The sequence below is a fragment of the Aulonocara stuartgranti genome, assembly GCF_965226115.1.
Source record: "Aulonocara stuartgranti genome assembly, chromosome: 7".
NCBI classification, from domain to species: Eukaryota; Metazoa; Chordata; class Actinopteri; order Cichliformes; family Cichlidae; genus Aulonocara; species Aulonocara stuartgranti.
The window spans coordinates 24,147,438-24,646,320 of record NC_138945.1 but is presented as its reverse complement, the minus strand read 5'-3'; the positions used below and the strand labels follow the sequence as shown (position 1 = coordinate 24,646,320).

The 498,883-nt window shown below is 40.5% G+C and overlaps 17 protein-coding genes and 2 long non-coding RNA genes across 34 annotated transcripts; 12 read left to right on the top strand and 7 right to left on the bottom strand.

Annotated features, from left to right (window-relative positions):
- The first annotated feature begins 14,019 nt into the window (after positions 1–14,019).
- LOC309711634 (ATP-dependent RNA helicase DDX54-like) lies at positions 14,020–17,484 on the top strand. Of its 2 annotated transcripts, none has more exons than XM_082542049.1 (6): positions 14,020–14,856; positions 15,892–16,040; positions 16,131–16,244; positions 16,334–16,444; positions 16,560–16,651; positions 16,815–17,484. In XM_082542049.1, the coding sequence occupies exons 1-5, from the start codon at positions 14,773–14,775 to the stop codon at positions 16,570–16,572; spliced, it is 471 nt and encodes a 156-aa protein (XP_082398175.1). In that variant the 5' UTR covers positions 14,020–14,772; the 3' UTR covers positions 16,573–16,651; positions 16,815–17,484. The 2 variants fall into 2 exon arrangements, with proteins under 2 accessions (XP_082398175.1, XP_082398176.1); XM_082542050.1 differs by having other exon boundaries at positions 14,024–14,885.
- Positions 17,485–21,127: 3,643 nt separating this feature from the next.
- Positions 21,128–24,077, top strand: LOC309711635 (ATP-dependent RNA helicase DDX54-like). Of its 3 annotated transcripts, none has more exons than XM_082542051.1 (6): positions 21,128–21,426; positions 22,461–22,609; positions 22,690–22,803; positions 22,893–23,003; positions 23,560–23,651; positions 23,815–24,077. In XM_082542051.1, exons 1-5 carry the CDS (start codon positions 21,343–21,345, stop codon positions 23,570–23,572), a joined length of 471 nt encoding a protein of 156 aa, XP_082398177.1. In that variant the 5' UTR covers positions 21,128–21,342; the 3' UTR covers positions 23,573–23,651; positions 23,815–24,077. The 3 variants fall into 3 exon arrangements, 2 of the variants coding, with proteins under 2 accessions (XP_082398177.1, XP_082398178.1); XM_082542052.1 differs by having other exon boundaries at positions 21,131–21,455; XR_014278047.1 differs by having other exon boundaries at positions 21,133–21,615.
- Positions 24,078–29,246: 5,169 nt separating this feature from the next.
- LOC309711633 (ATP-dependent RNA helicase DDX54-like) lies at positions 29,247–36,850 on the top strand. Its single transcript, XM_082542048.1, has 6 exons — positions 29,247–30,236; positions 35,266–35,414; positions 35,505–35,618; positions 35,708–35,818; positions 35,934–36,025; positions 36,181–36,850. Exons 3-6 carry the CDS (start codon positions 35,569–35,571, stop codon positions 36,420–36,422), a joined length of 495 nt encoding a protein of 164 aa, XP_082398174.1. The 5' UTR covers positions 29,247–30,236; positions 35,266–35,414; positions 35,505–35,568; the 3' UTR covers positions 36,423–36,850.
- A 3,119-nt stretch (positions 36,851–39,969) lies between these two features.
- Positions 39,970–42,650, top strand: LOC309712015 (ATP-dependent RNA helicase DDX54-like; the record flags this gene model as incomplete). The annotated part of the gene is made up of 4 exons (XM_082542603.1): positions 39,970–40,946; positions 41,976–42,124; positions 42,216–42,329; positions 42,419–42,650. The coding sequence occupies exons 1-4, from the start codon at positions 40,863–40,865 to the stop codon at positions 42,648–42,650; spliced, it is 579 nt and encodes a 192-aa protein (XP_082398729.1). The 5' UTR covers positions 39,970–40,862.
- A 7,077-nt stretch (positions 42,651–49,727) lies between these two features.
- opn4xa (opsin 4xa) lies at positions 49,728–61,019 on the top strand. 3 transcript variants are annotated; one of them, XM_082539692.1, is made up of 10 exons: positions 49,728–49,892; positions 52,419–52,554; positions 54,529–54,662; positions 56,323–56,451; positions 56,528–56,699; positions 57,452–57,613; positions 57,776–57,883; positions 57,972–58,140; positions 58,351–58,499; positions 58,622–61,019. In XM_082539692.1, the coding sequence occupies exons 2-10, from the start codon at positions 52,421–52,423 to the stop codon at positions 58,644–58,646; spliced, it is 1,182 nt and encodes a 393-aa protein (XP_082395818.1). In that variant the 5' UTR covers positions 49,728–49,892; positions 52,419–52,420; the 3' UTR covers positions 58,647–61,019. The 3 variants fall into 3 exon arrangements, with proteins under 3 accessions (XP_082395818.1, XP_082395816.1, XP_082395817.1); XM_082539690.1 differs by having other exon boundaries at positions 56,248–56,451; XM_082539691.1 differs by having other exon boundaries at positions 52,413–52,554; positions 56,248–56,451.
- A 3,004-nt stretch (positions 61,020–64,023) lies between these two features.
- On the top strand, positions 64,024–98,655 carry pdlim5b (PDZ and LIM domain 5b). The gene is made up of 13 exons (XM_082539688.1): positions 64,024–64,274; positions 68,229–68,334; positions 78,157–78,308; positions 88,678–88,714; positions 89,036–89,553; positions 91,644–91,798; positions 92,603–92,630; positions 94,935–95,098; positions 96,312–96,492; positions 96,675–96,855; positions 97,223–97,343; positions 97,417–97,532; positions 97,646–98,655. The coding sequence occupies exons 2-13, from the start codon at positions 68,236–68,238 to the stop codon at positions 97,733–97,735; spliced, it is 1,842 nt and encodes a 613-aa protein (XP_082395814.1). The 5' UTR covers positions 64,024–64,274; positions 68,229–68,235; the 3' UTR covers positions 97,736–98,655.
- A 399-nt stretch (positions 98,656–99,054) lies between these two features.
- On the top strand, positions 99,055–155,459 carry bmpr1bb (bone morphogenetic protein receptor, type IBb). The gene is made up of 16 exons (XM_082539689.1): positions 99,055–99,221; positions 101,469–101,550; positions 101,788–101,849; positions 102,412–102,481; positions 105,746–105,899; positions 137,345–137,673; positions 146,511–146,670; positions 147,493–147,595; positions 147,852–147,954; positions 149,198–149,288; positions 149,369–149,513; positions 149,822–150,014; positions 152,435–152,732; positions 152,829–153,004; positions 153,092–153,222; positions 154,181–155,459. The coding sequence occupies exons 6-16, from the start codon at positions 137,586–137,588 to the stop codon at positions 154,304–154,306; spliced, it is 1,614 nt and encodes a 537-aa protein (XP_082395815.1). The 5' UTR covers positions 99,055–99,221; positions 101,469–101,550; positions 101,788–101,849; positions 102,412–102,481; positions 105,746–105,899; positions 137,345–137,585; the 3' UTR covers positions 154,307–155,459.
- An 84-nt stretch (positions 155,460–155,543) lies between these two features.
- Positions 155,544–288,508, bottom strand: unc5cb (unc-5 netrin receptor Cb). Of its 2 annotated transcripts, XM_082539682.1 has the most exons (17): positions 287,753–288,508; positions 223,483–223,713; positions 214,713–214,856; positions 208,367–208,470; positions 185,803–185,983; positions 182,969–183,136; positions 182,579–182,743; positions 178,629–178,685; positions 175,340–175,531; positions 171,597–171,959; positions 167,682–167,769; positions 167,386–167,557; positions 163,068–163,301; positions 162,257–162,406; positions 161,988–162,152; positions 160,612–160,790; positions 155,544–157,342 (listed from the first exon to the last, which is right to left on the bottom strand). In XM_082539682.1, exons 1-17 carry the CDS (start codon positions 287,868–287,870, stop codon positions 157,183–157,185), a joined length of 2,871 nt encoding a protein of 956 aa, XP_082395808.1. In that variant the 5' UTR covers positions 287,871–288,508; the 3' UTR covers positions 155,544–157,182. The 2 variants fall into 2 exon arrangements, with proteins under 2 accessions (XP_082395808.1, XP_082395809.1); XM_082539683.1 differs by lacking the exon at positions 178,629–178,685.
- Positions 200,468–206,218, top strand: LOC309710334 (uncharacterized protein). Its single transcript, XM_082539694.1, has 2 exons — positions 200,468–200,513; positions 205,794–206,218. The coding sequence occupies exons 1-2, from the start codon at positions 200,502–200,504 to the stop codon at positions 206,148–206,150; spliced, it is 369 nt and encodes a 122-aa protein (XP_082395820.1). The 5' UTR covers positions 200,468–200,501; the 3' UTR covers positions 206,151–206,218.
- Positions 288,509–322,416: 33,908 nt separating the features above from the next.
- On the top strand, positions 322,417–357,933 carry LOC309710335. Its single transcript, XR_014277702.1, has 4 exons — positions 322,417–322,693; positions 350,755–350,853; positions 355,662–355,780; positions 357,648–357,933. It is a non-coding gene; the product is annotated as an uncharacterized lncRNA (long non-coding RNA).
- Positions 357,934–364,564: 6,631 nt separating this feature from the next.
- Positions 364,565–366,494, bottom strand: LOC309710336. The gene is made up of 3 exons (XR_014277703.1): positions 366,469–366,494; positions 365,855–365,902; positions 364,565–365,611 (listed from the first exon to the last, which is right to left on the bottom strand). It is a non-coding gene; the product is annotated as an uncharacterized lncRNA (long non-coding RNA).
- A 3,484-nt stretch (positions 366,495–369,978) lies between these two features.
- On the top strand, positions 369,979–386,211 carry glis3 (GLIS family zinc finger 3). 3 transcript variants are annotated; one of them, XM_082539685.1, is made up of 10 exons: positions 369,979–370,069; positions 371,485–371,949; positions 372,577–372,754; positions 372,835–373,981; positions 380,880–381,041; positions 381,143–381,253; positions 382,597–382,738; positions 382,928–383,006; positions 384,711–384,868; positions 385,495–386,211. In XM_082539685.1, exons 2-10 carry the CDS (start codon positions 371,583–371,585, stop codon positions 385,614–385,616), a joined length of 2,466 nt encoding a protein of 821 aa, XP_082395811.1. In that variant the 5' UTR covers positions 369,979–370,069; positions 371,485–371,582; the 3' UTR covers positions 385,617–386,211. The 3 variants fall into 3 exon arrangements, with proteins under 3 accessions (XP_082395811.1, XP_082395812.1, XP_082395810.1); XM_082539686.1 differs by lacking the exon at positions 369,979–370,069 and adding an exon at positions 370,479–371,060 and having other exon boundaries at positions 372,580–372,754; XM_082539684.1 differs by lacking the exon at positions 369,979–370,069 and adding an exon at positions 370,479–371,060.
- Positions 386,212–388,934: 2,723 nt separating this feature from the next.
- Positions 388,935–410,366, top strand: rfx3 (regulatory factor X, 3 (influences HLA class II expression)). Of its 5 annotated transcripts, XM_082538762.1 has the most exons (18): positions 390,160–390,181; positions 390,269–390,349; positions 394,615–394,727; positions 394,847–394,935; positions 397,389–397,647; positions 399,891–399,965; positions 400,279–400,460; positions 400,595–400,714; positions 400,837–400,961; positions 401,054–401,169; positions 402,368–402,483; positions 402,645–402,799; positions 402,914–403,011; positions 403,435–403,584; positions 403,696–403,904; positions 404,010–404,163; positions 404,327–404,369; positions 404,502–410,366. In XM_082538762.1, exons 3-18 carry the CDS (start codon positions 394,620–394,622, stop codon positions 404,780–404,782), a joined length of 2,280 nt encoding a protein of 759 aa, XP_082394888.1. In that variant the 5' UTR covers positions 390,160–390,181; positions 390,269–390,349; positions 394,615–394,619; the 3' UTR covers positions 404,783–410,366. The 5 variants fall into 5 exon arrangements, with proteins under 5 accessions (XP_082394886.1, XP_082394889.1, XP_082394885.1 ...); XM_082538760.1 differs by lacking the exons at positions 390,160–390,181; positions 390,269–390,349 and adding an exon at positions 388,935–389,091; XM_082538759.1 differs by lacking the exons at positions 390,160–390,181; positions 390,269–390,349 and adding an exon at positions 389,118–389,551.
- smad4a (SMAD family member 4a) lies at positions 409,522–416,796 on the bottom strand. 2 transcript variants are annotated; one of them, XM_082538765.1, is made up of 11 exons: positions 416,640–416,796; positions 414,643–414,935; positions 414,363–414,537; positions 414,098–414,127; positions 413,815–414,018; positions 413,476–413,583; positions 412,980–413,030; positions 412,685–412,868; positions 412,416–412,584; positions 412,116–412,254; positions 409,522–411,370 (listed from the first exon to the last, which is right to left on the bottom strand). In XM_082538765.1, exons 2-11 carry the CDS (start codon positions 414,880–414,882, stop codon positions 411,159–411,161), a joined length of 1,512 nt encoding a protein of 503 aa, XP_082394891.1. In that variant the 5' UTR covers positions 414,883–414,935; positions 416,640–416,796; the 3' UTR covers positions 409,522–411,158. The 2 variants fall into 2 exon arrangements, with proteins under 2 accessions (XP_082394891.1, XP_082394890.1); XM_082538764.1 differs by having other exon boundaries at positions 416,287–416,795.
- Positions 416,797–427,744: 10,948 nt separating this feature from the next.
- LOC309711773 (bone morphogenetic protein 10-like) lies at positions 427,745–429,367 on the bottom strand (the record flags this gene model as incomplete). Its single annotated transcript, XM_082542230.1, has 2 exons — positions 427,745–428,793; positions 429,040–429,367. The coding sequence occupies 2 exons, from the start codon at positions 429,365–429,367 to the stop codon at positions 427,745–427,747; spliced, it is 1,377 nt and encodes a 458-aa protein (XP_082398356.1).
- A 1,655-nt stretch (positions 429,368–431,022) lies between these two features.
- On the bottom strand, positions 431,023–460,777 carry arvcfa (ARVCF delta catenin family member a). Of its 3 annotated transcripts, none has more exons than XM_082538757.1 (16): positions 460,338–460,777; positions 444,534–444,710; positions 443,300–443,916; positions 441,486–441,964; positions 441,230–441,413; positions 441,013–441,130; positions 439,260–439,425; positions 438,450–438,467; positions 438,252–438,323; positions 437,313–437,440; positions 435,841–435,991; positions 435,563–435,755; positions 435,182–435,293; positions 434,764–434,851; positions 433,626–433,705; positions 431,023–431,945 (listed from the first exon to the last, which is right to left on the bottom strand). In XM_082538757.1, the coding sequence occupies exons 1-16, from the start codon at positions 460,347–460,349 to the stop codon at positions 431,853–431,855; spliced, it is 2,688 nt and encodes an 895-aa protein (XP_082394883.1). In that variant the 5' UTR covers positions 460,350–460,777; the 3' UTR covers positions 431,023–431,852. The 3 variants fall into 3 exon arrangements, with proteins under 3 accessions (XP_082394883.1, XP_082394882.1, XP_082394884.1); XM_082538756.1 differs by lacking the exon at positions 460,338–460,777 and adding an exon at positions 452,787–453,036; XM_082538758.1 differs by lacking the exons at positions 438,252–438,323; positions 460,338–460,777 and adding an exon at positions 452,787–453,036.
- A 6,638-nt stretch (positions 460,778–467,415) lies between these two features.
- Positions 467,416–480,215, bottom strand: zdhhc8a (zDHHC palmitoyltransferase 8a). Its single transcript, XM_082539677.1, has 10 exons — positions 479,531–480,215; positions 473,091–473,212; positions 472,828–472,985; positions 471,992–472,164; positions 471,775–471,877; positions 470,394–470,485; positions 470,180–470,303; positions 469,966–470,080; positions 469,271–469,383; positions 467,416–469,177 (listed from the first exon to the last, which is right to left on the bottom strand). Exons 1-10 carry the CDS (start codon positions 479,632–479,634, stop codon positions 467,873–467,875), a joined length of 2,409 nt encoding a protein of 802 aa, XP_082395803.1. The 5' UTR covers positions 479,635–480,215; the 3' UTR covers positions 467,416–467,872.
- A 1,113-nt stretch (positions 480,216–481,328) lies between these two features.
- On the top strand, positions 481,329–482,763 carry ora5 (olfactory receptor class A related 5; the record flags this gene model as incomplete). Its single annotated transcript, XM_082542601.1, has 1 exon — positions 481,329–482,763. One exon carries the CDS (start codon positions 481,329–481,331, stop codon positions 482,451–482,453), a length of 1,125 nt encoding a protein of 374 aa, XP_082398727.1. The 3' UTR covers positions 482,454–482,763.
- A 433-nt stretch (positions 482,764–483,196) lies between these two features.
- Positions 483,197–497,472, bottom strand: nup155 (nucleoporin 155). The gene is made up of 34 exons (XM_082538239.1): positions 497,303–497,472; positions 496,876–497,047; positions 495,079–495,216; positions 494,854–494,950; positions 494,619–494,689; positions 494,449–494,541; positions 493,839–494,102; positions 493,677–493,750; positions 493,476–493,567; positions 493,261–493,358; positions 493,005–493,172; positions 492,790–492,890; positions 492,501–492,671; positions 492,280–492,390; positions 492,026–492,120; positions 491,849–491,934; positions 491,562–491,703; positions 491,337–491,403; positions 490,620–490,735; positions 490,052–490,149; positions 489,794–489,927; positions 489,481–489,672; positions 489,116–489,254; positions 488,857–488,992; positions 488,623–488,776; positions 488,439–488,543; positions 487,257–487,411; positions 486,962–487,091; positions 486,753–486,866; positions 486,493–486,613; positions 486,236–486,346; positions 485,757–485,893; positions 485,530–485,636; positions 483,197–484,373 (listed from the first exon to the last, which is right to left on the bottom strand). The coding sequence occupies exons 2-34, from the start codon at positions 497,015–497,017 to the stop codon at positions 484,235–484,237; spliced, it is 4,098 nt and encodes a 1,365-aa protein (XP_082394365.1). The 5' UTR covers positions 497,018–497,047; positions 497,303–497,472; the 3' UTR covers positions 483,197–484,234.
- Between the last annotated feature and the right edge of the window lie 1,411 nt (positions 497,473–498,883).

The following is a 498,883-nucleotide window of genomic DNA, read 5'->3' as shown; positions in this document are numbered from 1 at the left end:
GCTAATCAAATGCAATTGATTAACTGATCATCAGCAAGTGTGAGCACCTCTATAAAAATAAAAGTTTAGGAACTTTATAAAAATTGTGTGAATTCTGGAACAAGACTGATAAGCCCACAGTGGAGATGTTTGGACATAATGTACAGTGTCACATTTGGCAAAAACCAAACACAGCATATCAGCACAAACACCTCAAATTAACTGTCAAGCACAATAGTGGACGGGTGATGATGTGGGCTTGTTTTGCAGCCACAGGACCGGGGACCCTTGGAGTCCTCAAAACAGCAATGAACTCCTTGGTATATGGCTGAAACTGGGTCATAAAACAGGACAATGATCCAAAGCACAGCAACAATACTATAATAGTCTAAAATAGAAAAGAGTCAAGGTGACACAATGGCCCAGATAAAGTTCAGACCTCAAGCCGACTGAAATGCTGCAGGACCTTTGTGGCAGAGAGCTTTGCATAAACAAATACCTGCAAACCTCAATGATCTGAAGCAATCCCGTGAAGTAGAATAGGCCAAAATTGCTCCACACTGATGTGAGTGACTGATAAAGTCATACAGAAAACAATTAGTGACCCTGATTGGGGTGTTTTTGACACACTTTCTGCATTTTTGAGAACTTTTTGTGAAATGCCATGTGTTGTTGTTCAAGTCGGGTTCAGTTGACCTAAATTTAAGATTTCCTGATATGTAAGATCCTAAAACTGACAGAGGCCACACCTTCTCTTTACCACGACTGTATTAATGCAAAGATACTCTTCAACATGAGCGCCCTGATGTGTCCGGCACTGTGACGTATGTTGTGCTTCCTGCCACACACTTGGTGTATGCAGATCTCTTAGGAGATACTTTTACACGTCACTGCGTGTGACATCGCAGGCTAGTGTAGGACACGGCCTACTCAGAGATATGACAGACAGAGACTGTATTGTTTATTGATATTGTCACTCATGTCACCAAAGGAGTCCTCTGTGACCCTCCTCTGCCTCACACAGACAGAGCTGTGAAGATAATGGTCACTGAAAATAGACCCATCTTAGAGAGTTCCTTTATGTGAGAGTGCTGCACTGTCTGTTGGGTGTCAAAAATCCCCCGAGCTGAATGCCTCAGTGACTATAATAAATATTAATTTGTTAGGAGACGAAACGTGAGTAAGCTCAACGAATCACCACCACATGGGGTGTGAGGAAGAGCGTCGTCACTCACACAGAAAAGCCTCTTTCATTATTTGTGACACCCACAGAATGGGCGCATTAATGTTTGATGTCACGTCTCCGCACCGCACTCGACGGGACCTCAGATGGAAAATACCCACGAGTCCCCACAGAGTTTATAAGAGCATCTAACAAAGCTCACATAAACAAAACCACATCACGGCGTCTGCTTCAGTTTAGCGACAAACTGTAAAATAATAATAATAATACTAATATGAAACAAATGTCACATGTGGCTAATCGGCTTTTATTTCTGTCTTTCGGGATCCTGTCTTCTCGTCATCTATATCCACCGATGACTTATTAGATTTAAATGGCTGAAATTATTGAAAGAAAAAAAAAGGAAGTGTCAAACAACTCGCAACCTGTTCATAGTGCTGTTCATGTTTTCTGCCTCTTGACTTTATGAGCCATCGTTGCGTGCCTCATGCAGCCAAAATGGGATACCTGTGGCTCTGTTTCCAACTAAACTTCTAAATAATTAAAACGCATAGTGCACTGGGACAAAACATTTAAACACATTTTACTCAGTTAACAGTCTTATTTAAGGATTTGCTTTAGGCAGAAAGTTAGTGTTTTGTTTGATCCACCCTAATATATTCACGATGAGGTCAGTATTTGACCTTTGTCAATGTAAGGCTTCGTTTGAGAAATGAATGGGATCTTTTCCTTAGACTATTTAGTACCAAGAGAGCATAATTAGATTTGCCATGGTTCATAACTTCAAAATAAGAGTTATGGGAATAAAATATGACAATATCAGTGCTCTGGTGTTTTCCAGAAAAAGCAGCAGGAACTCTTTTTTGGGGGTTGGAGCAAAAACAGATCAAAATCATTGAATGCTCAACTCTTTTTCAGAGGAATGTAACAGGTACACAAGGTGCACTGTAATGAACAGGTATTGTCATGATCCTGGAGTTTTGTGCATGTAGCAGATTCCTGAGGTTCTCTTCAGGTTTCCTTTGTTTCGTTTGGTGTTTTGCTTGGTTTTCTTATTTTCAGGTGCTCTGTTTGATTTAGTCAGTTTGAGGTCTTTTAGTTCTAGTTACTGTTTATAGTTTTAGAATTCAGTAATTATTCATGTCATGCTTTACTTTGATATTTATGTGTCTCTGGTGTTTAGTTTTTCTTCCTACCCTGTTTGATTGTTCTTATTGTCTACACTAGTGTCTTGTTACCCTCTGGTGCCTGATTCCCTGATTGCCCTGATGTGTATAAAAAGTTCTGTCTTCATTGTAGCCTCTGTCAGATTGTCTGCTGGTCTGCAGTCCTCTTACCTGTCTGCTGGTTTTTGGAAAACTAATATTTGGATTCCCCTTTGCTTGTTGCTGTTTTTGGACTGGAGCTATCATCTTTAAAATAAAGCGCTCCTGTTTTCACTTTGAGCCCTGAGTCTGCATTTAGGTTTTTTAACCTCACAATCTATGGCAGGTATACTGTACGTACAGTGTTGTGAAAAACGGTTTGCTCCCTTCCTGATTTCTTAGTCGTTTGCATATTTGTCACCCTTAGTTAAGGTCAGAGTTCATGATTCAACAACAAGTGGTAAGTGGACTGCGCTTTTCTACCTTGCTTAAGCACTCAAAGCACTCTATACTACAAGCCTCATTCACACAGGCACTTTTTTCTATGCCTAAGTGCTTAATATCTAACACACCGATGAACGGATCAAGTCGGAGTTCAGTATATTGACCATGAATACTTTAGCATGCAGACCGGAGCAGCCAGGGATCACATCACCAGCCTTCCGATTAGTAGAAATTAGTTTCACAGCACTGTAAATGGTTAGGTGGTGGAAAAATATAAATTACAACAAAGTGTTTGGATGCATGCGTAGTTGCTTTTATTGAGACTGTGGATAAAGTAAATCATGGAGGATTATTAAGCACAACTTAGCAAGAAGACAGATACAATATCTTCTCTACAGACCTGTGACAAGTCCTCAGTGCATACCTCCATTACCTAATGCCCATTAAACACCAGGGCAGCTCTTCCTCTGTGCAAAAATCTGCTCTTTAGCACATCTTAATATTTTTCTTTAAGGGCTATTTTTGCAGCTCTGCCTAGAAGAACAGCATTCACGAGTCACTTCTTTTCACTTCTGCAGATTAAAAGAAGGATTAAGTGTCCAAACTGCATACTAGCCTAGAAAACTCTTCATGGGTGTCCCGTAGTTTGAAATATTATGTCAAACTGTTGATAAACTCTAATGATAAAGATCTCCCTTAAATTAATGTGAATAATAAAAAAATGAGAAGAAGGGTGTTTAACACTGATCATCACAAGCATGAAGTTAAAACAAATAATGTTAAAATAACGCCTGACTCACTGTGTTTTAGACAAATTTATGTTTTCAGTGCATGTTTGACAGATGAAATTTATTATTGGGTTCATGAGAACACTTTGCCAGGATGAACATCAGTATTTGGCAGCTACCCCAGAGACTGAATTACAGCTTTTTCCCCCCTTTTTTTATTGATGCACAGCAAACAGGGAAATATACCCTGAAACAAACAGCGTGTTTAAGAAAGACAGGCTGCAGAGTAGGTGACCAAAATGACCAACTTTAGCTTGCGTTTGAATTCCGTGTTTGTGCAGAAAAATCTGATTTGTAACAGAACTTTCTGCAATTCATTACTGCAAGAGTACAAATGTCTTATGTTCCCTTTTACTGTCGCCGCCCTTTGCACATTAGCTCAGACTGGATATCGTTGTACTTCGGGCTCTTGTGTTGATCTGTATTCCGAATGTAGTGTGCAGAAGTGCCAGTTATCTGCCAGAGTAAGCTTATCTGTCAGCGGGCACAGAGGCCCGGTCACCCTTGGCACAGAGACAGAGAGACAGGGAGCAGGTAGTCAGGGCAGATATGGAGGGATTCGCATGGCTTTTAGCTTATCCATTAGGACATGCTACAATTCCGATATGGCCCCCCGCCAAATACCCAGCCATTGTGGCACTCAGCGCAGTATTTCCATCTGTTTCACTCATTGCTCAAACATTGTACGAGTATTTGTTGGCATCGTTCACAGATAGATTGTATGCATGCAAAAATATGTGCTAGCATGAGTGTGTGTGTGTATGTGAGTGCGTGTGTGTAAATGAGATCACTTGGTACTATCAAAGTGCAAGCAGGCCTATGACACGGTTATAAATAGAAGGGAGGAAGTAAGGAAGGTTAAATCTCTCAGACACAGTTACTAAACGAGGAGCCATTTAAAAACCCGCATGTCCTGTTAGACCTTTTTTTATTTATTTTTATAGCTAAATATTCAGCTAAATAGTCTGGCCACGGCCACACAAGAATCCAGTAAGAGGGAATTTATTGAGCCATGACATAAACAATTAAGTCTAGGTCCTTAGAGTGCAGCAGAGAGCAGTGAAAGTTGTTGATGTGTAAGCATTTACAACACTGCATCCCACAAATCTTTAAGCACCTACTCTATTTTTTTCTGCGAGTCAAGGCTGGACAGATGGGGTACATAGATGCACTTCTTGGCTAGGACCCAAACCAATGAAACTCGCCAGGAGCATCTGCATTCAGCTGTCTTTGCTACAAATGCAGAAAGGAGAAAGAACTGTGTGTATTATGTATTGTACAATCTGCCATATGTGCAAACATATGGGGCAGCAAGGATGTCTCAGTTAGGCTGATAGAGTTTCTCAGCTCTTTCATTTCTGCCCTCGATCATCCTCCTTTCTTGCTGTAATCCTGACTGCTGATATTTACCTGGCATGACTTTGACCCCTGACTTTCGGCAGCTGTCGGTGGCGCCCCTCTTCGAAGAGGGGGCATGTGGAATACTAGCAGTCCTCCCCAAGGTGGCACGGTGTCAGACTCTATGCTGGCTTTACGGTTTTTAGTATTCAAAGAGCGTCCGCCGGAGCCTCCTCAGACTACATTACTAAATAAACAGGGCAGGCTAAGTGTTGATCATAACCACTGAGCAAACATAAAGCTCCCCGGGGAAGGGACACTATTACATTGCTTGTTGTCCATTTGTTTAATGTGTCTGTATCAGTTTACAGATTCGAACTGAGCTATTTTGTTTATAACCTCAGGCCTCTGTGTCCGCTCCTTTGGCCGCTGTGCTAAAAGTGTGCTGCATGCAACTTGTTCTTGACTTACACGAGACCCACAGACGTATCTCAATGAAACAAGGTCACACTAATTGGAGGAGGAAGTGTTGAAGATGTCTTTGGGAAGTGGCAGCAGGGTTAGAGAATGATACCAGAGAGAGTCAGATCCTGTATCTGCTCTGGTTCCCTGTTCTAATCCAGCCTGGTATGTGTTGAGATCAGAACAGGTCCCTTTCACCGCAGCCATCCGGCGGCTGTGCAGTGGGAGTTGCTACGTCTGCAGTTCCCTTACTGCTGTGCACTAAGTAACAGACAACAGTCTGGTAGACACTTGAACTAACAATCAAGTTTGCTAAAAGAAACTGAGGACTAAGAGACCCAACAGAAACATTCCCACAGTCCATTTCAAGGTACTAAACCCCAGGAAACATGGCACTAGACAGCTGTGTGTTCCCCTTGATGTATTTATATGTCAGCCGCTTACATAAATACTCTGTGTCACACATTCACACTCATACATACAGGCCTGTGTAACTGCACACATTCACAGTGAACACACACCGACACACAGGCATACAGTGAGGCACAGACACTAACACACACACGTATCATGCTCCCTGTCAGTAAAACCTCAAGGATATTATGTCTCTCTAGGCAGACGAGACAGTTGATCACAGCAGCACAACCACATGATCACTTTGATGTAAATCACGCAGCACCGTCAGCTTGAAAACTGCTCAAAACTAAAGCACAAGAGAGAAATCTTGTCCACCATCAGCAGCCATAACATTAAAATCAGGGATGATGGTTAGGACACAGATGACGTGAATAACTGCAAAACCTTACATCCTGAAATTCATTCTGTGGCTGCTACATTGGCACTTTCAAACAAATTTTTTCCTGATGTTACTGCACTTCCCCAGCAGGATAATGCACCACACCACACAGCAAAAACTACTAAGTAACACCTCAGTAACACCTCAGGGAACACATTGGAGAGCCCATTGCACTGACCTAGCATCCAAACTCCCCAGATCCCAAACCAATCAAGAACCTGCAGGATGTGCCCGAACAAGCTAGCCACATAGGTCCCACACCACAACTCAGAAACCATCACAAAGACCCATATCTATGCCTCAGCAGGCCACAGCTGTCAGTAAGGCACAAAGGAGAACTATACAATATTATTATGCATGTAGTTCTATTGATTGTTATTGTCATTTTTAACATGTATGCTTCATGTATGCTACTTAGCACAGTTAAAATGCATGGAAGGATTTCTCTGAGTGAAAATGCCTTGTTGATGCCAGAGTTTGAAGGGAAATGGTTAGATTGCTTAGATATGATACGAAGGCAACGGTAACTTGAAGCAGGTGAGTTACAACCGCAGAAGACCACACCAGGTGCCACTCCTGTCAGCTAAGAACAGAAATCTGAAGCTGTAGTTCACCCAGGCTCACCATTATTGGACAACAGAAGACTGGAAACATGTTACCTGTTTCTGCTGAAAAATTCAGATAGCAGGTTTCGGAACTTGGTGTACGCAACATGAAAGAGTGTGGGGGATATTTTCTTGAGACACTTTGGGTCACTTAGTAGCAACTAAATGCCACAGCCTACCTGAGTATTGTGGCTGACCATGTCCATACCTTTATGACCGTGCACGTACCCATCTTCTGAAAGCTGCTTCCAGCACCATGTTGAATCTATGCCATGAAGAATTGAGCCAGCTCTGAAGGAGACTCATCTTTTATCACTCTTTTTTTAAACACACTGCTCACGATGCTTTAAAATGAGCCAACACTCTGCTTTATGACAAGGCAAGTAATGAAAAGAGTTTGAAGTTTTCTCTCATCCTTAGATGACTCACTGCCGTGTATGATCCACCCCATTCTTGGCCTTGAAGTTAAACACTTTAGTGATTACCAAATAAGCCTGACCTTCATATTCTCATTCCAATTTTTATAATTATGCATGATCATCCCAATATGGTAATGGCAAGGTTTAACTAATGGAGCGAAGTAGCCAGTGAGTGTATTTAAAATCAACTTACTAAAAGGGGAAAAAAGCAGAAAAAATATTTTAACATATAAAAACATATGCACAGTAACAAGGCCATAACACAATCAAGCAGATCAGTCAGTGGGCCACCCTGCTGATGTTCTAACTGCTTCTGATTCTGAAAAGAATCATCCATAGTTAAATGTTGCCTTTTTTTGTACATTTAACTGCATATTCTGCAAATACATGCAGACTCCTTCTGCATTTACAGGTTTACCACTTCTCAACTATGTAATACACTTTGTCAGCAAATGATTCTGAGTGACTTCCCATTATATGCATCAATTTGTAAATAACTTTTTTTTTTAAATCACAAATTGTCCCATAACACAATCGGGTCATTTCAATACTGAAAGTCGAAAACTACACCCACACACTGCAAACCTTCACTTAACGAGGCTCTCACACTGCAAATGTTAGAAGTTCAGATTTTAACTGGACCACCCATGTGAACACGTATAAACTCCTGGTGCTGCCAGGCAGTCGAAATCCATTAAGGACACATGCTGGCAAAAAGGAGGTGAACCTTTCCAGACCTAAAAAATATGACTCAGGATCATGCTAAACAGGATGTGGCATTTCCCGGTCCTTTGTATTCTGCTACTATTACATTACATTACCACTTTAACACCTAACAGACGCAACGATAAGGAGAATTAGCAAACGCTGTTACTCACTGTTGTTATTCTTGTGATGATATGAAAGATGAGCGAAATGTGGCAGCAACCTTGAACTTTGCTTCATAACAAGTGGCTTCCAGTAACAAACTAAATGGAGCATACGGAGAGACAAGTGAATATAATGCCATGATAATCTAATCAGATCACTTGGGTGTAGAGATTATGGGAAAGAAGACTTGCAGTGTCAATGTCCTTCCAAGGTTAAATAAATTAGTAATAGCTATGGGCTGCCTGTATGGATCTTTGGATCCTGGACTGAATCAGATGTAAAGTACTACTAAATATCAGAATCAGAATACGTTATTGATCCCTAGGAGAAATTATGTTAGTTGCAGTGCTCGAGTTCAAACAGTAACAAAACAGACAATACAAGAAGTAACAAGTAGCACAATATATACAATATATACATACATGTAAGTCACTTACTAATAAATATCTGAAAAAGAAAGAAGAGCATGTGCAAAAAGGGTGTAGCTATTGCAGTATACAGTGTGTTAGGTGGATGAGTTGTACAGGGAGATGGCCACAGGCAGGAATGATTTCATGTGTTGTTCAGTGGTGCTTTTTGGTAACTCACTCACTGAACGTGCTCCTGTGGCTAGCCAGCATGTCATGAAGTGGGTGGGAGGAATTATCCAACATTGTCTTTATCTTGGACAACATTCGCCTCTCCGTCACCACCCTAAGAGAGTTCAACTCCATCCCCACAACATTGCTGGCCTTGCGGATTAGTTTATTGAGTCTGTTAGCATCAGCAACCCTATGAATTAAAGAGTATGTTGTAACCAACTGGAAAACACTGATCGACAGAGTTTGGCTCAAAGATCTGGAGTGATAATGCATAGTAACAAGAATAGGAATCAGAATATGACAGTCGGGTTTATTTGGTATTATTTACGAAGGTTTCGAGCTTCAAGGCCAAGAATGGGTTGGATCATACAAGACAGTGAGTAATCTAAGGATGAGAGAAAAGTTCAAACTCTTTTCATTAGTAGCTTCGAGTCTACCCGATAGCTGGAGTAGCGGCAGGCTTATCCTTGAGTTCACAGGTCATGCTTCAGGTGTCACATGCTGAATGGCTCTGCGCACAGGTTTGCCTATCATCCAGCTTTCAAAAAGTCAAGTTCGTAAAACACAGCATGGACTCATTTCGAATCATCGTGAACAGTCTGTTGGTAAGTGTGATAAAAAGATCGAAGGTTTGTGGGACACATGACAACTTGTGAACTTTATCATGACTGAAACAAGATAATCTGGCATCGTATCGCACATCGCTCCCATTCCAAGACACTTTATCAGCTTAAGCCCAAATCTGAAAGCGCTACAGCTGTCTCTTTGACCTGTGACAGGTGATCTCACTGCAGGTTAGGATGCTGCGCCGGCTCGTGTTACTAACAATTGGCATGCGCGGGTTTGTGCGTGGAATCACGAGCAACGCCGCTGACACGCTGAAACAGCTGAGAACACTATCGATGAACGACAGCCTCTTTAATGGATGATAGACAGATAAACGTATACAGAGAGAGCCAGGAGGGTGATAGATAGACACACACTACATGCATCTCAAGGCACAAGTAAGATGTTTGAGTAAAAGAAAAAGCTTGCTAGTTGGATCTTTTGTGGTGGATTGTCGTTGAAGCAAAGGATCACTTATCCAGTTCTTGCTGGGGATCAACACACTCATGAATTCCTTTAGAAATGTTTTTCTGTTGTTTAAAAAAAAATTTCACCAAAGGCATAAGAGTGCAAAGGGCAAAGCTTTGAAAAGAGATGACTATCATCTTTCCAATACATTTCTACCGAGAACAGAAGAACTTCGGTACCTGTCGCATGTGCATAACAGAGAGGTGTCAAAACTGAAACGTGATCGGAACGTCTGACAAAGGGGAGGCTGCTATGAGGGATCAGTTCAGAGAGAGACAAGCCAGGGTCTCCACAGCAGATGGGCGCTTTATCGTGACCGCCGCAGGGGGGAAAGAGCCCGAGAAGGGAGAAACGAGACCACAAAAAAGGCTGGAGACATGGCTGGACCGTGACACATGTCCCACTGTGGAGGGGGGATTTTATTCACCTGGCCTTTGGTGTGTCATCGTGTTACCAGTCCTGTCATGAGCCTCCACCCTGTCCGCCTGCGCTGCATTGTTCTGTGCTGCACGTGGACAAGTGAATAAAAGAGGAAAGATAATGAAAAAGAGAGGAGGGTAGGCAGTGGGAGTGAGACACATTTTGGCCCATTGTTAGTGCTGTATTTTTTTTTAACACGACTAAAGTGAGGGATAATTCTGATCAAAGGCGTGTATATGATTGCTCTGGTAGGTTTTGAGGAGAGTGAATACAGTGGAGCGGGGGTGGGGGTGTGCGGCTGAGGTACCGTGGAGGAGTTAAAAAAAAATCATAGTGTAGAAACATTAATGTCATACTTCATCATGTAGCTCTTGAAAAGGCATGCCTGAGGAGAGCTCACTGTGTACCGCACCTGGGGTATGTTTTTAATATCATCCAATGTCTGTCACCATCTGTTTCGCTCAAACTAGGTACGCAGTGTCTCCTGCTTGTATCTGGGACATCAAGACATCTTGTAGCCTTTGTTATAAGTTTTGATGTGCTTTCACACAATCATAAAAAAAGAGAGAGAGAATAAGTCAGTGATGATCTTAGGAGAAGAGAGTGCCTTATTCGTAACACACCCCAGATGTGCTTAATCCCAGAATAAGCAATAGGTAAAGCCAGTTTTGCTGTGCTGAATCCTTTTTGACACTGACGTAAAGACGAACCTTCGCTTGCACTGTTGAGAATCGTCATCCTTGGAATTAAAAAGATCAGACGGCAAAGGTGAAACACGAGTCAGCCGAGCAGATCCGCGCTGCAAACATAAAACAGAGGAAAACCATAATACGCAGAATTTACACAGCACTGCATGTGCTTCAACTTTGAGTCTGACCTTGTTTTGACTGAGATATTTATAATATAAACAAACTCTGTTACAAACATATTACAAGTAATGAGTAAGAACACAGTCCCAGAGAGCTCCATGTCAAATAGCTTTGTAATAGAGCTGTTTTTCTAGGAAGGACCCAAAACACGGACACACACGCACACAGACGCACGCACGCACACACTCACAAACACACACATACACAGGTACTGTACTTGACTGTTTGTGCACAATAAATACACCTAGAGGTTCTTTACGGGGAAACAGAGAGTGAGCTCTGTGCCAGCCTCCTGGAGGTGCTGTGAGATCAAGAACAGCCTACCTCCAGGTGGTAAAGCTAAGCTTTCAGGGGTGAGAGGTCACCAACACTGGAGTGGTCACACACGTGTTGGAACACTATTTACAGCTGCAGAGGCCCACCTCAGACCACCTACAAGTGCTCTTTCACTATAATACTGTAGGTACCGAGGAGGCTATGTACCTCATGGTCCACCAGGTGGTAGTAAAGGTCCGCGCGGAGCATCTTTTTTTATCTGACATCCTAAAACGAATGACTTCCATCAGCCATCAGCCACATGACAGTGTAGCTGTGGTATCTCTGAACTCTGATCCTTGACTATATAAGCAAAAAGCCAGTCAGGACTGCACAGACACTGATTTCCCTGCAAAATGAAACCACAGCGTAGCTGGATGTAACTATAAATGCGTAAATGGGAATGCACGTGTATGCATAACTACGACTTTAATTTTAAACAGGGTCCGTAACCTTTGGGCTCTTGTTCAAGGTCGCTGAGAAGTCCAGGTCAGAGTCAGAGTGTGGCTAACAGTATTGGAATGCCTGCTGGTTGTCTTGAGCAATGAGGCACACTTACTAAATTTATTATTCAAATAGTTAAAATAGAACTAAACTACGCAACATGAGAGCATCATCTCCTGTTCCAGTGCCGTGAATAACCTTCGATCCTTGATCTGTAACCACTGATCATACTCAATTACACTCCTTCAGGTCCTCAAATTCCAGGTTTGATGAAAAGATATGCAATGAATTACATATTAGCTACAGCTAAATGTAGCGCAGATGACACAGAAATTATTTATATGACAAAAAAAAGTACAGTGTGTATTTTAACTGATCCTTTTATCACTTTTTATTTTTTGTTCAATAAAACATATAGCATATAGTAAAGAATGAATCTGTAAACGACAGCTGTTGACATTTTTTAAAAATGAATGAAAAAGCATATTTAAATAATCAACATACATGATTTAAATATAAACACACACGTGACAAGAGACAGAACGTGTAGAAGATATATGCAGAAAGAGCTTTCAGTGGTCAGCTGATAACATGATATCTAAAAAATACATAGCTCATTTTCCTGTCTGTTAGTTGGACATGCTAACCTGTTAACAAGCTCCTATATTCACCCATACAGTTTGTAGATCATTTTGCTAAAATAGGTAAAATCTCCACTCTTTCAGGGCACTAATAGGCTAAAGGCATATTACAAAAGGTCATTCATGTATTCACAGATTCTCTGTAGTTATTCTGCTGCTCATTCACCTGTAAAAACCACACCGATCATTATTTCAAAGGCCTTTTTATTTTGGAACAAAAGCATTTGACGATATGACTTACAGGACGTTACCAAATTCATGAAGCTATATTTGTGAGTTTATTTATCAATATCAGTTTAATGTAAACAGACTGATGTAGTAATAGACAGTAAAATGTTGGTGCGTGTGTAATATATGAGCGTTTATGTTTCTCTACATGGGTAAAAGTACTCCATGTCGCCCTCTGGTGGTAGCAACCAACTATGAAAAGAATGGATGTTGGATCTTAACTAAATGATAAAAAGTTTTATTACTTTGTATTACTTTCTTTAGTTTGGTAAAATTTACAGTTTTAATCCCGTAAGAAAATAAATCACTATCATAGAGAGGGATATTAGTAATTCGTTTGTTAATAACACTTTGTTTGTGTTTGCTAATGTTTCGACAGGAAAATGGTTTTCTACAAAGTTGTTTCATGTACAGAGTAACACACACACACACACACACACACACACACACACGTATGACTTTGCCGGTTTCAGCTGAAACAATTTCAGTGTTTCAAACCATGTTCCAGGATTTTTCCTTCACCATTTATGAGGTTTCAAGAAGAAGATAAACGACAGATATGAATGTTTGAAAAAGTTATAGATGAAAAGATGAAAAATACTCAAAGGATAAATTCAATTGGTTTATTGTTTTATGAATAAGTTGAAAAAGAAAAAGTTAAACAAGTAAATAATGAAACAAGGTAAAATGAAGTAAGAACAAAACGTTAACAAGTAAATAATGAAACAAGGTAAAATGAAGTAAGAACAAAACGTTAACAAGTAAATAATGAAACAAGGTAAAATGAAGTAAGAACAAAACGTTAACAAGTAAATAATGAAACAAGGTAAAATGAAGTAAGAACAAAACGTTAACAAGTAAATAATGAAACAAGGTAAAATGAAGTAAGCACAAAAAGTTAAGTAAATAATGAAACAAGGTAAAATGAAGTAAGCACAAAAAGTTAAGTAAATAATGAAACAAGGTAGAGGAGAGAAAACCCCAACAATCCCCTCTGAGCACGCACTAGGCGACAGTGGGGAGGAAAAACTGCCTTTAAACGGGCAGAAACCTCCGGCAGAACCAGGCTCAGGAGGGGACAGTCAACTGCCGGGACTGGTTGGGGAGGTGAACAGAGGTGGAGCAAGACGAGGCTACACCTGCTGAGGAAGCAGTAGAGTTCCTCCTCCAGGGCCAGCGGAAGCGTTTGTTCTTCTTTTTCATGCAGTTTTCTACAAGAGCTTTTTTTTCCAGGATGAGGGTTCTCAACTCATCGATGGTTTCTACGTTTTGTTTCTCAAGCTTCTTGCACGTTTTCTCCACCTCTTCCAACGTTGCTTGTTTTTCTTCAAGCTTTTCCCTGAGCTCTTTGGATGTTTCCTCCTGCATTATCTTGTCCTTGTGCATGTCTGAGTTTCTCTGTTGTACTTCTTTGTACATGTCTTGTAGCTCCTCATTTCTTTTGTGGATATCTTGGAGCGTACGCTGCAGGTCGTCATGTATGTTGTCTTGTTCTTGCTTTTGCGCCTGCATTTCAGTGTGTTTGCGCTTCAAGTTGTTGTATTCCAACAATATCCCCTTAGTGAGCTCGGAGTTGTTTCTCGCCATTTGCTCCATCCTTTTCTGCATGTGCGAGCATTGTTTGTCCAGTTTTTCTTTTTCCCCTTCTAGTTGCTTTTTCTCGTGAAGAAGGTCTTTATTTTGGCGCAGAGTATCATCCACCTTCTCTTTCAGCATTCTGTATTTTTCCTCCGTGACTTTGAGTTTGTGCTCCATGTCTCTTTGCTTTTTCTCCTGTTCTTCCTTCTGTTGGAGGATTTCTTTATTTTTTTTCACAGCTTCATCGAAGTTTGTTTGGAGCAGCCGATTCATTTGGTCCATATATTGGAGATCCCATTCTGTCTTCTCAACAGTAGCTTTGCTGTCTTTAAGCTGGTTGGACATCTCCTTTAGTTCCACGCTCTTTTGCTTGTTTTCCTTAATTAGGAAGACAATCTGCTCTCGGGCTTGTCCAAACTTGATTCCCCAACCCTCATTAATAATATTTATGTCGGGCTGGCGTTTTTGTCTTTCTTCCAGGTTCTTATTTTGCGCTTCCATCTGTCTACACTTCTCCTCCAGTTGAAGTTTCTCTTCTTCAATCTGTTGAATTTTATTCTGGAGATGGTAGTTTTCCTTCTTACTGTCATGTAATGCCCTTTGGACGGCTAAGAGGTCATTTGGGGAAATTGGCCGGCCACGACAGGAAGGAGAAGCGGCGTAATCTTTTTGCCTTGGTTGGTGTCTTGTTGGATACATGTTGAAGGTTGTACACAACAACTCTGAAAAGGTTTCCAAAAGTTTCTGTGGTGAACGTGTGAAGGCTGCAAACACAAATGCTGCGAAGACACGAACTAAAAAACTGCTGTGTGTCACCCCTGTTTAAGGACAAACTTCAAAGGATCGTGTAGTGACATCATAACTCCGTGAGCCAATGAGATTGTCATGTGACATTTTGGAATGGGGATATTTTTTTTTAAACCGTTTTCAAATTTAACTTAATATTTGACTGTTTCTTAACTGACCTGTTTAGCTGATTAAGAAATGAATTGAAACGAGCATCACTAACGTTATATAACAGACAACAGAAAAAAAACAGTTTTTTTTTCTAAGTAATAGAGGTATAATACATTTTTTAAAAAATTTTTTTTAATTATCCTACTTTTTATAAGAGGGAACATTATTTAAAGAATATGTATTTAATTGGAAAACTCTCTATTCGTCTAAAGGCTATAACAAGAAAGGTGAGCTTCCTGCTCAAAAATGAAATGACCAAAATAAATGGAGCATTTCTCTGCAATTACAAAGTCTGTGTAAACAATCTTGGTTTCAAAATAAGGCTAATGCTGGTGAGATGTCATCACAGGTGTAAATATTACTGCAGATGTTACTATGTCAAAGTTTCACAACTGTCTTATGTTTATTTATGTAGGCAAGACCTACTTTTCACTTTTTTGCTTTGCTATATGTTCTTGAGTGTATTAGTTTGCCAGCAGCACGAACATGTACTAGTGTCAATAATAATAGTACGGTGGATTAGAAAACCTGCTCACAAGTTGAATAAACACCCAGGATTGTTTCATCATTTTCATTCAAAACCAATATTTGAGTCAAAATGAGAAAGTTGTTTGTGCTGTCTGATGAAGAAGAAGCAAAATAAAGTGCAGTTTTGATGTAGATGATGTTGTATACAAACTAGAAGAGGAAGATAGTAGGATCTCTGTATCATGCTTTGTCACTTTGTACCATGTAATTCTTTCTATTTCCACCAGGGGGTGTTTTCAGAAGTGGTAGGTGGTAAAAGAAGAGGTCAGCAGGAAGATGGCGAAGAGCGACCAAAGACCAAGAAAAAGAGGCAGTCAGGCAAAGATGAAGAGTATTATATCCCTTACAGACCTAAAGACTTTGACTCTGAGAGAGGGTGAGGCATTAAACTGTTGCATCTGTTTCTTTAAAAAATGTGAATGGCTTTGTGTTTTATGCTGTTTTGTCCTGTGTTATGCATCGACAGGTTGAGTCTCGGTGGAGAGGGCAGTGCTTTTGAACAGCAGGCCTCTTCAGCTGTCCTTGATCTCATGGGAGATGAAGGCGATCGCCTTAACCAGCAGAAGAAAATGATGAAATGGTACAAATTTCCCTATGTTTGACTCAGTATCCACCAAATGGTCATTTCAAACTATAATTTAAAGTCTTTTTTCCCCCTTCTTTTTTTAGGGACCGTAAGAGGAAGCGTTTTGTGAGAGAAACGGGAAAAGAAGACCAGAAGAAGAAGATCAAAACAGACAGCGGTCAGGTTATCAGTAACAAGAAGAACAGGAAGAACTTGTATCCTTCCAACAAAAAGCTTCTCTGTGTGCTGCTCTCAATGACTCTCTTCTCTACTCCTATGACAATATTAAGCTGTACTGTGAAGATGTTGTATCACTTGACAACATGTCAGTTATGAGGAGTGAAGGAAAAAATACAAGATTGATGATACAGGATCTGGATCAGATGGAGAAACAGGCGGAGGAGGCAGGAAGCCAGCAAGAGGTAGGAAGGCATCAAAATGAATAGCACAAACATGTCTGCCTGTTAAATATAGAACATCAGCCACCATGTTTTAACTCAACTCTAAAGGTAAATACTTCAAGTCCCTCTTCCAGCCTTGCGAGCTATAACCTCCAACCTCTTTGTTGTGTCGTGCCTCTCCCAGGTCGTGGCCGTGGCCGACGAGGTCCAAACGTACAGAGCTCCGGTGACCACAAAGCACGCTCGGAGCTGAAAACAAAGGATCAGATCATGAAGCAGCGCAAGAAAAAGCAGAAGCACCAGTTCCTGCAGGGCGGGGGGATGAGGAAGCTCCGCTCCAAGAACAAAAAGTGGCTCGGAGAAGTTAAAAAGTCAGGTTTTGGAAGGGGTGGCCATAAGAAAGGCAAGCTGAGGAAGAAACTGTGAGGAGGACAGAGGGTTGATGGTGTGGAGGACATCACGAGGAACTGGGTGATAAGCGTCAGAATCATCTGAGAACATCACCAAAGATTTTCCTGGCGCTTTGTGTGACTGTAGATTAAGGAGAAAATCATTTGTGCATCTTTGCACTGCAGAAATGCACGTCACTTCTTCCTTGATGGCCTGCTGAACTCTGCGTTTGCCACAGAGTGATGTTTAATTATGATCCACTAACCTGGATTTACTACTTGTAAGCATGTTGGCAGTCTAATAAAAGTGTTTTGGAGTACTGAAATATGTCTTATCAAAATGGTAAAATACAGATATTAAATATTGTGTGCTTAATTTGCAGTTAGTTTCAAAAATCGTCTCGCCCATCTTTTCTTAAAATAAGAGGTGCTCTATAAAAATGACATTAAATTCTGTAAACGTGCTCTATTTGCAATTATTTATCATTACTGTTGTCCAAGTGGTCTCATTTCAAAGTTGAAAGCGAGCATCGGAACGGGCAAGAAAGGCGACTTTTAATTGACTTTGAATGTGTTGTGGTTACTGATATCAGATGGGCTGGGTTGAGAAACTGGCTTAGAATTCCTCTTGCCTTCAGCATGGCCACGCCCCTCTGACTTCTGCAATCAACAAGGCATTTTTACCCAGGGAAATGTTTATTTCGCTTTTCAGTTTGGACTGTTCTCTGTAAATTCCTGAGAAAATTTGAGAAGATCAGGAGTGTCTGAAAAACGTAAAACAGCCCATCTGTCACCAACAGCAATGCTGCCTTCAAAGTCACTTAAATCACCCTTTTTTTTTTCTGGCATGTGATTGGCTGATTAGATATTTGCATTCACAAGCAGCTGAATAGGTTAGTGCAGGGGTCAGCAACCTGCGGCTCTTTAGTCCTTTTAGTGCGGCTCTGCGTGGTTTGGGAAAATACATTATTTTTTTAAGTAATTAGCTGAAGTGTATTTTATTTGTGTTAGTTCTTTTTTAACTTGTAGTTCTAAATTGGAAGATTACTGTGATATTGAAATGAAATATAAATATAAAATTATATTCTATTAGTTTTTGAACGCTCAAAATAAGCGTCACACTTGCGGAAGCCGATATACCCGCCGAAACGCCGTGCATTTATCGAGACTTTCAACCCCAGGTAGGCTAATTATCAATCTTCGGATCCACATTATGTCAGCAGCTCCACCGTGAACTATGTTAAAAACAAACACCGCTCACGCCTCACAGATGACAGCTTACAGTCCTGCGTAAAGATGAAAGTGACTTCATACAGCTCCGATTCGCAGACGCTGTGCGCAGAGATTCAGGAGCAGAAGTCCCATTGTAAACATATCACGGCAGACCCAACGATGTTTCCATGAACACGCTTTACAGCTTCTCTTTATTGACCACTTTTCACACACGGTTGCTGTATGCATACAGCCGGTGTTAAAGCTCACAGCCCGACACATACCAACACAACAGCATAGAGAGCACAGACGTTAAGGCGCCGAGGCGTGATCGCGGGTGCCGCTCAGGTGCATCCGCCTCCCCTGCAGCGGCGCTGCAGACCACGCCCCGCCACACACATTAACCAGGTAAAATACATATTGTCAGGGTTCCTGGGTCGGTGACCCAGTGTTTTCAGTTTTGTTCATGTTCATATATATATATAGCATATAGTAAACAATGAATCTGTAAACGACAGCTGTTGACATTTTTTAAAAATGAATGAAAAAGCATATTTAAATAATCAACATACATGATTTAAATATAAACACACACGTGACAAGAGACAGAACGTGTAGAAGATATATGCAGAAAGAGCTTTCAGTGGTCAGCTGATAACATGATATCTAAAAAATACATAGCTCATTTTCCTGTCTGTTAGTTGGACATGCTAACCTGTTAACAAGCTCCTATATTCACCCATACAGTTTGTAGATCATTTTGCTAAAATAGGTAAAATCTCCACTCTTTCAGGGCACTAATAGGCTAAAGGCATATTACAAAAGGTCATTCATGTATTCACAGATTCTCTGTAGTTATTCTGCTGCTCATTCACCTGTAAAAACCACACCAATCATTATTTCAACAGCCTTTTTATTTTGGAACAAAAGCATTTGACGATATGACTTACAGGACGTTACCAAATTCATGAAGCTATATTTGTGAGTTTATTTATCAATATCAGTTTAATGTAAACAGACTGATGTAGTAATAGACAGTAAAATGTTGGTGCGTGTGTAATATATGAGCGTTTATGTTTCTCTACATGGGTAAAAGTACTCCATGTCGCCCTCTGGTGGTAGCAACCAACTATGAAAAGAATGGATGTTGGATCTTAACTAAATGATAAAAAGTTTTATTACTTTGTATTACTTTCTTTAGTTTGGTAAAATTTACAGTTTTAATCCCGTAAGAAAATAAATCACTATCATAGAGAGGGATATTAGTAATTCGTTTGTTAATAACACTTTGTTTGTGTTTGCTAATGTTTCGACAGGAAAATGGTTTTCTACAAAGTTGTTTCATGTAAAGAGTAACACACACACACACACACACACACACACACACACACACACACATGACTTTGCCGGTTTCAGCTGAAACAATTTCAGTGTTTCAAACCATGTTCCAGGATTTTTCCTTCACCATTTATGAGGTTTCAAGAAGAAGATAAACGACAGATATGAATGTTTGAAAAAGTTATAGATGAAAAGATGAAAAATACTCAAAGGATAAATTCAATTGGTTTATTGTTTTATGAATAAGTTGAAAAAGAAAAAGTTAAACAAGTAAATAATGAAACAAGGTAAAATGAAGTAAGAACAAAACGTTAACAAGTAAATAATGAAACAAGGTAAAATGAAGTAAGAACAAAACGTTAACAAGTAAATAATGAAACAAGGTAAAATGAAGTAAGAACAAAACGTTAACAAGTAAATAATGAAACAAGGTAAAATGAAGTAAGAACAAAACGTTAAGTAAATAATGAAACAAGGTAAAATGAAGTAAGCACAAAAAGTTAAGTAAATAATGAAACAAGGTAAAATGAAGTAAGCACAAAAAGTTAAGTAAATAATGAAACAAGGTAGAGGAGAGAAAACCCCAACAATCCCCTCTGAGCACGCACTAGGCGACAGTGGGGAGGAAAAACTGCCTTTAAACGGGCAGAAACCTCCGGCAGAACCAGGCTCAGGAGGGGACAGTCAACTGCCGGGACTGGTTGGGGAGGTGAACAGAGGTGGAGCAAGACGAGGCTACACCTGCTGAGGAAGCAGTAGAGTTCCTCCTCCAGGGCCAGCGGAAGCGTTTGTTCTTCTTTTTCATGCAGTTTTCTACAAGAGCTTTTTTTTCCAGGATGAGGGTTCTCAACTCATCGATGGTTTCTTTGTTTTGTTTCTCAAGCTTCTTGCACGTTTTCTCCACCTCTTCCAACGTTGCTTGTTTTTCTTCAAGCTTTTCCCTGAGCTCTTTGGATGTTTCCTCCTGCATTATCTTGTCCTTGTGCATGTCTGCGTTTCTTTGTTGTACTTCTTTGTACATGTCTTGTAGCTCCTCATTTCTTTTGTGGATATCTTGGAGCGTACGCTGCAGGTCGTCATGTATGTTGTCTTGTTCTTGCTTTTGCGCCTGCATTTCAGTGTGTTTGCGCTTCAAGTTGTTGTATTCCAACAATATCCCCTTAGTGAGCTCGGAGTTGTTTCTCGCCATTTGCTCCATCCTTTTCTGCATGTGCGAGCATTGTTTGTCCAGTTTTTCTTTTTCCCCTTCTAGTTGCTTTTTCTCGTGAAGAAGGTCTTTATTTTGGCGCAGAGTATCATCCACCTTCTCTTTCAGCATTCTGTATTTTTCCTCCGTGACTTTGAGTTTGTGCTCCATGTCTCTTTGCTTTTTCTCCTGTTCTTCCTTCTGTTGGAGGATTTCTTTATTTTTTTTCACAGCTTCATCGAAGTTTGTTTGGAGCAGCCGATTCATTTGGTCCATATATTGGAGATCCCATTCTGTCTTCTCAACAGTAGCTTTGCTATCTTTAAGCTGGTTGGACATCTCCTTTAGTTCCACACTCTTTTGCTTGTTTTCCTTAATTAGGAAGACAATCTGCTCTCGGGCTTGTCCAAACTTGATTCCCCAACCCTCATTAATAATATTTATGTCGGGCTGGCGTTTTTGTCTTTCTTCCAGGTTCTTATTTTGCGCTTCCATCTGTCTACACTTCTCCTCCAGTTGAAGTTTCTCTTCTTCAATCTGTTGAATTTTATTCTGGAGGTGGTAGTTTTCCTTCTTACTGTCATGTAATGCCCTTTGGACGGCTAAGAGGTCATTTGGGGAAATTGGCCGGCCACGACAGGAAGGAGAAGCGGCGTAATCTTTTTGCCTTGGTTGGTGTCTTGTTGGATACATGTTGAAGGTTGTACACGACAACTCTGAAAAGGTTTCCAAAAGTTTCTGTGGTGAACGCGTGAAGGCTGCAAACACAAATGCTGCGAAGACACGAACTAAAAAACTGCTGTGTGTCACCCCTGTTTAAGGAAAAACTTCAAAGGATCGTGTAGTGACATCATAACTCCGTGAGCCAATGAGATTGTCATGTGACATTTTGGAATGGGGATATTTTTTTTTAAACCGTTTTCAAATGTAACTTAATATTTGACTGTTTCTTAACTGACCTGTTTAGCTGATTAAGAAATGAATTGAAACGAGCATCACTAACGTTATATAACAGACAACAGAAAAAAAACAGTTTTTTTTCTAAGTAATAGAGGTATAATACATTTTTTAAATTTTTTTTTTAAATTATCCTACTTTTTATAAGAGGGAACATTATTTAAAGAATATGTATTTAATTGGAAAACTCTCTATTCATCTAAAGGCTATAACAAGAAAGGTGAGCTTCCTGCTCAAAAATGAAATGACCAAAATAAATGGAGCATTTCTCTGCAATTACAAAGTCTGTGTAAACAATCTTGGTTTCAAAATAAGGCTAATGCTGGTGAGATGTCATCACAGGTGTAAATATTACTGCAGATGTTACTATGTCAAAGTTTCACAACTGTCTTATGTTTATTTATGTAGGCAAGACCTACTTTTCACTTCTTTCCTTTGCTATATGTTCTTGAGTGTATTAGTTTGCCAGCAGCACGAACATGTACTAGTGTCAATAATAATCGTACGGTGGATTAGAAAACCTGCTCACAAGTTGAATAAACACCCAGGATTGTTTCATCATTTTCATTCAAAACCAATATTTGAGTCAAAATGAGAAAGTTGTTTGTGCTGTCTGATGAAGAAGAAGCAAAATAAAGTGCAGTTTTGATGTAGATGATGTTGTATACAAACTAGAAGAGGAAGATAGTAGGATCTCTGTATCATGCTTTGTCACTTTGTACCATGTAATTCTTTCTATTTCCACCAGGGGGTGTTTTCAGAAGTGGTAGGTGGTAAAAGAAGAGGTCAGCAGGAAGATGGCGAAGAGCGACCAAAGACCAAGAAAAAGAGGCAGTCAGGCAAAGATGAAGAGTATTATATCCCTTACAGACCTAAAGACTTTGACTCTGAGAGAGGGTGAGGCATTAAACTGTTGCATCTGTTTCTTTAAAAAATGTGAATGGCTTTGTGTTTTATCCTGTGTTATGCGTCGACAGGTTGAGTCTCGGTGGAGAGGGCAGTGCTTTTGAACAGCAGGCCTCTTCAGCTGTCCTTGATCTCATGGGAGATGAAGGCGATCGCCTTAACCAGCAGAAGAAAATGATGAAATGGTACAAATTTCCCTATGTTTGACTCAGTATCCACCAAATGGTCATTTCAAACTATAATTTAAAGTCTTTTTTCCCCCTTCTTTTTTTAGGGACCGTAAGAGGAAGCGTTTTGTGAGAGAAACGGGAAAAGAAGACCAGAAGAAGAAGATCAAAACAGACAGCGGTCAGGTTATCAGTAACAAGAAGAACAGGAAGAACTTGTATCCTTCCAACAAAAAGCTTCTCTGTGTGCTGCTCTCAATGACCCTCTTCTCTACTCCTATGACAATATTAAGCTGTACTGTGAAGATGTTGTATCACTTGACAACATGTCCAACCCGTTCTCACTCCCAAAGCGTAACATTTTACGCTAGGTGATAAATCGTCACCATATTACGTTTTCGGCTACCCACCATGTTCCTAAATGACGACCTCGGAAAAAAGAGGAAATATGAGAACCGTCTGGACTGAATCTACACATGTTCGCTCTTTTTATTCAAATCGCTTAGAAACACGCTATTTAACTTCATTAAAGTCCTGGATAAGGTCAGGAATAAGGTTATGGTCAGGGCTAGGGATAAGGTTAGGTTTAGGGCTGGAATACAGGGCTGGAACATCTATTACCGCGGAAGCGTCATTGCACTGGATCCCAGCCATAACCCGCCGCGTACCATAAGAACGCCGAAGGTCTCCTTTCGCGTTCCTCAGGAACGCCGCGGGACGTGACAAAACGTCGACATGTTACGCCTCGGGAGTGAGAACGCTCTGACATGTCAGTTATGAGGAGTGAAGGAAAAAATACAAGATTGATGATACAGGATCTGGATCAGATGGAGAAACAGGCGGAGGAGGCAGGAAGCCAGCAAGAGGTAGGAAGGCATCAAAATGAATAGCACAAACATGTCTGCCTGTTAAATATAGAACATCAGCCACCATGTTTTAACTCAACTCTAAAGGTAAATACTTCAAGTCCCTCTTCCAGCCTTGCGAGCTATAACCTCCAACCTCTTTGTTGTGTCGTGCTTCTCCCAGGTCGTGGCCGTGGCCGACGAGGTCCAAACGTACAGAGCTCCGGTGACCACAAAGCACGCTCGGAGCTGAAAACAAAGGATCAGATCATGAAGCAGCGCAAGAAAAAGCAGAAGCACCAGTTCCTGCAGGGCGGGGGGATGAGGAAGCTCCGCTCCAAGAACAAAAAGTGGCTCGGATAAGTTAAAAAGTCAGGTTTTGGAAGGGGTGGCCATAAGAAAGGCAAGCTGAGGAAGAAACTGGGAGGAGGACAGAGGGTTGATGGTGTGGAGTGTTGTATTGCTGATAATGTTTGCACTCCATGCTTACTGTCCCTTGTGGTCCACCGTAGTGGCAATGGGGAGTGTTTGCTGTCACGAAAGTGGGTGTGTTTTATGTTGAAATGGACGAGCGGCAATAAAGATAATGGTGGCTCACGAAGCAGATTATGAACACGTTATTCATAAGTTTGAGACAGAATATTACATGGTGTCAGAGTAAATCGAACTAAACGCCCACCGACAGAGCGAAATGGATTCGTCGGGAGTTCCTGCACCACGGATGGACTGGGATTCAGCCAATCTTCCCGATGCCTGGCGGAGGTTCGTGCAACATGTGAAGCTAATGTTTAGCGGCCCGCTAAGCGGCAAGCCCGAGGAGACCCAGTGCAGCTATCTTCTTCTGTGGGTAGGAGAAAGAGGCAGGGACATTTATAACACATGGCAGCTGTCTGATGAAGAAGCTAAAAAGCTGACCACATATCTCGACAGGTTTGAACAGTACCTCATGCCGAAAACGAACACCATTTTCGCCAGATACAAGTTTAATGAAAGACTCCAAGGTGAAGGGGAGTCATTTGAACACTTTGTGACCGAGTTAAAGTTACTCGTCAAGCAGTGTGGCTACGTTAACAGTGATGAAATGGTCCGAGACAGGATTGTCTTTGCAACCAGTTTACCACAAGTCAGAGAAAAGCTGCTGAGCCAAGGGTCAGATTTGACTCTAGAAAAAGCCATAGACATTGCACGCTCCTATGAGATCGCACGAGAGCAATTGAAAGCCATGGTTGACCCACACACGAGCCTGCAGGGAGCAGCGCCCGCGCATGCAGTATCCGCTAAGCGCCAGAGTACGCAGCAGAAAGATAGGAGGGCACCTCATTATAATAAGATGGGAAAAGTGTGTGGAAGATGTGCACGAGCACACAGCCAGAAGGAGGAGTGTCCTGCAAAAGGGAAGAGGTGCAAAAAGTGCAATAAAATGAACCACTTTGCCAAAGCATGCCGTTCACAAGCACCACACCAACCCAACCCAGTGTACTCTATTAACCCTGACACTCCAAGCGATGAAGCGGAGCTATTCATAGATTCCATAACAAAGTGCAACGAAGGGGAGGCCGATGAACAGGCTTACGCCGACGTAGAAGTAGGCTCACTGCATCACACCGTGAGTTTTAAGCTTGACACAGGAGCCACTGCTAACGTCATCCCTGCCCGATTGTTTAATCAGAATCAGAATCAGAATCAGAATCAGAATGGGTTTATTGCCAGATGTTGAGGTTTACAACATTAGGAAATTGCTGCGGTGCTTCAGTGCAGACAATAAGAATTAAAGTGCTATGTAGAAAGAAAGATATGTGCATGAGATATACATGAGATATATACATGAGAATAAGAATTATGAGTGCTACGTAGAAAGATATATACATGAGTGCAGGTGGTGATCAGTGCCAAACATATATACATGAGAATAAGAATTATGAGTGCTACGTAGAAAGATATATACATGAGTGCAGGTGGTGATCAGTGCCAGACATGAAATGATGCAGTGACACAGCGTAGGGTCATGTGTTAGTGGCGGGGACAGTCATGTGGTTATTGTTCATGTGTCCAACAGCAGAGGGGAAGAAACTGTTCTTGTGGCGAGAGGTTCTGGTGCGAATGGACCGGAGCCTTAAGAAGTGTTTTAAGCAGGTTAGCTTGGCACCGCCCACACGCACACTATCTGGCTATGGAGGAGAAAAACTCAACATCAAGGGCACATGCCAGTTGAAGTGCAGGTGGAAAGGCATTCACAAGATGCTGACATTTGACATAGTAGACACTGCAGCACCCCCCATCCTAGGGTTGAGAGCATGCCTGGATCTAAACCTAGTCAAGCTGGTCATGTCAGTACAGATCACAAATGTCATGGAGGAGTTTGCCGATGTGTTCGAGGGCATAGGGAAATTCCCAGGAGAATGCGACTTACACATTGACCCAGACGCCATGCCCGTTGTGTGCCCCCCCCGGAGGATCCCTTTCACACTGCGGGAACGACTGAAACGGGAGTTGGATGACATGGAGAAAAACGGCATAATCATCAAAGTAAAAGAACCCACAGAATGGGTAAACGGACTGGTGGTCGCAGAGAAGCGTACTGGGAAGCTCAGAGTATGCCTCGATCCTCGCGAATTAAACAAAGCCATCAAAAGACCTCATTACCCGCTTCCAACATTGGATGACATCACACCAAAGCTGGCAGGAGCACAGTACTTCAGTGTCATGGATGCTTGCTCAGGCTATTGGGCCATCCAACTAACCACCAAGTCATCGCTCCTCACCACCTTCAACACGACCTTTGGCAGGTACCGTTTTCTGCGCCTTCCTTTTGGGATAATATCAGCACAGGACATTTTCCAAAGGAAAATCGATGAGACGTATGAAGGGCTCAATGGAGTGGCAGCCATCGTGGATGACATCCTCGTGTTTGGCAGGACAAAGGAGGAACACGACGAGAACCTCCGTGCCATGCTTGAGCGCACACGGGAGCGAGGAGTACGTCTCAATCCAGAGAAATGTGTCATAGGCGCCACAGAAGTGAGCTACTTTGGACACAAACTCACCCGGGAGGGCATCCAGCCAGACCCAAAGAAACTGCAGGCCATAAAGGACATGCCACCTCCTGAGAATAAGAATGAGCTTGAGACAATCCTTGGAATGGCGAACTACCTGTCCAGATTCGCACCACGACTATCAGAGGTGAACGCACCGCTGCGTCAGCTGCTCAAACAAGACTCAGAGTTCATCTGGGATCAGACCCACGACAGAGTCTTCCAGCAAATGAAAGATCTCATAACCAGAGAACCAGGCCCCATACTGGCATACTACGACACGACCAAGGAGCTACGGCTACAGGTAGATGCATCAAAGTATGGTTTGGGAGCTGTGTTAATGCAGGACGGACATCCAATAGCATATGCTTCAAAGACACTGACCCTAACAGAAGTCAACTATGCACAGATCGAAAAAGAGCTCTTTGCAGTGCTGTTTGGATGCAAGCGTTTCCACACGTACATATACGGCAGGAGAGTCATCGTAGAGTCGGACCACAAGCCGTTGGAGCACATACTGAAGAAACCAATCTCTGTAGCCCCTGCTCGTCTGCAGCGCATGCTGTTACAGCTGCAGAGATACGACATAGAGATCGTGCACCGGCCCGGAAAAGACATACCTGTGGCCGACACACTGTCCAGGAAACCATTGCCCGACCAAGACAGCACGCTGAGTGAAGGCATGGAGGACCAGATCCACTCGGTGATAAACAGCCTCCCAGTAAGTGACAAAAAACTCTCAGAGATACAGGCTGCAACAGGATGCGACCCGCAGCTCACCCTGCTGAAGCAAACTGTGCAGGATGGCTGGCCTGAGGACAGAAAAAAATGCCCCAAAACCCTTTTGGACTTCTGGACTTTCAGAGATGAAATTTCACACTCCCATGGCATCATCTTCAAAGGTGACAAAATTATAGTGCCAACAACCCTAAGAAACAACATGCTGGAGAGAATCCACACTGGGCACATGGGGATTGAGAGGAGTAAGCAGAGAGCAAGGGACGCCCTCTTCTGGCCAGGCATGGGCAAGGACATAGCTGCCACGGTGGAAAACTGTTCCATATGTCAGGAGAGGCGCGCGGCGAATCCCAAAGAACCTCTCATCCCACACCAGATCCCTGAGAGGCCATGGCAGGCAGTGGCCTCAGATCTCTTCACATGGCGTGGACGGGACTACTTGGTAGTTGTGGACTACTACAGCCGCTACTTTGAGGTCGAAAGGCTATTCTCTACCACTGCAGGGTCCGTCATCAAAAAGCTCAAGGCCATATTCGCCAGACATGGTATACCAGAGACGCTTATCTCAGATAACGGCCCACAATACAGCTCTCGAGAGTTCAAGGATTTTGCAGTCACATGGGACTTTGTCCACACGACCTCAAGTCCTTTGTACCCGCAAAGCAACGGCCTTGCCGAAAGAACAGTCAAGACGGCCAAATCAGTTCTGGATAAAGCTCATGCTCAGGGAGTAGATCCCTACCTGTCCCTATTGGAGCAAAGGAACACGCCAGTCGACAGCTTCAGGTCACCCGCGCAGCTCCTCATGAGTCGACGTCTACGCTCAGTGCTTCCTGTTACCGGATTCCACCTGGTACCTCGCATCATAAGCCCAACGGTTGTGCAAAAAACACGGATGGAAAGACAAGAGCATCAGAGGCGTTACTACAATCGCAGCGCCACACCACTACCGAGGCTGCAGCAGGGGGACCACATTCGCTTTCAGCACGAGTCCGGAGCCTGGAAACCGGCTGTCATCATCCGACCTGCAGAGACTGCCCGCTCTTTCGTGATCAGCACTGGCGAGGGACAGACTATACGGCGTAACCGACGGCACCTGAGAGGCGCCAAGGCGTCACCGGCACCTTCAGCACCAACATCCGATCTGGTAACCCAGCCAGATAGTGCGGCTCAACAACAAGCAGAGCCCCTGTCACTATCTAGAGACACTACAACACCAACCATGGACACTAGCCCTGCACTGACCACCAGATCAGGACGAGTGGTCAAACCGAGGGTTATTCTTGACCTGTGATGTAAAGGATGTAGGCGGATCGCTGCCCTAACAAAAAACAAAAAGGAAACATGTCAAATGTCCATGTACTAATGAGTGCATATCCCACATCGCATTGTTGTTGTTAGTTTAGGCCGCAGTAATTTTACACATGGCAATGTTGAAAAACTGTTCCTTATCCTCAGGTTCGGGATGTTCTATTTTGAAATGTATACCAGCTGTGTCACTGGTGGGCATCTAAAAAAAAAGGGAGATGTTGTATTGCTGATAATGTTTGCACTCCGTGCTTACTGTCCCTTGTGGTCCACCGTAGTGGCAATGGGGAGTGTTTGCTGTCACGAAAGTGGGTGTGTTTTATGTTGAAATGGACGAGCGGCAATAAAGATAATGGTGGCTCACGAAGCAGATTATGAACACGTTATTCATAAGTTTGAGACAGAATATTACAGAGGACATCACGAGGAACTGGGTGATAAGCGTCAGAATCATCTGAGAACATCACCAAAGATTTTCCTGGCGCTTTGTGTGACTGTAGATTAAGGAGAAAATCATTTGTGAATCTTTACACTGCAGAAATGCACATCACTTCTTCCTTGATGGCCTGCTGAACTCTGCGTTTGCCACAGAGTGATGTTTAATTATGATCCACTAACCTGGATTTACTACTTGTAAGCATGTTGGCAGTCTAATAAAAGTGTTTTGGAGTACTGAAATATGTCTTATCAAAATGGTAAAATACAGATATTAAATATTGTGTGCTTAATTTGCAGTTAGTTTCAAAAATCGTCTCGCCCATCTTTTCTTAAAATAAGAGGTGCTCTATAAAAATGACATTAAATTCTGTAAACGTGCTCTATTTGCAATTATTTATCATTACTGTTGTCCAAGTGGTCTCATTTCAAAGTTGAAAGCGAGCATCGGAACGGGCAAGAAAGGCGACTTTTAATTGACTTTGAATGTGTTGTGGTTACTGATATCAGATGGGCTGGGTTGAGAAACTGGCTTAGAATTCCTCTTGCCTTCAGCATGGCCACGCCCCTCTGACTTCTGCAATCAACAAGGCATTTTTACCCAGGGAAATGTTTATTTCGCTTTTCAGTTTGGACTGTTCTCTGTAAATTCCTGAGAAAATTTGAGAAGATCAGGAGTGTCTGAAAAACGTAAAACAGCCCATCTGTCACCAACAGCAATGCTGCCTTCAAAGTCACTTAAATCACCCTTTTTTTTTTCTGGCATGTGATTGGCTGATTAGATATTTGCATTCACAAGCAGCTGAATAGGTTAGTGCAGGGGTCAGCAACCTGCGGCTCTTTAGTCCTTTTAGTGCGGCTCTGCGTGGTTTGGGAAAATAAATTATTTTTTTAAGTAATTAGCTGAAGTGTATTTTATTTATGTTAGTTCTTTTTTAACTTGTAGTTCTAAATTGGAAGATTACTGTGATATTGAAATATAAATATAAAATTATATTCTATTAGTTTTTGAACGCTCAAAATAAGCGTCACACTTGCGGAAGCCGATATACCCGCCGAAACGCCGTGCATTTATCGAGACTTTCAACCCCAGGTAGGCTAATTATCAATCTTCGGATCCACATTATGTCAGCAGCTCCACCGTGAACTATGTTAAAAACAAACACCGCTCACGCCTCACAGATGACAGCTTACAGTCCTGCGTAAAGATGAAAGTGACTTCATACAGCTCCGATTTGCAGACGCTGTGCGCAGAGATTCAGGAGCAGAAGTCCCATTGTAAACATATCACGGCAGACCCAACGATGTTTCCATGAACACGCTTTACAGCTTCTCTTTATTGACCACTTTTCACACACGGTTGCTGTATGCATACAGCCGGTGTTAAAGCTCACAGCCCGACACATACCAACACAACAGCATAGAGAGCACAGACGTTAAGGCGCCGAGGCGTGATCGCGGGTGCCGCTCAGGTGCATCCGCCTCCCCTGCAGCGGCGCTGCAGACCACGCCCCGCCACACACATTAACCAGGTAAAATACATATTGTCAGGGTTCCTGGGTCGGTGACCCAGTGTTTTCAGTTTTGTTCATGTTCATATATATATATAGCATATAGTAAACAATGAATCTGTAAACGACAGCTGTTGACATTTTTTAAAAATGAATGAAAAAGCATATTTAAATAATCAACATACATGATTTAAATATAAACACACACGTGACAAGAGACAGAACGTGTAGAAGATATATGCAGAAAGAGCTTTCAGTGGTCAGCTGATAACATGATATCTAAAAAATACATAGCTCATTTTCCTGTCTGTTAGTTGGACATGCTAACCTGTTAACAAGCTCCTATATTCACCCATACAGTTTGTAGATCATTTTGCTAAAATAGGTAAAATCTCCACTCTTTCAGGGCACTAATAGGCTAAAGGCATATTACAAAAGGTCATTCATGTATTCACAGATTCTCTGTAGTTATTCTGCTGCTCATTCACCTGTAAAAACCACACCAATCATTATTTCAACAGCCTTTTTATTTTGGAACAAAAGCATTTGACGATATGACTTACAGGACGTTACCAAATTCATGAAGCTATATTTGTGAGTTTATTTATCAATATCAGTTTAATGTAAACAGACTGATGTAGTAATAGACAGTAAAATGTTGGTGCGTGTGTAATATATGAGCGTTTATGTTTCTCTACATGGGTAAAAGTACTCCATGTCGCCCTCTGGTGGTAGCAACCAACTATGAAAAGAATGGATGTTGGATCTTAACTAAATGATAAAAAGTTTTATTACTTTGTATTACTTTCTTTAGTTTGGTAAAATTTACAGTTTTAATCCCGTAAGAAAATAAATCACTATCATAGAGAGGGATATTAGTAATTCGTTTGTTAATAACACTTTGTTTGTGTTTGCTAATGTTTCGACAGGAAAATGGTTTTCTACAAAGTTGTTTCATGTAAAGAGTAACACACACACACACACACACACACACACACACACACACACACACACACACACACACACGTATGACTTTGCCGGTTTCAGCTGAAACAATTTCAGTGTTTCAAACCATGTTCCAGGATTTTTCCTTCACCATTTATGAGGTTTCAAGAAGAAGATAAACGACAGATATGAATGTTTGAAAAAGTTATAGATGAAAAGATGAAAAATACTCAAAGGATAAATTCAATTGGTTTATTGTTTTATGAATAAGTTGAAAAAGAAAAAGTTAAACAAGTAAATAATGAAACAAGGTAAAATGAAGTAAGAACAAAACGTCAACAAGTAAATAATGAAACAAGGTAAAATGAAGTAAGAACAAAACGTCAACAAGTAAATAATGAAACAAGGTAAAATGAAGTAAGAACAAAACGTCAACAAGTAAATAATGAAACAAGGTAAAATGAAGTAAGAACAAAACGTCAACAAGTAAATAATGAAACAAGGTAAAATGAAGTAAGAACAAAACGTTAACAAGTAAATAATGAAACAAGGTAAAATGAAGTAAGAACAAAACGTCAACAAGTAAATAATGAAACAAGGTAAAATGAAGTAAGAACAAAACGTCAACAAGTAAATAATGAAACAAGGTAAAATGAAGTAAGAACAAAAAGTTAAGTAAATAATGAAACAAGGTAAAATGAAGTAAGAACAAAACGTTAACAAGTAAATAATGAAACAAGGTAAAATGAAGTAAGCACAAAAAGTTAAGTAAATAATGAAACAAGGTAAAATGAAGTAAGAACAAAACGTTAACAAGTAAATAATGAAACAAGGTAAAATGAAGTAAGAACAAAACGTTAACAAGTAAATAATGAAACAAGGTAAAATGAAGTAAGAACAAAACGTTAACAAGTAAATAATGAAACAAGGTAAAATGAAGTAAGAACAAAACGTTAACAAGTAAATAATGAAACAAGGTAAAATGAAGTAAGAACAAAACGTTAACAAGTAAATAATGAAACAAGGTAAAATGAAGTAAGAACAAAACGTTAACAAGTAAATAATGAAACAAGGTAAAATGAAGTAAGAACAAAACGTTAACAAGTAAATAATGAAACAAGGTAAAATGAAGTAAGAACAAAACGTTAACAAGTAAATAATGAAACAAGGTAAAATGAAGTAAGCACAAAAAGTTAAGTAAATAATGAAACAAGGTAAAATGAAGTAAGCACAAAAAGTTAAGTAAATAATGAAACAAGGTAAAATGAAGTAAGAACAAAACGTTAACAAGTAAATAAAGAAACAAGGTAAAATGAAGTAAGCACAAAAAGTTAAGTAAATAATGAAACAAGGTAGAGGAGAGAAAACCCCAACAATCCCCTCTGAGCACGCACTAGGCGACAGTGGGGAGGAAAAACTGCCTTTAAATGGGCAGAAACCTCCGGCAGAACCAGGCTCAGGAGGGGACAGTCAACTGCCGGGACTGGTTGGGGAGGTGAACAGAGGTGGAGCAAGACGAGGCTACACCTGCTGAGGAAGCAGTAGAGTTCCTCCTCCAGGGCCAGCGGAAGCGTTTGTTCTTCTTTTTCATGCAGTTTTCTACAAGAGCTTTTTTTTCCAGGATGAGGGTTCTCAACTCATCGATGGTTTCTTTGTTTTGTTTCTCAAGCTTCTTGCATGTTTTCTCCACCTCTTCCAACGTTGCTTGTTTTTCTTCAAGCTTTTCCCTGAGCTCTTTGGATGTTTCCTCCTGCATTATCTTGTCCTTGTGCATGTCTGCGTTTCTCTGTTGTACTTCTTTGTACATGTCTTGTAGCTCCTCATTTCTTTTGTGGATATCTTGGAGCGTACGCTGCAGGTCGTCATGTATGTTGTCTTGTTCTTGCTTTTGCGCCTGCATTTCAGTGTGTTTGCGCTTCAAGTTGTTGTATTCCAACAATATCCCCTTAGTGAGCTCGGAGTTGTTTCTCGCCATTTGCTCCATCCTTTTCTGCATGTGCGAGCATTGTTTGTCCAGTTTTTCTTTTTCCCCTTCTAGTTGCTTTTTCTCGTGAAGAAGGTCTTTATTTTGGCGCAGAGTATCATCCACCTTCTCTTTCAGCATTCTGTATTTTTCCTCCGTGACTTTGAGTTTGTGCTCCATGTCTCTTTGCCTTTTCTCCTGTTCTTCCTTCTGTTGGAGGATTTCTTTATTTTTTTTCACAGCTTCATCGAAGTTTGTTTGGAGCAGCCGATTCATTTGGTCCATATATTGGAGATCCCATTCTGTCTTCTCAACAGTAGCTTTGCTGTCTTTAAGCTGGTTGGACATCTCCTTTAGTTCCACGCTCTTTTGCTTGTTTTCCTTAATTAGGAAGACAATCTGCTCTCGGGCTTGTCCAAACTTGATTCCCCAACCCTCATTAATAATATTTATGTCGGGCTGGCGTTTTTGTCTTTCTTCCAGGTTCTTATTTTGCGCTTCCATCTGTCTACACTTCTCCTCCAGTTGAAGTTTCTCTTCTTCAATCTGTTGAATTTTATTCTGGAGATGGCAGTTTTCCTTCTTACTGTCATGTAATGCCCTTTGGACGGCTAAGAGGTCACTTGGCTGGCCACGACAGGAAGGAGAAGCGGCGTAATCTTTTTGCCTTGGTTGGTGTCTTGTTGGATACATGTTGAAGGTTGTACACGACAACTCTGAAAAGGTTTCCAAAAGTTTCTGTGGTGAACGCGTGAATGCTGCAAACACAAATGCTGCGAGGACACGAACTAAAAAACTGCTGTTTCTCACCCCTGTTTAAGGACAAACTTCAAAGGATCAAAGTGTAGTGACATCATAACTCCGTGAGCCAATGAGATTGTCATGTGACATTTTGGAATGGGGATATTTTTTTTTAAACCGTTTTCAAATTTAACTTAATATTTGACTGTTTCTTAACTGACCTGTTTAGCTGATTAAGAAATGAATTGAAACGAGCATCACTAACGTTATATAACAGACAACAGAAAAAAAACAGTTTTTTTTCTAAGTAATAGAGGTATAATACATTTTTTAAAATTTTTTTTTAAATTATCCTACTTTTTATAAGAGGGAACATTATTTAAAGAATATGTATTTAATTGGAAAACTCTCTATTCGTCTAAAGGCTATAACAAAAAAGGTGAACTTCCTGCTCAAAAATGAAATGACCAAAATAAATGGAGCATTTCTCTGCAATTACAAACTCTGTGTAAACAATCTTGGTTTCAAAATAAGATTAATGCTTGTGAGATGTCATCACAGGTGTAAATATTACTGCAGATGTTACTATGTCAAAGTTTCACAACTGTCTTATGTTTATTTATGTAGGCAAGACCTACTTTTCACTTCTTTCCTTTGCTATATGTTCTTGAGTGTATTAGTTTGCCAGCAGCACGAACATGTACTAGTGTCAATAATAATAGTACGGTGGATTAGAAAACCTGCTCACAAGTTGAATAAACACCCAGGATTGTTGCAGAATTTTCATTCAAAACCAATATTTGAGTCAAAATGAGAAAGTTGTTTGTGCTGTCTGATGAAGAAGAAGCAAAATAAAGTGCAGTTTTGATGTAGATGATGTTGTATACAAACTAGAAGAGGAAGAGGATCTCTGTATCATGCTTTGTCACTTTGTGCCATGTAATTCTTTCTATTTCCACCAGGGGGTGTTTTCAGAGGTGGTAGGTGGTAAAAGAAGAGGTCAGCAGGAAGATGGCGAAGAGCGACCAAAGACCAAGAAAAAGAGGCAGTCAGGCAAAGATGAAGAGTATTATATCCCTTACAGACCTAAAGACTTTGACTCTGAGAGAGGGTGAGGCATTAAACTGTTGCATCTGTTTCTTTAAAAAATGTGAATGGCTTTGTGTTTTATGCTGTTTTGTCCTGTGTTATGCGTCGACAGGTTGAGTCTCGGTGGAGAGGGCAGTGCTTTTGAACAGCAGGCCTCTTCAGCTGTCCTTGATCTCATGGGAGATGAAGGCGATCGCCTTAACCAGCAGAAGAAAATGATGAAATGGTACAAATTTCCCTATGTTTGACTCAGTATCCACCAAATGGTCATTTCAAACTATAATTTAAAGTCTTTTTTCCCCCTTCTTTTTTTAGGGACCGTAAGAGGAAGCGTTTTGTGAGAGAAACGGGAAAAGAAGACCAGAAGAAGAAGATCAAAACAGACAGCGGTCAGGTTATCAGTAACAAGAAGAACAGGAAGAACTTGTATCCTTCCAACAAAAAGCTTCTCTGTGTGCTGCTCTCAATGACCCTCTTCTCTACTCCTATGACAATATTAAGCTGTACTGTGAAGATGTTGTATCACTTGACAACATGTCAGTTATGAGGAGTGGAAGAAAAAATACAAGATTGATGATACAGGATCTGGATCAGATGGAGAAACAGGCGGAGGAGGCAGGAAGCCAGCAAGAGGTAGGAAGGCATCAAAATGAATAGCACAAACATGTTAAATATAGACCATCAGCCACCATGTTTTAACTCAACTCTAAAGGTAAATACTTCAAGTCCCTCTTCCAGCCTTGTGAGCTATAACCTCCAACCTCTTTGTTGTGTCGTGCTTCTCCCAGGTCGTGGCCGTGGCCGACGAGGTCCAAACGTACAGAGCTCCGGTGACCACAAAGCACGCTCGGAGCTGAAAACAAAGGATCAGATCATGAAGCAGCGCAAGAAAAAGCAGAAGCACCAGTTCCTGCAGGGCGGGGGGATGAGGAAGCTCCGCTCCAAGAACAAAAAGTGGCTCAGAGAAGTTAAAAAGTCAGGTTTTGGAAGGGGTGGCCATAAGAAAGGCAAGCTGAGGAAGAAACTGTGAGGAGGACAGAGGGTTGATGGTGTGGAGGACATCACGAGGAACTGGGTGATAAGCGTCAGAATCATCTGAGAACATCACCAAAGATTTTCCTGGTGCTTTGTGTGACTGTAGATTAAGGAGAAAATCATTTGTGAATCTTTACACTGCAGAAATGCACGTCACTTCTTCCTTGATGGCCTGCTGAACTCTGCGTTTGCCACAGAGTGATGTTTAATTATGATCCACTAACCTGGATTTACTACTTGTAAGCATGTTGGCAGTCTAATAAAAGTGTTTTGGAGTACTGAAATATGTCTTATCAAAATGGTAAAATACAGATATTAAATATTGTGTGCTTAATTTGCAGTTAGTTTCAAAAATCGTCTCGCCCATCTTTTCTTAAAATAAGAGGTGCTCTATAAAAATGACATTAAATTCTGTAAACGTGCTCTATTTGCAATTATTTATCATTACTGTTGTCCAAGTGGTCTCATTTCAAAGTTGAAAGCGAGCATCGGAACGGGCAAGAAAGGCGACTTTTAATTGACTTTGAATGTGTTGTGGTTACTGATATCAGATGGGCTGGGTTGAGAAACTGGCTTAGAATTCCTCTTGCCTTCAGCATGGCCACGCCCCTCTGACTTCTGCAATCAACAAGGCATTTTTACCCAGGGAAATGTTTATTTCGCTTTTCAGTTTGGACTGTTCTCTGTAAATTCCTGAGGAAATTTGAGAAGATCAGGAGTGTCTGAAAAACGTAAAACAGCCCATCTGTCACCAACAGCAATGCTGCCTTCAAAGTCACTTAAATCACCCTTTTTTTTTCTGGCATGTGATTGGCTGATTAGATATTTGCATTCACAAGCAGCTGAATAGGTTAGTGCAGGGGTCAGCAACCTGCGGCTCTTTAGTCCTTTTAGTGCGGCTCTGCGTGGTTTGGGAAAATAAATTATTTTTTTAAGTAATTAGCTGAAGTGTATTTTATTTATGTTAGTTCTTTTTTAACTTGTAGTTCTAAATTGGAAGATTACTGTGATATTGAAATATAAATATAAAATTATATTCTATTAGTTTTTGAACGCTCAAAATAAGCGTCACACTTGCGGAAGCCGATATACCCGCCGAAACGCCGTGCATTTATCGAGACTTTCAACCCCAGGTAGGCTAATTATCAATCTTCGGATCCACATTATGTCAGCAGCTCCACCGTGAACTATGTTAAAAACAAACACCGCTCACGCCTCACAGATGACAGCTTACAGTCCTGCGTAAAGATGAAAGTGACTTCATACAGCTCCGATTTGCAGACGCTGTGCGCAGAGATTCAGGAGCAGAAGTCCCATTGTAAACATATCACGGCAGACCCAACGATGTTTCCATGAACACGCTTTACAGCTTCTCTTTATTGACCACTTTTCACACACGGTTGCTGTATGCATACAGCCGGTGTTAAAGCTCACAGCCCGACACATACCAACACAACAGCATAGAGAGCACAGACGTTAAGGCGCCGAGGCGTGATCGCGGGTGCCGCTCAGGTGCGTCCGCCTCCCCTGCAGCGGCGCTGCAGACCACGCCCCGCCACACACATTAACCAGGTAAAATACATATTGTCAGGGTTCCTGGGTCGGTGACCCAGTGTTTTCAGTTTTGTCCATGTTCATATATATATATAGCATATAGTAAACAATGAATCTGTAAACGACAGCTGTTGACATTTTTTAAAAATGAATGAAAAAGCATATTTAAATAATCAACATACATGATTTAAATATAAACACACACGTGACAAGAGACAGAACGTGTAGAAGATATATGCAGAAAGAGCTTTCAGTGGTCAGCTGATAACATGATATCTAAAAAATACATAGCTCATTTTCCTGTCTGTTAGTTGGACATGCTAACCTGTTAACAAGCTCCTATATTCACCCATACAGTTTGTAGATCATTTTGCTAAAATAGGTAAAATCTCCACTCTTTCAGGGCACTAATAGGCTAAAGGCATATTACAAAAGGTCATTCATGTATTCACAGATTCTCTGTAGTTATTCTGCTGCTCATTCACCTGTAAAAACCACACCAATCATTATTTCAACAGCCTTTTTATTTTGGAACAAAAGCATTTGACGATATGACTTACAGGACGTTACCAAATTCATGAAGCTATATTTGTGAGTTTATTTATCAATATCAGTTTAATGTAAACAGACTGATGTAGTAATAGACAGTAAAATGTTGGTGCGTGTGTAATATATGAGCGTTTATGTTTCTCTACATGGGTAAAAGTACTCCATGTCGCCCTCTGGTGGTAGCAACCAACTATGAAAAGAATGGATGTTGGATCTTAACTAAATGATAAAAAGTTTTATTACTTTGTATTACTTTCTTTAGTTTGGTAAAATTTACAGTTTTAATCCCGTAAGAAAATAAATCACTATCATAGAGAGGGATATTAGTAATTCGTTTGTTAATAACACTTTGTTTGTGTTTGCTAATGTTTCGACAGGAAAATGGTTTTCTACAAAGTTGTTTCATGTACAGAGTAACACACACACACACACACACACACACACACACACACACACACACACACACGTATGACTTTGCCGGTTTCAGCTGAAACAATTTCAGTGTTTCAAACCATGTTCCAGGATTTTTCCTTCACCATTTATGAGGTTTCAAGAAGAAGATAAACGACAGATATGAATGTTTGAAAAAGTTATAGATGAAAAGATGAAAAATACTCAAAGGATAAATTCAATTGGTTTATTGTTTTATGAATAAGTTGAAAAAGAAAAAGTTAAACAAGTAAATAATGAAACAAGGTAAAATGAAGTAAGAACAAAACGTTAACAAGTAAATAATGAAACAAGGTAAAATGAAGTAAGAACAAAACGTTAACAAGTAAATAATGAAACAAGGTAAAATGAAGTAAGAACAAAACGTCAACAAGTAAATAATGAAACAAGGTAAAATGAAGTAAGAACAAAACGTCAACAAGTAAATAATGAAACAAGGTAAAATGAAGTAAGAACAAAACGTTAAGAAGTAAATAAAGAAACAAGGTAAAATGAAGTAAGAACAAAACGTTAACAAGTAAATAATGAAACAAGGTAAAATGAAGTAAGAACAAAACGTTAACAAGTAAATAAAGAAACAAGGTAAAATGAAGTAAGAACAAAACGTTAACAAGTAAATAATGAAACAAGGTAAAATGAAGTAAGCACAAAAAGTTAAGTAAATAATGAAACAAGGTAGAGGAGAGAAAACCCCAACAATCCCCTCTGAGCACGCACTAGGCGACAGTGGGGAGGAAAAACTGCCTTTAAACGGGCAGAAACCTCCGGCAGAACCAGGCTCAGGAGGGGACAGTCAACTGCCGGGACTGGTTGGGGAGGTGAACAGAGGTGGAGCAAGACGAGGCTACACCTGCTGAGGAAGCAGTAGAGTTCCTCCTCCAGGGCCAGCGGAAGCGTTTGTTCTTCTTTTTCATGCAGTTTTCTACAAGAGCTTTTTTTTCCAGGATGAGGGTTCTCAACTCATCGATGGTTTCTACGTTTTGTTTCTCAAGCTTCTTGCATGTTTTCTCCACCTCTTCCAACGTTGCTTGTTTTTCTTCAAGCTTTTCCCTGAGCTCTTTGGATGTTTCCTCCTGCATTATCTTGTCCTTGTGCATGTCTGCGTTTCTCTGTTGTACTTCTTTGTACATGTCTTGTAGCTCCTCATTTCTTTTGTGGATATCTTGGAGCGTACGCTGCAGGTCGTCATGTATGTTGTCTTGTTCTTGCTTTTGCGCCTGCATTTCAGTGTGTTTGCGCTTCAAGTTGTTGTATTCCAACAATATCCCCTTAGTGAGCTCGGAGTTGTTTCTCGCCATTTGCTCCATCCTTTTCTGCATGTGCGAGCATTGTTTGTCCAGTTTTTCTTTTTCCCCTTCTAGTTGCTTTTTCTCTTGAAGAATGTCTTTGTTTTGGCGCAGAGTATCATCCACCTTCTCTTTCAGCATTCTGTATTTTTCCTCCGTGACTTTGAGTTTGTGCTCCATGTCTCTTTGCCTTTTCTCCTGTTCTTCCTTCTGTTGGAGGATTTCTTTATTTTTTTTCACAGCTTCATCGAAGTTTGTTTGGAGCAGCCGATTCATTTGGTCCATATATTGGAGATCCCATTCTGTCTTCTCAACAGTAGCTTTGCTGTCTTTAAGCTGGTTGGACATCTCCTTTAGTTCCACGCTCTTTTGCTTGTTTTCCTTAATTAGGAAGACAATCTGCTCTCGGGCTTGTCCAAACTTGATTCCCCAACCCTCATTAATAATATTTATGTCGGGCTGGCGTTTTTGTCTTTCTTCCAGGTTCTTATTTTGCGCTTCCATCTGTCTACACTTCTCCTCCAGTTGAAGTTTCTCTTCTTCAATCTGTTGAATTTTATTCTGGAGATGGTAGTTTTCCTTCTTACTGTCATGTAATGCCCTTTGGACGGCTAAGAGGTCATTTGGGGAAATTGGCCGGCCACGACAGGAAGGAGAAGCGGCGTAATCTTTTTGCCTTGGTTGGTGTCTTGTTGGATACATGTTGAAGGTTGTACACGACAACTCTGAAAAGGTTTCCAAAAGTTTCTGTGGTGAACGCGTGAAGGCTGCAAACACAAATGCTGCAAGGACACGAACTAAAAAACTGCTGTGTGTCACCCCTGTTTAAGGACAAACTTCAAAGGATCGTGTAGTGACATCATAACTCCGTGAGCCAATGAGATTGTCATGTGACATTTTGGAATGGGGATATTTTTTTTTAAACCGTTTTCAAATTTAACTTAATATTTGACTGTTTCTTAACTGACCTGTTTAGCTGATTAAGAAATGAATTGAAACGAGCATCACTAACGTTATACGAACAGACAACAGAAAAAAAACAGTTTTTTTTCTAAGTAATAGAGGTATAATACATTTTTTAAATTTTTTTTTAAAAATTATCCTACTTTTTATAAGAGGGAACATTATTTAAAGAATATGTATTTAATTGGAAAACTCTATTCATCTAAAGGCTATAACAAGAAAGGTGAGCTTCCTGCTCAAAAATGAAATGACCAAAATAAATGGAGCATTTCTCTGCAATTACAAACTCTGTGTAAACAATCTTGGTTTCAAAATAAGGCTAATGCTGGTGAGATGTCATCACAGGTGTAAATATTACTGCAGATGTTACTATGTCAAAGTTTCACAACTGTCTTATGTTTATTTATGTAGGCAAGACCTACTTTTCACTTCTTTGCTTTGCTATATGTTCTTGAGTGTATTAGTTTGCCAGCAGCACGAACATGTACTAGTGTCAATAATAATAGTACGGTGGATTAGAAAACCTGCTCACAAGTTGAATAAACACCCAGGATTGTTGCAGAATTTTCATTCAAAACCAATATTTGAGTCAAAATGAGAAAGTTGTTTGTGCTGTCTGATGAAGAAGAAGCAAAATAAAGTGCAGTTTTGATGTAGATGATGTTGTATACAAACTAGAAGAGGAAGAGGATCTCTGTATCATGCTTTGTCACTTTGTGCCATGTAATTCTTTCTATTTCCACCAGGGGGTGTTTTCAGAAGTGGTAGGTGGTAAAAGAAGAGGTCAGCAGGAAGATGGCGAAGAGCGACCAAAGACCAAGAAAAAGAGGCAGTCAGGCAAAGATGAAGAGTATTATATCCCTTACAGACCTAAAGACTTTGACTCTGAGAGAGGGTGAGGCATTAAACTGTTGCATCTGTTTCTTTAAAAAAATGTGAATGGCTTTGTGTTTTATGCTGTTTTGTCCTGTGTTATGCGTCGACAGGTTGAGTCTCGGTGGAGAGGGCAGTGCTTTTGAACAGCAGGCCTCTTCAGCTGTCCTTGATCTCATGGGAGATGAAGGCGATCGCCTTAACCAGCAGAAGAAAATGATGAAATGGTACAAATTTCCCTATGTTTGACTCAGTATCCACCAAATGGTCATTTCAAACTATAATTTAAAGTCTTTTTTCCCCCTTCTTTTTTTAGGGACCGTAAGAGGAAGCGTTTTGTGAGAGAAACGGGAAAAGAAGACCAGAAGAAGAAGATCAAAACAGACAGCGGTCAGGTTATCAGTAACAAGAAGAACAGGAAGAACTTGTATCTTTCCAACAAAAAGCTTCTCTGTGTGCTGCTCTCAATGACTCTCTTCTCTACTCCTATGACAATATTAAGCTGTACTGTGAAGATGTTGTATCACTTGACAACATGTCAGTTATGAGTGAAGGAAAAAATACAAGATTGATGATACAGGATCTGGATCAGATGGAGAAACAGGCGGAGGAGGCAGGAAGCCAGCAAGAGGTAGGAAGGCATCGAAATGAATAGCACAAACATGTCTGCCTGTTAAATATAGACCATCAGCCACCATGTTTTAACTCAACTCTAAAGGTAAATACTTCAAGTCCCTCTTCCAGCCTTGCGAGCTATAACCTCCAACCTCTTTGTGTCGTGCTTCTCCCAGGTCGTGGCCGTGGCCGACGAGGTCCAAACGTACAGAGCTCCGGTGACCACAAAGCACGCTCGGAGCTGAAAACAAAGGATCAGATCATGAAGCAGCGCAAGAAAAAGCAGAAGCACCAGTTCCTGCAGGGCGGGGGGATGAGGAAGCTCCGCTCCAAGAACAAAAAGTGGCTCAGAGAAGTTAAAAAGTCAGGTTTTGGAAGGGGTGGCCATAAGAAAGGCAAGCTGAGGAAGAAACTGTGAGGAGGACAGAGGGTTGATGGTGTGGAGGACATCACGAGGAACTGGGTGATAAGCGTCAGAATCATCTGAGAACATCACCAAAGATTTTCCTGGTGCTTTGTGTGACTGTAGATTAAGGAGAAAATCATTTGTGAATCTTTACACTGCAGAAATGCACGTCACTTCCTCCTTGATGGCCTGCTGAACTCTGCGTTTGCCACAGAGTTATGTTTAATTATGATCCACTAACCTGTCTAATAAAAGTGTTTTGGAGTACTGAAATATGTCTTATCAAAATGGTAAAATACAGATATTAAATATTGTGTGCTTAATTTGCAGTTAGTTTCAAAAATCGTTCTCTCTCTCTCTCATCTGGTAAAAAGTGTTCTAGTAAGCAAAGAAACATAATTCTCTCCTGAAATAGACCATCTTCGAAATCAGTTCCAGTAATTGTTGCAAAAAGTTCTAATACCAATGGATGAAGCAGGCATCAGGAGCGACATGGGAGGCTTCGTATTATCTAGACTGTGACCATCAGCTAACAGGAAGAGAAAGAGGATATGGAGCAAATGCATCACAGCAAGGAAGCAGAAAGTTAAAGCCCCGTTCACACAGGCCTAGAGACTGTTGACCTCCCAGAGAACCTCTGTGCATTCCCAAACGCTGACCAATGAAAACTTTAATTTTAGCACCTTACATATCTTCTGTGTTTCTAGTAGTTTCAGATAAAATGTCTACAACATATTACATTAAACTATTAATGCGATCTTGATAATACCTCATCAAGACATGGCATTCCCCACATAGTGTCTGGCGTCCTCTATGATAATGTTTACCCCATTAATAGAATTAATTGCTTACTGTATGTTGTTGGCAACCTGCTATGTAAAGAAGTCCAATGCAAACAGCCCCTTCTGAACAAAACATATTATTCTAACTACAGCAGAACTGATTTTAAAATTATTAGTACCATATGTGTCCATGCTTTTTTATCCACATGCTCTCTTGTATAGACAATCTAAAAGCGTGCTATAAAATATCTATAAATACATCATTGTGTTCTCATGAGCTGCATGGTCTTCACTGCAAATGACATTAGGTAAAACAATCAATACCTACAATTTATTGATTTCTCATTGCAGCTCATTAAAGAGTCCTTTGTGCCACTGGGTTTATTAATAACATCTCATTCCTATGAGTTCTTAACAACAGGACTACTGTCACGGTCCGGGGCAGCGGCCGTGTGAAGAGTGGAAAGGAGGACTCAGATGCAGCACTTACTCAGATGTGAAGGTGATTTATTGACAATACTGAACATAAAGTGGAGATGGCAAACAGAACTAAGGATGAACTAAACTGGGAGAAACTACACAAAGGGAGTGGCAAACCTGAACATGAAGGGAGAACAGCAGGGAGAGCACGCAGGGGATTCACGGAGAAATGCAGAGTACGCAGGGTAACACAGATGATGAACACAGACGACGCGACCAGGAGCAGAGGAAATCACACACTATAAGTACACAAAGAGACACTGGGAAATCACACACAGGTGGGGGAAACAGCTGGACCTGATTAACCTGACGAGACAGGGGAACACTAACACCAGGGACCAACAGAGGGAGCACAAACCCAGAACCCAGTGTCTAAAATCCCAAACACAAACCATCCCAAAACAGCCATGAATAATAATGAAAGTAATAACAATAAAGAACATAAACATAAAGTCACTGAGTCATGGTCGCAGGACCATGACAGTACCCCCCCCCCTCAAGGGCTGGCCCCCGACAGCCACAGAAACACACCACCAGATCCGGGCGGGCGGCAGGGGGCCCAGGACGGAGGGACCGGGCCAAGACCAAAGACGGAGGCCCCAGAGTCCCAAACAAATGTTCACAAAAAAAAAAAAAACTCACAGGGGAGCAGAGTCCAAAACACAGTTCAGGTGGCCGGCCAGGGGCCCGATAACACAGGAGGCCAGGATGGGACAGTTCAGGAGGCCGGCCACGAAGAAGGCCGTGGAGGCGCACAAAAGGTTCAGGAGGCCGGCCGTGCGGAAGGCAACGGCGGCCGCTCAGGTGACGGCGCCTGGCCAGTAGCCTAGCCAGCGGTCCAGAAAACGGCCGTTTAGCTGCAGACCCAAACGAGGCTGGGCCAGGCGAGGCTGAGGGCACGGAAGCCGGGACCGCAGCAGGCGGAGATGATGATGCAGACACGGAGGCTGGACCAGACGAGGATGCAGACACGGAGGCTGGACCAGGCGATGCTGAAGCAGAAGCCGAAGCCGGACCAGGCGTGGATGAAGCTGGAGATGAAACCGGGCCAGGCGTGGATGAAGCCGGGCCAGGCGTGGATGAAGCCGGGCCAGGCGATGAAGAAGCTGTAGCTGAAGCCGGGCCGGGCGAGGACGAAGCTGTAGCTGAAGCTGGGCTAGGCGAAGCTGACGCTGTAGCTGAAGCTGGGAAAGGTGAGGATGAAGCTGGACCAGAATCAGGCGAGGATGGAACCGGGCCAGGCGTGGATGAAGCCGGACCAGGCGTGGATGAAACCGGGCCAGGCGAGGATGAAGCCGGACCAGGCGATGAAGAAGCTGTAGCCGAAGCTGGGCCAGGCGAAGCTGACGCTGTAGCTGAAGCTGGGCCAGGCGAGGATGAAGCTGTAGCCGAAGCTGGACCAGACGAGGCTGAAGCTGGACCAGAACCAGGCGAGGCTGAAGCTTCAGACTGAGGCGTGGCAGTAGCAGGTGGTAGCGCTGCAGGTGATGATACTGCAGGAGGCGGCGCTGCAGCCACAGGTGGAGAAGCAGCCACAGGTGGCCGGACGGGATCCTCGGGCCCCCCAGCCGACGTGGCAGTCAGTGTGGCATGAGGCTGGACGGGCTCCTCGGGCCCCCCAGCGAAAACAGCCGCAGAACCAGTGGGCACCGGGGCCCCCGGCACACATGAAACAAAACCAGTAGGCACGTGGGCCTCTGGCACATATGAAACAAAACCAGTAGGCACGTGGGCCTCTGGCACATATGAAACAAAACCAGTAGGCACGTGGGCCTCCGGCACACATAAGGAGGGCTGCAGCTGCGCAGAGCACTGACCCTGCTCAGGCAGTGACAGCCCGGTGCAGTTCACAGCTGGCATCTTGGCCTCCAGGGGTCCAGAGTAAGCTGAGGGCAGAAACCCAGCCTCTGGGGAAGCCCCGGAGTGAGCAATAGTCTCTAATGTAGCCAGCTTTTGAGGAACAGATCCGTAGTGAAACAGTTTGTCTCCCTGCTCAGAAACAGCGGTGGAAAAACAGTGTGAAAATTGTGGCTTAAGGGAGGCTAATGGTTGAGCTACAGACTGGGAAGCTTGTGGCTGGACACAGAACTGAGCCGGAGAATGGCAATGAAGTCCTGGCTCAGAAGGAGTGGCAGAGACACAGTCTGCCAGTTTTGCAGCGGGTTTGTACACGCCCACTTGGGAAGGATCCGTTACCACGAAGGTAGGTAAGCGATCCATACAGTCTCCCATCCCGCTCTGAATAGCCCCAGAAAACAAAGTCCCGGAAACTGGGGAAAGCAATGCATCCCGCTGACTCACCGCATCGGGCTGCTCGAAAGTGAATGCAGACGGGGGGTGTAGTCCAAGGTCCAAAAGGAGAAACTCCCGCTCCCACGGACATAGCGAGCCTAGAAGCCATGGGAGACCGGTCACCAGACGCTGTAGCCGCCTCTCTATAGGCCCGGGTTTTCCAGCCACAGGTCAATAAGCTCCTGTGTGGCATCGATTAGATTCTCCCGTAGCTCCTTGGACGGGTTAAGCGCTGCTGGGTCCATGTTGTGGTCGCGTCGTACTGTCACGGTCCGGGGCAGCGGCCGTGTGAAGAGTGGAAAGGAGGACTCAGATGCAGCACTTACTCAGATGTGAAGGTGATTTATTGACAATACTGAACATAAAGTGGAGATGGCAAACAGAACTAAGGATGAACTAAACTGGGAGAAACTACACAAAGGGAGTGGCAAACCTGAACATGAAGGGAGAACAGCAGGGAGAGCACGCAGGGGATTCACGGAGAAATGCAGAGTACGCAGGGTAACACAGAGGATGAACACAGACGACGCGACCAGGAGCAGAGGAAATCACACACTATAAGTACACAAAGAGACACTGGGAAATCACACACAGGTGGGGGAAACAGCTGGACCTGATTAACCTGACGAGACAGGGGAACACTAACACCAGGGACCAACAGAGGGAGCACAAACCCAGAACCCAGTGTCTAAAATCCCAAACACAAACCATCCCAAAACAGCCATGAATAATAATGAAAGTAATAACAATAAAGAACATAAACATAAAGTCACTGAGTCATGGTCGCAGGACCATGACAACTACAGAGCTTATCCAAATCTGGAGTAACTCTGACAAGTGTTACGTTATGGGTTCCCAGTGGGAGAACACATTACATCTAGATAACAACTCCCTAATTCAGATTCATACATGTCAAAGTACATGTCAATACTTGTTAGTGTTACTGAATACTAAAGAAAGATACTTGTTCAAAGCAACAGTTAATGGGCAAAGCTGACTACACAGAGTGAAAAAAATAAAATAAAATTCAGCTAAAATTCAGCCTGGTAGAAAATCTAATGCAGTAACAATAGTTCAAGCAATCCTGCAACAACTGCCAGCCATAAAGGCAACATTGAAAAAGTACTGTGAACAGACACCACAGAGTGCACCTTTTAAAAGCATTTATAAGCAGGAGAACTTAAGACTTTTATAGCAATAAATTTAAGGCAATATTCTCAAGACTGAGAAGCTAGTTTGATTAAACATTTTGACATTATTAGCTTAACTTCATCTTATTATTTAAAAATTTTGATTTTCATGTTAACTTTAACCTATTTGTTACAATCACATTGTAGCTCATTCTAGTTTTAACATTCCATTTGGATCCTGCATGGTCTATTTTCATAGGTTTACTTTGATTTTTGTGATTCTGATTTTTATAAGTGCCATACAACTAAACGGTTCATTGTTATTAAGTGAGTACTTCATTTAATATCTTTTTTAGACCTATTTAAGGAGACCTCTTACACGCACATCTTGAATTTCATTCTACCGCTTATCTCGGGCACATTAAATCTCAAGTACAAGCTACCTCATTGAAGTGTACAGTGCCGGACGTGCTTGTCTTTTTCGCACGTTAGACGGGGTGACGTAGGTGACAGACTGCTTTGACAGTAATTAGATGTTTGATAGTTGTGGCAGGGTGACCAGAGGCAAAAGTGGCAAACAACAGCTATTTCATCAGCTCTTCTAGAATGACTTTGACAAGTGCTTTGTTATTTTTTGGGTTTTTATTTATTTATTTATTATTATTTAATATCAACAATGCAGTTTAACTACTACTACTTCCAATACGGACAGTTTACAGCTATTGCTAATTTCCAACCCTTGACCTCAGTTGGACTCTTACATCCACAGTTCACAGGCAGAATTTTACAGTGTAAGTATGTGTTGGTGGTCTAAACAGTGTTAGTGATCAACACATCTGCTACTCACAAAGTGCAGCGTCTTCCTTGTGCCATAGAGAAGTCGGACAATATGCCAGCACATTAGAGTCTCCCAGCTTAAAATAGTTGTGCTCATGCTCTGGACAAAAATAACCTTAAAACTTTCCAGTTAACAATGAGGTTGTGTTTGCTTCGACGGACTGAATGTTTACACTAAGTTGCCCTCCTGGAAAACCATCTCTTGGAAACATTAATGTTTTCCTTTCTGATTAACAGAACAGAATTGCTGAAAGCTTTCTTTGTCTCATCTACATGCTGAGAACAGTGAAGCCTTGTACCCAAGACGCTAAAAGCATTTCCAGTGAATCAGCTGGTCATCACAACTGTATCGTTTGACCTAGAAAATCATGGAAAAAACGCCAAAGAATGCCCCCAAAACAAATAAATAAATAACAAAAAACCCCAACAAAAGTGCATGAAACAACTAACATCTGCCTCCCTGAGGTATTATGTCAGGGGTTATTATTAGTGAGGCTAAGTGGTTGGAAATTGGCACATATTGCTAGGTTTCGCTAGGAAGTGCAGTGACCCAGAAGTGTGAAAGGCTTAGCCTCCTCTGGCTAGAATGTAACCATACTGAGTCTCAACAGAGAAGAAAAGGGGGTATAGACGAGGATGGGCTACAATTGGCAGCATGAGGTAAACACTGAGAGGCTTTTACCTGAGCATTTTCTCTTTACACAAGGATGAGCAGGAAACATGTATGACACTTTGTAAATGGTCTGCTGCTTTTCAAAAACCCCAATCTGTCTCTCCCTAATTCTCAAAGCACCCAATGGGATGCAGCAGAGAGCTGGGGTGTGTCATTTCCTCACTTCCTCTGAAAGCAGCTTTAGATGTTGTGCTCCAGCAATGGGTATCAGACATGCAGTTATTAATGTGCATAAGAGGAAAACAAAATTTGGAAAAGACACAAAAATCTGTCACGTGTAATGTCTTGACTTGACCGCGCCGGCCACATGAACAGCTGCACATGGACACCCTCATGCACACATCACACACCAGCTTGATCGATGTGTTTTGCCATAAGAGAGCTGTGTGTGATGGGAAGCTTGCTGGGGAGGTTGGGTCAGTGCGTTGCTTGCTTGCTTTCTGCCCTTCTGAGTATTCTCATCTTCTATCCAGCACTGGCAACAGCAGAAGCCTGCATTTGGATTTGGGGGGGTTCACTATTATACGCTGTGCAGCTTCACTGCCGCAGAACAAAGGGGCTTTCTGGAGAAAACGGTAAAGTAATGTTCTGTTAATTTAGCAAGTTTTGCATGAGTAGTATGGAGCAAACTCCTCTGAAGTTTATTTAAAGAAATTATTACTGTTATTACAGGGAGACTCTTATTTAGGATTTAAATAAATACTTATGAGCAGTAATTGAATTAGGACAGATGCATACCATGTCAGCAAGGAGCACTACGTGAAGCAGACAATGCAAGTTCAGCAGTGACATTGATTAGATGTGCATGCAATTTATGTGACTTGAGCCTTTCATATGAAACAATGCTTTGATGCCTAATGTGGGGAAGTAAGTGGTCATTTTAAGTTCCTTTGACGCACAAAGGCTTTGCTGAGAGGATAGCAAGAGATCAACATGTTGGTTTCGTACCGTGAATGTCTATGTGTACTCCACCCACTCTGTGGCATGTCTATGTGTACTCCACCCACTCTGTGGCATGTCTATGTGTATGATCATGGTTAATAGCACAAAAGAAAATTCAGCTCCATCATTTCAAAAACATAAACACATTTAGTGGATTTTAAAAGGTGTGCAAAAAAAAAAACATTGCAAAGACAATTTATGCAATATCAATAAGACTCAGCACAGCTGTGACTGATTAAATATCGTGCTATCACTTAGCTTAATTTTCAATGAGTCAGACTCATTGTTCTTGTTCTTAAACAATCAAATTATTAATGCAGTAAAGTGTCAGATTTACTGGTAGCTAACTTCTTCTTATTCTGAAGATGTAGTTAATATTACATGGTATTAACTCCAACATATTAACAAAACATAACCCTGTTTAATCAGAAATTCCTGGACTTCATCTATGCCATCTGTGTAATAAACATTTCTTATTTACAGAAAAAACTATAATTTGACATTTAAACAAAATGCTGTTATGCTTCCATAAACCTCAGCTCCCAAAGAGACATCAATTTTGAAATATGTGTCTTGAGAATGACCGGATTTATGAAAGCCCTGAACTGTATAGAAGATTTTTGTGGTGCATATATATTAACAGACATGAGTTCTTATTCCACTGCATAGGGAAGCGTGTGCGTCCCAACACTGAGGAGACCCTGAGCTAATGGTCAATTTCTCCTGTCATTAAATCTTAAATCAAAGAAATTAAGAAATTTAAAGAGGATTAAAAAGTTTCAGAATGTACAAAGAAAACAAAATCAGAGCAACCTGAACAAAATAAAGCGAGATGCCAGATGTAAATTTTTAGTGTCTGATTTCTTACCCCATCCAATGATGTCAACCTCAGATCCTTCTATAAACTTGTATACATCTGCTCAGTAACCCTGAGAAAGAAAAGCTCCCCTCACTATTTTTTTTGTTTGTTTTTTGAGCAGCATTGTTGGTAATACACATGGCCCCATGATATACCCATAAGATTAAAAGTGTACAGACATGCTCTCTAAAGTAGTTTTCAAATGTGCTTTCAGCTCTGAGCTTTTCTATAGATTAACTAACAAAGATGCAAGCGGGAAAGGAAATCTCCAAAGCAGCTAGATTATAGAGTTTTTAATCTAGATACTTCCTAGTGCACTGGTTTTACCCAGTGTCACAACACAACGGTGTCCTCTCCTAAACAGTTTTCAGTGGGAATGCAGCTGGTGCTAACTACTCCCTACTGCGTGCTAAATGTAAGAAACGACAGCTATGAACAGGAATTGTGAAAACATTTAAAGCTACCCCCAAATCAGTGTAGCTTTAAGCTATATGCTAACACCTGCTGTTTACAAAATCAACTTGCACATACACTGATGTTCAGCAATTATTGCAGTGATCTTTACCTTACAATATAAAGTGTCTAGAGGCCACTGTTGTTGTGATTTGGTGCTTTATAAATAAAACTGAACTAGACTGAAAAACTGAATTTACCATCACAGTTTACTGCAGTGTTTTTAAAATGAGGGATCTAATTTTAAAAGAAATTAAAAAGGGATTCAAGTTGACTATTATTTTTTAATTGACATAAAACAGTCACTCGAAATCATTCAGGACCATTATAGTCAGAAGAATTATAGTATGTGGAAAACCAAGAGCAGCAGCATATAACAAAGCAGGCAGATGACAGATCGTGTTGTCGTGTTGACTAAATAAGACTCGGCATGAAAGGAAGAGCAGGGTCTGAGGTGAGTCACGAAGCTGGCTGGAGATGCGCAATAGTTTTGAGCAGCCTAAACAGCATGTGAGATGGACGTGGGCTGCCATTGGGATCAGCTGACATGAAGAACTGAGGCTGAGGATGATTTCATGGCCTGATCAAACTCTAAGCTCAATTTGTAAAAGTATGTGGACAATTTAATCCACAAAAATCAAATGCAGTGAACAGAAACAGTAACTAAGTAAAGTGTTGCAGTCTTGCAGTCTGTTTTCAGCCTCTCATGCAGTATTATAGTTGTTGATCATAATATTTTTTGTTGGGGAGTTAAGCAGCTCAAAGCTGAATATTGTGTGTATGTCTGAAAAAAAACGTTGTGTACAAAGATCCACTGATGCTGACGTCTGTGTGGTTGAAGTCACAGAAATGGACGTGGAGCGTGGCTTCTATCAGCTGGTGGAGGTCCAGGACCACGTTCACTACATCTTTGCTTTCGTTGTTTCTGTGATTGGAACAGTGGGAGTTACCGGGAACGCCTTGGTCATGTATGCCTTTTACTGGTAAGCCACCCTACACATGGAAATGATCATGGGAACAAATATGCTTATCTTTTAGAGCTGCATCTTTGCGGACCTGAAAATAAGTTTGGAATATTTTAATATTTGATACATTTTTTTGTGTTCTATAAAATATGTGTCTTATTTACTTTTCACACGGCACCCTGAGTGTTTTTAAATTGTGGTTACACAAAAAAATGTGATGGACGGATGAATTTTCTGCTATTCATTCGGATTTGATGATGCTCATAACATTTCAAATAATTTCAGTGAGCCATTTGAGGTGGCTCTATTCTGAGCCCTGGCTGACTGACCAAGCTCCTCATCCTGTCTGTAAGGGAGAGGCCAGGCAGAGGAAGGTCATTTCTGTCAATTACGTATATCAGGGTGGGATTGTAGATCAACTGGTATATTTAAGTCTTTGCTTTCAGATTTCTCTTGACCACAGCTGCCCAGTACAGCATTCGCATTACTGCAGATGTAGACTGTACCAATCTGTTAGAATTCAGTTCTATTCAATTCACTTTTATTTATGTAGCCTCAATTTCCAACAACAGTCACATCAAGGTGCTTAATATTGTAAAGCAAAGACCCTAAAATAATATAGACAAACCCCAACAATGATGGGAATCCCCCAGCAGCCTAAATCTATTGCAGCATAACTAAGGGAGGATTCAGTGTCACCTGATCCAGCCCTAACTATAAACTTTGTCAAAAAGGAAAGTTTGAAGCCTAATCTTAAAAGTAATGTGGGAGCTGGTTCAACAGAAGATGGGCCAGAAAACTGAAGGCGCTTCCTGCCATTCTACTTTTAAATATGCTCATTGCACCAGAACCCTACAGACCCTCCTGGAGGCGGTGGATCCACAGGAGGACAAGGCCACAGTGTGCAAATTTTCTCAAGCATCTTCAATCTCCAGTTCTAGCATCCCTGTTTTGAAGTTCACTCAGGCCAGATACTGAGCCTGAAGTACCCTCTGATACGTCCATCTTTATGTGTGTGGGTGTGTGAGCATTAAAAAATATATCTGTGGATGCAGGTTGCAGTGAAAAAAAGACATCGAGATTAAAGTGTTGTTAGATGAGTTATGAGTTAGCCAGTATAACAAATATCTGGGCAGCACAGTGGCGCTTTAGTAACCTTAAAGCAAGTTCTAGATTTGAACCCGTCCAAAGACATGCTTGTCAGGTTTTGATTTTGTGATTACTGTGCAGCTACAGCTATCATTTAAGCACTAGATAACATGTAGCATATAGTCCATTACAATTGTTGTATTTTACTTGAAATAAAGAAGCTGTGGAGAAGTTTTTTAATGTATAAATTTTACTTACTTATAGTCAAAAATCACAAAAATCATGTGGAAAACCTCTGAAATATATACAAGTGGTTGAAATTCTAATGACAAAAGCGAAAATAATATTTTCCATTGAAGAAAAGTTTGTTTTTGTTTGCATATTCTTAGTTTTATAAAGTCAAACTTCTGAATCAGGCAAAATTGTAACTGGTGCATCTCTAGTTATGACAGATAAAATAAAATATAATTACATCCTATTAACATGTAATGTAGTTAACAATAAAATGTATTAATAATAATAATGCAAGTGACTTTTAACGAATACTTACATGTGGTAACTGATTGATTTAGTCCTTAGGCTGTAACAAGGTAGTCATTAAAAAAATCAATTGTTATTGAAGTTGTGCTAGCATTTCATCTAAAATGTATTTGACACTGTTATTTGGTGTTATTAGTACTTTGTAATTCCTTTGTTGAGTGGGACTATAACATACAAACTATTGGATGAACACTGAATTGACCATGTCTACAAACAACTCCAGGGCAAACAAAAGCTCTCATGATGAACACACAATGAGCACTGTGGTGGAGTAATAATGTCCCTGCTGGTCATGTTACAATGAAGAGTAGTGTGACAGTAAAACTGGTCTGTGGGATACTAATCGCTTTTAATGTGTTTCAGCAACAAGAAGCTGCGGACGCCCCCCAACTTCTTCATCATTAACCTGGCAGTCAGTGACTTCCTCATGGCAATTACACAATCACCCATCTTCTTTGTCAATTCCCTTTACAAGGGTTGGATTTTTGGAGAAACAGGTATTTTCCTACATCCAAGGTTTTGCATATCAGAGGATAATACAAATAATTATATCAGGTCTTAGAATGAGATAAATAGAACCTGACAACAAAATGTGAGCCGACATGAAGAAGCAGTGTGTGAAAGGCTATGATATCCCCGTGACTCAGTAGCTCATGCAACCAACAATAACTTAAAGTAGTAGTTTTCAGTATCAGTGTTTTTCTGTATATCTTTCTGGAGGAATTTTGGCCCACTCTTCTTTACAATGTTGCTTTAGTTCACTGAGGTTTCTGGGCATTTGTTTATGTGCAGCTCTCTTAAGGTCCCACCACAGCATTTCAGGCAGACTGAGGTCTGGGCTTTGACTGGGTCATGGGAACTCCTTGATTCTTTTTTAGGCATGCTGCTGTACATTTAATCATTCGCTGATGTGCTCGGGATCATTGTCGGCATGACACAATTTCTGCCAAGCTTTAGCTTCATACTTGACTCTAGAACACTTTGGTTAACAGAGGAGTTCGTGGTTGGCTCAGTGAGTGCAAGGTTCCCAGGTCCTGTGGCTGCAAAACGAGCCCAAATCATCACTTCTCCACCACCACAGCTGGTATGAGGATTATGCTAATTTGCTGTGTTTAGCTTTTACTGATCATTGTGACCAAACACTTTGGTCGTGTCTCTCCAAAGGACATTGTTCCACAAGTTTTGCGGTTTGTTCAGATTCAACAGGGGAAGACACACAGACTTGAAACCAGGAGGCTTGTACTGGCAATCCTTCCGAATAAGTCTCGCTTGTTCAGTCTTTTTCTAATTGTATTGTCATGAACTTTAACATTTAATGTTCTAACTGAGGCCTACATAGTTAGAAATGTAGTTCATGAGATATTTGCGAATTCTGCAAGCATTGCATGGCCTAACCTTGGGGCAATGTCGGGTTCTGGGAAGATTGTGGGAAACCTGAATGCTGCAGACCAGCAAATTATCACAAACTTGTGGTTTTATAGAGGTGCTCACATTAGCTGATGAGCAGCTAATCAAGTTCATGTGATTAACAGTGCCTGGCTGATACTTTCCCTTTTAGTTCATATCGAAGCAACAAGGATGTGCTTAGTATTTCACACACTGCATTTTCTGTTTCAGTTCTGCATTTTGGCTCAGTTTCTTATTAAATAAATGATGTCCTTGCAGCTTATATGAGGTTGTATCTACCTAATGATAAGGACCAGATTGTATTTATTATGTCCTGATATGTAAAACCTTAGAGTTGTGCTTGTCATTTTACTATGACTGTATAAATAATTTACATTTAATATTAAATATCTTTATCCTTTACACATATTTCTACGTAAACGTTGTTCATATTGTAATCATATTGAAATCTCTTATTGAGCTACATACTATAACTTAATTTTAACTGCTGTAACGAAGACATTTCCCAACCAATGGATAAATAAAGTATGCGCTTTCTTACTTTATATAGCACCTTTTTTTAGTTAGAATCTGTTGATGGTGGAACAGTGTTTAGTGGAGATGTGTTCACCAGTCTAACAGAGAACAAAAATAAATAAATAAATAAATGCGTACTTTTTTCCTTTCCCCCTGCAGGATGTAAAATATATGCCTTCTGTGGTGCTTTATTTGGAATCGCCTCAATGATAAACCTTCTGGCCATCTCTATAGACCGCTATGTTGTTATCACCAAACCTCTGCAGGCATTACAATGGACCTCCGCGAGACGCACTTACCTCATTATTGCCCTCGTGTGGCTATATTCATTAGCCTGGAGCCTCGCACCACTCTTAGGATGGAGTAAGTGACTTAATTTTTCCCTCCTTACCAATTTTTAAGTAAGCGTCTACCTTATCATACTTTTTTTTCTCTTAAGGTTCATATATACCAGAAGGTCTGATGACCTCGTGCACATGGGACTATGTGACCTCCACTCCAGCCAATAAAAGTTACACTTTGATGTTGTGCTGCTTCATATTCTTCATCCCTCTTGGCATTATATCCTACTGTTACCTCCGCATGTTCCTAGCAATTCGCCAAGCAAGCAGGTACATCTAGATAAATAGATTTATAATATTCAATATTATAAATATTACTTTTTTTCTGAATATGCATAATTTAATATTGTTTTTAGGAAGTCATTTTAATACATGTTTGCTGGAAGTCCCATTCTGGCCGCTTGCATGTAAGCCAGTAAAAAAAAGGGGAAAAAAATACCTTTTCCAATAAACAGTACTCACCTTTATGGCGGGTACTGCAAGAAGTGATGAAAGTCGGGTTTTTGGATACAACCCAGGGACCAAGCATCAGTTTTTAGTGGACTAAACTCAAGTTTTTAAGTCTGAGGTCATCAGGGCAGGATCATGCATCTCAATGTTTCTGTACATAGTCAATTTGTTCTATAGGACAATTAGTGCAGTTCTACTGCAAGCTCGTGAGACATCTAACTAATAACCTTTCCCTTTGCCTGCCTGGGCTGTAAAGCATTCCAGCACATGCCTGCTTCAGCATAATTTAAAAGGAGATTTGCGGCCATCAACATAATTCAGATCATAGGGTCGGTGCACACTGTAAATGCTCACATGCACCTGGTCAGTTTGGGACTTCAAATTAAACTAAGTGTATGCATGTGCAATGATGTTTAAAAAGGTGGTAAATGTCAAAGTGAGATCCCAGTTTCCCAGTAGATCGCTGTATGTGCTGCTTTTAAAGATCCCCTTACCCACACCTCTGGCCTTCATTTCACCCTCTAAAGTCTTATAATTTGTTACTGACCACAAAATTCTTTGTCTTCTTATAGAGATGTGGAGCAGTTGGGCAATCAAGTGAGAAAGTCAACACTGATCCAACAGCACTCCATCAAAACTGAATGGAAGCTAGCCAAGATTGCTTTTGTGGTCATCATAGTGTTTGTGCTTTCTTGGTCCCCCTATGCATGTGTCACCCTCATAGCATGGGCTGGGTAAATATGATACGTTAGCACTTAATGCTATGATATGTAAAAATAGCTTGGTAGACCCTGGTTTGCAGGGAGTTGCAGGTAGTAGAACACCCTTACTTAAAGCATTTCAAGCTACAGTATAAGTATGATCATCTCTTATCATGTTTCATCTCTGTCCATCAGATATGGAGGCATTCTCAGCCCTTATTCCAAAGCCGTCCCAGCTGTTATAGCCAAGTCATCAGCCATATACAATCCTGTAATCTATGCCATAATTCACTCAAAATACAGGTAACTGTGATCATCTAATTAACTGACAAACTAATCCTGAAATGTAATGGCACAATTTGTTAAAAGATCATGTTTTTTTTTTCAACAGGATCACCCTTGCAGAAAAAGTACCTTGCTTGCACTTCCTAGCCCATGCTCGCAGGAAAGACTGCATATCAGTATCGCTCAGCGAATCCTCCTTAAGGGACTCCGTGCTGAGTAGACAGTCATCAGACTCCAAGCTGCACATAGTTTCCTCCATTACAACAACTGACACGGTGAGTACTGGATGCTGCACTAGTCTTTGAAAGTGAGAAAAATCCTGAGCATGTTAACTGTTTACAGCAGTATACAATTACCGTCCCATTCATATAACGTGGGTTTAGTTAGATATGTCAGTAGTTGTAGTAGTTTTACCATAAGAGCAGTTGCATGTTGTAAATATGCAGATGTAAATTCTTATCTTGATATACATACGTGTCTTGTAGCATGTTTGGAATGATGTGGAGCTGAATCCTATTGATCAGAGTCATACTTTGGGATCCAGCTATTCCCTTGGAACTCTGAGGGATAGAGAGTGTCAGTCATTGACTAAACACACAAAAAGAAAGAAAAGCCGAAGCCAGGAACAGCTAAGGTAGGCCCTAATCATTTGAACTGTTGATTTCCAATTCATATTACTGGCAAGTCAAACGCTTTGAAGATAAAACATGTCTTTCCCACAAAACACTTACATTTATATTTCATTTTAATTCTCAGAGCAAGGTTCAGTGAACAGTTGTGATCACAATCTATTGACTGAGTCAGTTAAAAGACTTCTATTGCATATTGGAAGGAAGAGGAATACGGACAATCTGGAATCAGCCAAAGAAATGTAAAGATGGGTATGATATGAGTTTAGACAAGAAGAAAAAAAAGCACAAAAAATATGAAGTCCTCATCCAGCCACACTTTGGATAAATGTCGAGCAAGAAAAATCCAGTGTAATCTTCACATTCAATTTCAAAGACTGATGTTTGGAGGAAGGCTGTTTTGAGAAAAATAAATGGAGTTACACAAAGCAGACGGAGAGAACTGTGAATTGACTTATGGTTCAGCAACACTAGCGTAAAAATAGGATGTCAACCTTCTTGCAACTAACTTGCAAAACTCAACAGTTACCCAGTAACTGCAAAGCAAAGAAACAATTGCAAGTAGTTACAGTCACTAACTAGTCAACCAGAGGTTGAGTGCTTAACAGTCTTAACCTCTGGGCAACCAGTTTTGACCACAAGGCGATTACACAGGTCACATTGTAGGAGGAACCTGTCTCCAAACAACTGTGGTCTGACTTGAATTGACTGCAATCGTCAAGGTTTGCAAATAACTGCCGTGTCATTTATAAATGCAAACAGATCGCCAACGTGCTGCAATCAAGTCTGTGCTGATGAGCACAACTTGTATGTGATGCGTTTTTTTGCAACAGTAGACACCAACTAAAATGGGTGCCAAATGGTTGTATTCTGGCTATTTTCCAATAACAAAGTTGCAGAGCACCAAAGACATTTTACAGTTAAATTACAGTCACAATTTTGCAACCATGTTCAGTTAATTAATGTGCGAAGATTTCTTTCAAAAACACTAGCTTGTTAAATGTTAAAGAGATGCACCAATCCAGTGCTTGGATCAGATATTTGTCCGATCACGATTCAAAAAGCTGGAGCAGAAATAAGTGGCACGATTCAATTGATTTGATTTGATTTGATTCAGTGTTGTACTGCCATAACCATGCCACTACTCAATAGCAGGCCAGAGGTTGCTAGCGGTTGCAGCAACATGTTTTCTTTGTATGTTTGCACTATTTCTTGACAAAATGTGGTCAAGTGAAATACCACAATTGTAGGTCTTTGACATCGTTGCTTTCCCTGTTGGCGTCTCTCTGTCTCTTGCTTTCACATTATATTCAATGTAACACTCGTTGGGTAGCTTTCATTGCAGGCTCAGTCACTTAATATTATCTCAGCCTCTTGCCAGCTCCACTCCACAACTGACACACAAGTGCACAGTTAGAGCAAGAAAATGAGAACCTTGTGCAACTCTGAATAACAGCAGCATATAACAATGCCTCTCACACTAAGCTAAAATAAGACAAGACCATATATGTAAAAACAAACAAACAAACAAAACAAAAAAACTTACTTTGTTTCCCATTGCCATTTAATAAGCTGTTAATATATGCATTACATTACATTTAGAGCCAGGATATATCATTTTAATAAAAAATGTAATAATATTTCTCAATCTCTTTCTCAGAGTGAGTAATACAGCTTGTCAATTTAACATCAGCATCAGATATTTGGTATATTTGGCATCAGTAGATATCCAAAGCCACTGTGCTGGTATTGTATTCAAACTGGGAAAACGCTGGATAGGTGCATAGTTAAGGATCTTCTTTGTCTGCGTGTGTGTGTTTGTGTGTGCGCGTGTATGTGTGTGTGTGTCCGAGGACTTGTTTATTATCGTCTTGTTGTAAGGACGCTGAGAATTCTCTTTTTAAAACAGCACTGAATGAGGAAGCTAATTGTATCCATTTGTTTACATTATAACTAAGGCTACATGTATTTATATGCCTCAGTAAAATATGATCACTGCTGTATTTCATGTAAAAGTCTGTTCTATATTGTATTATTTAGAAGGTTAAATATATTTGTTTATAACGAGTGTTGCTCATCGATGAACTGATTTGATTGCATTAAAGACACTGAATAACAAGAATACATTTTGTATTTGTTGACACGTGCTCTAAGTTTTTGTGATCCCGCAGATTAGGATTTTTACAGCCTAAGACTGGGAAGACAGTGACATGGTTAGTCTGCAACTCAACATTTATCTGAAACAGAAAGCATTCTGATCCAACTTGGATCACAGTCAGATCAAAATGTTTTTGTACCGCTTTTATTCACTGGAAGTATTTTGGGAACTATTTTTATTATGAAGCATTGTGCAAGTCAAAGTATGTGAATTTATGTGCAAAAGACACAACAAACGCACCGTTTTGTCAATACGTGTTCTCGGGCATAGAACTGTCACAATCACTAACATGCATTGAGTCTTTGTTCACATACTTATGTGTGTATTTGCTGCCATAAATAAAGGTTTCCATATGCTCTTTTGCAAATGATTTTCAGTATCTTTATTTTAATCTAAAGCAAAAATACATCCAAAATAAATCAGTTCTACTATTTTACTTTAAAGCGATTTATTACTGAAGAATTTTTCTTTTTCTTTTTGCATATAACAGTCGACACTTTTGCGTATAATGCATGAGAGCGAGAGGAAGCAGACATTCAGAGCAGGTAGAAAGGTAATTACTTTTAACAGTTTTCTGCTTCCTCCAGCTGAAAAAAGTAACAACTCCCTGATTCATTCAATTACAGTTAAAGATATAGCGGCGCAGTACACTAGACCTTTTAATCCTCCCAGATATGGCTGACGTGAAGAAATGTAACAGTTAGCGCCCCGGTGGTCAAAAAATTCACACTGCCACAAAAATGACTGATTACAAAATACACTGGATAAAGGTATCACCTGCCCTTTCACCAGGATGCTGGGAAATAAAGGCTACATCCTACATTTATTACATTACTGGACTACTGTCTCAAACTTATCTCCCTAACAGGTTTGTGTCAGTAAATAAATGAGTGGTTTTGTAATTATTGTGTTTTGTGTGATTTTTTTTCCTGTGATGTCATCAGCTGTGTGTTATCCTTAAACTCCTACCCTAAAATCCAAGCATGAGATGACATGCAGTTTCACAGGATGTGAAGATCAAAGCTTTGCCTCTAGAAATGGTAACATAGATGTGTATCTAACCAAATATTACAGTATAAAAATAAAATACTGCAATCTAAATCATATTGTAATCTGTTTCATGCTTATCAAAAGTAAGATTAAGACAATAGGTAATTTTTATTTGTGCTAAAAACGTGAGACACATACAATGATAGACATGCATACTGTAGGCTTGTGAAACAGTAATCGGATCATTGTGGATAACAAAATAAAATACTGGCACACTTCTGTCCTGTCTGAAACTTTAGCTCTGGGTATACTGATACTAACTGCTTAAGGGCCTTTAAGTAACAAACAAGTATAGGTCTAGGCAAATCCCTTCTGCTTTCATTTTCAAATGACATTGCACCCTCTGAAATAGATTTCTACCCTGAGGGCATAAATCACGTGGTATCTTCAGTCAAAGTCCACAGTGCCTGTGGATGTGAAGCATTTTTCTGACCACTAGAGGGCACACTAACACTAAAACCTAAATCACTGCCATATTACAGCAGCCACATGATAACAAAAATCTAATTTATAAATGAGAAAAGGCTTTATTGGTTATACAATCCAAATCAATGCAAAAAGAGGCCTTAAACTCACACAAAGGAATTTGTGTGGGCTTCCTCTGTGAATATTTTACATGTATTTTACATGTATTTTGAATTTTAAACATTAATGCAGTTTTTTTTTTTAATTCCCACCACAAATGCAAAGCAGGGAACAGTGATGTCTCCACTGATAATTCAAAATGTATTACAGCATGTCTGACCTGCACACTGGTACGCCACACGTTAGTGGAAAACATGATGACATCGCTCAGTGATGCAACAGGGGAAGTCAGTGCCCTGTCAGATGCTTAAATATTTCTTTCATAAGATCATGCAAAAGTATCAGCCTCATACCTTCCAGTAACCACTGACAATCAGCTACTGCTGAATGACTAACTTTCCTTGGCTCAAAAATGCCAGTGAGACTATTTTAACTTCTTCATTTTTGCTGCAGGCCTAAATCTACTGCTGTGCGATACTGCAAAGTTTGGCATTAATCTAATACCAAGTAAATACAGGGGCAGTATTGCTGATACCAATACTGATACAGATACAAAGGCAGTTTATAGGGGAGCTTGTCATGACTTGTGACATGACTCACTGTTCATTTGCAATTCCTGACCACATTTTAATGATCATTTTTTAATATTACACAATAATTAGTTAACACAACAAAACACACCTTTTAGCTTTTCATGTATTTTTTTCTCTGTAATGTAAATGTATCTGTCTCCAAAACACTTTGGATCAACTTCTTTTGTTTAAGTGTGTTACAGGCTATACATAAAATAGACATAACGGTAAACACAAAAAGACATTTCACGATGTGAAAGTTTGAGGTTCTTCTTTTTCATTCCTAAAAAGAAAATTAATTTAACACAATTCAACGGGCTACACACATTACTGAATTTAAATGACAGAAACAAAGTATTGATTCTGTCAATATCAATCTGGTATCGATACTATTGATATTTTGATAGCATTCACTTGTGACTAAATCCACCACAGAGGTAAAATTATTGTTAATTAGACCGTTACATCAGGCAAAATGTTAACAGGTTGTAAATGAACCAATTTAAGAAGCTATGGACACAAATTTAAGTGATACTATTATTTTGGGTCCTTTAAAAAAAAAAAGAATTCATTTTTTAAGCTTTCATACAACACAAGCTAGATACTGTCTATTTGTCAAAAGTGACTAAAAACAAAACAAACAAACAAAAAAACTGTGAAGATGGAACAGTTTGGGGTTTTTGTGGTTGTAGTAGGCTCTTTCACGAGTTTGAACTCTGTTGTAACTGCAGAGGTGGAGGATTTGATCTAAATATCGTGTCAATACCAGCGTTGGTACTGGTATAGGACAGGATCAATACTTACTTAGGATCGATACTTAGCTTCTAGGAAGTTTCTAGGAAGTTCAGTATGTAGCTCACTGAAAAGTCCAAAACTTTTTGTGTTGACTGTTCTATCTAATTTATTTATAGCCACTTAAACAACAGAAGTTGAGCCAAAGTGCTTTAGAGACAGACACGTTTACATTCCAGGGAGAAAAAAAAGAAACATTTCAAAATACATAAAAAGAAAAACCCCTGAAAAGCCTCTTATCTTAAGTCGTGGTCATTAAAATGTGTTCAGAACTTGTGACGAATCATGTCATAAATCATGACGCACTACATAAGCTGCTTTTTTACGGTATTGGTAATAGTATTGGTGACACCGGCCCTGTATTTACTTGGTATCAGCACCGAGTTTTGCAGTATCGCATACCACCAGTTATCAAGTGTGCACTTGCAGTCTCATCCACTGTGCTTTTTATTCACCACCACTCACCTGCACTGCCCCAGCACTAAACAAGCCCACGCCTGCAGGCAGCCGCGTCGCCCCCAGTGAACCGCCTGGCGCGCTAAAGCCCTCCTACCCGGTAGCCACATAGGTTTGGCTTTAACGCGGAAGTTTCAGTTCCGCTCAGTCCAGTTGTTCAAAACTGAGAAGGGACTAAACACACTGCTGCTTCTCTCTCACCACCAAACCCGGCTCCACACAGCAAGGTGAGTTCTGCGCGGCACATCTCGCCAGTTTTCCTAGTAACAATTCAGAGAAAGTTACGCTCGCTATTTTACAGCTTCATGTTTCCGTTACAAAGCATTTCCAAGAAGAATAACCGTATTTAAATTTTCAGTCCTGCAAACGGAGTAACGCATTTGTTTTACCCAGTTTGCGTGAGAACGGTTTCAAGCAGGCTAAAAGTCCATGTGGAAATATTCACCATTATATTAAACATGTGCTTTATTGTGTCTGAGAGCTGCTAAGAGACTTTTGGTTCGGCTTCATTTCGCTTCTCTTACCTCCTTCAGAGGGGACACATGGGTGCAAACAACCGTAGCTGTTACTACTAGTGCACTCATCGCGCACTGTGAGGCAGCACGCTAAATTAAAAGGGTGCATGTTGAAAAGCAGGCTAGAATGTTGCATGTTTGATAAGAAGTAGCTTTTAATTTTGACATTGTCATTTATTTATGCAAAATGCAATCATTTGAGTATGAACAATTTCATGTGATCACCATTGCCTGGGTGTGACAATGCAAACATACTCAAATTAAGTGAGTCAACATATCTTGCAGTAACTGCACAGGACAAGCGTTTGACGTGCAGACCGTTTAAAGTTTCCTTCTTCTGACCGCGTTACCTGGAGATCACATGTAGGAAACCAGACTTGACACAGCTGTAGTTTGACATGCTGGGAAAGCAGTTTGTGAATGCTATTTACATTCAATGTGTGTGATTCGTAACTGAGACTGCTTTCCTACCATGAATGGAATTTTCATTTTGAGCTTTTTATTTTGAAGCCTCTGCCATGTTTTTTTTTTCTTTTTTAAATCTTGCTACAAGCAGGAACTGACGTTTGGAGTTACATATAGATCTAAATGTAAGTCAAAGTGTGAAATGGCTCACAGGTTTTGTGAGGCCACATGTGCAGTAACATACAAGTTTTACTGTTTAATGTAAATCCAGGAACTTTTGAGTTCAGACTGTGTGGTTAAGATCCAGGAAGTTAAATGACATCTAAGTACATTCAATTGCCTGAGCCATAACTTGATAGCGTGATTGTGCTAAAATGTTTATCAGACCGAAAGCAGCATTGTGATAGGAACTTGAACGATTTAAAAAAAAAAAAAAGGCTCAAATTTGTCCCCTAACCAGTTTAGAGAAGGTTTGACGTTAGTCTTGTTAATACTTTCTCATGCCTAACTCAATTGCTTTTCTATGAAGACATTAAAAGGTGTGTCTGCTCATGTCTATGCATGATATCACTGCAGACTGCAAAACAAGCAGCAACATGAGATGAGCGTAATGTTTGTTCTCTCCATATTAGGTAATGTGACTTCAGTCAGCGTGAACCAGTTTTGCAGTATTTTTGCTTTCTTGAGACTCCTGAAAACTCACACTGAATGAATAAGTTAAACAACTGAGAAACTTCAGGCCTGCGTGTGTGTTGCCAAGACATCATTTTCTGGGTCAAAGATCTTCCCGTAGCACAGACGGTATTTGTTTGTTGTGTCCTGTCACTATCCATAAAATGATTTCTTTGTCAGCGTTGGAGGTTTAGCGAAGTGAACTCAAGTGGGATAGTAAACAAAGCTTCTGGCAGTGTCAAAGGTGTGGTTGAGTTCCTTATTTTGAGGTTAGGAAGCTAGACGCTTTCATGTTCTTGTTTTTGGAGCTCTGTTGGTTTGTGTAGCTCTGCTGCGTTACAATAAATTGTTAAAGAATAAGACAAACATTTGTATTTGTGCTGAAAGAATGATTTATTAGAATATTTATCAAATATGTTTCTCATGTGATGCTGTACTTTGACAAACTGAATTGGGTGAATGCAGTTTATGGAGTTTATATTTAGGAAGGGATTTTTCATTTTAGCCAAAAATACACTTCCTGGCTCACAACTCAGCCTTAGGTCACCCTGAGCAGGCAGACAGCTGTTTTCAATCAGTTTGAGTCTTAATATAGACTTGCATATTTTTCCTGTTGATTAGTTTGGCGTGATAATATTATGTTCTACAAATAACAGAGCTATGGCCACATACCCAAAAAGTAAGTATATATATATAGATAGATAGATAGATATAGTAAAACTCAATTCACGTACCTTTAATTTCTCACAGTTGCCACTACAGCAATGACTACGAGTGTGTTTTAATAAGTTCACCAAGTTGACAGTCAATGTTTTTCATTGTCATGTAAAAATGTAGCCTAATGTTTTGTAAAAACACAACCCAGTCATATATTTTAGAAGAAAAATTACATTTAGAATGGCGTTAAAAGAGGTTAAAATGCCGTTTTTTCTTTCAAGTCACCCTGTTTACCTCATGGAGGTTTTGTGACAGCTTGCCTTACCTGTCCTAAATACTGCACACTACTGCTGTGTGTGTGCTTTGTGCTATTCAGGTGTTCACCTTCTCCATATCACTTTCACACATGATTTTAAGGCTCCCACCCCTCCCAAAGGTCTTTTGTGTCCTCTTCTTTTAAGGGCTCGTTCCCCTCTGGGCGTGATGATGAGATGATGTGCGCAGGCCAACACTCTGATCTGATTTATGTCTAGTACAACTAACCAGGTGACGGGTTCTAACAGGTGCTGCTTTGGCCCTTAGGGAACTTGTAATGGTAGCATGAATTATGACACCAAAAAGGCATAGCTCTGGGATGACAAGGCATTATTATTCATGAAATACCCATTGGGGAAAAAATGCAAAAAATGTGAGAATATATATTTTTTTATGCCTCTTTTTCACACCAGGCAATGAAATTGTACACAGTACGAGTTACATTCTCTGATGTGTTTCAGCTGCCAGGTTATGTCCTTAAAGGGAAATCTTCTCCATGAAAACCAGTAATAAAAGAGAAAGTTATTCAAGTACAAAGAATGGTTACGGATCTCATGTCAGACCCTTAGTTGGTTAGAAAACCGTAGCTTTTTGGGTTTAGATGTTTTTGAAGTTATTTGCTAAAAAATGTGCTTCCATATTTCATTTTCTTGTAATTAAAACATACAGTGTGTGACATATAATGGTTGTGGGCTAGGCTTTAATGCCATATTTTTGTGTCAGCCTGTTGGCTCGGGTAGAGATTAAATGTTTCTTACATGATTTGTGGTTTTTCAGACTTGCCCGATCTGACAGGCACAGTGACAGATTCACTGCTGTTGACAGAGTTGCAGTGATTTTGTCTCACACACACACACACACACACACACACACACACACACACACACGCTAGAAAAGCATATTTTGCAAACATTCCAGTTTCCTCAAAAATCAGTCTAATGAATTTTATGAAGCGCTAAATCGTAACATGTCACTGGATTTAACCTCAGTCTCACTTCCAATAAATGTTTGCCGCTTCAGTCTTTTAGGGGAAAAGGAATGCATGACAGGCAGGGCTTAAACCAGTGAAACTTAATAGTGCGTGAACTACATTACTTGCACCAAGTAAGTTTTGCTCAATTAAGTCCTACTTTCTTACTAATTTCCATGTACAAAATTCACATAAAATAGCACATTTGGCCCAAACGGTGATGTAGGTGGTGTCTCATTTAGCCAAAAAGGATGGCGGTGCAAAAAAGAAAATCAAACTGTTGCCAGTGAATTGAAGCTGATGTCTAACAAGTCTCTGGCAGTGCAGGGTATGCCTTTTATTAACTCCCTTCGCAGGCTTAGTACACTCATTCTGTTACACACCACACTTGGGATTAAAACAAGTTTTTAGCAAGATGTGAATGCAGATGGGGTATTTCATCCCTCATCTGTCGATCCTTACAGCCCTAAACCCCAGGAATGAAAAATTTGACCAGTCTTTCTATTAGAAAAAGAGTGGTGCATTTATAAAAATGCTTCTTTGTTGGATCATGTGTAGACGAAAGTGTGATTATAAATAACATAATAGCCCCAAAGTGAAGCTTCAGAATATTGATTTGAGATTGGTATGTGTTGTTCTGTTTCTAGGTACATCATGAACACCAACTACAATGTCACCCTGGATGGCCCCGCCCCTTGGGGCTTCAGACTGCAGGGAGGGAAGGACTTCTGTCTGCCCCTCACCATCTCACGGGTGAGTGGGACGGACACACACACACACACACACACACACACAAGTTATGCATGCTTCACTTCATGACAGTCACTTCAGAGGAATGCTGGTCATTCCTATTATGCCATTTGCCTTGTCACTGACAAAAGTGTGTGTGTCATTTGTCTCATATGTGGCACTCAGTGCTGCATTTAGACACTTTTGTTAACACTTCATGCCCCTGTCACTCTATCTCCAATGACCTTTACATGCGTCACAGCAAGGTCATGGCTATTGTGAAAATAATGTGACGGGACATTATTTTCACAACATTTGTCAATTGGAAAAAGTCCCTTGAACCTCACGTGGTTGCTCTGGAAAGATTTGGGGGACGCGGCGTATAGGTGTTAACGGCTGATGAGCGATAGTGCTAAGTGTGCTGACCTTTGCTGACCGTCTGCTGTGGACGCATAAGAACCTGTCTTCAAATGTCTTAACTGAGTGAAACTCTAGAAAGCCACAATGGATCTGTAATAACTATTTAGGACTCGAAGTCACATAAATTCAGAAGTTGAGTGGCCGTATCCTTTCAAGTCCTGAGCTGGCTGATGGATGGCCCGCTGTTTAAAAAGTATGATTGTTTATGAGGTCTGGGCCTCAGCCTACACACAGACATACTGTTTAGGTACACAGTGTGAGAGGATTGTGTGCAAATTGCTGTGGTTGCTGCAAAAATTAAAGGAAGCCTTCAGTGCAGCTCACTGTTTGCAAAGTCAGAATCTATTTCTTCCCAAGGACATCTGAGTTGTCTTTATTATAGTAGCCTTTGCTGTTGTAAAGTAGGATGATAAGGAAGCAACTTGTCCTCTGTGTTTTGAGTGCAGCTGTGCTTCTGTGGGCAGTATCATTTAGTTCCCACTATATCCTGTTTTGAAACTGTAATCTCAACTCTATGACAAAGGTCAGTCACTTTGTTTATTTGTTAGTGGCAGGATCAGTTACAGAACTTTGAATATCATGTGAGGAGAGAAATGACTTTTCTTCTGTGTTTGACAATGTAACTCTGAGAGCATTTAAAAGGCCAGCATAGCTTCCCCGTCTATTTTTAGGTTTTGCAGCTATGATAATAACGGCATGCAGGACATAACGGCGTTGTTGTCAGCAAACCTTCTTGTCATCACATCTTATAGTACAAAACGCATCCACACAATAGCATTTTTCTGTCTATCCGCCGGAGAAGCGCCCGATAAGACATCGTGAACGCTTCCTGACCATCCAGCGTAGATGTCAGTGAAACTGTTGGGAAGACAACGTTGGAGAAACGTGAACATTCACACTAGAGAACGTTTGCTGTCGCATTTTATTTATAGTGTGAACAAGCAGACAAAAAAACGGATTTGATCCAAAAATCGGAATTGAGCATTAAGACCTGCAGTGTGAATGTACCCTTAGTGTCATTCCTGTGACACATTTTTGTCCCACCACATGACCAGTGAATGGCTTAGATTCTTTTTTTGTTATTTTTAAGGCACCAGGAATAAGCTTAATCCTCTTCTTTGATTATCTTAGTCAGAATCTTGTGGTCACAAATGGCACTGCCTATAAATGATTGTGTGTACGGTAGTAGAGCGGTATGCCATCCGTAAAATTGTCAGAGCTATCAGCTCAGTTTCCAGGTTAGTAAAGGTCACTGTTAAGTTGGTAGGCAGTACATATGTTGAAACATCTGCCAACAGTTTAATCATTACTTCAGTTCCTTCATTAGATGAGTGATGAGAAAATTGCGTTGACCTTGAGCTCATTTTAAGGTTCATTACAGATCCACAATGTTAAACAGACTTAATTTGGAGTGAGACTTACTTTGTTGACATCACATTATAGCGTGCATGTATTTTTGCTTGAATGGATGAGATTGCTGTGGAATAATGATGTAATCACTTTACATATGTTTACCATATGCACATAATTCAAAGATTATACAAAGAAAATGAGGGTGGTCACAAGAACACAGCAGCCTGTTGTTCTGATGCCTTTTTGAAATTTTGCTCTTTGAATGAGTGTTGAAAAGATATATGCTCTACATGAACATTTTCTGTTTTTTAAAAAAGGCAGGATTGATGTGCACCTCAGGTGTTAGAAAAATTTGAGTGAGTGGATGTGTAATTGTTTACGTAACCTTCCAACAAGGCTGCGCACTGTGAAGAGTGGATCACTTAATACTGTATGGCTGATTTATGGAGCAGGGATCCAGTTGTGCATATTACTTGTGTGCGTGTCTCTGTTTCTCCATCCATGGCAGTCTGTGTTTGTTCACTTTTTAGGCATATCTTCACAGGCTTTTGAATCTTTAAAAGACAGAAGAAAAGTGCAATTATATCATTACAGTCTAAATGTGTTGAGTCACCACTCATTGCTTTATTCTTTGCTTCCAAGGACCCAGACTTTTTTGTATTTTTTTTTTCAAAGTAGTCTTGATCAATAGTTCTTCAGGCTTTCTGAAGGTTTTTCAAAGGTTTCCTTTGGACATTGGCTGCTTTTTCACCCATTTTCAACTCAGTCCTTGTATCTAAACATTTTTACAGGAATATTTGGGTTTTTTTCCCAATTTGTTGAACCACTTAACACTGACCTATGGAGTGAGGAGTGAATTAATCTTGTGTCTACATATAACAGGCAACTTGGCAGTGCATTTTAAATTGTATCTTTGGGTACTTTATTGCTAGCATCCAGATCATCGGTGTATATACGAAGAGATCTGGAGAGAGGTACAACAGTTAGTGTCTACAGCCATCTGTAAAACACAGTGGAAGTACACATTTTGATCCACAGTGTAATACCATCTGGAAAACATTTGATTGGCAATGGCTTCATTCTTCAGCACGACAAGGATCCCAAACACACTACCAGTGCAGTGAAAGCACACCTGGATAGACAAACACACAGTGGAACACTATCAGTCATTGACTGGCTTCCTCAGTGTGGGATCATCCTGACAGAGAACGGAACGTAAGGCAGCCAATATCCAAAGAAGAGCTTTGAATGTCCTTCAAGAAGCCTGGAGAGCTATTCCTGAAGACTACTTAAAGACATGACAAGGAAGCTTGACTAAGTGAGTTCAGGCTGTGTTGAAGAATATATGACTTTCAAGCTTATTAGAACAATCTCAAATTTTTGCCTCTTATTGTATATTCATGTATGTTTATGTGTGTTTCAATACATTGCTGCACTTATTTCTCATTTTCCTAACAGAATATAAAAAAACAGGAAGGTTGACTCAAGACTTTTGCACAGTACTGTAATTCTGTTATGCATGTCTGCATCTATCATGCCTGCTTGCTGGGTCATTTGAGGGTCACCACAATGATTTTTTTCCCCCCTTTCTTTTTCCTTTCTTTCCCCCCTGACCCCTCACTTCCTCCTCTTGTTTTGCATGTTTTTTGTTATTGTTGTTTTAGTGGGTTGTGATGCTTTAAGGGAAAATAATAGAAACTCATTTTGGCCCTGTGTTTACTTTGAGCATTTCCACCCCAGCCAAGAGTACGTGTATTGTCAAGCACCACTGGCATATCACATTTATGTTTTTGTTATGGTAATGCTACTTTGACACTGAAAGGAGCAGAATCTGATGGCGTAGTATATCTGGGCAAAAACTTCAACAACACAGTAGGTACATTTTACAGTTTGTGCATTCACGTTAGGGAGGGGAAGTTTTCTTATGGTACGATAATACTGTTCATGTATTAATAGAAAACTCCCCATCGAGTAATATATGAACGTTCGTGTTTTGAGTCTTCAGTAAGAAACTGTGAAACTATTGCTCTTTTTGCAAGTATTGTGAATATTTTTGGTTTCCAGCACCCTTCACTGCGCTCTTTAATTTAACTTTAAACATGTTCTTCACTCGCCAAACATTCCTCTTCACAAACATTTTTCTTAGCCACTTTAAAAATCCAGTGTTTCAAAGGCTAACCAAAACTGCAGTTTAACTGCATCATACTTGTCACACCTCTATAAAACATTGTGAAATGGTGAGCATAAGCTCCAGTGACAAAGAGCTGCTTAAAATGTTTTCTCTGGAGTCAAAAGAAGAAACATTTCTCAACTAAAATGCAGGTGGTTCAGAAAAGACACTTATTTGAGGGTGTTGTATTATTTTTGGCCACATAAGGATCAACTTTAGATATTGTTCTCAAAATGTTCATGTGAACTTGTCATGGCATATTTACGGCAACTGTTGAAGTCCAAGTAACAGGAAAAAAAACAATTCTCCTGGTTGCATAGTATGCAACCAGGAGAATTGTTTTTTTTTTGTTATTGCTACACAGTATTTGAATCTTGTTAAGCTCTTTGGATAAAGGATATTCTTGCTGTCTGACTATAAGCCATAATTTATGGCTCAGCCCAGGCCCAGAAAACATAAAAGCAAGCATTTCAGGAAACCATTGAGACCGATAGCTTGTGGCCTTTGTTGCAAAGCACTAAACATTGTTTTGCATTTTTTCTTTGTATAAAATCTCTTGAGCTTTATTACATAGAAACTAAAATGTAGAAAGCAATTAAATCTACCCAATATCGCTCAGTTTCATGATAAATACATGAACCTAAATGCTACAAAGTTCTTTTAACATTATGTGCTATATGCTGTTGTGTTTTCTGTCAGTCCTATTCCAGTGAATGTGAAATCTCTATAATGCCTTGGGGGAATTTCTTCATATTTGGAACTAGTTTCTACTTGAACTTGAAGTTAAATCAGAATTTCGCAGTCAAACCATTTTTCTTGGCCGTCCTTGAAACTTTTATACACTAAAATGCTGAACAGTAAACTGGTAACGTTTTAAAAAGTCCAAGCTTAACTTGCACTGTGGTATTATAGCTCATGCAAAACCACATTTCCTGCCATTACTCAATGTTATGATTCAGCAACAGAGAAGCAGATTGTGACCATATTTCACATTTATTTGGATACTTAATGGGTGACACGAGTCTTTGGTCCCCACATATATACATATAACTGCAAGGTCTTAATTCTGGTTTAAACAGTCTTTCAATATGTGCCTGTTCAGGTTACATATGGGTTTGTTGGAAACCGTTATTTGTAGTATGTGTTTGATCTCTCCGGTGTCTGTCTTGAGTTGTATTGCGAGCATCTGCTTCCAGTCTCCCTAACGTTACATGGCAAAGCTATAAAGGATAACTAAGCTGTCACTTGATTTTGATTTAGATCACTCACACTTTTTTGGATAAAGTATATTTAAAAGTAAATCTACTTCTTTGATTTGACTTGCCAGTTTCCATGAACTAGAATAAGCACATATGCAATAAATGTATTGAAATGTTAGGTGACTACACATTTTTAATTTTAATTTTATTTTTTTGCCAATTCTGCCATTAATGCGTTAATGTAGCAGAGCAGTAGGTAAAAACTGAAAATGACCGTGCCACTTAGTTCAATAAAAGTCCAAAAAAATCCCCTTTTTATTAATTCATGTAAGAGTTGCACAAATCATAGATAAAGGTAGAAACGGGCACTTGGCTTAATCCTCACCATGTCTAAAAGCCTTTTCATATCATCTGGCTCAGCAGTGTTAGTCAGCCGGGTTTGTTTTTGACCTGACTGGAGAGCATTCAGTATTCAGTGCAGGGTTGGTACTGCTTTGTGTGTTTTGTTTGCGTTGCCATGGCGATTTGACTAAGACCTCCTTGTAGGTCTGCTTGGCATCTCGTGCTTTCTAGCAGCCAGACTGATGCAGAGCGAGACCGGGGTCAAACCATGACAACCGCTTTCTACCTCTGTTCAAGTGCCCTTAATTGGGATGTTTGGCTTAAAGGAGAAAGAGTAGCTACAATGTGGTCCCCTCCCAATGTATGCTTCCTCTCCAATGATGCATACTCTTCCGCTTTACTGTTTGAACAGTTTGTGCAAGGTGTTGCAGGTGTGCCATCTTATTAAAGATGACGTCTTGACAATGAGCTGTACTGTACGTGTTAGTTCAGCAGGTTGCTGCACACTGTGCTGTCAAATAGAAGAGACTGTGCTGTAAATATTTACCTTTTGGGGAGCTTTAAAAGTAAAAAATTTTTATGTGGAATTGTTTTCTATCACTCCTATGGACTGTTAACCTTAGGGCTGTATTGTATTTTTGGCATCTTTTCAAATAAAATCTCAAACATGTATTTAGGCTCTTTAAGGTTTTCTATTTGGTGTTCCCAAATCTACAGAAGGAGGTCGACACACTGTATTATTTGCAGGAAAGAATAACACAGGAGTTTGAAAGCATGCTCGTCTAAGGCCACTTTAATAGTAAGTACCAGTAAGAGGAGGTCAGTTTGCTTCATCATGTGCGTTTGTGATGGTATAATTTTAGGTCTGGTCTTTTCCATATAAGGTACTCTATCTTACACTATCCTATAGAGACGTGACATTCATCTCGCAAGCCTGCCAGCTCTTACCACAAGACACTTCCTCCAACATGACTTCCCAGATGAAAAATGACCGCAACCTTCTTCCTTACTCCATAATTTCCTTAAAGCCAGGAAACTAGACACTGACCAGCCAGGGGGATGATTGCTAACCCCATAAAATTGGAGTGTGATCTTAAATGCGTTGTATTATCATAAACACACCCAGTTTATTCAATTTATTATTGACAGAAGAAGTGCCTTCCTCTTCTTCTAGGAAGAGTTTTGCCTGAACTTAAGAAAAAAAAAAAGGTGGTGTAACAATGAAATCATAAATCAGTGGTATAAAAATACAGCATTGAGTTTAGTAAAGAATCCAAGAGTATTAAGACATTTGGCACCAACAGACTCCAGAGAGGGAACGCATGTGTCATAAATTTAGCTGTAAAAACAGAATCTTTTTTTTTTTTTTTTTTTTCCCCCACCAAAATAAATCTTATAAATGTGTTTTCTTTGTCTTTGTTTGCATATCACTATATTAAGGATACATTAATAATTGTGAACAATTAAATGTGCACTCAATCTTTTAAAAGAAACTTTTTCCCTTTTTTCTTTGTGTCTCTATTTGATTATGACTTTACAATAGATGAAGACACATGGAAGCAATGGACATTTTGGAAACAGTGTTACTTTTTCTTGACTTCTATTCCACTTGTGAGGTTTCGTAGGTGTCCTTTTTTGGTTTTGGTTTGTTTGAATATAGAGTTCTTAAAATGCTTTTTGTACCAGGAATGAATTTGGCGATCCCTGCACAAATCTGCCATGTATTGGTGAATTTAACTGCAGGCAGGATGTAGTAGTGCTGGAGTTAATACATGTTTAGTTGTAGTGTGGAACAACCAGTTATTATCAGTAACTCCACAGCAGTAAAATCACCAGTGTGGGAGGACCGCTGTAGCGCCACAGTCACACCATTATGCGGCTGGAATCCCATTCATGTAAACAAAGTTGGAAAAAGATGTCATTAACTTGGAAAGCACCAAATTTTTCAGATTTTTTTTACTCCAAGTTATGCTGTGTGAAACCCTTTTGGATGATTTTATAGCAACATTTGAAAAGAGGTTTTTGATTCCACACATTATGTAATATGGCCTGGATAATTGGATTTGGCATAACACTTTGCTAAAACATGTTGATCTTTTGAGAGAACTGGAGAAGCACAGCCAAAGTTCCTGTTCATTACTTATCTCCGTTCCATCACGAGTGTCTCAGGCCTCTCCATTTATATTTATAGACCACACATGCCAGGGATTCTTACTGTGACGCCTATTTGTTTCGTGGCCACATGGGAAAGACGGTGTTTGAGTGAAGGTTATCTCTCTGCTCTCTACAGACTAAAGCCCATCCGACAACGCATTTCTTTTTCTCAGAATATTACAAGAGCCTGTTTCTTCTTGTCTTGAGGTGCTGCATTTCTGAGAGCTTTCCATGTAAAGAGCAGTAGCAATCGCATCCTTACAAGGAGAGAACTTCCGATCTTGTTTTCCACCCTTTCTCTCTGCCTGACACTCACAGGCACAGGAAAAAAGAGACTCTGTTTAGTGGAGAGCAATGTCTCACGGTTGTGTGCATTCACAACCCCTCAGCAGCTCTTTGCTGTTGGCCTCCGGAGCTGTGCAGCAGATTTAGACATAGCTGGCAGATGTCAGTAATCTCTGAACAGTGCTTACATCACTTTTATTGCCCCGAAGAGCTACAAGTTACTTTGCTGAAAGTAAATGTGTCACGGGAGACTCAGAGGCACACCTGCCATCATTTACGTAGTCTGGTCTGTGTCATACATTGAGTCAGTTGAAGCTATGATTGTGTTGTGGCTAGTGTAGTGAGCGCTCTGCCTTTTGTTAGTTGTACTTCGCATGTGACAGCGCTATAGTTTTTCCTGGACGCTGGTATGGGTAGATCCATCTAAGCTGGGCATTTGACACTTCCTGCTATTGAACTAGTGGGAAACATGAGGAATGCACAGCTCCAGAGAAATGTGTCGGTCAATTCAAACCACTGTTGTCATTTCCTCATTCTTTCTGCCCCCCTCTTTCCCACTGTTTCCCCCTCCTTTTGTTACTATGAGAGCTCACACAATGGCACTTTCATTACGTTCAACTGGCTGCTTTTAGTGTTACTGATAACCTAAAGGTATTATCTAGCAGTGGTGAAAGTAAACACCTTGTTTGTCTTTTTCCCTTTTAAATCAGCTTTAAAATGATTAACTTAAAAGATAAGTTGATGTTGAGAGATGAAAAACACGTGCATTTGGATACATGTAAATTTTATAGGTTAATACGGAGTTTTATGTACAAAGCTGGTACATTTCATTCAATAATCCACTGAATCGATCGACAAAATCCCTTCCTCAGGCTTCACACCCTCTTCGCTTGCATGTGCTGACACTTTCTGAGTTTTGCTCTTTCACAACATTAAGAGACCTTAGCAAGGCCAGCACAGGATGAGTACACAGAATCCCTTTTCTGCCTAAACATGGCTGTACAGGTTTTGAGTGTGTTAAGAGTGTGCTGAGTGATTGATGAAGTGTACTCGCCCTTCTAATCACTGATCAGTCACCGCACCAGTCATGTCGTCATCATCATGGTTTTTTTGTTTTGTTTTTTTCAATGTTGATTCCAAAAAAGTCCAGCATGATAGCAAGGGATAGAAAACCTAATAAAACTCAATTTAAATAAAAATAAGTGGATACTACATAAACAGCAGTAGCTGTGTTACACAGCAGGTAAACACGCGGATTGTGTGATGCACCCACAATTTTAATGAATGGAAGGTTGAATCAAGCCAAGAAGTGGAACCAAATAAAATTAACTTCTACAAGAGAGAACACAATCTGTGCATCAGCACCTTTTACCATCACAATAACAAATTACGCAAAAGGGAGAAAAAAAAGCCTGGAGGGGCTCCAGGAATGCTTCTGGAAGTCCCTGCCTGACCAGGCGGGGACTCTTATTTTTATTTTTATTTTTAAATTTTTTTTTTTTATTATTTTTGTTTTTTTTAATGATTAAAATGAAAACTTTCAAACCATATGGTTTTGATTTGTGGTCATTTGTCATTTGGTCATGTGAGTCATCTTTGTGGGAAAGTTTTGGCTTTTTTATGGGCAGATGGTTTTGGGTAGATTTAGAGTCCTCTCGCTGATGTTGTGATGTTGATGCTGTGAGGAGAATAAGATGACTATCTTATCTGACAACGGTTACATAAGACAGGAAGTGGAAAGGAATTCACAATAGTTAGTGATTACAAGGGGAAAAAACGAGCACAGTATACATGCGTCATAATTACTGGTTAACATTCTTTCGCAGAGTTGTTTAAACTTAAATGCTATGTGAATAGCATTAATTTGAGTGCATAATGATCATACTTTTCTTACTGGTATTTTTTTTTTCTGCGTCTTTGCAGCTGACTGATGGAGGCAAGGCCACCAAAGCCAAGATGAGTGTTGGAGACATCATTCTGTCAATTAATGGGATTTCCACAGACAGCATGAATCACCTCGAGGCCCAGAACAAGATTAAGGCCTGCACAGGCAATCTCAGCCTCACTCTACAGAGGTAACTGCATGAAAATCACATCACTCACACATCTTGGGACTTCTTCAGGACAACCTATGAATTTCACTTACTTATGTGACTAGACAGACTTCCCTGGGACTCCTGTCAACATTTAGATTTTTATTAATATGCTGTTATAGCTGGTTTAACACAGCTTCAAAAGCACTATGAAGTGATTTTTCCTACTTGTGTGTATTGAAGCAAATTAAAAGTATTTTGACAAAAGTTATAGTAAATATTTTAAGGTACTTTTTGTAGGACAGAAAGGCTGACAACTGCAAGAAGCAGCTTGATTTTTAGAACTTTACTTTATTTGTGCTTTATTTAATTAGACATTTTTATTATTTAAAGCAGATGAAGTCTTGCTGTGCTAATTAAAACAGTTCAGTGTTTTTGCATTGAGCTGCAGTAAAATCAGTGGAAACTGGTTTTATTGGCATAATATTTTATTATATTTTTTATTTTAATCATGTAAAAGCCTTATTTATAGTCAACTATAGCATATAATAAATCATTTTATAGACTAACTTGACCTTGAATGCATTGGTATAAACATAAAATAATATACCTAAATAAATAATAATCAGTAATAAAAAAAAGTATTGTTTTATGGCTGGTTCATTACAGAAAAGTTTGTAAACAATAGTCTACAGATGTTTTTTTTTTTTTTTTTTTTTTTTTTTTTCTGGCTGGTGTAACGTGTGGCACCAAATCTGCAGGAGGCATCCAGCTTTGTATCTGATCATGCTGAGTTCATCAACTGTTTTTCCACTAATTTCATTAGGAAAGTATAAAATTCTGAGACCCACGAGGATATAAAAGTGTGGTGTTAGTGTTTGTTTTGTTTGCTTTTTTTACCAATATTTTTATTGATTTGTCTCATAAGCTAACAAAAGAAACAGATGAAAACAATATGATCCACAAACTGATAGTTTCCATTCCACACATGGCAAAACACATGACGGTGAAAAAGAAATGCTTAAAAATCACTTAAAAAGCAGCTTTCACGTAGTTCAAAAAGAGTCCATTAATCTTTGAAAACTTCAATTTTTTTGACATTGAGCAACTATTTTCTTTCTTTTTTCCCTCCATATACTTCTTCATTTCTAATGGGTTATCAGTCAGGATGCATGCTGAGGCAGGACGGACACACTATAGACACATTTCCCTGCACAACACATGTTAATCATCCTCTGTTCTCATAGCTGAGAGCAAACAAGCCTAACTCTATGGGAAAACACCCATAAACACACATTTGGAGTAGAAATGTACTGATGTTTAGAGGAATAAACTTATAAATAGAGAAAAATGTGGCTTTTCTGCCAAATGCTTGGCAACCATATCGCCACATCAGTGAGAAAAAGTGGCCTCTATCAGTTTCCTGACTGAACAGTCAAATTTGCTGTTTATCTTAATGGGAGCCATTCAGTTAATCTTCTGGAAGAGGAATGGAGTTGACCAGGGAAAGAATAGAATCCCAGGTTTTATGAAACTACTATGCTAATATAGAAGTGTAGGAACAGCATTAAAATCAATTTGAATTGTTGTAAATATCTCAATGTACTTATTGAACACAGAATTGCATTTAAAATATACAATACAATTTAATGTAGATAAGTACATTTATTGTAATGATCAAGATATTGGTAAATATATTAGATATCAGCAGATATTTTTGCATCCAGTTTGTGATACAGTAGGGAAAAAGAGGAGGGATTAAAATTAGCAATAGTGAAACTCTGTACTATTTTTATTGGCGAGTCTTTTGTCTGAATGAGATGAAGTGGTGAATCTAACAGTGCATACGAATCCAGCGAAGAGCGACTTTACTGTCACATAAACAAAGAGAGCCAAAGCAAGCACGCACACTTTCCAAACTATAAAATTTGTTGACAGAAAACTTAAGCCTGGTTTGCTTGTACTGTCATTCCATCACCACATCAAAGGAGAAAGGAGCCTCTGTGCTTTAATCGTGGGAAAACTGTCTGAAAATAACCCCGTCCTGCAGCTGTATGTAATCTAGTGCGGGTAATGGATGCGCAATGAAACATCAAACATTGCCATTTCAGAGTATACGTAAATGCACTCAATAAACAACAAAAGCCTTCCCTTTGCAAATATTACATTACATTACATATGCTGCTTATTACTTATCTTGTTGAGTGACAGAGTATTTGAAATACTCTGTGCTTAAATACATTATTTATAGTGTACAGGGTGCATTATATTGGTTTGTATAAAAACTCTTAAGAATACTACAGTACATAAACCGATTAGTACTTTTATGTTGCTATTTTCTGAAATGCTTCAAACCCAGTGTGCATAACTGACACTTGGTGTGAAGCTTTACAATCTCCAATTATGTGCTACGATTTGATTGACAGTTTTGATCCTTGCTGATAAGACTGTTTGTGCCATAGCAACATTACAAGACTACCAAGAGATGATTAATATGGCAGTTAAAAGATTCCTATATTATGTCACTCTGAAGAATGTGAGCTATGAAAAACAGTTCACATAGAAGATATGTGACCATCCAAATAGCATTATTCATCTGACAACATTTAACAGTGCATTTTCTAGACGGCATATGTGTATTGATTTTCTATCAGGAGTTTGATATGAAAGAATATTATGGTCATTAATATCAAAGTCTAAAAAAATGACACTTTAAGTACGTTTAATCTTGCATGAAAATGGCGGTAAAGTTACTCTGACACGGTGACGCTGCATAGAAAATAGTTTAGTTTCTATTCTGGTAGGAGTGGTCTCTTCTAGGATGACAATGCCTCCCTTCATAAGACACCAGGTGTTACTGAAAGGTTCAGTGACTATGAAAATGATGTCGGTCATATGTTCTGACTGCTTAGAAGCACTCTCAGTCATTTAAAATGCCAAATTCCAGTCATCCAGTAGAATAACACAGACTTCTAAAACCATTGTCAGTGTCTTTTCTGGAAATGTGTAATGGCCCAACATTGTCTTAAGACACTTGTCAGGTATGGCATGCAAACTAATGATGGTGTTTAAAGACGCCAAATCCAAAAAAAGTTGGGATGTAAATGAATATCAGAATGCAGTGATGAATCTTATGAATCTGTATTTTGCTCAAAGTAGAACACAGAAAATGAATGACATATTTAAACTGAGAATATGTAACATTTTTAAGTTTCAAGTTTGAATTTAATGCCATCACAAATGTTGTGACACAACCAAATTTACCACTGTGTAGCATCTCGTCGTCTTTTAAAGGTCTGGAGACCAGTTGCTGGAGTTTTGAGAAAGGAACGTTGTCTCATTCTTGTCTGATAGTCCCGGGTTGTCTTTGTCATATTTTTTTGTTTCATGATGTTTCAATTGGTTTCAGTTGGTGAAAGGTCTGGTTTGCAGGCAGACACCCAGCACCCAAGTTCTTGTCCTACGAAGCCGAGCCATAAAGCCAATAGATGGAATACGTGGTTTAGCACTGTCTTTCTGAAATACTCAAGACCTTCCCTGAACAAGATGTCTGGGAACATGTGATGCTCTAAAACCTGTATATACCTTTCAGTACTGATGGCGCCTTCCCAGATTTACAAACTGCCAACTCCACATGTACTATACGTGCAATAAATAATGAGATTTTTAATCAACAATTTGTATACAGTTTTTTTGCTTTTTCATAAAGTTCTGCCGATATATGGCCATCAAATTCAAACCTAACTAGTATATGACCTTTACTGTTACATTTTCTCAGTGGTACATTTTATATCTTTTCTGTTTTGTGAAGAAAATACTGGTTTATGAAATGTAAAAAATCATTTATTGTCCATTCTTCTTTTATTTACACTTAACGGTGTCCCAACCTTTTTGTATAGCTACCAATGTGGAAAAAATAGGTGATCACTGAAGTGAATTTACATAAGGGCCCGGAGGAATTTGAAGTCAAATTGCACGACTTGCTTCTACCACACATACACAGATTTCAATGCATTAATATTATTTTATTGTTGCTAGGTGAGGATAAACATGTTATCATCAGAAAGGAAATGAACCTTGGAAGTGCCCTTCCTATCCTGTTGTTGCGTTATATAGTAAGTCATAACAAATGACTAGGTGAGGGTGAGCTGTCATGGAGTTTCTGGCAAATGGATAAAACCGGTTTTATTTTCCAAGACTGTAGTATGAGAAAAGAAATTTAAGCATCTCTGTTTGCTCATTGTCAGAATGTCATTAATCCGAGTGGAATATATATTATTTAGTTTTGCGGTTTCGTGTTTTGAATTGGAATCACAACCAGGAAGACTCAGTATAATTATATTTAGTTTGGCTGTTTTTGTGGTGAATCCAGTCGCTTCTATGGTTTAGTTTTACTGGCATGCACATTTACACACAAGACAGCATTTGCTGAAAATGGTCATTTTTAATGACCTCAAAACACTGGCTGTCTAAATGTTTCAGACTGAGATCTTCCACATCATCTTTGTTGATGTGCACAGAGTAAACATGAAGAGTGGGCTTGAGTGAATTTTATCCTTTTTTTTTTTTTTTTTTTTTTTTTTTTTTGTTCCAGTTTCATGGAAATCTTGTTGCTGACCAGCTAACATTGGCAGCTGTGGAAAGAAGTCTTAGGAAAGTATGATAATTGATGTTTATTTATTGTCACTGAAATATGCAGCACGGTGTAATAAAACACCATTTCCGAAAGCTTGTGGCAGGGTGCACCTGGTTCCAAAACCTCAAAGATAATACAGATCAGCACAGCCAGCCCCCGTGAACCACTCTTTTTGGATTTTCTTTTCCACATTTAACACTAACAGCGTGAGAATCCTTTTGAAAGGTGTTAATTGTGCAACTGCTATATTAATGATCCGATACAGAAAGTTTGCTGCCCAGAAGAACCGATCATTGTGCTTTTGATTGTTTTCAAAAAGTCAAAAGAAACCAATAAATGGGAGGGAGAAAGTAGAAAATTGCAAAAATATCCTCTTCTAACCAGAATCCTATGAATTTGGCATCACTTTTGCTATCATTAGATTTGTATCTGCAGCCTGTGCTTTAGCTGCGGTCTGTGTTTTTAGCTAAACAGTAGTCACCTGCTAGGCTGCTCTGGAGTCTGTCTGCAGACACATCTATATATAGCCAATGTACACCCAACCTGTCTTACGCTGTTTATATCACAGGGAGATACAGAACAATCCAATGCAGTCCAAAGCCCTCACTTACTGCTGGCTTAGTCAGATGTGGTGTGGTGGTTGGAAGAAACGTAAGAAAGGATGAGGGTTTATTAAATTGCTTGGACACTGCTTTCAAAAAATACATTAACTAGAATCTGTTTATTCTGTTGTGGGTTCAGTGATTCATCCTTAAGGAAAATTCATTTTCCAGCATAAATCAACCTGGTCTGGATGTGACTTGGGTTTGCTGAATATAATCAAACTGAAATCTGAATATCTTGTTATGATGCTGTAGTTCACTTTTTTTGCATATTGCAATTTTCTTGCCAAGACAAGCGCACGCGATCAGTGAGTATCACTTTCACGTGTGGAGGAGCTGTAATATTCAGAGTGATGCACGTGCGAATGGTATGAATGTCCTCTATCAATCTAACACACGTGACAGCTGATACGGACAAGAGCGCAGGGTTCTGGCTCGGCAAATATACACACACCGGACGTGCAGAGACAGGAGATTACTATGTTAGTTAGTATCCACGCAACTGACTAGTTACATGCTGATAAGCTTTACCTCAGTGAGCAGCATGTGTGTGTCACCTATTTAAACCTCCGTCCCCACTCTTGTCTGTTGTAACATTCACTATTTCCTCTTCAGAGATGCGCATTCATATTGAAATATGAAGGGGGAGGGCGCATGGACAGACAGGAAAAGCATTGTGCCAAACACATGCCGAGTTTTGCCATTGACCGGATAAGCTGGCTGCATAAAAACACAAATACAAAAAAAATGTTTTTTCCACCACATCCCCTAATGTCTCATATCTGTTGAACTTAGTTGTTTTCTTTCACTTTTTGTTTTTGTTCATCTTCTTTCTTCCATGTCTGACAAAACACATTGTGATTTCCACATCAGCTACAAAGTTCCAACAGTTTTGCACAAGTTAAACATAACAGGGCAGACTTCGTTCAGCAGAGGTTTTGGAATAATGTAACCTTTTGTATGCATGAATTATCCTCAGCCCTATCTTCCCATGTGTCATATCTGAGCTTTAATCAGACAGATGTTGCTATAGATTCTTTCCAACATCAGAAAATGCATGTGAAACGCGTATGGGGAAAATTAACGGCCACTCCTATGTGAGCAGTTTTTCCTCTCCATCAAAAAGTGGGTATGCGGGTCTGCAGGCTGGTAAGGCACATGTCTGTGTTGAGAAAGCTGTGTCTCTCCATCATTCAGTCAAATGCCATATGCCAGACTGTTTCTCTTGGCCCTCAAAGAGACGCAGGCAGAGTGGAAATACGTCACATTGCTTTGCCCTCAGGCTGATTCCTCCTGTTGCCTCCTCATTCTCGTGTTCTGGATCTGTGGGTGTGTTGGTGTGTGACAGAGTGGGCACACTGAGAACTCTATGTTGATGAAAACCATGCTCTGCTTTTTTTCCTCTGAAGAAATCTTTTTGGTGTCTAATTTAGAAGTCAACCAGATGTAATATTTATTATTCATCATTTCATTTGGTGCATAATCTAGAATTTTGTGCACATAACACGTAAATCTTTGCCTGTGACACACGATTAGACAAATACTAAAGGTGGAACTATGTCTTCATGAGTATATACAGTAATAAAAGTAGTGGTGCTTTGATACAGAAGGAAAACAGTCCAGTAATCTTATATAATATATAAAATAATAGTTAGTTTCCATAAATTATAATGAGAGAATACTTCTCAACAGAAACCAGCTTCATAATGAAAAGTAGAACACAGATAGTTGTCACGATACCCTTGACACTCTTAGGTCTGAATATCTAGTTAAACTGAGCTTAACCAACACATACAGCTGGACTTTGAACCTTAAATACACACTTGTGGGCCCGTTGTGTTACGCAGTGTCTGTCTCTTTGTCGTAGGAGAACAAAAGCAGGTCCAGCTAGGATAGCAGAGGGGCTGAGCGGACCAGATGTTCACGGGACCACCCTGTCAAGTGTTTGTTCAGTTTGCTCTGGGAAAAGGCTGACAGAGTGAATCCGCCCAGCTGCCCCAGTCTGCGACACTGATATCGGATACATGCTGCCTCATTTTAGGCTGGTTTCTGTTTTTCATGGACTGTGCTGTTTGATCTTTAGACCTTTTGCTGTTTTCCTTGGCACAGTGTGGTGTTTCCTTCATAAGCAACTATAGCCTAATGGTGCAATGGAATAGTACACTGGAAAATAAGCATACTGTATATTAACTGTTAAGTGGAAAACCGTCAATGCAAGTAAGGGCACAGATGACATCAACATCTGGTTGAAGGGTGGGGCTCTTTAATAACCTGGTTTTGGCTCAGTTATTGCACTTCAGCACAGTCAGAAAGGAAATGCGTGAATTTGTTGACTATTTTCCTTATAAGGGATGGCAGCGAAAGGAAGCGAGCCAGAGGACATACCATAGCTCCTGGTCCGGAACCAGCCTTGCTGACTCACTGTCTGTCTTTTTTGTTTTATCTTAATGAGGCATAAGAGGCACATTGTCTTCATGTTCAGACCAAATATAGGACACATTGTTAACGAATGCCTCTGTCTGTATTTGAATCTTAAGAGATCACTAAGCGTGTTTTGTGCTTGTCATTATTTATATATGCTGTTACAGTGGTGGTGGCTCAAGATAGCCAAGCATCAAATTATGAAATTAAGAAGGATATGTACAAGTAATCACTTTAGACTGCTCTAAGAGTCTTTGTATGATGTCAGTGAGAGCATATATCCCTCATATGATGATCGCAGCCGTACATCTCTGGTTTATGAGGGACAGCCAAAGTAATAGAAAGATGCATAAAACAGTTTCTTTCAGACAGAGAATGAGCTGAAGGGCTGCAGCAAGGCTCAGCATAAGATCAGTAAAGACTATTGTAAAACATGCAAGGTTATTGATGTAGACTCTAAAAATGTATATGCGTAAAGAAAAGAGCTTAGTAGGGTCCACTTTTAAAAGCCTTAAATTTACCTAACAAGGGCTTACAATTGGTTAGTTTTGTTTGACGCTAAGAACTGTGCTGGTTATGATATTTGTACATACATGATGCAGATTTCAATGTTTTCCTAAACATCTTGAGAAAAAGAGATTACTCTCTTCTCCCACAGCAGCTAAAATTATGGTAGCTGCTTTGGTCATAAGTACAAATCAAATCTATCCCACACTTCAACAGCAGGCTGCAGAAGAAAACATGCTTTAAATTACAGTGAGTTCACACATACTGCAGGTTTTGCTTGTTGCTTCACTTACACATGATATATATTTGTTGTTAATCACTGTGTTGAATATTTCCTCCTCCAGGCTGCTATTTCTTTGTATCTATTTGAATACATAAAAAGCATGTTTAGGTGCCAAAGACATTATGTTATCACACATTGTGATTATTATCATTAATACCTTTACTCTGAATTGGTGCAAAGTGATCTTTGTTTTTAAAGAATATCGTTTGGGTTTTGAAGAGTTTACAGCTTGGGCAGTAAATTACAAAACTTTTTTTAAATTAAATTTTCCATGCAGCCATTAAGTTTCTACATTTAGGCCTGTATAAAATTCTGTGTAAGCCTTTGTTTAATTAAATTCCCCATGTTATGGTTTATTTGTTTCTCTGCATTAACTCTATTCAGCAGGTACACTGTAACCGCAAACTGTTCTCAAACCGTGTGCTGAAACATGACGTAATCTGATGTGCACTTCCTTAGAAATGTAACAACACACCACATCAACACAGTCTGTTAGAGGGATAAATGTTTGCACTGGCGTCAGCCACGTGCGTAGGCTGCATAATAGGCTCTACATAGAGAAACTCTAAATTAGGGTTTAGCAGTAATCAAATTCAAATTTTATTTGTCACGTACACAGTCATACACAGTACGATATGTAGTGAAATGCTTGGACAACTGCTCGTTGGCTATGAATAAGATAGGAAATAAATATGAAAAATTAAAAAGGGTAAATTTAACTAGGAAGGAATAAAATATAAATTAAGGTTAAAAATGAAATAACTGTACAACACAAATTAGAATGAAGGGTAAATTTAACTGGGAAAGAATAAGATAAAATATATAAATTAAAGTTGAAAATAAAATAACTGTACAACAAAATACACAATATACTGTAGAACTATATAAGAATGTATGAAGAAATATAAATAAATATATACACAATAACAGCAGCTGTACAAGTATTAACCGGAAATGAAGAATATAATGTCCAGTGTTGTGCAATCCACATTATGTCTTGTGCAGTGCAAATATGCTTAAAGTGATTTAAGTGATGAAGTGAAAACAATGTCCAGTGTGTGTGTGTGTGTGTGTGTGTGTGTGTAAGAACTGTATGTGTGGGTCAGTACTGTGTGGTGGTGTGATTGAGAGACCGTATCGCCTGCGGGAAGAAGCTCCTCCTCGGTCTCTCTGTGTTGGTCTTCAGGGAGCGGAATCGCTTTCCTGACCTCAGCAGAGAGAACAGTCTGTTGTTGGGATGGCTGAGGTCCTTCACGATCTTCCTGGCCTTGGTCCAGCACCGCCTGCTGTAGATTGAGTGCAGGTCAGGGAGCTCGGAGCGGATGGTGCGCTCAGCTGACCGCACAACCCTCTGTAGAGCTCGTCTGTCCTGCATGGTGCTGTTCCCGAACCAGGTTAAGATGTTTCCCGCCAGGATGCTCTCTATGGTGCACGAGTAAAAGTTCCTGAGCACCTTGGAGGGTCATATTCAGCTTGTAAATATTCAGTAGCGGTCATATTCATGCTTGTAAATCGCGCTATTTTTAGTGAACTTTATGGTTGAGAGTTGTACATGAGATGTCTATACCGGATGTGCATTTTGCATTAAATTGAAGCATGTGGATAAAGTGCATATGTCTGTCCTTTGAAGTGATTCTCTTTTCCCACCGTGGCCTTTGTTGAAATTGATATTGATTATGCTTTTACACCTTCTCCAGAAATTCTTAGGAAATCCTCTCTAATCCTAAGAACAGGTCTGAGAATAGGGCCTTTGGAAAAAGACAGAGACGTGAAACATAAGACCGGTGTTCGGCAGCTCATAATGAAACCTATTAATTGTCCACAAACAAATTAAGCCCCGACTTGAACCATGTTTTTCTATTACACATTTAGTAGGTCTAGTGAAACCAAGTCAATTGCAAAATGATGCTGAAAAGATGTTTAATGAGCACTGATTAAATAATCTTCTTTCTGTCTTTTCAGGCCCTCTGCTGCCCCTTCTAAAGATGGAGTACCCAAGGTATGAAGGAAAATATTTGCTATATAAAATAGATTAGCTTAAGCTATTTTCATCTCTATTTATTTATGAAATAGTATAGGTTTACATGCAAGTAAGCATCCTCGCTGTGCCCTTCTGAGATTATGTTGATCCACAGTTTTGGTTTGGCATGTCCAATGGCCCAGAGCACCATTTTTAACCTATATGACACAAACAAAGTGTGTGAAAACAGTTTATTTACATGTTGTGCTGTGCTGTTGGGAATGCTGTTTCAGAGTACATGCATGGGATGTTTTGTTGTGAACTTGTTTGTGCATGTTGTTTGTCTTCACTTTCATGCAGGATGAACCTCAAGAAATCATTAAGCCCGTTCCAATCACTCACCCTTCCCCAAGCACCACATACACCAAGCCAATAAGTCAGGCCACTCCTGCATACAACAAGACCGCTCGTCCATTTGGCGGCAGCAGCAGTGGGGCTTCCTCCTCACCGGCTGCTCCTAAAGTCGCTTCTATACCCTCTGAGTCATCTGCTTTTACACCAGCTGCCCCTTCCCAACTGCCGCAACCTCCGTTTCCGCTCAGGTCGAGCCAAGCTGCCACAGACTCTGCTCCAGCCAGTTCAGTTCCCAAACCCAGCCCTGGTCGCTCCACCTTCACGTCCTCATCCACCTCTTCCTCCTCATCCAACTCCTCCTCTCCTGCCAGAATGACAACCACCTCCTCCCATCCTAACGTCCCACAGCCCTCTGTCTATAACACACCTATTAACCTTTACTCCAATGCCAATGCTTGTGAGGTGGCTGTCGGACAGAGGCGAGGTCTTTTGGAGAGCCAGGGAGTGTCAGAGCATGTTAATGGGTATGTACCATTTATCAATCTAAAAGGAACTAAAGGTGGAAACTATTATTTACAAATATAAACACAATATGTGCTTCAGTAAACCACAGACATCGTAGTGTCTCAAATTTCCTAAAATATTGCCTTGAATGAATATGAAATATCTTAATCTGATTTTCCGCTCTTACCTCACTGGCAGCGGGAGCTCGTTTACACTTTACAGCTGTCGAACAGATACTCTATCTAAACTGCAGTACTTGCATCAACATTTGTTTTTAATTAGCTTAAATCCTTGCAGCTATGTACTTCTAAAGACCACAGAGGAAGCAGTTTGGCTGGATTGGTCTTCATCAGCAGGTTTTTGGATCAGTAGCCGGGCTACAGTAGCCTGATCTACGTTTACCACTCATTATTTTTTTCTGTCAAGTGAAAAAATATGTCATAGCGATGTGATTTATGTTACCAGAGTGCATACATTGGTGAATTTATTTTTTAGTATATAAACTATGGAAAATAACACACATTGAGGGCCATGATACTGAAGTACAAAATCCTTTACATGTAAAACTGCTTTCTTTACCATCTCGTCAGTCTTTTCTTTGCCTGCAATCTTGGACTGTTGGCCTCTAGAAGGTGTGTGTGTGTGTGTGTGTGTGTTAACCTGCATGTCTTCTTGTTGTGGTTTCTGTGGTTTCCTCAATGCACATTCTCTCAGAAGGGTGTTTTGAACTATACTTGTTCTTTCCGACTGGTCTATTTATGTTCCTTATGGGCTTCAATTATTTTCCATATACCCTTTCTTTACCCACAGGAGGAAGAAGAGACAGATACCAAGTTAGTGCAGTGAATGATAAAGTAGCTTTCTAACCATGTGGAATGTGATTATAGCCTTTACATCTCTCTACTTTATGATTACCGAAGGCATGCTGCTTGCACCTCTTTGACCTAATCCTCACAAACCTTATGTTTCTATTCATTAAATTACCATACTTGCTTATTTCAAGGTCCAAGGAACTGTGAAACCCTGTAAATAACCAATCTCTGATTCTAACCCCCACACGACACCCAGCCAGGAGGTCACTTCATACTGTTAATTATTATTTTTTTAGTAGCATCAGGCTCTGTGCTGGTTAATACCGTGTTTACACCCAGTGAAGTCTGGCCTGTCATCACACTGGGCCTCTTAAGTCACTCAGCTCTGCATCTGTCTGGCTCCATCTGCTACTGTGTTTATTCAAGGCCAATCAAATCACAGCCAGTGTATTGTGTTTTGGTTGAGAATAGCCTGTTTTGTGCGCTTTTTGATCGCACCGTGTCTCCTCTCTCTTGAAACAAACACATAGTGGAGCAGCTTACATAAACTTGGGCTTTTGACATTCAATCGACCCAAAGCTTAGACCAGTACTCGAACACTACACTTATTGTATTCCAGAGTGCGGTAAAATTAGTTTGGGTGGAAAAGACGAGCCCTTAATTCGAGAGCACATCACTCCCATCTTGTGGTGAATTGTGGTCATTGTCGTTTCTCAGTCACTCCCTGCTGTTAACATGCAGCCCGTGTGTTGAATTAAACTGTTTTTGGCTTCTCTTAACTCGTGTCATCAAGCATTAGACATTAAGCAGAGTTTTTAAGGACGTTTCATAGATTTTATTCACTGGCTGACTTTTACTCCAATAGTGAAATGTAGAAAAATCTGGGCAGTGCTTTAACTTTCAGATCATTTCTGTCCTTGTTCCTTTTCTCCTCTGTACATTCTCATTGCTCGCCTGCAGAACTTCACCTCCAGCTAGACCTCGGAGGTAAAAATCGAATAGCTTTTAGGTCACAGTGTGAAACCTGCATCTACAAGCTGCACCTTCTATTGATACTGACTCAGTACTGAGCTTTTTGCACATGTGTGCACAGCGTGTGTGTTGGTTGCTGTGATGGCAAGAGTGTTACACCTCAAGTGTGCATTTAAAATGGTTTGACTGTGTTAAATATTCGAACTTGTACTAAATTCATTATTTGTGTTATGTCGGGCAGAGATTATCCTCCTTGATGCATGTTTAAAGCACAAAAGTTTACCACGTCCTTAATATGATTTCTTCTTATTTGTTTAATTATAAAGGAAAGCCGCTGTGCAGCCTGAGAATCATTCATCCCCACTAAGTGATGCCAGCAAGAAGCGTCTGATTGAGGACACAGAGGACTGGCACCCACGAACAGGCACCTCCCAGTCACGCTCCTTCCGTATCCTGGCCCAGATGACTGGCACTGAGAACGGTGTGTACCAAAATAAAATGCTGAAACTAGCCGGACATTATTTTAGGAACCAGGAAATACTGTAAGGATCAGTTCAGTGTTAAATTCCAGTTTCTAAACCACTGCTTGTAATTGCAATTTAATTAATTGTATTATATTTATATTATATAGTATATTTATACTTTCTTTCAAGCTAACTTCTAGTATAATATTTCAAATAACAGCATTTTTATACTCGGACTTCTATTGCTGGTGTAGATTATAGTGATTTTGCAGCTTCCTCAAATAATAGAAAAAAGCTTTCATCACCATATGATTGATTTATTATTTCATATTACAGTTTTGACTGTAAGTGACATTTGATGTTACATGAGCAGGCTGTGGTTTGGGCTTTTCCTCCAGCTCTAAGGGTAGTGCGTGCAAGTGTTTGTGGATCACTTCAGATGCATGATGACATTTACAGTGGCTCACTTCAGTGAAGTAAGATCAGATGTCTTTTCCCTCTAATTTTGTCAGGCACACTTACCAGACTGGTGTGAAACACATGTGATTTGTTGTGTGTGGTGTGTCTGCAGCTGAGCAACTGGAGAATAGTTCAGGAAGTCTTATCACAAAATGAGCCTAAAATAGGTTCGAGTAGAGGTAAAGCTACAACCTTTAGAAAGCTGAGCGTAAAACCTGGCCTTGCCTTCCTTCAGAAGCTGATAAACTTTATGTCCACAGCCCCTAAATTATAAAAGCATGTGTCTTCATATATGTTCACTGACTATTTAATCCACATTCAGCTTCATTTTCATTGGTGTTTTTGGTTATTTTCTGTTGCAGAACAAACCCCAGACAACAGTGGAAAGAAGTAAGTACTGTAATCTTATTTGGTGTATGTTTGAGGCTCCCCCCCCCCCCCCCCCCCCTGTCTGGTTTCATTTTTCTCACTGTCTGGGTGTCTGCGTTTTGAGTACTTTTGCAGGAAGAAATGCATCTGCTTTGGCAGTTGTACTGTTATAAGAAGTTCTTGATCACAGAGGTTTTGGATTCAGAATTGGCCCTCAGAATAATTGTATAAGCATACGGACGAGCCTGTGATTTAAAGTAAAGCACTGATTTCCTGATCTTAACGCTCGAATTATTCTTAATTTGGAGAAGCCAGTTTCAAAGCTCTTGGGGGGGAAGATGGGTGAGTGGAGACAGCCACTGGCTTAGCGTAGGCCGTGATTTCTACGGCTTTTCTCATGTTGAAGTTGAGTTAATCCGCAGTAAACACAGTCTGCCCGCTGTACCAGAACCCCAACCAACCAGTGTGTCATTCACTCTGCGCGTTGTGGGTTGTTAAATGGTACGTGGGTAAAAGCACCTCTGCCAAGAAGAGATTCTTGCTCTCCTTCTGTTAGTGACATTTAATTCAGAGAACTTTTCTTAAGGGAGAAGTGACTATTACACATCGGCTTTGTTTAATTAATAAAAGTTTATAAAGAGTAGGTTTTCTATACTTCCTTAATTCATGCCTTTGCTTCCTTGCTTGCATGTGTTATCTTTACTTAACTTAACCTTTCAACCTTTCCCTGTTCTCTTCTTTTCTTTAATCCTTTCTCGCGGGGCAAATCAGATTGAACAAGTTGGACCCAGAAGTTATAGGACACAAGTACAACAAGCTGAGAGACTGGCATCATGGCGTTTCAGCACGAGTGCTAAATGTGTAGTAGAAAAGGGTTTGTTTTGCTTAATGCTTTATTTAATTTTGATTTTTGATTAAATTTACATTGTCGGCCTTTGCGCAGCAGCATAGTTGCACCTTTCATTTGGCAAACTCTTTTAAAATGTCCAATTCTAAAGTAACACGAAAACACACTATGTTGCAAAAATAGTTTTAAAGTATATTTTTTCTGGTGACATGTAATTTAAATATGTAAATGATTCATGCATGGAAGTACATGTGTTTGACTGAACATGAAGCACAGCACGATTCTGTAGTGTATAGTATGCGTTTCTGTAGTGAGTTGTTCATATCTGAGCCTCCACTCTTAATCTTATTCCGTATCATTCTGAGCATTTTCTGTGTCTTTTTCTTGTATTTTCTATACTAACCTAAGTGATATTTGTCCACCTTGTATGATTTTACCTCAATAAACTTCTTTCTGTATTGCTCTTGATCTTTTTCCACTCTTTTATTCTTTTATTCTTCTGTGATGGAAAAAGGCACTTTGCCAGTAAGAAATTTCCAGTTTTTGAATGTGTGTGATGTGAAAGAATTTTCTGTACATGAAGAATTTAAATTAAAATTTCCAGTCATGTAATAAAAACTCCACAATTCTGCACCTTGTAGGGCATTAGTTTAAGCACAACACAAATGCTAAATGCTCCAAACCAGTAAAATGACAAAACTTATGCTGCTCACACTCAATCATTTGGAAGTAGCTACGCAGCCTCTTAATTCCTATGGAAGCAGTAAGGATGTTTTGTTTTCTGCAGAACTGTATTGCATTACATTATTCAAAATGGCATCCAGTTTGAAACAGTTAACTATTCTTCATGGTGCTTGTCACTAGAAGAACTTCTCGGTGTAGTTTTACTTGGATTGTTTTTTATGAGTTACTGGTCATTCAAACGGTAACACATTACAGACAGCATAAGACAGAGAAAACACATTGGATTATGATCAAAACTACAGATAAACATAAAACCTCAAGTCTGTTGTAACACATAGACCTAGTTGTTTGATAAGATTCAATGTGATCTGGCTGAAAAATAATCCAGATGTACAAATTGTTAACCTGTTGGAGCAAAGCTGGTCTGCCGAGTGATCGCTAACTGGGATCCCTTGCCGTCTGTCACTGTCTCTCCAACGGTTGCAAGTTTTCTTACATCAAGGTAGACGTGGTTAAAATGGTTCCGTACACACATTCATTTTCAGGTCAAAGAAGACGGTTGATTATGCAAATGTGAGCCAGTGACTCATCATACTGCTAGTCATTAAAGCTTAAGGTGAAAACATGGTTCAGGTCTAACTATAGGTTAGGGCCAAACAAGTAGTAGTTATGGGTTTATACTGCATCAAAAAGTCAATGTAATGTCCTCTGAAGTCATGGAGAAATTACCGTGCACACATGCGTGCGTGTGTTTGTGTGTTGCTGAATTATGACATATGTATATCTGTTTTTAGTGAGTCTGTTGAGAAAACCAATCCCACTGTGCACACCTCACCTGCAGCGAAAACATACTCCAAACCTGCAGTGGCACCCACAAATGGCAAGGTTGTCCCTGCTTCCTCATTTAAAAGTCCTGCAGCCCAGAACAAAGCCCCCTATCAGCCTGGAGCTCCATCAGGTAGAGTAACATCCTGTACAGAAATCCTCCCCTTTCTCTTCCTACTTCTGTTGTTTACAGCCACTTACACGGTTCTGCTTCTGCCTTGAACATAGATCACGTGATGTAGTTGTTGCTTCTAGCCTACAGATGGCAGCACCCATTCATCTTATCTGACACCAAGCTATTTAAGATTATGAGATCCATAACAGCCAGAGTTATTCAGTTAATGTGCTTAGATTATTGGCTTTTCCTAAGATCCCCTTAGCCAAATAGATTGTGAAAGTGATGTTTTATAGGTTTTAGAGGTTTTATTCTGCTCTTTAAATACAGAAAACCCTGGCATGAAAACTTTAGGAAGTAATGCAAATTTTCTTTTTGTTGAAAGGAATCAGCCTGTGATCATTATTATCAATCCAGCTGTATGATAAAAGCATGCTGTCGCACATGAACAGATGCACTGTGCATCCAAAAGTATTTCCCTGGAAGCCTTTAAAAACATCTGCTGAAAGGTTCCTCAGAGGGAGAGAGAGCAGGAGGCGACACAGTGAGGTCTTTGTTGACTGTTATTTATCAGATTAACAAGTGCCTGAGTTCAAGTAAACAAGCACATATCTGTGAAAGGGGGCCAAGTATGTGGAATGTGCCATGCATCATTCAGATTTACAGTGTTTATAAGTTAAATTTATCATTTTCACAATTTAAATTTCTGCACATCATCATCATCACATCAGAATCATTTTTCATTGTGTTTGGATTAAAAGCTTTTCTATGCCTGTTTTCTAAAGCTGTGAGGAGGGCAGAGATAAAATCACAGCCACAAAAACAGACTGAGGTGAAAGAGCTGCTGCCTAAAAGGAAAATATTTTCCCCAGCTTTAAAAGTCTCACTGTCCTTTGTGTTTAAAGACCTAAAAATCTCTTCCAGTAAGAATCAGTTTCTGTTAAAAACCGTTCTGTTTTTCCAGGTGTCTTGGAATTTGTTTGCCTCAGTAGGAAAATCACAGTTGGGTGGCTCTGTCCAAGCCTGATCTGTCATGGTTCAGGCACTGAAGTCATTAAAAAATTCCCATTCCTCATCCGACCACACACACCCCTAACCTCTTCTTTTCTGTTAACTGCATCTAGTAACTACTAGTTGTTTGTTCACTTTCATTTTGAAACATAAACCAGGACTTTATCTTTTTTCTTTTCGTTTTCTTCAGTCATCTGACCCATAGCTTTTTCTCATTTAGGTTTTCCTAAGGGTGGAGCACTTCCTTCATTTGGCAAAATCACCAATCCTGCTCCAAAAGGACCAGACCGCCCCACCCCGCGGCCACATCCTGAGGACCTCAACTCTCTGGTACAGCGTGCTGAGCACATCCCAGCTGGTATGCGGACCCCAATGTGCTGCAAGTGCAACAATATCATCAGGTACGTCAGAAAAACTGCATTCGGCAAAGGAGCTTTGGAACAGTAAAACATTCATCAGCTACATTTACATTTAAATAAGTCTAAAGGTCTGTACAGCCTACAGCTTATTATGCAGAATGTTTATGTAAAACTCCTCAAGTGGTGCTTTGCTTATGTTTATGATCTGTGCTCAATCCCACCAGGGGACCATTCCTTGTGGCCATGGGTATGGCATGGCACCCTGAGGAGTTCAACTGCGCTCACTGCCGCTCCTCCCTGGCAGACCATGGATTTGTAGAGGAGGGGAACAAGGTGTACTGTGTGCAGTGCTATGAGCAGTTCTTTGCTCCCACCTGCGCCCGCTGCCAGCAGAAGATTCTGGGGGTGGGTTAAAGTGTCTTTGTCCGCTTTAACTAGAAACTCATATTACCCTCCACTCTATTCCAGGAAATGAAGCAAACACTGATCAAATCCACTGAAGTGTGTGTGATTGCACATTTAAAAATATACAGCACATACTGTGTGTTGACATATATTCAAAAAAAGAGCTGTAATATGATTGTAGCACATATACATATGTAAGCTGTAGCTAACTTTCCTTAATATTGTTAACTGTGTACAATCATGTGTTTATAGCAGGAGCTGCTATCCATCTGCTAACACTGAAATAGTCACTTTATTTTAATTCAATTTGTCGTGATAAATACAAAAATGATTCAAAAGTGTTTAATTTGATATCTTTTCTCCACAGGAGATCATGAATGCCCTGAAACAGACCTGGCACGTGTCCTGTTTCGTCTGCTCGGCCTGCCACCTCCCAATCAGAGGCAACACGTTTCACATGGAGGACGGACAGCCATACTGTGAAAAAGGTTAAGCGATGTTTTGTAAAGAAAATAAAGACAATGTCTCGTTCAAACAGACTAACATTTGCTGTTCACTCAGACTACTACAACCTGTTTGGGACCAACTGTCATGGCTGCGACTTCCCCATTGAGGCAGGGGACAAGTTCTTGGAGGCTCTAGGATTCACCTGGCACGACACCTGTTTTGTGTGCACGGTATGTTCAGGAGATTAATTCTCTGTGCAACAAGAGCTGGAAATCCACATAAGTAAATACTGCCAATGTCGCATTAAGTAAACCAACTATATTATGTTTGTTTCTCTCTACAGGTGTGCTCTACTAACCTGGAGGGTCAGGCATTCTTCTCCAAGAAAGACAAACCTTTGTGCAAGAAACACGCCCACACCGTCAACATCTGAGCTGACCTTCTGTGAATATACATAAGAGAGAGAGGGGGCATCAGTTTGCAGCAAGTTATATTTCAAGCAAATGTTAAATATGTTCTTGATTTAAACAAAAATAAATAAATAAACTGGATTACTGGCATTCTTTAATAATAATAATATTTGGTCAGAGATTCCACTGTAAGCTTCATTCTGTGCTCTAGTATTGGTATTAGCTATTATCATTAGTTATGTCACATAACTTTTAATAGAATATGCAAGAGTAAATTCAGTGCACTGTTGACTTCTTTGTCAGTTCCGTATCTACACCGATGCATTTTTAATACCCGTGTGGTGGTGGTGGTGTGCTGAAGATGAGAAAAAATTAGTTTACAGGGTTTAAAAATTAAGCTTATTTAACTTTAAATAATAATAAAAACAAAGTATATTTTAGACAGGGATCACTCAGTCTGGCAAAACAATGGGAAATATTATTAATAGTAATTTTTTAGTAAAATCTTTAAATGATGTGCTGTTTAGTTATCACAGTGAAATGAAAAAACCAGGCAGTAACCTATTAAAATGTGCAATTTATATATTGTGCGTTCATTTTATTATTGATGCATCCAGGAGTATTTTGAAAAAACTTGCTAATGTCAAGTGAATAAAGTAGGGACATCCAGCTGTTTCTGTTCATGTTGTAAAGTCTATACTTCAGTAGTTAAATGTTTGAATGAGCATGCTTCCAGTGGTATTGAACCAGCTCCTGGCATTAAAACGCATTTTATTTTTCCTATTTTGTGCTAAACCATTCAATCACAGTTTTGTGGGATTTTCAGGTTACCAAAAAACAATTTTAAAATATATTTTCAAAAGTGGAGTTCTGCTGTCAGGTTTTGGTTTGTTTGTTTTGCACACCTTCTATGCATTCATTGAAATAAAACAGTCCAACATTGGCTGCCATGCATCATTTCAAAACCATGTTATTCAATTCTTTTGCACCGGACGCTAGATCAAAACTGTTGTTGTTTATGCTCTGTTTATGAGACGTTAGATGGACAGAAAGCATTGAGACGAGTGTGTGATGTATCACTGCTTGATATGTGTCTGCTATAACTATTATTATGAGGGGAAGCTTAAGAGGCAGGCAGACGGGCACCATGCACTTAAACTTCAGTAAGAAATTTAAGTAGCTTACAAATGTCTGTATAAGAATTAAAGAAACTATACTTGGTCTTCTGTCTTGTAACTGCTATAGGCTAAAAAGTGTGAGAGATTCAGGAATAACTGAAAACATATCCAGTGATATTCAAATAACTGCAGGAGCTCAGGTTATTGCCATTCTCCAAGACGTCAGAGGTGGGAGCTGTGGGACACGAGATTTAAGCAGCCTCCAAAAACTATCGGTAGCCTACACTTGGAAAACTCCAGACGTAGAGGCGCATGGGCACAAATAAGAGCCCAGAGTAGATCTGAAATCAGGACCGGCTGGGATTTTATTGTGCAGCTTTAAGAAGAGACGGTAAGTATACTTTTGTTGTCTCTGTGGGAGCGCAGTTTCAGCTGCACTGGAAAGTACTCGTGCAGTGGATGTCCAGACTTTCGTCAGTGAAACCCGGAGGGGTCCGTGATTTGTTTTCCGTGCTGCTGTTCAAATGAATTCAGCCGAAATGCTTATTTGGCTCCCTACGAGGGGGGTTATTTAGTGGCAGCAGCTGCGGGCGATCTGCGCGACGCCGGACAGCGTTATTGGTGGAGTCTGTGACGGTGCTGATGATGCTTAAATTGATCGCGGCGGTACATCTTTGATGCCTGATCAGATGGACAATGGCCTCGGAGTTGCGTTATGATAAGAGACAGCTGTTTTAATCCACTGAGTAAAGTTGTTATCAAGGTCTCCCCTGTTAAATTCGACAATTTGGCCAATTTTGCGAAAGATATTCAAAGTTGTTTTCATTGCATTGATTATGACGGTCATCTTCATCACCAGATAAGGTTAGCCCAGTAGTTCACTTATAATATATTATTGGTGCTTAATCTGACTTATTAAACTGATTACATATCAAAATCAAATTGGGTCAACTCCATCAGCTGATAAAGATCATATGATATAATCAAAGTCTATGTAATAATGTAATCACTGTGACTGATTTGATTTGCCACTGTTGTACTTATTGATCAGCTGGGATGTAGATAATGCAAGGGGAATAAAATACGTAGATTTACACTGCCTCTATGACTAGAGGTAGATTGAAGGTATTAACAGTTCAATGCAATTTTACTTATATGCCACGAAATCACAACGACAGTTGCCTCAAGGTGCTTGATATTGTAATGTAAAGACCCTTCAATCAGATAACCAGCTATGAGCAAGCACTTGGCGACAGTGGGAAGAAAAAACTCCCTTTCAACAGGAAGAAACCTCAGGCAGAACTAGGCTCAGGGAGGGGCGTCCATCTGTAGCTGAGGGGAGGAAGACAGGACAAATGACGAGCTGTGGAAGAGAGTCAGAGATAAATAATCACTAATGATTAAATGCAGAGTGGTGTATAAAGACCTAATGAGTAAAGAAGAAATACTCATGGGAATCCCCCAGAAGCCTATACCTATTGCAGCATAACTAAAGGATGATTCAGGGGCACTTGATCCAGCCCTAACTATAAGCTTTATTAAAAAGGAAAGTTTTAAGCCTAGCCTTGAGAGTAGAGTAATGAGAGTGGCTGTCTCCTGAATCCAAACTAAGAGCTGGTTCCAGAGAAAAGGGCCCTGAAACCTGAAGGCTGTGCCTCCCATTCTAATTTTAAATATACCATGAACCACAATTAAGCCAGCAAATCTGAGAGTGAAGTGCTGTGTTGGGATGATATGGTACCATGAGGTCTTTAAGACATGATGGGGCCTGATTATTCAGGAGCTTGTATGTGGGGGGCTGTTCTCTCTGTGAGAGTTCAGTGGCATAGGGTTGATGGAAATACTTGACCACTGAACGGATGACACAAAGTAAACTGTCTATGACATCGTCTCATGTTTACACGACTATCTCTGAGCCCGGTGGGAGCAATACACCTCATTCAGGCCTGTGGTGTAGTCTTGGAACACAGCAGCCCCTCTAACTCTCTACAAGACAGAGAGGCTCTTTGAGGCACAACAGAGTGAGTGTTTATTGGTAATATTAAACTCACAGAGAGTGATCAAACCACCGCCCACCACCCGGTTCTTGCCCTGGCTCTGCCCCTGGCAGGAGTCACGCCTGTCCTTAGGCATGATGGCATGTCAAGTGAGGGTGGCTGGCAAGGCAGCCCTTTGTGGTCTACCGCAGACTCCTGCTACAAGTGTTTCAGTGTGGTGGACTCTCTGGCACTGATGACTAACACAGTGTGTGTATATTCTACTTGTTAGGCCTGTTATGCAGCAGCATGAGGGCTGCCCTGTCTGTGAAAAATGTCAGATGGAGTTCCCACAGAGCTCTGTATGGACTGCAGTGTTGACTAAGAGTAATTAACTAATAGATTTCTTCATCTGGTTGATTGAAACCTTCACGGGTGGAAATGTGTAGCAATGATGAGGAATCACAAGTGATGGATATGTGGCTTTAGACAAATCAGAATTTTAAATCAAATAGCATCATATTTACGTGTGTGGTGCACATAAATGCACAAACACTCCTAATCACTGTGGTTAGATACTGGCCTATGTCTGGATTTGTCCACAGGGCTAAACTTAGCAAGCTGCGACCTTTCACCTCAAGTTTCCTCCCTTATAATTACAGGAAGCAAGGACAGCCAATCCAGGCAGAGATCACTGCCGCATATTAACAAGCTTAATAGGAGCAGTATTTGAGGACCGCACAGGTAATGACCGAATATGTGGGAGGAGGGAGAAGTTTTTACCTATAAAGTTTTGTCAGGACTGCAGAAGAAAAGCAATAATGAAGACTTTAGCTCATCACCTCACACTCATGTAACATGAGCACAGAGACAAATGGAGTATATCGAGATACAAACTTTCAGAGATCCAGTTACAGACAGGCTTTGCTCAATGCCTTTTCCAGCTGCCAGGACTTTATATGTTTTCATCATTTCTTTTAGCTTCTTCTCCTCTGTGTGCACTCCCTGAAGGAAGAGCATCTCACATCAAGAATTTTCCACAGGTATGGCTTTTCCATCTGCCATTCATTCACTCATATTTTGTCCGCTATTGTCTGTCTTCCCATCCTAAAATCTCCGTACTAAGCTTCTCTTTGAAACAGGAACAGTATTTAACATAGGTGGCACCTGGGAAGCTTTTCTCTCAGAAATCTTATCCTGCCTTAGTTAAATTCTTTATTTTAAATGATAAGTTTCTGTCGTCATTACCATTTGTAGATTTTTCCTATTACTCCTCTCTGGATATAATTAACCTGGAAGCACAGGTTACATGTTCCAATCTGAAATAGTCGATCTTGTTTCAGTTAGCTTAGATTCCCCTGGGACTTTGACAATTAATGCTAATTCACAAACACATAAGTACAAATGACCCACTCATCGTTTTATGTAGGGTTGCTGATGAAAGACTAATGAAGATGATGGGAGGTTGCCTGTAAGTTCATATTACTGGAGAAAAATAGGATTGTATTAAAAAAAAAAAGAGCTGACCTGAGTTTGAAATTTAGTCTGCAGTTTTATGACAGACATATGAGCTTCTTCCAGTATTTCCACTTTTATTTCTTCCAGAGAAGGACAAGTGCTGAAGCTCTGGCTGGGCACGGTGACAGGATGCTTTCTGATGCCCTGGGTTTGGATGGTGAGTCACACTCTCATGCACTCTCTATCCATGTGCCTGAGAACATTTCTTATAAATGGAATGACATAGTATCTGTTTATATGCACATGACTGACTGTAAAACCGAGCTCTTTTGTTAAATGGGAACTCACAAATGTAAAGTTGAGTGGTCTAGCTTGAAGCTCCACACCGATAATATTGTGAAGAAAATGTAATCCAAAACTAAAAGCTGTATTGATCACGATAGGCTGTTTTCCTGGAGTTAGAGGTAGTATTTGACAAAGCTCATCGTGTGTGTGTGTGTGTGTGTGTGTGTGTGTGTGTGTGTGTGTGTGCAGTTAGCCTCCAAAGTGGCAGGCTAATTGACTTTCTGCTCGGCCTGTTGATAGGCTATGTAAAATAAACCGCTCTGACTATAATAGAATCCTGTTTTCTCCACTCAAGTTTTGGGTCAGGCTCAGACTCCCTCTACTGACCTGTCTAACTGAAATGAAGATCAACATCTGATATAGTGTAGTAAATTTTAGACACTCTCAGAAACACACCTGAGTAAATTACTAGAGCACTGTATTTATGAATGTACCTTCTCATAAAAATAAGACAAACAAAAAAAAAAGAAAGAAATTTAATTATGGTAACGTTAAGACGATGCTGAAACAAGGAAATAGACACAGAAATCCAAAAATGCCAAATGTAAGTATAAATGAATACCAGAAGAATTCATCAAATCCAATTCAAACAAGTGTATGTCATGTTATTTTCACCCTTTGATTCTGTCTTTGTGTAACCTGCTGTAGCCACAGCTGTAGTCTGAGTTCTTTGGCAGTTGTTTGTCTGTATCACAACTGTGAAAGACACAGTCACAAAACCTTACAGGTGGTTAGTAAAAATGAAGGTGTGAAGATAGCCATGGTCTCACTGATGAGACAAGAGGACCCCTTTTCCACATTCCTTTTTAACTGTGAAGTACAATTTTTACCTCCCAGTATGATTTATCTTTATCCGGTTTACATTCAGCAGCCGCTTTGTTAGGTACACCTGTTCAACTGTTCGTTAATAGATAACAGTTTGTTCTCTACGCACTTTGTTCAGTGCATTTAGGCACTGTGTGTGTGCTTAAATGCACTGAGCTGCAGGTCAAGGCAACCTGCAAGCTGAGCATCAGAATGGGGAAGAAAGGTGATTTAAGCGAGTTTGACCATGCATGGCTGTTAGTGCCAGACTGGCTGGTCTAAGTGTTTCAGAAACTGCAGATCTAGTGGGATTTTCCCATCACTAGGGTTTACAGAGAATGTTCCACAAAAAAGAAAATAGTGAGTGTCAGTTCTCTGTGCAAAAGTACCTTGTTCATGCCACAGGTAAGAGGAGAATGTTCAAACTGGAGCAAGCTGATAGGATAGCAAGAGTTGAAATAACCACTCGTTACAACCAAGGTTTGCAGAAGATCATCTCTGAATGCACAAAACATCAAACCTTTAAGCAGTTGGGCTACAGCAGCAGAAACCACTCTGGGTGTCACTCACTGAGGTGGTGCCCTCAGTACCAACTGAGAACAATATAAAACCCACAATTTACTTGAGCAGATGCTGACCATGCCCATCCTTTTATTACCACAGTGTACTCATCTTCTGATGGATGCTTCCAGCAGGATAATGTGCCATGTCATCAAGCTCAAATCATCTCAAACTGGTTTCTTGAACACGACAATGACTTCACTGTACTCAAATCTCTCCATCGTCACCAGATCTCAATCTAATAGAGTGCCTTTTGGATGGAACAGGAGATTCACGTCTTGCACGTGCAACTAACAAATCTGCAGCAACTGTGTGATTCTGTCATGTCAATATGGACCAAAATCTCTGATGAATGTTTCCAGCAACATCTTGAATCTATGATGCAAAGAATTTTAGCAGTTCTCAAGACAAAAGGGAGGTGTACCTAATAAAGTGTCCGGTGAGTGTATAAAAACATGTAATACTCTTTCAGGATGGATGCGGTCTGAGAGCTCAGTGGCATTATGGAAGGTCATCTTGTGATTGATACTTCTACATATTTTCCTGCATAAAAAATATTTCAGCCTACTTGCATAGTGCATTTCAGCAATATAAACATATAGTAGCTCATGAATACATTTTTATATCTTTGCATCTTGGTTTCAGCCCTGAGTTGGCTTGTTGCATCGTTTAATTAGCATTCCTTTTACATTAAGCAACATTGAGCGTGCCACTGCAAGACCCGTCATACACAGCAAAATATGCTGATGCAGCTCCAAACCTGGAGTCCTTGTTTCAAGTGGTGTTCAGTCAGGGAGCTGAACCTGTGCAAGACTGTGAAAAATGGACTTCCTGCATGTAGAGAGGTCAATAATAGCCTGTATATGTGGGAAAGGATTGCTTGAACTCCTTCTGCGACAGTGACCTGCTGTCCGGAAAGAAAAGCGTCCTGAAGCCAAACGCCAGTTTGAGTTGGAGAGTAACTCACACCCATAAAGAATGTCAAGAATCTGTGTCTTAAAGTTCACAATGTATCACCATTTGCTGCTGGATCCTGGCAAATAAAAGACAGCTGTGTGAGTCTGCGTGGGTGGAAAAAAAGATGATACTAAAACAAAAAAATTACAGTTATGCAAATATTTTCTCCATTTTTGTGTGTATATGGTTCACATGTAAGTTCACACAGCTGATATGACACTGTCAGCACTTTCACCCACACATACAAGTCTGACACGCTGGCAGCTCGACAGCCTATAATTACACCCTAACTTACTGGTTTATTAAGAAAATACAGGTCAGCCGAGACCACCCAGAAACACAGTACGAGTCACCTGTTTCCATCGTGAGGGAACTTCGCTGTTTCACTTCAGCACCCAGCTGTGGCTCACTGTAATTTTGCTCATACAATATTGTCTCAAGGTCTCTGAAATATGTTTCATGGCGCTTGCCTTCTTTTCCTGAGAAGTTCATATTTCCTTATATGTGTATAAAGAGCGGGCTCTGCCTTTCACCTCGTTCAAAACATGTCACCCTGATCTCATTTGACAGTTTGATCTTTCAACATACTAATCTGAAAAGCTTTGTTCTACGGTCCTCAGCATGTCTGCTCTGCTGTCGACCTTTTTCTGCACCACGTCTGATTAATAGGAAGCGACAGTGAGTGCCAGTCAGACTGCGAGAGGAGATGGAGAAACACATGAAATCAATTTCTGTCTCATGCGTATTTTTCCTGCTTCCCAGCCCTTGATGACAGATTGCAAAATGGGTTTTGTGTGTGTCTTTTGTTTTCCAGCAGGTTTGGGAGAGGGCAGAGGGTATTCAGAGTCATACCTGTGAGGCAGTCTGCGAGGAAATGTGCTGACATCAGAGATTTGCATTTTAAAGCCAGGGGATAGAAGAGGAGGATACTTCAGCAGAAGAAGCTGAGTTTGCATAGATCAGATCAGGTGAGTCTGTATTCAGAATGACTTCTCATATCAATGCTAATCTGTTAATTAAAGACCCAGTCTCATCCTGGAACATACGGTGAAGAATGAAGCGCTCTGTGTGCCGATGATTAAAAATAGCATTACCTTGAACCGCACGAGAAGATCCTGCCAAGATAAAGTGTTCCGCATTTGTCAGTCGCGTTCACAGCGTTTGGAGATTAATTGTTCACTTCACCATGTCGTCAGCTTCTGTTGTGATGTTTGGATCCCAGCTGCTCGCTCTGCTTTATTTGGAAACAAGCACACACATACATTGTCAGACACGACACACGGTGGATTCCCTGACAGGGTTTGGGATTAGTCGTGAGATTAGGGAATGAGCCAAAAGAGGTAACAGGTGACAAACTCGTGTCAACACTTCATGAAAAGCACTATAACCTCAGATTAAATAAACTACTGCAGCAAACAAAAGGTGAGTCAAGTTACTGTATGTTGCATGAGAGCAGGTACAAGCTGCCAAGCCTCGTTTGCTGAATATGTCTCTGGTGGACAGTTACACTTCAATGACACCTGTTGTCCTTTGTTAAAACTGTTTGCATTTGTGTTGAGCTGATATGGTTTTCAAGGCTTTCCCAACTTTTTTTCTTTTTTTTTTGTGATCTGTTTTCCAGAAGAGATTATTTGTTCTGTGTGGAAGTTTATCGTGTATCACGTTACTCTGCAAATCTTGAAATTTTAACCGTTAAACCTTTTACAGCTACTCGCTGGCATTCAGCCTAATTTGACTCACCCAGGTAGTGGTGTTTGCAATTGCGATTAAGTTACTTGTTTTCTGTATTTGCGGCAAAGATGACTGATGACATCAGTGAAAGAAAAGCTCCAGGCTCCTCTAAATAAATTAGTTCAAGTTGCGTTGGGTCTGCCCTCAAGTGACGATATGGGAAACAACTAAAGCGACGCCTTTGGAAGACTCGTTGTTTTAAATGTGACTGCTTAGTAATATCAGCATATTTATTTTAGCCACCCAGCCTCACTGGCAACTCTGTGTGTATTTCAGTTCCAACTGTGGTCTAAAAAAAGACTTGATACAGACTCAGTGGAGAGTATGTCCTGCTTTCTAAATTAACGTCCAAGGGAAACACATTTTGGCCACATCAATCTTTCATTATTCTTTCATCTTTACTTACGGTTGTATCCAGACTCAGAAGAGACCGGCCTCTCTGCTTTGCTTTCCAAACCTCTTCTGTAGCTCTGAGAATTTTACGTAGGGCAGAGGCTGGATCAAATGACAATGCAAAGAAAGAGAGGGAGAGCAGAGAAGCTAGCTAACCTGCTACACGCTGGATTGTTATTGCAGGTGTTTAAGAGAAGTTACAGCTGTTAATTTATTCTGTGTGGTGACACATGTGGAGCTGCACGCACCAATGTTGCTGTGCCACAATGCACAGATCACATTTTAAGGATCAGGAGACGGTTACTTGGTTTCTGTACTCTACTGCTTCAACCTTTTTACTGACCTTGTTACTGTATGCATGTAGACGTATAAGGAATTCATGGTTAGTTTCTTTCTTGCTGTCAAATTCACTCATAGGCAAGATACTTTGCATCTGTTTGTAAAGCATTGAAAATGTGCAATCTGGGACATTTTGTGCGGTCTGAAAGCATGTTGGATCCACACACTCGTATGTGGGTCTGATTTTGTTAACTCGATTAACTTTTTTTCTGTTTAAAGAACCTAACATTTATACCTGATCTTTGTCTGATTTCAGCATCAGCTGCTTCAGTTTAGGGTTATGCAAAAGATGAAATAACTAGTTAAGTTTGAGTGACTAACCTGCAAGACTGTATCATGAAACAAGTGCAACAGTTATGTGTTTTAAACAACCACCTACATGATTGGTCATTTTTTCATAGGATCAAACCGAAAGCTCATGTTTTGAGAATAAAACATGAAGAAATTGGAAAGTCAGTAACTTTTTTCTCTCTGATGCCAACGTAAAAGGTAAGCTGAAAATGCCCGATTTTAAAAACGCTAATAATGTAGGCACACACACAGGCCTTTTTACTTCATTACATAAAGTGGTCAAGATGCTGGGTGGTGCCCACTGTTTTTTTTTTTAAAACCTATGTTTGTTTTACTTTTTGGAAGTGCTACAAATTAAGCAGTTAGAAGCTTTGGGTGGACAATTCTATGGGAGTACAAGTGGGTGAGAGGGAAGGCGGGGGTGGGGGAGCTTAAAGAAAAACCTCAAATGTGAAAACGACTGGAACTCCCAGGGTTTTCAAAACAGAACTCAAGATTTCGTTACACATACCTGGACAACTGAGGGCATGGAAAAAAAAACCCCTTCCATATGCACTCGACAGCTGGGCTGGTCAGAGAAATAAGACGAATAATGTAAACAAAATAGAACAGAGAGGACTCCCGGCCAACAGAGGCAGCACGTGTCAGCTTCAGAAATATGCAGAGCCACGGTCATCAATCACGGACAGGAGTGCCACAGTCACATTGACAGCTTTGGACAGAGAGGAGACAGAGTTTTTTTGGCCACTGTCTGTGTGTGGACTGAACTGTGGTCGCTGTTTCCCAGATCTGCCTCCAGCTTCATGATTCAGGTCTGACTGGGATTCATCCAAAGCACTCAAGACTGACTGATGATGGGGCATCGCGGCAAAACAGTGTCAACAAGCGAATAAAGTTAATGGTCTTAACTTGTCAATAAGGCCTGTTGGCAAAGCTCATAGAGGTCCTCCTCAGTGTTGTTTTACTAGGTTTCAGTGTTGGTGTAAGCTGCACATCAGGACTGTACTGTGGGAATATTCTCTCGCTCTTGTGGGAATATGGTGGCTTGACAGTGGTAATAGTATAACTGCAAGCAGTAAATTGGCCTAAACCAAGCAAAACAGAGCAAAGGGAGAGAGACAGTCTTTAGGGGCAAAGCTGGAGTTTAGTCCCTAAAATTGAACCTTCCCCAGGGTTTCATCAGAAGGATGAAGGATGTTGGGATAGAAGATGGGGGTTGAGAGATGCTCTGGCAAGGACAAAGCCCTTAGGGTTTTCACTCAGAACAAACTTTGTCTGTTCCAACATGTTTGGAATGGTACATTCTGTTGTTTGCGTGCATGTTTGTCAAGTTTAGTACAAGGGGTTAGTACAAGTGAAGTCCACTACATGAATAAATTTGAAAAAAAGAAGGAGGATCATCATTGCAACTTAGTGCTGAACATATGTTGCGTTTGCTGCTGCTTTTTTGTAGCATACTAAATGTTTTGTAGCTTCTGTTTGTCCCTTCTATAATAGGTACAGTTTTAATTACCAGGTTGATGATTGAAAGGATCGCTTGCATGTGCATCTGTAGAGATAGCTGTCTAATGGCAGTAGTCATCAATACATTCCAACTACTCTGGTTATGTGATTTAGTGGCAAACTGTAATTCAAACTCAAGATATGAAGCATCATACCTGTCTTTTATCATCTGACAAGGGTTCCCCTTCACCAAAGAAGCGAAAACGCGAAGGAAAAAGAAAACGTGATGCACATCTGGAGAAAATATCATCCTTTTCCTACTCAAGTTAACCCTCATGTCCTGAACTGAAATCATGGCACCGACACACGACGCACTATTTATGTTCCTATTTTCCTATTTTAGTTAGAAGACCCAAATGCCATGTTGCAATACTATACTGCTATGGTAGCCAACGTTTCAAATGCAGGTTTGACGGGTTTGTGAGTTTACACTATATCCAAAACCTAGTGAGGGTTTACTCATCTTTGCCAGTGGGTGGCCGTAGCTCAGGCGTAGAGCAGGTCACCTATTGATTGGAAGGTTAGTGGTTTGATCCCTGGCTTATCCAGTCTGCATGTCAAGAGTGTGAGTGTGAATGTAGTTAGAAAGCACTCAGTTAAGAGAAAGTGTGTGATTGGGTGACTGTGGCATGTTGTATAGAGCACTTTGAGTAATCTGGTAGAGTTGAAAAACACTATATAAGAATCAGTCCATTCACTGTCTAAACAGAGTTTTGTCATGTGTGTCTGCAACTGGCCCGTGGCTGCACACAACTTACACGTGGCCCACATACTGCAAAGAATGACGGCCCTTTGGTGGCCCAGACCAGGTTTGCCAGAGATAATCCACACATGGGCCAGCAAAGGACCACCAGTGTGTCTGCAACTGGCCTTGTGCTGGCCCATGTGTGGCCCACCATTGGCAAACCAGATCTGGGCCACCAAAGGGCTGTCATTCTTTGCGGTATGCGGGCCATGTGTAAGCACATTGTGTGGGCCAGATCTGGGCCATACCAATTTTGCTGACTAACAGCAGCTAACAGAGGCTAAGGGCAGGAAAAACAGCAGCGCTTACCATAAGAAAAGTTCAGGATATCCTCAGCAAGCGGACAAGAATTTGTCAGAGCCTTATTAACTCTTCGACTTGTTTTGGACTCTTTTAACTAAGTTTGACAGTCTCCTCCAGAGTAAATAAACACTGACACATACTGATAGCTGAGGTAAACAGAAGATTGATATCCTACACTAACAGAAACCACCATAGCTACGATTATGCACTTGAAATGGGAGGGGTAAGAAAACAGATCTCAGATGACCGCACATCTAGTGGTGATATTTTACACAATGTAAATCGAAGCAATTTTTCCAGTCACACCATGATTTAATTCATTCATGTGATGGTAAATTCATACATAATACTTAAAATCAGACTTTGAAGATTAAGTTCTTGCTATAGATCTCTTGTTTCACTTTATATGTTGCTGCAGAAACCTAATCAGGCTGTAATTGTCTTACGCAGATGCGCAAGTTTATATTGGGGACCCAGTACAAATAGAGTTCATGGCCATCTCAGTCCCCTGTGAATTCAAAGGATGGATCACTGCGTCCAATCGTTTCTTTACCCACTGTCTGTCTTCATTAGATACGGAGTGACAGGACAGCTGTTTCTATGTCTGGCATGTATAACTCAGTGTGCCGTCTCCTTGCTTTGACATTGAACCATAAAGAAGAATCATCACCAGTGAATCCGACAGACTTTGATCACAAGCCAATCCAATGAAGGTGCAGGATTGATGCCTCATGTGAAGGAGAAAGTATGCCATGCTGAAAACTGTGCAGTGTGTGACACAATTGTACAAAACTTATCTGCACAGTGGACTATGAATTGGCTGATGTAAAATAGCTTACAGTATTACAGTAAATTGCCAATCAAAACCAAGGACACTGCTTTTCTGCAGTGACACACACACACACACACACACAAATACAGCAGCAATTATGACTTCATCCTGAAGGCCAACAACCACAGATTAGTGTCATAAACAAACAGAAGCCATAATGAGACTGAAGTTGGTCACCATGATTGTTTACATTCCTTTACACAGAGCCTTCAAATGCAAACTGCAGAGATCATAAGAAAGCCATAACTGCTGATTAGCATCCAATAAACAATGATAACATACAGCAGAGGATCATCGTGACATTTCAGTGACTTTTTACCCACTTCACTCTCAAACAGGATGTAGTTAGTCCTTAAAACAGGCCACCCCAATCTCCATGATGAATACGTTGTTGTCTCCATAGGATTAAGTACATGAGAGCTAGTTATGGGTTGCAGCGCTGAAAAGATTAAATTAGTTGATGGTTGAAAACACTGCAGCAAGCTAATGATATTGATGGAGTAAAGCCCATCAGTTAAGAGTGATATAGTCTGCAGTGGCCTGAGGTTTCATTTTCTGTGTTAGACGGACACTTCAGATGAAAACCCTTGTGGTTGTCACCCTTGGATACCATTAAGCTGAACAGCAGTAGGAGTCCTTTACATAAACTTCTGGAGAAGGCGGAAACTGCCATCCATCATGTGTAGCATGTGATGACATGTTTGACCGTTTGTCCTCTCCCACTCTACACACACACACACACACACGCACACACACACACACACACACTAAAATACTGCCTGTTTGGGTCTCCACTGACATTGCCATGCCTTTCCCCATTTGAAGACATTTATCACTACATCTCAGTGTAAAAAAAAAAAAAGAGAAAAAAAAGTATGTGTTTTTATCTGTATTTTCCACTAACCTTTTCATTTTCAGACAAGTGCAGCTCAGAGGCTACTTTCTGGAAGAGGGATTAAATGGAGGGGAATTCTGAAATGAATTTGGACTGATACAAATCAGTGTGACTGTCTGATTTGCTTTACAAAGCATGCATTTGTGTAATATGGAAATTGTTTTTTAAAGTTATTTTCTTTGTATTGGCTCAAACCCAGGCTGGATATAATTATAAAAGAATACCAGGCCACTCGCTTAACAATACATTTCTTCATGTTGAGTCATCTGTAGACTCACAGAAACTTTAATCCCCCCTTTTTAAACAAACACGATTTAAATAAGTTAATTCATGCAACCAGTAATTTATTGCAGCAGTAATAAGATACACAGCATGATAGTTATCTGAGTTTCATTCAAGTTATTTCTTTAGGTTCTCTGCTTTAAAATGTATTAAATCTGAAAAATAAGCATAAAGGTTGAAAGTTTCCTTTTAATATGAGTTGGCGTTGTCTTTTTGTAAGGGGTGAGAATAGGTGGGTATGACAGTGAAAAGGTCATGAAGCTAAAAAAGGAGCAATCAGAGATATATCAGCTAGAAAATGGAAACCAAGACCACGTTAAGGACAAGATATGTGGGTGATAAGAAAGATGTTCATATTGCAAAGGAAACCCTCTATTTGACTGCACAGGAAGTGCAGTGCATGTTTCCATTTACTGTAGGTGTACATGTTTCTATGTTAGCAATCAAGACGAGGTTTTGTGAATGCAACCTCATAAGATGTGAACCATCATCAAGCAGAACAAGCAGAAAGAAAGGACTGCAGTTTCTGAACAAAAATCAAAAAGAAACCAGCAGATTTCTTGATCAAAGATTTATCGACTGATTAAAAAGATTTTAATCATATATATTTAGCATAAAATGACTAATGACTATTAATGACCCAAATCTCTTCACCTCATCTTTTGAAAGTGGTGTTTCAGTTATGGCTTGCAGAAGCAACAAATGAGGCATGAAAGAGAATTTTTTTATGCCTGTTTTCAGTCAAAGCTCAAAGACTTCATCTCTCTTAAGGATAGTAAATATATACCCAAAACTTATCTGGCATTTGACCTTTGCCATTGCTAAACGTGAACCCAATTAGAAGAGAGGTTAAGTTATCAGCTACCACTGTTTAACTAGAATAGCATCCATACACTGTATAGGTACTGTGATAGACTGTATATAAAGGATGGACAGAGGTTCAAATTTAAAATGTGACATGACTTAAACCTGCATTCTCTGTGGTTCTGACAATTCAAATGCACCAGCAAATAGAAAAAATGCTTCAAAAGCTAAAAAAAAATCACTAAACAAAATGAAATCTTGTCTGGTTTCAGAATACCAAGATGGCAAAAAGCTCAAACTGAGTGTCTAATGCCATCTTTTATATACAGTGTATAATTGTGTTACTAAGACCCAAAACCTGATAATTATGGCAACAACTAATGGATTCAATAATAATAGTATTACTGAATGCCCCCACCAACAATAAATAAATAAAGACAAACAAACTGGTACACAGATTTCTTGGACAGTCTGTGGGTACAGTTAGCTACAGAGAAAACCATTTTATTTTTCAGAAAACTGTATTCAGAAAGACAACAATGCCAGCATAGTATGCTCAAGAAGTCCAGTTCAGGGACTCGTTAGCAAAGGTGAAACCTAGCAGACATCTAGTGGTTCTAGCATGTCCACAGTTTCAGGACCCACTTGTAAGTCAACACCTGACCACGCCAATAAGCAAAAAAGGGGCTTGGCTCATTTTTGGAGCCAGCTTCAAGTGGCTATTTGAAGGTAGTGCATTTTATGTTGTTGCAACAAAGGTTGCCACTAGAGCCAGTGTAGAATTTATAAGTCAGCCAGATTTCGAGAGATTTTGCATGTTGTCACACAGGTACAATACTTTACTGGTGAACCTCTTAATTTCTTACAGCTGCTCCTCTTTAAATACAATTAAACCGAGCAATTGTGTGATGTTGACTTTGGGTTTGGTACACTTTCTCTCTGGTCCTGGTAGCTCGTGCTTTCTGAGGATGACATCATGGGTTTCAGGTTGCCCGTTGTGGCTTTAGTTCCCAGGGGGTTGGGCAGACTGAGTGTAGGCCTGGTGAGCATGCAGTGAATAGACACTCATTCTCTCCTCTCCTTCTGCTCAGTCCACTGACCTCTCTGCTACCTCACTCGGAGCTCAGGGTTTGTTATTGGCTCTGCTGGGATGTGTTGACAGATGAGGCAGATGTGTGTTCCCCTCTTGTTGATAGTTTGGCAGTGTTGCTTTCAAAGTTTAAAAGCTTTCGGAATTAGCTAAGTAAATACAGTAATTTGGCTCAGTGCCATTGTGGTTTGATATGTTTAAAATATCCGTGTTATAATTAAGAAATACTGTTTGGTCTATCATTTGTTTGAAGGGTGGAGAGTGGTTATGTTTTATTTGGGCATACGCAGCATGTGTGGGTCTGCTTTGATTTTTACTTACATGATTTGCATTAAAGCCAGTAGTTCCCTTTAAAAAATGTGATTGTTGTAAGTGGGTAACATTTGCATTTTGTGGATAATCAACAACTTTTTTACAATAGATTTCATTTTAAAACTGCTGGAGTGATGATGTATTTGTTAGTCTTTAAAATGACCAAGCAAGTATAAGTTTTTTTTTGTCAGCTGCCACCAGTAACCGGGTTATCAGCGTGATTAATATAAAATATTTTGTAAGTCTGGCTGTTGTATCTCTTATTTCTTTTCATTGATTGGTCTGCTCTCTTTTGGTAAAGAGCTATGTTGATCACATGATTTAGCATCATTAGCCGTGGTACCATTTCTCTCTGCTTCATTTTCATAGTTGCTCTGGTAAGTTGAACACATTTGAACGACGGCTGCAGGTTCAAGTGTTAAATTATCCGCTAACAGTTGATAGCTTGGTTAGTGTGGTGCATCACACAGACACGGATAGCTTCTAAATATTGCTATAAATATAAAAACAAAATATTAGCCATAAATGCAGTTCATGTAAAATACATTAAACCATAATATTGTTGGTTATTTTCATTAAAAATGCTCCAAAACACAACCTCACGGGATACTAGTACATGTTGGGTAGGTCAGCGACTTAGATAAGATGATCACGCTGCTAATAGTCTGTAAATTTAAATCTTTTTAGAGTTTAAAAAACAGCTTACATAGTTTTAGGGTCAAATTTGACACATTTTGACAATTGAAAGCAATAAAAAATACTATAATTGTCATCTTTTTAGTGCAAAATTGAGATACGTTTTATTTGTATTTTTGGGTTCTAAGTGTTAATTAAATATTTAATTAAAATTTGACAATTATAAATTAATTTATTACAATATAGCAGTGAGCATGGTGTTTAATAGTCGTAATGTTTATACATGATTTATACATCCCAGTTCTAACTTGCAGTAGATATATAAGTAAATAATATATTTAAATCTAAGGAACTTGGAAAGAAAAGCGTCTGGACTTCTTTAAGTTGCTTGAAGACGTTTCACCTCTCATCCGAGAAGCTTCTTCATCATCATGACTGCTTTGATTTCATGTCTTGATACAGTACACAAAAAGTGTCAGATCATTATAGCATTATGATGTGTGATAACATGTGTTTTTCTCCAAATACAACACACTCTTCCTGCTCTATGAAACATTAATTAAGGATTAATCATTCATTCGTTTATTAACCCTTTAAAGCCGGTCTTTTTTTTGCATAACTAATTTTTAAATCCCCGTAGAACCGGAACCATGTAAGCTAGCGCAATAATTCTTTTTGCATATGAAACCGGAGGAGTTGTACTTACATCTTATGCCATGAACTTGGGTCACAGTTTCCTTTCACATATAGCTTTGCAAAAATTGCATTAAAAGCGCTTGCAGGAAGAAAAACATAATATTCCAGAAACAGGCTTTGCCGATCCGATCAGCTGTTCATAACACTTCCTACATTGAAATAGATGTCAGCGGGAACCATCGCACGTTCGCCATTACCTGCCCAAAACCAGAAGTGACATAATTTTCACGGAAAATTTAGTTTTTTACTTGTAGACCTTATAAGCCTATACTGGTGTTTTTAAAATAGTTTCTGGGATGCTTAGAACTCAAACTGCACTGCTTTAAATAGTTTGATGCACATGCTGTTTTCTTTGCAAATTTGTATTATAGGATTGTTTTTCGTTTCTTCTGCAGTATATAAAAAATGGTGTATCTCAAAAATAAAACTATGAAGACGCTCAAAATAAATTTCCTGTTGTTGTAAACTATGTTTTGCAACTTTTTTGTATTTAAAGTTTTGAGGGATAAACCTCTTAAATTTCTCCAAGTAGAAATATACGTAAAAAAAAACAAAAACGATTTAATGCATACCTATTATTAAAATTTGGGCTATAACGGTTGTATTGATGTATAGCAACTTGAAATGCTCCCAAAAATGGCACTACAGCATGTAAAAATATAAAGTAAGCTCTGGCGGACTGGGTTCTATGGTAGGTTTTAAAGGGTTAATGTCAGTAGATGTGTGTAGTTCAACATTTTGGAAAGACACTTGCTGTGTGTGTGACGGCCTAAAATATGCACAGTGTGTAAGGGATGAACTCATCCCTCTGTGCAGTAGTCACAGATGGGAATGGGGTAATTGAGTGTGTAGACTGACAGTCACTTTAGCGTTTTATTCTTACTTTAAAGGTTAGACATTTTTATAGGAGGAAGCTATGGGTATTGACTTTTGTTTTTGGAGCCAGCCTAAAGTGGACATTTTCAAAACTGCAGTTTTTGGCACTTGTGCAATGGCTTCATTTTACAACCTCAGAGGGTGATGTTTGCTCAGGATCTGACATTTTTTGTGTACTGTATTAAGTGCTGCCTGACCAGTTGTTATTGGTTGATTTTATGGATATTTTACAGGCAACATAGAACCCAACGTCCTAGTTGATTTCCACGAGTGTCAGTCACTCTGTCAATCATCTGTTTTAGTTATTCATAGAACCCTGCAAAGTGAGCCTCGTCCACTGTGGGGTCAAACAGTGTGAGCCAGCTTTCCTCTGTTTCCTTTTTTCCTCTCCCTGCATGGACACACATGGTGATGGCAATCACACACACACACACACACACACACACACACACACACACACACACACACACACACAGTTATCTTGAGATTTTGTGAAAACGAATATTTTGAAGAAGTTTTCTTGTTTTGTGTAAAATAGAGAAGCAGAAGGCTGATGTTGTTGCCTGTCTGGACAATTCAAGAAGCTTTGCAAGGGAAAACTTAACACTTCACGATTGTGCATAATTGAAATCAAGGTCTGAAGGGAGGGATTTGTCTGTAATCTTGTATTGATCCTTCCTAGACAGCTTGTCTGGTGGACTGACAATCTGCTGTACCTATGGGCACTTAGCCACACAGGCTGCATGCCTTGCCACATCTAACTATAGCAGCAAGTACAAGCTGAGCCCAATTTGTGGTAGATTTAATGGCTCATAGTGGAGTCATTATGTTAGGGCGAAAAAAGGCAAACTTGCGTAGTTTGTTTTCCAGTTTAAATGTCTGTCCCAGAAGTCTTTTCATTATTAGTTGTCGTATGTGCTTTTAATTCTTCATTCCTCCTGACTAACACACTGTGTTCATCTATCCTAATTAAGCTAAAGTGCACTAGAGGGAGTCCGCTCCACTCAAAAAAGTTGCCAGCCAAAGTTCAGGCTTGGAGGAGTCTTAAACCCTGTGCATGTTAGTGAACGAGCAAACAGATAGAATTTGTTGTGTATGATTATTTCTCATTACACAGGAATAATAAAGAGCATTTTTTTTAACTCAAAGCCAAAATCATAAAAATAAAAAAGCTCCAGTTTTATTATGTCAAAATACTTTGTTTAATAATAAAATGTTTTTGTCTCGCAAACAAGCCTGCAGGGCTCAACTATACTCATGTAATTACCAAATATGAGATTATTATCATGCTATTTTTGTTAATATTGTAGTATTTTGATGTAGTAATGTGAAATTAAACCAGTGCCCTGGTTTAACTCCTGCAGCGACCGTGTCTCCTCTCATATTTTTTTCATATTTGAGCTGTTAATTATCAAATGAACTATGTGCATTTGGAGGAAAAACAAGGGACTGACTGCAGAAATGTATATCCTGTTTATACACCACAATAGCTTGTCAGTGTAGGGACCCTTAACCCTGCTCTGTTTAAACATCATCTGTTAAAAACCCCCAAAACAAAACACAAAAACAAAACTTTTTTGCCTGTGGGTATGTGAAATTTTTTTTACCTTTCTAAGACACAAATACTCTGACAGAGCATCGAATAGTCTGACAAATCCCTTCCGCTCTTGTGTAGTAAAGAGATGCAGCTACGAAGGGAGCAGTGTTCAGGTGTGCTTTCAAGAGCTGCTGTCAACACTTCATTGAGAAAATGTCAAAGAGCTTGGAAATATCTATGAATAAGAATTTTAATGAGTCGGATAGAAATCTTTGTTTGAAATTTCTCAGACATTAATGCTGTACGTACACTTCTGGGGAATGAAAGGAATTAAAGTGTCATTGGCAGTAGATCAACTTCAAATGCGCAGAAATGCTGCTAATGATCCACATCTTGCTCTTAGGTCATGATTCTGTCCAAGAAGAACTGATAACAACCATCATTAATAGGAAACAATGATAACTGGTTCACTGAAAGGTCCAGGAGTTTTGTGTAACAGTGTTATAAACTAGCGTCTTGCTGTCGCTCTGATTGGATAAAAATATTCTTTAGTTATTAATCCAATCTTACTCATATTATTTTACAACATATTTTGCATAATTTGTTTTTAAACATTTCTGTGAGACACCTAACTTCATAATTGTACATTATTTAATGCACCCCTCTGTTAATAGGAGCAGCCAGACCACTGTAGATGATAATAGCAGGCATGGCTAAATTGGTAGCTACAGTCTGTCTGATGCATCTGTCTTTGGGACACTAGTTACTCAAACCCCCCTGATCGGTCAGTTGGAAGAACCCAAGCAGTGGCCTTGGTGACCAACTGGGTGCACCACTGCTTTACAGGATAAGTGTGTGAAGTGGGGGTGAAAGATGTTATATACAGTGAAGTGTGCGAGCATAAAAATACCAGGCGGAGAAATTGCTGATGATAGATTGAAAATGTTAGAAAAATATCCATGCCATCAGTTGACATAAGAAGAGAAGGTAGACAGAAAGAGAGAGAGTGACAGGGACAATGGCTGGAGTGTGACTGAACAGCCAGTCGAACCGTGTGGTTGCATTCTCGCTTTGTTCCATGAAATCACAGTTGTGGCAGATGCAGGATAGACTGGGAGCAGCTGTTTTGCTCTCTGTTCTCCAGTTACAGACGCTGGCACTGCCTGCACTCTGGGGATGGGCAGAGGGGCACATTGTCGAGTCTTAATAGTGTTTGTTCTCTGAGGGTGGGCACAAAGAGTCCTCAGACCAGTACTCCATCAGTATTCTTGGCATCGGAAGAGAGAGATGTGGCCGAAGGTGTCAAACAGATTGGGACTGGTGACAAGACATAACATGCAGCTGGTCCCACTCTCATAGGACCCATGGCGCCATTAATTACTATGACTGGGGAGGCTACAGTGAACTCAAAATATTATTGGAATATGCACTTTTATTGTTGCTGTCAGTGGAAGTTAGATCAGATAAGAAGTGGGTATAAATTACATGACAAACACGGGGAAAGTGTAGAAATTTGTCACAGTTAACTAATTCAGACATACTGAGACAGTAACCTTTATTCCAGTAAAGAGTGACAAATGCACTATAACAAGGGCTTGTTTCCTTGGACAGGGAAATAAAAAATAAAAGCACTAATGAGGTATGAAAAGTGTACCCAGCTGCCTGACTCAGTTTTGAGAACCAAGCCAACAGCAGTGTCAGTGTTTACATTGTAAGGAGATTTTCTTGTTCTGTAGGATTCGCTTGTTTGTGTGCTGTCATTTTAATAGGATTTGGCATCTAGAAGCTCAGTTAACTGTATGTATGTATTACTTTGAACAGATGCCTCCCACATTTGTCATCTTGTTCTCAGTAGCAGGGGCATGTGGTGGTTTTGTTGCCCCTGTAGTCTCCTCTGGTGCCCCCATCAAAGCCACTGCATGAGAGTACTGTTAACAACAACAATCTAGCAACAGTAGATTCATTGGCACTTGAGTATTTTACTGTACCAAAGTACAGGCTCAGTGTATTTCTACTTTAAATATATACTTTAAATATATATACGACTACTTTCAATGATATAGGGAAAAGCAGACAATTAAATGACCCCTTTATGAAAATATTTGGTGAAAGTGGGAAGGAAAAACTCCCTTTTAAAAGGGAGAAACATCCAGCAGAACCAGACAAAGGGAGGAAAACAGCACTATTATATTTAAATTCTTGAGCAGCCACTTTTCATGTAATAAACCTGTCCAATGACATAAGGCAGCCCTCAAGTGCATAAATCACACCCAATGTGTTGTAGGACACTGATTTTCTCTCTAATTAAATATTCCAATGACCTGTGGAACAAAAAAACACCCCAAAGCTCCCAAATCCCAGGAAACACCCCTGCAAAGAGAACTAATAGCTATATTTTTAAGTGTATTCAAATACATTAGATGTAGCTGTATAATTTTTTTGCTCGAAACCTAATAAAAACACCATGTACTGAATTCACAACAGTAATAATACGGTCTGTGGGCAACTCAAGCATTGGGTGATTTGGCCTTGAAATTTTCTTCACACTCTCCACATCTTAATGGTGCCATTTGACATTGCATATACCTTTATGTGTGTAATAGTTTCCCAAGCTTGATGTATCACAATAACCAAAACCAGGTGTATGAATACCTTGTGAAAAATATGGAAAGCAGAAGGTTTTAAAGTGGAACAGTCTAATAAGAAGCTTCTGCCAACAACTTTCCAGTCTTCACAGCCAACACCAAGAGTCAAGAGAGTAGAAAACAACCAGATACAATCATTTGAAGAAATCAACACTTTTCCATGAAGTCAGAGTGGATTTTACTAGTGTGTTCTGACTGCAGACACTTTCTGCTTCTGCAAGAGAAAACGTAGGCCTCATCTTATGGTCCTGTTCACAAGTAAAAAATAGATATTTGGCAGAAACTGCTGCTATATGCCCCCTAAATGCTTTTTAACAATACAAATCAATGTAACCCCATTTGTTAATTTAACCCCCCCCCCCAAAAATGCAACTATTTAACCCATGTTAAACGGACAATACATCATACGAACAATTTCATCGGCCCATTGAAACCCAGACACAAAAGGGAAAATACTATTGAATGGTCCAGAGACAAGCACAGTTACTTTCATTTCATTTAAATGATAATGAAGAATCCACAATTACAAATATAGTCTAACATGCAAAGATAAAAAAATATACGCGAATATATGAAATTGTGGCCTACTGACTAATCCATCACCATCCTTGGATCTCTGTGCACTGACAGTAGGAGGATCTAGTTTTTCATTTGTATCTAATGCCTTTGCATTTCTCTGACGTTTATTAAGAAACATGTAAACATTATTACTGGATTTTTTACAGCATCCTATCCTCTCTGGAAATGCCGTTATACATCAGCCAGACTGACTTACTAGTTGGTCTTTGCAATCATTATATATCATATCACAAAAAGTTATGTTTGTACCTAATATCAGGAGTTGTTTAGACTCTTTTTTTAGTTGTTTTTTTTTCCTTCATTATTTTATATGGCTCAGTTGCCAGTGTGCAGCAATTATGGATTTTGTTGCCCAGAACTCATAAAAGTCAACATTAAAGCCAAGAAGTATCAAAGGACATAAGAACAGAGCTGCACATTATCATACTCCATTCCCAGCGACGTCTTTTTTAAAGTATCTCTTACTCCTGGAATGATGTGAAATACAGGCTCATATCTTAAAATAAGAGCCCAATTTAGACACGTAGTCTATACACTGCAATTTTAGTAGTAAAAACTATGTCTGTGGTTGCATATGATGATGCTCTGTCATGGCTGGGGCCGCCTGGTGTAGTCTTCCTCCTTGTCAGCACTGTGGGGATGGTGCCCTCTGTGATGTGCACTTACAGTAAGTGAAGGAGTGATGTTTCAAAGATGGGTAGCATTTCCAGTATATATCGACTGATGCGAGACGCGCTGGATGACACTGCATTCAGATACATTAGTGGTTGAGGGAAGCTTGACGGGCTATCGCAGGGAAAGAGAGGTTTGAGAAGTGAGGAAGACAGCTGTTAAGACATCACCTAGCTTATAGTTGGACACAGAGACATCGATCGCAGGCCCCGCGCTCTCGAGGCTACTTCCTGTGTTTTCATTGTGCTATCATTGGAAGAGAGCAAACAACACTGTCAGGGGGAAAGGGTACTGATAGCTCCGGATCTAATGCACTCAGACCTCAAGGGAGAAAGATTTACATGGAATACAATGCCCAGTAATTTACTGCACGTCTGGATGCCACAAAATAAGCTATTGCTGATGGAGATATATATATATATATATATAAAGCGTTTCTCATAATTTCTTTAACTAGTTTTCAGAAAAGTTCTCCATGCTTCTTGAAAAATCAAGCCACCGCTAGTCAGGTTCTTTCCATGACTGATCAAAACCTGGCACTTTTTTTGTTTATAATTCTGTAAATTTTGATAAAGTCTCCAACACCTCTGGTTGAAATGCAGCCGAACACCCAGCTGCCACCGTGTTTTACAGATGGCTGTAGATAGTCACTGTTGTACTTCTCTCCTGACTCCCTCCATAAATTAGATGACACACTGGTGAAATATGCAAAGTATCTTTTTAGGAATCACCTTGATGCTGTAAAATATTATTTTATGCCTGTCAAACTGTCATTTATGACATTTTTCATAGCTTCAACAAAAAAATGAAGCAAAAATAAAAATAACCAACAACAAAAGCTTCTACCCTTGTCCCTCCTTTAATATTTTGGAGATGCAACTACAATGAAAATGCTTAAGTACAATTTTATGACAACTTCTTTTGGGCTTACCAATCTGTTTTCAGTTTCTTCTGAAAGCTGATTTTGCATTTGCACTCCATTTTGTTTGCATTTTGAAGTTGTTGGAATTTTTATAGCTGCGATTCCCCGGCATTCTTAGAAAGTAATATTAAAGTGTGCATTATCAAGTATGGCTTTATTGTTAGGGTTTTTAGTGAAAAATAAAATAATAAATCCCATTGATTGTTAAATAATTGCAGAAGGAGAGGGTTCTTTATGATAATATATCAAATTGTTTGAGACGTACAACTCAGTTATGGCTTCATAATGTCACACAGATGTTAGATATTCAAAGAAACTAGTGAGTCTCTGATGTGGCTCTCTCTCACAGACGGTCCATCATGAACATCTCACATGTCTTTTATTACTCCCACACTGAGGATATGAATATTTCTCTGTGTATTAGACTTGTAGTGTACTGCATATTTGTCTAAAAACAAATGGGATGCCTAAAATTATAAATATGCTACATTTTTTTGTGAAATTACGCTATGTGTGTGTGTATGTATATATATATATATATATATATATATATATATATATATATATATATATATATATATATATATATATACGTGTGTGTGTGTGTGTGTGTGTGTAAAATAAAATGATTCAGTGTGTTTTGTTTTTTTTCATTTTCATCTAAAGCTGCTGAAATCTGTTTTTCATAAGACAAAAAACAGGTGTCCATATTTTCCACCATGTGTAGGGACTGACAGATTTGAGGGAACGCAGACTATGAAGAAGAGTATTATAAAGCAAATTACCTTTCCCACTGAAATAAGTCTTTCAGTGGCGCCTCAATCTAAGCTGATGGACTGTTTCTTCTAATTAAGGCCAAAGTTGTCTGATTGATAAATGAACTGTGGGTCAACCAGGCAACCAGAGACAGGATTTTGCTGCCAAGACTGCAAAGCCCCTGGGTTTCCCATCAGCCACAGGAGCAGATGGTTTAACACTCACTCAAAACTTCCTGGAGGAAAACAGGAATGTCTCATCTGCTTTTGTTAGAGCACGGGGATTATTATGGGCAGCCCCTTGAGTGCAAGGAGGCGAAGCCAGTGACATTAGAATAAATAAATGGAAAAGTGTGTTTTGTGGTTGTTGTATTGGACACTATAATTTGTTGTTGTTCGCCAAGTGGATAAGGATTTGATTTTGGAGTCAAATTAAACTTCATACTTGACCTTCAGTGACTTCAAATTTAACCCCTGAATGCTGACATATTTACATGTGTTTGTAATTGGATTGCATGGCTGCAGAATTTGCATATTGGATTGTTTTGGGGGTTTTTTGTGCTCCCTAACTATGTCACAAACAGCAGGGATTACCTATGGCTTTACTATTTTATGATAACAGAGTAAAATTGAGACTTTGTTGATGGAGTTTGGTAATTAAGGAAATTTAATATGTTGATGTGTAAATAAATGGGAAAAATTGGCATGGCATATTTTACCAGCAGTTTAGTCTGACAGACAAGAATAAATGATGTAACTCAGTACTATCTTCTAAATTCTGACTTATCAAAAAAAATGTTGTAGGTTTGTAAGTTTAGTAAGAGCCATATCAAAAATACCTTTGATCTTGAAGTGTGTTTTAGCACGCTAAAACTCCAGTGCACCACCCGTAACTTTACTGCTCTTTTAGGCATTACCAAACTGCCTCTGATGGAAAAAAAATCTACTTTAGCAAAAGGTCAGTGTCCTTGATTTGCTCCAGCATGGAAGTGAGAATTTTACTGAGTAAGTCCAGCTGTGAGATTCACACATTTCAGCTACTGTGTGTCCTTGTCTGGTCAGAAAACGTACACCTTATTCCATTTACTCATTTAGTTAATTTAATTAGGCAGCCATGTGCTCAGGGAGGAATCACGGTAACGGAATCTTTTCATCTCTTCTTCCATTCAGTGTCTTTGCTATGTTAGTGAACGGATAGCCTCTCAGTCTTATATTTGCTGATTTCGTGCTTATTTGATGTTAGAGAATCGAAATGTTTTAAAGAGTTAAGAGTTTGTTTGTTTGTCTTTTAAATAAAAGGACTTTTTTTTTTTTAAAAAGGACTTTTAAAGCCTCACCTTAATTTGCAATGACAAAGAAGCTACTAAGTTAAGCACAAATTTAATATTAAAAGTTGCTAGTGACCGTGCACGTTAAACTTCTGTGGTGAATACTTTATCACTGTAGCCTTCACACCACTCACAAACACACAAAAGAGCTTTCAGCACCGCAGTCGAGGGAGGGGTGTGGCCGCACATGGAAAATATGTGCTGAAGACTCCCTCCCTCTCTCTCCCTCCTGCTCTCACCCCGCAGCCCGTCTCAATCACACTCCAACAACACAGAGCAGGTAGTTTGAGCAGAGGCAGCGGGCCGGCTCCTTCTGTTAATTCCCTCTGATTTATATAAAGCTGTAAAACGAAAATTTGTTCAGACACCATTAATCACAAAGGCTCAGAGCGTCTAGGCGTAGTGAAGAGATTCTTTCTGGGGGCATCTACGGGCAGTTAATTTGCCATTTAAACCCCACCTGTCTGTGTCAACTAGTCCGTAGAGAGGTGCATGAATGAAGCCCAATAACTGTTCCAAGGGTTGGGCTGTATCCTTTCCTTCTTGCGTTACCGCAGCCAGGGGCAGGGACCACGTAAAAGGGGATTCAGTGGGCAAATAAATAACACAGGCTTGTTGTTTGTCTAAATAGGCTGTCAGCACAGGGGCCAATTGTTCTGAAAATTTCTTGTGCAGTCTTTGTATTAAGACTGTTGCTTAAAAAAAAAAAGAAAAGAAAGAAAAAAATATTTAAGGTTCAAAAAATAGAGAGGAAAAACATCAATATTATAATAATTTAATAATTTAGACAATTCTTCCAACTGTGTTATGTTTTCTTAAATAAATCTGTGTTATCCTGACAGCTTTGTTTGCTCTGAATTACAGCAGACCGTATCCTCTGGCAGCTGAAAATGGAACAAGATTAAAGACATTTGTTTGTTTACCAACTAAAATGTTAATTGGCTTTTGTTTTATTTCACAGTGTGGTAGTTTGGGCTCACACTTTCCACTTCTTATTATTCTTGACAGATTTGACACATTATATGTTGCCCGAGCTGGTCTCTCTATTAAATGTCCCCCTGCTGCTTAGGAATGACATTCAGTGGGCACACACTCTATTAGAGCTCGTTAAAGAGCACGCGATATGGGAAACATTACATATTCACAGCATCACAGTCTTGGGTGAACCTTAAAGGAAGCAGGTGCTTTGGTTGACTCGTTTCACCTTGCCCTTTGCTGCTTTTTAAAGTAAAACTGAAAGACAACTACTGTGTCTTTTCATCCTTTGTTTTCCCTACACAAATGGACATGTAGTTATGTTTCACGCTGGCTACATTTTCTTTTGGTTTTTTTTTTGGGGGGGGGGGGGGGCTTTTCAGTTTCTTCGGCCCTATTTTGCAATATGTCTCTGCAGTGGCTGGAACAACTAATTGGAGTGAGAGACAGGTGGAGCCACTGTGTAACAATCAGTCCTATTAGTGGCAGAGCCTTAGCTCACACTAGGCAGTCTTTTTGTTTTTCCAGGGTGTACACTGAAAAGAGGGCATGAACTTTTGACGCTCTCGCCTACGGGGGCCCTAGAAGCTTGTAAGACTTCACTTACTGCGGTTAATATTAAAGTATCTATATTATAGGGCTAGTTGGTCAAAGCACCTCTTTGCACACATATAGGAAGGGAAACAGATTACACAGATGCCTCTGATACTCTGAAAAGATGATCTTCATTATAACTCCTTTGATGTTTCAGATTTGTGTGTGTGCAAATACAGACCTCAGGATTATACTTCTCTGCACTGATCAACACTTCCATGGCTGGATTTTTTTTCCTAAATTCATCATCACACATATAAGTGTAATTACTTACCTATAGGTCTGGTTAGCTCTTGCCTCATTCTAAAATTTTGTCTCAGCTTGTGTGTGTGTGTGTGTGTGTGTGTGTGTGTGTGTGTGTGTGTGGGTGGGTGGTTTGTATGAGTACCAGTTCCATAGTGATGTGTCGGTAGGAGCCTGTCCAATGTGTGCAGGCATGTTGCAGTGTAATGGAAGCAGGCAGGTGTGAGGGTCACGGCCAGTTTGTGAGCCAGCGTCTTAACCCCTGCTGTCTGCTTTGTCTGACCGTCAGAGGAACCCCTTAATTAGACCCTTTAGTTAGTAACGTCCGCCCGATGCAGCCCAGCAGACATGCTGCAACAATCCTTTCATTAAATGCTCCTGGATGACTTGACAAGGAGAGATTTGGTTTCCCAGTTTCTGCTGCACAAAGGCCATGTTAAGGAAATTTCCTCTCATTTCTCAGTTTGAGAAATGAGAGCACTTTTTGTTCCCTTTACTGAAAAACGAGCATGTGTAAGCCTTAGTTTGTAGACTATTTATATTCATCTAGTTGCTAGGTAAAAAGACCCCCCCCCCCCCCCCGTCCTTTTTGCAAAGGAAAATAGTTACAAAGCAATAAGATTCACAACATACCTTGGGTGATAGTGACATTATGTGCCTAACTGTTTATTAGTCTATTTCAAAGCTGTAAAATCTTGCTTTTTTGTCATGAGCCATTAATTATAGGTTTACACACTGCTGCATAGTGTTATTTCAGCAAACTGCTGCTTTTGGTCAGTGTATGTTTGCAATATGAGTTATGTAACTTGCCAAACTAAAGAGATCCAAGTGGCCAGAAAATGATTGGAAACAGAGCTGTGAGGGAATTAGCTAAAGTGTGGCTCAGTGGCAGCCAAGTTCGCTGACAAAGACAACAGGTCTCACTCTGTAGAGATCCAGGACCACAACCTGGTCCAGTGACCTTCAGAGGCAGACACAGAGAACGAGAGTGAGGCAAAGGATTTTATTCTGCTGTTCTTGGCCAGTCTGCGTTGTTGCCTTGGCCATGAAAAATCACCTTCCTAATGGCACCTTCAGAGCCAGATGGACATCTCGGAGTGTTGTGCAGCTGTTTGTGCCAGTGCTTGAAATCTGAGCCACAGGTGTGTTTCAGGTGCAGCTACCAGTTTGTCAACAGAAAGGACCTTGTGCTTTGTTGTAACTGTAGGCTGAGCTGGACTCCAGTGCTGGTGGTTATTTCTAAAGAGATTACGACATTGCTGAAGCTTTAATAAGGTTCTCACGAAGAAGCTACATACACAAAGAAAAGTATATATTTTAGTAGGAAATCTGATCATGTTGACATGCGCTGCAGCTGTAGATTTTGAGTAGCAGATTGAGAATAAAAAAAAAAAATCCCCTCACAGGTATATCAGTTAACATCTCAGAACAGGAGGATGTAGAGTTTGCATGTTAGTTGTGAAATGAACGGTATTAGATAAACTGGATTACAGAAATATATATATATATATATATATACAGTGGGGCAAAAAAGTATTTAGTCAGCCACCGATTGTGCAAGTTCCCCCACTTAAAATGATGACAGAGGTCAGTAATTTGCACCAGAGGTACACTTCAACTGTGAGAGACAGAATGTGAAAAAAAAATCCATGAATCCACATGGTAGGATTTGTAAAGAATTTATTCATAAATTAGGGTGGAAAATAAGTATTTGGTCACCTCAAACAAGGAAAATCTCTGGCTCTCACAGACCTGTAATGTCTTCTGTAAGAAGCTTTTCTGTCCCCCACTCGTTACCTGTATGAATGGCACCTGTTTGAACTCATCATCTGTATAAAAGACACCTGTCCACAGCCTCAAACAGTCAGACTCCAAACTCCGCCATGGCCAAGACCAAAGAGCTTTCGAAGGACACCAGGAAAAGTATTGTAGACCTGCACCAGACTGGGAAGAGTGAATCTACAATAGGCAAGCAGCTTGGTGTGAAAAAATCAACTGTGGGAGCAATCATCAGAAAATGGAAGACATACAAGACCACTGATAATCTCCCTCGATCTGGGGCTCCACGCAAGATCTCATCCCGTGGGGTCAAAATGATCATGAGAACGGTGAGCAAAGATCCCAGAACCACACGGGGGGACCTGGTGAATGACCTGCAGAGAGCTGGGACCAAAGTAACAAAGGTCACCATCAGTAACACACTACAACGGCAGGGAATCAAATCCCGCAGTGCCAGACGTGTTCCGCTGCTGAAGCCAGTGCATGTCCAGGCCCGTCTGAAGTTTGCCAGAGAGCACATGGACGATACAGCAGAGGATTGGGAGAATGTCATGTGGTCAGATGAAACCAAAGTAGAACCTTTTGGTATAAACTCAACTCGTCGTGTTTGGAGGAAGAAGAATACTGAGTTGCATCCCAAGAACACCATACCTACTGTGAAGCATGGGGGTGGAAACATCATGCTATGGGGCTGTTTTTCTGCCAAGGGGACAGGACGACTGATCCGTGTTAAGGACAGAATGAATGGGGCCATGTATCGTGAGATTTTGAGCCAAAACCTCCTTCCATCAGTGAGAACTTTGAAGATGAAACGAGGCTGGGTCTTCCAACATGACAATGATCCAAAACACACCGCCCGGGCAACAAAGGAGTGGCTCCGTAAGAAGCATTTGAAAGTCCTGGAGTGGCCTAGCCAGTCTCCAGACCTCAACCCCATAGAAAATCTGTGGCGGGAGTTGAAAGTCCGTGTTGCTCGGCGACAGCCCCAAAACATCACTGCTCTCGAGAAGATCTGCATGGAGGAATGGGCCAAAATACCAGCTACTGTGTGTGCAAACCTGGTAAAGACCTATAGTAAACGTTTGACCTCTGTTATTGCCAACAAAGGTTATGTTACAAAGTATTGAGTTGTATTTTTGTTATTGACCAAATACTTATTTTCCACCCTGATTTACGAATAAATTCTTTACAAATCCTACCATGTGGATTCATGGATTATTTTTTTTCACATTCTGTCTCTCACAGTTGAAGTGTACCTCTGGTGCAAATTACTGACCTCTGTCATCATTTTAGGTGGGGGAACTTGCACAATCGGTGGCTGACTAAATACTTTTTTGCCCCACTGTGTATATGTGTATATATATATATATATATATATATATATATATATATATATATATATATATATATATATATGAATGTTGCAATTATTAAATTAAAATTAATATATTTGCCATCTTGGGTGGCACAGTGGTTAGCACACTCACCTCACAGCAAGAAGATACTGGGCTCGAATCCAGATTCTTCCAGCTGACGCCTTCCTGTGTGGAGTTTGGAACTTGTGCCTACATGTGCTCTTTGACTTCCTGCTACAGCCCAGACTTTAAAACCAGACCTTAGTAAGCCAATGACGGACTGATGTGCTTCTTTGCCAGAAAGTTTAACAATCGCCAGTCTAAAAGCTTCCAAAATTAAACAACAATGTAGTGTAGTTATAGTTAGCTTTATCCTGAAGCTACTGCTTCATCCCATCATTTGACTCTTAATAAACAAATCATATTAATTATTGAATATTTCTGTTTTTATAGAAGATAATGTAGTCTAGTGGAGCGGGGTCAAAGACAGGCAGGCTGCCTTAGCAGCATTCTAAAAATACAAAGTCCATGAGGCCAAAGCAAAATACTTTCCAACAAAACTTTAACCAGACAGGAACAACTAAGGGGAGATTAACAGAAACACTGAGAAAGAACACAGGAGAGACACACTGAGGGTTAATCAGGGGAATAAGACAAGGTACAGGTAAAACCAATCAATTAGATGGAGGACAGAAAAGCAGCGCAAAGGTAAAACAGACAAAAGACTACTAAAAAAAAAACAAGTAGTAACAGGAAAGCAGACACCAACTTAACAAAAAAAAAAATGCAAGCAGACACAATGTGGGCCAAACTAAAGAAATACAAAAATAAAATGCCCAAGCCTGAATGAAATCAAAACAGAATAATCCCTCTAACCAAATTCAGAAAACTAGAATAATCATAAAAACCAAAAGACAGCAAAATGTATTCCTAAACAAAACTAGGGCTCAAAAGTAACAAAATATGCAGATTAGCTAGGAAATCCAAAATAACCCCAAAAAAACCATGACCCTCAGTGGCTAAACATGTAATTGAATTAAAACCACAGCCAAAGAACAAAAACTGAATGTTGTCACAAAATAAGCTGCATGGCCATGATGAAAAGGGACAAGCATACAAATTAAAAAGAAAAAAAAGTTTAACTCTGCCTTGTATCAACAGTTCAAGCTGGGCTGGTGATGTAATGGTGAGGGCGGTATGTTGTCGGCACACCATCATTAAAATACAACAGTCCCTGAGTGTTGTTGCTGACCATGTCTATTATGACCACATTGTCTCTCATTATCTCTCATTATTATTAAATGTTTATTTACTTTAAATGAAAGAAACAAGGAAAGAACTTCAGATAGCCCTGATGTGTAGCATAATCAGAGGTGTAAATTAGAGCATGCTTGAAGAAATTTAGTGTGTAATGTTGTTTAGTGCAAAATAAAAGGGCAACAAGAAAAGAACATTGTGTAAAAAAAAAAAAAGAAGAAGAAGAAAACAGGTGTCTGAGGGAAGAGAGCCACACAGGAGCTGAGCTCTGAGGGCTTTTATTGAGCTGGCACACTGGTCCCAAGTGCTGCTGGTGTCACTGGAAACGAGCCACACCAGCCCAATAAGGGCCGCAGATGAGACACAAACAGGGCTAAAGAAGCTAGAGTGGAGTGGGTATTCACCTTATTTATGTCATAAAAACAGGCAGAACTGGATTACATTTTAAGATTTTAATTTGATTACACAGGCAATTAAGCAAGTACTGGGTTTCGTAAGATCTCAGATTGTGGGAATTTGCATTTTACAATTGAAATATATGTAGGGGTATGACATTAAAAAATGTTTCCGTCATGATAAAATAACTTATTCACAATGCACTATAAAATGCAAATACAGCTTTACATGTCCTCTCTGCATTCATTTTACTTGACTAGCTGGAGGCAGTGTACAGTGAAAAGTTTATGAGGTTCACAAACGTTTGACATTTATAGTCTGATGAAGAAAGTGCACGGTTGCGACAGACTTAATTATTACTTGCGAACCGTGCATTTAATGGTCGTCTTGATGCCGTAAATGCTAGTACGTGGATACGTGTTCCCAGAGAATTTCAGAGGAGTTTACAAGCATTGTTATTTTCCATCAGACAGGTCAGATCCCGAATCAAACATAATTGCATTACATATTCTATCACAAGCTTTTTAGTTTCAGTTTGAAACTTCAGATGAGCATTTAACAGCCAGCACGAACCCTCCAGCGTTTTGTCATTAACAACAATAATATTGGCTGAGAAAAGTGATTCAACAGAAGTGTGATCATGTTTCAGTGCTCTCCGTTGTCACGTCGTAGTGTCATGAAGAAAGAGACGGTGAGACGGCCTGAGTGAGAGAATGAGACAGCATGACAGACAGAGGGAGGGGAAGGAGGGAGAATCTGGCTGTGACAGCCTTTTCACTCTTTATGAATGGAGTTTTTCTTCCCACTCAGCATTCTAAAAAGTATTCGTCAATCTCAGCGCAGTGATTTGGCCCTACTATTGTGGGAATCTTTAATATTCATGAAGATCTTTCTTTTACTTGAAGGTTGAGGCTTTGCTGGGGATATTCACATTCTCCCAATATAGTTACTGTATATATTTATATTCTGAATTATCCTTAGAGATTCAGTAGAGAAGGTGTCCTGTCTACACATGGGCATTGTTAAGTCTTAGCATTGTAGGCCTATTTGGAAATAAAAAAAAATCCAAAACAAATACATATAAAACAATAGAATGGAACATGGTCTTCGCATTATTTTAATGCCTCACGCAGGAGTAAAGTGACGGAGAGTTAAGGTGCAGATGAGACACCAAAAGAGTGACCAAGGTTCTGTTCTATTCAGTTTAGATTTAGTTATGCAGCACTAATCAAAAGCTGCCCCAAGGTGCTTTAGACCTCCTACAATATAGTATTCTGGAGAAAACCCCAACAATCAAATGAACCCCTATGAGCGAGCACTACGCAATGGTGGCAAGGAAAAAACATTTCTATGCTGATGACATTCAGTTGTATGTCTTTTAATCCTCACCAGCTGGATAGGCTGTTTAACCTTGATTTGTGCTTGGCCCTTCAGTTACCTTGACCTGAGCTTGAACAAAACTGAGGCCAAGATCATAGCGCCTCCCGATTTACATTCTGAAATCAGTCAGACTCTTACTGCTTTTTGTTCAGCTGCTAAATCCAGTGTTCAGAATCTTAATGCAATATTTGATTCCTTCCTCTTGCATGTAAAGTCTCTTTTTATCTCAGCTTCTTACCAAATGCACTGCTGCGCGCAGTGTTCAATCACATGCTCAGAATCTGCTGTTCCACCTACAAAACTGAAGACCAGGCGATAGAGCTTGTCAGTCTGGGCACCAAGGCTTTGAAAGAGTCTGCCACTAAAATTACATTTAGCTGACTCTGTGGAGTCTTTTGAAAACCAGTTAAAAACCTTTTTGTTTAACCAGGTACCTTCATTAATTTTTAATTAATTACATATCTTAACTTGTTTTTGTAATTTTTATGGCATTAAATTTTCTTATTTATTTTACACTTTTTTGCGTACATTACTTATCTATATTAAAATACACACAGGCAGGCACGCACACGCACACACACACCTACACACACACACACACACACACACTCAACATATTGAATGCTTGTTTGATGAAGACTGTCAGATTGATAGAGTTTGTGAGTATTGTTAAGTTGCTAATTCTCATCTTCACGTTTATATAAGACCACTAATTTCACTGTTGATTAGACAAAAGCTGTGATCTCAGCGATGTCACCTGGATCTCTGAAAACTAAAAGACAGAGCAGTAGTTCAGCTCCATTGTATCAAATGTGGTTAATAATCTTTTCTTATAACTCAATGAAGAAAGGAAGCTAATCTTTGTCCTGCTGGATGATGAAGATAGTGTCACGCTTTCCTGACTCTCGCACCCCGATTGGACCATTTGGTCTAGACAGCTGTGTTGTCACGGTAATAAAGTGCTTTCCAGGATTCGGTGACAGCCGTTTTAACGCTGAGCTGCTGAAAATCCTCCTAATTTCACAGAGCTGAGGGTCAGTTTGGCCCCAGCTGAAAAATCGTTCAAGACACGCATTCCATCTTCTGAGAGTAATTTCATCATCTGTGTTCTGCCATGGCTTTTTGTTTCACAGGTTAGCGGTGATTTTTCACAGTCGTCTATCCCGTTCCTCTTGCTGTGTGATGAAATGCGTGCCCGCTTCTTTAAAGTCACTTTCTGAAACAAAAAACATGGCTCATTTTCATGGTGCATTGCAATGCTAGTGCGGGTATTAAAGTAGGGTCTCTGTTTCAAAAGAAAATGTTTACTTTATGAAATGGAGACAGATTATTACAAACAATGCAATAATTGATCTCTGACTGCTAGAGGGCAGAATGTGAAGCACATAAAATCTGCAAAACGAAGTGACAATAATCTCTGAGCTAATCTACTCTCCACACAAGCCCTCCAAGTAGCACAGCACCCAGTTTACTAAGCCAGAGCTATGGTAGAGCAGCACCAAAGAAGTTACTGTACCTAAAATGGCAAGTGAAAGGGGCTCATACAAGTATGTGGTTTATAGAAGAAACAAAAAACAAGAATTTTTTTATTTTATTCAGGTAAAAGCAGTAATTTGTTCTTTTCAAATAGCTTAGTGTAGTGCAATTTCCCTCATGTCATTTTGCTATTTTACCCATGCTATTGTACTGCTATTTTACTGCTCCTTTTCATGCTTACTGGAATCATTTGGGATTTATTGGAACTGTCCTGAATTTTTTAAGTTACAGCATACAGCAATAAAGCAACAATATTGTCAGAAAAGAGCAGTGAGAAGAGGGTTTTTGCAATGCATCGATGAGCTCTAATCAGAACCAACAGGGAGAAGGAAAAATCTTTAGTCTGATGAAGAAATTTTGAGCAGACATAAAAATAAAATGAGGTTATAAAAAGATATGTCCCAGGATGGTCACCCAACCATTCTAATAAAAGTGTCTCACTGGGGACATGTGCATGCACGCTTTTTTGGCTATGTATTTTTTGGCCCATGAAAGCCCTTCTTCGGCTTTGTGACCTTTTGATAACTCTGCATAATATTGTGCACAGGAAAGTACATCTGAATCAGTGGGTGTCTTTTGACCTAAACCCACCCTGTGGTCAGAGCATATTTCATCGCAAACAAACTAGACAGTAATAGTTGTTGCACATTATATTTCACACTGTAAGCAATAGTCATTAAATGAGTTCTTCATTTATTTAGGTCTGCAGCTTCTTAAAGGTGCAAGGCTGCAAGGCCTGCAAGAGAACAATTTATTAAGGAAAGATCAAGCCAGTACAAGCTGAAATATTCAATCCGTGATATTGACCAAGGTGTAATTCATACATTTAGAACAAAAAAATGGTTAAGATCATCATAGATTTTATTTTCCTAGAAAGACAGAGCCACGTAGGGAATTCCCATTTATTTTGAATTGATGATTGATCCTACAGCTGACTATGAGACAAACAATTTCTCAAGCAGTATAAATCATCTCTAAATATGTGTGATAGCAGATGTGCTATCACACAGGAAAGGAAGAATTAATTTAACTGAAAATAGCTCTTGCAACCAGTCTGCCCCACTTTGAACCCCTTTGTTTGGTGGAGTGACGCCCACCTACGGAGCTGCTTACTCCACTGGGCCCCCCATCACTGGCCTTTGGGCCCAAGTAGGCTGTGTGAGAGTCCAGAGAGGCTCCACGCTGGGCATTTGATGGAGCGCAGTAGGGTGTGTAAGGTGCAATGACCCATTCACATTGCTCCCCACGCGTTCATGCTCCAGAATAGTCTGACTTATCACATGTAATACACAGAGATGCACAAATCAGGAGTGACAGCTTTAAGGCTGGAGCACTAAAAAGACGAAGAGGCTTCTGGGAGCCGATGTTCCCACCCAGTGAGACTTTCGGAGGGGACAGTTGTGGGTGGAGAAGCCCATTTGGCTGTTGTTGTTTTTGCCTTCTTTTAGCACCACATTTGCTTTTGTTTGTGTCCCCTTGAACCATTTGGAATGAATGAAACTCCACCCAGAAGACCCATACATACGGCATGTGATTGTGGAAATTCTTCCCTCTCGGAAATGTTTATGATTTCTATAGGCGCTCTTGTAGAGTTGACGCAATTTGGCACACGGCTTAGTCAATCCTCTTGACTTTTGCTGTGCAGTGTGTCCCTATTATTATTCATGTTTCTTCTGTTCGGTTGTAAGTTTGCAAGTGTGCTGGATTAGTGTGAAGTTGCAAAGTTGTGGCGGTGCCTGGAGGTGTGAGCTCTAATCGCCTCTAATCACCTGACGTGTGATGGGCTGATCCCTGCTGAAGCTCTTCGCGTGGTTGTGTTTTCACCCCTTTAACACACAGGCTCACTGGAGCAACTGAACAAGATTGAGCCTTCATCTGCACTTTAATACCATACTGTTAGTTACAGATTAATGCCTGCGCGATTTTTGCCATTCACACAACACCTGCGTCTGCAGCTGTAGCTCAGCACACTTTAGGTCAAGATGGGGTTGTGGAAAGGTCGGTTTCTTTTCCTTTTTCCCTCTGATGATTATTGTGGAATGCGTCGCCTTTCTTCTTCAACTATCAAACAAATGAAAGGTGCAGATGAAAGCCTTTTATTTTATAATCTTTCTTAAGATTTTCTAATTGTTAAGTGGGAGACTTAGATGCCATTAAATAACCTCTGCGGTGAGAAAGACGTAAATGTCATGTCTGGAGCACTGGTGCCGAGCCAAGATGGATAACCTGCAATAACCTATTTGTATTAACAACAAATGCAAATTTTCCTCTAGATTCTTGCTTTAGTTGTTCATACTCTCTCTGCCTTGCATGATTTGATATCAGTTTGCTTTACCATAGTATATATACACATGTCCTCTGTAAGTTTATAGTCTTGAGTTCACTCTGTAGCTTCTGTGTCTCTCTTGGCATGCTGTGTGTTTGCACCAGTTCATAATGGCTTCACTGCTACCTTTCACACCTCACGGAGCCTCATGCTTGCATCCATCGCCCCGGTTCACCCCCGAATGCCCCCTCTGCACTGCTGTCTTTTCTGGGTATGAGGGATGAGAAAATTTCCACCGTGTGCCTGTGTTGTAGCAGCACCTCGGGGATGTGTAGATATACTCAGCTGTTCCCTCTGCGGTGGACATCGAAAGGGCTGGACAAATAGCACAGTGAGAGAGCAACAAAGTAACACCCTCCTCCCTCTCTTTTGCTCCCCCCCCCCCCCCCCCCCCCTCTTTTCTCAGTGTCTGTCTCTCCCAGGCTGTCAGTGTGGAGTAGTGCTGGAGGCTGCAAGGCGACTGTGCTGTGGGAAGTTGCTGAGAGTGCTGAGGGGGAAGTCACTCACAGAGAAACACTTGTACAGAAAAAAGCACTGAGCCTCTTTCACCAGAAGGATATAAAGTGCACTCTCGCACCTCCTCCTTGTTGCGCGGGGTGTGTTCGCTGTGCCAGGACCTCAGGGGCTTGAGGAAAGTTAATGCTGGCATGATGGTGGTGTTGCTGCCTCAGGAGTGGGCCTGGCAGGCTGTTCTCCTGGTGACTGGACTAGCATCACTGAGGCCTGGGTCTGATGGTGAGTGTTTTGATGTTTCTGCTGTCCTGCTGTCTTTATGTTTTGATTAACCATTTGGCTTATATCATAGGCATGTTTTCTTCCTGTGTATGTTGAGACTAGACTGGTTATGCACTTCTTTTCCTGGTTGAGTTAGAAGCAAGTTTTCACATGTTTTATAGGCGATATCATACGCTGACAGGTTGATCGTGCTAGCTGTGCACTAGTCGGTCTATTTTTTGCCCTGGGGTATTTATGATGAAAAGCTATTATGATCTCCACAGGGGCTGCCATGAAAACCGGTGTGCATTTATCTCCGCTGTCCTGTCCACCCCCCCACCCCCCCAACCCTCATGTCCCCAAATCCCCGTTCATGTTTTGAATTGTTTGAAGATGGACAGCCAGTTGTCTTTTATTATGAATGCCAGCAATGTCACAGTGCCCCGTAAGGTTGTGACAAGCTGAACTCCCAGTCTCAAGAAAATGACGCTTGGTTGGAGTAGGTCAGTATGGGTATTACCATGTTTAGGTGGTTTTCAGTTTTTATTGCTATTTGCAGATATTATGACACATAAATCAACACTTAAATTATTTGTTTAAAATCTAAAAATTTCAAAATTAATCAATGAATTCTGCAATTTTTCATGTTGCATTTTCTTTTTCTTAAAACCTTTTACACCAACTATTACAGATAATTAAAAAAAAAAAAGTTAGTCCTAATATTAAAAAACAGAAACATTAAAAAAATCATTAGTTGCACCTTGACTTTCATACTTCGTAACAACAGAGTTTGGTGTCAAGCTATAAAACCAGCATCTGCTTGCACACAGTAACATGCAGTGTTTATAAATTCTGCCATAAAGAGATGGTCTGGAAAATTTCAGCATGACTCTTAGCTGTGAGTGGATTTCCCTTAAGTGATAGATGGCATGCCACTTCTCTCATTTGTTCACCCAGTGCTGTGTTGGCCTCATCTTGCTCTCCGTTAGTTAAATTGTTTTCTTAGTATAGGATAGGGGCTCATTGGAAAACGGAAGGCTTCAGAAAAAAAGTTGCTCTTGCTGATTAATCCTTTTTAGTGAATTAGCCCAACTCAGATCTAAACTATGCGGGTTACTGGAGCAAAACTCATCAAAAATGCCTCCGAAGAGCAACATTGATTTTCACTCTTCCAAAACTGCAGCGTTAACTAACTGGAGGCAAAGTGTCTGCTTATTCCTGTCAGCACAGACTGATAAATACTTCCCGAAATGAAGCTGAAGAGCTTCTTGGAAAAGTTTTATACTAAGGTTATTCTTGAGCTTCCTTAGTTTCACTCCCCTATGCTCAGCCTTTTCCCCCACTAACTTTTATCAATACCTTTTCTGTTTCCCCTGTGATTTGATCTTTTAAAGGTCACCCAAATGAGTTTAACATGTGGGAGGTAGCCCATAAATCTAAGTAGCACAGCCAGTTTGCCACCTGTTTCCCTAGGCTGGTAAGGTTCACAGAGAATAGATGAGTCCAAACACTGTTCATCCTGTGGCAATGCAGTGGAAATATAAAAAATATGGTCGGTTATATCATAATAAGTTAGGCTTTTTTGAAACTGATACATTGATATGTGTTAATTTCCTCCTAGCTATATTTTGGGTTAGGTTTTCCCCATGTTTGTCACTGATCGATAAAATATCTGTGGTATCGCTGCTGTTTCAGCTACTACCATTCAAGGAAAAAATGAACAAAAGTTGACGCGGGAGAAGTTGACATGGTATGTGTTTGGCTTAGTGACGTGAAAATATAAAAGGTCTGAAAGCTTGCTTGAGTACACTGGAGGAATTCTCTTGAAAGATGTTTATAATCAGGAGTCTTCACTGAAGAGCTGCTACTAAAGTAACTTGCCATTTATATTTTACTTCCAGCGATCTTCACATATTTGAAAAATGTGCATTGAACATGCAGTGGTTTAGACAGCCTGCAGGAAAACCTGAATAAGTTTAATGTTCTGTAGGTAGTGTTACATTTTTACTGCAATTAATAATTATGTTATTTATACGAGACAAAAGTCTTGACTAATGCACGTACTGCATACATTATTTGAAGTTATCTTAAATGGAGATCGAGCGTTCTTGGATGCTCAAGGAGGATGATGCCTAACTCAAAATCTTCCAGACAAACATGCAGAGGTTTTTGCTCAGTACTTTGCAAGGACAAAAATTATATGCAACAATAATATACCTTTCCTTTGGAACATGTTTGTGAAGCTAAGCGCTGCACAGTAAGGTCAGAGTGTAGCGTGGCGTAGCGGTCCAGCAGTACAAAACAGCAGCAGTTGGTCCTCAGCAGGACCGAGCTCCTTCAGCGTTCTGTGTGCTGCTTCCTGTCAGGATGTGGATACGGTTCCCCCACACAGAATTTGATCCCCAGGCAGATGTGCTGCTCTAGCGGTCAAGCCTGGGAATAAAAACTCTATATGTGTGTGTCTGTGTGTGTGTCTATTAGTCCTTCATGTGAACCATGTTAATATATCTGCTTTGTGAGGTTTGGAAACTTGGGACTATTTTTGTGAGTTTTAAGAACGTACTGAAGGGACTACTAAACCCTAGTTGAATCCTTTTGAAATATGAAATTATATAAAAAGGCCCTGTTGTCTAACAATTAGTTAACAAAGTTAACTATGTTTGCAGGCTTCAGCTGGGATTCTTACTAGACTTTAGAGGTGGCAGCAGGTGGATTTTGTGATTGTGCAAAAGTCCTTAGTCAAAGGCAAACATACTTGAAAATGGAATATATAAGGCAAAAAGAGAGTTTGTGTAATTTTAATGAGCTTCAAATTTAGAATTGGGTATGAGCACCTTTATTATTCCCCACAGCCTAAACTATATTAGCCAAGCTTTCTTTAGGTATCCTTCAGTAATAGTTGTCCAGGGTTTTTGGAGGACATTCAAAGCTCTTCTTTAGGTGCTGCGTGCTTCTTCTTTTTTTTTCATTTTCTGCCAAGATGATTCCACACTGTTTTTGTCTATCCGGTTATGCTTTTAGCACACAGACAGTGTGTTTGAGAACATTGTCACTGCTGAAAAATAAAGCTGTTGCAACCAGATGTTGTCTAGATGGTATTACATGGTTGATCAAAATATGATTTGATAAGATCCCATCAACACTGTCTGAAATGTAGTTTTTGACAGCCACCCTTCCACTGAGTGCTACTGAGGCTTCAGTGAACGGTAGACTGATGAACTGAACGGTCAGATTTATCTCTCAGGTCCTGCATCAGGTGCATTTGGTGGATTTTTTCCTATGTCTTATCAACATGATTTTCAGATATCTGCTGGAGATGGTTTCTTAAGACTGCCACTTTTCCCCTCAACTAGACCAGTTTGCTCAATTTTCTTAAGGACACTCTGTACAGGATACTGAGAAGTTTTTAGCTAATAGCTCTTTGGGAATCATGTTGTTGGTGCAAAAATACTTTTTATACTGTCAAACTGTGTTATTTTTGTCATTTTCCATAGAGTCAACTAAAGAAATGGGAAGAAACTATGTTTTTTAGACATGCTGCTAGTAACAAAGAGCCTAAAGATGCATTTTAAAATTGGTTCCTGTAATGTCTAGACACAACACTGATTCATCCCTTCATTAAGGTGTCCTTTTATGCTTGACTGCACTGAACTGGGCTGAAAAAGCATCCAATGTTCATAGAAAAACTTTGAAAGACCTTCAAAAAGCTTGGAGAGCTATTGTTGAAGACCCCTTTAAAACTTTACATGGAAGTCTGTAAAGCTCCTTGAAAGCAAAACATACGTAATGTAGGGGTGGCTCAAGATTTTTGCGCTATCCTGTATGTCTTCAAGTTTTTCACCCTAAGATACTACTCTCCTGGCTGTACTTTCATATTTAACATATAGACATGTGAGTGTACTATGCTATACTTACAATATACAGTACTTACATAGATTAAACAACCTTAAGTACAAAAGAGAAGCGTCTGCCCACATTTCCTTTTTTTGGGGGGTGCAGAATGGCTAAGGTGACATATTGTGGTGGCGCTATGGCTGCAGTCTGTAATGAACCCCAGAATTTTTCAGTCGCTTGTGGCTTTTTCCAGTAAGTCCAGACCACATGAATAGATAGACGAGCAGTGAGACGCGTTGATGGGAATTGTGGGCAGATAATGTTAAAAAAAAAAAAGAGAGAAAATGGGTTTGAGATGAGACAGATACACTTGTGGTGTCAGCACCTACACCTGTTTCTTGTCTATCAATGTGTGTGTTCGTCAGCCAGTGTGTGTCTGTCTGCAAACATTTTGCAAGATTCATACAATTATATGCAAGATTAAGAAGTTTAGTGCATCTGCGCACCCTATATATAGGCCTCTGTGTCTCTGTCTCTTTATGTTGCCGGCATCTGTTGTGAATAGAGCAGTTATTTCGTCTGTCTGTGTGTACATCTGCCTGTGTTTGAGTATTTGCATGTGGATATAGCAGCTCTTTGCTGTATTCACACCCATATGTAGAATTTAGTTTCTGACAGTGGAGCTATTTTTTTTTTTCGAGGGTGGGATTTGAGAAAAATGCAGGGCAGGGTCAACTCCATAAATTTGTCGTGGCATTATTGCTCTGTCTGGTGGGAGCCCCTGTCAGTCCTTCAGAAAGGCAGCCGATAAAGAGAAAACAGGTTGGTGGAAGCTGTGCGCTGGAAACCGATGACCTGATGTGGGTGTAGCAGCAGCAGAGAAGAAGAAGCGAAGAGTGTGGAATGTGCTCCTCGGACACTTTCTTGTGTGTGCGTGTACAATATGCGCACATGTGTGAGTGTCTCATGTGGCACAGGCCTTTGAAGCCTGTAGGGGGTTAAGAGGAATGAGAGTGCAGTGGCAGGGTGGAGGAGGATGTATGGGCCCTTTGCAGGTTGGTTGTGACCCCCTCAGGGTCAGAGTGCACCCGGCAGACAAGGGGGAAGATGCCTCTTTTTGAGAAGGTGATTTATCATGGCCACCTGGAGTAACTTATCCTCCTCTGTACCCATGACGAACAGTTAACAGTCTGTGCAGTGGTCACAGCTCACAGATTCAATGCCTGTTGTCTAGTCTGTGAAGTCTGCTCCTGTTATACAGCTCTGTTAATTGGAGTGCTTATTTTTCAAGGCATGCAAACCCCGTCACATCCCATTGTTGCTACCGTTTTGATTAAAATCTTTTATTTGTAATAAAGAAAAAGGAAAGTAAAAAAAGTTCAATGAAACAACAATGTAGCACCTCAAACTGACTCAACTTAAAACAATCAGTAAAAGTCGAACATTTGGTTAGAATAAGGAAAAATGGAAGCACGTCTTCCATTAGAACTGGCAAAAATAAAGACGTTCATTTAAAAAAATGCATGTCTTAAAAAACGTTTAAAAAAAACACACCCAAAAAACCTAACAAACAGAACATGTTATCAAGTGGGAATTTCCATGATTCTTCCATGATGGCTCCCATTTGTCATTGCTGCCATTATAAGATTGTTACAGAGGTCATAGTCATGCTTCGCTTAGCACTATAAAAAAGGAAGGAGGTTGTGTCACAAACAAGGCCAATATTGCTCAGTCACAGCCTTCAGAAATGAACAGAAATGAGAAACATGGTCATAAAGGTGGCAGATAAACTACCGTCAATAATGCAGACATGTTTGGAAAAGTTCAATCCAGTGTGGAAGCGCTCGCATTTACAGTGCCACTGATGGTGATGAGCTGTGACTGAAGGCTCTCCAGCTGGAGTAATTCACCATAATTACACTTCGCTTGCTCAGAGGTTGTGTGTGTGTGTAATATTGTGTCAGAGACAGAGGAGCTGCCTGTGGAATGTGTGAGGGATGCAGATCAGGTTTCTGGGTGACCTTCAGCGTGCTACGTCGCTGACAATGCAAGTTTGTGTGAGGGTCCATGTAAGCTTATGCATCTCCAAGACGAGAGTAAATATAAGGAGGAAACGAAACGAAAGGTGGGCAGTATATATATGTGCATACATGGGTGACAGTGCACTGGTGTAGTAGTTTAAAGTAGTTCATAGTAATGAGTCAAACTTAATGTGATTTCCAGTCACATTAAGTTATAGGACACAGAATATTAGTAGAATTTGATGCCACTCTCCTGCAAATACAAATAATGAGGCGATAATGAGTAAATAAATAAACCTCCAGGGTCTGCAGATGGAAGTTGGGATGCTGAAAGGCTGGAAACAGCAGGAAATGATGAAAGGTGGTATTGGCAGTGAGATGTAAGAGAGTGAGGGATGAGACATTCTGCAGCTAGACCACCTAATTGGGAGAATGCATGTGACACATTATGTGAGAGTCAGTGTGAAGAAAATGTCACATCTTGGTTATTTTCCTGTCTTTAGTTTAAGAGAGGTAGTTTCTCTTTGATTTTTTTCTTCCCATCATTGAGGCTTTTTAGTAATTTGTTGAACATCAGTGACTGTGCAGTAAAATTACTCATATGTACAGCAGGCTTTAAAACTTGTTGGATAAATACTTTCATTATGACTTCCATAACAGACAGTTTGTATTGTAGTGAGGTTGAGGGCCCATCCAATAGTGATTTTCGGCCTTATCTATATCCTCAATTTCAAATTGATGGCAGCAACATAACTATATTTTTAATGAGATACCACAATGTCTCTGTTTAAACACTTGATACATTTTCTGTGTTCTACTGTGAATAAAATGTGAGTTTATAGAGCTTGCAGATCATGTTCTGTTGTTTAAAACTTTTACACAGCCTCCCAACATTTGTTTAATTGGAATTATATATTGGTCCATCAGTCAATGAACTGGCGGATACGATAGAATCTGCATACTTTGTACAGCAAGCTATAAAACTTATTGCCTTCATGTCAAACAATATGTGTAATCAAGCAAGTTTATTTATAAGTACAAATTGTTTGAGACTAATCTGTTCATAGCCAAATGAACTGTTTAGAAAATATGTAATCCATGTGCTGCTCTACGTAATGCTCATTTTTGTGTTTATGTCATTGCAGTTAAGTGCTGTCATGGTACAACGTGCACCTTGTTTACCAAAAGATTAAGTGACTCAGAGCTCTTCAAGACAGAAAGTTCCTTACAGACTCGTGAAACATTCCATTCTTGTGTCCTTGTTTTGAATATTTGCAAAACAGATGTGATAAAGAGACCAAGGCCACTGTGAGGGAGGATCTGAACACCTCCACAAACTTCCCCTCTGACAGAAACCGCAACACAGAGTGAAAGGACACAGTCCCACTTAAAGAATAGTCACTGTATTTGGTATTGCAATCTGATTTAGCCTTTTCATCACGTACTCCTCTGGAGGATTAATCATGTCTCCCTTTTGATGCCTGGTTGGCTTTCTGGCTGTTTCTGCCCTTTAGATCTTGTTGCATCTATCAGGGGGAAACTTTTCTTGGATTTGACTAACACTGAGCGCTAACATGGAAATGGGCATTCTTGATGTCTTGAAAGCCTTGACTTTGGCTTCACTGTGTATAATCTGTTAAACAGGTTAATTTTTTTAATATATATATATACATACATACATACATACAAGGAAAATAATGTGAAGGTAAAAGGAAAAGTGAGAATCGGACAGAGAGCAAGAGAAAGACATCCATCTAGTGTGGCACAATGCTGTTCCGCTCTTTGACCACAGTGGTCTTTGGGGATTATCTGCTGTCATGACTGATTTTGCACTGAAAGACTTTATGCAGCTTCAGCTACTTTACAGTAAGAGTGAAAAAAAAAGCGCATAAGCTGCACAGTTACTTTTAATTGAAAAATGTTTCTATACCAATGAGCAGGGTTATTATAGTGTGTCATACTGGTTTAAATAATTATACGTCTTTTGGAGATTTCAGCTTGCATTCTTTTTTAGCCCAAATATTTGTTACACGTGTTTTATTAATTTTACAATGTACGATTACAGGTCATATATCTGGCATTATTCACAGTCTAAAAACAATTAAATAACTCCTTTCCATCCATGTTTTCCAAAAAAGGATTTCAAATTTTGATTTGTTGGACCACAGAATAGTTTTCCAGTTTCAGGCCAGAGAGGACAGCAGCCTTTCTGGATCTTGCTCATTTGTGGCTGCTTCTTAGCATGGTAAAGATTTAACCTGCATTTGTGGCTGGCAAGCTGAACTGTGTTCACCCACAAAGATTTCTGGTCTGGTTCTGGTGTTTCTGATGTCCATGACAGAGCCATGCTTGTTTTGAGTTCGGTGAGGATGAGAGGAACATCGAATACTGATTTTCTGACAAAGCTAAAAATACTGATTTCCAGCTTTGTCCCTTGCACACAGAGCTTTTTCCAGATTCTTTGAAATTTTGATGCTATTATGTACTGTAGATGATGATATATTCAAAGTCAATTAAACAATTTTGCATTACAGAACATTATTCCTAAATTGTTCTGCAATTTATAGACACAGTTTGTTTGCAGGTTGCTAAACCTCTCCCCTTTGTTTCTGAAAACTCTTCCCCAGCTGTTTCCTTTTAGTACCGCTTCCTTTTTTCACTCTTTTCCTCCCCTCCCCTATGAGTTTATGAAGTTTGCAAATCGGTCCATTGATCAGTGACGTGGGAGATGCAATAGATCCGCATACTTCATATTATGTTTTCACTTGTTTCCTTGATCAGCTCCTTTATCAGGTCTGCTAAACTCTGACCACTTGGAGTTAAATTCAGAACAGCAGGGTTTCTTTCAGCAGCACACTGTTAAACTCCAAACAATGCTAAGCTAGGAAGACAATTGACAGGCTTTGAAAAAGGGGATGTGTTATTATTATTGATCACTGATCACTGATTTTCCTGAGGTGCAGTGTACTAAAGTTTTCTGTCTCCTGTGTCTTCACTGTACAGCTAATATGTTGGACACTATGCTCCTGAAGAACGGGGGGAAGGGGGCATCGGATCGAAGGGTGGAGGAGAGCAGCAGCGCAGCCACAGTTTTAGCTCAGAACATGCTTTGGTGCCACTGCTACCATCACTGTCCTGAAGATTCGGTCAACAACACTTGCATGTATGCTGGACTACACACTTGCATGCTCACAAAACAGACACATACAAACTTTTAAAAAACACTGTGTTAAGCTCATTAAAAGACAACGCAAACATTTACCCGGTGTAATTAGCCAAAAGACTCATAATTGCGTGATTAGATCAGAAGCACACAAATGTTTTAATTCAGCTCCATTCTTCTGAAACCCCTGAAGCTTCGTGAGGCACAGCTTATTTCTACTCTCATTATCCATTTCAGTTGTTTGTTTCTTTGTTTCTTTGTTTTGTTTCAGAGATTACATTTTAATACTTAGTGGTACAAGGTCTATATGTGCTTAGATGCAGTTATTTAATATATAAGGATATGAATGTACTATTTGTCATCTTTGCTATCTATTTGTTTTGTGTCATTATTACTTAAGGTAAAAAATGTACTCATAAATACACATCATTTAGTGTGTAATTACATCTTCCTACAAATTGATGGATTCTCATAAGCTTAGACTGAATCCATTAAAAATATATAGACGTTAATTTGTGGAAGCCACCATGTTGCGCTGCCACGAATACAGCGGCCACGATCACCACCGCTCTCTGTCCTTCCTCATTTCCATTTCATCCTCATCGTCCTCACCTCAAGCCTCATCTCCTGAACTGAAGTCAGGGCTCTTTCACATTCAAAACATTCATAAATGTGCTAGTGTATTCCTGGTATTGTCACGATTACTCATGCCACTAGATTAGACACGCGACTAACATGCTGACAGTCAATAAAAATGATCTTCAGATCTAAATATTTATTTGGATTTCTGTGATGGTGAAATTGTGTGCATATTCTTTGTAGGACTGATGGTTACTGCTTCACTATGGTGGAGGAGGAGGAGGGGGGGATTGCTGTACTCACTGCAGGTTGCCTGGGACTGGCTGGCTCTGAGTTTCAATGCAGAGTAAGTCTGCTGCATGTGAATGCTGCATGTGAATGTGCGTGTGTCACCCGTGAAATCTTTTTAAACCTTTATAAGCTTTACTTGACTTACTGAAGCTGTTGATGAGACCCATTTGAATAAGAATTGTCCAGTCCATTGTGTTTACTTTATACACAGTAGAAGAGCTTTTGTTATATTACAAAATGCTAACTAGCCCCCTCTCATTAGTGTTACATAGACATGCACAGTTCTGACATTTTGTTTGTGTACATGAAAGGACACGTGGAACGCACGTTCAAGGAGAGCTCTCGAGTGTTGCACGGATCAAGACTTCTGCAACAGAGACTTGCGTCCCACCCTTCCTCCACTGATGACATCAAGTAAGACAAACACACACACACATCCACTCTTTCACACATTTTTTTTTTCACATAATGAAATCCGGCCCCCTTTAAAGTGTGAGTGGCTTTCAAAACTGGCTCTTTTAGGCCACGCTGGGTTGGTGATGGGTAGTGACAGTTTAAGCTGTTACAAACCACAGTGTGGTGCTGGAGTGAAGTGGCACATAGAGAGACAGAGAGAGAGAAGGAGAGAGAGATGAAACGGAGCCTGCAGATTTGGCTTGTTCTCTCACCCTCTAATGAAAAGGACAGCCTCTCCCCAGGGCCTGCTTGAGTTTCTTGCCTCAGGACGGATGTGAGATATCTGTCCATCTGTCATGCCACAACCCACTAACTAACACACACATACACACACTTTCTCTCTCCCTCTGGCACATACACTAACCTATGTGTATTTTTTATACATTCAAGCTACCTCTGCTGTTTTGTTATTTGACTCTTTTTTTCGTAGTTTGAGCTTCATTCTTATCAGTTTTAATAACAAGGAACAGTTCTTACTATGATCTGAGGATAGGATAGAACAAAATCTCAATGGGCCAGAAAGGAGTGTTAAAAAAAAGTTGCAACGCGGCTTTATCACCAAGTGAAAGATTAGCACAAGAAAACAGCAAGCGCTGCTCTCACGTCTGAGGATGAAGTCAGTTTTTAAACAGTAACAATGGACAGTTATGGTAGTAATTTATTCTATGCATTATGTTTTCCTTTAAATGTAGGTTCATTTGAAACATTACTTATCATCAGTTAATTTGCAGTGACCTTATAAGAAGTTCTTTCTCCACGAATTCTTATTGTGTTTGTGTGTGTTATTTTTTCCCCACCATGAAGTATCACTGTTCAGCCATTCGTGTTTCTGTGCTTCTGATTGACAGTGCAGAAAGTCTAGAGCCCCAGAGCTGCTTCAGACCTCTGGGGTTTCTGTAGATGTCCGTGTGACATCTGATATGTGAGATTTGGGAGCGGGATGTGATCGATAAGGCAGTAGGAAAAGGGGGTGCAGGGAAGAAATAGAGAGATGGAAAGGGGAAAACTTGTCCCTGCCAATGAGAGATATTTGGAATGACGCCCATGAACAACTGACTGTCACCTCCATTTATCAGTAGTTGTTCTGTTGACTTTCCATCTTGACCAGACCAGGATTTTTTTTTTTTTTGTTGTTTCAAAATCGCTAAATTAAAAAAAATTAAAAACTCTAATTTACATCTTCTCATCATTACATTTTTAGATTACCACAGTATCCAGTACATGGCTCTCTTAATTTCAGTCACAGTTTGCAGCATCATCCTTGGCATCATCCTCGTATTTTGTTACCTAAGGTAAGAAGGTCGTCTCATACACACATAATTTAAACACTTTCACACCTCTGGATGTTCACTCAGCAAACTTTCTGCGCCAGATATAAACGGCAGGAGTCACGGCCACGCTACAGTATCGATCTGGAGCAGGATGAGACCTACATTCCCCCTGGGGAATCTCTGAAGGACTTGATAGAGCATTCCCGTAGCATTGGGTCTGGCTCTGGGTCAGGACTCCCTCTACTGGTAAGCAAAACTCTCTACACCTCTGCGTCACCTCAAGGTGAGATTAACTGTGATAAAATAATCACTGTGTCACTCCATTGTTTATAAATATATGCAGAATATGCAGAAGAAAATGTCACACAATGATTTTTAGTGCAGTAAAATATCTGAATTACATCAACCTGTTCGCTCGTATAAAACTTAAACAGAGCAAGATGCTCAGAAGGAAGTTTTTCTATATTTATAATGAAAAAAATGGATTTTAAAGAGACTTGTCTTTGTAAAAATGGAATTTATTTTGTTTTGTTGTTTCAATAATTTGTTTCCAGGTGCAGCGCACCATCGCCAAGCAGATTCAGATGGTTAAGCAGATTGGAAAAGGACGATATGGAGAAGTCTGGATGGGCAAGTGGAGAGGAGAGAGAGTGGCTGTCAAAGTCTTCTTCACCACTGAGGAAGAAAGCTGGTTCAGAGAGACTGAAATCTATCAGACCTTCCTGATGAGACACGACAACATACTGGGTAAGGTCCTGAAAACTGCGACGTGAGTGTAAAAGAATGAATGCACTTAGTTAACAGTGAGCAGCGGTTGCAATCAGCACAATTAAGGTTTGTTTTTGTTTTTCTTCTCAGAGGTCAGTTAGGGTCAGGAAAGTAGTTACTCTGCAGAATGTGTTAATGTTGCAAATGTAATGGTAAAGACAAAAATCCAAGAAAGAACAGTCAGTTGCTGTATTAAATGTATGAAAGTTAATTTAAGAAGAAAAAGGTGAACTTCCAAATGGTACATCCATGAATACAGGAATAAGGCCATAAAATAACTAATACCAAAAGGAAACCTAAAGTCCAAGTTTGATATGCAATTTTATGCAAGTGCATAAAAGGATCGACAGTTCCAAAAATAATTTCCCATTCCAAGTTGGTGTCCCATGGAGCCCTGGCACCCCCATCTGTTGCCATCCTGGGCAGGCGTACCACGTGACTTCCACAGACGACCATTCTAACATTTCCATCGCTATCAAAGTCGTTTTTTTGGTGGGTTATTTTGGAGTTTTGATAGGGGACCATCTTGTTTGTGCCACACATTTGTTTTTCTCGAAGTATCTTGATGCATGTCCTCAGATTCAGCAAAGACTGATTTATATCACCTGCTTCAGGTATACTAGTGCCTTCTGCTCCTGTCCTGCCAGGTCGCTCACTTCATGCCAAGTCCACCAGGCACAGCTGCCTGACACTTATCTGGTTCTTATCCTGGAGAACATTCTTGCCTTTTGCATCAAGAGGGGCCTGAGCCAGTTTAATAATGAACACACTGTGGGAGCGATTGGACTTTCTGTTCAGCCAAGTGTTTGCAACCTTCCTCTTTTTTTTTAACCTCTCCAGAACACTTGAAAAGCCTCCTCTGCAGATTTGACTTCCACCTCCAGACAACCAGCCACGTACATGATGTGGGCTTGATTGCATCTTTCCTCCAGGAGATCGTAGATGTTGTAGTTGTAGATTTCTACATAGGAGATGAAGCTGCTGTAGCTGCTGTCATCATCCACGCCATCTGATTTAGAGGCCTCATGGCAGCAATTTCAGGATCAACCTTATAGGAACAGACAAGTTGTTGTCCCGTCTTTGGCGCTCCAACAAAGCATCTACTTCAGTCTGAATCTCCATACCATTTTTATCATCAGTCTTAAATACATATCTCTTGGCCTAGTAAGGACCTAAACTGTTCAAGATCATGTCAACGAATAGTAATATAAGAAAAAAAAGAAAAATCTCCACAGTTCTTTCACATGTTAGAGGAATGCTGCTGTAATGAATGAAAGGAATCTGTCAGCATGACTCTTTGGCAAATGTGTAAAATTACTTTAATAGTTATTGTATAATCATATTTTCTTTTCTTTCTTTTTTTTATGTGGATCTATTGTTAAAAAAACAGAAATTTCTGCAGTAGTGAGTGATAAAATATGATCTCTTCTGGTATTTATTTGCTTTTTATTACTTCATTACTTTGGTATGGTATGAATAGCCACAGGGGAGGACTTTATCAGAAGGAAAAGCTGTAAAACTTTTGAAAATTCAGGTAAAAGTCCAAAATTTATGCTGTCATTCCAATATAGAGGGCTGGACTGGAGTGTCTCAAGCCAATTCTGGCCCCCAGGCCTTAATTTTGACACCCCTGGTTTAGGCTCTTCTTGGAACTCATTGACTGGACTGCTGACTTAGCCTCTGGGGTTAACGACTAATTTCTGGAGTTTCAGAGGGCTCTGGAAGTTTTGATAACTGAGTGCCAATGTCAAAAGCCCGGGAATGATTGATGGTTGCACATTTAGTATTTATGCATCTGCTCAAAGGGCTATATTTATATTTATGTAGGTTTTATAGGTTTTTCAGGTTTATTAACATTTGATTTCTATGTTAATGTTAAGACGATTTAGATTTAAAACTAAAAAGGTCTCATTTTGTTCTGCTTCCACACTCTGACATTAACTGTGGATGCCAGTTGCATGCGGGTCAGACTTTGAAATCTCTAGATTTAGAGGAAAGGAGTGTTGGGTTTCTCAGAACTCATTGTTAACAAGTGTAGCAATTAAAGTCTGAACAGCAAGCTGTCATAGACAAAGACAAAAAAAATATGAAATATCTGTAAAGATACACATTTTTTCAACATGTTTCCAGGGAGATATAGCGATACACTGGGTTTTGCATTTCAAAAGCAGAGGTAATAGCTGACTAACAAATGGAAAATGAGTATTAGAAAGAAAAAATACAGTGCATGGTTCCTACTTCCATGCACTATGTTTGATTGTTTTGGAAGTTACACACACAAATGGATGTTCAGTGACTGAGCACAAGTTGGTGAAATGTCCCCAAAAGTGAATGAAACCATGCGCATTGATTTCTGTGTGTATATTTTAATCCCCTCACACCAGCTATCTAATCCCCAGGATTCATTGCAGCCGACATCAAAGGAACCGGCTCGTGGACTCAGCTGTACTTAATTACAGACTACCACGAGAATGGCTCTTTATACGACTACCTCAAGTCCAACAGCTTAGACGTCAAGGCTCTTCTGAAGCTTTCGTATTCCTCCATATCAGGCCTTTGTCATCTCCACACTGAGATCTACGGCACACAGGGCAAACCAGCTATTGCACACAGAGACCTGAAGAGCAAAAACATCTTGGTTAAAAAGAATGGATCCTGCTGTATTGCAGACCTCGGTCTGGCTGTCAAGTTTAATAGGTACACAAGACATTTTGAGTCTTTTGAGCGTTTACATTAATACTGGACGATGCTAAAAATTCTTTGACTCGTTCCTTTTTTTCCTCCCTGTCTCAGTGACACCAATGAAGTGGATATCCCTCCCAACCTACGCGTTGGAACAAAGCGCTACATGCCACCTGAAGTACTGGATGAGACCCTCAACAGGAGCCACTTCCAGTCTTTTATAACAGCTGACATGTATAGTTTTGGCCTTATTATCTGGGAGATGGCCCGGCGATGCATCTCTGGAGGTGAGGAAGATGTGTTTATTTTGACTTGAAGTGTCTTAATATTTTATTAATGATAATTAATGGACATTTTCTTTCATTAAACTCCAGGTATTGTGGAGGAACATCAGCTTCCCTATTATGACCTCGTCCCGTCCGATCCTTCATATGAGGACATGAGAGAAGTGGTTTGCATAAAAAAACAAAGACCTTCTTTTGCTAATCGATGGAGCAATGATGAGGTACTCTTATCTTTATCCATTTTTAAAACTTAAACTTAATGGCGTTTATGTGTGAACGTCATTACATCAACATGGTTACTTACATTAAAATAAATCCATGTAAATATGCATTAATCTGCATTCTAAGTGGAGATTTCTGCCTCATAGTATGAGAGAAATTATGCATTGAAACAGCTGTTATTAGCACAACAGCTGTTAATCATACACTTTTCCAGAGTATTCTTTAGTGCGTATCATTCTTCCTGTCTGTAAACATGATGCCTCGAAATGTCTTGAATGGATTCTGATGAATCTTTGTAGCAGTGTAGATCATCCACAAAGGTCATTCAAGGTCAAGTTTATGATTTATTGGTCGGAAATTGAGAAAAAGGCTTATAACTTAGAAACTATGATGAAGTGTGGTGTGTATTGTCAAAATATAGAAAGCTTTGTATAAGGATTTAAAATAGCATTTCATATTTCACCTTTGAAGTGATTCTACATTGGCCTTTTTAAACTATGTTATTTCTACAACATATAGAGGGAGCATACAGGGAATGATATATGGGGTTTCTTAATATCACTTTTTTTTATTTCTGTGTTATGTGCATTACAGTTATTGATTATAACCGCTTTTTCTAATTGATATTTATTATTAAATGCTACCCATTTATTATATCCACATAAATAAAAAAAATAATTATACTCAAAATGATATCAAGTATATTAAAATGGGTTTCAGCTTGGCAAATAATAAAAAGCCTGCACTTTGCACATAAACACAACGCTATTCCCTTTAAAAAAACAAAGTACAGCCCTGTTTCTAAGTTATAGGTTGACCTTGTAGGTCTCGGTGGATGTAAGGTACATTTTTGCTAAACATGTTTTTGCATGCCCATAAATAATTAGTAATCATGGATTAAACCATTTGCCTAAAATGTACTTGTATTCTTATGCATATGGTCGTGTGTGTCTTTAGTGTCTACGACAGATGGGGAAACTCATGTCGGAGTGCTGGGCTCACAATCCAACTTGTCGTCTCACAGCCCTAAGGGTGAAGAAGACTCTTGCAAAGATGTTAGAGTCCCAAGATATCAAACTGTGACAGAGAGTCCACAGAAAAGATATCATCTCCCAGAGTCTCATCATTACCACTGGCACAGGCCACTCAAGCTGGCCAGAAGAAAGGGAAGAAGAAAAGAGAGACTGTGAATAATAGAACAAATATAACTGACAGGGAGGATGAGTGATAGAGATAATGGTCACCGTAGGGCCAGAATAATGATATATACCAAAAAATTTATTATATCAGGGGACATCTGCTCTACCATTGTCTGAGGCGCCTCTCCCTCAGTGTTCAGACTGTGCTTTCTGTGAAAGCTAAGTGGTTTCTGGTTCCAGACTGTTCAGGGGGCCTTGCAGGACTAAAATCTGGAGGATGCTCTTGCGCTGCTCCTCTAAAGCCATATAGCAGTATTCTACGGGCAGTCTTTTGTACTGTCAAAGCTGCTTTGTGTGTGTGTGTTTTGCTGTTTTGTTTTTTTCTGAGTCAGCCGCTGCATGCTGTGATATCACAGTGGACTTATGACGATGATAGTCATCCATTGACCTCAGTGTAGAAGATGTGGATTCATACCATTATTATTATTGCTGAACAAACAGAAACATGATTAATATATCTATATATATATATATAGATATATTAAACAAATATACATGCATACACACACACACACACTCAAGGTGAATCAAAAAAGAATCATCTGATTTCTGATTTCAGTGTGCTTTAATTCAACAGCCGGAGACAACAGAGACAATTTGTGAGGTTCATGTGGTTGTTTTTGTAGTTTGACTATCGTATGGATATATACCATCCGTCCATATTTAGCCTTTTAGTTTAAAATGTACAGGATGGCTTTTGAAACCAGATGATTCTTTATAACCTGTGTGTGTGTGTGTATATATATATACATACAACCTCTTTTTAGATCTGGGCTTTGCTATCCTGCATCGTCTCATCTTTCTGGTCACGTTTTTTTTTTTTTTATCCATATGAAGCTGATCTGAAATCTATGTATTATTTGCCTTGTTGGATGGTAAAATGCATTTTTGATCAGTGTCTATACATATATATATGTGTGTCTCATCCACTCTGCCACTGTAGCACGTGCCTTATTTAATCTGTACATATGCAAGTAATGAAGGTGTATGAGTGGATCTGCAGAACATTCCCTATTAAAAAAAATATTTGAAAAATATATCTTGAAAGCCCATAAGGTTTTTTTTTTTTTTTAAACACAGTCTCACAAGTCAAATGGTCGCACTCCATTTTCAATGTTGCATATAAATATAATTTATTATTAGTCTTAAAAATTCTTTCTTACAGTTTGTACAATAACTTGACAGATGAAATGCAAGCCGTTGCGAGGAACATCATGAGTGCAAGAAACAGACAGGCTACATTCTCACTATACACAATATTAATCATGAAGCTGAAGAACAACTAGGGAATGCAAAGGCTAGCCCACTGAGAATGTAGAGATTGTTTCAAAGGGATGCAAAGTTTGCATAGACGGCTTCAAGAAAACTGGGACAACTGCCATTCAAAAAAACAAAACCAACCAAGAACACTTGTATGGGCGCAACTGCTGCTCCATCAAAGGAATGTCACATTTACAGATCATTTTTATGCACAGAATCAGTGTCATCGTGATATTGATGGCTTCTGTAGTGAATGTACAAACATCGTTGTCTGAGTTAAAATCTCTTATCCTCCAAAAGTACGCATGAACGTCGGTTGATTGAGACAATATTTAGATGATCACCTTACATGTCAGGTATTTGGTAAAAAGCAGTTGTTTTCAGTTGGACTGGTCCTACAAAAATATACTGGTTTGATTTCCCTTTCTGCACCATCTCCCTCTTCGCTCTGCCTGGTATCTTATGTGAACGCGACATCATCATGAACGTCACACAAATTTGCATCACTCATGACTTTTTTTTCAGTCTGGCTAATTTCCCATATCCTTTTGTTAACAGGATATACGATATGTAGAGATATGTAGTTAGCCAAATGATCCTGCTAAAAAAAGAAAAGAAAAAGAAAAGCAAAAGCAAAATAATCACCAATGCAACTCAAAAATATCACCCATAATAGAAAAGCAATAATTATACATAACATGACTAAAAGTATTAATAGTAGTTATAACAACACTTAAAAAAACGGTGTAATGATTATGATCGTTGAGTTCCCTCTGTGTTATAAATGTGGCCGACAGAAAGAATAGTTACAGCGCCAGGTGTCCACCAGGTGGTGCTGTAATACAGTCAAACGCAATGAAAGAAGAAACGAAATACGGTTCAGTAACAGACAGCATAAGATACAAAAAAAGACATGTATAAATAGGCATATCATTAAATACTATGTTGTCACAGAACACATACTTTTCCATGGAGTTGCCATGGAGACTGATTTTTGGAGAATGAGACGTTCTTTCGCCGATCTTCCTCCTTTGATCCATTGACCTGTCACTGTTGTGAGGGCATCATCCACATCTGCACAGTCCATCCGAATAAACCGGAAACATGTTTCCAAGGAAACCATAGCCAAAAATATCAAATCATTCTTACAAGAGAGGGAGAGAGAGAGAGAAAGAACGAGGAGAGAAACAGCCTGAAAATGACTGGCAGAGATTCTTGTTTACTCTCCAAGTTTTCACAACCTTTGTTGCCAATATTTAACTGGGTCATGGCAGGGTAGACCTGGCTGTGACTATCTCCTTACTTCTTTGAGTGTACACACAGGCAGCTTCTGTGAGTGTGTGTGCGTGCATTTGTCATCGAGAATGACTTTTCCTGCTTTTTTTTGTTGTTGTTTTTTGGGGTGTGTGTGGGGTGTGTTTGAGGGGGTCCACCCTCTTTTCATATTCACTTTGTGTCTTCTTCCTCCCTGGAATGTCACTTGTCCCTGGCAGGCAGATGTCAGTGTTCAGTCACCGCGGGAACAAGGCTGTCATGGCGTCCCATCTCCTCCAGTACTTGGGCAAGGCGACTGAGGTTGCCGTCAGGAAAATGCTGGGCCTCCCACAAGTCCAGGATCACTCCAGTGGGGCTGGATTTGGTGGCAAAGTAGTTAAGATACCTAAAAGAGTGATCATGTGAAACCAGAGAGAGGTAGGTTAGAAAAGCAGACAAATGGTTAATAGAGAGGAATGAGTTTGCTTATTAGTAATAAAAAACTCGTTGGTGTGCTGCAATAATCTTTTCATCATCAAATACTTTAATTCTTACTTTCTATTTTTTCCTTCTATACACAGTAACCTTTCTGGTCAGTAATGAGATACTGTGGGCATGAGAGGAAAGCAAAGTGAGCACTGATATACATCCTTAAATGTATTTGCAGTCTATGCAGAACTAATGATCGCTTTGTTTTCTTTTAATGACTTTTGCTTTGGCTTTGAATTGATATATATATATATATATATATATATATATATATATATATATATATATATATATATATATATATATTCATTCATTCGAGTCTCTCGCCTTCACCCTTTGTCCTTCATGCCAAAGTCTGCCAGTGGTCTCGTCAATCTGCAGCTGCTGTCTGTGATAAGGCTGCCCTGCTGAGCTGGGACCTTAAAAATGGGTGCGCATTGTACGTCCATCACAAACAGAAGACTATCAAAGACACGGGGATGATGTTTTAAAAAGAGGAACGTCACTCTGTCTCCATTGTTTTTTTCATCTTTCCTCAGCTCTGATGTTTATCAGAATGAGTCACATTCCCACAGATCACTCACAATCAAATTAAAAATAGATCACTTATCAACAGTTTAAGTCCCCATGGACTCTTAATGTTTACTTCTAATGAAAAAACAGCCGTTCTTTCTTTACTGGTACCACGCTATAAAAACCACTATGAATAAACAGAAAATTGACAGTTAATTAAACTGTAGTTAGAAGCTATTTAGGTGTTAGAGCCACTTAGACCCTATCCTAGGACACATTGGGTGAGGGGTGCGGTACACTGCAGACAGTTGGCCAGTCCCATCACAGCAACTAACACAGCAACTCAGACGATTCATGCTCACATATGCATCTAAGGACAATGTGGAATCATTAATTAACCCAAGGGATTCCATGCAGCCACAAGGAAAACACACAACCTTCATGACAAAAGGCCCAAGCTGTGAAATGACAAATAAATATGTTGATAACTGGTTTTTTAAACCAACCGATGAACATTATCAGTGTGGCTATTTTAAAGTTGCATCTGATATTTCTAATACTTGTGTTTCAGCGGACAGTCCAGGTCCCAGTAGGAGAAAAAAAACCTTTAAACCTGGAGCTGCGGTTTATGTTCTGTTCATTATGTATGTGTTCACTGGTTGTTTAGTTAGGTTAATAAATCAAAACTATGCCTGTTCAAAACATTAATCTTGCAGGCTGAAAAGTGACACTTAATGTTTTCCAAGTGAGACCACAGATCAGTAATTAAACCTGTATGACTAAACAACAACCTCTAGTAATATGAATGAATGCATAATGTAATATATAAAAGGCTTATGGGTCATCTCCTCTTGTTAGCTATGATTCAATACATAATATGTAATACAGGGAGTGCAGAATTATTAGGCAAATGAGTATTTTGTCCACATCATCCTCTTCATGCATGTTGTCTTACTCCAAGCTGTATAGTCTTGAAAGCCTACTACCAATTAAGCATATTAGGTGATGTGCATCTCTGTAATGAGAAGGGGTGTGGTCTAATGACATCAACACCCTATATCAGGTGTGCATAATTATTAGGCAACTTCCTTTCCTTTGGCAAAATGGGTCAAAAGAAGGACTTGACAGGCTCAGAAAAGTCAAAAATAGTGAGATATCTTGCAGAGGGATGCAGCAGTCTCAAAATTGCAAAGCTTCTGAAGCGTGATCATCGAACAATCAAGCGTTTCATTCAAAATAGTCAACAGGGTCGCAAGAAGCGTGTGGAAAAACCAAGGCGCAAAATAACTGCCCATGAACTGAGAAAAGTCAAGCGTGCAGCTGCCAACATGCCACTTGCCACCAGTTTGGCCATATTTCAGAGCTGCAACATCAATGGAGTGCCCAAAAGCACAAGGTGTGCAATACTCAGAGACATGGCCAAGGTAAGAAAAGCTGAAAGACGACCACCACTGAACAAGACACACAAGCTGAAACGTCAAGACTGGGCCAAGAAATATCTCAAGACTGGTTTTTCTAAGGTTTTATGGACTGATGAAATGAGAGTGAGTCTTGATGGGCCAGATGGATGGGCCCGTGGCTGGATTGGTAAAGGGCAGAGAGCTCCAGTCCGACTCAGACGCCAGCAAGGTGGAGGTGGAGTACTGGTTTGGGCTGGTATCATCAAAGATGAGCTTGTGGGGCCTTTTCGGGTTGAGGATGGAGTCAAGCTCAACTCCCAGTCCTACTGCCAGTTTCTGGAAGACACCTTCTTCAAGCAGTGGTACAGGAAGAAGTCTGCATCCTTCAAGAAAAACATGATTTTCATGCAGGACAATGCTCCATCACACGCGTCCAAGTACTCCACAGCGTGGCTGGCAAGCAAGGGTATAAAAGAAGAAAAACTAATGACATGGCCTCCTTGTTCACCTGATCTGAACCCCATTGAGAACCTGTGGTCCATCATCAAATGTGAGATTTACAAGGAGGGAAAACAGTACACCTCTCTGAACAGTGTCTGGGAGGCTGTGGTTGCTGCTGCACGCAATGTTGATGGTGAACAGATCAAAACACTGACAGAATCCATGGATGGCAGGCTTTTGAGTGTCCTTGCAAAGAAAGGTGGCTATATTGGTCGCTGATTTGTTTTTGTTTTGTTTTTGAATGTCAGAAATGTATATTTGTGAATGTGGAGATGTTATATTGGTTTCACTGGTAAAAATAAATAATTGAAATGGGTATATATTTGTTTTTTGTTAAGTTGCCTAATAATTATGCACAGTAATAGTCACCTGCACACACAGATATCCCCCTAAAATAGCTCAAACTAAAAACAAACTAAAATCTACTTCCAAAAACATTCAGCTTTGATATTAATGAGTTTTTTGGGTTCATTGAGAACATGGTTGTTGTTCAATAATAAAATTAGTCCTCAAAAATACAACTTGCCTAATAATTCTGCACTCCCTGTATATAAGATGTACAGATGGCTGGCCTGCTGGATGGATAAATGAATAATTACTTTTTAAAAACAAATTCTAATATATTTCATTTTAGTTGTCTATATTAACAGAAAAATAGTTTTGTTTAAACTATTTAACTTTAAAGTAAAGGCTGTTTCTGTGGCCAGACTGTGATCCCAGAGGTCCTAAATGTAAGTTACCATTTCACCCTTTTCATTGTTTGTCAACCCACCTGTCAAGATTGAGTTTGTGGGCCAACATCCTCCAGTCATTGCCTCTGGTCTGCGGTGCGTCCAGGCTGCCGCACAGCTTCTGACGGATAGAAACAGGGATGCGAAAGGCATTTGGCCCTACCAGTGTCGTGATGTTGCTGGCAGGATCCAGCAGAGATGTGTCAATACTCTGGGAATCCTGTAAAGAGAGAATGAGAGGGATTAAAGCAGAGACACAGACTGTAGCTGTGGTTTTTTCCCCCCTAGTTTGCAGACTGCCTGGACATAATTCAACACCTCGCAAAATGAAACATAATGTAGTTCAAATGGATTTGTAGCACAGGAAATTTCTTTTTCCAGGTGCCATAAAAAAAATTGAAAACCCTTCGTTGCGTCGCCATCCATTTACTGATGCAAGCTGAGTGATTTTCTTTTAAATATACTGCATCTGGAGGATTAAGCACTGGATGTCTGGCTACAGAAACCAGATCAAGACCCAGAGACAAATGAACCAAGGCCAGGCAGTAACACAGCTCTGCACTGTATGTACTGTAATTTATCTCATTACTGAGCACAAAGCATGAGTGCTCCTCCATCCCTCAAGCTCTATTCTCCTAGCCAGATGGCCTTTGTAAAGCAAGTGCAGCATGACTGGGGGGGGGGGGACGACACAGGCTTATTATACCCTCCTGTGCTCCTCTCTTGTCGTAAGCAAGACTCTATGTAGGCGGCATGGTTGAAACTCCCCTGTCTCACACCTTGCCAGTTTTTGTGAACGTTGCAAAAAGTGGGAAGAGGAAATGGAAACGAGGTTAAATTCATTCTGAGCGTCTGGCTCGGTGGAAGGACAATGAGGGCGAGGTGGAGGGGAAGAGTCAAAACAGCTCTGGATGCAAAATTCATGTGAAAGCAGAGCACAAAAGTCGCACAGACCTTTGAGGTTTCCATTATAATTTCGAAGGCTATGCCCCGTATCCAGTCAAGGTGAATAATTACTTTAAGCCTTTATAAATCAAGTGAAAGCATTAGGAGGGAAACAGTTCATTACAAAATCAAATACAAGCATTTTTCCTCAGCCTGTAGTGCTAGTCGTGTAGTGCTCTTTTATGTGAATATAATGAAATCAGATGGTATTTAATTTGTTATACTTAAAGGTCTGGCATCCAACTTGAGCCTGACTGTCCTACACATTTACATGCTTCACTCTCCTCGTGTCATACACCGTCCCCACCCAATTTATTGTTATTTTTAGGCTCCAAAATCTCCAATCTCCCTCTGACAAGTCAGTGGTGCTGATGCCCTGCATCACTGCCTGCTGCTTCAACCCCTCCACCGGCCCAGCATCCACCTGCAGGGGCCGGGGGGGGGGATGTTTACTCCAAGTATCAAACGCTACCTCCGACAGTGTAGTGTCCAGCTGAAAAATCTGTCCTTCTCCTTCCACTTGGCGCACACATATTTTGCAGGTCAGGTCCACCGTGCTGGAAGAGAAGCGCTCCAGGGTAAAGCAGCAGTGGAGGTTCCTTTGTGAGCCGCTCCACACCTGCTGAAAGGAAAGCTCCTGCAGAGAAGTGGAAAGTGTAGAGGAGTTACATCGGTGGGAGAAACCATGTGGCACACTGTGCATGGCCTTTTACTGAAAAAGGAGTAAAATGAGCAGTTTACCTGGTACTTGGCTAGCAGTTTGCTCTTCCATAATGTGTGGGGAACATCATGGATGGAAAGCCTCAGGTTGTGGGTGCTGTCCTTAAAGATGAGAGTCTTTGGTTCATCCAACAGTTTCCCACCCATCTGCTTCTCCATTTGAAGGACTTCCTAAATAAACAAAAGCAAGCTTGATTAGCAAGGACACCATCTATACCGACCTCAAAAAGCTTCTTCTTTATACCAGTTGAAAAGCAGACAAACTGCTGCTGTATTCCTGTGATAATAGTCTCTGAGGAATTCTCACAAGTATATTTACAAATGATTAGTTTTTAATAAAATATTACGTTATAATCATCCGCAGGGCTTTACAAACTTAAATCTAGACATGCAAACCTGAAATCAACTTCTGTGTCCTTGCAGCAGGATCACTATCACTTCTCATTACTCATTCCCAAACTTAATAACTGTGTTCAATATCCCTCCTCAGTACAATAATCTTTCCTTATCTTTCCTTCATGCAGGCGCATGAAGGTATTAAACAGAATTGAGGTGATGAGACAACAGTAGAGAAGGAGGGATATATGTGGCTTATTTTGTGTTGTTGCAGCAGCTACGTTATTCAAATACAGGCGCTTGTATCTCCTTATTGTGACACACCAACACAAAGATTTCTCATTCTGCCTCCCACACATCATCTGCTGGCTGTGCTTGCGCATAAACAATTCAGTTACAGTGGGGAAAAAAAAAATCACAATTATATTCATTTCAGTGATACAAATAATGAGACAAAGGCTATGCACACATTCAGTACAGCGTGCTGCGCATTTACCTTGAGTGCGTCCTGTGTGTCGTCCAGGCAGTAGACTCTGATGTGATACTCCATGGCTGGGCAGGTGACGGGGCCAAAGATGGCTAGTTTGAGGCGCTTAGTGGTGGCAGCGCTGAGAGATTGACCCACGAGGCAGTAGGTGCCCAGCGTCTCTGTCAGGATGTGGCAAGCCTCGTCATCCATTTGGATATAGCAAGGTGTGGTGAAATTCTCTTCTCCTACTACCACTATATCCTAGAGCGTGGACAAGGAGAAAGGGGGAAAAAAGAGGAATGTTGAAGAATAAGCCTGGGTTTTGTCATGTATGTATCAAGCAAAAAATAGAAGTGGGGCATGGTTAATACGATTTTTGGCTAGAGCAAAATATGCCATATCCAATTTTCCCTACATATCTCCATTTGCTCGCACAATACTGCTACAGCTGTCAGTTCTATTTGGTTGTATTGATCTGTTTCGTGAAGCAGATAACTTCACATTGCAGCAAAAATGTAGATAGATACAAGTACCAAAACTGGCATGTATGCTCTCTTTTGATTACTTTTTTGATCGAGCCCATTAGCCATTTGAAAACTGCAGTCATTTTCGTGATGGCTGATGAGAAAGGCGGAAAATATAAATTTTCTTTACATAAAGTAAGCAAGACTTGCATTTATGAATGATTTTAGTGTCAAATTGTGCATGTTCAACTATTTAGAAGTCGACTTTAGTACTCTGAAGTTGCTTTTTCATTTGCACAGGTAATGCTTCTTGTTTCAATTACATTTCATAGATGGACCTGCACATTGCTCAGTGGTTACCCATGACCTCCCAAAAACCTTGTTGTTTTTAATGGCATAGGGCTGATTGTGGTCGGTGGTTTAATCCCCAACTCCTGCATACAATGCTGAAGTGTCCTTGGATAATTCAAGATATTAAACCCCAAGTAGCCTGCAGTGCTGCGTTTCCATACGCGCATAAACCTTAACATTGTGTCCATGTTGCAGTGTAGAAAGTGCTATAGATGTCACAGTTCTGTTTATATATATGCATATGTATATATACACGCACATGACAGGGCGTGCCAGCATGACATGCATCATGGATCAAATATATGAAATTCACTGAACTGAGGAATACATTGGCAAAGGAAGAATGTTGAATGCCTGAGCCTACAGTGCTATGAGAGGGATAAATCCCTCGACCTGCACAGCACTGTGTAGCTACATTTGTCATTGGACCACTGGAGCAAAATATAAGATTGACGTAATTTGAATTATTTTCTTTCACGTGAAATGAAGAAGCTCACATGAAGTTTTGAAGTCATAAATTTGACTTACTCAGTCAAAAGCATATAAATCAAGAGTAAAGCCTCTGAAATGCATCCAGTGGTTGAAATAATTCCCCAGCTGTTTCCCAAGATAGAAATGACCCAGAGTAGACCTCAACAAACATCACCCCGATTACCTCAAACACAGCATGAAAAGGAGGTGACGGTACAGAGGAGGGTTGCAAAGGGGCTTTCAGGAGAACAGCAACTGTAAACGGTTTAATGCATGTTGTCCAGGGAAACTTATGTGAGAACCATATTCTTGCATTATTTGTACATCTGCAGAAAAACTGGAAAATATGCAGCAATTTTATCAAAAGAATAGAAAATGTCACAGCTTGTTGCTGAATTCCATGTTTGAAACCGATTAGATAAATAATCGGTACAGTGTCTTCTTTTTCTTTCAGCTGCCTCTTTATTAAAGGGTCACCACAGATTTTTCTTGTGGATGCACTTCCTGTTACAGCCCTTCCTGGGATTTGTGTCTGCTCCTGGTCTTGAACTACTGTGTGATCTTTTACATGTTATTGTTAACCGCTAGACTACAGAGTTACTGTATAGTATATTGCGTGGAGTTATGGATATATTAACTGGCCTACAGTAGTGAGTCTGTGTATTTAAAAGAGTATATTTAAAAGCCTCAAGTGTGGATTTGTAAACGTTAAATTGGATTGGCTAATTAGTGAAAACCACATATTTTTACATGAAGTCTTTGCCACTGGGTAATTAATAGCTAAACTTGTACATGTGTTGCTTTTTTGCCACACAGAAATGTGCTCAGTCACATTTAACTGAAACAGAATGAATTTAAATTGCATTTTAATGTAGAAAGCACAATTAATGTCCTGACCTTTTCACAGAAGCCGTGTACTCTCGAAGTAACAGTTAGTGTGTGTGTGTATTACTAATATTTGAGACTGTCTCACGCGGAAAATGGAAGCATAAGTATCCCGACTATTTGCAGTTGACCCCTGTAACGACACCAATGCCAGGACACATTTCTCTTTCATTAGGATTGCAAGGTCTGAGGAGCCTCCTGCGACTCTCCCTCTTTTTCTTTAACCCTCTCTTCATTTCTCTTCATCTCGCTTATTCTTTCTCTTCCTCTCTCCGTCGTTCTCGCTCTAATCCAAACACTCTCACAGAGTGGCACACTGGTATTAATTCAGCCTATTATGAGAGACAGAAGAGGAATTACAGCATTTTATTGTGAGCTAGGCCGTTTAACAGCAGTATTATGGCAGATCATTAGACTCTTAACTGCTCCTGTGGGATGGCACTAGGGATCCTTATTGGGGGATAATTGGAACGCACAGTGAAAAAGTGGCCCTGCTTCATATGTAGTACTGTGTGCAGGCAGAAACAATTAAACATACAAACATACAAACGTTAATTTAGTCAAAAATTCATCAGCCGGCTTTTTTCCCCCTCCCATGTAGACGTGGGAGGATTTTAAGTAGGAGAGTTACTGAAGCAGAAATCCCCACATGTTCCTCATTATATGACACGCCATCTTCATCATCATCACAACACCATGAGATTGTGTGTGAATCGGTGTGTGCGTGCGTGCATCAACTGGGGAGGGCTGCGGGCTCCCAGACGCCAACGGAACTGATTATTCTCAATATAAATATCCGTGAAAAACTCCTTTGGAGGAGCTCATCTCTCCTGTATCCACTGCAGTGATGAAAACACATTTTGACAGAGCATGTCATATAAAGCAATATTTCACTCATGCAGCGCCGAGGCTGGCCTCAGAGGGAAAAGGAAACTCATACGAAGGAAGCCGCCATCACATCACATATTACCATCTGCGTTTGTGGCAGGACGGAGATGTAATCAGGAATCATTTCTTCTTTAAAAATCCGCAGTTTACACTGAGCTTTATTGGTTGTGTCCAAGTAATTCATCAATGTCACGAAGGCATGTGGGGGCCAGTTGGGCAGTTTTTCCTCGGCTCTGTAAGTAATGCCATCGCATCAGCAAGAGGAAATTATGCAAGGGCTTGCTGAAAATTACATTATTTAAGTCACTTTTTAATGATGATCTGACAGAAGGCCTTATTATTGGGTATAAACTGATGCTATATATTTGGACATGGCCTTCCTGAGAGTAATGTGCATTTTGATTATCATCTTATCATTTATGCAATAAGCCTGGATAGACTGGAGTCGTGTTACGTATCACTAAAGCATTGCCTTTCATTATGCTTCCTGTACTGCGCCCTGCTCCTGCTAACCTTTATTAAATGCTTTTATCTTTAAGGGAGCCTTTCTCCTTAAAAAGGTTTGAGTAGAAAGTTAATTAAAAACCACAAGGAAGGAAGACTTTTTTTCTTTTGACAGCTAAGAAAAAGATGCTGATAGCTGCCCGCAAGAAGGTCGGCCACGTCAGGTGAGGTGCTGAGAGATATGTTTTGGAGGTAAGCTGACCACCTGGCACATTTCTAACAAAGTTCCCTCCTAACAAGCAGATTTGTTTCAAGTTTCTCTGCAAATGATCCCTTGGTAATTGGTCCATTTCTGCATCAGTGTGTGTGACAAAAACAGCAAAAGGGAAGACTTGAAAAAAAAAGCAACACGAACAGAAAAACCCCCATACATGTTCACACCTGATGAAAAACCTGCCGTTATAAAGGTACAAGGAAACAGCCTGGGCAAGAAAACAGTCCCAGTCCATTCCCTGCTATTAGAGATGTACTATTTCAGCTCCTAGGTGCAGCAGGGGTTTACTTTGAGTACTACTATGAGTTGGACAAACAATGCAGGGGACGTTGATCCCTTTCACCTCCTCCATCCTATCAGTTCTCCCATGCCATATCATGGATTTATTTCTCACAGCATCTTTTCTTTTTTACTGCTCGCTGACACACTGAGCAGAGATTCGCTTGTAAACACATAATTTCAATTCTTGTGTGCATGCGACCGTCAGAAACCCATTTTTGAAACTCGAGCGCAGTCGATAGATACAGCCTACTGTAGCACAAATTTCTCTGTGAATCTCACATCTCACCTCCCACTGATTCTGCGGCGACTGGCTTTTGAGCTGGATCAGCCAGTCCTGCTGGCCATCGCACACGGCACAGTGATGCATGGTGATGATGACCGGACGAGTCAACAGGGTCCCCGGGGGTCCGCAGCTCACCATGGGGCTGAGCACCGTTTGGCCATCTTCCACCGAGGGCCTGGAGGCGCACAGGGATAGCATACATACAATATTTAGCCACAATCTGATGGCACTCTCAGTATGTATGTGTGACACGGAGCGGTTGACAGCAGCAAATAAGGTTCTGGGGCGTCGTCGCATACCTCATGTTGTCCTTCCTGTGAACTGTCACATACATCTCATACACTCTGCCCTGAGGAATAGCCCCTGCAGGAATTAGCAGACTAACCCCTGGGAAGCAAAAAGCAAAAAAAAAAGATAAGTTGACAGAGGTGTCTTTATACTGTCAGTGCTTGTTATGAGACTTTTGTAAGAATGTGAGAGTATAGAGAGTGAGACCAACAGGCTGGTGAATCCTGGCTACTCCAAATATAGAAAGGTAAATTATAATTTTACATTTAACTAGTGTGTCTTCATGCAGTGCTGCACAACTACAGAGATATGAATCGATTTTTTTTTTCATTTTATTCAAATGAATATTTTTCCTGGATAAACACAATAATAATTGCACTGCCGTTCAGTCCCACACACAGCAACTATGTAATTTTACCACCTTCTTTTATGGTATCAGGAAATGATGTGGAATTTCATTTCTAAAAATCAATGATCTCTTTGCTCGTCACAGCCTTGGCATATTGCTGCAGCAGGCGCGATTTACATTTTTCCATCTCAGATTTATTCGATAAGATGTCCTATCCGATACGCGCGTGTGCGTTTTTTAGAAGCCTAACCCCCAATTTCCATCATGCATACGCACACACAAACACACACATGGCTTCTCTCTGGAGTGGTGGTGGGGGAGGGATCTCAGATAGCTCATTGATTTCCCATGTCCTTGTACTGAACTTTTCAAAAGGTGACAGACAGCTTCTCCAGCTAGCTAGCGAGGCAATCACAACTCTGCCAAGGGAACGTCTCGCGCGCTGCTACTCTGCCTCACAGCAAAGCTTCAAAGAGATGAGAAATGCATTTTAAGATGCAAAATACCAAACAGCCACAGTGACAGCACCACAAAATATTTCATTACCCAGACTCACAAACAGATCAAATATCAAATGTGCTCTTTCCTCTCCCTATTCCTATGTAACATGATGAGGTGGCTGAGCGCAGCCAACGGCTGAGAACATTTTACAGTTATCAAAATGAAAAAAAAGAGAGAAATTTAAGAAATGTGAGAAGTCTGCGTATCCTTTAATGTCACTGCTAGTTTGCTTCTGCCTGTCAGCATGCATCTGCGGCGCGTTACAAACAGTCTGCATGTGTTTGAAGTGAGGACAGCATGGCTAATGTAAGCTGCCTGAAACGGGACACCTCCAGCACTTCTGGTGCACACACCTTGGGTATCCATCAACTCTTGTCATACTACGTGCAGTCAATATGCTGATGGGCTGCACATGGCTTAGCTTATTTCAAAGTCGCAGATCATCAGGGATATACTGCTACAGACAGCAAAGTATTGAATGATACTGCACATGCTTTAAAAAGAATTCTTTTATTTTTACTGAGAGGTTTGCTTGGGGTTTGCAAAGATTAACAATTCTTAAGTTAACATTTATGGTTGATTTGAACTGCCGTGTCTACTGAGAGCTGCAATGGTTTTGTATTTTTCACTTTACTGAAGAGCTCTTTATATTTAAGCTCTCACATACTGAAATCTTCATATTGCACTGACAGCGAGAGCAAGTGTAACAAGTTTGGAAGCTTGTTTGAGCCCCAGAAAAAAATAAAATAAAATTTGCCATTAAAATCCAATTTTGAGGTTTTTTTCCTCTTGCTTCTTGCTTAAGTCAGAAAGTCACAATTTTGAGATACCCAACTTGAAATCTAGAGATAATAAACTGAAAATTTGACTTATGGGTGGCAAGTCTTTTTTCCAGGGGAGAAAACGAGCTTCTATTAACAACTGAAATGAAGCTAAGCTTTGAGTAAAAGCAATCTCTAAACAGGAAGCACTCAGGGAGCATAAACCTTCACCGAGGCAGCTCACTCTCTGGCCAGTATTTACTTTTAAGGGAAAAGCACTGCAATTTGTATATATTAATTTTGTTTTCTTTGTTCTGTTTAAATGTACTTTAAGAAGTTTGTAGTGCTGTAAAAGGCAGTTAAGGGTAGAATCACACATGTTTACTTTGACTACAGAAACATGTAGGTGTGTGTAGGAGTAGGTAAAGGATAATAGGTAATGATTTGTAAATAGCTTGAGATAATTATATAATACTATACAACAGTATATTTATAACTAACTAGGCAGCTCATTTCCAGTTAATACTTGTACAGCTGCTGTTATTGTGTATATATTTATTTATCTATTTATATTTCTTCATACATTCTTATATAGTTCCATACTGTGTATTGTGTATTTTGTTGTACAGTTATTTTATTTTCAACTTTAATTTATATATTTTATCTTATTCTTTCCCAGTTAAATTTACCCTTCATTCTAATTTGTGTTGTACAGTTATTTCATTTTTAACCTTAATTCTTTTTATATTTTATTCCTTCCTAGTTAAATTTACCCTTTTTAATTTTTCATATTTATTTCCTATCTTATTCATAGCCTTTTCCTTTTTTTTTTCTTTAGGTCACGAGCAGTTGTCTAAGCATTTCACTGCATATCGCACTGTGTATGACTGTGTACGTGACAAATAAAATTTGAATTTGAATTTGAATTCATTCTCTTTCTCTTGACAATACTTTCTTTAAAGATGTCACACATTTTGGGGTCAATTTGAAAAAGTGAGGGCAGAGGTCACATGTCATATGAAGTTTGGATGCAAACTATAACGTGATATTTAGAATCCCCATATATCATTCGCTATATGCTTATACGATGTCAATACCAACCATGGTGGTAAGGAACATAGTTTTAAATAGCTCTATATAGCATTATTATCACTTTGACCTTTCAAATCAGTCTATTGACCTTGAAGGAGAGGTCAGAGGTCAAATATGCCATAATATTTGAAATCTTTCTAGAGGTTGACAGTACACACCGGATTTGTAAGAATCAGTTTATAGTTAAAAGGCTTTCTGTCAATTTTGAACCAATAAATCATGAAGTTGACTTTGAAGACCTTGGCACACGTAAGCCAAATTTGAATGGATTGCTAAGTTGACCCCACTATACACTCCTGCAAAGTTTTATCAGAATTCAGACAGAATGACACGCATGCATGCAAACCCTACCAAAAACATAACCTCCTTGGTGGAGGTAGCAACTTTCTGAAATGTATTTTCTTGCAGAGAGTTGATGGCAAGATTGATATCACTATCAAACATGTTAACTAAATCTAAATCAAAGAAAATCTGCAGCCAGTAAACTTTTCCCAGCATAAAGACAGGAGGAGACGGCCAGCCTGGCTCTACCACAACCTCTAATGTTCACTAATCAAAATAAATAATGTAAACTTGCACTTTTATGAGGAGGGTATTATGTGCCAGATCATTTCCTGGTCAGACATAGTGACTTCCCGGAGTCTTGTCATCACTATGAGACTGGCAGAAATCCAGTGGAGACACCAGCAAGTTTTGTGTTTGAAGTTTCTTTTAATGTTTTTTTAAAATGGGATCTTTAAGGGAAACGTGGGCCGAGATCATCATCACCAGCACATTATTAAGTGAAACAAGAGTAGAGATTTAAGGACACGATGAGAAAAGCTGATGGTATATTTCATTTCCTATCAGGCTATACAATGAGAGGAGTTTCCTTTCAGTATGTGCACACATATAGACATTCACACATGCACATCCACACAAGTGGAGGTGCTATTACTAAATGCTGATGTGCCACTGAGTGAATGAAAAACGTGGCTCCAATCATAACTCACAAAAGACAGCTAATGAGTTTTAAGACGAACACTGATAGAATCTGCTGGAAGTAGCAGATGCTGCTTTTCATGAACCTAAGCTCGTTTATTCATTTTTTAAACTATTTCTTTTTTACATTCCTGCATACTTTGAAATATGCAACATTTTTTCTTGATATCCAACTGAATCACCTATAAAATAAAAATATATAAATATGGAAAATCACTACCTATCTTTGGCTAGTATAGTACCTGAGTTGGGCACAATAAGCTGTCCTCCCTGGGAGCTGAACGAGCCCAGAGCAGTGCATGATGGATCCCTGGTGCGGAGCAACGTCTGGGTCTGTGTGCGCCGGCCCATTGTGTTGTCACCGTTGTCCAGTAGGCAGTGCGGCAGCTTAGGTGACAGTTTAGAGGAAAATTCTCCTCCTAGGTCATCCTGTGGAGTCACTAAGCCTGAAGAATTGTACACCTTAATCTTCAAGTTAGGGAGCGGGTCAAGCAGAGGAGAATTGGTCATGGGTATTTTGTCACCCACGTCATGGAGAGCGTAAACTGGGCCGCGGTACATGGCAGCTGCTGAGGTCAGGTCAGGGGGTGCTGATAGGAGATCAGCTGAAAAGGAAAGAAAACAACATGGGTAAAGCAGAATAAATGTCTTAACACATGTATTGGGAAAGGAATCAGGAAGAAACTAACTTGAAGCCTATATATCCATGAGGAAATGAACTGCTGGCAGCAATCAGTGAGACTGGAGCACGGCTTTTTTGTTTTTTACTCATTAGGGAGGTCCACTTCACCACCAAGAAACATTACTCAGTCAGAGAAGTTATAGGTGCAGCTGTGATTTATGAGTAACAGATGGCATCGTGAATGTTCGGTTTACCCAGTAGGATAAATGTTCAATAGCTGGACTGAGTGGGTGGAGCGAGGGTCAGTGGGGGCCTCTCTGTCCTCCAGCTTCTCCACTGTCTCCACCCCCTCACAAGTTTCTAAATGATGCAAATGTTAATGAGAGTCAGAAAAGTTGTTCCAGTAATAAACTAGAAGTAGTGCAAGTACTAGTGTGTCACTGGAGGGCATGTTTTGCAACATCCATCTCCAAGAATGTATGGCCCATATTTTCACAATCTGTATTAGGAAATTAAACAAAATATGCTTCAGCTCTCATTCATATAAAACTGTATATTTTCCTCAGGTTTCCCCCAAAACCAGGTTTCAGATAACCCCCCTCGCCCCTCTTTTGTTAATTAGATTGCACAGGTGCCACGGACTGCAGGATGAAACTGAGACCTACTTAACAAGGGATAATCTCAGCTAAGTGTCGCATTAACGTGGCTTGCAGGCTTAAGCTCAAGTCAAAATGTCATGACCAGCAAACAAGATTTGAGCAAAATATCACAGAAACTCAAATTGCACCACTTCTTGGTAATTAAAGCTAACACAATCATCTCCTAGCACATCATTAATGCCTGTGTCTAGCACCATAAAACGCAAAATCTCAATGATTCCCTTAACTGGTTCTTCTATTCAAACACCAGTTCCTACACCATCTTTCCTACTGTGTATTTGACACAGAGACATGAGAATTTGTTACACACTGCCACATTTCAGAGCAGAGAGCTGTCAGCGGAGATCAGACCTTGTTATAGTTCACATACTCTGTCAAATTAGATCAATCACGCTAATTTTTCTTTGCATGTAGGGATATTTCCCCTGTCACTGTTGCTCCTGCACACAGCACGCGCACCGATGGTAACACTGAAATAAGAGACCCCCCCCCCCCAACATTACAAATTCCAATTTAACCCTTGTTTGCACTGAGCACTGTGGTGGATGTGACATTTCCACCCATGAATTATCTTCTTCACAGCAAATTGTGTGTGATGTGCTTTATGCATGCTTCATACAGTATATAGAACATAAATTACAGCTTTTAGTAGGCTACTTTAGGAAAGACAGAGATAAGGTGGAAGTAAAGTGGATCAGCTTATATGATTCCTCCAACACCACTGTTTTTTAAATCACCACCAATTGTTTCTGTCATGATCAGGTGGTTCAAACATATGAAATATGAATAACCCCACAGTAACATCGATCTATATTATAATACTTAATATATTAACTATATCTGTAAAGGTGAAGGATAATGTTAAGGATATATAATCAACAGAAAGTAAAATGATTTAAATATAATGTTATTCATATAAATTCAGCTTCATTATACAGTTTCAGAGTTTGGATTTCTTTTAGAAAATAATAAATAAATGAAAAAGCTTGAATATTGGTAGATTCTTTAACCAAAGTGCCTTCTGCTTGGGAGCTGTTTTAAATAGGCTTGGCTTCAAATTATCCTTTACTTTATAAGAGCGGTGACAGAAGCAGCACCTTTAACAAGGGTTGTTGTTCGATGGTGTTTATCTTTTTGAATTGTCCCACATTAAAAAGCTTCGTCTCTAGTCTCTTCATTGTATTTTTATCTCTTCTGCTTTTATTTATTTATTTATTTCCTCTTTCCAAAAGCTCACACTAATCATTTACAACACAGTTACATATTTCTGTCTCTCTCCCTGCTGTCTTTTTGGCCAGTTCACAGTGACCTGTCCTCATGCATGTAACTTACTTTAAGTCCTGCATCAACAGTCCAAATCTAATTACACAGAGACTGGCCTTATTGTGCTTTAATGACTGGGCATAATGTAGCCTCCCATCACAACAGCAAGCATTTTAATAGTTTCACCACGGCTGACGCACGTGCCTCCAGAGTCAGACGTGTCTCAGTGGGTTAAGGTAATGTTTTGAAGATAATGAAGCTATTATTAATGCCAGCACTAATGAAAGTCATTCCATATGCCTGACAACACAGGTGTGTCTAAGGTCGAGTATTACATTTCTTTTAATCTGCTGAACTGAGTCTGTACCATTAAGTAGCAACACCTTTACTAAAAGAGGATTGAATTGTGCTTAAGCTTCAACAATACACGGAGCCACTTTCTGTATCTTAATTTTATGGAAACAAAATATTCAGTTTTTAACACGGTTTTTGGGCAGGTTTTGAGGAAACATTTGGCACATTAGGTTCTTTCAAAACTTTGTGCATTTAGGTTTTGCCTCATTTGTTAAATTTATTACACTTCTTGGTAAAATAATAGCTATTTCCATGTGTGGGAACAGCTGCCACAGCAAAAGCAGACTGTCTGATGCAAAAAAGAAGTCATCAAGGAATGCTTGAAAACTTGATCCCATGATTTGTGGGTTTATTTTGCAACTGTTGGGATGCAAGTGCTTGAATATACAACCAAAAAATCTTAAAATCTGACGTGCGTGAGAGGCGTTCCAGGAAAAAGTTGAAAAGTTGTCCAAAAAGAACATTAGAGCAAAATCACAGCTGGCCAGTGAACATACAGGTACGAACCAGACGTCTTGGAATAATGTGATGTAGACAGGCGAATCGAGGGCAGAACTGTTTGGTCAGAATACATAAAAATGTTTGGCGCAGACCAAAAACAGCTCACCAAATGTAATGGATTAGGGTTAGCTGCATCTGGGACCGGGCAGCTTGCAGTGACTGATTTAACAATTAATTCTTCATGATATCAAAGAGCAAATGAAGATATTGTGAGACCATTTGCCCAAAAGCTGAAACTAACAGGATAATTATACTAGTGACAAAAGGAAATCCACTAATAATGGGCTCAAAAAGAACAAATGGAGGGCTATAGAATCCCATTCAAATGGCCTTTTCTTCAAATATCTTGCAACTGAAGGGATTTTTACTTGGAAAAAATGGTAACATTTTTAAGCCAGTGACACAGTTACGGATCTAAAAGTTCCTTGGATTAAAGGGGGCAACTCTAGGACAGCAAAGGTGCACTTACCTTTCACACAGAAGAAAGTTTAATCTATTTATGTACCGATTTGAGATGCAGTTACATTTTGATATATAGAAAAACCAACGCTCAAACACTCACACACGCCTCTCTCGTATAACTCACCTTTGCGAGCGGTCTTAATGCTGACCGGCTGGAACCCTCCGTTGAGGGCAGAGGAATCAATGATGTCAGAGCTGAAGTCCCGGTGGTTCTTCCTGTAGATGAAGAGTGCCACGACGACGGAGATAACCAGGCACATGATCACTGCTATCACAATACCCACATAAAGAGCTACATCATCAGTAGTGGGGGCCACTGGAGAAGGAGTTTGGGGACGAAAGACAAAAAACACAGACAGAAAAAAAAATAGTCTTTTAAGATCTCGTAATGCTTCCATTTATGACATAAAGCCTTTTTCTCTCAGTATGCAGGACTTGTGATGAAGCCATTATCAGCAGGGTAATATCCTGGTTTACGATTGAGCCGGATATTAATAACTATCTACTGAGAAATAAATGCACGAAGTATAGCTCCAGTCTTTTTTGATTAATGCTGACCTGCTGTGGGAAACACAGTTCATGAAAAAAAACACGAGGCTCTCTTGATTGTTAAAACTGAGGCGAGATAATGATGCAGGCAACTTAGTTTGACACACATCATCTGGCCTTTTTTCACTGTTTGCTTGGACATGTGCGACACACTAAAAGGCACGCCAACATCTGTTCACTATCTTGTATGCGAATGTTAAAAATGGCCTCAGAATTCTTGAAATAATACATACTGCACTGTGTCATGTGCAAGACCTTGATAAAATAACAATGTAATAACCATATAATAAAGTAAATGGTGACAAAAATTCATTTAAACAGCACAATTAATAAAGAAGGCTGTTCCACCGCGGTCCAGTGACACAAAGATTTCTGCTCAGAACCAAGATCAAAAGTTCTGAAGACAGAGATGTCGATGTTTTCATCTTCAAATTACCATGCTCTGTGCTGAAGTTCAGAGTCTGTCTCTGTTTTTGTTCTTACACACTGCAGATAAGATCTAGACATGGCTCACATTTCTCAAATTGTCTTTCATCTCCGTCTCCCTCCCAGAGACTTTCTGTCCACTATCCAGCTGGAGAAGCCTCAGTGATTAGTAGGCCTGGCATGGATATATGTGCCTTTTAGAAATACAGACTCAGACGGGCTCTCATTAAAGATCAAACCTTTTAATGGATGCCTACTGACAGTCTGAACTCTCTTTGGTGTTTGATAAGGAATGTCCTTCACTGTCACCAAGTTGACAAATGGGGGTGAAGCTCTTATGTGGAGGACACGAAATGTCAAAAAGGCATGTATGAGCATGTATGCATGTATTGTTCAACACATGCATGGACATTGCACAAGTGAAGTCATTGTCCAAAGAAAGACAAACGCCAAAGCAAATGCTTACAAACACACTCTTATCAACAGGAGAACAAAAAGGTGTTGTGATCGGGCAGACACAACAATTTTTGAGATGATGTGTGTGTTGAAATTGCACAATATCTGCACCAGTAGATGGCAGTGTCACCCATAAATCCATACAGGGCGCTTTGAAGACGTGCATGATGGCTGAGCATTTGTGTCTCAGGGATACAGAAGGCACTCAGTCTGTGTCTCTTGTGTTCTCGCGCACAAAGGAGGATAAAGGAGCGGAGCGAAAGGAAACCAAGAGCAGAGTGCTTTCGTGACAAGTGAAAGTCACGCGTTGTGTCATTTTAATCACATACTTCCTTTCTGGCTTCATTTCCAGTAACTTATGGTTTGATTTTTATTCCATAAAAAGGATTTCAATGTAATTAAATAAGTCCACTATTCAACACTTATTTAAATCATATTACATTTAATTTCTTGATGAATCCCTATTGAATAATATTTAGAGTGACCTCCATTTCAATTAAAGATCATTTCTGTAATTTTTATTGAAAGACTACAATTTAAGTGGGGAAAAAGGGTATTAATATTGTAGTGCTCCCATAGATGTTTTCTGTGAGGAAGGACATGCATGTCCCAGCCATGACTTTTCAGCCTGGAGTGAGACATCGCATTAAAGATACATCCTCTAATCCTTCTTCTAGCACAGACACAAACAGAAAACAGAGCAGGGAGTCAGTGATGAAAGTTTGAAAATGTAATTTCACTGCGTTCCCTCTGTCAAGCTTCCCCGCAGTTATTTAACATATATCCCCTCAGTCGAATAATCTTCTATTCATGCTTTGATGATAAAGGCAGCAACCTGCTAAGTGTACGCATTAAAACGTATCACTTAGATTAATACATCGCTTTGAACATGAGCCATTGTTGGAAAGTACAAGAAATGAAACTGAAAGGGATTATTTGAACACTTCATTCTCAGCGAGGTTGCAAAAATTTACAAAGGGATGGGTGAGAGATGGAAAATAATGCCCCCACCCCCCAAAGAAAATCAGCATAGATGTGCAAATTCTTAACCATAGCACATACCAACAAATGGGCTCTTTGAAAAGGTCACATTTAAACTAACAACAACCCAAAAACAGACAGATTCACAAAGACCTTTAAAACCAAGAAGCAACAGTCTTACAGAGCCTCGCCCCTCACTCCGACCAGAACATTGAGTCAGCCCTAAATTATACATGAAGAGACAAAAATCTTAAAGCAGCCGAAATCCACAGAAGAACTGTGCAAGAACAACCTACAAAAATTCTTCTAGCTGAGAATTTTGAAATATATATATATATATATATATGATATGCACACACACATACTGAGGATATTTCTATGAGAACTGGTGATATTTTAAAGCAAATGGAGGTCACAGCAAATATTATTTTGAGTTTATGCTCTTGCCTGGTAACTGATCAATAAACAATGTTCATTTCCGAAAGCTTTACTATCTGGTAGGTTAAAATGTCTGCTTGACACAGTGCATGAGCTGCTGGTGAGGCAAAGTTCGGCAGGGTAAAGAGCAGGGTCAGCTCTTACTTCGAGAATAGTAGCGTGGCTGTAAACAAGCAGCCTGCTAGCACAGACACATTACGAGGAAAGGGTTAGGGCGATCAAAACGGATCATATCCTGAGGTGGTTATGAAGTAAAAAACAGAAGAGCAACAATAACTCGCTGGTGGACACAGAAGAACATTCGCAAACATTGTTTTTCATTTTACTTATGGACACGTTGTTGTGTTTTGTTTTATGCTTTTAGTGCAAAATGGCTATTTCTGAAATGTTGCTTTTTGCTAAAAAGGAAAATCTGTATGTAAGACTGCAAATTCAGGTCGTGCACATTAAAGCATTAAAGATGCCTTAAAAAAAAACAAAACAAAGGCAGACGTGACAAGAATGCAGAAATAATGAAAAAAGAACTAAATGGGGGGAAAAAACAAAACAAAACAATAACTCACATGAATTTCCAATATCACTCTTGTCTTTTGCCTCAGAGGACTTCTGATATAAGGAACCTTGAAGAGAGAAGCGGATATGGATAGTAGAGCGAGAGGTATGGAGAAGGGGAGGGAAGAGAGAAAGATGAGGGTGGGGGGGAGGAGAGGGATGATGAAAATCAAATTTCCAACAGAAAAACAAACTCAACAAATGAGACAGCAACAAACTCATGAGTAGGAGTGATGGCACGGGGAAGCGATCTTTCTTGATTTGGCCCCTCCTCTCTATATCTGTGTATGGAGATGGATGAGGAGAGCAGGGGAAACATGGAGGTTCTGTAAGAGAGTGGCGCGATCCATCAACTGGGCTTAGTGCCTTAGCAGCAGCAGGACTGATGCTGGCAGGTGAGGGGGATGGTGGGGCTGATAAAGTGTGGGCTCCAGCCGAGTCGGCAGAACCTACAGCCTTTCATCTGTCACTGGAAGGTGGATGGAGAGGGTAGTGCGCGAGATAAAAGGAATGATTATGTTAGGGAAGCAGGAAGTGGAAAAGGGCTGAAGGACAGTGATGTGGAAAGTTGAAGACATGCGATTGAGAGATTAGAAAAATCTTCAGCTAAGATAGGTTGTTTTTTTTATGTGTGTATGTGTGTGTGTGTGTGTGTGTTTTTTGGCCCAAACTGGGGTCTTGGTTGTTTTTTGTTGTGGCCAGGTTTTTTACTGAAATGAAGTGCAAAGCAGGCTAGAAAGACAGAGCCAGGAATAGTGCACAAGCACACATAATATTCAGTCTCCCTGGGACATCCATAAACAACTATACAAACAATGAAGTCCTTATTGGAAAAGGGAGAGAGCCACAGGCAGACAAGTGGACTGACAGGAAAATCAATGGCCTGATAGATGGGATTGGTGTGTACATGTAATCAGGCAACCGGGATGCCGGGACGGAGCAGGGGGAGGTCGGCTGTTGCATTCAGTCTAACTGATGGCCCATTTGAACCCATCCTGTGGAGTTTCTATTCAGCCCAACCGAGTCTACAGCACAGCCGACATAAAGGCATGCTTCAGTGGGTGGGCTCATAAGGAAACGTCAGATCGCCGAAGTTTATTCTTTATTGGCAACACAGAGCTGGGAGAGGAAGAGGGAAGCATAGTACAGGAAATCATTGTCTGTGTTTTAACAATTACTCCTTTGAATGTGACAGATTTCCAATCTCTGGGAAATACACTGTCATTTGGGGAAGAGAAAGTCATTTGTCACGTTATTTAAAGGCTCCTTACTCTTCTATGTTTAATGAAATTGCTAATTACATGACAAATAATATTTATTGACATTTTAACTAATCTTTGAAACCGCATATAAAACACAGAGGATATAACTTTATGGTGTTTGGAGGCTGAACTGAAACTTAAGAGTCTGAACTGAAGCTTAGGAGTCACGGCTGTCCTGCCTCTGGTGTTCGATAGCAATGAAGCGTGTCCCCTTGCTGGAGTTGGTGTTCCCCTCTCTCTAGATCAATATGTCAGAGAAAATGTCGTGTCAGAGAGCAGGGTTACCAAAGGCTTGAAAAACAACATCAGTATCAAGAGCTGCAGACCACAGGGAGAGTGCAAAAAAGAGATTTAGACAGGCCAGGCTAAGTGAACAGTGAAAACTCTACATGTGTAAGAGTTGGGAACTTCTCTCTAAACACGCAGAGTGCAACCTTTCTAGATCAATTTAAAGACACATAACTTTGTTAAATCCAACCCCTCCCACCCAGAAAACTCCCTGACAGTCTAAATGTGATAAACAAGCTGCAAAGTTAATTATAACAACTCTTTTTGATGCGAGTCAGTTGTATTTCTGCAGGAGGCAGTGATGGAGCTGAGCACCACGTTCTATTTCAAGGTCTGGTCTATCAAATTCCTTCGGTGGATTTTGGTGATGGACTGCAATTGAAATGATTTAAATAAATTCAAACAACAGAAAATAAGATCAAGCTGCAATGGAATCCACAGACACGTGTTTGCTCAGATCACGGCCCTGCACTAGAGGGAGCAGACCAGCGGTCCAAGGTGAGTTCAGATTGCACACAACTTCCATTCCCAATCATATTTGCCATAACATGAGCTTTCAGATAATGGGCCGTTCTCCTAAATGCTTGTGGAAATGGTCATTAGCATTGACATAAGTGGCTTCACCCTTTTAGCTTCCCCAAAAAAAAGAAAAGAAAGAAAATCAATCTCTGAAATGATCCTAAATCTATATCATTATGGCTTTATATTCTCTGAAAACTAGCCATCAATCTACCAAGAACTAATGCTTTTGGTGTAGGCTGAGTTGCAAAGGGTGTACAGAAGGGCAGGGAAGTGTGGGGTGAACATATGTTGTGTTGCAGAGGGAAATAAAACAAGACGAAGAGAGACAAATAACAGCACATCTGTCACGGCCTTCTTATTGATTTTTTTTCTCTCTCTCTCTCGTGCTTCTATATGCCGTTTACATATGTGCTCCCTCTCGTAATGAGCTAATGCAACCTCTCTCTGATGTTAAAACGTTTCCTGAACACCGTCCTTAGCACATATAGAACATGCGTGTGACGGCAGGCATCTACTTCAGAGGCATACAGATCCACCAGCCATCTGCATCTGAAGATGTAACCTACGCTACACCACATCAACAGGTAGCAGTTTACAACCTTATGGTGCAGCAAAAACTCAGATCTGCTGCACACAGCAGTCGCTAGCTGTCTCAAATTTTATACATCTAGCAGCTGAGCTGCTGTTATATTATTAGTGTCACATCACCATCTGTAATAGGTTATACACACGACAGAGGCATTTGTGACAGCGATTGGGTCCTACACCTACAGAGATGTTTATTAAATAGGAATTTTATGCAACTAGACACAGAGTTTAATTCACTTACTCTGCGATGCTCTCTCCCTTTCACAGACTCTCTCTTTTTATTAAAGGCACAGAATCACTACTAGCACTTTTGGTTTAGTTTTGATGTTTTAGGATGTAGGTGTTTCACCCTGTAACAACATAATACTGCGGCACGCATGCAAACACATACACACAAACGTGCATCAAAGCAACTGCGGCTCGATTCTAATCTGTGAATGTGTTATAAGGCAGAGGAAGCAGGATTGTTGGCTTCACTGGAGTGCGTGGCTGTTTTTAACTTCACTGGAACAAAGAGGAGAAGAAAACAATTCTCCGCCTGCAGAAAAATATCTGGCTGCACCACAAACTGGCTTTAGTTTGCTACTTGAAAGACAAAGTAAAAGCAAAGAAAAAAAATGCTGGTGCATCTGGATGTCTTTTGTGTTTTTTTTTAAGTTATTGTAATACCAAATGATATGTATTTGTTCACTTTACAGTGAACATAAAGGCCAGCTCGGAAAAGAGGGCGAGTCCAAACACGTGCTACTTTGTGGCCTTGTGTTTCCTATCGTTGGACGCAGGAATCCAGAGTTTTTCAGTAAAGGTAGTAATCAAAGCAGTTTAGTCGTTGTGCCCCCTCCCCTTTGTGTAATTAGTGCATAATGACTTATTATTTTCAAATATACCTCCCAAATTCTTAGCTTATGACAAGGATAATTAGTTAGATTGCTTCCTCTTGCGGCCAAGTACTTTTTTTTTTTAAACGTGTACTTATGCTTGCAATAGAACTGACACAGGAAGATGTGTGGTGGTTTTTGATTTTATGTTGCTTTGATCAAAAACGCTTTTGTCTGTTGTGTACATAAAAATAAAGAGAAACAGATCAAGTGCAGAGGACAGAGAGGCGTTTCGGCTTGTCTTATTGTTTATGTATGAGCGAAGTGAAACAGACTGGGTGAGGACAGGGTGAGCGTGTTATGTGAGGATGTGAAACACAGCGCGCAGTGATGAAAGAGCACAGTGAAAGTCCCGGTCAAAGGGTGAAGAGATTTCTTTTGTTGGCAGGTCAGACAGTCGCAGAGGATTAATCGGGTACTCACTCTGCATGCACAGCCCATCAGTGCAGTTCTTAGACTGGAGCACCATGCCCTCACAGTCCTTTCCCCCGTTTTTGGGTGCTGGGTCGCTGCATTCTCTCCTCCTCCAGTGGGTGCACTCTGTCCCACAGGTGGACCACTTACTCCACTCTGTCCACAGGCCATCCACTATCACATAACAGACAGGACAGATGAGGGTCGAGCGAACGAGATGACAAATGAGAAGATGAAGATGAATTTAGCGCGCGAGCAGGTGGAGTGGGTGCGGTGGACGCACGGACTGGGCGGAATTTGTGCAAACGTACAGAGTCGCATCAAATTGAATGCATTTCGTTTATGTGCACCTGAACTCAACACGCCCACGTACACATGGGCGTGTTATCATTTTAATACCTGGGCAGAGAGGATTACACGGTAGCTTCTGGATGCCTTGCCCTTCACAGATGGCACCGCCATTGAGTGGCGCTGGGTTAGTACAGCTCCGTGTGCGTTTCTGGTAACCACGGCCACAGCGGCTGTTACACACTGACCACTCTGTCCATGTCGACCATCCACCATTCACTGGAAACACACGGTGGTAAAACATGTTAAGTATAACTTGATTATGGTCTGTGAAACTGTTAAATTGAATAATAAAATAAAACACAAATGTGTGTGAATTAGAGTGAAAGAACTAAACCCATGAAATTAAAAACTCTGCATGTTTGTTTTCAGTGACCAGCTCATTAATTTGACTGTCTAAGAAAGCCCAGCTCAGAGGTTCAAGTGATTTGCCTACTATATAATGTACCAATATTGTTCATTTTGTTTTGCATTTTGACCTTAAACTATCGGGCAATTACTTTGCACTGCAGACAGACAGTAAATTCTGGTCAGACTGCTGCATTTTCCATTCACTGATTCCCTCTAATGCCTCTCTTCCCTCTCTCATCCATCTCTGTCAGCGACTAAATCCAGCGCGGAGTGACATCAGGGCTTGTGGCTGAGAACAAGTCTGTGGCATTTCAGATGGTGGAACCAGGCCCCTTGGAGTCTCAGACCTTCAAATGTGACATGCTTATGAGTGAAGCCCAAAATATTGGACTCTGGGGGAAGACCCACATTTATTTACTGTCTGCTTTGTCTCCTCCATGATTAAAGGCTCTATCTTCTGTCTTTCGCGCCTCTTTTCTTCTTCTCTCCCTGCCATTTTCTTCTTATCAACTTACTGTTTCTAGTATCTTTGTCTGGGATTTTGCTGGAAACCTCTGGGATATAAACATGCTCCCTTTCCTTCTAATTTATATATCACTAGTATTAGGCATAGCCCTTATTCTCTAGGTTTTCTCACACTTCTTTGCAGGGAAATGTGTATACTTTCATGTACAGTAATATTGTACAATAGCACTGTCAACTTATGCTTCCCCTTTCCAAAAGAGACTTATTTCCAAAACAGCTGAACGACTGTGTAAAATGCAAAAGATTTGCAAAACTATTTTTGTTTCACATTGAAACAAATGTTTCCAACAGGTCTGAACCAAAGGCAGGCCAGTTTAGCACCTGGACTACAGACTTACTACAGACCCATATCCAAAACATGTACATACTGTTTAGCATCAACAATGCAGGTCACATATACCATGTGCACTAATGTTCCCCCCATACCATTTCTGATACTGATACTCTTAAGCTGTGCACCGGCCACAAGACCACCATCCTTCTCACCTTCAGCTCATCGCCCACAGGATGAGGCAGAGAGAAATCTGCAGCGTTTCTGGATCTTATTTTTATACCATTTGTTTTTATTTGCAGAGGTTTTCAGAAGTGTTTCTGAACTCAAGCTGTGTTTTCCACTTTTCCACTACAGAATCATATCTGGTGCCACATGAGCAGCCAAAGGACACAGCCATTCGATAACAATTTGCAGACTTTACCCTGGTGTGCTGAGATTTATCCAAATTCTCTGAATCCTTTAATGATATTACAGTATATACAACAAATGATACAATCCCCAAACTGAAACACTGCAGATTAACTGAACAGATTGTAAGAGGTTACTCCAGGGGGTCCTGATTCTCTTTTTAGCAGCATTAAACAACTGTTTTTTGTTGGCCTATCCAATATTTTGACATGTTCAGCTTTTTCTTTTAGATGAATATAGTGTTTAACTGATTTATAGGTCAGTGCAATCTCTTTCACACTTAAGACAGAGTCCCAGCCTTTTTAGGAAATCAGGGTATACACGAATGCTTGTGTAGTCCTCTTTGGAAAGGAAAAGGACAGGCTGACATCAAAGTGCTTTTTTGACACTTGGCTCTAATATACTCTGCTAGTAACATGAAATTCTTGAGGAGACACTTGTCTCACTGCCTTCCTATTATAATACTAACCATGCAGTAAGTCCAGGGAAGAGATAAGGGAACAGGATGAGAAAATTCTGGCTTTGAAGCTAAACTCTGATAATGGTATCAGACATCTGGTCACCTTTATGGTATGTGCACTATATGCACATCTGTATTTATACGCCACCTTCATTTAGAAATATGCATTACACTGTTCGTGCAAAGTGAATAAAATCTGTAAGCACTTCTGCACCTGAAAGAGGGCAGTTGTTTTATTATTCCCTTTTAGAGTTAAATTGGCAAAGCCATGAAAAGTTCTATCAAGCACAGGATGAACTCTGCTGGCCTCAGTTAAATGAGCTATCAAGCCAGTAGTCATTTCTACAGAAAAAAAGAACAATGTCTGAGGTTCAAAGGAACATTTGCTTCACGTGTCATTTGTTCTGTCTTAAGTAGCCTCCAGCAGCTGTTGAAGTTTAACGTCAGAACCGTGCTGTGCAATAACAGTCATGTTAGCTGATGTTAGAGAGACAGTGCGCGAGGCTGCGTGAAACCACAGCAGGGGTCTCTTTAAGTACAGCTCAGCCACATCAGCACCTCTGCAGATCAAAAAAGAGAAAAAAAACAAATCTTCCATTCCTTGCACACCTTCTGGCAGGAACAAAATGAGTGAATGTTACACGCTGCAGGAGAGAGAGAGGGGGAGATTTAAAGTATGCAGAGTGACTTTGAAATTTGTTTTTACTTTGAGCCGAGCTGAACTTCATAAAGGAAGTTTCCTCAACACCAGTGTCTCACTTTACTAATCAGCCGTGTGGTTGGTAAGAACAATGAGCTGGTCAGACACATGTAAACTACTTTGAATCGAATTGTATTAACGTGTAGAAAGGTAAGACTGTAGGTTACCATAGACAATAACTGTGGCAGTTGTGCTGCGTCTTTTCGCCACAATGTTCTTTGCCACACAGGTGTAGTTGGCCGTGTCAGAGAGGCGAGCCTGTTTAATAATGAGGTTGTGGTCGATGGTGATGTAGAAGTTTCTGTCGTCTGCAGGGTCGATAACCTCCTCGTTCTTAAGCCACTCCACCTACAAAAAAAACCAAACAAAGGAAATCAGGAATGTGAAAGTGAGAAAGAAAACTGCGAGCTTGGAGGCAACAGAAATGCATTTTTTTTTTTTAAAAAAAAGGAGGATGTGAAAGGAGATATAAGACAGTTTGACCTCATTAAATTGTACCAAAAATCAAAGTGAAGTGTTTAAACAGTGATGGTTTTTGTGTAGTTTCTGTCTAACCTCTCAAATACCTGTGAGTGCCAGGATTACTATGTTTACTCTGAGGTCCTGCTACAAAAAGTCAATAGCTATCATGCTCTTTTTATTCTCCCCCTAGAACAAAGCGCCGCAGTAACAGCGGCGCTGTCAGACAACAGAGACAAGAAAACTCTCCAGAATTCCTCAGGCTGAGAAGCTCTCTGACCTTTTCTTTTGAGTTTCATTTTTCCAAATGAAACTGATATTGCACTCCAGGCACTATCGCGGAACAGAAGATCATTTGGAGGCTTTATTTGCTGTAATTCACCGAGATCCCTTTTCTCTCTTCAAGAAGAGAGAAAAGAAAAACATGTGCCGCCTCACAGTCCGCAGCCAGTTTGATTCAAAATATTTCCTGGTTCTCTGGTTTTCTTCAAAGAAACTGTCCAGTGATGAAGAGGCCTGGCAAACAGCTAACTTCCTGTGCATTGTGATAGCCCATGAGTAACAGGGCCTGATAAGAGATAAGACACCAAGGAGGACTACAGAGAAAGATAAGCAGGATGTTTATAAAGGGGCTTTCTCATGAGAGATAGAATATCGCAAAAAGTAGGGCAATAACCTGATATGAGACTGGCCAAGACAAAACAGTCACTGTTGTTTTTGAATTTCTTAGGCAACAACACAGAAACAGCATTTTGTGCTGTGAAAACGTAGAATACACTGGCCATTGTTGTAAGACCGGCATTGTTAGGAGTTTCTCAAAAGAGAATACAGACCCACTATGACATGCACTGGGATATCAGCATCACCGGCATCGCACCTCAGCAAGACTACCTGCTCTTTCTTTTTCTAGTTTTTGCTATGTAAAGTTTATCTTATCTTAAAATACAGACTTTAAATACTTCCTTTCACAGTTAATTCTCAGTAAACAACTCCCAAATTGTTGCATACAACACATCAACAGGCACTTATCCCCATCACACACTTACATCAGAAAAAAGACGGGGTTTAAAACACAATATCAACTGAGCATTTCAGTGAACCACTGTAAGCTTAATGTATATTCACTGTTCATTTGGTGCTTATGAATTTCTTCCTCTATAAACACGTATCAGTCGAATCAATCTCACAGAGCCACGAGGGACGCAGTTCCATCACTTGCCGTCTATTAAATATAACTAAACATTTCTCTCCCTTGAGAACAAAGTGCAGCATGACAGACTGTATATTGCAATATATAGGAGATAGATCATTCACAGATACATCATTATTTAAAAAATAATAATTTCTGCAAGGAACTCATGCAAAAAGAAATGTTTTATGTTAACCTAGTTCATTAGACTTCTGTCTAGATCATTAATAAAAACAGAGTTTACATATACATATACACACACACACACACACACACACACACACACACACACACACACACACACACACACACACACACTTATCCAGCAGAGTAACACATCATGTCATTCAGATCCATTCATGTGTTCACTCTATTCAAATGTCCTTTACAATCACCAGATCTCAATCCAATAGATCACCTTTTCAATGTGGTAGAACAGCAGATTTACATCATGGATGTACAGCTGCTGAATCTGCAGGAACTGTGCAAGAATTAGGACAGATTGAGGGTAAAAAGGGGTCCAATCTGGTACTAGCAAGGTGTACCTAATCAAGTGGCTGGTGAGTGTTTATAGTTAGTTGTTTCCTGCTATTGAGCTGTCTTCTTTAAATTATTTTGACAGCAGCTCAGGTGTCAGTCAGACATCTTCTACAAAGTTTCTCTTATTTTATACCGACACAACTAAGTCACATATGCTGTGTACATTACCACGATTTCACTACAAAGAAGGCAATAACAAACTGTAACTGTAAAAATATAACAAGAAGGTTTATATTCTATACATATGTATAGAATTCTACGTATATTTATATATGTAGAACTGACTAATTTAAGTGCAGGCATCAGGAGAGTTACTGAGTACGGGTCCCATACATTTTCTGTACATGTGTGTGTCACCCTCAGTCTTTAATAATGAATAAAACATTTCGAGCACTACCAGAAAGAAGGACCCCTATGTTCAGAGAACAAAGATTTGACAGTGATCTGATTGCCACTTTTTGTCTTTTGTTCCCACACACAAGCAATACCAAAAGCAAACAATCTAATGATGCAAACAGGAGAAACAATGGCTGTTTTTTTTTTCGTTGTTGTTGTTGTTTTTGACATAAATATTTTCTCTTTTGGTGCCTGCATCAGTGTGTGTTGGGCACAGGGAATTAAAAAGTGAAAGGTCTCTTCTTAGAATAGAGATTGACAGTTGATACAAAGAGGTGGTTATCCAATTTTGCACCAATCACAGAGGCTGCCTCTTCAAATTTGCTGTGTTCAGATGTCAAGAGCACTTTTATATGAGAAGGTAATTAAAAATTGAACAAAAGCGCTTTTCAGTGCAGATGGAGGGGTGGGAGGGAGACAGAGTGACAAGAAATATAAAGTGGTAGAAACTCATGTCAAAAGGGGGAAACGTGTGAGAGAGCTAAACTGAGCAATGGTTCACCGATTATTTTGTACTGACTATATTTAGGACTCATTTATAAAAGGTTGTTTGGCTACAGGGCTGTGACTGATGGTTTCTTTGTCAGGCAACTGATAATGCTCCGGACATTCGAAAAGATCACAAAAGTTTTAGACTTGGCTGAAAATGCATGTTTAATGTTGTTGGTTTTTTGGTTTTTTTTTAATTGAGGTTTGCTGCTGACAGGTAGCTTAAGCAGGTTTTATTATCAAACTTCTTAAAAGTAAAAGCAGCAAATTTGCACATTTAAAGGATGAAACCATTATTTTTTGGCATGTTCCTTCATGTGATAGGGTTTCTTTGTACAATATCACATATGCTCCGTTAATTTGAAACGTACTTTGAACAGGTAAAGCTACATGTTGCAGAAGAAGATTAGGGCCACTGAAATTCATACACACACACACACACACACACACACACACACACACACACACACACACACACACACACACACACATAAATTTTGTAAAATTCAAAGTGCAACATGCAAGCATCAAAAACTGTAATATTGTGTATGTATATGTATAGTGTGTATTGTGTAATATTGTGTGTAAGTTGTATATGTCGTGAAAGAATACTTTTAGCATGACCTGTGCTTTTTCAGGTGGAAGTGTTTTTACAGACTCTTCTTTGCAGACTGTCTGTTTATGCATATGTGGTGTAATAAGTGTGGCGTATCAGGTGACCCTGAATCCTTCCTCAGTTATGTTACAATAGGCGTAGGCTGCTGGGGGCTTCTCATCATGCACTGGGTGTTTCTCCTTCACTCACCTTTTTTCACTTACTATGTGTTTGTTTATATGTATATCATTAGTTATTATTAATCTCTGGCTCAGCTCAACAGTGCATCTTTTGTCCTGTGTCCCTCTTTTCCTTCCCACTGGTGACAAGTTCTTGCTCATAGGGTGTCATCTGATTGTTGGAGATTTCTCTGTATCATTATAGGTTCTTTACCTTACAATAATACAGTGCCTTGAGGCAACTACTGTTGTGAATTGGCGTTATATAGATAAACCTGAACTGAACAGAATCCCAATCACAGCACGGCATACTTCTGTATGATCTAATCTAGTACCAGTCTTTAAAGGAACTAAGCTACACAGTCTGTATACTAATTGCATATGTGCAGAAAACTTCATGTCACATTGAACTTGTTCAGGTTTCTTTCATGCCAACAGATTCAAAAGACATAAACACAGATACACAAAGTTATACACACACATCCAAATGCTCATGCTCACAGCTCGTTAGCGTCTGATTGGCAGTAAAACATCCGGAGAGGTAATTGGCACATTTCTTGTCATTAACGAAAGGAAATTGCCACATGTCAGCTGCCATAAAGAAAAAGCCTGTCTGGCTGAAGACAGCCAAGTGACACACAGTGAGAGAGTGAGCGAGAGAGGGAAAGTGAGTGTAGGGTGGGGGGGGGCACGTAGAACTAGGAATGGAGGGGGACAGGTAAATGAGAGATGGTAAGACAAAGAGGAGAAAGACAGATGAGTGAGAAGGAGAGCAGGTGCACATCCAGGAGGGCAGTCACTAGTGTTCCAAAATATATCTAATACATCATCACCGAGAGGCAAGGACGGACAAGAAAGAAGAAAGATGGACGATTGGGGGGAAAATGTTACAAACAAGTGACTTTGGCTTGAAGAAAGGAAGATTTAAGATGAACGAGAAGGGACAAAGTCTAAAGCATGAGGTTAACAAAGAAAAATCACATCGATATTCACAGATCAACATACTGAATTGTATTTACACAAATAATACGGATCGATTAAGAAAATTAAAGACATTGAAGCCAATAAAAGTCCATTGACTTCTTGTGCACGGACTAGACTAAATTATTTCAGAGGTGGGATCATCTGAAGTTTGCAAATCTCGTGCAAATATAAAATGCTGGGTTATTCCACTGGAAAGACAAATTTGTTCAAGAAATGTAGCTTGTAGAAATTTGCATGGAACAAATGAAATGGTGAATTGGTCAGTTTTTGATTAATTTAATGTATTTTTTAGCCTTTACTTAAGACAGATAGAGGAGAGAAGACGGTAAAGCAGGCCAAAGGCATGCAGTAAATGGCCTTGGAGCAGATTTGAACCAAGGCCTCAGCAACTGCTTTAAAGTACATGGGTTACCTGTTCAATCAGATGAATTATACCAGAACCCTTTATTTCATTTTTAAATGAAAATCACAGAAAACGTATTTATAAACCACACCGTGATAATGTCACATGAAGATGCAAACACAAAAAGCTAGGTTTGTATACTAACGTTTGTTCCCATTATTACTGAAAAATAAAGAGTTCATGGAAGGTTTTTTACGCAATAAGTTGTTTGGGGCAGAGTATTAGACATTGAGAACCAAAAGTTTGTTGCACTGGTAAACACTGGAGGATGAGCTCATGCTGAGCTGCTCTTGGTATCAAAGCATGCAAATGTTTGAGAAGTTTCGTGAACCACAGTGCCACCTTATGGCATTAAGAAAGTGCAGTCAGTGGTAGTGGGGCATGGCAGAGCACATGGTGTGACTAGCTTGTTCTGCTATGGATGATGGGTTTATGTTGTTGCCTTGGAAACTGTCCGTGAGTATTCTCAGTTATTGTGTTTTAAATGTTGGTACAATGACATTTTAAGTTTGGTCAAATTTAACTGAAGCCAAATAACTGATTTTGGTATGGAGTGACTCTATATCCTTTTGCATTCCTGTCAGTGTTAGGGCTTTACACCAAGTGGAGTCACAGTAATGTTAGTATGGGTTTATGCTTTTCTGCAGTTTTACTCATGAAAAGCTTTAATAAAGTCAAGAAAAGTTACACCTTGTTTTATATTGGAAAGGTTCATGAGCTTTGAAGATGGAGTCTCATCACAAGGAGGGACTGAAGGGTGTACTCCCCTCAGATAGGCTACAGCCCCTAATTTTGATAGAGTAAGATAAGCAGCTAAAGAATAATGAGTGGAATTTGATGTGATAAAACAGACAGCAGTATTCTTCACAGAATCGGTGAGAATCTACTCAACACGTGAAGTCTCCACTAAAGATGCAGTTCTCCAGGAAGGAACATACCTGATGTTTAATTTCTGCTTTTGTACATCCATCCATCCATCCAACCACCCACTTATCCATCCATCATTGAAACATCTATCCATCCATCCACTCATCCATGCATCCAACATAATTTGTTTTTTTAGCACGACCACTTGGGGTCAGCAGACATGAGCGCTAAACAAGACTGACATATTGAGATCTCATGGAGTTCATAAGGTAAACCTTTACAGTGTTTTATAGCTGCTAAATGCATTGATATGTTGCGTTATTTTATTTTACATGTAACTCCACGACCTTAGCCTGAATGTCTAAAATCAAAACTTAATAAATGGAGCTGTAGCCCCTCGGTGCACCATTAGTTTTGCTCTCAGTGAGGCATAGCTCTATTTTGAATGACTACCCAGGTGGCCTACGTCCTTTAAACCACCCAGCTTTCAAATAAGAGTGCAGCTTCGGTGCGCCTCCACTGTCACTTCTTCTCCCACTAGCAAACATTACTGGCTGAAGACCTGGTTAGAGCAGCAATGTAGGAGTAGCCACTGAGTGTGATGTTTCTGCCTGGGTGTGCCAGCAAAACACTAATTAGCCCAATAGACAGAACACACTGTATACAATCCTCTCACTTGTTAAGAACCACTGCAAAGCAAAACCATTCATTACTCATCGCTGTTGTGTCAGAAATAGAGTGTACAGAAGAGTGTGGGGGTGGAAAGGGGTGTGAAAATAAAGAACGGGGAGAGAAAAAAAATATTCCACAGCAAAGTGCAAGACTTCTACGGAGAAGTCATTATGAGCTCTTCTGCTTTTCCACATGCACTATAACTATCTATCAGATGTAATTTATTCATTTCCCTTTTTTCACAGTATATATCCGCTCCAGGCTTGAATGACACACCTGGAGAATGAGCCACTAAAGGTTATAAACTGATTATTCAATCATTCACTTACAGACAACAAGCCATATGCTCTGCATCTGCCTGCATGACAAGTATGGAAATGTGAGCTGTATAAATATTAACAAGCCCAAATGCTCAAACGTGTGATATCTTGAGATGTGATGGGAAAAATGTTAGTGTGAGCGTTAATGCCGGTATTGCTTGTTGTAGCCGAACCAGTATATTTGTCTGTGAGGGTGTTTGTGGAGGAGCTGGAATGGGACAGGTTAGGGAGGAGGAGGAGAGAGGGCAAATTTAGATAACAGTAGTGGAGTTGGAGCGGTTACTACTGTAGGTGTCCATAGAGGAGATGGATCGCTAAGACTCGAGCCAGGAATAATGACCTCTCCCAGTTCATTTCCACCTTTAGTTCTCCTCTACAGTCTGCTGAGGGAACACAGGCATTTCTTAAACTGGCTCCAAGGATAGCGAGGCACTGCTTACTCTGTTTTCCCCTTTCCCAGTACATTTACCTCATACGTGTGGCAAAACGATACTCTTTTACCAATGTGTGTTTGTTGGGAAACTACCTTAAGAATCCATAGTTTAAAAATGTCTCTATAAATCCTCCTTCTGTCACTAAATGGATGATTAAATTCTGACAGTGATGATGTGATTATGGGATTTCTGCCAATACTTTTTTTTTTTTTAATAAATTCACCACATGTGGGTGGATAAGTGCAAGTTGGCTATTGAGAGGCATGGCACACATGTTATTTCATTAGAATTTTTAAATAACAACCTAACACAAACCATTACTGAGGCTCTGGCTTTCCCAGTCAGAGAACTGTTTAATACACTCTCTGCATTCAGTGCTTGGTTTCCCTGAGACTGCCCTGACTTTTAACAAAGCTTAGATGATAACTCCATCAAGGGAGAGGGTTTCTTTGCTGCTCAAGAGGTCAGATCTCACTTGGTATACAGAATGCAACCTTCAGGAATACGAATAAACTGAAACAGCACAAGCCCAGTGCAAACAGCTTAAAAGCGGTAAGGAGGTTTTTGGTTTTTTTTAGGTGATACAGAAATAATTTTCCCACCAAATAAAAACAGTCGCACTATGTTGTATTCTTTGCTTGGGAAAATGTGTGGTTTTAGTTATTCTTTTACTATATGATCTGTAACAAACGTTATTTGTTTGCTAAAAAAGGGCTTGTGAAAAATATGCTTCCAGATGGCCAAAGTTTCAAAATCTTACAAATGGCGAGTGGGACTTTAATACATAATGTTGGTTTGGTTTTGTCTTCCAGAATCAGTTTCTTGAATGCAGATTAAAGTAAACAATGTCTTAAGGGGCGTTCACACAGGAAGCGATTTGATTCGCTCGTCATGTTTTGCTTTTTTGTTTGGTTGTTTGTTTATGGTCAGTTGCTCGCGGACATGGCCATAGCAATTCTCTGATTCATTTGCCATCCAGTCATACCACTTGTAGCCTTTATTCTTACCAGCAGCTGCTTCAGTTGCTCGCAAGTCGAGAAGAGTTTAACTCGGGACTCACCCACTTCATGTTGGCAGTGGTTATTTCACCTGTCATCATAATGTTGCTAAATGTCACTTTCTATGATCTCTGGTAAGAACGTTGCTGCAAATTGCTTCCGGTGGACGAGATGCTGGACTGCTAGGATATCAGCTGACACAAGCACGGTTGGTTACCGAAGAGCACTTATAGACTTTAAAAGTGCATCAGAGAGACACATGGGCACCTGCTAATTATTTCAAGAAAGTAATATCCAAATAGAGTTCCCCCACAAAAACTGGAGCACAGTCCCTTTGGATGAGCTGTTAATACAATTAAGCAATCCACTTAGTGATTCAAATGAGCAACTACTGGCTACAGCTGCTGTGTCAGCATCCACCTGTCACTAAAAGCAGCCACAACTATAATAATGTATAACTAATCTTTAATATAAGTGGGTGAGTTGTAGAATACATTCATGGATGGATGCTGTTCATTTAATTATGGAAGTCTATGGGGTCAGTGATTCTACAAGTTCTTCTGTCTTTACTATACAGATAGATTCCACATGCTGTTGCTTGTTATGAAACTGTACTTTATGATCCACATCATTTTTAGAATTAACTTACTCGGTGACCTCTTATACCGCAAAAAGAGACACAGAAATATTTTCTGATAGAATAAAGTCACTCACAACACCTTTATATTGATCAGAGACCCAAAATACTTCCCTCACTGTAACACAACCACCACACACTGTTACTATAGGGAGCAGGGATTCAATTTTTTTTTCTACAACAGTTTCTTTCCTTTCTCAGCAGAAGTCTGACTTAATATATGCAGGGAAAATCATCTTCAGAATGAAATACATTTGACAAATAAACCTTACCCACCCAACAGTAGAAAGGGCTGTGCGGGCAGCAGACCTCACAAATGCGGGGCTACTAGGATTAATCGCAGTCTTTTCACGGGAAACCTGCAATGATTGACAGGTGAGTGCCTGAAGGGCAATCTTTAGTTGGTTGCCACAGGGATTTAGACTGGCCTTGTGACTCTTTCTTCCCATGGGTTACCTTAATGAAAATGCCCTCCCTGTTCCACTGGGCACTAAAGTGTTTTTCTCTTGACATTCTTGGCACTCTCATAACGCAACTATGCAGCATTTTTACAGCAGTAAAAGCACTCAGCTATTTTCTGACAAGGTGAACATATGGGCAACCGGTCGCAGCATGCCTTCATATCACTAATTAAGTAAAAGTGGGCTAAAAAAAACACTAATCGCTTACATGCTCTATGTGTAAAATGGGGTTGATGATGAAGCTTGATAAGTGCCAGATATAAGAACTATACTGGATTTTATATAATAATGAAGCATTTTGAACATATTTTTAAATTAGCAATGACATCTGTCATGAACTGAAACGGATTGAATTTTGTGTCTCAGCTGTTTTAATTCATCTGCATTAGTTTTCTCCCCTCTCTGGATGAGAAAGTGTGAAGTAAAGATCTTTGTGTTTCCCATCTTTCTTCTTATTAAGCCAATGGACTTAATCATGGCAGCAGGGCCCATACCCTGCAGAGCATCAATGACTCGTTACCCGTGATAACACGGCAGGACCCCGACCGACTGAGGAGATGCCTGAATTAAAATCCTGCTTCCATGGAAATAGGCACAGTGCCTCCCGGTCCTGCGTAACCTCTGAACTCTTGTCTTTGTCTCAGGACTGTGACAAGCGCTCCGAAATGGAGACGGAGGGAATGGGCGAAGAAAAGAAACAATTCTTTTTGCTGTCAAGTTTATAAGGCTGCCACATATTAAGTATAAAAAGAGGCCGCTGCTGCTTGTCGAGAGGTCCTTTAGATGTGGATGAAAGAGCCTCCTGAGGGTTTTCAAAGGGAAGGATCTGCATTGAGCTGGTGAGAAGCTCTCAGTTCCCATCTTTACCTTTATTACTATAACTACGGATAGCACTCAGCCACTAAGCTGATATAACAGTGAAACAGTGCACAGAGCCTTTGTGCCAAATCACTCCGATTCTACTGTTCCTAGAATAGCCTCAACAGTTAGATTTTCCTTCTGCTCTTCATTAAGTACATATCAAATATTCATGGCTATGGAAAGGTGTAACAATGACTTTAAGGGAGCCTGTTGAGTGTCTAATTTAGTCAGACCATACAAGACATTCAGATGACTTAATCCCTGTGCTATTCCAGAAACCCAACTCGCTGTATTTCAGCTCTCAAAGGCCAAAGTTCCATTGGTAATGGTCACAGGGAGAGCCAAGATAAATGCCTGCTGCTTGTTTTCTTTGTGTGTGCAAAACTGCGTGTGTGTGTGTGTGTGTGTGTGTGTGTGTGTGTGTGTGTGTGTGTGTGTGTGTGTGTGTGTGTGTGTGTGTGTGTGTGTTCCACAACTAATTGTGCTTCAGTAAAAATAAGTTAAGTAAACATGAAAATGGCTTAGATTGAACTTCAAGTACCAAAACCTCTGAGATGTTTCATGTGTTTTTTATGAAAACTTGCTGCATCATCACAGAAGCAATCCAAGCTATTCAGCATAATGTTTAGTTTTCAGGGCAACAGCCCACGCAGAAAGCCAAGAAAAACTCAAAACCACTTAAAAAGAATCACAGGATGTCATTACTATGGTAAACCATCATGACAGCTTATAATGTAAATCATCTGAAAAAGTGGGAAGACAAAGACGAACCAGGAGATAGATAATAGCTCGCATCAAACAGTGCAGTTCTTTGTAATCTGAGATCAAAACTAATTAGGATTGACTTACTTTGATTCTGCAAAATGTGGGCTTCTTTCTTCTTTGAATGTGCAAGTATGTATTTGGTTGGGAGGACGCTGAAATACTTTGGTAACTAACCGTTTCAAACAGCTGAAACACTTTTGGCATTATAGCTGATCTCGACAGAACGCCTTTTTGAAAGCTTAACTAAAACTATTCACCTTGAAGTAACACAAACTATCAGTGCTTTCAGTTCTAATGACAGCTCAGAATCTTTTCTAAAGCGAAACAACAGAGCAATATGTTACTACCTGTGGAACAATGTTTTTAGACACCAATCAACAGTAGCAATAGACAAGGTTATTACAGTTAAGTAAAAGTTAACCGGTAAAAAAACTACACACAGAGAATAACAAAATCTAGCAAGAACAATATTATGCACTTAAGATAATAATATACTACATTGACAAAGTTACTGTTTTATCTACACATTAAACATAGAGAAGCTGCTGGGTCATCGAAACCCATGTCACAAAGCTCCCGGTGAACAGTTTTTGTGCTGATGTTAATGCAAGAGGAGGTTTGGAGCAGTTATTGAGTCAGCAGACTGTTGGTGAATCACGCATTATGTTCCTCAACACTCGGCAATCCTGCTCTGTAACTTTAAATGGTCTTCCATCTTGTGACTGTGGTTCCTAAATGCTTCCACTTCCACTAGCAGGTAAGACATTTCCAAACCTGACCTGTTGCAATGGTAGCATCCCATAACAGCAAAATCTTCAGTGACCTCTTTATAGAATGACCCATTATTTTTTAAAAGGAAGACTGCTTACCTAGTTACTTGATTTTACACACCTGTGGTAATGGGACTGAAAACACCCCAATCTGTAGACCAGTGCTTGTTTGTATATTGTATATGTATGTGTAGGAAATGTCCCACTTTGTTAGTTTTAGTCTGTTAACACAACCAGCTTTGGGTGGCTTTACTTCATCTTACGTGAAACTGGGGTGTCTACGTGAGTGTGATCTAAGTGTTTATACTGTAATGCCTCCTGTGTGTGTCTTAAATTTCCCTCTGAAATAAATCCATCTATGCTCTTTCTCTACTACTTTTGGAGGCTGTGGCTTATCCCAGTAGTCATTGGATGAAGGAAACTAGCAGAAACTAACACTGAAAAAAATAAGTAGATAAACTAAAGCCGAACACTTTTGAGCAGTCAAAACTGAAACATGCAAATATTTAAAATGAAACCAAACTGTAAAAGAAAAACTGCTAAATAAAACAAATATGCAGAGCCATGTATACAGAAGAAACTGAAAGTAGATTAAAAACTATTTAAAAATCAAGACAATAAGAAGATGATGAGTGTATTTTGTAATACATAATGAATGAAATGCTAGATTTTCTTTAATATATATATATACATATATATACATATATATACACACATATATATATACATATATATACACACATATATATATACATATATATACACACATATATATATACATATATATACACACATATATATATATATACATATATATACACACATATATATATACATACATATATATACACATATACATATATATACATATACATATATATATATACATATACATATATACATATATATATACATATATATGTATATATATATGTATATATGTATATATATGTATATGTGTATATATATGTATGTATATATATATACACACATATATATATACATACATATATATACACATATACATATATATACATATACATATATATATATACATATACATATATACATATATATATACATATATATGTATATATACATACATATATATATATTAGAGATGGACCGATCCGATATTACGTATCGGTATCGGTCCGATACTGACCTAAATTACTGGATCGGATATCGGAGAAAAATAAAAAATGTAATCCGATCCATTAAATATCACGAAAGCACCTCGCAAAACTTGCAACACGCCGTAACTCACCTCAGAACGTTAGCAGTCGGAGCAGTATGCATCACGTGATAGAGCAGCTGTGGCATGCCGGACCTGTGGTGGTCTGGATAGCATGTGGAGCTTCGCTAGCAACCCGGCATTTCATCTCCAACAAAGTTATCCCGAGAGAAGTAAAGCAAGTGTGTAAGTCCATCTCTGAATGTTTGTAAAGCATTCCCACGTTAAGCTTAACAAGCGACTGCCTCTCGCTCTCCGGCTGCTACTTCAATCGTGAAACTGCTTAAATGATCAGCTGATCGGCTTTTCTGTCGCGAGTCCGTCTCTCTTGTTTGTTTTTGGCCCACTTTGCACCAGAAAGAGGAAACCAGCGGCTGAACAACAGCAGAACGTTTAAGCTTGATAAGCTGTTGTTAGAATTTATTTAATATTTCTTTCTACACCAGGATCTTTTTCTACGTAGCTGACGCTGGTAACTGTGCAGGGGCGGATCTAGCAAAGTTTAGCCAGGGGGGCCGATAGGGCATGAACAGGGAAAAGGGGGCACAAAGACATACTTTTCTTTCTTATTCTCATTTAAAATGTCGAGCTTTTAATAAATAATTATCTGACACCCAAAGTTTTAATTTGATGTAAAATGAATAGAAGTCAATTACTGTATATAGTAACTATTAAGTCTAATATATACCCTAGTAAGCTATAGTACTTTTTACTTTGGGAAGGTACCATCTGTGCAGTCTGCAATTTTGTTGAAGAAAGATGTTGAATCTATTTAATATTTCTTGAAAAATAATTGATTTCTGTGCATTTTTTTTCACACTGCATCAAATTAAGGTTGATTACGTCGATTAAGCATCATGAGGTGGCGCGTGAGGGGTGGTTCCTTATTTTTTATTTATTTATTTTTGTTGTTGCTGGGAGTTGGAACCCTATTAGTTAGGTTGCTTAATATTTACGCTAAGTACTCTTTAAAATACCAGAATAGGGAGGATGGTGTAGGTCTAAGTTTATTAGATTGATCAGTATTGCTGAACTATGAAATATTTTTTTTGTATACAGGTATAACAGAATAGCTTTAGTGTAGTTGTTGTTTTAAACTTGAGTATGAACTTGCAGACTTGCAAAATGCAGCAAGATATTTTAAAAAACAGTTTTGTTGATTAAAAAACACTATATCGGATTCATATCGGTATCGGCAGATATCCAAATTTATGATATCGGTATCGGTATCGGACATAAAAAAGTGGTATCGTGCCATCTCTAATATATATATATACATACATATATATATATATATACATACATATATATATATACATACATATATATATACATATATATATATATACACATACATATTAGGGGTGCAACGATATTCGTATCGATATTGAACCGTTCGATACAGTGCTTTCGGTTCGGTACGCATATGTATCGAACAATACAACATTTGTAATTTATTTTATCAACTTTCCTTCTGACGATGCTGTCTGTGTTGAGCGCAGATCCACTGAGCGCTCAAAACAGACAGCATAGTCAGAAGGAAGAGCGCAGGGCACCTACCCCACCCTCATTCAGATCTGGCGTTTGGAATTATTTTGGTTTTCATGTGACGTATGACCCTGAAGGTAAGCGAGTCATGGACTAAAGTAAAACAGTATGTTGGATGTGCCATGCAATGCTCAATTACATGGGTGGGAACTAGTGTGTTAGCGCAGTTAGCTCGTTAACGGAGATTTGCCGTGTTGTGGTGTTAAGGTCATTTCAACGAGATTAACCTGAAAGCACTAGAGATGGACCGATCCGATATTACGTATCGGTATCGGTCCGATACTGACCTAAATTACTGGATCGGATATCGGAGAAAAATAAAAAATGTAATCCGATCCATTAAATATCACGAAAGCACCTCGCAAAACTTGCAACACGCCGTAACTCACCTCAGAACGTTAGCAGTCGGAGCAGTATGCATCACGTGATAGAGCAGCTGTGGCATGCCGGACCTGTGGTGGTCTGGATAGCATGTGGAGCTTCGCTAGCAACCCGGCATTTCATCTCCAACAAAGTTATCCCGAGAGAAGTAAAGCAAGTGTGTAAGTCCATCTCTGAATGTTTGTAAAGCATTCCCACGTTAAGCTTAACAAGCGACTGCCTCTCGCTCTCCGGCTGCTACTTCAATCGTGAAACTGCTTAAATGATCAGCTGATCGGCTTTTCTGTCGCGAGTCCGTCTCTCTTGTTTGTTTTTGGCCCACTTTGCACCAGAAAGAGGAAACCAGCGGCTGAACAACAGCAGAACGTTTAAGCTTGATAAGCTGTTGTTAGAATTTATTTAATATTTCTTTCTACACCAGGATCTTTTTCTACGTAGCTGACGCTGGTAACTGTGCAGGGGCGGATCTAGCAAAGTTTAGCCAGGGGGGCCGATAGGGCATGAACAGGGAAAAGGGGGCACAAAGACATACTTTTCTTTCTTATTCTCATTTAAAATGTCGAGCTTTTAATAAATAATTATCTGACACCCAAAGTTTTAATTTGATGTAAAATGAATAGAAGTCAATTACTGTATATAGTAACTATTAAGTCTAATATATACCCTAGTAAGCTATAGTACTTTTTACTTTGGGAAGGTACCATCTGTGCAGTCTGCAATTTTGTTGAAGAAAGATGTTGAATCTATTTAATATTTCTTGAAAAATAATTGATTTCTGTGCATTTTTTTTCACACTGCATCAAATTAAGGTTGATTACGTCGATTAAGCATCATGAGGTGGCGCGTGAGGGGTGGTTCCTTATTTTTTATTTATTTATTTTTGTTGTTGCTGGGAGTTGGAACCCTATTAGTTAGGTTGCTTAATATTTACGCTAAGTACTCTTTAAAATACCAGAATAGGGAGGATGGTGTAGGTCTAAGTTTATTAGATTGATCAGTATTGCTGAACTATGAAATATTTTTTTTGTATACAGGTATAACAGAATAGCTTTAGTGTAGTTGTTGTTTTAAACTTGAGTATGAACTTGCAGACTTGCAAAATGCAGCAAGATATTTTAAAAAACAGTTTTGTTGATTAAAAAACACTATATCGGATTCATATCGGTATCGGCAGATATCCAAATTTATGATATCGGTATCGGTATCGGACATAAAAAAGTGGTATCGTGCCATCTCTAGAAAGCACTAGTGGGAACACAACGAATATGACTGCACATTTACGCCGACATCATCCTAGTGCAAAGACAAAAACAACAAGCATGCTACTAACTTTAGCCGAGTCATTTAGACAGCTGTTAGCACATGATTCTCCTTATGCTGCTGAGAATATAGCCCAGAAGAAGCGGATAGTATAGCTTTTATTTTGGAAAGAGACATTTCTCTGTAATAAACTCTCTTTTCCAAAGATGCATGATTCCTCAATCAGATACAGGGCTTGCAATATCGCTAGCCTGACGTCCTGGGGCTAGCGATTTTTTCAGTCGGGCTACCAAAATCTATCTCTTCCCTGCCCGTCGGGCTATTGTAGGAAGGAAAAATATATGTCAATACTTTTGCATTCTTTCAGAAATGTAGCTGGGTAATTATGTCATTGGCATCGGTGAGCCACTGTCAATATGTGACATATTGAAATCGCGTTTGAATTTGCGCTTGTTTTTTTGCTTTCACTTTGCAATCGTGAGAACTGTGTATAGAGAGCGACAGCACTGATCTGTGAGTGATGATAATTTGTGCACCAATTCCTCTGACATCGTCTTATTAATCGTTAGTTTACTATGCAAACATGACAAGTGAAATCTCCCGCAGCAAGCTTAAACATGTGAGAGGTTGATCGCGCAGAGAATCGGTGAGCTTATGTGAGTGCGTGTGTAAAAGCAGCAGGATATATATTTGACTACGATGACCTGGATGACTGAGAACCTTCACAGACAGATATATATTTTAGTTCTGCTGAGCCAAATAAGACAGGTCAGGGTGAAGAAGTGACAGCCAAAGAAAAGCTTACCACAAAACGGAGAAGTTATGACAAATCAGACTATAAGGCAAAAAGAAGGTGCAGCTTTATGGTTTCATGGACAAAATAATTTCTGTGGCTGCAATATGACGAGCTAAATAACCAGGGCTGCACATAAGTGGTCCGCAGGTGCGCATTCGCTGTCAAAATAAAAAACACGCACAAGGGTTAGGGTTAATTTTAAAAACTGTATTTTTGAGTTAAAATATATATTTATAATTTTAATAAATGACAAATTAAAAAGGCATGAACATTTTTTTTGTATCGAAAAAATATCGAACCGTGACACCAAAGTATCGAACCGAACCGAACCGTGAATTTTGTGTATCGTTGCACCCCTAATACATATATATATATATATATATATATATATATATATATGGCACATCCAACATACTGTTTTACTTATATATATATACATATATATATATATATATATATATATATATATATATATATACCTGAAAAATAGGATCATGGCCAAGCTTGAAACCTGGATCCCCGTAGCCGGTTACCAAGATTACGTGAAGTGCCCTCAGAAGGTCTGCTAGATGATGTTAATGCAGCACTACGGGCAATACCTACAACCACGATTACCGACACTAACAAGCTGATCTACAATACGGCAGCAGTGATCAGTGAGATGCTTGGCTACAAGTTGAACAGCCACAAGGGGCAGTACCCTCCATGGAGAAGGAGGCTAGAGGGCAAGATCAAAGTAGCACGGAGGGAGGTTAGCCAACTAACGGAGTTGCAGAAAGGTGCGACAAATAAGGTGCCTAAGAAATACAGCAAGCTGTCCATACCTGAGGCCTTGGAAACTGCCAAGCAAAGACTCACAGCCTTGGCCAGCCGCTTGAGGAGGTACACCAGAGAGATAGAAGGCAGGAGAATAAACCAGCTGTTCTCCACAGAACCAGCAAAGGTGTACTCTCAGTGGCAAGGGAACAATAAGAGAACAGCACCACCAAGGCTGGAGACGGAGCAATACTGGAAGAGCATATGGGAGAAGGATGCAACCCATAACGGCAATGCTCAGTGGCTAGAGGATCTGAGGGCAGACCACAGCGACCTCCCTGAACAGGGTCCAGTAACCATCACAGTGGCAGATATCCAAGAAAGGGTCTCCAGTATGAAGAGTTGGACAGCACCAGGGCCCGACATGGTTCACGCCTACTGGCTGAAGAAGCTGACTGCACTCCACGAGCGTCTGGCAGCACAAATGAACCAGCTGCTAGTTAACGAGAGACACCCGGAATGGCTAACTGAAGGCCGGACGGTCCTGATCCCCAAGGACCCCAAGAAGGGACCGGTCCCCTCCAACTACCGACCAATAACCTGCCTCAGTACTACATGGAAGCTCCTGTCAGGCATCATATCGGCTAAGATGAACAGGCACATGGGTCAATACATGAGCGGGACACAGAAAGGAATTGGCAAAAATACCAGAGGCGCAAAACACCAGCTACTGGTAGACAGAACAATCAGCCGAGACTGCAAGACCAGACTGACCAACCTGTGCACTGCCTGGATTGATTACAAGAAGGCCTATGACTCAATGCCCCACAGCTGGATACTGGAATGCCTAGAATTGTACAAGATCAATGGGACCCTAAGAGCCTTCATCAGGAACTCAATGGGGATGTGGCGTACAACACTAGAGGCCAACTCCAAGCCCATAGCACAAGTCACCATCAAGTGCGGGATCTACCAAGGAGATGCTCTGTCCCCACTGCTGTTCTGCATAGGCCTGAACCCCCTCAGTGAGATCATTAACAAGACTGGCTACGGATACCGACTACGGAACGGAGCAGTTGTCAGCCACCTCCTGTACATGGATGACATCAAGCTGTATGCCAAGAGTGAACGAGACATCGATTCACTGATCCACACTACCAGGCTATACAGCAATGACATTGGAATGTCGTTCGGACTGGAGAAGTGTAGTCGGATGGTAACAAAGAGAGGGAAGGTAGTCAGAACTGAGGGGATTGAACTACCAGAAGGCAACATTGCAGACATAGAGGACAGTTACAAGTACTTGGGGATCCCGCAGGCGAATGGGAACCATGAAGAGGCCGCTAGAAAAGCTGCAACCACCAAGTACCTGCAGAGGGTCAGGCAAGTCCTGAGGAGTCAGCTGAATGGTAAGAACAAGATCCGGGCCATCAACACGTACGCCCTACCCGTGATCAGGTACCCTGCTGGGGTAATAGGCTGGCCAAAGGAGGAGATAGAAGCCACTGACATAAAGACAAGAAAGCTCCTTACCATGCATGGAGGGTTTCACCCCAAGTCCAGCACCCTGAGGCTGTACGCTAAGCGGAAGGAAGGGGGCCGGGGACTGGTGAGTGTCAGCACCACAGTCCAGGATGAGACAACGAACATCTCTGAATACATTGGGAAGATGGCCCCAACTGACCGAGTGCTCAGTGAATACCTCAGGCAGCAGAAACCCAAGAAAGAGGAGGGAGACGAGGAACCATCATGGAAGGACAGGCCCCTGCACGGTATGTACCACCGGCAGATAGAGGAGGTGGCTGATATCCAGAAATCCTACCAGTGGCTGGACAAAGCTGGACTGAAAGACAGCACAGAGGCACTAATCATGGCAGCACAAGAACAAGCTCTGAGTACAAGATCCATAGAGGCTGGGGTCTATCACACCAGGCAAGACCCCAGGTGCAGGCTGTGTAAAGATGCCCCAGAGACAATCCAGCACATAACAGCAGGGTGCAAGATGCTAGCAGGCAAGGCATACATGGAACGCCATAACCAAGTGGCCGGCATAGTGTACAGGAACATCTGTGCCGAGTATAACCTGGAAGTCCCGAGGTCAAAATGGGAGATGCCCCCAAGGGTGGTGGAGAATGACTGAGCTAAGATCCTGTGGGACTTCCAGATACAGACGGACAAAATGGTGGTGGCTAACCAACCGGACATAGTGGTGGTAGACAAACAGAAGAAGACGGCCGTAGTGATCGATGTAGCGGTTCCGAATGACAGCAATATCAGGAAGAAGGAACACGAGAAGCTGGAGAAATACCAAGGGCTCAGAGAAGAGCTCGAGAGGATGTGGAGGGTGAAGGTAACGGTGGTCCCCGTGGTAATCGGAGCACTAGGTGCGGTGACTCCCAAGCTAGGCGAGTGGCTCCAGCAGATCCCGGGAACAACATCGGAGATCTCTGTCCAGAAGAGCGCAGTCCTGGGAACAGCTAAGATACTGCGCAGGACCCTCAAGCTCCCAGGCCTCTGGTAGAGGACCCGAGCTTGAAGGATAAACCGCCCGCATATATATATATATATATATATATATATATATATATATATATATATATATATATATACTCAACTGAAAAGAGGAAGCACAGAATTCAGATTCTTCCTTGTCATTTATTAGTGGTGAATCTATTTTGCAGTCCATGTGAATTAATTTTGGCTGGTGAGCCAGGAATCACACCGGTAATTACATGGAACGGACGAACAGTCTTTTGGCAGCAAGTTCTCTGTATGCAGGCAAATTAATGTCCTTGCTGGTACACTGTCATGGGAACATGTCAGTGGAAGTTAAAACATATGACAATGCAGTACATGGACAGTCAGCAGATGTGCATGCCTTACTTGTACTTTTTTATGACAGAGAAGCCACACGGCACATGATTTAAAAAAAAAAAGTGCTGTGAGAGTATGGGGTTTTTATGGCTCCGCCACAGCTCTGCCATCCTGCCAGCCTCTTGCTCTCTGGGCAAAGGCCTGCAAAGGAACCACAGAGTGAGCTGACAGCTCATTGGAGGCCTGACAACAACTCAGTGGATCCAATCCCCGACAAACCTTAACAGCTCTCCTCCTTCTGCCTTCATCCTCTCTATATTTTTTTGTGTCTTGAGCCGGTGAAATATGACAGATCTTTCTCTCAACAGCGGCTGCTACATATTTCTCCAGATTCATATGTAACCACAGACTTAGCCCATCTGCTTTTTCCAAGGTTTTTTCTCTGGCGAGCTTATGTGAGAAGAGGCCTGACAAACACAGATGAAAAAGCAGCATTCGGTTTTGTTTGTTTTCCCTCCGAGGCAGCTGAGTTTGAGTTCAGAAGAAAAGGGTGGGGGAACTATCTAGTAAAATGGGACTGTTGTCTTTTTTAGCAGCCATGAGGTAAGAGGGACTAGTTAAAAGAGCTGGAAGTGTGCCTCTGTACACACACTGAAAAGTCAGGTAGATCATGGAAAGAAAAGTAAATAGAAAGCAATTACTGACTTTAGTCTGAATACAAGTGAAGGGAAATCTGAAAAGACTATAATGTTTTTAAAAGAGGTCAATTACTACAATAGCTAAACATCGTATGAGTGCTCTGTTTTCTCAATTGATGGTATCTACACTAAAACAACAGCGGCTCCTTTACTCCAGGCGAACAGAATCTCCTGTTTACTCTTCACTGTACATCTGGATTGCCACAGCAATTCAGAAGGATGTGGTATGATTGTAATCAAGCTAGGTCTTTGATCGCTACACTGAGCTAATCCAGGGCTTACAGTAACCTCAGACAGGCTGTAGAAATCACCATTACTATACAGCTGTTACAGGAAAACTATCTGACTAAAGCCTGGCTTGTATGAGGAGAGTCTGCGGAGTGCTACTCCTAAACTTTCGTCCATTGAGCTTGTCAGCACTTTCAGCAGGGATAAATGCTGTGCAGTTCCACTCACTTAACTCAGCTTTTCCAGGTCATTCATAAGCTTTTACAGAGTTCAGTCCCTACAACTCACAACTGGTCCTGCAATCTCAACTGAGCCTTTTCAAATACAGTCCTAATAGGGTTCTACTGTCGGGCAGGGAGAAAGAACGGCAGGGAGGAGATACTGGCCAAGCTAAGGTAGCAAAGTCACACAACTGAATGTATTTTTTTTTTTATCCCTCGGCAGATAATTACAATTTTCTCTCCTCCAAATTGCAGTGACAGGCCGATGTTCAGGAAATACCCAAAGAACTTTAATAACCCGGGCAGTGGTGAAAAATGTCCTTATCTGCGCAGTGTGGCGTGTCAGATTTATTCAGTGTTATTTTATTTGAAACCTCTGAAATAGGCAAGTTTAAAACTGAGGCAAATTCTGTAATCAACACACAGTTTCTACCTGAATTATTTAGAGAATAGAAGAACAGAATCAGTGACTGACACTACCAAAATTACAATATATGCTAAAAAATGCATGAGCTCACTATGCAGTACAATATTGTAGGTGATATTTTAACATTTTATATACTTAACAAAAAATAATGCCAAGAATAATGATGGCATATCTCCAAAAACCCATCCCAAAAGTCAGTGAAAATTACCTCTTTTTAAAGAAGTCAGTTGGGTGGATTTGAGGTGAGAGCATTTTGCCTTCATTTCCCTGAAAAGTACTTACCTGTTCAAACATATTATCCTAACAACAAACGTGCACTGGCTTCATGAAACACCCTTTTGGACCTTACCTCAGCAGCTGGGATGCCTTCGGGTGGGCGACATTGAAGTAACACTTCCTGTTCAAGTGACACTTCTTTTCCAAGAGGTTCCTGGTCAAATGTCTTTCTCAAGTCTGAAAAAACACATAAAAGACATTGTGTATTAGTGCTAAATGAAAGTGTATCATACTGGAAGATCGACAGTATATCCTGAAATATGTTTAAGATTAAACACAAAGCCGACCAGTGTTAATGTCACAAACTATAAAAACAATTAAAAGAAAAGAAAGGTTAAGTTGTCAATAAGACCTGCCTATGTAAAAGCAGTATATATAAAACAGACTATAGGTGAGTGTTATGTCTCCAAGCTCATCTTCAACACACACACACACACACACACACACACACACACACACACACACACACACACACACACACAGATTGCTTGAAATAGATGGATGGAAAATATGGAGAAGGGGCTCACTTGCGCTCCATCAGAAAACCAACATTTTCTTGGCGTGAGAGCCCTTATGGATTAGTGCAGGGAAGGTATAGTGGAGCTGACAGGCTAGGATTACTGAAGGTGTCATGCTACACTGGAACCTGAAGCCCATTAGACATATATCATGCTGCACAGACTGAGACAGTAGCAGTGGGCATCAACTGACGAGAAGGGGCGAGGAGAGGAGAGGAGGTACAGTAGTACTTAGCAACGTTAGAGGCACTGAAGCATCATGTCTACAATCAATCCTCCAAACCCCAGTGATACCATTTTCACAAGCATTGCAAAATTCTCGTCATACACACTTTTATTGACACATTCGGTTTGGGGGTGAATAACTTCATTCAGCAAAGCACAAAAACATATTTTATTCCAGACAACAATTCTACATAACTTTGTTCCCTTTCCTGAGGAGACAAATGTACAAAATGTGGCACCTATACTGTATGTGGATGAGGAAACGCGCACAGTCAAGAATGACTGAAGGGTAAAACAAACCAAAAGGCTCTATCACCAGCTGTCTCTTTCTTTGTGTGCGTCCGTGCGTGCGTCCGTGCGTGTGTGTGTGTGTGTGTGTGTGTGTGTGTGTGTGTGTGTGTGTGTGTGTGTGTGTGTGTGTGTGTGTGTGTGAGTGAGAGAGAGAGAGAGAGTGTGAGTGTTTGTGTGCATGCGTGCGTGCCATCACAGCAAACTGCAGCAAGAAGTACCACAAAGGTGGCCTTGAGTAGTTGGTAGATATTTATACATCTGTCAGTCAATCGGAAATATGACAACTTACCAATGTCGAGAATGCAAGCTTTATAATCTAACAGATGTCACTGGTTATTCTACCAAAAATGCATTTTGAAATGTAATGTAATGTAATGTTTTGTAATGTATGTTAATTTTTCATCAAAATATTGAAAAATAATGTCATCTACTGTATTTTATTTTACCAGGAAGTCTAACTGAGATGAGCTGCTCAGAGGAGAGACTTGGACATGATTGCACCCATTAGAGCTCTTTTCTCTAGAAAAACAACCACATGCCACATGTTACTTACTACATTTAATTCGTTTTACATTGCGCTTCAAAAAAAACAAAAAACCCAGTTATAAAACTGTATTTTGCATTACACCAACTTCCTGTAGCTTTTGATGTTGGCAGCACTGAACTATACAAGCTATAGAATGAAGGCTGACCTGAAGATCCTATTTTTGATAAGCCAACATGGGCTCTTAATTAACATTAAAAAAAGTTCACCCATCCCTTCTCTATTTTTTTAAATGCTTAACCAACCAGAGTTGTGACACTGGGGACAGAGAAGCGGGGCAGAGACAGAAGAGGTTGCCTGTCCATCACACAGCTAACAAACACACAGAGATTTGCATGATGACATCCACCCTTATGGACAATTTAGAAAGTCCGGCTAACCTAACCTGCATGTCATTGGACTGTTGAAGCCGAAGTACCTGAAGGAACCCTAAAAGCAGAGGGACCACATGGAAAGTCCACAGCAAGCAGATATATTAGTTTCTTCTTCAACCCACACCTAACTGTGTCCATGAAAACAAATCCTGCAGTGACCTTCATTCAGGGACTCGATCTTTTAAAAGGATACAGCTGTTCTTCTTCAGAGAACGCTGCTAATACAGAAATGTACAGCTACTGACATTGTGTACCAACATAAGGCACAGATTTATTATATTTTATAGTCCTAGAATAGCACATGGACTTTAGATGTGGGCATACAGTCTGAAGTGACACAGATCGTATGGCAGGATTTGCACTTGAAAAGTCAAAGCAAACTGCGTGTAAATCTCTAAAGACTCTCAAGACTCTTAGGCACAGTGTGTAACAGGATACACTTTCCTTATCTATCATAGTAAAGAAATGCTTTTCAGTGTCTGGGGAGATGGTGTATGAATGGATACAGAATGAAAAGAGCATTACCACCTGTAATAAAACGAGAGATCTCCAAAAACTGATCACAACAGATTTTTTTTTTTTTTGTTTCTTCATTTGCTTTCATTTCATTCAATAGCTATTAGGTTTAGAGACATTATTTTAAAATAGACATGTTTCACTGTTTAGAATGAACTGGTCTGCATCCCCAAAGGGAAGAAGACAGATCATGTTCCTATTACAGAATACATGATGATGCAGCACCTGGAAACACTAAAGAATACCTATAGTCATTTTACGGTTCATTTTTTATTTGGAAAAATGATCCTTAAAATAACAAATTCATGAGGTATCCTTGTTCCAGTTCAACCCGTGAGTACCCGTGTCTTCAGGGGAATATGTTATAATTCAGCACATTTCAATGTATTGTAATGGCTGAAAGGGTGACTGCTGAATTGAAAGTAATTTCCGTAAAAGTCTGGTATGAAATTAAAAGAAAGAATGACTGCAGGGGTATATTCTTTGACAGAGGTTTTTCCAATTCAATCCAAGGACACACAAGCTGTTTGGTTTCCTTAAGATAAAGTGGGCAGGAGGAAAGGAAAGGAGATACATCAGAACTATTCTATAGCGATGGATGCTACCTTAACGATAAAATAATTAGAAGTCACGGTATGACAGGTACACACTGATAACTTTATGATTTATAAAATTTGCACTACAGTCAAATCTAACAAATTAAATTATCTGTCCAGGTACTCTGGCTTCCCCCACAGTCCAAAAACATGCATGTGTCAGGTTAACTAACAGCTGGCCATAGGTGTGAATGTGAGCGTGAATGGTTTCTGTCTAAGCTCTGCATTGGACGGGCGACCTGTCCGAGGTGTTTTGGCACCCCCGCCCCTGATCCTGAATAAAGTGAAAACACCCAAAAAAGAGAAAATATCTATTGAGCAACAGTTTCTGAAATACCAGACTTGCTGATGCCAGGTGTCAGAGGAGAATGGCTAGACTGCTTTATGTTGAAAGGAACGGAAAAGTAACTCAAATAACCGTTTGACATGTCAAACCTTGAAGCAGATGGGCTAAAGCAGCCACGCGAGGCGCCACTGCTATCAGCTAAGAATAGGAAACTGCAGCTAAAGCTCGCATGGGCTCAGAAGATTGGAAAAATGCTGCCTGGTCTGACAAGTCTTGATTTCTGCTGTGACATTCAGATGGTAGGGTCAGAATTTTGCATAAACAAAACTCAAATCATCTCCAGCTGGTTTCATGAATATGACAGTAAGTTCACTGTATACAAAGAACTCCCATGGCCACAACATCTCATCTCACATCATGTACATGCAGGCGATGAATGGGCTACAAATGTGTCAATATGGACCAAAATCTCTCACGAATGTTTCCAGCACCTTGTTGAATCTGTGCCATGAAGAACTGAGGCAGTTCTGAATGCAAAAAAAAAGTCCAACCTGCTATTAGCAAATTGTTCCTAATGAAGTGGCCGGTGGGTTCCTATTACATATTTTATTCTCTTTTTGTTTGGAACAAAACCCAATTCTTTTTCTTCCTTTCATTTCATAGCTCTTCTTAGTTAAATTATGCATTTACTATTCAGAGCATAAATTCGCTTAACAGGCAACACTGTTACTATCAGTGGCAAAGGCCAGTGTTTGTGTGTTTATGTGGAATATTCACACTTTTAGTCCTCAGCCTTCTTATTCAACTAAAAATTGAACACCCGCTGCTTTTGTAGTTCACTAATCAAAATGTACCTGTGATGAAACAGTAAGTAGCATACGAGCGATTATTTTGCAATATAGATTTTTATTGGATGTCGGTTTAAATTACACCTCCCTGCTGGAGTCTCTCCTTTCCTCACTTCTCGTAACCCTGAGCGGTACTGCGGCATAGAGGGTGTGGGAGCAGCTGAGTAGACATTCCTGCGGGAGACACACCATTCTCCCCTCAGCAAGCAAACACTTCCAGCCTCGCAGGCCCACAGAAAGATACACATATGACAACCATTACCTTAAGTGGCTACTTGTCAGGCAAAATTACACCAGCACTGCGGACTTCAGAAATTATTACTTTTCTTGCTTAGTAAATCATTAGCTACTGGTGCAATCCGATATCAGGAGGCCTACTCTGAGAGTTTTAATCCCGAGGAAAGTCACATGCAATGCTGCTTTGGTTTTACCTGCTCCAAAAGTCCACAAACAGACAAGAAAATCAATTTGCTCTCTCTGTGTATGATTCCCCTCCGCTAGTCCTGAAAGCCATTTCTTCTGATTTGATTAATTTATTTAATTTGCTTCTGTGAAAATACTTTCATTACCCCTTGGTGGCAAGCAATAACTGCACCCCAAAAATAGAGGCCAATTAAAACGGTTCTGTGGAGGTCACATGAAGGGAAGGACACACAAGAAATGCACACGTTCTCTCTTCCTCTGACAGGCTCTCACAATAATTTCAGCCGAACTTCCAGCAAGTCTGAAAGCTCCTTCTTCAACACGGCAGCCTCTTAACTCATCTGCGCTAGATGTGACTCACCGTCTGATTAAACAGTATATGTTTAGATGATGGGAGAGGAGAGGAAAACAACCCCAGTTTCCATTAGCCTAACGGGATAGAGTCTGGCTCTGACAAGAAGCCTGCCTGGAGAGAAAGCCCAGTAGAGGAGCTAATCCATTCAGCAGAAGCTAATGGGAGGGGAAGAGGGGTCCATTGTGATTTGAGGGATAGGTTAGTGCTGGCAGGCTGCTCATCACGGGTGATTATAGGAGGTGGAGCAGCGGGAGTGGACTCAGTGGGAGACTGAGAGGCGTGATTCGGATTCACCAGGCTAGTATAATAGAAGCAGTAATAGGAAGAGATACTGGTGTTGGAAATAAAGGGGAATGCACTAAATTCAGAGACAAACTGTGCAGAATATGGAGCAAATACAGAGTTAGTAATACAAAGAAGTGGAGATGATCGAATAAAAATAGGGAGAGACAGCTCCATCACTGCTAAGTTGCTTTTAATTGAGCGGTTCAGGTGAAATCCTGGATATTGACTTTGCGAGGTGCTTTCTGATGCACTGTATAGCAAAGATGAAATCATTCTGACAGTTCCCCACCAAACATCAACAGCTCAAGTCATATCCTTATCCAGTTTTGACAATATATTTGACATAAACTACAATACACTCTCCAAGTGTGTATTGCAGGGTTTTTTTTCCCCAGTTTGCCACAAGTCTAAAGAGAAACAGTGAAGATGGGAAAGATGCATCAGTCACGGTGCCTTGAAACTACTTGACAGGAGGTGGAAGTGCAATGATCTAGCCGATACTATAATAGGATTTCCTTCAGGTGGAATTTTGACAAAAACGTGTAAGTAGTTGTGTCACGTAATAGCTGTGTTGCAAAAATGTTGCCTTGATGTCACAGTCAGACTTAAGCAGCTCTTGCTTTCTGCATCATGTCTTCTGGGGTTTCATTACCCTTTTTTTCTGATTTTCTTTGCCACATCCTTTGGGGAAAACTGTTAAAAAATGAGCCCAAACTTTAGATCCAGTACAGAATGTTTCTCATTATTTAGAAACAATTGCGTGGTGCTTTTTCAGCAGGACGACAAACCGAGAACAAAGGAGGACCATACACAAATGAAGTCATAAACATGCACCACAGCTCTCCTAGTGCACAGACGCCACTTCAGCTCTTTTTCTCCCCCTCTGTGCTTCTTCTTCAGGTCTGTGCTGCCCGCAAGGAAACCACTGTACTGGCTTTTTACCAACTCAAGTTCAAAGGGACGCTTGAATCTCATGTTAGCAAAACCTCCTTTTCACTGCTACTATCTCCAGAATCTGTGAAGATACACAAGTCCATCGCTGAGATGCGTTTTCTTGGCAACCGAGAGGTTTTGTTTGGAGAGAAATACAAAGATGAGAGAGATGATAAGTGAATAATGGCCTGAAGAGAGGGATGAAAGGAGGGGGAGTATACTCACAGGCGATGCGGACATGAGCTTTGCGGCTCTTGGTGGTCCCAGCGGAGCTCCAGGCCACACACTGACACCAGAAGTCCTCTGGCCCAAACAATTCCTCCACTTGCTGCCGAGTGATCTCTATGCTGGCCTCCCTCACGACCAAACCTGGGAAAAAGAACATAAAGGATTTTTTTTTTAAATCACGGAGACGTGAAACAGTAAACAGAACAAAAAACAAAGAATTGACCGTGCAGGACAATGACATTAATTTGAACACCAGAAAATATAAACAGATGGACAGCTGAAATGGTTAAAATAATGTGACATCATACACACCAAACTCAAACAACACATATCAAATCAAATCAAATCACTTTTATTGTCACATCACATGTGCAGGCACACTGGCACAGCACATGCGAGTGAAATTCTTGTGTCAGCCTGTCCTGATTCTAGAGCCAGAGCACTGAGCTGCTTGGGTCTGGGCCTTGTGGGGGAGGATTCTCAGCGTCATGGCTAACACAATCCTGTTTGCTAACTCCTCTGATTACTGCTCATCTGGGTGCCAGGGCCCAAACAAACAAATCATCCCCAAAACAAATGCCTCTACCCACAGCTGCCCCTCTAGAGCAGATTATGCTGCTACCATAGCGTGTGCACATCTCTGCATGTCTGTAAATGCCTATTTGTTGGAGCATTTGAGTTATGTACATGCAACCTAGGAACAGTCTATGTGTGCGTTATGTGACACACCGACGTTTATTGAAGTACAGTGCTTATTTCATTTCTCAATCCATAATATTTTTTCTGACAGGATGGGACATTTAAGAGGACAATGATGCATTCAAAAAGGCTAGGTTGAGAAAAAAAATGCATTTGCAACAGACTGCGTTTTGCAGACATCATGAGAATCTCAACAAGTATCCGAACTAAACCGAGAGCACGCTTGTAACTAATAGAAGTAAAGTATTCCATATGTATGGAGATGGTCCCTATAACTGCATTTGGATGCTGCTGGGCACTGGAACATCTCGCATTTTGCATGGATCCACATCCAGCAGTCCTGCAACATTTGTGCAGATTTTTTAAAAAGAACTTTCACGCTGTGAATATCCCATGCCACCTCATCCCAACAGTGCTGCCCCATTAGGCTTAGATAAGGGGTTTGTGTATCCTACTGGAAAGAAATTAAGCTGATGTCATTTTCCTGGAACTCTCATGCTCATGTACCTGGTCAGCAATGATGTGAAAGTGGGACTATCAAATCGCTGCCAGTTGTTCTTGAATCGCCTTTTTGTATGCATTCCCCGCACCATTACACCATCAGCAGCTGCCTGTGCCATCAGCACCATGTTGTTTGTATACCAAATTCAGACCCTGACATCAGTTCCAAAACACTGCCTGTCATTTGCTTCCCCCCCAGTCATTAGTCATCGAGTTTTAGTGCCTTGCCCTGTAGAAAGGTTTGTTGTTAGCTGAGACGATGACTAACTGTTTGTTGAATTGGTAACAAATCTATTTTAACTCAGCACTTAAAGAGTGGTGCAAACTTTTTTTCTATTTTTTTCTGCAAAAATGTTCAAATCTTTGGGTCATTTTAATCCTATTGTTGAACATTAGGTTGTCTGCAACAACCCCCTATCATTGTCTGTTAATTCAAAAAGAATAGTGTGGCTGGGGTCTCTTGACAGGGCACAAATTAAAAGGGCTGTACAGAGTGCACGCTAATTTAAACAGTGGGCTGTGGTGGAATTAATGCCTGTGTTGACAAAAGACTACAACTGTAAGGGAGTTTTTTTCTTCTTCAAAGTTAGAGTTACTGTATTAAATGAATAAATTACCTATTTGCAACTTTAAGGGTAGGTATTGATAGGTACCAGTTTTGAATTTTGCACTTTTTGTTTTTCTACTGTACCATTCTCCAAGTCATAGCTGTCAAAATCATTTTATATCTTGGGTCGGACCAGTGAAGCTGCCCTTTCTTTCAATGTAAAGAAGTTTAACAACATCCCGAATGAATCTCTGAGGTATCTTATTATAAGATAAAGAAGAGCAATTTCAACAGTACGTCTCAGGTTTCATACAAGATGAAGAAATGCTGCTCAAGTAAATGAAAAATCTGTCAGCACGACTCTTTGGACTTAAATTGTGAGAATTAATGTACAAAATAACTGAATATTTTCTGGTATCTCATTGCTCAGAGTGTTTTGTAATAATAAAACAGACCTTTTTTTTTTTAAACCAAAGACCCATATAAAAAAATAAATAAGTATTTCTATAGCAGATGGTGAAAAAAATGTTCCTGTCATGTCACTGTTTATCTCTATTACTTTGGTGCAGTGCGAATGGCCAGTGGGGGAGGTCTTATGAAAACAGTAAAAAATGTATGCCCTCCTTCACTTTTTCCACAGCCTGACTGGGCCGATTCTGGCCCATGGGCATTATGTTCGACACCCCTGCTCTAGATAATCAAGTTTGGAAATTTCCACAAAAAAAATAAAAAATAAATCACAAAGCAACAAAGCTTACAGTGTTTGGGCTGAGCCAATAAAGCAGAAAATATCATTATGTAGGTCTTACTGTATGTGTGCCTTATAGCAACCGCTGACAGTAGTACTGACCATTCTGTCAAATCATCATTGCTTTGTATTAGATGCAACTGTGTTGTGTTGACAGATCTCCAAAAACAGCTCTGTGGCATCTAAATCCAACATCAGCCAGAGCTCTAAACTGTATATCTGGGTGTTTCTAACTTAGCCATTATGCTAAAAATATCTTTTTAACTAAGCTTACCTAAGAGACACCATGTGCTGTCAATGTGGCATCGCTATTATGTACAGTCTCAAAACTGTGTCATAGATCATTGACTCATCTGTGCCGCAATGTGCATTTAATCAGTAATCTAATCTCTGACTGACATCCAGCTCTTTGCAGCGTGAATCACTGCCAACTGATTCAGATGATAAGCTAATTTGCAACAATTTGTTAATTTAGTTTGTGATGTGAAAACCGGAGAAGAAAAGAAAGAAGTAATCTGAATCAAGGCTCCTGGCTCAAATCAAACGTTGTGCCGGCTCAGTGTTACTTTAGTTTTACATATGTGCAGTCATCTCTGCCACTCATGTTAATGTAACAGCAGACTTTCTATCACTAATTATTATGTGAGAGATTATTGCCTGATAACTGCCTGAGACAGCATCTCAGGAGTGAATACTAATCCTGCTCTGCTGGTATGCCCATTAAAAACCATTATCTCTGTGTAAATCCTGAACCTTTTTCCTTAGATTATTAGAGCACAGCTCTGATTGGTTTATATGGTAGCTGTGTGACATTCTGGTTGAATGGAAAATGCAAAAGAAATTGGATGGTTAAAAAACGAACATGCCAATTTATTTCAGGTTCAGTGAATTCACACAGCCTCCTTGTTCTGGCACAGAGCAAGCATAGTGACATCCCACACACTAGCTTACCTCTCATGTAAAATTTACACAGTGTGCCAGCAGGCAGGGGTACAGCCACGTCTATTCTGTCACCGTTTGCTTCGGCGTGTATGGCTTTCAACACATATGTGCGAGTGCCAAAGAGTGCACCTCTGGTCGTCGCTACTTGATGCCAGTATGCTCGCCTGAGAGGATGTTTTGTTAGTTTGAGAATGTGATGATGGATGTGCTTTTGTGGGAGCATCACATCCAGTCTAGCAGAGGGAAAATCAATAGTGGAAACAGTAAGTAGATTCTCATAATTCTCAGAAGGTCTAAAACGTGCGCAAGAATCAGTCATTTGTTTTTTTTCTGTCAGCGCTGCAGACATAAAGGGCTCTACAGTGATCAATTATCCGCCTGATGTTGTTAGCATACTCTATACCATTAGAGAATCGAAAATGATGACGATGCCTGCAGTGGTTATCAGTCTCCTTTAAGAGTCATTCATGACTTCACGGGGATTACTAAACCTGGATTAAACTCTTCCTTTCCTGTGTTGCACTTCAAACACATCTGAAGAATCACCCTGATGGAAAAATCAGAGCTCTGAAACGAGCCCGCTGACCTCATCCAGTGACTTCATGTGTGCTCAGCTAGAATTTCTAAGTGTGCTTTATATCAATACAATGATAACAAAATAAAACCGGCCATTCAATTTAAAATCAAGGTGTGTAAACTGTGTCAGGGCCAGTGAGGCGGGGCTACTATCTTCCTAAGCCATTAATAACTGGCTAAATTAGGGGCTTCATTTTGAGAGGATTCATTATTTATGTGGTTTTTAACATGAGCTAGCCTAGCAGCCTATTGTTAGCACCAGGAAACATTATTGATCAAACCAGTCAAGCAAAAAAAGGCGCCATTGGTCACTGAAGGAGAGATGGAGGAGGTGGGAGGCATAAGTGCCCTGATATTCTTGTGAGATGAAGGGTGCATCTGTTAGATCTTTTAACGTATATCTCAGAGAAAGTGACAGGCTGTCTCCGGTGTACGTTACACTACCTGCACCTACATATAATTAATTTGCTACTCATTTGCACAGATCAATGCACTCTCCACTCACAGAGACTATGAAGTGCCTTTAAAAATGCTACAATGTTTTTGGGCCACGTTAAGCACCTACAAAATCTTCAAAAAGGTTTTGCATTCAATACCCAGTTATTTTGCTTGGGTGTTGTATCTGTCCAGGCTTACTTGCATGTCCTTTCTAGTTCTTTTTATACCCAACAAACAAAATTAAGTCCTATAGAAGCAGTAAAGGTGCACTTACTTTGTCACAGGACTGCACAAAATGCTCTGTTCTGTAAAAATGTTCTTTTCACATGATTGTAGATGCGCACATGAGCCAATTTCCTTTGACCTCATATTCAAGGTGGGTAGATTACAATCTAGTATTGCATTTATTCAACCATTTCCTAGTTGACATCCCTCGTTTGATCATTTTACACAATACCACAGGAAAGTTTTAACATAATCAGCAGAACATCACTCAGATATATTTATTGAAGCCATAATGTGCAATGATATTTTAGTAATGCAAGCTGGGTAGCTAATGCCTTGTTCTTACCTTTAAAATTATGAATGTTTTCTCAGTGGCTTTGGTTCTAAATGACCTGCCTTTCTTTGTGAAACACCTGCACATAAAGTGAAGCTCACAGTGATAAAAACATTTCAGACAGTACTTTTTAATTCGCTTCTTCTAATGCACCTTTATCTACCAGATTGTCAGAAGAGTCTGTCGTCACATACGGCAGACAACTGAATAACCAATCACAGCAAAGCAGCCCTCCTGCTGATCCAATCTAGCACCAACCAATTTGAAATGGTTTATGGCCACATGTCAGAATGACGCTTCCTTCTGGAAACTGTGTAAATATAAGTTCCCTTTTTCTTTTGGACTATTTTTCCTTTGCACAGGCAAATGCACATGCTGTTTTACTTTTATAACTGGCTGCTGATCAAAAGAAACTCTTCAAATGGCCCCTTTACTCTGCATGTAATCACCGGCTCCTTACAAAAAGATCATGTACAATCATGCCACTTGTTGAGGTGTTAATCGTTTTTATGCAGTGTATTTTTTTTTAATGCTCATGTGCTACTTGTGGCTTACAGCACCTTAGATTCATGGGAATAAAAAAACCTTTAGACATTACATATACCTGAAGCCACTTCAGCACCAGTGATGTAAGGCAGCAGGTAAGTTGGTTCATGCTGTGTACAGTGAATCAAGTCCTGTATTGCTGATTGCATTCCAGCTACTGATGACGCACACATTGTGCTTTCAGCCGGTAGGATTTCATGACGCAAACATCTTAAATTTTAAAATGAATGTCATTTGCGTCATTCAGTGCCTTTAAAAAGTATTCGCAACATTTACATTTATATGTTTTACTGCCTCACAGGATTGAGTCAAAGCTGATTTGTAGCCTTTTTAACAGAAGAAAAGTCCTTTTTGTAAGTAAAAAAAGAGAGAGAGAGAAAGAGAGATGTGTTTTTGAGGAAAGCTTTTAGTTGGCAGAATTACAGCTGTGTAATTCTCTTTCCATTTCTTAGAGGCTGATGTTCCTGTACTCCAAAGCATGTTCAGTGACAGGAAAATTGTGTCTTTTCCCTGACATGTGCTCATCAATCACATTTTCCCAAGTTTTTTTCTGGGATGTCCCTGTGTTTTTATTGTATGGTTTATGCTACAATACTGATCGAAGAAGGTGAAATCTTTTAAATAGAACCTAGTTTTATCTTTTTAACTATGTGCCCTTTAAAACCTTTGCACTATGTCTCTTCCCTTTGTTTGTGTATATTTGGGATAAAAGTCAAATATGTATACAGTGTTCCCCTGTATGTATAGCACTGTGCAAAAGTGCAAGGAGTAAAGAGTAAAAAATTTTAAGTTTTAACAATTTAATTGATTGTATTTAAAAGAAAAGTTGAATGGAATTTCTACCCTTTGTCTCATAAACATTTTTGATCTCGCAATCTCTTATTTTATGATCAGAACACCTTAACAGAGGTAAGACGAGAGAAAAAGAGAAAATGGGCTCAAGATTTACTCGTACAGAGGAAGATATCAGATTTCTTTAGGCTACACTGTCAGTGTTATTGACCATGCTGGCCGTATTCTATTGGTGCTTCTTTTTTGTCAATCTGGGGAAATCAGAGCGCAGTGGAGTGGGATGAGAAGGGCTACACACATCCACTGAGCTCTTGTGGTGTTGTGTGTGTTTGTGCTGGGTGCAAGAGCATAAATGAATGAATGTCTTTGCAGTAAATAGCCTGTGGATATGGCTATGTAGAGTGGGTGCGTGTATGATGTGTGGGTTGTTTTCCGTGTTGATGCTTTTAGCTAAAAACCTTCTGACATAAAGGCTAAGAGCCACTGATACCTCACCCTCTTCTTTGTCATAATCATAACTACGAAACACAAGCTCAGATCGGTGTATTCTACCTAAAGTACACTAGGTCACAAAATAAAAGTATTTCAGGTTGGAAAGCGTGTTGTTTTTCTTGTTTTTTTCCCCAATAACTCCTTTCATGTTTGTGCTCACTGCAAGAATCCTTTTGTCTGTGTATCTGCTTTTGTATCTTGTACCACTGCTGTAACACTTCTTTTGTATATGCTCTGGCTGTCATCTTTAACACTGCTATTTTTTCCCCCATACTGTATATTGCAGTAAAATGGAACTTCAGAGGTATTTTATATTAAATGCCAAAGTTAAAACACGCTTTCCGATGTTCAAAGTGTATGCATATGTGTGTGAATTCACGTTTAAGTAAAGGAGAAACTATCTGTGTGTGTGTGTGTGTGTGTGTGTGTGTGTGTGTGTGTGTGTGTGTGTGTGTGTGTGTGTGTGTGTGTGTGTGTGTCAAAACAGTGGAATGAAAAGGGTAAATGCGATGTGATTGGTACCTGTGGGTGACAGAACGAACTCAATTTCCAATACAGCGGCTGAATGCAGCCAATCAGTGCTGGGCTGTTGTGTGTAATGGCTCTGGTGCCTTTGGGGACTGAATTCTTAAAAACAACCGTACCGGAGCTTCACTACCATCACTTCCTCTTGATGCTCAACAAAACAGGTACGTAAACAGACATATCCCAAAAAGTTGATTCTGTTCATCTATGCGCAACGTTTTCAGTGGAAGAAACGTTTCATCACTCACCCAAATGAACTCTTCAGTCTCAGCTGCATAATGACGGAAACTGGAACCACTGACTAACAACGAGGCACGAGCTCAGTTTAAAATGTAAATTGACAAGAACACTGATCCACAGTCAGGAATACTATTCACAGAAAATTGGGAAATGACTGCAATCACAGCACTGAAAGATCTACCCTTTTCTTAGTTCAGAGATGGCCGTTCTCTTTTCACATACGCAGCTTCCTTGACTTTCCCGCTCAAACCACCTTTTCTCCCCCGACAAGGATGTAACAACATCATCGCTAAAGGAGTGACATCTGGTCTGTAGGGGTTCAGGCCCAACAAGGCAGCTCTTCTGTGTTGTGCCAAAAGTTGCTTGGTATCCCCAAATTACGGCAATCTCCTCAGCACTTAATCGCGTACATCGTTTTGCTCTTGTGCCAGAGGACCCGATCCTCGGGGCAGAACAATTTTTGGTGTACTGTAGGGTGTTTTCAGGTTTGAAAGCCAGAAAAACATTGTGTTTTTGAGAAAAAAATGCATCTCAGCTGTTGCTAAAACTCCTGACACATAAAGGATCACTAATCTGTGTTGTTTAAGAAGTTGAGGAAACCTGCAGAAACTGAAGAGGTCAGTTGAATGAGCGGCAAACTCTTTCTCCACTCCACAAACACTGTTTGAAAAACTTTCTGGAATATCCTTATCTGGATTATTGAGCAGGCACTGAAACAAAATATAAACACTCAAATGCATAAACGTATGATTGTGATGGAAATGATGGTGCCAAATGAAAGATACCTCACCTACAGTCTGAGTGGCAAGGTCAGCAGTTAAATATGCTGGACAATAAGATTTATAAGCAGAGATTCACATTGAGCGTATGTTTGTAAAGACACTTTTGTCAGAACTCATACTCATACACTTGCTTTTGGGAAAATATGAAAACATCATATTGTGATTCAAGGTTACGTTTCCAACTTTTTATCAGAACAACAATCTTCTGCGAACCTTAACCAACTGCTTTGATTTTCTTAAACGATAATATAAAACCAAATCATGTTTTAGCTGTCAGGATGCATTTCTGTGAAGAAAACAATTTTTATTAATGCTCTGTGCAGCATGATGTCTTCTAAAACAGAGTTGCTAGTCAGCACGTAGCCGATCTTTCTACTGACCAGAGTTCTCGTCAACCCTCTCCTCCACAGTGTGCTCCTTCTGGTGAACCCACTCGCTGTTGCACTTGAAGTAGATTTGGGTGGCAGGTGTGGCCTTGCAGTACAGGTTAACAGGCTTGTTCTTGACTATGTAGGCCTCCTCTGGTTCCATTAAAAACACGGGCAGCGGCTCTGGGGGGTCTGAGGGGAACGTTTCTGGCAGCTCACCGAGACCAATGAAGTCATCCTCAACTGTGAAGAGAGAAACAAACGAAGAATGGTTAGAAGGAAAGAGAGGACGAAGTGGAGAACAGAAGCCAAAATCCCAAGACAGAAAGTGGGAGGACGGGATGGAAGAGCGGAAAGCAGACAAGAGACAGTGGGACAGTATTATAACCACAGCCTTTGCATGGGATTATCCATGTGCACAGCACACAGTGAAATCCCTATCATTTGATATTTTGGAATGTTTACACAAGTGTATTTTTGAGCGCAGGAAATTCTGTGATTCCTCTCCGGCAATAAGACTGCCTCCTCGGTCTAACCACAATCAGCTACTGCTGAGAAGCAAGCACGGCAGAGCCAATAATGAGAAGCAGAGTTCAGAGGTCGACTCCGAGGAACTGAAATTATAAGCTGATCTATCCGTGTCTCCCATTTTCTCTCGCGCACACACGCTCTTTGCTTTTGTCACTTTCTCGCACACGGGCATGCGAGCACGCACACATGCTCCAGATCTAATGACCTCAGGCTTCTGGCCCATTTTATGCCATTCCTCGGATACTTCTGCAGTAGACAGATATGCTTCCCTGTAATTACAAGTCCCTTTCATCTCCCTGTCTTAAATCACATACACACAACTGCATGTGCATGCACACACAAACATGGAGGGAAGAAAAAAAAAAAGTGGCACAAATATATGGGTGTACACGCCCACCAAATGAGCCCAGCTAACTTTGTAACTCTTTGAAGAAGGAAGGATGAAGCCTATTGGCCATCCCATTTGTCACCTCCAGATCTGTTCTATTATTACCATCGAACCGGTAGACATTAATTATTCACAAGCGCGAAAGAAAGAAGGCAAAGTAATAGAGACAGAGTTACAGTGGGAAACATAAGGTGAGAGAGGGAGGAACACTGGGAGACACTCAAAGTAACTCAGCCAGACAGACATGGATTGAGTCATTGAAAGAGAGTTGCAGCAGACAGACAGTAACATAGCACAGGAGGACAGAAACAGGAAGGCAGACTGTTCAGATAACAAAATACTTTATCAGCCCATCAGTAATTCTTCCATGTCCTTCTATCTACCTATTTCTCTGTCCTGTGTGGACATGCTGGAGCCTGGTTGTCTGACAGAGGTTGCCTCTTGGATGCTTTGAGAGCACTAAATAATGTCTTGGCTGAGCAGATATCTCCCCATGATGTCTCCCTAATGTTATCTCTCCCTCCATACCTGCCACAGATTGAAGCTGATTGCTAGGAAATGAAAGGGCAGGAGGAGTCAACCAGAAAATGGCCAAAGCCACCTTCAGCAAGGCGGAGGAGGGGTCTGTCTCTGTCCTGTTATGATGCAGGTGAGGTCTTATAAGAACCTGTCCATTTACCATTTGCACATCCTGTTTTGTAGGTGTGTGATTGCATTTCATCAAAAAAGAGTAAGCTTGGATGTGTTTTTTATAGACTTCTAAGCTCCTGCTAATTGAATATAAGCTATAAGTGACCTTTGACCTTTGGGGTTTGTGTTTGTGTACGTGCAATAAAGAGCCACAACAAGACCATTAGTTGTTTTGATTAACTTCCATCATTCGCTATCAATTCAAGAAATAAGCTAAACATTGCGTGGCCTTTCCTCCCATGCATCTTTATGTACTGTAGGTGATGACTCTATAATGTACAAGTCTATTCAAGCAGACCTTGGCTTACACTGTTCTTTTCTGCTCTATCGTCCTCAGTCCACCCACATCCTCAGCCAGGGGACCCTGACCCAGAAACAGGCAAAGAGAGCCAAGGAAACTCATTAAAGACTGTGTTAGCCTTCTTTCACCCTCCATTCCTATTATCTCTCCATCTCTCCCTCTCGCTTCTGGCTCCGTCGCTCTGTCGAACTCTGAGGCAGCGAGATCTGAAACAGCCATGAAAGCGTGGCTCCCTTACACATAAAGAGACGCGTGTCTCATCTCCTCGCACACATACACCCAGCACAAGCGTTAATGTGCGCGAAGGCACGCACAAACTCGCTTACAGACATTGGACTTCATCAGCTTCCTCAGTGCAAGAAATAATAAATTCAAGTGAATGGAACTAGCCCTGCAGTGAAAAATCAGCCCAGAAATGGGGAAAAAAGAAACATGACAAAATGAAAGACCCTGACTCTTACCAATCATTCTGCTCCCCCTCAACACCCTGCATTAGTAGTTTTATGTTTGTGGCGTACATTTCCCGTATAAGAAACCTATACTCACATTCACTTCCCTGGACAGATTTGTTATTTTCGTTCTTTGAAATGTGACTGGAAAGCTTCTTCCTTGTCACCTACAGCCAGTGAAAGCTGGAAAGCAATGTGAGGCACCGTGCTGTAAGGCGCAAGTGGCTGGAAACTAGCATAGACCGAATGTACAGGTCTACAATGAGCAACCAGGGAAATTAAGAGGACGCATCCAGCGTCGGCCGAGTGCATAAACAAACTATGCACCTCAGTTCACAAAAAGTAGAAAATAAACAGACTGAACTGCAGGAACATTAATCAGGAACACTTGCTTTCTCTGATGTGCAAGGTTTGTTAAAAGGCAACATACAAGGGTCTATTTAAGCAACAACCTGTGTTGGGAGCAATCTGAAATTATATATAAGTGATAAAATTCTTCCTTTCATAAATGTGGGAGGACTTAGTTGGGTTGGGATTAGTCTGACTTGACAGTGTGGACTGATGCTAATTTGTTTTCATGCTTGCATAGTGGTGTGATGATTAGCACTGGTCACCTTGCAGCAAGAAGATCCTGGGTTTAAATCCAGTCTGGGGTCTTTCTATGTGGGCTTCTTCCCCAATTCCAAAGACATTCATTGGTCATTTTGGCTGTGTGTCTTTTTGTGTTAGTCCAGAAAGTGACCTGTCCAGGATGCATCTGCTTATGACAGCTGGGATGGGCATCCACCCACTATAACCCTGAATTGAAGAAGTGCAAGAAAATGGATAGATGGATTGTACTTGGAAGTTAGCCAGTTAATACGCCAGGTTTATTAACACCTCTAACCTGTTCATAGACACGATATGCTTGTGTGTTGATGTAAATTGTCCGTAATCTCTTTAAATACACTTTTTGAATCACGACTGTTTCATGATATAGCCAATTACTGATCCCTGTGTATCGCATTTTGTCAATCACTGCTTAACATCTCAGTACGTTCCACCTTTGCTCCCTCACCGAAACAATGCAGAGGGCAACAAAAGCTCAGACTTTTTCTTTTCCAGTTGGTGATAAAATAGTTTAGATGTTTAGGCACTGGCTTATTAAAAATAATGAGTGCTCGTGACAATGCACAGTTATGTTGTGTAATGGCAAATTGCATATTGCTTCTAAAGACCAAACATGCATTATGAAATACATTTTTAGTGTCACTGTCCTTTTAACAGGAACATTAATATGGCATGCCTCCAGTGTTTGATATGCAATATGGACTTTTCGAAGCATCTGCGATTCTGTAACTTGACTTTAATCAGAAAAAATCGAAATTGCTTTCATATCGAGTGTTTAAAATTTAATGAAATATGTCCTTGCAGCACTTTTATTCAAATTGTATTTTGCTCTGTAATTGGGGTAAGTTTTCCTAATGCATACTGTAACTCTTATTAGTGAATATTTTAAGACTCAAATTGAATATTACTTGAATTTTAGAACAATTTCACAACACAAGAACAAAAAGAATTTTGAAGACAAATGAGCTGCTAAAGAAAAAGAAAACCCTTAAAAATAAGTTTACTGGATGAATGGATACTGCCATTTTGCATCGTCAATGAATTTATTAGGTAGAAGGCACGCTGGTCTGGAAAATGGAAAGACAGATCAGAATTAATCGAATTAATCCGAGATTAGTGAGTGGGAGTGAAGCAAGATAAGAGAAGGTCTTGGCAGTGACTCTCTATTTTGGCTTGAGTTCACTCCAGTAACTGTGGGAGTGCAGCAATATTAAGGGATGTTTACATTTTGGACATGAACAAATCATAGTCAAAACAGGCTCATAGCACTGGCACAACAACATATATTAAGACAGAGTCCCTGAGATAAGAGGTACACTAAAAAAAGAAGTGTCGCATAAATAAATCACAGTTGCACAGAAAAGTGGGAAACCCACATCAGAGAAGAAAGAAAGAAATTCATAATAAATATGAGATCATATTTCGCAACTTCAATGTGGTCAACACTGAGATTTTGCAAACATGTGAGCACTAACCACGTGAAGTTGACCATTTTGGACATGTGATAATCACAATAACAATGTAGGATCAAGTGAATGCTTCAGTTACACAGGCCTAGAAAGCAGTTTACGACTTTATTCTTAGAACCATATCAGGTCCAATATGGCAAATGGTTCTAATGTAATAGAAGCACAACATAACAGGAGAAATCTCTATGCAGTAAGCGCTAAACAGATTGCAAAACCAGCTAAACCAAGAGTGACCAGTTTAATTAGCCAGTGTTTACTTTGCTGGTTATTATTTTGGCGAGTTGATACTGATATTGCCAATATTTTCTTTAACATTTTTTGGCTTAAAATCATGTTACATGGACATCAGTTGCTCATCCATTGCCCCTTTGACACACACGCACACAGACACACACACTGCAGGCACGTCATGGATTGACAGTTATATTGCAATGCTGCTATCAAACGTTGATGGATGCACTGGAAATGAGTTGGGGTCCAATATCTTGGGCAAGGGCAGTTAGCCATGGATCGAACCACCGACCTGACAGTGGATGACCTGCTCTCTCTCTCTTAAGCCACTGAAGTCACAAAAACTTGTAAAAGCTCTTGTTCTTTTAAATTTTGTGTTTAGGTGCCAGCTGTAGCCAAAGTCAGTTCTTCGCAACAGACACTCTGGATATGTCCAAATCTGGAACCAGGGAGATTTGTGTGGATTTTCTACAGTGAGTAGAAGTAAATGGGATTTCAAAGTAAAACATTGAAACACAATATTACTACAAAATTTCTAGACTAGATGATAGGGCTTCAGTTTTCAAAAACCATTTCTGAAATGCTGAAAATACACTGAAAGGTGTTGTTTACTGATACAGGTGATACTTTTGAGTTTTACATAAAATAAATTCTCATTATACATCTAGAAAATAGCCTGTATTATGTACACTATGTTTGCTGCACATACTATAGAATGAACCGTTTTCCTGCACCGCATGCCTGGTGTGAATATTTGTAAGACCGTATATCTTATATCATATATTGCATGTGAGTGCTTCTGATAACAGCATTTCAATGCTGGGCTGTGACATCACCGTGCAAGATAAGCTGTCTCCATTTTATCTGTACTCAAGCTGATTTATTGTCCCAAAGAAAGCACTGTATCAGTTGGACAATGTTTCCCTTCCATCAGCGGTGAGTCAAGCATGAAAAAGAATGAACACCAACATAAACCTCCTCTCTGTTCATCCCCGTTTTATTCAGATTTGTCCACTTTGCTCTCCTCTCATTCCCTCTTGCCTTCTTCCTTTCACCTTCTTTTCACTCAGCCCTGTCATTCATGTATACATCCCTCGTCCAGATATAGAAAAAAGCTGGTTGGCTTGATCGCTGGACAAGGGTGGAGTTTTACTCGGCGGTGTTTTGCTACTTCGCTATGGGGAAGGACAAGAGGTGCTTTGCATCTGGGTGGTCAAGCAGAATAATAAACCATCCAGCTGTCAAGTCAAGTGAAGCAGGATAAGTAGACTGTCAATCAGATCTCCCAATAAATGTACTTTAAGCACACCTACCCATTATATTGAGTGAACATAAATCTATGGTAATGACTTTCCCCAGTCAATACTTGTTAGTATTGGATTAAGTAAAGACCCATACATCCCACTGGCTCAAAATCGATATGTATGGCTGTTGGTTTAAAAGCAAAATCCTTTAGAAGCTCCATGAGAAATGGGCAGAATAAGTACAGGCTTCCTTCCACTCTGATGTCTCTTTCCAGCTGAGTGCTTTATATACACTCGTGTGTCTACACACATTGTCTGCAGGGTCCCGTCTCACACTTGGCTGCGGCAGGTATTTATTGATTACTGTTAAGGGCCAGTGACCTCTCCCTCGCCCCGTCCTATCGGAGCCTCTCTGCTGAGGCATGCAAAGCACACTCATATATCATCTCTAGGGAATCCTACCATCACACAAACTAGCAGGGGAGGAGAAATGAAAAAAAAGAAAAAGAAAAACAACAACAAGAGATTCCCTAAAAGTCAGCATTGAGCTCAATCAGTTCACTGCACATAGTCATGTCATTGCAGGCTGAAATCACAGCGACCTGGAGGCAGAGTTCACGTATACCAAATAAACAGAATGAATAATTAAATGTGCTCAGTATAGCAAACCCCAATTCATGGGTTTTATCTTTACCGGCGCATGTGATGTAATTGGAAAAATTAATGCGCAAACTGAGTTCGGCCACTGTGGTAAAGTACAAACACGCAGCTGAAAAATACCGGAATATTAAAGAATGGGAGAAAAAGAGATGCACATGTAAAGTTTGCACAATAATCAGCTTCCTAAACTTTTCCACAGCTTCCTCTGTGACTTATAAGTGGCCAGATAGGTGGAGAATAAAAAAACAATATTAAAAAATGCAAAAAATAAATCAGCAAATGCTGATTGTGTTTTTTTTTTTTTTTTGTTTGTTTTGTTTTTTGGGAGGACAGACCCACTTCTGTCTTTGTGACTTTGCACATGCAATCATGTCTTTCTCACTGTTGGCGTTTACATGTTCTCTCCGATCATTATCCCCGACCTTCACTTGGTTCTCTCTGGCTGCACTCTGGCAGGAAGCAGCTGGCGGTTGCCAGGGTCATGCTAGGCCTTGGTCACTGCCTGTCCAGTTGCATGATGGTGCCAGAAAAGACTAGGTCAAAGCATCATAATTATCAAGGTTCACCATTTCATTTTTTTAAACACATTTTCACTGCCCCAAAAACTATATTTTGATGGAATAGAAGACTAAATTGAAATTTTTAGATCAACACATTTTTAAATATTACTGCCTGTGGTTGAAAACACACTGTGTGCCAGTCAAGCAGTTAATCTGGTCAGACTAGCTGGTAATAGAAATGAAATGATGGATTGAAGACTAGAAACTGCTCTATGTTTCTCAAACCAAATGTAATTCTATTAATTAATAATTATTCAGTTACGTGATAGGAGACACTAAAGAGGTGAGAAGAAGCACGAGAGAAGCCAGAGACCTCGACAAACGAGATAGGTGAGCGATCTTTTTAAACTAAAGAAAGCAGTTTATTCAGTGTTCATCCAACGTCTGCTTATGAGATTTTTCCCTTTACAAGTGGGAACATGAACACTGAAAAGTAACTAGGAAAAAACAAGGAAAAAAACAAGACAATTAAAATTTATGTGTAAAGACCAATAGTTTCAATTCAGTGAGCAAGTGGTTGAATTGCTTTGATGCATAAACGAGTACGACTATTGGCAATTAAAGCCCATTTAGATGATTTATGTTTCTCCTCTTTATTCTTTTATAATGTTTGAGAATGTGTTTGCATTCACACTTGTTGTCTTACAACCTTAAAGTTGCCATTAACTTAATGCATGACCAACATTTTACATATTTAATTTCATTTTGGGGTGTTATTTTAGCTCCCCTATCCTTATGTGTCACATTCTCTGTTTTTCTATTGCTTTTTCTAAATGTTTTTTTCTCCTCAGTCTCCTGCAGTTACGATTACCTTCTCATTGGATACAATATGCTCCCCATCCACCCCCCTTTCCCTCCCGCATGTGCTCATGGATGAAAAGTCATTTCGGTGCTTGATTGGAGAATGATGCTGCTACTTAGAGAGTCAGTCCATCAGCACTGAGGGAGGAGAGCGCAAGGAGACAGAGAAAAGCTCTGGAGGAGAAGTGGCTCCCTGGGGCGTTGTAGCTGTGATGGGTGAGCTGTCAAACGCCCCATTGTCCAAATTACCCAGCAAGCACCATGCCGCCACCCAGGACTAATTTATGGTGCAGCAAGGCACGGCACATACATTGCTTTCTGAGTTTACGGGAGAGAAAAAGAGAGGAAAAAGGTGTAAGGAACAAGTGGGCTGTTCAACCTAACCCATTCCAAAGAGGTACAGCGGGGGTTCAAACACAGACAGTACAACACAAACCCCAATTAACTTCACACAGGATGGGTATTTGCCATCTTTATGCTTCAAGTCCTCAATGACAGGTGTCAATATGAATATGTGTCATGCTCCCGCACCTCCATGCCCACCCACAACTCGAGCACTTGCATTCACTGATGCACAAACACTTAAATGATGTTTTAAAGCAGCCATTGCATACATAAGCCCCATTGCTTGGCTTCACTTGCAGACATAACGACTGGTCCTTTTATCACAAAAATGGCAAGCCTATTCACTTGTCACATGTCACACCCCTGGGTGCCCGAAACCAGACAGGGCCATCACCCTACCCCATACTGACCAGCGGGCCATGGAGTGGAGCTGTGCTTGTCAGAAGGAGACGCGCTGCACTCTCTGACCCCTCACTGTGCCCAACGCCTTGATGCGATGCCTCTACTTGGCTAATTGGCCCATAGCAGTAGGCAGCCTGTTTCTGCCACTAGCAAAAGGCCAAAAGGGCAGACATACAAACAAAAGATGACAACAGATGCACAGGATCATCTCATTAAAAAAAAAAAACTATGATCAGAATAAGCTACACAACTTATCAACAACATAAACTCTGGAGAAATTAATTGTGCATGCAAGAAAGTGTCAGCAAAATAATCTCATTTACATTTGTTTTTGCATTTGACATTTGGGCATTTGTTTTAAACGTAGCCATAAAGCGGTTCAGAGGATTTCTCAAATACCTCACATCAGCTTTAGAAGTGGTTTACCAATGTACCCGTGTCTTCAAAAAGACAGTGAGAGAAATCTTACGCCTTTCACCACCAGTGTAGACTGTCTTCACACTGGAGAAGAGCTGCTCATCAAAGAAAATTAACAGTAACAAACTCATTTTCAGCACTAAATTAGACTCCTGAAAAGACATGAGTACCGACAAGTAGAAGCTGCCAATCTGCTCATGAGCTACACTTCAATATTTGTCCTGTGTATATCAAAACATACATACATCTGCTATACATGAATTAATTACTCTTATGGCCTTTTGTTACTTGCATGTAAAGCTCAAGAATTGTCCATTTTTCAAACTCCTTCAACCTTGCCTTAGTGTAAAGCCATTGATAATTTGGACATATGCATACAAAGAGATTAGTGTGATTTCAGCAGATTTTTGAAAGCAGAGTGTTTATTATACCATGTCTTTCTGCTTTGAATTACACCGCTCCTCTACTGTGCAGCAATCAGCTGAAGATGACACGTGACACTGCAAATACATTCAAAAGTTCTGAGTGGAGGACTTCTAAATGTAAATCATTTGTATTATATTATATAGACATTAAGACTCAAATTGAATTTTTGTGTATTTTTCTATGGATTCACAAAGCAATAGCGGTACCATTGATACAAGACAGCAAGGTTAGAGAAGACATAACAGCGATATACAGGTGTAGCGATGAGGATCGTAACTGCGTAACTACATAGAATCAAGACAAGGCAACCATCTCATCATTTCTCAGTGATGTGTTCTCATTTTATATGCCTTCCTCACACATATATTCTAAAGCACTCGAATGTCCAACCTCACAAAAATCCCTAGCAGCACTTTATCTGAAGGACATTACAGACTGGAAGTGTGTCAGAAAGTGTGAGACACCATCCCCAGAGCATAGTCTATTCTGCACGTCTGTCACAGAATCTGGCTGCCTGCTTATTCCTCTGAGATGCACGGGCACATAGAGCCCTCATGCCCACATCAACCTAAATCTTATTCTCACCATCTCGTCAATCAAACTGCAAAGTGAGAAACCATAAAGAGACATACGGTGCCTTGAAAAGTTCTCTCTCTCTCTTTTTTAATGTTCTCTCCACAATTGTGCCTTCTACTGTGTTCCCAGGCCTACCGCTGAGCTGAGGATTTGTGTATTTTGACCTGCAGCCATCTACTAAAGACCTCAGATATGATGGGAAATGAGAAGATCAGGATTTGTTATGCGCCGTAATATACCAAACATGGGTGTATGCTCTAATGCGGGCTTTGATAGTCTAACCATGGGTGTGTATGTGGGTGTGTTTGTGTGTGGAGGGGTGAAGTATGCGTTTGCATGTGTGTACATGTGTCTTTGTGTGATGGCTGAATTAATGTGACAAGGCAGATGTAATGCAGAATCATAAATCTTAGCCCCGGGATCACTAGAGGGAGAGCAGGAGGTGATATATTAAAGGGCAGAAACGCGCACACACCCACACGCACAAATGCCGCCGTTATGATGCTGATAATAAAAACAAGAAGCCGACCGCAATAGCCAGCTAATAGACATGACTCCGCATCTAGGCCTAAGGGCGATGACATGCACACACACATGCAAGTGACACCAGATACACACCGAGAGCACAAAACACAAACTCTATCCGCTTTTCCAGCAATTTATTATGCCGCTTTGGGCCTAACAGCTCAAGTGTTAGATATGGCTGTAATACTGTTAAAATCTTAATACTGTTACACAAGCTCGCTGTTGTACAACATGCTAATTCTTTATTTACAGTGCAGAGAGCATTAGATGGCAGTAAAAAAAAAAAAATTGCAACAGTGCTTCTGTCGAGAAAACTGCAACCACTCACTTTATCAAAAACACAGATGAAGCCAGCAAGTGTTACTATAAGTTCTAAAAAGCCTCAGTCGCAAAAGAAGACTGACCAGCTGATCAGTTATCGGAGTGTGTCCCAACAGTCTGCTCAACAAAATCTGACAGCTGTCACCATCGACTCACTTGCTTTTATGCTGTAAAAAAGTATTAGCCACTACAAATCCATCTTGTGCTTCCAGATACATGACTGCCTGATCCAAAGACAATAAATGTCATTCACTTATAATATAAAGGCTGATTTTTCTATGTTTCAAGCTTTATTCCTATAGAAATATCTATAAACTATATAGATAAACTATCTATATTATGCACACATACAGTAGGCTGGTTTAGCTACGAACACAATCCCCCTCTGAATTTAAGCAATAATTAATGCATTTCTACTTTTCTTCAGCATTTCTGACAACAATTCATATTCAACTTGAATTTACAGTCAAAAACGTACATCTCAGCAGGCCTGCAGCATATTTGCTCTTCCACGTAGATTAAGCGTGTTATTTTAAAAATGCTGAATTCGTTCGAACAAGAGGAGCTGCACAGCAACACAGTCAGAATTGCAGCTTGTTTGGCTGCTTTACAAATAGTTCTGCGGTGCAGAATTTTTCCATTGTATTTCCGTACCGCTAGTGTGTCCTCCTGCATGCTTATTTAAGGGTAGCCAGGACGCTTGCTGGGCTTACGCCTAAAAAGAAAAGGGCTTTGTAAGCATTCGAGGGTAATTGCACCACGCTGGTTTCTGCACACAGGCTACATTACATACATGTGTAATTACTGTAGGATTGGTGACTGTGTAGTTTTTGGGTGTGCCAACACCCATTAGCTCACATGCACTTAGATCCATTTGGACTCCCTTACATGCAAAGCCCTGGCAAAATTGGTTTAAACAGCCCATGATGATTATGAAAATGAATCAGCCCATTTCATACTGTTCCATTCCCTTGCAATAACATCTTGAATGATCCTCTGTATCCTTGCTTACTCAAATATCAAGTAATGAATCATTTCTATACAATCCCTGCCTTATGATCCAATGAATGCTTCTATAGGTGGTAGAGCAGGCTTAAAGATGGAGTGACAGTGAGGAATCTGCAGTAATTATGGCGCTACTTCATTGTATAACAGACACAGACAAAAGTGGACATGTGATGCCAGTGCTGCACACTCATAAACCATGCCACTATGCTGCTATGACCCTGACCAAACCTGGTATCACAGGATCATATCCTGACTGCTTCCATATCCGGCTGAGATAGATTGCAGTTCACATCTGGAAACAGAGTGCATCTGAAATATATCTTGACTGACTACTTCAGATCAGATTCTGCTGCCCTGGTCAATTTTCATTTTGATTTATTTATTTATTTCACTGTGAGAAGAGAAACTGCATACGGATTCAAACCAACCCAGACAAGTTTCCATAAAGCCAGAAGGGAAAGTTTGAGGGAGAAATATGAGATTTCAAATCAAGATGTGAAAATAGAGAATGAAAAAAAGCTAACTAAACGCTAAGACTTTAGTTTCTCTGCTTGGGAACTATGTCTAGTCACACAAATGTGACAAGACATCTCACAGAGATGAGACCCATCTCCATATGGTGGTCCCATGCACCTTCAACTATATGAGACTACATGTCGTATCTTGACAAGTATGCTTGTGTTTAGAGTCGTCCACTTTTGACTCGAGCTACAGACACAAACCCACAAGCGCGGAGACACATGTAAGTAAAACAAGAATAACGGCCAGAGGCTCACAGGTATTCGATACATGAAAATATTATGAGGCATTTGCTATTGCCTTCGCTTCTGAACCCAGTTGAACATCTATGGGGAATTTTGGACTGGCTTGTTAGCTTCGTCCTCCGCCGCCATCTAAACACCAAGCAGTACTTCACTAGAGCTCCAAAGACTGAAAGTGTTCTGCTGGCAGCAGAATAAGAAATGATCTATTCCACTGAAACACTGTACATAAACAAGAACACGTAACAGAAATAACACACTGCCCAGCAACCTGTGTTTCACACACGCGCGTGCACGCATACACACACACACATACACACACTCACTCACGCACAGACATCACACCTGTTAATGGATGTGTTAAGAGGAAAAGACAGTTGGTAGGAGGGCAGGCAGATATTTGGTGCGTGTTTGTTTCGTGTGAGTGTGTGTGTTTGCGTACGTGTATGTGTGTGCGATGGGTGGCGGTGATGGAGGTGGGGGGGTGACTCCATTAGGCAATCACACACCCTGCTCCGCTCACCAGGGGACTACTGTCAGCCTGTGATTTTGCCCTGTACCCCTCCCAGCTCTCTGCTGCTCACTGCTGAAATAGGTCAACCACATATAATGGAGGGGCAATGAGGAGTAAGTATCCACTCCCCCAAGCCTCCATCTCCCCATGTCCCTTTACACTACCCCACCCGTTGCTTCTGCCATGCCCGCAATAGAAAAGCAAGCCATGGCACCCCACAGACAAGCAGAAACCAGCTGGGGAGAGAAAGCCAAAGACAGCCACAACATGCCGACCTCGCAGCCACAACACTCGTTTACACAGCCACGCTTGAGCAGAGCAGATTCCTGGCATCTCATGTGGAATACGCACATTTACGAGACAAATCTGTAGCATTGGCTTAAAAAGTTAATCTCTGCAAAATTAAATGAGAACGGGGAGGGGAAATGGGGAAAAATCTAATAATGGATATTGTGTGTATTGTGTGGAAATGTTTGCAAACACAAGACAGTTCATCACTGTCACTCCCCAAGGAAGCACGAGACTGAAAAATATCTTTACAGGGACTGCATTATTTCAACATTAAGTTGGCAGTGAATTTAATGGTCATGGGGAGCTTGTGAAAAAGAAAACTTGAATAATGTCTTCTGTGGCTCTGGGGAGATTTTAGCCAAGTCTGAGAAAATAAATCAAGTGGAAGCATCCAGGTATCACAGCCTGGAAATTTACAGATAATGTCATTCGACATATGAGTTGAATTATGTGTTGAATTCATAGACTGTAGATAAAAGATGGATGTAGGCACTCTAAAGTCACTGACTGGATCTTGAAGTCTTTAAGCTGAGCATTTGGAAGCGTCTGCCCAAAGCATGTGGACTAAAACTGGTCAAATAATGCATCTCTAAGGCACCTCTGTACTGGCTTTACTTTTCAGATCAGGAAGCTACATCAGTCTTTTCATTCTTTATTACCAAACTCTCATTTGCAGATCTATTTCAAAAATGCTGGTAAAATTGAAACCAAATAAGTTAGAGCAATAATCCTTTTTACCATGCAAAACTGGATGAGTATATCACACATTCAATGTGTCCCAGACTGTTGTTTTCTTCTACTAACACAGAAATTTTGCAGAACTCAAGCGAAAAGTGAGAGCAACAACAAAAACTTCATAATCCAATTATAGGTGCTTTATTGATCTAATCAGCTGTTCACAGCAGATAAATTATACATCATCAGGTTGTCAGGATAGACCATCACGTGTTTTTGTGCGTACAACTAACTGTAACAACAGAAAAGTGATGTAATTTTCCCAGTAAAGTAATATTTAACTTTATACCTTTCAGTAAATACAGTTCCTGGGACACTATCAAAAATTGTACACAATATGCATTCTTCTTGCCATTTATAAAAACGAGAGTATGTCAAAAATGAAGCCATGCACATACTCAAAAAACAATTTCTGTGCTTTGAAATGATTTTGTGCCATGTCCATTTACAATTTTGAGGGATACAACTTTGACATTTCTGTATCTAGAAGATATGTACAAAAGGAATTTTTCAATTTCTTTGAGGCTTTTTGCACTTTTCAGCAATATATTTAGTTACTATGGACGTATTACAGATGTACATGACTAACATTTGGGATACAAAGGTTGCATCGATGTATCGCAAGCTTTTTTTTAGAAAAGGATACTGAAGCAAGTAAAAATGTAAAGATAAGCTTTGGCAGACTTGGTATTTTGTAGGTAATAAAGGCTTAAATATCTATCCTGACACTTGTCACCTTGGCTTTTTAAAGCTGAACGTGATGAGTGAGAACCTGAGGACAATGCATGGCCCTACACGAGCAGGCTATGCAGTGACTTTGCACTGCTGTTAGTGAAATGGCATTTAAAAGAGAAGTTGGAGAGTCCAATTTTTAATGCATTATTGAATGTATTAAAAACAGACACGTATTAGTACAGTATACACTTGTGTCAAACTGAGACGTGGTGTGTGCTATTCCAGCCTGATAATGCATGCCAAATATCTCTTCGGGGAAAACATGTCAATGTGTGTTTTCCATTGTTATGCCATTAAAAACTACTCTCAAGTACAAACTTCCTCAGTGTTTATGTTTTTCCCCCTTTGGGAATGTTTTTGCATGCTTCACCATTAGAATCCACTCTGATGTAGACATAAAAGGAACTGCTTAAAACATTGTGTTTTTTGTGCAAAATCGTATTAAATGTGAGGATTTGCAGCTGAATACTGGAGTGGTGGGAAAAATCCCTGATAAGTAATCATAGCCTTCATATTGACAACCCAAGAAACCAGATTTATTAAAAACTGCCATGTTTAGACTAAATTCAATAATTTCCTTCTGCTGTACATATAAAATATAGCTATTGATTCAAAGGCAAATCAGATATACTGGGATCGCTTATCATAAAACATGCATGCATGCACAGGTAGTACAGTGTATGGACAAACCTGGATAAGTACACATACATTCATACATATATACAGTCAAACATAACACTGCCACACTAAGAATTCTTCTGCATGCTCTGGTTTTCTAGCCTCCTTCTCTTCTACCCCTTCTCTACCTCCCTTCTTACTTTGCATCTCCCTGCACCCTCAACTCATGTTGTCTTTCCTCTGCAGTCTCCATTGGCTGTGACCTTTTCTCCAGTGGAACAAGATACTGCTCATCTCCATCGCCCTCATGCATTAATGATCTGTGGTAAGCTGAGGGCATCTGTCTGACTCCCAGCCTGTCCGCTGCTCACCCCACTTCCAAGGACGGAGCTCAGCCAGAGCCGAGCTCAGCCACGTTCCCTGTCACCCGCAGGAGTATGCAGATAAATAGCCACAGATAGCAACAGCACAGTGGACTAAAAAGTAGGGGCTGCCTCTTCTCATCTCTACTGCATACATCTCTTTGACACTCCCCAATGGCAGATATCTAAAATACTAAAGGCAAGAAATGACAGTACACAGCAGACATAAAGAAACAGCCAATTATCCTGGTTTCAGACTGAACCTCACTGCAGACACAAGCAGCTGAGGTTCCTCCACAGGGCAGCGATGCAGAGTGTTGCAGTTCTTTAACTTTATTTGGCGGAACTTAAGAAACACGATGTAATAAATAATGAGAGCTAAAATATATGAAGATGCCCTTTTTTCAGTCTGGCCTCATGTCCCGTTTCTCAAACAACTCCCTGCAGCTTTTTGCTAAAAGATCCCTAAAGTGCTTTTTTGGCAAAAGCTGAGTCTTGTCAAGTTAACGGTGGCCTAAAAAAAACAAGAAAGAGGTAAATTGATTACGTAGAACAAGATGCGGCCCATTCAGCTGGCTGTACATTTGGAAGTGGTACCAGTGATCATTTCTCGTTTCCTCTAATGTGATTTAATTGGTCACAAATTCCCTCATAAAGCATGGACATTAACATTAAAATATTCATATGCAACATCTCCTTCGTGAATCCAGTAAACAAATCAGGACTTTTTTCAGATGCTACAGTGAACTCCAGATCATTTGTAGTTCCTTCACTGTAATAATCTTCTCATACGGCTGCTGTGAGTACACTAATCCCGGGTTCCTCCCCGTCTCCGATGAATAAGACATCAAGATTCCTGAACTTGCCACTTCAGACACTAACAGTTAAAAGTGGTGCCTTACAGCGATGATACTGTTATTCCTTTACGGTGTGGTATTCAGTTCGTAGGTATCGTATGTTTCATTGCTTTTAAATTGTCTACACTAAAGGAAATTGCACCGCAGTCTCGTGGTGAAAATGTAAGTGCTTTTGCTCTCCCCTCTCAACGTTTTAGAGACAAAAAAAAAAAAAACTGCTGCCATGCCCTCGGGTGGACATTACAGAACTCTCGTATTCACTTTCATCAGGAAACTGGTGCTCCAGCAACAATAGATTGTGTGCCACTAAAAGTAACAATAGCAAAAATAATAAGTAAAAAAAAAAATCAGATAATAGATATTATTAAAGGTATCATTAAATAATACCATTGTCAAAATAAACACCTGGTTTCTACGTACCATAGGTGTTCTGCCAGTGTTTTTCCCATTTTACTCTGTTTTTCTAGTCAGTATTTCTCGGTCTAGCATTATTGTCTGCAGTAGCCAATCATGGCCTCTCTGGTACCAACAGAAGGAAGAGAGGTAAATCTTTGTTGACACAGACCAACGGTGGGATATACTGAAAGTATACCATACCATAAATTTAGCAATTTTGGGGGGGAATTCCAACAATAATGGTGAGCCACTTGTCATAACACAGCCATACTGCAATCACTAATCAGCTCACCCTGTCACCTGCCAGGACTCATTCCCCAAAACCCTCAGATGCATTCTGACAGCTGCAGAAATCCTCATCTGGGGGGAAGGGATGAAAAGATTTCTTCTATGCACCTCCCAGACACTCCATAGCCAAATATTTGACTTTGCCTGTGATCCACAGCCCTTGAAGGCTTCTGTTGGGCTTTTCCACGCGACTGATCTCTGTTTTCAAAGCAGGTGTTTAATGCACGTCAGACACAGAAGCCTCGCTCGCGAACCAGGACATAAAATAATATGGAGGGAGAAACAAAGAGTAATGAAGAAAGCTAAAAGTTAGATTTTTTTAAAAATGTGACAAACAAGCAATACGCATTTACGGACATGTATGGTCTTTGATTATGTGACTCAGACTAAGCTCAGAGGTTAAATTAGATGACACGCTTTAGATAGCTGTGAGCCTGCCTGTCGTGCTGATTCAACTCTCCGGGGTTTCTGTCCATGGCACGTCCTTGATGTCACTGCTAAAAACACACACGGCCTTCAGTCAAAAAAAAATACTAACTGGCATACTGCAAATGCATGTCCAACAAGGAGCATGCATTCAATGGAGACACACAGCATAAAGGGAGAAACCTCTCGGGGAAATCGTGCTGACAGATCAAAGAGTAGACATACAGGGATGAACCTTTAAGAATGTTTGAAAGTCTACCACAGAATGTTTTCCTTAAAGAAACCAATTATCCCCGCGGTTGTGTTAAAGGAATGACCACTGCTGCTTCCAGTTCATATCAAGACTTTGCAGATCAGAGGCTCTACCTTTTTTTTTTTTTGTTAAATTCCAGGCCTACGTGAGCTACACGCAGTGCACTTGACATTTAAAACCAAGTCAGAATGACAACGTTTCTAAAAAGTGTTTATTTAATGTTTTCAGTTGTCAGAAGGCGTAAGCGTTTATGTGACAACAAGTCGTGACTGACACGAGCTGTAATTTACAGTCTTGTTTTTAGCTTGATGACCATGGGTTTTGGGGGGTTTTATCTAATTGGTTTTGAAATGCTTTCGTGAATCATGGGCCTCTACAAATTTGTCATCCTATTAAGAAGCGTGCAATCCTTGGACTGAATTTAAAACATCAAAGGCTCGGCTGTGATGAAGAGGAGCTACAACGACATTTACTCTCAAATCATATTAGTCAGTAATCACAAAAAAAAGCTCCACACCTGACTACAGGGTGAACTTAATGCAACTGAGCTACAAGTGATGTCTTTACAGCATACCAACATTGGAAAGACACATTACTTTTTTATGTTATTATGATTCGATGGTCATTGGAACTCTAAATGCAACACTGAACACATATCTGTTAGTGAATAGGAAAAAGCACCCCTAAAATTTTGCCCCAAGTCAATCATTCATCTGCCATTGCTCTGTAAAGTTCTTCACTTTACCCGTATTCATCTGGCAACCGACACGCCACAAGGAGCCACAAATAAGTGACTGTGCAGGATCCACATAGAGAGGTTGCATGTTTAAAAAGTAAATGTATAAATTGTTGGTATATGCTTATTAGTTTATGTCAGCCCATGTACCTACAAAATACTGGGACATGCAAGTCTGGATGATATAGGCAAAAAACAAAACAAAAACAGGCATCTATTCAGTTCTGTTCAATTTTATTTAAACAGTGCCAAGTCACAACAACACTCTTTTCAAAGGTAAAGACCTCACACTTAATTTTGAAATCCTTTTTATCTGTTGAATAGTAGAAATGAAAATAATAATGGGTGTTTTGGTTGTCCAGGGTCAAAATGCCAACTATTAAACTGAGTTTTGTGGCATTTGAATAAACATCAGTGGTCCCCAGAGGTAATGAACCTGACGACTCCAATGATTCCCTAATCTAAATGTTGTAACTCACAGATCAAAATATATAATTTGTTGAGTAAAACTGAAGAGCTTGGATTTGTATCCAGTGCCAGCCTCAGAGCGAGATTTCTATCAGCACCAGTTTGATCATTTTGGATCACTGCACTTTACACATACAGAATAGAGAATACACTGTGTTAGTAATACTGCTCCCACGTTTAAAGCGTTACACACCCACATTTATGAACTCACACTCCGTGAACTCAATATATCCTATCACCATGTGATATGTGGGGCCTAGCACTCACAGCGCGTGAGTGACATTCGGGCCCAGGAGATACACACCGGGGGGTAAACACAGTGCCTTAATAGAGGGAATGAAAATGTGGCTGGTAAGATAGAAGAAGGTGACAGAGAAAAAGAGAGCGGAAGCTACTGAGGGAGAGATGGTGTGATATCGGGGGAGATTGAAGGGAGGGGGACTTCTCCGGCTCACATCACCTTGCCAAACTGTCACTGCCCCTCACACCCCACCCTTACAAACCACCCCGACCCCTCGCCCCGTGGCCCAGGCTCCCTCCCTCCTCGACAGAATGATTAATGGCGTATCTGGTCATGCGAGCACCCCTGTCCCCGACTACACTAAACAATATAACATAATATAAACATCATAACTTGTTTTTCTTTTCTTTGATCACAGAGACTACGTTAGATCCCAGGGTTCTCCATAAAACAGCGAATGGGACATCCTTACCAGAGACTTTTATTTAATCCATTTGTCTGCCGTTGTGTTAATAATAGGTGGAATAAACAATGCACACTCAGATTAATGGCACTGTTCAGTGGAGGAGACTGATAAAATCAGCATCATTTCACATCCTATCTCCAAAACAGCTGAATAATTTCAAACCATTAAAATCCCCCCCAAAAATGATCTTCCATCTACTTGCAAAGAAGGGGCTTGGTTCAGCAATCCACCTATCCCCGTGAGTGGGTCATATTATTTTAATGTCTTTTTAATATAGCCATGTCATAATCCTGCTGTTCCTCTAAACATTCTTGCCCATCATGCACCATACACAGAGTCAACCACACAATATTAAAGGCAATATACCACAAGAGTGGCCTACAAGTTTCATATCAGCTCTGTATTCCCGCTGGATCCATTACGGTTTATAGGACTGTACATTAGCCTCTGTCTAGTACCATTATCTCCTGGTGCTGGTGACACACTAGGATAACACACTTCACAGAGTGAGATTTTTACACTTTTCAGACATGCAAGCAAAAACACACAATACATCATCTAAAGAGGTATGAATTCGCACAGATACGTATGCACAGAGAATAGTGTATGGCACGCGCACACACAACAAAATCTCATTCCATACGGTGACAGTCCTCTCAGCATTCAGAGCACAAAAGTGGTGTGAAGTGTGTTCAGCTGCAATGTGTTGTGCAGTAAAAATGCAATTTGAATGTGTAGCCTTTCCAGACAGCCTGCAGAGATTTCTGCCTCTTTGGAGGAATCTGAGTTTGATCCCTGATGAGATTCGGTTTGGAGTTTTCATTCCTCCAGGAAGACAACGCACACGCACATGAGAAAGCCATGATTCTGAATTCTGTTTTTATTTATTGATTTACTTATAATTGTCCATTTGGTGCCACAATTCACTTTTACTAAATAGTGAAGTGACTGAATGAAAGTGAAACTGAGCTTTCATTTCTTGAAAGCACTAGTTAATAACACTAATTTGATGTTCACTCTATAATACAGCGTGGTAGGAAGAACTGAAAAGAGAAAGATGGAAAATATTTATAATATATAAATAAAAAGTATTATAATAATGACTGATACAAAAAAAAACCAAGGAAAAAATTGTCCATATTATAACAATATACTGAAGATCATGCAAAGTAACATTATAATAATGTGACTCCATCTGAACATTTAAATGCAAAGACATCACTGCAGATAAATGTTATACTTGGACACGACATGTCTTTTTGTTCCGAATACCTTAAAGTTGATTTATTTCTGTGCTCCACACTGACAAAGGAGGCCATGTCATCTGCTGAGCTGTGACCTGCTCAAACACAACCTCAACACCCAGCACATTTCAGTGGCCTCCCAGGGTCTGATGCTAGAAGGCAAGTGCTAAAAGCTGCACACATAGAAAAGAGAAAAGAAGAAAAAGTAGGATCTACTGGACAAGTCTAAACACACACACAAATCAAGTCCTCAGTGCTCAATCACATCCACCGCAAATGCAAAAAACATCTGGTCTAAGGGAGGCGTTGTTACTGCATTAATACTAAATAATAATAATAGAAATTTTCAGATTTGAATAAAAGGCAACATGAAGTCTGAATTTGTTTATAGTCACAGCAATAACCTGACTAAAAAACGATGCCCTCTGATGAGAAACTCTTTAACAGCACCTGACCCAGCATGTGTTTACAGGCCATCCTGGTGAAGCCCAAGGCTTATTGCACTGAGCTCTGAGGTCGCTGCCTTCACCGAAGCCTTCAGGCATCACCACAGAGGGTCACGTAGAAGGTCAGCAAGCATGTCACCACTCTTCCTCTAGCAACAACAGATCCACCCCAATTTCTCACTAAAAACATCATCTTCTTCTTAACCTTTCCATGTATTTTTTATACAGGCTGGAACACACCCATATCAGTTACTCTTTATGCTTCCCGTGCTGAACCAAGCACACAGCGTAGGGCTCCTCTTTCCTTTTTTTCCCCTTCTTCTTGGAAAACTTGGCAGCTCTCTAACTGTGAAAGGGACATGCTCAAGATGCTGCATGTACGCCAAATGAAAAACAACAATTTTCCTCCTCAGCTCGCGCAGATGATGTACTCCACAACTTATAATTGTGCTACTGATTAGGCTCATCCCAGTGCATATCTCTGCCACTTCACAAAGCTCATCAGGCACATCTGTTCCCAACAGCACCAAACAAGAGGCACATTAACAAACAAATAGATAACAATTAGTCACGTTTGAAGTCTTCTGTTCCATTAGACACAAAGCCAGGACTGCTGGCTACAAGGAAGCACAAACGCCATGCTACAGTAGGGGGCTTCCTGGAGATAAACTTTCAGCATTTTGCATCATGGTGTCAATGCATGTGAAATCATTAGACTATGAAAAAACAAAAAACAGGTAGAATTTAGCAGCTATTTACAACCTAGCCATTGCAACTTTGGGTTTTTATTTATTTATTTTTCAGCAATCTGAGCTTTTCTTCTCTCCGCTGAGACACAAGAATGTGAAAAGGCTGCCAAGGTATCACTCATGCTACATTAAGAGACAACTCACGACACGGCGCAGGGTCATAGGTTAAAGTCATTACGAGCTGGGTGGCTACACTTTTTGACCTTTGACCCTCTATTCATAACGCCCTGTCTATCTATTCTGCTCAGTGCTTCAGGTTAAAACTGACCCACCATGAAAGCAGGTGTTACAAAAGCTGCTGAAACGCATACCTTCGTCTGCACTACCAAACCTTACTTTCATAATATGTTAACAGGGCTTTTAGTTTCATAATTGCCTTCATCTTTTATTTTGACAATTAATTTGCTTGTTTTTCGCTCATGCACTCGACCCTGCTACACACACACACACACACACACAAACACCCCTAGCTGCTGTAAAACCCTCTCATCTCCCCCACTTCTTTTTCCATTTTTTAAAATACTTTGCTGTCCTTTTATTTTTGATGAGAAAGGGGAACAGAAGGTCTACCCCAGTGCACTCCCAGCCTTGTGTTTTAATTTTTAATGGGGTTGTGCAGCAATACTAGCACAAACACACACACGCATACACGCACACGCTCACACTGGTGGCTGGTTGCAAGCAGGTGTCGTTGGCAAATGCTAATTGAACTGATCCATGGGTCAGTGAGCCTTCCTGTTTTCCCTGTGCGCGGACACACTCAGGCAAAGCAGAAACGGTTGTTTCTGGAGGGCACTTCTGCCTCCCGCTGTATGACAACTGAGACACTCTCTGCGCTTTACGGTCAGCTAGAGAGGAGCCACTGAGCCCTACGATGGGGAGGATTACGGAGAGTAGCAACTTGATATTTTCTTTCAGCGGTGGATAAGAATGAGCTGGTGAAAAGACAGACGTCCACCTGAGGCACTCTAATCTGCTGTCTCGTTGTCATATCACAAGACCTACATAGGATCATTTATGTCTCATTCAGCCTGAGCAAACAAGGAAACTGAACAAAAAAATAAATAAATAAAAAAGGAAAGCTGATCCGTTTCACCTTCAAATGTGATTTGATTTGCAGTTAAGCACACATATACACACATATACACACACACACACACACACACACACACACACACACACAAGCACACATGTAAACAAGTTGCAGCCAACACAGCTATTCCTCTGAATAGAAGCACTGTGAATGGAACTGACTTAGTAATATAAATGAAAAAGTGCAGTAATGCAGAGTGACACATGCCGTGCAGGGGCAGGTTCATGTGGCTGATCCCTTTGGCCCATTAACTTAGTAGCCAGCCAGTGCTGATTAGTCTGGAATTACAGTTATGTAAGTTCATACGATAAGCATGCAAAAGCATTCTTAGACCACGCTTGTATAATTCGCACAAGCAAACTTTGAATCATTTGTAGCAATTCATAAAGTATTCAGATGAAAAGATAATAATGTGGTGGATTTTGTTTTTTTTCCTTACCTATATGCAGCAGAATCAGCAGGCACGGGGAAACGTGGACCGACAGGGGAGAGGGGAAAAAGAGAGAGAGAGAAAGAGAGAAACACATGAGTGCAGGAATACTTTTTTCAAGGGGCACAGAAATACACCGCAGTGCATTAAAACATTATTAAAGCATTACACAATCGCTTTTCACTCGCTGGTATCTCGGTTATATGCGAATTGGTCAAAATGTAAAGAAGCCGCGGTGCAGCCATACCCTGCCCCCTGTGCAGCCACACATGGCTCTGTTTCAGAGATGGAGGAATTCGGGAGGAACACATGTTTCCGGGAGCACTGTCAAGTATGTAGAACACAGCAGAATTCAGAGAGTAGGGGAACCGGCTTTAATTAGAGTTAAGCCGACCTGGCTCTATTTGTTTTCATTTGCGTGATTTATCCCCTTTGATTTGGCAGCTGGCTAACATGTCCCAGATCATCGGACCAACCCCGCCTGAGGTAAAAGGATACTGCTGGCCTTCGGAAAGGAGGGGCAGAAAGAAAAAAGGAAGCTAAACAGGCTTTCGGAGTTTATTGGGCCACAACTGAGGCCACCTTTTGTGTGGAGATGCTTGCATGCATACCAGCGGAGATGTCATGAGCCACATTTCCCTCAGCCAGGGCTTTCAAATGAAAACAGAGACACAAAAACTATTTGTGTCTCTGTATTACAAATAGTCAAGGAACACAAAGTGAGCATCTGTGAGGAGCTCTGTGGCAAGAAGGAAATCAATCAAAAGCTAACATCTGCCTCAGAAAATACGTTCTTTACTGCAGTAGAATCTACAAACCATAAACTCCAATATGGAAGGTGAAATGATCCGAGACATATGATCTAGATGCCTGTCATTGTTCACTTACAACCGGCACTCTTACACACTTTTCTCTCTCTTCTCATTTTTTTTCCCCATTTAACTTTCACTTATATTGCTGGAAATGGGCCTTGTAAGATTACAGCTAATGTGTATACATCTTAGCTTTGTGATCAGATTACCCATTGCCACTGAGGCTGATCCATTTGATGTAGAGACACATCTTACTTACAAGAGCTGAAGTCACCGATAACTTGTCACTGCCAGCTTGTCGTTGTGCGCACGCACGTACAAAAAACAAGCAAAAAGAAGCCTCGAGCTAAATTAGAGTCAGATATAGGAGTGCACCAGCTGAGTTGAGAACTTTTTCCTTGTTTTAACCGCCGTGTCACTGCGTAAATTGGCAAGCCACATAATGTTCAGCATGTCCCATCTCAAGTGGCAGCAGACACCAGAAGGCAACAGCCTTAAAGCAGAACTAAAGGCTCGCAGAGGAAACACACATATCACTGTTTAGTTTTTGACGAATGGCCATACTTAATTTTTTTTCTCCCCTTTTTGTCTAATGACCAAGTCTGCATTTACTCAAAGTCTCCCCGCGAGCAGGTGATCAAGCCCAGGTTGTAGATTTACAGGCTGGCCAGCCTGCAGGCAGCCGAGGGGTCTGGGAACATCAATAAAGGGTTAACCAGCACCGTAAAGATTTAAAGAGGCAGTAAGTGGCTCTATTAGCCCGGCTGACTGTAGCAGCCGTAGGGGTTGAGGTGGAGGTACAGTGGATGAAGGAGTGAGGGAGAGACAGGAGATGAGGTGCCCCTGAGACATCAGTCCAGGGTGGAGAAAGGAAAAGAACTGGAGGGCAAAGCTAAAGACCGCTGCACAGGCACCAAATCAAAGCTACTGCTTTACCTTCCAGCCCCAAGACAGAGGCAGTACAGTCATTGTAAGAAAAGAGCAGGAACTAGCACAGGAAAGGAGACGAGATGAAGAAGCGGTTTTATATATCGCTGGGCCTACACCAGTTTCAAAGGCTGCACATTCGAGTCTCATCAAAAGAATCAGTGTAGTCACTGTTCAAATTCTGGCAAATCTGTATTCAGATTTCATTAATCAGGAGCATTTCCTGCTCTGCTGCCTCTCTAAACTTTGACACTGATGCATTTTAGTGGGGAGCTACTGAGCGATGCAATCACCAATGAAGGAATGTTTATAATGTTGGTTGTTGCCACTTATTTAATGCTCTGTCAAGGACATTATTAACTAGCGGCCAGGGTGCCCAATGATTTAAACCTGCCCATGGCGTTTGAGCTTGTTCACCCTTCTTTTATGCAGGCAGTTTCTGTGGAATAGCTACATCCATTTACTTCACTTTAGCAAATGCCCCCCAACCTGTCAAAAGGCTAACATGCACATTCAACACGCTCAAGCATGATGGATTTGTTATCAGCGTCCCAAAATCTGCTAAAATTTGCAAGGACGTGCCAGCTTCAAATATACTCAACCGTCAAGTAGCTAGGGACAGCACAAAACAGCAAAACACACCTAAAGCATAGACACAACTTTAAGATGAAACCTTTTCTGTACCCTCAAACACCCTGATGTTAAACTCATTTTACATTGTGGGCCACGTACAGCCCTTCTTTGATCTTAAGTATTAGTATTACTTAAGTATTACTCTTATCTCATCTGATAAACATGTGAAATTACAGGAAAAAAAGCAGAAGTGTCCTGTAATTACAAAGAAATTAAATTTGACCTTTTATAAAAATTATAAAATATAAAGTTCCTAATTCACATAGTTTTTTTTCTCCCTAATATCTATAGATAGAAAAGCCCCATTTTTATTGCTATCATGTAATTATATATCTATTACTTTACTTAATTTATTTATTTGTATTAATGGTTTAACTTTATTTTCATAAATTTTAAAGTTTAAAATCTTTGTACTCCCTAACATTTTCCAAAACCTTCCAGTGGCCTGGACTGGCTTCCTGAGCCTTATATTTGACACCCATGCTCTAACGTGTGCTTTTTTCCAATTTTCTCTGAAGTGACAAATCACACACGCTTCGTGTGTAACTGCAAAAATCTTGCAATAAACTACATAAAGAGAAATGGTCAAAGGCTATTAGATATTATCTCACAATGAGACTGCATCAGCCAGTCAGGTCTCGGACCACAGCAGTCATGTAAAAACACAATATGTTATTATGCTGGATGAAAATACTATACGAGGCAAACTGAATTAAAATGAGCTCATTGCAAATGTATAACTATGAAAATACAAACACTGTTTCTGTTGCTGTGCTCATTCCAATTATCTCTCTGGCCCTTGGTATAAATACACAGATGATAGGAGTGATGGTGCCACCTTTTAATTTTCCATCCTTTTAATTCAGCATTCATTTCAATTTGTGCTTTTACAAAAACACATAACACACAATCCCCGCTCAGCAGTTCTGCCCCGTAATAAGTGGAGGTCTCAACCCAGCACTTTAATAAATGTGTTAATTCAGAGCTCACCAGGCAGAAACAATGCCAGGATGGGAGATAAATTCCCCAGCGTTCATTTCCTCTGTCTGTCTTATGGCTGGTGCTGAGCTGGAGATGGCCCATGGGGGGGGGAAATGAAGATCATACATCACACTGAGGCATTCCTGCAACTCTAACATGGCTCCTTCTCTCTCTGTCTATGCATCTGTTTGTGTATATTCCACGCTGTAATGATACCATTTGGACATTTGTAGTGCAAGATGTCGTTTAAAATCAAGGGATTTTCTAAACGAGAGTTGATCTTAGGTATACATCAAAGCCCAAGATACGACTGTGCCATTTAAAGACCGTGTGGGCATGAGTGTCCACTGCATGCTGATGGGTAGGGGGGCTTTTTATTTCTAAACAAAGCCCCTGTGGAAATGCTGCTTTTACTCAGCCTGAACGTGTCTATTATTAACTCTCGGTGCTACAAAATCCCCAAGGCGAGTGTTCTGCTGGTCTGTAAGGGAGAAAAAAACCCCGTCTTCGCAGGATAATAGCCCTCCATCTAATTACAATACGAGCAATCATGAAGACAGACAGACAGCCACAGCATAAAGGAGGCGGAAGAACAAGGTGATATGCACCACATATACAATTCGGTGAAGGTCTATGTGTATGGACCTTGTTAAGCTTAGCTTAATAATCGCTGTTGCAAATTCTGTGACTGCATCAAAAATAGCATGGTAAATGAAAATTAGTAGGCAGATTAGTGCGTGCACAGTATCAAGAAATATACTCATCCAGTGACTTGGGAGCAGAGACAAACTGCCTGATGAACTGGGTATGAGTGAAGCTGAATCATCAAGCTAAATGGAGTTAATAATAAAGCTGTGCCCTGAGCCCTTCCCTTAGGTATGTTTAGCTATCTATTTGACCCTTCTAAATTCTCTCCATCCTTTCTTTTAAGAACTCGTGCTTGCGACTTCTAATTAGACTCCATACGCAGGGGTCAACAGTTAAGTTGCTCACATCTGGGATTTCTCAGAAGCTTCTCATTCCTGACTAACCCGCGCTGTAAACACGGCGCTCCATAATCTTGTCTCCCATCACATAAACGCATACAGAGAGAAAAGACTCAGGTTCCTGGCCGTCAATAAACTGCGCAGCACCTCTTTTGTGTCACTTATCCCCCCCTCCCTGCTCCACTTTAATGGCTTTTTTGAAGACTGAAAGCTTTTCTCCTGACTCCCCCTCCCACTTTGTTTAAACAAGTTAATTAGTGCAGTTGATCTGATGGGACTCTGGTGCCTCTCAGATCTGTCACAGAGTCCGAGGTTCCAGTCAGTGGGACAAAGGGACACTAATCCTTTCTCAACTCGCTGGCTGGAGGTAAGTGGGGCAGCAGACAACTTGACGAAGCATACTTTCAAACTAAGAGAGGAACTAGATGGCTGAAAAGTACAAATCAAAGTTGAAAAGATCTGGGCAATAAAAGTCCAATTAGCACTGTTGGACTAACTTTGATAACTAATAAAGAAAAGTTATGATACAGCCTGCCCGACGAACATGGAAAAACAACCTTAAAATCTGCTTTTGAGCTGTGCCTCATGTCTTAATCAGGCTGCTCGATACCGGATCAATACTGAGATCTTTATTGTAAAACCGACTTTAAAGCTCTTCTTTTATGGATCAGAAGACTCATTAGTATGCATGAACTACTAGCTCAAATCAATGCATCACCAATGGAAACTATCTTCGCTTGTTGAGAGCACTAGTCATTGATCACAGCAGCAGTAAATATGGATTTGTAAGTCTGCTTCTTTGCTAAAGAACAGCGCTACTCCAGACTCAGGTTTTGAGTGGGCCAAGCGATGGGATCTGCAGGAATAAATGATAAAGGTTTTAAGGTTAAATTCATTTGCTGGAGGGCTGCTTGGGTGTTGTGTGCCATGTGCGCCGCACTCAGCCACAATGTAAAATTCATAGCCTTCCTTGTTAAGAGCGTCTCACTAATCAAAGTAGTCAAACAATAGACGTTTACCGTTTCTTGCAAGAGGCGAGAGGCTCACATGACCACAGAATTTCTTTGTTAATGAGCTCCTAAGTGACTCAGCTGAGAAGTGCAGGTACAAGAGCAATGAAGAGACACCGTAGGGAGGGAGGGGAAAGAAAGAAGTACGCCGAGAGGTCACGTCTCTGGAGTGATGGAGCTGAATGAAAATGGCTCCATATGAGGAAAGGCTGTCTGACATCCTCTTCAAAGTAGAAGTGAGACACAGGGAGCCGGAGGAAATGCAGAATGCTGAGAAGCAGCTAGGGGGGTTATTGATTAAGAGACCACGGATGCGTGAGAGGAGACAGCCCAGCGAGGGAGGGGGGAAGAAAAAGGTAGGGATGAGAAGGTGGAATAAAAGGATATCTAAAATAGTAAGAGGAAGGGGAAACAAGGGGAGTTTAAAGCAGGTTCAGACTCAATCACCAGGTAAAGAGGACAGAGAGAGAGAAGAAGTGGGTATTGTGAGTAAGACACAATTATACCCTCACATCTCCCAAGTAAGCCTCTGGTGGCTGATGAGCGGATGAAAGTGGAGTAGAAGAGCAACCAAGAGAGATAGCGATACCGAGATAGTTAACATGTTCCCAGCTATCCCCAGCACCCCTGCTGTCCCTGCCAGTCAGCAGGCATTCTGCTCCCTGCCTAATGAGTTGTTTACATCCAGAAGCAGAAGATCAAAACCTCACCTCCAAGTCATGGTTGGCAGCATCCTAAGATACATTAAGAATCTTTGGATTTTTGCAGCGACTCCTTATTTGAAAAACAGGGGCAAACACATCATTACAGTTATAAGCACTTCTTTTCCCGCAGTTCATCCCTAATTCCTATGACTCAGATGCCTGGGGATTGTGTATGAGTCTTCTTTAATGACCAAGATTAATGTTAAGTGGCATTATGGTAATGGAGGTACCAGGCCTATTCCACTTTATTAAATAAAGCTGCTTGAAAATGAATACAATTATGGATTCTGCTGTTGTTAATGGAGCGTGGCAGAGAACAATGTTGACTTTTGTCCTCATTATTGTTTTGATATGATGATCAGGGTGCATTCTGCTGTGCCGTATTCTGCTTCATGCGCACAAACTCATATACGCGAGGAGACACAGACATAGGTTTCAATCAGCATCTTGTAGCATACAATCTCACATCACAGCAGGGACTTGCTGTGCCTTATGTATGTGTGCGCCTGTGTGTGTGTGCTGGAGTGCACAGCAAGAGACAAAGCAAGAGGCAGCAAGAGCTACTGTGTGCTCTACTGCATCCCCAGCACTCCCTTCAAATTTCAGCAACAATAGAGTCATACGGCACTTTGAGATAAATCCAGTTGTGTAGTAATACCCCATGAAGATCTGCATTAGCCCAGATATCAAAACCACTGCTGTGCGAATTTTCTAAAAAAAAAAAAAAAACAAACCCTAAAAACTTCATTGACAGTAACTGGAATATTATGCCTCCATCCTCTTCGGAGGGGAATAAGAGGATTTTTACAGAAAGAAACTCGTCCAGCTGCCTACTGAAAGCAAATGTTTCAAATCATTAGAGGAAGATTCAGCCCTGATTCTTTGAGTTGAGCATTTATTTTGTGGCAACTGGCGAGAGAACTTGAAATCAAAAGTTGAACGTTACTCTTGTTACTGACCCGATCTCCTCTTGAAAGAAACATCTGTGTTGGTGAGCAGTGGGTGATGTACTATTCTATTTATTTCTTCATATTTTGCTAGGAAAATTCAGATACTATATTTCTGTGTTTTTCTAAGGCAAAAACTGAGTTTTCATCATGCTAACAAGCTTGAAAATCAATATTTGGTGTGACTGCTTTTATTCAGTTTAGTTTTATCTAGATAGTGCCAAATCACAACAACATTTGTCTTAGGGTGCTTTATATTGTAAGGTAAAAACCCCTACAAGAAGACAGTTAAAACACCAGCAATCATATGACCCGCTATGAGCAAGTGCTTTGGTGACAGTGGGAAGGAAAAGGTCCTAGGACAGAACCCAGTGGAACTCCATAATTAACCTCTGTGTGTGAAGAGGACTCTCCATTTACATAAAGAAATTACAGTCTATTAGATAGATATGATTCAAATAAGCACTACAGTGCCGTGTTTATTCTTCAACACAGCCTGAACACTCTTTGACAAGCCTTCTTGTCAGTTCTTTAAGTAGTCTTCGGGAATAGTTCTCCCGGCTTCCTGAAGGACATTCAAGGCTCTACTTTGGATATTGACTGCCTTTTGTTCTGTTCACTATCAAGACCATCCCACACTGCCTCAGTAATGTTGAGATCTGAGCTCTGGGGAGGCCAATCCATGACAGATAGTTTTCCATTGTGTGTTTTATTATGCAGGTATGTTTTCACTACATTGGCAGTGTGTTTGAGATCATTATCATGCTGACAAAAGATGCAGTTGTCAATCAGACGCTTTCCAGATGGTACTGCATGGTGTATCAAAATCTGATGGCACTTTTCTGCATTTATAATTCCATCAGTTTTGACAAGATCTCCACCACCACTGGCATGACAGACCTAACGGAGTTTTACGGATGGTTGTAGAAATTCACTGTTGTACCTCTCTCCTAAACTTTTCATATTAACAATGATTTGAACCAACAATTAGAAAAAAATAGCATTCATCACTCCATACTTATTTATTTCCTGTAGCCTGGAAATAAAGAAATAAAGGAAATGACCACATTCCAACATGGAGTTGGTTCATATATTAAAGGTTATTAGCTTAAAAGTAACGTGATAATAAGATACAACAGCATTTTGAACTTGTAGGAGCCTTACAACTTAGATGCATCCAGTGTAAGCAAGAACTAGCATCATATTCAAGGTGAAACTTCCAGGAATAAAGCCAAAAACTGCAGTTCACAATATGGCCACTTGAGGTTAAAAATGACTCAACTTTAGAGGAGAAGTAAACATGTTTTTGGTCTCTGTAACCATTCCTCCAATTTCATAGGTTGGCTGTAGCTCAGAAGATAGAGCAGGTACTGCACCACAAGTTGCACTCCGATACATTCATTGGAGTGTGAATGCTAGATAGAAAGCACTTAGAAAAAAGTGCTTGGCAAATGAGGCAAGCTGTATAAAGCACTTTGAGTACTGGAGTGATTTTTTTTCTTTCTTTTTTTTTAGACACACAACTTCACCTATTTAGTACAGTAACAGTACGACTTCGATTGTAGTGAGATTCACTCATGCACCTTGCGAGCGTGCTAGCATTAGTTTGACTCTTGAGCTCCACCATCTGAACAAAATATGTTTATAGTGGAAAAAAAGATCCAGACACCAAAAACTCCATTTGTGATGTCACCTTGGTTGTGTCGGATTTTTATGCACGGCCTCTGGTATCATAACAACAACTTGAAATAGTAAGATATCAGTTAAATTTACCCGCTACAAAATAACTGGCATCTTACTATGTTAGTTGTCAATGAAATCCAGCTTCTCTTGCATACTTTTAAATCGCTTTAAAGAAAGTCCAAATGTACCGCCATAAAAAATAAAGCTATGAAATCACATTGTTTAAACTGATTAAAAATACACTGGAGAAGCTTGATTTAACTATATAAACAAGTATGTGTTGACCTGTGTAACATGTCTTATTTTAGCCAGACTTTAGAAAAATGAATGAATATTTGAATTGTTATAGTGAGCATTAAATATGAATGGACTCACAGAATTTTGGGGGCAGGGGTTGAAACATGAGAGCGGCCTGGATTAGGTGATCATTTGTTTCAGGCTCACCAGCTGTACGTCTGCTTGTCTGTATATGTCTGTGTAAGAACGCACAAGCTTCGAGTCTAAACTCATAAAATCTCACCCTAACTTTGAGGTCTCCCCTCATGGGATGATGTTCCCGTTGTTTTCCGCAACCCTTTTCTCTCACCTTCAGTTTCCCTCAAACTACACCCCTCCCTCTTTCTTCTCTTCATGTCCCCCAAGTCACAGACACCAGAGCACTTAACCTCAACAGGCCCTCCCCTCCTACTTAGACGGCCCCTGACACAGACGCAGTGTCAAATCAACTCGGCTCATATTTAGCCCTGGATATAAAAGATTAATGGGAAGAGAGCGGGGGGGAAATCAGCATTTGGGCCTGCCAAATGCTCTCTGCTCATCCAGACAGGGAGCTCTCTCTTGTGTTATGGTGGAACTGTAGAGGGTCTGTAGTTTGAGCTGAAGCACTGAAAGGAAGACGGCATCATGCCGAGCCTTCCACCCTGGTGTCACTTTCAGTTTACCTTCCCCTGCTGAGAATCCTCCGCCAATTATTTGGGCTACAGCGCACACTGCTCTCCTTCCTGCAACAAACAATGACATCAAATACTGCGTCTTCTGGGATCTTTGAAAGTTAGAAAAATTTACATATATATATATATATATATGTGTGTGTGTGTGTGTGTGTGTGTGTGTGTGTGTGTGTGTGTGTGTGTGTATATCTTTGGATTTTTAACAACTTTCCATGAAAAGAGGAAGCCCCAGCAGCAAATTCAAACACAGCAAGCAATGAAATTTATGTGATACCCACACTACAGAACCTACTGACTGCTTATTGAATATGCAGGGACTGTCGATAAACATTTCAGCGGGTGCAGCTTCATACTATGAAGAGATATAGCCCAGAGTAAGGTTACAAAAGGAAACACAATTGGATAAAAAGATAAATCAATGATATAAGTAGGTTACATAGCACCATCTGTTTCCTTAAGCATTCTAATGTCTCTTTACAATCGCTTACCTGAGACACCATGAGAGAGGCAGACTAAACGAAACAGCGATTGAAACACACGCCAAGCTCCTCTGAGTATCTCAAATATTAAAAGCTAAATTTTAACCCTATCTTTGTCATCCTATTGCCATTAACACCCTCGTGAGAGCCTGTGTGTGCGCTTCTGTGTCTATGTGTTTTTTCTTGTGTTACGAAGCAAAAGTAATGGGTACAGAAGCATTTGTGAGAGCAGCAGCTGTGAAAAAGGAGAGGTCATCCATAGGGCGTTGCTTTAACAAAACAAAAAAACAGAAAGAAGGAAAAAAAGAAAAAAGCTACTCCCACATTTTTGGGGTTGAGAGGTTTTTAAAATGCATATTTGTAGTGGCTAGGACATCGCTTAAGGAACTGACTTCATCCAGTACAGCGACATGATCCTACTGATGCATACGTTTTCACATATACTTTCTCCCCTCCCTCGCCAGAGTGATCTGTTAAATTTCACTTGCATGACTCAACGTGCAACATTTTTTCATTTTTTTAACCCACATGTCAATAAAGGATCCAAGCAAAACATCCCCTAAAAGCCAGCCAAGTGCAGTGGTGACAGGAAAACACTCTCAGAGGTTCAGAGTCACTTAATGGCAAGTATTTTGGGGGCTGCAAAATAACTTCTTGGTCTTTCAGCAGCAACAGTTAAGGTTACAGAGCGCTGCAAAGTTGTTTTGAGCTCACTCTCCCCGAGGACCTCGGTTCTCTTGTTTAGCACTTCCCCTTCTCCCCTCGCCAACACAACTGCTTCCATCAACCCCCGAGACCCCTCGAACACACTTTTCACAGAATAAAACAGAATATAAAATTACTGGGAGTACTAGCTGTTACTGGAGCAGCTAAAGCGGGGTTAGATAATGCAGAAAGTGAAGCAGCAATGTGGGATTCGCTCAGTGCAGGGTAGCATTAACTAAAGGTTGGGGGTTTGGCATGGGGCTAAGAGGTGTGGACCGCAATAACTGAAGTGCTGCAATATGCTACTCCCTGAAGTACTGTGCTAGGGAGGTCACATCATCCCGATTACAGCGACGAAGGCATGAGGCAGTCTTGGCCTATTTAAAGCAAATATCTTTTTTTAATCCATGCTACAGATATGTGCTGACACATACTGGATGAAATGAATTCTGGATGATTTTTGGTAATACTAAAATTCTTTCAAAACAAACCACAATCAGCTGCATTTATGTTACTTTGAGCTAATTTTTAGAATCAAGGCAGAGAATCACTAAACACAGGACAACTTCCACTCTCAAAACTTCCACTTTTACTAGGGGATATTTGCGAGCTAGGCCAGAATGAATCAGGCTCTCAGCCACATGAGCCACTTTATGGCATTTGCCATTTTGATTTCTCACAAAATCAAACGAGGAGCTGCAGAAAATTTCCAGCCGATAGCAGTCACCACCGAATCCATCCGCTTCCTCTCATACACACAAACAGCTTCTGTCTTGATTTATTAATATTCCTAACATTGGCTGTAGTTATTGTTATAAAACCGGTGCAATCAAGGGAGTGCGTCTTCTTGTAAATCCTTAACGGATCAATCAGCATACATTAGCGCTAATGTTTTATGGGCAGTTCTCTATAAGAAAAACAAAAGGGACATTAGTTCAATTCATATAATATTACCATAACATATAATCGATACCATATTTGTGAAAGCTAAAATAAAAGTTGGCCTTTTGTCTAAAAGTAAGTGTAATAACTTTTCTTTTGCCATTTATTGCCTATTTATTTAGGACTATCTCGCAAGAGCACTACTTGAAAAACAGCCAAGCTCAGTACAATGAGATTAATAGCAAGACAAATAGGTGGACAGGCTCTTAATTTGTATATAAGATTTAGAATATAGACCCGATTTTATCTTTAACAAAGTGGTGCTTATAGTCACATTCGCTAGAATCTTATTATAAGCACAAAAGTAAGCAGTTCAGGCCCAAACAAATTTCCATCTCTTCTTCTTCTGTCCACTTATAGCCCTTTAACCCAGGGACACAGCACCTTATTCATTATTCAGGTAACACGGGACCAAATCGATTTCTTGCCCTCACATCTCGCCTCTCACCTGCCTCCTCTTCCTCTTAGATCAACATTCCACGCTGAGTGCAAAGGGCCCAGCCACACGAGTGAGCATTCGGGGGTATTTGGCAGAATAGCCGGCATTTGAGCTGGTTTAGGGTTTCACATAAACACACCTTGATCCCTAAATCTCTGCTAAGCCTGTTTCAGTTTCAAACAGCAGGAAAGGAGCCTGTTCAAACACTTAGGCAGGCAGGCTGCTGAAATGATCATGTACAGTAAAAAGACTACATCTGGCTCAAAAGACCAACTGAATGTAAATGGACAGTGCCTTTTTTAAAGAAACATCCAAGTCTCTTTTTGTGCACTATTTGCGTGCCCGTGTGCGCAAGTGCATGCATGCATGTGTGTTTGTGTATGCATGTGTGTGTTCATAACCCCATGCATGTATGCAGCTGCTCTCCCCGCAGGGATCTGCTCCTTCAGACACATTTTCACCTCATCTGCGTTTAAGAGCATTAATATTGCACCAGTCATGGTGGCAGGGTTAAATGGATGACTAGCGGGAAAGAGGGGGGCTGAATGTCAAATGCAGTCCCTCCGCCTCGGTTCCTTCCTCTTTCCACTTCTTTTCGCTCTTATCTGGTATGACATGATGAGTGCAGGGGGATGTTGTAGCTAGTTCTCCGCAGAGAGATGCTCCACAGGCCACAGCACCAGCATGTGTTCTCTGTTTAGGGAAATATATTGTCCTTTTCATCTACATTTACATTTGCACCGCCCGCTGTTCTAGCGCTTTCCCTCGTTGTTGCTCTTAAGCTCCCTATGCATTTGAAAAATCCAGTGCCAAGAAAAAAAGCGACAGAATATTAATGGGATGTGACGCACACTTTCAAAGGTAACTATTGCAATTTCAAATCCAACTTAATCACTGTTTATTATACATGTTATATTGTCTAATTAAGAAAATCCATTTACCAGCTTGTTAACGTCTTAAAAGGTGACCCTACAGCCCAGTATAGTACGCACAGTTAATACATTATCTAAACCATCCTCATCAGCCCTGCTGGGACTACGGTGCTATGCAACCACCAAAGTCTTTTATGTTGGTTCTGTAATTAAGTCCCAATCCTACCATTGAATTAATCTCTGAGACATTTTGCGGGCTGGTTTAAAAGAAGAAGAAGAAAAAAAAAGAAAAGAAAGAAAGGGGCGAGGCATGGCAACCCAAGGAGACTGACATCAGCGAGGTCACTCTAAGGTTAAGTTAACAAGCATGAGCTTCTGAAAAATTAAAAGCCTGAGCTCACAAAAGCTTTGCTCCGAGCACAAGTGGCATGACCTGGAGGAGTTGTGAAAAGACTACAGTGAGAGACAGGCAGGCAGAGACCCCCCCACCCCACCATCCCAACCACCTCAAACACGTGTGTTAATTCATTCAGCGTGTTGATCTGCTTCCACATGGGTAACCTTGCAACACATGTATTGACACACACTCATTCCTCTGGCACAAAATTCACGCAGACCAGCCCCAGTGATTGAGTGCTCAGTGGAGTGAGCAGCCCCAGATACGCACCTACAGGACAGATGCACTGATAAAGGAGCTGACGGACAGATCGTATCTCCTTCTCTCTCTATTTCTTTCTTTTCTTCCTGTCTTTGTCCACACACACACACACACACAGACAAAGACACACACAGTGGATGCGCTTAGTGGAGTGTGATGTATAAGCGTTGCTATGCACGGTCACATGGGGCAAGGCGCTGGTACTTCATCTCTGAGGTGTTATAATGGCAATTACTAAGTGTTAGAATGCCAATATCTGAAGGTCTTAGTCCGCATCGCTGCAGAGTCACGCCCGAAGGTCAGGTGTCGGAGAAAAGAAGTAGTGGCATGGATATCTATTCCATAAAATAAAAAATAAAGAAATAAGTAATCTTTGATAAATCTTACTGCCAATATCAGCAGATAACATATTATAGATAGCACATTACAGTCCTTCTCTTCCATTTAGGTTTGCCAAATAGGAGAAAATCACTTAAAACAAGATTTAAAACCTAAATTCTCCCCTTACCTTTAACGGCTCATTGTTAATCTGGTATGTTAAAGCTACGTTAAACACTTCCAATGTTTCTCGCTTTATCCTCGATGGAAAATTGTGACTGCTATATTGCTTATTAAATGCCTTTCACATCTGTCAGCAGTGGCTCGTCTGTACACAAACATGTTTTGACAGCAGAGATTCAATGAGTTGATACAGAATAATGAGTCAGTTAGTCAGTTAGCAGGAAAAAAAAAAACTGCCGAGCCTGCGTTATTGACTGTCTGCTTGCACTGACAATAGAAGCACTTTTGTCCATCTCTAGACTGCACTTAGAAACAATTAGTTAATATAAAATTTGCTCTATAGAATCTCAGAGCGAATTTGTCTGAGACTTCTAAAGAAAATGAAAAATGCATCATCCCCACCACAAGAAAGCTTTATTTTCAAGTTCCAGGTATGGTGCATGCAGAATGTCCTTGGGGGCACACACTGAAAATGTTCAAAATCCAGCTTTTTCCAGACACGTTGAGCACTGGAGGATAAAAAGTGGCATTCATCACTCAAAACTAAAACCACGCTTCTCTTCTCCCAAACCGTATGCCACTTCATTTGGTTTCATGAGTCTTGTTAAAATGAATTAGATGCTACAGATATTCATCTCTTGTCACGCTATTTTTAGATTTTCAATAAAGCGCTTGTCGTCGTTGCTGAGGTTTGGAATTCTGCAGTGAGAGCCGAATCCCGCGTGGGTTCAGCGAGCACTGCAGTTTATGCGGCCAGATGTGACTGCGCACTGTCCCTTTTTCCGAATGCATGACACATTCGCAGACAGGCGCATCTACGCTGATGAACAGATGAAGATTTGACATGCACTGCTACAGATGCGGCACAAAGCATACCTAACACAGAGCAAATGAGGGCGAAAAGCCTATATTCATTTGTTTGATTCACTGAACTGGATGAAGCAAGCTTTTTTATGTCTGCTTTCATCAAGGTGCAAAATATGAGAGGAAAACAGTCCAGACAAGGAAATAGAAAGAGGGAGAACCCTATTTTTATTAGGACTTTATTGTATTAGGGTCACAGTGTTAGATTTTCATGACACAGTTAGAGTGGTAAAATGATTCATGATAATGATAATATCACAATGTGTTAAACAAAACACTGCTATCAGTTAAATTCCTCTTAAAATGTATTAATTGTAGTCTTGCATGCAAATGTGGCTGGTGAAAACTGTTACCAGTGTTTAATTCAGAAAGGCAGGTAGTAAAAAAATGATTTAGCTAAACTGGGATGATGAAATGTCACTGGTATGTGCAGTACTCAGCCTGTATTATATAAAAAAAAAGACCCCAAAACAAAAAAACAGTAAGAAAGTAATACAGAGCACAAACCTGCAGTAACTCAATTAGACCAGCAACAAACTGCAGCTGAGAGCACTCGAAAAGCAGACAGGAACAGATGAGCAGACAACAGGACGGTAATGAAATGAAGAATTGAGTCCTCATCAGTTCACCTGTCTCCACTGCTTCACTCAACAAGGTAACAACAGCCTTGCTACACCTGTGCAAGCGACTCGGCATAACTTGGCACATTTGCCGTGGGGAAGCGAGTCTCTTCCGGTTTGCGACAATAAGTAACTGCTGCAATAGAAAAGAGGATCCTCTTGGAGGTGACCAGCGTACTTTAGTCGGTCACCAAGTGAAAGTCAGTCCACAAGCACACCTGCACATGTGCTTGACTGTTTGTGATTTTATCATATTTGTGTTAAAATACAACGGCGCTTGTTTAAAGACACCAAAAATCATAATAAACATTAAGTTGGTCGATAATCTTACCGAACTGAACACATCCATTCATTAACAAACATTGTGCATTTATTGAATTTAATAAAATCATGTCTTTATTTTATTTTATTTTATTTTATTTTTTTTTAAACGGGATTTTCTTGAACTTTAAATACTGTTCATATAATACTAAGAAAAGAGGTGAGCGTGGTGGGCACGCGGGATCATCCGACAGGGAGTTGGCTGCGGCTTTGACATTAAAGCCTGTTCTCACAAGAGCACTGACAGGCTGGCAGGGAGGCAGTCTGCCTCCATTCTGCGGGGGCAGAGGGGGGCAGAGAGAGGCCCAGGCAGCAGCGGACTTATGTGCTTTGGGAGATGTTCACAGCAGGCACAGGATGTGTGACAGAAGATGGAAAACCAACAGGCACCTGTTAATATTCCTTCCACTCGTTCACCTACAGAAACCTTGTGATTTTACTTGGACTTTTTAGTAAGATGCAAAATCGAACTACTGTCAAAGGAAAGGGCTGCACTGGATTTACAATAACAACAAACAAAAAAGGAGAGAGAAAGCCTCGTTTCTATTATGGCTGGGAGCCAAAATCGTAACAGAAAATTTAGTTTAATCACCCACATCCGTTTCTCATTTTTAGATAATACGGGTATTATCAATAGCGGTACATTCAATCGTGTAAAACAACAAAAAACTGCTTGGCTTTTTTTGTTTGGTTTTAAAGGAATTATACTTCATATAAGTTTTACTGTATTTTGCATGCTGTGACTTAACAAAAAAAAGATCAGGGCTTTAAGTGAAATACAGCTCACTACGATTACAAGAATCTGAGGTTTTTGCCACTTTGCACATCATGACGGAATCAAAGAAAAGCAGACAGTTCAGCGGGGAAGAGCAACCTTGAAATTATCAGCAAAGTCAAATTTAAATACCTCCTGATTTTCAAAAACATACATCAGCCTCTCCCTCGCTCGGCTTTGCATTCATTTGGAAGCGGAGGAAAACAGGAGCCATGGTGAAACGGTGAAGGAGACAAGTGTGTCATTTATCCTTCCAGCTCCAGGTTAATTGACAAGATAATTACGAGACTGAAGCGAAGGATGAAAACTGACAGTGGTGCCTGTAAGTGCATTTTTAAGACTGAAGCATAGATGGGCTCTTGAACATGTGCACATGTTTTGAAGTACATTTCATTATGCCGGCAGCTGTATTTGTTTATTTGTAATGAGCAAGTACATTGCTAATTTTTTTTCATGGGAAACTTGGCTGCAGTAAAGCTACTCTTGTTATTTTCCCCTCAAAAACATTCCGGCAGTCTTTCACACAGTAGCCTCGCTAGCCAAATTGTTAAAAAGAAAAAAAAAACCACTGTACAAACATAATATGACAACAAGACCAGAAACCAAGCAGAAAAGTGAAACTTCTTACTTATCTTATGGATCGTGTTCAATCCATTGGAATGAAAAAAAAAACTATTGTTCAAGATGCACTATAGTGATTATTTTCAGAAAGAGCTACTTAGAACTTTTTTTTTTTTGCTTTGTTAACAGACGTTCAGTCAGTAAAGACCAGTGTAGTCAAAAGATGATTGTTATTTCCATCCAAGCAGTTCAGATTTGGCGCTATGAGTCTCTTCTGAGACCTGTTTGAGCTTCCACATGCACATGAAAGCCAGAGGCATTGAGAGCAGCAGCACAACCCCTAAGAACAGAGCATTCAGTGATAACAGAGATTACATTGATTGAGTACAACATAGCATGAAAGGAATAGCACAAAAAAAGGTTGGTTGCAAAGCGGCTAGCAGATACTGATCCACCAACATTTCAGGCTAACCCTAAGTTTATATCCAATTCAGGACCAGAAGAGGCCAGGTACACCCTGGACAGATCTCCAGTCTGTTGCAGGATTAACATTGTAGCCTGATTGAACTAATGCTTTGCTCAATTTTGGCTGCATATAGAAGCAACAAAGCTATTAAGCTCTTCAAGGGAAAACAAATGGCAACAATGGGCTCAATCACTGGCTCAGTCCTCTCAAAGTAGGCCTTAAATAATATACATGTGGCAAAAAATGAACCTCAGTAATTACTATTCCATAGCAACACTCTTCAGCCACGCCTTATGAAAGCTTATTTCACAAATTGTAACATCATTTTTGTTGCGGCTGCAGTCGGTGAGCTATTACTGTAGCCCAGGTAATATAGAAGGAAGCCCTCAGAGAGTTAGTTTAACACAAATAACTGAATGATGAATGTGGCAATAAATGTCGTGGATTTTAACGTTTTCTTTTTCTAGCATTGTTCAGAAGGACTCGACATCGAAGGCAAGCCAAGCGGATGTCAGTGAGTCATTCATTTTGCCCTGGGGACTATGGTTTCTCACCTCTGGTGTCCATTCTCTCTGTGTCCCTCTGTTTCTGGTGCTGCAGCTTTCTTTTTTCTCTTGTTCAGCAGCTGTGGAGAAGGGTTAGGGTCGAGGGAATCTCATGCACACAAGGATGTGCTACTGTTAGGCTTGAATGCAGCTGAGGGTGTGGAGGCACTGGGCTGGGTTTTCCCATGCCAATAGTTAACTGTTGGCTGTATTGGAAACTGTGGGGAGACTTTCACTGCCCTCTGGATCCCTGCACTGGCCCCTGGCCCAGAGGCTGTGTCTTCTCTCCTGCTGGGACACTCAATGGACTCTGTGTGTGTGTGTTGTGTGTGTTACTGGCCAATCTCAGGAGGGGGTTCTGTTATTCAGTCATAAGCCATTCAGCCACCAGCCTCAACATCGCAGGCCGCCAGGCAAGTCATCTATCTTTAAAAGACAACAAACTAGAGCCTTTCCCATTCACACTTTAAACTATCCTCATTTTCCCCATCGCTTTTCTCTTCAAAAAACCCCCCTATTCATTTTCAGGGAACCATTTTTTCTTCCCCCATTTTGGATGACAAAATTACTGTTTGCCTTTGTCCCTCCCTCCTTCCGTCATCCATCTAGTTTTAGGGTTTGTGTAAGACATCTCCTGCAGAGGAAGTTGAAAGCATTCCTCTGCCTCCCCTGTCATCATGGCTTATTTAATAACTATCCCAATAAAGTCAACGATAAACCCCCACCTCTTTTGTATGTGAGACCCCCACCCCTCACCCGCAGGTCTGATGAATGGGGCCATCAGGCATGCCAGCTGCCCCGGAGGTGAGCAGGCTGCCCCCGCCGGGCAGCCAGGCCACCGAGCCAGGGGGAGGAAGTGGAGCAGAGTAGAAGAGGAGGCCAGGGCAGGGCCAGCATGCCAGAACTCACACCAGGCAAAGCTTGGACAGAAAGAACTAGTGGAAATATGGAGAAGCGTAGGGAGGGCTGTGAAGCAGAGGGGTACAGGATGCACACGCAAACAGGAGGCCAGCCTGGACGCCAGCAACGCAGTGGGCAGAATGGATACACTCACAACATGGTTTTGCTCACAGCTTGCTCATGACTTTCCACTTCTCTTGACAACAGTTGTTCCATATTTTACTAAGCATTACATTGACTTGGCAATGTCTGAAAAAGACACATTTGCATTTGTCCAGTGATTTTTGCGTTAATTAGACAAAATGTAAATCTTTTAACTGATCGAGGTTACAGCTCGGGGTCACAGCGTATACCAAAACCTGCTACAGGAGCTCATTCTATGCAACGCAGTGCTTCCATCCATCCATCCATCCATCCATGCATAAATTACAGAATGTTTAGTATATATTTTTTGCATTTAAAATAAGATGTTTAAGGTGTGCCTGTATGTGTGCTTGTGTAAGACAGCAACAGGGAAAATGGGGCATGGGTAAACGGCACTGTATGGATCCTAATTTGGGGAAACTGGACATGCTTGCATGTGAATAAATCTCCAAGGACACTCTCTCATGAATGAAAAATAGGTCAATAATTAGAGAAGGCTAAGCATGGTCAGAGAGCATAAACACATATGAGTGACAACTGCTCCACAGCTGGCTGTTTAATTCCAAACCAGAATTGTTCATTAAACATGATGAACGTCAGTTATTGGCAAGCCAAAGCTGTTTCCGTACTACCTGCCATATTTCTTGACTCTGCCCACTTTAACAGCTTATGTGACCCCCTCCCATCCACTTGGACTGCCAAATAGCCATGCCCTCTATTCATTACACCACAGTTTCTCTCTGTTCCACTCACACTGATGCTGCCAGCCTTGGGTCTGTTGTGCAGACACACAGAGATGGTAAATTGGACAAAGTAAAAAACTGGGTAAGAGAAATTTTGACTCAGTGAATAAAGAGGAGAGGCCAAATGTTTACCCAACACAAATCCTGAATCTCCAGATGAAATGCCCATGATGTGGGACTCATATTCAGTGGAGGAATGTACATTAACCCTGCATAAGGCAAGGCCGACGCAAAAAAAACAACAACCCAAAAACCATCTAGTAAATGACATTCACACAAGCATTTTTCTTAATCCAACCTTCTAGGGAGAGACTGGCTAGATTTACTCAGGGAGAAATTGCCAGCTTGAACCCTCAGCCTACCTTTGATTTGCTGAGAAGTTGCTAGTATATTCCCTAGCAGCTGCTGGGTTAGCTGATTTGCTACCTGTTAAAAAAAATCTTTTATCTCCATCCAGCTCGCTTTCTCTCTTTACGTTCCCATCCCTTGCCACTGGGGAAATCTTCATTTTCATATCCAAGCAAACATTTTTATAAATGCAAACAGGCTCTCTAAAGACAGCTTCAGAGGCGAGACCTGCCCAGTACCTGAAAGCATAGCAGCACGTCTCTCCTGGCCCCTGCCCCCAGAGTAAGCACAGCTGTGTTGAATATTTCCCTCACTCTTCAGTTCATTTGAGGGTGATCTGAGCTCGGTTAGCCCCCAGGACATGGAGCGGTAAACAGGCCTGACTATCAAAGCAAACCACCTCTGTCAGAAAGACTTGAATATGAGCCTCTGACCACTGAAGCTGTGGATGCAGGCGCAGAGGCAACAGCGGGGTAAAGCTCAAAGGCTCCTTGACAGCAGCTGGTTTGACCTGGCGCTATACAGGCTGAAAAAACAAGATTCCCTAAACCATCAGTGGGCAGCAGGATTGTACATCTACTGTAGCCATTATGGTGATTACTGCAGTCTAAATCACGAGTGGCTCTAAACTAACTTAATAACCAGACACATTAAACTGGTCGGTTTCTTTTTCTGAGCTCTACAAGCTTAAGCTACAATTTCGTTTTGTACGGGTGGTTAAAACTGAACCAAGAAGAAGTAAAAATTCACACGATTCCTCTGAAATCTTCATATGCCTCCATACCCATTTTCAGGTTAGGCGTGTGGCTGAGCTTTCAGTAAAGAAATAAAAAAGACGAAAACAACAGATTTAATGGCCAATGTCCACGTGGCAGACCGGCAGGCAGTAAGGCACCAAAGCAGCCATACTGTGACTACCCACATCCTCAGGACGTCCCGTCACCTAAACACAGGCTCGTGCTCCAGGGGAAATGACTGGATGCATTTAGCCCGGCTCATCACAGAGTAGCATTCATCTTCAGGAAATAGCATGCTCTGTGAGATGTGTTTAACTGGAGACAGTCAGAGGAGAGAGAGAGAGAGCTAATGTCCTAACCGCTGGCCTGTTGTTGCTTTCTGCAGTAACATAAAACTAGGAAAGTGCTTCTTTCTTTTTGGATTTGGGGTATGCAACAACTTCTTGAAGAGTATCTACACTCAGTGAACTAAATCATACACTAGTCATTATTTCTCTCATTACTCTCATGTTATTATGGTGCGCAGAAGGCCACAGCCCAAAGGGCTGATCTTCACCTCTGTCAAGTTTTGTCAACCTCCATAAATTTCTTTTTACCCACAGCTGCACACTTTGGCAGTGTTACTGCAGAATTAATGCTAATTAATGCTAACAAGTCCATCACAGCTTGCCCAGAGTAAACACAGATTAACTTTAGAGAATTTATGCTCCTCTAGCCCAACACACATCTGAAAACATCATCTGCTGGGGCAATCACAGTCAATTCTTTTCACACATTGAGCATTAAAGAAACACATGTTTGATATAACCGTCTGCCTTTGTAAGCTGCTGAAAAGTATGGAGTAATAAAATCACATGGAAACACTGAGTTGATGTGTTTCTTTTACACACAGCTGGGCATGTTTTGCCGAACGTGTCACCGAAATTAGCAGAGATGTCAATGATGGATGTCCCCCGGCAGAGTGAACTTCAGAACCTCCCTTCAGAGGACTCTGAGTGTTTCAACATTTATCTGGAACAAACTCTTTAACCACAGCCATTGTGAGACAGCACTGAAATCCCTTTAATGCCAAAGGAATGACACGACTGGTAAAGGAGAAGACGGAACTGTTTTAAAGGGATGAGGAGGAAGGGGGAAAAAAAACACTGTGAGGGGGCACTTAAGAAATCCACTGCGATATAATGTGTCCCTCTGGCCCTGACCAATTCCACTGTTCACTCTTCCTCAATATCCTTTCATTTCTCTGGTGTTTACCATGTAATTTCTGCAGAGGACTTAACAAGATCTCTGAGCCTCATTGGTTCTGCTGGGGAATTTGCAGAATGACCATTTCTCACTGAGTCCAATGCTCTCTATTATTTACAGGGCTCATGTAAATACTTCCACCCCATTCCTTGGAATATTTTCTTTCTAGCTATTCCCTTGTGAACTACAAAAAAATAAACAAACAAAAAAACTAAATGGGAGAGTGACACAGAAAGAAAGACTCTGTACGTGTGTGTTCTTGGTAAGCTCCTCAGAGGTGGGTGGGGGCTGTGAAAGGCCACATTGTTGATGTCAAGGCCAGTCAGCATCAAAGGGCTGATTCAGGTTGCGAGAGGAGTCTCTCTTGCTCTCTTTCTCCTCCTCTCTACACGCACACATACCCTCACATGCTGTTCCACTCAGACCCCTGAAGACCCCAAAAGAAACATCATAGTTTACTGTTCCTGGTCGCAGTCAAAGAACAATATTTGGAGTTGACGTATAAATTTAGAGTGAGGGCGACAAGAGGGACTAACGTGCCTGAGTGAAAAATAAAGTGGATCTCTCTTTATTCCCCATCCGTCCACTTGACCAAAATGCCTTCCAAGGCTCAAGCACATCTTTCAATTGGATGCCTACCTGCTCACTCTTTCAGGGCTTGGACCATTTTTGAATTTCTATTATAAATGTTTATTTCTTTGATAATCCTTAGTTTTTTTTTAATGTCCAAGGTAAATGTTCCACAAAGTGCACCACATTGGGTAGTAATAATAACAATAAATAGAAGAAATAATAAGGTGGTTGAGTTTGGATTTTATTTTTCACCGAACCTGTGTTGTGTCACTTCTCTGTTTCTGTTCAAACTAAGCAGCTGGGAAAGCCACAGGGCTTACTGAGAGCTTTAATTACACTGAACAAAGTGCATTAGACCGGTGTGTGCAAGTGTGCAAATCTGTAACTGTTACTTCGTGTGTGTGTGTCTGTGTGTGTGTGTGTTGTAAGGGGTAGGGGTGGAGGGCATGTTTCTGTATGAATTTGTAAAGTTAGGCACCAGTAGCGGCGCTACCATGTCAGGATGAGATTTAACGAGCTTTAATAACAAGCTTTAATGAGCTTAATTAGGAATCCATGCGATCCCCATGGAAACGTCTCAACCCCACAGAACCCAGCTCAGGGTCTGAGGAGCTTTCAATTGGATTACTGTGGATAATGTCACTGGGACACAACAGTGGAAACAAACAGAGCCCAGTGGGGGTGTCAGTTTGGGAGGGGTGGCAGGTGACCTGAATGGCAATAAACATGGGATGGATGTCAGCGAGGGACTTTGGCAGTGGAGAAATACCTGCTGAGGGATCCAGGGGAGACCAAGGAGAAGAGATAACCAGAAGACCGAGCGGGATTAGTGTTGCTCAGAGATTTCGCTTCTGCACAGTAGGCACAGGAGAATGATTAGCTTCCTCGGCCTATAGACTCAAATTTATTTATTTCACCATTCATTCTCAGTATTTTCCATTCTTTATCACAATTTTCGAAAAAAAACAACAACAATCGACTTTGTTGTGCTCGCAGAATTTGTTGACTACTCCGTGACGAGAAGTAGTAAAAATATGTAATTATTATACATACTTAAAAAGAAATAATGATTAAAAAAAAAAAAACAAGGTCATAATATTGTTGCTTTTTATTAGTGCGTTGCAAAGGAGCGGAGGAGTAGGGCAGAGGCACTCATTTTAAAAAGACTGTGAGAGGATTTAAAGAGTGACTGAGCCTATACAAAGATATCACACATTTCATGACCTAACTGTTCCTGTTAATGCTGTCTATAAACTATTTACACAAAAAATACATACAATAAATAAGATGAAGAGACATCTGTTCCCATGTGAAAAAGAAACACAAAAACTTTTATGTTTCATCTGTTTTGCATGCCTCATGCGATTTACTCGTGAAAGGGGCATCTTTTGTATTTTTCCTCTTACGACGTGACTGTAAGACTAAATATGGACCAATAAAACTTTATACTGCATGAGAAAAATATGAAAGGAGAAGTAAAAGTAGAGGAATGAAAGAGGGGGGAAATTACTTTTAGGACATCCGACAATGTTGTGGGAACTCCTTTTTGCTTATTTTTGTTGTTTAATCTGTTTAATTTTAGATGAGAAGGAGCTGCTATTACCATTCATCATCACTACATACCAGCAATGTAACAGGACTATAATCTTGTTGTCCTGAACATAAGTGATGGGAATGCACATTCTTTCAAAGTGGTGCAACATTTCAAGGAACAGGCTGCGTCTTTCAGTCTTCTTCTGTCTCTCCCAGATCAGTTTGCCTTGCGGTGACCACGAGAAGGTTTTGTGAAGCGCGCTCCGACAATGACAGAGTGACCTTTCAGATAAGCATGATAAAACTGCCCATCCCAGCTCTTACCTCTTCCTCCCATGTGTGTGTGTGCACAAAGAAATGTGAACGTGCACAGACGCAGAGGTGAACACACACAGGCATATCTGATGACCTACGCTCTAAGTAGATGAAAAGTCCTCCCTAAGGGATTTTTCCACAGGAGCACACATGGACACACACACACAACAGCTAGACTTCTTCCCAGACACAAGATCATGGGATGTCATCTGGCAACTAGGGTATCACTAGGCCCTGGGAGCTGTGCAGGTCACAGAAGTCTCACGGACAACAACGGGCATCTATACTCTGTCAGCCTCGACTTGGGCTGTGTGGCTCATCTTTCACTATCTGTCTGCTGAATTCTCTTGCGCCTGTAGTCCCTTCGTGGTAGCTCTATATATAGTCCCAATGCTTCCCAGGATTCTTTGTGATGTCCTGCTGTGGTGGAAAGAGTCTGGGACTCATCATTATAAATCAGCCTGTTAGAAGGAATAAAATTTTAAAGAGCTTCTCCTTGGATTCGAGCTGAACTCTCCATTAGTGGGACCAGAGCAAATGGTTGCTTGCATGACAACACGTAGCAAATCAACACAACAACCCCTTTAATCACCCTCTGAGTCCTTTTGTTCTGCTCCCTATCTTATTCTGCTCTCTGGGCTCCCAGCGATAAAGTCTAGCGACCTCTGTGAGGAGGATAATCATCACAGGTACGCATATACTGTACCACTGAGATCAAATATATGGTTTATTACATCTGCATCTCCTTAGTTCTTAGCCCTTATCTGCTGCATAATATAAAAATACTTCAGGAGATATATTTTTCTAACCTTGCATAGGTCCACATAAGGGGGATTAGTAGGGAGGAGAGTTTAAGCTCATCTTATCATGCTGTATTCTCTGGCAAGGGGTAGGACTGCTGACAGTATACAGATATCAGGCTTTAGGGATATAGGAATGCCAGAAACAGAAACAGGGCCACACAGCAGGAGTGCCCAAAAAGACAGTGATTAGAAGGCAGAGAAGCAGATACAACGAGTATGACAAAAGAGCAATAAAAACAAAAGAACATGCAGTGCAATATACCAGCTTCAGAGCACAAATGCACACAAACCCGCTCACACACACACACACACACACACACACACACACACACACAAACACTATGATTTCATGATTTCATTTCATGTCAGCCTTGAGGGAGAGCTGAACTCCTCGCCTCATCATCATCCCCCTTCCCGATCGCTCTGTTCTTGGCCTGCTGCACGCCTCCAGGGCCAGCGAAGGCAGCGATTAACGACAACAACGAGAGTGTGTATGAGTGTGTAAGTGTGTGTAAGGCCCGATCGTTAGAGCGGCCAACTTGTGTAATACAATTACAGAGGCTGCAGAGAAACTGCTAATGTGCACGCAGGCAGCTCCGTCAGATGGATCAGGTATTGAGTTTTCTATGCTTAATTCACTTTCCAGCACACACATGGGTGCATTAGTTAGATTAGAGTAGCGGGAGGGGACGGGAGCTGGGGTTGGTCTACCGCCGGGCCGAGCAGATTTGTTTAGTGGTGGCTGTCAATTACAACCCTGACCCTTGCACTAAATGGCTGCTCGTCCAGTGGAAAGTAGACAAAAGCCAGACAAGATTGGTCAAGACATGGCCATTTGCTGCAGACGATAACAAGTGGCATGTTGTGGAGTAAACAACGGTCAAAACACTGCGAATAATGCTCCGCCAATAAAACAGAGTGCTGGGGGCCCGAGCAGGCAATGTAACCATCAGTAAGATTAGTGGGGCAATGTTATCACTAGGACGTGGCAGTAATGGGACAATGCAAGGCCAGGGGTGGATGGGTACTTAAAAATATGAAATGGAAAACAAATTATTTAATTCACTCTTTTCAAAAGTCTCCTGCAATTTAAGAGACCGATTGTAGAGGCAATCACTTAAAAAACTACTTACCCTGTTGTGGAAGGCCAAAAATATGAAAGAAAAAATTTTAATCCAATTATTTATTCTCTTTGGTTTCATATTATGTTGTTATAATTTCTTTGGAACTTTATATTATTAAAAAATAGATAAAAAAAAAAAACATTTTCGAGAATAAAACATCTCATTACTGATATTTTAATCTGCATATGCCTACAGAGCCGCATATGGCCTGTATATCCATTATATTATAATGCAACAAGAAACAAGCAAATGTGGGCACAGGCTGCATGAGCCGATGCTATAGATCCCCACGCACAAACATATGTTGTTTGAGGGGCCTTCTGTCTAATTAGAGGAATTAAATGTACAATGTACACATCAACTTCTTTCTTTTTTTTTTACAGTAAAGCTGGAGCGGCTCATCTCAAGGGAATGTTACTCAGGAATATACAATCACAATGTTTGTCAGGAAATCATAACTCTCTTCACGTGATGATAAATATCATTAAATCTCACAGAAGCTCTTTTTTCTCTCTCCGGTAGCTAAATGAGCGTTGGCGGGTGGGTGGACAAAGTTTCCGCAGTAAACACCTCCTTCCCATGTAAACATATATAATCACAACAAGATGGGCAATGCAGAACAGCTCGTAATTGTATCAACGAAGTGAGATGATGAGTGAGTTTCGCAAAGGGGGGGGAGCGGAGGGAGGGGGGAGCATTGCAACTGATTGAATTTAAATGTCTGCTTCACTCCCAAGAGACCACCCCAATTCAAAGGACAGAGATTGTCTGCATGTAACTGGGGCCACGCAGTAACAAATAATCCTGTAAGCCTTCACAAAAACTCTCTTTGTGGGCACTGACAGTATTTTTTTTTCCCCTCGTCTTGACACGAAGCTTCTTCTAACAGAGCGCGAGAAGAGAGCCAACGGGAAAAAAGAAAAGAAATGAAATGAGTAAAGTTGGATGTGACAGGCTGAGCAGAGAAAACCTTTATCCACTGATAGATGTTAGACAGCTACATCCCCTCATTGTGACACATCCATCAAAACGCTGATCACTTTTGTCCTCCCACATGTCCAACCCTTGTGTGTCAGAGCTGCTTTGATCAATCCAATTTGACTCCACGACTTCAGACAAAACAGTGTTAAAGGAGTGACCGCTGACACTCCCTGGATTCGACATGCCTGGTTTAAATTCCTTCAACAGTGTACTGCATTCTGTCAAGCTCTTATTAAAGCAAACTACAGTAACAGAAAGAGAATGGAAGCTACTGTGTAAATATTCCAGCGTGAGTTTGCATGCCCTTGTCCCCTAAATTCAATCTCTGTGTGAGCAACTGCCAACTAGAAAAATGGCAGTCAAAACCAAAAACAGGTTGCGCTGGTATCTGGTGTTCCACAGAGAAGAAACACAATAAGGTTCAGATTACTCAGCCAAATTTCCCAAGAAACTGCAGGGGAATGGAAATATGCAAGTGAGCTGGTAACGCTCAGAGCTGCCCAATCCTTACAAAACATTGGTTTGTTCGACACTGTTGTATTTGTTTACTAGATTTTTGCTTCTCTTCCACGAACAAAAAGCCACACAAAACAGCCCAGAATAGCTGAGGGTTAATGTGTCTGAATCCTGGATGCTCGCAGGCTGTTCATCCTGTGGGTAAAAGCCATGCAGCTTACGAGTGGCTCTTCTATTCCTGGCTCTGAGATCCTTGTATCCACCTCACCTCTTTTCTTTTTCCCTACTCTTCCTCTGGCCACATATTGTTACCTGGGTGTCATAATGAGCTGCTAAATAAAATATCTGGTAGAGAAAAGAAGTGATAATAAAAAAAAGTGGCTACCAGAAAGCAAGTTAGGCCTTCGTAGACTTCTAAAAAACAAAAATACTGTGATTTAGTAATGTGCAGCTTTCTAAATGCAAGAAGTAACGAACCCGGGCAACGACTACCGAGGAAACTCATCAGCAGGGATAATTTACTACGGTATTGCTCCTTCTTTTACACAGCAGAGGTTACCCCGCTCGCCCCCACCACATCTCCCCAGTGTAAACCTTTTTGCTTTTACCTGAAAGGATCAGCTTACCTCACGTCAGCCTAAAAACCATGGGAACCCCTATGCGTGGTGTGTCACCACTGAATTATCGGTTTCCGCTGCACATGCTCCTGCATATCTACAGCAAGCCATTATGGTGTATCGGTTTACAGTTAGTGTGCTGACTCCAGTGCAGCTGGTGTACTGTATGGAGTCATAGTTTATGGATGTCTGGAATTAGAGAAACAAGCCTGTTATCTTACTAAGCTCTGCCATTTTTTCCCCCCCCCTAACCGAGATTGCGCTTCTCCATCGATTTAACTCAAGGGAGAGCAGCTCTACAAACCCTTCAAGTGTGTTATGAGCAATTATCTTTAAAAAGTGATGGGTAGGTTGACAAACCCCTGATACCAGAGGGGCACTCCTGTGCCTTGGTGGTTAAAATGCTGACCATAAACCACATCATCCACTCCAGGCCAGAGGGAGAGCTTTGGTCCACGTCTCTCTCTCCCCCTCTCATTTCCTATATGCTTGTGTGTGACTAGAAGTATAAATGTTGCTAACCTTCCTAGTCAGCTAGAAATACTAGTCAGTAAAATGTATTCCCATTTTATTTTACTTAAAAACTGATAGTTACCAGATCAGAGATGGTGTTCAAACTATAACAGACCCAGGTTTTACCATTATCTGCACTGGGCTATAGCAGCTAGCATGAAAGAGACCGAGGCTACTGTTACGAGCACTACTGAGGTTAGCAAAACAAACAAACTAATCTGACACTGTGCGTGCTTGCAAGGTTAGACACAGCCAAATGTTTCAACATGCTAACTAAAACATCATTTGACTCAAGAAGAAATTTTGATATAGCTCATAAAATACACACAAGATATTGGTTTTGGCCAATGGTAAACTTTGTCTGTTTCAAGCATGCTTAAATGTTCTCCATCTTTCAGTAAGTGCAACTAGTCCAGTTTTTTTTTCTTTTGTTTAAAAACCTAGCAAACTAGTTACCAGGAGCAATCCTATTCAAAATGGAAAATCGAATAGAATGTGTGATGTTCCAAAAATTCTACATTTAATACAATATTAAGGTATTATTGCCAATATTATAACTACCAGTAAAACTAAAGGCCTGACAGCGGGAAACTTTTTGCTTCTTTTTGCTTGTCAAGTGAACGACTACACTATGAAGCCACAATGACATGCTAATGGTAAGCACTATTTGGCCATTATTGCACTGTACATCTTTTATAATGTATTATTGTAGGGCCTTGACCTTATAATATGAAGCATCTTAGGGCAACTGTTCTGATTTGGTGCTATATAAATAAAGCTGAACTGAATTGAACTGCATTGAATTGAAAGTACAGATGACTGATTGCAGAGCAGCTAGCTTTGTAAATAGGCAGTCAAATGCCATGATGTGAAACAAGTTCTAGCAAATAACTTTATACTGGTGGTAAAGGAAAGCTGCATCTATCCTTCTGGAAACACCGTAAACACATTTTAAAAACAGGTTGTCAAAGACCACACAGCAATCACCCAACTGACAGCTTCAGAACCACCAAGTTTAACTTTGAGCTATTCATGCATATTTCTAAACTGCAGAAAATTATCCTTTCAAAATGGAACAGTACTGGCGCTCCAATATGCATGTATCCCTAAGTCTGTAAAATGTACCATAAAAAAAAACACAATAAACGTCTATTTTGTGTTCAAGCCTGGATGGACTAGGAGCTTGTGAAGGTTACACATCAAACAAGAGTTGTGTTGAATGCAGTAAAGCTCATCCTGTATACAAAATATATCCATTTCAGACATTTGACCTGGTTTGGGGGGAGGGGGCTGCCAACCCCCCTCGTATTTCTGAGAAATCATCACAACAACATCCATTATTCAATTTCTGCCTACTCTTTGGTTAAGTTCTTGAAAGGGGCAAAGGCAAAGCTGCAAGCTCTCCTCTACCACCAATTTATTATTGCACCGTACAACTTTTATACTGTATTAAAGTAAGCGCATTTAAACCAATGAATATATGAATGCAATGCCCTGCAGGAAAATATTGTGCTGCTTTTTTCAATCCTTTTGTCTTAGAGCATAATGTAATTCTGACATTTAGCTACAGAAGTGAACTTTCAGATTTGCTCATTTGCCTTCTGTTATTAGCAACCTCATCTCAATATCATTCATTAAAATAGGAATGCATACAAATCAAAAGACAACAGAGTAACTTATTAGCACCGCCTTTTGGTTTCCTGACAGATTCCAGAAGAACAACAATACAGTACATTTTGCCTGCTCTGGCAAGCCCACAAATTGCAGCAGCTTCAACGGTGTGCTTTACATGTTAGGAGTCATAAAATAACCTTTCACCGTGGGGCTTCTGTCTGGGCCCCCTTTAAATGAGACCCATTGAGCCTGCCCCAGTTAAACACTGTCTGCCATTACTTAAAACACCAGGGTCTGATCGTGGAGATATGGCACGCACACACACACAAACACACAGGAAAGTGCTGACACCCAAGTGCAACCTCAAACTATTACTGGACTTGCAGCAATAAAGCCTGAAATGCTGAAAACAGGTCAGGCACAAGGCTGTTTGAGCCTGTGGTGGTAGACATGATGGTGGTAGAGTGTGTAGTTAACGCTGCTTTTAAAGTCGTCTTCTTTTTTTACATTAAACCTGATGAATTCCGCAGTGTTTGCTGAGACACGCACAGTGTAATTACAGAAAAAAAAGACAAGACGAGCATGATTTCAAGAGACGTGTGTTTTTTTTAAATATCCCTCTCTTGCATTTTGACTCAACAGGAGTGTATGGAAGGTTGGGCGGGGGGATCAATCATCCAGCAGTACATAACAATTGTGAAGCTTTAATTTAGCACCTCATTTAACTCAGTAAAAACAACAACTTTACAGGCTGGCATTCTGACACACATTTAATTCTGCCCCCTGGTAATGGTCTGCTCTGTTTAAAAGTCTGTTTGGCAGCTCTGTAGATAACAGATGGAAGAAAAATGAGGGGAATTATGAGAAAGATTGATTTCCTAGGGATGAATGGTCTGGTATTCACACAGATTTATCTGAAACAGACTTTCTCGGACTCTGTTATTATTGAATAAACATACATGCGCGCATGCACACACACTCTGTCACCATATGCAGGCAAACAACAATGTGCGCACACAAAGAGACGCACAGCACACAAAACACCATAGTCATGCAAGAAGGCTAAGAAAACAGAAGCACGGTGAATTTATGAGTGTACAGTACATGAACATTTCTAAAATGGTAAAAGAGTGGAGCGCAAAGGACATAGCTAGGAGTTAGGATTTTCAAAATATTACCAATTTTCACTGCCCAGATCTAAAGGATGCCAAATAATCTGTAGGTAGAAACAGATATATTTAACACAGTCAGCACAAATGTGGCTTTCCAGACAAAAAATACAACTTTTCCTAAGTCTCTTCCCCAATGTCTAGCAAAAATTTACTCTTTTTGAAGAACAAGAGCTCCCATTGTCCTTTTAGATGTCCCAAGCCTATCTTTAAGGAACCATAATATAAACCAGAGACTATAACTTCTCTTGTGGCATCTCAAAAGCAGACAGGAATGAGGCAAAAAAAAGAGAGAGAGAGAATGAAGGAGGGGGACGGGCGGGTAAAGTACCTCATTTGAGCCCCATAAAAAAAACAAGACGGCACAAACATTTATCTGTGGTCGGGCTTTCATCAGATGCTTTAAGAGTGCAGGAATAACAAGAGAGCCGGATGCTGATAAAGTAAAGACAGGAAATGGGGAGCGTGGGTCTCCTACTCTCATGTTTCACACGGGACAAGGGGTCCTATAACCTCCACCCCCTTCCTCTCTGCTCTGCTGACATACGTAGACCACAGCCCTCCCCAACCAGACGTTAGCGCAGCAACTGGAAACCACCACCCCTCTAACAAATGCAGAGATGAGACAACAAAATGAGGAAAACGTTGAAGTCTGCAGGTATATAAAATGTGCGGCTGTTTCCACTTGATGGTTTAAGTCAATATAAGCCGGCTTCTCAAATCATTTATTACAGATGAGTGTTCTTCCTTTTCATTGTATATATCTGCTTTTGTCTCATTCCACGAGTGAGGCTCTGCCTCTGAGCACAAGACGGGGCAAAGCCGGGATTAAGGGTTTAGCTTTGTCAATCAGAGTCAGAACTGAGGGAGGGATAGCAGCTGCATCTCCATTCTGAGAGGAAGAGACTGAATTTCTATAGAAACACCAAAACCTGAGTGATTCTGTGCTATATTTGTGACTCAGGTCAGGTGTTATGAGTCACCACTGACATCATCTCGCTCATTACCGATTTCCTCATCAGAACTAAACATTTAGTCTGGTTTTAGCAGAAATGATGGTAATGTGATGGTAACAGAGTAGAGCACTGAAAGAGTATGAAAGGATGATATCTGTGTTCAAGACTGTTTGTAGAGTCCCAATTATTTATCAATCAGCTACAATACGTTTGTTTTTGGGGAATTTCTTACATCTAACCAGGAATATTTAGTATGCATGTATGTAGGAGATACAAGCACACTAATGACAGTGTTAGGGTTCAAAAGTTGGTTGTCAACAATTTCCAATGACTGGTGAACATCAGTATTTTAAGCTACAATTATCGGCTGGCTAGCTGACTGAATATGTTATCCCTGCAACAGCATAGTGACCTGTCCAGGGTGTACCCTAAATTGGATAGGCATGAGAAAATAGAATATGGATTGATGATGGATTATTTTACCTTTAAACTTCCTACCACCCATCTTTGGCCTAGATTATTGAGCTATGCCACATCAGACCAGTGCTTGCTCTGTAGCAGTTACCGAGGCTGTTCATACTCCATGCTGGGCCAGGAAACTAAGACTACAGGGAACAACGTTAAAGGACATCAGGGAAATAACTGCATTCTGTCAGCCAGCACATTTTGCTTTTTATAGCGTCTGTGCGACTACATAAGATTAGCCACGTTCTAGGAGCTTCTCAAATCCCCCCTAATTCTGTTTATTTTGTATCCTAATCAACTTTACAAGAGTAAATAGCATGTCTGGAAACAGCAACAGCTCAATTATAGTAAAATGCAAATGGTTATTAAACAATTGTATTAAAAAAACACATCAGAAATATGGGATAAGAGTTAGTTTACTGTATAAAAAATATAATTTGTTATTGTGCATCTTTAACAAATCTTTAAGAAACACGTATTGATTAATTAATTGGTCTTCAGGCCTTTCTGTGTGGACTTTGCATTTTCTCCCTGTGCCTGCATGCCTGGCTTCCTCCCAAAGTCCAAACATGTGCACGTCGGGTTAATTGGTTATTCTAAATTGGCCACAGGTGTGGATGCAAGATAGATAAAGTGCTTAAGTCCATAAAACACAAGTGCTCTATGGATGTGTTTGAAAAGGTGCAGTGTAAGACTAGAAAAGCCCTACGTAAATGCCAGGCCGTTCCTTCCATTTTAAAAAACATGACGCACAAATACAGTGAGACTTCCTTTGAGTTCCTTCCACATATTTTTCCCCTCATTTACCTGCCTGTCCTTGGCTGATATCCTGTTAGGAACACAAAAATGCAGGAGGACATTAGTGGTTGAACATCAGGGGGGAGGCCATGATGCCAAATTAAAGGGCAGGAGTGGAGTGTGTACTTATACTCACTCATGATGTGCTCTGTCAGCCCTGCTGCTTATAATGGCATGAGAAGGGCCACTTAACTCATAATCACTTCTCTCTCTCCCTTTGGCTCTGTCCTCCTCTGTACCCCACCTCAACCCCTGATTTTCTGACTGCCGGCTCTGATCTTTAATCATAAATGAACTGTAGATCAAGAGCAGGGACAGTGGTCCACACCCCCTTCCCTCCCTTGCCGAGGCTCCTGTAATCACAGGGCTCTTGGCTAGTAAGAGGCCAACAAGCCTTTGAATGAGAAATGACTGTACCTCTAATGCATCAGCCATCTCAACTTTGGAGAGCCGCTTTCTGGCAAAGGGTGTACAGCAGGTAGGAAATCAGGTCACCACTATCGTCGTCTTCACAATCATTATCTCCGATCTCATCCAGCAGCGTAATTGAAAGTGGGACCTTTTATACAATTATTTTCATTTGCTGTCCGTAGCCTACAGTATGCGAGTAATTTCTGCCTTGTGGTGCACTCCAACTTACTGTACCCTAAAAAGAAAAATCATGCACGCCCGCAATCTAGGTGGTGCAGCATGCATTGTATTGAGACACAAGTCACCCTCCCTGGCAAAGGCCTGCTTGTCAAGTGCTGCTACTTGTGCCGAGTTCTGCTAATGGACTGCTAATAGGAGTGAATGTTGCACTGTGAAGCTCCCCTGTAGTTGAGAGTGTCACACAGGGTGATTAATGACACACTCTCTTCTCCTTCCAAGCCTGTCCCTGTCCTCACTCCATATCTTGCTTTCACCCTTTTCTCTCACCCACCCTCTCCTGCCTCGAGGTCCCTCTCCTCCTCCTCACCTCTAATCTTTCTGTCCCTCTCTGAAGTCCCCCCTCCCCAAATCTCTTTTCATTTACTTCAAGATTTTAGCACACGGCAATCTGAGATCATTATTATTCACCCCACAAATCAAGTATACTCGCAATGCTAAATTGTAAATTGCTTTAAAGGCATGCAGTATGAGCACAACACATCAAAACTGCATGGAAGCATTAACACAAAACTCAGTAGGAAAAAGAAAACGTTTAGGTTTAGTTTACAAGGAGCTTCAACTTTCTCTTATGCTGATGATCGGGGATTACATTTTAACATAAGTTGAGAAAAACAAGGCAGAATTTATAGGACATTTTAAGTTTTTAACTCTCTGATAAGGAATTTACATTCTAGTGGTTTTGAGGGGAGATTATGGTGGTCTTAATATGCTCATTTCCAGGTCCACAGTTTATCCAAGGATTCTACTGGAGCAGCTTTGCATGATTCAATCACATATTACTTATTAATCTTATAGCGTGCCTCGGTTTATCCACCGTCGGAAACAAAGCCGTATTAACTCCTCTCACATTCTTCAGATTGGCTGTCTCTAACAAACAGAAGGTTTGAATAGAAGGTGGGTGGGGCAGAGCTAAATATCCACTAACTGGGATTACTGTGTGTTGAACTTGTACAGTTTAAAGAGGTAATCCCAGTGAGCCATTATATATACACATTATTTGAAACATTAGCCAGTTTAATGTTTTTAGGCCCATTAGGAGGGAGAGAAAGAAAAATCCCAGTGGTCCCCTTGAGTTTAGGGATTTTAGGCTTAGTGTTACTCAAAATGTCGACTGGCTTGACTCTTGATGATGGAAGGCTAGCAAGCTGGCTAATGAGTATATAGCAGCAGGAATGGTTCCCCACACCCTAAGAGATGTGAGTGGTTTCATGAGAAACTGACATGATGTATCACAATGTCAGAGTTTCTTTTGGCTTTATTTTGATAATGGGGGAGGGAGTAATGGACACAATATTTTTGGTTGGCATAATATTTTTTGTTGACATAAATGGTCACCGACTGATCACATGCAGTTTTTAATGATATAGAACACTTCAGTTATTTATAGAAAATTATCCTTGGATATGGGTCACGTTCCCCGGGGGTCCCCAGACCCCACTTTGTGAACCATCTATAAAAATGTGACTGATTTAGACATCATTTGGTACTCTGCCATATTTGCATCATCAAACTGAGGTAAAAGTAAAAGTTCAAGTGCTGTGGTAAGATTGGAAAAGAAAAGAAAAGGCACAAAATAATCAAACCGAGGCATTCTGATGAACTGGCCAAAAAATTCTTAGATAGAAGACTTGAACTAAAGGGGAATGTGAACACATAACCAAAGTAAATTAAAAAAATCTTCACGACAGGCCTGAGTGCAATGACAGACAGTATTCGTGTCCGCCGCCACAGCTGTTCCCGGCCCCAAAATAGCAACAGAGTATATTTTTTGCGTTCATAACAATAGCATATGACATCAAGTAGAGCAAGGAAGCAAACTCAGCAGCTACTTTTCACAGTAATTATCACTCGCTACCAGGCTCCGTCTGGCTTAAATCGCAACCAGCATGCAACTGTGACCTCACACAGCCATACTGTGTACACACTTTTTTTTTTTTTTACTTTGCTCTCTTCGTTCACCTGTGCATATCACAGCTCAATCTTAATTTCCTTCACTTACACAAAATCCTTCAGTTACATAAATTTGCTTTAAATATCACGTACTGCGAGCTTGCATTGATGGCAAAGGCTATCACAGGAGGTCATTTATATGTACTGCTTCTTCGCACAATGCTCTCATTGTGCATGTAGACCCAGTTTATATAATGACCTCTATGGTTGTAATGTTAGCAGCCCCAGGGGAAGCCTCTTAGAATAATAATAGGCAGGGAAAAAAACAAAAAAAACAACATTCACATTTACCTGCATTCTTTACGAAGCACACAGAAGTAGCCTAAAAGCTGAACGAGTGTGTCGTACAAGGAAAACAAAGAAGCCTCACTGTGTATGAGTTACAATATATCTGAAACCATAGCTGTCCTTTAACTTTTTCTCTCCATAAACAATCCTCAGAGGACACATCATCAGAAAGTGGAGAGGCAGGAGAGACAGAAACATGGTGTGAGAGGCAGCACGAGAACAGCGCTGTGGAAAAACTGAACTAATCCCAGGAATGCCAGCGCCCATGTATCCACTGCCTAACACAAGAGGTACACTATATAAATGCCAGCGTTAAGGTCAGCCATGGAAATGAAAGGAAATCGAGAAAAAGGAAACACCTTAAAAAAGTGATTTTCCCTCCCTTATCATGCATGTAGCACAACACATGCATGTTACCCACTAAAGACTATTGAGCAGCATATATGGTTAATATGCATTTATTGATTTTTTTTTATTTTAATAAACCTGGATAAATAAATGTGAACTGGACTAAAATGAGCCACAGCCCAATGGTGAGGGAGTTTGGACTTTTAGGGCGGGGCAGAATGTGACGGAAAAGAGAGGATCCACTGCTAAATTGAATGCGGCACAATAACTGTTTAATCTCAGATGTCTTGGTTTTTTTCCAAGATTTAAAAAAATAATAATAATAATTAAAAATACAACCTGATTGCACACCTGCCAATAAATCTTTTATCAGAGCAGCTATTCCATATGTTCCCTGTAAGAACTTGACATCCTCCATCAGCTTTAACAGTACGGTGGAGCTCTGACACCTCCATGGAAAAAACTGAATTGTATCTTTTCTTGCACCAAGGGTTTCAAATCAAGCTGCTGTCAGAGCCCTCAGCTACTTTCCTGGCAGCTCATTGCATATATCTGTCTCAACTTGTCTCCTTTCTGAAGAGTCCAGCAGGTTAATGAGAAGGATCACTTCCCGGTGCTCGCCTCTGTCTAGAGGATTAGAAAGCACTCTCAAAAAATAAATAAAAACTGTAAACACATATTTACAGCCACAGAAAGTAGGTCTGAAGAGCTGCGAGTAGAAGCACAGCGTTACAGAGAGCGCCCGGGTAAGTGAGCCACTTTGATCACCAGTAGTTTTACACTGAAGAAGTGACTCTCCAGCGATTAGAAAATGTGTAGAGCTCATCAGTGCCCCAAAATAGCGAGGCCCATTAATTAGGCTCAAACAATGTTCTCCTAGTGTATCGACTTCTTAATGGACAGATAAGAACCTTGTTCGTATTCCCATCCAGTCAATGGCACAGGGCTCTCTGGGGTTTTGGAATGGGTATTATGTCATCTCACCATGCCCTTCAGAAACTGGACCTGTGCTGGGGTTTTTTCCCTCTCTCTTTCTTCCTCTTCCTCTTCTTGCTCATTAACTATGTAGGAGTGAGATGAAGGTCTGGAGCAGCTAGATAAGGTTGCTCACAGACCCTCTTCCCCTGTCTGGGATATGTGCTTAGACTTCAATTTGAGCTTGTAACACTTTTGCATGAACACTGAAGCCTCACAAAAAAAAACCCCTAACTGTTCATGATGTCACTGCAGAAGGGAGTATATCTGAAATGGTCAAACCTCCCCTCCCATCCCCTCCCCTCCATCTCATCATGTTATTCAGACAACAGTAGATTCCAGACAAGACAGACCACCTACCTTAATTCCACAGACATACACTCTTGGCGTCTGATACACATGCACAAACACATAGTGAACACTAAATCCTAACACAGATGGCTTTTTCTCAGCTCCCTTTGTTTGACAATCTTGCACGGTAGAAAGAAGATTAAGTAAATGGCTTCAGGTGTTGTGGCATTATCTCCAAGATTTCTGTGACTGAAAGCCACTCTGCAGTTTACAGAAACATCTTTCACCAGGCAATTCTTTGAAGGAGAGGTTTTGTAAATCTGCTTACTGATTGAAACCAAGCATAATGACAAATTAAAGCTCGCTGCCGAGATATGTGTGTGTGTGTGTGTGTGTGTGTGGGGGGGGGGGGGGGGGGGGGTGTTGAAGATTTTCTTGGCAAACTTCACTTCACGACTGAAACTTCCTTATTTAATTAGACATTCTCCTGAGCAAAAAGTCAAGATCATTTAAGCATTACTAGCTTCACTGGGCTTTGAGATCATTCTTCATTCTTAGATGATCTGATTGTTTTCAAATAGTGGACCTCTAATTTGGGGATTACAGCAGTCATCAATCAACACTGAGTAAGATTGAATAATATGAGAATGAATGGAAGTTCAGCTTTCTTGATTTGATTAATAGCAGCCCGAACAGGAATATTCTAATATGACTGCAGGTAATGGTCTACATGTTATATTTTACCTGTAATAACTTGCTGTGATTCAGGGTTCGTGTGGCTAATTACAGTTTTCTAACACGTTTTTTTTATGTGTAATGCTATTTTTTTGTGTGCCTACACTAAAATCTTTAACGGTTTAGGAAGATTTAAAGCAACAGCCACAATATTAAGGGCATCTCTTGAGCTTCAAAGCAACACTTCTCCATTTCTTTCCTCAGAGAAACAGATGCAGGGCTGTGATGCTTTGGTTTCCAAGTGCAAAGCGTAGTTAATATAAATTATTGAATAAAAACTTTTTTCCCCCAGTGAAGGCTTCTTTGGATGTAGTATCTTCATATTTACCTCACATAAAACTGCTTAGCAGTAGGCAGCTTGCTTTAATGAAGGCTACAGCCTATTATTTCTAGTACAGCCGAACTTCGGGGGCATGAAGTGGCACACTGTATTCTTCTATTAGGAGTGTGACTAATTATGATTCCGTTTTGTCTTGCCCACCACAACAGCGCCACGAGAGTTCATAAAAGTTTTCCTGAGAGCAAAGCCAAAAGGTTCACTGGTGAAGAATACACTTTAAAGTTTACCTTGAGCTACACCGATGTCAACCAGAAGGAAAAGCAAAAGCCAGGATACGGTCGGCATCTCTGGACAGGATCTCGGCGATCTTCCTCCTTCTCTGTCAGTCCGCGCAGAGTACCCCATGATGAGGAGTCAAACTACGCTCTAAGGCGAGTCCCAGTCACTGAGAAATTGATATGAAATGCGCGCTGGTGTCCCTCGTTACGCTGCGCAGCACTCCACAAACCCTCACAACCCGGGCGTAAAAGAAAGAAAAAATAGCTTTCGACAAAATATATCCAGCGCAGTGTTTTTGCAAACATGTGACACTTTATGAAACAAGAGGTGGGTGCATCGCCCTCTGTCACAGAGGATGTTGCATTAAAATCTGTATCCGCTTGCTTTTCCCTCTAAAGGTTCACTTGCTAGAGGTGTGGATCGATGTTCTGACGGCAAATTCATGCTCCCACATGAAAGCAAAGTCCGTCCAGCAGAGTCCGAGTCTGTGCAGAACCCTTTTTCACTCGTGCAGTGAGAGAGAGCAGTGTGTGTGCGTGCACCGCGTCTCCAGCGCTCCACTGACGGCACTGAACGAACCAGGGCAAGGAGCCGTCTCTGCGGGCTACCTTGCTCCTTCAGCCAATCCAAGTGCTCCGGCAAGTGGCGGCGCTGCATCAAAACCTGGCCCGGACAGCAGCGAGGAATGGATGCTGATTTTTTTTTTTTCAGCTGAGAATTTTAATCACGCATTCATCCAGGTTAGACTACGAGACAGAAATTAGATTAACAGAAATATGAGTGTATGCAGTGGAATCCGTTATGTAACGCTTGTACTTGCGCGTAAATTCCTGCATCCAAAACTAAAGTATCATTAGGGGAAATCCTTTTAAGCTGTTTAAGCCCATTTCAATATTGTTTTTTAAAAACGATTTTAAATACTCATTTATGTGTAGTAAGGCTTAGAGATGCGCAGTGAAAATGTTTTTACCTCCATTTGAACTTTAGAAATACAGATCAGCACCATAACATCAACAAACTCCCCCCTACATATATGATATAAGTCGTTAATTTAAGAGTACTTTGCAAAAATATTTAGTCACCCTTAATTTCTTTATATTTTGCAAGGAAAATGGGAAGGTTTACTGAAATGTGCAAACATACGTGGAAATACAGTATATAAGCTTAAAAGTCAATATGTTGATGCCAAACAGCTTCAGTAATGCTGAGGTCCGGGCTCTGGGGAGGACAATCCATGAGTGATAGTGTTCCATTGGGTGTTTTTCTAACCAGGTATGCTTTTACTGCCAGTGCGTTTGGGATCATTGTATTGCTAAAAAAAAAAATAAAGCACTGGCCAATCAGACACTATAAGGTGGCTCAAAATCTCACTGTACTTTCTGCATTCATAATTCCATCAATATTGACAAGATCTCCAACACCACTGGCTGAAACGCAGCCCCAAACAATGACAGAGCCTCCACTGTGTTTTACAGATGCCTGTAGACACTCACCGTTGTACCTCTCTTCCATTCAAACTGACGATAAACTTCATACTGACCATATACTTCAAATTTCAATTCATCATTCCATCAGACATATCGCCATTGATTTTCACACCAGTTTTGGTGTAATTTGGAATACCTCAGTTTTTTCTCCCTGTTGCCCTTTCTTAAAAATGGCTTCTTGACAGCTACTTATCCTGCAAGACCACATCTGTCAGGTCCCGTGACAGCTCTGTGATCTGGATTTTTTCCTATTTCAGTTTCCTCAGGCTTTTGTTTTTTTTGTAAGGAAAAAAAAACAAAAAACAACACACCATGCTGAGATATGCTAATTCATAGGTGTCCTTATAGGTCAGTTTTAAGTTGTTGAACAAACAAACACATTGCTCTGAAAATAGTATGGTACAAGGACTGGACTGAAAATATGTGAAAAAGCAGCCAATGACCAAATAAATTATTCAAGACTTTTAAAATAAATACAAGAACTTCTGGCTCCTTAAAAACAAAATATTTCCCCTGGTCTTCCACCGCACATTAAGAAAAACCTGAATACCCACTCCCTTATCCCCACTGCTCTCTGGCAAAGGGTCACAAAATAAGTACAAGCGGCTATGAGATGATTAACTGGAGAGGAAAGAAGAAAAAACAAAATAATTTTTTTCATACATCTAAATTTTGTTTGGTTTTCAGCGGGGAATGAGGATAACCACTTGAGAATTTAAAGTATCGCAGAAGTTGGTAAAAGGTTTGAGGGTTTTTGTTGATTAAAAGGAGACAACAACTCAGACATCTAAAACATGAAAATGATCCCCACATAGATACGGCCACTTTTTAGTCACAAGCATCCATCACCTATAACTGCACATTTCCTTGTTTACACAGCTACAACATAAAGTAGCAGAATAAATCAGAATAATTTTTTCCTGCACAGTAGAGCACAAAATGTTTCTTATATTCCCTACCAGTATAGTGCAAATAGGTGCTTCCATTTTCTGCTTTATTTAGAAGTAATAATAGCATGTCACAAAACCTGATCGATGATGAGCTCAGCCTCGCAGACTTTCAAACCCACACACAGAGACACACAGACATATACATGACTTTTGCTTTGCAGGGGGAAATTTGTTTCAGTCATTTCAATAAAAGCTGATAAGTAATTGCATATGCATCAGAGATGCCTAGGCAATGCTCCCGGCACTGTGATTAATGTGGCATGTGAACTTGACACTATCTCTGTACCAAAATTAAACTTTTCAAATATGAATCTAATTCAAGAAACACAGTATTCCCCCCTTCTCTGTAATCCTTTTTATGCACAGTGCTGTGAAAAAAGTATTTGTCCGCATCCTGAATTCTTAAGTTTTTGCACATTTGTCAGACTTAAATGTTTCACATCATCTAACAAACTGTAATATTAGATCAGGAAAACCCAAGTAAATACAAAATGCAGCTTTTAAATGATGATTTCATTTATTAAGGCAAAAAGCTATCCAACCCTACCTGGCTAAGTAATTGTCCCCCTTGTTAAATCAAAAATGAATTGTAATTAAGCACACTTTTTGGAAAGGTGAGGGTGAACTTCACTGGCCACACCCAGGCCTGATTACTGCCAGAGCTGCTGAATCAAGAAATCACTTAAGAAGAACCTGTCTGAAAAAGTAAAGTAGGCTAAAAGATCTCAAAAACCAACACATGTTACAATTTAAAGAAACTCAAAAACAGATGAGAAACAAAGTCATTGACATCTATCAGTTTAAAAAGGGCTACAACGCCATTTCTAAGGCTTTGGGACTCAAGTGAACCACAGATAGAGACATTATCCACAGATGGAGAAAACTTGGAACAGTGGCGAACCTTCCCAGGAGTGGCCAGCCTCATAAAACTACTCCAAGAGCACATCAACAACTCATCTAGGAGGTCACAAAAGAAAAATCCATGGGAGAGTTTCAAGGTGAAAAACTCTGCTGACCACACAGAACACAATCTTAAGCAGGTCTTTCATGCTCAACATGTTTCTGTGTGGCTGAATTAAACAACTATGCAAAGAAGATTGGGGCTCTTCTTCACTTAAATCATCATCATTTTAAAAAATCCCTTTTTAAAGTTTATTCAGGTTATGTTTGTTTATTAATAAAATGCATTTGATGACCTGATACATGTAAGTTTGACTAATATGCAAAAAATAAGAAATCAGGAAGGTGCTACATACTTTTTCACAGGACTGTATGGTGATGTCCACACACACACACACACACACACACACACACACACACACACACACACACACACACACATATATATATATATATATATATACATATACATATACATATACATATATACATATATATATATATATATATATATATATATGTATATGCATTTGAGTAATTCAGTCTTCTGAAAGGAATGATAGGTATATAGACGCGACCCTAAGCGACGGCCTCGAGGTAAAAGAGCCGGCATCAGGAACAGGCTACGGGCTCGCGCACACCGCGCACCCATGCCCAGTATCCTGCTAGCCAATGTTCAATCCATCGAGAACAAGCTTGATGACCTCAGAGCCAGAATCAAGTTCCAGAGAGACATTCGGGACTGCAACCTCCTCTGCTTCACCGAGACTTGGCTGAACCCAGCGATACCAGACCACGCCGTGCAGCCGACGGGGTTCTTTTCGGTTTACCGCATGGACAGGACAATGGAGTCGGGGAAGAAAAGAGGTGGTGGAGTGTGTTTGATGGTGAACAACAGATGGTGCGACAGCACAAACATCTCCCCACTCACACGCTCTTGCTCGCCCAATCTGGAGCTTTTGATCGTTAAGTGTCGCCCTTTCTATCTCCCTCGGGAATTCACTGCGGTCATTGCCTGCACTGTTTACATTCCGCCTCACGCGGACTCGGACACTGCCTTATGTGAGCTACATGAGGCTCTCACACATCAACAAACACTTCACCGAGATGCCGCACTCATTGTTATGGGAGATTTTAACAGAGTGAATCTCAAACGGACATTTCACAACCTTCACCAGCACATCAACTGTCCCACGCGGGGCACGAGGACATTAGACCACTGCTACACCCCGTTCAAGAACTGTTACAAGGCTCAGCCCCTGCCGGCATTTGGAAAATCGGACCATTCCGCCATCTTCCTCATACCTGCTTACAAACAAAGGCTAAAGCAGCAACCACCAATCAGGAGGGAGGTCGCTCGCTGGACGGACCAATCGGTGGCCGCGCTGCAGGACGCACTGGATGACGCAGACTGGGACATGTTTCGGCGCAGCTCTGATGACATCAACATGTTGTGGGATTTATCGGGAAACTAGCGGACGACACAGCAGAAAGAACTATCATCCGAACGTTTCCCAACCAGAAGCCGTGGGTGGATAAAAACATCCGCGACGCTCTGAGATCACGCACCGCTGCCTACAATGAAGGGCTCGTCTCCGGTAATATGGACCTATACAAGGCTGCGTCCTACAACGTGTGCAGCGCGGTCCGAAAGGCAAAGCGGAGCTACGGGGAAAAACTAGAGTCACAGCTACGACAGTGCGACTCTAGGAGCCTGTGGAAAGGACTGCGGACTATAACGGACTATAAACGACCAGCTTCTTCAATGATGAATGCCGATGCTTCACTGGCTGATGAGCTGAACACGTTTTATGCTCGCTTCGACGCCGCAGCAATTAAAACAACAAATGGCTGACTTCAATTGTGATGAAGTGTTTTGAAAGACTGATGAGAGATCACATCACTTCTTCACTTCCTCCCACCATCGACTCACTTCAGTTTGCTTACCGGACTAATCGTTCCACAGACGATGCCATATCTCACCTGCTCCACACATCCCTGAGTCACCTGGACACTGGCAGAGGGAATTATGTTAGGATGCTATTCGTGGACTACAGTTCAGCATTCAACACAATAATTCCCTCTAAGCTTTTCACCAAGTTGACGGATCTAGGACTCAGCTCATCACTGTGTCAGTGGATCCTCAACTTCCTCACAGACAGACCCCAATCAGTGAGGGTGGGAAAACAAGTCTCCCCCTCCATCTCACTCAGCACTGGAGTGCCTCAGGGCTGTGTTTTAAGCCCCCTGCTGTACTCACTGTACACTTATGACTGTGTAGCCACATCCGACACCACCTCCATTGTCAAGTTTGCTGACGACACTGCTGTTGTGGGCCTGATCTCCGACAACATCGAGACGGCCTACCTGGAGGAGATTAGGAACCTGGAGACCTGGTGCCAGGAGAATAACCTCCTCCTAAACATCAGCAAGACTAAGGAGCTGATCGTGGACTTCACTACAAAGCAGGCGAGGAATTACAAACCCCTCATCATCAGTGGCACGCCAGTGGAGAGAGTGGACAGTTTGGACAGTGGTGGTGCGCTCGGCAGAACGCATCATTCAATCAGAGCTCCCTGACCTGCTGTCCATCTACACCAAGCGGTGCAAGTCCAAAGCTAGGAAGATTATGATGGACCTCTCCCATCCCAACAATGGACTCTTCTCACTGTTGAGGTCTGGGAAGCGCTTCCGCTCCCTTAAGGCCAAAACAGAGAGAATGAAGAGGAGCTTCTTCCCCCAGGCTATTCAGGGCCTGAACCAGGTGTAGGACTGGACTCTCCCAAACACGTCACTATAAGACTGGACTCTCACACACGTCACCACACGCACCACCACACATTTCCTATAATCCTATAATTCCTATAATTTATAATCCTTATCTTTATAATCTCTTCTGCTATTTGCACATTCTTTACTGTAAATTCCTAAGTTAATTTGTAAATTTTTGTAGTAAATTGTAAATATTGTAGAACTTTTCTTCTGTCATTTAATGGTCGGGCATTGTACAGCTACAAGCATTTCACCCCCATGTCATACTGTGTATGGTTGCGTGTGTGTGACAAATAAAATTTGAATTTGAATTTGAATAATCCGTTGAGTGTATTTGTTTTATTGAAAATCACTAAAGTGAATCAGAGGGGCTTTGAGGTTTTTGAATATAGACCTGAATATGTGGACTCTTTCCAACAACCTTTTGTCAATAGCATGGTTATATTAAGGCTAGGTGTTGCCCACTTTTAGCCTGAACATTATCACATACTCACCAAAACAAGTACAAGTGTTACACTTTGCGCAATATGAACTTATGAAATGGCAGATTGTTCTAAATTTTGACTGTGGTTAACGAAATAGATTATAAGCAAGATGAGACCTAGGAATAGACAAAACTCACTTCCTCACTTTTCAACCTGAAATTCAGGAAGGACAGGGCAGTTTCTTCTTTCACCTGTCAAAAGAGGACCAGCTAAACCAAGTCCAAGCAGTCTGCGTGTGTTTTGTAGAAATGTCTTATGACCTCAAGAAGTTTTGTAGGGGGCTACTAAGAAGCTGCAGCTGTATCTGTATTCTTGGCAGGAAGTGGCACTCCTAGTTGGTGTCAGCCTCCACCGGCGTCCTCCTTTATCACAGATTCTGTTTGTGATTTTCATGGACAAGCTTTAAAGGTGCAGCTGGGGAGGAATGGTGTGGTCTGATTTAGGAATATGTTGGCTTTATCACACACTGGAACGAGTTTTGAATAAAATGTGAAGCAACCAGTACCTTCAAGTTTTTGCCAATTGTTTTTATTTTGGTTGTGAGTTAGGGTAAAATGCAGGGTGAACCCTGTGGTGCTAAGAAAGCTGTGGATGTACCTGTTTGTTCTGGTTCCACCTATGGAGATGAAATATTGATAGTGAGCAAAAGAATGAAATTGCACATATAAGCAGATGATGCTACTTTAGGTGTTGTCATCCTCCGATATATCGAAGGGTGCTGCTCAGACAGTCGAGGTGGCGTCCAGTTGGTATCTAATCAGGATTCGCTGGAAGCTTTCCAGGCACATCCAACTGGTAGGAGGCACAGGGGAAGACCTAGAACATGCTGGAGAGATTATGTGTCTCATCTGGTCATGTATATCTCATGAACCCCCAGAAGGAGCTGAAAAAAACATTTGGAGAGGGACTTAAGTCCAATGCCGCTACAAAATAACTCAGAGTGAGCACTATAAAATAAATGAGTGCCAGTAAGCATTTCACAACAGCTTAGATTCAACAAGGTGATTTCTCATGTGGGGGGTGGTCCACGGTGACTTCTCAGTAATATATTCCTGTTGTTATCAACACCTTTCACATTGTCTCAAAGGTGGTCTGTATGCTTGAGATATGAAGAGTGAGCGAGTAATGTGAAGAAAACTGAGGCCACGGCCACATTCTTTAAATAATCTTGATTCAACGTGTGCACAAGAATGGCGTGTTATCTTGCCATGTATGTCCATTTGGGGGGGCGGTGCACTGTGACCATGAGGGCCATATCCCAAACCACTCATCAGTGTGTTAAAGTACAGGGTGGGCCATTTATATGGATACACTGTAATAAAATGGGAATGGTTGGTGATATTAAAGTCCTGTTTGTGGCACATAAGTATATGTGAGGGGGCAAACTCCTCAAGATGGGTAGTGACCATGGTGGCCATTTAGAAGTCGGCCATCTTAGATACAACTTTTGTTTTTTCAATAGGAAGAGGACCATGTGACACATAAAACTTATTGGTAATGTCACAAGAAAAACAATGGTGTGCTTGGTTTCAACGTAACTTTATTCTTTCATGAGTTATTTACAAGTTTCTCTTTGTTCACAGCCATTGACATGTTGAAGAGGTTAACACGTGAGGAGCGGATCGAAATTGTGTTGATATCTGGTGAACGCAGTAACCGGGTCATTGCAGCAGATTTCAATGCACGACACCCTACGAGACCACCCATCTCCCATGCTACAGTCAGCAAACTGCTTGCTAAGTTCCGTTAAACTGGTTCAGTGTTGGATTTGCCAAAATGTGGATGCAAGAAAACTGTCACTAATGAAGAAACATCAGTGGCTGTCAAAGGAGCTTGCAAAGAAAAGCGTCTGGACTTCTTTAAGTTGCTTGAAGACGTTTCACCTCTCATCCGAGATGCTTCTTCAGTTCTAAGGTCAAATGGTGGAGAGTCCCAGATATAAACCTAGTGGGTCCCATTGCGTTGGATTGTCAATACAACCCTCTTCTCCCACTCTTCACACACTGAGAGCAACACCACAGGAGAAATGCCAGCACAGGCATCCAGTATCCGTAGTTTCAGGTGTTGCACATCTCGGATTTTCACACCATCGACAATTGCCTTCAGATGACCCCAAAGATAAAAGTCTAAGGGGGTCAGATCGGGAGACCTTGGGGGCCATTCAACTGGCCCATGACGACCAATCCACTTTCCAGGAAACTGTTCATCTAGGAATGCTCGGACCTGGCACCCATAATGTGGTGGTGCACCATCTTGCTGGAAAAACTCAGGGAACGTGCCAGCTTCAGTGCATAAAGAGGGAAACATCAACACAATGGGCAGCACATTGATGGACAGCCACTGATGTTTCTTCATTAGTGACAGTTTTCTTGCGTCCACATTTTGGCAAATCCAACACTGAACCAGTTTCACAAAACTTAGCAAGCAGTTTGCTAACTGTAGCATGGGAGATGGGTGGTCTCATAGGGTGTCGTGCATTGAAATCTGCTGCAATGACCGGGTTACTGCGTTCACCAGATATCCTCTTCGACATGTCAATGGCTGTGAACAAAGAGAAACTTGTAAATAACTCATGAAAGAATAAAGTTACATTGAAACCAAGCACACCATTGTTTTTCTTGTGACATTACCAATAAGTTTGATGTGTCACATGGTCCTCTTCCTATTGAAAAAACAAAAGTTGTATCCAAGATGGCCGACTTCTAAATGGCCACCATGGTCTCCACCCATCTTGAGGAGTTTGCCCCCTCACATATACTAATGTGCCACAAACAGGACTTTGATATCACCAACCATTCCCATTTTATTACAGTGTATCCATATAAATGGCCCACCCTGGACAATTGAGCTTTTTTATTTTTTTATTTTTCTTTAGATAGCACTTTATTTTTTTTATTTTTATTTTTTGCTCCTCAGTCATCCAGTCCTGGTCATGGTTCATAGCTTCATTTTCCTGTTCTTTGCTGACTGGAGTGGAAAGTGGCATAGCTCTCCGCTGCTGCAGCCAGTGCAATTCAAGGTTAAATGATGTGTGCTTTCTGAAACGTCCTTCTGCACACCGCTGCTGTACTGAGCTGTCATTTATTTGTGGCCTGTTAACTTGAACAAATTTTGACTTTCTCCGCTGACGTCTCTCGTGAGCCTCTGAGGTGCGTATCCTGAAAGCAGCAAGCGGCACCCTGTGTGAGTCAGTCGGCTTGAATTATAGCAGGCCTTCCAAGATATTCTGTAGTTGTTTAGTAAATCAGAAAATTATTAACAGCCTCTCAGTGCAGCTTAGCGGCCTTCTATTTGGCAACTACTGTATAGTGTAAAGAAGTGATGGAAGTCTTTCTTTGTGCATAATGAATAAGATAAATATTAAGGGACACATTCAAGCAAAGTGTCTTTTAACATTTGCCACAGACCTTTGGACCTTTTGAGAAGTGTCCCGTGTGTCAGGAGTGAAAAGCCAGTGTATTACAGAAACATTGACCCACAAATTCCTCTCAGCAAATAACTCTTTTCACTAGCATGCCTTTGCCAGAAATAAGTGCACAGAACTGTTGCTAAACGGATGTTTCAACATTGTAGGAAACATTCCTTAACCGTGCCTTTATTTTCTTGGGACCCACTAAGTAACTGCTTACACTGGAAAGCATGTCCAAAGATAGCTATATCTAAAAGGAAATTGAAACTACATGTTTACTTCATGTAAATGGCATTACATAATGAGAGTACACAGAAGAATATTTCTGGGAACCTGATGCTGTCACGGCCAGCGGGGGCAGACCGTGTGGAGAGTGTGTGCGGTGGACCCAGCCATGAACACAGGCGAGGAGACGGGAATGAACTTAAACTGAAAGCGAGCCTTTATTTGGGCTGATGCAGAGGGGAGTGGACAAAACATAACAGGGACAGAGACTGCAACTAACCAAAAACCTAAACTGGAAAAACACTAACCTAACTGAAAGGAATAACTATGATCACTGTGAACAGAACGCTGTGCAGATGCATGGAAACTGTGAACCAAATGGCGTGCCGAAACAGATATGAACATGACCTGCACGGAACCTCATCGTGTGGCTGCATGAAAAACAACACAAACCAAATGGCAAACATGAACTGCACAGAATCCTGAAAACCACTTAATTTGACCAGCGGTGAGGTACACAGACAAGACGACGACAACGACGAACAAAAGAAGACTGAGGACTTAAATACACACATGAGGTGATCAGGGGAAGTGGAGACACATGAGAACACAGCTGACTAGAATGAAACATAATGACAATACAGGGGAGAGTAACACTAACTACAACGAACAAAGAACATCAGACTCTTCCAAAATAAAACAGGAAACACGGAGACATAGACATGGAGATAAAACATGACATGAACTTAACATAACCGCATAGACATGAAACATGACACGAAGACACAGGAACCAGGGAGACTGAGTACAGGGGGAGATGACAGAAACAACTAAGAAATAAGGACTAAACAGCAACCTAGAAATTAACTAGATCAAAAATAAATCTAAAAATACATAAAACTCAAACACTGACCACCTTAGAAACTTGTAACTTGTATTTTTAGTGGTTAGTTTGTATGGGAAGGAGTGGGAAGTTGTGTATGATCCTTACAAGGATGCAAATTACCCCTGAGCGTGGGAGAACACACATGGTACAAACACTTATTAGATTTTGTTAGTTGACATTCCTTAAAATAATTTCAGTGACTATTGTGTCAGACCTTCATGCGTGAATTTCCGTTACATTACGTATAAACATTCACGTTCCCCAGAGGATTAGTAAGGCGGTCTTTGACGATCCTCCTGCTTCTAATCTGTAGGCACAAGTGGGTCAGTGCTGTCCTGTAAAACATCTGGAATACTACTTGATGAATGTTTTTATTTGTTTTCTAGAAGAGTTACCAGGGCCACGGTCCCCTGATGTTGAATCCCAATAGCTTTGATTCCCTGACCTTTTCTTGTAACGCCATGAAAATAGTGGCCATTGAACATTATAACAACGTTTTTTTAAATAACAGGTAACTTCACTTCATGGATGAGTTGCTATGGTTTCTAAATGCTTCCACTTTGGAATAATTCCACTTCCAGTTTGTGAAGTAAAAAGGAAGGAAGAAATATCACGAATTGGCTTGTTGCAATGGTGGCATCCAGTTACTGTGTTGCATTTTAATTCAGCAATCACTTTAGAATGACCAATTCTTTCATCTTTCTTGTTTCTTTTTGTTTTTTTAACCAGAGATAATGAGAATCGGAGCTTCCAAGAAGTTGAACATTTAACCCATCAATCCCATTTTCCCAACAGTCTTGGGGATTGTTAAGATGTTTTTTGGCAAATGTGAAATGAGCCCTTGCGTTCTTTTTGGTCAGCGGTGGTTTTCTCCTTGGAACTCTCCAATGGATGCCATTTTTGCCCAGTCTCTTTCTCGTTGTTGAATCATGAACTTTGACCTTTACTAATGCACTCCCCCTTGCTAAGCAAGCTCACTACTGTCATTTAAAATATGGAAAGAGCCACTACAATAGAACTGAGGCCTCCAAATTTATAAGAGATGTCACCTTGTCTATATCCATCTTTTGTACAAAAAATTATATTTAGCTTGACAATGTTGGCATCCAGTTAAAGCATCATGCCCAACTTTGCCTTACAGAGCTATCAGCATGGTTGCAGATTCTTAGCTTAGTTTCACACACCCTTCATGTGTTTTTTAGAGAGACACGGCTCTCTGGGCTGTTCATGTCAGACATCGCATACTCCTGCTGAGCACTCACAAAACCTCTGTCTCTCCCATCAGCCTGTGGATCAATTAGACCGACAGTGACAGACAGATTGATAGGCAGACAAACAAACAGAGATATGCAGGCAGACTGATGATAATGCAGAGGCAATGTAATGCAATTTCTATGTGGAAAGCCCATCCCCCTTTCCCACTGCAACACACATGCTCACAAATAGACCCTGGCTTCGCTCTAATTTCAAAGATAAACATCACTGAGTGAAAATGGAATTGGAAATTAATCACAGCTATAAATTAAGTCACCTTTAGGGGTATCCTTTATCCTCGTAAGAGTTAATGGTAGCTAGGTAAAGTCAACCTGTGTGCCAAGCTCCAGAATACTGAGGATTTTGAATTATGACAAATGGCACAATATGATTTGCAGACAAAGCAATGGTTAGCGGCTGATTTTTTTTTTTTAACTTTGCAACAGTGAGCCACGGTGAGACAGTGAATAGCGGCGACAGCAGTCATGTGCCACACAGTAAAGCTGCTTTCCATCGCTTTGGGCACACTTTACTGCTGCTCTTGATATCGGTATTAAAAGTGATTTGCTGCTCCGTATGTGGCAAGGAATCAAAACTTAATTTAGGCAGATAAAGATGCCATTTGGGAGGGAGATAAAGTGCTGCATCATGGGAGATGTGTTCCCCAGCTTGCTCTCAGCTCCTCACCCTTACAGCATCCTCAGATTTACTAGCTCTTTTTTCTTGCTCCATAAAACAGCAAATCTGCTCGCCAGGCGACACGGCAAATGTTAATGGATTCATTTGTCAAGAACCTTCCACTTATTTACAGTCCTCTTCCATTACCGTCTCTCCTCCTGTAAGAGGAAATCTAGTGGACAAAGTCAAAATATCGATTTGCCTGTCCATCAGACTGTGAGTCATCCTGTAAAACACACCAAGCCGAAGACACTGCTGCCACCAGGAGTGTTTAAACATGACAGTTACACAATCAGTGCACACGGCTTCCCCCCCCTCCTAAATTATGTAATGCAGTACAAGTGAGATGTGAAGCTGATCGCATTTGCAGCACATAAAAAATATCATTGCATTTTGATTCTGATCTTATCTATTTAATAATTTGCCGGTTCTCTGTCATTGATTATTTTGCAACCACCTGAACTTTGGGGGAAATCATTAGCATTTTTTTAGTATTTGAATTAAATATAATGTTGAGAGTTGGGGCTTCGGACACGTTGAATATCTGATTGTTGAGCATTTTTATTTATGAGTAAATGTCTCCCGAGTTTCAAGTAGATAAGCTAGAAAAACACTCAGTAGCTCTGTTTACCTATTTATCATGTATAGCTTACTCAAAGTGCTGGTGCTGATAATATTGGCTTCCTGTAGCTCCTTAGACCACCCAGGTGGCTTTAGTGTGACTGCTGATGCATGCCAGGCCTTGAGCCTGTACTATCAGTACCAGGTACTGATAGTTCAGACTTCTCATTTGAACACTCAAGCCTGGGGGAAGGTGAACGCCCTGCTGTGCCATCAGATATCCCCCTACCTCGACACATCTTATATCGTCTCCACTGTCCCGGTTTGATCAAAGCACCCAGCACCAGTCCAAACTTCCCAAGATCAGATCCATCTAAGCAGGTCACAATCTGATCAGAAAAAAAATGAACAAAAAAAGATTCATGGCAACTTATGTACAGTAATAGTAGCAGTAAGGCTTGATGGAGGGGGAATAGTGGCGCTTCATTAATTATTACCGAAACATCAAAAGCAATGCAAGACACAGTGGCAAACGTTAGCAGGTCACACACAAGCCAACAGCTCATAAATATACACAGCCAATTAACTGATTTTAGAACAGCATCCTGTGTGCCATGCAATAATGTTTGTGGAAAGTTCTGGGAAATAATCGCAATGCCACCACATGTTAACACACAGTGGGATGCATGCATTTTTTGTTCTTCTATGTTTAGTGTTCTTTGTCCCACTGATGTTTTTTACTGGAGACCTAAGCTCATTAAGACTCTTTAGACTGTTGTCCTTCAAAACCACATCACCTTAATTGCAGCCTGGACTGGTGGCATTTCAACAGAAGAGCATTACTGCAATATCCCCAAGGCAGAGACAGAATGTCTGTGATTCATTGTGGAATTAAATAAAATAAAAAACATCACTGGAAAAAAAAGGAGCCTCTTTTCACTACGTGTTATGATTCAGATCTGCAGAGGTTCCTGCATTTCTTTGACTATATAAAAGACCCCTATTATCCTTCGCTACCTTGGCTTAAAGGCCAGGCACATATGGCATGTTTAGCACTGTGGCATCTCACTGTCTGATTCTGTTTCGGCCCCTCTTCATTTCCTCTTCCATTCTTTTTTCTTTTCCTACAGTCCCCACCTCCCATGCAGGGAAATGGTTTGGCCTTTCTGAAGTAAACAGGCATTAATCACTTCTTGAGAGGGAATTGTCTGAGGGACAGCCCAAGGCATTTGAAAGGGGCCACACAAAGTCACATGGGACTGGGAGATAGATGCTGGAGGGGTGGTGGGTGTTATGGCTCCCTATGGGATGTGTACAGCACCAGCTGATGGGGTCAGCGTGTCCACCTTGGGTAAGTGTGTCAAGGACAGTGAGAGGAGGAGGTGAGACTTTGGCTATGGTTGAAAAATGCTGTTGCAAACTGGAGCAGTGGGCTAAGAGAAATTCTTTGTTTCCTCTCGTTTTTCCCCCTCCACCTCCTTTTTAGAAACAAGCGAGGAGTTTACGCCTGAACAAGTACAAAAGAGTTATGTGTTGTGAATGTCACAAAGTAACAAAAATAAGCCACATTTTCAATGTTAAATGTCAAAAATAAAAAACAACATCTAGTCTGTACTGACATCTGTATATAAAATTAAGGTGTGTGTGCGTGAGGTGTTATTTTGGTATTTTGTAGTCTTTGATTTTTAGCACACAGCTTACTTGTTGTAGAATATTTATTTAGAGATTCAAGATAATCTCTTTGTATTCTTTGGGCTGTTCCTTCATTAGTTCCACAATAGTGAAATAACACAATCTAACACAATTCATGAAGCATGTAAGAAATAAAATAGTCATTTTAGTCATAATTACTAGTTCTTCTTGAGTGACCGCATCAAATTGACTTTTTATGGGGCTTTATGAATCATTTTTTAAGAAAAAACTTTACAAATAAGCCTTTGTATTCAAATATCTACGGTAATCTGGATTTCATTTCAGACTTTTGTGCTAAAATAACAAAATAATACGTCACATATGTTTGGGGCAAGTACAAGTACATTGTTCCCCTGCCCTTAACCCTTGTATTGCTTTTTAAATAAACATTTTTACAGTTTTCCATAAAACAAACAAAAAAACATTAGTAATGCTCATGACATCTTTAATGATCCATTTTTGCATTAAAATGCCACTGAGTGACTGCAGACCACTGAGTGACTGCAGACCACTGAGTGACTGCAGACCACTGAGTGACTGCCATTGTAATAGAATCTCCAGTTAATTGCCAACAAACATGTACAGTTTGCAAGACACTATTATCCTGTCCACTAACTGTGATTGAATTCATGAAGTTATAGAGGGGTATATGTTGTGGACAAGAATATATTTTGTCAGCTAAAAAGTTGATCTTGATCCAAAGACAATCCAAATAAAAGATGGTTAATGTCAAGTCTGAATACAGAACACAGAGGCAGAGGAAAAAACACCTTTAATTGCCAAAAGAAAACTCAAAGAAACACAGGAGTCCAATAGATGCAGTAACTCGAAGGCACATATTTAAAAGCAGTAATGTACGAGGAGAGGAGAATTAAGACAAGATGTGGACTAAAACAGTGCCCACTACTGCATAACTATTAATTAACTAACTCTGAAGCACAAAGACTGACAAACCATAAAGGTAGAGACAGGGGAGCACAGAAGGTACAAGATGAAAATAGCACCAGCGACCATGGATACCATAGGCACCACAAGAATCGGAAATTATATTGGTTAATAATTTATCTTCTGAAGGATCCAGAAATACCGCAGCAATACTTTTCTCTTTTTTCAGTTCCCATTGATGGCAAGATGACTGCATACATCTGCTTATTAGTTCCGAGCAGCTCTTCCAAAAACATTCTCATTTGCTAATTCAACAACTTATTTAATCCTCTTATAGCCTCATAAATATATGGTTAACCAATATTTAAAGACCATTTTAGGGGAACGTGAAGGAAAACAAATGTTTTTCTTTTTGTTGGTGTGTTTTTACTGCCGTAATGTTTTAATAAAAGTCCCCTAAATATATGTGGCACATTTATAAAACAAAGGGAGCTGACCAAAGTGTGTGCACATACTGGGAGAGGCAATGGAGCCTTATGGATGGCAGTGTCTCTCAGTCTGAGTTAGGCATCCAGAGCTGCCACAAGATGAAAAATGAATGAGAAAGACTGAACAGCTTTTGGGTGGCCTGATTAAAAAGTAGTAAGGTGGGGCTGATAAGGTGGTTAGAAAGGTAAGTTTTGCAATTTGGCTCTACACATGTACAGTGTGAAGAATAGGGGGTTATTGTTTTTCCTCCAAAAATGGCTGAGTACTTGTCTGAAGCCCTTCAGGATCAGATTGACTTTGATATTTAGGATGATTATCCTGCTTTTTAATGTAGATTGTGCTGAGTCACAGATGAAGGACTCATACCCTGACATTAAAGATGCCTTGATAAACGTGGATAATAAAGGCAGTAGCCATATTATTGACAATGGGGGCAGGGACAAAAGGTCTAGGTCTGAGTGCATGAAAGCAGACTGTGATAAAAGCTGCTTGCACTTTAGTCAAACACGCAGTTATACAATACACCGCACAGTAATGAATATGCAATGAGTGAAAAGCTGCTGCTGTCTACTTAAATCTCACATGCAGCTCAACATAAAAGACACTTGACTTGGACTTGACATGGGATTTCTGACAAATATCGCCTAATAAAGACACGAATATTAGTTGAATATGCCCGTGAGCACCATTGAAGGTCTCTTGGTGAATGTGTGAATAGATAACTTTTAGGTAACTTATTGTGACAGCTAACTCTAGAGATGGCCGATTAATTTGCACTCACAAATGAGGCAGTTTTTTGTTTTTTTACCAAAAATGTCACTTTTTTTCCCCACTCGAGGCAATTACCGACACTTTTTAAGCAAAATATTATTTATTTCCCCCAATGTGCTTTGAACACAATTACATTCCCGGTGCAAAAATAACAGCCATTAACATTATCCTTTCATGCATGTACTGACAGGAGTGAAATGTGTTAATTGGTACGGCGTTAATAATAACAGCAGTATTAAAAATAATAATAACAGTAACAGGTGACCCATCAACAACTGATGGATTCAGGCTTTACACATTGCAATGCCTCTATTCCAGTTTCCCTACTCCTTTATTCAAAAGTAATGAAACAATGCTTGACTCCTGATTTTACCTACCCCAATGCACCCCAGCAGTCCATCAATGATCTGCTGGTGTGCATTTTAGTGATGAGAAGCGACGGAGAAAGAAATATGTTATTCTAAAATCCTGCTGAGGTTAATGTGCACGTAGGAAAATCAGGGGAATATCTTGTGAAACCGTAGTCCTGTTATTAATGAATTACTCATTTGTGATTCCTTGCGATACAGGAGCACAAAAATATAATTTTTTGCCACGAGGCTTTCACTTCAACTCTATCACCTCTATCCAAATAGCATTTTTTAAAGCAATCTCTCCTTGGCCACTGCAGACAGGAGGTGTAATTGCAGCCACCGGCAACACCCTCATTTGTACATTTTGTGTTATTTACATTGCACGTGTGGTTTGTCAAGTTTCCCTTTTTGGATGTGAATCAGACTCTTGCATGTCTTAAAGCCATTATACGGCTCGTGCTGGTCTCCAGCTTGTTACAGCCGCTCTGGGAGACAGCAGGGAGACATATGTTCCTCGTCCTAAGTGGTGCTTTAAAAGGTATTGATGGTTTAAAAGCAGCTAGTAAGTGATCAGTGAGGAGACTTCTCTGTCTGTTTCATTGTGATGGCCGTATCACGAACAATGCCCAACCAGACCAAAGGAAATGCTTAAAAAACTGTGTCAGATTACCCTCAATAAAACAGTTGCTGCACATATTGAATTGACCCGGTCCTAATGGTGTTCCTAATGCACTAGTTTTGCTGTAATTTTGGTTATAAATATGTATATGTCATTAGATCACATATCACACTTTTTTTTAAATTGCAGTTGGAGTAAGCGGCATTAAGGGTCCTTTGCTTTATGTGGAGTGACAGTTGGACAACAACTGGAGTCTTGGCAAAGCAGGAGCAACTCTCTGATTGCCAGATGGCTGCCAAGCAATGTTTGGATGCAATTGAGAAGGAGGGGAAAAAGCCATTTCTACACTTAAAGTTTATCTTTCATTTCTTCCATATAACCTAAAACTTCATAAAACTGTAATATTTTCAGTAATCTATGGTTTAGGACCTCTAAAGACTCTATGGTGTGTTTTCTGACCCCAAATAGTCACATGACTGCATGTAGTTGCAATATTCATTATAAACTACAGTAAATATGTTTTAAAAAGCAAACATTTTTAACGATATTTACTTTCCAGCTGCCTTTGCCCGTTCACCAGCATCGAATTAATAGTTTCCCAATAGTCTGAATCAGTCTCATTTAGCTGTCTCAGTTTGCCAGGATCACACACAAAAATTCAAATTCCTGTTAGATGAGAGAAAAAAGGTTGGCATAATGTTCCGAGGTGTAAGAGCTCTCCACTTTCTCTAAGATGCTTTCATCTCGCCCGTCTGAAAGTGAGGCCCGTTGTTCTTTGTTAGGGTGTGAGTTTCGTCTGCGTTATGAGCTGACATGACACGGCGAGGGGTGTTTGTACATCCAGTGTTTGAATTACTGAGGAGTAAAGGCTTGCGTGGTGATGTATGAGCAGGATGTCAGGTCTGTCTGTTAACAATGATTTATGAACGCTCGAGGGGGGTAGGGAGCAGCGGCGGGTTGCGGTAATGCAGTCAGACTGAAAAAGCTACTGTAAACACAGTGTATGACATGTAATGAAAGCTCACACAGGAATCCATTACACCCTTTCACATTCCACTCTTATGATCTCGCATGAAAAACAGTCTCGTTCCAGGGCAATGAACGGCCAAAGTACTTCATCTAAACATCTTAGAGAAATTGCTCTGCCGACGTATTACTTCCTGACTGCATAAGTGAACTGAGAAGGAAATCCTGCAGAAGAAAGATCTCAGTGACAAAGAAAATGTTGCCACAATAAACTTTCCAATCTGTCATCCACACTCTTATGATACTTAGACAAACATGACATGAGTCTTCCCCAGTCCTGTGGAGAGCACTACTGCAACCTGAAACTCGGGCTCATCAAAGAAATTCCAATAAGCAGTGGAGACATTTTCCAGAGAACGTCCTGTGGGGGTCTTGGTGGCAACCAGCACTGATGGGTGGGGTCAGCGTGTCAAACTCCAATCCTGCCCCATTAGTCAACACAGGTCCCATTAATGCATCAGCCATCAGATCTGCACAGCTGCAGAGGAAAGGGGGACGTGTAAACACAAAGGGAAGAACGGGGAGAAGGAGCTGGATGTGGAGAGCTGGGATTTACATCCTTGTTGCATAAAGTACAAGCTATTAGTGCGCCGCGCTGCTGCAGCGTAGGCTTACAAGCAAGCTGTGAGTGCGGGGTCAGATCAATCGCAGACCAGCTGGCAGGCCCTTTTCAAGCCACGGACAAGCTAAAAGAAAGGTTGAATAGTTGAAGTGTATTTCTGCACGTCGTATGTGTGTGTGTCCACTGAACAATAGAGGGCAAAAAACGTGTGTTTTTTTCATGAGTAGCTGTAGTACATGTAAGCATCCTTTTCAAGGAATGACCTGCTTGTCTCATTATTAGGTTGTCGCCAGAGGGGAGCAATATGCAAACCGAGAGGGGGGGAAATGTAAAATGAATATATATAATGTCTAACTCATTATAAACACTCAGAGTTATGGTGCATTAAATCATGCTGCTCGAAAAGCACTTGAAGTCCTGAAAGGTAAGGATTTTAATTTGTAAATAAACAGTTGCTTCCGAAGAAACAAGGGCTCATTTATTTAATATTTTATAAGCCCTTTATGCCAGTCCATTCATGTAAAACTATTAGCCATTAATATAAAATATATTGTATATATATATTGTATATTAGGCTGGCATTTACTTTCGCACCTTATAATATACCATTCTAAACATCTGCTTTAGTACCTTTAATGCCCAGTAAACAGTACACTTAGTAGCTGGGGCAATGTTCAAAGAAGAACAAGTAAAAAGCACATCAATTAAAATAAAAAGCTAATACAGACAACAATGTTATTGATCCCACTGCCCTAGGAGCAGAAACCAGACGTTTGAGGGAGGTGCTGATGAGAAAACAAAAGAAGGCCTTAATTCCAGTTTTGTTGCTCCACTGCACCAGATTGAAGCCCAGAGAGCTTTCCTCCACTCCCCTGCTGAGACAGGCTGTGGCAGAATAGCTGGGGCTTTCAGTCAGGCTTCACTTCAGGCTCAGAAACAGGGGAGTTGTGAGCTGGTGGGGTTCCTCCTGGGCAGGGGGCGGATGATCTTCCAGGACCCCTGTTCGGTTTCTGCTCCGGGTTACACTGGCGATAGTAGGGGGGTTCTTCATCTTTAAGTCCCTAAAGGGTGTCCTTACCCTCTGGTTGAACCTCAATTAAAAAGAGGCTGATATCAAACAGAACCATTCACCCCTTTAATCAGCCTTTAGAAGGACAATGGAGATGGAAAGAAAGAAAGAAAGAAAGAAAGAAAGAAAGAAAGAAAGAAAGAAAGAAAGAAAGAAAGAAAGAAAGAAATTTTGACTAATTTAGACTCAATATTAACTGATAGGAGAATTGAATCTATTTCTTTTTCTGACGTATGATATTTATCAAAGACGAAATGCATAAAATTACTTACTTTCTTTTTGAAAAAACATTTTCTGTTTTCTGTCTTACTGAGAAAACAGCCACAGCCAATTTTCAATTGCAAATAGAGCAACATCTTCTTGAAAAATCACATATTCTGAAACTGTAGATGAAAATAAATAAATGCAAATGTATCCTTGCTTGCAAGTTTGCCTGTCATTAACTTTCATTTCTTGACAGTCTGGAGTAAAATGAGAAACAACAACAAAATAAAGCAGTTTTAAACTTTGCTTTTGTCTCCCACACCTTTTTCTGCTCTTGGGGTTAGCTACCTTGTAGGTACAACACAAACACTGCTGGTCTCAATTACATCAACATTGTTGCTACACTTAAGTGCAGTAACCTAATCCCCTCTGAAACAGAAGGGTTTCAACCTTAGCCAGCGGGCTGGGAGGGGAGGAGAGAGCCGAGTACAAGTGGAGGAGGGTGTTGTCACCGCACTTTACACCATTATAGCATACTGTAGAAGTGGTGGGAGCTGGAGGGTCATTTAGATAGGGTTCCTCTACCCGAGGTGTTAAATTCAAAACCACATTTATTATGGCAAAAAAAATGCTTTTTCTTTCAGCATCTGCTCACTTAACTTTAATTATAGCTTCCTTTCAGGGAGCGTAGGCCATTAAGCTGGGCTTGGTCCTTAACTCTATTTCCTCTCAGCATATAGTGTGGAGCACTGTGTCATGGCTGGATACAGCTCTGATACGTGGAAAGGTAAAATTTATTCTTCCTCTTTTGCTGTGCCAGTAAACACTCCACTCGAGATCTACAATCTCATAGGACTGAGACAAACATTTTGAAGTAGATCTTTCAAAAAGGAAGAAAAAAACCAGCAGCAATATGAAAGCCTTGCTTGTAGTCACTGTAAACACAGTGGACTTATTTATGACTATGCCGCGTGTTTGAATGCCACTAAAGTACATACATGCACATTTGTTTGTGCACATATGTGTTTATCTTTCTATAGGCCTTGCACTTGGCCCATATTTTTCTTCATTGTGCTCCCAGTACCCCACTGGGGAGGAAGAAGAGGGAGATTAACTGTGTTTCCTGTTGGTGAGGCTTTGATGTTAAGTCCTGGGGGAAATGCTGTTCACTCACATTTTCCCTTCATCTACTGTGTGTCATTCAACGTGTACACCACCTCCAAAGTCACCAAGCCCTTCACGCTGTTAGCTACCTGCTTTTAGAGACATCAGTTGTGTTGTAAGCCATTACGTTTGACCTAAACTTGGGGGGAAAGTTTTTTTATTCTGCCTGAACTGTTTTCATTAAAAATAAGAGGGAGGTTTAAGGAAGAACAAACAATAAATGATGGCCTGTTGATAGATCTGTGGCACTTAATACACAACGCAGAAATGATCTATTATAAAATAGCCAAAGCTTATGACACAGCATTAATTAGTTGCTGTGAGGAGTGTTTGATGGACACTGGGTGTATTTATGGGTGTGGTTCAGGCAGCTTGGTGGTGCAGCACTCAGTACTGCCAACACATGGCAAGAAACTTACAGAGTTCAAGACATCCGTGTTATGTAAAGCACTTTTTCCCCACTACCCACACACAGGTCCACAACCAGGTTGTTTTGCAACAACCAGGTTGGGCCCCCTTTGCCTCTAGATCTGCCTTAAATTCTTCATGGCATAGATTCAACAAGGTGCTGCTAAGATTTTGGACCATATTGACATGATAGGATCAAAACGTTGGTGATGCAAATTTCATATTTCACTGGATTTGAGTACAGTGAAATCATTGTCACGTTCAGGAAACCAGTGAGCATTGTGACATTATTCTGCTGGAAGCAGCCATCAGAGGGTCGATACACTGTGGCCATAAAAGGATGAACATGGTCAGCAACAACACTCAGGTAGGCTGTGATGATTATCAGCTGGTAGTAAGAGACCCAAGAAAATATCACCCACACCCTTACAACACCATCACAAGCCTGAACCTTTGATACAAGGCAGGAATGATCCATGGTTTCATGTTGTTAACACAGAATTCTGACCCTGTGTCACAGTTACCATGTGGATGTGGAGGAAGGGAAGAGAGGACCCAAACGCAGGACTTGCAGGCTGGTTGAAGATGAGCACAGTGTTTATTAACAGAACTGAACGTGAGCAACTGGACTGACCGGAACTGGAAACACACGCAGAATAGCCGATGATGCGACCAGGAACCGAGGGAAACTCGGTTCCTGGTCGGCTTAAATACACCGGATAATGACAATAACAAGAAACAGTTGAGTACACAGCTGAACGTAATCTAACTAGTGACAGATAGGTAGTAGAACTGAACATAATGCACACAGACAGATGACTAACACAATAAGATGAGAAACAGGGATGGAAAACTATACAGTGACAAAATCCAACTGAAAACACTGGACCCAGGAACCCTAACACCCTGTGATTCATATGTTGCACCAGAAATCGAGATCAGATAAGTTTTGGTAAGTCTTTGCAAATTGTAGCCAAAGTTCATGGTATTAGGTAGCACTAGCGGCACCTGTTGTGGCCTTTTAGCACTGAAGCCCACCTGCTTCAAGGGCTTGAGAAAGGTTTAATATGTTGTCCGATCAGAGATCATCTTCTGCATACTTTGCTTGTAATGAGTAGTTATTTGAGTTACTGTTGCCATCCAAACAGCCTGAAGCAGTCTGGCCAGTCTCATCTGACATCTAACATCAAAAAAAGGCATTTTTGCCCAGAGAACTGCCGCTCACTGGATATTTTCTCTTTTTCAGAGCACTCTCTCAACAACCGTGCCTCATTCAAAGTCACTTAAATCACCTTTCTTCCCTATTGTGGTGCTCAGCTTGAAATTCAGCAGGTTATCATGACCGTGTCTACATGCCTAAATGCACGTAGTTCCAGCAATGTGATTGACTGTTTAGATATCTGTATTAACATGAAGATGAACAGGTTTAACTTAAGAATGTAGGTAATGAGTGTATGTAAGGCTTATTGTGTTCAAGTGTAATGAAATTTGTTATAAATGACCAGAATAACACTGAAGCACAATAAAACACTTTCATCACACACATTATTCTTACCAAAACCTCAAAATGTTACTGTGACCATCATATAGTTAGCCCATCAGCAGCCCGTGACTGGATCATATTACATCAGTAGCAATCAGACCTCACTTCAAACTATTGACCCATAAATTAATACTCCTCCTTAAGACTTGTAAACAGACTTTGATGTAAAATCAGTGGCTACACTTTTAATGTAAGGTCTAACCACATTTAGCTTAGGGGCACCTACCTACTGGTTCCCCATGAATTTTCAAGTTACTCAGGCATTTCTGTATGACTCTAGTGATAGTAATTCCATTACATAACCAAAACTTAATTCGTATAGATCTTTAAAAAAAAGAAAAAAAAAGTATATATATATATATGTGTGTGTGTGTGTGTGTGTGTGTGTGTGTGTGTGTGTGTGTGTGATACAATATATTCTTCTCATACTAAAGTAATTTCCCCAACAAATTTAATTATCAACTTGGCATTTGCGCATTTGCATTCAACAGCATTTCCTTGTCTTACTTCACCTTGATGACCAAGCGGCCTCTGGGTCCAATTTGTTGGGAGCATTTTTAAATATGCTGTTCTATCTGTTTAAGCAAATGTACTTCAAATAATGTGTTTTGACACTGCAGGATTTATGGTTTTGTGAAGCTACCGCATATCAGCTCTTGATATGCATACGCGGTATTACATCTGCAACCTTCTGAGGAACTTTTCTGCAAAGAGGGTATTTTAATACAGCATTTCAGCTTTTTGCACTCTGGTGATTAGGATGGGGACACTAGATGAGCTGCTGTTCTTTCATGTTGGAGACGACCGTGGAAAGCACAGTACTGCGGCTTTTATTATAAGCTCTGAATACTAGACCTGTCATGACACAGCATATTGAGATCAGAGTTTTAAGGTTAATATGGGAACCTCAAAAGCACAAAAAAGTGAGGAGACAGTTAACAATTTAGATGGTGGCACAGCTGCAAAGGCTTGGGACCAGGAATGTTACATATATGCATACATGTCTGTGTTTTCTCTACTTTAGGAAATTCTTTCTTCACTGAAAACTGAAGATAATGTATATTCAAATTAAATAATATATCCATATAAAATACAAGTTAGTCATTTTAGTCATAGATCCAGCTTAATAGGAATGCCACTTATTCTAATTGAAGCACTGTTTAGTGTTATAGGCAAACTATTAAGCCTTTGGTCTCTGTGGCAGCTGGAGCGCTCTTTCGAGCTGTCAGTGAGATTGACGATTGAGACAGTACATGAATTTCAAATCCTAGAGGAACATAAGGGGCTGGCAACATAAACAGGTATGAAACTCCAGTAAAAGGACTCAGAAGAAGGCAATTAAGAGCTCTAAATGTAAATCAGCTGCATGCACCATACTCCCACTTTTCCAGTCTGTGGATCGTGGTGAACTGAAGAGGCCCCCTCCTCTCATTTGTCCAGCCCTCCTGCTCAGTCATCAGGGACTGGCTCAAGAAAAAACAGGGTTCCTGGGCCTTGGCAATCAATTACAGGTCCTCTAACCCCAAAGTAAGAATAGAGGATGCCAGGATGGGGGGTAAATGCAAACAGATAGACATAAGCACGCATACACAAACACAAACAATATTTGTATATCTGAGCATTGAAGTGAAGCCAAGCATGGCTGTGATGACCCCTTTTCACACATCAACAAACACCATTTATCTTGGATGAGTACTGGTCTCATGTTGAGGAGCTTTTGTTGCCTTAAATATCAGTTGTTTATTAAGCGTGAGCGTGTATTTAATAGAGTCCCCTCTCTGTTTATTCACAGAGAATGACAAAAAACCCCAAAGGAATTAGATTTTTTTTTAATGCTGTTAATTTTCTATATAAAAATTTTCCTACCCTCTGGTCTGGTCAAGCTAGTGTATTGATGTCTTTTTTTTGTTTTCCTTCTTTTGAGAGAGAAGGAGACTCCAGATTGGACAGGGTTGATGAGAGGACTACGATTTACCAGATGGCACATTGTGTGTTCTTGTTTCTTGGCAGTCTGACCCTACTGAATATTGAGATGAGACACCAGCTTGGGTTTTCAGGAAAAAAGTGTGAAATTTCTTGGAGTCAGTGTATTGATCTGTCACCTTCTGCATTGGATTGGAGGAACGGTCTTAAAAACTGTCAGGGGAAAAAAATGTAATGAAGCAAATATGAAATCCTTACGATTAAAATAGGCTGTTGAACAGCTACACGGACACGATTTAATGATTTGCTAAGCTACAGGTCTAAAAAGAGTCGCCGTTCTTTATTCATTCTGCATCCGCACATCAATCAAACACTTGCTGTTACTGAACTTTGTGTTTAAGGGGATAGTTTTGACTTCCTTCTCATACGCATTCCTCATTAAACAAAAAAACATATCTGGCTTGCAGACCTGCCTAAGGTTTTACAAAAGCTAACTTGAAAAGGCCTCGGCACAGGTCTTTTCATCAGGGGACCTGGACTCTTTCATTAACCTCTTACAACAGTGCAGGAGACAACAGGCAGCTGGACTGCATTTGGGCACAGATTGGGACCGACCATGTGTTTGGCTGGGAGCGCGGTGATGAGGTGAACTCGGATGTAGAAAAGGAAGTTTCCAAAAATAACGTCCTTGCCACTTAACTGGATCACTGACTCTCATTACAAAGCAAGGGATGCTATATTGTATTAAATAATAACTCATCTAGCTTATGCTTGAGGATAATATATCTTTCAAAATCAGAAAGAAGAATAGATTTGGTCATGACATAAATATATATACCCCAAAAGCCCTGGTTAATATCAATGATGCAGTGTGTGTTGGCTGATGACGACATGGCTGTTTATGAGATGCTCTCAGTGGGAAGTAAGGCAGTGGCTGGGGTGCCACCTTGAGGTTTACAAATGTACTCATATTTAGTTTTTCATGTCTGATTGAAGAGTGGAAAAAGCACAGACTGCTAACTGTATTTCAAAAAATGAAAGAAATATTCTTATTTTAAACAGGTTTTAAAATATATTTTTGATTTTTGCATTGCACTAGAAAGGACTGATAGTGGATTAAAAGTGGGATGACTGAGTGAAACCTTTCATTGGGAAATTCTTTGGAAAGTGTTTTCTCCTCAACTTTAGCAACTCGGTGACTTTCCTTATTAGGACTCAAGACCGAGAACACCCAACATCACCCTGCACTACACAGTAGACGTACTGCACCCTCATTCTGTGCCAGACAAAGAAACGGGTGAACTGGAGAGCGCCCCGGCTGTACGTCACAGTCAGAGACAGTGAAAGTGCATCGACAATTCAGCTTCCAACTGCAGGACACATGCTGGTAAATTTATAGAAGTATTAAACATTAAATGCTCTGATGCAATTGCGATTTCATGACAGGGAAATGGGATACTTAATAACTCTCTGAGTGAACAACTTTCAAGCTTGATATGAGCTACAATTAGGTCAAACTGGCTGGTGCATTAGCAGAAGGACAAGAGGCAGTTTTAGGACTTTTCTTCTCTGGGATGGGTGAAACGCAGCATTAATCACAGTAATGTTGCTGCAGTGGCGCAAGAGACAGCCCATGACGCCTTCTCTGCATAATTTTCTAAAGCGAACACTGTGCTCTCCTATTAATTTATGTACTGCTACCGGGGCTGTACAGTAAAGCCTTCTGAAGATGCTTATAGAGATGTGCTTCACAGGCTGGATGATAATACATTTGGCTCACTGCAGAAACTTTGCTGTAGTGCTGCCATATATATATTCACGGACTTTTGTAAAGTCTTCAGTGCACCCAACTTCTGAGAGCACGGGACAAAGAGGAGATTATCCTGTCCACAATAACTTCAGAATGAAGAAAGAGGCACCAAGCTGTCTTTCTGTTTCTGTTCTGCAGCATCTCCCAGCTCATTAATCACTGTAGCATTTCTGTTTATTCACAGTATTACTGCTCATTCCCTCATTTATTTCAGTACTATTTAACAAACTACATTAAATAATGAAGTGTGCCTTTTAAAAAGAAAATTAACTGTCAGAGCCATTCATTTAACTCCCAAATCCTTGTAACTCCAGTGTTATACTAGCTGGGAGTGAAATAATGTGCAAAGTCAGTTTTATGGTGTTTTTTTCTTTTTTCTTTTTTTTTTTTTTTTGGCCTGTCCCGTTTGGCTCTTTTGCCATCAGAATTGTTGTCTAAAGGCAAAGAAAGATGCCCAACGGATTTACTTTACCAAACTGACCATCCCAGCCTTGCCGTAATGGTCCATTTGATTCACCTTTTATTGTTTATTTTATTTTCACTTACTGAATACGGGACAGACTTGACTGGGGGAAAGAAGGGGAGAAAGAAAGAGGGAAAGAGAAACAGCTGAGAAGAGGGACGGGGGAGAAGGGCAAAAGACAAAAACCAACCGAACGGGCAGAGAAAAAAAATGCATATATCAATCACCTGGATCACCTGCTGAGAAAGAAAAAAGAAAGCAAGCAGAAGAGAACAAGAGTAATAGAATAAACAACATCACAATGATATATGGGAATATGACAGTAAATACTAAATGTTAAACATTATTGTGCAGCACATAAGATCAACAGAACACAGTGTGCTTTGAGGTAGGAGCCAAAAAGGGTGTAGTTTGTGGGTGTGATCACCCGTGTGTACACCTGTGAGCATGGACGCGCTTGTTTTTTGTTTTTTTAAAAGGTTCCTTCATGTAATAATCTGCTAGAGGGTGTGGGGGGGCCACAGCCCCGTCCTCCAGGGCGTGAAGCAGGTGTGGAGGAGATCAAAACTCCAGACATCCAGAGGCCCCCAGAACACAAGAGACCAAGGAAGACCAACAGAGGGGCAGCTGCGCCACTGTCCCGGAAAGAGCTGAGGAGAGTCCCAGATGAGGGCTCACTCAGCAGCCGCGGAGCAGAAGCCAGGGGGAGTTGCAGTGACGCGCCCGTGAGCTCCGCCGGCAGCCAGTTGCGCCTGAGTGACCGAGCCCCAGGCCGAGAGGCCGGGGGCACCCCACCTCCGAAGTGGCCCGAGCGAGCCCCAGGCTCCAGGCCCCGATAAGCGGCCGCCAAGGAGTGAGCCGGTGTGTACCTGGACGCCCATCCCCGGACACAAAGAACCACCAACGCACCGATGTCTGAGGGGGTCCGCCACTGGCAGGGGAAGTGGTGGTAGGGGGAGATAGGCCTCCAAACCTTGGAGGGCCTGAGATGTCCCCAGAGAGGTGGCGCCTGACACCCAACCTGACATATAGACACAGACATACAGGCACACACAGATACAAACATCCATTCCCACCCTCATGCTCTCATATGCACTTACTCCACACTCAACCAACGTGGAGACAGACATAAAGAGACGTTGTACACACGATCACACTCCCCAAGCGTACTCTACAAACCGGGTCTAGGTGCCCTCGCCCCTGGAGGGGGGAACTGCACCCAGACCCAGGTGGTGTTTCCCTTTTCCCTGCGGTGGGGGGAGGCAGACTGCCCCGACTCCGCAGCAGCAGGAAGGCTCCACACTCCAGACCGCAGTCGGACGGCCAACTCCTCCTCCTAGCCCCCCTGCTCCAGCAGGTCGCAGAGAACGGGGGTGAGAGAAGACTCCAAACCTCCCTCCACCCGCTCATTGTAATGTTGATGCATGTGTGTTCTAAGGTGCATTTAAAACCCAGGAGGGCATGGAGCTACCTGCCAGAGAGCAGCAGGTAAGCGCATGGTCCCTCCTGCTAGCCCTCAATGTCTACGTGTATTTAAAATTGAGAGGTGGGCAACGATGCCAGGGGTGGGGTGTACACCCTGATGGTACTTTGGACTCCGTGTATCGTGCCCACCCCCAAGATCCTATATGTATGTGTAATGAGAGTGTGAGTAATGTGAATGTCTAAGTTGTGGGATAAAATTGAGGCAGAGGCAGCCAGAAGGGGACAGAGGGGGGGGGGGGTAGCCTCCTCTGCACCCTGGTGACATACCCCTACTCCAAGGCCCTGCATGTGTGGGTGGTTGTGGTGGAGCGGGAAGAGGGAGGCAGCTGGAGATGGGGAGGGAAGGAAGGGAGGGGCAAGTGACCCCTCCCTGGGGCCAGCTCCCCCGCTGACCCCAGTAGGCACCCCCATACTCCGCGACCCGCCAGGGAAAGGGGGCCCAGGCCCATCCAGACCGGGCCCAGTGCAGCAGCGCCGCCCGGCCCCACAGAGCCCGGGACAGTCCACCCAACCCCACCACAGAGAAAACTGCACCCACCCCACCATCCACTCATCTTCCAGACTACATAAGACAATAAACACCCAGGCTGAGATCTTCCTCCACCTCTCCTGTATCTCCCCCTCCTGCAGAGGGAGCTCCTGAGGAGAGGAAAGCTCCTGCAAGATGTGACAATCTCCCCCACCAGTTGAAGAGCCCCCCAGGTGGCTCGACGCACCGGCGGCACCCTGCTCCAGGGCTGGGCCCCCATGCACCCACCCGCCCACAACCCCGGCAACACACCAACCAGGACCCAAGCCCCCGAGGCCCAGTCCGGGTCCCAGCCCAGAGACGGAGCGCCCCCAGAACCTCACGCCCATCCCGGACCCACCCAGGGCCAGCCAGGCTACCAGGTCAGTAACCCACGTCCGTCAGCACAGACCCTCCCCTAGCCCCGCTGCACGCAGCCGCGAGGAAACAGTCACCGGAGAGCCAACAGAGCCCCTAACCGGACATGACCGCTACCCCGGGTTGAGCCCCCCAAGGAAGATGCCTCCGGGGAACCCCCCGACGCCCTAAGCCTGTCCCTACCCCCACACCAATCACAACAGTGAAGGCGGGACCAAACTATGACCCCCCCACCCCCACTAGGTGATGGAGCTGATCAAAGGAGCCCAGAGCAATTGATCTGATGTGGTGGCAGAGGCTGTATCAAGACTAATGTAATCTAATAGATAATTTCTATATTGGTTAGAATTAAGATTATTTTTATTTTTCCAGTTCATGAGGACTGTTTTTTTGGCTATGCATAGGGCAGTGAAAACCATATGGGCGATATTCTTTTCTGAAGTGACATTATCTAAGCTGCCCAACAAACACACTAAGGGGGAAGTTGGAATGTTACATTTCAGACACTTCGATAAGTCTTCACATATCTCGCGCCAAAACTTCTGAATGGTGTTTTTTTCAATGCTGAAATATTTTTAATGGACTTAAATCAGCTGTCTCGACATAATAAAATAATAATAAAAAGTTTATGAATGTAACAGTCCATGATGAAAAACAAGCAAACAAAACTGCCCTTCTAGAGTACATGATAGATAGATAGATAGATAGATAGATAGATAGATAGATAGATAGATAGATAGATAGATAGATAGATAGATAGATAGATAGATAGATAGATAGATAGATAGATAGATAGATAGATAGATAGATGCATTTAAAAATATTGTATATTTTAAATATGGCAATCTACAGGGCTCACTTGACTAAAGATATTGCATAACTATAGTCTTATTGCACTACTATATTTGCACTCATGGATTATGAATGAGGTATCAGTGCAGCAGGATCAGTTCAAGTGCAGTCACTGCAGCACACTTCACAATGTGGTGATCCTATTCACATGTCCAGTGAAAACATTAATAAATAAAACAAAAGGAAGCACACTTTTTTTACAACTAAGATTCCGTCAAAATTAAAACAATGTTTGCTTTTATTTCCTCGTTAATAATAAGTTTGGCAAAGTTTCCTCACTTCATTTCTAGCAATTAAAATAATATTACCAAATGTTTCGTTTCTAACAACATGTGTCAGCAGAACAGGACAAAATGAACACAAGACAACGTAGACTGAAATACTAAATCCAATAAGCCATTCTGCATGTTACACAGAACTGAGCAGTTTAGGAAATAGCACACTGACAAAGATGCTCTCCTCTTCTGCATGTCTGCAATGCAGAAGTCCATACAGTTTGTGCTATCCATCGGATCTGCTGAAACAGCAGTGTACCTCTCAGTGCTTCCCATCTTCTGACAGTCAGCCTGATATGGAAGGCAGCATGGAAGAGAGAATCAATTAGAGGCCCATGCACTGGAATGACAGCAGGGATGGAGTAGGTTTGGAGAGCAAGGACTGGAATACTCTCTGGAAATTGTCAGTTAAGCAAAAATAATGACAATCAGATGTATCTTTATCTCTCCTCCAATCAGTCTCGAGATTCTTTTAGAAGTGCACACACAGCAGACTCGCATGCACTGACACACACGCACACACTTTTTTAAGGTACATCAAGTAACAGCATAAACGTGAAAAGCTTTAGAGTAGAAAGGCATTAAGGATTAAATTACAATGTTTAACCAGAATTAAAATACTTCAAGTGTACAGTTACCTATTTCTTTCTTTTTTCTTTTTTTAAATTTACAAATGTGTATATTCATCGATGCAATGGTGCCACACAAAATGCAAACAAAAAGTCAACAGAAAGCAAAAACTACTTGAACTTCTGACCCGGTACCTTGCGCATCACTGGATCACTTCACCTACCACCCTCTTGCCATACTATATAGACAAAAGTGCTAAGCTACCTACACATTACACCAACAGGAGCTGCTGATCCATGAAAAAAATACATGCCATGAAGCTCCCGGTTCACAGGTTTTGTGCTGATGTTAATGTCAGCGAAGGTTTGGAGCTCTGCAGTAACTAAATCAGCAGAGAGTTGACAGTTAGTATGCACTATACACCTCAGCATTCAGTTACTCTGCTATGAAACTTTATGTGGTTTGTTACTTTATGGCTGATTTGCTGTGGTTCCTAAACACTTCCACTTTGTGATAATACCACTTGCACTTAATAGTGGAATATTTAGGTCGGAAGAAATTTAACAAGCTGACTTGTTAAAACAACTGTGGCGTCCTACATCCAACAGTGGTTGTAGGATGCTACTGATCTTTACACTGTGGGTCACATACAGCCCACTTTGATGTGAAGTGGACCAGACCAGAAAAAGGGAAATTATATACGTGTAAAGTTACAGAACTGTCCCCTAATTATACATTTAGAATATAAGTTTTCCAAGTTCACAGAGAATGTCCTTGGACTTGATGGATGGATGGATGGATAGCAGTGAAGGATGGGGGTCTTCATCAATAGGAAAAGCTGTCAAAAATATTTAATTACCATTAAAAGTTCAAAATCTATGCACTCTTTAACATTTTAACTGCTTTCTTCCATTTGCGCAACATCTCTAAAATTAGAAATATCCTGTCTCAGAGTGACGCTGAAAAACTAGTTCATGCATTTATTACTTCCAGGCTGGACTACTGTAATTCATTATTATCAGGATGTCCAAAAAACTCGCTGAAAAGCCTTCAACTAATCCAAAATGCTGCAGCAAGAGTGCTGACAGGGACTAGAAAGAGAGAGCATATTTCTCCTGTTTTGGCTTCCCTTCATTGGCTTCCTGTTAAATCCAGAATTGAATTCAAAATCCTGCTCCTCACATACAAGGTCTTAAATAATCAGGCCCCATCTTATCTTAATGACCTTGTAGTACCATATCACCCTATTAGAGCACTTCGCTCTCGCTCTGCAGGCCTACTTGTTGTTCCTAGAGTATTTAAAAGTAGAATGGGAGGGAGCGCCTTCAGTTTTCAGGCCCCTCTTCTGTGGAACCAGCTTCCAGTTTGGATTCGGGAGACAGACACTATCTCTACTTTCAAGATTAGGCTTAAAACTTTCCTTTTTGCTAAAGCATATAGTTAGGGCTGGACCAGGTGATCCTGAATCCTCCCTTAGTTATGCTGCAATAGACTTAGGCTGCCGGGGGATTCCCATGATGCATTGAATTTTTCCTTTCCAGTCACCTTTCTCACTCACTATGTATTAACAGACCTCTCTGCATTGAATCATATCTGTTATTAACCTCTGTCTCTCTTCCACAGCATGTCTTTTATCCTGTCTTCCTTCTCTCACCCCAACCGGTCGCAGCAGATGGCCGCCCCTCCCTGAGCCTGGTTCTGCCGGAGGTTTCTTCCTGTTAAAAGGGAGTTTTTCCTTCCCACTGTCGCCAAAGTGCTTGCTCATAGGGGGTCATATGATTGTTGGGTTTTTCTCTGTATCTATGAAGCGCCTTGAGGCGACTTTTGTTGTGATTTGGCGCTATATAAATAAAATTGAATTGAATTGAATTGAATTGAATTTTCTAATGCTGCTGAGTGGTTCGGATTGGAGTTTTTGCCAGGGTAATTCTGGCCCCCAGGCCTAATGTTTGACACCCCTGTTTTAGCCCAACCCATTCTTTTGCAAAGTTTATACAGTAAAGACCAGTGTTGGGACTAACGCGTTATTAAGTAACGCGTTACAGTAACTACGTTATTATTGTGGTAACGAGCACGGTAACTAGTTATTATGCCAAAATCAGGAACGCGTTAGTCGTTACTGGGATTTAGATAGGGTCGTTACACGTTACTTCGTGTGGTGGCTATCGCGGAGCTTCCACAGATTCAGTAACATTAGCAAGTGGTGGAGGCCAGCAGGTGGATGAAGGAAAGGGGACGCAGAAGGAAAAGAGACCCGAGGCGGCCGCCGGTCCAAGTGTGAACTGAACTTCAGGTAAGAAGTTATGATCTGCAGTCTCTCTGGGTCAGATATAAACCAAGTTTAGGTGGAGTTTATTTTCGTTATTCTGACTTTTTCCGTACTGCGTGCTAGCTAGCATGACGGAGTTTCTATACAGCTGGGTGGTGCTATGAAGTTAATGATGTTTAACTTTATTTTTTTCATAAGTTATTAGAGTTGCCAACCGTCCCGTCTGGTATTCAGAGAAAATATTACGCGTTTCGTATTGAGGTGAAAAGGAACAGTTTGTCCCGTAATTCAGCTACAATGGAAAAGACACAAAGCTGGAGTTATTCTGTCTTTGCTGCACAGCTGCCTCTTCTTCTTTCATTCTCCCCCCTCCCTCTCCCGTTTCTACTTCAATCATGAAAACTGATCAATGATCAGCTGATCAGCTCTCTTGTTTGTTTATCGCCCACTTTGCGCCAGAAAGAGGAAACCAGCGGATGTCGCGCTAAACAACAGCAGCACGTTTAAGCTTGATCAGCTGTTGTTAGAATTTATTTAATATTAATTTCTAGTATCAGCTGATGTTTGCTGGAGCCACAGCTGTAAACCTGCGGGTCATGATATGGTTTGGTTATCTGGTGAGAGGGAAACATGAAGATGAAACCAGGAGATGTCCTTACTGAATCATCAGAGCTGAACAGGTAATGGAGAAACAGGTTTACCTTTCAGGTGACAGGAATGAGTTGAAGGGAAGTTATGAACTGTTTCTGAGAGACAAATAACACCAGGATCCTTTTTTAGGTAGCTGACAGCTGGTAACTGTGCAGGTGCGGATCTAGCAAAGTGTTACCAGGGGGCCAGGTAGGGCATTAACGGGGAAAGGGGGGCACAAAGAAATACTTTTCTTTCTTATTCTCATTTAAAATGTCTAGCTTTTAAAAAATAATTATCTGAATCTTACAACAAACGATTGATAGATTGATGCATATATACCATCAAAACAGTGTACATCACTGTCACAACAGTGTTTATTTTCATTCAAAGGCTTTATGATTTTTCCTATAATGGTGGGACGGTCTCTAGTCAAAATGCCCGGGCCAATTTTTTGTCCCAGTCCAGCCCTGTATGCAGCTCATCTGCAGTCTGGTGTTACCTACATCTTCCTATTCAGAAGGCAGAATTTCCGAGTTCTGAGTACAATCGAAAGCACCACGACTGCAGTTTTTGTGTTGGATGTAAAAGGCGCACATGACGCTGTGACGTAGGCTAGAATCATGGCAACAGTCAATGACGGTCCAGGTGTGGGATTTCTCTCGTGGAAATATGCACATTATCTTTTCCTTTCTATTGGTAGGTGGCACAGTGCACTTGTGGCAAGTAAGCAAGCTAGAAGACTGGCAAAGTTATGGAAGAAACACATTAACAAGAGAATTCTGAGTAAAACCAAAGTTACTTTCCCTAGTAACTAGTTACTTTGAAAGTAACGAGTAACTTGAAGTAACTGAGTTACTTTTGAGAGAAGTAACTAGTAATGTAACTAAGTTACTATTTTAAAGTAACTTACCCAACAATGGTAAAGACAGACTGCACGACTAGGCATTTGGTTTTGTACACCCGAGTCAATGGGACTGAAAACGCAAGAATTTTGGACGTGTGCAGTTAGTGCTTTTAGCTTGAATTTCATTTTGGGAATGATTCAGAGTTGCAGAGAGCCAAATCTGGCAAGTAGCCACATTGTTATTGAATAATGTGTTTGTGTGACTAAAAAAACGTATGATGTTCAAATGAGCTGTGAGAGTGTGCCAACACACATGCACCTGTTTGTGCATGTGTGTTGTTTGTGCCCTCAGACACTTCGGGGGCATGACAGTAGAGATCCTTGCTGACAGTTTTGGGGAATGAATTCTTGGTGCACAACCCTGTTAATGTTTTTTTTAGGTGATAAAAGTGCTCCTGTTTGTGCTTTTGACCTAATGCACCGCCTTTGGGTTTGGACACTCAGGACTATTCTGCTGGAGGCTGCTGATCTCTGGATCATAGCCAGTGAGACCCAGGTTTCACCACCAGTGGCTATCCTAAACTGAAAGGTTGGTCAGTTTGACCAAAAGGTTTGATGTCTGCTTTGTGCAACACTGAGATATATGGTAAAATCAAAGATGTGTACACAAAAGTGTTCTTTTAGAGAGTTCTCAAGGGGGGGAAACTGCTGAAAGTAATCCAGGGTGCACAAGGCGGTGAACAGTTCTACTTGTATATAATATATACATGCAGAAAAAGAGAGTTAACATTAAGTAAAAACAATTTAATAACCAATGTAACACCACAATCTAGAACACGATACATAAAGGCAACTTAATAAATAGCAATTTATAATTTTTTTGTTAAGAAACTTACCTGCATAGCAAAACAACAGTTTTAGGAAACCTTTCTCATTCTGCTGAATTAAATAGATGCTGTGAGAACAATTCATTTATGTTACAATAACAGAAAATGCACTCAGTGGGTAAATTTTAAAAAACAAACAAATGAAATATAAAACCCTCTCTGACTTGCAGAAAAACAATTTATTTCATGACAAAGAGGGCGCTGAGATGGTACACAAGCCTTCAAAACCTATTTGTGTTGTACAAAAGGAGGCTAGAAGTCACTTCCCACACTCATTTAAATGGAAGTGAGTTCTGCTATAAGAATCTATCCAGTAAAAACAAGGCCATAGATGAACAGGCTTATTTGTGGCACTGAAATGCATACCTTCCACGTGGCACTGCTAAAGCACTCAATCACCTCCATGATTTTCTCTCTATTAGTCCCAAGTATAAGTCACTTAACCACTTTATATAAATTCAAACACTGTAACTTTTTATTTCCAAGTGATAAGAAAATACAGAAGTGTCGTCATACAATGCATTTAATGTTCTACCGCACAGGGCTCTAAAATGCATTTACTGCTCAGTAAATCTTTTTAATAAATGAAAAAGTAGGAAAAAATCAATACTAAACAAATAGAAATTAGAAAGCACCTGACAGCACACACACACACACACACACACACACACACACACACACACACACACACACACACACACACTGGATATTGTTCATAGCTCTTTTTATTTACTGGAGAATATAACTCATTAACGGACAAAAGCTTATAAGTCTGTACAAGTAAAGTGGCAGAGAATGAATCCATAATAAAATACACATTTTTTATGTTTAAAATGTATTTGCCCCTTTGCACCCAAACACATCCAAACAGCATGCAGACATGTGATATACAGCATGTGAGTGAGTGAAGTAAAACATTAATAGATGCTGGCAAAATTCACTAAAATATCAGTAAATAGCAGCGAGGCAGTGCACAGACAGTGTACAGGTGGGCTATAAAGATCTCTCAGCATGGGTGACATACAAAAGGCAGCAACGACATTCTCTGAAGTGTAGGAAATAACAAACATGTCTGCTTTTAAGTTACACTCAAAAAAACATCATGGCCCGTGACAATGACAGTTTAATTAATGAGTCGGGGTGCCAGTCAGATCCGATGAGTAAAATTAAACTTATACAAAAGAAACAAGATGATCAAAGTGATTTTTTCCTCTTTTTTGTGACTGGTTACAATAAAATGTAACGTTCATGTGGTTCAATAATATGAAATAAGTATCAAAGGTAACAACAAGACATTAACAGCATTTTTGTACACTTGTACATTTGCACATTACCCCCCAAAAAGCCCAAAAACGTCCGGCTGAATTGAGCTGGAGCATTACTGCCTGCATAACTAAGACACAGACCTCATGATGCACACAACACATAAGAGCAACTAAAACTGGGTCTATCAGTGCCGATCCTAGCTGCTCCCCTCAGATACACATTTTGAACTGTACTGATGCAGTTGTCTTTTGTGTTGTTTTCACAGTCACGGTCATTCAGACAGACACTCCTTTCTAGTCTGAGTCACAGACAAGATAAGGATGTTCTATTACAGTCATTTACTGACTTTCGACTCACCCCATCTTTTTTCCTTCTTTTTCTTTTTGCATTACTAAAATGAACAAATGCAACTCAGTTAAAATGAAGATGAAAGGAAATCACATTTAAAGAGAGAGAGTGAGTGTTTGTTCAGCTTGCTAATCATGAGGAAATAGCTGAGCATCATAAAGGGCCGTACCATTTACTACAAAGTGCAGTAGCTTACATTCATTTCCACCATACGCATGAGAAGTTGAACATCACAAGTGATACATTTCTTTTTAAAACCTATGCAAAATATTAGTGTTTATTATAAAAGTATTTATCTGTGGTAATTGTGATCAGCTGTTGATTAACATTTGAAAAATCTACACCACACCTACACTGCACGGCAGTAATTTAACATGCAACAGTGAAGGTAATGATGTTCACAGTGATGAACTGTGAACCAGTTGTGGCAGTTCAATGAATGACTGACATATACTTTTATGTATTTAGTTGGGTTGATTAATTTCCCTCACTCATGGTTCCCTGTCAGAATCCACACATTCCCACACTGAGTGCTCGGGCTTTGGATTCCTCAAGAAAGTTCTTCTGGGAGCGAGGCAGCTCTACCAGGCTGGGGTGAAATCCACTAATCGGCTTTCGTGGTCAAACGTGATAAAGCTGCAGCCAGGATCAGGACAATTTGCAGTGCGCCAGTTTCTGCCTGTCCTGTGCGAGCTGCATATCCACAGAGCAGCAGCTCAGCATCTTCCTCTTTTACAAAAAAAAAAAAAAGTAAAAAGATTTCATTATTACCAGGGCTGGATTGGCAGACTCTTGTGGAATAACCCTGTTGTGAAGAGCCCGCTTTGCTCATTTCTGCAGCTGGTGGCTCAGTGGAAGCGGAGAGCTAAGATGGAGCTTCTCAGTGTGGGGTCCTTCCAGCAGCTCCGCACACAAGAAAAGGCAGCTATTGCAGCACATCTGTGCAAACGGGGGTTTGTTATCATACAGACAACTGCGGATGGGAAAAGAAATGGTGTATATAAATTTTGAAGAAATGAGACACGAGTGAAACATATAAGTCGTGATATTAAGGCTTGAGTTATTTTTGTTAGCGTTATGATCACTTTCATGTTACTTTTTTATTTTTTCCCCCGAGAGCCAGGATACTGTGGCATTAACTTACAACAAAAATGTTGAAAATGCAAATTGAGTGACAGGAAATCTGACAGGAAGTCTTCTCAGGAACATCTCAAGCACTGATGAAAAAAAAGATAGAAATGGTCTCTTTCATTCAGGCCAAATGTTTTTATTACGGAGGAAATTTTGACGTGTCACGGTAGGGAAAGCAAAGTTTTAAATGGAAAATGGAAAAAAAACAGGCTGACTTCGATTCTCTGTAACGGCTTCAGTTTCAACATGCGACTATTGTACATGATGGCTTTCGATAGACACCTGAAAAAACGAACTCATTAGAATGATGATCAAACTGTGCTTTTCTTTCCTTCTTTCCATCTTTCTCTTTTTTTCAGATTTACAGCTACAAACATTCGTTTTTGCAGCTTGCAGGTGTACTGAGCCAACTCTGGATCTGACTGAAATGCTCCAGCTTCTGTGTAACCTGAGATTTTATACAACTTTAGCCATGAAAGCAAAGACAGCTCTGAAGCCTTTCAAGTTTTTATTTTTGTAAAAGAAAAAAAATTTAATTAGACTTTGTACAATGTCAACAAAAGGTCTATTAAATACACAGCCCTTGCATGACCACAAACCTTCAATATTTGATCATTAACATTCCACATTCAGCCATCTCAGCTTTGTTCAGACAAAGTTAGCCCGGCTTTGAAAAGACAGTGTCTGAATACCGTGCAGTATTCATTATTGAAATCAACCTCAGACCTGAAAGACTTTAAGTATTGACTTTCACTTTGGTTTAAAGCAGCTCTGGTGCAGCTTTTCCTCAACATCTCGATTAGTAATATGTTCTCCCTCTGAGGCTCATTATCAAGCCCAACACCTGACTTCCTTTTTGTACTTTAGGACCAGACGTGCCCCTTATCAAAGATATCACAAATGTTTCAGGCGCATTTTGTATCCTTATTTAATAAAAGGGAGAAATTTTGTCCAGTGCGGGGACACCTCGTGTTTTAATTAAGAAAGAACTTGTGGTTTAAAAAAATATATATTCACAAAACATAAACAGAGGGAAATTTAAATCCAGATTACAACAAATGAGTTTGTTACACTCTTGGGATCAGCAGCACAAGGTGCACATCAACAGAAAAAAGAGGGAGAAACACTTTATCTGGTTCTTAGACTGATTAATAGTTGCTGAATACTTCAACTCTGGACAGGTTTGCAGTGCAATTAATCACAAGTTTCATTGTAGGTCTTAAATCAAGTAATTTTTAGAATATTGCTACCATTATTTTTGAACAGGTCCTACTTTCCCCAAAGCCCTTTCCTAGAGAGCAGTTATCTACTTATAGCAGCTGGAGTGTGCACTGAAGCATTTCTGGTGTTAGATCCAGGAAAAGGGAGAGTGCCTGCTCTGACTGTGACCAGAAGATGCTGTGACTCAGCTTGTTCAAAGACAATAAACTTGTGTCTCCAGTCAGTGTAAAATGCATAGAAATATACTTAATATTATTGTATTATTGTGTAGTTTTATTATCATAGGGTGGCAAAGTAAGTGGTCAGCACTGTCACCTCACAGCGAGACGCTCCCTGATTTATTCTGTTTTTCCCACTATGAAAACTGGGATAGGCTCCAGCCCCCCACAGCCTTATGGTGGATGGGCTTTTAGTAAGATGGATGGATTATTATTACAGCTGGTTTTAAAATACCCTTGATTTCTGCAAAGTCAAAGTGTTTTGTGCCCATAGGTGGATAATCTGGACATTATGTCAAAGTTCATAACAGCAGTGGACTAAACACAGTCAACGGTCACCACAGAAGTGAGGTGGGCAAACCGAATGGCTGGCAGCTGCTGGCCTAAATACCTAACCTTCACTGTTACTTTTAGGCTACCGTGAAAAATAAATCTTCAGCTCATACCTTTGGAAATCTATCACAGTATTGCCACGACTGTCATATTATATGATATAAATTTTTATGTTATATAATTTACAGGTTCAGGTCAATTCTTGTTTATACTCACAAAACTCACAACAGAAGTAATATCAGTGTTGTACACTACTGTCTAAAAGTCAGTCACCCTTCATATTTTGCTTCCAGACTTCCAGACTTCTTTTAAAGTGGTCCTGAGCAATAGTTCTCCAAGATTTCTTAAGGTCTTAAGGTAGCTGTCAAGAAGCCATCAAAAGTTATACTGAAAATGAATCCAAACTTGGAGGTTTTTGGTTCACAATAATGATCCAAAACACACTCGCAATGCAGTAAAAGCATACTTGGATAGACAAACCCACAGTGGAACACTATCAGCCATGGATTGGCCTCCCCAGAGTCTGGACGACAACATTATTGAAGCAATGTGAGATCATCTTGACAGAGAATGGATAAAAAGCATCCAACACCGAAACAAGAGCTTTGAATATCCTTAAAGAAGCCTGCAGAAGTATTCCTGAAAACTGCTTAAGGAAATGACAAGAAAGCTCGTCTAAGAGAGTTCAGGCTGTGTTTAGGAAGGAAGGTGGTCAAAATGGACTTTGAATGTAAAGAGTGAGTATAAAATGTAAAGAGATGAGGAGTGACTAAAGACTGGAAAAGTACTGTATGTATCAGTTATGTTGTAAGGTGAAGACCCTACAAAATTATAGATAGCAGCTCAACAATCTGAAAATCACCTATGAGACCTCGCCAAAAGCAGGCTCACGGAGGGAAGCCATCTGCCATGCGTTGGGTAAGTGGAAAACAGGTGCAGCTTAGATTTTTAAAAGCGATTTTTTTAATAGCACAAAGTTCACACATTGTTGACAAACATGTAAAAATGTATTTTCTGCTTTTTTTAGCATGTTCTTTTTTCTTTTTTTTTTAACTTTTGACTGTTGTGGTTCAGAACAAGAAGAGAAAATGTAAAGAAAAGGGTGGGAGGAAGAAACTTTAAAAGCAGTAAAAACAATAAACATAAAGTAAAAAATAGTTATTTGTGGCAGCAGAGAGGTCGACAGGATCCAGACTGGAGAAGAAAGGTTAATCTAAAAGGTAGATAACTCAATTTAATTATGGTTTAAGGTTAGGCTATTTATCATTTATCAGAGATAATGGCATAAGTGCTACTAAACAATAACAGTGATATAAAAACATCTTTTAATAAGTAAAGGTCAGCTATTACGCTGACTGTTACTACTATGGATCTGTGAAGAAATACTCCAGGTTGAGCTCACTTGAAAAGTAATTTGCTTCATAAAGCCTTCATCTGTTGAAATGTATTTATTCCGGGGGAGTACGTACACTCTCTGTGTCTGAGTAAGTGTTATGCAGTAAAGGAAGAAAAAAGCACAGCATCAACCTGGCATCTCTGGCATTTATTATTCTATCACACTACTACATAAACATCTCTCTGCTTATGCAATTAGTCTTTTATCTGTGGCCAGTCTAATCTGCACAGAAATTATTTATTTAAAGCCACGTCAAAGAAAGAAGGGCTTTAATATTAAAACAAAAAGACAGAAGAAAGGGAATACAAGTGTTTCGAAAAAGAAGAAGACGTTATGGCTGTGTGTACAGTATATGTGAACAGAAGGGGAGCGCCACGATTCTGACATCATTTTCGGATAGTGTGCCAGCTCTGCAGCCAGGCACAGATTTCTTGCCACAGCCCTCACACATCACATGTGTAGACGCAAGGACCCCATGCCCTTTGGGTAAATACATCGCAAGACCAGACTGCACGTTAATATCCACAACACATCGGGTAATATCCGCTCTCTGGTCCACCGGGAAAATAGTACTGTTGACTCTCTGTTTTTGAACTGGCTGTGAACCTTTGCCTCTTATTTTTTCTTTCACTTGCTCCTCCCTAATGTATGAATTTAGGTTTGCAGCGTGGTGTAAAGGGGCAATAACTGTTACATGCTTGTTTAGCAAACACGTCAGCACAAAAAGAAGGGAATGACCGATCTGAGAAGATTTTTTTTCTTCATCTACTCTGTGGTGAGCAAAATGAAATAAACATGGGAGTTTGTTTGGGCTTTTTTTTTTTCTGACTGGTTGCAGTTTTGAAGTAATGCTTCTTGGTCAGTGAGTCAGCTTTCTGCCTTTTAAAATGCAAACATCACAAATTTAATTACCCTAAATAAACACAAATTTCACATATTTGACACTCTGCAGTTAGCTGATGGCCATAACAATCAAATAAAAAGAAATTATGGTGGCCATAATAACTAGCCAAAATATTTCTGCTTCTTTTCTCCCCTCTGCTACTCATCCTGCTTAATGGAGTTAGTCCACTATTTTCCTTGTTTCTGTTAACTTCTTCACCGCTGTTGCTTCCTCATCACTAATTTTATTGCTCGTACTTTCTCCTTTGGTTTCATTGCCCCACGCCCTCTCTCGTGTCTACCTCCCCATTCAAAAAAGAAGAAGAAAGAAAACACGGGCTCCGAGGCGTCCTTTTTGTCATTGGCAGCGATGACCTCCACGTTCCCCCTGGCACAGGGTCAATTATTCACTGCTCGGGAAATACACCTGTGTCCCTCGTGAATCTCCCCGACAACCAGCCGCCAGAAAAAAATGAGTCTATTACCATGGTGGTGCCAGGTGATGGATTTCATGTTCACTAGTGGAGTGCAGGTAAAATCCTGGGGAAGCCACTCAAGGTGACCTTCACAGCTAAGGCAACTTTACTAGTCGTGTGTGCAGACATACAGACTCCCATAGGGAAGTATCAGAGGAGTGGATTGGCGCATGTGAGGCTTGTTTGTTTATTGTGGGCATGCTGTAAACCTGAACGACCTTGAGCTGTGAATTCCTCTATAAGACATTCCCTGGTGGACTATGATGCCTGCGTAATAGCTATTAGACCAATAAAACCATAGTCCACAAGCCTTTTGCACTGAGCTGTGACTTAATAAAACCTGTATCACTAAATCTTTGAATTGTCCAGTATGAATGATTTCTGCTCCTTTTCAGCTCTAACTGTACAGCATCGCTCAGAATAATATGATAAAACTTTACGACTGCTGTAAAAGAGTATTGTGAAGTGTTAAAAAATTTATTCGAAAGCCGGGGTCTGCTAGGAGTAAAGTATCACCTTCGCTGCACATTCGCATTACCCACTAGTGAGGTGGCATCTGCAGTGCTCAAGGCAGGATGGCAGCAATGCAGGATAGCACCAAACCAAGCTGTTAGGCCTGCTGTCTGCTAATCCATTCCAGTGTGGCAGCACAGCCAGTGACCCCCCTCCCCATGCAAGCAGCACTTCAGGTCAACAGATATGGTCAATACATGTGGTCAGAACATGTGGTCAGGACAACAGTTGTATTGGACCATGTGAGACTCAGTAATAGGGTATTTGTTATGTGCGCGCATATGTGTGTGTGTGTGTCATTTTTTGGCTTTGTGTTTGTTCCCTCCCTCCCCTGCCTTCATGTCAGCAGCTATACGCCTTCATGTGTACGTTTAAGGCCGTATGTCCTTTTGTCTTTGTGCACGTATGCATGTTCACATGGAGCATGTTTCCAGGGGGACTTGGCTGAATACATGGACAGGTGAGAGATGTAGGGGGAACAGGCAGGTTTTTGGAACAGCCTCGCCTCTCTGTAACTTTGGACTGTAGATGTGTCTGTCTTAATACCAGCGTGTGTCAGCTGTCCTCAGCATGCAGAGGCACTGGAGTGTACAGCTCCAGTCTGCTGCTCCTCGGCCTCACTTGTTTCCCAGTCGCTCCTGGGCCCGCCAACCAGGCCAGACATGGCACAGGCAGAATACAAACGCCACACGACTCAGGCTTGGTCACCCAACTCTTGCTTTTGTTCAAAAACTAATCCTGTTATAGTTTTTGCTCAAAAATTAAGCTATTTTCCTGGATATGTTCTTACCTTTTTTCACATAAGGGTATTTATGTCCGCGACCCGGCCCCGGACAAAGCGGATGAAGATGGATGGATGGATGGATGGTATTTAATTTATATGCAAAGCTTTCACAAAGCTTGAGAATAATAAAATAAGTTTGGCTTTTTATGGTCAAAATGCAGTTTACTCAATTTCTTCATTAGTTTGAGAGTTGATGTAAAAATGAGACCACCGAGTTTTGAACTACATACAGTGGAAGGGTTCAAGAAACACAAGTGTGAAACATTTATAGTACGCTTACAGTTTTATGGGAAGTTTTATTGCCCATCTGCCTTGGGCACAGCTGCAAGTGATTGAATTTACTCATACAGTATTTCTGAAATTCCTATAGAAAAATAATTAATTGCTCAGTTTATATATTTGAATACCTGCTTAATTTTAATCACCACAGAAATCAGAAGCATTAATGTGGTTTTATCTTTAATCTATATTTTACCCATGATTATTTTATATCCCTTTCAAACAGGCTTATAAAAGCATGCATAAGTCTGGCTAATAAATTCTCTTATATACTGTTACAAAAACCTCTTTATCTTCTAATCTTGTCATGGGTAATGGTGTCTATGAACATGTTGCTCATCATGACTAATAGGCATGTCAGCTAATGAGATATGAGACAATACGCTTATGCAGCACACTTCAGTATCTGTCATCAATCACTCAGGCCAAGGTCATGTGATTTGGTTTTATACTGACAAAAAAAGGTCCACACAGAGCACATGGTCAGATGCTCAGACCTCCTCAAATACAGATCAGTGCATGTTGATTTCTGTCAGTGTTGTTTAGTAGTCCAAAAGTGGGCAGTTTTTAAATCCATGATAACAATACCAATGTTTTTTTTTTCCAGCTAGGCCTAGCTGCAGTACAAATAGATGGATTATATTAAAATTTCATGGTTGCATGCATTTTTTTCTAATGAATGAAGCGCACATTTCTGAACTGCACTGGAGTCTGCTGTACTAGATTAGGGTGGATTTCGGACACAAAGCGAACAGCTCTCACTCGTGAGACTGCCAGGTTTGGATCCAGAGTCCCATCTGTGCTGGTTTGGAATGCATTTCCTATTGCAGCGCTGCTGCGTGAAACACACTGACTTTTCTAACATTTATACAATTCATTCAGATAAATAGTTTAAAAGATCTCTGCAGGAGGACGTGGAGGGGCACAAGTTAGGATTACAGAGTGATAGTGGCTAAAATAGCACCCCCTGAAGGCACGTGGATGAATTATGAATCTGCATGAAAAAGACAAAGCGTGTCTCCACACAAAAGCCCCTGCACACCCACCTACTGAGTATGATGAGCTCAAACAGCTGTTTATTGGTTTATTGGGTGCTTAATGACAATAGCCATAATAATGTTGTTGTTATCACTCTTTTGGTAACGAAAAATAGATTTTAATCCAGTGTTTTGAGGGTTGGTAGCCAGGGGAGGAGGGGAGGGCTCCCCTTTTATTTACATTTGTAACACAGAAGGGCATTTAAGCCTCGTCCTCAGAGTTCTGATAATGAACTCGTGTGTTACGACATTTAAACAGGCAGGTCTGAGCAGCTTCTCATAACTCAGAAAGGTTATTCTCTGGCAGCAGATAGAGATAAATGTCAGCAACATTGGTGAGGCTTTATACTGAAATGGAGCAGATATGATGCTGCCTGCTGATATTTACAAAGCCCAGTCTAGTGAAGAATTGGGGGAGATTTGGTTTGGTTCTCACAGTAATTCTTGTCCAGCCCTGGAGCTGATTTAAAGAAGAGGCCGAATGATCCCCTCAAATGTCAATCAAGGTGGGTATTTCTTTCTGTACGGCATGTAAATAAACACAACAGATTTGCTAAATCGGACAAATACAACATTTTGAGGATTCGGTTCATGTATCTGTTGCATTTGGTTAGGTTGTGTCCCCTCTAAGTGACATGGCTTGTAGACCAAAATTCATCTCAGTCTAGTGCCATTAATCCGGGGAGAACCTGAGGCATGTCTCTGCAAGAGGTTAACCCCAGAACTCAAATGAGGGATTGCAGGAGGGAAAAGGAGGAGAGAACAGAGGAAGGCCAATTTGTGCGTTAGCCCAGCAGCAGGAGAGGCAGGCACTTAATTCTGTGGAAGCGCATCATTATATGCACCATTTACCAGATGCCTATTTAACATGCAATAATTAGATCACTCAGTTTGGAGAGAGAGAAAAAAAAGAAAAGCAAGACATGGACTACTTAAATAGGGTCCCTTGCCATAACATTAGCAACCCCCCACAGGGTCACTTGTCAAAACTGCTTGCGAGATTAATTCTTTGGAGTGTTGAGGAGAAAAATGTATAGGCAGGCTCCTTTTTTGTCCTTTGTTCTTTGTTCTAAAGTTATACAATCAAATGAAAAATATCACACGATATAAAGTTTTTACAGTATCACTGACCCATATTTTTAGAAAATGAAAGTGAATTGCATTCAACAATCAATGTACAGCCTTCATAACAAATATTTTATGGTAATGATTGACAAAATGGTGAATAATGATTAAGACTGGATTCCATTTTTAGGATTTATGTTGATCAAAGACGCAGCAGAGGGAGGGCTCTAGAAATGCTCATTTTCCCCCCTCTGTGATTCATTTAAAATGATTTCTTGGAGTCGGTTTATATTTTTTTTTCACAATCATTGCCAGCTGGGAAAGACTCCAGCACCCTACCCAGACCTTCTACAGGATAAAGCAGGTAAAGCTAATGGACAGATAGATCTTTGTGTGTGTTTAACAAATCCCATAATTAGATTTTTAAAGGGGACCTAATATGCTTATCTCCAGCTCCAGATTTTTATTCTGTCACTCCACTAAAGCAGCTCCAGTAAGTAACTGCTAAAGTTCAATTTTATCATAATCGCTCCTAATCTCTCGTGAGATGTCTGCGGCTTCTGCAAACAAAATTTGGTGCTTGTCAGCGCCTCCTTCTTGGCTTAGCATTGCAGTGGTTCTGAAAACAGATTTGAAACCTATTATTTAAAAAACAACAACAACAACAACATCATTTCTTATTTTCAAAACAAAATGTATACTTTGATGTGCACACTGCACTCATTCCAATCCCTTTTTCCACCCAAATGAAGGATCTAAAAAATAATGACTTTCTTATTTTATATTCTAATAAGAATATTTGAAATCATGTGTGCCCAGTATGTTTATCGACCAGTACGGGCTGGGCATATGGTTATGTGATATATGACCAACTGGGGAGTGACACATCTAAACTTAGATGTTCTTGGTACCTAAACAGGAAGAGTCCAAATTTGGGGTGATGTTTCAAGTTTTTCATCATCCAGTGTCACAAACCACCACTATGAAAGACACAATAAAAGATTATCATAACAAATAAGTTTAAAACTAAAAGTTGGAAGAAAAAAAACCCACATGACAGTGATTGAACCATAACAATAAACTGCTTACTGACTCATGTAACACACAAATAAAATGTCATAAATAATTGGTGGTTTAAAGCCATAGAGAGCGGAAGCAAAGAAAAAATATGCATTATAAAATTGATTGGAATGAGAGAAAGCTTCCCTCTTCTTACTAAAAGAATTAACATTACCCCAGTCTCCTGGGGTGAGGGGTGGGGCTGTCTGTAGGGAAAAAATAGCTTGTTAGACATGAGCTAAAACCCTTTTAAGTATGCTAATATAACCTCATTAGCCTGCTGTTACTGTTGACCGCTTTTACACTTTAGCCATTAAGTCAACATTGTTGGGGGGGCAAATCTAGGTCTAGGTGTCAGGGTTGTGAGGTCTGCGCGCTCAAGACCTGCTACAACTGATAATGAACAGTGAAGTGGAGAGCACATTTAGCATGAAAATCTTTTAGCATGACTCTGCGCAAAAAGAAACATACTGATTTTTGGCTGTGTTTGGTTCCAAAAAATAGACTGTACTATTATTACGTTAAATTTATATTCCATGTCTTTTTTTTTCTTTTTTGCAACCAATAAAGCATTTTAAACAGCATTAAAACTTGAACACAGTCCTAAGCGGTGTCAAAATATTTGCAATTCCTGAAAAGTTGATTGATATCCATACATTACTTAAAAGCAGATTTCTGTTTGTGACTAAGATTTAAGGAAGATTCTGCCAGCCGTCGTGAATAGAGCTGGAAACACAGCAGACTAAAAATATGGAAACACATAAAAGGTCCACTCTGAACTCTTTCTGTTTTTGTTTTTTGTTTGTTTGTTGTTTTTTTGCCTGTCCCATTTGGTTCTTTTGCCATCAGAATTATTGTCTAAAGGCAAGGAAAGATGCCCAACGGATTTACTTTACCAAACTGACCATCCCAGCCTTGCCATAATGGTCTATTTGATTCACCTTTTATTGTTTATTTTATTTATTTTTTATTTTCACTTGCTAGATACGGGACAGACTTCAATGAGGAAAACAAAAGGGAGAAAGGAAGAGGGGGAAAACAGCGGAGAAGAGGGATGGGGATAAAGGGCAAAAAAACAAAAACCAACTAAATAAGCAGACAAAAAATACATATATTAATCACCTGGATCACCTGTTGAGAAAGAAAAAAGAAAACAAGCAGAAGAAAACAAGAGCAATACAATAAACAACATCACGATGATATATGGGAATATAACAGTAAATACTAAAAATTAAACATTATTGTGCAGCATGTAATATCGACAGCACACAGTGTGCTTTGAGGTAGGAGCCAAAAAGGGTGTCGTTTGTGTGTGTGAGCACCCGTGAGCGTGAGCGCGCTTGTTTTTAAAACTCTTTCTGTTTTATATGAATATTTAACTACGTACAGTCACAATTACCTGTTTTACCTCGAGCCTGTCGCTGAGTGCAATACTGTTACCTAATTAACACCTTACAACTTCCTACTGTTGTTATCGGCTTGTTTCGGCCTCTTCATGTCTCCAATTTCCTCTTTTCCCCCTACCTTCTGTGCTCCCCTGTCTCAGTCTTAATTGTCTTGTAGTACTTCCTGTTTTGCTTTGCAGGTTAGTTGGGGTTTTTTGCCCTCCTTGTTCCTGATTGTATGTCCAGCTTTAAATTGTTTCTGCCTGTACTGTGTTTCCACCAGTGTCTCATTTCCTAATCCCTCTGTGCATATTTAGTCTTGTTTTTTATTTGTCGCTTTTGACATTGATCAGTTGCTTTTCCTTTGATGTCCATCAGCTGTGTTCCTGTGCTTCTCACTCTGTCCCCTGTGTTTAGGTTTAGTTTTTGCATTTTTAATGTCATTTTGTCAGGCTGTGGTAAATCAGCTTTAATTTTAAGAAGAAAGCTCACCTTGGCTGCTTTTCATTGAGTTTTTCATGTGCCTTTGGGTCCTATTCTGAGTAATACTTGATGAGCCAAAACTCGTGCTTTCTGCAAGTCCTAAGAAGCAGATGTTGAGTGCTGTGCCTTTATTGGTCCTGTTATGCAGACATTAATGAAGTAACCTATGGAAGGGAGAAGCCGAAATAGGTCATCATAAACTTTTAGCCCTTTTTGTGGGTGGTCTGTGCTTATTTTAGCCCAGGAGAGCCATGGAGTGCTAGGAACACCCCCTGGGCTGAGGAGAGTGAGTGATATCTGAGGAGGAAATGGCCTGAGGACGACAGTGTCCACCATGCCTATATTCTGTAAAGCTCTATAGAATAGACTAATGCATTAACAGAGGACGGGGCGCGCTTCATTTAGGAGCTGGAAAAGTGTAAAGTGAGCCTGTAGTCATTCACTGAAACCTGAGATGTACAGTAGTGTACATACAGTATATATTAAAATGAAAAACAGTTTTACATCATAAACCTCTGTAATGATCAAAGTAAGATGTTTGGGGGAAAGAATCAGCCAGCCTGAAACTTCACTTCTTTGTCCCAAAAGTCTGCAGTTGAACATTGGCTCCATACCACAACATAAAATATCACTAATTATAACGTGTGATTATAATGCCTAATAATAAATTCTAAGCGTTGCTGTTAGCAAAGTCAACAGACAACTTGATTACTTAAACAAATCCGGTTGTTTTCTGGAAACATCACCAAGCAGTAAGTCAACTCTTCTTTATGTAGAAGTTAAAGGTGTTTTGTTGTTAATGCAGCCATTGTCATCTGAACTGTCAGTGTCAACCTGAAAAGATTTACTCATTTAATAATAGAAAGAGCCTTTATATGACCGTGTCCCTGGGATTGGCCCACTTTGATTGGCCATTTCGCCTTGCAGATAAAATGAAACTACCTTCAACATAATTTATTGATGCAATTTTGTTGGACAGTCCAAAAGCTCATATTTGATTTGACAGTTTGATGTGGGCGTGTGCACGCGCATGTGTGCACATGTAAAAGTGTAATAAATACAGACATTACATTTGAAGCCAGCTGTAATTTGTACAGTTCCTGAAAGTCTGCTGACTTCAAACAAAGTGTTTCAAGCTGATAAAGTTACAATATTGTCACACAACAAAAACTACATCCCCATGAAGCGCTGCCTCGGGTTGTTTAATTTACCGACAACTGACATTAATAAGATTACATACCAAAAACAGACATTATTTAACAAATTAAAAATGGATTTTCCTATTTTCTTGTGGCTTTTAGTACAACATTTTACCGTATGAGAGCTTCCCACATGTAGCAATAACAGCCACTTTTTTGTGTAAACCTTGCTAACATTGGGTTGGACTCAGTGTTACCTCAATTCTGCATGGCACAGATTCAACAATGTGCTGGAAATATTCCTCGGTTATTTTATCCCTTATTGACATGATAGCATCACACAGTTCCTGCAGATTTGCCGATTTCCATGAAGCGATTCCCAAAAGTGCACTATTGGAATTAGATCTGGTGATTGTGGAGACCATTTAAGTACAGTAAGGTCATTGTTGTGTTCAGGGAACAACTTCTGGGGTATTTTTAGCTCTGTGACATGGCGTATTATCCTGTTGGAAGCAGTTATCAGAATATGGTCAAAAAGGCAGTACATGGTCAGCAAGAACTGGTAATAAGAGACCTAAAGTGCGCCACACCCTTACACCTCCATCAGCCCGAGCTGTTATGACTCCAAGCTTTCATGTTGTTTACGCTGAATTCTACCTTACGATCTGAATGTTGCAGCAGATTTTGAGAATCCAAGTTTATCATCCAAGTTTGGTGAGCGCTTGTGGCCTCAGTTTCTTGTTCTTAGCTGACCGGAGAAGGTTTGAAGTGTTGTACTTTCAGACATGCCTTCATTGTAATGAACTTTTTTTTATTTTATTTTATTTTTTTTTGAGTTAATGTTGTCTTCCTGTCAGTTCAAATCAGTTTTTTCATTCTCCTCTGACCTCTGGGATCATTCAGAGAATTGTGGCTGCTGTTTCTGGACCATTCTCTTAAACCCTAGAGATGGTTTTGTGGGAAAATCCCAGTAGATCAGCAGTTTCTGAAATATTCAGACCACAGCTTCTGACACCAACAACCACATTCAAAGTCACCTAAAATCACCTTTTTCTCCAGTTCCGATACCCAGTTTGAACTGCAGCAGGTTGTCTCAAACACATCACCATGTCTAAGTGTGCTGAGCTGCTACCATGTGAATAGCTGATCAGATATTTGGGGTGTACCTAATGAAGTGGCTGCAAGTGAATAAGGAAGAAACTGATGAAAACATCAGCGAATTTAAAAAAAATGTTTTCACCATGTAAGACATAATTATTTCAGTATTATCAGTGTCTTGTTTGCAGTACCATGGCTGCAGGTCACCGGAGTGATTAGCATGTGACCTCTCTATAATTCCACGCATCTTTATATAATCAGTACATTATGAAAAGGGCAATGCTGGCTTTTCAACTTGCAGAGACCTTGGAAAGTTAAACCGCTTTCTAGCATGTAAACAGAGTCTATAAATGATGAGCTATGTGAGCATTAAACAGAAAATTACATATATTTCACACCAACACGCTGCTCTTGGACGCGATGTGACAGCATGGTTTGCGCGGGGTTATCTTTACAGACCGAGGGGTCCTATTACTTAAATGAGCGCTATTAGTGTCTCTGTGGGGACTGCTGCATCCACCAAACTCGCAAACCTGCTCACAGACTGAAAAACAGCTTTTGTTATCCCACCCCTCTATTGCCCCGCAGTTTCTTACTGATTTACATACAAATTGATCTTGAGGTAAATCAGATGTCACTTTTCTCCGGGTCACAGAGAACACGCTGAGATAATGAAATCAGGGTCCGCTGAGTGCTACACTTGCACAAGCTACCAGATGGGACTCTCCTTTAATGCAATGCCTCGGTTTCGGTGTGTGCATATGGGTGAGTGCACACACATGTTGGTGCAAATGCACGTATATGCACGTGTGTTTGCTTAGGGAAGAAATTGTTTAACAAATTCTATTTATTTTGCCAATAAAAAGGAAATGTGTGTGCTCATGTGTGATCATTTCCTTGACAGCTCTGTATAGAATACATGCTTCCCCTGTGACTTTGAAGATTGCTCTGATTTGCTCCCTGATTAAATTCGGTGCTTTCTGTCTGCTCTTGCTTGAGATAAAAATTATAAAATCAAAACATTCTGTGATTTTTGTGCTGCTTGATGGCTCCTTTTTTAATATACAGCAGATGGATAGTGTAAAGTTCTTTTTTATCAGCACAGTTAATCGCCCCCTCAGTGGATTCCTCTAGGCTTACCTCAGAAAACTAAATGACAGACAGTCTTTTATGAAGATGGAAGGACCAATGAGGTGACAATTATAAGGAAAAGAACCTGACTAATCATCATACTGCATTAATGCAGAGATAGCAAAGAGCAAACCATTATGCCCCACGTTTTAGGAAATAATAAGTGTTGATAAAAGGCACTGTATCTCCTTAACACAACTTTGGCTCATTTTGGCTATAAATATGCTCAAAAAATTTTTAAAGGGAGGTTTGATCATCTCGGTTTAACACCAAATTAGTTAAATTCAAGGATACCAATTTGTCCAGTAAGGAAGTATTGTTTTTACTGTGAAGTCATTGCACCTGATGTATCTCCCAGCAGTGTCATGAGTGTGGAGGAGACGCCGGGAGACAGAGGTGTAGAAGGATGTCAACTTCAAAGCAGGACCAATATCTGTTCCTCTGTGCCAGGAGAAACAGGAGGAGCACCACCAGAGCCCTACAGCTAAACTGTCAAAATCAGACTCTGTGAGGGCCTGAGATCCTTCAGGGAGACTCATCACATTCTGTGATGATCAGTGTTAGGGCCATTACTCAAAACAAGTAATGCTTTACACATTAGGCTTCACTTTTCTGGAATGGAAAGCAGTGTATATATTTTATTTAATTAGAGTAATTAGAGACCTAAAACGCATTGTCGCATATTACCAATTAACAAGGCTAGATCCCATATGCCAATACTACTGTATCCTAACAAAGACACATAAAATCTTTCTAGTGTTTAAATTTGAAGACAAAGAAGCACAAAGAAGAACCATCAAGAGCATGTCCTACTGTAGTAACATTTACAGGTAGAAATTGAGGCTACGGTGCTTCAGGCCTGACTGCTCATCACTGCTCTCAATACCAGCTGAATTTCAGGTTGTAACTGCTGGGCTGCGCTCAGATTTATCGTCACTCTGGGCTCTTTGCTCATGTATTAGCATGCTGTCTGTACAAATGCTAGCAAAGTTGTGTTAGCAATGTTATTCAGTTACATTTGTCAGTTACTTTGGAACTTATTACCCCCACGATTGGTGTTAGCACATATGGGTGCCAACCTGGGCTGTCTGTGCAATCTGAATGGGCTGCAGGTACATTTTTTTTTTTTTGGAACCAGCAGCAACAACAATGCTAGCGAAAAGCAAAACTAGAGAAAACTCAGTAAGCAAGTAATAAGGAGTAACCAGTGGTCTGCAGCCACCACCTGTAAAAGCATTCTTTTTTGTGCTTTATTGCGCTGTTGCCTCTCCAGTTTACCTGTTCTCACTTTCATTCACACCAAAGCAGGTGAAACAGCTTCACGTGCTTGCTAACTGGACAGATTGGTATCCCTGAAGTTTAACTAACTTTTTGTTACACTTTGATGATCGAGTGTCCTCATAGATTTTTTTGACCAGTTTAGAATTTCTAACAACATTGGACAATATTTTTGATTAATGCACTCTTTTCAGCCTTCCAGCAACAAGCATCAGTTCATTTCTGTACGGTCAGAAAACTTGGTGAAACCCATTTGAGTTTTGTCATTTATCATAGTAGACACTATATATATATTACACCTGTCAAAGTTCTGTTTCTCTTATAATCACGTGAAGACTGGTTTCAAGACTTTCAATGCATTGTGTAAGCAATTTAAAACATATTCCCAAGGTTTTCTTTTTCCTCTTTAAAAACACTAAATGTTTGGGTTATTTTATCTAGGTCGCCATAGCTTTAAAAAAAAAAAAGCTCTTTAATAGACAAATCAAAGACTTCAGAGCTTCCAAAAGTGAATCCATTTCACTGCAAACCTTTATAATCAATGCATAGCCACACCGAGATAATGGACTTTTGAAAAAATAAGGGGGTGAAAAAAGTAGAAGAAAAAAGGAAAAACTAGGCACAGTTCATTGGAATGGATTTAGCTATCTCAAGCAAGTTTCAAGTCTTTTGATTTCCATGCAGCATCTTTGCATGAAAAGCATGAATAGCTGTCTGGAGGGCAGGGACCAAATTTAAAACACTGTGTGTGCTTTGAAAAATGGTTGAAAATTGCATTAAGCCTGCACAAAACAGGTTACTTCTATAGATCTTGTACATGTTTTCATATTGTTTAAATGCGTATGTCCTTTAGAGGAAAAAGTAACTACAGCTGCAGTTGACAGACAAATGAAGATTTAAAATAAATGAAGGGACTCTGCAGGCCTCCTGTGTTGTAATTCCTCTGCTTCAAATCATAAATACAATGAAAAGAAAGAGAGGAATGATGTAAGGCCTAGAAGTCATCAGTCAGACTGACAACCTTGAAATGGAACAATACCGTTGTCTCCACCCCTCCTGAGCTGCAGATTGTTTTAGTATTTGTTAAATAACTCTTGCATTCATGAGGCTGCTTCCGAGTGCTCGTATACTGTGGCAATCAGGGGAATGTTAAAAATGACTGTTAATCTGTTCGTTTCAGACCACAGCGCTCGCTCATTACAATCAAGGTTCCGAGTAGAATAAATGCAAAAAACAATGATGTGCCCTTTATGCTAATGCATCTTTATCTCACAGCAAAACAAATATTTAATGTTTGAGATATTATAATATAATGACTCATTATACCTGAAGTCATGCTAAAAATAAAGTACATCTTCTTTAAATTCTAGAGTTTTACTAATGAAGACATAATAAAAAGTTATATGTCCTTAGCAGCTCTTAATATGAGATAAATACAACCTCAGGTGGGCTACAACACTTGAAATATTATACTGTGTTGTTATTTACTAAACTGTGATTAAGCAAAAAGGGAGAAGTAATGAAGTGCAGCCTTAGTCCTTCCACAGGAAATAAAAGGGTAGGTAGCTAATCAAATGCACTTGATTCATTAACTGTCAGCAAGTATGTGGACTTCTATAATAACAGGAGTTTTGGCAGTTTTCTTTTCTCAATTATTCAGGGACCAGCAAACACCAGCAATCCGTTAACAGAATACCAGTTTTCCCAGGAGTGGACATCCCAGCTAGTTCATGTTAAGATCATAATGCTCAGAGGAACTGCAAAAACCCACAAGTTACATCTCACACTCTACATGCCTCAGTTAGTATGTTAAAAGTTAAAGGTTTTGGGCAGAACAATTCAAAATAAGACCAATGAAGTATGGCTTGTTTGAAAGGATGTTTCAGGACAGCTTAGCTTTGCTGCATTGCATCTGAATGAACAGCAAGACTTCTGGAACAATATCCTTTGGACAGATGAGGCCTGTCATGGTTACTGATGCTGGACTTATTAGGCAGGACTCTGTACTGTGCAGTCAAACAGTTTATGTACAGCACTGGTGGATAATATACATATATACAGTGATGAAGGGAGAAAAGGTGCCAGGGATTCCAAGGGCAAGTCCGGGGCGGAGAAAGAGGGGTTTGGGTTTGTTTTGCAGCCACAGCAAACTGGTCACCTTGCAGTCAATTCCTCTGGATACCAAAGTATTCTAGAGTTGAATGTGAGGTCATTCGACATCTGACAACTAAACCTTGGCCAAAATTGGGTCATGAAATAAGACTACGATCCCAAGTACACCAACAAGCCTGCAACAGAATGATTTAACAGGAAAAGAATGAATGTGTTGCAATGGCCCGGCCAAAGTTCAGACCCCAAACTGATTGAAATGCTGCGCAGGAGATGTGCATAAATTTACAAACCACAGTGAACTAATGCAATGTTGTAAATAAGTGTGAGCGGACCACAACAATGTGAGAGTGAAAAAGTCCTTCAAAAAATAGTTACTTCAAATCACTGCTACTGCTAAAAGTGGCTCTGCAAGACATCGAATCATGGGGTGTACTTACTTTTCACAGTTCTTTGGCTTTTTTTTTCATGTGTAGTTTGTCTCAGGTCCTGTTTACCTTATTTTAAAACCTGTTAAGGACTAGAGTTTTTTTTTTTTAGTTTTTCCAGATATGTAAAACCTGAGAGTGTACTTTCATTTTACCATGGCTGTAACTGAGTTTAAAAAAATGTAATATTATTTAACGTGATGTCATGGTCAATTGGGATAAAATGTGATGAGCGAAGACATTTGAACGACTCAGCATTGATTCCCTCTACATACTGCTGCCAGTATATGAGTACAGTCTAGTTTAAGAGAGTTCATAATGAAGCAGTAGTTTATTTTACTCTCAGTGGGCAGTGAGGGCAGTATCTGGCCAGTTTCTCTGCTATGAGGAAGATAAATCAAAGGAACAATAACAAAAATGACCACAGACCTCTCTGGGACCAGGCTGAACTGCTAAATGTGATAAAGGTGAGGCCTGACGAGCTCTGAGCCAATGGCAGTGCAGTTCTCGGCGTAATAAATTTAACACAAATTGCTTGCTTTAATTGGGTTCGTGATCTGTGGACTACAGTGTCAGGAGCCTCCAGTAAAAAGGGCTGACAAATGAGACACACCGATTTCTAGCACCGTTTAGTGTCGTTATAAAGACTGGGAAAATATTGGAGATGTCTGCAGAAAGAGAAAGGCTTTGTATCACCTGGATGGGGAAAACCGGGCAGGAAATACTTTGATTTGTAATAAAGACATGTGGACCCGGAAAAAGATCCTGAATTAGTCTAACAAACTTAACTAGCGGTAATAAAACTGTTTGTGTTCTCATTATCTGCAACATTATTGTATGTTGTAGATAATGATGTCAGCGAGAGACCAGAAATGCAATTAAGAGTTCTGCAAGCAAGTATAGTACAGTCATTCTTCTGGATCTTTTCTATTTAGCTGTGAGCAAGGCACCACAATAGAGCTTCCTGCACTCCATCCTTGTATTTTGAAGCACAGTTGATTATGTTATTGACTTCTTATATTACATCTTGAGCAGAGCTGATACTCAGTATGAGTTCTAGACATAATTTTAAGGTACTCTGTGAAGTTTCTGGCCTCTAGTAGAGATGTCAACCAAAGTTTTACGAAGATTTATATTTAGCCATTCGACTGTGCCGATGGTGTGAAGGCTTCAGACTATTCCTTTGATCTACAACTGAAGGTAATGTAGCAAGAAATATAGCAAGGAGTGAGCAAAGGCAATAAAAAGGAGGACTGCAAAGTCTAGTGCATAAATATGGAAGCAAACACTGCATGTAAAATAATGTTTTTGTAAAGCTTTTACAAAGTTTCATGAAGAAAGAGTGCACAGTGCACCTTTGCCTTTAAGTCCAGTGATTGCTCTAAGCGATTATCAGCATTCAAAGCAGTTCAAACAAAGAACCTGTAATCCTGTAGATTAGTTTCATAAGATGTGGTAGATTATTTTTACAAGATGACGGTATAATCATAGTCTGAAAAAGTGCATAATTTTAGATTCAACCTTATTCAACACATAATTTGTGTGTTTTTTTATGAAAGAAGAATGAAAACATTTCTGAAAAGTCAGTGTGGCGAGACCTAGAATAGCAAGCAGGAGCTACGTCGGGGACATAATGACACGCACCAGCTGGGGTTGCGGAAAACAGCTTGTACTCCTACATCCAGAATCAGCGCGGCCACAGTGTGACAGACACAGGATCACACAGATGAGAAATTCAGTCAGATGTTGAGGAAAGTTGTGAAACTTTTGTGTCATTTTGTGTCACTCCAGACTTTAAAAGTTTGTCTTTGGACACTTGCTGTTTTTTTTTTACTCATTTTCAGTTCAGTCCTAGTACCTGACTGTTTTAAGCCTCTTAAATCTTTTTTTTTTTTTTTAATCTATGAACAAAGAAAAAGCCTAGTTTGACAGGCATACTACAGCATAAAAATAATAGTGCTATTAGCAAAAAGCCTGACATATCTTGCATGGTGTGGAGCACATCCTTAAAAAATTTGACGAAAGTAGACAAGTGAAGGAAAAGCAAAAAATGTCAGACCTAAAACCTATCTACAGCAGATGAACAGTATCAGAAAGTCATGTTCATAAAAAATAGGGAAAAAATCCAACACGGCAGACCTGACACAGGACCTGAGAGAAGCCTCTGACCCTTCACGCATCTACTGTTCAGCAAAGCATAATCAGAAATGGTCTCAGTGGAGGGGTGTCTGTCAAGAAGCCACGTGTAGGGAATATGTCTGTGAAGGTTCTCAGTCATCCAGATCATCGTAGTCAAGGGAGCTTTCAACGAAAAGCGTCTGGACTTCTTTAAGTTGCTTGAAAACGTTTCACCTCTCATCCGAGAAGCTTCCGAACTGAAGAAGCTTCTTGGGCTGGGTTATGCCAAATTACACAAGAACTGGACCGAAAACCAGTGGCAGCAGATGGAGTGATGTGAAAATCTTAATCATCAAAATCATCATCAATACATATGCAGCACTGTGAAGCACTGTCAGGGTTTTGCTCTAAACTGGGTCTAAACTTCAGTAGTGATCGGGATCTTACTGGTAGAATCATGAAGCCAGCAAAGTAACCTCTGTGCAATGTTCCACCATGCAATACCATATGGGAAACATCTGATTGGAAATAAGGGGTGCCTTGAGACTGTTGCAAACGACCGTATGATATTTCTAGTCTTTGTGCACCAGATATGAAAGTGTATTCAGTGTATAGACCCTTTTTCCCCAAAACCCGTAAACCTGCATAAGCTGTATATAAAAATGTATGGTGATGATTTGTAAACTATATAAACCTTCCCTATGCTCAGCTGAAATTAAATAAGCCTAATGGAACTACTGTGGTGCTGTAGTAGCAGCAAAAGTGTCCAAACTTTCAATATGGCATGACGCACTGGGTCAAGTTAGTTTCATTCAGTCAATCATTCATTCATTGATAGTAAAATAAAGGGGAAATAAAAGGTACTGGCCATTATTGTCCCAACACGAAGACATGGTATTACAAGCAAGACAGACCCACAAGTGGAACCAGCAAGTAAAAAGAAGTGTTCCTCCGCCCTGAGGCCCAGCTCAATGTCAGTTTTATACAACAACACACACTTGCACACCTGCACACAGACATGCATACGGAGTCTAGACTGGGTCCTGGGGCAACGAGGGATGCGATAAAGAAATCTCTGTCCAATGATATCTTCCACTGATAACTATGTGTGAAGGTCATTTGTCCCCTGCGTTGGCAAGACTCTCAATAAATCACAGTGGAATTGGCATGATGGGTATTCGCGTAGGCAGCTACTGCCTCCCAGTCTTTCCACCCTTCCATCTTCTCCTTGTCGCCAGTAACCCAAGCAGATGTGTACGATAAATAATGACACATCTGGGCAATTTCATCTGTTACAGTATAGTTGGAGCAGACATTCCATGGTCACTATCCTGTGAGACGACTTCATTTTTTTCTGCCTTCCAGTATTTTGACATTTCAGTGTAGTGAGTTATGGGAACCTACCTTTATTCTGGCTACAGTTCTTTACTTGGCTTTTGACATTGTAGATAATAATAATTGTTCATTTGATGATTATTCCCACATTCACTTCTTATTCATGCTTGTTTAGAATCAATTGCCAAACGTTTGACTGTTTATAAATATTGCAGGGAAAAGTTAATACACCTAAAATGTATTTTAGACATCACTTGATAGCAATTTCTTGTATGTATACAGCACACATATGCCTTTCCTTCTATTTCTTGGCTACAGGCAGTTGCCAGGCAACCAGCAGAGACTCTGGGAGGTTACTGATGCCGGCCAAGAAAAAGTTGCACACTGAGCATTGGAGGTCCTACTAACCAGAATTTTGAAACTAAGCTAAACTAACTGGCTGCTTGCTGCAGCTCCGTTTTTTAACAGCCAGAGAGCAGTTAAGCATATTTCCCAAATGTCAAAGTATTTCATTAACAACTGATGTCAGATGCTTGCTAAAATTAATATGCTTCTCCACAAGTTGTCATGCCAAATGTGACATCTGTTATTGCAGTTTTGGAAACCAGTGGTGAGACATTTTTGTGCACCTTTTTTCGTGCGAACCAGGGGATATGATGCGTTTTGACAGCGAGCACTGATGTTAGGACTTACACTTCACTGAGCAGAAGGCCAAAAAATAAAAAATAAAAAAATCACGATTCCAGGCTCAAGGATGATCTAAAACATTAATGCATTTCACTAAATGAGCTGCTCATTGTAAAGAATCGCTTTCTAGATTATCTATTAATAAGGTTGAATCTTAAATCAGTCCTTTATTTAACCTCTTCACTGTGATGCTTTTGCTGCGTTTCACATAGAGGACAAAGACACGCCAAAGGCATGAAACCAGGCTGAACCAAAATTGTTTTCTCACATTCTTATGCAGATTGCAGTTACATGCGTGTGTGTGTGTGCGTTGTGCATACACATGTGCACACATCTGCTTGTGCATGTGTGTATGAGTGTGTCCCTGTGCGCGCCCAGGCACAACACTCATAACAAGTGAGCGTGCGTGTGTGTGCATGGGGTGTACTTATAAGAGCAGCAGGTTTGGCCCCCGAGGCGATGACAAAGCGATCAAACTCTATGTGTCACATATAAATTGCTTTGACCTTTTTTTCCTCTCAGACTCATGGCTCGATGGCAACAAGGGACATTTTACCCAACTGGAAAGAGTGCTCAAGTCTGCAAAACATGAGGAAATGGCAAGCGAGGAAATTAACAGTGGTAAGTGTTTGTCCTCTACGGGGTCAAAACGCACCACTTTGTTCCCTTGTGTTTATGCTTTGCCAATTTTTCAAGAAGACATCTGAAAAAGCTTACACGTTGATTTCAACACTGTGTTCTGAGAGAAAATTAAATTAGTATACAGACTGCATGATTGTGGACAACAAAATGTTCCTCTGTATTTCAAACTCTTGCTGTTGCCAAGCAGACAGGTCAGCAGTGTTCATTCATTTGCAACAGAGCTGCCCACTTATGTAGCATTTGCTATTATACCACTTAAACCCATTAAGCAGAGTAGCCATTTTGTTTTGGAGCCCATGGTTGTCACACTCTTGACCACTTTCATACATTTCAATTCTTGATGGCCGCATAAGTAGCCTTCAGAAATGAACTTGTTGTCTATGGTGGCCATCTGGCCAAAAGTCATGTATATAAATGGACCTGGAGACACTTGACTTCTGTAGCTATCAGCCGTGATTACTCTCTTGGCCTAATACAATATTCATGCATTAGAGAGGGCTTGCATTACTTTCTTTCTCCTCCTCACGCTGCCATCGGTAATTGAAATTTCTGAAGTGCGGCATGTTTAATAATGGAATTAATTTCCCGTGCAATGTGTATGTGATTGGCCATGCACAAGGAGCTGGGAGAGCCGGCTCCATTTCAAGGAGAAAAAGGCAGACTGTGCCATATTGCTAGATTTATGAATTTATGACAGAAGGAATGATAGTCACATTATTTAAGATTACATTTATGATGATCATATTTAATTCTTTGCTATATAATACTGTCATGAGGACACACGTCTAATACAATTTGACTTTATTTTTTATTCCAGCAGCATAAACAGCTATTATAGGCAAAGGCAGCAGTGTGTGACCTCTGCTGTTTCGGACGGGTTTTGTTTTGGGGTTTTTTTGCTTTTTTTCACCCCCAATACAACAAACATCAATTGCGTGAGGAAAGAAAATGAAAAACAAGCTATAAAGGAGAACATGAAGAAACTAGAAGAAAGGCACAAAGTTATGAGGAGCACTTTAAAATAAATGTAGCAGATGTGGGCGAGAGACCGAGCCTCGTGTGAAGGCTAATGATCAAGCTGGTTTGACTTTTCAAGCAGTTAATGTGGAACAGACTGTTTCTGGCAAGACAAGTCCAAATGACAGGCCATCACAGCAAAAAGAACAAAGGAGGAGCTCTCCTAAGAAAAGTGTTCATGTGGGAATAGTCATGTTTGGAATCTGTTTGGAAGATTTTCTGGATACCTTTGTTCTCCACCCACACTCTGATTGGAAACCTCTTGTCCTTAAGGCAGCTCCTCCCTGTTTGCTAGTTAAACCACAAATAAGATGAGCGCTTCTAAATATCACAGTATAACATAATGATTTTCATGCATTGATTTGTTAGGAAAACACTGGACAAGCGCACAATTAATTTTCCTGCTTTACAGTTGACAGCAAGGGTTGAGGCTGGCACAAGGGGAGGGGTCAGTGCAATGAGAGTGTAATGGAAACAGTGTGCTCAGCACAATAATGCTGTATGTCCCGGCCTGGGCATATTAGACTAATGAAATGTTCACAGGCTGTAATTGGTGTAATGAGAGGGCAGACTGCGACGAAGGGTGAGAAACATAGGGCCGCAATTAAGGGCTGCAGAGCAGAAAGTAGAGAAGGTATAATTTAAGAAATTAGAAAAGTTGGAACTTTATATTTCCACAAAAGAAAATAGGTTCAGTAGCTGAGAAAAATAGTACAAAATGTCCTTTGGAGAACAATTTTGTACTTCAATCAATGATCAGACGTGAACATTACTCAAATTAGCCAGAGGTGATTATTCGATATGGGAACATCTGATAATTGAATTTTCCAAATTCCCACAAAAAACTGCTGCACTTCTTTATAATTTTGTCATTCAATGGCTTTCACTAAACATGTCCTGAGTACTTCATTAAAGCACGAAAATTATGGTTTTTGAGGCAAAAAACAAGACATTTCTGCTCGTGAAACAGAAAAAGTCATATGGTCGTACAGTCGTATTTAGCGACTTGAAGCTACAGCATAGTAATTTCCACTAAATAACCACAAATCTTGCAACTATAAAAGGTACTGCCCACACGCTCTCTGACAATTTCACAGTTCGGGAATGAACATAGACTACCAACAAACACTGACAAATCATAAAATGCAAGGATGCCGTGAGGAACACAAATAATTTAGTACCAGAATGAGTGGGAGGAGGAGAGCAAGAGCAAGAACAAAACGAGAAAGACAAAAGGTGAGAAAGCATCAAAGAATGATGAGACTGGGAGAGAGCGAGTTAAACCGAGACGTTTGTGGGCAAAGTGAGTTCAATTCAAATACCCAATGATTACGTCTCCTAACATGTCAAGTACATTTCCATTTAAAGTGCTTGCTTAAACACCCATGAAGAGGTGCTCTACGGGCGTGCCGCACACAGTAATAGCTGGAGGTCTCCTAAGACCCTGAAGCCTTGTAATGGCCATGTTCTTCCTCAGCACCTTGCCTCTCTGTCACAAACAAGCAGTGTTGGGACTAACGTGTTATTAAGTAACACGTTACAGTAACTACGTTATTATTGTGGTAACGAGCACGGTAACTAGTTATTATGCCAAAACCAGTAAAGCGTTACTTGTAATCCGATTATTTTTTTCAAGTAACGAGTAAAGTAAGGGATTACTATTGCAAAAACGGTAATTAGATTACCGTTACTTTCCCGTAGGAACGCTGCGTTACTGCGTTATTAAAACCGTGATTTTTTTTGCAAGAATGTCTCATGACAGTGACGTAAGCAAGGAAAAGGGAGGCAAGAGGAGAGACCCGAAGTGGCTGCTGGTCCGAGAGTGTCAGGTGAACTGAACTTCAGGTAAGAAGTTATAACCTGCAGTCCATCTGGGTCAGATATGAACCAAGTTTAGGTGGAGTTTATTTATGCTGACTTTTTCGTACTGCGTGCTAGCTAGCATGACGGAGTTTCTATACAGCTGGGTGGTGCTATGTTACTGGTGTTGAACTTTATTTTGTTCATAAGGTTAATTATTAGAGTTTCCAACCGTCCCATAAAAAACAGAATTTCTCGTATTCAGAGAAAATATTACGGGTTTCTTATTGAGGTGAAAAGGAACATTTTGTCCCAGACTTCAGCTACAATGAAAAAGACACAAAGCTGGAGTTATTCTGTGTTTACGCTGCACAGCTGCCTCTTCTTCTCTCATCCTCTCACCCTCCCTCTCCTGTTTCTACTATATCATGAAACTGATCAATGATCAGCTGATCAGCTTTTCTCTCTTGTGGGTGACTGTAGCTCAGGTGGCAGAGCAGGTCAGCCACTAATCAGAAGGTCGGTGGTTTGATCCCAGGCTGCCTCCTGGCTGCATGCCAAATATCCTTGGGCAAGATACTAACCCCATGTTTGCCTACTGGTGGTGGTCAGAGGGCCCGGTGGCGCCAGTGTCCGGCAGCCTCGCCTCTGTCAGTGCGCCCCAGGGCAGCTGTGGCTACAATGTAGCTTGCCATCGCCAGTGTGTGAATGTGTGTGTGAATGGGTGAATGACTGAATGTAGTGTGAAGCGCTTTGGGGTCCTTAGGGACTAGAAAAGCGCTATACAAATGCAGGCCATTTACCATTTTATTTATCGCCCACTTTGCGCCAGAAAGAGGAAACCAGCGGATGTCGCGGTAAACAACAGCAGCACGTTTAAGCTTGATCAGCTGTTGTTAGAATTTATTTAATATTAATTTCTACTATCAGCTGATGTTTGCTGGAGCCACAGCTGTAAACCTGCTGGTCATGATATGGTTTGGTTATGTGATGAGAGGGAAACATGAAGATGAAACCAGGAGATGTCCTTACTGGATCATCAGAGCTGTGATGGAGAAACAGGTTTACCTTTTGGTGACATGAATGAGTTGAAGGGAAGTTATGAACTGTTTCTGAGAGACAAATAACACCAGGATCCTTTTTTAGGTAGCTGACAGCTGGTAACTGTGCAGGGGCGGGTCTAGCAAAGTGTTGCCAGGGGTCCATGTAGGGCATTAAAAGGGAAAGGGGGGCACAAGGAAATACTTTCTTATTCTCATTTAAAATGTCTCACTTTTAAAAAAGATTGATACATATATACCATCAGAACAGTGTACATCACTGTCACAACAGTGTTTATTTTCATTCAAAGGCTTTATGATTTTTCCTATAATGGTGCGACGGTCTCTAGTCAAAATGCCTGGGCCAATTTTTTGTCCCAGTCGAGCTCTGTATGCAGCTCATCTGCAGTCTGGTGTTACCTACATCTTCCTATTCAGAAGGCAGAATTTCCGAGTTCTGAGTACAATCGAAAGCACCACGACTGCAGTTTTTGTGTTGGATGTAAAAAGCAGGCTAGGATAGAATCAGGCGTGGGATTTCTCTCGTGGAAATGTGCACATTATTTTTTCCTTTCTATTGGTAGGTGGCACAGTGCACTTGTAGCAAGTAAGCAAGCTAGAATACTGGCAATCTTGCTGGGTATCCAGTTACGGAAGCAACACATTAACAAGAGAATTCTGAGTAAAACCAAAGTTACTTTCCCTAGTAACTAGTTACTCTGAAAGTAACGAGTAACTTGAAGTAACTGAGTTACTTTTGATAGAAGTAACTAGTAATGTAACTAAGTTACTAATTTAAAGTAACTTACCCAACACTGCAAACAAGGATGCAGTGGACTCAAGAGCAGACTCAATTGCTCGAACTATGTGCAATTTATTGAAAGGAAAAAGAACTTAAACAAGACTAGGTCTAACAGAAATCATTCGCAGGAGCTGAGGGAGGCCCGAGGGTGGAGAAACAGACGTTGAACACAAGGAGAACACGGGCGGGAACTTCTGCAAACACAGGAGAAGGGTTTAACTGAATGGGAAACAATTAAAGGGCAGAGGTGAGTGGTACTAGTGGAGAGTCTTGTGCTTACTTGAAAACACGGGCTAAGGGGTTGCCGTGGGAGCGTCCCAGGGATGGTTGAGAGTGTGGGGAAGCTGGTCCAAGTTCCAAGGTGTCCAGGGAAGTTGTAGTACGGGCTGGAGGGCAGGCTGAGGAGAAGGTGAGTGGGTGGTCCTAGGGTTCTAGGCAGACTGGAGAACGGGATGGAAACAGAACCAGCGCTGCTGATAACGGGTGATGAATCACGGGTGGTAGCAGGACGAACTGGCGAGGAGTGGCAGGTAGTGCCGGCTTAAAAACCCTCTAGATGGAGCCCCGGAAATTGGAAGCAGGGGATGAGCTGTCCAACTCCACCCCAGGGGACGGACAACAGGAACCTGGACCACACCCGACCAGACACTCCCACAGCATATGACACTCTCTAGCTCTGCTTTAAACAGTGTAATGTGTCTGTGCAAATGTAAGTCCAAAATTCCCTTTTCATTATCTTGGTTTAGTTCTCCATCATGCCCTTAAAGGCAAATGGAATAAAATCATCATTTTACTGAGCTCCCCCTTAAGGTGGTCTTCTTTAGCAGCACTGCAACGTTTCCAGTCATTGTTATTTTTTTGTGATTCATGAAAGTCCAGTTCTGACCACTTGCATTTGGGAGTCCATGATCCATGCCGGACCCCCTCTGCTGTGACAAACAGACAATGCCACCCTTCAAATCGCTGGGGTGAGCAAAGATTGTATTTGTGCGGCTTTTCAGCGTCAGCTTTTTTTTCTCTAAATGTACTTCGTCAGAAGCCTCATGGGGGAGATTTAGTGCAAACCACACTGTCACAGGCATTCATGTGCTTACACTAATGACCCAGTGCAATTTAACACTGCTGTTTGATCCATGGGTTGAAGCTACAGTTATGTTCCCCTAATGAAAGTTGGGTGAGTTTTATATTTGCTTGCTTTACTTATTCTCTGAGGAAGTTTGAGGTCCGTGCAAATGGTCAAAAAAGGAGTTTCAGTGACCCTGCTGGCCATCACAATATGCCTGATAGGCTGAGTCTTTATTGTTTCTGTTGTATCTGCTCCCTCTTCAGCACATTTTGAGCATTTTAAGGACATTTCCTATCACTGTTACACAGATGACATTCAGTTGTTTATCTCTTTTAAGTCCCAAGAGGTCACACATTCATGCATACTGTAGGTGCTTAGACTCAGTTAAAAAGTGGATGGCTGATAATATTCTCCAGTTTAATGAAAAGAAAAGAAAAGTCCTTGTTTGTGTCTCCAAAAGATTTCTGTCTGAGATCATAGAAAATCAAGGTCCCCTTGTCATGTTTTGGTAAATCTTCCATCAGCAACCTTGGAGTGACTCTTGATGCTGCTCTCACTTTAGATGCTCACATTAAACCTCTGGTTCACTCTTACTTTTATCACATAAGAAATATTGCCAAGTTGAGTTCCTCTGTGTCACACACCGACTTGGAGATTGTTATTCATGCCCCATCATGTCTGGATTACTGTAATTCATTGTTCACTTGTCTTAACAAAACCCCACTGGAATGTCTGCAGGTTGTTAAGAACTTCAATAATTCAGCGAGTAAATGGTAAAAAGGTAAATGGCCTGTATTTGTATAGCGCTTTACTTAGTCCCTAAGGACCCCAACGCGCTTTACACTACATTCAGTCATCCACCCATTCACACACACATTCACACACTGGTGATGGCAAGCTACATTGTAGCCACAGCTGCTAATCCAGCAGTAGCTAATCCAGTTTCACCGGCTCCCCATCAAGATCACTTTAAGATTCTGGTTTTGACTTTGAGAGCTCTGCATGGACAAGCACCAGCATACATCAGTGATCTTTTACATCCATACAGCCTGAGCAGGACCCTGAGGTCACATGATCAAGGCCTGCTGGCTGTGCATCATTCAAGGCTGAAAACTAAAGGACACTGAGCTTTAAAACTGGAAGAGTTCCAGGATTTCACAGGAGCATTACCCTGATGTGGGCATCAGCAAAATTCAAATCAGGTATGTTTTTTTTTATTTTTTTTAATGGAGAAGATGAGGAACTTAATGATTGAACCTTTTATATTTACTCCACTACAGTATGCTGACTAGCCATTTGCTGACTTTGTTTGTATTTGTTGTTGTTGTAAAGATTGTGTGAAGCAGATCAGAGCTTTTGTTCCCCAAACAGGTGAAAGTGATGCTGAACACAAACAGGAAAACTTGCAGACCATTAAACCAAAACAATGAGGCGAACGATACTAAAACAGAGGTAAAATGCAGTGTTAGGTACTATTTCTCTAATTAGATATATTACGCATAACATAACTCGGACTTTAACGTAGTATGATGTGTCTCTACATAGAAAGGACCCACATGGCTTGTAGTATAAAGTGTTTTCAGTGACACTAGTGCCACCCTGCATCTCAATGTGGGCAGAGGTTGGTGTAAAGACATAAAAATGTTGGTATCTCTGATATAGTTTTGATTCTTGATTGCAATGGGTGACCAAACCCTAGAGGAACAACTGACACATGCTGACCCAAACAGATCTCAAACCTAGGAATGGTTTTAGCTCACTGAGTCCACCTGAAAGGGGCAATGCTCGTTTGACCCACTTGTAACAGAAAGGAAACACTGACAGGTGCAGATTTAAAGCGAGAGAGTTAATGCACTGGGAAAACCAGCTGACATCTTCTCAGGTGACGGCTACAAGAAATGTGAATCAGCCTCAGCCACCTGATTTCTAAGAAAATTTAGCTTTGCCAGTGTTTCTTATTAATGTTATCCATCTCCAGTATTTAGGTTGTCACATTAACACATCATACATATTGACTTGTCACAGCAACAAAAGCAGAGCAGGTGGCCTGAGGAAAGGTGACACCAACATTAGCTGCTATTAGTGGTCACACCAGATCTAGTGAAAAAAACTGCATTAAAAAAAAGCAGAAAATGCCTTGTTAATTATCTTCTGGTGCATTATCCTTTCTTTTTAGAGAGGTTTATATGAAAATTATATAAGAAAAATTTGCAAAAATTAAAAACCATGAATTGCTTTATTTTCGATTTTTTTTTAACTGTACACAGGTGTGGAACCACTAAGTGGATTTACCTGACCAAGGATCTGCTTTATTGCCTAGATAAAGTTTCCATTTGCAGTGAAAAACATTAATTTTTTTAAAAAGTTGAGGGAAAAAAACCCAAAATAACCAAATTTACATTAGCATGCCACATTACTGTTCATTATTTATTTGTAAACTTAATGAAACATGAAAGTTTCTTAATCCTGAAGCACATTCACACCAGCGTTCCTGCTGGCTGCATTCAGCATTGATAATCCTGGCACTCCCTGCAGGTCCGTGTATTAAAATGCACCGCTGATGTTTGCCTTTGTGGAAAGGCCTTTATTATTAAAGTGCCCTCACCTGCTAACACATTACAGCCCGTAAACAACATGAATGATGTGCTGAGCACTGCAGCCTAACACACATTTATTAAATTACACTTTTCAGCCACACATCAGCTTTCTCCTTTGATTCATTTCCATTAATGAGTTTGCTGATGTAGACTGGCATGCTGTAATGAAAAGGTAAAGACAAGCAAGCAGGAGAGCCATAAATAAGTCTCAGAGCATGAGGAATAATGACAGGAGTTTAATGTCCAATTAGATTAAAAGGCTCTCTGACACAAAAGCGGGATGCTGAGTGCACTGCTCAATGAGCCTGTGAGCGACATTGATTAACGCTAAACGGATCTATTACTCTCATCCATGGACCTGATCAACAGCTCTACCTGGCACTTCTCTAACACTATAAATGTGTGTACAGTTGTACCTGCAGCTTCGTCTTCTGCTACCTCTTCTTCCTTTGGCTGCTTCCTTTAGGGTTCGCCACAGTAGACTGTCTGCCTCCATACGGGCCTTGTATGGATTATCCTGATCCACATGTTTGATTTAGTAAATATTTTATTCGAGATACACTTAGTGAGACAATTCTCCTTATTTATCCTGTTTCAGGACAACCAAGATGACAAGCTTCCTGTAATCTTGTAGCTGGGTTGTATACTTGTACCCATATATTTCTGCAGGAAAAGTTTTCTACCTATCAGTTGGGCAGATGAACTGGCAACTAATATAAAAAAAATTGTTTGTGCATTTTTCCAAAGACATGCGGGGGATTTTTTTCCCTTAATAATTCTGATGCTTGCAAAAGCAAGGTGGTTTTGGCGTCTATTTCTGCAGATATAAGAGGCAAGAGAGTTTTCTTCTTGTGAAGCCGAGCAGAGGCCTGATAACATTCCACTTTATTCTAGCTGAAAAAACATGATAGTCTGTCTATCATCATATTTGTTTTCAGACACTTGTCAGCCTCAGCTTGCATCTTCTGTTTGAGCTGAACATGAGAGAGAGGGTTGCAGAGGTGTTAAATCTGCTTTGCTGCAGGGGAAGAAAACTACCTTGTAGTTGTGGCTCCTCATTATTCTGCCAGCAGAGCTTTGCTCTGTTGAGGAGAGATAGATGGAAAGATGACAGATGCCCTCCTGTGGAGGAGTATGTCAGCACCTTTGACATAAAACACAGTCTGCATTAACATACACAGTTACCATTGTGTGATGTGCACTGCACCACGGAGATCAAAAAGGCAATATTATATAACAAAAGGCATTGTACGCGTCTAACGTTTGAGGTTTCTCTCTAGGATCTCTACAGTATTTATTATAGGTCAGAAACCATGTGTGAGTCATTAATAATATACTTGAGAGAATGTTAGATGCCTGCTGCCTGACTTTACTTTTTTATTACAATGCAAATGCGCTCTAAATCTTTTTAGAATGACATAATCATCATTGTTCTAAGGTTGATTTTCTAATAAATACAACATGTGTCATGTCCCATTTCCACAATTCATGCATTGTGGGATTATTTTTCCCCCTGCCTACTGTTACACTAAACAGCAAGGAAGAAAAATTGCACTATGCTTGTGCCAAATTCAAAAAAACGAGGACTCGAAATAGAGAAGCAAAGTGATTCACAATGGGACGAACCACGCTGTGATGATAGAAAATTACAAGGAATAATATGAAGTCACTACAATGCAGACTTGCTGTTAGAGATTTTTCAGGCAACAAAACAAAACCATTTTATAAAATCACTGATTATAATTTCTAGCTCCTTGTTTTGTGTTTTGTTGGCTCGCAGCATCATTTGCAAGACTGTATTAACATTGCAATTTACAATATCATTTGTAACCATCAAATGTTTGGCATTCTGAGATGTTTTTTTTCCAGTAATTGGTGGTCATATGTAAAAGGAAATATCTTCCTATTCAAATCAACATCATTAAGTGTGTTGCAGCACAGTGACAAAAAATGGTTGTTATCCGTGGAGGTTGGGAGACACTGACCCTAGTCTTCTCGGCAAGCATCTCATCAGTGATATTCCAGGTAAGTCAGAAATTCTTGTTACGTGGTTTGTAACTGTGAAAATCCATTTCACATTAAAAATGTATACAGAGTAGGCACGAACAAACCACCTCTCCGAGATAATTTATAATAAACACAGCCTGTATTCAAATTCAGATCATGTGCACTCATTTGCATATGTTATTGGTTAATTACAACATGCCAGTCACATAATGTTTTCATTACATATTTGTATCTGAAATTGCTGCTGCCACATTTTAGACTCAGAAGCCTGAAGTCATATTTGCATCAAACAGCACTGAAGAAAATTTTGTTTGGGGACAAAAATGCATTTTGTCTGGTGGTCCGTAGCACAGATAGTCTATCACACCTTTCTCCATTATTTGTGAACCAATCTAATGTCTTCATTTTTTTTTAAAATGCCCCAAGAATGTGTCTAAATTATTTTTCCTTTATAATGGCCAGCTTTGTCTTATTCCATTACACACTGCACAGCAGATAGGATTATGTCTCAGCCCAAAAGGATCCCTGTGCCTCCCCACCTCTGCCTGCAATATATTTAAGCACAGTAACATCCATTAGATTGCCGGGACCCTGAGTTTTCTAGCTGAACATTGTAGTGTAATCACATGGTCTCGTGACTCATTTCACCAGTGGTATTAATGTTGTGCCCCGTCGCTCTAGTTGCTGCAATAACTAGGGCAACTGAGACAAAGTAATCCATTTGTAACTAACAGCTACACAGTCCTAAAATATAAAAGTCTTATAAATAGCTTTGTCTAGTAAATACCTGGGTTATATTTTCACCTCCATCAGTTCTTCAGAAGGGACAATTTAGAGCTGGGAGACACAATCTCTCATCCTGGTCTACCCCGGGGTCTCATCTCAGTAGGACATGCCCTAGAAATCTCACCAAGGAGGTTTTCTAGAGGCGTCCAAGTCAAATGCCCTAACTACATCAAATGGCTCCTTTTGATGGAGAGGAGCTGTGACTTCTCCTCCTCACCCTATTTCTAAGTCTGAGCTCAGACACCTTTTGGAGGAAGTTCATTTCTGTCACTTGTATCTATAATGTTGTTCTTTTAGTCATTAGCCACAGTTCCTGGCCATAGGTAAGGGTGGGAACATAAATAAATCACTGCCTTCGCCTTAACACTCTGCTTCTTCTCCAGCACAGCAGATGGCCCAGCATCCATATCACTGCACATCCTGCACCAACTTGTCTGTCAATCTTTTGCTCCACTTTCCCCCCCACATGTGAACAAGGCCTGAAGATATTGAAACTCCTCCACCCACCTGGAGTAGGTGGGTGGAGGATACACGGTATCAGTTGTTTTGGGGTTTTTGTTACTTTCTCAGTGTCCTCTTTCCTGGTAATGGGACAAGTCATCCCCCTCCTCCCCAGACTCTGTGGAGATCATAAATGTATTCCCTCCAACCCCTGACTATATCCCCAGCTGAGGTCAGCAACACTTCATTGTCACTGCATATACTATTCGGCAGAACACTGCTTCCCCCTCCTGAGTCATCAGACACTTTGCCAGAGTCATTTCAATGCCAGTAGAAAGTCTTTCTCCATGGTCTAGTGTTTTTGCATCAGCCATTGCCAAAGCCACACTCCACTTGGCCCGACTCTGTCAACTGTCTCCACAGTCTCACAAGCTAACCAAGTTTGAATTAATATTCGACCTCAGGCTCCCTTCACCTCTGGTGTCCACTCTGTGGTTCAGGGCGTGCTGACCATCTGCAGATCTGCGCAGCAACCCCAGCAGTACATCTGCAAAACTCAACGAACCAAATTTCACTCAAAATGCTTTTGAAATGATAGTAGTTGAAGATTTTTCAGACCACATTACACCCAAGCCCTAGGGCCCTTTCCATAGGTTGAACACAGACCCGTGTAGTGCTGTCCTTAGGGGATAAGACCAGCAAATAATCAACCATGAGCCCCTCTAGGCTTTGCTCTCAGCCTCTCATGGGCAAGGTGATGTGCTCTGTTAATTTTCTCTTTATAGGGGTCTCGTGGCCCCGCACCTAGGAGTAATTTGCCTTGGAAGACCCTACCAGGGGGGAACTGCCCCTAACGTCATAGTCACTGAGATCACTTGGACACAGAAACCCTTCAACCACAGTAAGATGGTAATTGGTGGAGGAGCACAGAGGGGTTTTTCAGGTCTTATTCTGAACATTCCTGATTTCTGTAGCCCCAAAAAACAGGTTGATAAATTCAGTAAAAGCTATTTATTAATGAGGAGAAAAAACAAGCTAAAATATTCCTGGCTTCAGAGGTTTGTGATAATTATACATCTTCTTGTATGTCTTACCTGGACATCAAATGTTGGAATGTCTTTAAAAAATGCCAAAAAAAAAAATCATGAAATTTTAATGAATATAATTTGTGTTCTTCCTTATCCTATTAGTTTTGTTCATCTGAGAAAGCAACAAAACACTGCGGTTTAATGAGTTCTTAATGCTTTGAAAACATTTTGCAAGGCCATGCTTTTCACCTTCTGAAGACTAAATATTGAGCTTTTTTTTTTTTTTTTTAAATCCCTTCCCTACCGTCTGCTCAAGGGGTGCAGAAAATAGTGCACTATTAGCACTGGTGGAGCAGAAAACCATTCAGCTGCACTTTTTCCACATAGGTTTGAATCAATTTGTTTTCTCACTCTTCATAAGTGCCTCACCTAGCCAATGTTATTGCTTAATTTATTTCTTGGCAGTGGATAAAGTCACATACACACCCACACGTTTCTATATCTGGAGCTTCCTTTCCACCTCTTCATAGCATTCAAACTTCATATCACCAAGACAACGCCACTGCATAGTTGTGTGTATCTAGTTATGTGCACATAGTGTACTCAGAGAAGTTTCTTTCACTTTCTTCAGTTTTTCTTCTGCTTTTGTTTTTGCAAGAATGTAAATCTCTGACTTAAGAAATATACAACTGAAGTAAGAGTTATATCTTGCACGTTATTGGCGTGTATCGAGTCACAACACAATGTTTTTGCTGGTGGTATATTCCACTTAAAGCATCGTTGCAGAGAAGACGTAACATCCATCAAGTCTTACCTCAGCAGCGGAAGAGAAGTGGCTTTGTGAAGCAGTAAAATTACAAGTTACATTGTTCTAATATCAGAAAAACTTAATTAACTAGGTGAGCCTTAGGGGATCATTCAAAATGCCTCCCCAAGCAACAGCAGAGAGCACGAATGACCCCAAGCTACGACAGACCTGCTTACTGATACAGAAAATGTGATTGCTTTTCATATTCCAGTGAGTTTTCAACATTTCCCATTTTACCTCGGGATACTCAGACTCCAAACGCATCAGAATAGGTACGGTGCAGCACGAAGGGGCCGCACGCATGGGCGTTATTAGCTAAATGAATTTTAATAAATAACACCCGAGACATAATGAAACATAAGACAATATGAAAGATGAGATTAAATGCTTGTTGAAATATGTGAGACAGATAATGGGATACGGCGGTGAAACAGATGAGTTTAAGGAGGTGCGTAATACTGCGTGTTCAATTTATATGTAAATCAAACCTCCTAATAGAATGACCTCGACCAGGTGCCAGAGGATAGGAAAACGATCCCACCCAAAAGCATTTCTGAATTTTGAAATCTCGTGAGCTTCCACTGGAACACGGTGTCAACCTGGTGCTACAATAACCCATTAGAGAGTAGGCTGATTAGATGATTTATTTTTGTTACCACACCGCACCTACAACAATCTGCACGACACATATCAGTGACAGTCTCTGCTGGGTGTACGTGTACAGGTACTTTCAGCGGGAAGCAGGTTGCTCTCTACACCTATATATGTGTATGTGTAAGGTGAATGGATATGTGACAGACATACCACCACTCTCTCCAAGTGATCTCTGTCACCTTTTTGTCCTGTGCTCATCTCAAACACAGATCATATATGTCTGTCATACCGACCCTCTTTGTTAAGGAGACGGGAGAGGATAATCAGGAGAGGACAAATGATGTGCTGCAAATCCCCTGCTGCGTGACATTTGACCGTGCATGCACTGTAGACAAGCTAGCCTGTCCTCAGACGCTGCATAGCTACAGCCTAAAATGAAAAATAGATCTGAAATTATCAGAAAAAATAGTATGCATATCTCAGCAATTTATTTAAATTAAGAGTTCTTTTAAATTATTTTATTGTGGGTGTTTTCTGTGAAGTCATTATAGTATCTCTGTCTATCAGTCACTAATGGCATGGAGCAGTGGGAGGCCAGGACACCTGCGTCTGCTGCCTGATAATGAATATGATGAAGATGGATAATACTTTACCCTGTCTGAAACCACGCTCTCAGCTAGGGAGTGATTACTCTAGTAATTGGGATCCGTGGTGGCTGCCACTGGAGATGCTTGTGATGAGGCTGTCTCAACTGCAATGTAGATAACATTTACATTATTAAAACCCAGAGACACAACACCACAAATCAGCGCTAACAACCTCAAAATCAGATTTGTGAACTTTCATTGTAGATTTATATGTATAGTATAAGAAATTCTTCCTAGAGTGAGCTTTCGGGGACTCGGTTAAGATATGTTCACATCAGGTTCAAAAAGCTTCAGAATTGATGGGCTCAGTGAAGCAAAAGAACCTAACTGATTCTGACATGCTTCACCTGGGATTTCTCTAAACTTCTCACACAGGAATCCTCTGCCACACCTGTCTGGACACAAGTGCATGCTAAAAACAACACTGATATGCTAGTCATATAAAACAGACTGGAACAAAACAAAATACTTTTTTGGCCATTTGTATTAGTTGTGGTAGTCAGACAGATTGTACACGATAAACAGATATAGCCTCAATTTGATCAATTATGGGTTTGTGAAGTCTCATTTTGAGGCTCAAATCATTAGCTAATGCATCGTCAGCTAATGCTAGCAAGCCTGTTTAGCAAGCTATACACTACTAACTGGTGCAAAGTAACCTTTGAGTAAAATACAGTATTACACTCTAACAAACTAGTATAGATCTAATGGGCAGGCCCTTTTCTGTGACTCAAATTAACCGTGGTGAGCCGTGGTGAGACATATAACAGTTACAGCCACCTTTGACAGCACACCTGTCACTCACAGTGGCAATACTACTAATAATGCAAAACTTTAACTCCTGATCAAATTTGAATGGGTGAAAATCACCCCCTGTACAAATTTCATGTAGGGAGGAGTTACAGATGCTAGACTCAAAGTATGTTTATTTCTGCATTGCATTTTATATTTTAAAATATACCTTGTGAATAAGGGAGTCGTCGAAATTAGCTTCTTTTTTTTTAACTGCAGCTTTGGCTAACTTTTGGGGTTAGCCTCAGGTAGCCATTTGAGGAACTGCTATTAGTGCACTGCGTCATTGGCTTCATTTTATTCTTTGTTGTCTCAGAGTATGAGCTTCTAGTTCATCTAAGAAACCCAGAGACACAACAACACAAATCAGTGTTGACCAGTTTGTGACCTTTCATTGTGTATTTGTGTGACCGCTCCACCTTAGTTTACCACAGTGAACATTCAGCTACATTAGAGCTCCATGGGTATTCTGTTATTTCTGGGGTAAAAAAAAAAAAAAAGAGAGAGAGATTTATGAAGATCCCAGAGTGGTCATTACCAACTGGCACCACTTTTTTTTCCATTCTAGTGCAGTTTCCCATAATTCCCAAGAGACACTGGGTGCCCTCTAGGAAGTGTCCAAGTGCATAGTGGGTGCCGAGACTAAAGAGGGGGGTGCTGTTAATGACCATCTGCTCAGAGAGCAACCTTTTTAATGAAGACGGATGTTGGGAGGATCTGACCAGGGGGCTACAGGCAGGGGTCTAATGACACATCCTTCTATGTCTGGACCTTCTAGGTTGTCTTACATGACCTGACAGCCCTCACAATCGCACTTGTACCAAAGACTTCAAACAAGCTTCCTGAAACTGCAAGTACTCACACACACTTACAAGCTTGCACTGTGTCACTTAATGGTGAATGGTGAGGACACACATCTTAAGCAGTTTAAAACTATAGTAAACTTAGACCCTATAAAGCATACATGATGAAAAAAACAACTGCTATTCAAAGCTTTTCAAAAGTAAAATGTGAGTAGAAATGCATGCTTGTATCTTGTTGTATGCTTAATTTTCATGCTGAGAAGATCAGAGGGGTCACTACAAATGTGCCCACATGAAGAGGCTCTAGGTCTGGTGCACAAAAGTATTACAAGTAAAAAGAAAGCATTAGGCTTTGTGAATGAGCCACATCATGTAATGGTTGACTAACACAGATTTAATTAGATTTCTGTTACTTAAATTAAATTCCTTTTCGCTTTTGATCCACAACTTCTGTTGCCTGATCTTCTTTTCACTCTTTGTGTTTGTATTGAAGCCTTGGGAAATGTTTCTGTTGATTGGGCAGTGTCAGAGTGAACCCTGTGATTGTGCTCGAAAGCTCAGGCCTCTTCGTCCTAGATGTGATTCCAGAGCTTCGGTGGTAATAACATCCAAAAAGGAAGGAGAGAGCTTATAGCACCAACACCCTTAGGCTTCACCCTGAATGTACGCTCAAATTAAAAACAAGCCCATGGCCTTAACAGCACTTCTAAACATGGGGGCTGATGTGTCAGCAGTCTTTTATTAGAGTCATCCTGTTCAGAAACACAGCAGGGAGGGAGGGGAAAAGATGGAGCCCGGCGGAGAAAACATGGAGGCCTACATTCCCTGCTGTCCTTTATTTTATTTCATCAGTCATCACTTTTCTGTAAAGATTATTAGACTAGTCAACTAAGATTGATGGATGGAGATGAAAGATGCTCAGAAGCCCATCTCTTTCACACTCATCTTCATCTGGGTGCTGGTTCTGACAGCAGAGGAGCAGAGGAGGAGATGGATGGATGGGTCTTATCTTCCTACTGTACTTCATGTGCAGCAAAAGGTGCTGCTGCTCTTAAGAGCACACTATTAATAGTTCTTTTTGTTGTTTAGACATCTAACAAAACATTAATTTAACACTTTTGGCTATATAACAACATAAATAATGCTAATTTTTATGGGAAACTTTTAACGCAGTCTCGGTTATGAATACTGTACTCAAGATTTAATATCCTGAGAGAAAGCATGTGAGGTGCCGCAGGCTAATAGGAGCCGTTATAATGAGGGATGATACCAATAAATTGATATCTCCTACACTCGCTACTGTACACCCTTCTGCTGCAGTTAAAAGGATTGACTCAGTCTTCACTAACCTTGTATTTGACTTGAACTGTCATTAGCGAATCAAAAGTAGATTAATTAATCGCGGGTCCACTGGGGTGTACATTACCTTAAGTGACTATTGTAATATAACTTAAAGAGAAATCACCCATGATTTCTCATCTTGACACCAGAATGAATGCTTTGCTACTTCCAGGAGTGCTGATGCTGTCATCAAGAGGCAGAAAATGGATTCTGTAAGTGGTGGAGAGTCTATTACTGCATTAATTCTGCAACAAATGGGAGCTCTTCAGAAATGGTCAACACTTAAATCTCATCAGACCTTTTTTTCATTGTATTGCATTAAGTCCCCTTTCCTTATTCTCCTCCTAACACTTTCTTAAAACCTCCAGAAAATGTCATGTTTGACACAAGGTGCTCTAACCTGTAAATATCATCCATTATGTGCATATGTCAGAGCACTTGTTGACTGCTCCAAGTGGCAGCATTTGGTGCTGAAAAGAACAGTAAGTGCATATCTCTGTTGTTTCTCTGCCTCTGGCTCAGGTGTTTTGCCATCCTGTTACACAATGACTTTTTGTAAACACACTGTGACTTGCTCACTCGAGAGAAGAATAAGCCAAATCGGTGCTCAAAGCAAACAAGATCCCTGAAAGACGGGTATATTTGATATAATTATGCAAAGAAGCAGCAGTCTCTTTCTTTGTGACCTTCGTAAACATCATTCTTTGTCCTTTGTTGCATGCCCTTTTTTCCCCCATATTCTTCTTACTGCATCTGAGAATCTGTGGAGCTATCATCACAACAAGATTTGATCCACTCATTAGTGTACTAACAGTATCCCCTGCTGGCAAAAGAGGGAACACATACACAGCGACCTGTTCTGCACTCACTGTTGTTATTGAAAAGATGGAAATAAAATGTTTGTGAAGGCATCGTGATGTGAAAAATATGTAAAGTGGTCGAGTAAAAGGCAACACTGTGATGAATACATGCAGGGCCTAGTTTGCTTTTACAGATTGAAGTGCAGCAATTAGATATTTTCCCTTTAGAGACCCTGAAGTTAGGCAGGCTACTCGAGTGATCAGCCTCATTCATCAACATCATCAACCAGTTCATAATCAGCTGCTTTCCTGGTGCAAACTTAAAAGTTTTGATGCATGCAGTTTAATTAAAATGAAAAAACTAAGAACAAAACAAAGACCAAGCAACATAGCCGCCTAATTGCTTTATTTGGATAATACAGTGAAAAGCTGATAAGACATAAGGAATTAATGGCTCTTATACAACCCACCATTCTGATCGATGGATTCACAGCAGTGATTATGAGTGACTGTCGACTCCAACTATTCAAGCAGCACTCAGTCTGTGTGCTGTATTTGCTCTTGCATTTTCAGTAAGTCCATGCTGTCTGTCTGACAATAAGTTCATCATTACTACAGATTGCGAATCAGACACACCCCCCCCCCCCCCCCTCTCAATTTATCTTCCCCTAAAGGGGGGGGGGGCAGCCACCTGCCCTCCTTCTATAAACATTCTGGTTTCCATGACAGCCTGGAGCAGGATCCACAGAGCAAACACTGCAGCAGCCAGCAGAAAAGAGCCCAACAATGTGGAGGACTGGAGAAGGAGAAGGAAGAGAAGGAAAGCGTAAGAGGGCGGGTGGGTGTGTGTTTGTGGGGGGGGCAAGCAGGTACAGCAGGTCCATGCAACACAAAGCAACGTACAAATTATGACTTGTGCTGAATGGCAACCAAGCAAAGGATTTGTAGAGTCAAACTTAAAATTAAATCAATATAATTAAATCTGGAGAGGTCCGTCAGCGATACAAAGGAGAAACGAACGAATTTCTGCAATTTGGATTGAGCAAAGTATGAGTTGCAGTAATTGCACTGGAAAAGATTTTTGATTGGATTTTCCTCCTTCCCGGAGCAAACTTAAAAGATTTTTTCAGATCCTCGGCGTAAGCGTGCACTAAAAACATAAATAAATCACCTTTAAAAAGAAAAAAAGTAGGCCACTGAGCTGGCTCACACTCTTTCCCTTACTCACAGCTGATGATTTACCTCAAAGTCTTTCACATGACACCAAAGATTACCTGAAGCCATATTAAAATGTGAAATCGGTGCGCGAGGTGGATGTTTAAAAATCTTTCTGCGCTGAAAAAAAATTGAAACGACTTTAGAAAAATAAATACATAGTTGAGAGTTTTTCTGTAACAAGTACATATTTAAATATATATGTGATAAAGAATATGTGTTAAAAATTTATCACGGTGGCGCGTGCGCTCACCTGAACGCGTTGCCTCGCGTGCACGCTCACAAGCACATTAAGGGCTACAAAAAAAATTTAATTATTGACTCTTAAGGTGCACTCAGTCTGAAATGACGTCGCTGATATAATGCCGTGTCAAGGGCAAAAGAGTAATCGGGAAAGTTCCTGGAAACGGAGTGAGCTGGGACGCCGCGGATTCCGCAGAGGGTTCGCTGCCCTGCTCCGCGCACACCGAGAGAAACGCGACAGTTGATCACCCGGTAGTTACCCGGATTACAGTCACAGCGGAGGACTGGAGGAGCCATTCATCCTGACATGAAACTTGAGGGGAAAGTATTTGCGACAACAACAACAGCAGCAGCCGCAGGTAAATTCATGCGTCATGAATTATAGCGAACCCAAAACTTCACTGCAGAGGTCATAGTTTTAACCAGTTTGAGCACTTTCTTAGATGAGTAGATGCTTTCAGTATAGAAAAGTGAAAACACTATAGGCTTACGTTACGTGTAAGAAAGTTCCTGTTTATGGTCCTGAATACATTAACACTTACTGATCATGTTTTTATTTGAATTCTAGGATAGCTTTGCTTGATGATCAATATGCTTTTAGGTTTTCAAGAGGAAACATTGTAATCTTATTACAAATATACAGAGCTAGTTATGGTTGAGTGGTTCTGTGCCAAAGTACACAGACTATACATTGTTGGTTTACTTTTAAAATGCTTTATTTAGATATGTTATTGCACACATACAGTATGTTTTATGTTTTGTTGTGCTTGGGTTATTTCCTAGGTGTGAGCCTTGGTTTACCGGTTTCTGTATAAAGCAAACACAACTACTTGAATCAGCTTCCTTCTGCACTCCAGACTTTTGGGAAATCTGTCATAGCCATGAGCGGGAAAGGGTGTCAGCTCCTGGTGTCACCTTGTAGTGTGTCCCCATCGCTAAGTGTGATCAGAGGACACCAGTCCCAGTCCATCAGGATGCCTGTATCTTCCTCTCAGCAGAGCAACCTTAGTTCCTCTTCTGGGAGAATGCAGAAAGTGAAAAGAGGGACGGTTCATTCCTTTGCCTCTGAAGAACAGGGTGAAACTCATGTTATGCTGCCAAGCCTGAGTCTTCGCAGACAGGTGTTGACCAATGGAAAACATCTCAACATGCCGAGTAGATCCCCACACCAGCAACCACCTACTCAACATCCTATAAACACAAAAGGGGCAACTGCCATACAGACAAGACTCTCTGACAGCTTTAAAGGTAAAAAAAAAAAAAAAGTCTACCCAACTGTAACTAACCCACTTGTGTGAGGAAAATGTAAATGAGACTTTCTAGCTTTAAAACAGTGCAATACTCTGAAAGCCCAGCTCAGCACACAATCTGTCTCAATTTTAACTGAGAAATCAGGGTGCACATATCCCATAAAAAAATAAAAAATAAAACAATAGCAATAATGTTTTCAAACTTCTTCCCTTCCCTGGAGCCAAAGGTGTACTTTTCCTCTGCATTCTTGACATCTTCTGTATTTTTTTTCCTTTTGTTAGACATCTTGTTCTCATATTTACTAACAATTTACCAAGCACAGGGCCTAAAAGTGCAGTTTTCCACAGAAAAGTGCAAGCAGATGAAGAGCTCATTAGTGATTAACAGAGCAGATAGTGTCTCTGTCCTGGTTGGTGAGGGAAATAATCTGCTCTATAATATTAGTTAAAGAACAGCCCACTTAATGTGCGGTATTTCAGTTTGAATTATTGTTTTCAGTGGCTTTTCCTGACAGTGGCGTAATGTTATTGCAAAGCTTTAAACTGATTTGTGAACATTTGTTTTTGCTTAGCTTGCATATCCCTTGTGGATATTTTGCTTATTTAATTCTGGGCTTGTGTCCAGCAGATTGCTCTCTGTCTGGGCCTACCATGGATGTATTTGGTCAAGCAGCTGCTGTTAATGTAACAGTGACCAGCAGTCCCATGGCTCTTGTCAAAGGCCAGCCATATACTGCAGGACCCGCAGTGCCTCACCCTCCTCTGCAGTCTCACAGTGTGCCGGTTCCCTACTCTGACACCAGGTGAGTGATATCAGTAAATGTTATGTGCCGATAAAAGAGTTAAGAGTGTTGCTCAAGTGAATCACAACCGTTTTTTTCAGGTCCTTACTGTCCAGAGAATCCTTGGCATCCACCACCCTCAGTCTGTTTGAAACACAGTCAATGTTTAGTGGCAGACATGACTGGCCATATGGTTACCGTGTGCTTCCTCCTCTGGGATTACCTCAGTGCTCTGCCCAAGCCAGCGAGGGCGGCGAGCAGCTCAGCCTTTCTCCTGGCACAGCCATGTCGGGCACGACCATATCCGGTGGCACAAGCACTTCTGCCTCCTTGCCTTCATACCTCTTTGCAGGTGAGGCCGGAAGCCCCAGACAGACACGCGCTAAGAAGAGAGCACTCTCCATGTCGCCTTTGTCAGATGTCATGGGTATAGATTTTAACTCCATTATACGCACATCACCTACCTCACTTGTAGCATATATCAACGGTTATACCTCTCCAGCCTCCCACCCCACACTCTCACCTGTTCAGTCCGAGAGTTACGGTCACTTCCTGGGCGTGAGAGGCCGCTGCATCCCACAGAGCCATCTGTACAGCATGACAGGCTCTTCACAAGCTCTGGCCCCGCAGTCGACATGTGGAAATATGCAGATGCTTGAGGAGGGAATGGGCCTGGAAAGCCAGATGGCTAACATGGTGGTGGAACAGCAGTGCCTCCCAGATGAAGAAGGGGTGCTGGAGAAGACCTCAGACAGCTGCAGCCCAGCCGCCAATAAAATGCTGCTACCTCTACAGTTAGACCCATCGCTGTTGACTCCTGTCTCAGAATCCACTCCTCCACATGGGCCTCCACCACCCTACTACTCACACCAGCACATTCACCTCTCCAGACATCAGTGCAAAAAAAAGCCCCTTACTCAGGAGCCTGTCACAAAGGGTGCCATTCCCCCAGTCCATCCCAGGCACGGGGTCAGTTTTTTACCCCAGATTCCAATGCTGGAGGAAGAAGAAGGAGAACTGGAGGAGTATGGGGCTCACTGCTGCAGGTGGTTGGACTGCAATGCAGTTTATGACCAAAAGGAGGAGTTGGTAAGGCACATAGAAAAGCTGCATGTGGACCAGCGGAAGGCTGAGGATTTCACATGTTACTGGGCAGCCTGTCCACGCAACTTCAAGCCATTCAATGCACGATACAAGCTTCTTATCCACATGAGGGTCCATTCAGGAGAAAAACCCAACAAATGCTCGGTATATCTTGCAGACATTTCTATATTCATTCAAGTTTTCATGCAACTAAATTCAATATTTTACTTTTTTTTTTCATTGCCTTTTGAAAAAACAAAAATGCTGCACGCTATCTCACTTGAAACAACACGCAGATAGCAAAGCTTGCTTTTAATCAGATGAATATTTATTTTACTCAACTGGTGAAAAAAACTGAGTAAATACAGTCAAAGCAAGTAGACAATGAATGTCAAGGCTCGCTGCTTTCAGTTCGGATTGTTGCTTCAAAGCCACCGTGCCTAGTTTCCAGCAAATTCCTTCATGTGCTCTGAGTTTATAGCCAGTGTTTAGATCAGAAATATAGGGTCCCTCTCTTCTTCTAACTTAAGCCATGGAATAATTAGCACAGCTCTGTGATAATTGACATGGGAGTTAACTCCATTATATCCGTATTATATCAGCACAAAGGAGGCACAGAACAGAACTTTAGATCTGGCATGGCACCACAGCCCTCTCGTAGCGACTCTGCCTGTCAGCTGCCAGGAGTTTGCCAGGTCACCATCTGACAAACTTGGCGGTGGTTCTGGGGAAGTTGATGCCCTGTAGTCAGGAGCTGTTTGGCTAGTGAGACAGACTTTATCCATCCATGATTATTGATTGAAGATTTGTGTCTCCGAGATAAGTGATGTAATTCTCTTAGATCTGTTGCGGTTTAATAATCTATTTACTGGTTGTTTTTTTCCATCCTAGAGTCAAAATCCAATGTAAAAACAAGTCTATGAGTCCATATTCACATTGTTGCACCAAATTCCTTCTAGAAGTAAGTCACAAAACTTGGCAGCCATCATTTACCAGTAAAAAATTATACTTCTACCACCATCTTTGCCGTTGTTGTATTCACTCAGAGATTTCAATTCAGGCTGTGCTTTGAGCTAAATGATAACATGTAAATATTAAGCAGATATTATCTTTTCATAAGCTTTTAACAGAAAAATTGTAATACAAAAATTTGTGATAACATCTTCTAGTTTCTTCTAAATTGGCCTGTTGGGATAATGGTAGTTACAAGTCATCCTCATAAGACCACAAAACCCTCTGAAAATATTATAATAAGGTTAGGTCTAAAGATACTTTAAAATTTTTAATGCCTGGCAGTACAGGAGAAAAAGGTTGATGATCAATAACAATAGCCAATATGTCTAGTTATATCAAGTTTTATGTTGCCTTTTCAGTGGACAATTTCCTGTAGTAAACAGCTTGAGTCACCCTGCATTTCTTTATATTTTGCTTGGAAAATTGGAAACAGGCGCAGTGACTAATTTAAACATGCTCAGACATACATGGAAAATTAGTTCATGAGGCAAAAAGACAGTTTATACAATTCTGATGAGCTTGAAAATCAATATTTGGTATGATCGCTGTTATTCACCTTTATTCTTCATAATGGATTGAACTCTCTTAGGCAGCTTTCATGTGATTTATTTAAGTAGTCTTTGTAATAGTTCTACAGAGTTCTTGGAGGACGTTCAATGCGTTTTACTTTTTGTTCTGTTCACTTTCACAATGATCCCAAAGTGCTTCAATAATGTCGAGCTCCGGGCACTGCGGAGGCCAATCCATGACTGATAGTTTGGGCATGCATTCATTGAACTGGCAGTGTGTTTGCCATCAGAGTCATGCTGGAATATGAAGCCACTGGCAGTCAGTTCCTTTCCATATAGCACTGCATGGTGGATTAAAATCTGGTACTTGGTGATAGTATTTTTTGTGTTGACACTGTGACCATCACCAACACCATAACAGAGACAGATGACTATAGGCACTAACTGTTGTACCTGTCTCCTGACATTTTTCATATTGGTGAGGAAAATAATTTAATTTAAAGTATGGAGCAATTTCTTCACAAGACTTGTTGCTACTGATTTTCAGGCCAGTTCTTGTGTAATTTGGCATACTTCACCCTTTTCTCCCTTCCTTAAGAATTTCTGATCAGGCTTCAATGAACAGTAGATGGACCAACTGAAGGGCCAGATGGCTCTCTTAGGTCCTATGCCCGGTTTTTGCTGGAAATTTTTTCTGTTTTTTAAGGACGTGACTTTTAGATACTGTTCTGCTTTAGAGTTTGGCCTTTTTTTTTTAAGTTTGCAACTTTTTCTTTTGTCCTTCACATCAGAAAAAAAATACAATTTTATTTTTTGGCATTTTCCATGGACTTATCTTTTTCAGTTATTCAGTTTTACTAAAGAAATGGGAACAAATTACATGTTTTTGTGACAGGCTGCTAGTAAAGAAGTTCACAAAGATACAATTTAAAATTTGTTCTTTGTTGAGTACAACCTGTTCATCCCTTGAGTAAGGTCGCTATTTAGTCTTGTATGATTCATAAATCGATGTCAAGTGGCTTAAGAAACAGGTACAAGGATTAAAACTGAAAATGAGTTTTTAAAAAAGCAATTAATGTCCAAAGAAAACTTTGAAAGCCTGGAGAACTATTACTCAAGACCACTTTAAAAAAAATTTACAACAAAGTCTGGCAAAATATAAAGAAATGAGGGTTGGTTCAAGGGGATCGCTGAAGTAGTGAGGACTCATTGCCTGGATAATGTGGCTCTCTTCAGCCACTATTTGTTGAGATGTTTTATGAAAAGACATAAATGTCAAACTACTAAAATCAGTAGAATATGTTACCTCGGACCATTAAATGTCTGGACCCAACACGTTTGGTAATTGTTGAAATATTAAATTTTAAACCAAAGTAATAAAAAGGTTGATACTATCAACACTTCTTCACTTTTACTTATAGTCAGGCAGGTAAAATAAAATGTTTGAATTGTATTATCTGCTTTGCTTTGTCATCACTCTCGCTGTGAAAATACCAAAGTAAGTTGATTAATTAACAAACCACCGGCCAAACATGCTTCATGTCGCTGCTTTCATCAAGTTAATTTTTAACAGCGTGCATGCCTGCTGTCGACCTTTTGATCCAAAATACTCACTTATTAGTTGAAACCAGGTCTGTTGCCATGGGGCTGCAATCATTGGATGGGTTTGCATTCCCTGTAATCATTCAATAATGATTCAATCCAGTGGGTACAGCCTACTTCCTAAAAGCAGAACTGATACGACGTCTGCAACAGAATAATTCTAAGAATATGGAGAAAACACATTTAAACGTATTGCGCATGTGCCTTAATAAGATATTTTTATTTAAGGTCATGGCTAAACATTATTGCTGTAATTCATTCTTTTTTTTCTCTGCTTATATGAACATATTCATTAACCAGAAAACAATTCAAAGGTTATTAATAAGGTTTTTGCTAGATATTAGAACAAAGTGAGAAAAGTTAGGAGAGCAACTGATACATTTATATTTAGAGAAACTGACATCCAGGATCTAGAGCCTTGCTTTTCTCAGGGAATTACTGGCAGGTAAAAAAAATGCTTTATAGGTTTATGAAATGTTCAAGCCCGCAACACAACAAAGAGGTAGCTCTTGTTACACATTAAAGATAGGGCAGGCCCAGACTTGCACCTGATATCTGACAGTCTGTTTAATGATGATTGATGAGTTTGTTAATGTATGCCTGGGTTTGTGCGTCTCTATGATTTAAGCATGTAAGATTTTAAAGGGATAGTTTGAGTCCAAACAACAGATTTTCACAGCAATGATGTGGCAGCAGGATTATTTTTATTTATTTGTTTTTTTATATATATTCTGTGCTGTTTGCACAGATTGCATGGCTCCTCAGGTGGTAGAGACATGCCTCGTTCTCTGGTATGAGTCGCTTGTACATTGTGGAAGCAGTGTTTTCTAATATCACCACAACTCTGAACGTAATAATTTAAAAAATATATCCATCTTACTTACCTTACCTAATTTTCATTAATCAGAATTTGAAATATGACAGATTGATAATAGTGTATATCAAGTAAAAAAAAGAATTACTTTTTCTTGCTTTTCCTTCAATATCAGCCAGTGTCTTTTTTCGATGTATGATGATGAAATTGGAGTTTCTTCACTTTAAATGTCCTTACATGAGCCACTTGTAACCTGATCACTTGCCAATGCCACTAAAGGCATGCCTGATGAGATTTCAGGTCTGGCAACATTTTAAGAGCCATTTTTACAATAGTTCAGAGTGATCTAACTCAGTCATCACTTCACAATAATTCATATTATTTTTGTTTGTTTGTGTTTTTCTGAGAGGCTGCAGAGTCTCACTTAAAATGTTAAATTCCATGTGAAATTTAGAAGTAAGTGACGGCAGAGAGAGAAAAAACAATAGTAGTCAATACGATCAAGAAAGGAGCAGAAATATCACTTGTGAAACAGCGAAGAGTGGATTCCAGAGTGAATTGACCTCAGAGTAACACTGGGCACCGGGCAGAGTCTGCTGGCACAGACTGGAGCTGTCATTGTTCAGCCAGGGCATTAGTACCTGCCAGGGCCTGTCAGAAGCTGGCTGTAACACTCATCAACACTGAGGAGCCATACTGCTTTCTTTTCAGGCCAAATGTCCCTTGTTACAGACTAAAAAGCCCCCTATGCTTTATGAGAGCTTCGTGAGACAGACAGAAAGAAAGAGAGTTACACAGTTACCTTCCCTTCAGATAGTCCTGGAGTCCTGGCAGGGATTCAGCTGCATGCTGGTTCTCACTTGTCTGTCCACTGTGGCTCTGAGAGACTATTTATCTCTGTCTGTGCTGTTTTTTTTTCTAGAGGCAATTTGGTTTGGGGGTATTTTGTTAATTCTTTTCTTTACCGTGTATTTAGGATTGGTCTATTTTGCCAATGCAACCCTTTGTAAGGGAACAATCAGAATTGGAAAGAGTGCTCCATTATTCTCATGCACTGAAAGAGGTTATGTAAAGCATTTGATTGGTTGTTCCATTGTACCGTTTTGTTACGTTTTTAATGCAGTGAATTTGCCTGAAGAAATTATTACGAATTCTTTGTATCCGGTCTTCGGCAGCCTGGACCAAATGCGTTTTCCAGCTTCCGTGCAACGTGCAAAAAATGATCGGCATAACAGCGAGTTGGAACAATAGTTTTGCTGGAAACATTTAGCAAACTGTGATGTGAAAAATATGTTGTTGTGAGGTTAATTGAAAACAGTATGTGCTCGTTAGTGTTCTAGAGAATAGATGTTGATAATAATTAGCAGTCGTGATGAAAAAAGATTAGCAATTCATTTAGCCTCGGCAGTGATGACTGAGAGGTATCAGTATGTGAGGAATTCAGTGTTGGAGGAAAAATAACAATATCAGACATGGTCTATGTGTTTTGTCCATGAGGCTTACTAAAGACATTCCAAACCCCCCTGTGAGCAGGAAGAAGGAGAGTAAGGTCCTGGCCTTACCAAAGACAAGCTTTGATGAGTCACATATTTCCACAATGAAGTCAGTGTGGTCACATTATACTGCAGAAGTAGTTGTTTTCTTCGTTGGAATTACCAGGGCATTAGTATTTTCCAGAAACTCCAGCCACTGAGCATGTGGGAGGTCATGTGTATGATGCTGTTGCAGTGTATTTCTTTAATTTTTAGTCATCAGATTTACAGTAAATCTATCAAGTCTACTAAAAAGTCAACTTTTTTCTTTTACTTCTTTCTTTTTTTTTTGTTGCAACCAACTGCTGTCAAGGTGATACAAGGCAGAAGATTGAAAACACACAAGAACAAAAACAATAGATGTATGAGTGTATAAACACTGACCCCTGCTGGTGTTGCTACCAGCATCAAAGGTATTAATTTACCTCAAATTTTGTATTTGTGAGAAATGTAAACCGGGGGGGACTATGATGCAGAGCTTCAGAGGAGAAGGGTTTATTTAAAAAAAAAAAAAAAAAAAGTTTATTTTAACGAAGAATGATCTTTTCAAGAGCTTTTACTGTTTCCCAAGGTTGAGCATAGAGAGCGAGGGCTTGTTGAATGGATTACCATTCTGTTATTATTATTAATTATATTTTTATATATAATTATATATAATTATTCCTCTTAATTTCTAGTACTTTTGCAAATTTGTCACACCTAAATATTTCAGATTATCTTAATATTAGGAAAGATTACCTGAGTAAATACAAAATGCTATATAAATCATGCTTTTATGATTTATTTTGTTAAGGAAAAAAGCTATCCAGGGCTACCAGGTCCTATATATGTGAAAAAGGTCACTATACTCAGCTTTCCCCCCAAAAAAATGTGGTTAAGCAGTTAACTCGGAGGGGAGGGGCAGTTACTTTTTCACACAGGGCCAGGTAGGTTTGGATAGTTTTTTTTCCCTTAATAACCAAAATCATTATTTAAAACCATTTTTATTCACTTGGGTTATATTTGTCTAATATTAAAATTTGTTTGATTATCTGAAACACTCAAGAGTGACAAATGTGCAAAAACTAAGAAATGAAAAAGGGATCAAATACTTTTTCAGTGGACTGTAGTTGTATGTGCCTTTTTTCCAACAAAAATAAATCCTAACGCTTTCCAAACACTCAAGACCATTTTTCAAAACATTTGATTTATATGTACAATTCCACACAATGATTACAACCTTTGTACGTAGATGACAGTGTTCTTGCATGATATTAAAAACTGAACTTGCTGTTCACTACAGCAAGTTCTAATTCTGATTACATAACAAACTTGCTGTAAAATCACCTCAGTCTCCCCCAAGTATTTGTCCATTCTGAGGTGTTACTGATTCAGAGCTCATCTCCAGTCATCCATGAAACTAGCAGTGAATGTCAGCTAAAAATAATGGACAGTAAATTTTCTGTTCAGTATTTCTTCGCTCTCTTAGGTCAGCTGCCTTTTGTCAGACACTGATATGCCAAACACATACTCAACAACACATTGGACTATTTTTTTTAAAGTGCTATTTAAAATGCTGCTAATCTGTGAAAACACTTTTACTGTATTTTCAGTTCGAAGGTTGCAACAAGGCTTTCTCTCGGCTCGAAAATCTAAAGATCCACCTGCGTAGCCACACGGGGGAAAAACCTTACCTTTGTCAGCACCCAGGCTGCCACAAGGCTTTCAGCAACTCGAGTGACAGAGCTAAGCACCAGCGTACACACCTGGACACAGTGAGTGGCAACCCAGCAACAACATATGTACAATTATGCATGGTATTTCAGTAATTTGCATCATCGCGGGCTTACGTGTGTGTTTATACGTGCTTGTGCAGAAGCCATATGCATGCCAGGTGCCTGGCTGTGCAAAGCGTTACACTGATCCCAGCTCCTTGAGGAAACATATGAAATCCCACTCAACAAAAGAACGACACTTACGAAAGAAGGCAAGTACCATGTCTCCATAACACTGCAAAGAGAGTTGTTCTTGCCAATACATTACCTACAATGCAGAGTATTAATACCCAGAAACATCACACTGAGTGAACAACGTACCGATCACTGACTGAAAAATTAAACTGGATTAATAAAAGACCTTATGTGAACCTCAGTGAGTGAGGACTACCACACTTTTTTTCAATTGTTAAATTATGAAGAGAGAAGAGACCACGTTAATGAGAGAGCTACACGTTTCATTTCATTGTGCTTTCTTTTATCTTAATTAACTCAATGTGAAGTGCCTTCCATCCCACTCTGTTTACTCTGCAACTTAAACGTACGCAGAAAAATGTACTTCACTTCAACTTGACTTTTATTAACTTACATGTAGGTGTGCAAGCTGTTAAATAAAAATAACTAGCAATATACTTATGTTAACATTGGCATAATGTGCACAAAAGCTACATGCAGTTTTGTAGTTTGTTCTATTTCGCAGCCTTTATTTTACACTTAAGGCCACTCCATTATATAGTTTCTCTTTAGAGCCCACAAGTGTTGCAGTTTGGATTTTGCCACGAATGGGAGCGATGCTCTTTAGCACTCAAAGTTTCTGTCGCCATAGATACGGACAAAAGAAGATAAGTTGTTACTAAAAAAAGGTGACACTTTATAAAAGTCTTGCATCTTCTCAACTTTTTTCATTTAGAAGTTAAATAACGAATCTTTGTTGTACATGTGATTTTCAAGAACAGCTGGATTTTATATTTGTTTGAGATTAACGACACGTGCAGAATCTTTGCCATATACAATATAGCAACACTCACGAGGATCTTATAGCCTTTTTTTTTCTCCGTCTTTGTGAATTTATGAAGGCCGTAAATGGGCTTGAGTCCAAAGTACAATTAAAAGGGCTTTCTCAGATACTGAAGTGATGAAACTAGGTCCAGAATGGTTTGGCATGCGTCATATCTTGGCCGGATTCCCACTGAAGATGCTTTGAATTAACCTTAATATAGCTTTTGTTTATTTTCATAGAAAATAATAGCTAAACTTCACTCTGTATGACTGACTTTCCATGTTAGCATTTAAACATTCAAAAAATAACAAGTGCTCAATGTGACCTGTCACATCAGGCATGAAAATAATGTCAAATATGAGAGACTTGAAGGTGTTTTACTCACACATAAAAAGAAAACTAAAGCTCATCACACATTATTTCATAACATTTCAAAACTATTCATTATAAATGTTTAATAGCTGTAGAACTAGACACTAACTATTACAACAATGCCAATACTGAACTGTTATCATCACTCCTTATGTTGTTTGTGTTTACTTTTTATTTGTATAGATAAAATCCACTGCTGATGTGACCCAGGACACCCTGACAGACTGTTTAACCATCCACCCTCTGCAGCCAAGCCTCTCTCCTCTCGCAAAGCTAGACAACAACTTGAGCCTATCGCCTGGTGCCTCCCATGAGTCATACTCCGGTATGTGTAAGCTGTAGCTCTTTGCATTAATGCAAAGTTATATATATATATATCTCTATCTTTGCATTAAAGGGGGGGGGGGTGTAAAGTAAGCATATGTCCCTGCAACCATGTGCACATAATAGGTTTATCCATTAGATTTAGGCTGTGGTGGACAGCCCTGAAGTGTCTGTCATCCCTGTTCCTCAGCTGCTCCACAGGGAGAAGACTCCTGCAGCAATCCTCACCTGGGTCTGTTGATCTCCTCCTCCTTGCAGGATAATTATAGGTACTGCTCCATCTAGATTTTGTTTAATGTCATTATAATCATCTCACTGTTATAGGAATAGCTTCATTTTCATGTTTTATATTTAATACTGTGAAATTAAAACACATTAGCTTCAGTATTGGTGTCGTCTTTTCATTTTGTATTCCCACTGGCACAGTTAGAAGTCTAACCATGACTGATTTAAATTCTTCACAAACCTTTCTCTCTCTCTGTTTCTCTCTCTTGATTAACTGAAACAGTCGACTTAAACATTGGTTGTCATGGATTCAAGACTCTAAGCTCATAATCAGAATAAGTTTAAAAGAAACCACCCTGATGAAGGAGTCCAAAGGCTAGTTGTTTTTTGTTCTTGTTGTTGCCGTTCTTTTTTTATTTGGTGTGTGGGTGGATCATATGGCAGAGGAGAGGCTTCTTTCTTTTTTTTCTTTTTTTTCTTTTTTTTTGGGGGGGGGGGGGGATGACCAGCAACACATTTTACTTGTGGACCCATAGGAAAACATCCCTTCATCTATACACTTCAATGCATGTGATAAAGGATTTCTGTCGTCCCGAGCAGCCAGATGCTCACGACTCCTTGCTGGCATTTATTGTCCTAATATCAGCGGTAGGCCGAAGCATTCACTGCAGGACGCGGTGTGGACATTCAGCATGTGAAAGAAAACCTTACTTTGCCTCATTGGTCTCAACTGCTAGCATTAATGGATGCTATAGCCACCGACAAGAGTAGCTGAGGAATTCAATAAGTGAATCATAAAATCCCCAAAAATACAATTTAAGGTTGAATGGGAGGAGAGGGTGCTGTAATTACCTTTTAGACGTTAAATCAATTGTAAAATCCTGGTTGCCATTTTTGTACACTTTTCTGTGTTTCCTTTCAGTTTCCACTCAGTCTGTGGATTGTCTGCAAGCTTTGGCCTGTTTATACTTGATAAACTTGATAGACACAAGCAGACATGCTAATGTGTTACTTGGCCCAAATAAAAGCAGAGGAGTAGACTGCAGTGGGCCTTGGATGATATTTAAATGTACTCTTTCTGCAATTACAAAAAACCCTGTATATTTATAAAAGTAATGTTGATGACTATTTCTGACTGGTAGAAAGTAATATATGAAGATTAAAAGAAAATGCACGTTGCCTGGAGTAAAGCAGGCAGACTGTTTTGCTTACACTGTGATGGTTGATAATAGCATGAATGAGTTTGTGCTGCACAGATTGCAGTGTGTAGATGGCATGGTGTAATACATCATTAGGTACCGACAGAGTACATATGTTATGCTTAGACGAACTACCAATCACAGCGAATGAATCTGCATGAACTCTGTAACTTAAAAACCTGAGATTAGCAGCATTGCACATGCTTTTCCATTCAGAGCAGAAAATAAAGAGCGCACGTGTCTTCACTGGCGAACAAAAGTTATGTTAGGCAGAGAATTAAAAAGAGAAAAAGGTGAAACCAGCTGCATGGGAAGTCGTGCCACATATGAAGTGAAAGCTGTAATTCTTCATTCATTACATGAATGTAGCAAAGATTGAGTTTGAGATGACAGCAGGAGATGTTCTCCATTCTTTTAAGTGGTTTGTAAAATACAAGCAATATATAAAAAATAAAATAAAATAAATAAAAAAGCTAAGCTAAGCTAATTTATATAAAATGATCTTAATTCTACAAACAAGAGTATTCATTTTACTGTGAAATATTTCAGGTTTGTTGATCCTTCCCCTTGCCAGCTCTTCCCTGGGGACCAGTGCAGACCTTGTTCTTCCACCTGCCTCCCGCATCCTCCCTGTGGGACATCCCTGCAGAACAGCTGTGATTTGAAGCAGGTTAGCCAGCCTCCTGACATGGCAAATCGCAGCCCAGGTTTGAAATCACATTATTCTTCAAGTTTGTCAAAATACTCATGTAAACGCAGTTACGCCCGAAGGGAGGTTTTTTTTTGTTGTTGTTGTTTTTTCTGAGAATGTGAAGAGCCTATTAGCAAATGTGTGGGCGGTTTGACAGTCTGTTTAAATGGATTTTCTCACATGCACAATAATCGTGCAGTTTATCTTTATTTTTATGATGTGTAGCAGGTGGCTGGTGATTTTTCTAGTTAGACATAATCAGGCAGCTTCACTTTGTGTACCTTTAAATAGATATCACCTTACCTCTCCCCCCCTCCCAGTCTTAACAACGACGGTGTTGTTTACAAGGTGTTCAGAAACTGTTTTTTAGGTTTAATGCTGCTTTTCTATTGGATTATAGCATTATAGTATCTAAAAACTACATTCTTAAATTGTGCTCTTTGTCATAGTAAGAATGAAAGGGTGATGTGGCTTGTTCTCTAATGGAATATTTGCTTATGACCGTATGCACATTCATACCTTTAATGACGGCCTCTCTTCAGCTCGTAATCATCCTAACAATGTGAATCAAGCAAATCTTTAAATAACCTCTACATAAATGCATGTATTTTTATATTTCCGTGTGTGTGTGTGTGTGTGCAGGATTTGGTGTCCACTATCAAGCAGAAACTTTAGCTGCTAATCAAGAATTACATGGAGGGGATTTCTTCAGTGTGATGGACCAGGACACAAGTCACATCTCCTGCATCTATACAGAGGGATGATCTGGCTCACGTGTGGGTTCCTTTCCTTTTGAACCGCTCTGTGTTTAATGAGAAGAAGACATACGTGACACTGGAACCTGGAGGAAGCTTCTTTTACAAAAGAACATTGGATCGTAAAACAGCTCCCCTAGTTAAGTCAAAATTGAGGAATTGACTCTTACACCCAACTGCGACTAAATTCCTGTAAATGTACCGTACTGTCTGACTCAACACCCAGGCTCCTATTCTCAGTAATCAATGTAAATTAATGTCTGTGCCTCGAAGATTTTTATGTTTAGAGTAATTTAGGTTATTTCCTCACTTGTGTGCAACAAGTAGTGAGCACTTTGAGTAGTTTATGTTGGCATTTTGCATAATATTGAACACTGCGATCAAAGTATGCAAGGAACCGTTTATTAAGGTTTTTTCTTAGAATCATGGCTGTGTAACTACGTAGCAAGAATGCCTTTGACTATGATGTTCATGAGCTGTTGTTTGAGCTGTGAGTGAACAATGATTTTAAATGTTTTTAAATATTTTTTATTAAGCTTTTTCCTTACTACAGTTTGTGTCCACACAGCAAGAAAATGACATTGTGGAACCCACAACTGGTAAATGAGCCTGTGTGCCAGAATTTGTGAAAATGATGACCTTACTATTTGTGATAAACCATGTGGATCACTTCAGAAGATTCTTTGGTGTGTATCAAACACTAACACCTTCATCTGCACCACTGATTTTAAATGGACATCTAAAAACATGTTGTTGGGTTTTTTGTTTTTTTTTTGGGGGGGGGGGGGGGGGGGGTTGCTTTGGGTTGAGCTGGTAGTGGAAGGGTTTTTAAGTTTTATTACCACGCAAACAAGCAAGCACAAAAATATATTGTATTCGCAATTGACATAAAGGTACTTTTTAAATCTGCAGCAACCCATATGATTTCAAAATCAGTTAACATCTTGCATGCAAAACCACCGACGTGGTGTTTATGTGTTTTGTTGTTTGGAGGATTGCTTGTTTTAGGAACAGTGGAGAGTAATTAACACGAGTGCTTGGGTCAAATGTGTAAATGATTTGAATGAACAGGCTAATTTTCATCTGCAGTCTAAGGCAGGTTTATGGCATGTATATACATTAAAAGAAAACTCAAAAACAAATGCATGCGAGCACAGATCAAACCTATAAGCATTTATATTATAGAACATGAAAGTGGCACACCAATGGAGAATTTAAAACATTGGTGGTTATGATAACTTACAAAAGCAATGGCACATAAATGCAATCATTACACTGGGAGCAGTTTGTGAAAGAGAAGGTAAATCAAACGTTCTCTTGCTAGGCAGCTCTCAAACACTGTGTGAGTCAGTTCATTCAAGTTTCTGACTGACTTTTTTTTTTTTTTTGAAAACTTACCACACTGATCATTTACAAGGACACACGCTTGCTTTTACATATTCAATATCACAGTACTCATATAATACAAAATTAAAGGTACGAGTTGTTGAGTTTTTGTGGCTCACGAAACCATGTGAAAAAGTACGAATAGTGAATTTATAAAACTGCTTTAAATAACAGCGATGAATCTTATTCAAAGGAAAACTCATGTAACAGTTCTTATGTGTTTGACTCTGTTAGATTATTAACTATACCTAGATTCATTTGCATTATGCAAAACAAGACAAAGTTAAAAGGAACAAGAGATCGACTCCTTTGTGATAAGTATTACAAGGAAATTATGAAGGCAATAAGCTAATGTAAATTACAAAAATAATTAACTGCCAACTGCCGTGCTTCAGTATAAAAAGCGTGCAAGGGTCCATTTGGCTACAGTCTTCACAGCAGTGCTTTCTTCTTGTTTGAAATTGAAAGAACAAACTGTTTTACTTGAAAATAATTTTTAGCAAGAGAGTCATGCTTCAGATGGGGGTTTCAGTAGTTGCTTAGCAACAACAACAACAGCTTTTCTAAAAAGCATCTGTTTAGTACTGTAAATCAAAAAAAAAAAAAAGCAGTGCAGTGTGCAGTGGACACAGGTGGTTGGTTAAGCTTTCTACGCAGTAGGAAGCCTCTTAACAATGCTGTCTTTTGTTTGTTCACTTGTCCCAGTTTTAAAGTTGTGCAGGTATTACCAAAATGCTCCTCGTAAAATTAAGGGAGCAATTAAATCAGAACACTTGAATCAAACATCTGATCTTAGTGAATAACATGTTTCAAGTTGAAAATTTTTACTAGCATAGGCCCTGTGATTTGTTGACGATAAAATAAAAAAACAGCCTATGGCCTTTTAACTAAAACAACCAATTGTTTTGCAGCATGTCAGAAAGGTCATAACCAAAGACCACGAGGTAGCACAGTAACAATATGCATCACTACAACATATCTGTTCACAAAGTGAGATGCAATGGATAGTAAGAATTTTGGCAGAAATGCTAAATTGTGGTCAGTAAATAGTAAGGAGAACAGTGGAGAATGGCTGTCAAGTAGTGAGTAAGACACACAAAGCATTGACTGTGGACAATTATGAATACAAATCTGCACCCATTGCAGTTTATTAACAGGTTAATAAATTGAGTGCTTCACTCAGTTTTAATTTTACAAAAAATCCCCCATTATATCCCAGCACTTGATTATCCTAACAAACACGTTTTATTATATTTTGTTAGTTTTGTTTTTGTTTTTGTTGTTTTGTCAGTATAAATGGTCCCAAAAGGATCATGGCCTGTTCTAAACATAAAACAGTGACAAGCATTTCTTCTCTAAATTCTGAGTCTGATTAAACACAATAGCAAAAGGAAAAACATGTATCTGTAGAAAACTAAACACATTCAATGAGAGAGAAAAGGACTCGAGCCCTTACGAGAGAACTTTGATTCTTGCTGTAACAAATAATAGTTACTGGGATTATTAAAATTTACAATTAACCATATATTAATCTATCTCTATCTTTGATCACAATGCAAATAATAACAATAATATCTTGCAAATTGCAAAATTGCTTACAACAGAATTACACGCTGGAATCACCATCAGCATATGGCCAGATCATAATTATGATAGTACAGAAACGAAGTAATGAAGTCACACTATTAGCGTTATTATGGAGGTCCTAAATCGTGGTTGGATATCCTCATAAAATTTGCCTGAGAGAAACAAAAATCTTAGTTAAAGACTTGTATTAAAAGAATACAACATCGTCTTTGCACCTGAAACTAATTGTTAGTAATCTCTTGGTTTCTTTTTTTATTTAACATCCTTATATATAATATGAAGAAATAAATGATTAGATGGTTTTGTGTTTAATTAAGTTTTAGGTGCGCTATAATCTCCTCCCACCTGCCTGTAATGTTGCGCGCTGCAGTTTTATAGCAACTGTTGCCCAGTGAGGCAGCGCCATAGTCACCGTAGTCCTGGCGACTGTAACCCACCAACAACAACCTCTCTCTCCATCATTACCACCTCCTCCACCATCCTCATCTTCATCAACTAGTCCACAGCTCAGGTTTGCTTAAACTCTTTACTATTTTTAGCCAACGCACAGTTCTCTTCTGGCGTCACGTTGTAGTTTGTTTGGTTCTTTTGAAGAAAATATTATCGCTCGGGTTTATGTTTGTCTGCTGATGAATGAAGGCTCGATGAATCGCTGGGGTAGTTTGCTAGCGAGGGTGTTTCTTTGTAACGTGTTAGCCTGCTTGCTAACGTTGCCTGTAATGCCCACTGCTGTGAGAGGTCCTGTTCGCTACCGTTAGCTAGCTACGGCCTCTTACTGCGTTGTGTGAGGCTAAAACTGGCCGAAACGCGTCCAGCTGGACTGGAAATTGTGTTTTCTGCGTAACTTATTTGTTTAAACTTGTCATGCTGAATGGTAGCGTAGGTCTTGGCTAGTCAGTGATGCTAACTGGTCAGCTGGAGCAGGAGCAGGTGTCTGTTGCTAACGCCACCGATGCCTTCTGACAATGCCTGTTGGTATCTCTCTCTTTTTTTTCTTTTTTTTGGGGGGGGGTAACGTTATGGGGATATTGCAAGTTTGTGTTTCGGGTGGTTCAGCTGTTTGCTCATACAAGATCAGTGCGTCGATTAGCAATGGAAAGTGCTGTGAGCTAGCCTTCCACACACACACTTACTGCTATTGACAATAGCTAAGCCATTACTTTCCCTTTTGTCTTAGGGAGCAAGATAGCTTCGCTAGCTCTCCATCTGCCCTCTTTGTGGCATCAGATGGCAATGATAAGCTGACTGATAACGCAAGGCTAAGTTTTGCAGTGGGCAGCTTTGAGGAAAACAACACTTAACGGATTATCCTTTAAACAGCGTGATGTTTTCTTGACTCGTTTTGTTAATCTGTATTATTGATTCAGCAAATGGACCGGTAACAGTTAATACACCCCATCCTCACAATAAGAATAATGCAGAATTATTGATTCCGTGTTAAAGACAGAAATTCATTTTTGTATTTCTATAATTCATCTTTTTGTACCCTGAGTATCAAAGAATTGAAGGAGGGTTAAGTGTGTTGTTTTTATTATGGCACTCAACAGAAAGGAGGTTGTTTGGGGGTTTGTTTGTTTGTGGGCATTCCAGGCTGCTTTTGAGTTGAGTAAAACTATTCTGTTTTTGTATTTCATTCACGTTTTGAACATTCCTTAATCTGATTGCAGATTTTTCTTATAAAAAAGTAGGTTTCTTAACGTTGCATCACAATTACTCTCGAGTCCACCTGTTCACCTGCAACCTCTGATTTCCCTTAGGCAAGAGAACAGGTGTGTGTGTGTGTGTGTGTGTGTGTGTGTGTGTGTGTGTGTGTGCGCGCGTGCTGAGAAGGGAAAGATGGGCACATCTGCAGCATTGTGGGGACTCTTTACCATCTTCATTTATTTGTATGCATCCGTCATAGAGAAGGCATCCAGAAACAATACACAACAACTGTTGGTCATCTTTGGCTTTTTCACTGCGATTGCTTATGTATTTTGTACGAGAAACGCCTGTCTCTCACCTGCAGCTGGACCTCACTGCACCAGAGTAATTCATACCACCTGTAAAATAAAAGCTAAAGCTCAAAATAATGTTAATGTATTAATCTGTTTGCATATACAACCCAAAATAGGTCATCCCTCCCACCAAATGCACACACACATAAACAGGATGTTGGAGACTGCTAGTTATAAGATCATGTTACCACTTACCTGTAGTCCACTAGGGCAGAAATAGTACCATGCCACCTGCTGCCTGGATCCTGTTGCATTTCCAATCACTTAAAGAGGGGCTGATTAATTCAATTATTCAGTCAGCCATTTTCATCGCTCGGCAGCACGTTTGTTTTGTTATTTGCCACAGCTTTTCAATAGTAATGTAAAAAGGGGGACACGTAAAGATTATAAAGGATGCATTTAGATTTTAGATGACCATAGTTATCAGCACTTAATTTTCCAGCTATGCGTTTTTGGGCATATCAGTGTTTTAATGTTTAATGCTTGCCTTTTATTTATGCAGGTTTTTCACATCAAAATCAGAATCGGCAGTCCTTACAAACAACTCCTGCTTTACAATCTTAGAACACAGCTCCTAAACAAACGTGCTACTTTGCATACCCCCTACCCCCTCCCTTTTCAGCTCCCAATTACATCTCACAGGTGCTGTATGAGCGGTGATCGTGGTGCTGTGTTTGTGTGAGAAAGAGAAAGAGCGATAGAAAGCGAGACTTTGAGTGTGGTGTACTTTTCAAGCTTGTTCACCTGTTCTTATGTCTTGGCTTAATGCATAAGAACTCCAACTTTGTCATACATAATCATTAGAGAGGCAAATTATAGTTCTTTGTATTTTCTGGTAGCTGTGACTGTGAACCTTTCCTGCTTTACTATTTGTTGCCTGTGGCATTAGCGGGAGAAACTGAGGAGGGGAAAAAAACTCTGAGCAAAATGTTGCACTCCTTGGTGGCTTTTGTTCCTCTGAGTCTTTGTAGGGCTTGCACTTGCTCAGTGGAGCACAGCATTTAAGTGGGCCACAAGGGAGTGACTGAATGGTGTGGCAGGAGGTGTATGAATGTGTGTGTGTGTGTGTGTGTGTGTCTTTATGGAGGGGGCTGAGGTGAGGCAGCAAGAGTGTGCTGCGGTGCAGGGTCTATTTTCCTACGATTAGGTGGGATCAGTTGTACTTGAGATTTCCACCTGCATTGTGGAATATAACCCTACGTCCTCTCTCAAAGTAGTTCCTTTCTCAGCATTCATATGCAGATGGTTGACAGATTAAAGGAAAAACCTAAACCCTTGACCCTTGTTATGCTGTGGGGGACATTCTGCTGATGCGGTTTGGGTCCGCTTGCCCCCTTAGATGGAAAGGTCACTACAAATCAATACAAAGTTATTCCAAGTGGTCACCTTTATCTTATGATGAAACATTTCTATTTTGAAGGGAGTGGTGTTTTCTAATATCAGACTCCCCTTTGCACAAGGGCAAACAAGTTTACCAAATAGATCAGCGGGTATGAAAACAATGTGAATTATTAACTGCGGCTTGCCATAACCAGATCATTTGAACATCTATTGTAGATTTCTGATGGACAGTGTTAGACAGTCTGTGCCACCATGACCAAAACAGCAAATGAGGGAAGAATGCCAGTCCTAGAGATACAGAGTCTTGCAGGAATAAAATCAAGACACAATGAAGCCGTGTGAGGAAATGGTGGCTAAACACCTGTGATAGACACCATCATGGTTTTTCCTATGAACTCAAAGCTGAAGTTTGTGAGGTGTGGCCCTTTAATAGGGTTGGTAGCTTGGATTCACCGGCTTTTAAACCAAGTTACTGGTTTGTTGTAGCATGCATGTAAAGGTTTAATCCTGTTGTTAGAATGTCAGCGTATTGTCCTAACTTTCAGTGTCTTAAGGAGATTTTCCTTTTGCCCTGCTATTTCTTTCATTTTCATTGCACCTACTACTGTTGACTCTACCCGGTTGTTTTCATTTGAGGTTGGTCACCTCAACAAGAATCAAGTGATAATTTTTGTCTAAAGAGAGGAGCCAGTGTCAGGTGAAGGGACAGATCGAGCTGTCCCTGCAGAGATTTGAAGCTGTTGGGAGACCCAGCTTAATTAACCAAGAGAGGCTTGTTCATGGAAACTGTGGTGGGAAGGAGGTGGCCTTTCCCTAGAAAGGAAAGGAATGGAGCCGAGCGTAGCCATACTATTATTAACTCACAAACACAGGTTCACCATCGGGTTTGTTCTCCCTATTGTCCTTAATTTCACAAAGTCTGTCTTAGTAGGTATATAAATGCAGTCTTAAATTTAAGATGTAGAATATAGATGTAGAATATAGGTCTCTGGTTAGTACTAAACCCATCTGGTAAAGATCTGTAATGAGGTATTTTGTTCTTGGCAGTTTTTTTGTTTTGTTTTGGGGGTTTTTGTTAATACTATTTCATGCAAGTCTTAAGTAACATAAACCTGTAAAAGTAGTGCCGGTTAGAGAAATGAGAAGCAGCATCTGTTTGGAGTTTGTTAAATATTAACTTGGTTTATGGCTGTGAACATGGAGACAGGATCATGCGTCACTGAAGCATGAGGCTCTCGGCACACTGAGTACCAGAGGGCAGAAACAGGTGTTTCCGTAGGATTGGTCTAGAGCTGTTTTATTAGCATTGATTTCAGTAGAACATACAAGGCTCTGTGATGGTACCTAAGGTTTCCTACATTTTATGTCGTGGCCTAACCAAATCATGTGGATTGGGTGGTGCATCAAAAGTATTTGCCTATTAGAACTGGTGTTCATTGATCTTTGATTGCACACTAGTATTAGCTGTGTGCTACACTGATAATTACAAGTAATATAAACCCCCTATTTAGCTGTGAATAGAGTATTACATTTTTTGTTTTTTCGGGGTGGGCAGAAGCATGATGAACACTAAGGTACAGTACCTTTTCTTTTAACAACAATCTATACATGTTGACTGAAAAGTCAGTCGTTAAATTTGAGGAGCAAGCAAAACAGGTATTCCATTCTTGATGTAGGCTTTTTTTTTAGCTACTCAAACAGTTTGGGGCCTTATTTGTCATATTTTGCTTTCGTAATGGTCCAGATGATCGAGTCACCAGGTCCAGACTACAGACAGGCCAGTTTAGCAGATTTGAACTCATAACCATGCTATTATGATGCACAATGTGGTTAGGCAGGAAATAAACCCTTTTCTGTAAAAAGATTCCCCAAATCGCAACATATTTTCCCCTCAAAGTTATATATATCACTCAGCATTAATGTGTATTCCATAGATGTGCATTACACTGCCATATTGGCATGCTTGGCTTTTGAAGTGTTTGCATTTAAAAAGCTGAATGGTCTGTTTCTTTTTTTCACTCCAGAGGTGTTTGCGGTTTCCAAAAATCATTTTCCCTGGTCAAACCTCTTTCCACTTTACCTCAATCCGTCCTCCCATACAGAAAACACTATGATTATACAGGGTCTCTTGTTTGTTTTGTTCTTTTTTTTATTTGTTTTTTTCTTTTTTAAATACATCAACAAACTGTGTTCAAGGACATTAAGTTTTCATGAGTCCATGATTTCATTTTCTCAACTGAGCTGTCCCTGTCCTCAATGCAGTACTTCACAAGGCCTTGAAGGTCTTGTCTGTTCAGCCTTATATCACAGATGATGAAACTCCCCCCAGTTTCCTTGTACTTTTACATTGATGAGCTTTAACCTGTACCTATTTGTCCATAAAAGTCTTTCACGCTCAAGGATTCCTCTATGCTGCTGGTGAAGTGACACAATTCACCAGGTTTTATCTTTACATAACTTACCAAGTCTCTTGTTGCTCTGGTCGCAACTTTTTCTAAATGTGTTGCTGGTGCCAAATTCAAAATTTGCACACATTTTTGAGCATAGCTTTTCTTATATTCAGCACTATATTAGATTAAATACATTGTAATTAACAAAACGTTGTCCTGTGTTAATTTTAAACTTCTGTAAAAAGCTGCTTTACAGGTTAGACCATCTGGTCTACAATGATTTAGTGTTTTCCCTTTCTTATTTAGGCGCCATGCAGACCCCTGAAGCAGGCGCTGACTCCACCTCCACTGTCCCTCTTCAGACCACTGTGCCTGTCCAGCCTACTGGCTCCACCCAGCAGGTCCCCGTCCAGCAGCAGGTATGTCCAGCCTGCCTGGTGCCAGTGCACATGAAATGGATGTTTGTATTACTTAGTTCAATATAGAAGTGTAGTAAACAAGTTGATTAATTAATAACCTTTGCGATTTATCTTTCCAGGCCCAGACTGTTCAACAGGTTCAGCATGTTTACCCAGCACAGGTGCAGTATGTCGAGGAAAACAGTGGCGTCTTCACCAATGGCACCATGTGAGTCACTTAGCCAGACTTCTCATACACCACTCCACAGATATTAACGTAAAATCTCTGAAGCCTGTTCTTTCTCCTCCCTGGTCTCTTCACACCATCATTCATGTCACAAGCACATGATGTTGGTGGGAGTGCATGGTTGTTTTTGTGTTAGATTTCTTTTCTTTGTGGTGTGGAGACCTGTGTTTGATGGTGCTTAGTCACCTGAAAATGACCTGAAGTAGTCTTTTCTTTTAAATTGTGAGGCTTTCCAAGAGTCTCTTGAGTCTAGGGAATAGAGTTAGATCCACACTCAATAACAAGCCCAAGCCGATATGTGACGCAAACAAAATGCAGAAGTACGGCTATGCCGTGTTATATCAGCTGCGATAATACAGGATATAAAAGTGTCTTATCATGACATCGTCGCTGTAGCAACTACATGCTTTAATGTTCCCTAGCATGTACAGCAGTGACACAAGCACAGTCATGTCATTGCGTGAGGCCCATCTCAGCGTCCGATGTCGATTTATCTCTAACACAATACTTTGCAAAATATGCAAAAAAAAACCTTTTCCACTCAAAGTTTAAACAACAAACATGATTCACCGTTTGACGGAAAAACATACTGTTGAGCACAACCAGGCTGTTCCAGAGGATGTTAGCAGCTGGTCATGTGCAACCCAAAAGTAAACAAATGACTCAAGAAAGCATCAGTATCTGCACTCTTTAGTTGCACTACATGGAACAGGAAGAACAAAGTGTGGATGGACATTATTGATTCGGTTTCATGGTAGAAAAGCATGACTTTAAGCGGCTGGTTAAAAAGCTCGACCCAAGATAGAACATCCCAAATAGACAATATTTTTCAGTATATAATGTGACAATCAGTGTTGAGCCTTTTTTTCCTATTTTACTTCTAATGTCCAGGGAAAATCTTGCTTAGGCTACTTTTGTGCTTACTTGACTTATGCTATGTCACTGTATACAGTGGGGCAAAAAAGTATTTAGTCAGCCACCGATTGTGCAAGTTCCCCCACTTAAAAAGATGACAGAGGTCAGTAATTTGCACCAGAGGTACACTTCAACTGTGAGAGACAGAATGTGAAAAAAAATTGTTGTTGCCCGGGCGGTGTGTTTTGGATCATTGTCATGTTGGAAGACCCAGCCTCGTTTCATCTTCAAAGTTCTCACTGATGGAAGGAGGTTTTGGCTCAAAATCTCACGATACATGGCCCCATTCATTCTGTCCTTAACACGGATCAGTCGTCCTGTCCCCTTGGCAGAAGAACAGCCCCATAGCATGATGTTTCCACCCCCATGCTTCACAGTAGGTATGGTGTTCTTGGGATGCAACTCAGTATTCTTCTTCCTCCAAACATGACGAGTTGAGTTTATACCAAAAAGTTCTACTTTGGTTTCATCTGACCACATGACATTCTCCCAATCCTCTGCTGTATCATCCATGTGCTCTCTGGCAAACTTCAGACGGGCCTGGACATGCACTGGCTTCAGCAGCGGAACACGTCTGGCACTGCGGGATTTGATTCCCTGCCGTTGTAGTGTGTTACTGATGGTGACCTTTGTTACTTTGGTCCCAGCTCTCTGCAGGTCATTCACCAGGTCCCCCCGTGTGGTTCTGGGATCTTTGCTCACCGTTCTCATGATCATTTTGACCCCACGGGATGAGATCTTGCGTGGAGCCCCAGATCGAGGGAGATTATCAGTGGTCTTGTATGTCTTCCATTTTCTGATGATTGCTCCCACAGTTGATTTTTTCACACCAAGCTGCTTGCCTATTGTAGATTCACTCTTCCCAGTCTGGTGCAGGTCTACAATACTTTTCCTGGTGTCCTTCGAAAGCTCTTTGGTCTTGGCCATGGCGGAGTTTGGAGTCTGACTGTTTGAGGCTGTGGACAGGTGTCTTTTATACAGATGATGAGTTCAAACAGGTGCCATTCATACAGGTAACGAGTGGGGGACAGAAAAGCTTCTTACAGAAGACGTTACAGATCTGTGAGAGCCAGAGATTTTCCTTGTTTGAGGTGACCAAATACTTATTTTCCACCCTGATTTACGAATAAATTCTTTACAAATCCTACCATGTGAATTCATGGATTTTTTTTTTCACATTCTGTCTCTCACAGTTGAAGTGTACCTCTGGTGCAAATTACTGACCTCTGTCATCATTTTAAGTGGGGGAACGTGCACAATTGGTGGCTGACTAAATACTTTTTTGCCCCACTGTATCATGCTGGTGGTTGATGTTTCAATAGAGTCACATTTCAAATTAGGTAGTGTGTAGTGCTAACCAGTGCACCACTGTCGCACTTAATTATCTTAAAAGCACAAAATCCACAATAACACCTATTTTTAAATTGTCTGTTAAATAAATTTACCATGTATAAACGTTTGTAGTTTTTATATCCTTACTTTGGGCACACTGGCTGATTGTTGTCATCTCTTCTAAACAGAAGAACCTACTCCTACTCAGAGCCAGCGCTATACAGCCAGAACAGTGGAGGGAACTACTTTGACACACAGGGCAGCTCAGCACAGGTGTCCACTGTGGTGACGTCACATGGCATGACCAACAATGGAGGAGGGGGCACTGGAGGAATGAGCATGGGTCTGGCGGGGGGTCAGGTAATCAGCAGCAGTTCTGGGGCTTACCTCATGGACAGTGCTGGACCCCACCCTGCAACCCAGACCGCACGAGCTTCACCAGCTACTGTAAGTTGCATAGCATCGACTGTGTGGGTCCTCGGTCTACCTTTCCCTCTTTGCATTTGTGTGTTTGTTTCTTGATCTGAGTAGTGTTATGTAGTTTGTTGTGATTTGGTAACTTATAAATTTTGCCTGGTAAGATCCAGGCCAGTAATAGTTTGCTTGGAATCTCCCTATTAGCATAAATGCTGTTTCTGTCATGCTTCATCTATCTATGCACGAGTTTGATCCGAAATGTGGATCGGCCATTTCTTAATTAGAGTTCCAAATTTAAACTTTGAAGTTATGTCATGTGTGCAAAATTTTCATGTGTGCACATATTGTACCATATCATACATAGACAATTTTAGCGTGCTACTTTTCCTTCATTGTGTGGCGTGTGCTTTATCTCTGGTCATTATGTGGTGCTAATGTATGAAATGCACTGTGTAGGCTGGGAGTTTCTGGAGTGATGTAACTTCTACCGGCAGTGTTCACTATCATCTTTAATGTTATTTGAGCAATATAGGGGTTTGTTTTTATCCCTTATTTTATATGTCTACTATTCCCAATCTTTGAGGAAGAAGACAGGGAAGTGATAAGAGCTAAGAGACAGGTGCAGTAAGGAGGGAAAATCGTAGCCTTTTTATTTTGCTATGATGATCTGAATTCACTGTAAGAAAATATTTTGCATTTTAGAAAATATCTACTCATAAAACAACATGTGCAGTCAGGTTTCACAGGACTATGCAAGTCTATGAAGACCTGCGTGCACCCTTATTGCTTTGCATAGGAATTAAGAGGCTAAGTAGCAGCCAGGTGCCGCTAATTATACGTTATTAATTGATCATCAGCAAGTGTGAGCACCTCTATAAAAGCAGAAGTTTGCTGGTTTGGAGCATTCAGGTGTGGGTTAACACAATGTCACAATCTTTCCAGCAATTTACCCCAAGACTGTGCAATAATTGGAGAAATTGCAAAAAAGAAGAAGAAGAAAATTCATTACCACACAATTAGAAAAAGATTGAAGAAGTATGGTTTGTTGGGAAGGGTCGCCAGGAGAAAGCCTCTTCTCTTTAAAAAGAAGAACATGGTGGCTAGTTTTCAGTTTGCAAAGTTGTATCCGAACAAACCAGAAGACTTCTTCATCACTATCTTTTGGATGGACGATACCAGAGTGGAGATGTTTGACCATATAGCACAGCCCCACATCTGGCAAAAGCCAAACACAGCATATCAGCACAATCACCTCATACCAGCTGTTAGGCACGGTGGTGGAGGGCTGAGGATTCGGGCTTGTTTTGCAGTTTGTAGTGATCGACTTCACCATGAACTCCTCTGTAGACCAAAATACTCTAGAATCAAGTGTCAGGCCATCTGTCCAACAGCTAAAGCTTGCCCAAACTGAGTCATGCAACACAATGATGAGCCCAAGCCCAGCACCAGATCTATAACAGAATGGCTGAAAAAGAAAAGAATGGAGGTGTTACAGTGGCCTAGTCAAAGTCCAGCCCTCAGTCTAAATGAGATCTGGACTTTTATGCAAGAGAGCTGTGCATAACTAAATATCTGCAAACCAGAAAGAACTAAACCAACTCTGTACAGAAGAGTGTGCCAAAATTTTTCCATAACATTGAGAGACACTGATAGTCATACTGAAAAGCTGTTGCTGCTAAAAATGTTTCTACAAGGTGTTGAATCACTGGGTCTATTTACTTTTTTCCTGGACTGTTATGTACACTTCATCTAAATTATTAGCTTTCAAACAGTCTTTTAAGAGTCATATTTCCAACTACTGCATATCTCACTTTGGAAGTAAATGTTCTTGCACTACAATGACCTGCTGAGAACTAAGAGCCAGGCGTACATACTATGCAATCACCCTCACTTGAGCTAAGTGTTTGGTTTTTACTTTAATTTATACTATTGGAATCACGCTGAGACACAGCACATATTTACCAGAAGAGCACTAAATAGTTTTGAACTGAGAATGGTTAACTTTATGCCTCGTGTTCATGCCTCCCCTCTCTGTAAAATAAGAGCCAGTCTGGTATTACAGAGTCATTGTCATCTCGAAAGGTTTTCCTGAATGACAGGTTGTCCTGCTCTGCCTGGGTTTAGCGGTGCTTGCTTTGGAGTCTTTTCTAGATTGCATTTTTTTTTTTTTGCTTGTGGCCTATTCATGTGTGTACATCAACTCTTATTTTTCTTGCTTTTGTTTTCATTTTCCCCTCTTACATTTTGTTGTCCTGTGCTTCGTGGTTTATCAGATTGAAATGGCGATTGAGACTCTCCAAAAATCTGAGGGTTTATCCAGTCAGAGAAGCTCGCTGCTCAACAGCCATGTAAGTTGCTTTTATGAACGCTCGCCCACGTCTAACCTTAACTTTTGCTAAACTCGCTCTCTTGCTGCCTCCCTCCAGTCTCTGTACATTTAAGTTCAGTGTGGTGCCTGCTATTTTCGTTGCTGGTTTTAATTATTACCGCTTTAAATTTTCTGGCTGCTATAGAAGCTTTTGCAGAGCAGTGATGGAGCAGTATTATATTTACTAACTGTTGGCCTAAGGTTTTTGTAAGGACCAACATGGAAGTCTGTTAAGTTAAAAAGGAAGATAAAAAAAAAATGTCATGAAAAACAATTCTTTCTTGCTGTTGTAGCTCCAGTGGCTGTTGGACAACTACGAGACAGCAGAGGGAGTAAGTCTGCCACGATCTACTCTCTACAATCATTATCTGCGCCATTGCCAGGAGCAGAAATTGGACCCTGTAAATGCAGCTTCTTTTGGCAAACTCATCCGCTCCATCTTCATGGGTCTCCGTACAAGACGCCTCGGGACAAGGTTAGCGCCTTTTATCTTCTTAAGTAAAGAAAAGCTGTTACATTAGGGATTTGACATTTTAATCTATTAGAAATATGCCCGCCTCCTCACTGTGAGTCTATCAGCGTGTTTTAACTTTGGGGTTTGTGTTGCAGAGGGAACTCCAAATATCATTACTATGGTATACGTGTGAAACCAGATTCCCCACTCAACAGACTCCAAGAAGACATGCAGTACATGGCACTCAGACAGCAGCCTGTTCAGCAGAAACAGAGGTAGAGCACACACAGCCTGGACTGAAATATTAGCAAGTTGTAGTTTTAGTAGGTAGGAAGCAATGTGATTTTGGTATTGGGGGGTTTTTGTTATTGTTTTGTTTTTGTTTTGTTTTTTTAAGGTTCAAGCCAGTGCAGAAGTTTGATGGTGGCTCTGGGGAGAATTACTCAGGTGGAGGGCAGCACCATCCTGGTGCTGCAGAGCAGACAGTTATAGCACAGAGCCAGCACCACCAGCAGTTCCTAGGTCAGCGGCTTTTCTTTTTATCCAAAAGTCTGAACTGACATATACTGGCTATTATGTCTTTTAGATGATTCTGTTGTGTTCACTTCCAACAGATGCGTCGCGGGCACTCCCCGACTTTGTAGAGCTGGACCTTGGACAGAGCAATACAGAGAACATCAGCCTAGATGATGTGAAAGCTCTCCAGTCCCTTTACAGAGAGCACTGTGAGGTTAGACAAAGTGCTTTTTATATTCAATGCAGCGTCTCACACACACACGGCACACTGGGCACTTAAGTTGATGTCACAAAGGAAACGGGTCAGGATCCTCTTTCATGCTAAAAGATGGCTGAGTAATCCCTTTCAATGTTATCACCTTCATTGATGCGTCATCGTGTGTGTGTGTGTGTGTGTGTGTGTGTGTGTGTGTGAGACTATTAACCTGGGCTTAACTTAATTTCTGCAGGGCCCATATTATGTTTTCCACTTATTTTCTAATAAGACTGTTTTTCTCTGTCAAAGTAAGGTCAGTTTTGTTCTCTTTATCAATCATAACACCATCTTTTTTTCTTAATCAAGAACTACAGTAAATGGGCTCTTACTTACATGGTGCTTTTCTACTCACTTTGAGCAGCTAAAGCACTTTCTCACTACAAGTCTCATTCACCCAATCTCAGACACAATCATACAGTGCTTTTTTTTTCTTCTTCTTCTTTCTTTCTTTCGATCTGTGTGTAAGCACTTTTTGAAATGTTTTTTTTTTTTAAATCTGACATTCGCACTTACGCTCTGATGGATGTATCATGCCCAAGGATACTTCGACACACAGACTAGAGTAGCCAGGGATCGATCCACCAACCTTCAAATGTGTATACCTGCTCTCCCATCTGAGCCACGGCCGCCCCACAAAAAGCTGCTAATACTAAAAATACAGTAAAGTACAGTTTTGCTTAATTTAAAGAAGTCTGTGAATTTAAAGTTTTGTTGGGTTTTTTTGGATTGAGAGTGGGGGAACTTTCGAAAAGATCAGGTGTGACAGATCTGTAAATGCCAGCAGCTGACATTTTGAAACAGAACATTCTCCTCAACTCTGATAATGACCCAGAAATTAGGGATCAAATCATCCACAAGTGTTGACCACAGCTCTAACTTTTCATTTTATCCAAATTAAAAAAGTTAAACAAAAAAAAAAATGTCCTTACAAACCCATAGTAGTGTGTAACCTTGCAGATAGTTTGGTATTTTAATGTCCGTGTTGAAGGTTTCCGCTTGTTAATACAAAAGGAATGGAATTTCATTTTAGCACTAAGTGCAATGGAAAAAAAACTGACAATATAACAGAATTGACTAGCAATAGTTTTTAGAAGTCATTATTTTCAAAAGAACAAAGAAAGCAGTATCAGTCATGAATGTTCTCTTTTCATTTCAGGCTATCCTGGATGTGGTTGTCAACCTCCAGTTCAGTCTGATTGAGAAGCTGTGGCAAACATTCTGGCGTTATTCTCCCCCGGACACTGTAGAGGGTGCTACTGTCACAGAAAACAGGTGAGGTCAAGTAAATGATATACATGCAGTATGTTGTGTCTGAAGGATAAATATTAAAATATTTAATGTCAGAAATTAAAAAAAAAACAAAAAAAAAAAACAGGTTAATCTGGGGTTTTTTTTTTTTTTTGTTTTGTTGTGTTTTGTTTTTCATTTTGTAGCAGCATAAGTGAGATTGAAGCGCGGCTCCCCAAATCACAGCTATTGGTGCTGTGCAGAAACGAAACTGTACTCAAGTGGATGAGCACCTGCGACCATTTAATGTACCAGGCCCTTGTGGAGATCCTTATTCCTGATGTCCTGAGACCCATTCCCAGTGAGCCACAGTCACACATGACTCATGCTTTATTTGTTTGTTTGTGTTAATGTTGATGACAGCTCAATCATTAATGCAGTGTTGTCAGATTTGCCTTTCTGTATCATTTGTCAGGTGCCTTGACTCAAGCCATTCGCAATTTTGCCAAAAGCCTGGAAAGTTGGCTCACTAATGCCATGAATGCCATTCCACAGAGAATGATCCAGACCAAGGTATGTTATTGCAGATGTTTGTATTTGGCTGTATGGCTTTCAGATCACATACTTAGAAAGCATGAGTGTGTTCCTCACCCTTAAGTATGCATACATCGAAACCTAAAGACTGAGATCAACAGCAAGGAGATGGTTTGTAAAGTGGCTTGCAGATGTATAGCAATTGTGTGCAGGCTAACTAAGGTGAAGTAGTTCTAACAAAGTAAGATTTGCAGTAGGATGCATTAAAGCTTATCAGGTACATAAATAAAACTTAATTGAATTATGGTGGCTGGCACTGAGCGTAACTTCAAGGCCTGGCTGTAATAACACTACGGTTTAATAATAGATAACATGAATACCTAGAGCAGACTAATGTGTTTACGATACGTATGCATGTGTACTTAAAAAAGATAACATCTGGGCTCTTGTTTCTTTTAACAGATTGCCGCTGTTAGTGCCTTTGCGCAAACATTGCGCAGATATACATCTCTGAACCACCTGGCTCAGGCGGCACGTGCTGTGTTGCAAAACACATCACAGATCAACCAGATGCTCAGCGATCTCAATCGTGTTGACTTTGCCAATGTACAGGTAAGAACTAAAGATCTTAACTACTGTGTCAAAGAATAGACACTTATTCATTTTTTTGTCGATTGTTTTCTGAAAATGTCCAAATACAACCCCTGTGTGACTGTTGCATAGGAGCAGGCATCGTGGGTGTGCCAGTGTGAGGAAGGAATGGTTCAGCACTTGGAGCAGGACTTCAAGGCCACATTACAGCAGCAAAGCTCTCTGGAGCAATGGGCAGCGTGGCTAGACAATGTGGTCACTCAGGTCCTCAAGCCCTACGAGCACCGGCCCAGCTTCCCCAGGGCAGCTCGACAGTTCCTGCTAAAATGGTCCTTCTACAGGTCTGTGGTAGAGGGTGGGAAATAAGTGTATTCTGAGACACACATGAGAGTGTGCAGCATTGTTTTGAAAAGACAAAAACACTTTGGTGTTTTATATTTCTGCAGCTCGATGGTGATCAGGGACCTGACCCTACGCAGTGCTGCCAGCTTTGGTTCCTTCCACCTGATTCGACTGCTGTATGACGAATACATGTTTTACCTGGTGGAACATCGTGTGGCTCAAGCTACTGGAGAGACACCTATTGGTGTCATGGGGGAGGTAAAGATGTTGCATATCTTGTTTTCTCTTTACTCTCTCTGACTTTTTAAAATGATGTTTCATAGTTAGTGCCGTTGTCATACACTATATTAAATAACAACCTGTAAAATCATAGAAAACAACTAAACAGAAAATTCTTTATGATAATTGTTTGTCTTTGCAGTTTGACAGTCTCAACACCTTATCCCTTACTAACATTGACAAAGGTATGTAAAATGATAATATTTGCTACAAATATTGTGAGATTTTTTTATGTCATTGAATTGTGATGATTTCTGCATCTTCAGTCGTCTCTAAAGCTTCCTTTTAATGCTTGTTTGCTGTTTTCTCCTGTCTAGATGAAACAAGTGGGATGGACAGTGACTTAGAAGAGGACACGGAGGAGTCCGGGGAGCCTCTTGCCAAGCGGGAGAAGTCGGAGCACGAGGTAATCCAGGTGATCCAGGTCGGGGCACTAGAAGATGGGTCCCACCCTGTGGTGGGTGTTGTCCAGCCTGGTGTACTTCACTCTTTGCCGCAGCCCCCACAGGACCACACTGAGCACATCCTTACCCCCTCTGTTGGTACTCCGACCATCCGCCACTGCAGCACCACGGGCAACACCTATGCCTCTGTTTGAGGGTCTGGGGGCACAGCTGACCTTGTCTGGCCTCTTTTTGCCCTGTTACTCTTCACATATCTTTCTCTTTGTAAGTCTTGGTGTTTGTGTCCTTTTTCACACATTGTCTCTGTTTGCACCGGTGTGGATGTGCTCTCCTCTTCCAGCCGGGTCAGTGGAGGAGCAATGAAGTGCTGATACACCGGCCACGCTGTTCTGTCCTTGTCTTACTGCTTAGATTCTGGATGTGCTCGTTAAGTCTGTGCTCGGCAGCTGATGGAAGGGACCTGAAGGAAAAGGACTAATTCGACCCGTTAAATGTTTCCCGTTTCTGCCTCTGTCTGTGTATGCAGATGGGTTTTATCCCGAAGACAAATTACTACTGATAACTACTGATGTCTCAGAGCTCAAATCCATGTCACTAGTCCCAGTGGAGCAAAGGCATTGATTGACTCAAGACCTTACCTATTGTACATAATAGTTTTGCTATAATTTCAATTAATATTACATAAAAAAGAAATCATGGTGCTATCATTGTGTTTTGGGTTTTTGTTTAGTTTTTCCTTAATTTTCTAGTTAATCCTCCTAATTTTAGTATGATTTCATGTTGTCACACATTCCAACTGCTGATACACTTTTGGTTGAACAAAAATGTTTCTGTATGTAGCTAACAAAACTTTATATATGATTTTAAATTAAGGATCATGGGGCAGTTTTTTTCCGTTCCCTTTGAAAATGATTTAGTAGCCACTCAACGATAGACACTTATAGCTTTTAGCCACATAAAAACTAAGGAAAAAAACCCTAAAGAGATGTCACTGCTGCTACTCTTGTATATAGGAAATTGAGAAGAAAGGCTGTTGAAAAGGAAAAAAAAAGTCTCTAATGCTAGCTTTTCTATGCACTCTGTGCATAACGCTTGCCTTCGTTAATTTTAGATGCTCTGTAATTCTGTTTATGTGACAAGCTGTAATCTTGAAAACAACTCACCCGACACGTTCCCCTGTTTTTGCAATTTCTGTCTTAATGAAATTCCTTAAGTTTGCAGTGGACCAAAAACTAACGCAAGGAAACTGAAGAGTGAGCCAACTGGGGCCGCACAGAAGTTGTTTCCTGTCCAACAGTGCCATGTTGCAGAGCAGAAGGAATGTCAGGGATTTAATGTACCTCGGCTTTATCATAGTGCCTTATCTTTAAATGCAGCTGCCCGTGTAGTCCTGACTGTGTGCTGTAGAGAGCCTACAGCCCTTCTGCATTGTCCAAGCCACAGATTTGGCTTTTCTGGTGACTCGTGGCTGGATTTGGGCTGGCTCATCAGTGTTGAGACCAAGGGATGCAGGCGCAGACACGCCCGTTGTTTCCTCCAGCTCAGCTCTACTTAGCCCGCTACTTATCTGAATCGTGGTCTGTAGCCTCTCCCCTGCCCTCACTCTGCCCTCTCAAGGCCTATTCTTGCATTATTAGCCTTCGTTTTTGTGTGAAGTGTGTGAACGTGCGTGTTTGTGAACATGGATGCTTATGTGTGCGCTGCGTTTTTATGTACGCATGTGTGTGTTTATGCCTGTGCGTCTGTGTGCTTGTGTGTATTTGTTGGAACACATCCATCAGTCACCCTACCTCAAACCAGTGGTGCCAGCCCTTTGACGCGTGCAGCACAGTCACCTAACCTTATTGCACACACACCACTGTACTGCACAAATCTCAACGCGATAGAGAAAGTCTGCATTGCTTTTCTCTCACCTCTGACACACGTTCCTTTCAATTTTTAGCCCGTGACATGCTTCATTCTTTGTTCCCTGTTTAAAGATCATCTTTGTACAGTGGACCAAAAGTAGATATTTTCTGATATTCAAAGAGATATAGAGAGATATATATGTATAGTATATATAATGATGATACACTACATATATTTGTTGTTGGAGTTTTTTTTGTTTTGTTTTGTTTTTTTAACGTGGTTGATCTGATTGTTTCTATGTGAATGTTTCTTATGGTAGCTCATCTGTAATTAGTTCATAGACTGTGAAATGGGAAAGGCATGGTGACTAACTTCTGATTCCTTAGACTACATCTATACTTGAACTGTTATAGCCTTCTATGTTGTGGAGAATATTGAGATTAATCCTCTAAATAGGAACATTTTGTTACTAAAATAAATCTGTTCTTATTTTTTCATGCTTGTTGAAATGCTCTGTACAATTTCTCTGCAAAAATGTTTATTTATTGATATTTATTGTGATTTTTTTTTTTCTTTTTGTTAAATTGCTTATGCATATGTTATAATGGGTACTAATGATAACTCTTGATTATTCCGCTGAAAAAAGAGCAGACCTGTACAGAAAGGCTGGATTTTCTTTTCTTTTCTATTTTTTTTTTCTTTTTTTGTCATTTATGTTGATTTAAGGGTAAAGAAAAAAAAATGCTGTTATCACAGCCCTTCAGCGGCTATCTTTAGATGCTAGCAGTACACTGGTACTTTTTGTTTTTAGCCTTGCTTGTGTGCCTGTGTAGAAAACATGCTTAACATTAGGGAAGTGTGGGAAAGTGCAAATGTCTTTTCAGCTATTGGGTCAGTGGACTCTACTTGATGTTCAGCCTTTTGGGGATGAGGATATCTGAAAAGTAAATTCTGACATTTCCAAACTTAGCTTCCTCACCAATTAAACCTATGCTACATCTGTAACACTAGCCCTGCTTGCCCTGCCAACGTGTAACACTAGCCGCACTTGTCCTGCTGGCTTAAGAAAAAAAAAGTCACTGATCGTATTGTAGAACTAGGCTCACATAAATCCAAGATTTTAACTGTATTGAATAGGAACAGCTTGAAAAGTCTCCAAAAAGAGCCAAGCAAACAGAGCGTCGGACGAGACACTGACGCCCTGGCTCTCAATATTAAACTGAGTGCAACTTAAGAGAACAGAGAAAGTAATGAAAAATGTCCAATAAATGGAGAATTTATTAATCTCTTTTATATTGTGGAAATCCTTATATAAATATGTGTTCACGTAATTGAAAAAATGAAATGCACCATTCCCACAGGCTCCTTTCATGGGGTTGTGTCTATAAAATGTCCAAATTTGTTGTAAATCTGGGTGTACTGTTAGGAATAAAGGTTTTGCAGAATACTTTTCTTCTTTGCTTGGCAATGGCATTTTTACCTTTCTCCAGCTGGATTATGTTATCACTCAGAGATGAAAAGTTATTTTGTGCATTCGAAGTGAAAATGGCTTAAAATGAATTTACTGGTTTTCCTTTAGGATCAAAAGTGCTTTCTGGTCTTGCACACTCTGCCATGTGCTGCTAGAAGCTTCTTATTTTTGTATCTCTCTCACTAAGTTTAGCTCTTTACCCAGTTTACTTTTACCAGATTGTGCCAGATGCTGATTTGGCTTTCTCAATCTCAAAGCCTGCCTCTTTCCCAAAAGCTGGACCAATGTTAATGCAGCCAACACTATTATACTTTATTTCTGAGTGTCTTTGAGATTGATGAAGATTGTTTTTGTAACCACTGTTTGCAAATTTCCAAATAAGACCCTGGTGAAAGCTGAGAATTGCCTCTTCAGCTGAACAATATGGCAGCTTCACTGACCCATAGCGGACTCCAGTGCCTTTAATTTCACCCTGGCCAGAGCAGTGGGCCTTGGTGACTATTGGGTCTCTGGTGGGCTACAGATAGAGGCTACAGAGCAGACATTTCCTTGCACAGGTGCTGCCACTAAGAATGCTGAGGAAGCATAAAGACGTCCTCAGACTGGACTCCTGATTATTTACTGGATTTGACACACACACGCGCGCGCTCATGTTGCTCATGGTAGATTGCCTGCATTTTATTGTACAGAACTGGTTAATGAACCATGATAAAAACTGTAAGTAAAATGCTCTCTCATTTTTTTTTTTCTCATGATCGTGATTTGTTTTGAATATTTTCTGAATGCTGTGACCCGTTTTGAGATTTGTAATTTTCTTTCTTTTTTTTTTCTTTCTAAGTGCCATTTGACAGTCTAGTGAGTCGTGGCCATCTGTAGCACCCTCTAATGCAAGCACAAGCATTTGGGAGTGGCGTTTAGGGAAGGTTTCTATTTGGCTTCACCCTAGACAAAAGTGTGTATATATCAAAAACAGAAAAGGTATATTTATTTGTGTCTTAACTATTTCATTTGTTCTTTTGGTGAACATTTTATCTGATATGTTGGCTCAAAGTGCTTTTGTGATTACTTTTCCCCCTTCTTTTTTTGGATAATGTATAGTATCTGATATAATATATACACAACTTCATGTGACTTTCCTTTTGTGTGCTGTTAAGTTTTCTTCATATAATGTATATTTTTCAAAATTGGCAAAGCAAACCAACATGTGTAGGATGATTTGTATCGTGTATTTTGCATTAAAAAAAAAAAAAAAAAGCAAAAAAAAAAAAAGGATGATTCGGGGGCTTTTATATTTACGACATTATCATTTAGTGTGTCGTATTGATGATCATAGAAACTATTAAAGACACATGTAGTTTGTTTTTCTGAATATTTCAGATCTCAGCTCAGGCTAGCTTTAGTGTTGTTTTTCTTAAAATTTGTGACTTGTCTTTGCAGTAATAAACGTTTTCTTGTTCAAAGCCGGCGTCCTTTTTAACAAGCTTGATCCACTCACCGAGCGATGCCCATTAAATTTTATTCAACCATATGCATACATATAAACATCAATAGCATTCGAACTCTGTATGTATTCAGATTGTATGGCAGAATTGTAAAGAAAAGCATGAAGTTGCATTTCTTGAAAATTGTACAGCATTTTTTTTTTTTTTTTTTTTTTTTAGAACGGGTGGTTCATCACTGTAAAAGTAGCAAAAAGAGTATAAAATACTGCAACAGCTGTAGGTAAACAGAGCTCCAGATAAAAATATTGTTTGATCAATAATGCTGAACAAAACTAGACTGGTTCTGATAATTTAAACCGAGCTTGTACAAGCGACATAATACTGAAATGACTACGGTCCAATAACCTTTTCGCTTTTTGGCATCAATATGGCTTACACTTCCTCTCACAGTTCACCCCTCAGTTACTCAGCTAGAATACGTTAAAATAAAAATGGGTAATTGTGAGCCATCTTAAAGAAATACTCCACCTAAAGTGTCTCTAAAGTATTGAAGTCAGCCAAATACACCAGTCAAACCTGCTGCGGGTGAGTGTTTGAAAGTAAAAACAGATTTTGGGCAGATAGCACATAAACCGCAAGTAGTTTGAAATGAAAACCCTTCAGCTATGCTAACATTATATGATTACGACAAGTAACCACAAATGAGACTATGAAAAAGACAAATTAATTACAAATTAATAAAAGTGCTAAAAGACACTAAGCTAGTAAAAGAAATACAGTAACATATCAACACCGGCGTGAGATTTTTATTTTTACTATTTCCTAATTTCAATGAAAATTTGGCTTTTTCAGTCCAAGCCATTACTTTCTCAGGGTTAGAACAGCCTTGACTGGTTGTTAAAAAAAGGAAAGTTTTATGGCGTTGAAAGAGAAACAGAGTTCATCTAAGATGGGCTTTTCAAAATGCTCTGTTATTACAAAAAAAAAAAAAATTCAAAAGGAGAATATAAATCATAGCACATCAAACAAGGACTGCCAGCACTGGAAAAATAAGCAAGATTACAGTTTACGAGAGCATGGGTAATGTAGAACATAATTTTACATTAATGTCCAGATCTGTGAGGGGGAAATAACTCCAGGTACATGAAGCCGTATAAGAGAGCCATAAGAGGAGGACTGGACCGGCCGTATACTCCAGCTGAAATCACATTTAGGATGAGTTGGGATCAAACACCTAAATTGTTTGAGAGCCGAATATTTCACTAAATAATTTACGCAAGAAAATGGATGGATTGGCTTCGCACAGCATCAACACTAAAGCTGCACTAATATTCTCAGTGAAAATATTTTCTTTAATTCTTATCATTGTACCTTGAGTGTTTTTGTAACCTCAGCCTTGAGGTTAGAGAGGCACAGGCCGTGTTCGTTTGATGTTAAGCAGCCTCACTTAGTAAACAATCAGCCTCCTTTTTCATGGCCGTCGTCTTCCACTGCGCTGCGAGTCCTCCCAGTGTGACTCACATGTTCCTCCAGCTGTTTGGAAGTCACTGAAACTGCAAACCTGGAGTCTCTCAGAATTCTGGAAACTGCTTGCAGTGCTGGATTTTAAAGAAGTGTGTTTTGGAGTATACTGCTGGCCTTCATGTCCTCCTTCCTACTCCTTTGCAGTCCTCCTTTGGCACTCCAGGCTTATAGTTGGAGTTTTTCTCTTAAGAGTAGAGTCAGATTTTTTTTTGTTCTGTTTTTAACTGTTATTTTTCATTTATTTATTTTTTTAGTTTTTTCCTAATACAGTTCTTATGCTTTAACTCAGTCAAGAGGTTGAGGGTCAGCTATGGGCATGGTGTGCAGAACTTCATCCAGTAGTTGCAGGGCTCGGTGTAAATGGATCTCAATCCAACAGGGTGTCTCTTTAATGCTTTGCCGTGGGTAGTCCGGCCCCCAGCCCTTCACGAAGCTCATCCGGAGGATGCACAGCCTGCGCAGGTCATCGACCCCAATGCCTGCAGCAGCTGACAGACCTGCAGGGGAAATTACAAGCGGCAATTTTTAGATCGACGTGGCACTACAGGCCAAACCAAAGCAGAGAAACGTGAGGCAACTGAATCCGTGTGTCTGTGTGGAACATACTAAGTAGGTACAGTTACCACACAGAGACTATTACTAATATACTCGTTCGTCCCACTCACATCAGGTTGCATATTGTACTGCATTTCCACTAAATTTAATTTAGCCTTCTAGCCTTACTGACTACTCAAAGCACTGCAGACTAAAGGTCATCCATTCATACAGTGCTTTACTCTACACCCTTCAAGCACTTTTTCTACCTTTCATCCATGCACAATTGAGCTAAATTTGCATGTAGCCAGATGAAGCCCACACAGGCACAGGAAGAACATGCAAGACGCACACAGAAAAGACTCAGTCTACCCACTGCACCACCGGTCAGCTATAAAGACGTTTCTTTCATTATCATCATTATCATTGACAGTTAAAGAAAATGAAGTTGTTTTTAAAAAGTCTCACAAAACAGTCTGACAAAACCAACAAATAAAGGAAGGAAAACATTGTTTGCTTTAATGCATAAAAAGACAAACTGTGCATAACAGGTTATGAATAAATACATTTTAGCTCAAAAGTGCTTTGGTCAGAGTTTCTTATCTGATATTTAACATTTACCAAACAAAAATAGAGCTTGTCATAAAAACACAAGTAATCATAACAATATACTTGTTCAAGGCTAAGAGTGGTAGTAAGAAGACTCACTGATTGCAGGGGCGATGCCTCCCACGGAGCCTGGACCTGGAATATTCCCAGCGACTGCAGCTGCTTGCGCTGCAGCTGCTGCCTGAGCCGTCGCTGCCTGCTGCTGCATCTGCCTGTGGCACTGACGCAAGTCAAACACCTGGCAGGGGACAAGGCAAATGCTAAAAATCTGTCTACAAATATTGAGAGACTCCGTGTATATATGGTTAAAATTCTCTACCAGTACAACGAAAAAGGGACACTTCACATAATCTACTGAGATTATCATTAGTCCAAATCTCATAATTATGCTATTCGCACCTTAATGTAAGCACTGGGGTAGATCTTGTGAACTGCGTCGCCAGGTGCACGTCCAGCCTCTCGGTCCAGATAATAGCTCTGCACAAACACTGCGTGATCACTCAGACAGCGCACCCAGACATCTCCTTCACCTTTGCACTCCAGCTGCACGCCTTTGCCGATGTGGAGCCTAACGACATGAAGGACAGGAAGTAAATAGTAACCATATTTGACATGAATTTCTTCACTAAACAATATCATGATATATTTTAAAGTGTGTGACATAGTACCTGGCTCTCTCTATGTTCTCCGTCCTGTGGACATTGCTCAGTTGACCCAAGCAGAAGCGATCCCCTCCTGATGGATCGACATAGCCATCCACAGTCACTATTGGACATGTGGATGGAACTTTAAACGTCTCCCCAACTTGGACATCCATCTCAAAGTATGCAATCGAACACCAGTATTCTGGAGCTGAAACAACCAGCAAGCAACCAGAGGTCAATCAAGTTCACTCATAGCACAATTAGGGATAAAAAAAAATTTAAAAAGCAAACTGTCTTTGATCTTCTTCTTAGTACTTACCAGGGTGGTTGGATATGGGTGGCTGGAATGCAATTTCATTGGTAACAGGCCCTGTAAATCATGTTGAAAATAATTACACGTGTATTTAAACAGAGACATTTTATTTAGAAATGAGTATTGAACACATAGCAGCTAGAAATGACCAAAAGAGGCTAACTCATAAACATAATGCACTGACCAGACATCGATGGTGAAGACTATTTTACTAATTTTCAAATCAACTTTTAAATTTGATAAGCTTAACTCCACTCACACAGAAGTATTATCTCTAATATCTTCAATAACTCATAAATAAACCATCACCTATTTGGCTTCACGTCTCTGTAGAATACTAATGTGTACAGCAGCCAGTCTTTAACTAAACTACTTAACAGGGTTAATTAGCCTAAAAGCACATTTGTCTCCACTGGCTTGAACGCAGAAAATTACAAATGAATTTATCAGATTTGACTTGTCCAAGCTGTGCAGAACTTGTGCATGTTTTATATTCACTCACAGTAATGCCCTGTGTGAGGCATGGGCGGATGATGCTGTAGGTGCCCATTCTGGTGCTGAGGCCCCGCTGGGGTGAAGCTGGGGTTTCTGTTCCAGTTCGGGGTAGGATCTGTAAGCATACATTTAAAACAGCTCCATTAATAAATAGCTTAAAACAAAAGACTAAATAAAAGTAACTTTGGCTAAATAAGTAATCAAATTAATTCATTTCCTTAAAAAATGCTTATTTAAATCTAACAAACCCCAAGTGTAAAACAGCAACATTTAGATTCACAGTGTTTTTAAAGTAGCTGCATTATTTTAATTTTGCAGAAGGTGCTGACACTGTTTCGTGACTTACTTGAGGGTCCGGCACTAATGGTCGAGAAAGCAGAAGTAGAAGCTGAACTGCTGCCCTCTGATGGGGGAAGTAGAGCAGGGCTGTTGAATGTTTCCTGTGGGCCCGGCCTCGACGGTGGATGCTGGATCGTCGGCAGGTGATTTTCAGAGCTGGAGTGAGATGGCTGGTTATCGTAGTCATACTCATCCTTTACTAAGAGTGGACCTAGCAGAACAGGACATGGTTAGAACTGAAGAACATTCACAGAAATCTATATTGAGCAAACAGAAAATGCTCACCCTACCTGAACTTGAGAGGGTCAGTCCTGATAAGTCTGCAAACACATTTAACAGCGAGACATTTTAATCAGCATCACTCTAAGTGTGGCTTAATAATCAAGAGTAAAAATTAGGCAAGAAACTTGGATATTTTAACTAAATATTATGTATAAATATGAGATATGACATCAAAGAAAATGATCACGTTGAATAAACCGTAACATTCTTATATAAGCCCTTTATTAGTACTCTATATATATATTAATAACTCAAAAATTAAAATCTACTCACCAATTCCAGGAGAGACAACCCTCTCGTAGTGGTATGGGTTGACACAAACATTGTCACACTTCAGGTCAAACGCATACTGGCAATATTTCACGTGTTTTAACTCATTCTTGTGTAGATCAGGCCATCGCCATAATCTGGCATAGACAACGTGGGGAAACCCTTTCCGCCCCGCCACCTAGAGCAAAGAGGTGCATCACATTAGACAGGTCCTTAAGTTTTCCAATTTACAATCACAGGGTGTAACACCAACAAACACAGAAGTATGAATTTGCTACTTTACCTGTAGGCGTCCATCCAGAGTCCGCTGTATGGTGACACACTTGCTAGGATGAGCTCCATTTGTAGTGATGGCTGTAATAAGGGAATCCAGCTCATCTTTCTTCTCCTTGAGCTTCTTGACGAGGCTCTCGATAGCTCGCTTAGCGAAGCTTTCGCTCTCTCCTCCCTGACGGTGGCACATGAGGCTGTGCACAATGCTCAAGCAGGCATCATTACTCGTGGGGGTGCTTGTGATTGACATCTTGCTCCTTAGGTTTCAACCTTGGGGAGGCTTTCCAGCTGTATCCTCTTTACCTTTACCAGAAGAAATGAGAAGGTAAAATTACCGTCGAGTCACTGTTGCCCAAATTTAGCAACCTAAAGCAGGAGGAGAACTGTCTTCAGTGAGAGTTGAGATGATAATCAGGATTTCACACCACAATTCATAAAGTAAAAATCAATCTGTGAATCACCTCAGGTGGGGAAGAAAACTAACTGACATAATACTCAATGTACTGGCCACAGAAAGAAGAGTTTTTCTGGCAACTTTTCCAAAGAAGACTGCTCAAGGTTGTCTCTGTATCTTTGATTCAAAACTTTATGCACATATGAACAGGTGCTGATAACAATGTTGTCATTCTGACATCTGAGTTGTAAGGCACATAATTAATTTGTAACCATTGCTTCAAAGTTCCCATTCATCCATTAGCAACACTGCATTGACAAATACAGTGTGTTGTACGGGGAGCAAAATAACTTCAATTTCTGAAAAAATAAATTGATACTCAGTTAAAGTTTTACTTATTACTACAGTCTCACAAAAAAAATGTAACTAGCCTTTGTCCTAATAAAGTCATTCCATCTTAAATCAGTGTAAACATTCTGATTGACCACTTTGTAAAATTTGAACTTAAATGTTTATATATGTTTTTCTTTGAACTCTGGGGCCATGCTCGAGATACGAGCATGAAATTTTCTTACCATAAAAGCCAATCAGAGTCTGCAATTTGGGACTAAGATAAAAGAAAAGTTCACATTTCTAATTGTCTGTTTTTGGTATCGGTCACAAATTACAACCCCTAGTTCCCTATAACGCTAAAAGAGGCTAGTGATAATTTCAGGCTTTTATCTTTAATAGTTTTTGATATATTCGTGTTCAAACAAGGCCTCAAATTTCAAAGTGGGGAAAACGTGCTGAAAGTTGACAGATTTTTGAAAAATATGTGTCTTTAAAAGTATTACACATATTTAGCTAAAACTTCACACCCACAATTATACCTGTACAAACTATGGATCATTACATTTTTAGGCATATCGGAGAGGAATGAGCAAAAAAATGTTTTGTTTTGTTGTTGTTTTTAAAACTGGTGATTTAAGATGAAATCACCATATAGCTAATGGAAGCGGGTAACTTTATATTTCCTCTATCCCTTATACCCCAGTATGATGCAGCCCAGCCTGGTCGGTACTACACTGCTCGTGATCATGAATAACTGTGTATTCATATTAATGCACGTTTAGCAAATGAACAATTAATGAACAGAATAAGGAGAGCCAGCAATTTCCAGTTCATCCTCTGTTAGCATTAGCTAACACTGGGTTACTAATCAACTAATTCTATATATAAATCACAACACAAATCAAAGAGGAAATGTTGCGCACTTACAGTGATACCACCGAGCTGTAGCCTTGTTCCTGGATGCAGGAGATAATATATGGTTTACTTTATCTACGAAGTGGCAGCGTTAACTAGCTCGCCTTAGCGTTATTTCGGCTAGCTTGCTAGCACACGCTAACATTCATCAACTTCACGCCTAGCTCGCGAGGGTCTCCTGTGATGGACCCAAACCTAAAAACCTCGTCAAACGTTTCAGTGTAATACTCGCTAAACTCGCACTCGTTTATATGTTCGACTTCTTATACTTCACTGATAATGTGAGGGGGAATATATATGCTAACAACAACGCGTTTTACTAGCTAGTTAGCCACGAAAATAAACAAAAAAAAATCTCCACCCACCACGCTCCATCTGCGCATGCCCACGCAGGAGATGACAGGCGTGCCGCTGCGGTGCTGTTTGTTTATTTTACAGTAAAGACAGTGAAAATCGCCGCGCTGCTGTGAGCTTAAAGCTCATATCTGAGAGCGAAAAGTGACTAAATTGTCACAGCGAACCTATTCATTTTTCAAGTATCAAAGTCTCAGTGAGTTCTAGGATATTCTACGTGTACACTGCACCAAATATTAAAAAAAAATTTTAAAAAGAGATGTGTTCCTCTGTACTCGATCAGATATTATTTATGTTATTCATACCATGACTTCCTGTCATAAGGCTTTCTTTTGTTACCCCTAGCAAACCAATGTTTTGAACAGCATGGCTTTGTGATCAAAGCCACAATTAACTGTTCCTGAGAGATGCATAGAATACATATAAGCATAGAAAAAAACATTAGTCTTGGGGTTTATTTGTATGCTACATATGCTGGCTTTATTTTGTGAAATTGCTTTATGTTTAACATTAATATCTGTCATTGCTACATATATAAGTTTAAGTATTTAACATTTTTTCAGATGCAGAGTTAAACTGGAGACAATGAGTCATGTCTCAATCTGGGACTGTGAAAAATGACCTTTGGTTGGGGGTAAATTAAATGGGCTACACAGAGAGATCATTTAATTGTATCTACTCACATTTACTTTATGTCTCCAGCTATTTTCAGTTATGGTGGATCAAACTATAATCATTAAACAAAAGCTATGATTTCAAATAATTGATTAAAAATAACTGGGACACTTAAACACTAGTTTTTCCAGGAAGATCTTTTCTGGTTCTGCATACAAATAAACATTTATTTCCTGTTGCATGCCACTAGTTTCTACCTTGCAGAGGCGACCGTGGCTCAGGGGGTTGGGAATCGCATCTGTAACCGGAAGGTCGCCGGTTCGATCCCTGGGCTCTCTGTCCTGGTCGTTGTGTCCTTGGGCAAGACCCTTTACCCTACTTGCCTACTGGTGTTGGCCAGAGGGGCCGATGGCGAGATATGGCAGCCTCGCTTCTGTCAGTCTGCCCCAGGGCAGCTGTGGCTACAACTGTAGCTGCCTCCACCAGTGTGTGAATGAATAGTGGCATTGTAAAGCGCTTTGGGTGCCTTGAAAAGCGCTATATAAATCCAATCCACTATTATTGTAAATGCATGACCAATCATGTCCCAGTCAGCTTTAACATGAAGCTAATTCCCACTATTAACAGAGCAGTGTTTTAGTGATGTTTTGATTCATATGAATAGTTTTACCCTCCCAAATTAGACATCATCAATTGTGTAAGTCAGGTGATCTAAATGACAAAAATCAATCAATATGCTAACAACTCAAATGTGTATTGTAAAACATTTTACAGTAGTAACAATATACTTTTCCTAAAACAGCTCATACATGCAGCATAGCACTATGTATATATAAACTGCAAAAGACCATAACTCATCTCAAATCTGTGATTCATGTGTCAAAATCAAGATTTTTGCATGAGCGTATAAGTCTGTGCAGCCAAAATAAAAAATTCCTTTGGCACAGTGCAAACCAGGGGGGTGGGAACGGTTAGCTATTTTGTCACAATGACTCTTGAAGTGTGTTACTCATTGTCTAATTTCCTAAGAGTTTTGTTCTGCAACGCTTCACTGACATTGAACTCCTGCTGTGCCACACTATTAATTTTCTGAGTATAACAAACTGACATTTTGTAGTAGTTATGAAATGTTGCATTCAAAAGCAAGGTTGGAAAGGAAAAAAAAAATTAGCTTTCATGTCAAAAAGAACGTTTTCACAGGACTCAATGCAATTCTGTGAATAACTAAGGAGATTTTTATTGCTTCTTTTAGTGCTGCTAATCAAATACAAATACTGTACACTCTATGATCATCAGAAAGTGTGAGCATCTTTATAAAAGAAGAAGTTTGAGCACATTCAGCTGTGTGCTAACCCAAAGCCAAGGAGGAAAGAGATCAACAATGACCTTGGAGAAGCAGGAAGGGTTATTTATTATTATTATTATTATTATTATTATTATTATTATTATTATTAACCTTTATTTAACCGGGGGAAAAAACTCTTGAGACTAAAAATGTCCTGGCCAAGCAGGACAGCAGTGCCATCACAGTTTCCATAAATTAATAGCACATACACAAACAAATCCATACACCAGCTAAGTGTGTATAGATACATGATCCTAAACACACCAACAAATCTAACAAAGAAATCTGAAAAAGAAACAAATCAAGATGTCCCAGACAAGTCCTCAACCTGGCTGAAGTCCTGTGGCACAACCTTAAAGGAGCTGAGCATAAACAGTTGCCAAGAAAATCTTAATGAACTGAAGCAATATTACAGTTTTTTACAGTCGCTAACAAGCGCCTACCCATACTTCAGATACTTTTTCTAAACTCTTAACACAGACCCACACCTACAAAACACAATTGGCCAAATGGATAATATCCTTCCCAAAAATACACTTTGTTAAATATATACTAACTCCTCATTTCAAAATTAGAACACATCTTTCTCTGCACACACTAACTGTACAAAAACACTATAAATCTGACTCAAAATGAAATTAGTCTGTCAAAGAATAACACTTGTTTTCACTTCACAAGGTACATGCAGTCAATCAAAGTACACCAGGTTTCAAAATACTGGCTATTATTGACATTACAAAAACTGCATAGACTTTTATGTTTCAGTTTCACAGGTATTTGCATGCGAAACATGCAATCCACCATATTGACACCAGAAATGTCTTGGTTGGTAACTGTATGTCCACATGTACAGTAATGTTCACATTCAAAAGCATTCCAGTAAAAAGCAAACAAGTTTTTGTTTCTTTACTGTTTACCACAGGAGGTACAGTAGAAACACGGTATGATAGGACAGAGAAAGTTTTACAGTATTGCTTACAGTGAACAAAATATCCATGAAACACACAAGAGCATTCTGAACAAAAAACAACAGCAAAAAGCCAAGATAAAAAAAAGGGGGGGGGGGGGGGGGGGGCTAAAAAAAGGCAAAAAAGTTGCATCTAATCTCTGCGATCTTCAGGGTTAGGCCACATGTTTTCATCAACATCACATCTGATGTTATCCAAGTCGATGCACCTGGGATAAAACCGCCTGGTATGTCGGATCCACCCTTGGCAATCGTCAACTGTGATGTCCCTGGAGCCGGCATCCATGGCTTCAAGGAGGGACATCTGGTCATGTGGCTGATGGTCATAAACCTTCCACCTCCATGCAGAAAAGAACTCCTCTATGGGGTTGAGGAAAGGTGAATAGGGTGGAAGGAAGAGACTCACCAGTCTTGGGTGGACTTCAAACCATGTTGTTATTGCTTGCGAGTGATGGAAAGCCACATTGTCCCAGGTAATTACAAAGGTCCTCATGTTTTCACCCTCCTGACCCTGCTCTGGAACCAGGCGCTGGTGGAGATCATTGAGAAAGGCAAGCAAGCGCTCTGTATTATAGGGTCCAACCTGACATCTGTGAAGGAGTAATCCTGCATTTGCAATTGCTGCACACATGGTAATGTTTGCCCCTCTCTGTCCTGGCACATCAACTGTGGCCCTTTTTCCAATTACATTTCGTCCACGTCGACGCCTTTTGGCCAGATTGAATCCTGCCTCATCGATGTATATGAATTCATGAGGGGCCTGGTTGGCCTCCAATTCCATAACTCTCTGAAACAAAGTTTATGTAAGTCATGTTATTACTGTATACCATACTGTACTGTAACCTAGTATTGTGTAGGTTACCTACTTGCAAAGTGCAAGGCTTATAGAACTGGACATTGGATTGAATATACACTGTACCTGGACATATTGTCATCGTAGCTCCTTGACCCTCTCACTGTTCCTCTCAAAGGGAACAGCGTAGAGCTGCTTCATCCGCACTCTATGTTTGGACAATGTCCGCGAAATGGTTGTGAGGCTGATTCTATCGATATTGTCGAATATCTCATGGTCCGCCACAATTCTGGTTTGTATTTCACGCAGTTTTATTGCATTATTTGCAGTAACCATTTCCACAATGGCAAGCTCCTGATCATTACTGAGGAGCTTTCCTCTTCCCCCAGAGGGTGGAAGACGTTGCATTCTTTAGAAAGACAGACAATTCAACATATGCATTACTGTATGACCATATTGACATGTCAAGTGAGAATAGGAACAATCCATGTAAAATGCAATACTTACCTGTTGGTTTGTTGAAAGGTGCGTATAATGGAGGCAACCGTTGACCGCCTCAAATTGGGCTGCACTCTTTCACCAGCCTCTCTTAGTGAAAGACCATGGTTGATTACATGGTCAATGATAGTGGCACGGATTTCATCACTGATTACTGTTCTTGCAGCCCTTGGAATGCCACCACCACGCATTCTTACACCTCTACCTTGCCCTCTCCTTGGGCCTGCTCTTCTCCCTGGGCCCCTTGCTCTTACTCTTCCTCGACCAGACATTACAGTGTTTGTCTTTTTTTTGTTTCCAAAAACATCACTCCTCAAGGTCTTGCCTTATAAACCCCACTGAGTCTAAGCCAGAATGGAAGAAGCTGTGGTTGGCCCAATTTACCCAACATAAATAAACTGTGTCTCAATTATTCAGTTGTTTGTTTGTTTACAGCTGAGATATATTTTTGATATTGATATTGTTTTTGTACTGATATCATTGCAGGGGCAGAGGTTTTTATACTGTATCTACGGTTTGGAATATTGTTTTTGCTATTGTGGGATGTTGTGTGTTAACATTCGTAGATACTACAAGAACATTCCATAGTTTTGTTGGGAGGTATAACTTGTCTGTTAAGAAAATGTAAGCATTGTGGAAATGTGTTCACTGACTGCATATTGGGTGAACACGACATGAAATGTGTGAATGGTATGGCCACAACAGACCGATCCTGTGCTAATTGTGTTTAGAGTTTTGCAAATGTGACAACTGTTTGGACAAACGCTTGTTAGCGACTGTAAAAAACTGTAAAAATGATGTGGGCCAGAATTCCTCCATAACAGTGTGAAAATTGATACAGTCATACAGAAAACAATCATCTCGAGTTATTAATACTAAAGGTGGTTTTACAATAACAGGCCATACTTAGCTTTTCATAGAAATCCTGGTAAAACCTTTTTACATGGATGGAAACGACAGACACAGTAAGAAAAAGACAGAAATTGTACAGAGCACAGAACAAAATCCTAATGATCTGCAACATGTAAGGCATGGCTGTCGACACAAAGCCTACTGTGTACAATAGTACGTTATAGTAACAACTGGAAATTGAGGGTGATCCTGACGCTTGCCTGGGCAGCAGATTTTCATCCACGATCTTTTCTCCTACATCTTCCTTTATACTGTTGTGCTCTGTTTTTACTTTCCTTTACATTGCTATATCATCACATATCCTTATTCTTATGGGCAGGCTGTTGCCTGCATTAAATATTTATCTTAGCAGCTCCTCCAACACCACAAATTACTGTAACTCTGCTGCGCTCAAGCTCTATAAAAATGCTTTACAGTCTTCATACTCATGACTTCTAATGTGCGTGTTTGGCAGATTTTGACAAATAAACAGGCTATTCTGAATATGATGACTCACACAATGCGATAGTGCTGCATTAATTTGGACGATTAAAGTATTGAACTGATATAAATGTCTGTTTCGCTCACAGAGACATAAGCAGGCTGTAACTCTTCACACTGTAAACAATTGCACTTAGTCATTTGCCTTATTATTTATTATGAGCACATGTTTAGGGGGATTTTACATATTTTGAAAACTTCAGCAGAAATATTCGAAAGCAACTCGATCAAAAGAATATATAGAAACTTGCAGATGATGTTTGAAGCACACAGTGCTGTTAGGCCAGCATTACACTGAACGAGAGAACGATGTGTCCTTTACATTATATGCAAATATAATGGCAGAATAAAGCAGAATGCAGAACCACGTGTTCTTGAAGAGTATTTCTTTGAGTACAATACAATAAAAAACACAACAGCAGTCAGCTATCATCACAACATTAATAGTCTGTAATAGCAGCTACTCAGTGTCAGTCAACATATGCAGCACACAATTATTATGGAATTAGAAGGTGAAGAATACACCTACACAGTCCACTATTGTTCTGAAAGAATATGCATTTTTACAACCCTGGTTTTATACAGCATCAAAGTAATTCTGTGACTGAGCGGGTAAAATTTCACTTTGACAGTTAAAACATTTTGGAGGTTAATAGTGTTTTGTTTCATGAATGAACTGTTGTGGAACGTGCATGTTCAGTACTGAGAAATCTAAAAAGGGGGCCAAGAAACGTGCCAAAGCAGCTGAGAGCAAACATAAAAGAAATGGTCTAACATGAACAGAAAGCTTTTCAAATGTCACGTTCTGTACCTTTAATCTGCAACTGCTGTAACAGCGAGCTTGACCTTTTATGGGTTTCGCTGCCTTGGAAGAAAGGAAAGCCTATTTAATGAATGCTTCGTAGATATTTTAGGCTGAGTAGAAAGTGTTTACATGTAAAATGTTTAACCTTAATGAGATTATGTTTATAATTAAAAAAAAAACACTTTGCAGAAATGAAAGTTCTTAATGATAAGAAAAACAAACAGTAAGACTTTTTCTTGTCATGAATTTTCTTTTTTTTTTTTTTTTTTTTTTTTTTCTTAAATGACATCAGAAACAGCAGTATGCGACATTACGTGATGGCAGAGCTTCAGTTCATCCTTTGTCATTTTTTTTTTTTTTTTTTTTAATAAATAGGACAGGGGGAATGAATGAGAGAGAGAGGGGGAGAGAAAGAAAGAAAACCCAAGGGGAGAAGAGACAGTGAGAAGGGGGGGGAAGAGAGACAAAAAAAAAAAAACTCCTGGGTCACCTGTATGGAGAAAAAACAAACAAACAAACAAACAAAGGAGACAGCAAACAACAAAGAGCAACATAATAATAGAGAAAACAAAGCACCATCACAATAAACTAGCTAGTCATAGATATCAGTATTTACTAAGTAATAAACGATATTGTGCAGCACGCAAGATAGACAGCGCACAGTGTGCTTTGAGGCAGCAGCCAAGAAAGCTTTAGTCCGCGTCTGTGAATACCCATGTGTGCATACCTGTGTGGATCAGCATGCTTGCATTCCAAAGGTTTCTCCATGTAATGATCTGCTAGGGAGTGTGGGGGGGCCACAGCCCCGTCCTCCAGGGTGTGAAGCAGGTATGGAGGAGATCAAAACTCCAGACATCCAGAGGCCCCCAGAACACAAGAGACCATGGAAGACCAACAGAGGGGCAGCCGCGCCACTGTTCCAGTAAGAGCTGAGGAGAGTCCCAGATGAGGGCTCACTCAGCAGCCGCGGAGCAGAAGCCAGGGGGGGTTGCAGTGACGCGCCCGTGAGCTCCGCCGGCCCCCAGCTGCGCCTGAGTGACCGAGCCCTAGGCCGAGAGGCCGGGGGCACCCCACCTCCAAAGGGGCCCGAGCGAGCCCCAGGCCCCAGGCCCCGACAAGCGGCCGCCAAGGAGTGAGCCGGTGTGTACCCGGACGCCCACCCCCAGACACAAAGAACCACCAACACACCGACACCTGAGGGAGTCCGCCACCGGCAGGGGAAGTGGTGGTGGGTGGAGATAGGCCTCCAAACCTTGGAGGGCCTGAGGTGTCCCCAGAGAGGTGGCGTCTGATACCCAACCTGACATATAGACACAGACATACAGGCACACACAGACACAAACATCCATTCCCACCCTCATGCTCTTATATGCACTCACTCCACACTCAACCAACGTGGAGACAGACATAAAGAGACGCTGTACACACAATCACACTCCCCAAGCGTACTCTACAAACCGGGTCTAGGTACCCTTGCCCCTGGAGGGGGGAATTGCACCCAGACCCAGGTGGTGTTACCCTTTTCCCTGCGGTGGGGAGAGGCAGACCACCCCGACTCCGCAGCAGCAGGGAGGCCCCACACCCCAGACCGCAGTCGGACGTCATGAATTTTCATTGAAGCTCTCCTGTTGGCTTCATTCTTGGTATATATTTGTGGCTCATGCTTTATGCTTACAGTTTTTCTCAGTCACTTTGGTGCTTTTCTCAGATCAAAATGAAAATTCTCAAAACTATTAATGCAACCTCCGCAACTTTTAGTCATTTGTGCAATTTCTCCTTCCTCTGAACAAATTGCAAATGCTCTTGGACATGTATCAGGTGCTTTCATACAATTCTCTGCCATCGACAACATTATCATTTGCTTATGTCATGTCAGTCAAAATGAACTATACTTTTGGATGCTAAATAGTAGTTTCCAATAAAACTAATAGTCTTTATTTCATTGCTTGAGTCATTACATATAAAATTGGTGAATTCGTTTTCAAATGCTGTCAAGCAAATGCTATACCTTTTTTTCATTATTTTTTCCTGTCCTTGAAATTGAACAATTTCTCTCATGCCATACTCCCTGAGAATGAGAGGGGTGGATGTCAACTCAACAAGTATTTTGTTGTGTGGGATAATGTCCCTTTTCACTACTCACATCTGGTCAGACAGTGGTTTGCAGCACATGACAGAATACCTGTTGAATATCTCCCTCCCTACTCCCCATTCCTTAATCCGACGGAGGAGTTTTTGTCTGCCTGGAGGTGGAAGGTTTATGACCGGCACTCACATGCACAAATGGCCATGGATGCAGCATGTGACGACATCACAGCAGAGTCATGCAGAGGGTGGATTCACCACTCCAGGAGATACTTTCCTCGCTGCATTGCAAGGGATGATATGCGTTGTGATGTAGATGAGAATATGTGGCCAGACAGACAGGAACGTCTGAATGTGCCAGAATGATTTACGTATGTTCAGTTACAATATGTACTGTTATATTGTTCACATTTGTGCACAGCTCTACCAAAAGGGTGTTTCTCACGTTTTTTCTAAATACGTGACTGTAGAGTATTTTTCTTTTGCACAATGTTGTAGAATTACAAAAATCCTACACAGTAAAAATGTGAAACATACGTATTCAGTGTCTTGTACTCACTTACTTCCATAACTACAGGAATGTCTAACTTTACTGTATATTTTACTGTACATGGCTGTGCAAAAAATGTATAGTGCTCTCTTGAGCATTTTTAGGTAGTGTCACCGAGTTCTGACCTTTTTTTGCATTGGAAGACACTGAGAGACTACTGTACACTGTCCTAATGAAAACATGACAAAGCCATTTGATTATCTTGTTCATCAAGATGGTGTCAAGACTTCTCATTTTGATGACACTGACAGTTTCATTGACATGAATACTTGCTTTTGAGGAATGGATCATCGATTTTGAGCAAGTGACCTGCTTTTGCAGGTTATCCACTAGGTTTTGCAGTTTGCACTAATTGTTTTGAGAACTACACTAACTGCTGTGCAAATGTTAATAGTGATGTGAGAAAAGCACCAAAGCGACTGAGAAAAACTGTAAAATAAAATATTTCTCACATCCATTTTAAATACTGTAAGTTCCACAATGATAAATTAATCCATTCACTGCCGGTCCGTATCTCTGCCCTGCACACTTGGCCCATGTAAATCTGTTCATTGCGTGAGGATCCTATTAAGTTCCACAGTGTTATTCCATTATTGTTATCTACTTCCGACTGTTAACAGCAAAAGCTAGGTGATGATGTGACATGTATTTTTTCCATTTGTACCGTTGCCTTGGCCTTGATAAGAGTGTAAGCATGCCAGTGTCAAAAAAGGGAAGTGGGAGGGTTCAGAGGGCAGCAGGGAACCTGATGGCAGAATTGTCATTAGGACAAGCTGGCGCTCGAGACCAGGAATCTGACACCACCTTCTCACAAATGCTACCACTTGGAGTGGCGTCTCATCCTGAGTGATGGCCTACAAGACTCCAGGCTCTGACACCTCTTTATCACTCTGGTATGGAAGCAGGCAGAGTGAGGCCCGCCAGGCATGTGGCGCTAGAGGGACGGGGATTACGGCTGACTGATGGGGAGTGCGGTGATTACCTGACAATGAAATATGTTGCACAAGCTCAAAAACTGCTCAGTGAACATATTTGTTTTCAGATATTTTATTTATTTTTTCCCAACCGTATTAGCATTTATGTCGAAAGCCAAAAAGCAAGATATGAATGGTTGGTATAAAGCATGATTTCACAGCAGTCGACTGCAAGAGAAATAACATTTTTCAGACAAGAAGCCCCCGAAGAGCTCCAACATACCGTAAAATCCTCTCCTGGTCAAAAGCCATCGAAAATACATTTTCTGCAAGTATGGCAAGCAAATAGGAGAAAAAATGTCAGTCTTTAAATCATCTGGCTGGCTCCAACATGCCACAGGGCAAAGAAGTAAATTATGTCATTTAGAAATTTGTGGCTGAATATCTCAATATAAAGCATTTCAGCAGGATTGCTATTCAAATAACACATAAGGCTTTTCATAATTTAAAAAAATACGCATTACAGTTTATGTAGTGCATAAAATATGTATAAATTATTGAAATAAATATAGATATTGAAGAAAATGTGGAGACTTACAAAGGAAGTTTTTTGTTTAATTTCTCTAAGAATCCCAAAATATTCAGAAGGTTATTGCTGTTGTCTGCATTATTTAGCTTTTTGGCTCACTCCTCATGATGTGGCATGAGACGGGAACAACATTTATACTTTGATTTTCAGATATTTGCTGTCAGACAATCATTTCCTCTCTCTTGTTTTGACTAATAGATGTTTGTGGTTAATGATTTGCAGCATTATATCGAAAGGCTTATAGTCTACATTAATATAAGGATTATTGATTTATCTTTATACAATTGCAAATTTACATCATGTGTTCATTTCTAATTTACAACTAAGTCCTGACCTGTGCTTTTTACACACCAATGCATAAGATCTTAGATAGATAGATAGATAGATAGATAGATAGATAGATAGATAGATAGATAGATAGATAGATAGATAGATAGATAGATAGATAGATAGATAGATAGATAGATAGATAGATAGATAGATAGATAGATAGAGATGTTTCTAAGATGATGACTTTTAGATCCATCACAACACAGTCTTAGTAATAAGTAATACTCTGAGGACTATCTGCAGCCACACTCTGCCACCACCATTCCTTCATACTTGTGGTTGAAAGTAATCGCACCATTATCGTGATAAAGTAGTGAGATTGGCTCCAACTTTGTGGGTACACAGCAGGCACGCGGTGCTCTATCTGGATTCTTTATACTCAGCAGCGTCTGCACTATGGCATGTTTGGTGGGGGAGACCTCAGAAGTCATAGGCGGGTTGCATACGCCATTGCACTTGTACGCTTCGTAGCCCAGAGGTTGGATGATCCATGAATCCCAGCCAATGTCTTTAAAATCCACAAAGAGAGGTGTTCTTTTGCATGACTCGCTCTTAACATTGCGACGGATTCGAGGAGGTGCGTCATAGATAAGGTTGGACCGCGGTCGCATGAGAGACTGCTGGTTTAGCTCGTCCTGTTTAGCATGGCTGTTCTTGTGATTAACATGCTCCCAGAAGGGTTCTTGGCCCCTGCCCATGTTCTCAGGAAGGTCATTCTCGTGGTTAATCATTTGGATGAGCTCTTGTTTGTCCTGTTTGCGGTCTCTGCTCTGATCATCTGAGAACACAATCATTATTGTATTTTGTTTCCCGTCCAAGCTCCTGTCAATGTCCACCAAGGTTTCTGCCTCCTCTGTGGCCTCTTGTGTGGCCCCTTCATCCTCTGACCCCATACATGCAAGATGAACCTCGAGTCTGTGAGTTGCACACCCTGACTTCCGCCAGAGTGTAACCACATGCGTCAGTTCAAATGACACCCAGCTATTATCTTTTGCATGGATATGCTTTGTCACCAGTTCCTCCAGATCCTTCATCTCCAACACCTCCTCTTTACCCCTCCTTCTTCCTTCTTTCCCCACCTCTTTAGTCCAAACAACTCCCTCATGTATTTTGTAAATTGTCACCTTGCAATCAAAGCCAGCAGATGGTCTTTGGGCCTTCCAGACCAAAGTGAAAAGTCGAAGTTCAGCTAATGTTATTCGTTCGTGGTGAGGCAAGGAGATATTAAACAGCAAGGGATATATCCTTATACCCCTGGGTGTTATACCGTAGGGGGATGAATCTGAAATTAAAGGATGAAAAAGCGTGCTTCAAACTTTTTGTATGAATGTGCGTGATCAGACTTAAGGCACTCTCACTCATAAACTGTCAGGATGAAATAAAACAATGATAATTAGCATTTACAGTACATCACTTTCTCCTCCATAAGTCAAACTGTTGAATAATTTAAATTCCTGAACACAACATTAAACGTGACAAGAGTGTGCAGAAAGAAAAAATGTAAGTGGTAATATTTAGAAGCTTGTACCTTCATTATTGAAGCTGCGCACAATGTTGGCTGATGGCACAGCAGTCCGGTCATTAGCAAATCGGTTGTACAGCTCAAGCATGTACTCTGGCGGCTCTTTGTGAGCAGCAATTTGCCGGGTCTGGGGCCTCAGCTTTGTGAGGTTCAGCGTAGACAGAAACTGGTTTAGAAAGTCCCGTGCATCAACCAGTGGATTATCAACCACAACACTACCAAGTGATGCCCTGTGATGGTTCTCAGCGGGGTTGATAGGACTGCTCAAGCTCAGATGAATGATCACCAGAAGCAAGTAGATAAACCCAAGGTTGGAGAAAAGTGAAGTGATCATGGCTGAATGGAGGAAATGCTTAATTCCAAAGAGTAGACATCAGAAAGGAAGATGAGAGCCTTTGGAGAAAACACCTTGTTCCAGAGGTTTCTCTGTTAAAGGCCAACAGGTTGCAGTTGGGGACAAAGGGAAAACAGCTTTGCCCTTGTTGAGCTGGTGGTTAGGTTCTGAGGGCAGGGCTGTGCTGACCAATGTGCTGTGCATGTTTGGAGATCGCTAAAGCATGGGCTGCCCTCTCTCTCTGCACAAGGATCTTATGACATTTAGTCCACTGATATTCTCATTTACATGCAGTGAATTTAGGCCAAAAAAAGTTGTAAAATCAGAGCAGAATGTTCCATTTTGAAATCAAATAATCTTCCGTGTGATTTGGGTGGTTTTGCATATTTTTTAACCACAAATTGAATTTTACATAGCACATAGGCTTTCATATAACTGACGCAACCCATATTTATACTTGATACTTATTATAATCTCATAGATGTCTTGTATTTATTTATTCAAGCTTTACCCCCTGGGTTGCGTGAAACATTTCAATTCGTTGTACATTCTGTACGTATTGCAGAAGTAAGAGAAAAGTGGAATTTGACTTTGACTGCACTTGCAAAACGAATTAAAAATAAAATATACTGGAAATGACTTCAGTTTTTGCCTTTGAGAGTTTTTATCCCCACTTCCTGCCTGATGTTGAGACTGATCTCAACATGACTGTGACCCACTAAATGCAGGTAATAGATTACAAATTGACTGATGTATTGACAGTTATTTTTATTGTGTCTTCCTACTGTTATTTTATCTGTGCTGTGATTTTGTTCTTGAAGTCCTTGTAAGGTGTCCTTGAGTGTGGTGAAAGGCACCTATATATAAATTCTATTATTGTTATTAATATTAAATAAAAAGTATCAGCATTTTATGGTTTGCAATCTTCACAAAATGTCTCAATTTTGATTTGCCCTTTTAAATAAGATTAAACATTTTTACAAGGGTGATGAAATCATAATCCTTTTTGTGCATGGTTTTATTTGATTTTTGTATCCACAGCGGAGTAGTTTTGTGAATTAGCCCTGCTCCGGAACACATGTGAAAAAATTCAAAATACTGTTTGTATGTAGGCTGGTTTATGAGATATTTTAAAGACTAATGTCTATATTATATATTACTTTCATCTGTTACCTGTCTAATACAGCTATTAATGGGCTTGTTTAAATAATCTTTGATGTCTTTGACACTATCTTTGAAACTATAGGCACTCTTTTTTTGCTTAAATTATTCTCCTAGCTTTCCTCAAGGAAAACCAAAGCCAAATGTCATTCCCATCATATGTAATGATATCTTGAGGCAGATTATAAGCGTCGCCTGGAGTGCTGCTGTGTTCAAAGTTCTGTAGAAAAGAGTGTCGCAAAATTGCAAACTGAGTGCAAAGCAGACAATGAGCATTCAGTTTCGGCATGCTTGGTAAACAAATTAGTGTCATAGTGTGAATGCTTTCAGAAAGACGGCTTCAATAATCACTGTTTAAGCATTCGGGAAAAAAATCCGTCTGACTAGTGGGAGGTGTTTAATCTAACAGGTGCACACTGATAAAACCGAACACAGCATAAACTTCAGTCTGGAAAATAAAAAGAAAAGCAGAAATGAGAAATTATGCACATAATTTATTTTCATTTTCATTCAACATCGCAATGCAAAAAGGAACACTGCTAAGCAGAGTTGTATTGAATGTAGGATCGCTTACTGGTCTTTGCTAATACACATAAATAACTTTTAATTAATAACATGAGTATTACAATAAACATTACAATATAAATGCCTAAATTTAGAATATTAACAGTCCTTTGTTACACATGTACAATCCCATTTTTCCTCTCATGAAACAAATGGAATAGAGACACAGAGATTGGCAAATAGCCATACAGTTTACTCAGATTAATCGAGAAAAACAAAATTCCAAGTATATTTTTGATGGTTAGGTCAGTGATAGCCTTAATCCTCCTACATGTCTCAAACACTTAACAAAAATAGTTCGGAAATGAACTTAGATCAGAATCTATTGTAACCCCAAAACCTACTGATGTGAACAACATCAAATCCACATTATTTTAGAATTGAATAGCTTGAGAAACAAGAAGTATACTGTAGCTAAGGAGTAAAATACAAATTGCACATGTCATATTCTTTGGAGTTATGATTCACCGCAGTTTGCATATTTGGGCTATTTCATATGTCATACTTAATCCCTCGTAAATTTCAGGAATCCAGTACACCTATAGCATCCCAAAAAGCCATAAAATCTATCAGCAAATAAACAAGGATACATGTAGGCGTTTGGCACATCTTATTATTATTATGTAAACAAAGGAAATCATTTTTAAGTGGATCTGTTTGTTTCTCTGTACAAGAATGTTCAGGTGGCACGAGTCCAGGTATCCTCAGTGGAAAATGTCTCTGCAGGATTTGACTGGTTTGATTGGCCGTGCTGTTACGTTTACACCCAGGAGTCCAGTGGTGGAGGTTTGTTATCCATGAGGCCCACAGCAGGCCTGCCAGCTCTGATGAAGTGCTTTCTTTCACTTATCGCCTAGGCCGATTTGCATGAGAAAAACAAGCCACAAGAAAGAAATCCTTCAAAACAAAATTCTGTAACCAAGTTTCAATCTGCTAATCCTACATGCTGTAGCAGTTACTCTGTTAAATTACAGTAAAATGGCAGATATATTTGTCAGTTTTCAGCTGCAACCGTTTGTTTTGTTTTTTTCAGTGCACTGACTGCATAAAGCACCGTTCACACAAGTAGCCCAGCCCACAGCCCAGAAGGCTTCCAGGCATCACATGACAGAAAGTGCACACGAGAATGCAAATGTCTGGTGCTGAGATCTCAAACATTAGCACGTCTTTAACCTGTCAGCTACCTAATAATAAAAAATAATGTGATATTGGAGTGTGCCAATGTGCAATTACTGCAGACATATTTTATATTGTCACGTGGTCAGCCTCCTGAATGGTCTATGCAAACGGCCGATTGAGCACAAACAGCATTTCAAGGAGTATGAATGTCCATGAAGCTGTGTGTTACATGTGAGAAAGGACAACTATATAAACTATCCTGATGAGATTCTTCCTAAAATGTCCAAAGTGCATTTGTGAAAGTTTCTTACTGTAAAAGAAAAATGACTGCACTGTGCTCTGTTGAATACAAGATTTACTGTAAGGTGCTGTAAACTGGTTGGTTGTCATATATTGTTCCTACTGTAATCTCCATAAACAGTTTATCACAATAAAACTGACTGTGTGCACCTGACTCGAGTAACCTGAATTTATTTTCGTGTCTTTTTTCAAACTATGATGATATATCCTTCTCTTTTTCGCTTTATTAAACATTTCATCAGCTACCCTGAGAATGAGAGCAGGGCTCAAAGACATAACATTCGCATAACTGATTTAATAACTGATTAGTAACTACAGGACTCACATAGTTCTCAAAAAATGGAAAAACCGAACCTGCATCCAGAGCAAGGTTTTAATAATGCTTTTTTCTTTAAAGCATCAGAAAAGCATTAAATGAAAGCATTAAAATGAGTAGAACTTAAACATTTAGGCTTTGTGCACTGTTATCCTGTAAAGATGCACAGCCCAGTATCATTTAAAGCTCTTCTTCGGATGTTAGCTGCCTTTTGTTCTGTTCTCTGTCCGATAGATCAAACTTCAATAACGTTGATGTCGGGGCTCTGGGGTGGCCAATCCACGACTGATAGGGTGTCATTGTTGTTGTTTTTCTATGCACGTATGTGTTTTTACTGCGTTGCGAGTGTGTTGGCTAGATGAAACCGAAATTTCCAATTCAGAGTTGAGACTCCATAACTTCTGTTTCCACTGACTTTCAGGCAACTGTTTCTGTTTCCCCAACTACTTTTCTGTAGTTGGGAAATACTTCATTGTTTCCCTTCCTTAAGAAAAGCATCCTGACAGTTATCCTTCCATAGAGACCATTTCTGATGAAGGGCCAAATAAAAACCTTGTGAAAATGGTCAGGTACAAGGACTGGACTAGAAACGAGTGAGAAAGCAGCCAATGTCCAAAGAAAAACTATGAAGGCCCTTCGGAAAGCCCAGAGAACTATTGCTCAAGACCCCTGTGGCTCTTTGGAAGCAAAATATAATGAAATTAACAGGTTACTCAAGACTTCTGCACAATACTACATCTATTTAGCACCAGAAGGGTCCAAGCAAAGTCAGTGTTAAATGTTAAAAAGCCGGATTACCTGAAGAGTGTCTCTTTCCACAACAATGGGCGCCTTTCCATCTCCAATTCTATCATTTGGCTCCAAGCTTGAATAAACATCTGCAAGAGAAAAATCCTATTATATCAATAGTATCATTTCTTGAAACTGATACTGATCAGCTTCGTTTTGCATCTCCAGTGACAGCTGTAATCATTATGGTGCTGTGAGCATTACAATAACACCATCTATCCATTTTATTCCACTCCAGGGTCACTGAGGGGCTCGAGCCTCTCCCAGTAGTAACAAGGACAAGGCTATTACACAAACACTAGAATTTAACCTCACCTTAGACATTTTGGGGGCCACTAAAGTGAAGATAATTGCACACTTAGACATGATGATGTGATAATAAGAGTTTATGAGTAGCCTAAAAATCTATAACCATTAATCAGACACGTTTTCAGTCAGTGTGTGGCAGTCTTAATCTAAAAAATCCCATCTTAAATGCATAAATCTTCACTCAACAGGATTTTTTTACTAATAAGCAATTAAGATAAACTATATTCATGTCAATTTCTATGCATGTTATTCATTTATTTAGTATGTGTTTGGGGGGGGGGGGGGGCACATACACGCTAAAAGGTGTGTAACTTTTACCTTACAAATTTGCTTTGTGCCATTTAAAACCAAAAAGCTCAGAGAAAAACATTTAAATGCAATCATTCACTGAGAAGATTGCCCAAAATCCTCCACCCTTCACCAACCCCTAAAGGATATTTAAGTGGTGTTTATGTTTTGCAAAACAGCCCTGAGAGAGAAGAGAGTAAACCTGTTTAAGGGGAAGCTAGAGGTCGCTCTTGACGTGGGAAAGTGGGTGTCCTTCTGAAATCAAATGTGACTGGTGATGCATGAGCCTGTCCTGCCTCCAGGAGAGACTGTTCAGGCTAATAAGCCGAGTCTGTGCACTGATAACCTTGGCGGCACATCACTGGTTTGGGGGCAGTGTTTAAGAAGAATGTAGTCCAGGACTGCGAATGTTATGTCTTTGTCCGTGACATGAGAAGAACCTCAGTGTGTTTGACAGCTTTTTTACTCCCAGAGCTAGAGGACACTTTTCTCATTTAGATGATGATTTAATAAAAATTCACTGAAGGAATGCACGCTGCAATTTTCTGACCTTGAGTTTTGTCCATGAGAGGCAAAGTGATGTCATCACTTCCTTGCTTTCCGCTCTTGGGTTTTTTTGGCACTCCGGTAGTTGTGGGCTTTGAAAGACGACAAACGTAACATTACTGGATGACAGATGGTTTGCTTTTTGTGATGTTCTAATTTTATAAAGTGGCACGACACTGAAATCCTCTGCTAAGTGGCTTAAAGCTTACTATAAACACTGCTTTTCTGCATATAAATCAAGGCCAAAAATACACTCTCAACCTTTCTTTCTTTACTTTTTTTCCACACAGATCTTCTTGTTTCTTCCTTATAACTATTTGGCAGCATGCATTGCCATGTGTAAAAAGGTCTGAATGATCATGCTTGTGTTAAAATCAATCTTTTCTTGAAGTTTTAAATTGGCACAAAATCAACACAGATACCTTAAAGTGGCTCTTGTTCCAGCCGGCTTTGTTCAGAGTGTTTCTCAAGTCCTTGTAGGCCCATATTGTCTGAAGCACATGGGAGGCTGCCTTTGTCTCCCGCGCTGATTGGCTGACAACGGATCATATTAGATATTGTATAAAATAAGCAGAGGAAATCTCTAAGACAGTAACGTCTCAATGATTAAACTCTAAATGCACTGGAACACGGCGAGACGATGCACTGAGGCAGAAGTCTAAGAAGATATTACGGCCAATAAAACTACGATGATACTATCTTTTTTCTGTTTTATCTATAAAAATGTTAGTTGATCAGCCTTTTTTTATTATTTAAGCTTATATATTTAAAAATGTGTAGATGTATAAGATTCGGTTTTTAACCTTGACTTATTGATGGCCACCAGCTTCTGCACAGCATGACCCTGAATGAGCAGCCGCGCGTTCTCTGGGTTATCTGTGATGATCTCGTGAATCGTGTTCAGTATGGACACCACCGTATCCCCCTCGAGATTCTTCGCTGGATGCTGCTGCCCACACGGCAGATTACCGACGAGGTCCCTCAGAGCATAGTTCCCTGCAACCAGAGACAGACAAAGATGAAAATGTTAGCTCGGCTATGCGAATAGAGCCAAACGCATACAGGCGTTAGAAACCTGTACCTATTAAATCTTTGTTTCTTCTGTCCATAGCCAGGTTGCGAAGAGCAATGGCCACAGCTCGCACAGCTTTGTCCACGTCTGAGCGCAGGAGCTCGACCAGAATAGGCAGACCTTTCTCTTTTCTCACTGTCGCCCGGATATAGCTGGACCACTTCAGATGGAAACACAGAAATGAAAAATAGCAGAGGGAAGACGTCGTGGTTTTTGATTGTTTGGTCAGTCTTAATTCTTAGCCCTCATAAACATGAAGCAATATTTTCCAGTGAAATTCCACTGAAATATAAAAAATAAATGTTTGTTTATTCAAATAATGACTGAATAAGGAAAATATGCTTGGTATAAACTGAATGGGTTTAACCAGATTTTTAAGTGTATAAATTTTGAAACTGTAAGGTAGAATACAGCTTTGGCTGCTCCCTTCACAAGGGGGTCACCACAGCGGGTAGCTCCACATACATGATTTGGCAAATGTTTTACACTGGATGCCCTTCCTGAAGGGATTTGCATCTCCAGCTGGGATCAACATGGTTAGGCGAATGTGCCAACCACTACACTGGTAAAATCTAAAAATAAATACATAAATGAATAAGAAATCCAATTATGCACTTTTATCTGCTCTCTTTTGACATGATTAGCTGTAAAAAAAAAAAAAAAAAAAAAAAAAAAAGTCATTTTATTTTTGGAGTGGCCTTCTTCTTAAATGGTAGTGACATTCATGGTGCACTATATGTTACAAAGCACATTAGTTAGAAGACCTATGGACCCACTTGGGGGCGGGGGACACAGCGGCAAAAGCTATTTTGGATGCCGATGACACGGTCAGACTAGAGAGTAAGCTGCGTAATGATGTCGCCTGAAAAAACAAAGCCAACCAGTCAAGAAAAGAAAGCTTCGCATATCCCCAAGGAAGGACTTGAAGAGGTTGTCTCTTTTGATTGTGATTGCTGCAGTGATTGGAATAGAGGGTAAATCGATCGCTCCAGTTTAATTCACTTACGGTATTTCTTTAGGATAGAACTTTATTTTAAGCATCTTCTTCTCTTCTCCTAATACACGTGCATTTATTTAGTGACTTTGTAATCTTACTGACCACTCAAAGCATTTCAGACAGCAAGTCACGTTTGAAGCATTACAGTCACGCAGTACTTCATCTAACCCAGATCCACAGCACACAAATCAACCTAACATGCATGTCTTTGGAGCATGCACAATGGAGAGCAAACTCCACACAGAAAGGTTCCAGCTGGGATATGAACCAAGAGCTGTCTTGCTGCGAAGCGACAGTGCCAACCTCTTCAACACCCCTTTTTAAGGCTCTTCTTTAGCTATATTCTTTATAGCTTCTCTATAACAATAGAGAGTATAATCAAAGCAAGTGTCACATTAAAACTGCATTCATTTAAAGTTTAAACACTTCACAACAGCAACCCAGGTAGTTGTGCGTATAAGAGATAACTCTTCTATCTACTCACAGCCCAGTGTCCCGCAGCGAGGTTCTGCAGCGCTCCTGCAGCTGCCTCCAGGGTGTTGTGGTTGTGACTGCAGGTGAGAAGAGAGAGGTAAAGCCTCACCACCTCCGGCTGGTACAGCAGCTCCAACCCTTGAACACAAAGTCAGAGAAATATTACTCTAAAAAACAAAAAGAAGAAGAAGATCCCAAACCAGTTTGCAAATATATGTTTGTGTTCAAGACGTTTGTCTATGTAGGTCAGTTCAGGTCAGCAGGTTGGTAGGTCAGGGGCTAAATATATATTGTTTAATGGAAGAGTGTGGTAGAAAATTACTACTCCAGCTGACTCCCTACTGCAGAGACTTTTTTTTCTGTACTAAGCCAGGGGAGCGGAGGCTGCTGGATGCCTGACAAGTATAATAAAGCTGACCCTGAACCATAACATGCTTGTCATTCTGATTTGCATTCACAGACTGCAGCGTGGGAGGCATAAGCTGTTCTCTGATCTCTTTCCTAATGACAGCCAGATCCACATATACAGTATTCAAGCATACGGTACAATAGCGATTTCTGTTCTTTTCTCTTTTTTTTATCTTATACAATACCACATAAAGACATGTGGGTCATCCAGTGTTTTGAGCAAACGCCAGATAAAACGTTCAGTCTTTGAGTTGATGGGCTATTTTGTTTTAGTAATGAAATTTTCTACAAGTGGCACAGGTGCTGATGTGTGGCTTTGCATTTCAATGAATTCTCTTTGAGGCCATGCCAAAATCATGCTCGCACAGCAAATAATGTAACGCAGAAAGCAGGTACTGATGACTGATAATAATGATAGACAGTGGAAGTCCTTCTCAATACAGTTACCTTTCAGCTATTTACAGTAAGCCTGATGCAAAGGTACTCTACTTTTGTTGTATTTAAAGTGCAGTGTGAGGCTTATTACTGTATTATTGGATACCTTTCATTAGCTCTGTACATTTTGGCAAATCCAATGTACTGTATTTTCTGTCCATAAATCCATTTTTCCAACCTGCACATCACAGATACACACATGCACACAAACACCGGTTTTTAGTCAGAGATAATGTCAACAAATTGATCATGGTATCACAACATCACCGCTACGGAAAGATTCTGGAGGAATAAGCAGACTGACCTTGATTGAACCACTCTTCTGATTAATGTGATTTGAAGGGAAAGAAGAAAGAACAATGTCAGAACAATGTAATTATGCCGCAAAAACGGACACATCAGCAGAAAACACATGGCTCCTCCGTGTAGCGAGACACTGAGCAACTCATCAGGCTAATGTTTTGCTCACAGGGGTCTTTGTCAGCTTTAGCATTGCTGAGAACCATAAAACTTTAAATCACTGTTAACTCAAACCCTAATGGTTCCCCATTAAGTTGTTTCCTTCTCCACAGAGTGCTGCAGCCTATTAATTCTCAGCAACATGTCTAATTTTTATTTAGGTATATAATGTTAAAAATAATGGTCCAGCCTTTGCTGTCCTTATTGTTGCATCAGTGGCATGGTGCAAAAATTGCATAACTGATGTAACAAAACATATCTAGGCGTTTTCCAATTTCTGAACCTTGCATTCCAGCCAAAAAGTAAAATCTATTATCAGCTCCTCTGTCTGCAGGAATATGAAATATTCAGACTCTGAGAGGCATAAAGGGATAATAAAGAAATGTGAGGCCTAACAGCAAAAAAGGCAAAACGAACGATCTGGTCAGAGATTACAGCTGTAAAGTGTAAACAAACAAAATGTATCCCGCTGAATATTAGTACAGAAAATGTGTGCCAAGCACTGAAAAGGGAGGAAGAAGAGAATAAACATTTTGATAGTAAACTGTCCATCCCTCATAAAATTACTGCGGATATGTTTTAGACATTTTCACCTTGTATACAGCATATAGAGTCCTAGTTTTGAGTCACACATGCTATGATGTATCTTACCAACCTTTGGGTCTTTTTCCTGAAAAACAGTCCGTTTCATTTTTCTTTGGATGCCCGATGGATCTCATGAGATGATTTCCGTGGGGCTCCTGAAATCGCTCCGCTCCGGGTATTTCTTTGTGAACGTGATAGGACAGGTTCCGAAGGATGCAGACGCAGTTCTCCACCGACTACGTGAAGAGCAGTGATGAAAGATTGCAGTTTAAAAAAGGATGTATAGAAAAATAATTCTTTAAATACCACATCAGAGACATTAGATTAGAGTCTCCTTATAAAAAGGAGAATTTTGAGAAAATCTCAAGAGCTTTGAAGAACCTCATCCATACCTAGATTTGATGACGTTTAATAACCGTCTGAATCTGGTGCTGTTTCCAATATTAACTTAAATTTGAGACTAAAGCAACTTGACTTTCAGTGGATTTTCTATTTCAAGTACTTTATAGTTAAAGTACTTCAATAAATATACTCACAAATCATCCCTAAACTCTAAAAGACAGAACATTTAAAAAAAATAAAATAAAAGCAGAACTTCCACTTAAACAGTAAGAGAGACTAAACACGGGTTTAATTAGAAAGACAGACACTAATAAAGCATTTTTTACCCCTAAACAATGAGCTCAAGTAATAAGCCAACATGACCGGGGTTTAAAGATTTTATGCTCCGGTCTCACAATAGCAGGATCAGAGAAAAAAAAAATCTGTGGCCCGGAGCAATACATCCCGATATACCCCATCCATCACCTGTCCACTGACACTGAAACGAACAAACTGAGAGCAACACAAACAGTTTTCCCTAAGTGGAATTTCTACAAACTGTTGTTTAGAGCAGCACTTGAAATCCCCCTTGTTAAGTTTTATGGGCATTTCATAAAGAGGGGTATTTATACCCATGGTGTACTTGTTGTGCTGTGCAGGTTCAAAATAACTCAAAATACTTTACTAACTGTAATAGTCAAGTAGTAGATAAATATTTTATAAATGAACACTATAGATAGCTATGTTTATTCTACTGCTAAAAGTCATGAAAAGTCGTTTTAAAAGGAAAAGGGCATAGAATTTAAAAGTCAAAATTATGCGGCTAAAACTGTACAAAGATTGGGAGAGCTGTGGAAAAAATAGTTCAATATTTAGTTACATTTCTTGGGTACATGGCTGAGACGTTTAGGTTCTGTGTCCAAATGGTGGAGTAAATGTGAAGTTTACCAAACTGGCCCAAGCACTGACAGGTCAGCTGGGTAAAATGAATTGCAACAATACTAAAGGCCATTTTAAATAAGTTTGGAGCATGACTCGTAGTGTTGAAGAGTTACTGAAGTTCATCTGTCGGGCACGTTTGTTGGGCATGTCCAGTACATCTTTTCATCCCAAGAGCGATACAAGCAATTAATCATTCCATCAAGTGACTCCCACAGACCTGTTTGGATTCACAATTATAAGTACCTCACTACTTTGTTAAAGGGTTGATAAACAGTGGTTGATAAAAATGTATATGACTGTATAGTAGAGGTGTAAGTAGCTATAGGGGTTATTAAGGTAAAAAACTATATGGTGTATAAACATGCAGTCAGTGATAATGTCACAAATATGCAGCTACACTGTTGTATATTAGGAGTCACCAGCATCACCAGTTATGATGTCACAATTTTAAGCATGGTTACATTTCTCTGCAGCTTTGAGAAATAATTGTCATCATTAGAAGCTACATTTAGATTTTTATTTATTCTTAAACTTGAAATAAGAGTAGTGACTGCAGCGACCTTATTGTCTGTGTCCTTGTTGACAACAGCTGACTGAAGGGCATGAAGGAGCGCAGCCACCAACCCCTCACACTCTCTCAGTCTCTGTCGAGCCTCGGCCCCATCTGAGCTGACGTTCCTGCAGAAACAACTTTGTTTGCAAAGCTGCACAAACTCCATCACAAGTGAGCTTTTACCGGCTGTTTGTCATATGTTCCACAACGGCTGGCAGGGTTACCTCAGACACCCAGAGGTGTTCTTGAAGACTGTGGTCCACTCGGCGCTCTGCAGTTTCGAGGGGTCTACTAAGTCTCTCTTCCAGCCTGAGTGTGGGATGATGATTTCATCAGTCAGTGTTTGAAGTCCGTGGTTGATTACCATCATCTTTAGTGGCTCGTGTGATGAGAGGTTCCACAGGGTGCCTGCAGTGATAGAATACAATTATGAATAAAGAATAAAGTTGAAGAAGTAGCTTTAAAAAAAATCAGCAATACCTGTCACTAACTCTTTGACCTCCATGCTGCTGGTCTTCCTCAACAGCCTAACTAAAGCTTGGATTCCATCACAGTTCTTGATGGCCATCTTATTATTGTGGTCTTTCCCGAAAGATATGTTGCGCAGTGCACCGCAGGCCTTGCGGTGGACTTCTGCCTTAGGATGGTCTAATAGTCCCACCAGAATTGGCACTCCATTCAGGTGGCGGACCTCTTGCTTTATTCGGTCATTCTCATAACACAGGTGCTGCAGATAGGCTGCTGCGTTGGACTTGACCGGGTCCATTGGGTGGCTGAGCATGGAGATCACCTCATGCAGGTTGGGATCTCTCCAACGCGGGTCTCTTCGGATACTGTCCAGGCTGACCATGCTGCTTCGTTTGTGGGGTAACTGCAGGGTCTGCGCTCGACACATGGCCTGAAAGAAAGGATTCAGGTTCCCCTCCAGCTGTGCCATGAAGGCGTCGTCGTAGCCACTTCTATAGAGACAGATTTACACACACACATTCATGTGTGTATCAGGATTGATAAAAAATACATCTCATTTATCAAGTCATCTGGAACATGTGTTTACTTCCTTGCTAAAAGTGGAGATTATTAATAAGCGTTTTTTTAGCTAGTACCAGTACCAAAATTAGCCAGTAGCTGCTTACCTCTTCCTCTGTAGCTTAATAAACAATGTGCCTAAATTTGCTTGTGCCTTTTGATTGTGTAGTGGTCACAAATTTAAAACTTTAGCTTTTTTTTTTTCACCTTTGAACAAAAGCCAGGTTATCTCTTTGCTCCTGCATACAGAATTTATGCTTAGCTATGCTAACAATCACATAGCTTCAGACTCATAGTACTGTATGTGAGGTGCCATCTTTCGTCTGCATATTCTCAACAAGAAAGTGAACCATTTCCCAAAAACTATCATATTCTTTAAAATTCAACAGCCTTAATTAAGCAGATTCACATTACAATCACTGTGTCTAATAGATTGAGCTTCAGTAAATTTACAAGTGTTGTATCTTTGGTAAACAGTTCTGTCTGTCTGCGCGAGCGAAGGAAAAGCTTCTGGCAGCCAATAACAGGTGAAACCTCCTTATTTATCAACTTTGCAGCAGGCTGCCATCACCGATTGATACCAGCTGCTACTTAACTGCTGTCCATCTGTCTTTCTATTATCCAGGCTGACTCGAGACTGGAGCAAAGACAGAATCTGGATGTTTGTGCAGGTAAATAATTTAGTATATAGTATTATCATTGATAAAAGATTAGATGTACATATTTAAAATGTTAGGTTGTGAGATTTATAATATTTTTTTCGGAAATTGTCAGGAATTTTTCTAGAAAACGTGTCAATAACCTTTTGCTTTAATCATGCTAGAAAAACGAATCAGTTGTAGTGTGGATATATGCTTGCTATGAATGTCAAAGGTCAACTGGCTTTTCAGATTAGCTTCAGTTTGTAGAGGCCATTTGTAAAAGGTGAACTCTTTACCAGAGACCTTCTTGATATTTCAATAAACCAAACTGCTCCTTCACCTCCGACTAGCCCCTCCTCAAAACACACACATAAATTGCCCTAAATAAACTCACTCCACACCAAACCCGCTCAACTGCTTCACTTAAGAATGTCCTGTTAAATCTTCACCTCTATAGTGTAGAGACTGACTGACAAACCAACACGAACATATTACAAATTACAAATTCTCCCCTCAAATTATCTACATAAGGACTGATCTGTATTTGTCCCCATCTGTAGGCCACAATGCAAAAATAGAAACACACTGTGGGATCCGTAACATGTCATCTAATGTATCATTACCTACCTGGTTCTCGAGGGCTCCCTGAGAAGCTCCATGGTGGTGATTGGCCTAAACTGGTGGATTCCCCCCAGTGTTGGGTAATTTAGAGGTGGGTGGTTGGTCTTCATATCCACAGGGTTTTCTCCCCGTTCACTGTGGCCGTCCTGTTCTGGCTGGCTGCTCAGGCCTGCAGAGGCGTAGCTGTCTCTGAGGAAGGGTAAGGTGTAGTGAGCCCCTGACTGGAAGTTTTTGGCGGACCAGTAGCCATGGAGGTTAATTCGGGACAGGCTTCCATATCCTGCACATAAGTCACCACCGATACCTCTGTAGGCATCAGGTAGGGCGTACACTGCGCTCTGACTGTCTGGGTTAGCTGACTGAGGCTCAGAAGGCTGCACTATCAGCTGGGGTTGTGGGGGTGCCATGGTAGTGCTGATGGTTGTTGTGGTTGGTGTAACAGCCTCAGAGGGCTGAGTGCTTGTTTCAGGAGTAGGTTGTTCAGTGGTAGCGTCATCTCGAACCACTGATGGTGATGTGAGATCAGGTGAGGCTGATGTCTGCAGGTTCTCCTGCTGTATCTCTGTAGATTCTTGGGTCTCACTCGTGGCCTTTTCACCCTCTTGTTCCACAGCCTTGGACTCCTACAAAGATAGACGCGGCTGTTATCCCAGTCTTTTCAGAATCTGTGTTAATCTTCCCACTTTTCTCTCTTTCCTTTTAATCCCAGAAAACTGATGTTTACAGTAACATCGGGAGGTATTTGGTCTGGATGTACTGCAGTTGCACAAAATTGTTTCTGTTACCTGCAGTGTGTTAATCATTTTGTTTTTAACTCTACGGCATATCCCATTTCTTATAGTGATGATCAATCATCATCTTTTTAGCACATCCCTGGCTTAGTGAGCCTACAGTAAATAATGACTTCTTTGTTTCTGCCAAAGGATAATGAATTCCCCTTATTTAAAAATGAGTTCAGATTGGAATCCAGCAAAAGAAGTTGAGGCCCAGCCACTGTTTGGAAGCAGAGTCAATTGCTGGAAATTTAATTGTCTGGTGTAGTAAATTGATTTTTACTTTAACTCTTGGATTGTACAGTGTACGATAACTTATTGTCAAATTAAACTAACCATATTCAATTCAATGACCAATGATTAATACACCTTTTAAGTCTGTGGACTTGCCAATCAATCAAAATCTACATTAACAAGGTGCATTAAGTTACCAGGTGGTGGCAAAGTGTGACCTTAAAGTCATTAACCTCAGTGTCTGTCTGCTGTGGGGTGTCGGTTTCTGTGGAGCTTTCATTGGTCGAGGTCATCACAGAGGCAATGGAAGTGGGCGTGTCCAGTTCGTCACTGGCTGATGGGTTATCCAGAGCTCCTTCTTTGGCTTCCTGGGACAAAGACAGTGGAGGAGGCCCCTCTGCACTCTGCTCCTAAATAATTTAAAAAAAAGAACCACGTAAAGCTTTGTCAGTGATCACATTAATGGTGTGTATTGTGTACAACCCGACCCAATCAATTAGTCAGCGTTACTAGGAAATGCATTGATTAATATGAAAAATGGGGGAAAAATACATAACATTATTCAGAAAAAGTAATTTAGAATAGGTTTTGTGAAACAGTTTGTCCAGCAGCACATGCAGCAGTGTATCAACACAGCTGAGCAGATGATGGTGGGGAGCCAGGCAGTGGCTGTTTTATGAATTGTTAAACAATTGCCCATCATTTTGCTTTGTCACTATACTAACTATAGCGCATTCTATCTTTATATATAGTTGTGGTCAAAAGCTTAAATACACTCATCATAGACAAATGTCATGCTAAAAAAACAAGAATTAAGTGCAGAAGTTTCTGTGGAATCCATAAAGGTTAAAATCATACATACTTGCCAATCAATCAAAAGTATGTACTACAGTGCAACTGTAGTACATACTGGATGTACTACAGTGCAACTGTAGTACATCCAGACCAAATTGTCCTTAATAAGTTGCACTTCAACCAGATGCTTTTGGCAGCTAACGACAAGCTTCTGGGATCGTTCTAGGTGGATATTTGATCACTCTCTTCTTGGCAGAATTGTGTTAGAATTCATTTACAGTGGGGCAAAAAAGTATTTAGTCAGCCACCGATTGTGCAAGTTCCCCCACTTAAAATGATGACAGAGGTCAGTAATTTGCACCAGAGGTACACTTCAACTGTGAGAGACAGAATGTGAAAAAAAAATCCATGAATCCACATGGTAGGATTTGTAAAGAATTTATTCGTAAATTAGGGTGGAAAATAAGTATTTGGTCACCTCAAACAAGGAAAATCTCTGGCTCTCACAGACCTGTAACGTCTTCTGTAAGAAGCTTTTCTGTCCCCCACTCGTTACCTGTATGAATGGCACCTGTTTGAACTCATCATCTGTATAAAAGACACCTGTCCACAGCCTCAAACAGTCAGACTCCAAACTCCGCCATGGCCAAGACCAAAGAGCTTTCGAAGGACACCAGGAAAAGTATTGCAGACCTGCACCAGACTGGGAAGAGTGAATCTACAATAGGCAAGCAGCTTGGTGTGAAAAAATCAACTGTGGGAGCAATCATCAGAAAATGGAAGACATACAAGACCACTGATAATCTCCCTCGATCTGGGGCTCCACGCAAGATCTCATCCCGTGGGGTCAAAATGATCATGAGAACGGTGAGCAAAGATCCCAGAACCACACGGGGGGACCTGGTGAATGACCTGCAGAGAGCTGGGACCAAAGTAACAAAGGTCACCATCAGTAACACACTACAACGGCAGGGAATCAAATCCCGCAGTGCCAGACGTGTTCCGCTGCTGAAGCCAGTGCATGTCCAGGCCCGTCTGAAGTTTGCCAGAGAGCACATGGATGATACAGCAGAGGATTGGGAGAATGTCATGTGGTCAGATGAAACCAAAGTAGAACTTTTTGGTACAAACTCAACTCGTCGTGTTTGGAGGAAGAAGAATACTGAGTTGCATCCCAAGAACACCATACCTACTGTGAAGCATGGGGGTGGAAACATCATGCTATGGGGCTGTTTTTCTGCCAAGGGGACAGGACGACTGATCCGTGTTAAGGACAGAATGAATGGGGCCATGTATCGTGAGATTTTGAGCCAAAACCTCCTTCCATCAGTGAGAACTTTGAAGATGAAACGAGGCTGGGTCTTCCAACATGACAATGATCCAAAACACACCGCCCAGGCAACAAAGGAGTGGCTCCGTAAGAAGCATTTGAAAGTCCTGGAGTGGCCTAGCCAGTCTCCAGACCTCAACCCCATAGAAAATCTGTGGCGGGAGTTGAAAGTCCGTGTTGCTCGGCGACAGCCCCAAAACATCACTGCTCTCGAGAAGATCTGCATGGAGGAATGGGCCAAAATACCAGCGACTGTGTGTGCAAACCTGGTAAAGACCTATAGTAAACGTTTGACCTCTGTTATTGCCAACAAAGGTTATGTTACAAAGTATTGAGTTGTATTTTTGTTATTGACCAAATACTTATTTTCCACCCTGATTTACGAATAAATTCTTTACAAATCCTACCATGTGGATTCATGGATTTTTTTTTTTTCCACATTCTGTCTCTCACAGTTGAAGTGTACCTGTGGTGCAAATTATTGACCTCTGTCATCATTTTAGGTGGGGGAACTTGCACAATCTGTGGCTGACTAAATACTTTTTTGCCCCACTGTAAATTGTTTGGTCCAGCTTTCAAGCGTAGTCCATACATTTTTGTAGTTTCAAGTTAGGGTTTGAGTTTGTAATTCTTGGTCCTTTTTTAAGAATTTCCATATTTATGATTTGCTATGTTCTTGTAATGTTGTTTTGGATTATGTGCTGGAGTTTATAGTTTGTTTGTTTTTTTGGAAGGTTATATTTTGGTTCTTGAGTTCTAATTATCATGTCTTTCCTATGTCTTTTTGTCAGCTCTCCATCTTTAATCACTTGGTGTTTAGTACTTACTGTGGTTGGGTCCCTGGGCCTAGGACCCAGTGTTTTCAATGTTATCTTGTTTGTGCATTTCCTGTCTTATCTTTATATTGCTGTACCACCTGATTCTGTTCACCTGTGTATTCTTTTTCTCATCTGTGTCTTCTCTCCCTAATTACCTTGTGTGTGTATATAAGCCCTCAGTTTTCCTTAGTTCCTTGTCGTGTCATATTGTTGTGTGTCCTCCACATCATTATTCCAATATCTGGACTCTAGCCATGTGAATTTCCTGCCTCAGCCCCAATAAAAGCTCCACTTTGTTTTAGTTAAGTCCTCGAAGTCTGCTTTCTCCACCTTCACACTCTTTATGACAGGTTGAGGTCAAGACTTTGACAAGGCTATTCCAGAGCTTTATGCTAACCTGCTCTATCTATTCCAAAGCCTGTTTTTTGGGAGGATCGTTTCCTGCTGGAACACCAAACTAAAGTGCTATTAGCTATCTAGCTGTTGGTTTAAGGTGAAGTTGAAGAATTTGGAGATAGTCCTAGTCCACTGGGATCAAAACTGTCCAACAGTATAAGGCTCTCACCACCATGTTTGTCAGCTAGTATCGTGTTTTTAGGTTTGAAAGCTTCATCTGTACTCCTCCAAATATACGTCTTGTCAAATAGCTCATCCATTGTCTCTTGACCATAAAACTTCACTTGAGTCTTGGCTATTCCTGAACATCTAACCAATTTCCTTAGATGGGTCTTCTTCCAGACCTTGGGAAAGTGGTGACACATCCAAATGTTTTAAGTACAATTGTCTGCACTAACGATCTTGGAATAAGCAGTTTTTTAGAAATGGCTCCTTCCTAACTTGCATAAATCTCCAGTTTTTCATCTTAGATCTTCACTGAGTTCCTTGGGATTTCTCATTGTTCTGATTATTGGTCAGTCCAGTGAGAGCTATCAAACAAATCATTTTTATGCTGGCAAAGAGAAACTCACTCATGAAAATCATGATCACTAATGAGAATTTAATAAGCCCTGGCCTTGTCCATTTAAAAGACTTAGAACCTTGTGCACTTGTGCAGCCTATTCTTGTATTGTAAAGTGATTAAAGATATGTGCTGTCATTCCACCCTGGAAAAGGAACAACTTGAAGATATCATTTAACACCCCAAATTATCATGACACTCATGCCCATGACGACAGTGTGTAGACGTCTGACCAAAATTCAACCGTATGCATAAGAATATATAGGATATATTTACATATACATATTTGATAGTATATAATTAAATCCAACTGCCTAAAATTGAGAAATATATTGCTGTCCATGCTCTAATGTACATAATTCTTACAATACATTAAAAGGGACATTGCAATTTAGTAAACAACATTATGATAGCATACTGTGTCATTAAAGCAATTGCACATAATAAGGAAGCTGCACTTAATGTTGGGTTGTGAGCAGAGTCAGTGCTGAGAGCTCATCTCCTTTCAATTATCATGTAATTTATGTAATTCAAAACACAAACTGTGAATTCCTGATGAAAAATATACTCACTTTTTAAATTAGACTAATATAAATAATAATAATATAAGTCTGGAGGAAAAAAAACACAACAATCTCTCTGTGTATGAGCTTTTTTGTGAACTGTAATCTAATTGGGCAAAATGTCCACTGGGAAAACAATGACTCAAGCTGGTTCAGGGCAGTTCTGTCCATGATCATGCCCATCATGCACAAAAAAGAGAGAGAGAGAGAGAAAGTAAAAGAAACGTAGCAACATAATAAGGAACCCTAAAAGGAAGCCTTATATGCATACTAGAGTGCACAATACAGAATCAGTTGGCTTGTTTCTGCCATCTTGTAATCTAATCAAAAATATCTAGAATCCCTGGATATATGCATAATTGCTTTCTTACTTATGTGCACTGGAGTGTGCTTCCATTTGTTTTAGCCGTAATAGGCAATTCCTGAACTTTCACACTCAACTCCCGTTAAAATTGAGAAACTACTCCCCTTATTTAAACTGATAAAGTTATCAGCCAACTTTCTCGGCACTTGTGAAAACTTAAAACATTATGACTTCAGGGAGCTAAATTATCTTTCAATATTAAAAAAATATATATTTGACAGTCATTTTACAAGGAAGCTTTCAAAGACTAAGCAAAGATAGAGTGCTGTGAAAAAGTATTTGCCCTTGATTTCTTAGTTTTTCACATACTAGTCACACTCAAATGTTTCAGATCATCAGACTATTTTTATTATTAGACAAAGATAACCTGGGGAAACACAATCTAAAGAAACCAAAGAGCCGCTAGGAAACAAAGTCGTGACATCTATCAGTCTAGAAAGCGTTGCAAAGCCATTTCTAAGGCTTTGGGACTTCCCGAACCACCTAATCAAAGCCATAATCAAAAAAATGGAAAAAACAAGTTGTGAACTTTTCTAGGAGTGGCCAGCCTACCAAAATGACTCCAGGACAGCTCATCCAGGAGGTCACAGAAGAACCCAGAATAACATCTAGGCCTCGCTCACATTGGCTAAGTTCAGAGTTAACGATTCAGCAATAAGAAAGAGACTGAGGAAAAGTGGGATCCATGGAAGAGTTTCAAGGAGAAACCACTGCTGACCAAAAAGATCACAAAGGTTTGTCCCAAATTTTCCAAAAAACATCTTGATGATCCCCAAGACTGATTTGAAAATATTAAAAATAATATACAGTGATGGTCTAGGGCTGTGTTGGTGCTTCAGGATCTGGATAATATGCTATAATTGATGGACCCATGAATTTTTCTCTCTACCAGGAAATCCTGAAGGAGAATCACCAGCCATCAGTTCAAGAGCTTACTAAAGTTATTTTAGTCTAATGTTAATTAGACTAAATGTATTCTTAACTATTTTTTCTATGATATTCTGAATCTTGAAAGTGTGAGAAATATGCAGCAAATAAATAAATCAGAAAATGAGGAAGGGGGCAAAAAGCTTTTTTACAGCACTGTATATTTATTACTGCCCCATCTTCGGGGCACTGAAGTGGATGGGATAATGCTGAGTTCCCCAGAATTAAGTATGCATCAGATCAGCTCCACTGGCTGAAACATCATGCAGGTAATACTGGTTCCTCTGTGTTGTTAAAAACTGTATCTACCTTATTCACAATGTGTTAAGTAAGAATTTCTTGAAATGGCCCATTAGCAAAACTCTGAGCAGAGCGACACTGTAATGGCACTGTACGAGTCTCAGACAGTTAATTACTTAAAACAAATCGGTGAAACGTGGTTTAGCATCTCTGAGCCCTGAGCTGTGCTACTGCTCTGGTACAAAATGTGGATATTTCCATAATTTAATCTTGTTTATTTCAGGCAGAAGTTAAATTTCCTCTCCAATTTAACAAAACTGGTTTCATTAAGCAGAGTGGATTAATTATTGAACATCTTGGTCTGAGAAATAACTGGAGGAACTTTTTGACTGTAAACACATTTTCAGCTGACTTTAAACTTCACATTTATTTCAGTATGTGTCTGCAGAAATTTGATTAGCGGCTCTGCTCATTGTAATAAATGGCTAATGTACATCCTTGAGTCTTCAAGACCCTCTGAGTGAAGAGTTAAAATTATACAGGCAATAATGAAAGCGCCCAATCAAAACAGTAGAGTACAATTAAAATCTTTTATAATGAAGAAAATCATTCAACTGCATCATCAGTGAACCATCCTCAACAAGTCCTCCGACTAATCGAAATCAATTTTCCCCGTGATCACTCAACGGCACATGCACAATATACTGAGATAAAACAAAATAAACTGTTAAATCTCCCCAAGCTTTCCTCTTTCTGAGGCTGCGGCATTAAACTGAACAAGAGGCGAGAACTAAAACCCACTGCATTAAATCAGGCTGCAGTGAGCAGCTAACTGAATGTGTGGAGAGGGCGAAAGAGAGCCTGATTCGCTTTCAAACACCTCACCTCACAAGAGCCCCTCATATCCATGTGCAAAATGTGTCAGTGGGGAGTGGAGATGAAAGGGTCACCCAGGAGAAACTGGCAGCGAGGGGATGATCCTAGCCTGAACACCTCTGGGGGAGGCTGATTGGATATTGTTAGGCAGCATTAAATGAAGGCCTGGCCAAAAGACAGAAGGGGTACTACTGTCCTCTACAGAAGGCTTGATTAAGGATTTGCAGGATGTTAATAGGCTGGACAGTGGCCTGTGTGCTGTCTCTGTCTGATTCAAGCTCCAGGGAAGGCCAGGCCCCTGTGAGTCAAAGCTCATTTAAATAACTCACTGCACCATCACTAAGTATGCTCGCAGAGCCAAATAGGTCAAGATGATGATTCTGAATCCGACTGAGATTTAAAGGGGGAAAAAACGAGTTATAGTATATAGATGTTAGGTGCAGTGGTGCAGGGACAGAATGACATGATTAGAATCTTGTTCCCATCAACTCTCAGAATCGAGGCCAGCAGCAGCAGCACTCAGGGTTTTATTTTGGGAGGAAGAGGCTGATCTAATGCTGACTAAGTTCAGATTTTGGTGACCAGCTCAAGGGCATGACAGACACAAGCCATGATTCAATCTGGTCTCAGGTCTATTTCAAAAAAAGAACAACAGGCATTCTTGATTGCATTTACATGTGAGGGTCAAAGTCATTTAGGAGTGATCAAACTGAGGTATAAATTTGCTTAAACAGACAGCTTGTCTTTATCCGAACGGAGGATTGAAACAGTAATGCTGCCACGGGATAATAAAACATGACATCAGCCTGCTGATGTCAGAAGACATTAGTCACAACTTTGTCACAACTCATCTGCCCTCTACTATCTGTTGAATCAGTGATGCTTAAGCGCAAATGTGCAGAATAATTGCACTGAAATGGCAGACGCTTTAATAAACTCCTCTTATTTGTGGCCAGTTTCCTGCAGAAGGGCCATTATGCAATGCATCATGTTTAAGCTTGATGTAGCCACGCTTCTCTGTTTGAAAGAAATACTGATTCAAAATGACAATCCAGAGTGAAAAAAATGGGGAGAGGAAATTCTTCCTCAACATTTCCATCAGAAGCCAGATTTCACTCCTGATCACAGGCTGATCCTCAAATAGTTAAATGCTGCATGGTCAGATTTAATGTCTCACTGATACAGTACATCATGGCAATGCACTTAGCAGTGTGCAGCATCACTCCCCCCCCCCCCCCCCCCCGCCACCCCCCACACCCCTCAAGAGGAACAACCTTTCCTCTTAATGCAATCAGATATGATCCTCCTCATGATATTGCCTACAACAACAACAAAAAAGCATGCATGTTCACACGAGCACACTCACAAACATGCGCACACTTGATGAAGACCTTAGCGTCATGTCCCCATGCACGCAAGGAGACCGCACCGACCAGCAGCGAGAGGTAAGGAGGTGAAGCTACTGATGCCTCTTTCATTCATCATGACAGAGGCAGAATGCAAAGCTGTGGATTGCTACAGTTTTCTCTCTGCAGGAAGAAAAAAAACTGATGGGCAAAAAAAAAAAAGAGGGAGGGTACAGAGCAAATAGAGCCATTCCACCACACACACTTACCTCTTTCACTTCAGCAGGCATTGCCAAACCTTTTCTGCTTCCCCACAAATGATGAACAAGATGCGTCCCCCAGTGAGACTTCTGTTTCTCTGCCTCTGCTGAATATTGCCTTGACTCTCTTTCAGCATCTGAGGCAGTTCAGACATGAGCAGCCATCCTTCCTCCCTGCTTGCACTAACACACGTCCGCGCACTCTCTCTCTCCCTCTCTCCCTCCCGCTCTCCCTCTCTCTGCCTCTATTACTCTTTCTCTCACAAACACACACTAGACGCACCATGCACACATTTGCTCAACACAGACGTTCCCTCGCATGCGCTCTCTCTCTCACACACACACACACAAATGCACGCACACATGCTCTGAGCGAGAATGAACGCGGGGCTCTCTCTCATTACTGCACTCCTCCTCTGATCTGTACTGCAGTTAATGTGTGTGCTATTAGCGAGGTGCTGAATCAACTGTGTGATGCCGAGCTTAGGTAAGTGCAGAGCCCCGCAATCCCTGTGCTCTCCCCAATATTTTCTGCCAGCTCTGGTCCAAGGAAACACGTGTACACACATGCACTCACACTTACAAGTGTGTATTATGCACACACATGCAGCTACACACCATTCCCTGTGGGCTCACAAGCTGATGCAGCTGGAGCAGAGCAGCCCGCACTAGTTCAGTACTATGTCACCCATGTGCAGCATAACAAGGAACAAGGGGGATTTGAGCAGTGGAGGGATGGTAGCATGGCTAAACACTGCATGCAGCACTGGACAGAGGAACAGGCTCCGTGATTAGTGAACTAAAAGATTAGCTCAGAAAAGTGAAACAAACAAATCAAGCCCCTTTTCACAGCCTATCACTGTCTGCCAGCAAAGCCACCCCATTCTTTACCTGCTCAATTCATTATCATTTAGTTTATATGCCCCCCCCCCTCCCCCCCACAAAAAAAAAGAAAAAGCACACTAAAACAGCAGGTGAGGTAAATGCTGCACCTTTTTTAGGTGTCATCGCCATAAAATTTTGAGTTACTCATTGCAGATGTCCTTTGTGAATATCACAGCTGATCTGAGGCATAATCCACCACTCGACTAGATCATGATAAAGTCCTCTGTCTTACTTACTTTCTCAGATGAAAAAAAAAAAAGCAGTCCAGGACATCTTCCAATTTTCCACCAGACCACTTGTACTGAGACAGCAGTAATTCACATAAAAAATGATTTGCTATCATCCACAGACCAGTGCTCTCCAGCTGTCTGTCTTATTGATTTAAGAGAACCCCTCGCTATCATTGATCTTTCATATTGCATAGTCTTTCACAGTCTACAGCTTGTCCTTCTCTAATCTAACACATCTGCATCTTTGAAGTGTGTTTCTTTTAACAGTAAGGCAATCATCCTTGCCTCGTTGTCATTTCACGTAATCCTTTGTTAGTGAAAAACCTGTCGTGTGCAATTTCATTTAAAATATACACATCAGTGGAGTATCTACTGAAATCACTCATGTGGCTCTTCCAGAGGAGCCTTCGTTTTTATGTCTCAGAGATCAACAGATTATGCTTAATACAACATTTTCATGAAATTTAAAAAAAAAAAAAAGCAAAAGAAAATCAAAGCAACATCCATATATATATATATATATATATATACATACATACACGTACATACATATATCCCTCTCATTTTTGTAAATATTTTGTTATATCTTTTAATGGGACAATATTGAATATATGACACTTTGATACAATGTAAAGCAGTCAGTGTGCAGCTTGTTTAACAGTGTAAATTTGGTGTCCCCTCTAAATAACTCAACACACAGCCATTACTGCCTAAACCGCTGTCAACAAAAGTGAGTACACCCCTTAGTGAAAATGCCCAAATTGTGCCCAATTAGCCATTTTCCCTCCTTCGTGTCATGTGACAAGTTAGTTTTACAAGGTCTCAGGTGTAAATGGGGAACAGGTGTGTTGAATTTGGTGTTATTGCTCTCACACACTCTCATACTGGTCTCTGGAAGTCTAACATGGCACATCATGGCAAAGAATTCTCCGAGGATATGAAAAAAACAGAATTGTTACTCTACATAAAGATGGCCTAGGCTATAAGAAGTTTGCCAACACCCTGAAACTGAGCTGCAGCACGGTGGTCGAGACCATACAGCAGTTTAACAGGACAGGTTCCACTCAGAATAAACCTCGCCATGATCGACCAAAGAAGTTGAGTGCACGTGCTCAGTGTCATATCCAGAGGTTGTGTTTTGAAAATAGATGTATGAGTGCTGCCAGCATTGCTGCAGAGGTTGAAGATGTGGAGGGTCAGCCTGTCAGTGCTCAGACCGTACGCCACTCACTGCATCACATGGCTGTCCTCCAAGAAGGAAGCCTCTTCTAAAGATAATGCATAAGAAAGCCTGCAAACAGTTTGCTGAAGACAAGCAGACTAAGGACATGGATTACCTGTGGTCTGATGAGACCAAGACAAACCTATTTGGTTCAGATGGGTCAGGGGTGTGTGGCAGCAACCAGGTGAGGAGTACAAAGACAAGTGTGTCTTGCCTACAGTCAAGCACGGTGGTAGGATGTTATTGTTTGGGCTGCATGAGTGCTGCTGGCACTGGGGAGCTACAGTAAATTGAGGGAATGGATTTGTGGATGGCAACATGTACTGTGACATATTGAAGCAGAGCATGATCCCCTCGCTTCAGAAACCTGGCCACAGGACAGTATTCCAACATGATAACGACCCGAAACACGCCTCCATAAAGACCAGTGTCTTGCTAAATAAACTGAGGGTAAAGGTACTTGACTGCCCAAGCATGTCTCCAGACTTAAACCCTATTGAGCATCTGTGGGGCATCCTCAAATGGAAAGTGGGGGAGCGCAAGGTCTCTAACATCCACCAGCTCCATGATGTCATCAGGGAGGAGTGGAAGAGGATTCCAGTGGCACCCTGTGAAACTCTAGTGAACTCCATGCCCTTGTTGCCAATTTTTTTCCCCCTAAAATAATCTTCACTATCACTATCCACTGTAGATATGAAAACTATTACAGCTGTTGAGTCTGGATAGGAGTGCAAAGAGGCAGACTGATATAAACGTACAAGTCAATCAATGTGGATTTTGCAAAATCCATGAACAAAACTAATGAAGTCCTACACACAGTTTAATAAAGTAAAGAACATAAAACCAAGTAAGCAAACAGAATGGTAACCATATGACAAGACAAATTCTCGGGGGAAGGACTATTTATACACATGAGATAATCAAGGAATTGAAATACTAAGGAATGAATGAGAATCAGAATCAAAATATTAAACAAAACTAAGAACCAAATAGTAAACAAAAATTCAAGCCATAAAAACACAAGATCCTGGTACCACGTCAGGGATCATGACAAAGAAAAGTATGGTGCAGGGTTTCAGAGAGGGTTTGGTCACAAATCCAAACATGATTATTAGTCAGTTAGCAGATGGCGCAAAACTTTGTGAATGGGACGGAGATGGATTTTTTTAAAAGCTCACAAACCTAGAGAGTGCTCTTTAAACCAAACACCTATTAAATCTTAATCTTACATCTTGACCAAACCTTGTCTCAATTTGTTCCAGTTTGTTTAAAAAAAAACATGAATATATGCAGGCCTATTTCAAGTTATAAGTGACCAGATTTAATATTTGATACTGACAGATGAATTTGAGTTAGTGTGAGAGAATGACGCTGCTGAGCTCTTTAAATGTGAATTATGATGGATGAGGCCTTTTAATGTTTAAAATGAATTTGATGACATTTATTGACATTTACAAGGTTGTGAATTTTGGGAAATTACTTTGACTTTACTACACTTAAGGGTACAGAATGCCAGCTGTATTAATCTGTGAGCCAAGACTAATCTGTCTTTTTCTGTGGGCTTCTTTCCATATTTCAGATCTTAAACTTGCAACAGATTGCACATAAGCATTAAATAAGTCTAAACCACAAATTTCACTCAAGGAGTTTTTTCTGTATTTTGTCTACAGGCTGAATAGAGAAATTGCTTCACTGCTGAATGACAGTAAGAGCTGCTGTGGCACAAAGAGTCTGTACCCACCTGATATACACACATCTTTTCAGTGTGACAGCATGTGTTGCCTGCAGGCTCCTTCATTTTTACTGAACTGCTTTTAACTTCCAGCCGTTAACTTCAGCCTGAATTAACCCTCCTACAGTGAACTCATTACTCAGTCCGTCCACTTAAGTGGCCTTTCTGGATTCAAACCCCAAGTGACCATTTACCCTCTCTCACCCATTTGAGCCTCAGCACACCAACTACCATAGACATTTTCAGTGTTTGGAGACCTTCCTCCGCTGGGTTTGCCACATGTTTAATCATCAGGTGTCATTCATCTACCATGACATTCATTTGAAAATAAGCACCAAATAAATATCCAGTACTACAGCAAAACATAATGACAGTAGCAGCAAAAGAAAAAAAAAAGAGGATGAGGATGTAATAAATAAGCCACATCAGCTAAATAAATTAGTTTTCTCTGCTTTGACCCAGACAGCAAAGTCCAGCTCAAACATGTGCAGACGTCAATACTTCAGCAGCTGTTGATAAAACAGCACGTGGGGGTGTGAAATGGTGTTGCTGAAAGATTTCATGTGTAGGAAATAAATCACCTACTTAAGAATAACATCAAAATAAAAGTATTTCCTGTAGTCCAGGTACACTGAAAAGGGACATGAATTTATTGATTCTAAAAGAAATATTACCAAATTCCTCGATAACATCAGCAAAGTCTTGATGCTGCTCTGCATTTTTATTTGTTTAATCAATTAGTGAACAGATCATAAACGCTGTAGAGTGCCATTAAATATTAGAGAGTGCGGGGGTGTGGGGACATTAACATTCAGGAATTTTCCATGATGTTGCTGCTGTAATCACTGCAAAATGCGTGCAACACACCTAAGACTGCTTGCAGATTTTTGAAGAAAATACTTTCAATTTGTCAGTTTTTAAAGAAATTTTATATTAATATTATGTTTTTTCTTGGGTACTTTTATTCAAGACTTTTATTTGTGACAAGAAAAAAAGAAATCAAGGTCTGATCAACAGGGGAACAGGTGCATGAAGATGGGGTGTGACACCATCAAAGGAGACTGTACTGTCAAAAATGACATCAAGACTTACAATTTGCTTGAAAACAGCTGGTAGAGAGAGGAGAGCAGCATTTGGCTTTAAATGGATATAAACCTGGGTGTCATCAGCATAGCAGAGCTGCCCCTAATTAGTGCCTCACTCTGGCCAGCTTGGACTGATCATTTTTTGCTTAAATAAACATTTTTCATTTAATCAGAGAGGACGTGAACCAGTTAAGCACAACCTGAATCAACAGCTTACTAGTGTTGTTTCCATTCCTGTTACTTATTTGGTATTATTTTTGAAAAGCATTAATAATATACAATCCTGCATCTCATGATTTGAGTGATGATTCATTGTTTTACTTATTATTCAATAGATATACAGTACCGTCAAGGGTTTTAAACACACCCATCAATGGGTGGGTTTGTTTTGTGTTGTGTGGTAAAACCACCGCCTGGATTTAACTAAGTAACTGAAAGTATACCACTGAATAATGACTGGAGTTATTAATATACATTGCTGACAACAGATTATTTAATTATGTTTGAATGCATACCTGGTGGGTTGAAAAAGATTTTACTCGATTTCAGGAGGGCCACATTATTAGCCTGCATCAAGTAAATGGAAAATCGAAGGAGGGTGCTGAACTAAATATTGGATTAAGAGCTTATCAGTGCATTATTAAAACTTGGAAGAATCATTTTGAACTGGCAGATTCAAAGAAGAGATGTGCTCTGGAAAAAAATCTTGAAATTGTAAAAAGTCAACTGTAAAAATCACAGCGAAGTCACAGCCAAGCGAAGAGACTCAGAGGATTGGAAATTTGAGAATATCTGGGATGTGCTGGAGAAGACTTTACACAGCGGCCCAATTCTCCAATCGCGATGGCAGATCTTGGTGAAACAAGCTTGTGACATTGCATCAGCTAATTGAAACGATGCCACAGCGAATGTGTGCCACCATGAAAGCTAAAGTCTGTCTAATGAAATATTCAAGTGTACAACTTTTATTGACAGGTCAGTGTATTTATATTAGATATTATGCAAATAAAAAGTCAAAAAAGGAGGGAAAAGTAGGTTATTGTGCCATGCTAAAATAAAATTATAAGTATAATCCCCCATTTTCCATAGACTTCCATAAACATTGCATATGCCTTACACAAGTATATATTTATTAGGGGTGCAACGATACACAAAATTCACGGTTCGGTTCGGTTCGATACTTTGGTGTCACGGTTCGATATTTTTTCGATACAAAAAAATGTTCATGCATTTTTTATTTGTCATTTATTAAAATTATAAATATATATTTTAACTCAAAAGTACAGTTTTTAAATTTAACCCTAACCCTTGTGCGTGTTTTTTATTTTGACAGCGAATGCGCACCTGCGGACCACTTATGTGCAGCCCTGGTTATATAGTTCGTCATATTGCAGCCACAGAAATTCTTTTGTCCATGAAACCATAAAGCTGCACTTTCTTTTTGCCTTATAGTCTGATTTGTCATAACTTCTCCGTTTTGTGGTAAGCTTTTCTTTGGCTGTCACTTCTTCACCCTGACCTGTCTTATTTGGCTCAGCAGAACTGAAATGCTTTTACACGCTCACTCACATAAGCTCAGCTGCGGGAGATTTCACTTGTCATGTTTGCATAGTAAGCTAACGATTAATAAGACGATGTCAGAGGAATTGGTGCACAAATTATCATCACTCACAGATCAGTGCTGTCGCTCTCTATACACAGTTCGCACGATTGCAAAGTGAAAGCAAAAAAACAAGCGCAAATTCAAACGCGATTTCAATATGTCACATATTGACAGTGGCTCACCGATGCCAATGACATAATTACCCAGCTACATTTCTGAAAGAATGCAAAAGCATTGACCTTTATTTTTCCTACAATAGCCCGACGGGCAGGGAAGAGATAGATTTTGGTAGCCCGACTGAAAAAAATCGCTAGCTCCTGGACGTCGGGCTAGCGATATTGCGAGCCCTGTATCTGATTGAGGAATCACTCATCTTTGGAAAAGAGAGTTTATTACAGAGAAATGGCTCTTTCCAAAATAAAAGCTATACTATCCACTTCTTCTGGGCTATATTCTCAGCAGCATAAGGAGAATCATGTGCTAACAGCTGTCTAAATGACTCGGCTAAAGTTAGTAGCATGCTTGTTGTTTTTGTCTTTGCACTAGGATGATGTCGGTGTAAATGTGCAGTCATATTCGTTGTGTTCCCACTAGTGCTTTCAGGTTAATCTCGTTGAAATGACCTTAACGCCACAACACGGCAAATCTCCGTTAACGAGCTACCGCCGATCGCTCCGTGCATGGGGCTAGACGGCCAACACTTAACGAGCTAACTGCGCTAACACACTAGTTCACACCAATGTAATTGAGCATTGCATGGCACATCCAACATACTGTTTTACTTTAGTCCATGACTCGCTTACCTTCAGGGTCATACGTCACATGAAAACCAAAATAATTCCAAACGCCAGATCTGAATGAGGTTCAATTTGCCTGTTACAAGGAGAGCTTAACTTCTGTCTCGCTAGCTTGCCCTGCGCTCTTCCTTCTGACTATGCTGTCTGTGTTGAGCGCTCAGTGAATCTGCATTCGACTACTCCGCCTAGGCTGCACTGTCGAGCCTAGGCGGAGTAGTCGAATGCAGATTCACTGAGCGCTCAACACAGACAGCATCGTCAGAAGGAAAATTGATAAAATAAATTACAAATGTTGTATTGCTCGATACATATGCGTACCGAACCGAAAGCACTGTATCGAACGGTTCAATATCGATACGAATATCGTTGCACCCCTAATATTTATATACATAAAAATTGAATACTGTGTTAGTCCATGGACTAGATATAAATTTTCACTGTCCTCCCTCGCCACATTTATTCATGTGTCTTTGGTACTTTGCAAACGCTTTTTGCATTTTTTCCCATGTTTTATGTTTATACTTCTTTATTCAGTGACCCTGATTAATGCAATAACAGCCGCATTATTTTAACGTTCATCAACCTGTCTCGCAGTATCCCCTCAGGGTCTGTGGATCATGGTGGAAAACTGCACCATGCATCTAGACAAGAATTCAGCTATCAGTGTGGTTTTGTATTCAGTGACTCTACTTTAGTTTCCAAGGGATACACTGCTCTTAAACCTGAAGCACATCTCAGATCATAATAGCAAGACTACAGTACATTTATGAGAGTTTAAATAATCCATCATTTTGCTGTGTTGTTTAGAAATACGAGAACTGACTTTCTGAGATAAATAGGAGATTTCTCTCTTCTTTGTTTCCATGGTCTCCAATATTTCTTTATTCAATGAGTGCAATTGGGAACAGAATGTAAAACTGGACTCTATCGTTGCTAAAAATACAACAGCCAGCACTATATGCAGAAATTTGTATCCAGTTTGCGCATCTATCAGACAAAGACAAATCACTGAAAACTGGGGCAATCTGTGTTTATAGGTAAATGCGTTATTTTACATACTCGGGTCAGATAAATAGATGTTTCTACTGAGCTGCATTGTTTTATAACACTACCACTGCACTATGACAAATCAGAAACCTTTTTAATTCTACCCGTTGCAGCTTTGTGCACAAACAGGCCATTCAAACAAGTCCCTCTTTGAGAATCGCAACATGAAAGGGTTAAAACTTTCCACAGATTCAAGGTTTAATGATTTTTTTTCACGCCTTTTATGATAGTTTAATAGTCTAACAAGTGCAATTTATTCTTTTGTCACAAACTGATGAATTACAAGACTTTCCTTGAAACTCAGAAAGCCGGGACCCTTTGTGGCGAATACAAAGTATCAGTTAAGGTCATTGTTGAGTGCTTAGAATCTATTTAATATATGAGCATTTGCCAAGACTCTGACCAACTGTTATACCAGGAAATATCTTCATCTCATAGATTTTCTCACATCTTTTATTAATTTCCCACACCTTTACACAAATATGCACATGAAACTATGTTTTCTAAAGTAAAGAGTGAATAGTAACCCTGTTCTGCACTGTTTATTACTTCATCTGAAACACACACGCACACTTCTGCGGTCACACACACCACCTTTAAGTGCATGTGATGAACGCTACTAAATTGCTTCTACAGTATGGCAGAGATGAATGTAATTATTGCTGCCCATAATCTATACACACAAACACACTGAGGCTGAGCAGTACAGTGCAGCAAGAAGGGTCTGCTGACAAACACCCACAGAGAAGAAAACATATTACATTACATTGTGTATTGTGATACATTAATTGCAATGAAATGCCCACACAGTCTTTGGTGCTCAGCGGGGCATTTCACAACCTTTTCCTGCAGCCGCACAGAGGCACACGTTCAACGCAGACTTCTGTCCTAATTAAACCCCCGCACTACCCACCTCTGCTCTGTTCAGCTGGCATGTGCAGCTGAGGCTAATTCATTTCAATACCGAGACAAAACATCTATAAGAGTTTACAAAAAAGAAAAAAAAAGCACAGGAAATTGGTGCCAGCAGTGTTGAATGCTGCTCATATTTCAGATGGTGGTGCCACCCAGAGCGCATAATAACGCTGGAAATACCAGAAAAGGTCACCGATTCGGCTCCAGGAGAGAAAGGTCAGCTTTCATATTCAAATATTTAAAGATGATCTACACATTTATTTTCAGCAAGTGAAACTTAAGAAGAAGAAAAAATCTGTGCAAATCCTGCTGCTTCTAGAGGGGCTCCTGTCAGACTGAGAGTCTGTCTTCAGACTATAGATGGCAAAGCTTTACCTTGTGTCCTGACTTTTCACTTTGACTAAATGCTGCGCCCCGTTGGCAGCCTGTAGAAACAGCAATAGCTGCCTCCCAGCATCACCTGCACGGAGAGCAACTTTGCTTCAAGCGGTGCTACGTGGCATCCCCTTCCCAGTGACTTTATAAATAATGTAAATATTATAAAATGTGCCCCCGTCTGACAAAGAAAAAGAGCAAGTGCTGCTATTAATCCAAATCCTCCTTGTCGAGTGTCACTGCAGCGACTTCTTAATCACACCAACAGAGAGCCCGGGGAGGGAAATGAAATGCATCAGTGCCACTGCAGCTGAAAATGACAATCAGCTAGTTCAGCGATGCCTCTGATCATCAGGCATATCAATGAGGTGGAAAGAAATAGAGAGAGAGGGAGGAAGATACCGCTCCACAGTCATTGGCACGAATGTAGGTCAGTCAGCTGCAATTGAAGAAGTTTCATCAAAGATTTAGGCGACTTCCGGATTGATTGGGATCAAATCAGATCATGTAAAGAGGTTAGCACGAGTCCCCATAACATGTATGTGAGAAGACCAGCAGCACTGCAGAAAAGAAGCATTTATCCAGAGGCACAAAGCATATATTACAGAGTACAGCTCAATAGTTTAAGTACTGAATATTAATTGTTATATAATTAGGGTTTTTCTTTTGATTAACACAGAAGCGGTGCTCGGGACACTAAAAAGTGAAGCTACTGCTGCTTTGACTGACACAAAAATAAGACCGAAACATTTCTGATAAGAAAGCCGAGGAAGCACAAAGGAGAAAAAGCCTGCGCTCAAAAACCCGGCGTGGTGGGTTGTGCGTCTCTTCACTCTACAGGGGAAACAATTACAGAAACAAATAACTCTTTCAACGCGCACACAAACCCTTTAATGACTGTTTAAAGTTGGATGTGTCATTTAAATCCGCCAGCATGCATATTTGGGGTTTATGTTTTTATTTTTTTGCACAGCAACCAAGCTGCAATAGTTTCGCACTTTGAGATTAAAGCTGAGACAATGTAGATTAGACAGACATGTTTGTAATGGACGGTAAAAATAGCATGATGTAAGATGGAGGGCTTTCCAGACAACACAGCCTGCACAGAATACTTTTGATCCCTTTCCTCTAACTCAACAACCTGCAATCCCGTCTTTGCACAGCATCCCTGTCATTACCGTCATTATCACTTTACCCCCGGCTAGAAAAAAAAAGGAGGCTGGAGATGGGGAGACGGGGGAGGAGGGCGAGACAGCAAGAAAACAACAGAGCGAAGGAGGAAAAAACATCACATCATGGCATCCAAATGCATTTCATTAAAGTGAGTGATTTCTACAGCACACGCATGAGTAAGATTTGAAGTCGAAAGGGTGAAAAGTGGAAAATATGAAAACCACAAGAATGATGTATGCTTCTGGATATGTAGCCTCAAATGAAATGCATAGCACATGCATGTGATGTGATGTGTGGGTTTCTGCTACTGTGTTGTGTGCTCATCTGTCACAATGGGATTGTGATGCTTCATTGTGTCCCTGATGTACATTTGAACAAGTACAAGGCATTAGCGCTTTAAATTAAACCACCCTTAAGAAGAAAACCTGACCAAGTGTGAAAATCGTCGCCGAGATTTGTTCGTGTGTTGATTGATGCCATTGTTTTAAGTTTCAATGGAGCAGAAACAGAAACGTTTTCTCCCTTTTAAGCCCGTGGCATCCGTCTCAGCGCTGAGCTGTCTTATTTTTTAAAAACATGTGATGTTTGCCCACGCTGTTTCCCAGACATTTTCATAACGACATCTGTCCAGAGTGGAAAGAAAAATCTCAATTCAGCCACAAAAATTTTATTTGTTTTCTTTTTCATCTTCTTTGCATTTGGCAAACAAAACTATGCATCACAGCCTACATCTGCCGAGTGGAACAGACAAGGCAGCAACTCAATTACTGTCATTTTAAAAACCACTTTATTAGGTACAACTTGTACCTTACTTTTTGGCTAATTTTTCATGGGACCGATTCAACAAGGTGCTAAAAACATTCCTCAACCAACTGTTGTCATAAAAGGATGGACGTGGTCAGCAACAACACTCAGGTAGGCTGTGCATGGCATTAAAACGAGGCTCAGTTGGGCCCAAAGTGTTACAAGAAACTATCCTCCGTACCATTACGCCACCAGCAACCTGAAATTTGTGTGGTTGATACAAGGCAGGATGGATCCATGCTTTGATGTTGTTTACACCAGATTCTGGCCCTATGATCCAAATATCACAGCAGAAACCAAGTCTTAGCTGAACAATTGTCCAATTTTGGTGAACCGGCGCAAATTGTAGCCTCTGTTTCCTGTTCTTAGCTGACATCAGTGGGATCTGTGTGGTCTTTGCTTGCTGTAGCCTTCAAGATGCTTCAAGAGATGCTCTTCTGCATGCTGTGATTGTAACACGTGGTTACCTGATTTACTGCTCCCTTCCTTACGCTCAAAGCAGTCTGATCGTTTTCCTCTGCTATCAGCAAGACATTTTCACCCAGAGGACTGCTGCTCGCTGGATATTTTCTCTTTTTCAGATCATTCTCTGTAAACCCTAGAGGTGGTTGTGTGGTGAAAATCTGAAACACTCACACCAGCCCGTCTGACATCAACAACTATGCTATGTTCAAAATCACTTAAACCATATTTCTTCCCCATTCTGATGCTCTGTTTGAACTTCAGCAGGTCGTCTTGATCATGTCTGCATCTTTAACTGCTTTGAGGTGCTGCCAAGGAAGCTCTTTTTTTCCTACTGCTACACATCCAACCAGTCCTCACTGGGTTGTTTTACTTTACGTACTCTGAAGCTTCACCTTTTTAAACTTTAGCCAGCTCAGTGTTTACATATTAAAAGAGCGCTGCCTACTAGCTCTTACATTAGTAGCCAAGGAAACAGCAAGTATAAACCTGAATCAGAGCTTTAGAGAAGAAATGTGCCTGTTATCTTAAAAAAGTGATATTTAATAACCCGATCCTTTTACATTTAAGCTGAAAAGGCTTTTAAAGAGGAATTGGAAATGCCTCGTCACGATTGACCTGATTGAGTCTTTTATGGCTTTTTACGACTGTAGTGTTGGGCTTTGCAACGTTTCACTGCTGCACATTTGTTGCTACTGCAAATAAATAAAAGCGCACTTCTAAAAAAGTGGCATGGAGCACTGGTTCGCAGCTCCTTGACAAGAATATGTCAGTGACTCGTATAATTTGCAGCTTATTCATATTCCTCCTGGATTCTCGCATTGCTTTTAAGGTCCCGACATTGTCTGTCATCCTCCCCCCTCTGAGTTTCTCACTGTCATCTTCACAGTCTTCACAGAAAAGGCTGTGTAATGCAATCTGTAAACGTGTTAGACATTTTTGCCAATAACAAGCACTCTGATGACTGCCTAACAATGTTGTTTACATTTTAATTGTTGCACTCTGGCACCGTAATGGAGAGGCTTCCTTTTTGTGTGTGTATGTGTCATGTTTCACGTCTTTTGTTGTCAGGTCTTTAACTAAGCTGCGAAGCGTGAGCTTTTTTGAATTTACCACACTGGTGAGAGATCTGTCAGCAGTGCTGGAAGTCCCTGCCAGCACTTTAAATCATTCAAGCCTTTCAAGACTTTCTGTCATCTTTGCACTTCTGTCCGCCCTGAGGTCAAACGCAACAATAACTCACCTGCAAACTTGGCCTCAGAGCGTTGAATCTTGTCATTTATTGCCTAAACAAAGACAGTCTATCCGGGCTCGACGTAGTAAAAGTTCCTGTTATCAGAAATATTTCTGCCAGAAACACTGAGTTAGTCATAAGTTTGCTCTGGCGCTGAAGGTCGACCAGAAGAACGGACCCGTTTAAGCTGTCGGAAGCAGAAAAAAATAGAAAAATCTGTCACTTGATTCTTCATCTGATGCTTGTGAAGCATTAACACCACCTCTTGTAGATGAATGAAGTCTTGGTGACATTTCTTTTTTCTTTCTAATTAACTTAATGTGACCCACTCGTACTATGTAATAAAACTGCATTTGAGCTAGAGCCTCCTATGGTCTTTTCCATTACTCGTAGCCCCTGACATAGACATCATCATGCTGTTTTCTGGCATTTTACCCAAAACTGCATCATCTGCTGGATCATGCTGCTCTAGCTGAACATTATGCCTCCTTCTGAAATTGTTCACTAGAGGGTGCCGTGCACAAATTTGGTGCAGAGAGTGGCAGTATGGAGCCACTACCCTAACATACCTATCGCACTCCTTACGGACTCATGATATAAATATTTTTATCCACTTGTATTATCATCATTGCTAAACAAATATGTGTTCTAGCAATTTCTATTAAAGCCTGAGGTTTTTTATTATTATTATCTTTATTTATTTTGCCTTTTTCAGTTTTATTACACACTCTGCAGGCTTTCATTTATAGCAGGTGTGGTTAAACTTTACATAGAAGGGAAGTAAAGCACTTTATTCTCACGTCCTGCTGGAAATACTGTTATTTTGCTTGTGACGTGATGTGTCGCAGTCATATCAGAGTTTCGATTGGCCCAAACATGGCTGGCAGTAGAGACACAACTGCTCATTTTATAGGTTCCTATGAGTATATCCACAGTTTGTTTGTTTTTTGGTATTATAGAAGAATTTTATAATTTATAGCGAAATATTATTGTGAGACCCTTTATACTGAATGAACTGCTGGAACCCTGGATGGTGTTTTAGTGGCAATTCACATCACAAATAAATAACATAAGTGGAAATTACAAAATAGGTTTATTCATATAAACAGCTACAAAATTCTACTAAACAGGGAGTTTTCTTTTTTTGTTGTTCAGGAGGAGGCAAAGTGTATTGTTACACTGTTTCACAAAAGTATTATCAAATGACATACAAACAAATAAGTTAATCTGTATTCTTCACAAAGCTCTTCTGAGTTTATAGAGCTCCCTCTGTCTGTAAGAGGAGGCACAGCTATCCTGAGATTCACAGGGTTGTTTTTTTTTTATTTGTTCAAACTTACATGACCTTCCAAGAATATAGTTTCTATGTGTATCCATCATTGTGTATTTATTTGTCCCACACCCTCCTACAAAGGGAAGTCCCAAATGGCTTCTTATTTACACGCTGCGGAGCTGTGAAGACTGAGACTAACGCTGCATAGATGAGTCATTCACACCACCAGAAACATGACTCTTTTCTTCTTTTCTTTTTTCATTTCAGGGCTCCCAAAGTGACAGAGTCTTTCCCCTCGCCGGAGTATGGGAGAGAGGAACGTTTCGTGTTGGCATAGGAGGCGTACAGGGGGGCAGAGGAGGTTGAGGAAGAGGAAAAGCGGGGCAGGGTGGACGTAGAGGAAGGGAAGCCTGGGGCCGGCCTCTCGGGAGGGTAACAGGCCGGAGAGGAAGACCTGCCCCTGCTTTGTAGGCTGCTGCTGCTATTCTGCAGAGGAGAGCTGGAGGTTTTTGGACCATGTGTGAGAGAAGATGTTGACGAGCTGGAGAGAGGTGAGGTCCTGATGTTGTAACCTAGGACGCCCGTACTCATGAGAAACTCCCTGGAGCCGTAGGCTGGCGGAGTTGGTCCCCGGGAGCCCAGAGGTCGAATGTTGTCCGGTGGTAAACTTCTCCTGCTTGGGATGTCATAGATCCCCATATCAGGGCTGAAGAGCGCCTGGGTCCTCACCTGGCGACGGAGCATCCTCTCCCGCTCCTCCAGCTCCCGTCTCTCATGAATAGAAGCCATGATGGCTTTTGAAAAGTTATCATAGCGCGCAGCAGCAGACAGCGGAGGTGTCATGTCTGGAGGAATGAGATCCCGAAGACTACCTCGAGGACTCTGAGAAGCAGCATCTCGCATCGCCAAACCCAAAGGTGGGACATCTCGCGACATTACGCTTTGGGATGCAAGGTCTCTTGGCAACAGCCCTTGGAAAGCAGGAGAAGGGACTCTTTGAATAAAACCTTGGAAAGAAGGCGAGGCATCCCTGGAGGTTAGACTCTGCAAAGAAGGTGAGGGATCTCGAGGCTGAGGAGACTGTCTGCTGATGCCCATAAACACGGGACTGTATGTGCGAGGATGCGACCGCTGCAGGTTCCCGTCTGTGCCCAGGGTCATAAAGTGATGGGGGTAGCTGACTGGAGGGGCCCCTCTCTGAGCCATGGCATGAGGGTCTGTAGGAATGACATTATCATAGGAGATGCTGCTGCTGCTGGTGTTGTGGTTGGCCAGCAGGCTGGAAGAGGACAGGATGCCAGGCCGGGGACTGGATTCCAAATTGTCAGCATGCATGGCTGGCAGCTGGGATTTGCTGCCACTGCGACTGGTGTGTTTCAGGGTGAGAGAACGGGAGTTCAGCGGCAGAGAGTTGAGCTGCAGCGAGCTGGAGACAGCGCTGGTCTGGAGGGAAGGCTGGACAGGCAGGCTGGCCTGTTGGCTGCATCTCACAGGGCTTCCTTTAGACTCAGAGTGGAGGTCAGGACCTTTGTTGCTCCCTTGCTGATCTGACGTCTTCAGCAACTTAAGCACAACAATACAAAACAGACAGCAGAGTCTTTCAGACACAAATCAAAACCAAAACTTATATACTGAGGAATAAACTCTGAAAGTCACCTGTTCTGGAGGAACAGGCGATGATCCTCTGGATATAGCCTCAAGGACAGGTCGTAGCTGTGGCACGGTGGGAATAGATGCAGGAAGGACGGTTTTATTATGATGCCCCGGATCTAAAAAAGAAGTCAGCTTCAGATTAATGGCATGCAACAGCAAACGTATGGAATAAAACCGCCAATGCATCTGAGCAAAGATGGCTTAAAGGAGTTCTTGGTTTTTCATCATCAACAAATCCCATGGAAAAAAATAAAAAACAAACCAACAGTGCATTAGTTTGTCTCTAAATACTTTCCATAATCTCTCTAAAGCACACACGCCAAAAGCCCTCTGATAGATAATATAGATGTAAACCTATGAAAAGTGGGTCACAAGTTTCCATTTTACCGATTTCGAAAACCAAAAGTACTTCCAATAACAGAAGATGTATCTTTTTAAAAAAGACTTGATAAAAAAAAAACCTTTTAAGATGTAATTATTGCACATTTGGTGCAGTAATCATTGCAGTTTGCACAGGAAGAAGAGTATGAGCCCACAATCCAACAGTACATGTTTATTTATCAAATTATAATTAAGTCCTCAAAGTGTCCCTCTTTTCTCTTACTTAATTAAAAAAAATGTTACAAAAAATGTGGCCGCTTCACTTTACAGATGCATGCTTATCACAGGATATAAGCATATGTGTCATTTTAAATTACCATCCATGGCAGCTACTTGGCTCTTCAACAGACCGTGGTCTGGTTTCGGAGGCAGCGGCGGTGGAGTTTTCAGTTGTTTGATGTCTGACAGCTTGACAGCTCCGGTTGAGGTTTGCTGGCAGAAGAAAAAAAAAGCCAGAGACATGAGAGATATAGCTCATACATCATATATCACTTGATAAGTGTGTGAAAATATTAAGCTCTTCGTGCTTACCTTATTCTGGAGACTCTGTATCCCGTTGCCTCTGACTTTCACTGGCATCTGCCTTTCAATTTCTGGCCTCAAAAACGGAGGCTGAATGTGGATGACTGCTTTCCTACAGGGCCTTGCTGTGTACCTGGTGTCCCAGGACAAAGACAGACAGCAAAACAAAGTTAGTTTAAAGGTTTAAATTAAGCAGAAGATGTAGGAGGAGAACGTTTCTTACTTTGGAGAAATGGGACTGCAAACTAGATGCTCCAAGTTGTTACAGCAGCCACGTGTAAAAGGGTTTACTCCTCCCTGAAACTTTCCAGTTACCTGTGAAAATATGAGGAAGTATATTAGAGTTTTTACGTGTATACATACAGTACTGTGCAAAAGTCATACATTTTGCTATGAAAATGGGAAATAGCTGCAGTGATTTATTGAAATGTGCAAACCTACATGGAAGCACAGTCTTCAGTAATAGTTCCCCAGGACTCTGAAGGACATCAAAGCTTTTGTTCTGCTCTCTGTCAACATGATCCCACACTGCTTCAGTAATGTTGAGGTCCACTGAAGAGGCCGATCCATAACTGATAGCGTTCAGTTGTGTGCTTTTATATCAAGCTATACTTTTATAGTAATAGCAGTGTGTTTTTGTCATGCTGAACAGTAAAGATTATTCCCAACACCAGCAACTGAAATACAGCCCAAACCATGACAGAGCCTCCACCGTGTTTTGCAGACAGCTGTAGACACTCAGTCTTGTTCCTCTCTCCTGACCTCCACACATATTGACAATTTAAACAACTTCTCATGTGGATTCATCACTCCATCAGCCACTGATTTCTAGTCTAGTTCTTGTGTAATTTGGCATACCTCAGCCTTTTCACCTTGTTTCTCTTCCTTAAGAATGGCTTCTTGAAAGCCAGCCTTGCACTGAGACCATTTCTGATGAGGCTTCAGTGAACAGCAAATGGATCAGCTGAAGGGTCAGATGCATCTCTCAGGTCCTGTGTCAGTGCTTTGCTATATTTTCACCTATTTCATACGGACCTGACTTTATGATACTTAATACTCCATCTGCTGTAAGTAGTTTTTAGACTTGCCTCTTCTGTACTTCTATACTATTTTATGCTTGTCAAACTGTGTTATCTTTGGCATTTTTCATAGACTCGGCTAAAGAAATGGGAACAAATGATGTGCATTTGCCACAAGCTGCTAGTAACAAAGCACAGATACAGTTTAAAACTGATTCTTTGCCAAGTTGTCTGTCTTATGTAGATAGTTAGGTGCTTTTTTACACTTGGACAATTTATAGGTCATTGTTCAGTGGCTTAACAATATTTTTTAAAAGAAACATTCCTCTGGAAATAGTCAGTTAAAAGCCCTGGACTGAAAATAATTGAAGACAATCAGCCCTTGTCCAAAGGGAAAGTTTGAAAGACCCTCAGAAAACATGGAGAACTATTGCTTCAAGACAACTTTAAAAATTAAAATTCTGGCTCCTTGGAAGTAAATGACTTTTGCACAGAATTGTACAATACAACATCATTAAGTCCTTCAGTTTCATTCATATGCTTCTATGTTCCCAACAGTAATGTACATGTATGGAAAAAACTGACTTGTTCATTGGTGGTTCGTCCTCTGGATACCAGATACAAGTGGAATCCAGTGAGACCGAGGACAGGGATCAGAAACAGCCCCGATATACTGATCACTACCAAACTGGGAAAAGCAATGATAAGGAAAACTACTTCTAGTTAGAATCAGTTAGACAAAATAGTCAAAATATGCAAGCAAAGATAGCTGCACACATATATTGAGTGTGCATAAGGATACGTGACAGTGCAGTGCAGCTTCCATAATTCATCCATGTGGTGCAGCACGTATATGAGGCCAAAAGTGAAGACACCAATCATGTGAAAAGTCAGTGACAAGAGAAACAGAAAGAAGTAGCGGTAGTTTCGCCTCCCGATGCAGTTGTTCACCCAGGGACAGTGATGATCAAAGTCCTGAAAGATTGAGAAAGGGGGAAAAATACTAAAAATCAGTTTTTCGCTGGTATGGTGTAGAACAGTTTGTATGTATGTAGCATGAAACAGTATCCCGTACTGCAGCATTTATGGCTTAAGCTAATTTGCGATGCTGATTCAAAACAGGGCCTTTAAAATGCAAAAAGCACACAAGTTCACCGAAAATTCTATAAAACACGAGCTACACAACAGAAATATAAAGACACAAAGCTCACAGCACAATAAAAACACAGAAAATGAGAGAAAAAATAAAAAAGGCAGCTATAGAACAGTAATACCTGCTGTGCTTTGTAAACACATACTTTTCAGTAGATGCTGTCTGAGCCCGTTTTTCAAATTGTATTTCTACTGAGTCCACAAAGGATCTGAGGAAAGGATTAACCTGATTAATGAGATCTCTCCCTCTCTCTCTCCAACACCCTCTGGCCATCATTCACCCTGCAGAAATCCCCCTTATTGACTTTCCTCCCGACACACTGCTACACTCACTCAGAAGCAACAACTCATTTTCCCTCTTGATCTGTCCCTCCGTGCCTTCCACACCCTTATCACACAATTCCTCCATTTCAATTTCCCACCGCATTTGTTTTTGTGTTTTTTGGTTTTTTACCCTCTCAATCATCTAGTTTTTCTTCCGCTCACCTCCACACAGTGATCACAGATGCTGCAGTGGGAGCAGCGTGGAGGTCTGTAGAAATGGCAGGACGCGCACCACTTCATCCGCACCTGGACGCCCTTCACGTTCACGTTCTTGTACAGCGGAGCGCGGAACTCATCATCCTTGTCTTCATCCTCGCTGGCTGGGAAACAAGATGTGAAGTTGCTAAAATAAAACTCCCAAATAAACTAGTGATCTAGTCTGCTGTAAACATAATAAACATGACCCCTTCGCTTTGATTACTAACCCACTGGGAGCACGCCGGCATCCATAAAGGTTGCCATGGTAAAGTTGGCCAGCACGAAAAGGAAAAGGACGGCACAGCATGGCGGCACCGCAGGGCAGATGGTCAGAGCCAGCCACGGGCACCTGAACACAAACACACACATGAGAATATTCATAAACACAATTTCCTGCAGTTGCACTTATGCAAATCCAAATTCCAGCTGTAATAACTGGATGGGTGTTTTTGAGCCCTGCAAGCATGCAACACTTAGAGGTTAATTTTAACGCAGCTATCAAAATTTTAAAAAAAAAGAAAACGATTGTAAGGGATCATCTTCATCCCATTTATTGTGATGAGAGCTGTGGATTCCAAAAGTAATTGTTTACAGTGACAGATAAGCATGTATTAGCGTGTGCTCAGCAGTGCCCACAACAGGAGATTAAACGATGGAGGTCTCTCCTTGCACAGAATCCTTCTGCACCTTGTGCCTCGTTACACAGCAGGGTTTGAACGATAGATAACTTTCATTACCGAATAATCTGTCGATGACTTTTGAATCGTTTACTCTTTAAAAAGTCAGAAAATAGAACGACAGCCACCGCGACATCCCTGATCCCAGCACAATGATGTGAAAGTTAGTGTCTATGTGATGAGGCAAAACAAAAAAAGCTGCAGATAATTACCCTACTAACTCATTAAATGTTCAGCCCTCTAACAACAGCCTGCACACTGCTACTAGACAGAGAACTACAATAAAGGGTGGCTCATATGGATATAACTATTAATATTATAACTATAATAAGCAATTAAATGGACAGAAAAAATGTCAAAAGAAGATTTGGCGGATTTAACGTTAAGTTGGATTTTGATCTGTTTAATTGCATAAAATGTTGCAAACTATGAGCGCTACTAACTAATTAAAACCGTTGTGAATGATTCTACTCTACTGCATGAGATTAGAGCGAGAGAGAGACTAATATCCACTGGATTATGTTAGCAGTGTTTGATTGAACATCAGTTGATTGGACTATCTACTCTATGAGTCTTTTGCTTATGGATTTATCAGTATGGGTTCAGATCAATAATAAAATACTATAACATGATGTATCTTTTAGGACTGAAAGGGAAAACGTGTCAAAACAGGTTACGTGATTTATTTATTTATTTCGAACATGACTTCATGGAACATAGTTGATTAAAAACGAAGTCTGATTTAAAGTGAAAACGCCACAAAATTAAGAGTCCTCCAATCCCCAAACCCCCCTCTCAAACCTACCCACCAAACCCACACCCAGGCTGGTTTTAGGGCAGGGGTGGGGGAGGGGTCTCGCCCCGCAGGAGGAATGCCTGCTGATGCCATGCCAGCTGCAAACACAGTAATCCCTGGATTATGAACTCTGGATTACAGACAATTTCTGTCAGTCCAGTTCATTGTGGATTCCTCACATCAGATGCTTAACACACAGAATACGCAGTCAAGGCGACCATATATCACACAACATGATACTATATATTCTATAACATGGCATAAAGCCACTACATTTATTGTTGTGAGGGAACTTCTCACAAAACTTGCAATCCTTGTTCAGCGCTTTCAGAGCAAAACACGTCTTTTGAGATATGAAAAAATGCCGCACAATGAAAAGATTTGAATCTTAAAATATAAAAATATGTGAGAAAAACATTAAGGAGCAGAATACGAGCCTCCAGCCCACATAGTTTTTTAGGGATTTGTGTCCAAGTTCTTCTCACATAGTGTGGTCATGTTTCACGTCCTTAAACTGTCATAGTTTATTGGTTACGTTAAGCAGAGTAACACTGCTCATTGTCATTTGCAGTTATCTCTTAAATTACAAGCACAAACCACGTTTTAACCGAAGAGAAGCTAGATATGGACCAGACTGTAATGTGGATGCATCCACCAATTGATCTGAGACCATCTGGACCGCAGGGAGGGACAGTTCATTACGCCGCAGGCCCTACCTAATGAAACAGTCTGGGCAGGGGCGCTATTAAATCACGCAGAACAGTAAGCTGCTCTGCAATCTGCACACTGCACTCATCCCTGCAGTGGGTCAGTGGCACGGCAGACACCACTCAGTCGGTCAAGCTGCAATTTCACTACTGCCAGTAGCCAGGGCTCCTTTTGTGAGCGCTGCAGTTACATAAATGACATCATAATCTGTCAGATTTCTAGAGACAATAGCCGTGCAGAAAATGCCGCTCGTGAATACATTCTCCACACGCAGTGTGAATGCATTTTTGCACCTTTAGCTTGGTGTTTTGAATTTCAGTGAAAAACTTAAAATAGCAATTTATCAATAAAATGTCAGATTAATGGGATCAGTACACTCAAAGGTTTTGGTAGTGCAGCATAAACTTGGTCTAGTATGACCGTGAGAGGCTGAAGGTGATCAGCCAACTTTGAAAAGTCTTTACTGTGTAAGTTATTTAAGCGTTAAGCATATTATAACTGTCTTCGTTTGACTATTGTGAAATAGTCAACTGCTGCTAATAAGCAGATCACATGCAAGATCTTGAGAAATTTAAAACCAGGATTTTTGGAGTTAGGGGCCCATTTAAGCAACTGTAGCTTTTTTAAATGTCAGTATTTGTCAATGCAAAAATGCTTGCATCCTAGCAGACTGGAACACAGCACAAGGGGGATTTCTGCTGCTCTTTCTCATTTCTGCTCTTTGTTGGTGGTCTGGCAGTGTTCAACAATGCACCACACCTTAAACACTGACCCAAACAAAAGTTCACGGTCAGAGGAACAAAAGCAGGAAACCGGTTAACTGGTGAATTTTATCAGGCAAAGGAAGACAAAGGAGCCGCCACGGATATAAAGGTCGTCCTCTGACACTCCCAAAGCCCGACTGGAAACAGAAATGAATGTATGCATGCTGGTACTGCTAATGCTCATAGAGAGCTGCTGATGCTGATAATTGCATGAATATTAGCAGATGAAAGGAGATGTGGCTGCAGGGTAACTGCGATTTCTGGAGAGGAATTTTCATGTCACCTTGCTCTGGTTTAAAAGCTAAAAACACTTTAAAAACATGAACAATGATACTGTGAATGTGCACGTGAGCACACACAAAGGACATAACTTCAAGGGTGCAAGGCCGTCCTGGCTGGTATTCTCTAACTACTGTGTGTTTCCATGATTCACAGGAACCAAAACGATGATGTTATGGCAGATGACAACGATGTCCCTTTGATTCAGTGTTACAGGGGACGGGCTGAACAGAGTGCAGCACCTGTCCATCTCTGCTTTTCGAGGAAAAAATATATGATAAACAAGCTATTTAACCGGCAGTCCACAAAACTCAGTGTCTGCTGTTTATTCCTCAAACAAGATGTTTCTGCTTAAGGCAGTTGTGAGTGACCTTTAAGTCTGCTTTAGCTGCATGCAGTATGTACGACCGCACAGCTAGAAGAGCATTTTAGACACTTACATTAAATTGCACAAATAATAACAAAATGTTATACTGTTGGTCTGTAAGACAGACATATTGTTTTGTTGTTTATCTAAAGATTGGGATACAGTCTGTGGGATTCAGAGGTCCTGTGGTCAGAATATGTCGATCTCTGTTCTGCAGAAATGTGATAATTAATTAAAAGTGTATGTTATAAGGTCGCTTCAGCTGACTTGCACTCACTTTCAATCACTTGCAGTGTCCTAGTTTTGCTGGTTTGGCATTGCAGTCCCAATTAAGCAGTCTCTTTTCAATCTATCATGTCAGGAGTTCATCGACTTCTTTTTTCTCTCATAGGATATAGATGGTCTGCAGGGATGCTCAAGAGTTTCTGGCCTATGAGCTCTATGTCTCTATACGTCTCAGGCCTGAAGAGTTTTCCCCTTTTGCAACATCTCTGTATTCTAACATTTAAAAACTTCTGAATAAAGGAAATCATTCCACATTAAAACACTCCATAATAAGAATGCAATACAGAGACAATGATCAGCCCCAGCATTAAAAAACACTGAGCATTGCAGTTGATTTTACTTTGATATGCAGCACCCACTTAAACACTGTTGCACCCCACCCACCAATGGGAATGATGCTCCAACAGCACCAACCTCACACAGCTGTACAATGTGACCATAGACTGTATATAAAAGAAGGACATGGCTTCCGTGTGTGAGAGGTGAAGCCAATGCATTTCCCACATCCCATGATGCACTGAATGTTTCTTCTTCACTCAGCTCTTTTCACTGTGTGTGTGTTAATAAAAAACTTTGCATTTAATCATTAGTTATTATTAATCTCTGACTCTCTTCCACAGTGTGTCTTTTGTCCTGTTTTCCTCCCCTCACCCCCAGATGGGAGAGTTGAGGCTGAAATTTATGGTTTTCGGGGGGGTTTTATGGTTAACTCAGTCTTTTCCCGTGTTGTAGTTGTGTGTCTTATTTTGAAAGAAATATTTACGCGTTACCATAGCGACCAGAGAGCATTAAGGGGCAGAGAGGAGGATGTTACTCTCAATGTTGTTGGCGCATTTCAGGAGGACGCTGCTAATAAAGTTACACAATTACACAGTGAATTCGCATTTACTATTATATTTACAAAATACCACAGTGTTTGTCTAGGTCGTATCATTTTATTTAGTTCTATTTATCCGCGACACCTTAATCACCAGTCCGTGAAAATTTTGTCGGACATTAAACCACTCCACGGTGCAAAAAAGGTTGGGGACCGCTGCTTTAAAGAGGGCCTAACTTGTGGGTGACATGGTGCCACTGTATGCCCCTTGTTTTTTAAGTTAGATCTGAGCTAACACACCAAGGCCAAAATGCTCGGCTTGAGGCTTAAAAGCTGGACTTCACAAACCAGTGGGTGGCCTAATGGCAGCTGTGTCTATGTATGTGTATAGACAAATCTCAAAAATTACTCAAGAGCAGAGCCCAGTCTCCTCAACCTCCAACAATCCCAAATCCAATCCAACTGACCATCCACAAGGTGTACCAAAACAAACCAGAGACTCCACTCCTCAACACACATGACCCAAAGGTTCAGCTGTCAATGTTCTGGTGCCAGCACCACAGGATACCCCTAAAGGTCACTTATTCATGCCCTAAATAATTAGATCTCCTTCAGAAGTACAGGAAGAACCGAAAATATTAGGCAGATGGTTTTAATGTTGTGGCTGATCCACCCACACGGATTTCTACAGCTACATCTCTGCAGATTAACCAGATTAAAGGTGCATAGTTTTAAACAGGAGAGCAAGAATTTAATTTTCACATTCTTCTAAAGCAGGGATATTTAAAACATTTCAGTCACATACACAGGAAAAATATTGCAGGAAACTATCAAAGAAAAAGGAATTGCAAAACTATCCCTTCGCATTTACAGTAAACATTTTCACTTATTCGGACTCTTATCTCCAAATAACCTATTGTGAACTCAAAGATTGCAGACTTGGTTTTCCCAGATGGGGGATGACATGACATCAACCAGAGGAATCTAATCCCATACCCCCAATCTGGTGTCAGATTCCAGTGGAAACAGTGCACAGCCTGAGAATAGAGAGAAAAACTAGGGCAGATATGGCTACAGAGATTGAGGGGTCAGAAGGCTGACATATAGCCTATGATGTGGGAGCCTGCAGAAAGTCAATGATGAATATGGAAAAGCTTTATTATTTAGTGCATTAGTATTACTTTGTAGTTCTCTGTGTAGCTTTGAAATGTTTGGACAAATTACACAAATTTATAGTCATCGTTTAAATTGGATTCTCAGGGTATTATAGAATATTATATTCAAATTTGGCTTGGGTGGAGTCTTTTCAGTCTTGGACATAACCTCAATTTCCTCACAAATAGGTCAAAGCCAGTATGACTGAAACATCATCTCTAACATCTCTATTGCATATTTAAAACTATATTTTCTTTAGTTTGTCACATATTGCGAGAAACCTTGCAGTGAATTTCCAGGGCTTTTGCAAGAGGGGTAGCCTCTTTTGATTTCCTTTAGCTAAATTTATGACACATATGGGTCACGGTGACACACTGAGACATGCTGATTGTGGGTGGCTTATCCCGTAAAGTAACTGTGCTCACACTTGGGTCCTTAGGGTGCACCGGGCAGGCGCCCAGACCCAAGTCCAAACTGCCAGCTAACCAGGTCAGATGTTAGCAGCCCCGGCGGGTCTGCCAGCAGAGTGAAGACAGTGCAAAGGAGAGGAAATTTTGCTCTTTTTTTAACAGCTTCTTGGATTTTCAAAATAAAATGTTAATTTAAAAACGGGAGAATAAAAGTGGAGTAAATTGCATTCAGTTTAATAATCTTTAGCTGTGCCAGAGAGGACACTGGGGGTATGTGTGATATTTTTCTAACGCTTAAACAGATCTATTTGATATTTAGTAGCTGTGGATGACAGGTGTCTGAATGCATGGCTCAGCTGAATGATCCGTGCAGTAAAACACCAGTTTCCCGTGACTCTTTCGTACTTACGTGAAGACGAAGAACAGGGAGGAAGAGCCGACCAGGAGGCAGGCGGCCGTGCACACCGGGATGAAGGCGCTGGGTTTCAGCGAGTCGGCGCCGCTGGCGGGCATCCTGTCCTCTCCACGCTCATCAGTGTCTCATACCGACGAAACGCACGGCGAATACACCGCAAAAGTCCCTGCTGGTTTGTTTGCAAAGCCCTTCATAAATCGCAAAACGCCGAGAAACGACAATCATAGTTAAGGGGTGAGGAAGAAGAAAAAAAGCCCGAAAGCTCAAAAAAACAAAATACAAATAAAAGCCCGCAGAGCCGCTCCTCACTCCTGCGTCCCGGTTGGTCTGTCCCGGCCGCCAGCAGCGCACAGATGCCGCCTCTCGTCTGTCCCAAAGGTGGTGCTTTTACTCATCAATGACGTGAAGCACTACTACACTTGGCCGACTGAGACCCCCTGCTGTGATCTCATGAACTACTTCTTTTCCTCCAGTTCTCCCACCATTGTTGCACATGACCACTGCTGCTCATACCAGTGCTTAATAACACCACTGAAATAAGATCGGTGAAGGGTTTGCAGTGATGAAGTTAGTAAGTTATTTACTGGTGCGTGTAAGAAATTCGTTCATTTTCACTTAAAAAATTCACTAAAAAATTCTTTGCCTTGTCTTGAAGGCTTTTCAGGGGTGTTTCCACTAGGCAGGAGAGGGCGTGAGGGAGGGGGTCCCGGAAATCGCAATAATCAGAAATTAATTGTGCCCTGTGTCCTTTTACAGATTTATTACGTTAAAGTGGCAATCATTTTGTATTGATTTGTAAAGTGAAAAAAACAGCATTTAGTCGTTATATCTACGATAAAAATTTGTTTAAAGGACCACATGCGCAAAAGTGTCATTCCACATAATGAGTATGTGTAGGGGCAATTTTCAAAATCGTGCACACTGTATTATTTTAGCTTTGTAACCAATTATCTTAGTTTCTTGCTGAGTAATTTGAGCTATAATAATGCAATTTATCAGCAGATTAATAAAAAAAATACATCTTTAAAAACTGGGGGGAGGGGCTGGTGCCACCTCTACCCCACCAGACACGCCCCTGCTGTGGTTTAACCAGGAAGACCAAGGGATTAGAAGATTTAAGGATGCACAACAGTTATATTTTCAAGATTTAGCAGGCAGAGGCAGAAACTTTGTAAAATTAAAAGGACAATGTTCCTTCTCTAATCGTTAAAAAAAATCATGGAGAAAATCACAAAGTCTAGCTACAGTACAAAAGATGATAATTAGGACACTTTTGTCATGATTTCCTACGCACCAAAGATTAGTGCCGATAAACTCTCAACTGCTGGCAGGAATTCGTTCGGTCAGAGCTCCATTCACATGTCTTTGAACAAGCTTTACTTGGATTGTTGGGAAATTATGCATTTGGTGCCCGGGGATGACTGAGTGTTTCTGTTCTTTGTCTCCATACATGTCAATTATCAGAGGACTCACAGCTTTGGCTGCTGGCCCTTTAATCTCACTGTTTGTTCACTGAACTTTCAGATTTGGCTTTGGATTTACCTCTTTCTGTGTTTTACTCAGATGGCAGTTTCTATAATCTACCAGGGGAAGTTTCCTGGGAAGGCATGACATGAGAAACACACGTCCATCTCAGTGGGACTGCACAATGAAAGCTCCATGGGGTTGGGCCATTTCTCCCCTCCTCTATAAATGTCTAAAGCTAACAGCATCCTCCTCAGATTATATAAAGGTTGTGAAGCTCCCACACTGATCTAAAGGCTGACAAGTTGTTGCCTGATCTTGTGAAACAATGGAAGAGTTGATTGAAGCCATCATCAGAGCACTCATGTTTATTGCAGGGATCCTGGGAAACAACTGGCTGGCTATATGCTCCCTGCCCAGGCACAAATCCAGCATCCGCACAAACGAGGTCCTTTTCATCAATCTGGCCATCTCCAACCTCATCACCAACTACCTGGTGGACCTGCCTGACACCATGGCAGATTTTGCTGGGCGGTGGTTCCTGGGGAAGACCTACTGTGGAGTGTTTTGCTTCTGTGCTGGCCTCTCTGAAACCAGCAGCATCTTTACAACCTTCTTCATCAGTGTTTTCTGGCACCAGAAGCTGGTCGGCTCCCTGAAACGAGGCGGCGCACCGGTGCAGATGGACAGCCTGTGTCTCGTGGGCTGTCTGCTTGCTGGGAGCTGGACGGTGGCTGTGGTCTTCAGCGTCCCACACTTCTTCTTCTTCACACTGGAGGTGGCAAATGACAGCCACGAAGATTGCATAGAGATCTTCCCTAATCCAAATGCTAGGCAAATATATGAAGCAATTTATTTAACCCTGGCTAACGCTTTACCTATGGCTGGGATTGTATTCGCCAGTGCCCAGATTGTCATCACTCTGCTTCAAAACCACCAACGTATAAGGAGTCATAACTCTGATCAAACCAAGGAGATGGTTAAAGAGGAACGAAAGAGATTTGAGAGCAAACGCAACAAGGCATCGGTCAGCATCATCTCTGGTCCAACCACCTCAAAAGATCTCAGAGATTCTACATCTACAAACCACATTTATACAGGTGTGCCTGCTCCTTCCTCTCCAAACCGACAGCCATCGGGCCATAGTCTCCACAATGCTCCCCAGAACTGCAGCGTTGGAGCTCAGCCAAATCTCTCGAGGCCCTCTCAGATACCATCTAAACCCCATCCGAACTCAAGCACTCAGGTGAGAGCGGCCAAGAGCGTGGTGGCTGTAGCCAGCGTGGTGCTGGTATGCTGGCTGACTCATTTGCTTCTGCACATTACTAACAACATCCACACTTCATCAATAGTAGTGGAGGTGTCCAGCTACATCGCAGCCTCCTACACGTGCATCATTCCCTACATCTTCCTGCACGGAGTGAAAAAACTCACTTGCTCATCCAAAAGATAAAAAGACACCCAGCTCTTTCTCTTGAGCCTCAGTGTACTCTCTTTTTACTCAGCTGTCCAACACATTATATCAAACCGCTTCACTGTTTATTCATCTGCATTTATTTATACATTTTATTTCTCCTGCACTATAAAAGGCTAGACCCAAATCGGTCAGCACACCGTTTTACAAAGAGGACAGAGGAGTCAGAACTCAGACCTATTTTAAGCAAATTTTTCGAAGGCTTTGCAATGCCCACAGTTGCCTCTAAACCTCTGAGAGAAGCACGATATCTTCAAGACCTCCTGACTATCATTTAAAGAGCAGAAAATTCAATATGACAAGTGGCCCTCACCTACTTAGAACAAGCTCTCTGGTCATTTCAGAGTGACAGAGTGTGAAGTTTCACTGTGACTGGTTGTACGCTTAACAGAAGGTACTGTCATCTTTATTGTATCTGAGATTACATCGTCACAAATAAAAGATGGCTTTTTGCTTGTACCAACAGTTTGCCATATGTTCAGTTTGCTACTTTTCAGCTATAAAAACACATATCTGACAATCATGGGTCTAAAACAATCAAATGGAAAATGTTTACACATACTCCAGGAAAACCCTGTATTTGTTCTGGCTTAGGTTTCTACAAAAACATTCAAGCATTAGGAAAACAGATGCAAACCTTCAGACATTTTCCCTCACAGACATTATGCATGGCTTACTATACTGGAGCGTGTGCAAGTATACCAACAAAAATAAACCCAACATCAGGTCAAAATCTGTTTATTTCTCATGAGGCTAAGAATCAAAACACAATTGTGTACTCCAACACACAGCTAATTGTAATTTAGCAATTACTGCCTTGTAGGGTTGATGTTTCTAAGAAAGCATGAGTGAGGGAGTCAATTAAAGATAATTATGTAAACAGTGTCACATCCACCCAAAGCAATTAAATGCCCCTTTCTGCTGATCATTTGTAGAGTTTCACACAGATATATCTCAACCAAGAACACGTGTGTGTCTAGTTCACAGACAACACCTAGTTTCTGTGTAGTGTTTTGAAAACATCCTCAAAAGTTCTGTTTTATTTCATTAAAAATGAGTTTTATTTATTTTTCTTCCAAGTGGGCCAAAGTTTGCAGAGTTAAAAAATCGTTCTGCTTTCAAAACAATCACAAAAAAAGCACTCACACACAATGGCACCGTTAAATCTAACGCCCAAGCAGACAAAACATTCATTGTAAATAATAAAATGAAATGTGTAAATGACTTGTGGCAGAAACGACGGCATTATGGCCAAGTTATGTACATAATTACAACATATAAAACTAAACTGTTTGCAGACAGGCAATAGAACAATCAAAATCATTCCCCTGTGAAGAAATGGCTTCAGTTGGGGACATTTTACCAGAAAAATCAACCATCACATAACTGCATTTCCACTATAACCAATAAGCTGTAAAATTTAAAGGGATTTCATATTTGTGATGAAAAAAGTGTCTTCTCATCTTTAGATATATGACTGTTATTTGCACACAATGCAAATAACAGTCATTCTTTCCAAGGTTGTATTTCTGCATAATGTTTAAACTAACAAAATGTATCAAATAAGTTATAAAAACCTGTCTCTCCAAGCTGCAAAACAAACTGGAGGGGAAAAAAAGAGCCAAACTCTACTTTGTAATACAAACGTCATCATCATATTGTCCTTTGCTGACAATGTAAACACACTTTAAATCAGCAGTTTTCACTTAAGGCCAACAGGGCAACACCCACAAGTCACCCGTCTCTTGACCACAGTTACATCAGTGGAGTTTCTCCAGCTTTGCCTGCAGGGACTTGAAGTTGCCGATGGTTTGTTGAAGGACAGAGTTTGGGCTCAGGGACTGCAGCTCCACGAGGTAACCGCAGATGTTGTCAAGACACACGTTAGTGAAGCGACGTCTGCAAAAAACAAAACAAAAACAACTTTGCAATGTTTGGAAATGGGATGCTTCATATAGTCTTAGTGAACTCTGACCTGAATAAATCACAGAGAAATGATCAAAGTGCAAACTAAACATCACACGTGGCCAAACGAGGTGAGGTTTTACATGTTTGTCCACGGTATCTGACTGCCTGCTGGGAGCTGGCATGATGGGCATGATCTGTTGCTTAGAAACAGCAAAAATGCATCACACTGAAGAGGGGGGGGGGGTACAAAAAACACTAGTGTGATCAAGATAAGACCTGTATTTAAAGCGTGATCATTTTGCTCCTTTTATGGAACATTTAATACATTTTCTATTTTTGGTGTAAAATTAGAAAATGTATTCACTTACTTAAAAAAAAATGTTCAGCGTCATTACTCTCTGTTACGCTTTTTAAGTACTTTCTTCCTGTGCTCACAGCATTTAAAATTTAGCTTAAGATTTTATCTAAAGTCTTGAAAATAAACCAAGATCATACTTTCCGGTGTAAATGTCTCGCCAGACTCGTCCCTGGAGAATTTATATTTTAACGTACCAACTACACATGTGCATAGCCAGCAGACTACCAGAAGGAAGACTACAGGAATGCCTGCTCGTGCATTGGATCTGCAGCTGTCCTTGTCCAAAATGGAGAATAATCTGGGCCTGAGAGGTTCTCAGTTCTGATCTTCACCCCCAATGAGTAAACAAAAGCATGCCTCTTATGACTTCTTTGTATGTAATCTCGGTTAGAGTTTCACAGGTTCATCTGTAGTACAAGAGAGATTAAGGGATTGTGTTTTAACTGCCTCTGCGCAAACTTAAACTCCCTATTCCAGTACTATTTAATATTAGTGGTTTTTATTGTATATGGTTCATTTTCATGGACTTTTAAATGGCTTTAAACAGTGTGCTTTTTTTCCTTTCAACATCTGTCCAGGGGACAAAAGTTCAACAGAGATTTAACCAACACTGGCACATGTACAGTAATGTTGATGAATGTGTATCGTCTCTAAAAGAAATAAAATAATCAGCTTACACACTGACTGATGGCAACAGTTGTGATAGTAATGCTCACTGGGGACCTTAGGTTAATGCTGTGAACACTACCGCAGCCACTACAGGCCAGGAGCTGAACAGACCGTAATTACCTGTCATAAGTTGGTACCCTGCTGGGGTCTTCTACATATCCTGAGAGAAGTACATGGATACACTCCACTAAATGAAGCGGTTTCCTCAGACGTTGCCAGCAAGGATCCTATGAAAAATTTAGAAACAAACAAAGGGTTGGTTTTTTTGATTCATTGAGATAGGTGGATCATTACTGAACAGACTAAAAGAAAGTTCAGCTTAAAAAGTCACAGGGTACTGCATGTACCCGAGTTTTGAAGAGCTGGTCATAGACTTCCAACAGACGTGGCAACTGCACTCCAATCTCCTGCATAGTGGATGTAACGAATCCCACATCCCAGTTGAGCCGGCAAACCTCCTGCTCCAGGAACTTTACTAGAAACTCTGCAATCACAGGACACATCAGCTCCTTAGCATCGCATACTCAGCAATATGTTCACTCCCGGGTACGTAATTGATTATGTGCATGCATGCAAGTACCGATGATTTATATAAAATTAATAAATGCCTCCATAGGCATGACAAGCTTGAACATGCTGGTTATAAAAAGGAGGATAATTAAACAATTGCCTTAATCACCAACATGACCCTACAGACCTGCACACCAGAGACATGCTGACATAAATGATGCTAAAGGGAACTCCAATTATATTACTGTTGACAAAATTTTAAAGTGCAAGCTGGCAAATTTTAATCAGACTAAAACTCAATGTAATTACAGCTTACCCAAAGGGAAATATCTCGGTGTTCCAGCATAAATCTTTCCAAGCGATACCAGCTTCAGATTAAGAGACCTCATTCTATCTACTGGACTCATGGCCACAGTATCTTCCAGTTCTGAAAGAGAGAAGAGGTATAAGTGAGATATAAAGCATGCAAAAAAATACATAAATATAAAGCAGAAAGGGTGTGTGTGGGTGTGAGAGAGAGGGGGGGGGGGTGTCCCAGGTTGCATTTTTGCAGGATCTTGACATTTCGCTCACCTTTCTCCAAAATCTCCTGCCACAGCGAGTGCACCAGGATCGGGTCAGAGTGTCCAGCGCAGTGAATGATGGCCAGTTTGCATTCAGACAATTTGAAATGATCGGCAAACTCTCCATAGAGCTATGCAACAAAAACAGTTCCACAAACAAATTTCTATTCACTGTAAAAACAAAACTCTTTATCCATCACCTTTAAATTAAGGCTAGCGTGTTAAAATACTCCTAAAAACACTCTTCTCTGTTCCACAGTTGCACGTTACCTTTGTGATGTCCATTAGTTCCGAGTCCAACTGAGAGATGACATTTTTCACAGAGGGATGATGGGAGTACTGTCTGATCAAGGTTTCCTGTATCTGTACTTGGATACGCACAAGCTATGGCAGACAGGAAGTAGACAGAGCGTGAGCAGAATGTGCTGAATTTCAGGCTAGGATTTCTTTCACTGTAAGCGTTACAACGTCAGGGTTACCTCCATCTTCTCCTCCAGCTCATGGAGGAACTCTCCGTCAGATGCCTGAGCTGAGATAGAGGATGAACTCTTCGCAGACAGGATGGCTCGAGCGATGTACTCCAAACGCTGCTTCAGTGAGATCTCCGTGCTACATGATCAGAGTGCAAACATCAAGGTACTTTTTCTAAATTGTTTTTTAATAAGTTGAATATAACGTATACACTTGGTGAAGGAGTCAGTGTTGGAGGTGGCCAATTTTCCATGTAAATGTGTTGCATGTTGTGGCGTTGGCATTGTACTGCTGTGTCCGAACCTGTGCATGTCGGCGAGGCGGGCCAGTACGTGGGCAGCTTTGCCAAAGTTACGATTCTTCTCGTAGTAGCGCCACAGGAGGTCCATATTATGAACTTTACTCTGGTCCTGCTTGATCATATGCATCAGATGTTCTTCCAAGTATGGAGAATTCACCTGGACCGCAGAGCACAGGGACAAACACGGGTATCATATACTGGTGTGCAATCACCATGACAATGCCAAAAGGCATCTTCAATTTGTTCATACACAAATGTGTGGAGGTGTAAAAAATAAAACTGCAAGAATCAGAGTAAAACAACACTGAATATGCAGTAAAATGTTAGATTTAAACATTTTTCTATTCATTTTTTTATTATTTTAGGGGAGTTTTTACGTCAAGTGAAAGACATTTTAGGAATCAAACATTTTTTATTTTTTTAAAAAAAATGTAGTTTCAACTTGCCTTGATAAGTATTTAAATCGGTTTTAATTCTCCTAGTTTTTTTACACACCAGTTGATTTTTATACATCTTCATTTATATATTTTTTTCATAAAACAATTTCTTTGAATGAAATTGAGGTGCAAAAGCTTTGGATGAATCAATAAAAAGGAGATGTGAAACATTCATGAATAAATAGAAAGGTCATTTGGGAAAGCAAATAAATGAGGAGCTTTATTTAAAAATCTAAATAATAATCTACAAACAAATTAAAACTAGAAATTAATTCATTACTTGATTAATTTGAATTTAAAGAAACTATTTTTTCCTTTCATTTGTTCTCTTATAAATTTCAGATTTTCTCAGCACCTGTCTTCCATGTATATTAGCTGTTATGTTTGGGGCAATAAAATCTGGTTGAAAATAGAATCTAAACCATGGGTGGGCAACTCCAGGCCTCGAGGGCCGGTGTCCCAGCAGGTTTTAGATGTGTCCTTGAACCAACACAGCTGATTTAAATGGCTAAATTAGCTCCTGAGGTTCTCCAGAGGCCTGGTAATGAACTAATCATGTGATTCAGGTGTGTTGACCCAAGGTGAGATCTAAAACCTGCAGGACACCGGCCCTCGAGGCCTGGAATTGCCCACCCCTGATCTAAACTGATGTAAGAACCGATGTCTGCCAACTAAAAAGAGAAAGAAAAATGAAAAGGTAAAACAAGCTTTACTGAAACAAAACATTTACGAGCAAGCAGACAGTACCTCGAGCAGCTTGTCAGTCAGGTCGGCCTGAATCAGCCAGTTGTAGAGCGCGATGTGAAACAGCTCGTCCTGAGACCTCTGGGCCAAACCCAGCATCTGCTCAAACTACACAGGAACAGATTTTTATTAGAAATGAAGATGATACACAGTGCAGCAGAAAGAAATGAGAGAAACTCCTACTCACATGAGCTGTCGCTTCCTCATTGCTGAGCATGTTGGGGTCAGAGGTCATGACAGGAGGACCGGGCTGTTTAGGGACACTGGGGGACTGTGGGGCAGCTTTGCTCTGGTTCACCAGCTCCTGCATGGTGTCTGTGATGCACTTATAACATGAAAGTCTGGAGGTTTAAAAAGCAAAGATAAAGAACGGTGATGACTACATCTCTGATGTGGGTGATTTGTTTAAGGCTTCTTCTACCTTTCCTGGAAGGCCTGCTGTCCCACTCTGTCCTGCTCAGGTTCTCCATTCTTGTAGAAATGAGGCCCTAGCCTCTGTGGATCCTTCTTCTCTGCCGCAGTGAGACACAACTCCAGGATTCCCTCGTAGAAACGCACTGAGAAGATAAGCAGCGTTAGAAAATAAATCTCACGAACAGTGTATATATATATATATATATATATATATATATATATATATATATAAACAGAGATAGTGGAGATGTCTTGCATCTCCTTACCCTGTCTGTACTGGGAGCAAACAAGTGGGAGGTCTGTGTGCTGGCTGATCTGTTGGTAGAGCCGTAAAGACTCTCTCAGTGTTCTCTCTTTATCTGCTTTATTCTGGATCTGCTTGGAGCTCTGCAGCAACTCATTAGCCTGAGTGGGGGACAAGAGCAAATTCAGTGCTGAGACACATGAATCGATGTGGATAAATCAATAACCTCTTAGTACAAGACCTCATTGCCTTAAAAAATACCATGATTATAAGAAATGTGAAAACAAGACGCACACATCAATAAAGTAAGAATGTGATACCCCTGAAGCAGCAATAATTGTAACTATACTTAACACAGAGGTGGAAAAAAAAGGTGTGTGTACGAACCTTGGAGCAAACGCTGTCATCGCTGCTGTACAGCAGCGGACAGATGTCGCGCAGGTGATTGCTGATAGCATCCACGGAGGCGTTATCTTTGATATAGACATTAATGAGTCCTGTGATGAGCGCTCCAGATAACTCCTTGCCCCTTATCACAACATCTTTAAAACTTGCTCCCTTCATCTGCTCTTGAAACTCCTGCAAATAACAAGAAATGGCAGAATGACAAAGGAGCACTCCAAAAACAACGGGGAGCTTCAATTGAATACCAGGTTTTACTGCAGGGGTATGAGCATCTGTTTGCAGTGCACATATGCACCTTTGGCAGCTCAGACATAATGAGGCTGAACTGATGATCACAGAGAAGCTTCCAGAGGGCCAGAGTCTGATATGAGCGATGCACTAACTGCTGGATGGCCTGCAGGGACACTTTCTCATAGACTTGAGCCTTGGCTGGAAACGGAAATGACAAAGGAAAAAAAAAAAAACTTACACTGTGTTTCCTTTCCCATATTTATATATAGTGTAATAAAAAAAATATTCAGGGGAAAAAATGAAGCCTGTATTCATGACTCACTGTGATATTTCCTCTGGAGTTCCTGCTGAACCTGCTGAGAGCTGGCTCCATCAGGACGCATGAATCCCAGCAGCCTTTGCTGCAGGTTGGCAGGGGAGCTGAAGATAAGAGGAAACAACACAGATGTTATACAAGAGAGATAGGAAACAAGAGTCTGTTGAAGTATATTTTTATCTTTTTAGCATCTACAGATCCTGTTTTGTGCATTAACATCAAAAAGGAAAGTGTTTTGGTTTTTTGAGGGTTTTGAACAGAAGCTAGTTTGAGGGGACGTCTCATCTAAACAGAACTTCATTTGATACCTTTTTCAGTCCTTAATCACCTGAGCTGAACTGTTCTCCGCAGACTAAAACATTCAGCAAAGTTAAACCATCTGTTCATATCCCAGCTGGTGTTACATCATGTATTCTGCTCACTGAACTGAAGGAAATCTTTAATTCTTTTTACATTTATATTATTCTACTCCTTTAATTTGAAGGCAATGTTGCAAAAGATCTAACAACTTTCTGAGGTATCAATACAGCTATTAACTCAAAATAAGAATAAACAAATCTGTAAGGAGCTTCACCTTGCAGCACCGAGAGAGGAGGGACTGAACTGAGAGTTTTTATCCAGAAACTCCTGCAAGCCGCAGAGCTCGTGAAGGACTGACTCCACATCAAATGAATTAACACTGCTTTCCAACTGTGGGGGTAAAGGATGAAAGCTAGTGTTAATTATTAACAACATGTAAGAGATAGGAATAGTTTTATTTACTTAGCGCCATTCAAAATAAAAATCACAAGGAGCTTCACATCAAATAAAAACCACAAAAGAAGGACAATAAGGACAAATAAAATGCTAAATGAATCCACTGAGCTCACAGATTGAATTCTAAACTTGATTGGGAGCAATGAGATCAGTAGAGGTATGACATGGGAACGTTTGGGAGGATCTTCTGTAGATCATCCAAACTGCAGACGATCTACCTGCCTCAGTAAAAGCTCGTTAAAGAGTCAATTACAGGACAGATTTAGAAATAAAACTAATATTTCTCAGCTGACGAAAGCAAGAACAAACCAGGTCCTTAACATGCAAATCCAGTGGCAAGCACCAATCAAGTGTCAAAGACAAGATCTCTAATAAAAGGAAAGCTAATCCAGATTTCGAATGAACCAGGGGGACGGGCTGACAGGGGCACAAATTTTATTTCCATTCAACCGGAGAAAATCATCTTGACATCCAAGATTTTTTTTACAATCCAAACAATTCTGCTGTGAGTAAATGTAACTGTAATGTTACTTACAATACTGACAGTCTGATTCCCTTTGCTGATAGTTTTCTCGACAGCAAGGCTGCCATCCCAAATATTTCTGTTCAGAGTCAGCAGGAAAACAGGAGAGGAAGACATGTGACTCAGCAGTTTAAGGACAACATCAACACACATCAGCAACCAAAGCTTTGAATCAGAGGCTGAGTATTTAAGCTGTGACCCAGAAAAATGTGACAAATGATGACAGGCTTTACTAACCCGAGAATGCGTGCAAAGTAGATGCAAATGCCGTTGTGCTTCCCGGAGAAAATCACCTCAGGGCCAGCTGACATAGGTGTGATGGGGGCAGAGCCAGACTGCATTGATGCAAAGGGTGTGGCCAGTGCTGGGGGTATAATACCTGAAGGGGGCATTAATAATGCACGATGGTAAATATTATAGTTAGCGATTAAAATGATTGTTTTCTTCACGTACAGATCTTGTTTTGCATGATTTGGTCACATCCCACCAGCCAGGTGGACACAGCAAAATGTTTGTTCATTTACCCGGTGCTGGAGAGCTCATCACAGGCCCAACAGTACTGGGTGACGCCAAGGCTGCAGGAAATCTCATCTGTGCTTCTCCTCCATATCTGATCAAAATAGTAAAAAACAGCACTGACTTTAGTTTGTGCACACTGTGAACGACTGGAAATATTTACATATATCAAACCATTAACTGACCTGAAGAAGGCTCTGGTAGCCCATTGTGAAACCTCTCTGTCGCAAGCAGCACTGGAGCAAGCGAGGATTAAGGCTGTGGCACAAGCCTGCTCCTCCTGTACAGAAAACAGTAATGATTCAAAAATATGTTGCATGTGATGAAGGTGTCTGTGTGTCACAAAGGCTGCTAGCTAGTCACATGCATAGGCTTACTGCTACATGGTATGATAAGGGGATTATAAAACATTACACAGTGATTGTCATTGTGATTTTACCCGGTGGAGCTTGAAGAAGCGTTCAATTTCTTCACTTTCCCCTCCAGCACAGCTCACCAGGAGGTGACGGAGCTGATCTACTGGTCTCAGCTTTTGAAAAATATGACTCCCCTGAAGGAGATTTGACACTTTTAGTTGTACAGTTATGATAATGTCTTGTCACACTGTAACAAGATTAAGTTTACGTATGCAACATGAAGCATCATGACAACAATTTTAACCTTTGCAGAGAGGAGGACAAACTTCTGTGGAGGGATGTTGTGCTGCTGGACCACCACAGGAGAACTGGTGATGGGGATATGGTCCTTGTTCAGCGGAGTAAAAAAATTGGCCGGTCGCTCCTCATTAATGGCACAAAGAGCCCAAGAGTGTCCATCTACATTAGACATCATCTGCAATGCAACATGTGCAGCGAACATGACAGATAAACTGATCAGTATCTAACAAAGTGCCAAAGAAAGGGAAAACATACATTTAATTTATTCATTGCATGACTTTTTTTGTGCTAACCTGCGTCTCCATTAAGGGCTTCTTGAATGGAAAGGAGTCGTGATTGATGCACCACAGAATGTCACTGTCCTCTGTCTCAGAAGCAGCCATAAGAAGAACACCTGATAGATTTCAAATGTATTAAAGACAGATGTGGTTCCTTGCCAACGAAGCCCCGGTACGTTACTGAACGAACAAATAAATGATTCAGGATCTGAGTGCCATTTGCTTATTACCTTTGCTGTGTAGTGCCTTATGTACTTTGGAGGGTTTCTGGAGGGTAGAGGAGGCAGAAAAACCTGGAGGAAGGCGAACGTGTACCATAGCTAGTAGGCTAGGTCGCACTGCAACGTTCTTCTGGTGCGGAGGTGCAAAAGGTGTAGTGCTGAAGTAGAGACGCACACCTGCAGAAACACAGTATCAGTACAGACCGATACATAATGCACGTATTCTAGTATTTCATCTCATACTGATTAATATTTCATAACATACCTGCGTGGGTGACGGCAAGAAGATGGCAATCTGAGGACTCTGATCTGTCAATCACAGAGATCTGTACGATGGGTTTGAAGACCGAACGATCTATTGTCCTGAAAATGGAAAAACTGAATTTTTCAAATAGGCAGAGAAAAAAAAGAAATACTCTCCTCTGAGCGGATAACAACACAAAAAGAAGCTTGATTGATGTTTATTAAACTAAAACATGCCTCGCAATGTTTCCAGCAGCCGCAACAATTGAACTCTGTGACATTGTTGCCACGCGACTCATTCCTTGCCCGTCAGCACCCAGGTCATACACCTGAAAAATATGAAAGTATTTCATTATTTAAAACGACAGGTGATTACTGCACATTTATTGCTTTCCGGGCCGATCAGAAAGATATGTACGCACAAAATGTGCCTCATACCTGAAGGACACCTTTTTCTGAGCGTGTGAAAAGTGTGTTACGAGAGTTATCTATTGCAATCTGCACAATGGGATCTGTGGAGAGAAGCAACAAAATGTTCCAGTCAGCTTTAATCAGGCAGATATATTTCACTCCACCTGGAAACGTGAACCTGCTCCTTACCATCTTCAGAGAAGGAGAACTGAAGAACAGAAGGGATTAGGAAGGACAGAGAGCTCTTAGAGTGGTTGATTTTTCTGCAGCGTTGGCTCAGCCAGCCTGCCTCAGCCTGGTAAGCGATCTCATAGAGGCAGCCGTCCTTCCCCGCCATAAAGATGCGTCCCAGATCTGTGGAGGTGATGGATAGGATGTAGGTGTTGTCTGTGGGGATTGAGAACAGAGGGTCTGGTAGCAGCTGCATCCCACCAGACATGCTGTCATTCAACCCTGAAACAAGAGAGAGACACAAATATGACCCAGATAAACCAGCGTAAGCACATCATGATATCATAGGCACTACTCCCATTACCCAACTCTGACATCCATACAAATATCCTCACACCGATTCTTAAAAGTGTGCTTGTCTGGCATTTGTTGTTATATAGCTGACAATGTAAATGGTAACAAACTGAATACATGCCTTTAAAACAGCTGGATATAATTTAATGTACTGCTGCTTAATACCAGGGTTGCTGCAGGATTTGAGATGGAATGTGTAACTATTAATGTTAAAAGGAAAACCTTTTCTTTTACCTACAAAATATTACAAAAATTCTGATGAGGAATCACTTACCAGCTTGACCTTTGGGGAAACTGAGCCCAAGGATGACCACGTCCACAGAAGTGGCCAATACTAAGAGGTAGTGAATGTGTGGCTGTAAAATCCCTGAGAAAAGAAAAACAGAACCCATAAGAATTACTCAAACAAAAGATGACAAATGCTTTGCGAGTGCCTAGGCGTACCTTGTTTTGGTTTTACTAGGCCGACTGCCAAAATAGTTTCAATCAGGCCATCAAAATAGGCCACGTCTCCTCTGCAAGGAATAAAAAAAGAGAAAAAAAAATGCCTCAACTCCTGGTTTTATCATCAATAAAGACTCTCAACAAAAATATTATTACTAATAATATTAGCAGAGTTTGTGCACTCGACTTGGTTTGTAAAAGTCAGTCAGTCCTGTTTTATCCAAGAGGTACGCACCCATCTTCGTAATTCCACATAAAGATGTCATTGTCGATTGTAAGCCACGCTCGAGAAATTTCAGGGAAAACTCCCATCATGCAGTTGAACTGCATGTCTACAAGTTGGTTAAGCTGAAACTCGTATTACTTGTGGAACAAACACAAGTGCAATGAACATATTTTCTACTCGATATGTCAGATGAAAATCATTGCATTTGTTTTTCCTGAATGAACGAAAGGATACGGCTGAATTGCTCCACGAGCTCAGGTGGCAGAGGGACTCGGCGGACTGCACTGAGCTCTGGCAGGTTAGGCACACTGAGTAAACCAGGCCCCTGGAGTGGGTAGTCCATATCTGACACCCCGGAGAGGGACGGCATATCTGTGAAGAACAACAGGAAGTCTGTTTATAGTATTAAGTTTTTCTCCATCACTGTAAAATAAGGTAAGCAATATAGTTGTTGAAATATATAAAGATGTTACACTGAAAGGTGTTAAGACAATAATTCATTCTATATCAACTGACCAAATGCATCAAGCTTGGCCGTCTCTGGTTTTCCTGAAGAAAATTCCAGGACTACACTTCCAAATAAGGAAGCTGACAGGCTTTAGCTTTTAGCCTAGTGCATGACACTCACATTGTGAAATTTAAGCTCTCTTAAATACCATCTGTAAAAATATATATTTTTTAAAAGTCATGCTGAGAAAGTGAGGCTGAAGTTATAAACAAAGACACCAAATCTTTGCAAAAAAAAGAAAAAAGAAGAAGAAGTAACAATTAAGTTGTTACGGTGATGTTTTGGCGGGTTTTCTGGGGGGGCGGGTCTGGAATATCAACGAACCATTCATCTGATATGAGTAATTTGGTAGTACAGAAAACACCTCATATACGGAAATCTGTGTTCCAAAAACTATTAAAATTTTCATCAAAATTCACGCTGTCAGAAATATATGTTGAACTTCAGCTACACTTTTGAAATTCCATATTCCTTCAGGCCTAAAATATTTGAACGACTACTTAGCTACTAGGAGAACTACCTACAATATATGAAAATGGCTCCACAGAAAATGGTGTCTTAAAAATGCCCCCTAAACACAAAAACAAACTGATAATAAGGAGCGCAGTTAGCACTGTTGTCTCACAGCAAGAAGGCACCGGGTTCAAATCCAGTGTGGCGTTTGCATGTTCTCCCAGTGTCCCCTGGTACTCCAGCTTCCTCCCACAGTCCAAAGACATGCATGGGGTTAGGTTAATAGGTGATTGCCTAAACTTCTAAAGGTGTAAATGTGAGAGTTAATGGTTGCCTGTCACTATCTGCTAGCCCTTCAACAGACTGGAAACATGTCAAAGGTGTACCCTGGCTTTCGAATTTTTGTCAGGAAAATCAGAGATGGTTAGGCTGAGAATTTTATCCAAAACTTGGTCAAGTGATATGAAATAATTCCAATGTGAACTTTGCATTTCCCTTATCTATCTTTTTAACTACTGAGCAACAGAATAATTTAGCCCCTTAAAATAAAATACCATGATGCAAGCGTAACATAGAGATGCTTCATTTGCTTATAAATCTGTGGAGCAGATTTCGCTTTCCTCCTTTTACAGTTAAATAAAATAATAATAATAACCAAACAAAAAAAGAATCACATATGGAGAATACATTCTTACAATGAGATGATCTACGGGAGTTTAACCAAATATTTTGATAAAGCTTTTTGCCTTAAATCATTTAATTAAAAAAAAAAACCCTAAGTGCTAAACCTTCACATTTTCATGCTTTTCAACACATCACCCTGAACTTTTTAAACTGTCTCTCTTCACCCAAACACATCCATATTTCCCACAGTCACTCCTGAAATCTGTATTTTACACACACATGAGCAACAACTGCTGCTCAGATCCTCTGTAGGAAAGTTTTGTCCAAAACCTCCTGCAACATTTGCTTTCACCGACATTATCCATCCCAGTTTTTCCTCTACTCTTAGTGTTGCATGAGCTGTAAACAAACAGCTATCATTAGGTCTTTCCTTCGCCTTAGCTTACTGTGTGAGGGGACTCCGAGCAGTTCTGACAGGTCGGGAAAGCATCGGTCATCCTGCAGGTGTCTGTCGATGAGCCGTGAGGAGTTCTCCAGGGCTTCAGCGAGCGCAGCGGCGGGGCTGCTGGGTCCAGCGGGGGACGGCATGGCTGGGCAACCACCGCTCACCTATCCTATCTGCACAAAAAGCAGTTCACAATTAATCGACTGCACAATTTGGCCAGATGCCCTCCGTAAATACCCGAGAGAAATAATCAAGCGATACACCAAAAACTTTAACTTTTTTTTTTTCCAGTTGCTGCTAGCTAATGTTAGCTAGTTGACAGAACACCGGTTAGCTTTCTGCTGCCACTAAGAACCTATTATTTAGCATACAGCTAACTGCCAGCTAAGAGTGAAATAAAGCATTTAAAAGTGCGGTCATTGCTTTACCCAAATGAAACGATTCCGCGTGTTTCTGGTGTGTTAGGTCAACGAGTTGAGTTGATCAGTTGAGCAGCAAAATTCAAAGAATTACCCCCAATACACATATACAGCTAGCAGCCCGCCAACCTCATGCACAGGAGTAGAGAAAGGGTTATTTCCGGTGTAACTTCTTCTTCGTCTCCTTCAGAGTGTGTTGTACTGCCATCCACCAAAGATACACAAGAAGAGCTGTAAAATATTCCGCAAAATAACCACTTAAACCATTGAAAGACGTGCTGTATTCTGTTTCATCTGCAGTGCTGTTTCAATTAACGATGTTTTCAAATCTACGTATTCAATTGTTCTTGTAAATTTGATTTTTTTTTTAAACGTGAGACGCTCATTCTACAAAGGTCAGCAGTTTTAGTTTCTCAAGCAGAAACGCAACTTTTATGTTTTATTATGCATTCAAAAAAGGTTTGCAATCAAAAATTAAACCTTCGAGTGTAACATAATGTTTTATTGCAAAAAATAGTGATTAATTATGAATATGTGTAATGTGTGCTGAATCTCATGATACAACGATAAACTAATGACAGATACTAAGTATGGTTTTATTTCAAACAGATCAACATCACTGGCATTATTAAACTAAACACGTCACAAACTCCCTAGACAAAACAAACAAACAAAAAAAAAACCCAGTGTGTTTGGGCTATCAAGAAAGGCGTTTTATACAATAGATCATGATATTTTAATAACAAATAATTGATTCAGTGGCATTACGGTGTAGTTTTAAATTTGGTTGGGAGTTAGTTAAGAAACAAACAATAGTTTGTGAAGTTAAATGATTGTTACTCCGTATGTATGGACATTGCTTGTGGCCTCCCCCAGGGGTCAGTGTTGGGCCCCAATTGTTGTTCAAAAGTTACACAGTACATCAATGTGAGGTGTCCACCGTGTTAAAAATGCTAGTTTTTGTTGATGACACTAATATGTTCTTCTCTTGTATTGATTTGTAATATGTACTGGATGAGATGATGATAAATATTTGATCTGAAGATCTGGCTTGATAAAAACAAATTATCATTCAATTTGATCAAAACTAAATTAATTTGATTTGGAAATAGTAGATTCAATACAAATGTAAAGATTCAGAAAAATTGGGCTGATTGTAAGAGTCAAAAACAGATTGCTTGGGATAACAATGTTATTGTACAGTACGATCTACTGTACAATATAAAGCGCCTTGAGGCGACTGCTGTTGTGATTTGGCGCTATATAAATAAAATTGAATTGAATTGAATTGACACATGGCATGTATCTCATGCATGGATTTTGTGGGATTTTCCCACACAACCATCTCTAGGGTTTACAGAGAATGGTCCAAAAAAGACAAAAAAAATCCAGCAAGCGGCAGTTCTCGGGGCAAAAATGCCTTGTTGATCCCAGAGGTCAGATGACAGGCTAGACTGCTTTGAGTCGAAAACAAGGCAACAGTCACCGTAATAGCAACTCCTTACAACCAAGCTGTGCAGAAGAAGATCTCTGAATTCACTGAAATCTGAAGCAGATGAACAGTGGCAGAAGATCACACCAGGTGCCACT

Bases quoted from the DNA above. Each gene is read 5' to 3' on its own strand.
- opn4xa (XM_082539690.1), top strand. From the start codon at position 52,421: ATGGACGTGGAGCGTGGCTTCTATCAGCTGGTGGAGGTCCAGGACCAC. The intron at 56,700-57,451 runs GTACATCTAGAT...GTCTTCTTATAG, and splicing joins GCAATTCGCCAAGCAAGCAG to AGATGTGGAGCAGTTGGGCA. The intron at 57,884-57,971 runs GTAACTGTGATC...TTTTTTCAACAG, and splicing joins ATAATTCACTCAAAATACAG to GATCACCCTTGCAGAAAAAG.
- LOC309711635 (XM_082542051.1), top strand. From the start codon at position 21,343: ATGCCCTTTGGACGGCTAAGAGGTCATTTGGGGAAATTGGCCGGCCAC. The intron at 22,610-22,689 runs GTGAGGCATTAA...ATGCGTCGACAG, and splicing joins GACTTTGACTCTGAGAGAGG to GTTGAGTCTCGGTGGAGAGG. The intron at 22,804-22,892 runs GTACAAATTTCC...TTCTTTTTTTAG, and splicing joins CAGAAGAAAATGATGAAATG to GGACCGTAAGAGGAAGCGTT.
- LOC309711634 (XM_082542049.1), top strand. From the start codon at position 14,773: ATGCCCTTTGGACGGCTAAGAGGTCATTTGGGGAAATTGGCCGGCCAC. The intron at 14,857-15,891 runs GTTGGTGTCTTG...TATTTCCACCAG, and splicing joins GGCGTAATCTTTTTGCCTTG to GGGGTGTTTTCAGAAGTGGT. The intron at 16,245-16,333 runs GTACAAATTTCC...TTCTTTTTTTAG, and splicing joins CAGAAGAAAATGATGAAATG to GGACCGTAAGAGGAAGCGTT.
- bmpr1bb (XM_082539689.1), top strand. From the start codon at position 137,586: ATGATGGTGGTGTTGCTGCCTCAGGAGTGGGCCTGGCAGGCTGTTCTC. The intron at 149,514-149,821 runs GTAAGCAAAACT...ATTTGTTTCCAG, and splicing joins GGTCAGGACTCCCTCTACTG to GTGCAGCGCACCATCGCCAA. The intron at 153,005-153,091 runs GTGAGGAAGATG...ATTAAACTCCAG, and splicing joins CCGGCGATGCATCTCTGGAG to GTATTGTGGAGGAACATCAG.
- glis3 (XM_082539685.1), top strand. From the start codon at position 371,583: ATGAGCGGGAAAGGGTGTCAGCTCCTGGTGTCACCTTGTAGTGTGTCC. The intron at 371,950-372,576 runs GTAAAAAAAAAA...GCTTGTGTCCAG, and splicing joins ACTCTCTGACAGCTTTAAAG to CAGATTGCTCTCTGTCTGGG. The intron at 372,755-372,834 runs GTGAGTGATATC...CGTTTTTTTCAG, and splicing joins GTTCCCTACTCTGACACCAG to GTCCTTACTGTCCAGAGAAT.
- smad4a (XM_082538765.1), bottom strand. From the start codon at position 414,882: ATGTCAATCACAAGCACCCCCACGAGTAATGATGCCTGCTTGAGCATT. The intron at 414,128-414,362 runs GTGAGTAGATTT...ATGTGTTTGCAG, and splicing joins GGTTGTCTCTCCTGGAATTG to ACTTATCAGGACTGACCCTC. The intron at 412,585-412,684 runs GTACTATGTCAC...TCATGTCGTTAG, and splicing joins GAGAACATAGAGAGAGCCAG to GCTCCACATCGGCAAAGGCG.
- arvcfa (XM_082538756.1), bottom strand. From the start codon at position 452,807: ATGCCTGCTGAAGTGAAAGAG. The intron at 434,852-435,181 runs GTATCTGTGTTG...CGTCTTTCAAAG, and splicing joins GGAACAAGAGCCACTTTAAG to CCCACAACTACCGGAGTGCC. The intron at 433,706-434,763 runs GTCAGAAAATTG...TTTCTCTTGCAG, and splicing joins TCTCATGGACAAAACTCAAG to ATGTTTATTCAAGCTTGGAG.
- pdlim5b (XM_082539688.1), top strand. From the start codon at position 68,236: ATGAACACCAACTACAATGTCACCCTGGATGGCCCCGCCCCTTGGGGC. The intron at 89,554-91,643 runs GTATGTACCATT...TTAATTATAAAG, and splicing joins GTGTCAGAGCATGTTAATGG to GAAAGCCGCTGTGCAGCCTG. The intron at 96,493-96,674 runs GTACGTCAGAAA...CAATCCCACCAG, and splicing joins AAGTGCAACAATATCATCAG to GGGACCATTCCTTGTGGCCA.
- nup155 (XM_082538239.1), bottom strand. From the start codon at position 497,017: ATGCCGTCCCCCGCTGGACCCAGCAGCCCCGCCGCTGCGCTCGCTGAA. The intron at 488,993-489,115 runs GTAAGGAGATGC...TTATCTTCTCAG, and splicing joins TTGCTCCCAGTACAGACAGG to TGCGTTTCTACGAGGGAATC. The intron at 488,777-488,856 runs GTAGAAGAAGCC...TTAAACCTCCAG, and splicing joins CAGCAGGCCTTCCAGGAAAG to ACTTTCATGTTATAAGTGCA.
- LOC309711633 (XM_082542048.1), top strand. From the start codon at position 35,569: ATGGGAGATGAAGGCGATCGCCTTAACCAGCAGAAGAAAATGATGAAA. The intron at 35,819-35,933 runs GTATCCTTCCAA...ACAACATGTCAG, and splicing joins AAGAAGAACAGGAAGAACTT to TTATGAGGAGTGGAAGAAAA. The intron at 36,026-36,180 runs GTAGGAAGGCAT...TGCTTCTCCCAG, and splicing joins AGGCAGGAAGCCAGCAAGAG to GTCGTGGCCGTGGCCGACGA.
- zdhhc8a (XM_082539677.1), bottom strand. From the start codon at position 479,634: ATGCCCGCCAGCGGCGCCGACTCGCTGAAACCCAGCGCCTTCATCCCG. The intron at 470,081-470,179 runs GTAAGCACGAAG...TTCTTCTGCCAG, and splicing joins TACAGAGTCTCCAGAATAAG to CAAACCTCAACCGGAGCTGT. The intron at 469,384-469,965 runs GTAATTTAAAAT...CTTCTTTTTTAG, and splicing joins CCAAGTAGCTGCCATGGATG to ATCCGGGGCATCATAATAAA.
- unc5cb (XM_082539682.1), bottom strand. From the start codon at position 287,870: ATGGGGTACTCTGCGCGGACTGACAGAGAAGGAGGAAGATCGCCGAGA. The intron at 208,471-214,712 runs GTGAGTATACTC...GTGTTTTTTCAG, and splicing joins AGCTCATGTCCGCATCGCCT to ACTTGAGAAAGACATTTGAC. The intron at 162,407-163,067 runs GTAAATGCGCAG...TTGTTTATTTAG, and splicing joins ACACACAGGACGCACTCAAG to GAAGTCCTTCAAATGGAGAA.
- rfx3 (XM_082538759.1), top strand. The intron at 397,648-399,890 runs GTAAGTTGCATA...GTGGTTTATCAG, and splicing joins CACGAGCTTCACCAGCTACT to ATTGAAATGGCGATTGAGAC. The intron at 400,461-400,594 runs GTTAGCGCCTTT...TTTGTGTTGCAG, and splicing joins ACAAGACGCCTCGGGACAAG to AGGGAACTCCAAATATCATT.